General features: G+C 46.0%; 1 protein-coding gene and 1 pseudogene across 1 annotated transcript; both read left to right on the top strand.

The window, feature by feature from the left end:
* Positions 1-72340: 72340 nt before the first annotated feature.
* LOC144798132 (acyltransferase PGAP2 pseudogene) lies at positions 72341-72885 on the top strand (annotated as a pseudogene).
* A 47989-nt stretch (positions 72886-120874) lies between these two features.
* ATP8B2 (ATPase phospholipid transporting 8B2) lies at positions 120875-567873 on the top strand. The gene is made up of 28 exons (XM_078669640.1): positions 120875-121021; positions 162592-162659; positions 208610-208668; positions 245951-246064; positions 254051-254149; positions 261274-261335; positions 263595-263667; positions 314818-314888; positions 315348-315427; positions 350859-351017; positions 354630-354718; positions 355891-356087; positions 436153-436361; positions 436689-436732; positions 438769-438934; positions 458980-459168; positions 459301-459416; positions 460405-460569; positions 471144-471255; positions 473555-473660; positions 497658-497805; positions 507813-507996; positions 508977-509200; positions 535963-536046; positions 537257-537502; positions 552976-553114; positions 559541-559671; positions 561076-567873. The coding sequence occupies exons 2-28, from the start codon at positions 162629-162631 to the stop codon at positions 561346-561348; spliced, it is 3570 nt and encodes a 1189-aa protein (XP_078525766.1). The 5' UTR covers positions 120875-121021; positions 162592-162628; the 3' UTR covers positions 561349-567873.
* Positions 567874-576716: the final 8843 nt, after the last annotated feature.

The raw sequence follows: 576716 nt of genomic DNA, 5'->3' as shown, positions 1-576716 counted from the left end.
TGGCACTTAGCAGTGTGGTGGGTGAAGGTTTAGAGACAGACTTGCAGTTTATGGTTTTCATTAGGCTGGCAGCTTTAACCGCATGCGCGCTAGTGGTTTTCCCGCTGCGCGCCGCGTTTTTAAAAACACCGCGTTACATGACGAGCTCAGCTCGTCATCAGCGTGCGAGCGTCGTCGCTCATGACGAGCTGAGCTCGTCATGAGCGCGGAAGGGGTTAAGCAGCTCCACATTTGCTGTATTTTTTACGATCATATGATACTTAGCTGGTCACTGCACTGGGTTGGCCAACCTTATATTTTGTTTAAAGTTGGTGTTCCTGAACAGGCATGGTTGGAGAGAGAAATGGTGAGTAAATATGATTGGATGGGCTTTATTACGGTCACCCCATGTCTGGATGTGATTGTGAAATGTAAAAAATGGGTCATAGTGTGTAGCTAGTTCGAAGCTTCAGTGATGGACAAGATTAGAGTCCTCGGGTCGAACAGTGGTATGTGACAGATCTTTTCGGTTTTTCCATGCCTACTCAGTTAGTGATCACTGATTTATTGGAAACAGGGAGGGAGCACACTCCTGACCTCTCAGCCGGGTCGCCCCTTCGCATTTTGGTAAATGCAGTTTACACGATTCAGGACAAAGTTCGTCAGTATTACACCAAGGTTGGCGCAAGCAGGTGCTTAGTAAAAGGTGTCTCTAGACACGAGACATGGCTCGTGTTTCTGGATAGTATCCTTCATCAGTAGAGATCAGTTTGGGTTGGCTAAGAGGCTGCCAAACAATCCAGGCTTTGTTGCCTCTCCGGCGCGGAGGTGCTTCGCCTATAGCTCATCAGCTATGGAGGCTCACGGGAGCCCTAAACAGGAAACAGGGAGGGAGCACACTCCTGACCTCTCAGCCGGGTCGCCCCTTCGCATTTTGGTAAATGCAGTTCACAGGATTCAGGACAAAGTTCGTAAGTATTACACCAAGGTTGGTGCAAGCAGGTGCTTAGTAAAAGGTGTCTCTAGACACGAGACATGGCTCGTGTTTCTGGATAGTATCCTTCATCAGTAGAGATCAGTTTGGGGTGGCTAAGAGGCTGGAAAACAATCCAGGCTTCGTTGCCTCTCGGGCGCGGAGGTGCTTAGCCTATAGCTCATCAGCTATGGAGGCTCACGGGAGCCCTAAACAGGAAACAGGGAGGGAGAACACTCCTGACCTCTCAGCCTGGTCGCCCCTTTGCATTTTGGTAAATGCAGTTCACACGATTCAGGACAAAGTTCGTAAGTATTACACCAAGGTTAGTGCAAGCAGGTGCTTAGTAAAAGGTGTCTCTAGACACGAGACACGGCTTGTGTTTCTGGATAGTATCCTTCATCAGTAGAGATCAGTTTGGGGTGGCTAAGAGGCTGCCAAACAATCCAGGCTTTGTTGCCTCTCGGGCGCGGAGGTGCTTCGCCTATAGCTCATCAGCTATGGAGGCTCACGGGAGCCCTAAACAGGAAACAGGGAGGGAGCACACTCCTGACCTCTCAGCCGGGTCGCCCCTTTGCATTTTGGTAAATGCAGTTCACACGATTCAGGACAAAGTTCGTAAGTATTACACCAAGGTTGGTGCAAGCAGGTGCTTAGTAAAAGGTGTCTCTAGACACAAGACATGGCTCGTGTTTCTGGATAGTATCCTTCATCAGTAGAGATCAGTTTGTGGTGGCTAAGAGGCTGCTAAACAATTCAGGCTTCGTTGCCTCTCGAGCGCGGAGGTGCTTCGCCTATAGGTCGTCAGCTATGGAGGCTCACGGGAGCCCTAAACAGGAAACAGGGAGGGAGCACACTCCTGACCTCTCAGCCGGGTCGCCCCTTCGCATTTTGGTAAATGCAGTTCACACAATTCAGGACAAAGTTCGTAAGTATTACACCAAGGTTGGTGCAAGCAGGTGCTTAGTAAAAGGTGTCTCTAGACACGAGACATGGCTCGTGTTTCTGGATAGTATCCTTCATCAGTAGAGATCAGTTTGGGGTGGCTAAGAGGCTGCCAAACAATCCAGGCTTTGTTGCCTCTCGGGGGCGGAGGTGCTTCGCCTATAGCTCGTCAGCTATGGAGGCTCACGGGAGCCCTAAACAGGAAACAGGGAGGGAGCACACTCCTGACCTCGCAGCCAGGTCGCCCTTTCGCATTTTGGTAAATGCAGTTCACACGATTCAGAACAAAGTTTGTAAGTATTACACAAAGGTTGGTGCAAGCAGGTGCTTAGTAAAAGGTGTCTCTAGACACGAGACATGGCTCGTGTTTCTGGATAGTATCCCACTGGGAGGTGAAGCAGTGTGCTCCCACATTGGTTTCCTGTTTGCAAAGGCTCCCTCGAGCCGGTCGAGCTGACGAGCTCGTGGAGATGCACCTGCGCGCCTTGAGAGGTACCGAGACCCGAGAGCACGTTGGCAGCCTGCTCAGCAACCCCGAATACTTGATGCCCAATCTCTGCTCATGACGGATAAAGATCCAGAAACACGTGTCCAGAGATGGCCAGCACAACAGTGTAATTACTCGAGACTTTCCGTAAAGCACACACGCTTGAACTACATTGACCAGAATGCTCAGGGGCGAACCCGCTGGGAGGTGAAGCAGTGAGCTCCCACATTGGTTTCCTGTTTATAAATGCTCCCTCGAGACGGTCGAGCTGACGAGCTCGTGGAGATGCACCTGCGCGCCTTGAGAGGTACCGAGACCCGAGAACACTTTGGCAGCCTGCTCAGCAACCCCGAATACTTGATGCCTAATCCCCTGCTGATGACGGATAAAGATCCAGAAACACGTGTCCAGAGATGGCCAGCACAACAGTGTAATTACTCGAGACTTTCCGAAAAGCACACACGCTTGAACTACATTGACCAGAATGCTCAGGGGCAAACCCGCTGGGAGGTGAAGCAGTGTGCTCCCACATTGGTTTCCTATCACTGATTTATTGGCTGTTACAGTATTGTGACTTGGACAAAATCCATAGCATATATGTCTTACATGAATGTAAGATAATTAGCTATAGTCAGCTGCAGATCACTGTGTTATTGTATCAGTGTGGGCCAGAAGGGATATACATGTATTGACGTTACTATATAATACTCAAGCTAACCATAGATCAGCCCTTCTTACCCTACTTAGATAAAGAAAGCAGTGTGCTGGTTGGGTTCTTCCATATCTTTGGAGGTTAAATTATATATTGAGCTTGGCGGCTTATACTGAGAAAACAGTGCCTCCTATGGATTTCATATGGTAAAGTGGTATGGCCATTTATGGTGCATTCCTGAAGCTCAGTGTCGTGTTTTGTTTGTATTTCTTGAATTTGACTTGAAGGTATAGTGATCCTTTTCCTTGGGGGTGTCAGTGAACAATGCAGAGTGCCTTGAACATTGCCCTTCTAGCTATAGGTAACCTGTGATGTGTGTGCAGGACTGAAGTCTTACATTTTCTTGGGTAATTGAGGAGGAGTCTTTGCACAGTATTTTGGATTAGATGTATTTTGCATATGATGAGCTTATGCGCTCCATGGTATAGGGTGATTGCATAATCAAGCTTTGAGTTTATGAGAGTGAGGACAGATTTAGAGTTTGTTGGTATCCAGGATCTGAGAAGATGTGATAGAGTGTTTTCATTGTGTAGAAGTGCTATTTGTGGCGTTGCCATGTGGTATCAAGGATAGGTTTGAATCCATACTTACACCTAGGTTTCTGACTTCTTATTGTTGGTGGTGCCAGAAGTTCCTTGGGGCATACGGCAGTAAGTTGATAATTTTGCCTCTGTTTACAGGTCATGATTACTGTCCTTGTAGTATGAAGCTTTAGGAGGTTACTCATTATCCACGTGTTTATGGTATGAAGACAATCATTTTTGAGTTGTAAAGGTTATCTGGGTCATCAATTTTTAGAATGACTTGAGTATTATCTGCATAGTTTTAACAGCTGAGATTGAATGATTTAATCAGGTTTGGTAAGGGGTTAGGTAGATAATGAATAATGGAGGGTATATGTTGTAACCCTGAGGGATACCATAGTGTTGGGTGTGAGGAGGTGATCTGAATGGTGGTAGGCAAAATTGACTTTGTCTCTGACGAAAGAAGCAATACATTTTAGAGCATTTTCACATATCTCAAGATGATGAAGTCTTTGTAGTAGCGTGTGGGGTGAACAGTGTCAAATGTAGCTGATAAATACAAATGAGACCACTCTGTTCATCTACACTGTAAGTTAGAGGGCTTCCCAAATAAATATGATGGCTGGCTCTGTGACTCTGTTTGGTCTGAAGCCACTCTGCTGGTCTGACATTAAATATTTTCCTCTGTGAATTTTGAAAGTTGAGTGAACACTGCTCTTCCAAATATTTTTCCTAGGGATCATCAATTTGATATACGCCTGTAGTCAAGGTTTGTCTTTGAGGAATGGTCTCATGTAGGAGGCTTTCAGCTCAGTGGGAATGAAGCTACTTCAAAGGGCTTGTTGAGTAAACACCAAACTACCTCCCATGAACAGGTTGTGTAAAGGAAATCTTTAATGATATAAGTAGTGGGGCTGAAGGTGACGTGGTGGTCTGCTTGTAATGATAATGTCAGGGAAATCTTTGTATGAGAAAATATGTAGTGGAGGAAGATTGCTTTTTGTCTCTTTTTGTGTTAGTTCGGTGATGTGTTGGGGTGGTATTAACGATGTGTTCCGTAAGGTAATTTTCAATGTAATAAATTTTTTTAGATCAATGCTGTGTCCCAGAAGTCTTGCAATTGTGGTATTTTTGTGTTTTGCACATTCAGAATTGCAGATTTCTGCTAGAATGTTGTGGAGTTCATAAGACGGCAGTCTGCTTCCGTTATGTGTATTGATTTTTTTCCATTTGCATTGTAGTAGGTTGAGTTGTGTTGGTAGTTGAAGCCATTCTAAAGCTCAAAGACAACACAAAAATCTCAGGCAAACTACTCTGTCAAAAGGTACTTATCTGTGAACTGTCTTTTGGTTTTGGGGCCAGATCCTTTTAAAAGTGCCCACATAACAACAGAGGAAACACACAAGTCCTTATTCCTAAATTGTTTTTCAATTTAAAAAGTGTTCCAAAACTTAATTTGCCTCTGTAAAATCCCAATCCTGAATCACAGAATCCAAATGATTTTAACCTCACAAATTGAATGCACTTATGTGGCTATATGCCATGCTGTGATTTCCAAGTGATCAATGTAGTTACAGGGGTGCGTTTGAAGGTGGGTCCACTGATATGACTTGGGGAACAATCCATCACAAGCTCACTAGTTTCTGCTATTCACTCACGATTTGCATTTTTTGTGCTACATTTCTACGTGCGGAAATCTACACCAGTTAAATTTCCATATGAGAAATGGTTAAGCATTTCAGGACATCTATACTTAAAGTGTACTCTAGACCTAGGAATTAACCTTCAGGCGTATATTCCAGACTTTTGATTGAAGAACGTTTGTGAAGCGGACTCTAAGTTACAACAAAGTACATGAGACACAAATCATGTCTTCTACCCTAAAATGTATTACATTTTAGGCTTCAGGAAGTTGTCATGAACCTAAGTGCCTTGTTTGTGAAAGATCTGGTTCACTGGAAGCCACTAGCCAATTTAGTACCTCATCTAAATGTTATCCATTACAAGGACAATCGTTCAGGCTCAGAGAAGCTCTACATCCAGGAGATGCAGCACAAAACTAGCCCAGCACTTGTATGGAAAGTGGCATCTCAGCAGAGAGTGACTTAATGTTACAAGACATAGCACATCAAGCGGGTTCACACTTTTAGAACTATTAACTAGGAAGTACATCATTGTCAATGGACTGTTGTAGAGCTCCATCCTTAATCCTCGAGAAGGCAAACTGTCTGTTAAGACAAAAACATCAGGATGCCCAAGAAAACCACTTCCAACAACACTAGAAGGACAAATCCACTGCAGTTTAAAATACTCCTGGCTAGTAAACTTTAGAACTGGACCAGTTCTCATAGTAAAGTTCTCATGCTTGATGAATTTGACTTGGCGGCCCAATATGAGAGTGATCTTTAGGTTTACGAGCAATGAACCGGAAAGACATCATAGATTAGAATAGAAGAATAAAAGCGTCAACCGTAACAGGGCAATGTGAGTTTGATCTTCAGGCTGCTCACTGCAAGGTTAGTCAGTGGCATAGGCGTTTGGTATTCTGGCATTGATTACAAATGACAAAATCACCTATCAGAAGATCAAACCACAAGAGAGTAGCAGCTTCATGAGTCACAATTTTAATAGTTTATTGTCCTGATGTAGGTAACTCTTGAAAGGAAAGGAAAGACTTAGAACTAAGCCACAATGGATTGATTTTGGTCCTATCCAGAGAAGGGACACTCCTTGATCTTATGGTGAAACTGCAATAGGCTCTCTGACAAAACATTACACCCAGTAAATTACTGCCTTCTTCAGTACCCAAATGGTACGTCTCACTGCTGCCACAGGTGCTAGAAATTTAGGTGGGTGACCTACAAAATCCCTGGTTGCATGGCATCAAGAACAAAGGTACTGGTGAGCAACTCAAGCAACCTGCATACGTACAAGAGAGAAACACCCCCTTCAGCACAAGAACTGTGTGTCCTAGAGTGGGTCAATCTGTCAGATTGAGTATCCTGTGATGTACGGGAGTGTAAGAATCAGAATTAGTGCCACACAGATGGGGCAGGAGATGGACTCCTTAAAAAAGGACGCAGGGTCATCCTTAGATATGCACGCCTAGAAAAAAAGAAATTTCAGAGAGTGGCATAGAGAAATGATCTAAATCCGTGAGTCTAGCCTGCATCTTGAACTGGTCAGAAACTTTGGTGACCTGTCACAGTCATTCAAATTGGTGTCTCCACTGAACGCCTGGGTATAGCACTCTCCGTTGTACTCCCCTTACTCTAAAAATATTTAATACCCCCAGGCCAAAGTTTAGCCTGATAGCAGATGCAGCGCCATCATTGTACAAACAAATTAACAGGTTATTTTAAAAATATTCCAAGCAACCTAACCATGTGGGCTTCAAAATCTAAGTAGGTAGTGCATACTGTTAAAGATCTAATCTCAGCAGAAAACACCCATAGGCAAGTTACATGTCCAAGGCTCTATTGCTAGTATTAAACACAAGGGTCATATCTGATACATATGAGTAAAACATTCTTTACTTTACGCAAAAAATAAAAATGGCAATAAATTCAACTAAGGGACTTTTTACTATTGTTAAAAAATTATCAAACACCAAAGATTAAAAAAATAGATAGGAGACAATCTTTATGCAACTCTACAGCATCTTTTTTGTGACTAACGTGGAAGACATTTATAATGGTTTTACTGCTAAAAGCTCCTCGGCTCCCCGACTCCCAAGGTCTGAAGACCTGGAAAGGGACTTAATAGGCCCAGTAGGGCCTTATGGTAAGAACAGAAATTCCAGTCTTAATTTAACACTTCTATCATCCTTTTCTACTTTTTCAGTAGACCTAGTTCAGGATCTTTTGCTGTCTATAAAGTCAGGCTCACCCTTGGGCCACTGTCCACCCATGACTGGACGACTGGCTCCTACTGTACTAGCGAACCAACTGACGAGTATTTTAAATGAGATGATCAGTCAGATTTATTTTCCAAAGGCATGCAAGATTGATTCAGTTCTGACCTTTCTTAAAAAAATGGAAACTGCATCCCTCGGACCCTAATAACTATCGGCCAATTTCTCACCTCTCTTTTCCTGCCAGGATCATGGAGAAGGTGCTTAACAAAGAATTGATAAATGTCCTAGAGACTAACCATTTATTGGACCACTCACAGTCTGGCTTCAGAGCCAACCACAGCACATAGTAAGCTTTAATAGCTGCTTTGGAACAGTTGAGAATTTCTCTGGATTCAGGATCCAATGCAGCCTTGATCCTGTTGGATCTTTCGGCTGCATTAGATACTGTCAACCATGCCATACTGATTGACCAGATCTATTCTTTAGAAATTAGGGGTTTAGCCCTGGCCATCTTGAAATCATTTGTGTCAGGCAATGTGTGGCATCGGACGAATTCTCTTCCAGTACTTTTCCGCTACCATGGAGGGTCCCGCAGGACACATATTTGAGCCCTACGCTTTTTAGGTTTCGCCTGTCGAAAGCTGCGCAAGCAGCGTTTCGCGCAGGCGAAATCTAATGACTTACACTGTGTGGCTTTGTCCCGCCCTCTCTTTCCATTGGCTAGCTCCATAAATGGAGGCTAGCCATTGCAAGAGAGATCTGCTCGTCATTCTGCGAGCAGATTCGTGGGCGTTCCTGCAATTTTTAGGCTTTCCGCCACGTCATGCGGCGGTGGGCGGATGTAATTTTTTTTTCCAGGCCGGCATCCTTCGTCACACCAGCCTGCTCGCTCTCCCTGTGAGGACGCAGACCCGACCCGCTCCCTACTCCGAGCAGGGGTGGGCTGCGCCATTTCACTTTTCTTGCAGGTAAGCGGCATTTTTTAGTTTTTTTTCTTATCCCGTTCCCGCCCCCCCTCCCGCTGTCCGTGTGCCCGTTAACCTACCCCCCTCCCGCTGTTCGTGTGCCCGTTCCCGCCCCCTCCCGCTGTCCGTGTGCCCGTTCCCGCCCCCTCCCCCCGTCCGTGTGACCGTGCTTCTTGTTTAGTATTTGTTTTCATTTTACTTTAGTTTTCCATAGCACAAACGTTCATTTCAGTATGGTAATATCTTGCAACCATTTCTTGCTGCCGGACTCCATTTTCTCTGAACCGTAAATAATATACATTTTCGCTGAAAGAGATAAGCTGTGTTTGTAAACAGTTTGACGAGCCTCTGTCGCGCCGCGAAGCCCAGCCTGAACCATAAACCTCTGGGACAAGTGGTGGCAGAGACAGGGTATAAGTGGCATCAGATTCGATCTGAAACGCCGGGGGGCCTAGGCTCTGTGGAGGGGTGCTTTCAGAGCCTCAGACGGTTCTTGCATGTACACATTGTCCGGGGCGGGGGAGTACGTAGCCCCCCTGTGAGGAGTGGACGCCCTCCGCCTGGTACAGCAGCATGCGTCCTTGTCGCCAGGAGGGCCTGTGTGTGTGTTGCTAAGAGTGGGAAAGGCGCCTTGTCAATATTGTCTCTGGGCCACAGACCCGCTGTGGCTTTGTTCTCGTCTAGCCCCACGGATGCTCCCTTCCTGCCTGGCTTTGTGCGTAAACACGCAGACCTGCCCGAGGTTCTGCCCAGCCCAGCCTCTCTGCTGATGGGGGATTTGTATCTCTTGTGAAAGCCGCCACACCCACACCTGCTGGGTGCAGGAGGACGGGAGCCAACAGAATCGAGAGTGGCGCCGACCACGAGAGGGGATTGTGCCAGCCTGTGATAGGTCTGCTCAGCTATAGCGCTGTGGTGCCCGGTGCGATCGTGTTGGCTATTGACATTGTAAATGACAATGCCATTTATTTATCTGTTTTCAAAACCAACACATAAATAAACAATTTGTCATTTGCAATGCCAATAGCTCTAACTTTGTCAAAGGCGAAACCGTTGCATTGTAAATGCTTGTTAATCTATATTTTACCCCCGTGGTTAAGCTCATCAAATTTTTCTGACTCTCTGTCATCAGCTATGCATATGACACCCAATTTGTGGTGTCGGTGACGAGGAACCCAGAAGATACTGGCCGTAGATTCCACAGCTGCATGCTGGGGATTAGTAATTGGATGTCTGATAACTGCTTAAAATTAAATTCTGGTAAAACCGAGGTGCCCCTGTTTGGCAACAATACCTCATTTTGATCACCTACTTGGTGGCCACAGGAACTGGGACCACTAACAAAACCAGTTACTAAAGCTTAGAAACGTTGGAATTATCTTTGATGATAAATTATCAATTGACAAAAACATCAATGCTCTGACATCCTCTTTGCTCTATCTTTTTAAAATTTTGAGGAAAAGTATTCCATTTTTTCCCCAAGATATGCAGAAATTGGTAGTTACCGCACTTGTGCTGTCAAAACTAGATGACTGTATTGGATTACATGTTAGTCTACAGCAAAAACTAATAAATAAATTACAAGTCCTGCAAAACGCCGCTGTATCATGCTGGCTCCCTAGCCCTGCCTCTGCCCCAATGGCTGCCTATTTGGAAGTGTATTGATTTTAAAGGTCTATGTATCGTTTTTAAAGCTCTGAACAGCCTAGTTTGAAACACAAACGTATCCAGTCCCGTCCATCTAGAAGTTTGTGGTCTGCTTCAGCCTTTAATGTGACGGTTCCCAAGATAAAGAGAGCTTGTTGGGGAGGAAGGAGTTTCATTTACTGTACAGCAAAAAGATGGAATTATCTTCCTCTTTCTCTCAAGAATTATCCAGATTTCGCTGTTTTAGGAAAAACCCAGAAACATGGCTTTTTAAGCAATAGATTTATTTTTTACTCCTTTTTAGCTCATATTTTCCATCTTTATTTTTTGGCAGTTGGCAGTGCCTAGGGAGCCCCCGGCAGTAGGGCGTTATATAAAAACAAATTGCATTCATTCATTCATTCATTCATTCGTTCATTCAAAGCAGGAACAATGGATATTTATTGTAGTACTTCAGCCGTGACACAAGGTGCAGCCATAACTAACTTTTAAGGAACACCTACATAAATAGCATTCCAAGAGACATAACTACATTCCACACCTCCCAAAGACTGAGAAACAAAGGACATGAGGGATATCACATCCATGCAACATGGAGGCAACCTGCAAATGAGTCAAGACTTGTTCATCTTCAGTGCTGTATGTACACATGTACATAGGCATGAGGGTCATGGAGGTTATCATGTCCACAGAAGATGGAGGCAGCCTGGAGAAGATCCACCTTTGTAAGAAGAGATGACGAACATGGTTTATACTCTGTGGACGCAATTCACCCTGGACACAGTCCATAGTTCTCGCTCTCTCGCTCTCACTCACACACACACATATGCACTGGCACACATTCAGTACACGATTCCCGGCAAGGAAATAAGTTATGCAGACTTCAGATTTTAAACTGTGGGCAGCAGACTGCACCATCAACACAGGTGCAAGTAAAAAGGCATGTACCCCTAAATCTATAGCCTGGAATGAGGTTATAGTAGCTACTGCCAAGTGTGGATGAGGGTAAAATAATGGTGTACTCACTGACCAATAGAACTGAAGCACACCTTTTGAGTTAGAAGCAAAATAAACAACACTTCCTAAGGAATCATAGATTGTCAGGTCCACAAGAGGAAAAACACAAGCAGCTTGACAAAATGAACAGGATAGGGCAGCATGGATTTCATTAGTTTAAGGTCTTATGACCTATATAGGGGAGGAGGGAAAATTAAATAGCAAGGAAAGAGGCTCTCTATTATACAGGCATCCCATGTTTGTTAGCTTATTCAATAAATGTTAAAGTTCATATGTAAACTAGATTATACTTATCTAATCAGTGATTTCTAAACAAAAAAAGACTGTGGAAAATTGGCAGACTTAAAAGATCAGTAGAGCTACTGTTTATGCTAGTTGCAGGCAGCAGTTTTCAATCTATTGGGTCCAATCAGTCCTTATAACAAAGATAACTGTGCAAATGGCATTTGTCCAATTATGTGGTAAAAGGGTACTTTGAAAGATAAAGGTTTTCTTATACAGATAAAAAAATTGATTGGAACCACTGCTGGCCTGCATCTGTACCTACGCAGTCATAAACCAATTAAATCAGGTGATCACTTGGGAAAACACTTTGGAATTTATGATCATTATGAAACATGTCTCTATGCTGTTCAAGCAGTTATCTGTCTCATATTAAATAATTACAAAAGCACTGATGAACAAAGGTCCTGTTTCTCAAAGAGTGCCAAGAATACTGGGATTGCTTGCCAAGTGATATCCTGGGTGGGGATAACTAGCATGGTTGAAGCCTGGAAGTTGGATGGAGTGTCGGCTCCACTACATGACGCATTGTTATAGTAGGTCAAAAACTTTGGCCATCATTAAGATTGTGGCATAACATTAATAAAAGTAGAGTTATTGAGTTAAAAGCAAAGCAGTACTCCAGAAAATGACAAACCAAATTCAATGATACATGTAACATGTAATGTATAGTCAAAGAAAAAGAAAAACAATATAATAGAAATGCATTTATGAGAACCTAAATAATCAAAAACACATTTACACCATAAACAAATTCATAAAAACACAGTTTCATGGAATATAATAGAAAACAATCGCAAAGAAAGGAACTCAATGAAAAGTTGTTAACTAATATTAATTTAGTGAAAATAAACTTAAAATAAAAAAAAGTTTTTAAAAGGAAAATATTTAAATGCTGACACATAATGAATTCCGGATAAGGGTTAGTATTGTTAAAATTAAAGCTGAAAAAAGATTAAGTTCAAAGCAGGAACATGAATAAGATGGCATGGAAAGGGTCCACCACAACAAGATGGGGTGCACAAGGAGCGTGGGGAGGGGAAGAACAATGTAATAATATAAATGGGTGCAGGACAACTAGTGTAGGTGGTGTACCCACCTCACAAAAAACAAGGTCGGGAAGTAGAAAGGGAGAAGAAAAGGAGGGATGACAAAAGTGGGGCCAGAAAAAAGCAATGGATAGAGAAAAATATGCTATGGGGTGATCTCTTCAGAGCAGCATTTAAAAAAAACAGGAATATTACAAGACAAATCGTATGCTACCCTCTGAGATTCCAACATGCAGAAATGATTCTCAACTATGTACGCAAAAATAATCACATCCTATAGCAAGGACAGAACATCTACGTCTCCCAGGACTACTCTAGACCCACTTTAGAGACAAGGAAGGGCTTCCTAGCTCTCAGAACCAGTCTCAAGTCTTTAAACCTACAATCCTTGTTCATCGGTCCTGCAATATTTAAAGTTATTGACAATTGGAAAAACCATATCTTCACCAATCCAAAAGACCTACGGATATTTCTGGATGACAAAAGCTCTACCTCAATGGACACAGTACCTGCTCCTACATCTGCCAGTGCTTCCTTTGCAAAATCATGAACCTATGTCACTACAGAGCTTTTACTCTATATCCTTTTCTAATTCCATATTCGGCATTTAATGGGCCCTAATTTAATGTACTCTGTTCAGACGTTGAAGATTGTGTACTACTGCATGATTGTATTTTTGTGCGATTATTGGTGTACCTTGTGATAAACTGACACAAGATATGAAACCTCTTCCCATCAAAGGGCCACCAATAACTAATACCTGTTCCATAGTTTCTCAGAGATACAAAGATAACCTTAGAAGCAGCTCTCTACTCTGCTTTATTACCTCACTTCATTTCATACCTTAACATGTACCAGATCATATCAGAACATTTCTCATAACACATATCACACAGCATAACACATCAAATTTCTTACTGTATAACGGCACATCACACCACACCACATCGCATGACATCACATCATATCACACCACATTATACCATATAGCATCACGATACCATATAACATCCACGCCATACTAAAGGGATGAGGGGAGTTGGGAGTTTGGGTCTCCTTTTTATCTCTTGTTTTTTCTCATTTTCATTTCCTTTCTCTTTTATTCCGCTCTCTTCCCACTGCAGGTACACCAACACTGCAGGTGTTTCACACTCCGATGCTACTTCCGACATGTATCATGTCCCTCACTCGGAATCGACCGCTCTCTTTGGCACTGGGCCCAGGGCCTGTATGCAGCTCTTACATCTCTTCCCTAATGCTTTCCAGTGGTTCTCTCTCAACTCAAACCACAGGTTGGCCTCACACTCATTTAGCCATATTCCCCACTGTTGCATGAATAATTCCCCGTTGGAAAATAACTTTAGAATTGTATCTCTAAATGTAAAGGGCCTCAACCACCCGATCAAACGGAAAAAATGGAAAACTACCTTTTTAAATTGAAGCCGGATGTAATCCTGTTACAGGAAACAAAGATGTCCCAAGGAGGGCTGGCGAACTTTGGCAAGAGCTGGATCGCTGACACCGTTAGCTTGCCCAGTGAAGGCAAGAAAGGCGGTTTTGCCACTTTAATCTCCAAACGTTCAGGGTTCTCCACCGAATCATAGTTGGCTGACAAGAGCGGAAGATTGGTCCTATCTAAATTCACTAAAACCACAGGGCACTTCCATGTCCTTAATGTATATGGCCCGAGTATGGACAACCCAAAATTCCAGGATTCACTATCATTACCCCGAGTAAAATCCTCAACAATGACCTTATTATCCTGGGAGAAGACTTTAACTTCCCCATTAATGTAATACTCGATAGACAATCCAGGTCCGTTATTAACCCCTCTAGGGCATACAGGTCACTACACAAACTCTACGCAAGATTTAACTTACACGACTTCTGGAGGCTCCAGGATCTGGACACTAGAGACTACACCTTCTTTTCTAGCCCCCATAACTCCTACTCCAGAATTGTCTACCTAATGATATCCAAACCCCATGTACATCTAATCAACCAAACAGACATACTAACGAGGTTAGTCTCAGACTACTCAGCTATATCTCTCTCCTTTACCTGCACCAATACAAATACCCCGAGTAAGATCTGGAGGTTCAATGATTAAACGATTAGAGATACAGCTTCAAAAGAGAAGATCGAGAAAACCATTTTAAACTACCTGGAAGACAATATCAGCACTGATACCTCCCCCTCCGTCCACTGGGACGCCCCGAAACCGACAATAAGGGGCACCCGTATTAAGATACAAACTAAGATCAACAAAGGACATAACAAAGATCTCCTAACCCTAGAACAAGACATTAAATCTCTGGAGGCTGCCCACAGGTCTGTCTTGGATCCTCAAACCCTCTCTAAACTCACCAACAAGAAATATTAGTTCAATAAAATCCTATGTGATAGGGCGGGCATATGGACAACAAATACAAAAAGCTTAAATCTGTGCGACGCAAACAAGGGTTCGGAAAATTCTAGCCTCCTACCTAAAACATAAGCAATACCGCAAGGGAATTGATTGCCTCACGGATAAATCTAACATCACACATACCAGACCCCAGAAAATACTAGCAATACTAATAGACTTTATACACAGACGACTCTGAGATAAACGCTTCCGCCTGTGAGGAATATCTTAGAGACAGCCCACTTCCGTCCATCTCGGATCAAGAAAAAGCTAGCCTAAGCTCTCCTTTTTCCATGGAAGGGATAGACTTAGCAATTAGCTTGTTAAAAACTAACAAAGCCCTCGGCCCAGATGGCTTTACGACCATTTTTAAAAACCTTTTGCTCATATACTTAAACTAGCTCTTTTGTCCCTTTTTCACACTTTGCCGACTCTGGCACCATATCCGGCACCACCAGTGAAGCCACAATCATTGTAATTCCCAAAGATGGGAAAGACCCGACACAAGTCAAAAAATACAGACCAATCTCCCTAATTAATCTGGATACAAAGATTTACGCCAAGATACTTTGTAAGAGACTGGAACTTCTTCTCCCTCGACCAATTGGGAATTCACAAGTGGGCTTCATAAATCATAGGCTATCCAATGATAACACCTGGCTCCTTTGCCATTTTATTGAAAAGGCTAAATTTGCCCCCACTGAAACGTTAGCGGTTACCCTCGATGCTGAAAAAGCATTCGATAGGGTCTCATGGACTTTTCTCTGTGATGCTCTCAAGAAATTTAATTTAGGAGATACCTTCACCAGAATGATCATGGCCCTGTATAGTGGTCCGTCAGCTTAGGTCAGGTCTGGTGGTTTATTTTCCTCTGCATTTAATCTACAAAGAGTCACGTAGAAAGGTTGCCCCCTCACCCCCTCATTATTCATCCTAAGCCTTAAACCTTTACAAGATCAGATCTAATCTTCACATTCATGGTATCGCCTTCAATAATCTCAAAGTGAAAGTCGCAGCATATGCTGATGATATCTCAATAATGTCTGAAATGGCTTCCCAATCTATCCCTGACCTTCTCCAAACCATTGGAGAATACGCCCAAGTCTCTAACTATAAACTTAACAAAGACAAATCTGAAATTCTTGCCCTGAATAGTGCCTGCTCCAGAGCCCTGTTTGCCTATACAGGTATTTCCTGTCAACCAAATTTTGCAAAATATCTGGGTTTGGAGTTCAACTCTGATTTATTGGAATCCCTGAAACATAATGAGGCACTAACTTTAATAAAGGTTGAATCCCTTCTCAAGGGATGAAACCCTAAATTCCTAACGTGGTGGGGCCGTGTTGAGACCATCAAAATGATGATCACCCCATAATTAATTACCTTGCAAATATGCTTCTTTTAACTCTATCAGAGGAATTTATACAAATGATTGACAAACTATTAAATAAATTCCTTTGGCAAAACAAAAGACCAAGAATCTCGATAAAAAAACTATGCCTCCCAGTTCACCTCGGTAGGGTTAATCTAGCAGATTTTTAAGAACTATCAAACCGCCTTCATGGCAAGACAGGGTTCACTTTGGTTCACTCAATCTACGGAATATACTTCCACATGGCTGATGGTAGAAAAGGAGCTTGTATGCAAATTTCACCCGATCTCGCTTTCATCCAGCAATCCCAAACCCCCGCCCTCAGGTAAATTTATTTTCTACAACATCAAGAGGGCCATCATGAAAATCGATAGAAAACTAGAAATCCGGATCTCTAACTCAAATATGATCTCCCTTTGGGCCAACTCAAAACTCAAAACTCAGAATCCAAGGCTCCCCAGTCTGCTGGTCTCACTGGGCTTCTAAGGACATTCACTTCTTGAAAGACCTAGGGCCCTCCCAAACTCCCCTATCCTTTAGAGAATTGAAAATGCGCTTCAACCTGCAAAACATAGATTGTAATGATTTTTTGAAGCTTAAGGTTGCTCTATCTGAACTAAAGCTTCCAAGCAACGACCCTTCCCTCATCAAGATCATCCTCTCCTTTAATAAATATGACCACCAGGCCTCCAAGCCCTAGACCACATCCTCTAAACGTCAAACTAAATGGGATCCCAATGAAACTATTACGTCACATCCATGGCACCAGATATGGAGGTCAGTGGTCTCATATAAAATATCCCCCTCCCTTGCACAGACGAAATTGTGGTTATTACACAGGACCTTCTGGACCCCGGCACACCTTCACAAACTCTCTCTAAGAGAGACTCCAGGTTGCTGGAACTGTAATGATCCTATGGGAGATCTCCCTCACCTTCTCTTTTACTGTAGAGTGGTCGGTCCATTTTGGGACTCAGTATTTAACTTTATTCATTCTATCTGCGGAGTCCCTCCAGAAATATCTTTATTAACACTTCCCAAAGGATTTTTAGACCCACGCATCAGATCCCACAATGACAGTCTATTAAGCAATATCCTTCTTACTGCTGCCTGCAAATCTATTTTAATTAACTGGAAGAACACAGCCACCACCTCCATCCACCCCTTGCTAAACTGGATCTCCTTTCTGAGAGGGGTAGATACACTTCTTTACAAAACTCCCCTTGGATTATGTGCAGTACATCTATCTGGAACTCCCTTGATAACTACTTCGCCACCTCTAAACCACCGTGAATCTCTTCTTTCCACCCCCTATACTCCTGTACACCTTTCTCTTCTCACATAGGTACAAATAAGAGAGATATTTATGACTGATTTCACCGCCTTCCAAAACCCTGAGCTGAACTCTTAGATAGAGTGGAGCATACTATCTGGAATGCACCTGCATTTATATGCACTAAGATCTCCTTGGATTTTCCCACCGATACATGTGTTTTATCTCCATACCTACTAGTGCCCCTTCTTTTTCCTCTTATCTTACTCCTTTCACTTTATACCTATCATATAATGTAATGATATATCATATATCTTATGGGTTTATCTAATTTACAGATGTTGTTTTGCTCTCACTTGTCAACTGTTACCTGGATTTTGCTCTGTATTCTAGACCCTCAGGTGACAATCAACCCTCCAGGACTCTTCGCATCTGAACTGTATATCTTAAATTGGACCCTTGTCTTCTCTGATTGTCCTTTTCTCCCTGTTCATTTGTTCATGAAAAATTGCGCAATAAAATACTCCTGATATAAAAATTTTTAAAAGCAATACATTTCTCAGCAAAAACATGTGGGAAAGAAAGGGTGTGAAGGGAAGCGAACGTTGTAGAAAACCATGAATAAAATGTACAACTTTTAAGAAGCATGTATGGGTAATTTTAGAAAAAAAAAACTGTTCTTGAATTGTTTTCTACGAATCACTGACAGAATATCGACAGACAGAATATCGAGCTACAAAAATATCGACACAAAAATATAGATGTCAAGAATATAGAAGTCCTATCTACATAATGGTAAGTACAAAAATATCGGGGAAAAAATATGGTTGTCAAAAATATCGTTGCTAAAAATATCTTTTTTTATGTTGAAAAAATAATGTAAAATAAAGTAAATAATACATATATTTAAAAGAAACATAGTTAAAATTATGTTAAAATGTTTAAAATTATAACTAATACATATAATGTAAAAATAAATTAAACATATAAATGTATAAAATATAATATATATACTTACTTAATAATATTAATACATAATTATTTTTATAACGTATACATTGTTAAAAACATTTATTTATAAAAATTATAAATATATATATATATATATATATATATATATATATATATATATATATATACACATGCACCAATAATATAAATAAATCTATAAAAATATATATAACAAATTAAAAAAAGATATAATATATATATTTTTTTTTTAACAACTCTTTTTATTGAGAGATCGCACAGAAGACACAGCACTCCGTACCCTGGAGGAACTGCAACAGGCATATCAAAGCATAATCAGCGATCCATACAACTTTATGTAACATAACCCGGGGCCCTCCACCCATCAGCCAATATATAATATTTTTAATCTTTTTAAAATAAATTATACACTATATTAACTAAAACAGTAGAGAAAATATTGGATAGCGGAGGGGATAAAATTACTATTCTCACTCCAGAGAGTGTAACAGTGGGGAAAGTGTTGGATAGCGTAGGGGTAAAAATTACTATTCCCACTCCACTGAGTGCAACAGTAGGGAAAGTGTTGGATAGCCTAGGGGTAAAACTTACTATTCCCAATCCAGAGAATGCAACAGTAGGGGAAGTGTTGGATAGCGTAGGCGTAAAAATTACTATTCCCACTCCACTTAGTGCAACAGTTGGGAAAGTGTTGGATAGTGAAGGTGTAAAAATTACTATTCCCACTCTAGTGAGTGCAACTGTAGGCAAAGTGTTGGATAGCGTAGGGGTAAAAATTACTATTCCCACTCTAGTGAGTGCAACAGTAGGGAAAGTGTTGGATAGCGTAGGGGTACAAATTACTATTCTCACTCAAGTAAAGTGCAACAGTAGGTAAAGTGTTGGATAGCGTAGGGGTAAATATTACTATTCCAACTCCAGAGAGTACAACAGTAGGGAAAGTTTTGGATAGCTTAGGGTTAAAAATTACTATTCCCACTCCAAAGAGTGCAACAGTAGAAAAAGTGTTGGATAGCGAAGGGGTAAAAATTACTATTCCCACAACCCGCTACGGAACTAAAATGCAAAATGTAATTAAATATAATTAATAATTCCTAAAAATTATTATTTGATTTACTATAATTAAATTACTTTCCACCCTATTCTCAAATAAACCCACAACCCGCTAGGGTACTAAAACACAAAATTTACTTTAAAAAAAATTACTATCTTCTAAAAATGTAATACATATATTTAAACAAAAATACAATACTTAACAAAAATATAGAACACATACATATAAACTTCATACTAAAATACATAACACTAATATGAACATCGATATTAATATTAATAACGATATTTTTGCAAACGATATTACTGACTTCGATATTAACAAAAATGATATATCTTACCTTCAGGGCGATATTCTGGTCACCGATATTCTTGATGTCGATATTCTGTCCCATCGATATTTCCAATTCGATGTTTCTGTAGCTCGAAATAAAAAACTCGATATTATGTTTGTGCACCTTTTTCTACCAAATGGTAAATGACATTCATCTTGAAATTGTATTTTAAACAATTATGGTAAAATAACTTATCTTTGAATTCCTAAACACATTTTGAAAAATGGTGGGATATACCACTAAAACTAATGCTAAAGGTTCTGCACATTTTATGCCATAAGTAATAACTATAATTTAATATGGTGGGATCAGTCATAGAAAACTGGAGTGAAATTATTCCACCAGAAGTGGCATTCAGCAATAGGAAAACACAAGTCAAAGATATGACAATGGCATCTGAAGAAATAAATGTTACTTCTCATTTTTGGTGTACTTTAGTGCATAGAGTGAATTTACTGCAGCAATTAGGTGCGTCCTGTCACATATTTACAATTTATACCTGAATTATGCGTTACTCTGAAAAGATTTGCCATCATTTCTTTCAGCTATCTAAATGTTCCCTTTCTGAGCACTGTCATCCTTCATTTAAAATGTCTGTTTCTCTTGCATGTGCAAGTGGCGTAGCAAGGGAGTGGGGGGTGTGGGGGTGGTCCACCGCGGGTGGCATGAGTTTTGGGGGCGGCTGCTCCCCCCTCTTTTACCTGCGCCTGTCGTGGGGTGGCAAACACAGGAATCGCCAGCACCTCCCACTCCTACATGTGGCCCCAGCAGGGTGGCAAGGGTAGGGGCCGCCATGGGCGGCAATTGGTCTAGCTACACCGCTGTTAACTGTCACACATCTTGAGATGATTGCAAAGCAGCATGGTGCACCGTCAGGGGATTCGATTCCATTGTAGTCAGAAGGGTCCTCTCTGATACATGCACTTTGATAATTCTTGTACCCAGTGCTGCATTGGACAGTCGCTGTCATATTTCGGCATGCACAGTTGAGCACTTGTGTAGCTCCCATCGTTTGATTGAGTCATCCAGATAACCTCAAGATTCCCAGGGAGGGAAACTGAGGAGAGACTGGGTACTTCTGGTACTAGAAATATGGTGCCTCCTAAATGCAATTATATTACAGAGTTTGTAATCAGCATTAGTTAAGGGGTTAGTGGACCCATATGACTTCTGACCCTTATTTCCTGTCAATAATTTCTCCTGGATTTTACTGGACTCTTGGATCATCAGTACATCTTGCCAACTGGTTTCTTGTCATAGAATCATTAGGGTCTCCAAATGCACAAGCATGTGCAAGCATTTTTAAACTAGCAATATAATTGCCGGCATTCTGCATAGATTCGAGTGTCCTAGCAAAGAATCCATGTGGCTCCAGCACTACATTAATGTGAGACTCAAAATGTCCCTCAATCATTTTCATAATGATCTATAGAACTTGCTTGGTTCTCCTTCTCAATTCCGTAAAGGTATCTGATCAATACTGTAATATATATTTTGACCCTCTATTCAAAATTGTGCAACAACAATCCTTGTTTTCTCGTAGGAGAAAATTTCTCTCCTTCAATAGTGACAAGATAGGAGTCAAAGAGCCGCTACCATTGCTTCCATGGGAGAATGGTGTCATCTTTCTCATACAAAAGTAAAAGAGATTGGGACATATTTTTAGCCTCCAGCTTTCATAGTTAAATTCAAATTTGTGAGCTTTATGAGAAAAGTCAAATAAAGTGGTTGTTCAAAGTATATATCTTAGGACGAGCAATGGCATTACACTATAGGGCTCATTACAATGCAGGTTGAATGAGCATCCGACTAACATCGTAGCAAAATTGGGACCAATCAACAAGTAGTCGGAGGTCCCACCCGCCTAATTATGAGGCGACTGCCGTGTAGGTGGTCGGAATCATAACTTTTTCTATTGCTGCTTGTGCTGCGGCTTGGAAAGCACTGCAGTACAAGGCACAATTGAAATACGGATGTTTGGTTGGGGCACCACAGGTGCTCCCTCTGGGCCCATAGCAGAGGCCCACAGGGACTGGGGCCCTACTAGGGGCCCCCAAGGTGCCATTCTGGCTGCCTTATGGCGGTCAGACCGGCATGAAAAGGTAGTCGGAATGGGCCATTGTAATCCCTACAACAGTGCCTAACCAGGCACCGCCCCATTGTAAGGTATTACGTTCCGACCGATGGGCAAACTCTCTCCTTGAGCCCATCAGAAGCGTTGGTCAGTTCCTATGCTTGCTGCCTCTGAACCTCCGATCATCATAAATCGGCGGTCAGACTGCGGCACCAAATGTCGGACGGTCCACCACCGACAGCTCGTCGCTGGCATTCCGCACGACGACATAATCTGGCCCTATATATTACTGTTATGATAGTGTATCCCTTGATATTACGCACACTCATATGATGACATAATAGTTAGGGACATGTGGGAGTAGTTTCCACTTATTTTTCTGTGGTATTTTAAACAGATGAAGTTCAGTTTAGAAGCATTTTCCCTTTTTTCCTTATTCCCAACAACGATACAACTCATTCAATTGTAGTGCTAAACTTGTTAGGATTGCTGTTTTACTAAGATGTCTGCCATGTTACATTCTGATGTATACAAAAAGTGATGGATAGAATGCTTCAATTAATTTCAGCCGCATGCCAATCCATTGCTATTTTGCACACCATGCCACCTCAGTTTGGACTCAGCGATATGCAACTCAGTCTTGACCCCGCTCCAATGGGAATAGTCCAGTCAGACCTGCCAATCCAGGTCCTCCCTGAACTGGAACATAAGGAACCTAGGACTGGTTTCACTCTGATTAGGGCTCCTTGGCCAGGTATAGCTTGGTCCCTGTGATGCCCGGTGCGCGGGACCCACATCTGAGCATACCCGTTCCGCTTCAGGTAACACAATGAAATATACAAAAAGTGATGGATGGAATGCTTGAATATATCCCAGCCACTGGCAATAACTCGGGCTGCATCCCAATCCATTGGTATTTTGCAAACCATGCCAACTCAGTTTGAACCCAGCCATATGCAAATCAGTCAGAAGCTATAAGTTTCTAATTCTTTTTTGTTTAGTTTGGCATTTTTGGCCGCTTGCCTTTCATCCTTGATTTAGTATGTTTGAGCCCATGCTTCCAATTTCCAAATACAATGTGCTGTTAACTGAAAAATATAGGACTAGCTGACTTTGTCTCGGAATATGTAGCCATTTGATTGACAGCCAGCTATTACGCCCTATTACACTAATCTACATCATCATCAAGTAATTTTATTCGGGGCACTGCCCGCAAAACACATCAAATAGTCTAAAAACATAAAATGACATATGAAAAAGAGTAAAACAAATCAGCTATAGCAATCCTCTAAAATACCCCTCTATTACGTATTGCAAAGAAAAGCAGTAAAAACACATAAACAGGACAACACTAAAAACATAAAATCAATTGTAGGTTGCGTTCATCAAGGCTTCCAGAAGAATTTACATGTATATACAGGCTAAAAATCTAGAGACGTGCAAAGATAATTACATTAGAATATCACTCCTGCCTGTTCCTATGTAGCCATAGGGCATGAAGGTTCCGACTTACTCCAAAGACAATAACTTGGCTTGTATCTGTGTGTATAATCTTATATACCTCCCTATAATGTCTCACCCCAGTATTATTTCAAAGGGGTTTAATCCAAGTCTGCCTCGGCTTGTGAGACCTGGAGCAGAGAAATAGCACGCTTTCGCTATCCTTAATGGCATGTTCGATATCCTCAATAGCATGGTTACAAAACCTGCAAGCTGCTGTCATTAATGGCAGGGATTTCTAGTTACATATACATTTATTATCTAGCAGTGTTCCCAACCTAAATTTAATGTGGAGTGTGAGGGCTATGGGAGGTTGGATGTCATGTAAGTATGTCTCTTTTACTTGGGATGGCTTATGGATTAGAAAATCATCCACCATACTCCCTGATATAGCCTTACAGTGATATTCAAGGACATTCCTCTTCCAAAATGCACTTATAACTCTACCCTTGGCATCTGAAATTGGATTATTCCAACAATCTCCCAATGCAAGGTCAGTAAGATGATGTTTTACAAACTTGAACCAAGGAAATATGCCTGTACACGCGCTACCCTATTACCATCAACCCAATGTTGTTTAGAGTAGGAAATTATCTATTTATATTTCATTTGAGCAGCCCAGACATCCTCTTGACCCCTCCTTTCATGGCCATAATACGTTGACCTCTGCCTTATGACATTCCTTATTGTACCATCTCGGTGACTGTTTGCACAGAGTTTTCTTCCCAACACAGGTCTTAGTGCAATGCTGTTTCAGGGAAGCAAATAGGCTGCCTGACAGTCAAGTAGTGGTAAATTGTTAGCAGGGCTGTCTTTAAACTGAGCCGAAATGGTAAGAAAATCAGAGTAGATACCAGCTAGGGTTCCCCTATTCAAGCTCAGTTTGGGCCATTTGATCATCCTCCTGTAGTTACCTAAAGTTACAAAGTTACAGACCTGTCCCCACTGACTTCAGTGTTCCCCTTAAAAAGACCCTTGGTTGTAAGCCTCAAACCATTGTGGTCACTATCTGTCCGCATAAGAATCTCGAAATCAGAGATCAAGATCTAGAAAGACATGCTGGCACATGCATCAACAATGCCATTTGCGATTCCTTATTAGCGAAAAATAAGGATTCGCTAATAAGGAATAGCAAAAGGCTATGCATGTAGAAAGCGCTTATAAAATAGCGATTTCTAAACATTCCTAAATTGCGACTCGCAAATTGAGACTCGCAATTAAGGAATACCTCCCCATTCATTCCTATGGGCCTAGAGGCCTATAGGAATGAATGGGAAGACAGTCTCAATTTGCGATTCTCAATTAGAGAATCGCAAATTGAGAATGCAATTTCAAGGGTGCCAGGGTGTCAAAAGGACACCCTGTTGCGCCCCTGAAATCTGCATATGAGTACATCTTGCACACACACATGCCCCAAGGGGGGGGAGGGAGGAGAAAACTGAAAAATATGGTGATTGCAGTCGCAGATACGCTTTTAGGAACTTAAACTGTGATATTAATGCTAAGGGTGCTAAGGTCTTGTTTGGTTTTTATTTTTTCCTCAGCAGACTCGGTTCAAAATATAATTACACAATAATATGGCGAGGATAAAACTATGTTCCTGGAATGTGGCAGGGCTCAATGATAGGAAAAAAAGAGACCAAATGTGGGGGCTAATAAGGATAAATGCCTTCGATATAATATGTCTCCAGGAGACCCACATTCCATGGGCAGAACGGGAAATACTGAAGATCCCGGGGTTTAATCTACTGGTATGTACTAGCCAAACAACAAGGACAAGAGGGGTCGCCATATTAACGAGATCTTTTTTGGGAGAGGCTACGCGTAAACTGGCCGATCCTCTAGGCAGATGGGTGATCGCGGAGCTTAAGAGCGGAATCACAATATGTTCTATCTACGCCCCTAATCAAGACGATCCCTCAATTTTTAAAGATCTGGAGATAGAACTTGCATCCTGGCCTCAGGTATTGATTTTTTGTGGGACTTTAATATTTCTTTGCCCAGAGCTAGAGTAGTACAGAATCAAAAGCGATCCAAATATGTTGGTCGCAAGCCGAAAGTTTATAGTGCTGTCTCTCAATTAAAAGAAAGTTTAGGTCTGGTCGACCTATGGGACTTAAAGCAGGGTCAAGACCCAGGGTACACATATTTCTCCCACCCACATAATAAATATGTTTGCATCGACTATATTTTTATGTCAAGTAATCAGGCTAGTCCTGTACAAATCAATAAACTACCAAAAACTATTTCGGACCATAATCCCTTATCGCTCACTCTGGACATAAACAACATGCTCAGACCCCGTTCAAGTTGGTCCTTTGACAAAAAACTACTTGTAAATAATAAATATGTGGAATATATGAAAAATTGGGCGCAGGGTTTTTTCGATTCTAATCGATATAGCACATCTAGAAATATGGTCTGGGACTGCTTTAAGGCCGCAATCCGTGGGCAGACAATTAGCTATGTGGCCAGACAAAGGGAAGAGGAGGCAATGCTTAATGAATTACAGCTGTAAAAACTAGCTGAACTAGAAGAGAAACACACTAGGCTAATTGCGCAAGAAAGTGACGGTGGCTCAGTTTTAAGAGATATGGCGATACTAAAAGCAGATATAAATAGTAAAATTACCCTAAGGACGGCTGAGCTATATCAGTCCCACCGAAATAAGATCTATGAAATGGGAGATAGGGTGGGTAAGCAGTTGGCACTCCGAACTCGCCAAAGTCAATCTCTTAACTCCATTACGCGTATCGAGTCTGAAGGTCAAGAATATACAACACCTGAATCTATTCTAGAAGTTTTTCAAAATTACTACGGGAAATTGTATAAGAAGGAGGATTCTGTAAATCCCAACGTAATCAAAGAAATATTATCCAAATGGGCAACCGAGCATGAAGATGGTTTAGGAATCAATAATGTTACTAGACTGGATCTAGAAAGAGACATAACCCAAACAGAAGGGGAAATTGGTCTTGCAGAGCTAGCTTCGGGAAAAGCCGCAGGGCCCGATAAAATACCACTTGAGTTTTATAAAATTCTGGGTAATACCGTAACGCCCCTACTTCTTGATTTATTTATTGGGATTCAAGTTAGTGGTATTCCTCCTAGATCTTGGCTTGAAACCAATATTGTAATTTTCGCAAAGAAAGATAAGCCCCCTCAGTTGCCCTCTTCGTATCGCCCTATCTCCTTAATAAATTCTGACTCGAAGCTTTATTCTAAGATCTTGGCTAATCGGCTCAGGGGGATCATCGAACATCTGGTCTCCCCTTGGCAACACGGCTTCATTCCTGGTAAGGGTACTACGGATCATACCCAACGCGCTATCGCACTGTTTGACGCCGCAAATGCTACGGGGGGCCAGATGTCGATGGTCCTCCTGGATGCCGAGAAGGCCTTTGATAGGGTTTCATGGGCATTCTTGTGGGCAATACTAGAACAAATAAACGTTGGACCTCTAGTGGTTCAAGAGTAGCGTTAAAATTGCCTGCAGCTATGAGCGGATAGCTGGCTGTTCTCTTGGCAAGATGGTGAGAGAGCAAAAGTAGTGTAGCAGATTGCGTGTTACGCTGTGGAGTACCATTGTGTACAATGAAGAGGTGTACCAAGGGGCCCTTCCCTCCTCTTAGGGATAATACCAGGATGTCATTGGTATTAATATTCTCTCTTTTAATCGTTAGATCTAATGTATTCTTTACCCAAATTAAAATGGCCGCCCTCCCTTAGAAGGTGTTGCTTCAATACTGAAGTTCGAATAGCCTAGCCTATGTGATTTGTCCATAGCCCATGTTTCTTGTAAAAGAACTATGTCATGTTTATCGACATCAGCATGTTGGGGCTGGACTGTTACCATGAGGCACAGGGTCAAGACTGATTTGCATGTGGCTGTGTCCAAACTGCATTGGCGTGGTCAGCAAACAAATGATGGATTAAACCCAGATCTGTGACTGGGGGTGAATGTTCGCATTGTTTTGCATTCAGTCCATCATAAGTTATTTTTGCTTTTGTCACCCTAAGTGGGAAGGGTATGTCTAGATGTGGGTCCCATGCTCAGTGTGTCAGGGAATTCAAGCTAGCTTGGCTGATAAGGGGTGAAACACTGAAACCTGTCCAAGGATGCTTGTTTCCAGTCCAGTGAGGACCTGGACTGGCAGTTTGGGCTGGATTGTTTCCATGAGGATCAGGCTCTAGACTGATTTGCATACTGCTGGGTCCAAACTGGGGTGATGTGGTGAGTAAAAAAAGGATGGATAAACCCAGATCTGTGACTGGGGGTGAAGGTTTGAATTGTTCAGTATTCTGTCCATCAATTGTTCTTTAGGTTTATCAAAGAAAGCACCCCACTCAGGGTCTATACTTTTTCCCTTTAATCCAGCCACGTTCAATGAAAAAGGTTCTTTAGGAAGTACATTCAAATTGTTAAAATGTGAAGGGGGCTGTACCTGCTCTATAATGTTAGTGTCAAGATGCACCTGGTCAAAATGGGTAAAAGGTCTGGGTAAATCAGAGCGGGAAGTCAAACAGGGAGGGGTTTAATACATCACATTCAACAAACCTTGAGTGTACCTCTTTGCTTCTGTTCACCCCTTTATTCCCATATTTTCCCCAAGTATCCATCTCTTGGTGTCCAAAAAGGGACTCTAAATGAGTGTAATGACTCTCTCAACGTCGGTCTGGACTTTCGAGATCTGAGAGAAGCTAAAACCTGTAATAAACAGGAACAGTAAAGTGTCATGCATTAACGTCATGGCCTTGACCAAAGCCTCTTCCTGCATTCGATGTCAAATGAGATGGTATAAGGTGCATATTAAAAAAAGCCCTAGGGGAACAGTGCTGACACTAGTACCTGTACAACCCCTTTTCAGCCTGGTGCCACAAATTAATCCCTCTGAAAGCCATGGACATCTAAAATTGATGCCAACACATTCCCCATTCTTGGTTTTAGCAGTTGGACCAATCCACCCAACCCGTCTTAAAAAAGAATATCCTTATATTCGTGCGGCATAAAGACCGTGAATTGAGCCAACCAGTGATAGACTTTATTCTTCAGCTGACAACTGGTTTCTCCTTTGATGGTATTTAGATGGGGGACATCAGTCAACATGACCACATATGAACAACATTCTGGTGGAAGCTCAAAGTTGTATTTAGAAGTACAGGGTGGCGTCCGAATGGCCGGCACAGCTGGTTCTCTGGGCTGGTCCAATTCCCTCTGAAGTTTTCACCCGCTGATTGCCCCCGTTAAAGGGATCTGCACATACACAGAACTATGCGCAGGAATATGGGACCTCATTGATTAGGGGCTAGGCCTTCCCACTACTTTACTGCCCACAAACCCAGGACCGACTAGCTATAGTGTCTCACTCGCTGTCCTACTCACCATGAAGAAGCAAATGATTAGACACCCCAGAACACAACACTCCCGGATCTCTCAGGAATCGCGGTAACAATACACACCTTTGCGCTCACACTCTCGTACTTGTCCACAATAAGAACTAACCAAAACACGAATATAGCTTAAAATGTTTATTTTAACTATCGTGCTCTAAAATGCAGTATACAAGCCACAACCAGCAGAAAAATGCACAAACCTAACACAGTTAGCATTGCAGCAAGACCATATATCGTAAAGGGAGATGTCATCATAAAAAGACAGAGGATAAAGGACTATAAAGCCTAACCACCCTCCCCTTGATAAGAAGTATTATTATGTTATAGAAGATCTCTGGGCTTTGTCAGCAGACCCCATACCTTAGTGCCTAGATGGTATATCTACAACATAGGAACCACATTGCTCTTCTCCCCGGAAAGCTGTGGTTCTGAAAATCTGGATTTGTATAATTATTCTGGACTCGAGAATTAAAACTTCGTCGAAACATGACGAATTTGGTATCAAAAGACCGAGAATGACGAGTACATCATGTACATGTATTTTCAGCATATTCGAGTGACGATTTCACCTCGAAATCGTCATTTACATTCCATTAATGTGTTGCCCTTTACATAGGCCTTAATCCAGCTGAATTCGATTCCACAAGGACACATACTCCTTAATCGACTTTTCCATGACCTGACAAGTTGGAACCATTGCCCCAGGCCGACCTCGTTAGGTCAGTTCCCCTCCCAGTGGCCGAGCAAGATAGCATCTAGGCTCAACAAACCATAAAACCATTTCAGCGCGCACACCTGCCATATCTCGCTCACATCTATCTCCACTCCTTTGCTTCACTTACTTTATGGTGGGGAGGTGCCCGTTTTTATTAGGGGTCCAGTGATATCTGATGAAATGTTGGGCCTTGCCAAATGATTTGTTGTAGGCAGCACGAAGTGAAATATGGACATGTCATCATGACTCTGCTTTTTCTTTGTACCAAAATATGTTTACGATTTACTTTACAACCAAGAATGTTTTGCCTGGAGCCCAAAATTGTGTATAAGAAGAGAAGCCTGACTTTGTAAAAGTGTGCAGTCTCCTGAGAACATACCCGTATTGTACTTCTAGGACACTTGTTACCTTGGTTGCAGCCAATAAACTAATCTTTGACTTCACCTAGAAGACTCTGAGTTTCTGTGGTCTGGATCAGGAAGAACCCGAGGTCTCTGGGTGTTGATTCCCTGGCACCGCCGGGTTACCGGTTCTGTGCCGGTTCTTAAAAACCCAGTACCTCAGTTGGCGCCCAACGTGGGGCGATTCCAGTGGTACCAGTCAGCCTGAAGATCGTGAGGAGCTTCGTGTGGAAATTCCGGAGGACGGCCAACCACCTCATCGACCCCTGCATGTCGACGTGGTCCGAAGGTCTTTGCTGCGAGGTTCCCCGCTTCCCGACAGCTACAAGGACTGCTACCCTGGCTATCGCCCTGATTTGGACCCTTGAAGTTTGGTAGAGCGAAACACTAAGACGAGTCTTCTGGTGACGTCATCGATATTTCAGTTAAGTAAAAGTGGAGCGTCTCCCAGTCTTTAGTTGGACTTAGTTTTGGGTATCTTTGGGATACAAAGTTTTGTATTGGTACTTGCAAGCACCAAAACCGAAGGACTCGTGTATTCACGAGAAATATCGTAATCGATAATCCTTTGAAGTTTGGAACTAGACTAGAGAGCGAAGATGCCTAGTCTTAGACTTGGGAATTTGTTTTGTCTTGGTAGTAATAATAGGGACTCCCGATTGGAGGACTCATGTCCGGTTCCTCCAGTTGGAACTCCGACTTACGAGCTATATGTGAAACATGGGGTAGGCCCCATCACCTACAACGAAGTATGGAATAAATACACCAGGAAAGATGGTGTTCTAAAATGGCCCCAATATGGTAGCTTTGATTCCGAAATCTTAGACAACCTCGAAGTTAAACTCTTTAAAAAGAAAGCCCGGCCGGCGATGTTTGACTCTTTCCGCTTATGGCGTAAAGAAGCCAAACAAAAAGAAATTAAATTAGCTAAGAAAAATAAGAGAGAAGGGGGACTTTCAGTAATGCAAGCTGCTGTGCAGTTTAAAGATAATGAAGAAGAGCAGATGAATGAGCAGTTGCATAGGCAACGTAAAATGGCAATAGATAAGTGTTATCCAGTTTTGCCGTCTCTTCAGCAAGAGGCAGCAAAAGAGCGTGAGAAAGACCCATTAATGTCGCATTTACTAAATTCACCACCCCCCTATGCGCAGAATGCCACAGCACCCCCGCAACCTTTAGTTGCGCAAACTACGCCTCTTGCTCCTCCACAACATCCACCAGCTGTTCTTCAGCTGGCTCCTGCTTCTTCGGTGCAGCCTCCTTCAGGCCCACCGACCACCTCTGTTTCACCTGTGTTTTCTACGATTTTGCCTACTGTACTTTTTACATCTCCTAATGCTCCCTCTACGATTTTGCCTAGTGCCCCCTCTGTTTCCCCTGATACCTCTTCTGCTATCTCTACCCCTGCCTTATCTCACCCCGTTTTTCCATCTGTTTGTCCTTCAGTTTCACCTTCCATTCGGCAGAAAATGGCCAGCACTGTTACTAACCTTCTTTTACCTCTTTTCGGGTCGCCTACTACGACCCCTAACATGGGAAGAAGACAGTTGCGAAGTCAACTACCCGATTATCAAGAGAGAGATTCACTGAATAGTTTAGCACGGAAATGGGTCATGGACACCGTAAAATATGATGTGCAGTCTGTCATGGAAGTCTTCCATCAATGGGAAGCAGCGACACAGAGATATGTTTTTGAACAGATGTGTGTTTTCCTTTGCGAGGATTTAGAAGACAATGATCAGGAATGCATCCCACGAGAAATGTGTCGTGTACGGTTTAGGTTCGGAGAGGGTATGATTGTAGGTCCAGATGTGGAGAAAGCAGTTGAAATGTTGTTATCATATCGGAGTAAGGGAAGCAGTTCTGGGTCACCATCTGAATCTAATACATCCAGTTGGAAAAAGGCGCGACAATACCCTATGAGAGAAGTTCCCCCACAATGGAGAAAGGGTGACATGACTGCTGTCCCACCTATTCTGCCACACTTTCAGCGTGTATGGGTACATGTCCCATGGAAGCGAGCTGAAGTTTTAGCACTCAAACAAACATTACCAGATCCGCGTAAAAATCCTGCAGGGTACTATAAAGAGTTGTCGCAAACTGCTGGGTCATGTATAATGAATTTAGCCGATATCGATATGTTATTTGGGAATGTTGTTCCACAGCCTTTATGGGGTAAAATTCGTCATATAGATCATGACCAGGAATTAGGTGACACATGGGCTAATATTACTGCTGCAGATGCCCGCCAAGTTGGTGGTGCCAAGCCTGAGCCTTTGATAGCAGAACTCCCTGGTAAAATAGTAGATTACATGAAAACGATAATGCCTGCAATACGCGTAAATTGGGATAAGTTGTCTGCATGCAAACAGAAGAAAGAAGAAACAGTCTCAGATTTCTTCACCAGATTTGAAGAAACATTTGTTGACCACAGCGGTCAAGATATGACCACAGAAGGTGGTCAGAGATTGTTTGTTGATAAATTCGTGCACAATCTGCTTCCAGAATTGTGTAAAAAATTAAAAGATTCAGAAAGTTCTTGGGCAGTCTCATCTTCAGCCCAGATATTGGCTACCGCACAATATTACGAGAATAGGGACAAAGATGAGAAAGATAAAGTGGAAAAGAAAACTAGAGAGCTGAAAACAAAGGTTTTGCTACAGCAAGCCTATCCGCCACGTGGTGGTGGTAATCAAAATAATAATGGCCAAAATCACTACCAAAATACTTTTCAGCAGCCTCAACATTATCAGAGAAACTCGCAAAGATTCGAGTATACTCAACCCCGTGTACCTGTAGGCCCCAACCAGTGTTTATATTGCAAACAAGAGGGTCATTACAAGTATAATTGTCCTGTTCTATTACAACGTGCAAATGGAGTTTCTGGTGTTAGAGGTCGTGGCAGTCAGCAAGCACCTAGAGGTAGAGGGCGTGGAAACGCCCCTCAGGACACACGTCCCCTTCCACCACAAAACTCTATGAACAGGTTTGATCAGCAAAATAACGTATCTGACAGGACAGCTCAATACTACGTTGATGATTATTACACAGAAGATGAGCATTGGGAAGGTAATGATTGCTAGGACAGCCATAGACAAAGAGAGGGAGTTGTTTCAGTTCCAGTAGATCAGAATGGACCTTACGTTGAGGTGATTACATCAGGTGTGTCAGAACCTTTTCTGTTGGATACTGGTGCTACAAAGAGTTCTATTATGCACTCCAAACTCCCTGGCGCACCTTTGTCTGGCGAAATGAACGTTTCTGTAGGTTTTTCCGGCGCCCCAGTTAGAAATCCGATTTCTGACCCTTTATCTCTTTCTGTTGGTCCTTGTGAATTCGAAGCACCCCTTATTCTGACAACAGGTTGTGGTGAAAATTTGCTAGGATTAGATTTGCTAAAAAGATTGTATGCGACTTTGTACTGTTCTCCTTCAGGAGTACAACTTACTTTAGGTAAGAAAGTGGTTTCTCCCATGTATTTGTCGAGAGATGCACTTCCAGCAGAATTGTCACTTCTCCCAGATATTCTTTGGGCTACTGATCCTAATGATGTCGGTCTTTTAGAAATTCCACCATATGTTGTAACATTGAAGTCCAATGTCAAAATGCCACGAATTCCCCAATACAAAATATCTAATAAGGGTGAAAAGGCTCTGCTAGCGATCGTTTACGAATTGATTGAAAAGGATGTGATTGAGGAAACACGAGGCAATGTTTGCAATAGTCCTGTTCTGCCTGTTTTAAAACGAACTTACCCTTCTCAGCCACCTGTGTACAGATTCGTGATTGATCTTCGAGAAGTAAATAAGATAGTTGTGCCACAATTTCCAGTTGTCCCCGACATTACCACATTATTGACTATGATTCCAGCTTCTGCTTCGTGGTTTTCGGTGATTGACCTAAAGAATGCTTTCCTCAGCATCCCAATTGCTGAGGAGAGCAGGGATATTTTTTCCTTCAGTTTAGGAGGTCGAAGCTTCCGCTTTAAACGCGCTCCTCAAGGCTACTGTGAAAGCCCCTCAATATACAGTCAAGCTTTGAAAGCACAGCTTGACACGATTGTTTTACCAAGAGGTGCTACTCTTGTACAGTATGTGGACGATTTGCTCATTTTGGCAGACACTGAGAAAATTTGTAAAAAGGCCACATTGACATTATTGCGTCATCTGTGTGATCTGCATCACAAGGTGTCACTTTCCAAGCTTCAATATTGCCGACAAGAAGTCACCTACTTAGGTCACCTCTTATCGAAGGAGGGAAGGAAACTGACCCCAGAAAGAATTCAGGCAATAGCGAAATTGAATGTGCCAAGAACACAGAGAGAAGTGCGTGCTTTCTTGGGCATTACATCGTACTGTAGACAGTGGATTCCAAATTTTTCGTTATTGGCCAAACCCTTGGTGGCATTAACGTGTAAAAATACACCCAATCCCATTCCTTGGTCTGAAGAGTGTCAGAAAAGTTTTCTCGAATTACGCACAGCATTATGTTCGGCTCCTGTGTTAGGTACCCCCAACTACAGTAAGCCTTTCACATTGTATGTCCACGAGAAGGAAGGTTGTGCATTGTCTGTGTTGACGCAGTTATTTGGAGATAGACAGCGGCCATGCGCCTATTTTTCGTCAACTTTGGATCCGGTAGCACAAGCATTGCCAAGTTGTTTAAGAGCCACAGCAGCAGCAGCTGTTTCTATTCGACAGTCTGCTGGTCTAGTAATGAATAATACACTAATCGTGATGGTCCCGCATGCAGTAGACACATTATTAAATAGGACCAAGACACAGCACTTAACTAGTGCTTGACTGTCCAGTTACGAATTGACGCTGCTAGCGAGCCATGTGCACATAAAAAGGTGCAGTACCTTGAATCTAGCCACGTTGTTACCAATTGCAGAGGAATCAGATGCTTTAGAACAGCACGATTGTTTCCTCACAACAGAGGAAGAGACAAAAGGGAGAGTGGATTTATTTGACACTCCTCTTACTGAATGTGATGGTACATTATGGGTGGATGGTTCATGCTTTAAGCTCCCAAATGGTAACGTGACTGCAGCATATGCTGTCACGACTTTGCACACAGTTGTTGAAACTGCACGAATACCACATGGTTCAGCCCAAGCCGCAGAATTAGTTGCACTAACAAGAGCATGTGTATTGTCTAAAGGAATGAGAGTGACTGTCTACACTGATAAGTCAGTATGCGTTTGGAGTGGCTCACAGTTTTGGACGATTGTGGAGAGAACGTGGATTCCTGACTTCGCATGGAGCTAAGATTCAGCATGGTCAGTTGGTGAATGAGCTTCTTGAATCACTGACCTTACCTCTACAAATGGCGATTGTGAAATGTAGTGCTCACAAGAAGGTGACTGATGATGTTGGTCGTGGAAACGCATTCGCTGATGAGATCGCTAAAGAAACGGCAAAGAATATGATGAGCCGAATGTATGTTGCAGGCCCTGAGAGATGGAATGGCGATGTTGGAATATGTGAGGACACGATAGAGAGTGTGAAGTCCATCCAAGCTGAGGCCACAGAGAAAGAGTTGAGCACGTGGAAAGAAAGTACAGGTAGAATGGATGCAAATGGTTGTTGGGTTGAATTGACAGAGCATCAGAGATGGTTGTTACCCGATGCATATGTGCTTGCAGTGGTTACAATGGCTCATGGAATGGCTCATATCAGCGTGAAAGGGATTTGCGAGTTGTTGGCCCCAGTATGGAAGAATGCAGGGATTCCCAAGTGTGCAGAGAATGTTGTCAAGAATTGCATGGTATGTCTGAAGCACAATCCTTGTAGGGGAACCCCAACTCCAGCTGGTCATTTTGCACCTCCTACGTATCCGTTCGAGGTTTTGCAGCTAGATTTCATACATATGGAGAGGTGCAACAACTTAAAATACGTGCTCGTTGTTGTTTGTGCTTTCTCAAGATGGGTAGAAGCCTATCCCCTAAAAGACAATACTGCCTTGTCCACAGCAAAAGCCCTTGTAAAAGAGTACTTCCCCAGGTTCGGAATGCCTAGAATGGTCTGGTCTGACAACGGAAGTGAATTTGTGGGTCGTATGATGAAAAGAGTGTGTGAAGGGCTAGGCATTAGGCAGAAGTTCCACGCTGCAAATCACCCCCAATCAGCTGGATTAGTAGAATGTTACAATGGAACGCTAAAACTTAAATTGGCCAAAATCCAAGCGAGCACAGGTCTTAAATGGCCTGACGCTCTACCCTTAGCACTCCTATCCACCAGAATGACTGTGCATTCGCGAGTGAAACTCAGCCCTTACGAAATTGTCTTTGGCCGGCCAGCCAACATATGGGGAGTGCCTAGGCCCACGAAGTTCAGCGAGCTGCAACACCCTATTTTGCTTGATTACTTGTATGAGCTGACGGCTAAATTGCGTGTTTTACATCAACAGGTCCACAACACCCTGCCTCCGGTCTCTGAGACTCCAGGTCACTCCATTGTCCCTGGATCCTGGATTCTCGTGAAGAACTTTCAAAGGACAAAGAGCGACCAGCCCAGGTGGACCGGGCCGCACCTCGTCCTTCTTTCCACGAGGTCAGCTGTTCGAGTGGAGGGGAAGGCCAACTGGATCCACGGGGTCCATTGCAAGAGAATCCCTTCACCTCCGCCACATGACCAGTGGGTCCAGAAAGGTGTCACTGACTCAGAGCTTACAACTGTGCCACATGTCATACCTTTCAGCGATGACCGTGTAAAAGAAACTAACCCTGAATGTGAAAGCGAGAACATTTTTCAAGAGACTGTGCCACCATCAGAACGATTGAACTCTTTGGAGCCTGCCCTTTTGTTCCCAGATCAGACAATACCTGGGAAACGACGGTACAATCTGAGACCGAGGAAAACGAACTAAGAAAATACTTTCTTTTGCAATTTGAGACTAAAGATCCATGAACAAATAAAAAGATATTTTCTTTTTCCCCAAGTCCTATTTTTGAAAGTGCAGATCTCCCATCTAGGTAACTTGCTTATTTTTGTTTTTCGAACCGCCATCCGGGTTCCGCTGCTAGGGCCGCGGTTGATTAAAGTCTTTTGGGTGCAGCTGACGACGTTAGGTCGGTGGTTCTGGTTGGTCCAAGGGAGTTGCCCTAGACTGACGGAAGCATCCTTTAGCAGAGGAAACCTCCCACCGCGGGCAGCACTTTAGAGAGGATGGAGTTTCCTGATGTGGAGAGACCTGCCAAACAAATGAACTTTAAGCAGAGACTGTGTAACACGATGACAAAGAAAAGTTTTATAATATTGTGTATTTTTATGCTATCCAGCGTAATGATCTTTTTGATAAGTTATGTTTTATTCTCTTTCAATGTAACATTTGCGCCCACTGCATCACCCATACCTCCTCCTACTATTTCCTCTCATTCTTTCCACCCTCTGCCTGACCACGAATCAAATAGGAGATTAGAGTTCGCTAATAACTCCTTTGTTCAGTTATTACACCAACACCAACTTGTAATGAACACAACTAACTGTTGGGTGTGCGGTCTCATGCCTCACACAACGGATAAAGGTATCCCCTATTTAGTCCTGCCATTTAGTCACAATGGTTCAGTATGGGCATATAGGACAATGTTCATATATGCACGAGAAATCCAACCCCTACGTTCTGTAAAAGACAACCTCAAGACTAGCGCCTTAGTCAAAGGTATAGTTGACATGATCAAGGAAGTAACTTCCTATGAAGATACTCCGGATCATGAGATACTTGCATATGTAGGTTGGAACGTGACCGGATATGGCACTACTTTAAGTGAGAAACAGCAAGCCAAAAGATCGTCCCCTATCTGGATCGTACCCCATCAAGGTCACCTGTGTCTGCAAGGTATTGGCAAGAATCCCAGAGCTCAGCTAGGGAAGAGTATCTGTACAGAAACGTATGTTTTTGGATCTCAGACTTCCCCTGCGTTTTTAGCAGCTAAGGGTACTTATTTCATCTGCCATGATAGAGCCTATACATTGTTGCCCCCTGACTTCTCGGGCTCATGTTTTGTTTCATTCCTGTTGCCTCCCACCTACACAGCAGCGGCGGATTACCACCGGACAAGGGTAGTTAGAGGTGTTTTGAGTAAAGAAGACACTGCAGGTCAAGAATTTGGAGACTTTGCAAAGGGTTTTCTGCCGTTCTGGGGATCCATGGCTAACAGTAGAAACATAAGGCAATTAACAAGGGTAGTTGAGTCCACCGTGACCGAAACTGCTGGTGCCCTTAGTAACTTGACTGCTGAGCTCCAGTCGGATCGACTTATGACCCTTCAGAACCGGGTCGCTTTGGATGTTATACTTGCAGACCGAGGTGGAGTATGCAAATTGATCCAGTCTAGTTGTTGCATTTTCATCCCAGATAATGCTCCAACAGTGTACAGGGCCATCTCCAAACTGCATCAGATTTCCGAATCTATTCATGTGGATAAAGGAGATTGGTCGTTAATGGGATGGTTCTGGGAACTGATATCTGCCTGGGGATGGAAAATTCTAATGGTCATTGGGATGGTCTTAGCCATTCTTTTCATGTTCTGTCTGTGCATACAGTGTGCTCCTGCAATATGTGGCCTCTGTGTTACATCATGTGTAAGGAAGCCTGTGTCAAGAGATGAACTAAGTACTAGAATGATGTTACAGCAACATCTCAATGACTTTAGGAATATAGATCTGGACTCAGACTAACATGAGGATAGATTAATTGCCTATGTAAGGGCAAAAGGAGGGTTTGTGGTTCTGAAAATCTGGATTCGTATAATTATTCTGGACTCGAGAATTAAAACTTCGTCGAAACATGACGAATTTGGTATCAAAAGACCGAGAAAGACGAGTACATCATGTACATGTATTTTCAGCATATTCGAGTGACGATTTCACCTCGAAATCGTCATTTACATTCCATTAATGTGTTGCCCTTTACATAGGCCTTAATCCAGCTGAATTCGATTCCACAAGGACACATACTCCTTAATCGACTTTTCCATGACCTGTACAAGTTGGAACCATTGCCCCAGGCTGAACTCGTTAGGTCAGTTCCCCTCCCAGTGGCCGAGCAAGATAGCATCTAGGCTCAACAAACCATAAAACCATTTCAGCGCGCACACCTGCCATATCTCGCTCACATCTATCTCCACTCCTTTGCTTCACTTACTTTATGGTGGGGAGGTGCCCGTTTTTATTAGGGGTCCAGTGATATCTGATGAAATGTTGGGCCTTGCCAAATGATTTGCTGTAGGCAGCACGAAGTGAAATATGGACATGTCATCATGACTCTGCTTTTTCTTTGTACCAAAATATGTTAACGATTTACTTTACAACCAAGAATGTTTTGCCTGGAGCCCAAAATTGTGTATTAGAAGAGAAGCCTGACTTTGTAAAAGTGTGCAGTCTCCTGAGAACATACCCGTATTGTACTTCTAGGACACTTGTTACCTTGGTTGCAGCCAATAAACTAATCTTTGACTTCACCTAGAAGACTCTGAGTTTCTGTGGTCTGGATCAGGAAGAACCCGAGGTCTCTGGGTGTTGATTCCCTGGCACCGCTGGGTTACCGGTTCTGTGCCGGTTCTTAAAAACTAACCCTGGGCGTAGTGGGCGTAGTGGGGCTTCGTGGAGCTACGTGAAGTGGGCGAGAAACTACGCCCACCTCCGCACTCCGCGTAGCCCCACTACGCACCGGAGGCCTCCCTCCCGCCCTCCCGCCCTCCCTAAATACTTTAAATTAAAAGTGTAAAAGAATTAAAAGGCACTTACCTTGCCCGCCGCTGCCCGCCGCGTCCTCGGGGCTCGCTATCTTCATGGCTTCCGTCTTGTGTATCTAATGCGCATGCGCGGGCGACCGCGCATGCGCATTTCTCGTGAGAAATGCGCATGCGCGGCCGCTCGCGCATGCGCATTAGATACACAAGACGGAAGCCATGAAGATAGCGAGCCCCGGGGACGCGGCGGGCAGCGGCGGGCAAGGTAAGTGCCTTTTAATTCTTTTACACTTTTAATTTAAAGTATTTAGGGAGGGCGGGAGGGAGGCGGGTGGCGGCCAGCTATGCTCCGTCTGCGGAGCGTGCATAGTGCCGGATTCTACGCCTGCTACGCAAAATGCGTAGAAGCCGGCACTACGCACACTCCGTGCACGGAACGTAGCCGCCCGCCCAGGGTTATTAAAAACCCAGTACCTCAAAGCTGCCTCTCCAAGTGTGTGTTACCTAAACGTGCATCCCCATAATATCAAAGTATGAGTTTCCAGCAGCAGCTGTATTAGCCTGTTTTGTCTAGGTGCTAGGGACTGACCAGAACAAAATAACAAGGTGCATTGTTTATTGACCTTGCTCACAGTGTTCATACTAAACTCCAGGAACAGGCACAGAACGAACCAAGCAGACCGTTCTCATGTGAAAGGCATAAACAGAGTCTTGCAAAAATAACGCCATGTAGCAACACGTGCAAAAGCAGCATCATGGCTGCTGGGGTCATGCCAACTTAGCGATGTCGACAATGTCCCTGTCGCTGATGGCCAAGAGTGTGTGCTGCAAACGTTCTTTAAGTTCCGCCACTCAGGCCCAAAGCATTTTATGCTTTATTGCGCTACCTTTAGAGTCCTGATAATCATTCTGAGACCAAAAGAGCAAATTGTCATTGAAAACTTGCACACAGTAGTAGGAATCGCACACAACAAGAGGGTTCACATCAGGATTTGCGAATTCTAGAGCTAAAATCAAAGCACACAGCTCCACCAATTGAGCTGTACAGTCCCCAAGTTCCTGCGTGTGGACTATAGAAGATTTAAATTCACCATTTACAATTGAGCCAGCCACAATAGCGCAAGCCGCTGAATAAGCATGCTTTGACCCGACGGCTGGTTGAGCAGATCCATCTGTACAAATGATACATTTGTACTGATCCAAGGGAGGCAACGACAGTGGAGGAGGATGAACATGTTCGTATTGTAATCACTCTTGTGTCTGTAATGAGGGTTCAAAAATAAACATGACATCAGCTGATGTCAAAGAACTCGTCCATTGCATCCAATGTGGATGCAAAGCTTTAGAATTTGGTATACTCGCCTTAGTCACTGCTTCTAAAGTAGGGACAGGCGAAACCATAAGAACGCGTTTTACCTGCGCCTGAGAGCGTTCCTTCAAAATCGCCATCTAGACCGCAGTCAAAATTTTCTCAACTGTGGAAAATCGCATTTCCACCGATGTGTACAAATGTGATTTATACGCTGTTGGTACTTGTTAGAAACGGGACCCCCGGCCGGCCAAGGCTCACGCCAAAGTCAGTCAGGGATCGCCATTTCTAAGGTCAGGGCAAGGGAGTCACACACCAAGATAACCCCTGCTCACCCTCTAGGTAACGTGGCGTGAGCAGCAAGGCTAATCTCAGAGGCGATGTGTAAAGCGTTTGCGCGCGCACCCCAGCGACAACACCCTAGGCCCACCACAAAGGAAACTCCACACAAGGTTATATCAAAAATAGCCTTTGTATTATAATAATAAAAACGCATTAGATAACACACACACTTTACAATGTGCCAACAGGCACGGGCAAGATTTACAAGGGATTATGTACAGGACAGGGCCACCTGGACCACTGTCAGGGGTATGCACTTTTTAGAAATAACACTTGTAGGTATAACACTTAGTACCTAAACATATAATGACTGTAACACAGAAATAATTAATGTAGCATACCACCAGTAACTACTGGTAAAGGGTAAATACCTCCTACGCCACCCTAAACACTGTAGGGAAATCACGCAGGGAACTAGGACCTTATCATCAGGACCTATGGAAGGAAAACCTATCACCTAAGCAAGTCACATTTAGCAAAGGGAAGGAAACCTAAAATAATCACCTAAGCAAGTCACATTTAGCAAAGGCAATAAAACATCAACATTCCTCTAAGCAGGTCACTTTTAGCAAAGGGGAATAAACCATAAACAATTACCTAAGCAGGTCACTTTTAGCAAAGGTAATATCAAACAATCCTCTAAGCAGGTCACTTTTAGCAAAGGGGATAAAACATAAACAATTACCTAAGCAGGTCACTTTTAGCAAAGGTAAACAACAAACATTACTCTAAGCAGGTCACTTTTAGCAAAGGGGAATAACACATAAAGAATCACCTAAGCAGGTCACTTTTAGCAAAGGTAATAACAAACAATTGCACATGAAACATTAAAACACATTCAGAGGTGCAGGTAGAACTTTTGCGCAGGAATCACATAAGCAGTAAATCATAAATTGCGCAGGGTGCACGTAGCACAACACTAGAATTGTCCCCCAGGCCAACTGGCCTCGCAAGGGGCGGAAATGCCCTGAGTCTCAATGTCAGGGGAGGCTGCGCAGGCAGCACAGCACACAAAGCCTAAACGTAGCAACTGTCCACTAAGTGCTGGACAGTTGTAAATAGGGCTGGGCAACGTTGGAGCCTCGTGGGCTCAAGAACACTGGTGGGGAGACACAGCGTGGGAGCCTCGGGGCTCTAACCAATCAGCTGGCTGTGTCCCCCTAGAGCCTCTCTGGCTCGCAAAACAAATGTGGCACTGTGGAGCTCAGCGCTCTAAATAATAACTGGCACCCAAGCCTCTCTCAGGGCTCAAGGAACAATGGGTGGGCACCAGAGCCTCTCAGGGCTCGAACACAGGAATGGGCACTCGAGCCTCTCTGGGCTCGCAGACAACGAACTCTGCCTCACTAGGCAGGGGGGGTCCCTCACGGGGGACCCTGGCACAACTGGAGAGCCACTCGGGGCTCAAAGAACAAATGGCCCCCAGGAGCCTCGGGGCTCCTCACCACTGGTGGGGGCTTGGATGGAGTTCCTCACGGGGGACTCCGAGCAAGGGCAACAGCAGAATGCCCAGAAGAGCCTCACTCGGCTCTTCCACGAAGAAAGGCAGTGCACGTCGGAGCGTCCCTCTCCCAACGGGGCCGCTCGCAGACCAACAAAGAACCCGCCCCCGCACTCACCGGAACTCCACTGGTGCAGCGGGAGGCGGGAAACACGGCCGGCTTCTCTCCTCCTGGGCGGCGCGGGTTCCTCGGTCACAATGGAGCCCCGCCTGCACCTTTCGCCGCCGGGCTCCGCTTTCCTCGGGAAGCCTCGCTTCCTGGTTCTCTCTCTCCTCCCCCGGTGACGCGGCGGGAGGCTCGGCCGGCTGGGCCAATCCCAGAGCGGCCTGGCAATGACGCGAGCGGCTGCTTCCACTCGGCCCGGGCTGCGGCGGTGATTCCACGGGCAATGCCGGGTGGGCACCGGCTTCCAATTAACAATGAGAATGGGGCAATGCCGGGTGGGCACCGGCCTCAAATTAAAATATAAAGCGAGGTGGGCACTCACTATGCCGAAAATCGGCAATAAAGCGGGCAAACGCCGGGTGGGCACCGGCTGCACAAAATAGAGCGCTCGAAGCGCTAGAAGGGAAATAAAGCGCTATCAAGCGCCAAGGGCTCAAAATAAAGCACTCCTTAGCGCTAAGGGCAAAAGGAAAAACGCTCCACAGCGCTAGCAGGCAAATAAGCGCTCCCAAGCGCTAGGCAGTAAAGATAAAGCGCTCCCAAGCGCTAAGAGCAAAAGCAAAGGCTCCAGCAGGGTCTGGAGGCAGGCAGGGGGGCAAGGCAGGGCCAGAGCCAGCACACTGGGTCTCCAGGCAGGGAGACAAGCCAAGTGGCGGTCCTCCTGGCCCCAGCAGCAGCAACAGCCCCCTCTGGCAAGGATCCAAAAGTAGAACAACTTCTGTGGGGACACAGCCCCATTTTTATACAGAGAAATCCTTTGTTTGGAGGTGCAGGGTGGGGGGAAACCAGTTGCAGCTGGCTTGGGAGTACCCTTGATGGCCCAACCACCCCTTTCATTCACTGGGGAGGCTTGGGTCGTTAGACAAACCACAGGGGGGCGGAGCCAGCATTGTGTGGGGAAAAACCCAGCCCATCCAGGACCCAGGTGCACTCCTCCCACACATCACTCATGCTGATCTCACACTCACCACCGGGCAGACCCATCCAGACTTCCTGGAGCCTGGCATGCCAGCCAGCTCCAGCCAATCACGCTCCAGCACCCTCACTGCACACATACATCAATGTCCAGAAGTAGCACTTCCCTTCTAGACACATACAATCCGCACATACCATTGCGCAGCATACATTCTCACGAGTTCATACATACCAAACTCGAGCCTGCACTCCCCACACATCAGGAACTAACATGGACACACACATTCCCCATGCATTCCTATGGGAGGGCAGGCCAGCCATACTACACGCACGCATTTTCACTCTGGGACACAGGGAAAAAGTGCGCAGAGACCCAAAAATCACTACACAGGGTCACAAATAAAAGCAAAAAGATTAGGGGTGAACCTGCCCTAAGGCCCAAGTCCAACAGTACTGTGTCACCTTCATTGAATATCAAATATGTGAAGGCTACAGTTTCTGGCACAATCCTTATGACCAAGTTCGTAGAATTATCAAGTGTTAACAAGAAGTTGGTCACAAGCAGATCAGCCTGCAAAGACCGAAGAATCGTGGTATGTTCCGGAAGCCAACAGGCAGACAAAAAAGAGGGTAGTTTCAAAGCATAATGCGGTTTGATACGCTGGACATAATCAGGAATGCAAGTCCTCCCGAAGTTCAAAAATCCCACCAAAGATTTTAATTCTTTCAATGTAGATGTAGCCTGCAATTATGCACACTTCTCCAGAAAGTGGGGGCCTACCCCCAACCTTCATTATTGAGCTCATAACCCAAAAAGCGAAGCCCCAAACAAGCGATGTGTGACTTGGCAAATTTAAATTTGGAACCCAAGTCTGCAAAAGAGAGAATGATGCAATCCACACGCACAAGATACGGCATCGATTCGTAATCTGTCAAATAAATGTTATTGACGTATGAGAATGAATCAGGATCAATGTTGTGTAATAGAGACACAACATGCGCAGCAAAAGCCCCGAGACTGTTCTTATAGCCCATAGGTAAACGCGTAAAGCACTCCTGATTGCCGACCGCTGTAAATGCGGTCAAGTCACGGCTTCCAGGAGCCAAATTGAGACTATAAAATCCATTGGAAATATCCTGTATATTTTTTGCGAACAATATTATTCACTAACACAGAGATGTGTGTGTTTTGTACTGCAAATGTACAAACTTGACTGTTTAAATGTCTGTAATCCAAAACTATATGATATGAACTGTCCAGTTTCAATATCAGAAAAAGAGGATTATTCATGGATAAAACACAGGGTTTAATGACACCCTGATATTCCATCTGGGTCACAATTTCACTTACAGATACCTTTGCTTCATGCCTGATTGGATATTGAGCCTGCGGCTGGGGCATGGAACGTAAAGGTATTTCATGTGCTGGCAAATCGTTTTCCCAGCCCACCTGATTACAATACACTGCCGGCGCTAGTGCCAAAGCCCATTCCGCACAATAAGCAGGTTTTGCTTCTTCAGAGGCGTAATCGGAAAACCTCAGGAGTATAACATCTTCCCCTCGGGAAGAAGACAAAACAAATGGAGGAGGCCAATCTGTCTCCACCCACAAAATGTCATAGGAGGTAAAGTTGTCCTAAAAGACTCCCTTAATTGTCTGCTTACTATCACTCTGAATTTGGAGGACTATCTCATAAAGCCTATCAGGGGGTGCAACTCGTGTATCTGCTGTTTCCACTGTGATGAACGTATCTGTTGCTCTCAAACCAGCAGGACACGGATCCCGAATCGCTACACTGCGACTCACGCTAATAAGATACTCCTTGAATACCATTGGAAGCAATTGGCCTTTTACTTACTAACACAGTCTGGTATCTGTACACTAAGGATACGCAGGCGGTTCCCTTTGGCTTAAGGCTTCTTACTCTGGTATTACGTCCTTATGTTGGACGCTTGATACCAACAAAGCATCCCCAGATTGAATCCTGTTGGCATGCCATTACACTTTTGCCCTGAAGAAGCCCTTTTTAGGCCGAAACGCGTTGCTGTTTCTAAAGATGTACACCAAGCGTGTATGAAATAAAGACATATATCGACATCAACAAACGACTATTGATTGTTTATCTACTTGTATGCTTGCAATTTGCAACTTACTGCTCATGTGTATTGACTCTCATCTATCTTTCTTTATATGTTTATTTGTGGTCATGTGGCAGCTGACTATTTGAGGTGGGCATAACAAAAACCTAATATACCACGTGACTGGGAGAGGTGGTGCAGTTATCTATAACCCGGCTGCTCCTCTGTATGTTGATTATATCAGTTGCTCTCGCCTCCAGACAAGGATGGAGTGCCTCCTGCACTATGCAAACTTCTGCTGCACTGTTGAGGAGTGTCACCGCCCATCTCCAATTGAGGAGCAAGGTTCTCACCGTCTGAGGCCTACTTTGCTGACAAAAAGGCAACTTTCTTCTTTTGAAACGGGGCCCGAAAAGGAGGCAGTCCCTCCGGTTTGGCTTTCACGTCAAACTGGCGTGCCGGATCATGTCTCTACTAAGTGGTCTCATCTGGTCTACGATCCTGGCACTCTACTCCACAGAACTGTGAATCCGACAAGTCCTGTAAGGAACGAGAAGAGCAAGGATCAGGAACTTGAAACCTCTCAAGTGACTTAATTTTTGAGGCGCGTGTGCAAATCATATCTACACTCAGAAGTTTCAGGTGTCGGTGAACCAGCAAACAAACCTTGCTTCTGCTGTTGCTGCCGCTGATTCCTATTCCATGTCTTTTTAGGAAAGACTGGATGCCCTTCCTTCTCAGGTTGGGTCTTTTGTTGTGTTTGTGTAAAAGGTTTAATTCCGAGGTTATTCCCCCCTAAGGATTTATATACTTTAGTGATAATCTTTGGCAATTCATGTTGCTTATCTACGTCAGCAACCGCCTATAGGCGCTGACCCATCTGTAAACTAACTGCTTCCCCTTTTACGTTAGCAAGGATCATGTTGGACACAATAGGTAACACCCCCACCAATCTCATCCCCAATTCCAAGGCAGCCTCTACCTCGTGTTCATATTGAACCTTTTTAAGTATGGATGGAAGAACAGTGATGGAGGAGGTGCCAAAACACTGCGAATATACCACACCAAAAACACCTTCCCCCAAGTGGTACAATCAGCCAGATTGGGAAAAAATCCTTTAGGTAAACTCATGGTAAGGATTCTGTGTTTCTGCACAGGCGTAGTGTGTGGAAAGTCGTCAAAAAAGGATGGTAGAGCTGTTCCTCTGGTATAGGTTGTAAAAGTCACCTGAGAACTGGGACCCACTGTGTCTCTGCAGGGGGAATCCATTTGTTGGATTTTAATGCCCCCACACACCCTTGCAGGTGTCATGCTTCATCATCTGGGCTGCTCCTCATCGGGACAGCGGTGCAAAACCCAACGGGCTCACCTCAAAGAGGGGCACTTTATCGGAGATCTTCTATCCAACAGCTGTATTGTGAAGTGTGGGTATGGGGCCAGAGAAAGTGTAGATGTGATAGTGATTTAAAATGGGGCTGGGAGTACCTGGGAAAAGCCTTTATTCCGGCGGTCTCTTGCCTCAACTAAAACATGTTTTGTCTAGGTGCTAGGTACTGACCAAAACAGAATAACATGGGGCATTGTTTATCGACCTTGCTCACAGTGTTCAGACAAACTCCAGGAACAGGCAGAGAACAAACCAAGCAGACGGTTCTTATGTGAAAGGCATAAACAGAGTCTTGAAAAAAGTAAATCCATGTAGTAACGTGTGCAAACGCAGCATTATGACTGCTGGGCTCATGCTAACTTAGCGATGTCGACAATGTCCCTATCACCCACGTGACACCCCTGACCATGCCATTGTCCCTTCTCAAGTGGTCGGGTGAGCGGATACATTAAGGGAGCAAGACTGAGGTTGTTCCACCTACAAAACACCAAGTGACTCAGCAGGGGTCAGAACCTCAGCAAATGGCCTGGTAGTACCCTCTATAGTAGCTTGATTTGAGAGCTATTTGTTGATCATCTTTGTGTGAAGTTCCATGAGTTTCAACACAGCAGCTTCCAATGTGCTAAGTCTAAGAGAGGCTAGCTGTTAGTATGTGCTGCATTTTATCAAGGATAAGTAAGCTCCAATCCAGGATTGGGGGTGAAGTCTGAAGGGCATTCATTGGCTGAAACATGATGTGCGTTTACAGCTCTAACAATTTTAGATGCCCTAGTTTAAAGTGGATATTTGGGGTTTTCTTATTTGGGAGCCTACTGTCACTAGCTGGATGTGGGACAGAACCAATCAACAGGTTAGCACAGGGAGGTGATACACTCATCTTCCTTATATCCACCTCCTGTGAAGAATTGTGGGACACCATACCAGTGTCACTTCCCCCAGGATCTCTGGAGGGCTTCCGTAGGCTCAGAGCAGAGTAACTCATTTCAACTGATAGGCGGTGCTCGGCCAGAGATATTTCTTTATCCAACACCCCCATGGCTTGTGTCAGGAAAGTTTCACGGTCAAGGGTAGTACTACGTAGATTTTTAGTGGCTACTTCTTTGTCCCCTTGCTGTTTTCGTTTTTCCCTTTTGGGCTTGTTATATTCCTATTCCACACTGTTCCTATCCCTCCTCCCTGACAACCACTCATCAGCATCCGTTTCAAAGGCTGAGGCCAGGGGGGTTGTGGGTGGCCCACCCAAGGAAGGCTCTTCCGGGCTATGATTCACCCGGGCACACGCCAGGGCGCGTCCTACTCCACGGGTTCCTGCAAAGTGCTTTAAAGTGTGTTGGCATTGCAGGAATGCCGGCAGCTCCTGCAAGAAACTTTATAGGGCATTGGCAATGAGCTGAATTCAGTCAGCTCCTCCTCGCCAGGTTCAAGTGATTTATAGGACGACGAGTCCCTGTGCAACATCCAGTGCCCCAAATGACAACATGGACTCCCTCACTGCGGGTTCCCACAAGGCACTTTATAGCACGTCTGCGGTATTGGTATTCGGGCAGCTCCTCCTCTACAAGCTCAAGTGGTTTATGGGACTATGAGTCCCTGTGCATCGCTCAGTGCCCCAAAGGACAACAGGGTATATTTTAATTGTCTCACCAATGCACTTATGAGCACTGCACCATCTGCACCTTTTAATTAATTTAATTTTTCTGCACCTTTTGGAAGAATAATAAAATTGCCGTTATTGTAGATGATCAAGATTAGCATGTATTTTAACCTCATGGGTAATCATGATTGAGACCCATGGAGCCATGTTTCAGTATGCCCAGGTTCAGTTGTTTGTTGGTCCTGTGTATTTTTAGGTCTCGCCTAGGCAGCACTTGCGCTGTCTTTTCGAGACATGCTGTATTCAGGATATAGGCATAAAGCTCCGCCCACTTTCCGCCTATCTTTTTAATTGGCTCCTGTCCCTGTTCTTTGTAAATTGTGGCTTTTCATTGGTCAATAGGCTTAGTAGTCCCTCCTTAGTACTGCCTCCTTAGTACTGCCTTGTCTCTTCTTGTGACCTCCCATGAGGACACCCCCTGTTACATGTGTTGCTATTCCCTAGGTTTTAATTACAGCCTCAAATCACTCTATTCTTAAAGGGCTTCAGGCAGAACGCATGCTTGGTCCTAAGCAAGGCCGGCAGTGGTTACTTTACTCACTAGCACATTTCACATTTATAGGAAACCTTCTATATTTCCCTTCATCAGCTCCACACAGAGTACATCCTAATCCGGAATTAATATAATAATTCTTTTGTCACATTTCAAAGCTACTAATTGTATATATGGACATAGCTATTTGAATGTACTCATGGTACTGTCTTGCAAGCTATGCATTATGGGTAGGGTGGATTTACCATATCTTCTACAGGGTGCAGTACCATATGTGACCAAAAGAGGTCCCATGGGATCACTTTTGGCCACATATGGTACTGCACCCTGCAACATGGCTAGGTAAAAAAACTGCCATTTATAACACCAATAACTCCAACTCTGCAGGGTGCAGTACTATATGTGGCCAAAAGAGGTCCCATGGCATCTCTTTTGGCCACATTTACTACTGCACCCTGCAACACGGCTAGGTAAAAAACATTGCCATTTATAGTGCCAATAACCCCAACTTGTAAGGGTGCAGTACAATGGGACCTCTTTTGGCCACAAAGAATACTGCACCCTACAATATGGCTAGGTAAAACATATTGCCATTTATAATGCCAATAACTCCAACTCCAACAAATGTGAGACCAATTGCATTTCCAATACAATAGGTCTCACATTTTTTGGAGTTGGAGTTCTTTGCATTGAAAATGACAATGTTTTTTACTTTTGCTTTTTATCACATTGGCAACAGTGCTAGGCAAATATAATACCTCCACTGCAAATAGAAAAACAAAAGTAAAAAACATGGTTATTTTCAATGCCAACAACTCTAACTTTAACAAATGCGAGACCTATTGCTTTGCAAATGCTTGTTCAATGTTATAGAGGGAGACAAAGGGGTACAGCTTGTTATCACTTCACAAGTACTTTAAGAGAAACATTGACGACAGTTAGTTTACTTTGTTCAACTCCTGTATATAAGAGATATGCATGCACTGTAAGATTGTCAGACGTATCGGTCTATTTGAGTAGTTACACAAGTAACAATTTATATAGAACATATTTCTTTGTTTGTTCAATTATTTTAATAGCAGGGCTTATCCCAATATGCAGAGTTAGAGCTCTTTACTTCACATGCACACAATAGAAATTAACAATAAATCATACAAGCATGAAAATCAATGTACTAGATGTGTTACATATGAAAATGAGGTTTACAAAGTGTAGGAGTCAAATATCATCTTTATTGGTAGGCATTATACCAGTGGCACAGTGAACCCTTTGCTTTAGCAGCTAAAGCAGGGATGGGTATTTTTATGGGCCTCTTATCTGCAACTTGGCAGATAAAGGATCATAATGAACTAAAACCAATAAGGAAAGCTGGATTGCTTGAAAAGGGAGAAAATGATGAACGAGTTGATGCAATAGAGTGTGAAAGGATGGATATATGACTGGGTGAAAGAAAGGGTGGATGAGAGGATGGACCGGTAAAGGGATGGATGAGTGGGTAAAAGGAAGGATGAGAGCAAGGATTGATGGATGGATGAGTGAAATGGAAGGGTATGTGAAAGGATGGATGTGTGAAAAGATGGATAAATGAGTGGGTGAAAGGATGGGTGTATAAGTAGGTGAGTGAAATCAATCAATCAATCAAGGCATTTGTAGAGCGCACTACTTACCCGGAGGGTCTCAAGGCGCTTGGGGGGGGGGGGGGTGCTGCTACTGCTCGAACAGCCAGGTCTTGAGCTTCTTCCTGAAGGAGAGGTGGTCTTGGGTCAGGCGCAGGTCGGGAGGGAGGGAGTTCCAGGTCTTGGCGGCCAGGTAGGAGAAGGACCTTCCTCCTGTTGTCGTTCTTCGGATGCGGGGGACGGCGGCGAGGGCGTGACTGGCTGATCGGAGATGGCGCTTGGGAGCGTAGAAGTTGATGCGGTTGTTGAGGTAGCTCGGGCCTTGATCGTGTAGGGCTTTGTGTGCGTGGGTGAGGAGACGGAAGGTGATTCTTTTGTTGACGGGGAGCCAATGCAGGTTTCTCAGATGTCCGGAGATGTGGCTGTGTCGTGGGATGTCGAGGATGAGTCTGGCTGAGGTGTTCGGGATCCGCTGGAGTCTCTTCTGGAGCTTGGCGGTGGTTCCGGCGTAGAGGGCGTTGCCGTAGTCCAGTCGGCTGCTGACGAGGGCCTGGGTGACCGTCTTCCTGGTTTCGGTGGGGATCCAACGGAAGATCTTCCGTAGCATGCGCAGGATGTTGAAGCACGACGAAGAGACGGCGTTGACTTGTCTGGTCATGGAGAGGGAGGAGTCCAGGATGAAGCCCAGGTTGCGTGCGTGGTCTGTCGGTTTGGGTGCGGGGCCCAGGGCGGGGGGCCACCAGGAGTCGTCCCAGGCGGAGGGCGAGGAGCCCAGGATGAGGACCTCCGTCTTGTCTGAGTTCAGTTTCAGGCGGCTGGTCGTCATCCACTCGGCTATGTTTTTCATCCCTTCGTGAAGGTCGGCTCTGGCGGCGGCGGGGTCGTTGGTCAGGGAGAGGATCAGCTGGGTGTCGTCAGCGTAGGAGATGATGTTGAGGTTGTGTTGGCGAGCGATGGCCGCGAGGGGGCTCATGTAGACGTTGAAGAGGGTGGGGCTCAGCGAGGATCCTTGAGGGACGCCGCAGATGACTTCGGTGGCTTCTGACTTGTACGGTGGTAGACGGACTCTCTGTGTTCTTCCGTCGAGGAAGGAGATGATCCATTCCAGTGCCTTCTCCTGGATTCCGACGTTGCTGAGGCGCTGCACTAGGGTGCGGTGGCAGACAGTGTCGAAAGCTGCGGAGAGGTCTAGGAGGATGAGGGCCGCTGTTTCCCCGTTGTCCATCAGGGCTCGGATGTCATCGGTGGCAGCGATGAGGGCGGTCTCGGTGCTGTGGTTGGCTCGGAAGCTAGACTGTGAGTGGTCGAGGGATCCATTCGTCTCGAGGAAGGCGGCCAGCTGTTTGTTGACGGTCTTCTCGATGACTTTGGCTGGAAACGGGAGGAGCGAGATGGGGCGGTAATTCTTGAGTTCGGTGGGGTCCGCTGTAGGTTTCTTGAGAAGGGCGCTGAGTTCGGCATGCTTCCAGCTCTCCGGGAAGGTGGTGGTGTTGAAGGAGGTGTTGATGATGTCCCGCAGGTGGGGTGCGATGACAGCGTCGGCCTTGTTGAAGACGTGGTGAGGGCAGGGGTCGGTGGGAGATCCGGAGTGGATGGAGTTCATCATGCGGACGGTGTCGTCGGTGCTGATCGGCGTCCAGGCGCGGAGGGTGGGGGTGGGGGGCGGTGGATCGTTTGTGGCGTGCGTCGGTTGAGTGCTGAAGCTGTTGTGTATGTCCGCGATCTTGTTGTGGAAGTAGGAGGCGAGGGAGTTGCAGAGGTCTTGCGATGGGGTGATGTCGTTGTTTCCGGCGTTGGGGTTGGAGAGCTCTTTCACGATGTTGAAGAGTTCCTTGCAGTTGTGTGCGTTGTTGTCCAGCCGGTCCTTGAATGCAGTTTTCTTGGTGGCGCGGATCAGTTGGTGGTGCTTCCGGGTGGCAAGCTTGAGGGTGGTCATGTTGTTCGGTGTTGGTTCCCTTCTCCAGGCTTTCTCGAGGGTTCGGCAGTTCTTCTTGGAGCTCTTGAGCTCGTCGGTGAACCATGGGGCCTTCTTGCTGCCGGGTCTGCTGGGCGGGGTCCTCAGTGGGGCGAGTTCGTCCGCGCAGTTGCTGATCCACTTTGTGAGGTTGTCGGCGGCCTGGCTGGGGTTCGCTGAGCTGGCGGGAGGGTGCTGGCTTAGGGAAGCGGCGAGCTGGTCGGCTGTGATCTTTCTCCAGCTTCTTCGAGCAACCTGTTGCTGGTGGTGGTGGATCGTCGTTCTTTTGAAGGTGAAGTGGACGCAGCTGTGGTCCGTCCAGTGGAGTCCGGTGGCGTGGCTGCAGGCGATGTCTTTGCTGGATGAGAAGACGGCGTCGAGTGTGTGTCCGGCGAGGTGGGTGGGGGTGGTCACCAGCTGCTTGAGTCCAAGGTTAGCGAGGTTGTCCAGCAGGGTGATGGTGTTGCGGTCGTTGTTGTTCTCCAGGTGGAAGTTGAAGTCCCCCAGGAGGATGTAGTCGGCGGAGGGGAGGGCATGCGGGCTGATGAGGTCGGCGATGTCCTCGCTGAACTGTGTGCGTGGTCCCGGGGGTCGGTAGATCAGGGTGCCTCTGAGGGTGGTTTTGGGGTCCGTGTGGATCTGGAAGTGAAGGTGCTCGGCGGTTGGCAGGGTGTCGTCGGTGTTGGTCTTGATGTGGATGGTGTCTCTGTAGATGATGGCGATGCCTCCTCCAGTCTGGTTGTCGCGGTCTCTTCGGGTGATCTTGTAGCCCTCTGGGATGGCGATGGCGATGTCGGGCGCTGAGGAGTCGTTCATCCAGGTTTCCGTGAGGAAGGCGACGTCAGGAGCTGTGGTGTCTAGGAGGTTCCAGAGTTCGACGGCGTGTCTGTGGACGGAGCGGGTGTTGAGGAGGATGCACTTCAGGTGGTTGCTGCTGGTGTTCGGCTTGGCGGGTGCTGGTGCGGGGCAGGTCCGGATGCAGGTGAACTTGCAGGCGTGGCAGCTGAAGGGTCCGTGGGTTCCTCTCGGGGTGGCTCGGTGGCATCCAGGGATTCGGCCGGTGTTGAGTGCGTTGAGGGTGGCGGCGTCGTAGGTCCGGCGGGTGGGCTGGTGTCTGCGGGGCCCAGGGGTCCTGGCACTGGGCGCGGTCCAGGCGCGGACGGGCGCAGACGGGCTTGCCTTTGGCGCGCCTTCGGCGCGCCTTCGGCGCGCCCGCTGCGCGTGCACGCTGCACGTTTGCCACTCTGCCATAAGTGGAGAGTGGGGGGGGCGGAGCGCGGGAGTGCAGCTGGGAGGCGGGAGCGGGGAGGGCACAGAAAGGAAGAGGGTGTGGCCGCGTGGACGGCGGCGGGAAGCGGGGAGCGGGGCGGGGAGGGCACAGGGGGACAACCAGGTGGGATACACAACAAGGAGACAAAATGCAGGAGGGCACAGGGGGGACAGCCAAGTGGGAGGTACAGTAATGAGGGAAAAAGGAGAAAAACACGTCAGCAGTAAAATACAGAGAAACGGGCAGCCGAGTCCTACCGTGGACGGCGGAGCCGGCCCGGGGGGGGGGGGCGCTCACAGAGTGCGAGCGGAGCTATGCAGCAGGGCAGGCCGCCGAGGAGGGCGGACCTGCGAGGAGAGTGAAGCTGGGAGCAGCAGCAAGGGGAGAGGGCACCGGCGCAGCTGGTGGCCGTGCGGCGCGGGAGTGTCCTGCAAGCAGGTCACGCTGGACTGCGCCGTGCGGTCCCTATTTATGGACCAGTGGGCGGGAGGGCAGCTGGGAGGCGGGAGCGGGGAGGGCACAGAAAGGAAGAGGGCGTGGCCGGCGGCGGGAAGCGGGGAGCAGGGCGGGGAGGGCACAGGGGGACAACCAGGTGGGATACACAACAAGGAGACAAAATGCAGGAGGGCACAGGGGGGACAGCCAAGTGGGAGGTACAGTAATGAGGGAAAAAGGAGAAAAACACGTCAGCAGTAAAATACAGAGAAACGGGCAGCCGAGTCCTACCGTGGACGGCGGAGCCGGCCCAGGGGGGGGAGCGCTAACAGAGTGCGAGCGGAGCTATGCAGCAGGGCAGGCCGCCGAGGAGGGCGGACCTGCGAGGAGAGCGAAGCTGGGAGCAGCAGCAAGGGGAGAGGGCACCGGCGCAGCTGGTGGCCGTGCGGCGCGGGAGTGTCCAAGTGAAAGGATGTGTTGTCAGGTGGATGGAAGGATGACAAAGTACATGGAAATCTGTGATGGATGGATGGCAGAGTAAATGGAAATCTGAGAGGTTGGTTGGATGGGTGGGTGAAAGGATAGCAGAGTAAACTGGAATCTGAGAGGATGGATGGATGGTAGATGGATGAATGGATGGATGGGCAAAAGGAACAATTAATGCCTGAAAGGCTTTATAGATGGATGGGTAAGTCAAATGATGGATGTATTGGTGGATGTATGTATGAATAGATGATGGATGTGTGAACAATGATATATGGATGAATGGCTAATGGATAGATAGAATGGTGAAATATTGAATGATGGTTGAAATAATTAATGGAAGACAGAATGGTGGATATCAGCAGGTAAGTGAAAGGTGAATGGTGATGGGTAGATGCTTGGATGGAAGTGACAAGGGAGCTTTTCTATGGAAGTTTGGGCTCACTTGCATCGCATGCTTGGTGCCATCAGAGCTTTGGTTCAAAGTGTGGTGTATTCTCATGTTCTTGCTACTCTCTTGCATTAAATTATAAGAGTGCATAGTTGGGAGAAACACAACATCAGGATGTAAAGGGTAATGCCGTGCTTGGGACTGTTTGCATTAACAAAAGGACCTATGTGTCAAAAGCAGTAATCCACTTACATATCTAAATAAAATAAAAATGGTGATCTGCTTATTACAAAATGAGCTTTGAATGAGACACATTAGCCCTATTTGCTCCTTTATTAGTCAAAACTGCAGCATACAGAGCAGCAGTTTGGGAACCTCCAACTCCATAAGGCATTTGCGCCAGGAGGTGCAAGCAGTTTTATGGGGGAGGAGTCACCCTCCCTAAATCACTACAAAGCACTGCACGAGCTCTAGCTGCACAGAAGTCGGCATCATATAGAGTGGCAGCTTGGGAACTTCCAGCCCCATAAGGTATTTGTGCCAGGAGGCGCCAACGGTTCTACGGGGGAGGAGCCGCCCTTCCTAGAGCGCTACAAAGAGCTACACCAACACTCTCTGTTCAGGATGTGCCAGGGAGGGCCTGGGCCAAGGGCGAGCCCTTCCGTACCAGTCATCACCTTGAAGAGGCTGAGCTGGGCCACCCCCCTTTCATCTGCTCCTAAGATACTATTAATCCATTACTCTCTTCCACTTTGACATTTTGGTAACATGGGAAAGTGTAAGACCCCGGTGATACCTCCGAATGCCCCAGAGTCTACACTCGATGGGTTCCTAAAAAGGGCGGTTGGAGCCATTGACAAAGAAATTTAGTTTGCTGACCACCGCCTTTCACTGTCTTCCCCTCCTATGTCAATTACAAGTCCTACCCATTCCTTACGGAAGCCCAAAGCCTGGGTCATGGTGTCAAAACCATCTCCCCTGACGCATAGCATAGTTTGGTCTATCAGCGCCTTTAGAGACAGCATTCCCTAGTGCTTCTCTCCTAGCTGCGACGCCAGTGAAAGTAATTACACCCCAACCCAGTGGCCCCAAAACCAGAAGTCAGGTGGGAAAAAGGAAGAGGGCTGTTGCTGGCCCTAAGCCCTAGACATCATGTACCCAAAATCCTGCCCCTAAGCCAACTATGGACACAGCTGATGGGGATCCCCTCTCGGCCAATTGAAAAATATTTGTAACAATTTTAAAGAATTCTTGGAGAATAAACTTGAAACTATTCATGCACGGTGGGGCAACAGAAATCTAATTAAAAAACACGAACTCGCTCCATGCTGCCCATAAATGGATTTTTGAGTCACAGGCTGCCCCTTGTACAGGTCTTACACCTAATGCTACACCAATAAACATTTCAATTTCTTCCAGTATAGTCCCATGTGAACCACATCCTCCTGAATCTAATTTGGCAACCTTATCAAGCGCACCTGGGGTGGCTTTTGCAGGCTCTGACCAAGCTGTAAAGAAAGCCCAAATGGACAACGACAGCAGTATGGGCACATTATCGGGTGAAGTAATTGTTAATGAGGGGACAAAATAGATATTTTTCTCCGAACTCCCCCCTGGAGGTACACCATTTGTTTTGGTGTTGAAAGATGGCCCGCCACAACCTGAAAACACATATGAGGATTTCAACAGCTTAAAGAACAAATTCACCTATTGGCCCCAAAGTAAAGTGGGGCCTCCCCCGGATTTACTGGCCGGAATCAGAATGGTCAGGAGAACCCCTTGGATTTGCCCGGGTATAAAGGACAACAGAGACTGCGTGATCATTAACTTCAGATCTCCTTTGTTGGTAAAATTTCTCCTGAATTCTTTTGGACACCATCATTACCATCCCCCAAGCGGTACTCAGGTGGTACCGCTGGGTTACTTCTATAGGCCCTCCATGCTGCCTAGAGCAAATGGGGTAGTGAGCAATACCCTGCACAATTTGAACAGCCCGTTGTTCACTATACCAACACATAATTCGTTTGAGCCATTATCTACCTTGGAAGATTTGGATTGACGATTCCCCAATATGGCTCTAGTTACGGCGGCGGCTCAAAAACAGAAGAAACAGCACTTTGTAGGCAATGGAGGTGTGCCACCTCTCCAGTCCCTTCCACTTGGCATGCACCTCAAATCTCACTGTAGCCACAGAATGATGAGGCCTTGCCTATAATATTCCCCCAGCTAGTTATGTAGAGAAGCCTCTCAGCCTCATATTATGGAACATTACGGGAGCACGTTCAAAAATCTCAAATCCTGATTGGGTTAACTTTGTCAATCAATCAGACATCATTTATTGTTAAGAAATCTGGCTGACAGAAGACTTCCACATCAATGGTTATCACACCTTTTTTCAACCAGCACTGCCACCCGACTCAGGGAGAGCTGGGGGGAGGGGGGCGGGATGTGGTTAGCCACCTTCCTTTCCGTTCGATGCACAGATTCCCAAGCCTCATTGTAGTGTAGTTCCTATATTCCCAATAGGCTCTGCGCATTGGAATAATATCTTCAATAGTATAGACGTAGGACAGAGGTTAACTAGGTCTTCTACTGACGATATTAGACTTAAAGTTTTGTGTGTGCCAGCTAGCTCAGAGTTCACTAGAAACTTTCTCGAATAGGCGAGGAGGAGTTTAACCTCCCTGGATAGACAAGAAGGGATTTAGTTTCTGACAACCATAGAACATGACAACTTTGCTCCCCCTAATCAAGAGTATATCTCTAGAATCGTGTGAAAACAAAAGACAACTATTTTACTCAGTCAGTACGTGCATTCTTAGTTCCACCAGTTTGTAGAGAAATAAGAGATGGGCGTGTTTCAATAAAAAGATGTTATTTATTGATCAGTCTCTTTTTCTCATACAAGAGAAATGAATCGCTATTATTGCAATACTCATAGTTAAGTAAAGTGCATACAGTAAAAGCAGGATTATAAAATAATACTGTAAAAGCATTGATATGGTTTCTTAGCCATATAATACTTAAAATGGATAAAAGTTATACATACATATATACAATGACTAATCGTACTCAACTGGTGCTTCTAACTACGCCTACCCCGGTGTACCTGACCTAAGCCTAATACGTGGGATGGAGTAAGTAAGTAGCAGTTTAAGTTAAGTTTGTTTTGCCAAGAATCTGACTCAAGAATTCTCTGTAAGGGGTTAGTCAGTTCAGTACCTGGGATTTAGAAGGCAGGAGGTTTGGTATCTCTTTCTCAGTACTCGATATCCCAGTTACCCGCGAAGGTAAGCCGGAAACGTCGGAGGCTGGATTTCTCGGCAGGAGAAAAGGCAGCGTCTCTCTCAGCGCGTCAAAAAGGGAGGGGCAGCGTCCGTGGGCTTCCTGCATCAGATGGGCTCTCCAGCAAGTAGCGCTGCTCCAAGCTCATCACCACCGTGTCTTTGCTTAGGGCAGCGTCGGTATATTTATACCTGAAAGGTGACGAGTTTGACGTAAGGATGGACATAAGACGTCAGTAAGAATGTCATAAGGACTGGTCGTTCTTACATTCTTTACAGGAGTTCTCGAGCGAAATCAAAACAATAGCTGCGGGGGATTTCCCAGGTCTGCTGGAGGTTTGGTTTGTTTTGAGAACTCGGTGTTCTTTCTAGGGGGCTGGAGGAATAGTGCTTGCTTAATGTGACAGCATGCGCTATGACCTAATCTGAAAACGGGTTTCTGTGCCGTTGTATGGACATTAGTGAATTAATAACCGGACAAGGGTCAGAAATAGGAGTATCAATATAGGTACCTAGATAAACACACTACACCCACTCCACGATTTTATGTACATATCTACTAACCTAAGCAATAGTAAACATAACTAACAGTGCATGTGTATACCGAACCACCCCAAAAACATATTTTTTTTGTATTTGAAAAATGGCGTATGCGAAATACACGAAATGAGTATAGGTACTGTATGCATTCAAGCAGTATAATCATTCAAAAAGGAGATGCACATTTTATATCAGCATGAATGATTTGCGAAATTACACATGAAATGGCTCTTGATACAGAAAAAAATTGTGAGACCATCTCATCACATATAAACACAATTAATTGCATATAAGCTAGAGGTTGAGGTAATGTAATGTCTCTAGAATTCCTAAGAATAGAAGCTCTGTTCTCTAAGAATAATTCTACTTTAAGCAGAAGATAAGTGCAAAAAAGGTAAATATTTTGGAATTGGAAAAAAAGTTTTCGCTTTTCTGGGGAGAAGAGAAAAAATAGTTCACAGTCACTTTGTTTTCAAAGACTGAAGGCCAAATTCAGAGTTCAGGGAACGCCGTGTGCAAGTTTGTTTAAAGTCATTCTCTCTGTTCCGGTGAAAACATCATTTCAGACAGACTCTCGAAAAAACAGTCTACAGCTTCTGGTGAAAGTTCGACTAGGTTGGAAAATGTCGCTACCATGCAGTCATGCGCATGTTCGCTTTCAATGATGGTTCGATCAGAACTGCTTACAGAAGGTCGTACCTGGTCGATGCTGCTTTCATCTTGTACTTCACTACCCTTCAATCGTAGTGGTGAAGTCTCCACGAATGCCGTCATCAGGATAGGTAGCCGCTGGGGACAGCACAATGCATGAGCCTTTACTGGACCCAACAAAGTGTCTGCATCCAATGGTACTTCCGATTGTAGTGTAAGACAGGTGTCCAACACGCATTCTTCGCCGCATAGCATGCACCTTAATACAGGCATAACACAATTCTGCCAGATAGGTCTGAATGAAAGAACAGGTCATATTCAGATCTCGTAGCCGGGCTAAGCCAAGGACTTTAGTTATGCGTTCCCGGTAGCGTATAGCTAGGATCGTTTCTTCCATTGTTACTGGAGTCTTGTCTGTGACATGGCTTGCCATAACGTAGCAAGAGTAGCAAGAATAAAATGCCTGCTACGAGTCCCAACAGGAGTGGAAGTCCGCCAAAGATGGAATGGACGAAATTTGGAAAAATACCCAGGACTGCTTTGAATGGGGTTAACAGTCCCGAAAAAACTGTCTTAAATACACTTGCGATACCACTTGTATCAGAAATATTTAAGATTTCGTTTAGCATTTCTGCGAAGTGTAGGGGGCAATTTGTTGATAATAATGCATGTATCTCATCCGTTGTCCTTGCAACTTGGAGATCATACGTTTCTTTTGATGACGTCAAATGAGTTGGCGTCTGTAGGAGCACAGTCTTCATTCTGCTTAAAGTATCAATTCGAATAGAAGAGATTTTCAAACTGGGCCATAACCTTCCCTCCCTGTCTGGAGTGTCATTCGGGAACAATACTCGCTCACAGCAAATGACCCTGGTAGTCACGCTTACCAGATAAGGTTTTTCTGGCAGCAAGCCACAACATCTGTGATCTACAATTAGAATGTAACTCCCGTTAGAAAGTCTTTTAAAGAATGGGTCTATTCGTGTTGCAGGTGTGCCGAGCTGGTGACATGAAAGGTTATTTGAAGTTCCTTCACAGGCCCCATGTAAACTTATACCTTGACACAGAAGTATACCACTTAGTGATGTCTCGCAATTATTACCACTAAGAAATACACTCTGTCCTTTATTACTGTAACATGTGTGTGTATAAGGTAAGTTCCATGTTGACTTAATGTATCCTTTACCCAACCTTTCATACTGGCCTGCCTGTATATATTTTTGGCAGTATCGAAACTGGAAAGTCGTTATCGGAATACTTATTATCCCATGTATTATCCATTCAATGACAGGTCGTTCTGACATTGTCAATGGTAATCTCTCAAGTTTTTCAATGCTCAGAATTGTATATTCCGCACCCTTCTGTGCCAAACTGATTTGTGTATCAGTAAGATTAAAGATACTGAATAGTGACATTGTGTTGATTAAACGCCAAGGCACGTAGCCTGAACGCAGATTTGTAACGTCCAGCCAAGCTGTACAATAGAACGCAATTGGGACTGACCGTGTTGCAACATCAGTAAGTCTTGTTCTATTATATCGATTGCAGAAGATACAATACTGTCCAGTGAATATATTCTGGAAGACAGAGTCATTAACCCATTGTCCACAACAGAAAGTGATTTTTCCAAATTAGCACGGTCAATTTCCCGTATTTTCTCTGCTGTTTCAATTTGAGTTACTTTCCAAGCTTCATTGTAAGCTGCATATATAGAGGCCGCTATGAAACGTTTTTGACGCTGTTTGCGTGGTCCCATATGAAATCACGCAAGTCAGCACCTTCTTTAAGTAAAGTCAAGTGTTGCTTAATTTCTGCCAGTGTGGATGTTCATAGCCATTCGAGGCAGAGTTTCCCTACACTGTATGTAGTTATAATCCCTGGATGTTGTCTCTGGGAGTATCTAGGGTCTGGCCTGGTCAATGTGAACCCTTGTATTTTGTTCAGGAATCTATCTTGACAGTTATTTGTGTCTGTGGGCCAGATCAACCATTTCTTCCAATCAGGACATGTTCTGTATTGGTTTAAAATATGGGATACGTCTATCTCAACATCTGTAGTGCTATTACTGTCAGCAGTTGGTTTTGGAATAGACGGTTTGTTCAAGTCTTTAATTTTGGCTAGGCCAAGACAGGTTGTCTGTTGAATTGTATCATTCAAAAATATAATTTGTTCTGGGATCATGCAGGCTCTAAATAATGATTCTATACCTTGCACTTGCCAATCTCTTGTACCCCAGATCGTCTTCGTTTCAATATTTTTGTTCCAGAAATCAAAACCAAATGTTTTCATTTTCTCAAAAAATGTCTCTGAATAGACTAATTTTGTGTTTGTAAGCATAGTTTTCATTCCTGTCTTATTAAACAATTTGAAATAAAACGTTTCTGCATTACTCGTGTTAAAACCTGAGAAATAAGAAAAAATTTCATGAAATGTTTTTGAACTGCCTTTTGGTGGAGTTGCACAATTTTCCCATTGATTATAATTAAAAACATTTCTAAGTTGAGCAGATTTATGCAGATAATGGTGACCATAGTGGTTGTAACAATACATCTGGTCATAATTAGATGAACCCTGTAAATAATCATGTTCTGTAAATTTAGCTGACATCACTGGATCTGACATCATATCATTAATACTTTCAAAGTCCCAATCATCAGCGAATGTGCTTGGTTTTACAAAGTCACTCAATGAAATCTTGAATTGATGAGGATACTTCAGGAGCTCAACCGGACCATAGATTTCGTAATCAGTTTTGTCCCAGGCTACCCCACCGGGTACAGGATTGGCTGTGAAGTTCACTGAAGAAAGATCTCTTTTCTCGATGTGTGAAGACTTGTGTGGTTTCAGGACCAAGTTGATGTTCTGACTTGCTGTGTCCATTGTAACATATTTTCCCTCAATGAAATGTCCCAAGCATATTACCATGATGAGCCAAAGAATGAGGATGAATACTCCTAGTGCCACCCAAAGTTCAATCCATGAAGAAATCAGATACGTTTCTTTTAGTTGACGAATGAGTTCCTTTGCTTTGTCTTTAAAAGTTTTTGTTGTTGGCTGTTCTTCAGGTTCACTTGGATCCTCAGAAAAATCATCGAAGTTGATGAAGTAGCCTGATGCTGTTCTGTCAATTGTTTCAATTGCTTCTGGATTCCTTTTTGTTATTGGAATTTTCTTTGTTTCATTAGCATAGTCTGTGGTTACATCATTGTAGACTTGTGTTTCTTGATGTACAATTTGGATTTGGGTTTCAAGAGGTTTGAGTTCCATGGCTTTGTTGCATAGTCCTTGTTGTTTCACTGTGGGTTTATCAAATGTGATTAGTCTCTCAGTTTGAACCTCTGTGGTTGTAGCAAACTTTGGTGTTCTACTACTTCTTGGGAGTCCACTTGGCCTACTACTTGTTATCGGCCACATGATTGTGGTTTAACCAGGTCGATGGATACAACTCGGTTCTCCTTTTTACCAGCAAGGGGCGGTAATACCACTGATCTTGTCCCGTTGACAGACAAGACAGGTACTGCTTTTCTGTAAGAAGGCCCAAATTCCTTCTTTACCGCGATCTTCTCTCTGACCAGATCCCCGATTTTTGGAATCCAGACAGGCCTTGCTGGGACAGGTGGTTTCTCTTCAGTGGCTGTTGGCTGTTGCTTCAACTTTATGTTGCTCAGGTCTTTTCTTTTTTCATTTAAGTCCTGTAAAATAGCCAAACGATCTTTGATATCAAAGCATTTTTCTTTAACCACTGAAGTTTGACTGTCGAGGTCCTGGATTAACATTCTAGTCCCAAACAATAGTTCGTACGGACTGAGACCTCTTAGAGAATTTCTTGGCAGATTATTAAGACTACGTTGGACACTTATTAAATGTTTGACCCATCCAGCTCCTGAACCTAATACCTTCGCCGTTATAGATTGCTTTATGTCACGGTTTTTTCTTTCCACAATTCCGTTTCCCTCAGGATGAAAGGGACACGAGTACCGCAATGCAATGCCCATGCTGGTCATGGCCTCCTTATAGGCTCGAGAGCTAAAAGCAGGACCCTGGTCAGAATGTAGCATGCCAATTGCGTATGTGCCGATAAAGACTCGCAAATCTTTTATAACAGTTCTGGCGTCAGCCGAGCGCTGTGGCCACATCCATATGAATCTCGTGCAGGAATCCACTGCGACCATGATATACTTATAGTTACCATCCCTTTGTAAGGGACCACAGTGGTCCAGGTAAACACATGCTAATGGTTTATCTGAGATTAGAAGGGGCGTCTGTGCTGGTCGTTTCATTGTAGATACCTTCATCCTTTGACATATTTCACATTCTAGAACATAGTTCCTGGTTTGTCTTCTCATGTGTGGCCACCAGTATCTCTGTTTTAATAATGATACTGTGGCTGAAACGCCAGCATGTACAGAGGCAAGCCCTTCGTGTGCCGCTATAATGAGTCCTAACCTATATTCCATGTTTGGAATTGCCCTATCCCCCAATCCAGGGATTCGAGCAAATGGAACGTTATTCGCATCAATTATGTATGAGTACTTTATTGGAAAGCCTTTCGGGAGTGTTTCTTTCGCATCTTTTGCCATAGCGTTGACAGCCTGTAATATTTCGCTGTCTATTTTCGTTTTTGATCTGGTGACGGCAGCTACGGAAGCCGTTTGCACAGCTGCCTTGGCGGCCTCATCAGCCAATGAATTCCCTGCAACGTGAACGCCATCACGTTGATGACTCAGTGTATGTATCACGTGAGTCTTTTGTAGTTCTTTCTGTAAAAGAACTACTTGTTCCCAAAGCATTTTATGCTTGATTGTGCCACCTTTTGCATCTTTAAAACCGTTCTGAACCCAGTTCTGCAAGTATTCATTATAAGACTGAACGCAATAATATGAATCGCACACTATGAGTGCGGGGAATTCGCGATCGGTATTTTCAAGCGCCATCTTAAATGCTAGTAGTTCAGCTCGCTTAGCTGTACAATCTCCTAGAGATTGAGTTTTTGTCATTAGTGGTCTAAATTTTCCTTCGTGCCAACGACCTTTAACAATCGCGCACGCAGCACTGTAAGCTTTTTTACCCCCAACTGCGGGTTGTGCTGATCCGTCCGTATATATTATACAGCCGTAATGTTCTAGAGGCAGGATTTCGGTCGGCAGAGGACATTCGAATTCATATTGGAGAAATTCTTGTGTTTTTAATTTAGGATCAAATTCGTATACCACGTCTGTTGCAGCAAGAGAATTAGCCCACTGTATCCATCTCGGATGTAGTGCTTTAGCATTCGGAATGCTTGCCTTAGTTACCGCCTCCAGGGCTGGTATTGGTGTCACGATGATTATTCGTTTACCTTGTGCTAGGGCTCTTTCTTTCGCTACAGCAGTCTGTACCGCGGTTAGAATTTTTTCCGTAGGGCTAAATTTCATTTCAGCTTTTGTGTACAAATGTGATTTGTAAGCTATTGGTACCGTTTCTCCCTCATTAGAGGTTAGGTATGTGAATCCGCATCTTCCTGGGATGACCCGAATCACAAGGTTGCGTGTGTTATCGCGTGTTTGCAATTTTGTTTTAACTAACATGTCTGTTTGTAAAGATCTCAACATTTCTGTGTGTTTTTGAGTCCAATTGATTCTTTTAAAATCTGGTTTTATTAAGTCATAGAGAGGTTTAACCCTCTCCGCGTAATTTATAATGTAAGTTCTTCCGAAATTCAGGAAACCTAGAATTGATTGTAAGTTTTTCAGCGTTCTTGGTGCTTGGATTACAGCACATTTCTCTAGGAAATTGTCAGCCAGGCTTTTGCCTTCACTTGATAATTCATATCCTAAAAATAGGACAGTCAGATGGGCAATTCTTGACTTCTTGAAGTTGAATTTGTAACCCTCTGCTGCGAACCCAAGTATTATGGTGTTCACTCTTTTCAAGTGAGTATCCAAGTCATCATCTGTTAGATAGATGTCATCGCCATAAGATAATGCCTCATCATCATATATTTGTAGTAACTCTGTTACTCTCGCTGAGAATAATCCTGGGCTGTTCTTGAACCCCAGTGGCAAACGACAGAAATTTTCTGCGAGCCATTTATTGAGAAAGCGGTCAAATATCTGCTTTCAGGTGCTATATTTTGACAAAAGAATCCATTAGAGATGTCTATTGTTGTTTTGTATTTTTTGCGCACTATGCTATTCATTAGTGCTGCACTGTGTGAGTTTTGTACTGCAAAAGTTTTGCAACATGAGTTAAGGTGTCTGTAGTCCAAAACTAGACAATATGAATCATCTGGCTTGGAGACAGGAAACAAAGGATTGTTCATTTGTGAGGTGCATGTTTCAATCACCCCCTGGTATTCAAGTTGATCTAAGATCTCCCTGACCTGTTTTTTAGCTTCTTGCTTAATTGGGTCCTGCCTCTGTGCAGTCGGTTGAGATTTTAACTGGATCTTGTGAGGAGGAGAGTCCTCATCCCATCCCACATGATTTTTATATAGTGCAGGAGCTTGGGCTACTGCCCACTTTCTTGCAAGTGTATATTTTTTATGTATTGGAATGTGATTTGAGAAAGCAGGCATAATCATTTCTTCGCCATGAGGGCACTCCCTGACAAACTCTGGTGGCAAGTCTTTTTCAGCTAGAAGGATGTCATAACCCTTGGAGAGATTATCCCAAAATAGACCCCTTATTTTCCTAGTCGTATCTCCTTCTATACGTAAAGTTATTTCATATATTATGAGGTTTGCTAACTCTGGTATCTGCAGTTTCCACCTGAATGTATTCATTCGTGTCCACTGTCTCCAGATGATTCATCAGAATCTTGCGAGCTATGCTCACTTCTGCTGCGCTGTCTAGCATTGTCTGAGCCCACTCTCCGTTTTTCAGCTGAGTCCTCAGGATCGTCGGCATGTTTGATTATTTTAATGCTGGCTACCTTCTTCTTTGGAAATTGTAACTTTTTACTTTGATGAGCAGGTTCTTTGTCTTTGGACTTGACGTGCTCTTCCCTGTGTTCTGAGCGTCCTCTTCTTTCCGATTTCTGCGAGGAAGTCTGAAAAGATCGAGAGGGACGTGTATCAATATCTTGATATCTATCAGGTTTCTTCAAATTATCCCTATTTCTAAGGTTGTATTTTTTCTCAGAGGGCTCCCTCTGGGGAGACTTGTGTCCTTGGTCCGGAGATCTTTCTCTCCGCCGAGGAGACCTTCCTCTGGACTGGAACCTTTTTTCTTTGGTAGTGGATTGTTTATTTCCATCCCAGCTCTTTTTTGAAGTGTTTAGATTATTTTTAATAAATACCTTTTCAGGATTTTCAATTAGTTGGGGTTTCACTGGTTTCCCACCCAAACTATCTCTTCCTAGTTCTTCATAGGATTTTTCTATGATTCTGGCAAGTTCAAAAGGTTGTTCTGCTATATCTGTTTCCTTCAACCTTTGGCGGATTGCCACATTTGCTGCTTCCCCCTTTATGTTGGCTAGTAATATTGCCGAGACCTGCTTGAAGTCTTTTAGTAATTTCATACCCAGAGTTAAAGCAGGTTCTGGACCGCATTCATTTTGAATCTGTTTTAGCACCTCTGGTATTACCGACATGGACGGAACACCATGTGTTTTTGTGTAAATGGAAGCAAAGACTGTACCCCAAGTGTCACAGTCCTCCACATGTGGTGCGATCCCCATTGGAAGACAGATAGTCAGAATTCTGTGTTTCTCAGTAGGGGTAGTATCCGGAAATACCGCCTCTATTTGAGTTATTTTCTGTGCTAACCAGAATGGAATTTGTTCCCGTTTAATGGGTACTTTACCTAGACAGGACTGTATGTTCTGTGGTGTGATTTTTTTTGTGTTCCCCTGATGAGGGGTCAGCTGTGGAATTTTAATAGCTGGTTGGACTGTTGAAGTCCGCATTACATATTGGACTAATTGTCTGTGTATTTTAATCAGTTGTTCTAGCTGTGCTAAAAGTTCTGGTTTTGACATTTTTTCAATGTCTGGATGTGGTGTGTAGCTGGCTAGAACCGGCCACGTTGCTCCTGGTCTACCTAGTGGACCGAGCCTGGTGATGTGGTCATTATGTTTTAGGGCGCCTTTAAACCAGAGCAGGTGCTCTTGGTATTTGAGTGGTATTTCCACCTCCTCGAAAGGGGTGTACTCATTCGGAGGTTCCTCTATCTTGTATTAGTGGAACTCCTTTGTTACAGCGTTTGCTGCTGGAAAGTTTATCCATGAATAGAATACCTCTGTCTGCCGATATTCGTGTGCCTCAATTACGAATATGACTGTACCACCTCTTGGTGTTAGTCCATTTTCTATAAGTTTTAAAGTTATAGTTTTTCTTATGCTGACCGGGATGAGTATTGCATCCGGGTCTTGCTGTAGGAGACTTCTGTCATCCGCTAGGAGTTGAGCTGCTATTCTAGCTGCCTCCCTTTCTTCTTCATTGTCTGACATTTTACTGACAAGAAGGTTTTTTTTTTTTGCAGATCAGGTTTCCACGGAAACAAATATTAGGTGCACAATATTTTGGAACAGTGTATCCTTCAACGTTGAATAAACCAAAAACCGTACATAGGAGTCTCCTCCTACTAAGTTTGGCGGATTTTAACCTTTGACCCACTCCAGACGTCTTTGGAGTTTTATGGGAGAAAGGGTCTGTGTGGAATAGCACGACTGAGTTACTCTAATGCCTTGCGTTAGTTTTATCGCCTTACCAAACCGTTGGGCGCCATGTAGTGTAGTTCCTATATTCCCAATAGGCTCTGCGCATTGGAATAATATCTTCAATAGTATAGACGTAGGACAGAGGTTAACTAGGTCTTCTACTGACGATATTAGACTTAAAGTTTTGTGTGTGCCAGCTAGCTCAGAGTTCACTAGAAACTTTCTCGAATAGGCGAGGAGGAGTTTAACCTCCCTGGATAGACAAGAAGGGATTTAGTTTCTGACAACCATAGAACATGACAACTTTGCTCCCCCTAATCAAGAGTATATCTCTAGAGTCGTGTGAAAACAAAAGACAACTATTTTACTCAGTCAGTACTTGCATTCTTAGTTCCACCAGTTTGTAGAGAAATAAGAGATGGGCGTGTTTCAATAAAAAGATGTTATTTATTGATCAGTCTCTTTTTCTCATACAAGAGAAATGAATCGCTATTATTGCAATACTCATAGTTAAGTAAAGTGCATACAGTAAAAGCAGGATTATAAAATAATACTGTAAAAGCATTGATATGGTTTCTTAGCCATATGATACTTAAAATGGATAAAAGTTATACATACATATATACATTGACTAATCGTACTCAACTGGTGCTTCTAACTACGCCTACCCCGGTGTACCTGACCTAAGCCTAATACGTGGGATGGAGTAAGTAAGTAGCAGTTTAAGTTAAGTTTGTTTTGCCAAGAATCTGACTCAAGAATTCTCTGTAAGGGGTTAGTCAGTTCAGTACCTGGGATTTAGAAGGCAGGAGGTCTGGTATCTCTTTCTCAGGACTCGATATCCCAGTTACCCGCGAAGGTAAGCCGGAAACGCCGGAGGCTGGATTTCTCGGCAGGAGAAAAGGCAGCGTCTCTCTCAGCACGTCAAAAAGGGAGGGGCAGCGTCCGTGGGCTTCCTGCATCAGCTGGGCTCTCCGGCAAGTAGCGCTGCTCCAAGCTCATCACCACCGTGTCTTTGCTTAGGGCAGCGTCGGTATAGTTATACCTGAAAGGTGCCGAGTTTGACGTAAGGATGGACATAAGACGTCAGTAAGAATGTCATAAGGACTGGTCGTTCTTACATTCTTTACAGGAGTTCTCGAGCGAAATCAAAACAATAGCTGCGGGGGATTTCCCAGGTCTGCTGGAGGTTTGGTTTGTTTTGAGAACTCGGTGTGCTTTCTAGGGGGCTGGAGGAATAGTGCTTGCTTAATGTGACAGCATGCGCTATGACCTAATCTGAAAACGGGTTTCTGTGCCGTTGTATGGACATTAGTGAATTAATAACCGGACAAGGGTCAGAAATAGGAGTATCAATATAGGTACCTAGATAAACACACTACATCATGTTCTAGTCACTCTTTTAACTTTTGCTGTTGAACCATTATTTTGTTGAAAAACTTTTGTTACAATATTTTTAATCAGTCGACGAGAAATGTGACTGCCCAGTTGGAGAATTTTTAAGAGGACTTCTTTTTTTAATGTAAGATATATTGTTCACATAATATGGGTTGGAGATTTTAATATTGTTTTATGTAATCATCATGATAATCAAGTGTGTGGTTTTAGTAACCCAAAAAATGAAACTGCTATCCCTTTTTAGCACATGGTTTACGGTGCGGCCTTAAATGCTTTAATATTGAAGAATAACCTAAACTTCACCAGTGATAGTGGCCCAGAGAGCATGCTTATCCCATCTTTTGTATGAAATCTTGGGGAGAGCACCATCAACCACATATTATCGTCAGCTGAGATATTCCCACCCCTTTTAGATTTTGACATAATTAACTGTGATAGTGATCATAACCCTCTTATTATTAAATAAATCATTTGATTAAAGGGCAGGAACTCGATTAGAAAGGATAACGTAGAGTTTTCTAAGAATAAAGGAATTAAACTAAAATGGGACAAGGTTGATACCACTGCCTTTTGTAATGATATTGTGAAAGATACCCTGGTGAAGCATGGCGGCTCCTCGTGACCAGACACCTCCACAGTGTGGCTGTGAAATGGTACCGCTGTCCAGCCCGCCCGGATTGTGCTCTCCTAAAGATGTACCGATTACCTTTCCACCGGGACCGGCAACCCGCCGACACTTCCCGATGTCAGAAACGGTGTCCGGGGCAGAAACCATAACAAATGGACACCTGCCCCTCTTTTTCTTGCAGGAACCAACCAGAGGACAGCGACCTCAGGAAGTACCTCCCTCCGACCCCGGAAGTCCCTCCCCCGTGGCAGCGCCGGAACAGGGAAAAGACGAGAGGAGGAACCAGAACGCCGTCGGAGGATCGTGGCAGGACACTCAGCCGGGAGCAGGAGACGGAGACGGAGAGCACGCGAACGGCGACAAAGACGTGTGGACCGAAGATTGGTGGAGTCCTCAGGAGGTGGCTGAAGAGCGGCCGCAACTCATCGGAGAGTTGCGGCGGACCGTGTGAGTACCCACTTAATTCATCTGCTGGGCTCACTAGGTGCCCGTTGTAAAGACCCTGTATAGATTATCCCCTCTTTAAATAGCTTCACACCCTTTTGCACTGTAACTAGTTTGTACAGCACTTCCACTTGTAGAAAACCCTTCCCCTCACATATCCATTCGGCACTCTTTCTATGTCCCTTCCTGGTTTTCCTCAACCCCGATACCCCCTCTCCCCCACCGTCTCCTCTCTATCCCTCACGACCCGGGTGTCGGTGACAGGTTACCGTTGTTCTTCACAGCTAGAAACAGGACTAACGGTCCACTTTTCTTTTCTCTTGTTGCCCTCCTTGGATCCTCCCCGATACCGGACCGGCCATCGGAGTCTCCCAAGCACCCGGACCCAAGACCCAGAGAAGACCCGGACATCATCCACTGGACCTTTTCTGTTGTATATTATTTACTGCCTTCTGCACAATAAACTACCAGCATAGCCCACTACCTACGGCCTCCTTGCCTGCTTTTCCGGCCTGCAGAACACCCACCACCACAGTGGTTCACAATGATGGCGAGATGAGGACCTCTGTTGATTTCAGCATCTTAGGATCCCTGCGGTGTGCTTCAGTGCTTCTTTTTCACCCTGGTTCAATCAACGACCAACCTGGATGTGCCGGACTCAGCAACTAATTTGGCGTGGTAAAGAAATTCCCGATGCCTGTCCCCAAGATGGCGGCCCCTTGCGACCTGATACCTCCATTGTGCAGACCACAATAATAACGAGGTGAGGCTTCTAAAGACTCCGGACTCCTTTATTCCCACTGAATGTTCCCTCTCACACTGGCTCTTCTGACATCCACCCCAGTCATGCTGGACTTTGCAACGACGAGGCAGGGTCACGTAACCCTGGAGGCCTGACCCTAAAATGGCGGCTCCTTGTGACATGATAACCCGAATTCAACAACGAGATGCCACTTATTTTCCTGAAAACTACCTGTTGTTTTGAAAATCAGGCTATAACTCGAATGGTGCGGGGAAACCTCAGCAGACCCCTCCACCCCCAAACTAAATTGAACTGGCCTGACTCGAGGGAGGGCATCTACAGTTATTTTACTTCCAAAGAGACCCAAGTGCAGGATGGTGCAGATGCCACTACCACTGGAGCGTGAGGGGACCCTGATTCAGGTCCGCTTCACCACGTTAGCCGTGACAACCATCTGCTTACACCTGTTTGGGTTCCTCTGCTGCTAATTCTGCTCTCTCATTTTCCACTTTGAGGAGACAACGGCAACACACTGTCTCGAATTATCTCCGCTCCGTTAGCGCTTCGATCGGGGGGGGAAGTCCACAAAGGTATAGTTGGCGCTTCGGCATTGGCCTCCACTCTGCACCTAGCTTCCTGGTGGCTGTGGCCTACTGGAATCATTATCGTGCCGCGTCATGTTCCATCCACACTTACCATGTCTTGTGCCACATTAACTTCATCCTGACGTCCTGGAGAACCTATGCCTGTCCAACTGACATATGTGTCCTCTATAGAGAACCCTGTGGTCCACGAGTTGGCCTTCATTGGGTTCATGATCTTCTCCCTCATCCACATGATTCTGACCTGTCTCCTCTGGAAGATGACTGGGAAAAACACAGTAAGTTCTGAGCATCATCCTCTGCACCCAAGAACTTAATGTGAAAATATCTGGATTGCTGATGTGCAGCGTACAATAAACTTCTGTCAGTTGAGAAAAATAATCGAATTACAAACTGTGTGCTTCATGTCCTGGTTGGCAAAGGTTCTAGAAGTGCCTGTGCTAGGCTTTTACCTTAGAGATGGTGCAAACTCCTGACCACAGAGAGAAAACAGTCTGTTCCCCAAACAGATGCTGGTTGTTCCCATTTAGTGCTCTTTCATTCTTTGTCTACTTCCTCTGCTCCTATCCCCTCTCCCCTTGCCTGCTACGCCACCTAGCCCCCTGTCCCTTGTGGCCTTTGACTAAGCACTCCTTCTTCCCTTGTTGGGGAAAGATCCAATATTTATACTCTGGAGTCTCAGTGAACCCTCTGAGAGAGTCCACAGCGCCAAGGGAGCCACTCACAGCTGGGTTATGGTGTGGCGCCCCTTGCGAAAGCACTCCCTCTCCCCTTTTTGGGGAAGGATCCAGTAGGTAGGCCTTGGAGTCTCAGCGACCCTTCTGAGAGCGTCCACTGCGTAAAGGGAGCCACTCGCAATGGAGATGGGGGAATGATACCACTTCCCCTGGGATCACAGCTTACTGGACTTTGGACGCAGCTATGAATCGCACAAACTTATGGGACCTGATGAGCGGGATGGGTGTACTGCCAGAACTACTTCTTCTTATCAGGGGTCTACACCAGGGACCCTTCTGTAAGGGTTTGTTATGATCCCTCTCGTAAATGCTCCTCCCACATTAGCTCAACTTGAAGTGTCAGACAAGGGTGCATTATGGCTCCTTTCCTCTTCCTGCTTTACATAAATGGGATTCATACATTCCTGTCAGAAAATGGTAAGGTCATTCCACTAAAGGGGCATACATTAATTCCTATCCTGCTGATGGTGCAGTGTAGTGCTAGAGGCACTCTTGTGGTCTGACACCCTGTGATGACCTTTGACTACCATTATTGTAATTGACTTTAGTGTGTTATTTTATCCTAGCCTGAATGTATGATGTCCTGCACATGCCTGATTCTCTTAAAAGTTTCTTTCTTGTAATCTTGCAGTCTTTCAGTGGGAGCTGTCTCGGAGTAGAACAGCCTTGCCAAGAACAGAAGGTGTGGGATGTGCATTTGAACAACATGACATGGAGAACAGATTTCCCTTACCTAGCACATATTTATAGTACAACAATAATTCAAATAATTAATCAAATGTTGGCGACAAAGGCTCAACCATGACTTACAATTTTTCAAAAAATATATAGTTTATTCTATATTTATAAATATAAATTCCATTAGTTTGCATCAATTAACATTCGTTTGCCTGTTCATCAATTATTAAGAGGTTAGCCATTTTTATAAAGACAAAGCATTTTTATATAAATGACGTGCATTTGAAAGCATGAGAGGGAGAGAGTTGTGTAATGTACTTTTTGGTCTTGAAGTGCAGTGTTGAGGGCAGTGATGCACACATGTGCTCGGTGTTGTACATTGAGAGATGAAGTATGTGATGCTATAGGACATTGAGAGATGAAGTATGTGAATCTATAAGCAGTTGTGCACAATTGTGCATTGTTTTGTATATTGATGAGAATTATGAAGTTCTTACTATTGGCTTTGACATGGCCTTTTGCCTTGCTTGAGCTTTATCTGCGTGCACAGCAGCACTTGCAAGTTGTTTGGGCTAATCACATTCAAGGTCTTTTTGTTTTTGTGAGAGATTGTTTAATGTACTTTTTTGAGCTTCATCAAGATAAAGGCTGGAACAAGCGAGGGAACGTGAGAACTCCTTCCTGCCATGGAATGCTTGCCTGGAAGCTGGCCAGTTTCAGGAGGGTTCCTGCTGCCGAGGGAAAACTCTTGAACCTTCTAGTGTGTGTTTTGTGATTATAAAGCTGAGGGTTGTTGAATTAGAAACCGGGAGTTTGGAATCCGAATGGGGACCAGCACGTCTACTTCGCAGCGTGGAACCCTGGTTGCTAAGGCTCTCAAACCCAGCTGTTTAATTCCCCCAGTCAGGAGTGGGCTGAGATGAACAAGTTACTTACCTTTGGTAACGCCTTTTCTGGTAGATACAATATCTGCCTGTGGATTCCTCACTTTGTGAATATCCCCCTTGCGTCAGCAACGTTCGGAATTTTTCTTCGTAGCACGCCGGCGTGGACGACGTCATAGGAGCACGGCATCGCGCGCGACTCCGACTGACGTCACCGACTCCTTATTAGACCCACGTCGGCGTGATGACGTCAGTTCCGCCCTTTTTTCCGTGCCTTCGAGGCACCCGGACGGACCAACGACAGTAAATATACATATATACAATGTACACAGTACATACAAATCAAAACTACACACAAAGTGCGTAGCAAAAGTACCAAAAAACAGAAAATATAAATACATAAAACAAGGTATAGCAGAGTGGACAACGGGGAGGCGGGTGGGTCAGTGAGGAATCCACAGGCAGATATTGTATCTACCAGAAAAAGCGTTACCGAAGGTAAGTAACTTGTTCTTCTGATAGATACATCTGCCGTGTGGATTCCTCACCTTGTGAATAGAGTCCCACAGCAGTCCCCACTCCCGGAGGAGGGTGTCCACTCTGCTAAACCAGGAAATCTTGGAGGACAGAGCGCGCGAAGTGGCCGTCCCTCCTCACCAAGCAGTAGTGCTTCGCGAAAGTGTGAAGGGAGGCCCAAGTCGCGGCCCTGCAAATGTCCTCAACAGGAACACCTCTAGACAAAGCAGATGTTGCAGACTTTGCTCTAGTTGAATGTGCTCTAATACCCTCAGGAGGGTCCTTACCCGCCAGGGAGTAGCAAATCTTGATGCACAGGATTATCCACCTGGAAAATGTGCGCTTGTGCACCGCTCTGCCCTTCTTGCAGCCAGCAAAACCCACGAAGAGTTGATCATCAACACAATAGTCTTTAGTCCTATCGAGATAGAAATTGACTGCTCTCTTTGGGTCCAAGCGATGAAGTCTCTCCTCCTCCTTGGAAGGGTGAGGGGGAGGATAAAAAGTAGGGAGGGTAATGGATTGTCCTAGATGGAAAGGAGTTACCACCTTAGGCAGAAAAGCAGCCCTGGTCCTGAGAACCATTCTTTCAGCATGAATGGTCAAGAATGGGGGCTTGGAACTAAGAGCCTGAAGCTCACTCACCCTCCTTGCCGAGGTAATTGCAACCAAGAAGACCGTTTTAAAAGAAAGAAGCCTCATTGGACACATGTGCAAGGGTTCGAATGGAGAACCCATCAAATAGGTCAACACAAGAATCAAATCCCAATGAGGAACAACAAAAGGAGTAGGAGGGAATCTATTAGTGAGACCCTTCAAAAATCTTAAAACCACAGGAGACTTAAAAAGAGAAGGCTGATCCGGCAAACAGAGAAATGCCGATAAGGCTGAAAGATACCCCTTGACCGTGGCAACAGCAAATCCCTGCTGCGCCAGAGAAAGAGCAAACTGCAAAATGTCAGACAAATGAGCCTTCAAAGGGTCAACATCCCTCTCCCTACACCAAGAGACAAATTTAGACCACCTATACGAATAAATGGACTTAGTGGAGTCACGCCTGGCAGAAAGAATGACATCCACCACATCGTGAGGGAGAGAAAAGGAATTCAAGTTGCCCCGTTCAATCTCCAGGCATGAAGGTGTAATGTCTGGAGGTGGGGGTGTAGAACTTGCCCCTCCATCTGAGAGAGGAGGTCTGCCCTTAAAGGGAGATGGAGCGGCGGGCGAGAGGAGAGGTGGAGAAGGTCTGTGTACCACACCCTTCTTGGCCAATCCGGGGCGACCAATATGACTTGGGCCCGGTCCTGGCGAATCTTCCTCAGAACCCGAGGAATCAAGGGTATGGGGGGAAACGCGTAAAGGAATTGACTTCCCCAACTCAACTGAAACGCGTCACCCAGAGCTCCTTGCATCGGATACTGGAGACTGCAGAATGACGGACAGTGAGCATTCTCGTGAGTGGCAAACAGGTCCACCTGAGGAGTCCCCCACATCTGAAAGATGTCGTGAACCACCTCCGGGTGAAGCCTCCACTCGTGGTCGGCAGAGAACTGCCGACTGAGAACGTCTGCACGAACGTTCAGAACTCCGGCCAGATGATTTGCTATCAGACAAATCTGATGATCCTGAACCCAGGACCAGAGACGCAGAGCCTCTCTGCAGAGACACTGCGACCCTACTCCTCCCTGCTTGTTGACGTACTACATCGCGGTCGTGTTGTCCGTCAGGACCTGAATAGACTGACCGCGAAGGGAAGGGAGGAAGGCCTTGAGCGCCAAACGTATTGCCCGCAATTCTAGAAGGATGATATGAAGCAACCTTTCCTCTGGAGACCAAAGACCCTTGACCTCCAGATCCCCCAGATGAGCACCCCACCCTAGAGTGGATGCATCCGTTATCACTGTGGCCACCGATGGAGGTAGTTGAAAAGGCTTCCCTTGTGATAGATTGCCTTCCACGCTCCACCAAGACAGATCCGCTGCAGTTTCTCTGGAGATCCTCACTGACTCCCCGAGATCTCCGTTGTGTTGAAACCACTGCCTGCGGAGGCACCACTGGAGTGCCCTCATGTGCCAGCGTGCATGATTGACCAACAGAATGCAAGAAGCCATCAGACCGAGCAGACGAAGGACCTTCAAGACTGGAACAACCGCTCCATTGTAGAATAAAGGAATCATTTCCTGTATTTCGCGAATCCTTTGAGGTGGAGGGAATGCACGACATACAGTAGTGTCCAGTACCGCACCTATGAACAGGTTGCGCTGGGAGGGCACCAGGTGAGATTTGGGTACATTTATCGAAAAACCCAACCTGGGCAACAACTGAGTTGTCTCTTGCAGATGATGAAGCACATTCTCTGGCGACTCTGCTTTGTTCATCCAGTCGTCTAGATAGGGGAACACAGGAATCCCCGATCTTCTGAGATGCGCAGCCACCACTGCCATCACCTTGGTGAAAACTCGAGGCGCAGTAGTAAGTCCAAAAGGAAGGACCGCAAACTGGTAGTGCTGCGATCCCACCGTAAAACGGAGATACTTTCTGTGCGACTTCAGAATGGGGATGTGCATCCTGCAAGTCGATCGATACCATCCAGTCTTCTTCCAACAACGCTTGAAAAACCTGTGCAAGTGTGAGCATTTTGAACTTCTCCTGTTTGAGATAGAGGTTCAAAATCCTAAGGTCCAGGATTGGCCGAAGCCTGCCATCCTTTTTGGGGATCAGGAAATACCGGGAGTAGCACCCCTGACCCCTTTCCTGCTCTGGAACCACCTCTATCGCACATTTTCGGAACAGTGCCAGGACTTCTTCCTGCAGGAGAAGTAGGTGGTCCTCTGAACAATAACCTTGGCAAGGAGGGTAATTGGGAGGGAACTCCTGGAAAGGAAGTGCATACCCATTTTCTACGAGATTGAGAACCCAAAGATCTGATGTAACCGATTCCCAATCCCGTAGAAAATGAGTAAGCCGACCCCCTACCGGACCAGCATTATCCAGAATGGTAGATCTAGGGCTGCTTTGCTGTTGCAGGTGGGGGGTGGGTATTATTGGAGGAAGTAGAGGAGGAGGAGGCTTGGCGTCCACGAGCACGTCCCCTTTGTCTGCCTCTGTAAGATTTATACAAAGGGTTCTGCTGTTGTTGTTGTTGTTGGCCTTGCTTATAGGAACGAAAAGTGGATCTACCAAATCCTCTAAACTTCTTAGTGGCAGAACCTCTAGCCTGAAGACCCAAAGATCTTGTTGTAGCCCGGCTATCTTTGAATCTCTCTAAAGCCACATCCGCCTTCTTCCCAAAGAGGCCTGTCCCATCAAAAGGTAAGTCCAATAAAGTGGATTGAACGTCTGCTGAAAATTCAGAAGATTTTAGCCATGCAGCCCTTCTGGTGGCAACAGTAGAACCCATAATTCTGGCAACAGAGTCTGCCGTGTCCAAGCCACTCTGAATGACTAATCGAGCTGCAGCTTGAGTGTCGGAGACCACGTCATTAAAGTTTTTCCTATCATCTTCAGGAAGCTTAGATGACAGTTGCTTCACAGAGTCCATTAAAGCATGTACATATCTCCCTAATAGACAAGTAGCATTAGTAGATTTTAGAGCCATGCTACTAGATGAGAAAATCGTTTTAGCAGATTGGTCCAATTTCTTTGAGTCCTTGTCTGCTGGTACCTGAGGAAATGAACCTGCCGATCTGTTAGAACAAGCAGCCTGTACCACCAAGCTTTCAGGAGAAGGATGTGAAGAGAGGAACTCGGGGTCACCAGGTGCCACTCTGTAACGTCTCGCTACAGATCTGGAAACCGCAGGAGCAGTCAAAGGTTTCTTCCAAACTTCCATTATAGGCTCAGTTAAAGCTTCAGTGAATGGAAGTGTAGGCTCTATAATGGATGAGGGTGAATGTAAAACCTCTGTTAGAATATTAGGTTTGTATTCAACAGTAGGTAATGTCAGATTAAGTAGATCTGCAGCCTTTTTAATCACAATGTGGTAAGGTGTTACATCCCTTGATGGTGCATCAGAAACTGATGGCAAACCCCATTCAGGAGAAAGTTCTAGGCCACTGGCACTATGAAGGTCGTCAAAACAGTCTCCTTGATCCAGAAGTTCACCTTCCTCAACTTCAGGATCTTCGAACTCCTTCTCTTCTAAAAGACGTTGAGCTCTGTGTCTCGACCATTCTATACGAATCGAAGTCGACGGATCCGGTAACGACTCCGACGGAGTCGGATCCGGCGTCGAGCGCGGAGCCGGGGCAGCAGGAGTATGAGATTCACGAATCGGCGTGGTACCTCGATTAGACTCACGAGGTCGATCCGGAGTCGGCGAAGCCGCATGCGGAGTTGACGATTTTGGCGGAGCCGTACCGAGCCAAGGTGTAAAAGGCGCCGGCATAAACGGCATAAAGGGAGCCGGGCATAAGATTGAGGAATGCCCAAATTGAAAGACAATGGACCCACGGGACCAACCGGTGCACCAGTGGGGTACATTGCTCTATTATAGACACCAAACATCGCATTAAGAAAATGCGAGGGGTCTTGTCCCGGACCAGGGAAGGGAGGATACGAACCAGATGGTTGTTCCGAAGGAGGTTGCTCCGACATCGGTTCATCCTGGTTTACAGGGACTTCTACCGGAGTCGGAGTCTGAGGAACTTCTTCTTCTACCTCATGATCCGAAGAATGATGTAAATGTAAATGTGTTGGATTTGTAAAGCGCACAGCTGCCCGTGAGCGTCCCGGCGCTTGCTTAGGGAACCCGTCCTGGTATTCCCCTGTGAGAAACCCCGGCAGGGTGTCCACAAGGTAAAAGCCAGGCATCCCGCCGCGAGGGGCCGTAGTGGAGATTAAGCAAGCTATTGCCCAGAGTCGCAGAGTGTGACCCCGTGGGTTGAGTAGGCACCAGAGCGAGAATTGTCGAGTCCATGGAATTTTGAGCCCGAGACCCGCCGAGGCAGGGAATCGAACCCTGATCCACAGTCGATCTCAGCTTCCGGGTCTGCCGCCTCTAACCACTCAGGTTCTTGTTCCGGCGTCGGGGAACCTCGAAGAGATTGCAAAGGAGAAGGAGATACAAAGTCCTTATGATGTCTTCGAGACTTTTTCTTTGAATCCGAAGAGTCTTTACCAGAGTGATGTCTCGAGCTATGTTTTCTCCTCTAGTGCTTCTTTTTTGAAGAGCCAGAAGCATGACCCGAAGCCGACTTGGATCCAGATCTTGAGCTTTCTCTGGACCTCAACCTCGCTCTGGACCTCGACCTCGAAGCCGACCTCGACTTCGATCGCGACTTCTGTCTCGACTTCGAGCGTCTGGACGTCGATCTCGAAGATCTATCAGCTTCTCTTCCTTTTACCTTCGCTAGAAGAAATTTTGCTTCACGTTCACGTAAAGCCTTAGGTTTCATTTTAAAACCGGATCGACAGTTCTTAACGTCATGGTCTGATCCAAGACACCATAAACAATCACCATGCAGATCGGTGATCGACATCATGCGAGCGCATGACCCACACTGTTTGAACCCTGTCTTCCTCGACGACATTCTCGACGAAGAAGGAACACTCAGCAGATGAAATAGTAATATTAAACAGAAGAAGATACTAAGTATCGCAGAAGATCCCAGAAACCGTTAGCGTTGACGACGCGGAAAAAAGGGAACTGACGTCATCACGCCGACGTGGGTCTAATAAGGAGTCGGTGACGTCAGTCGGAGTCGCGCGCGATGCCGTGCTCCTATGACGTCGTCCACGCCGGCGTGCTATGAAGAAAAATTCCGAACGTTGCTGACGCAAGGGGGATATTCACAAGGTGAGGAATCCACACGGCAGATGTATCTATCAGAAGCAGTGTTTGCACCAGGTGAAGTATTAAGTTTTGATTAGTGCCATTGTGATGCGTGGTTCCAGTGGCTGTGGTCATTTGAAGTGTTCAGTTTTGGTTATTGCCATTGTGATGTTTGGCCAGTGGCTTTGATCATATGATGTGTTTTCTTTGTGATGTATGAGTGAGTCAAGGTGCACCTCCAAAGTACTCATTTGATGTATGTATATCTTTCTGATCTCTTGCAAGACGTCCAGTATATTTGCTTAAGTCTTATTTCATATTATTTGCTGGATCAGTATTCATGCATTTATCCGTTATATTATTGCTTGCATATAACCATATATAGATCTTTGTGTATTTGAATGTTCTGCATTTGGCATCTGGGAAAGCCTTTCTGTTAGAGAGCATTGTGTAAAATAAAACCCCAAGCATTATTCTAAAAGAGAGAGTCCTTACGTTTTGTAAAATAAAACCCTTTTCTAAAGGTGTTGTTTGTTTTGTGTTAAAGTCTTTTGCTTCGCCGATTGTTGAGCCATCGTGTGGGAGCTGTATTATCTGATAGGCGAAAGCAAGACACAGAGTGCTTGTCCTCTGTACGACAAAGGATTTACATCTTCTTCTTGACTTATTCTTATATTGGATTTACAAGTTAATTTCTCCTTCTAATCTGGCAGCCTGATTTTTCGAGGCACTCTACCTGCTTGTCCAGCGGCCGGGCTTGGCTCCGCCACATCGTCCCTGAAATCGACCGGCCGGGCTTGGCTCCGCCGGTCGAACTCCATTTCCCAGCAGCCTCCAGGGGGAATCGACGACGCCAGCAAACAGCGCGCCAGGCGGCGCATAAAGCACCGGCAGGGGCCGAGTTCCCCGTTCTCCTTCTAATCTGGCAGCCTGATTTTTCGAGGCACTCTACCTGCTTGTCCAGCGGCCGGGCTTGGCTCCGCCACATCGTCCCTGAAATCGACCGGCCGGGCTTGGCTCCGCCGGTCGAACTCCATTTCCCAGCAGCCTCCAGGGGGAATCGACGACGCCAGCAAACAGCGCGCCAGGCGGCGCATAAAGCACCGGCAGGGGCCGAGTTCCCCGTTCTCCTTCTAATCTGGCAGCCTGATTTTTCGAGGCACTCTACCTGCTTGTCCAGCGGCCGGGCTTGGCTCCGCCACATCGTCCCTGAAATCGACCGGCCGGGCTTGGCTCCGCCGGTCGAACTCCATTTCCCAGCAGCCTCCAGGGGGAATCGACGACGCCAGCAAACAGCGCGCCAGGCGGCGCATAAAGCACCGGCAGGGGCCGAGTTCCCCGTTCTCCTTCTAATCTGGCAGTCTGATTTTTCGAGGCACTCTACCTGCTTGTCCAGCGGCCGGGCTTGGCTCCGCCACATCGTCCCTGAAATCGACCGGCCGGGCTTGGCTCCGCCGGTCGAACTCCATTTCCCAGCAGCCTCCAGGGGGAATCGACGACGCCAGCAAACAGCGCGCCAGGCGGCGCATAAAGCACCGGCAGGGGCCGAGTTCCCCGTTCTCCTTCTAATCTGGCAGCCCGATTTTTCGAGGCACTCTACCTGCTTGTCCAGCGGCCGGGCTTGGCTCCGCCACATCGTCCCTGAAATCGACCGGCCGGGCTTGGCTCCGCCGGTCGAACTCCATTTCCCAGCAGCCTCCAGGGGGAATCGACGACGCCAGCAAACAGCGCGCCAGGCGGAGCATAAAGCACCGGCAGGGGCCGAGTTCCCCGTTCTCCTTCTAATCTGGCAGCCTGATTTTTCGAGGCACTCTACCTGCTTGTCCAGCGGCCGGGCTTGGCTCTGCCACATCGTCCCTGAAATCGACCGGCCGGGCTTGGCTCCGCCGGTCGAACTCCATTTCCCAGCAGCCTCCAGGGGGAATCGACGACGCCAGAAAACAGCGCGCCAGGCGGCGCATAAAGCACCGGCAGGGGCCGAGTTCCCCGTTCTCCTTCTAATCTGGCAGCCTGATATTTCGAGGCACTCTACCTGCTTGTCCAGCGGCCGGGCTTGGCTCCGCCACATCGTCCCTGAAATCGACCGGCCGGGCTTGGCTCTGCCGGTCGAACTCCATTTCCCAGCAGCCTCCAGGGGGAATCGACGACGCCAGCAAACAGCGCGCCAGGCAGCGCATAAAGCACCGGCAGGTCCCTCGTCCCGCGAGGACGCGCGCGGGACGTGCCGGACGAAGCCCGGACTAAGGGCGGACAGTCTAAGACAGTCCGAGACCGGCAGAGACTGGGCTGGGCCAGTTATTCTGTCCGTATTTTCAAGGTGAGACATTCCCATTGCTTGAGGCCCAACTTGGTTACTATCGTTTACAGACTTTTTTGAACTGTGGCTACGCCGCTCTGAGGGTTTGTGATACACGTTGTCAACGTATCCACAAAGGTTATTTGGAAAGGGTATTGTACACTGGTGAGCTATGTCTTGTAAAAAGCTATCTCCGGCTAAAAATACTATGGACAACTACCTAGTCCATGTAGTTGCTAAAATCAACAGCGAAAGGAGATCCTCACTTGGGTTGGGTGTATCTCCTAAATCATCTACATCCACTTCACCGGCACCAGACCTGGCCCAATTCCCTGAGTTAGACAATAGTAGTAGTACTGCTGTAATATCTGACCATGCTGACAATGTGATTTCGGCTCAGATAAACTGTGTTGCGGAAGTCAGTGAAAATGAGGAGGAGGTTGAACTACATCTAACTGAGGAAAAAGCCCCTACCCCAGTGCCTGCGCCGCGTTCTACTAGAGGTGTTAGAGAGGGACTGCCCAAACGTGGAGGGCTTCGATCAAGCCGGAAAAAGCCTGTTTCCCCCCCTAGTAACATTGTGGTGGAGGAAGACGGATTAATTGATGAAGATTCTATGTCTTTAACTAATGAGCAATTTAAGAAATTGTTGGGCATGATAGACACTAAGGTTAAGGGCATTGTAAAGCCGTTGGTAGGCATGATAGAGAAGCTCACTAGTGAGGTTAACCGACTAGGGGATCTATTGAATAAAGCATTAGCTGCAGTAGAAAAGCTGCCTGATGAAGTCACTAATAGGGCTGAGTTAAGGATGGGCACCTCTACATCTGTGGGCGGCGGTGGAGCCTACCCTTTGCTCAATCAACCGGCGGCTCCTCAGGTAGCCACATTGGATGGTGCGCAGGGGAAAGTTGTCCCTCCAGCTGTATCTACTGCTCTGGAACCTGTGAAAGGCTCGGTCGAGCTTATAATTGAGGCTTCTCCTCTAGTCCTGGTCCTAGCTAACGTCCCCACATTGGCTCCAGGACAGGATGAAATTACTTCATCCTTGCTGTCTAAGGTCTTACAGTGGCTGACAGACAATATGGTGATAACTCCCTGGGGTAAGCAACAGTTGGCAGAAGAACTAGTTATGGCCAGGAGGGTGGAGTGGATTGGAAACAGTCCAAAAAGATTCAGGGGTGACTGTGTTGTTTTGAATTTCTCAGATCCGGATGTTTTAACCAACATACTGCCCAACCTCCTTCTGCCACAACGAAGATCCACCGAGATTATCCCACTCACCTTAGACTTTTTTTACTATCGGAGTGGGAGGGTTCCTTACCGGTGTACGTTAAGGACAAAATGGAATGTGGTTTCAACTAAGGGGATGGGGGTTGCCAAATCCACTGAGTGGGGACTAAATCTGGAGAATAGGTATTCAGCTCTCTCTAATCTGAACGATTGTGATTGACTTCCTGGGGGCAAAAGTTTAGCATTATCAGCTACAACCGATCAGAGTTTATGCAGCTTGCCTGTCCAGAATGTCAATTCTTGCAGAAATAGGATGAGGACTAAACCGGGGGCCGTGTTCGGCAAGAAGGATCCTCAAACAGTTACGGCCTTATCCTCTGTACACTGCAATCTTGTCGTTGGTTTCCAGGGGGCAGGTAATAGTGATGCTACAAGTAATATAGCCCAGTCAAGTCCAGTAGTGATAGCAGCAGGTGAGCCTAGAATCCCGACCGTTACTCCTGAAGTGCTAGTTGGTTGTTCTACTGGGGGGGGGCGAATCTAATCTCTTGGAATCTGGCTGGTCTGTCCTCTAAACTAGACTGTGGTGACTGGCTAGGTTTTGTTAGTCTATTCGATGTGTGTATATTTCAGGAGACTTGGGCATGTGAACCTGTTTTTGTGTTAGGATATCTAAATTTTTCTGTGCCAGCAATAAAGGGTCCAAAAGGGAGACCAATGGGGGGGTCTCACAATTTGGGTCCGACAGTCCCTTAAATTCACAACCAAAAGTATAGGGACTAGCCATAATGACATCCAGTTGATCAGGATAACTAATGTTATTCTAGGGTCACTCGACATTTATAATATATATGCTAGAAGTGTTAAGGGTGGCCGATCTGAAGTTTTAATCGCCTTGGATAACTTTCTTGATACACATTCCCATGATAATAATATTGTTATAGCAGGCGACCTTAATCGGACGTTTGAGCCTTTGGTCGCGGGTGAGGCCTACTTTGGAGCAGAAGAGGACTCCCATTGGGGTATCCCTGAGCTACAAGTGAAGTCAGTCACACGGTGGACCGAGGACATATTAGCTCTGAATGCCATGTGTCTCGAAAAAGGTCTGAGAGCTCTGAACGGACGAACAGCACGGGATAAAAATGGCTCTATGACCTTTGATAACGGGAGACATAAAAGTCGAATAGACTATGTAATCTGTAGCATGATTCTGTGGCCATCTGTCTGTGACATGGAGGTTGTCGTGAGACCCGAGAGCGACCACAACCCCCTATGCGTGGAGCATAAATGGTGGTCCGGAAGGACTAACTCAACCTGCTCGAATGCTCTTGCTCCACCTTTGATCATCCCAGAAAACAACATGCGCAGGCTAAGATGGGCTAGCGTAGTGACCAATCAACAGGCCATTGATACTATCACCCATGAAACTGACCAAGCTATACTAGCGATGGAATCAATTAGCGTTTCTTCTTCTGGCTTGGGGGATGTGGTCAACATCCATGATACCCTCTTTGGCAAGATCAAAAAACACTTTCTAAAACCTGCTAAGCGAAATGGTGCAACAGCTTGTAAAGGTGCAAGATGGTATAACGCCGAATGTAGGGGGGCACGACTTGCTCTGGGTCATGCCATTAAGAGGAGGGAGCCCGTGACCATCTGCCTAGCCAGAAAGGGTTATAAAGCCTGCATAGCGAAAGCCAAGAGAGCTTGGGATGAGCAACATTGGTGTAAATTGAAAAAAGCTAGCGACAGGAAGGACTCCAAAGTGTTCCTGAACATCGTCAAATGGGGTAGTGAGAGAGTAGAGGAACCCCCTAATAACAACGTGCCACAAGAGGCCTGGGTAGAACTTTTTAGCTCACAATATGCTCTTAATACTCAGATTACAGGCGAGGGCAGTCCTTTTCCCAAGGTAATCTTTTTACCTACAAAGAGATTATGTCAGCCATTAATGCAGTGAATAGAGGGCGTGCTCCCGGTTTAGATGGCGTCCCTGCTGATATTTTCTTAAATGATAAAGAGCGATGGTGTAAATATATTCATTTACTTATTAACTTCATCGCTAAGGGAGCTGAGGTCCCGGCATCATGGAGAGGAGCTGTGATCATCCCTGTGTTTAAAAAGGGTGACCGTGCACAGCCAGGTAATTATAGGCCAATAAGCCTCATAGACACTGTGCAAAAAATAGTTGGTCGTGTGGTGGTAAATAGGCTCCTTGACTGGGCAGAGGACAATAACATATTATCACCCTACCAAGCGGGATTTCGAAGGGCAACAAGCACGGTGGACCAAGTGTTCCGCTTTCAATTGCTACAATGGAAGACCGTGGTGCTGGGTGGAGGCAGCCTATATGCGGCTTTTGTCGACCTAAGGGCGGCCTTCGACCAGGTGCCACGGGCCAAATTGTGGCAAGTTTTACAGAGTCCGGGGGTCCCTGAGGAATTACTGACCTTGATAATGCGCCTCCATGAGCTCACTTTTGCTAAAATTCAGTGGGGCGGCTATGGGATGGTCACAGCTGACTTTCCTGTCGAGCGAGGGGTTCGACAAGGGTGCTCAATGGCTCCAACCTTGTTTACTTTGTTCATAAATGGCGTTGTCTCTCGTATGGTACCAGCTTCAGTAGATGCTCCCTCTCTTTCAGGTCTAAAAATCCCTATATTAATGTTTGCGGATGACACGCTTATTCTATCTAAAACCCCTAGTGGCTTGCAGCGTGCTCTGTTAATCTTTGAAAATTTCTCTGGGGAACATGGATTAGAGGTGAATGCAACTAAAACTAAACTCATGATCTTTAAGCCGCACCGCAGTTTTAAGTCCAAAATTGTTATGAGTGGTCGGCCTCTTGAGGTAGTAAACTCATTTACATATCTGGGTATCCATATTGCAGACAATAACAGGTGGAGTCAGCATATAAACATTGCTACACTGAGACACAAGCAATTAGCGGGTGCCATTCATTCAGAACACAGGAAGTCCTTGACTAAACCTGTTAAGCCAGCTTTGCTGGTTTACAAAGCAAAGGCAATTGGGTCCGCACTTTACGGCGCAGAGATGTGGGGCTTTGAAAATTTGAATTCCTTGCAAACCTCAGAGAACAAATTTTTACGGCTACTCACTGGCACACCGAAAAGCACTCCGCTGTTGCCTTTAAGATATGATCTTGGTAGGAAACAAATTAAGGATCTGGTCAGCTTACGACCCATCTTGTATTAGTGAAGGCTCTGGACTACTCCCGAGCTTTCGCACTACGCTGAAGGTTTTATTGATGTCATAAAGGCGGATAGCTTTCATAAAATTAGTTGGCTCAATTCACTGAAAGCAACACTGTTTGAGCTTGGGTTAAGTTCTATATGGCTAGATCCAGCAGGTGCATTATTTCCCACCAAGTCTGCCCTAAAAAATATATTTTGGGAAAATGTTGCTAACAGGAGCCTGAGCAGATCTAGTAATGGGTCTATGTCTGTGGGTTTCCTTGAGGTTAAATTGTATCCCGCTTTGGAGTCGTATTGGGATATTATCTCAAAGCCAGGTGACAGAAAGCTCCTATTCCAACTGAGAGCTGGAGCCCTCCCAATAAGGTCACTGACTGCTAAATGGGGTACAGGGGGGAGTGACACCTGCCCAGCCTGTGGTACGGGGAAGGAAACACTTGGTCACTTTTTGTTTTCCTGTAAAGCTTACTGTGCTCCAAGGCGTGTCTGGTTAGCACCTATGTGCAGGAACCTTGGGACCACCTGTAGTTCTGTTGCCCTCCGTATTATATGTTCAAGCTCATTGACATGGATATTAATAGCCACAGCAAAATATATTGGTTGGGCATGGGCGGTCAGGCAGAGACTGCTAGTTAATTAACTATTCTCTGTCTGCAAAATCTGTCTCTATGAATTTGTTACCGCTGCTTTTTAAACTATTAATGTTTTTGTATTCAGATAGAGATTGCTAGTTAGTTAACTATTCTCTGTCTGTAATATTTGTCTCCATGAATTTGCCATCACTGCTTTTTAGATTGTCAATGCTCTTATAACCTTGCAATTTTTTAAATGTATTAATCTCTGTTTAATTATTTAACAAGCATTGTGAGAAATTTTATAATTGTGTGTACTCTATGAATTCAATAGTGCAGTGTCATTGTGATTGACTGTAAATTTAATTCAATTTTAATATTTTGTGTATATTTTGCTTTTATGAGTAATTACTCGAATAAAGCACTATTTGAACTTTGTTAATTTTTTCAAAATCATACATAATGACTTCTGGCAGCCCACGCACGAAATCTAAATGTTTTGCTATGAGGGACTCTTTTTTTATCAAAGGTAAAATCCTTTAATTATTTAAGTATTCTTTTTTGCCTATCTTTTAACTAGACTCCTTTATTGATTTCTAGAAAACAGCATTTTAACAGAAATATAGAGTCCGTATTTAGATTTGCTGGCAGGCTAAAACACAAATCAATTGCTCACATGCTGACCTTATATAAAAGTAAATGTACTTCAGTGGTGGTTCATGGCGCTGGCCTGTGAGGCTACTCTAATGTGGGAATCCTCCAGAGAGCTGAAAACCGCTTTATGCTATCAGTCCCAGGGGGACCCAACCTTTTTATACCATGAAGAATTAGGCATGTCTTATCTGGAGGATTTGATTGGCCTCACCCCCCTGTTATTGTGGATTAAATGTTGGGGAACCCTAGAGACAGGACACGTCAAAACTTGTGTTTCTGTTTGTCACTAGATGGGGTGGACCACATTCCTTGGCTTACTCATCCAAATGACACCTCTGAGAACAATGGACTGCCCATACTATTCATAAATCCTGTAATAATTAGTTCGGAACATAAACCTCTGGTAAAAAATAGCGTTATTTGGACTACTGTATGAACGCTCGTCTTGAGCAAGCCCAAGTTAAAGAATCCATAATAAACTATTTATCAGTATCAGCAAAAAGGAATTTGGAACCCTATTTGGTATACATTACAGATCCTACCCAGTGCTATTACCTCACTCATCGAAGGGAAAGCATGTTACATCTTAAATGTGCTTTCCCTGCCTCGAGGGTTTGGCAGCATCTTCTTCCCGCCATTATTGCAATAATGTCTCCTCGCAAACTGCTATTTATTTAATGCGATTTTATATAGCGCAAACTTTACATGAAGGTGTCAAAGCGCTTTACAAACGGACCAGTTACATTACATAAGGATTTCGGAGTACATGCGTTACTAGTGGTTAGAGTTACATGTATACAAGTTGGAAATTCACTTGAGGAAAGATACGAACAGGTGAGCTCTAAAATCACATAATGGTAGTAAGTACAACAGTCTACTACAGGACAGGTACTAGTGGCTAGAGTAACATATATACCAGTGGCAGATTTGCAAGAGATTACATTTTAATAAAAGTAGAGGCGGTAAGGTTTGGAGAAATAAAAATACAAATTTACAAAGCATGATCTTCTCGCCAATACTGAGATGGAGGCCTCCTCATCGTTCCTGTAATTGGCTACTCATTGAGGGAAACATTAGGTGGTATTCCTTGAGTCAAAAGTCTGGAGCACTCCTCATCAGTCCTGCATCTGGCGAGGTGCACTCTTGAAGTGGAGGGGGGTGGACGAGACGGCACATGAGCCACCTAATTCTGCTCTGTCACCTGTACTCAGCACTGAGGCATTCTTTTTTGGCACCTATTTTACATAAGACAAAGATACAGCACCATAAGAGAGGGCTTGTGTTTCTAATGCGTTTGGATTCACTAGACATGTATTATGCTGTTAAATTTTATGAGTGGTTTTTAAAGTAATGCTTTTTAATCCGCCTGGCTTTTTTCTGTGTATTTATTGTGATGATGTCTGTTTTTGTGGCTTTAGTCGAATAGTGAAGCTTTTTGGAAAATGTATTTGTGCATTTATTGTGATGGCTGTGAGAAGTTGGCCTGATATGCAGTGCTCACTATTCTAGTGATCACTATGTATCAGTCCAAACAACCCTTATTGATGATTGGTTGTAAGTCAACCTTATAGACCAGCTATCCTAGTAGCATGGATACGAGCAGTCTAAGGCTAAGACTCTAGAGGGCGTGTTAAGCCAGCTGTTTTACCATCACATTACCCCTTGAACACCCAGTGAAAGGACACCACACAAGTTGTTATGAAAATAAACAGTGTATTTATTTATAACAAGACTACCCTGGCTCTTTATGAGACAGGGAGCTAAGCACACAACAAAACTCTTAAGAAAATACTTTAAGTCGCACAATTTACACAAATGCCCGAGGGGCACGAAAAACCATATACTACAAAAGTGGAATGCGAATTACTAGCAGGTAAGTAACGATTCTCAGAGGCTTTGGGATCGCTAGGACTGGACTACTGAACCTTTAGATTACTAGCAGGAGGCCTAGGGAACTCGGGTGCAGAGTGTGCACTCTCACGCGGGATGCGGGACAAAGTCTATGGAAGCTAGAATTCACAAAGTTAGTGTTCTCGGGCGAACCCGACTAGGTAGGTCAAAAACGAAAGTGGATCTGGACCCTTGGATAGTGAGGCTATGCTGAGGCACCGAAATGCCGAAGTTACCTAGCCCAGGGGCTGCAGCTGCATAGGTCTGAAAAGACGTCGGGATTCTCCGTTGACGAACCACGAGCCTGAAGGAAAGGAGTTGCTGGCAGGCGACCAGTGAAGATTGTTCGGGTGGTCCAAGCCTGGATCGAAGATAGATGACACCTGAAAGCAGAGGGGACCAAGTTCGTGACTACTAGCCAGTAGTCAGGTGGTACCAGGAGGGCACCGGATGGTAGTCACCTCGACTAGGTGAGTGGGCGACGCTGGGCTCGGTAGTCTCACGGACCAGGAGGCGTTGTCGGCGACCAGGATGGAGGTACAAGCTGTCCCACGATGGATGATGCCCTCGACGTCGCTGGACCCAGGATTGGGGCAACAAGTCTTGGCAAATTCAAGCCCACGCGGTGGACCTAAAATGGCGTCTGGAGTGGACCAGGAGGGTCCGGGGTGCTCCTCTCTTGGAAGGGAGCAAGGGCCGGTCTGGAGCAACCAGACCAGCAACAGTGATGTCGTCTGGCGTCGTTAAGAAGGCCACAAGCCAGCGGGCTAGTAGCCAAACAACGCGGTGAGCAGCAAAAAGCAGAAGGGCCCCACGCAGATTGTGGAGATGCTGGGAGGCTGAACTTCGGTGCTGGGGCTGCTCAGGGTCGGGGCTTCTCGGACCCCAAAGCACTCACCAGAGGATCCCTCGGCGGTCGTGCTGGAAAGAAGTCGTGCAGTCTTGAAGATGGCCGGTCCCTCGAGGTCTCGTCGCACCCACGGTTCTCAGCTTGGCTGTAGAGGTGGGTAGAGGTCAGAGGTGCCAGGGAAGCCGGTTCTCATCGAGCTGGGCAGTCAGATTCCGGAGGAAGGACTTGCAGCAGACCGCAGTGTTCTTAAGATGGTGCCTGCGGATGCAGGGTGACTACTCCTTAGTCACAAGGGAGAATCTTGAAGAAGAAATCTTGATGTCCTTTCATAGAAAGTCGTGTCTTAATTCCAAAGATGATCTAATTTGGAAGGGGGCCTGCTCCTACCTTTATCTTGGAAAAGGGGGCTGGCACGCGACTAAGTCCTGCCCTATGGGTGGGACCAGGAGGGGGGTGGTTACACCCCTCTCCTTTGGCGGGCTTTCCCCAGCTCAGGGGCTGGTGTGCCCCTGGAACTGGTTCAAGCCGGCCTATGCACAGTGAGCACCGGGGTGCCACTTGCAGTCACCTTCCTCTGTAGCCCTGCCTACCTGGAATACACAAAACCCTGTCTGGGACGGTGCTGGCACCGCCCCTGGCAGGAAACCCTTTGTCCTTGCCTCCTGCTCTGGGAGGACTCCCAGCAGCAGGAGGGCAGACTTGTGTCTCGGTGGCAGCATCCATTTTGTGGATGCTAAGGCTCTGTCTGACTTTAACCGGGGTTACAGGTTACATCCATGTCGTGTCCCTCTAGAAGGGTGGAATGCTAACCCCGTCGCCAGAATTGGCGAGGGGTTAGTATTCCAATTCGTATGACACCTTACTCGACATGTTTTGATAAAGCGATACCAGAGTTGGCATATAACCGCGAGGATTATAATGCACTTAAGAGTATATGGTATGCGATATCATGGAAACGGCTAAGGGATAGATCCCGAAAGCCGCAGACAGGCTCAGCTCATGCCAGAGCACTATCTCACACGATTCCAAGCACTCTGCCTTCAGGATTGTTAAGGCCTGCCATAGGAGTGACTGATAGGAGATCTGTGTGTCCATTTAGGTTTAGATATAGGAATACTATATCTAAAGCAAAGGGTGTTTACACCTCCTTGCCCCAGCTGTCGTGCAGCCAGTTGTGTCAGATTTAGTTAGTCAGTCCAGGGGTGGCATAATACATGCTGCAGCCCCTGGGAGACTTCTGGGTGCACCTCAGCCCTGGTTACAGGGACTTGAGAGGGCCCAGTGCCAATTCAGTACCTGGGTACAATTTGGATTAGAGAGAACAGCTAGGCTGTGGGTCTGATTAGCAGGCCCACAGCCAGGGAAAGTCGTAAGCCAGTGAAGCAAAAAGCAAAAATCTGGGTGATCATAGGATTGCAGACCCTACTCTCCTACATGACCCCCCCCCAAACTTTGGGACAATAAACTAACCTTGACCAGGTGAGTCTTCTTGCTCTAAGTGGAAATACCTGGAGAGCCCATCAGCATTGCTGTGATCAGTACCAGGTCTATGCTCCACTGTAAAATCCACCCCCTGTAGGGAAATGGACCACCTAAGCAGTTTGGGGTTTTCACCCTTCATCTGATTTAGCCACAAGAGGGGCTTGTGGTCGGTCTGAATGGTGAAGTGAGTACCAAACAAGTAGGCCCTCAGCTTCTTCAGGGCCCAAACCACAGCAAAGGCCTCCCTCTCAATAGCTGACCAATTTTTCTCTCTGGGGGTCAGCCTCCTGCTAATGAAAGCAATAGGCTGGTCATTACCATCAAAATTCAGCTGAGACAGAACAGCTCCCACACCCAACTCAGAAGCATCTGTTTGGACAATGAATGGCTTGGAGTAATCTGGACTCTTAAGGATAGGTGCTGTGCACATGGCCTGTTTTAGGTCATTGAATGCTTTCTGACAGCTTGCTGTCCACTGAACTTTCTTTGGCATCTTCTTGCTTGTCAGGTCATTAAGAGGGGTCACTATGGACCCATAATTTCTGACAAACTTCCTATAGTAAATTTTTGTAAGGAAAGAACTGTACACACCGGGTTACGTGTAATTATTCATCAGAGCAACTCAGACGTTGTTATGAGATAAGAACTTTTCCACCAAGTATCATTGAGTGTTAAATCTTTTTATTTCTATTTTATGATTCTCTCTTTTTTTTGGAAGGTGTGGGTATGATATATACACTTTTTTTTGTAACACTCTTATTTTCTTTTTTACTTTTTATATGCCTGTTTCAGTCATTTTTATACACAACTATTTACATATAACACAAAACATTGCCTAATTTATAAAATATCTACACAGTTAGACACTTCAATTCTTTAACACAGAATGTATTCCTTTCCGACGCGTTTCGGCCAATCGCCTTCCTCAGGAATTCTGTGATCTCCTTTGTAACATCAACAGTGGCATTCCAGGTATGATTCAAAAGACTCAGGTCTGCGTGGTTGTGGTGTCTCTGTCTGATGTTTACGCCACCATGGAGTACTTTCTGTTTGGTCGCTATCGCGATCTGCACTCTCTGACGTGAATGGTGATAACCTCTGACGCGCTGAACTCTCGCAATTGGCTCAAGCAGGGTGATGATGCCTGTATAGCAGCTTGATGGCCTCAACGTTTTGTTAGCGTCGATGCGAGCCTCATTAATTCCGATCCTTCTACTTTAAACGGTAGCGATATCTGGTTAGCAGCTTGGTAGCCTCAACGTTTTGATAGCGTCGATGCGAGCCTCATTAATTCCACTCCTTCTACTTGAAACGGTAAGGATATCTGAGTTAGTAAACTTTAGCTTCATCTGTTATTAGTCCCACGAGGGTATATCATTACTGAGGGACTTCTGATTTGAGAGGCGATCTTCTGATAGACCGCTTCATCTATGAGCTGGTGCTCTATATGCCTTATTTATTGTCTGGTGACGCCGTAATGGAGCCTCACATCGCCTTGTATCCGTCATACAATTCCTTTTTTGCTAGGGTTTATCCTTTAATGCAGGGGCCCCCACTTTACAAAAGAAACTTCCTATAGTACCCAGTCAGGCCCAAGAAAGCTCGAACCTGAGTCTGGGTGATTGGAGGAGTCCAGTCCTTGATGGCCTGTATCTTACTCTCCAGTGGCTGAACCTGGCCTCCACCTACAAGGTGGCCCAGGTATACAACCTGTGTCTGCCCTATCTGGCACTTAGTGGCCTTGATAGTGAGGCCTGCCTTTTGCAGGGCCTCTAACACTTTCCTCAGGTGGACCAGGTGATCCTCCCAGGTGGAGCTAAAGACAGCAATATCGTCAAGATATGCTGCACAGAAGTCATCCAGCCCAGTGAGGACTTGATTCACCAACCTTTGGAAGGTGGCAGGGGCATTCTTCAACCCAAAGGGCATTACCACAAACTGATAATGACCACCAGGGGTAGAAAATGCTGTCTTGGGCCTGGCTTCCTCAGCTAACCTGATTTGCCAATACCCAGCTGTCAGGTCAAATGTGCTTAAGTAGTTGGCAGAAGCCAATCTATCTATAAGTTCATCTGCCCTTGGTATTGGGTGGGCATCAGTCTTAGTGACTGCATTGAGGCCTCTGTAGTCTACGCAAAACCTCATCTCTCTCTTACCACCCTGGGTGTGAGGCTTTGGCACTAGAACTACTGGGCTAGCCCAAGGGCTATCTGAGGGCTCAATGACTCCCAACTCCAACATTTTCTGCACTTCTGTTTTGATGCAGTCTCTGACATGATCAGGCTGTCTGTAGATTTTACTCTTGACAGGCAGACTGTCTCCAGTGTCAACCTCATGGGTACACCAATCAGTTTGGCTGGGTGTCAGAGAGAACATATGTCTGAAGGATTGCAGAACTTGCCTGCAATCCTGTTGCTGATGTTCAGAGAGGCTGCCACAAAAGACAACACCATCTTCCTGTCAACATATGCCTTGAGCCTGTTTACATGGAGCACTCTGAGAGGGCTCCTGGGAGTTCCAAGGTCCACCAGGTAGGTGACCTCTCCCTTTTGCTCAATGATGGTGTGGGGCCCAGACCATTTGTCTTTGAGGGCTGCTGGTGCCACTGGCTCCAGTACCCACACCTTCTGCCCAGGCTGGTATACAGTCAGGACAGCCTTCTGGTCATGCCAAGCTTTTTGGAGTTCTTGGCTGGCCTCTAGGTTTTTGGATGCCTTCTCCATGTATTCAGCCATCCTGGAGCGGAGACCAAGTACATAGTCCACTATGTTGGTTGCAGGCTTTTTGAGAGGTCTCTCCCATCCTTCCTTCACCAAACACAGGGGTCCTCTTACAGGATGCCCATACAGAAGCTCAAAGGGGCTGTAGCCAACCCCCTTCTGTGGGACCTCTCTGTAAGCAAACAAGAGGCAGGGGATCAGGACATCCCATTTTCTCCTAAGAGTTTCAGGTAGTCCATGAATCATCCCTTTGAGGGTCCTATTGAATCTCTCAACAAGCCCATTGCACTGTGGGTGGTAGGGTGTGGTGAACTTGTAGTTCACACCACACTCCTTCCACATTGCAGTCAGATATCCTGACATGAACTTTGTACCTCTGTCAGAAACAACCTCCTTAGGGAAGCCCACTCTGGAGAACACTCCAACTAGGGCCCTTGCCACTACAGGTGCTGTAGTGGTCCTAAGTGGAATAGCTTCAGGATACCTGGTGGCATGGTCCACCACCACCAGTATAAACTTGTGCCCTGATGCTGTCTGGGGTTCCATTGGACCAACAATGTCAATCCCCACTCTTTCAAAGGGAACCCCCACCACAGGTAGTGGTATGAGGGGGGCCTTTGTGGTGCCACCTGACTTACCACTGGCTTGGCAAGTGACACAGGAGCGACAAAACTCCTTGGTATTCTCATTCATGTGGGGCCAGTGAAAGTGTGAGACAAGCCTGTCCCACGTCTTTGTCTGACCTAAATAACCTGCAAGGGGAATCTCATGGGCCAAGGTGAGAAGGAAACCTCTCAGAGACAAGGGGATGACCAGCCTCCTGGTTGCATCTCTTTGTAAAAGCTGAACTGTACACACCGGGTTACGTGCACTTATACTTATGAGTAACTTAGACGTTGTTTTAAGATAAATCAATTTCTACCAAGTAGCGTTGAGTGTTGAGTATTTTTATTTATATTTTATAGATCTCTTTTTTTTATATATATACTTTTTTTTAACTCTTATTTCCTTTAGATTTTTTATATGCACATTTTAATTATTTCTGTACACAGATTTTTACATATAATACATGACAATAATTACACACTGTCTAATTCTTAAAATATCTACACAATTAGAAACTTCAAATCTTTAACACAGAATATATTCCTTTCCAACGCGTTTTGGCCATTCGCCTTCCTCAGGAATTCTGTGGTTTCCTTTGATACATCAACAGTGGCTATCCTTGTGGGACGGGGGCACTCAGGCTTGAGTACTTGGAATTTCTTTATTTAATGTTTGCGTCCCCACTGAATCCTTCCTGTTTAGTTGCTTTTGCCGTCTGAGGCTTCTGATGTCGAAGATGCAAGCTTCTGACGTGCTGGTCGCTCGTAATAAATATGGAAGCGGTATAAACACCTGTTTAGTAGCTTGGCGGCCTGTAACTATATTATCGGAGCTGTGAGCTGCTGAAGTTCCGGACGTTAGGGATTGATGCAGTAGCGGGGTGGAGAACTTCTGAATCGAAGAAACTTGATTTCATGTGTTGTTTAGACCATGATGGTATAATATCGCGGAGGGACTCTGGAGTTTAAGTGCAATCATCTGATGACATTCGCCTTCTGATTGGTTCTATTTGCGCTCGATGGTGGTGCCGCTCGTCCTGTTGTGTTCATTCAGCCTCCTGGTTGCACCAGGCTTGGGGTCTCTTGACTCAGAGTACAGGATTCCATCTTCCCAGTATACCCTGTGGGCACCTGTGGCATTCCCTGCAGCCTCAGCAGCAGCCTGCTGTCTGAGGGGTTCAAGGGAAGGACAGTCTAACTGTGCCTTCCCCAGGTCTTCTCTGGAGGGTCCCCCTGAGCCCAGAAACTCAACGTGATCAAGTTCAAGCTCTTTAGGCTCAGTTTCCCTCAGCTCTCTCAGATCAGCCTCCTCAGAGACTTGATCCTCAACCTGGGGCAAGGGGGAAGGCAAAGCCTTAACCCTACTGCTCTTCTTCTTGGAAGGTGTCTGGTCCATTCTTTCAGGATCCAGCACCTGTTCAGTGGGGCATCTTCTGGCCTGTGACCTAGTCACAGCAAGCACATGTGCTGGCAAGCCTAACATTTCCATGTGAGTCCTCTGCTCCACTTCTGACCATAGTGATGACTCCAAATCATTGCCCAACAAACAATCAACTGGGAGGTCTGAACTGACTACAACTTTCTTTTGACCCTTCACTCCACCCCAGGAGAAAGCCACAATCGCCATACTATGACTGGTAGTGACGTTGCTGGCATTGGTCACCAGGAAATCTGTACCTGGCATGATCTGTCCAGGGTCCACAAAGTTAGGTGTCACCATGGTGACACTGGCACAAGTGTCCCTATAGGCCTGAGCAATTTTGCCATTAATCAAAGGTGTCTGCCTGTATTTGCCCAAAGTATTGGGACTTACATCAGGGGACATATCCATATCCCCTGTACAGACAAGGACAGCCTGAGTGAGTGTGCCAACTAAGTTGTCAGACTCCTCAGTTCCCAAGGTTAACCCAACTAATCCCTTGGGAGGTGCACCACCACTACTGACTGTACTAGGGGGTGCAGTTGCCTTAGGGGCTGTAGTGGTAGAGGTTTGCCCTCCTCTTTTGGTGCACTCACTAAACCAGTGAGACTTACTTTTACAGTACTGGCACCACCTTTTTGACTGGCCTTCTTGAGTCTTCTTCTTCTGGGAAGCCTGACCCCCACCCTCTTTGGTTTGTTGGGGACCTGGTGAAGACTTCTGGTCATTTTGTTCACTCTTAGCATTACCCTTCTGGTCTGCTTTCTTCTGACCACCCTGGTTCTGGTTCTGGTTCTGCTTGATCCTTGTTCTGACCCATTTGTCTGCCTTCTTTCCCAATTCTTGGGGAGAGGTCAGATCTGAATCAACAAGGTGCTGGTGCAACAACTGGTTCTGACAATTATTTAAAATTTGTTCTCTCATCATCAGATTATACAATCCTGTGTAATCAGTAACCTTGCTACCCAGCAACCAGCCCTCCAAAGCCTTAGTGGCACTATCCACAAAGTCAGACCAGTCCTGAGACTGAGTTTTCTGGGTGTCTCTGAACAGCAACCTGTATTGCTCAGTGGTTAAACCAAACCCATCAACCAGTGTATTTTTCAGGACCTGGTAATCATTAGCATCCTCCACTCTTGTAGTGAGAAGCTTGTCTCTACCTTTACCATCAAAGGAGAGCCACAGTATAGCTGCCCACTGACTTTGGGGAATGCCCTGCACAGTGCAGGCCCTCTCCAAAGCAGCCATCCATTTCTGGATGTCATCCCCTTGCTTAAAGGGGGGCACTATTTTTGTCAGGTGTTTAGGGTCTAAACCCTTCTCTCTATCTCTTGGGAGATTGCTGCCACCAGTGGGAGCTAACCCACTCATCTTCTGCTCTCTTGCAAAGGCAAGCTTTTCTTTGGCCAGGGCAAGTTCTTCCCTTTCAATCCTCAGAGTAGCCTGCCTCATCCTAGCTTCATGCTCCCTTCTCTGAGGGGAAGTCAATCTCCTCTGGGGAGAGTTCCTTCTCCTCTGGGAAGAGGCATTAGAGTGCAGAGATCTATTGGAGTCCCTAGAAAGAGATCTATCTCTCCTAACTCCAAGGTTAGGCCTACTTAGGGTCAGTACTGGGGGTCCCCCAGATCCTAGCCCAAGCAAGTCTATGTTGGCCCTAGTTAGCCTTCTGACTACCTCAAGACCTTTGTCTACCTCATCCCCAGAGAGCTCCTCAGGGTCCTCCTCCTCAACTGCATTTACAGTGTTGTGGAGGTCTGGATCACCAAGGTGCCCCTCTAAGGCTGGCATATTCCCCTCTCCCTGAGATGCTTTACTAGCATCATAGGACTCTAAGAGATCCAACAGGAAGGGAGTGGTGGGGTTAGCCCCCTGTTTCAATATCCTGGAGGTACACAACTGTCTCAACTCCTGGAAATTGAGAGCTGCATATCTTGAGCTGACCTGTGGAGGGTCAATCACCACAAGAGGGGTCCCTGAGGACTCTCCCTGGGTAGACATGCTTTTCTAGTGAGGTGTAAGTGGTGCACTTACCTACACTATATGTTTACCTACTGATCCCTTGCTAGAGTTGTAGTTTAGGGTGTGCTAGGCCCTAGGAGCTACAACAGCTGGTTCAGTAGAACTCAGAGTATTCTAAGCTAAGTTATATGTACCTTTAGTACTTATGTGATCTTTCACAAGATATTCTTAGGATATGTGTGGTAAAACAACAGCAAGCTCAAATCCCACCGCTGCCACCAATGTGAGAAGTTGGCCTGATATGCAGTGCTCACTATTCTAGTGATCACTATGTATCAGTCCAAACAACCCTTATTGATGATTGGTTGTAAGTCAACCTTATAGACCAGCTATCCTAGTAGCATGGATACGAGCAGTCTAAGGCTAAGACTCTAGAGGGCGTGTTAAGCCAGCTGTTTTACCATCACATTACCCCTTGAACACCCAGTGAAAGGACACCACACAAGTTGTTATGAAAATAAACAGTGTATTTATTTATACCAAGACTACCCTGGCTCTTTATGAGACAGGGAGCTAAGCACACAACAAAACTCTTAAGAAAATACTTTAAGTCGCACAATTTACACAAATGCCCGAGGGGCACGAAAAACCATATACTACAAAAGTGGAATGCGAATTACTAGCAGGTAAGTAACGATTCTCAGAGGCTTTGGGATCGCTAGGACTGGACTACTGAACCTTTAGATTACTAGCAGGAGGCCTAGGGAACTCGGGTGCAGAGTGTGCACTCTCACGCGGGATGTGGGACAAAGTCTATGGAAGCTAGAATTCACAAAGTTAGTGTTCTCGGGCGAACCCGACTAGGTAGGTCAAAAACGAAAGTGGATCTGGACCCTTGGATAGTGGGCTATGCTGAGGCACCGAAATGCCGAAGTTACCTAGCCCAGGGGCTGCAGCTGCATAGGTCTGAAAAGACGTCGGGATTCTCCGTTGACGAACCAGGAGCCTGAAGGAAAGGAGTTGCTGGCAGGCGACCAGTGAAGATTGTTCGGGTGATCCAAGCCTGGATCGAAGATAGATGACACCTGAAAGCAGAGGGGACCAAGTTCGTGACTACTAGCCAGTAGTCAGGTGGTACCAGGAGGGCACCGGATGGTAGTCACCTCGACTAGGTGAGTGGGCGACGCTGGGCTCGGTAGTCTCACGGACCAGGAGGCGTTGTCGGCGACCAGGATGGAGGTACAAGCTGTCCCACGATGGATGATGCCCTCGACGTCGCTGGACCCAGGATTGGGGCAACAAGTCTTGGCAAATTCAAGCCCACGCGGTGGACCTAAAATGGCGTCTGGAGTGGACCAGGAGGGTCCGGGGTGCTCCTCTCTTGGAAGGGAGCAAGGGCCGGTCTGGAGCAACCAGACCAGCAACAGTGATGTCGTCGGGCGTCGTTAAGAAGGCCACAAGCCAGCGGGCTAGTAGCCAAACAACGCGGTGAGCAGCAAAAAGCAGAAGGGCCCCACGCAGATCGTGGAGATGCTGGGAGGCTGAACTTCGGTGCTGGGGCTGCTCAGGGTCGGGGCTTCTCGGACCCCAAAGCACTCACCAGAGGATCCCTCGGCGGTCGTGCTGGAAAGAAGTCGTGCAGTCTTGAAGATGGCCGGTCCCTCGAGGTCTCGTCGCACCCACGTTTCTCAGCTTGGCTGTAGAGGTGGGTAGAGGTCAGAGGTGCCAGGGAAGCCGGTTGTCGTCGAGCTGGGCAGTCAGATTCCGGAGGAAGGACTTGAAGCAGACCGCAGTGTTCTTAAGATGGTGCCTGCGGATGCAGGGTGACTACTCCTTAGTCACAAGGGAGAATCTTGAAGAAGAAATCTTGATGTCCTTTCGTAGAAAGTCGTGTCTTGATTCCAAAGATGATCTAATTTGGAAGGGGGCCTGCTCCTACCTTTATCTTGGAAAAGGGGGCTGGCACGCGACTAAGTCCTGCCCTATGGGTGGGACCAGGAGGGGGGTGGTTACACCCCTCTCCTTTGGCGGGCTTTCCCCAGCTCAGGGGCTGGTGTGCCCCTGGAACTGGTTCAAGCCGGCCTATGCACAGTGAGCACCGGGGTGCCACTTGCAGTCACCTTACTCTGTAGCCCTGCCTACCTGGAATACACAAAACCCTGTCTGGGACGGTGCTGGCACCGCCCCTGGCAGGAAACCCTTTGTCCTTGCCTCCTGCTCTGGGAGGACTCCCAGCAGCAGGAGGGCAGACTTGTGTCTCGGTGGCAGCATCCATTTTGTGGATGCTAAGGCTCTGTCTGACTTTAACCGGGGTTACAGGTTACATCCATGTCATGTCCCTCTAGAAGGGTGGAATGCTAACCCCGTCGCCAGAATTGGCGAGGGGTTAGTATTCCAATTCGTATGACACCTTACTCGACATGTTTTGATAAAGCGATACCAGAGTTGGCATATAACCGCGAGGATTATAATGCACTTAAGAGTATATGGTATGCGATATCATGGAAACGGCTAAGGGATAGATCCCGAAAGCCGCAGACAGGCTCAGCTCATGCCAGAGCACTATCTCACACGATTCCAAGCACTCTGCCTTCAGGATTGTTAAGGCCTGCCATAGGAGTGACTGATAGGAGATCTGTGTGTCCATTTAGGTTTAGATATAGGAATACTATATCTAAAGCAAAGGGTGTTTACACCTCCTTGCCCCAGCTGTCGTGCAGCCAGTTGTGTCAGATTTAGTTAGTCAGTCCAGGGGTGGCATAATACATGCTGCACCCCTGGGAGACTTCTGGGTGCACCTCAGCCCTGGTTACAGGGACTTGAGAGGGCCCAGTGCCAATTCAGTACCTGGGTACAATTTGGATTAGAGAGAACAGCTAGGCTGTGGGTCTGATTAGCAGGCCCACAGCCAGGGAAAGTCGTAAACCAGTGAAGCAAAAAGCAAAAATCTGGGTGATCATAGGATTGCAGACCCTACTCTCCTACAATGGTGTTGCTCTTTTATGGCCTCGGACGAATAAAGATATTTTGATGATGACGAGTCATACTGCGACTAGACTAAACACCGATCTCTCCAGCATGTGTATTAACACCAAAGTGTAGCGCTGGCAGTAGCGCGTGACAAGCATACAAGTTAATTACAACACAGAGTTATTTTTCCCTCATATTATCCTTTAGAAATTTGCTTGGCACACAAAGGTTACTGCAGCAGGTGCCTTAACGCCATTGATGAAGCAAGAGTTCGCACATTACGGGACTTGCTGAAATCAAGAACCTCGAATCACATTATAATCCTATAATTCAATTTGTATGTCTTACTAGTTTCCTTTATTTTTGATATACATGTATCTTAGTGATGCTTGCCTATGTGTTTTACTAATACGAATAATCCTTGTCTAAATATGGCCGCCGCTTGAGAATTCTCTACTGCGCATGCGTTAGTCACACTCACGTGACGTGACGTAGTTGCAGTTCTGGTGGGAAAATGTGCGCATGCGTATTCGCCTCTAATATGGCTGTCTGAATACTCACATGGTGAAGCTTGCGCAGATGCTCTCGTGTTATTGTCTGTTGCACTAATTCGTAATCGCATAGTATATTTTTATGGTAAGAAATATAAAGTAGCTACTCATGATATGTAATAAAATCATTTATTTTTATGTTTTAATTTGTTTTCGCTTACTTTTCATGTACCGCGGTATTGAGGGTCTGATGCAGTGCTTAAAGACTCCATATTGATGGGAGGTTCTACGCATGTCCGTATTCCTCCGGTGGCATTGACCAAGAGCCAACTGAAGGTCTCTGCCAAGAAGCGCCTGGGAAGATGCACCTTCACCCAGCCGGAGAAGCTGACTTGCGCTGCATTAGCAACAAATGTTATTTTTCCTATTGTATTCTGTCATATATACCGTGAGAACCCCAAAATCACTAGGCGGTCCCAGAAAATGGTAATTTAGGCTTGTAGAAGTTTGTTCTGATTGGTGTGTTGACCTATCCTACTTGGGGACCAATCAAAAGTGGGAATTCTGACACTTTGCAACATTGGGGGGTGGTACACTGACCCGAAAACAATATATCTAGCCTAGGTTCAGCTAGAGAAATTGTCCGACTTGTCTAAATAGCTGACCTGTCACTGACCCAACGCACTCAATAGGTGACTGAATACAGAGCGCTGCGGAGCACTCTGTCCGAATTTAACCATAGACTCTAAGGTTTTACTAAACCTTAAGTGCTGGCGGAGCACTTTGCTGGGGAGTTCGCTAACCCAATCGGGGTTCTGACTGATAGCTGCAGAGAGGGTGGAGCGCAGGCGTTGCTTCCGAACTGCGGGTGCTGGTCGTGCCTTGGTGGTCCTGTCCTGATCCTAATCTGGTTTTCCTGTCCTGTCCTGGGGTGTCCAATCTGCACCTGCTGTCCCATAGATGACTGTCCTTCTTTGGGGTATTTCCTGTCCTTGACTGATCCGTGGCCAGGGTTGGTCTGCACACCTTTCTAGGTAAATATAGTGTGAAAAACTCTATACTGCACCTTCTATTTTCCTGTCTTTGCTTTAATAAAGACATTTCTTTGCATATGTTAATTTTCCATGCTTTCCAAAACCTATTATAAAGTCATACAGATTATTTTCCTTAGCATGTTCCTATGTTTCCCTACCTTTTAGAACACATTCTCTCCATACTGTTTATGAAACATAACTGTGGTATATAAATTTCTCCTGAATCTGATATTACGTAAAGGTGCTAAAACTATAGCGTGTTCCAAATTTTTCCCCCTCCTATAGATGTATAGGATTTCCAATTCATACCTTGCAGTATTTTTTCAAACAGTAAAGTCTAGTTCGTGATCCTAGTTTCTAAAATCCATTTAGTAGATTGCATTGTTATAACTTTTTATAGACTCATAAATGGTTGCCCTGGCACTGTTCCTCTATGGTTATGTTCTTTTTGTTATCTTGATTATTGACTGCCTTTTAACTGTAAACTTGATGATTTCCGAATCTGATTTCTAGATAAACTTTTAAAACTTCCCAGTTGTCTGTGATCATTTAATGCAAAATAGAAATAAGTTGGGTTTTGTATTTTTGCCTGCCTTTCTTTTACAGCTAGCTCCCTGATCCATTGTGGATCATAGGTACCCGTAACAGTGGATTGGTAAGTCGGGTACAATAGAAATAAGTAAGAAGGAACCAGGGTTGCTGGTAGACAAATTGTTAGGTCACCCGATTAATGTATATGATGAATTGGAAGAATATGGGCCTGGTACGTGTATGGTGAAAATTATTGGCCGGGTGACCTGCGATCTCTATCAGTAATTTGCTGGTAGCAGAGGGATGGTTAGGGACTAGTTAAAGTTAGGTAGGACTAGATAAGCTAGATAAGTTGGATGCTGCTAAAATGTTATGATAATATTTTAGTTCTGCTACAAGGGTAAAACAGTTTGTGTGAATTGATCACTCACGTGAAATGTTTGCTTTGAAAAATTATGAAATGTTTTCAATTGTTTTTCTTATTATTATACTGACATATGTATTAAAGTGTTTATATGTTTGTTGGGAATCCCCGGGGAATTGGATCGCGAGTGGTGAAGAGAATCCACTTTGCGTTGAGGTCACTGGCCTAAGGAAGGTTAGTGCAGGTTAGGCAGAACTGGAAGCACTAACTAGGGTTTTCTGAATGTATGTTTGAATAAATGATAGCGACGAGATCACTGGCAAAACTTCTATTGTGAGGAAAAAAACCTAGTGAGGATCACACCGGAAGGAGTAGCAGGTTCATCGGAGCTTGGGTGATAGCAAAGGGGTTTGCTGGTGAAACTTTAGACTTAGTATATATCCCGGAAAGAAGTGGATAAGTCAAAAGAAGTAGCAGGTTCCCTAATGCTTGCGTGAAGGGTAGGCGGAAGAGATCTATCCGTAGTGAATGAAAAGTAAATGGAAGTAGTTTACTTGCAGTAAAACAAATCTTTGCTGTCTAGACACTTGGGTACAGTGGCGAATGTGTATGCGTTTGTAAAATAACAACGCACTTGCACTTTTAGAGAAGAAATTAAGTTTCCGTTACCTTGTGAGGGAGGGAGTCAGTTGCGGAGTTGCTCTGACGTCACTCTGTGCCGCGCTGGGATTGGTAGACGCAGCGGGTGTGTAGCGGAGCTGGAATTGTAAAGGAGGGGTGAGTGCCGAAGCGTGAGAACCTGTCTCGGGAAAGGCCGCGCACCCATTGGTCGAGATTATTTGAACCCGTGCACTCTATTGGTTGCACGAAAATAAGAGACGCACTTGGATTGGGAGTGATTTGTAAACAAAGTCGCTCGCAGAAATCGTATGTGGCACTCATATAGACCGCATGCTAGACCTGATCCACGATATTTAGGGTTTGAGAACGATCAGTGGAAAGGGCATAAAACTGACATTATGTACGGAAATAAGAGAAAAATATCCCTTGTAAATAAGGTGAAGAATTATTTCAAAAAGGACAAGCCGATTAAAACAAGAGAAGGTGTTGTCATTCCGCCACCTAATACTCCCGCATCTTTCATGATGTTTGATAAAGGGTACCATTCGTGTGTATGGTTGGAAAACTGGGCAGAATACACCAAGGATGACGGAATTTTGGCTTTTCCGTTAGAGGGTACATTCAATGGCAGAATTCTATTTAATTTGAAAACCCGGATGAATGACTTACATCCCAGACCTAGATTAACGCAGTACGAAGCTTTAGAGCAATGGGGGATCGAAGCTTTTGAGAGAGACAAGCCCCGAATGGATAAAGGGTTAACAAAATGTTATCCAAAGTTAAAACAAGAGACTCGTGATAAAAAGATGAAACAATGGAGACAGAATATGATTGTAGAAGGGCTATTTCCCATGATGCCAATGGGTGGTCCTCCTGCAGGAGAGAAGAGAACAGAAAAATGTAAACATTGGGTGCCCATGGGGGAGTCGGATGATGAAATATTAGATGACATGTTTTTGAGAAGTCCGCCTCCTTATAATGAAGGACACCGACCCTCTAGTGAAGGGGATAATTCACGGAGACCTCCTCCCCAGGAAGAGGCCAGATCAGTAAGTGTAGGAGAGAGTCGTCAAATACCTCTGTATAATGAGGGTTTGGGACCTCTAGGTGCTAGAGATAGCTGTCAAAGAACACCATTTTGTGGGGAGTCAAGATATTCGAGAGAAAGAGACTTCTGCTCTAGACTTCCCTACGAGGGTGAGGCAAGGCCTTCCACGTCAGGAATTCCGTTCTCAAGACCTTCGTCTGAGGAAGAACCAAGATCCCTAGGTACAGGAAGCCTGTTCCCAAAACCTAATTACGGTGAAGGACCAAGTGAGACACATCCCACTGCCCCGAGTTATGCCCCAACTTTGACCCCGCAGGTATTACACGACAATTCTTTAGACAGGATACTAGAGGACAGGGAACGAGAGGCTTTAGCTAAGCAGAGAGCCGAGATATGTCAGAAGATTTCCCAGTTAAATACAAGTCCTGAAGCCTTGACAATCCCGGTAACTATTGGACCAGTGGTTCCGCTGTATGGGGATAGACAGGGAAGTCCGAAGACTCCAGTTATTACTCCAGTTGTAGCTCAGCCAAGACCGGAGCCCTTAATTGTGGATGACCAGACCAGTGAATGTGAGTCTGAGGTCTCACTAATGGACCTGCCCATTATGGGTGCAGGGAAAAGGTTACTGAAAAGACACAATCCTTTTAACACGAGGGAGATTCAAATGGAATCGACTTCGGGTATTCTGATTTGTTACCGTTGCCTCAAATTGTAAAGCGCTCTGATATCCTTTGGGATCAAGTTCGCGCTATATAAAACTTTATAAATAAATAAATAAATAAAAAGTGTCACATTGGTGACTCCTGAAGAAATTGAAAGGTGGAGTCGAGAGTTAGAGAAACAAACTCCTCAGTCGAAACCTTTAGATATTTTCAAGCTCAGAATAGAAATGGAAGAGCTAATGGCAGGAAATGTAGGGTTAGACAGATTAAATACCTATTCTGAAGAAGAGTTGCTGTTTATTGGCAAAAGTTTTACCCGAAACACCAGAGTGCTCCATGAAAAATTAACAGACACTGCAGCTAGTATGGGAATCGATATTTCAAAATCAAAGCCACTGCAGAAACCCTATAGAGCTGATTTTTCAGACAAAGATCTGGAAAATATGAATGTGTCAGGGAAAAAGGCGCAGGTTAAAGAATTATTGACAGTATTGCAAAAATGGGGAGACGTAGAGAAGTGGAAAGCCAGGTGGGCAAAGAAGAAAGATGAGGCCAGATCTAAACAGACGACTTCCGAGTTCGTTCTAAAGGAAGCTGACAAACCTGAGCAGTTATACCCCATGCGTGAAGTGCCAGGTGGAAAATACGTGCACGTTCCATGGTCCAGACAGGATATTGTGTCCTTTACCAATGACTTTCCAAAATTACGAGAAAAGCCTGTGGACTGGTACAGGCAGGTGGAAAGGTTTGTAAAGGTGCAAAAGTGCTTGTGGAAAGACCTGGTTGGGTTTTTCGACATTGTGGTTCCTGTGGATTTATGGACCGAATGCAAGGTTGCCATTGATTGGCCCAACAAGGAGTATGATAGGGACCCTGTAACCGGTGCTCCCTCTGATGAGGTAATGAGAAAGTATGACCAGGTCATGTTACATCCGAAAATGAAGGTGCCTGCAAAGGAAACTGATTGGACAAATATAGATAGAACCACGCAGGAAAGGGATGTGTCTGTGCACTCCTTTTATGAGAGACTGTTACAGGTGTTCAAAACTTACAGTGGAATAGATAACATCGAGATGAAGGACATGACCCACTTCATTTACAGGTTTGTAAACGGTTTAAGACCCGAAATTTGCCAGTGGATCAAAGACAATAAGATTTGTTGGCAGTCTAAGAAAATGGATGAGGCCCTACGGTATGCAAAGTACTGTGAGGACGAGATGGCAGATAAGAAAAAGGCACTCAAGGAGAAGGTCATGTGGGCACAAGTGAAGTTAGCAGAACAACAGGAAAAGCAGTTGAATAAGATGAATAAGAATACCCAAAATCAAGGCTCTGGGGGTGGAGGGAAGCCCAAGGTAAAAATGAGCAGAGAAGAAGCTAAAAAGAAATTTCCCTGCCACCAGTGCGGAGAAATCGGGCACTGGAGAGACGAGTGTCCATATTTACAGCATGATAATACCCAAACCCCTGATTTAACTCCACAGACGCAGAATGAAAAACCAAGAAAGACTCAGCATCAGGTAAAGGCAAGTCAATTGCCCCGAGCGCCAAAACCAAATTATAAGGGAAAGTCACCACAGGGTGATGACATAGAGATCTGGGGAGGCGATGAGAATAGAAATGCAGCAACTTCGCAGTTTTTGTTGAATGATACCTTTTTCTGTGACGACCAATACTGACGAGGCCTAAGAGGGGAGGACAAGGAGTGTGTTCTTGGCGCCTCCTTGCCGGTAGACCAGTCAGGGCCATACATTGAAGGAAAGGTTGATGGAAACGATGTCACCTTTCTATTGGACACTGGTGCTACCCGTTCTACTGTGAGAACAGCGGACGTTCCAAACCTACCCCTCTCGGGAGAAGCAATCCAAGTGGTGGGCGTATCTAATCAATTGATTAGTACCCCAGTTACTGAGCCCATGGAGATCACAATAGGGAACTTTAAAGAAATGCACAGATTTGTCGTTTGTGATACCAGTCCAGTAAATTTATTAGGACGTGATTTGTTGTGCAAAATGAACTGTACCATCTTTTGCACACCAAAAAGGCGTCGAAATTCAAACCCCAGGCGAGGATGGCATATACAAATTAATGTTAATCAGACCTGACTCAGAAATTAAACGCATGACTATACAAGACTTACCCGAAGAACTCCAAAAGACAGTGAAACCAGAAGTATGGGACTTTACTGGAAAGGATGTAGGATTAATGGCCAATGTAGACCCAATACAAATAGCCATGAAAGAAAATGCAGTGTACCACAATACCAAGCCATACAAAATGAGTGCTGAAGTGAGAGCAGGAGTTGCAATTGAAATACAAAAATTGCTAGAAGCAAACATCATACAAGAAGTGATGAGTAGTCCGTGTAACTCACCCATAATTGGAATCACGAAACCTAGTGGCAAGTACCGAGTAGTGCAGGACCTGAGAAAGGTAAACAAAATTGTGGTTCCTTGCTGTCCTATTGTCCCAAACCCAGCAGTGATCCTGTATCAGATTCCCTGGGATGCTGAGTGGTTCACTGTGATAGACCTATGTCACGCGTTCTTTTCGATCCCATTGCATCAGACATCAAATTTCTTTTCTCATTTGCTTTCGACAGTCACGTGTATGTTTGGAATCGTGTCCCCCAAGGGTACACCGAAAGTCCCTCTATCTTTAATCAGATCCTGAAAAAATGCCTTGAATCTTTAGTCTTACCTGGAAAGTCTGTTTTGGTGCAATATATTGACGACCTCTTGGTGGCGTCTAAAAGTCATAGGGATAGTGTGATTGACACTATTGCTTTATTGAATCACCTAGGTGAAAAGGGACATAAAGTGGCCCCTGAAAAATTACAGTTCTGTTCAAAATCAGTGAAATATCTGGGGTACCAGATAGAAAAAGGCATCAGAAAAGTCACCTCAGAGAGAGTCAGGATAATTCAAAAGATGCAGTTACCCCGTACTCAGAAAGAAGTCAGAATGTTTCTTGGAGTGGTAGGTTACTGCAGGCAATGGATTGTGGGATTCGCAGTCCTGGCAAAGCCTTTGATAAAAATGACAAAGAAAGGAGCAAAGGACCCAGTGGAATGGGATGATGAAAGCTTAACAGCATTCACTAAATTACGAGATTGCCTGTGTACAGCCCCTGCTTTAGGGATGCCTGACTATTCTAAGGAGTTTGCTCTGTTCTGTGACACACGTGACAATTGTGCATTGTCAGTTTTAACTCAGGAGCATGGGTTAACTAGACGCCCGGTGGCATATTTTTCTGCCACTTTGGATCCAGTGGCTGCTGGATTACCTGGATGTCTGAAAGCAGTAGCTGCAACTTGCACAAGTTTAGAGCAGAGTGAATCCATTGTAATGGGACATCCTGTCACTGTGTATGTTCCTCATGCAGTTGTGATTTTATTAACCCGAACTAAAACACAATATCTCACCCCTAGTCGGCTGACTAAATACGAGAGGATTCTCGTGGGTGCTGCAAATGTAGTCATTACTCGGTGTAATATCCTGAATCCAGCCACCCTACTCCCTGACTCAATGGTTGTAGAAGATGAGGGAGAGAACGAGCATGATTGCATTGACCTGACAGAATTCAGTACTAAACCCCGCCCAGACATAAAAGAAATGCCTTTGCCTGTTGAAGATGAAGAGCTGTTTGTGGATGGCTCATGTATGAGACGCGAACTAGTGGGCCTAAGTGCTGCATATGCTGTAGTCACTATAGACAGCATTAAAGAAGCATCCTGTTTATATGGAGTGAAGTCTGCACAAGTAGCCGAATTGATTGCATTGATAAGAGCCTGTAAAATTGGGAAAAACAAAAGAATAACAGTATATACTGACAGTCAGTACTGTTATGGGGTTGTGCATGACTTCGGCCAATTGTGGCTACAGAAGGAGTTTCTGACTTCTTCAGGTACTCCCATCAGAAATGGAAAAGTTGTACAAGATTTACTGGAGGCAATCCAATTACCAAAAGAATTGGCAGTGGTCAAATGTGCTGCTCATAAATCGGGCCTTGACCATGTATCTTTGGGAAATAATTTTGCTGATGAAGTGGCCAAACATTGTGCCAGGAATCGCATGTCTGTAAATGTTAAACTGGGGGGACTTGGAAACAGCTGCCAACTTATGGTGTTTGAAGAGGTGCCTACCTGGGAGGAGGTGAGAGATTGGCAGCATGCGGTGCCAGAAAAAGAGAAAGAAAAATGGAAGAAACTTGGTTGTCGACCGAGAAGTGAGGATGGTGTCATTGTGGGCCCAAATGGTATGCCTGTATTGCCTAGACATCTGCTTGCTTCTATGGCCAGACTGATACATGGAAATTCACACACTGGTAGGGATGCCATGGTTCTAGTTTTCCAACAAACATGGTACAATCCGAAGTTCAGGAAGGTAGCAGGGTCACTCTGCCAGGGGTGCTTGACATGTCAGCAGTTCAATGCTGGCAAAAGAACAGTAGTTGAATTAGGGAAGATTGGGAAATCAGGGGGCAGATTGACTTCATCACCATGCCTCGTTGTGAGGGAAAAAGATATGTCCTAGTCATCGTCTGCCTGTTTTCAAAATGGGTGGAAGCCTACCCTACCAAACAGAGTGGCGCCATAACAGTAGCCAAATTATTACTACAAGAATTGATACCTAGGTTCGGGGTTCCAGTCACAATTGAATCGGATAGAGGCAAACATTTTCAGATTGAGGTAATCGATCAGCTCTGTAAAGCATTCAAAATCACACAAAAGCTGCACTGTGCATATCGTCCAGAGGCTTCTGGAGTGGTAGAGCAAATATATGGCACTATAAAATTGAGATTAGCAAAAATGTGTGATTCTACTGGCATGAACTGGATAAATGCCTTGCCTCTTGTTCTGATGGGACTCAGAAGTATTCCAGACCGAAAAACAGGCCTGAGCCCTCATGAAATCCTGATGGGAAGAGTGATGAGACAAGCATGGGTACCAGGATACAAATTGTTAAACATTTCTGATGATTTGGTACTTGAGTACTGCAAGCAACTGGGTGACCAAGTGCGTTCTATCTCTCGCCAGATTGGGGAAGACGCCGTCGCCAATCCAACCACCCCAGTCCACAAATTGGTTCCTGGCGACTGGGTTAGAATCAAGAAACATACTCGTTCGAGTTGCCTTGCACCGAGGTGGGGAGAAAAACGCCAAATAATACTGGTGACCACGACAGCGGTGAAGTGTGCCGGCGTTCCAAAGTGGATCCATGCCAGCCATACACAAAAGGTGATTCCAGACGCGAGGACTAATGCTGAAGGTTGTCCAGCTGAGGGGTCTGCAGAAGTTGGTCCTGAAGTAGCTGATGACGAACAACCGAGCACCAGTCAAGAGGATTGGATACCCATAATCGACCTGACTGAAGACCCAATCAGAACAAGAAGTCAAATATATGAAGATAGAGAGTGGAATAGAGAGGAAGAGATAGGCACAGGCGAAGATCCTCAGATCATTGAGATTCACGTCAAATCTGAGGAAGAAGAGGAAGGTCAGACAGGGACAGAACAAGTGATCGACACACCTCCACAAACTCCTGAAATCGAAAAGGGACAGACCAGAATTAGTGAAAAGGTTCAAGCAGAAGAAAATCAAGGGATCGAAGTGCTTGAACAGGATCAGATAGAACTAGAAAAACGTGTTCTGGAAACAGAAACAGAGACGCTCGAAAATCAAAATCAGAATACACCTGAACAAGGCCAGCTTAGTAACCAGGCAGAAGAAATAGAAGAAAGACCTGGAACTAGTCAGACAGGAAGGGAAGAATCAGAAGTGTCACAAACAAACGAAAATAAAAGAGCATTAGAAGACAGCCAAATCACAGTGCCAACTAAAAGACTCAAGAAAAAGAAACATATCGAACCAAGATATATTAAGAGACTGAGACTAAGAATAAAAACGGTAGAGGAGAAACGTGCAGAAAGAAGGAAAAGTCCTCGTATTGCAGAGCAAGTTGGAGAAAGTTCACAAAGGAGGAGTGACCGAATAAAAAGACTGAACGAAAAATACCAAGATCCTGAATGGACATATTTAGTGTTGGAAGAATTTGAAGATCTTGATATTACTGACGAAAGTGACGAAGAACAGACAGCTGATTATTCTGCCGAGGAAGACGAACCAACCTGAAGTTGTGCAGGGTAAGCTACCTGTGCAAAGTTACAAAGAGGGGTTGAGAAATCTTCTTCTGAACGAAAATGTCTGATTCAAATGTGAATGGAAGGCCTAGACGCAGTTGTTGCAAAACATGCTGCAGAGTATGTATATGTAGCATAGCTATAGTATTGATAATTTGGATAGGACTAACAGTTTTCATTCCTTATATGGTGAGCAAAAATACTAAAATTGACCCTACTCAGACTGTGACCATTGACACTGAAGAACTGACAACACGAAGTGTAGAAAGACGTGAAAAAGCACTCAGACAAACAAAACGAGACTTAGAAGCATCAGATGAGGAAGGACTACATTATCATGGAGTTAAAAACCAGACACAGTTAAATGTTTTCGCTAATCTTTTAGTGCACTATGTAGAGACTATGGAAATAGAAGACTGCTATGTCTGCATGAAGCTACCTACTTCTGTAGCTGAAGGCGTGACTTATCATCACCTACCTTTGACCTATGGAATTTCCTGTAGCATTTTAGCTAGTTTATTTTACAAAAGAGGACCGTTACAGTACTACTATTCTAACTCAGACGTGATATTTTCTGAACTTCCCATACGTGGAAATCTGAATCCTGTACATACTAAAAGTGACGTTACACGTTATATGGGAGAATACTTTCTGACTATAGGTACCATAGACTTAAATGAAGCACACAGAGATAACTTGACCTGTTCATTACATGAACAAGAAAAAATGTTTTTAAACATGGCAGAGAAAAGAAGAGAGAATTTCCAAAGAAAGGCAAATGATAAAAGACAGAAAACTCCTAAATGGGCTGAAAACATGGAAAGCACCTCAAATGGTGGGAGTGGTCCTGCTTTGTTGCTGGATTTCGAAAGGAAAGGGAAACTCTGTCTTCACCGTGAGAAGACTAGTTATTATAATAACATTTTCATTGGTTCCAGTCAATGTGAGCACAATTACAAGGTAATTGGAGGTTGGGGTTTCAAAAATGTGTCAGAACCTATGTTTCCCGGAATTTATTATATATGTGGAAACAAGGCTTATTTCAAATTGCCGGATCACTGGTATGGAAGTTGCTACTTTGGCATTGTCTTCCCGAAAATATACCATGTGAAGGAAATTCCTGGAAGCAATGAAAACACTAATGGCTTAGTGCGTAGTAAAAGAGAAAGCGTAGGTGAAATAATGGGTAGTATTTTTAGTGCACTGATACCTGGAGTGGGAGTGGTTCTGAACACACACAGAATTTGCAAATTATCCACAATAGTGGATGTGCTGTCTACTGACACAGCTCATGGATTTCTATTGGTCAATACCGAAATGGTTGCGATCAGATCAATGGTTTTGCAGAACAGACTTGCGCTTGATACCTTATTAGCAAAAGAGGGCGGAGTCTGTCGGATGCTGAAGGCGCAACATTGTTGCACTTACATACCGGATAAAAGTGTACAGATCAAAAGATATGTGAAAAACATTACTAATTTGGAAAAGGAACTCAAACCTCTGGAGGTTGACAGTGCCTGGAAGAGACTTGTTGATGGTCTCTCCCATGTAGGACATTGGTTTGCTAATTTAGGTAAAAGTTTATTGTTTAAGGTGCTGATGTCAATTGGAATGATAGGTTTCATCATTTTCCTCATATTTGTCTGCTGCAAATGTCACAAACACACAAAGAAATACACTGTGAATCGAAGAGGTGTGAAACGGAGTGTGGATGAACTTGAATTGGAAGACTTGAATAATCAAATTTACAAAAGGGTGAAAAATTCTCACCCTAACAAAGATTTGAAAGAGAAATTGAATAGGATGTTGGAAGAAATCGAAATGCACAAAGTGTGAGAAAAGTTGGCATCTGGTTCCATTAGTTTGTGATGATAGTAAATATCATCAAAGAGGGGATTGATGAAGCAAGATTTCGCACATTACGCGACTTGCTGAAATCAAGAACCTCGAATCACATTATAATCCTATAATTCAATTTGTATGTCTTACTAGTTTCCTTTATTTTTGATATACATGTATCTTAGTGATGCTTGCCTATGTGTTTTACTAATACGAATAATCCTTTTCTTAATATGGCCGCCGCTTGAGAATTCTCTACTGCGCATGCGTTAGTCACACTCACGTGACGTGACGTAGTTGCAGTTCTGGTGGGAAAATGTGCGCATGCGTATTCGCCTCTAATATGGCTGTCTGAATACTCACATGGTGAAGCTTGCGCAGATGCTCTCGTGTTATTGTCTGTTGCACTAATTCGTAATCGCATAGTATATTTTTATGGTAAGAAATATAAAGTAGCTACTCATGATATGTAATAAAATCATTTATGTTTATGTTTTAATTTGTTTTCGCTTACTTTTCATGTACCGCGGTATTGAGGGTCTGATGCAGTGCTTAAAGACTCCATATTGATGGGAGGTTCTGCGCATGTCCGTATTCCTCCGGTGGCATTGACCAAGAGCCAACTGAAGGTCTCTGCCAAGAAGCGCCTGGGAAGATGCACCTTCACCCAGCCGGAGAAGCTGACTTGCGCTGCATTAGCAACAAATGTTATTTTTCCTATTGTATTCTGTCATATCTACCGTGAGAACCCCAAAATCACTAGGTGGTCCCAGAAAATGGTAATTTAGGCTTGTAGAAGTTTGTTCTGATTGGTGTGTTGACCTATCCTACTTGGGGACCAATCGAAATTGGGAATTCTGACACTTTGCAACATTGGGGGGTGGTACACTGACCCGAAAACAGTATATCTAGCCTAGGTTCAGCTAGAGAAATTGTCCGACTTGTCTGAATAGCTGACCTGTCACTGACCCAACGCACTCAATAGGTGACTGAATACAGAGCGCTGCGGAGCACTCTGTCCGAATTTAACCATAGACTCTAAGGTTTTACTAAACCTTAAGTGCTGGCGGAGCACTTTGCTGGGGAGTTCACTAACCCAATCGGGGTTCTGACTGATAGCTGCAGAGAGGGTGGAGCGCAGGCGTTGCTTCCGAACTGCGGGTGCTGGTCGTGCCTTGGTGGTCCTGTCCTGATCCTAATCTGGTTTTCCTGTCCTGTCCTGGGGTGTCCAATCTGCACCTGCTGTCCCATAGATGACTGTCCTTCTTTGGGGTATTTCCTGTCCTTGACTGATCCGTGGCCAGGGTTGGTCTGCGCACCTTTCTAGGTAAATATAGTGCGAAAAACTCTATACTGCACCTTCTATTTTCCTGTCTTTGCTTTAATAAAGACATTTCTTTGCATATGTTAATTTTCCATGCTTTCCGCAACCTATTATAAAGTCATACAGAATATTTTCCTTAGCATGTTCCTATGTTTCCCTACCTTTTAGAACACATTCTCTCCATACTGTTTATGAAACATAACTGTGGTATATAAATTTCTCCTGAATCTGATATTACGTAAAGGTGCTAGAACTATAGCGTGTTCCAAATTTTTCCCCCTCCTATAGATGTATAGGATTTCCAATTCATACCTTGCAGTATTTTTTCAAACAGTAAAGTCTAGTTCGTGATCCTAGTTTCTAAAATCCATTTAGTAGATTGCATTGTTATAACTTTTTATAGACTCATAAATGGTTGCCCTGGCACTGTTCCTCTATGGTTATGTTCTTTTTGTTATCTTGATTATTGACTGCCTTTTAACTGTAAACTTGATGATTTCCGAATCTGATTTCTAGATAAACTTTTAAAACTTCCCAGTTGTCTGTGATCATTTAATGCAAAATAGAAATAAGTTGGGTTTTGTATTTTTGCCTGCCTTTCTTTTACAGCTAGCTCCCTGATCCATTGTGGATCATAGGTACCCGTAACAGTGGATTGGTAAGTCGGGTACAATAGAAATAAGTAAGAAGGAACCAGGGTTGCTGGTAGACAAATTGTTAGGTCACCCGATTAATGTATATGATGAATTGGAAGAATATGGGCCTGGTACGTGTATGGTGAAAATTATTGGCCGGGTGACCTGCGATCTCTATCACCATGATTGTAATATTTTCTTTTACTGTCTCTCTCTTCTTTCTTCTATTTCTATCTTACTCTTTCTATCCCTTCTGTTCTAGAACTCTTATTCTTGTATTCTAATCTGCTCTGCTACTGAGATGGACTGCTCTGCTGTGGGCAGTCCTGCCAAGCGTCACGCAACAGGCGTGACGCTCACGCATTTCAGTGCGGTGATCCGCATCACCGCACTGAAATGCAATGTCACGCATACCAGCGGCGCCTGTCACTGTGCCCGGCCGGGCTCTCTCTACTGCTCCCTCCGAGAGAGGTGCGCCGCCGGCCTGCCCGTCATGTTCCTAAACACACACACTGTCCTGCAGCTCTCAGAGCGCTGCAATGTATAGACTCTGCCACCAGGAGCTGCCTGTTGCCCTGGAAACAGAATGCGTCTATGACGCACATTAATTTTAACGGTGCACCAGCGCGGCTCATGACACAGGGGCCCGACAGGTGATACTGCAGCCAATCACCGACGACGGTGTCACAGGAGGGGCCGGGAATAATTAATCCGGATGTGCGGCGGTACAGTCTGCCGTCACGTCCGGCGGCCGGAAAGTAAAGCCGGCGGCGGGGGATTTAAATCTGAGAGTGCAGCCTGCCACAGCCTCTCTCGTGCTAGGGGGCCGCAAACCGATTGAGGCGCGGGCGGGGCGGCCGAGGCGAGGGTGCCACTGTGAGACTCTGAGCCACTGGCGAGAGCAAATCTACAAATTGAATTGTTTTTTTAGTGGCAGCGCCGCCCGATCAGCTGCCTGCAGGTCCGTGTCTGAACTGGGGTCTCTTTTTCCGTTTTATATGCTTTGTGTAAAACGGCAGGAAGTACGCACCAGGCCCAGCGTATGTGGAGTCTGCTGCACTGTCTGTTATTTTGGAATATTTAATTATTACAGGCATAAGGTGCCCTCCACAGTTAAATGGTCTAATTTAGGGCTGCTCCCACTTGCATTGAGCGTTTTCTCGGCCTAACAAGTGGCGCTTCTCGCTCCCTTGGAGGTCAGAGTAATGGGCATTATGTTCCGGTGCCGTCTCTAAAAATCACTTTGATACTCTGTCAGCCCAAGCTGCTGCACCAGCCCCCAGATATCAAGTTTTCAGCAGACCGTTCCTGTCCTATCCCGCCTGTTCTGTCTGCCACAGGTCGAGCTGAGCCTAACTCATCACTGACAGTTCACACAGGACTTTTTACCACTCCGGACATGACGGAGAAGGGCATGTCTCAGGGCAGGTCAGCTGCGTGGCACCCATAACAGAAGCAACGCTCCTCTGAAAACAATGCCAGGTAAGTTCGGGACTCACTTTGAATCTTCACTGTATTGCTTTTATTTAGGGCCCACTGTAAAGGAACGCGAATATACATATAAAGTTAAAAAAATAACGTGATTCATTAAAACGATTGCAGGTATTCTAACACCAGGTTTGTTCCACGGCATATTTAAGGAGTTTTAAAGAAGGAAGGCAGCCAGACACGGTAATTGACAGCCCTGTTGCTTCTGTCACCCTTAGCTTATTTCATACTTGAAGGACTAATTTAGAAAAGTAATGATGGCCATGTCAGGCAGTTTGTTTTGTTATTTGAAAGTTGGTGAAAGACACGTGTAGAATGCTCACCTGGGCACAGAGTGTGTATGGCTGCTTATTAAGAGTCAGGAGGCATGATTGTATTTAATTTAATATTGGACCTGCTCATTGCTACCATTTACAACATTATGTAGCTGTGGTGTCCTTTTAGTTGTTTGGGTATTGTAATTGCTTATTTTTGATGTTGTTACTTGAGATGCCTTTTTATATTTGTGTTTTTTGTAATGTTTTAATTCTGTAGGGTATACTGTTGAAACAGTGCACCCCACAGAACAGTAACGGAAACATACAAAACATATCTTGTAGTAAGGGCTGGTAAGGCCTTTTATTCCACTGGGTATTTCTCTGCAGCACTGCTATCTGAGGGACGGTGCTGGCACAGAATAGAACAAGGTGCTTTTGATGCAGTCTGTGGTGACTGCATAGGAGAGTCACCAGATAACAGTGGGGGGAGTGAGTGTCACAGATATATTTGATCTAACTTCCTGAGCTAGTAGCCTTCCCTGTAAGTAAAGTTACAGCGCCTGAGCTGAGCTCAGCGTTGCACTCACTGTCTGCAATCTGCACAATGTTGAGTTCATCGTCAGTGAGGCTGGCTCAGGCCTGGGGCCTTTCACATTCTAGTGCACTTACATTTCTGGTGTTTTGCAGCAGTTTTGAGATGTTCTTACAGTTTCTTATTGCAGAATTGGGTATAATTTCCAATATTTATATATTTCCCTCATCTTCATTGCTTGATTTTGCTTGCAAGAAAGTGTCACTCATAGTCGTTGAATGTCACTCATAATTACACTGAAATTATGAAAATGTCACACATAAGCAATCTGAAACCTTGGCAGCTATGTGTGGGTCCGTTTTAAATGCTTACAAGACTTAAATAAAAGTCTCTACTTTAAACTGAAAACTTCCTGCCTCCAGCCTCTCATTCCTCGGTACAATGATGAATTTTAAAAACAGCCAAAATGATCAAATAAGTCAGAACAGGTGTACTTTCATGTTTGTCCTTGTTGCCAGTTTCTTTGGAGCAGAGGTTAAAAAAAAGTAAACATATAAATTGACTGTCAGCCTCTACTTTTCAGGACTCTCCGCCGCTTCTCTGTTGCCACGCCATGAAACCCCAAAGGTATGGCTTCCCGGAGTGTTTTTTCTTCAATTCCATCACAGGTTTAAAGGCAGCCAGGCACAGTGTAAACACGCGTGCGTCAGGTCCCTGGGAGCTGTCTGAAGGGCGGTTGTGCCTGGCCGCGCTTTGAAAAACTCCTGCTTCATAGACACGGAAGAAAGACTGGCAGATAACGGTACCTGACGCCGTCAGCATCGAAGACAGACTAGCGGGGCCTGCTCGCCCCTCACAGACGTGGCGGTGCCGCGTGTCGTCACTTCCGTGCCGCGGCAGCCCCTCCGCCCTCAGCCCCCGGATCCCCGGCGCTGAGGGAGAGAGCGGCGGCTGAGCTCAGCGGAGACCTGGGCTCCATGCATGGAGCGGCGACCCCGCCCCTGGAGGGCAGGGGGGTGTCTGAATAAGGTGAGTACATGATGCTCATCCGGGAGGTGTGTACATACTGCTCCCCGAAGCCACCTCGCCATTGGAAGCCATTCTACTCTTTATAAACACACCCGCCTGACATTCTGTTTCCCTTAATTCTTCATAAAACACACCTTTGTTGTGATATGTCACTCCCTCGCAATACCTATAATGCCTTGTGGTGGACCATCACGCTCCACCCGGATATCGCCCCAGAATCAATAACTTGTTATCCCTGTGACATTTACAACAATCCACATCAGCCCCAGAGAGTAAATGCCATTTCAGGATATGTGCAGTGTTATGTTGTGTTTCATTTAATTAATGCATGTAGCTTTAAGGCTCGTGTTAGAGCGAGCTGTTCCATGGAATGCTTTGCTCCTCATGTATTCACATTCTATGAATAGTCAGTTGCAGCCTGACTGAATGCGGTATAGTTGTGTTTCCTGACTGCACCTGTTTATTCTTATAACTTGAATAAACCTTCTTGAAGAATCCTGCCTCCATCCTTACTTTACAAGTGGCGACGATCGGGATCAGGACCGGGATTTTCACGAATTCAACAAAAAAAAAAAAAAAATATTTTTTTTTTTTTAACCTCAAGAGGAAATTAACAGGATCGGATTGGATTTTAAGGGATTGAATTTCTCCTTGCCGGTTACCAACGGAACACAAACCTGGTTCGTATATAATTTTAATTACTTTCACAAACACTTACTACGAGTTGCCGTTGAAGGCGCCCTTTGACTGAGAGCGGCGTTCCATGCGCGGTCCTCCGACGCGCAGCCTTCGCGCACCATTGACACGTCATTCACGCATTCCCAGCTATCACGTGATGACGCGGTTGCGCAAGGTCACGTTGCGTGACCCAGCCTAGCGGCCATTTTGAATTGGTCGCGAAGTCTCTCCTTACCTTTTCAAATACCGAGGCAGCAAAAAGGATTATCGAACCAGTGCAAAGTCGCTTATCACAAACATCCAGCGACGCTTCCGTTGAACAAGGAGGAATTGAATAAACAGGTGAGACTGTCGGGGCACTTGATTTACAACCAATATCTTACTACTGGGAAGTGAGGTATTTTAATTTGAAAAGACGATATTAGTGTATGGATTCAGGAGATCAGTCTCAAAGTATCTCAGAAGTAGAAATGGCTCAACAAAGTTTTGTTATCAGCCCTCCACAACCATTTTGGGCTACTGGATCACAACCAGATATGAAATGGGTGGAATGGAAGGAATATTTTAATAATTACATCTGTGCTATAGATGAAAATGCCAAAATGAAACCTGAACAAAAGAAAAGGTTACTCCTACATTCCTTAGGTCCCAAAGGGTTAAAAACATATTCACGAATGCAGAAGTTAATTAATGCCGATTTAAGTGAATTCGACAACGCCATCTCAGATATGGACAGGTATTTTGCACCTAAAGTATGCATAGGTGTGGTAAGACACAAATTCTTCCAAAGGAAACAGAAGAAGGAAGAAGTAGTTGATGAATGGGTGGATGACCTTAAAAAACTTGCTATTGACTGTAAATTTGGAGACTTGCATGATGATTTTATCCGGGACCAACTCGTAATGCACAATGACAATTCTCCAATTCAAGATCGCCTTTGGGTAAATGGGGATGCACCTCTTGACGACGTACTTGCTATAATGAGGAAGTCAGAAATGTCAGGGAGATGCGCCACGGTAATAAAAGATACTGTGAAAGAAACGGACAGAACATCGTCCGCCGTCTTCAGAATTCAAGGAACACCGAAATATCAGAATAAGCAAGTTCCAAACAAAAATTTCAGTCAAATAGTTAAAGGTCAAGGAATGGATAAGATGGAAGATAAAAGATGTTACCGTTGCGGTAGCAAAGAACATATGGCTTATTACAAGTCATGCCCAGCCTTGCGTAAAAAGTGCAGTGTTTGCGGTCTTATAGGCCATTTTAGCAAAATGTGTCGCAGGCGTACTAATGTCAAGTGCATATGGAATGATAATGCGTATGCTAGCGGAAGTAGTGAAGATGAGGAAGGTTGTGTGAAAAATGTGAGGGGTGATTACATGTTGAATATTACTGATGAAGCAATGGAGGGCAAACCTATTTGTGAAATTTCCTTAGGAGGCGTCAATGTCAAAGTATATGCAGATTCTGGATCTCCATATACAATTGTCAATGAAGAAGTATGGAAAAAAAAGTTTACACAAAGTATAGGAGATAAGTTAAATGCCTCAGATGTCAGTCCTGTGAGTTATACAGGGGAAAGAATTGGCCTTTTGGGTTTTAGATGGCTTACCTTCATATTTAAAGGCAGAATGTCCAGAGGCAAGTTATACATAGCAAAAAAAGGGCCTTCAGTTCTAGGATGGTATGACCAGAAGAATCTCCATATCATTTTAGACCCCAATAGCAAAGAAAAGGTTTTAATCCTAGATGAATGTAGCAAATTAGAGGATATTTTGAAGAGTAAATTCACTAAAGTGGTGAGTGGTCAATTAGGCAAACTTAAAGGTTTTGAGCATAGAATCATGCTCAAAGGTGATGCACAACCCAAAGTGCATAAAGTTAGGCCTATTCCTCTGTTGATAAGAGACGAAGTCAAGAATGAAATTGAAGGTCTCTTAACTAAAGGCATTATCGAAGAAGTAGACTCTTCGGAATGGATTAGTCCAGTGGTCGTAGTGAGGAAGTCTAATGGCAAAATTCGTTTGTGTATTGATTTACGCCATCTTAACCAAAACATTGTTGTTGAACGTTTTCCTTTGCCAAAAATTAACGAAATGGTTTCTTCCTTAAAAGGTGCGACTTGGTTCTCCACAATAGACCTTTCTGCAGCCTACCACCAGGTAGTTTTAGAGCCTAAGTCTAGACACCTAACGGCTTTCATTACACCTTTTGGTTGTTTTCAATTTATTAGGATGCCTTTTGGCCTTGCATCGGCCGCAGCCGTGTTTCAACGGTTAATGCACAAATTATTTGGTAATATGGAAGGAATTTGTTTTTTTCAAGACGATATTTTAATTGCAGGTACTGACAAGAAAGATCATGATACAAAGCTTTGGGAAGTTTTTGACACACTCAATTCGGCTGGTTTAACAGTGGAGTTATCTAAATGCAAATTTGGGGAAAGGAGTGTCTCATACCTTGGTCATGTAATTAGTGAAGAAGGTGTCAGACCAAAGCCTTCATTAGTAGAGAATATAGTTACTTTAACTTCACCCGCATCTAAAGAGGAAATTAAATCGTTTTTGGGCATGGCAGAGTACTGTGCCAAGTTCATTAAAGATTTTTCCTCAAAAATATATAATATTAGATCATTGTTGAAGAAAAATGTTAAATTTGAATGGACCAAAGAGTGTGAGAAAGAGTTTACTGAACTCAAATGGGAGTTACAGAGAGTGAATGCTTTGTCTAGCTTTGACCCCAATCTGAATTGCCTTTTAACAACTGATGCAAGCGACAAAGGTCTGGGCGCAGTCTTGTCGCAGGTAGGAAAGAATGGTAAAGAAAGAATCATCTTGTTTGCATCCAGGGCATTGTCACCAGCAGAAAGCAGATACCCCATTATAGAAAGAGAAGCCTTGGCTTGTGCGTGGGCTTTGGAGCATTTCCGTGCTTTCATTTGGGGAAAAATGGTTGAAATCAGAACGGATCATAGGCCATTAGTCCACATTTTATCCACTGATGGAACTGCAACTGCTTCTGCCAGGTTAGCAAGGATATCAATGCGTATGAAAGAATACATTTACAAGATCACATATGTACCAGGGAAAGATAATGTTGTAGCGGATTGTCTATCAAGGCTTCCTTCTCCACTAGAAAATTGTGTAGATGATCCTTGGGCGAACTTTAGTGTGGCATTGGTACATGATTCTGGTTTCCCAGCCATCAGTAGGGATGATTGGTTAAGAGAACATAATGCAGATGAGGTTTTAGTAGAAGTCTCAAAGTTCATTTGCCAAGGTTGGCCAAAGGAGAAATTTTTGTCAGGCGCTCTAAAGTCATTTTGGGAGGTCAGATCTGAGTTATCTTTTGAGAAAGAGGTTTTGTTGAGAGGAGACAGGATTATTCCACCTTTAAGGTTGAGGAAAAAGATCCTACAGTTATGTCATGAGGGACATTTTGGCATAGTTAGAACTAAGTTATCAGTAAAAAGTTTGTTTTGGTGGCCAAAGGTCGACAGTGAGGTTGAAGCCTTTGTCAGAGGTTGTTCGGTTTGTAATTCCGCAGATAAATCTTTAAGGACTTTGAGGCCAGCAATGAGTGATGGACTCATTCCGAGCATGCCTTGGGAAACCATTGCAGTAGATATATTTGGTCCAGTTGGAGAACCAAAGGAATATGGATTAGTTGCAATTGATCTGTTCACCAAGTGGCCTGTAGTTAAATTTGTGGATAGAGTAGATACACAAGTTGTGTTAAGATTTCTGGATAAAATCTTTATGGTGGAAGGGCTACCCATAAATGTGTTGACGGACAATGGTGTTCAGTTTCTGTCCAAGGCTGCTAAGGAATATTTTGGGAAATGTGGTATCACACACAAAACAACATCATTGTACAATCCTAGTGGGAATGGAACTGTTGAACGTTTCAATAGAGTGATTAAAGGTGTTTTGCAAGCAGCCAATTACAAAAAGATGGACTGGAAATTAGAGATACAGAAAGCTGTGTGGTCTTACAAAGTGACTTTGAATAATTCTACAGGAGTTTCTCCTTTTGTAATGATGAGAGGTAGATTACCTAGATGCAAGTTTAACCCTAGCTGGATTTTCAAGGACAATGTTCAACAATGGTCACCTGAGGAGGTTAAAAAAAAATTAGAATTGGTACATGACAAAAGCAAAACTTACTATGATCAACGTCATTGTGTTAAAGATGTCATTGTAAAAGCAGGGGACTGGGTTAGGATCAAAAAGCCTTATAAGGTTTTGAAGGGCGAGAATAAGTTTGATTCGCCTAAACAAATTCTAGAAGTTCTTAAGAATTCAGTCAGGTTAAGTGATGGTAAGGTTTGGAACCTAAAAGATGTTGCTTTGGACATTTGCCAAAATCATGACAAGGATAAGGTCGTGAGAAACGAACAAACCAAATTTGATTGGGTTGAAGATCATTTTGATGGCAGTGAATTACAATCTCAACTTGCACCCAGTGGTTCTTGTCCTCAATTAAAGGGAGGGGATGTGGTGATTGATTCCTCTAATTATCCAATTAATGAGTCGGCGCAAAATCCTTGCAGTTTAGAACAAGAACCCTGCCTTGTTGACATTAACTACAAGGGTGGTGACATGAGTTCTTCTTCTGATGTAAATTCCCTTCCAGTTAATAGAGACACAAGTTCTGTACCCCTTTTACCACCTATTAAGGGTTTCCAAAGGACAAGGACTTTGCCTTGTTGGTTAAAGGATTATGTTAGATAATTCATCTGTTTTTTTTTAGTTTCCCTTTCCTTGTTTTCCATGTCCCTTTCCCTTGGGGTTCTTAGGGGGGTTATTGTGAGGGAGGGGGGATGTGTTATGTTGTGTTTCATTTAATTAATGCATGTAGCTTTAAGGCTCGTGTTAGAGCGAGCTGTTCCATGGAATGCTTTGCTCCTCATGTATTCACATTCTATGAATAGTCAGTTGCAGCCTGACTGAATGCGGTATAGTTGTGTTTCCTGACTGCACCTGTTTATTCTTATAACTTGAATAAACCTTCTTGAAGAATCCTGCCTCCATCCTTACTTTACATGCAGCCCCGCGCTTAAAGGAGACCACGTCATGCGTACCACCCCCAGGAGCTGTATCTCTTTTCTGCTTTATGACAACACATACCTCAAGCACACTTCCCTTTGCGTACTTAGACTCAACCATAGGAAATACACCACCCTTCCATCAACATTTTTTGTCCCTTGCAGTTTTATATAGCGCGAACATGAGCACCAGTTACGGTACACAAATACACATTCATTTTTGGTAGGCACTGGGAGATTGAGTGATTTGCCCAGAATAATAGAATGCTGAGCCTAGAGGCTGGAACCTGGTTCCCCAGCTCCAAAGTCGGAAGCCCTAGCCGTGAGGCTGCACCCGGATGCTTCAGAATCCATGCCATGTCCTCTTCTGCGCCAATATGGATTTAGTGGTTCTGTTTATTTTCCTAAGCAGCTATTCAATCTATCCAGCACCATTAAACCCTTTTTAGGACTTTCAATGCATGTTGTGTTGTTTTTAGCGTTTATGTAGTTCCCAACTTCCCACCCCTATGTTTCTAGCCAATACTTCTAGTGCACAGCCATAAAGAATTAGACTGACCCTGCTAAAAACAGCAATTCTTTGGCTGAATCTGCTCTCCCTAAAGGGTTTGCGCGCCACATTTGTCACCTATATTCAGAAGGAATTATGCGATTCTGCAACCGGATTATTTTACACATTATAGATTTTACACACTTAAACCACAATTTGTTAGATGACTGGTTATTGCTAAAACCGATCAGAAGTTTGTAAAAGGAAGTCCGAATGACGTTCAGCTTAATGCCAGGAAGGTTATTAGAGATAACTAATCTCATTTTAGATGTAGACCGCTATATCTAGGGACTAAAAAGTTTGTTTTTCCAGCTCTTGTTGTCTCTCGAATCAATGGAGTTGCATCAGTTATACGGAAAAACACGCTACGTATGTATTTGTAATTTAACAGTGTGGAAAAAGCGATTCGTTTCTCATCATGAAAATTTTTTCTTTAAATATGAATGCCATTTCATGTTTGCATCACATGCTGTTGTCAAAGCGGAAGCTATTTCAAAACCGAATGGAGAAAAGGATCTGAAACGCGTTGCATAATTTTTGTAATATCCCTTGCAATCTTGAAGTGCCTCCTAGCATTTCTCTCCATTTTGGGTTAACTGATCAGGGGTCCTTCCACCCACCAAGTCAGTCATCCTCCTGGCTTACACATTGAAACAATCTAGTGTATTTTTTGTGGGGAGTAATATATTTGTATATCAATAAAGAAAAGCAGCAGCTTTCTTAATGCATTTTCATCCCAGATACATTGTTTGATAATCTTCAGTATAAAAACTAGTTTCATTTTTTTTTTTTTTAAAGAAATTTGCTTGCCATCAGACTTATAAAAACGTTCCAGACTTTTGTTACGTTTATAGTCATACTCATCTTAAGAGTTGCTCATGGACCTTGACGAGTCCTTTATCTGTGTACAGGCTGTACCACGTGAACAACAGAAGCATTTATTAAATACACCCATCTTTCGACTCTCATATGGTACACGAGCAGCTCTTAAAATATGGCTGACTATGAATGAAACAAGTGGACTGGAACGTTTTTAAGAATACATGGAAAGCAAATTCCTAAAATTAAATAGTTTTTGTTTTGAAGAATTTATATGCGGATGAAAGTTTATTGAGAATTCTGCTACTTATCCTTTTATTGACATTAATATGTAGCTCCCCATAAAAATACAATAGAGCCCCTTCTAGCATGATGTACAAATAATATGTATAATATAACAGTAGGCAGATCTGTTGCTTAATGAAAACCGGTGCTCTTATAGGTTCTGTGGTAAACTAACCCCAGAAGCAAAGAGAAATGTAAATCATAACTAGGTGTGCAGCATAAAAGGTAGACTATATGTAAAGAAGTCTCCACGTATAGACTTGTTTCTCTCCAGTGCACCATATGTTTTGTGAAGCCATTCAAGGCCACTTTGTCTGGCCATGAGTGGCTCCGTAAACTCGGAGTAAGGTAACGCAGCGCAAACTACTGCGTTGCCTTACTCTGCCCTGGGAAGGCGTTGCATGGGTGTTCCAACATAACTCCCACGGATTTCGACGCATTCCCAGATTTACCAAAATTGGTAAGCCAAAATGATATGCCTTCCCAGGATAGGCATACGTTACTTCCGCCGATGCGTGCTGCATCCTGAAACACACATAGAAAAAGAAATCTCTCATGGTGTGTGTCTGTGCAGGGAGGATTCCCTTTCTGCACAAAAACAATCCTGCATGCAACGAAGGCACCCTTGCAACATGACGCAAGGGTGCCTGCGCAGACGAAAATGCAGGAATTGCCTCCAGTAACAAGCATTCCTGTGCTTTCCCTGTCAGGCAGCGCAGCAAGGTGACCTGCTGAGCTACATTGCATAACAAGTTCGTAAATCTACTCTTAAGTGTTTGCTATTTTACGTAAGGGCAGCTTTAATGGAAGGGTGCTCCCGTAAATATGTAAGACTAATTAATTCATTCCTGGTTAATCATTTTTTTAGGTAACTTGGTGAACGTGTGTACATTTATTTTCTTGCTTAAACAATCCCAGTATTTTTCATACCACGGTGTTTCCTTTTGTACGTATGTGTATTCATATGCCAAACTACCTGGATAATATTGCCCCAGGGTGTGCTGCATATTTAGCATTTTGTTGTTGAATTACCGGTCTTGTTGTACCACCCAATTTAGTTACCATGCTGTATAATTTTGTTGTCCTGTAGTGCGTGCTTCCATTCGCCATAGACTTTTGTAGTAACTAAGGCCCACGGTTCAAAGCCATGCCACATTTTAAATTGACTTTTAAGATTATATTTTTCAGACAGAAGTGTTTGTCTTGTTTTATTTAGCTTTCCAGTCAGTGTGAAATGTGCATACCACTGCGGTATAATGTTGTTGTCCTGTAGTGCGTGCTTCCGTTTGCATTTGATTATTGATGAATCTCTTAACATGCACCTGCATGAAGTAAAAACCACTGCCACACGTTTCGACATTCTTAAATGGCTAAAGAAAATCTGTTGGAAGCTGCCAGAGTCCACCCAGACAACCGTGATCAATGCCTTGATTACCTCAAGGCTTGACTATGGTAATGTGCTTTACTTGGGCTCTAACAAAGCCACAACACGTAGATTACAGATGGTACAAAACTCTGCAGCCAGGCTGCTATGCAAGGTTCCAAGAGCTACTCCTACCTCCCAACACCTACGAAACCTGCACTGGCTCAGGATTGAAAACAGAGTCAAATTCAAAGCGCTCAGTTTCATGCACAAAATCAAAGCTGGTAATGCCCCGAAATACCTTCAATCCCTTGTCTGCCCGTACTCTCCCTCTCGTACTCTCCGCTCCTCCAAGTAAGGGAAGTTTGCTGTTCCCAAAATCAAACTTTCCCGGATGGGCGGTGTTGGAAATGTACTCGTGTTGACTCGAGCTGTCACGAGCGTTCAGGCATGTCTGGCTGCTCGTGACAAGCTCGTGTTCTCTAACCTTCTTGTTATGCTTTGAAACACCTGGAATGTCACCGTTGTAATACATCTGTTAGTTGGGCATTACTACCCTGACTCTTAGACGTGAGCACCTAATAAACTCCGTCTCTGATTACAACCTCATCTGCGTCCTCCTTTAACTTTCTTACACTGGCGACGAGCGGGAGCTTCATCACCTGCGCCTAAGACTTTGGATCATTCATTTTATTGAATTTCCGAGTATTTTTTTGGAAATCTCCGGCGCTACCAGAACAGCGTTGGATTATGGCTGTATAAGGAAAGCGGAAGGACCATTGGATTGTTGCGCTTTAGAAGGAAACTGAACGACCTTCACCTGTTTAAAGGAATTATTTTAAATCGGCATTTCTTACTTTATTCACATCGACTGGCATTCTTTGAATTCTTCTGCAGACGCCAGTGCGCTCCATTCGAAATTGCGCAATCCTTCGTTCAAGCATCGCGCGACCTCAGGCCAACGTGACGATTTCAAACACCGCGTGATCTCAACCCAACTTGACGCTTGCATCATCGCGCACAACGACCAACGTGACGTCTTGCATCATCTCGCACGACGATCATCTCACAACGTTGCTAGGCAACTCATTGCCGTTTTTCCTTCGCACAAACAAGAACCAGAAATCGATCGTTTTTTTCTCTTAAAGTACTTTGGAGATTCTTCCAGCCTACAAACGAACAACTACTGAAATTCAACTAAAGATAACTATAAACAAACACAAAACCTTATATGTATAATAATTTTTTCTTTCTTCCTTTCTCCTTTAACTATATTGCATGATTTTGGTCACTATTTAATTGCATGTTACACCTATTTATGAATTACAATCCATTTATTTTCCTTAAGTGCTCATACATAGTTGATTAATAATAACAAGTACATTCAGAGTGTATAAATACTTAAAGTAACATGTCTGGTATTGTACCACCTCCCTCATTTTTGTCAGCACCTGGAGAGCCACCCATGGCTTGGGAAATTTGGGAACCTGTTTTTTTGGCTTATGTTGACGTATTAGAAGAAGGGGAGTGTGAACCAGAAAGGAAATTGTCCTTGTTAAAACATTGTTTAGGCGGCATAGCTTTGAAGGAATTTAAAACTTTACCTGTTTTAGTGAACCCTGGAGTAATAGATGTGTATGAATATGCTTCACAACAGTTATGTTTGAGATATGGGAAAAAGAAGAACGTGGTCATGGAAAGGTTTATATTTTACTCTCGGAAACAACGTTCTGATGAACCTGTTGAAGATTTTGTCTCAGCCTTAAGATCGTTGGCTGTGACATGTGATTTCGAACATATCTCTTATGAGCAAGTTTTAAGGGACCAAATTTTAATGAGAACTAATAACAAAAAAGTGCAAGAACGTCTTTGGACAACCTCTGATATGTCTCTCAACAATGCCATAGACATTGCTAAGTCCATAGAACATTCAGAAAAATTTGTTAAAGAAATCAGAGGTAATGACAAGAGTGATGTCTTCAGTGTATCTAAAGACAGGGATAAATATAAGAAGAATTTTTCACAGAGAAATGAGTTTTCTGCTAAGACCGATAACAAATATAGGAATCAGAAATATGACAAAAGAACCACTAAACTTTTGTGTTTTAGGTGTGGAAGTGATGGACATTTAGCGGATAATAAGAATTGTCCAGCACTAGGCAAAACTTGTTCAAGGTGTTATAAAAAAGGTCATTTTACCAAGTATTGTAAATCCACACCAGGGAAGACAAATTGTGTGCATGAATGTTGTGAAGAGTCTCAATCAGATGATGAAGGAACTTTTCAAGTTAACACCGTTATCAATGTTTGTGAAGATGGTGATTGCAAAAAATTTCCATCTTGTTTTATAACCATTGATAATGTGAGTTTAGAAATTTTTGTAGACTCATGTGCTTGGTACACTCTAATTTCCTTAAACGTCTTTAAAGATAAATTTCCGAATAAGAATCTAATTGACTCTGATGTTTCCCCTGGTGGTTATACGGGTCACAGAATTGACTTAATTGGCTATTTCATAGCAGATATACACTTTTCTGGGAACCACATTTCAGGAAAAATTTATGTATCAAGATCTGGTCTGTCACTTTTGAGTTGGCCACACCAATATCAATTGGGAATGAAAATTGATCCAAGGGCTGATCCCCCTGTATATGTGGTGCAACCTGTGAATGTATTTAGTGTCTCTGGTGACAGTTCCTCACTTGTTGAGGATCTACGCCAATCTTTTCCTACAGTGTTCAGTGGTACCTTGGGTCGGTACAAGGATTTTGAACATGTCATCAGGTTGAATGAGAATTCCATCCCTGTAAGACACAGAGTAAGAAACGTTCCTTTATCCTATAGAGTCAAACTTAAGGATATGCTAAAAGATTTGTGTGAGAAGATCATCATTGAGCCTATTGAGTCGTCACCTTGGGTTTCTCCGATCGTTATTTCGATTAAATCCAATGGTGAACTTAGGCTATGCATTGACCTTCGCAGTGTCAATAACGCAATTTGGGTTGACTCGCACCCTTTACCAAACCTCCATGAGATGGTGTCAACATTGGCTGGTGCACAAGTTTTTTCATGTGTTGACCTAGCCAGTGCTTACCACCAGGTAGTACTTGCTGAAGAGTCCAAAAATATTACTGCATTTATCACACCTGAAGGGTTATATAGATTTTGTCGTATGCCCTTTGGACTGGCAAGTGCTGCCTCTGTGTTCCAGAGGTTAATGAGAGATACCCTGGAAGGTTTGAATGGTGCCATAGCATTCCAGGACGACATTTTAGTGCATGGGAAGGATGACTATGAACATGACAATAACCTAAGGTGTGTGATCGCTGCTTTAGCACAGAAGGGTCTTACACTTCGTCTAGATAAGTGCAAATTTAGGCAAAAAGAGGTAGAATATCTTGGACACACCATTAGTGGAATGGGAATCAAACCAAAAAAGAATCATGTTAAGAGCATTGTAGATGCTCCCGTGCCTACGTCAAAAGAGCAACTGATAGCCTTTTTAGGCCTTATTGAATTTTATGCAAAGTTCATCCCAAATTTTTCAGTGAAAGTTGACCCGTTCAGATGTCTTTTAAAGAAAAACGCAAAGTTTGTGTGGACTGATGTAATGACACAAGCCTTTGAATCTCTAAAATCATTTATTGTGAATGCTCCTTGTTTAAAACCCTTTGTCATTGGTGTGAAATGCATCATCATGGTAGACGCCAGCTCCTCTGGTTTAGGTGGAGTTCTTTTGCAGAAAGATGGTGAGAAAGAATGGGTTGTGGCCTACGCATCTAGGGCTTTGCGTGATGCTGAAAAAAATTACTCCGTAATAGAGAGGGAGTTACTGGCATGTGTTTGGGGTGCTGAACATTTCAGACCTTTTTTGTGGGGGACTAAATTTTTAATAAAAACCGATCACAAGCCTTTGGTGTACCTCATGGCTCCGGGTGGAGGAAGGACTATGTCAGCACGCCTTGCTAGATTAGCTTCTAGGTTGCAATCCTTCCAATACTCAATCGAATATGTTCAAGGGAAGGCGAATGTTCATGCGGATTGCATGTCCAGACTGATCTCTGAATCTGATGCTTCAGAAGTGGTACATGAAGAAGAGTGTGAGGTTGCCTTCAATTTTAAAGATGTCAATTCTGTGTGCAGCGAACATTTCTCTTTACAAGAGGATGTTTGGATGGAAGCGATGGATAAAGATTTGGAGTTAAGTTGTGTAAAGAAGTACCTCATACAGGGTTTTCCTGAACAGAGGAAGCTGTCTGGTAACATAATGGGTTTTTTTAAAGTCCAGGAGGAACTTGCTGTCGAAAATGGTTTGATTCTTCGTGGCGACAAGATTGTTCCACCTTACCAACTTAGGAATTCCTTACTTGAAATTGCGCATGAAGGACATTTGGGGATTTCTTTTACCAGGAGGCGCCTGAAGGATTCCTTTTGGTGGCCAGGTATTGACTCGTGCGTAGAACATTTTGTGCGGAAGTGTACCCATTGTTCAAACAGTGATAAATCTGCAGTTGCTTTACGCCCTGAGCCATGTCCCATTGATTTACCCTTAGGGCCCTGGCGGAAATTGGGGTTAGACATCATTGGGCCTTTCAGTTGTTACCAAAGCAAGAGGCTTTCGGCATTGTACTCATAGACTATTTTTCTAAATGGCCTGAGGTCAAAATGGTTAGGGAAGTTACTTCGAATCAAGTTATAGAATTCTTAGATGAGACTTTCTGTAGGGAAGGGATTCCCCAGGAAATTGTGACTGACAATGGGCCACAGTTTGTGAGTAAGGAGGTAGAACTTTTCTTTGCTAAATGTGGTATTGTCCATAGGAAGATTGCAGTTTTCCATCCTGAAGCGAATGGTCAGGTTGAACGCTTCAACCGTGTGGTCAAAGAAGCCATACAGCTTTCCATCAAAGGTAATCTAAACTGGAGGAATGCTTTGCAATCCATGTTATTGGCTTATAGAACTTCTCCCAATTCTGTGACTTTAGTCACCCCTTTTGAGCTTCTGAGAGGGCGGAAGCCCAGCACCAAGCTAGTCCCTTGGTGGCTAAAGAAAAACGTAGCTGGTTTCGAAAATTGTTCCAAAGTTGATTTTAAAGCTGTCTTACACAGGGTTCAGTCATATAAGGAAAGGATGAAACGTGATATGGCCAAAAGGATTGGTTCTACGTCTAGTTGTTCTATCAAGGTAGGCGATCTTGTTCGCATAAAAAAGAAAGAGGGTGTGAGTAAAGGTTTTCCTGTTTGGTCAAATCCTAAGAAGGTTGTTGAAGTCTTTAGAAATGCAGTCAGGCTTGATAGTGGTTCTGTCTGGAACTTGAGCAGGGTTTCCTTGTTCAAAGGTCCTTTTCAATTGATGGAAGATTCGGACAGCAGTGTTTTTTATGATGTTGGAAGAATGAGTGATAATGGCGAGTGCTCTCACAGGAGTGATAATGGCGAATGCCCTCAAGTTGTGCGTGATTCTGACAACACCAGAGCCGTACGCTCACATCGCCTACCTACCAGGTTTAATGATTTTGTGATGAATTGATCTTGTTTTTTTTTTTTTTTGTTTTTTTTTCTCTTTTAAGGGGGGAAGGTGTGTTGGAAATGTACTCGTGTTGACTCGAGCTGTCACGAGCGTTCAGGCATGTCTGGCTGCTCGTGACAAGCTCGTGTTCTCTAACCTTCTTGTTATGCTTTGAAACACCTGGAATGTCACCGTTGTAATACATCTGTTAGTTGGGCATTACTACCCTGACTCTTAGACGTGAGCACCTAATAAACTCCGTCTCTGATTACAACCTCATCTGCGTCCTCCTTTAACTTTCTTACAGGCGGAAGGTCTTTTTCCTATCTAGGTCCCTCTCTGTGGAATTCATTGCCGTTTTCACTACGCAACGAGACTGATTACATTAAATTTCGCAAAGCCTTAAAAACATGGCTTTTTAACACTTAGCCATTCACCATGTTTCCAGCCTCTCCTTGGATCTGCGCCGGGAAACCCTTTTTGGGTAGCTGCTGCACATTATAAATTTAAATAAAATAAAAATAAATAAAATTCCGTTCCCCTTAGACGCTTGTAGTAACAAAGGCCCACGGTTCAAAGCCATGCCACATTTTTAATTTACTCTAAAAATATTAATTTTTCAGACAGAAGTGTTTGTCTTGTTTTATTTAGCTTTTGCAGTGAGTGTGTAGTTAGCATACATAATGTAGTTTATAAGGGGTTAAGTGACTCCAAGACACATTAAATCAAAGCGATAATAAATTCTTTAAAAAGAGAGGGAAGTACGCTAGGCTGCATTATTGTCTTTTGTGTGTTGACCTGTGGACTATCTTTGCACTTGCAACTGAAAACGTGTATAGCCACCAATCACCAAAGCTCTTAAAACTCCATATCGGCACTGCTGTGGCACGGGTTTCATTGACCTTAGAAGATGGCGGGCTAGGTCGGCTACGGTGGTATTGCGCCTGGTTGAGGTTATCACTGCATCAGGTGCATTGACCCAGCGGCTGGCTTATCGGGCAGGGTTTGTGTATGGATGTGTTTTATCGCCTCGAGCTTCGTTCCTGTGCTCTCTTTGCTTTCGAGTGTCGCCTTGGCCCCAGCAGACTGTCGCGCACCTCCCTCGAGGCGCGTGTTTGGCATCACTTCTGAAGATGTTTACCTGCCTCCGGGCTACAGCAAGCCGCCTCTCCTTGGTGAATAATCGTCACGTGGCTGTCTTGTAGTGGTTTGCTGGCGTTGTTTACCGGCTGCCAGCGAGGGGATTATTGCCTCGCGCCACATCTGGCTGCTGAGCCCGTTAGAGTTTGCACCATCAGCCACGGGTTCTGGGTGGACGTGAACCCGAAACCCCTCCTCTGCATCAGTCAGTGTCTGAACCCGAAACTCGCCATCACAGGCCACTTCTGTGCATTGGGTGGGTGTGAGTCCGGTACGACCTCCTGTGATGACTTACTGGTTTCTTTTACATCGCGGTGCCAGAACCCGCTCCGTTTAATGCCCATACATTCCGCCCATGTTCTCCCTTTCAAGGCTAGGTATTTCTTTGCACCGATTGATGTGAACCCGCCCCGCCCACCATATTAATCAATTATAGATCCCTTTGCGTGGGGTATAAACCAGACACTCCCCAATTCCTCCCCTTATAGGCCTTATATCCTTTGCATTGGTGGATGTCGATCTTATACCAGCTCCTTCCTTCTCGACCACAGACTCCTTTGCAAACCGATACCACCCCCACGCAATCTTTCTCCCTTTAACGGCCATACGTTTCTTTACATCGGGGGACCTGCACTCGAAACCACCCCCTCGTCTTATCTTCCACAGACTACCCCTGCTCCCAACAGCAGAAGACACTGTAATTCGGGCAGCTGTGTTTGCAGCTGGGCACAGGTTTGTTCCTTCCTGTTTTGTACTTCCCCGTGTGTGTACTTGTGCATAAAACATGTTCACGGTGGCGCCGTTCTTCTGTTCCGACTCTTCCTCAATGCCGGCTTGTGTTTTTTACTCGGTTGTATTTCTTGGCAGGGGAGAGTGGCAGGCCTGAAAGTGCCTCTGAGCTCGTCTGCACACAGAGCCTGTGTGCGCGGGAAGTTGAGGCCTTTCTTATTCGTCATCTTTTCTGTGGAATGAGTGGGACCTGTGTTAGGGCGTGTGTTCACTTCTTCCATGCAGCAAGGAGACTTGAGTAGGTGGAGGAAAAACCTTGTGGCACAAACCTCCATCTTCTTTGTGACTGTGCACACCAAGTCGCATTTGGGAAGAGCCTTTTATACTGTCTGATATTTTTCTTCATTACTAAATAGCCACTGATGTGCTGGCTCGCCATATTCATTGCATTTTCCGGAGCTATATAGGTTAGTGAAGCTCTGAGTCTCATTCGTTTATAGGCACATGGTATAGGGACTGTCGCACTTATCACACACAATGCGACAACCTGGTCTAAATGTCTGCATTGAACACTTGGAGCCCCACAGGTCACAGTTTCTGAATAAGGAAACCATACACGCTGTTGTGGCATGCTTCATCACCGGTAACCTTACCCTGTCCAGGGAAGTAAATACTAGTACCAGGATGGACTCGGCCTTATTGTTGGCGGAGTTCTTAATACGTGTTTACTGGATACGCGCAGGGATCCACGGTGACATTTCCTTCGGGTTAAACCTAATGAGATGTCTTTACTAAGCGGTCACCTTAGGTGAGATAGACATTTAGAAGTAGGTGCTGTCCTTCATTTCTAGGACTCGTAGCAAAACACAGAGACTGTTGCAGACACTGATGCACTTTCAAAACGTATTTTAGTAGTCACTGGTACTTAAAGAAGAAAAAAAAGGGAGGAATAAAACGCCTAAATTATATTCTTTATGTAGATACTTGGTTTATTTACAACTACATATATTGTGCACGGTTCCCTGTTAAGAAGCGTCAAAAGAAGTTGAATAGAGTTTGTGCTCTATCCTGCAGCGTGGAAATAGGCAGTTCTGACAGCCGTGGTCGCCCACACCTGTTGTTAGTGCCTGCATGCCTTTGGCATTATTTAAAGCTGTTGTTCTTGGCAAGCACCGCTTTCATTAGTCAGAGGATGCCAGGTCCCTCACTTGTCCTCTGCATTCGCTACTACAACATTAATTTCATAATTACTTTAAGTACAGCACGTTTGCCAAAACTCTACCACATCCAGTAGTCACCACGAAGAATTACCTTAGCAGGAGTTTAATGTTAAGGCCCTAAGGCGTTTGGTGACTTGTCGTAGTTGAGAGCATCTGCATGAATATAACATGACGTTTACACACCCTTTCCTAGCCTGCATGATACTGTGTTAACTTGATAGGATATTTTTTGAAAAGTGAATGTCAGGGAAGAGTTTCCTTGGGGGTTGTCGAGGAACACTGGCCAATCAACTGAGCTTCACAACAAAATAATATTCATAAATCTAGATTTGTCGTTTTATTAGAATATAAAATCGTTTTTGCCTGCCACAGTTGCATACTATTGGTATAATCATGCCATTTAAAATGAATACTCGTGAAAATACAGAATGCTTTCAATCTAAGATGTACTGTTAGCTATATTGACTCTATTCATTTGTGGTTTCCAAGGTTTGCTTAATGATGAATTCAAGGCAAAGAGGATAGTGTTTTAGTACCAGTGCCTGTTCTACCAGCTGTCTCTGTCTCCCAAGGCTTCTCTCACTGTCTGTCCTAGTGCCTGAATGTCAACACTGCCTGCAAGCTCCCTCACACTATGCGTCCACGTTTCTCCTACTGGCTGCCTGGGACCCACGTCTGGGCATACCCTTCCCACTTATTGTGAAAATGCAACACAAAAAGATGATGGATGGAATGTTGAACATTCACCCTCAGTCTCAGGTCTGGGTTTAATCCATAGTTATTTTGCTCGCCTTGTGTTTGCTTTGTTTGACCTAAGTTACTTTGTTTGACCTAAGTTGGCAGGGTTCAGGGGTGTAGAATTGAATAAAATAACCACTTGTCCATGGGGCAGGTTGCTTCACAAATCAAATTGCCCTGTAACAAAATCCACTTGTCCCTTTTGTGCCATGTAATGCGGCAACAATTAATGGCAGCAGTCTCATTATATAAGATCCTCGATAAACCCTCTCTGATTATGCCAGGCTCATAACTTAGTAGAGTTTGAAATCTAGCCATTCCCTTATGTTGCCTCGTTTCCACAGATCTACATAATGGGGCTGATGGTAGTGGTAAGCAATAGTTCCAGGGTTGGAATGCCCTTTTGAGTCTGTGCAAACCTACTAACTTGCATGTTTTAAGGATTTTCACCAACTCTTCTCTAAACTTAACCCATACTGAGAAAGGTTGGAACTTAACTTCTGACCATGGCATATGTGAAACTTCTTTCTGGGTTGGGAAAAAAGTGGTTGGAGGGAAAGTGAATTTGCAAACACTCAGATTTTCGCATGAGCAAATCTACACATGCATATTTGTTCATGCTAAAATGCAGTTCACAAATATTTTCTAGGAGTACTATTTCTTGGCCTACTTCTGTAACTTTTTGTGAATTCACGAAAGTTGTATATCTGCACGTAATACAAGGGCATATACCATGGGTGCACTTTTGAGACGTTCTAAAAAAATTGGCCCCCTAATTAGGTCTAGTGTTTAACCATGGCCGTTTGCGTTTATTAAAATTCCATCTCACTCTCTCTGTCTATCAGCTGGCTTCACTGTGAGTGACAGCATTCTGCTCTTTCACAATGAGCATATCGGCACACAAAGTAGTTTTGTTCAGTGCCATAATCTACAATGGGAATGTGTGCTTTTTGAGGCCCAAAACTATTTTTGCTTTTGCCAATGTTTGTTATAATGGTGAGGACCCGGCAGCTCCCACACTAATTTGGTTTTACAAAAACCATGCCAAGTCAGACATTGACAAAACCAAAATGCTGACCATCAATTTCAGACCTGCTGGCTTTGCCAGTGCATGTTTATTTTTATGTTTCTCACAATCTTATTGAAAATGGTTACACTGATTTTCCATTATGAATATCTTTGGGATATGCTAGCATAAATTAACACATTTTATTAAATGATGTTGCTAAGAAATGGTACTTAAACATTTTACAGTAGTATAGCCACATTTATTTTTTCCTACTTGAATTTTGTAATGAACATTTCATTCTGAAAACAAAGACTCCTCAAGCTTGCTTTCAAGCTTCTGCAAATATATGCATCTAACCAGAGAGCATTCTGGGAGCATTATACATAGCCTCATATTGCTAAACTTTGAAAACATGTGTACACATTTTTATACTGGAACCACTGTCAGTAGTACAGTCCGAGCTTACAACATTTACTTAAAGCACTCGCCCTAATAATAAAGGCTCTGCATTAATGAACCATAAGTACAAGTTTTGACGGCATTAACACACAGACATAAATATTACCTTAACTGCAGATATTGCTCTTCCCTGATCCATAATATGTTACTGTAAACTGGCAGCCAAAGCGTTTGTGCTGTAAGGGGTTAGGCCTACTCGTCCAAAGGACATAATACACATTAAAACCTGTTGCCCTTGACCCCAAACAATATGTCCTCTGCGTCGTGCTATAGGAATTCCACATCTCTGCCAGGGTATGCACAGATGTGTCCCTTGCTCACTTTGCCACTGGATTCAGCCCAGATTTGTGACTGGGGGTGGGCGTTTGTAAAGTGTCAACCTTCCGTCCATCATCTCCTTGTTTGCTTTTTTAATCTATTCTCATGCGCTTTGTCTATAGTTCTATTCTGGTCTTAGCTCTTATATACCTCTTTGTCTCCTTTGACTGTTGAGGCAGAGCTCAGAAAGCTAGTTGTCCATCCATATGCTTCTTGTCCCTGTGAATCTCTCGATCACCTCCACCTTTTTCCTAAAGTCATGAATTGTCCGGTCCTCCCATGACTGATGGAATAATGTAGCTTTGGATTGGACTCATCTGTGGGACTTTTTTATGGTTGCATTATCTATCCTGCATTTTATCACTAGCATCATACATGTCTTTCTAGCGCATAAAATTGACATAGTTTGTTTGCTTTTGGTATTCGTGTGCATTCTCTTGGTGTGGTGACAAGTTCTCTAACACTTGCACTGGTTAGATCCCGCCTGTTTTCACAAAGCTTTACACTTTAAAATCGGCATGCGCCTGTCTTTGCGTAGTGCAGTGAACTGTCCAAAGATTAGTCTGCTACTAATTTCTAGTTTATCGCATGCTGTGCTGATTTTGTGATTAGCTGTCTTTGATTATTTTTGGCATGCATGTAAGGGAAGCATACAATATGAGAGGAATGCAAACACCCAGTATCATTCACGCAGAGAGTTTATTTGAGACGTGCAGAGGACAGATAATACACAATTATCTAATTAAACAAGGTTCTTATATCATGTAATGAATGGCGTGTCCAGTGTTTCCATAAGTGGTTCTATTCTTGTTTATCTTTTGATTTTGCTCTTGTTCCTTATCGTAGAGAAGAAAAGTATGTTTGACAGCCAACACGTTTCGCCTCCTTAACCACATCGATGCTATGCATTTTCCCGCTGTGTGCTGGAAACAACAAAAACACATGTTACATGACGAGCTGGGCTCGTCATCAGCGTAGCAGGAGGCTACCTCATGACGAGCCCAGCTCGTCATGAGTGTGGAAGGGGTTAAGATGTACAGGCCTAGGGAGTTTTAAAGTCTCTCAAACAGTAAACAGTCAGTTGCATGGCAAAAGGTTTCCAGTTATTGAAGGAGAAACCTTCAGATAGATGTTCTGTATGATCGATCACTCTTGGTCATGCAGACTCTGGCCACCTGGCAGATCATACACCACAGTTTACCTTTTCATGGAGACAGTGGTGACCAGAGCTCAGATGCTTGCAGCGTCAATTTTTTAAAAGTAGCCTCTACCATTAGCTGAGCTTTGTTGCTCTCAGCAACTACTGTTAAGTACCTTCTCCGATAATTATGAATGAGCCTGAGCCATGAGTGAGGGCATATTAACAGGGACCAAAAATGTATATTTTGTTGTTGTTTGGCATCTGGTAGCCATAACACCCAGCTACTCCTTCATGGAAAAGGAAGGTCTGACAAAATCACAGAGTCTTTTGTGATAATGTACACAGCCCCCCATTTTTGGAGCCTCTGCTACTGGCCTAAACTTCTTTTTTTATGGAGGACTGGCAGTGGAGAAAACCGTGGCTCAGTAAGGCCTCTTAAACACGGTGGTGGGACTCATATACAGAAGGAAAAGCGTTTATCAGCAGAGCCAGCATGTGTGACAGTCTTGATTTTCCTTTCTTCTCTACACCAGCCTCTCCAAGCAGGCCCATTGCTAGGTCCACACAATACCCCCCAAAAATGTCCATCACACCTCTCATAGTAACAGATGTGACTACTGAAGAACCGTGTTCTCCCTTACTGAGGTGAGATAATGAATCCAACCAATATTAAGTGCTGTGAATGCCTGTCCAGAAGTTTAAAACCGGAAAGTCACAGACCATCATTCTTATTTGTACACTTGAGTGTTTGCACTAAGTTCATCATGACACCTGTAAAACATCTAACAGAACAAAGATATTCAAAGCTTAACGTTTATTCCATGCAGCTCAACACAAATTTCCATGGGCTGAACTGAAATACTGTTGTTGGGATGGTGTTGGGTTGTGATGGGAATGACCCTAGCATCGAATGGGAGAGTACCTCTGCCCTGAGTCCCTGACTGCATGTGAATCTGGTATCTTGACTTCGTTTAGCCCCAGAGTCACGCTACTCGCTACCCGAGGAGGTGGCATTGCTGCAATTACGAGGTCTACTTACTCCTGCCTCCTTGAGAAAGTTAATATGGAGGGTGTGGAATGTGCACACTTTAGTATCTCCGTGAATACTCATTTTACTTTTTCAGGGCTTTTAATATATAGACCTCCTGGACCTGCTTCTGGTTTTAATAATACCCTTCTAGAGATAGTAGGAGCATTTACCATGGGATCAGCAAACTTTAGCGTCATTGGCGATCTTAATCTCCACTTTGACTTGGAGCTGTACCCGACTATTCACACTTTGATTGCTGACCTAGCCGCTTTTCAGCTCTTTCAAATAGTCAAGAACACCACACATATAGGAGGTAATTTGTTAGATCCGATTTTTACCAATATTGAGATGGTCACCACAACTGCGCCTACTCCTATAACCTGGTCCAACCATCTTCTAGTTGAAATGATTTTTCCTATCCCTACATCCACATCCTGCAATATTCAACGCTCCGCACTTAAAAGACCATGGCGCAAGCTCCGACTAGAAGACTTTCACGCATTTCTGGGGTCAGACCCTTTAGGTTCGTTTAATAATGTTGAGACAGGTTATGATTCTTTTTGTGCTTGGATCATCCGGGCACTTGATTCACTTATACCAGCTACTTGGATTAAAGGGCGCACTCGGGACGCTAATCCCTGGTATAATGACACCTTGGTGGCCCTATAAAAGAGCTGTAAAAGATATGAACGGGAGTGGAGGAAAGAATATTCTCCTGGGAAAAAAGTGTCCTATTTAACGGAGCTTAAAGCATATCACAGCGCTATATGCAGGACTTGAGCAGAGTACTATGCTTCTGAGATAAAACTTAAGTTCCAACCCTGCGAAAGTCATTTTTAAAATTCTTAAAGAGCTTAGCACCAAAAAAGTTCCAACACTCATCCCTACGTCAGAAGCCCAATGTGAGAACTTGGCCTCTTTTTTTGTGGAGAAAATTCGAGCCATTTATCAATCCTTACCCCTAGGAATATGTCTGGCTCAGCTTCCCCTATGAGGCCTATTTTAGCCTCCCAACTGATGGCTATCCCGGAAATCTCTTGGGAAGATTTTATTGAACTAACCGTGCAAATCAAGTCAGGCTCTCCGGCTGATCCACTTAAGCCTGCCCAGTTTAGAGATTCTTCACGGTTTTGTTTGGCCCCGTTACATCATCTAATTAACGCCTCCTTCTCATCGGCTACTATTCCAGCTAAATGGAAACAAGCATGGGTCTCTCCTATACTAAAAAAGCCTAACTTAGGCCTGAAGTTTTCAGGCTTCAGGGGTCTATCTCTCTCCTTCCCTGGGCTGCGAAGATCGCTGAATCTCAGGTTAATACTATACTTACCAACGTATTGTATTCCAATAACATTCTGGACGACACACAATATGGGTTCCGCGCCGGTCATAGTACCGAGACTGCTCTCCTGGCCGTGGCGGAGCATCTTCGATCCATCCTCGATCACGGCCAAACGGCGGCACTGATCCTTTTGGATCTTAGTGCCGCTTTTGACACTGTATCCCATCAGATTTTGCTCCACCAGCTTCAGGAGGCAGGGATCACGGATATGGCCATTGCGTGGTTTAGATCCTTTCTAACCGAGAGGTCATTTCGTGTTTCCACCCCTCCCTATCTATCTCGAGCTCTTGCTATTGAGCAAGGCGTCCCCCAGGGGTCGGCATTGAGCCCCACTTTGTTCAATCTCTACGTCCAGCCACTAGCTGCTGTCGCCAAAGAATGGGACCTCTCCATCGTCTCATATGCTGATGACACGCAGCTAGTGGTTGCCCTGACGGAAGGTTCTACCCCTGACACTGTTAGATTTAAAGCCGGCCTGACCGCTGTGGCAGATTGGATGACAGCTAACTATTTGCAGCTGAATACCAATAAGACATAGCTGTTATTGGTCGGAAATAACATCCACCTATGGGGAGATCATTGGTGGCCCAACGCCCTGGGTAAAGCTCCAGTACCTAAAACCGAAATTAAAAACTTGGGGGTCTGGTTTGACTCATTTCTTAGCTTTGGTACCCACACTAAAAAAGTTGCCGCCACCTGCTTTGGCATCCTGCGCAGTCTCAAACCGATCCTTAAATTCTTTGATCCAGCCACGAGACAGCTAATTGTCCAGTCAACGGTGCTGTCCAGATTGGACTATGCCTGTTTTTTGCTGTTAGGTGCAAATCAAGCAGAAATTATTCGAATGCAGCGCATTCAAAATGCGGCTGCTAGAGCCTTAGTAGGCCTCCCTCGATTTAGTTCCATCTCTGAGACCATACGGCGGCTTTATTGGCTCCCGGTGGCTCAGCGAATTCAGTTTAAGACTTTGTGCATTTCCTTTAAAATCTTAAGATTGGCCACCCCTAAAATGCTTGGTAACCTGCTGACCTTGTATGTTCCTACTCGTGCCTTATGCGCTGCAGGCCAACACCTGGTCAGAGTACCTCGGATTAAGCGCTGCCGAGCGGGAGGATGTTCTTTCCATTTTTTAGCAGCAAAACTGTGGAACACTCTACCAGTCCACATCCGCGAATTGGAAGGCCTGTTAGACTTCAGGAAAGCAATTAAAACCTATCTCTTTCCCCTTAACTAATCTTCTCTGGAAGTCTGCTAAGGTGAATCCCTCACAGCTGCTGCTATCTGCCAAACAGCGCCGGGACGTCCCTTTGCTGGGGCAGCTGAGCGCTATACAAGATAATTTAACATAACTTATGCATGAGTTCAGAGCCCTAGGCTTTTCTCCCCAAAAAGTGAGATCTAGGACCTTTCGGTTTATCTGGCGTGGTGGATTCCTCCTTGAAAACAGGGAGTGGACTGCTTTCCTTGTTGTGGGTGAATCTACAGTAAAGTGGTGGTGGCAGCATGCCATGTTTATAGTTTCAGCAGACCTAAAGCATGTCCTACAGACCCCTCTTGTGTAAAGTTTTGTTATTTGAAGACCCAGACCATTGCCCTGACATCACATGCATGTAGTGTGCATGTGATGCGTGTATGGTGTGAATTTGAACATTGCAGCCAGTGGCATCCATTTAGGATACTCCTGGTTTAGCATGAAACACACGGTGGAGAATGAGGACAAGTTCCCCAGAGAGTGGAAGTGTATTGTGTGCATTACAGTAGCTCAATAATGGAGTCTGTATGGTGAAGACAATTAATCCAGGGCAACTTTTAGAACTTCCATGACGAATTTGTTAGCAAAGAGCTGCTGATTAGTTCTTCCTGAGCACAGCCATTTGGTAGACTTGGTGGCTGAAAGGTGGGACAGCAGTTTCTTTTGTTCAAAGTGAGAACGTTTATAGAGGGGAGCCTGCCCTTTTGTATGTCTTTGAGTAATACTACTGAAAGGTTGATGGCAACCGTATGAAGAGATGTCACAGTTCATTGTGGTCTTTTTGTGGGCCCTCCTTTTTGGAGCCAGCCCTATTACTTCGCAATGTGCTAGTCATCGCTTTGCATAGAGGCTGTATCTGGAGAGAAGCCTAGAAATTACATTTGTAAGGGAACCAACCCAAACAAGTGACGGGATCCAAACCACCCCACTTTGTTTTTCAGTCACAAGTTCTTCTTGACCAAGTAAGGGAGTAGTCTGCAGAGTACTTAAATAAGTGCTCTTTAACCAGGGCTGGTGTTTGTTTGTCTGATAGCCAGTTTCCCAGAGGTAAGGTGAATATCACCTGAAATCAACAGTTTCTGATGGAAGAGCTGCAGAGCTGACTAAAGAGCCTAGAAGCCTGTCTGCTGAGAAGAGAGAGAGAAGAATGCTTGGCTATGTGGGAGGGGAACCCTCCAGGAGGAGAAATCCGACATGTTTACAAAATGACAAACACCTAAAGAAAAAGGAGTTTATTGGAGAGCGAAACGAGGAGTGACCCTTCATGCGAGTGTGTCTCCTGGTCTCTGTGTGCCTGAGAACTGCGTCACAGTCTTCAACAATTCAAGTGTGGCTATGTCCACTGACCGCTGCTGCGAGCCACAAGCTGGTGCTGCAATGCCAGAAGCAAAGAAGCTACGTCACCGCTAACTACAGTCTGGTTGGCCCAGGAGGCCACAGCTACGTGTCACTGTTAAACTGAACCTAGTTGGCCTGGTACACCATAGCTGCCGAAGAATTAGTGGCCTGATGTCTAAACCTACCTTGCTATAATTGTCCATTGACTGAGGTTCTTATGAGAGGTTGCTGCAAGGACTGAGGGCGCAGGCGGCCCCGTCAAATCAGTGATCAGAGGGATGATTGTTGTGAGGCACCACAAACCGCAATAGCAAAGGACTGAGGAGCTCTCTGAAGGAATCTAGCATGTGATCTGAGACTTCCATTAAGGGCCTGAAGCCGCTTTCATGTTCTCAGGAAACAGCCTGATAAGCAGGCAGCGATCTGACTGCCCAATTAAGATGCCACCGCCGCACTGGTGATTGGAAAGTGCTTTTTTACACAGCGGCTTGTGCTGCGGCCACAGAAAAGGGCCGCAGCACGGGCCGCAGTGTAAAAGAGCACTTTGTGCACATCCCTGCAGCGTGTGCCATGCATCACATGGTGGATGGCGTACGGTGCATGGATGTGTGTGGGGGCACTACATGTGCCCCCTGGGCCTCCTTGCAGTGGTCCACGACAGACGGGGTCCCTGTTTGTGGCCCCCAAAGTCCCTTTCTGACCTTTTCAAGGTGGTCAGGCAGCCATGAAAAGGCTGTCTGACAGGGACATCGTAATCCCGACGGCAGTGTGTTATGTTGTGTAATACAAGTATGTTCCTTTAACCATGTTCATTCCACATTCTACTTAGAGTGTTCCTATAGGTTGTATTCTAATGTATATTCAGTTACTCCTGACTGCTAACCTGTCTGGCTGTGTACCTGCTCTGCTAATGTATTAAATCTACTATCTACTTAATTGATGTGTCCTTCATCAATTCAACAACTGGCGACGATCGGGATGAATTTTTGAAGCCTGTGTACCGCTTTCATTTGAAATTCGGACTTTCTTAATGGTCGAGACGACAAACAGAGCAGAGACGACGTTACAACATTAATTCAACGCACTGAAGACACTAATCGCTTTTGCGCAACGAGCCTGGTGAGCGACGCTTAATTATTACTAAGACTCAACAATTATTCGTACTTTGGATAATTTCTATGCGCCTTGTCATCTGCGCTCGAGCACTCACTGTTGCTCTTCAAAACGCGCATCGAATGCGCGTGTCATCCAGCTTAAAGATTCTCTCTACGACTCGCGTTGCTTGCCTGTAACGTCATACGTTCGCTAAGAACGTGACGCATCACACGGTGCGTGGCAGCCATCTTGGATTGGGCAGGCCTACTCGTTACAAAAAAAAAAAAACGGAAGACGTTTTTTTTAATTTTATTGCCAATTTCGACACCCACAAGTCGGATTTTCATCGCGGTCACAGGTAATCCTTGTTTAACGCTTCAAGCTGCTGCTTATCTCTGTTTTGACATTTTCAAGAATTTCAAGAATTTCCTATTGGTGGTGAAGTTTGGACAGTGTAAAGAAGGAACGTGTGTTTTCACTCACTGAACAATTCCACCGTAAACAACCTTATACCTTACAAATAATTCACTTCAACTATCATCAATTATTTTATAAACTCATTTTTATTTCACTTCAACATGAGTCAACAAACATTTTCTTTGAGTAACCCTCAGGAATTCTGGTGCAAAGGTTCTGAACCAACGTTAAAATGGCTGGAGTGGAAAGACTATTTCCTCAATTATATTGACACTGTGGATTCCGATGGTAAAATGTCTGCTGATCAAAAGAAACGTATTCTTTTACACTCATTGGGTCCAAAAGGACTGAAATGTTATAATCAAATGAACAAGCCCATAGTAGGGGGAGGGGATAGTAACGTTTTCACAGTAGCTTTATCGAATTTAGACAAATATTTCTCCCCGAAGGTATGTATGGGCATTACGCGTTACAAATTTTACCAAAGAAAACAATCTAAAAATGAATCTGTAGATGACTATGTTGGTGAGTTGAGAAAAATGGGCGATGATTGCGCTTTTGGTGGTTTACTGGAAGACTTAATTCGCGACCAGGTTGTAATGCACGCTAATAATCCTGCAATTCAAGAACGTCTTTGGATGAATGGTGATGCTTGTTTAGAAGACATCTTAGCTTTAGTTCGTAAAGCCGAATCATCTAGTAGATGTGCGAGTGCTCTAAAATCTGAAACTGTCAGCAAAGATGTTGTGGCTAAAATAGATGCAAATTCAAAAAGAAGCGGTAATTTTAAACAAAAAAGTGAAACATGGGCAAAGCCTAAGTACAGTAATGAACCTCCCAAATGTTATAGGTGTGGTAGTTTAGAACATTTGGCGTTTGCCAAATCTTGTCCTGCAAAAAAGAGTAAATGCGGTGCTTGTGGACTCTATGGTCACTACACCAAAGCATGTAGAAGAAGGACAAAGACTGTCAAGTGTATTCAGGAAGACCCTGTTTCTGATGAAAACACTTCCAGTGATGAGGAACAAGCTTCAGAATGTGCAGTAGTCTTAAAAAAGAAATTACTCCTCAACATTAGAGATGGCTGTTTGCTTGTAGATAACAAACCTGAATGTTGGATACATATAGGAGGGGTGCGCATTAAGGTCTATGCTGATTCTGGTTCGCCTTATACGATCATAAACGAAGATATATGGCGTAACACATTTGTCGACAGAGTTGGTTCGAAATTGTCTCCTCCTGACATTGACCCTGAAGGTTATGATGGTGGCAAGATTGATATTGTTGGTTTTCGTTGGCTAAAATTTGAGTTCAAGAACCGTAGATCATATGGCAAGTTATATATATCAAAAAAAGGTCCATCTGTATTAGGGTGGAAAGACCAAGGGGATCTACACATTATTCTTGACCCCAACTCTGTGGAAAAAGTTTTAGTTATGGATGAGGGCACCAAAACCGGTGAAGATCTGTTAAAAAGATTTCCTGCAGTCTTTTCAAAGACAATTGGCAAGTTGAAAGACTTTGAACACAAAATTATTTTGAAGGATTCTGCCATACCTAAGATCCATAAGGTTAGAAATGTGCCAATTGCCTTGAGAAAAGACGTAGCTACGGAACTTGAAAGATTAGTCTCATCAAACATAATTGAACCAATTGAAGCGTCTGCTTGGATTTCCCCTTTAGTGGTCGTTAAACGATCCAATGGTAAATTAAGATTATGTGTGGACCTTCGCCACTTAAACGATAATATTGTAGTTGACCAATTCCCTCTACCAAAGATCAATGAGATGTTAGCCTTGCTTGATGGGGCTAAATGGTTCACTACAATCGACTTATCATCTGCGTACCATCAGATCCCTCTGTTTAGAGACAGCAGAAAATACACTGCTTTCATAACCCCACAGGGTTGTTATCAATTTAAAAGGATGCCTTTTGGTTTGGCTTCGGCCGCAGCTGTTTTCCAGCGTTTAATGCACAGATTATTTTCCACAGTTAAGAACACAAAGTTTTTTCAAGATGACATTCTCATCTTTGGAAAGAAAAAGGCAGATCATGACAACACTTTAAATGAAGTTTTAAGCATCCTTAATGACAAAGGTTTAACTGTCGAATACACCAAATGCATTTTTGCCAGCGATCATGTTACTTACCTAGGACATGTTATAGATAGTGATGGGATTAAACCAAAACCCAACTTAGTTGATGCTATCAGAAGTGCTCCTTCCCCCAAGGGAAAAGATGATGTCAGATCATTTATTGGCTTAGCCGAATTTTGTTCAAAATACATTCCAAACTTTGCGACCAGAACATATAATATAAGACAGCTGTTAAAGAACAAGACAAAGTTTGCCTGGTCAGTTGAATGTGAACGAGATTTTGAAGACATCAAAAGTAGTATAACCAATATTGCTTCTTTAAAAAGTTTTAATCCTGATGCCCAATCTATTATCACCACAGATGCCAGCATAAAAGGTTTGGGTTCGGTTTTATCCCAGGTAAGTGTGAATAGTAACGAACAAATAGTTGCTTATGCTTCCAGGTCACTCTCACCTACGGAGGAAAAATACTCCACTATCGAAAAAGAAACCTTGGCATGTGTATGGGCTGTTAATCACTTTAGAGCTTTTGTTTGGGGCACTAAGTTTATATTGCGCTGTGATCACAAGCCATTACTCAGAGTCCTGACTACTGAAGGTACCGTTAACACTTCAGCGAGAGTGGCCAGACTTGCTATTAAATTACAAGATTATTGTTATAATGTGGAATTTGTACCTGGCAAAGAAAATTGTATAGCCGATTTTCTTTCTAGAATGCCTAAGCAACTCGACGAATGTGAGGATGAATTGTGGAATTCCTTTCAGATAGCTTATGTACAGGATATGGAAGGTGCTGGCATTTTAAAGCAACAGTGGCTTGATGAATATATGAAAGATGAAGAGTTATCTTTAGTTAAATCCCATCTAGCTGGGTCCTGGCCGAGGAAAGTTGAAAGTAAGCATCCTTTGAAGCCCTTTTGGGAAATTAGATCAGATTTAAGTGTTCAAGATGGCAGCATCTGGTTTGGTGAGAGAGTCATACCTCCAAAGACTTTACGGTCGTCCATCATGGCCTTATGCCATGAGGGGCATTTTGGCATAGTTCGTTCTAAACGCACTGTTAAAACCTCTTTTTGGTGGCCAGGTATGGACACAGAAATCGACAAGTTTGTAAGGAACTGTAAGTTGTGTCAAACAGCTGACAAATCACTTGTTGTCTGTAAACCTCCCATGGGCAACATGACAGCCCCTAGTTCTCCTTGGGAACATTTAGCCATTGATATCATGGGTCCAGTGGGTAGTGAGCAAAAATACATTTTGGTCTTAATGGACTTATTTTCCAGGTGGCCTTTTGTAAAAGTTGTGAGCAAAGCTGATACCGCAACTGTTTTAAAATTCTTAGATACATCCTTTACGTTGGAAGGTATTCCCTCAGTTTTACTTAGTGACAATGGTGTCCAATTTACCTCTAATAAGGCAAAAGAGTACTTTGACACTTTAGGTATCAAGCACAAAACCACTGCTCTATACAATCCAAACAGTAATGGAATGGTTGAGCGCTTTAACCGTGTCATTAAAAATACAATTCAAATGTCTAGTAAGAGTAAGGACTGGGAAGTCCAAGTTTCAAAGATGGTTTGGTCTTACAGAACCTCAATTTGTGAAGCTACAGGTTTTCCTCCTTTTGTACTTATGCGTGGCAGGAATCCACGTACCAAGTTTACTCCAGGATGGTTGTTTAAGTCTAATATAGTCAATTGGTCTGAAGATGTTGTTAAGGAAAGAAATCAAGCTTCACATCTTAAAAGCAAAAAGTTGTATGACACAAAGCATAAGGTGAAAGATGTTAGCTTAGTTGTTGGCCAATGGGTAAGGGTCAAGAAACCTGGCAAGCCTTCCAAGGAGGAAAGTAGTTTTTATGAACCTTTGCAAATTGTTGAAGTTTTAAACAATTCAGTTCGTCTTTCTGATAGAAGGGTTTGGAACCTTAAAAGAATTGCCAGATGTCCTCCTCCTCAAGTTATTCCTTCTGATCAAGTTAATTCTCAGGGGTCTTCTGATTTGTTTGACCTAGAGGACTTGTTTTGTCCCAAGTCTTCTGATGCTTTCCAGACGTCTCACACCCCAAGTTGTCCTGTTTCAGACATTCCTAACCAAATTTCATCTGATTTGGGTGCTTCTTCTACCTCCACTTCTGCATGTAATAGTGAGATACACGTTTTCAAAAACCCTAGGCGAGAGAAAAAACCTCCTGTGTGGTTAGCAGATTACATTTCTGAAAATTTTCCTTTGTAATTTTATAATTCTCAGTTATCTGTTAGGATGGGGGGTGGTGTAGGGCACAAGTTATTACCTTATTTTATTTATTGTTCAAAGGGGGATGTGTTATGTTGTGTAATACAAGTATGTTCCTTTAACCATGTTCATTCCACATTCTACTTAGAGTGTTCCTATAGGTTGTATTCTAATGTATTCAGTTACTCCTGACTGCTAACCTGTCTGGCTGTGTACCTGCTCTGCTAATGTATTAAATCTACTATCTACTTAATTGATGTGTCCTTCATCAATTCAACACAGTGCCTACCTTGGCATCGCCTCCATTCCGGATCACGATTCCGACTGCCGCCCCAACCAGGTTCACTGATCCTGTCTGAAGCAGCGGTCTTCCCCCCACCTGCCTAGGATCCGACTGCCGGCATTGTATTCTGTAGACGGACCCAAGGGCTGTCTGTCGAGCCGACATCCTGTCGGTGGTGATCTGATCGACATTGTAATTTGGCCCTAAGTCAAAGCTGCAAAAAGAATGATTGAACTGAACGCTTGGTGAAATGCTTCCTGAGAACATAGCCAGGGATATAACTCTGTGTTCGGTACTCTAATCAATTTGTTCTGTATTTAGTTCCGCTGTAAGATTAAATATTTTTTGCTAAAGACCAGCGCTGGGTTAATGTCTGTGTGAAAGTTGAGTTCTGAGATATTGCACTCGCATTACTTCTATGAGAAACCTGTGTCTGCTCGCCCTCACTCATGTTTGAGTCAAGTCCAGTAAGGGTTGTATTTGGCCCAGTTTGCAGAGCCTTTGTAGGACCACCCCCGCAAACCAGTCGCAAACCAGTCCAATCATCTTGTTGCTGCTCTCAAACGGAGTCTGACACATGGATACTGTTTGTGTTAAGTTGGCCGTGTTGTATGTTATATATAAATACTATTGCTCCAACAACTTGTTGAATATAGTACTTGTTCAAATGCCATGGTCTCCCCAAAGTTGTGCCCGCCACTGTAGAGAATAAACCTTTCGGGAAAGTCTCCCATGAATTTTTACTTTCCTCTTAAATTTGTTGCCCAAGTAATCTTAATTTAGTCAGTTCTATATTTGCTGGCTGTGTTTCATATCTCTGTCTCCTTAGGGATGCTTTCCTTCGTAATATCCAAGTTATTCTTCATTATCTTCTATGTAAAAAAACTCTTAAAAGATTTATTGTTAAAGTTATTCCGCTTGACTCTTTATTTCTGAGGTCTTGATCCGCTTTTTTGTGAGTACATATGTTACTTCTTGATGAGGTGTCTCTTGTCTCTGGATTTCCACTAGCAAAGAACACTTACTTATGTGAATAAGCACTTTATGAATTGTTCACATAAACGTTATGCTCTCCATGATGTACTCGACACCATGGCTCTTAAGTACATATGTAAAATAAAATCATACAGCCATTACTTTGATGAATAAGGAGGCCAGTGTTCAGTTCTATGTATACGTCGGCGCCGCTGCAGGTAGACCTGTTTTGTGACCTTAATTGTTTCTGCTGTTGTCTTTGTTTAAGTATGTTGGGTGATTGCACCAATGATTAAAAACTCATGTAGACATATTATCTTTTAGCAAGGGGATTAATCTGTTACTTGTATCGCTTTTGTGCAAAGGCGGTTATTCGTAGATAAGTAGTGTTTTACTGTTGCTTTCACAATGCCTATTTGAAAATGTTTCTATTCAAGTCTCAATAGTCAAGAGCCCTATATCAATGTATTTATTTGGTCACATTTAAATTAACTTCTAATTTATAATCCTTTCAGTTTATATTTATATTTGTTAGCCCTACGAGTCTATGTGGTTTACTCGAAGCAGTCTTTTCACCCCCAGGACGGAAATATGTGATTTAGGTTTGCTACTGTGGTCATTTACGTTTAGTAAAGCCATGGTGACTGAGACAGAGTGTAGAGGGTCTACCTAGTATCTATATGGTTAATTACCTAGAAATGCCCTTGCCTTGTACTCGCTTGTTTCTTTGTTATTCTGTCTCCCTAACCACAAGCATCTTCTAGTAAAGAAAAAAAAATCTTCATTTCTTTCAAGGCTTCAAACTGCCTTTTGAGGTACATAAAAGGAGCAAAAGAAAGAAATGCATCTCCAAAAATGTCTGTATGTCCTCTTACTTTCACCTCAAAATGTGGATGAGCGTATCCACATCCTCTTGTTACCGTCTCCTTCTGCAGGAGTGGTGACTTGTGTGTTGGTTGGTTGCCAACTTTATATGGAAATGATTCCACTTTTACATCATCCTGTGATACTTGCATAGTTTTTTCCCCATTATGTTTGTCTCAGACACTAGCCAACCACCTGTACAGTTTTAACTTGTGGTGACCCTTTTGATGTTTGGTTGATTTTATTCAAATGAATCGACCAAAAAATAGGAATTTCACCATCAACCATTCCTGCTATTTCTGACAAACGTAGCACCCACCAGTGGTGTACCAATTAAAATTAACCTGAACTGGGCTTAAAAGTTGTGGCCAATACTGCATCCACAGAGCCAGAGCTGGCGGAAGATCCTGAATACCACCAGGGCCACAGTCTAACTGGCTAACTAATTGCCCTGCTGGTTAATCAATAAATGAGCAGGAGTTCTGCCAGTTCCTGTTGAATTAATATAACATCCAATTATATTGATTATCAGCTGTTTTCACTCTAGGGACAATAACAGCACCTGTTCAAAGCACACATCTTCCACTCCTTGGTTTATTTAGTAGCCAATGTTAAAACTTTATAGTTCATCTATTTAATTTTTCATATATTGTGTGCCCAAAATTGTACACCATTTTCAAATTTTTTAAATGTCTTACAAAGGCATTGTAGAGTTTTTGCAGAAGTACATTAAGCTACCAATATAGATCTCAAATAGTTTAAAAGATAATTGATGATATATGATAGTAAAGGAGTATGTAATATAACGTGCTATGGGACTATTTTCTCTTTACGTTATCTTTTTTCGTAGGTTAATTATATGCATCAGGATAATGTTAAATTAAAATGGTCTTTCTTTTTTTTTATATCAAAACACAATACTAATCTTTTAGAAGGTAGAAATACTCAAATGCTTTGAATGTTATAGAATGCCCGTGGGTGATCATGTTCAGTTGTTTTAGTTCTCATGTATTGCTCTAACATTGGCCTTCGCATTATTGTGACTTTAATTTGACACCCAAAACATACCCATGTTGCCTGTCCTGTGTTTGTCAGGTGACCACATCCATTTAGATTGCTCCCCTGCCTGCCTCTTTATTTAATATCGCGCTTAATTCTATATCCTCAACAAGCATGGAAACACTACACCTCATTTTCATTTCAGAATTATCAACGATTAGGTTTAACTGGCTGGAACCAGCCCAGAAATACTTAAACTCCACTGTGTAACCAGTGTTGCTCACACAAGTCGGCATTTGGTGGAACTTCCTGAAGCCTACATTTCAACAGGCTAACCACAGACTTTCGTAACTGATGATCAGTCCACATTTGGTGTGGTTTAAAAAGGTTCTTCTTTATGGTTTTAACCAGTTCAATTGTACAATCCCCGCCGTGTTACGAGATTCACCCTGAATATTTGTCCAAGTCCGCTCTATTCAGCCCAAATATTAAAAAACCTGTTCAATGGTAAAGTACTCAAGTTATTTCTTGAGATAGATGTTAAAACATAACCTGCATCCATCCGGTCCTGACTGTGCCCTCTTTATACTCTCTGGTGCCTGTGCTGCTCTGTATTTTTTTACTACTAAACCAGATCCACTCAATTCTTCAAATGAAGTGTCCTCACAAAACTCTCAATATCTCGTTGAACTTTTGCTGGAGCCCATGTAGGCCTTTAATTACGTCATACATCAGGTGGGTTAAATGTGTTATCTGTACTGCAACTCTATTTCCATGCTGTCGCCCCTACTTATTTTTAGTGTTCCTTAACTCCTGAAATTGTACTGCCAATCTTTGGAGAGTGCTCCCATATGCCCTTATGCTATTCAGTTCGGTCTACTTAGTATTCCCCTGTTTGTTTATCATACAGAGTGATTCTGTTTCCTCAAACTAATATTCCCATTTGTGGTAGTGCGCCTTCCTACTCTGGCTACCATTCTGTTGAATGTGCTCATGTACATACTACCCTTGTGGTCTTCCTCAGCACACACCTTGGAAGTACTTGTCCTTATTCTTCTGGATCTCATTCTTTGAAAGAGTTTTTCCATACCTGTAGCACACCTACAGCCTTGTTTACCAAGAACCCTTTCCTGCATGGTGGGCATGATGTAGACAAACAGAGAGCGCAGCGCACCTTGTGGGAGGGTGAGCTAAATCGAGACACTCCAACCTAAAAAAAAAAAAAGAACAAGCGCTGACAGAGGGTGGGATTTGTACTCGCTCACCAACCTTCACTTCCACCGTTTTATTCTATTTTTTTGTGCCGGACTCCTCAATACGTGAGCACTCTGGGCATTCGCCACGCTCTGGGATGTCTGTCAAATGTAGAGCAGAAGCTCTACTGGTAAGGGTGGCCTCCAAAGTGTACCTCTATCATGGGCAAAGGTGAAAACTCCCCAGCTATTCCTGGCTATGTGTTGGTGGAGGTAATTTGTATCTCATTAGTAGATTGGGGATTTAGGTATTTAAGGCTTGCACCCTAGGTGGGTTAACAATATAAACTCCCTCCTCGGAAAAACCACCCTGTCCCCCCCCCCCATAACTGGGGGTCCTTTCCTGCTTCATGGTATGGCATGTGGGCTGTGGTTTTCTGGTACATTTGTAAGTTTGTAGAACCTCGAGTTTGGGTGAACTGTTTACATGGTGGTGGGGATACAGTGTGCCGCCTTGCCAAGATGGTGATTTCCCTGCTGGTTACCCTCATCTTCTATGACTGCCACCCTGCATCTCTTCTGTTACCAGAATTCCTGCCCCCAAACTGGCTATTTTGTTGACTTGAGGAGACCTTTCTGCTCCCTAACTATATCAGTTTCTGTCCAATGCACTGACCCTTCATCCCCAACCACCCCCTGAAACCGGTCCTAGGATGCTTGTTTCCGGTCCAGGGAGGACCTGGCCTGGCAGTTCGGGCTGGACTATTCCCATGAGATCAAGACTGATTTGCATATGGCTGGATATAAACTGGGGTGGCATGGTGAGCAAAGGAACGATGGATTTAACCCAGATCTCTTGACTGGGGGTGAATGTTTTGATTTGTTCTGCATTCTGTCCATCTTTTGCCCCGCTGGATACAAGACATGTTTGACTGAGGATATTTGAGGAATATTCACAAACCACCATGACAGACTGGTACCAGCTCATACTCTTCCTTCCGGCCCAATGCTAAGGAAAGAGGTGGAAAATCCTATTTCCATTATGGTGGGTGGTCCGCCTGGCTTTAGGAGGCCATTGCCTCCGAGTTCCCAGCACAAAACTGCTGGCCGTTTTCAGAGATTCTAGCAAAGCGGACGTGTCTCTCTGCAGTCAGTGGAGCGGCGGCGGCTTCAGCGGAGCCGCAGCCATCTTTGGTTCCTGTGCCTGAGGGGCGGCGAGGTGACACTTCGTGCTCTCTTTTAGTTGTAAAGATTCAGTGCACCGAAATGAACTGGTTACATTGTCAAGTTAGTGCTGTATGCAGTGCTTGTGTGTACATCTCGACATTGTCTCCATCCTCCTTGCGTTGTGGTCTGGAAAGCTGTTTGCAGCATCACCTACTGTTTAAATTCATTCGTCATCCCATGTAAACGGGCCTAGATCCCCGTCTAGGCAGGCAGCCTGCCCTCACACGCTAAGGAATGCCCAGTGTGCCACACGTACAGCGAGGCGAGGTGTCCAGGGAAGGGCCCCAGGAATGTTAGCACAAGGTCAGTGTAAACCTTGGGACGAGCAGCTGGCATCGGACTGGATAGTGTCTGCTGTTTGAAGGGCAACCCGGGTTCGTTTTCTGACTTCAGCCTGCTAAGATTGGCCTGACACTTCCAATATAATTTCCTCCGAATCAAACCGTGTCTGATATTTAAAAGATCACTTCCACAGTGTCACTGATCGCCATTTCCCAATGTATTGATTATCCCGCGCTGCCTGCTGTGTGGTTTTGGAGACATGCTCCCCGGTCTGGCTTTCCAAAGTCTGCTTGGTTGCTCTTTAGCGTTAGTTATTGTGTGATACATTGACAGAGGTGCTGTGGCTGGCAGACTGCTCTGACTGTAAAAACAAAACAAGCATTGGGAAAGTCAGCAGGCCTCGCCTTCAAGACTATTGCTTCTGACTTTTCCTTTTGTTCCTGTGGAGTGGGACTATTTGGTGTGGAGCGAAATTATATGTTGTGTTGGGGGGTTATGTGGTGTGGTGGCGGAATTGGCGAAGTTGTGTTGGGTGGAATTTTATAGAGTGGAATTCTATAGAGTGGAATTACGTGGAGTGGAATTCTATAGAGTGGAATTAAGTGGGGTGGAATTCTATAGAGTGGAATTAAGTGGAGTGGAATTCTATAGAGTGGACTTAAGTGGAGTGGAATTCTATAGAGTGGAATTACGTGGAGTGGAATTCTATAGAGTGGAATTACGTGGAGTGGAATTCTATATAGTGGAATGGAATTCTATATAGTGGAATTACGTGGAGTGGAATTATGTTGAATGGTGAGGAGTGAAATTATGTGGCTGCAATTATGTGGCGCGGAGTGAAATCTGACGCAGTGTGTGGAGATGCACAGATTTTAATTAAGTGTTGTGGGTTTGAGTTATGTTTTGTAGGGAGACAGTATGTGGAGTGAGGTGGAGTTATGTGGTTGTAGTAGAATTAGGTGGTGTGTGTAATTGTGTGTCACTTGAATTGTTGCATCAAGCTGAATTTTCGGGCGGGGACTTTTGTGGCATGAACTGAGTAGTGCTGAGTGGAATTATGTGGCGTGGAGTTGGATTATGTGGAGTAAAATTATGTAGTGTCGAGTGGAGCTATGTGGGTTGGCATTATGTGGTGTGGTATAAAGTGGAATTTTGTGGAGTTTAATTATGTGGCATGGATTGGGGTTGAATTATGTGTAGTGGCATGGAGTGGAATAATGTGGAGTGGATGTATGAGGTGTGGCATTGTGGAATTGAGTGGCATTGAGTTCTATATAGTGGAAAAATGTGGCATGGTGTGCAATGGAATTATGTGGATAGTCATTGTGCGGTATTGAGTGTAGTGGAATGGAATTATGTGGCATGACATGGTGTTAAATAGTGTGGTATGGTGTGCAATTGTGGTGTTGAGTGGAATTATGTGGCATGGTGTGGAGTGCAATGTGGAGTTGAATTTTGTGGAGTAGTAGTATGTGGAGTGTAATGTTTCATAGAGTGGCATTTTGTGGAAATGAATTGTGTTGTTTGGAATTGTATGGCATGGTGCAGATTTGAATTTTGTGGAGTGTAATCTTGTGTTTTGGAGCCGAGTGGATATAGGTGGAGTGTAATTATGTAGCGCAGAGTATAGTTATGTGTAGGGGAATTACCTGGATTTGAATTATGTTGTGGGGAGTGGTATTGTATGAAGTGGAATAATGTGGTATGGAGCTGAGTGGGAATATTTGGAGCTGAATTTGTTGGATTATTATGTGACATGGAGTGGAATTGTGTGGCGTTGATTTGTGTGGCATAAGCTTGTGGTGTGGAATTGAGATGTTGAAATGTGTTGTGTGTAGTGGAATGGATTTGTGTGTTATGGAATTGCGTAGTACTTCATTGTGTGGAGTTGACTTTTGTGGACTGTAATTATGTGGCATGGATTGGGATTGGATTATGTGTAGTGGCATGGAGTGGAATTATGTGGAGTGGACAGGAACTGGGCAGGAGGGGATGGGTTCAATGTAAGCTCCCAGTGCCAAAGTAAATCCAGTCAGCAATGTAATGTTTATCTCCATCTGATATCTGCTGGCAAGCCAGAGGAGATGATGTTGCATAACGGCCAATGCAGCCGAGTCTGGAGCTGGGGAACCTGGTTCAAGTCTCGGCACTGGCTCATCATCCTGTGACTCTGGCAGATCATTTAATGTTCTTGTGCCTACACAAAATGACGTTATCAAACATTTTCCTCTTGCTTCTTCTCCCAGGCAGCAGAGCCTGTTTGCCCAATATCAAAGCACTAAAATAGGTATTTGTGACTTTTGTGTCGCAAGAGCTTGCATATTGCTTTTGTTATGTTTCATCTGGTTCCATAGAAAATGTTTAAGATTATACAACTAAATTGAACGTGTGCATTTATTTGTTAACATATTTCTCTATAAAACCTTCATGCGACTTTCAGGGAGATGTTAATTGTTTTACTGATAAGTATGTCATCTTGCTTCCCGGTTTGAAGTCCCCCTCGGGCAGCGTTTCCATCAGTGATGAATTATGAGGTGTATTTAAAGATGGCGACACGCTATGTCTGACGAGCGTGAACAAGACGTAATGGCGAAACGCGTCGCTTTTTCACTTGCCAAATAAATATTTAGCAAGAAATCCTGGGTGTCCGAGCAATTCCTTTGATTGAAGGTTTTGGTGGAGAGAAGATTAACCCGTTGCATGCTGATGACGGAACCGCTCCGTCATCAGCTGCGGTGGCGCTGTGCTGATGACGGAGCGGTTCCGTCATGGCCCTGCCGCCGTGCCTGCGCGGCGTGGATTCCGCGCCTGCGCTGGGCGTTCTATTGAGTGGGCGGGGCCATGACTGAACCGCTCCGTCATCAGCACAGCTCAACCGTGGCTGGTGACGGAGCGGTTCCGTCACCAGCATACGGCCGCCGCCCCGACCCCTTAGCTCTGCGGCAGAATAGCCACCGCAGTGAAGGGGTTAAGGATCGCCGGTATCCTAACTCTGGACCAGCCACGACAGCCCGGGATCTCTAATACCGGAACTTGTGGGTTTGATATATATATATATATATATATATATATATATATATATATATATATATATATATATATATATATATATATATATATATATATTTGCCCTGTATCACACAATTTGTGTGAGCGAAGAAATCCACCTTAGAATTCTTGCTATAATGCTTCCACGGTTCGCAACTTGGCCTTTAGACAGCAATTATTGTCTTTTAGACCGCTTCTTGTGGTGTAAATATTTCCTTGGGACAAGTTAGTTGATTGAGAGCAACATCTCTACAGTTTATATGGGTTAACAGCATTTCTTCCCCTTTTCAACTCCACTTTTCATTCCAACCTTTAACAGTCTATAATATCCTGTTCCTATCTTTTTCATCTCCCTGCACATATGCTCACAAACACTTGACTCCCATCTGTTTTCTCCCCCGACTCTGTTCCTGCCTTTCCACCTTTCTTCTCAGTTAGTCTTGGTTCGCTGTGTGATAAGAGTTACAGAGACTAAATGTTCCAGGGTATGAGTTTTACACAGTGTACACTATAAACTATTACCTCTGGTCTCAAAATCTGACTAAGCTAGCGAACCGCTCACCTCTGTGTTGCTTCAGCAACAGCAGGTGAAGGCTCAATCCCCAAAGGTCATCCCATCACCTTGATGGCACATTGATTCCTAATGTATCCTGGTGACACATCTTGTCCCCAGATGGCTTCTGAAACCGTTCTTCAGCCTTCCCTCCACAGCATTAACTGATGTATCTTAAATGGACCGTGATCACTGTTCTTGACCTAACGACATCTGTTCTTCTAGAACCCAAACACTGAATTGTGAGTGGGGACTGTATGGAATGGTTGGGTGGTGTTTTCCTACAGAACCCTTCCATATAATGATGTATCCTTTTCTTTCCTTCCTGTCTTTCGTTTAGGATCTCCCATGGGCCAGTCCAGCACTGTGTGGATGACATGGAGCTGTGTGCCAAGAAACTGCCTCCAGGTAAGATGATGCCCACTATGTGTGTTATAAAGCCATCCTAATCAGTTTGCCGACAGATGTCTGTGTGTACTAAAACATGAGGCACGGTGTGTTACACAGTGTGTTACATTAGAATTGTTGAAGATTTACAGTCTATGGGGCAAATTTGCTGGGTCTCCAAATGTGTATTGTGTCTCTGAATATTGAAAGGGTCTTAATAACAATATTGCTAAATGAACAAATTGTTCAAACAGTAGAAAATAATTTCATATTTTTGTGACTTTGTTCCCAAATAAACCAGAATTGGAGTAATTCAGAATGAACGGTGTACTAAATTCTCTGGACATGTACATACTTTTGGTGTCTGTTTCAGTCGTGGGAGTGTATAAGTGAGACAAGTGCTTATTTTCCAGTAGTGCACCATAAATTGGCACAGCATGTGTATGCTGAACTAGATTTCTTAATTGTGGCCAAAGTGATGCTTTGCGGAGATTGATGTGATGGCGATGTTTAGTAATAGAACATAATTTCAGACTAGAAGACTGAAGGTAACATGACTAGCTTGAAGTTAATTAAAAAAAAAAAAAAATATATATATATATATATATATATATATATGTTTTCGTGTAGTCCTCTAGTCTGATGTGGTCACGGTTTTTCAAAGACCACCCAACCCAAAAAAGACAAATGGCTTGCCTAGGGTGACCAGTTCTGAGAAAGGAGTCGGTTTGCATGAAGTTGAGATCACCCGTTGGAGTTGTAAGAAAGAGACATGGCTTGTGAAATGTGCTGTCTGAGAAGGTAACTAATTGTACGAGGTCACACCTAGCAAGGGCGCCTGATGTGTATGAGCACCTGATAGAGATCGCAGGTCACCCGGCCATATAATTTCACCATACAAGTACCAGGCCCATAATATTTCCGATTTATCATATATCTTGATCGGGTGACCTAACACTCTACTACCAGTAACCCTGGTTTCCTTCCTATTTATTTCTAGTGTACCCGACTTACCACTCCACCATTACGGGTACCTATGACCACAATGGATCAGGGAGCTAGCTGTAAAAGAAAAGCAGGAAAAGTACAAATACCAACTTTATATGTTTTAATATTCATTAAATGAACACAGACTACTGGGAAGTTTTAAAAGTTTATCTTAGATTTCTGATTCTGAGATCATACAATTTACAGCAATAAGGCAGTCTATAATCAGAATAACGAAGAGCACATAACCATATAAAAAGAATATTAAAGCAAACATTTATGGTTCTATAGGAGGATAAAACTAAGTGAAACTGGCTAAACAAATTTAGGAATAGAACACAACTAGAATTTTACTATTTTAGGAAAATTACTTCAGAAGTGGATAAAGAATGGAGATCCTATATATCTATAGGAGGGGAAAAGGTGGAACACGCTATAGTTTTAACCACACTTCAATCAGATTTCAGGAGAAAAGTATAAATCAATTTATAATTCATAAACTGTATGGAGAGAAAGTGCCCTAAAAGGTAGGGAAACATAGGAACATGCTATAGAAATAAATGCAATTACTCTTCATATAGTAGAAGGCGGAAAGCATGGAAATTTTACGTATGGAAAGGTATGTCTTTATTGAAGCGAAGACAGAAAAATAGTAGGTGCAGTATAGAGTTTTCGGCAATATGTTTACCTAGAATGGTGTGAAAACCAGCCACGGATCAGTCAAGGACAGGAAAAACCCCAAGGAAGGACAGTCATCTATGGGACAGCAGGTGCAGAATGGACACCCCAGGACAGGACAGGAAAACCAGATTAGGATCAGGACAGGACCACCAAGGCACGACCAGCACCCGCAGTTTGGAAGCAACGCCTGCGCTCCACCCTCTCTGCAGCTACCAGTCAGAACCCCGATTGGGTTAGCGAACTCCCCAGCAAAGTGCTCCGCCAGCACTTAAGGTTTAGTAAGACCTTTGAGTCTATGGTCAAATTCGGGCAGAGTGCTCCGCAGCACCTCTGTATCAGTCACCTATTGAGTGTGTTGGGTCAGTGACAGGTCAGCTATTCAGACAAGTCGGACGGTTTCTCTAGCTAAACCTAGGCTAGATATACTGTTTTCCGGTCAGTGTACCACCCCCCAAATGTTGCAAGTGTCAGAATCCCCAAATTTGATTGGTCCCCAAGTAGGATAGGCTAACACACCAATCAGAACAAACTTCTACAAGCTCATATTTGCATTTTATGGAACCGCCTAGTGATTTTGGGGTTCCCATGACCTACTCTACAGAATACAATAGAAAGAAATACAATTGTTGCTAATGCAGTACAATTTAGTTTCTCCGGCTGGGTGAAGGTGCTTCTTCCCTGGCACATCTTGGCAGGGACCTTCAGTTGGCATTCTGTCAATGCCACCGGCAGAAACTTGACATGCGCAGAACATCATCTCAATATGGAGTCTTGAGCACTACACCAGACCCTCAATACCGCGGTACATGAAAGGTAAGCGAAAACAAATTAAAACATAGAAAATAAATGAATTCATTGTATACCAAGAATAGTTACCTTATACTTCTTACTATAAAAATACACTATGCCATTACGAATTAGTGCAACAAAACAATAACACGAGAGCATCTGCGCAAGCTTCACCACGTTAGGACACCAAACAGCCATTTTGAGCCTAGTACGCATGCGCACATTTTCCCACCAGAACTGCAACTACGTCACGTCACGTGAGTGTGACTAACGCATGCGCAGTAGAAAATCCCCAAGCGGCAGCCATTTTAGGAACCAGGGTTATTCGTATTAGTAAAACACATAGGCAAGCGTCACTAAGATACACATACATCCAAAAATAAAGGGAAATTAGTAAAACGTACAGGTTGAATTATAAGATTAAATGTTATTCGAGGTTCTTGATTCAAGCAAGTCGCGTAATATGCGAAATCTTGCTTCATCACACCCACCCACCCAAACAAGCACAAGCTTGCACGTAGTCCAGCATTCGAAAAGGAGTGTGTCTCATATATTTGGAGAAGGTACCATCCTTTGCCTAACTTCACACACACCATCTGAGAAAATAGTCGTGACTTACTTCAGTAACACACCCTTAGACAAGGAGAATACGTTGTGCCTTGGCACATGAAGAGACAGTGAAATGACTTGTATGAGGTCAGGAGACAGCTTGGGAGACTGACATGCCTTACCTGATTTCACATGCAGTCCAGAATGTGACCTGATTGCTTGGGGTAACATAGTCAGGGAAGATGTCCAAGACTTGTGCAGGCTCGAAAGGCGAAAAGAGACAACTTAACTCACATTACGCACCGCCAACAAAGGAGCCTACTATCTTGACGTGACTCAGTCCTAGAAAGTGCCACAAGTTTCCAATATCGCACACTCTGAGACAGTGGCATGATTTGCCAGCAGTCAAACTGTAAAGGTTGCAGAATTGTACTGGAGTTTGACACAGAAAATGGCAGGACTTCCTGTAGCTCCAAAGTTTGAGAAAGTCCTATATGCATAGTCTGAGGATGCACATGGTCAATAAGGGGATACGATTACTGAGGTTACACACCGGTCTAGGAGGTGACAACATTTGCCTGATGCCTCGCACACAGATCGGGTGGAGGTCAAGAGCATGTGACCTGATTTCCAGGTTATAGCAGTTCCTGGACCATGAATTGAGGTCAAACACAGTCAACAAAGACATTACACCCGAGGTCACACAGCCTGAGATCATCACAAGGCTTTCCACTATCGCACCCAGTTTTGTTCAGTGACGTTGTATTGCTATTTTTAGACTGAGAATGTGATATATGTTGTCTGATGCCACCAGCACAGTCCGCAGAAGTGACATGATTTTCCAGATGTCACGCCAAGACTGAAAAAATGATATAACTTGCCTGAAGGTGAACTAAGAGAAAATTTCATGACTTGCCTGAGTATAAATAGTCAATACGTGTGTCCATTGAGGTCACATACAGTCAGAAGTTACATAATTTGTATGGCGTCACACACTATTTGGTAAAGTAGTGTACCTTGGGAGAAAAACGACATAAGGAAACGAACTGATCTAAGGTCTCGCACACAAACACCGGGATGTGGCTTGCCTGAGAGAAAATCAGAGACATAGACATGATTTGGGTGAGGTAATTTCCACACACCTTCACAGTTGATGGTGACGTGATCTCCTCTTAAGTCTTGTTGATAGGATGATGTGGTGTGCCTGAAGTCGTACAGTAAAGTGGTTTGCTGAGGTTAGTCATATAGATATAAATTGATTGAATTTGCCGAAGGCCATATGGTTGGAGCACATGATTTGATATGGATAGTATTAGAGATAGGATAACGTATGTAATATGACCTGCATCCGGGAACACGAAAGCACATAATGTGGGATGGCTTACATATGGTCAAACATTTGTGTGCAGGGATTTAATTTGCCTGAGTTCAAACAGTCTGCTGATGAAGGTGTTTTAACTGGCATGAAGCCTCAGTCTGATAAGGTGGCAGGTCTTGCCCTAAATTGTACAGTTTGAGAAGGCCAAATTACTTGCTTAAGGTCACACGTTCTGACTGTGATGTGACTTGTCTGTGGCCACTCAGTCCAAGAAGATGACATGGCACATAATGAGACCGTGGGTGTTGTCTACTGGATCTCCGGTTGCGTTCTTTTGTGATTGTCAAATGCTTCTGAGCTCGATGGCTGGAAAAAAACTAACTAAGCAGCCCTTGAACATGCACAATACATTGGGGGGCGGGGGAGGAGAAACAACGCTGCCAAGACCTGGAACACTCTGCCTCTCCACCTCAGCCAATACCCGTTGCTAACCCAATTCAGGAAGGGTCTCAAGACCTCGCTCTGTGACTGAACCCCAGCCGGGTCAACAGCACCCCAACCCCCTCAGCTCTTTGAGACCCTTACGGGTGAGTAGCTGTGCTATCCAACCCCTGATTGATGGATCCTAAAACTTCCTTGAGAAAAACATCTTGAAGTGTCCGAGCCCAACACTAGATGGCAAGAGTAAGCGTAGCATGTGAATCTGCAGCACTACACGCTACGAATAAATGCTTCCAGGGTCAGGAACATACTTGTTCTTGTTTTAAATTACATATACACTGCGAAGGTGAATGACTTGCTGGAAGATCCATAGTGTTAAAGGAGACATACATCCCTGAAGTCTGACAGTCTGAGAAGGTGATGTGCCTTGCCTGAGGTCACACAATTGGAGAAGGGGACATAACTTGCTTGAGGTCACACATAGTTTTAGGAAATTATGTCTTGCCTTAGGTTGCATGCATTCTTGTTATAAGAGCCACACTGTTTGAGATAGAGACTGCTTTGCCTGAAGACACAGTCCTACATTTTGACGTGCTTTGCCTGAGGCTGCACAGTCATAGTAAGGGATGTCTGCCTGGACACACATAAACATGGAAAAGATGACTTGCCGTGCATGGGGCCTCACATCGCGGTCATAAAAAGTGGTATGATCTGCCTGAGGTCACATACCTAAGAAAACTATAACGTCACTTGCCTGAGATCAATCACTTGTCTGAGGTCGCACAGTTTGAAAAGGTGACATAGCTTGCACAAAGGTGCATATAGTCCATTAAAGTAATATGACTTGCCCAAGGTCACAAAGTCCACGAAGGCCACGTGGCTTTCCTGAGGTCACACAATCTGAGAAGGTGGTATGACTTCCTGGTGGAGAGGTCACAAACAGACTCCCGTGGTAATGAGACTTGCTGGGATCACATGCTTCTGAAGAAAGTGACATGATGGTCCTGGGGTCACTCTCAATCAGAAAAGGTGATCAGATTTGCCCGTAACCATACAGTCTGAAAAGATGACATAACTAACTGGAGGTTGTACACAATCTAAGAATGTGGCGTGACTTGAGGGATGAAGTAATTGGTCTGATAAAGCACCTTAACTTGCTGAACGTCACACGCTGTTAGAAAAGCTGTTTACTTGAGGTGACTCCGTCTGAAGCTTTGATATGGCTTGCCCGAGGTCGTACACACTCCAATAAGGTGACGTGACCTGTCTGAGGTCACGCACAGCCTTAGAAGGTGATATGACCTGTTCAATATCACATATAGCACAAGCTGTGGCATTACTTATGTTAGAAATCGAATCTCTAGTTGACAGAGATATGCACCCTGTCCAAGTAGGGACCAAAATCCTTGTCAGGGTAGGTCAGATACATAACGTTAATGAACCTGTGCTCCCTGTGGTAGGTTGGCACAGAACAGTCAGGCGTAACTTAAGAGGCAATGTGTAAAGTATTTGTGCAACACGTAATTTACAGAAACCCAGTGAAAACACCAAAAAAAGACTCCACACCAGTTTAGAAAAATAGATAATATTTATCTGAGTAAAACAAGACTAAATGACAAAAATCCAATACGTAGAACTTGAGATTCATTTTTAAAGAATAAACTGTAATATAGTGCTCAAAAGGCAAACATGCTTAGGAGTTACTTGAGGCCACGCTAGACCGAAATAAATCCAAAGTTCAGGCCGACCACGATGAAGGGCAGGCCGGCTACAGGTTCCACGCAGGGCCCGCTGAAAAAGTACCTTGGATAGAGCAAGTGTCTGTGTCAAAGACTCGATTCGTCTGTTCCGATCCACGCTTTCTGGTAGAAGTATCAGTGTTAAGCCTTGAAGTCGAGTCAAGCGTCACGGTAGAGCCTTGCAGTCGGGTCCTGCGTCGTCGTTGAGCCCCTTACGATGCAGGCGCTGCATCATCGTCGAGCCTTGCAGTCGGATCATGCATTGTCGAACCGTGAAGGGAAGTTCTCGATTCGGTGCTGTCGGTGTCAAAGGGTGCTGTGTCGTTTCAGATCGACTCAGGCATTGCATCTATTTTTTGCAAGATAGCAGCTGCAGAACCCACTTTTTTTTTTTTTTTTTTATTTTTTTTTTTTTATTGTTGCAACAGGTTATCACATTAGGCAACGTCGGGCAATAACGGGCGCGGCGTCAACATTCAGCCACATCCCATCAGAATCGCAACATTTTTAATTTTTCTGTAATTACAGAACAGTCAACATTCAGGTGTATAGATTAGAGTGTCGGAGGCATATAGAGAAAGCAACATTGTTCGCATTTGCATTAGTATAGCGGACAGAATTTTACAGTCCCCAGGTATTTCAGCCATCGGCTCTACCAGGAGGGCACGGGAAGTCCTAAGGCAGCTCATACCCCTGCACCCTCATTACTCTCTCCTCCCCACCCTATTCCATATCGTCTTCCTCCTCTGAGCTATCTACATCTTCTTCCTCCGGTAGCGGGTCACAAGGCTCCCCCCTGTACTCGTTCCATGGCAACCATATTCTGTTCCATTTACGTGGATTAGCCCTCTGTTGGTATACCCCCCGTTCCATCGTCATGAGTATGTCCATGTTTCTGCACCATTGTGCCAGTGTTGGCGCCACAGCCGCCCCCCATCTTTGCGCTATATCCCGCTTAGCTAGCATCATACCAATAATTACCCATTGGCGCCCATGCAGTGTCAGATCTGTCGTGTCCCAAACATTTAATAGGCACAATTTGGGGTCAAGGCTGACCGGGAGTTTCAGGGTCTGAGCGACCGTACGTATCACTCGCCGCCAGTAGTCTACTATGATTGGGCAAGACCACAGGGTATGAAACAGTGTCCCCTCTTCCCCACAGCCTCTTAAACAATACGGGTGATCTGTCCTCTGGAGCTTGTGTAGGGTGGTGCGTGTATAGTAAATTCGGTGTAGTATTTTGAATTGTACCAATCGGAATCTTGCCGAGATTCCTGCTTCTCTCGGCGAAGCCAGTGCAGCATTCCAGCTTGCCTCATCCAGGTCACCAACATCAACTTCCCATTTTTAGGTCGAGCTGGCGTTGGAGCGCGAAGCGCTCCCGCCAGCGAGACTATAGTCACCTTCCTCCCTGTCAAGGGAGTAACAGCTGTGAACGAGCCCGATACAGACCTGGGCACGAGCCGACCCAGGTCTGTGAACGCGCTTCAAGGTTGAGCAGCTTGTGCACGTTTGTTGGACGTCAGGCGCTGCAAGCCCGCCAGACCAATTATCCCAGCATGAAACTCTACTTCCTGAGGCCCACAAGACCAATTATACCAGCAGGAGTCTCCACTTCCTCAGGCGCCGCAACAATTATCACAGCATGAAATCCACTTATCACAGCATGTCAACAGGCGCCCCAGGCTGCTGGAGCACTCAACTATAATTAATGTGCAGTTGAGTGCTCCAGCAGCGTGGGGCGGCTCTCTGCATGCTGTGATAATTATATCTTTGGGGCCTCATGCTGTGATAATTAGGGCGGCATGCTCTATTTGCAGCACTGAACATTTTCAAAGAAGGCCAAGCAGTGACATTCATTGGAGACACTCACCCTCAGCCCTCACCCCCTCACCCCTCACACACCTCCTCACCCTCACACACCTCCACACCCTCACACCCTCACCTTCACACCCCCTCACACACACCCTCACATACCCTTACCAGCACAGCAAAACACAACACAGCACAGCACAGCAAAACACAACACAGCACAGCAAAACACAACACAGCACAGCAAAATCAATCAATCAAGTCATTTGTATAGCGCACTACTCACCCGTAGGGTCTCAAGGCGCTGGGAGGGGGGGGGTGCCGTTACTGCTCGAACAGCCAGGTCTTGAGCTTCTTCCTGAAGGAGAGGTGGTCTTGGGTCAGGCGCAGGTCGGACGGGAGTGAGTTCCAGGTCTTTGCAGCCAGGTGGGAGAAGGACCTTCCTCCTGTTGTCGCTCTTCGGATGCGGGGGACGGCGGCGAGGGCGTGGCTGGTTGATCTGAGGGGGCGCGTGGGAGTGTAGAAGTTGATCCTGTTGTTGAGGTAGCTCGGGCCTTGGTCGTGTAGGGCTTTGTGCGCGTGGGTGAGGAGGCGGAAGGTGATCCTCTTGTTGACCGGGAGCCAGTGCAGGTCTCTCAGGTGTCCGGAGATGTGGCTGTTTCGTGGGATGTCGAGGATGAGTCTGGCTGAGGCGTTCTGGATCCGCTGGAGTCTCTTCTGGAGCTTGGCGGTGGTTCCGGCGTAGAGGGCGTTGCCGTAGTCCAGTCGGCTAGTGACGAGGGCCTGGGTGACAGTCTTCCTGGTCTCGGTGGGGATCCACCGGAAGATCTTCCGTAGCATGCGCAGGATGTTGAAGCATGACGAGGAGACGGCGTTGACTTGTCTGGTCATGGAGAGGGAGGAGTCCAGGATGAAGCCCAGGTTGCGTGCGTGGTCCGTCGGTGTGGGTGCGGTGCCCAGGGCGGGGGGCCACCAGGAGTCGTCCCAGGCGGAGGGCGAGGAGCCCAGGATGAGGACCTCCGTCTTGTCTGCGTTCAGTTTCAGGCGGCTGGTCGTCATCCATTCGGCAACCTCTCTCATCCCTTCGTGCAGGTTGGCTCTGGCGGCGTCGGGGTCGTTGGTCAGGGAGAGGATCAGCTGGGTGTCGTCGGCGTAGGAGATGATGTTCAGGTTGTGTTGGCGTGCGATGGTCGCGAGGGGGCTCATGTAGACGTTGAAGAGGGTTGGGCTCAGCGAGGATCCCTGGGGTACGCCGCAGATGACTTCGGTGGCCTCTGACTTGTACGGTGGTAGACGGACTCTCTGTGTTCTTCCGTCGAGGAAGGAGGTGATCCATTCCAGTGCCTTGTCCTGGATTCCGATGTTGCCGAGGCGCTGTACTAGGGTGCGGTGGCAGACTGTGTCGAAAGCCGCGGAGAGGTCCAGGAGGATGAGGGCCGCTGTTTCCCCGTTGTCCATCAGAGTTCGAAGGTCATCGGTGGCGGCGATGAGGGCGGTCTCGGTGCTGTGGTTCGCTCGGAAGCCAGACTGTGAGGGGTCGAGGGATCCATTCGTCTCGAGGAAGGCGGCCAGTTGTTTGTTGACGGTCTTCTCGATGACTTTGGCCGGGAACGGGAGGAGCGAGATGGGACGGTAGTTCTTGAGGTCGGTGGGGTCTGCTGTGGGTTTCTTGAGAAGGGCGCTGAGTTCGGCGTGCTTCCAGCTCTCCGGGAAGGTGGCGGTGCTGAAGGAGGTGTTGATGATGTCCCGCAGGTGGGGTGCGATGACAGCGTCGGCCTTGTTGAAGACGTGGTGAGGGCAGGGGTCGGTCGGCGATCCGGAGTGGATGGAGTTCATTGTGCGGATGGTGTCTTCGGTGCTGATCGGAGTCCAGGTGCGGAGGGTGGTGGTGGGTGGCGTTGTTGCGGTTGTGGCTTCCGTTGGTTGGTTGCTGAAGCTGTTGTGTATGTCCGCGATCTTGTTGTGGAAGTAGGACGCGAGGGAGTTGCAGAGGTCTTGCGACGGGGTGATGTCGTTGTTAGCGGCGTTCGGGTTGGAGAGCTCTTTCACGATGTTGAAGAGTTCCTTGCAGTTGTGTGCGTTGTTGTCCAGCCGGTCCTTGTAGGTATTTTTCTTGGTGGCGCGGATCAGTTGGTGGTGTTTCCGGGTGGCGTGCTTGAGGGTGGTCATGTTGTCCGTGGTTGGTTCCCTTCTCCAGGCTTTCTCGAGGGCTCGACAGTTCTTCTTGGAGCTCTTGAGTTCTTCGGTGAACCATGGTGTTTTTCTGCTGCAGGGTCCGCTGGGTGGGGTTCTCAGAGGGGCGAGTTCGTCTGCGCAGTTGTTGATCCACCTCGTGAGGTTGTCAGCGGCCTGGCTGGGGTTCGCTGAGCTGGCGGGAGGGTGCTGGCTCAGGGAAGCGGTGAGCTGGTCGGCTGTGATCTTGTTCCAGCTTCTTCGGGCAGCCTGTTGCTGGTGGTGGTGGATCGTCGTTCTTTTGAAGGTGAAGTGGACGCAGCTGTGGTCCGTCCAGTGGAGTCCTGTTGCGTGGCTGAAGGTGACGTCTTTGCTGGATGAGAAGACTGCGTCGAGTGTGTGTCCGGCGAGGTGGGTGGGGGAGGTCACCAGTTGCTTGAGTCCGAGGTTGGCGAGGTTGTCGAGCAGGCTGATGGTGTTGCGGTCGCTGTTGTTCTCCAGGTGGAAGTTGAGGTCCCCCAGGAGGATGTAGTCGGCGGAGGGGAGGGCATGCGGGCTGACGAAGTCGGTGATGTCCTCGGTGAATCGTGTGCGTGGTCCCGGAGGTCGGTAGATCAGGGTGCCTCTGAGGGTGGTCTTCGGGTCGGTGTGGATCTGGAAATGCAGGTGTTCAGCGGTGGTTAGGGTGTCGTCGGTGTTGGTCGTGATGCGGATGGTGTCTCTGTGGATGATGGCGATGCCTCCTCCCGTCTGGTTGTCGCGGTCTCTTCGGATGATCTTGTAGCCCTCCGGGATGGCGATGGCGATGTCTGGGGCTGAGGAGGCGTTCATCCAGGTCTCGGTGAGGAAGGCAACGTCAGGGGCGGTGGTGTCGAGGAGGTTCCAGAGTTCTACGGCGTGTCTGTGGACGGAGCGGGTGTTGAGCAGGAAGCACTTGAGGTGGTTGCTGCTGATGTTCGGCTTGGCGAGTGCTGGTGCAGGGCAGGTCCGGATGCAGGTGAACCTGCAGGCGTGGCAGCTGAAGGGTCCGTGGGTGTGCTTCGGGGCGGCTTGGTGACATCCTGGGGTGCGGCCGGCGTTGAGTGCGAGGAGGTCCGCGGCGTTGTAGGTTCGTCGGGTCGGCTTCCGTCGGTGGGGACCAGGGGTTCTGGCACTGGGCGCGGTCCAGGCGCGGACGGGCGCAGACGGGCTTACCTTTGGCGCGCCTTCGGCGCACAATCGGCGCGCCCGCTGCGCGTGACCGCTGCGCGTTCGCACGGTCGCCATATAAGGCGAAGTGCGCGGGTGGGCGGAGCAGCTGGGAGGCGGGAGCGGGGAGGGAACAAAAGAGAAAGGGGCGGGGTAACTGGCGGTGGCGGGAAGCGGGGAGGGAGAGCGGCGAGGGCGGCGGGAAACGGGAAGGCGTGGCACAGAAATACAAAGTCACAGAAACAGGCCCAAATTACGGGGAAAAAGAAGACAAGCACAAATTACGGTAAAAACAGGCAAAACGGGGAGAAAGAGAAGAGAACAAGCACAAATTACGGCAAAAACAGACTAAACGGGGAAAAATAAACAAGCACAAATTACGGCAAAAACAGACTAAACGGGGAAAAATAAACAAGCACAAATTACGGCAAAAACAGACTAAACGGGGAAAAATAAACAAGCACAAATTACGGTAAAAACAGGCAACGCTTAGGGGGAAAAGAAAACAAGCACAGATTCCGGCAGAGCAGCTGGAGCCGAGCGCACAGGGAGACGCAAGGCGGCCGGCGGCTCGGCAGTCAGGCACAACGGGGCAGAGGGGCACACGCAGCAGCTGGTGGCCGTGCGGCGCGGGGGGTGTCCCACAAAACACAGCACAACACAGCACAGCAAAACACAACACAGCACAGCACAGCAAAACACAGCACAGCAAAACACAGCACAGCAAAACACAGCACAGCAAAACACAGCACAGCACAGCACAGCACAGCACAGCAAAACACAGCACAGCACAGCAAAACACAGCACAGCACAACACAACACAGCAAAACACAGCACAGCACAGCACAGCAAAGCACAGCACAGCACAGCACAGGACAGGACAGCACAGCAAAACACAGCAAAACACAACACAGCACAGCAAAACACAACACAGTACAGCACAGCAAAACACAGCACAGCAAAGCACAGCACAGCACAACACAGCACAGCAAAACACAACGCAGCACAGCAAAGCACAGCACAGCAAAACATAGCACAGCACAGCAAAACACAGCACAGCACAGCAAAACACAGCACAGCACAGCAAAACACAGCACAGCACAGCAAAACACAGCACAGCAAAACACAGCACAGCAAAACACAGCACAGCACAGCTAAACACAACACAGCACAGCACAGCAAAACACAGCACAGCAAAACACAGCACAGCACAGCAAAACACAGCAAAACACAGCAAAGCACAGCAAAGCACAGCACAGCAAAACACAGCACAGCACAGCACAGCAAAACACAGCACAGCAAAACACAGCACAGCAAAACACAGCACAGCAAAACACAGCACAGCACAGCAAAACACAGCACAGCACAGCAAAACACAGCACAGCACAGCAAAACACAGCACAGCACAGCAAAACACAGCACAGCAAAACACAGCACAGCAAAACACAGCACAGCAAAACACAGCACAGCAAAACACAGCACAACACAGCACAGCACAGCAAAACACAGCACAGCACAACACAGCAAAACACAGCACAGCACAGCACAGCAAAGCACAGCACAGCAAAGCACAGCATAGTAAAACACAGCACAGCACAGCACAGCACAGCACAGCAAAGCACAGCACAGCAAAGCACAGCACAGCAAAGCACAGCACAGCTAAGCACAGCACAGCCAAACACAGCACAGCAAAACACAGCACAGCACAGCAAAACACAGCAAAACACAGCACAGCAAAGCACAGCACAGCAAAACACAGCACAGCACAGCACAGCACAGCAAAACACAGCACAGCAAAACACAGCACAGCAAAACACAGCACAGCAAAACACAGCACAGCAAAACACAGCACAGCAAAACACAGCACAGCAAAACACAGCACAGCAAAACACAGCACAGCAAAACACAGCACAGCAAAACACAGCACAGCAAAACACAGCACAGCACAGCACAGCAAAACACAGCACAGCAAAACACAGCACAGCAAAACACAGCACAGCAAAACACAGCACAACACAGCACAGCAAAACACAGCACAGCACAGCCAAGCACAGCACAGCCAAGCACAGCACAGCACAGCCAAGCACAGCACAGCCAAGCACAGCACAACCAAGCACAGCACAACCAAGCACAGCACAACCAAGCACAGCACAACCAAGCACAGCACAACCAAGCACAGCACAACCAAGCACAGCACAACCAAGCACAGCACAACCAAGCACAGCACAACCAAGCACAGCACAACCAAGCACAGCACAACCAAGCATAGCATAACCAAGCACAACAAAACATAGCATAACAAAAAATAGCATAACAAAACACAAAACATAGCATAACAAAACATAGCATAGCATAGCATAACAAAACATAGCATAGCATAACAAAACACAACATAGCATAGCATAACAAAACACAACATAGCATAGCATAACAAAACACAGCATAGCATAACAAAACACAACATAGCATAGCAAAACACAACATAGCATAGCATAACAAAACACAACATAGCATAGCATAACAAAACATAGCATAGGATAGCAAAACTAAACAGAGCATAGCATAACAAAACTAAACAGAGCATAGCAAAACAAAACATAGCAAAACAAAACATAGCCTAACAAAACATAGCCTAACAAAACATGGCCTAACAAAACATGGCCTAACAAAACATGGCCTAACAAAACATGGCCTAACAAAACATGGCCTAACAAAACATGGCCTAACAAAACATGGCCTAACAAAACATGGCATAACAAAACATGGCATAACAAAACATGGCATAACAAAACATGGCATAACAAAACATGGCATAACAAAACATGGCATAGCAAAACATGGCATAACAAAACATGGCATAACAAAACATGGCATAACAAAACATGGCATAACAAAACATGGCATAGCAAAACATATAATAGCATAGCAAAACAGCATATCAAACACAACAAAACATAGCATAGCAAAACATAGCATAGCATAGCAAAACATAGCATAGCATAACAAAGCATAACAAAGCATAGCATAGCATAACAAAACATAGCATAACAAAACATAGCATAGCATAACAAAACATAGCATAACAAAACATAGCATAGAATAGCAAAACAATACATTGCATAGCATAACAAAACATAGCATAACATAACAAAACATAACATACCAAACACAACAAAACATAGCATAACATAACATAGAAAAACAAAGCATAACACACACAACCACACACACACAACCACACACACACACAACCACGCACACATAACCACAACCACACACACAACCACAACCACACACAACCACACACACAACTATCGATCTATCGCCCTCACTCTATCTGTCTATCGATCTATCGCCCTCACTCTGTCTATCTATCGCCCTCACTCTATCTATCGGCCTCAGTCTATCTATCTAATCGCCCTCACTCTATCTATCTATCGGCCTCACTCTATCTAATCGCCCTCACTCTATCTATCTATCGCCCTCACTCTATCTATCGCCTTCACTCTATCTTATCGCCTTCACTCTATCTTATCGCCTTCACTCTATCTTATCGCCCTCACTCTATCTTATCGCCCTCACTCTATCTTATCGCCCTCACTCTATCTTATCGCCCTCACTCTATCGCCCTCACTCTATCGCCCTCACTCTATCGCCCTCACTCTATCGCCCTCACTCTATCGCCCTCACTCTATCGCCCTCACTCTATCGCCCTCACTCTATCGCCCTCACTCTATCGCCCTCACTCTATCGCCCTCACTCTATCGCCCTCACTCTATCGCCCTCACTCTATCGCCCTCACTCTATCGCCCTCACTCTATCGCCCTCACTCTATCGCCCTCACTCTATCGCCCTATCTATCTATCTATCGCCCTCACTCTATCGCCCTCACTCTATCTATCTATCGATCTATCGCCCTCACTCTATCGCCCTCACTCTATCTATCTATCGATCTATCGCCCTCATTCTATCTATCTGTCTAGCTATCTATCGCCCTCACTCCTATCTATCTATCTATCTATCTATCTATCTATCTATCTATCTATCTCGCTCACTCAATCTCTCTATCGCCCTCACTCTATCTATCCCACTCACTCTATCTATCGCATCACCACAGCATCACTCAGCACCACCACAGCATCACTAAGGGGCACAACAACATCACTATGCGCTACCACAGGATCATTGAATGCCACAGCATCACTAGTCGCCACCACAACATCTCTCAGCCCCACCACAGCATCAATCTGTGCAACCATTTACCAACAACTGGGTCAAATATGATCTCTCAATGTTTCAAGCTTTATTAAAAATGTCAGAAAAAGAGGTTAGTATTTCACTTCTGTTCTTGGATTTTCGTCACAATAAAATACACTGAACATATTCTTCACAAAAGTTATTTACAAAAGTTTAAGCTATTGCCATTATAAATTACAATAACTTTTATTTAAGTATTCATTATTAAAAAAATTCAAAGCCATTGTTATTTGTAATATCAATACATCTAAGTCACGTGAATACAACACATATTGCATTACAAATGCTATAGGTGTCACAAGTTATAACTATTGGCATTGTAAATGACAAAGCTATTATTTTTGCTATTTTCAAAACCAACACATATATAAAAAATGTGTCATTTACAATACCAATAGCTCAAACTTCCCTAATGCGAGACCTTATGCATTGCAAATGCTTGTCCTTTCAGGCTTTGCAATGGGTCAGGCAGGTTGTTGACTAATTTGCGATACGTAAGGGAGGTAGCGCGAGCCTCCATGTAGTCGGTGAGTAATCGGTCCTCTAAAGGAGCCGATTCCGGAACATCAGTGCCCGGTGTCAATACAGCCAGTAATGCATGCCTAATCTGTAGGTATCGATATATTTCAGTGGTATTTAACTCATAATGCTCCCTCAGTATATCGAATGTAACCACTCCCTCCCTGGTCCACATGTCACCCACCGTGGAGATTCCGATACTATCCCACCGGTCGAAACCTTTGTAGCGTCGCAGGTGTCCCAGTGACTGTGAGTCCCATAAAGGTGTAAGGTGCGTGATCACCCTCCCCCCATTTCAAACGCTATTGGGCTTTATGCCATAGTGTCACGGTGTGTTTAGTCGGGCCATTCAGGTTCCTCATCAGGCCTTTGTGGTAAAGCGGGGCTAAAAGTGTATTAGTGCCTAGCTGCCTTCTATCTGCCAAATAAGCTGGGTCCTCCTGTGGTGCGTGCACCCATTGGTTGATCACCTTGAGGTGCGCCGCCCAATAGTACAATTCCAGGTTGGGGGAGTGCAATCCCCCCACTGTACCAGTCTCTAACCAGTTTCACCTGCGCGACCCTTGCCGGTCGATCTCCCCACAACAGGCCCGACAGCTGTCCTGCTATTTGTCTAAAAAAGGAAGGCGGGACCAAAGCCGGCGTATTTTCCATAACATAGAGGAACCGGGGCAGTGCCAGCATCTTGAAAAGCGCCGCTCTGCCCAACAATGTTAGCGGGAGCGTCTTCCAGTGGCGCACATCCGCCTTCAACCTGTCGAGTAACGGTCTCAGATTCATATCTTGAAAGGCCACTTGGTCTCGTGTGATCTGGATCCCTAGGTATCGAAAGGAGACGGCTTCCACCAGCAAAGGGCAGTCAGTCCCCAGGCGCGGCGGGCCTCCACGTAGCATGTAGAGCACTGATTTCCTCCAATTGATCCTGTATCCGGAGGCAGTCCCTTGTCTCTCACACAGTGCTAACAATACCGGAATCCCCTCCGCCGGGTCTGCTAGATATATTAACATGTCATCAGCATATAATGACACTCTGTCCTCCCAGCCATCTCCCCATTGTATGCCCCGCAGGAGCTGCGTGGTCCTAATGATAGTCGCCAGGGGCTCTAGTACCAGGGCGAATAGAAGCGGTGAGAGCGGGCATCCCTGTCTCGTACCCCTTGCTAATGGAATGATTCTGGAGGTGTGGCCATTTGCTGTGACTCGCGCTACAGGATTCGTATATAGTAGCCTAATCCATGCTATAAATTTCGGGCCGAAGCCCAAGTGATGTAAGACTGCAAAGAGGTACTGCCACTCCACTAAGTCAAACGCCATCCTGGCGTCTAATGAGAGGATCGCAGCATCGCCCGTTAACATCGGAGCCCTTGCCATAACACCGTGCAGGCGTCTAAGGTTCAGTGCCGTACTTCGGTGCGGCATAAATCCCGATTGATCCGGGTGAATGAGGTGTCCGAGGTGGGGCAGCAGCCTGTTGGCCAATAATTTCGCCAAGATTTTACTTTCGGCATTGAGGAGGGATATCGGTCGGTAGGAGCCGCATTCCTCCGGGGGCTTACCAGGTTTCGGGATTGCCACAATAGTGGCCATGCACTGGTTAGGCGGAAGACGTCCTTGGGCTAGACTATCTACGTACATGTTGAGTAGTGGTGTAGTAAGTGTCCCGGACATGGTTTTGTACCACTCGATCGGAATCCCATTGGGGCCCAATGCTTTTCCCGAGTGCAGCGCTGCAATCGCTGATTGCAGTTCCTCAGCCGTCAGATCCGACTCTAGGTCGTCTACATTGTCTTGCGACAGGGTGCGGGTGGGCACCTCTGTGAGCGCAGTCTCCGCCATTGCCCGTGTGGCCTCTATTTCAGGGGTATACACCTCCTGGAAGTGATCAGCCAGGAGCTCAATTATCACGGCTGGGCTGGTGTGCATCGCCCCCGTCGGGTCTTTCAATTGCAAGATGGTCCTCTTTCCCTCCCGTTTCTTCTCTAGCCAGGCTAGGAGTTTGTTTGCCTTGTCTCCTACATCGTACACCCTATTCGCTGTGTCTGCTATATGTGCAACCACTTTGTGGCGCAGAAGATCGGTATGACGCTGCTGACACAGCTGCAGAGTGTGCAGCGTGTCCCCAGTCTGGTCAGCCATGTGATCCTCGTTTGCCCTGGCGAGTCTGTCCTCTAAGTCTTGCAGTTCCTGTTTCTGGGTGCGCCTATGTCTTGTTATAGTAGAAATGGCTTGACCGCGGAGAACCGTTTTGTAGGCTTCCCACAGGAGCATCGGGGAGGAGACCGAGCCTGTGTTCTCTGCGAGGTAATATCTTGTCGCTGTTTTAAGCGCTTTAGTCACCTGTGGGATCCTTAGGTAACCCGGGAATATTGGGTATATGCGTTGTCGGGACCGTTCCGGACTGGAGAGAGTCAATGTTAGTGGGGAGTGGTCCGAGACCCCTCTCGGTTTGATCAGTACGTCGTCTACAGTAAACCGCCCGTGGCCCGGTGTCAGAAAATAATCGATGAGTGACAGACTGCCATGGACCGCTGAGTGGTAGGTGTACTGTTGGTCGTTTGGGTGTATGCGTCTCCATAGGTCTATCAGGCCGTGTGCCTCCAGGAAGTCATTAAGTCGGGAGGAACCTGGAGCCTGTGTCCGTGCCGGGTGTCTATCCATTGCATTGTGTGCCACTGCATTAAAATCTCCCCCTATTATTAGATCACCTTCGGGGAGCTCTAACAGAAATTTCCCTAATTCTGGGAGAGCTATCGTATGAAGCCCCGGTGGGATGTATACCGATATTACATTCAACTGTCTCCCCTCCCATTGTCCCATCGCCGCTGCAAAGCGCCCCTGTGTATCTACCGCCGTGGATTGGAGTACAAATCTGGAGGACCGATGCATTAGGATACCTGTCCCACGGTACCCTCTAGTAAATTCCGAATGAGCAATCATACGGTAACCTTTTCTGTCTAAAGCACGTGTGGCTGTGCCTGTGAGGTGCGTTTCCTGGAGCAGGGCCAGGGCAGGGCTGAATCTCTTTATACTGTGTAATACTAAACCTCGCTTGACCTTATCCCCCAGGCCTCTCACATTCCAGGACAAAAGGTGCAGAGGTGCAGTTGGCCCCGTCCCATGTACCCCCCTCCCTATGTCATCCCGTGTGTTGTACGCCATGTCTTCTGTAAGTGAAAGTAACTATGTACCATGGGAAACTCGATCTAGTACCTTGATAAGAACTCGCCATACTTTGTGTGTGCGCTTCACGATTCCAATCTATACCTGTAAAACAATTCAAAGAAACCAAACCCCCCCCACTCCCAACTCCCCCCCTCCCTGCCCCCCTGCTAGACGGACCCAGAACTGCCCGCCCCCTCAACTTAGCAGAGTGCCTAACCCAAATCCCAAACACAGTACTTGCTCGTTGGGGTGAGGGAATCTCCGGAGTCGGCGGCCTCCTTCCATGTCCACGGAGGACCTCCGTCCGGGACTCCTGACGGCCCGCCTGGCCAACACTGCATGGAGTCTAGTCTATCAGAGCCCAGGAAGTCACTGTCCATCAGTATTCTCAGTTTCGGGAGCCTCACTCATAGGGGAATGCGGACCTGTGTCCCCACCGGATGCTTGGGAGCCTGAACGGATTCCATTAGTACGATGCTTGTTGGGTCTATTAGAGCGGCGAGGTAGGCCCGCCTGCCTCCAGTCTTCCAGCCAATCGTGTGCCGCCTCTGGAGTGTCGAAGAACCAAGTTTTGTTGTCCGCCACTACTCTCAGTTTGGCTGGAAATAGCATGGCATAGGGAAGTTCTCTCGCCCTAAGTTCTTTCTTGATTTCAAAGAATGTTCTCCTCCTGCGTGCGACCTCTGCTGTATAGTCTGGAAAGAACTCCAGGGTCGAATTTTGAATTTTAACTGGGGGTGAATTTCGTGCCGCTTGCAAGATCGCGTACCTGTCCCTAAAATTGAAGAGACGTGCAATGATCGGCCGTGGGGCCACGCCTTGCTTCGGACGTCCTCCCGGGACCCGATGCGCTCTTTCCACTGAGAAGAAGGCGGAAAGACCCTTGGGTTTGAGTTCTTGCACGATCAATTTTTCCACGTAAAGGTCCATCGCCCTCGTGTCTTCCGATTCCGGAACTCCTATAATGCGGATGTTGTTCCGTCTCGAGCGCCCTTCTTGGTCGTCCAGCTTTTCCCGCAGATCTCTATTTTCCCTTGAGATCCGTTCCACACTAATCTGGAGTTCCGAGACATCCTCCACTAAAGACTTGGTCACGACCTCCATCGAGGAGACTTTTTCGGACATCTTGTGGAAGTCGGCTCTTATCAGCGTTATTTCCGTCGAGATCGATCCCACCGTCGCCTGTACTTGTGTCAGAGCCCGCATGACGTCCTCCAGGGTCGCCTTCTTGCCACCCGCCGGATCAGTTATCTTGCTCGCCTGCGCTTTGGCATCTGGTGGGGAAGAAGTCGTCTTGTCATATGCATGTCTCTCAAGTCGCGACTGCGCGCCGCCTCCCTTCGGCCCTTTGCCTGCCATGGCAGCCGATATCGCAAGACGGTGGTCGCTGTGGAGAAAGGTCTCGAAAGGGTCAGCCTCCCCAGTTAGAGTCTCGGTGGAGGCCCGCCACCACGTTGGTAGCTCCTGGATGTGGCTGGGCCTATCTGGCGTCCGAGGGAGCCAAAACCTTTCGCCTCTTCACTTAGTCCGCCGGCGAGTGCAGTACGCGAGACTGTGTCGCCGCGTGGTCCGCCGGGCCTGCTGACCCACGGTGCCGAAGAAGTGGATGGAGGTGGTGCTCTGGATTTACGCCTCGGCGGCCGCTATGATTGGTCCTTTGGATGGCCTGCGCTGTTCCTAATGTCACCAAGTTCCTGCCGGGCTTACTGCAGTCGTAGTCGTGGAGGCATCCACTGGCCGGTAGAGTCAATGGGGAGATACCGGTGCCCAGTAGCGAAGCAGGACCCCCCTTTATGACGTTGGGGGTCTAACTATATCGCGTCCCAGCAGTCCAGGTCAGTGCAGTGTGGGCGCCCAATAGGACCGGCCCCACCACGCTGCGAAATGTTCGTGAGGCTCGGTTTGCAGTGGACTCGCTCTCCGGTGCGTCAATAGCCGGCCTCTTGACACCCCACACAAGATCGTCGTGCTCCGTGCCAGGCCCCCTGTGGCCCGTTCGATGGTCGCCCCCGACCCGTGTTTACTGGACAGGGCGCCGCGTTACTCTCCGCAGCACCCTCGCAGGTTTATATTACAGTTCCCCTGGCGGCCGGGGGCAAGATGGCGGCCTCGGGCCCAGAAGGAGGGGTCCGGCCGCCGCTGTTCCGAGGCCTGGCCCGATTCCTGCACTTACCGGGCAGCAGGCAGTGGCGACCCGTCTCCCGGGTGCTGAAGGCAGATGCCCCGGCGGTCGCGGCGAGGTGTGGTCTCTTCTCGATCCGGCAGCTCCGTAGCGAGCGGCCACTTCCGGCTCCCACTCGTCCAGCCCTCCGCACTTCCTGTCGGCTCTGGGATTGCAGGCAAGTCCCCGGCTCCAATTTTGTTCGGCGGCCTGAGCGGGGCACTCGACTAACTTTGCTTCCCGCAGTCGGATTTTCGGGCAGGTTGCTGTCGGGCGTGCCGCCCGGCCCCAGGCTTCAGCCCCTTCCCGTAGGGTGGTATTGGTGATCGGATAAGTGTTCGGATTCGTCCGGAGGCCGCTTCAACCGCGGAGCTCTCCCTCTACGCTGCCGCCATCTCAGGCTGCTAGCCACGCCCCCCTAGAACCCACTTTTAAGGTCCAGGACTGGATTGGCACTTGTTGGCTGGGCAGGGCTCACAGTTGGTAGAACACTGGGCAGGACTCACAGTTGGTAGAACACAGGAGGCAAGCCAGCAAGCCCTTAGAGAACTTAGGTTCAAGGATGTAGAGTGCAGGTCCAGTCCTATTCACTCCCATGCAAGAGAAACAGCAGGCCAACACAGAAAAGCAGGTAGCAAAGTGGCATTCCCTCCTACATCACAGCAGATCTTCTTCCTGGCAGAATGTACTTCGCTCCAGCCGTGTTCTGAGTTGGTGGTGTCAGGGGCCCAGTAGTTATACCCAGTTGTGCCTCTGAAGTTGAAGGAGACTTCAAAGAGGCCTTTGAAGCACTCAAGATCCCTGCCTTTTCTGCCTCCGCACCAAACTCGCTACAGGGGGGAATGCAGCTCTTTGTGTTGGGACAGGTACAGCCCTATTCAGGTACAATTGTCAGCTTATCCCTCCCAATCTAGCTCAGGAAGGCCATCAACCGGAGGATGGGCCATCAGGATGTGAGTGTCCCACCCCAGCTCCCTTTGTGTGTGACTGTCTAGAGGCAATGCACAAAGCCCAGTGGTCAATCACTCCAGATGTGGATTCAGAGACCAGCAGAGGCACAGAATGGTTAAAGTAAGAGAATGCTAACTATTGAAAAATAGCATTTTCAGGCTTACAATTTAAAATCCGACTTCATTGTAAGTTTTAATTTTAAATTGGAAGTCCAGAGACACCAAACTTCAAAGTTCTATTTTTTTTCCAATTGGAAATTACACTTATAAAATGTAAGAAGGGAATCCCAATGTTAACCAATGAGAGAGATAGGACTTACAGCAGTGAAAAACAAATTTACGAGTATTTCACTACCATGATATGTAAAACTTGAAAGAAAATGCCCTACTTTTTAATACACTGCATCTTGCCCATGGGGCCGTCTAGGGCCTATCTTATGGGTGACTTGCATGTAGTAAAAAGAAAGGTTTGGGCCTGGCAAGCAGGTGAAGTTGCCAGGTCTAAATGGCAGTTTAAAACTGCACACACAGGCTCTACAGTGGAAGGCCTGAGAAATGTTTAAAGGGCTACTGTAGTGGGACCATCGCAATTAGTGCTGCAGGCCCACAGGTAGCATTCAATTTACATGCCCTGGGCACATATAGTGCACTTTACTAGGGACTTCTAAGTAAACTAAATGTGCCAATTGCGGATAAGCCAGTGTTACCACGTTTTAAGTAGAGAGCACATTTACGTTAGCACTGGTTAGCAGTGGCAAAGTGTCCAGAGTCCTGAAGTTAACCAAAAAATAATTCCGCAAAAAGTGGAGTGAGTCAGAAATGTTTGGGGTGACCCTGCAGAAAGGTCCAGGTCCAACAGTTTACTTGAAGTTACACAGTCCGAGAAGCTGGCTAGGCTTACTAAGTAAGGACCCACGGTGTCACTGAAAGACATACCGTGTCTGAGGACCCACTCAGTTGTGGAGGCGGCGTAGGTTGCTGGAGGTCACACGGTGTTGAAGGTGACATAAATTGCAAGCAGTCTGCCATGGTCTGAGAACGGTACATGGCGTTTCTGTAGGCTCACTCAGACTAAAATGGCCTGAGAAGGTGGCCTGTAGTCACTTGTAATACTAGGTAACCTGACCTCTCTAAGGTTTTACAGAGTCTGAGGTTACAACGGTGTGCGGGAGGAGGAGGGGGGGGGGGGCTTTTAATCCATTTCACTAGACTTGGCGTCTAAGCTGGACCCCCATGCCCCATTCTGCCCACATCAGCAGTGGTGTACCTCGGAAGCAAGAGGGCTCGCCTGAGGTCATAGGTTAGGAGATTAGTAATGCGACTTGCAGATTCCCGAGACGGCAGCGGCTGACTCCTGCACTGAGTTTTTTGGGCAAGTGCTGATGCTCTAGCGCCTAGACTTGGGCTCCTCTTGTTTACAACTTGTCTCCCTTGATTTAGCCCAGGTGGCGCGTTGCGTTGCGAGGAGGATGAAGCAAACTGCATGATGTATCCTCTCATCCCCTCCCCGGCTTGGAAACAGTTGCCATAGAAACCCAGGATCCCCCAGGATTGGCCGCGGTCCTCCAATAGGTGGCCGCCCTGACAATGTCATCTTGTAGTCCCCCTGCAGTGAGCTCCTCCCCTGCAGTCTGAGCTCACCGCTTGTTTTCGGCTGGTGCACGGATGGGGGAGCGCGGGCTTGGGCTTGGGCTGGGGGGTTCCTGGCGAGCAGAGGAGATGGCAGAGCCCCCCAGGCTTGCGGCCTCTCTTGGCTTGCCGCCCCCCTCACAGCTCTGAGGTACCTCCCCTGCTGCAGGTGCATGGGCCGCGGGATGCGGGGCGAATGCCCTTCAGATTGGACTTCAGCGTCGTGAGCACGTCCTGCAGCCATGACCGTCCCCAAGGAGAGGCCGGGGAAGTGGCCCCCGTTCGGCCTGCCCCGCCGGTGGAGCCGCCGGCAGCACTCCTGGCTGACAGGTAGGACTGAGCCCCCTCGGCATCCTTAGTGGGGGTGCGCGACACCTGGTCCCAGGCTGGCATTCCGGCCTCCACTCCAGTGCCAAGCCAGGGGGAGCAGAGTGCAATGAAGGGGTGCTGCTTTCAAGGGCACAGCGGGCAGGTCACATTTGAATGTCCAGTGTCCTGACCTTTAGCACTGTTGACATTGGTCTGTTCACGGTCATTGCACGAACCAATCAGACGCCCTGTTAATCTGTAGTGTGAGGGCAGATCCTCTTGCTGGCCTCACACCCTCATCTTTAACTCTCAGCATAACCCCCCCACCCCTCACTCTAGGTCAGCCCCTGCTATTGTCATAATACTTTGTTACTCTTTCGTTCTCCGAGGCCACTGCTCTCCCTACAGCCACCTCCTGTCCCCACAGCTGCCCCCTTTAATACTTTTCACATCTTTCCGCCTGCTGCCCTCCTCTGCTCTCGAACGTATATCTGCCCTCTCCTGTGTTCATGCCCTCGGCCACCCAGCCCCCTTCCAAAGCCCTCTCAGGGCTGCTTCTCCCCTCCCCCGGTTTACACCCTCCATCACAAGGACTCCCGCCGCACGCCCCCCAGTGGCGTAGTCGGTGTTCAAGGAAGGAGATGCCCCTGCTGGCTGTTTGAATGATAAAATACAGCAATGATCTGGGTTCGGTAGGCCCCGGTGCCATGGCAGCACTTGCACCAGCGGAAGCTGCGCCCATGCAGTCGCCCTTGGCAGTCCTTGTACACCCCTCTCTCATGCCGCATCGTAGTACTTTCCTCCCTCCGGTACTCTCCCGTACTTCACGGCACTCTGCTGCTTGCACTGGTGGCATATGGCACCCTGAGCGTGGTTCCTACCCCAGGCGCGGTGCGTCCATTGGGGCGTAGGGGCGAAGCCCCACTAAGCCCCATGGACCCACCACGTCGTCACTAGAAGCCAAACACAGTTATTTTAAAAAATCGCGCTATCTGCCGGCCGGGAAACCGGGAGACACCCGACCTTCCCGGAGTGCGCAAGGGGGGGGGGGGAGGATCGGGCTGCTGCAGCTGCGCAAGTGTATTTTTGGGCACAAACATGCCCGCGCATGCGCAGATCGTTTTCTTGTGAATTCCCCCTTAGAGAGAGGACCAGGGGGCGGGCCGCAGCCCCCGGGGTTACACAGGGCGACTGGGCGAGGAGTCATGGTGCCCCCCCAGCCAATCCTGGCGCAGGATTGGCTGGTCACTACATAGCCCGGTTACATAACCCCTGACGGATAGCACGGCCGACTTTGGTGCTGGGAAACCAGGTTCGAGCCTCTTATCGAACCATAAAAATGTATACATGACTTACTTTGGTGTTAAATTAATAGATATTTTAAAAAACAAATAAAAATGATGTTCCGACTAAGGTGTGAAATTGGTGTCGAATAAATACATGTTTTTAAAAACAATTAATATTAATCATGTATCATTGGTGCTGGAGTACAAGGTTCGAGACTGGTATTAAACACTGACAAGCTGTGTGCAAGTTATATGGTCATAAAAATACATGAATGATGGATGCAGGATGGGTGGATGCATGAATGGATGCAGGATGAATGATGGGTGGATGAATGGATGGGTGGATGCATGAATGAATGATGGATGCAGGAAAGATGCAGGATGGGTGGATGGGTAGATGAATGAATGATGGATGCAGGATGGATGCAGGGTGGATGGATGGGTGCATGAATGAATGATGGATGCAGGATGGGTGGATGGATGGATGGATGATGGATGAATGATGGGTGGATGAATGGATGGGTGGATCCATGAATGAATGATGGATGCAGGATGGGTGGATGAATGAATGATGGATGCAGGATGGATGCAGGGTGGATGGATGGGTGCATGAATGAATGATGGATGGGTAGATGCAGGAATGGATGCAGGATGAATGATGGGTGGATGAATGGATGGGTGGATGCATGAATGAATGATGGATGCAGGATGCATGGGCGGATGGATGGGTGCATGAATGAATGATGGATGCAGGATGGGTGGATGGATGGATGGATGCAGGATGAATGATGGGTGGATGAATGGATGGGTGGATCCATGAATGAATGATGGATGCAGGATGGGTGGATGAATGAATGATGGATGCAGGATGGGTGGATGGGTAGATGAATGAATGATGGATGCAGGATGGATGCAGGGTGGATGGATGGGTGCATGAATGAATGATGGATGCAGGATGGGTGGATGGATGGATGGATGATGGATGAATGATGGGTGGATGAATGGATGGGTGGATCCATGAATGAATGATGGATGCAGGATGGGTGGATGAATGAATGATGGATGCAGGATGGATGCAGGGTGGATGGATGGGTGCATGAATGAATGATGGATGGGTAGATGCAGGAATGGATGCAGGATGAATGATGGGTGGATGAATGGATGGGTGGATGCATGAATGAATGATGGATGCAGGATGCATGGGCGGATGGATGGGTGCATGAATGAATGATGGATGCAGGATGGGTGGATGGATGGATGGGTGGATGGGTGGACACATGAATGGATGCAGGATGAATGATGGGTGGATGAATGGATGGGTGGATGCATGAATGAATGATGGATGCAGGATGGGTGGATGAATGAATGATGGATGGATGCAGGATGGATGCAGGGTGGATGGATGGGTGCATGAATGAATGATGGATGGATGGATGGATGGATGGGTGGATGCAGGAATGGATGCAGGAATGGATGATGGATGGGTGGGTGGGTGGGTGGGTGGGTGGATGGATGCATGAATGAATGATGGATGGATGGATGCTGGATGGGTGGATGGATGGATGGATGGATGGGTGGATGAATGAATGATGGATGCAGGATGGATGGGTGGATGGATGGGTGCATGAATGAATGATGGATGCAGGATGGGTGGATGGACACATGAATGGATGCAGGAATGGATGCAGGATGGGTGGATGGATGGATGGGTGGATGCATGGATGGGTGGATGCATGAATGAATGATGGATGCAGGATGGATGGATGGATGGATGCATGAATGAATGATGGATGCAGGATGGATGGATGGGTGAATGCATGAATGGATGCTGGATGGATGGGTGGATGCATGAATGAATGATGGATGCTGGATGGATGGGTGGATGCATGAATGAATGATGGATGGATGCAGGATGGATGGGTGGATGGATGGATGGGTGGATGCATGAATGAATGATGGATGCAGGATGGATGGATGGATGGATGGATGGATGGATGGATGCATGAATGAATGATGGATGCAGGATGGATGGATGGGTGAATGCATGAATGAATGATGGATGCTGGATGGATGGGTGGATGCATGAATGAATGATGGATGCAGGATGGATGCAGAATTGGTGGATGGATGGGTGAGTGGGTGGATGGATGGATGGGTGGATGCATGAATGATGTATGGATGGATGCAAGGTGGTTCGGGCTCGCTCGCTGCGCTCGCTCGCTGCGCTGCAATATGCAAATTAGTTTACGCCTCACCACTTTCAAATGTCACCAGCCGCCCCTGCTCACGGTGCTTTGTACTGGGTTATCCTTCTCTCGAGGTCATTGCAGTACACTCCTCTCGCCGCTGCATGCATCGCATGCAGCATCTCAGTACTTTTCTCCCTCCGGTACTCTCCCGTGCTTAACAGCACTCTGCTGCTTGCACTGGTGGCATATGCCCAGGTGGCTCATACCTAGGGTGCAGAATTTTAAAGCCAAAAACCGGGACATTTCACAAAAATAGAAGGACTAAAATTTTACTTCAAGCGATGAGAGCGCTCTCAGCAGAGAATTACAGAACAGGCAGTAAGAACATACATAAAATGCAATTTTTAAGCCCAGAAGCTTGCCTGTTAAATTGCTTTCTTGAAACAATTGCTAAGTATCCCTGCTTTGTAAAACATAAAAAACTCCTCCCACCGTTTTCAGTCGACCCTCTTCAAAAACGGGGACATGAGATGAATTTCTTGAAATTTGCTGACAACTGGGGAAAAACAGGGACCGTCCTGGCAAATCAGGGACGCCTGGTCACCCTCTCTCGAGGTCATTGCAGTACCCCCTGTCGCCGCTGCGTGGTTCGCACGTCGCATCATAGTTTGTGTTGTAAGGATGCAGCAGCTTGGTGGGTGTCGCACCTGCCGCAGAGGTGCGTGTCCAGCCTGCAGGCCACCTGGCTCGCTCTCCCCGAGGGCCACAGGCCGCGCATCGCTACTGTCGGGAAATCGCCGCCCTGCCCCTGACATGTTTTGTACCGCAGACAGGCCTCCTGGCAACGAGGGTTGTAACCATCCAGTGTCACCCTGCCCCCGAGGCGAGGGGAGGGTCGTTCCGTCCCAGTACAGGGACTTCACCCCGGATCTGACTGCGTAAAGGCGCGGCCTCGGCGCTTTATTATCTTCTGCTCGAAGGCTGTACATCCAAGCATAGATCCCGCACCTCCCGAGTATGTTTAATGTAAGGCCTCGGTCCACGCGCCAGCAGTGACGTCACCTGCAAGGATGCCTGCAGCGTCTCCGAAGCCCTCAAGACGGGCAGTCATATTTTTTTTTTTAAAGATGTTTTTCCGGGATATATCCTAAGAAGATTTAAAGTGCAGTCATTTTGTATGTTGTTTTCACGTTTTGGGAGGGGACGTGGAAAAACTTGCTGGCTGGATTCCTCCTCTTGCAAGCTTAAGACACAGGTTGTTCAGCTTGGGATGGCCAGACGAATACTGCAGCCTTTGACGTTTTTTTTCCTATTTGTAATTACCCATGCCTACATTCCGCAGTTTGTAGGATACTCTTGCAGGTTGTACCTTCGATTTAGCCGGTGCTTTAAATGGGCAGGCACTCACATGTGCTGAGTGCCTGCACTTCTGGGGGGGGGGGGGGGGGGGGGGTTACAATACTTTTAGTGGGAGACTCTCAGCACTTAAAAATAGGCCTCTTGTGTACTCCTGGCCAGTGAGTACCACAAATATAATTCCGTTTTCACCACTGGATTTAGAGTGTATTTCGTTCATATAGCAGGTCTTTTAGCCAGGTGACTGCCAGAAATGTCCCGTTGGGGTTTGTCTTCTGTCAGGTTGTTCATCTGGTGCTCCAGTAGGGTGTTTCCTTGTTTGCATACCTCTGCAGCTGAGCCGGATGTGGATTTGGTGCAGTTTTGGGTGGAAGGTTGCCTCTGTTGATGTGGTGCTCAGACTCCCATCGTATTTTTTTTGTTTTCTTGGCAGATACTGTAAGCACAAGCATCTGCTTGCAAAACAGGAGGTGCGTGCTGACGCCAGTGGGTATTCTGTCCTCCAGAAAATGTCTGCTTAATCAGCCACAGGCTTCGTTTTCTTCCTGTAGAGTGGGTGGTTTAGTGCTGGACAAAATATGCAACACAGCTTTTCTGCTGCGGGCAGTCTGCACACATTTTAAAAAGGCAGTCTTGTAGTATCTCAAACATAATTCTTTCGGAAGTGCCAACAAATTCTTCATGAGTGTTGTACACCATACTACCAAAAATGCTCTAAAAAATGTGGAAATGTTTGCCTGGGGAAAGTGAAACCATTATGTTTATTTCCTGTAACAGAGGAATGGATTCTCCTCTCATCTGCACAGAACACAATATACGGGCAAAAGGCCATTCCCACAAAAAAATGGGCAGTAAGGCATATTTCCATACTCACTCGCCCAGTGGCGTAATAAAACTTGAGGGGACCTGCAAAGTACATAGAAGGGCCCCCACCAGACTCACTCAGGACCTCTCAGACCAGGGTACTGTCCTGAGGACCCCTGAACTGTGGGGCCTTTGTTACACCACTGACTCGCCCTTGTGCACTGGTAGGTTTTTCATCATAGTGGCGATCTATATCTCAGAAATACCCCATGATGTATGGCCAGGTAATGACATTCGACATCCACCTCCTGCTTAGCCTGTGTCAAGGTGAGTAATGTTTGTCAGCTTTATTTTCTCTTGTCTAATACATGCAGGTCAGGCATATTTTGCTCGAGTGGGTAGTTAACAGACAGTGGAGGACACATTTGTTAAATAGCTGCTCTCAGTACCTCCATCGTGAACGAATCTAATTGCTCATAATGAACTAAGCCTTCCCTTTATCACCAACTCGATCAAATTGACCCCTCTTCTACTATGGATAAGAATCTGGAAGAGGGACTCCGGCAAGATAAATCAAGTTATATTAAACGATATAATAAATCTTGACCGAGCCAACAGTATCCAATTGCTAGTATATGTTAAGTAGTCCTTTACAGACCTGGGCCTTGCGTTCTTGTACACAACATTCTCCAAATGCCTGTATTTTTCTGAAATCAAACTAAGCGAGGCTTTCACCACAAAGTGCGAATTAGAAAGATGGCACTGTAACCAAAGTAAAGTCACGGTTTCATTTCATCAGACTATGCCTAGCGTGACCATGGTTCGTGATTCCTATCTCTCCCTTGTTGCCAACAACATGCATCGTTATATATTAACAAGGATGAGATTCAACCTTTTCCCCTTAATGGTAGGCTACCCAACCCAATCACATTCATTGAATCATTTATTGCTAGCCCCGTGTGATGATCGTTCCACACAAACCATGCCGCACATTTTAGTCTTCTGCTGCTTTTATAAACTGGAAAGGAAAAGATTCATTCTCCCAGTGCTAACAAAACTGAGTTTATCCTCTCATTCCGCAGCCCTTGAAGTTATCAATACATTGGAAACCCCTTTCGTCTGTTTTATGACCGCAACATTTTTTTATTCAGTTTTGCGAATCAGGAAAGGTTCATCAGAGTGGAGTTGTTTTCTCGATTTAGTTTTACTAGTCTGATTTCTTCAGCTCAGTGAATTATTGTAAAGGATGTTAAGATGCTTGCTGGCTTTAGCTGTGGGATTTGGAAAATCTTGTACAGGAGGGGTGGTATCTTTATCTGCTTGTTTTCAATACCTTGGTCTCTATTCAACTTGTTGAAAATGAATTGTTGTTTTACTTTTGTTTTTTGATTCATGGATATGTATGAGAATGTCGATATTTTAACACACAATTAACTGATGTTTTATCATGTTTCTGCCTGTTTTGCAATGTGATTTTCCTCTGCACTTTTATGCATTTATCAAATTCGAATAAAGATGATGATGATGATTGATTGTATGGGCAGGTAATGACATTCAACATACCCACCTCCTGCTTAGCCTGCGTCAAGGTGAATGTTTGAGTCAGCTTTATTTTCTCTTGTCCAATAGAGCAGACCAGGCATATTTTGCTTTTATGCCATTGCGCTGTTTAGAATTTTCCGTCAGTGCAATTTTCTTTCACTCACCGTATGGAATGTCCTCTCGGGACGTTTAAAGAAATCCCACTACAAGACTGCAGGCTCGCCAGAACGCTGTCCGCTGGTTAGTTCTGGCTTGAGAGTCCACTGATGGCCAGCCTTATGTGATCAACAAAATAAGTGCTTTTAAGAAGCACTGCTTAGAGCAGTGGCTCTTACCCTTTAGACATCTGGGTTCCCCCACCTAATCATCACTGGAAGCCGGGGACTCCCACTTATTCATTATTGGAAGCCGGGAACCCCCACTGAATCATTATTGGAAGCCGGGGACCCCCACTGAATCATTATTGGAAGCCGGGAACCCCCACTGAATCATTATTGGAAGCCGGGAACCCCCACTGAATCATTATTGGAAGCCGGGGACCCACACTGAATCATTCTTGGAAGCCGGGGACCCACACTGAATCATTACTTGAGGCCAGGGACCCCCGCACTGAGACATTACGGGAGGCTGGGGGTCTCGGCGGAATGATCGTCGATTATTTCAACCACAAAATAATACAGAGAAAAGTATTCATTAAACAAATACTCAAAAATTGACACCTTTTAATTTAATTTGCAAGCACATCTAAATTAAAAAAAAATTAACAATTTAATGTTAATGGAAAGGTTGGAGATTTTCAAAATTCATATGAGGCCACTCATCGTTCATACTATATTCTGTTCTGATGCATCTGCATTGCTCCCACAAATTAATTTGAGGATACTAATTAAGTTTTTAGCTTCCAATTTTAAATTCCTTTATATTTACAGTATGTTTTAAAATGTTTAATTGTACATCCACTTTATTTAATTTTCTAAGTAGTCGCAGACCCCGTGAGGAGACTTTGTGGACCCCCAGGGGTCCCCAGACCACAGGTTGGGAACCACTGGCTTAGAGAATTGCTTCTGCATCACCACAGGGTGATAACCTTGAGCACAGCATTTGATTCGACAGACGTAGTGTACTTCCACTAAAGTGATTGTATTCCAGTTTTTGGGTTTCGCCTGCCGAAGGCTGCGCTCTGCGCAGCTTTTCGGCGCAGGTGAAATCCTTTGTTTACAATAAGGACTTCGGGAACGTCCCCCGGCTCTCATTGGCTAGCTCCATAAATGGAGGCTAGCCATTGGGTGCCGGATCTGTCCGTCAAGGCCGGACCAGATTCGGGGGCGTTCCCGAGATTTTTTCCCTGGGCGGAGTTACGTTTTTTCCCGTTCCCTCCCCTTTCACTGAAAGTGATTTCAGATGCGCTGTCCATTCCCGCCCCCTCCGTGTGCCTCCCCGCCCCCCCTCGCTGTCCTGTGCACGTTTCCCGCCTCCCTCCCGCCGTCCGTGTCCCCATCCGCCGTCCGTGTCCCCTCCCGCCGTCCGTGTCCTCTCCCGCCCCCTCCCGCCGTCCGTGTCCTCTCCCGCCCCCCTCCCGCCGTTCGTGTCCTCTCCCGCCCCTCTCCCGCCGTTCGTGTCCTCTCCCGCCCCCCTCCCGCCGTTCTTGTCCTCTCCCGCCCCCCTCCCGCCGTTCGTGTCCTCTCCCGCCTCCCTCCCGCCGTTCGTGTCCTCTCCCGCCCCCTCCCGCCGTCCGTGTCCTCTCCCGCCCCCCTCCCGCCTCCGAGCCGCCTGCGCACCTTTCCATTGGCAGAGCGGATTCAAACCCCCTCTCGAGCCTTTGTGCGGGCCTGTTTGCATACGGGTTTCCTGGCGAGGGCCGAGTGACGGCAGTACGATCACTAGAGCAGTAGAGGAGGAGACGGTCTCAAAACACCGGGAACAGACGGAAGGCTTCCTCCGAGGCGCGGGACCCCAGAGCTGCACCGAGACCAGCCGCAGAGCAGGGACCGGCCGAGGGTTGGGAGTCCGAGACCTCTAAAGGCCGGCAGAGTGAGGAGCAGACTCTTGGAGGCGCGGGTGTGCGGACTTCGAGCATCGCCGGTGTCCAGCACCTGAGCAGCGCGGCATCTACTCGGCAGCAGGATGGCCTCTGCCCTGTACGCGTGCACCAAGTGTCACCAGCGCTACCCCTTCGAGGAGCTATCCCAAGGCCAACAGCTCTGTAAGGTACGTGTTTACGCGACTGGAGAGTCAGGCCCGTGGGATCATGTTATGTTCAGGACCCAGATCGTTAACACAAATCTGTTTTTACGTCCTTTCATGTGGCCAAACGCTGTGCTCGCTCTGGGTTGATCCCCCTCCCTGGTTGCCGCTGAGTCACCGGGCTCGCTGCTGGTGTTGTGCAAGAACCTTCCCGGCACCTCAGCGGACTTGTCTTCTGGGCGGGACCCAGGAGCACTCGTCACCTTGAGGTGAAATGCAGAGGCTAGCTCGCGGGGGCTCTGGCAGAGTTACCTGCCTTGCCAGAAGTTTGTCTCTATGCAAAGCTGACCTTCTTGCCGAGGCGGAAGCTTGGTGTTTGTTAATTACAGAAGCCGGCCGGTGTGCGTCATTGGCAGATTTGTAGCCCCGCCCACAGGAAATAGTCAAAGCCTGCTAACTATTGTTGCTGGGGTTTGGAGTCGTACTTTTGTTTTGGCATGCGAATGTATTGTGCACTCTTTCCTTTAGTTATTTCTACATTCATGCAGTTTATGCCACCCACAGCCCATGCAGTCGTTTGATCTTTTAACAGATCTCTTGGTATGTCTACATTACAGTTTTTTCAAAGTAATGGTAGGAAATAATACATTTTTTCTTTCGAGGTAGGGGATTTGGAATGTATTAGGGTTACACACACAATATTCTTACAGGGGCTGTCAGCCAGCCCTCTTCTTTCACCCGCTAACACCATGGGGCAGTGGGTCATCTCACTTCGGCCATTGGTTAACTTTATTGTGGGTAACCTTGTTTTCACAAGAGGCACATCCACACTCAAGCTTCACCCGCAATAACATTATGCAAAAACCATGACGGAAAAAATATATACAAAGCCAAAAGACTGGCTTCCATTCTATATAGTTACTCTCGCAAGGACAAGGGTATTATTGGACTGACTAATTGGCCCCACGTGCATAGGAAGTTTGTGAATTGGTATTACGCTGATGTAGCTGTCACGTGGGGTCTTCAAAGCGTGACCCTCATAATGTACAAAGAGAAACAAGAACACTTGCACTCTATCCTGAAGTCAGAAGAGACTTGTATAACCCAGGGTGCTTCATACTTTTTTTTTGTTAACAGTCAAGGTGTGCGATTGTGGCATATTCTGCTTGGGCTGTTCAGGTTCAAGAGCTTTCTTCTAGCCTTGACCGTTGGTGTTCAGGATATATCGTCCATTCTTCAAGAATGAGGGCGCAGGGAATAAGAGCGTGAGGGTTCGTGTTTTTCCTTATAAATATCTGACACATACTTCAGTGACGCTCATCTTGTGTGACAGAGTAATGATATTGGAACAGTGTCAAGGCAAAAAATCATTTTTTCTTTATAAAAAAATTACGAAACAAAAAATTTCCACCGCCAAAAGGGCACCCTAAGTGGTAGTTGACTATCGCGTACAATAATTTAGAGTCTAAAACTACATTTAGGAGTGCTATGTTCTTAATGACTAACAAGCTCATATTCCAAAGGAGTTTATTTTCAGTAAAGTAGATATCCAGAATGATTGCACAGGAAGAGCAGGCAGGAACCGGTTGAAACCCCGCTGTCCAGTCGAGCAATCCAAGTTGGAATGCTCAATGAGCAACAGCAGAAACCAGGGCAACAGAACCGTCGAAACATAGCATCCAAAAGTAAACGTAACACCTACAGAAGTACACTAATTACAGACATTCCCATTACATAAAGTATAAACCCAATACAACATTGACTCACTACACACAAATTTGAAGGTTCAAGATACAATTGCTTTTAAATCAGAAGACAAAAGTTTATATCATGAAAATCATTCGCATAATAAGGAAATAAACAAATGACGTGACAATTCCATAATTTTGACACCAGGAACTCCGTTCAATACACGTAGGGTACTCTTCCAAAACTGGCACAACCATTCGTAGTGTACTTCGAATGGTTGTGCCATAAGAAGTACACCTGGTAACAATTAGGGCCGGCTCTAATCAGTAAGGCTGAGCCAAAAACGCAATACCAAGAAAGAAATGCCAATACTGATCATTGATTTCAAGAAAATGAATTGACAGATATAAAGACCACAGTTCAATGTATCTGTGTGCTACTAAATAGCAGTTTATTTTGAAAAAGAGTTTTTGTCCTGTCCCCTCCCTGTCCACTTCCAGCCTGCCCTCTCCCAGCCTGTCCCCTCAATGCCCTTTCCTAGCCTGTCCACTTCCAGCCTGCCCTCTCCCAGCCTGCCCTCTCCCAGCCTGCCCTCTCCCAGCCTGTCCCCTCCCTGCCCTCTCCCTGCCTGTTGTAGTGTCCCGGCGGCAGCAGGCAGGAGCGTGCACTGCGTCCCCGAAGTAACAGCCCTAAAGCAAGCAAGAAGTACGCCCCCCTCCCACCAATCCCTGTTAGGTAGTGGAAACTGTCCAAACTGGGGTGCAGACAGCCCCTCTCACCTTTCGGCTTGGTACCACTGCACCAGCCGCACTACTTCCCTACTGACCGTTCTCCACTTCAGCCCCGTCGAAATTACAATTCCTGCTTGTGACCCTTTTGCCGGCTTGTGCTTGTTTTCGTGACCCTGTTGCCTGCTTGTGCCTCCGTGTGCCCCTGTTGCCTGCTTGTGCCTCCGTGTGCCCCTGTTGCCTGCTTGTGCCTCCGTGTGCCCCTGTTGCCTGCTTGTGCCTCCGTGTGCCCCTGTTGCCTGCTTGTGCCTCAGTTTTCGTGCCCCTGTCGCCTGCTTGTGCCTCAGTTTTCGTGCCCCTGTCGCCTGCTTGTGCCATGTGGGTGTGTGTGGAGGGCTCTGTGTGGCTCTGTGTGTGTGGAGGGCTCTGTGTGTGTGGAGGGCTCTGTGTGTGTGGAGGGCTCTGTGTGTGTGGAGGGCTCTGTGTGTGTGGAGAGCTCTGTGTGGCTGTGTGTGTGGAGAGCTTTGTGTGGCTGTGTGTGTGGGGGGCTCTGTGTGGGTGTGTGTGTGGGGGGGCTCTGTGTGTGTCATTTGCGAGAGATAAAGCTAGTGGCATTGTAAATGACAATGCCATTTATTTATGTTAAAAAAACATAAATAAAAATAATGTCAAGAGCAATGCCAATAGCTCTAACTTTAACAAAGGCGAAACCATTGCATTGTAAATGCTTGTTGTATTGGTGAATGCTTATGCTCAGTATAGTAGAACTGAGTTGATTATTGGTGGCAAGCCAATGATCAGGGCCATAATTCTGATCTGTTTTTTATGATAGTTATGACAAAGGTGGAAGGTCTGACTTATTTATTGTGAGAGTCATATTGACTGTTACAGTGAAATAGCATGTAGACTGGTATTATTAGATGGAATCTCACAGATTATTGTAGTAGGCAATGGTTTTGGTGTTGGACACTGTCTCTGACTAATCCTTGGGTTGGGAGATGTGCACTTTGCAGACCTCTACCCATCTTATGGTCAGTCAGATTTTACCAGGGCGAGCTATATTTAGGGCCTACTCACCCTTCTGGCAACATGACAAACAGGTGTTCTGTTAACTCACTTAGTGAAGGAGCACTAAAGATGCCTTTAAACCTTGTTTTTATCTTGTCACGTCTATTCTGTATTCAGAGACAGAGGTCAAAACTCAGTTTACATCTATGATTACTTTTCTTTCTCTGACTGCAAAGTTTGAGGATTTTGTTAAGTGAACTGTGACAAAGACGTTGTGCAAAAAGTGTGCAAGTAAGGCTGCAGGATGTCATGCTATTTCAGTAGTTATGAAAGCCCTTGTTTTGTAATTGTGTGATTGAAAAAAAAGAAAAGTTACTTGGATGAAAACAAATCAGAACACTTTACTTGCTGATGTGCAAATGATAAAAATGTGTGCTGATACCCAGTTTGCACAGATTATTGTTTAACCACTAGTTTTAGAAGTAAAACAGCATGTTCTTAGTAACGTTTTTAGCCATTTCAGTGGAAAATGTGCTATTTGTAAATGGAAGGGCTCTACCACCTCATGGTTTAGTTATATATGTATTAAAACTGAGGTTTTAAAAAGAAACTTAAACATTTTTGCCCCTGCGCTGATGGCAATCTTATTATTGAACTCTGAGGCAAATCAGGGGTCACGTGTACCCTATATTTGGGCAAGATTCTTTTTATGCATGCAGCAAAAGTTAGGTCTATTCAATTAAACAAAATATTTTTTTTGTACAGCAGGGATGCTGAATTCCTATGGAAGGCTCTCAATTTTTTTTGTTTACATTTATTTGATTTATAAAATGTAATACCCGATATTACACATGTGTACATATTGGTGGTTAACTCCTACAGATCACAATAACATGTTCATGATATCATTAGTATGTTTTCCACGCGCAGCATGTGGGGTGCAGGGTAGGAGGGTTGGAAGGCTCTCATATGAGAGAAAGAAGAAAAGGTGGCTCTGTAAAAATAAAATATTTGGCTAGGATGACATAGAGAGACCAGTTTTGGTCATTGCTGGGCGTCCTATATAAAATATATTGTCTACAGTGTTTCAGCATTTTACCCTTACTTCATGACTGCAATGTTTAGAAGTATTGTCAACCAACCTGGATCTCTGCAACGTTACACTATGTATAATACTATTCCAAGAGGGCTGCTCAGTGCGATGTTTACTGAGTGCTCATCTTGGATTGGTATTGTGCATAGTGTATCAGTGTTTTACTGGGCTAAGGTGCTATTTCATTGCTTCTAAACTTGGCCGGCATGTTGAAACTTTAAGACAACAATACACTTTTGTCCAGTAGTGTTGCAAGCCAGCCGTTCCCTGCCTTTTTTAATTGTATTTGTTTATTGCAAGCTTATGCTCCGAATGTTTCTGTCAATGGTGGCATGCCATTCTACTTGTACTCTTTATTTTATCTTGTATATGCTTGCCGAGTTCGTATGTCTTTTTTGTGGGTGGGTGAAAGAATAGACGCATGTGTTCAAGAATAATTTACAAAGGGCTTGCATGAAGATAACTTATTGAGTGCCTAAACTCATCAGTCACGGAAGATGCCAGATTAATTATAAGCCAGACATATTGGCATTGCAATTGCTTGTTTTTGCTGTGGGAATGGGTGTGGCCGCTCATGCTGCAGAGTTCTCTAGTGGCTTCCTTGTGTCTAAGATTTTATGTCTTTCACGCTGTATGAATGTTTGCCTGGGGCCTGTTATTTATTTATTCGCCTGTTTTATTCTCTGCTCTGTCGCAGCTTACACCCTCTTCAAGTTTTGATCTGCTTTGTTGATAGTGGAAGTGGGCTATTTCAGATTACATGTGTAGTATCCTCTGTTGGGGCACTAGTCCCACCACAGATCTAGGAGTTGGGATGGTCGGGAGGTCCTGCTGGGGTTCAAGCTTGGTCTCCACAGATCCACGTTTCACAACCGTGGGAGTGCTTACAAGGTGGCAGGCTACCAGTATTAAAGAGCGTATTAAAACAGGATATTTACATGATTTGAGGAGGCAGAAAGCAATATTGTTGCACCTCTGATGCCCAAGCCATTCTCCTCTGAGAGGTTGGGTCAGAGTTAGAGCCCATGCGTATTGAGTTAATTTATTAAGCACCCCTATGTATTTTGTGCATGCCCCGATAAGTAAAAGCCAAATAATTCTTGTCTGTTCCCTCTCTGGTCTACAAGGCTCATAGACATAGAAGGATTAGGTGGGTGGCACAAACAGCACTCAAATGAGGGCATTTATGTATGTGGGTCCTCTGAATGATTTGCACTGAATCTGCCAACGTCAGTCTTTTGCTGCATGTCTTATATACATGTGCAAAAATAACAAATGATGAACGGAATGCTAAACACATCAAACGTTCACCCCCAGTCCACTATCTGGGTTTAATCCATCGTTTTTTTGCTCCCCATGCCACCTCAGTTTGGACCCAGCCATATGCAAATCAGTCTTGACCCTGTTCCTTGTGGGAACAGTCCAACCTGAACTGCTAGGCCAGGTCCTCCCTGGACCAGAAACAAGTATTCTGGGACCAGTTTCAGAGTATCATCCCACAGCAGCCAGGCTAGCTTGACTCCAGTGGCACAGTGAGCACAGGACCCACGTCTGGACATACCCTTCCCTCTTAGGGTGACAAAAGCAAAAAAGAACAATTGATGGACGAAATGCTGAACAAATAAAACATTCACTGCCAGTCAACGATCTGGGTTTAATACATCGTTTTCTTTGCTCCCCACGCCACCCCAGTTTTTTTTTTGCATTTGTCTCCCTACTTGGGAAGGGTATGCCCAGACGTTGTCCCCATGCTCGCAGTGCCTCCAGATTAAAGCAGAGCCTGGATGATAATTTTCTACTGGGAAAAGAACACATTCAAAAGACTGTCAAAAGGAAAGTCCTTCTTTGGTATGAAAGTTTACAGATACTGTTATTCCCTGAACTTGTGTCACTGATGAAGAGATGAAAAATGTCTTAACATAATATTTTCTTGTCAAGAAAGAGCAAAATAGATGGTGTTCCTCGAGGCAGTGAAACTTATGGTGACGAACACTGAGAATTAATATTTTTGGCACTGTGTGAGATAAAGGGCCCTTGCAAGCTATTCATCTTTGCGACAAGGGAATGCAAGAGGCCAAGGATACCAAGGGGGATGTCACGGCAGTAAAGATAACGTTCTGTTGAAGCTCACTGCTCATTTACACTTCTGCTTCATATCCACAGTTGTCTTCAATTTTTCTCGCACAGAGTGTATACAAAGATAATTCAAGTATCTTTTTTTGACTGGTCTGGTTATAGTCAGTGTCTGGATCAAAAGTGGCAGTATATGGACTTGATCTCTAGCCTTGCAAACAGAAAACATTATACTCACAGGGAGACTCACTTGAATTCTGATTGTAATGGACCAAAAGTCAATTGACTTGGTGTCTGTGATAATCTTAACACACAATGTGTCCCCTGCACTTAGTTTAAAGAAAATAATGTATTAAATCATTAAATAACAAAAGGCACTTGTACATTTGTATTTGCTTATGCTTCTTGTATACTGTTTAGATGTCTGTTTGAGTGTGGCACTGTGGTAACCATTGTTCTTTTCGACACTACCCTCCAGCTTGCTCTTCAATTTATTTGGCTAATCCAAGGACTACCATAGTGGTGATTATGAATCGGTTTGTTTTCTTTTTGTTTACCTTGCCGTTTGCTGAACATAATCCAATACTTGAGCTTTCTTTGAATTTAGAAATCCTTGTAATTTTGGTATTGTTTCTCTATCTTTATGTGGTAAATTCGGGTCAAGAAAATGGTCCAATGGACTTTCTGGTATATTATTTATTCTCTTTGTTGTACTTCTTTCCTTTACAGGAGAAGTTACAATACATTTTAAGTAACAATTTAGCAGTGAATGGTTACAAAAGCTAGAATCTGGGGATTAAGTACTGAATGAAAGCGCACAATGCATTCCTACTGCAGTGCAAAACATGGTGGCCAAGCTAGTTTCTGGCCGGTCCTGGTATTCATCATCTTCTTCTGTACTGAGTACGCAACACTGGTTTCCGGTAGCTAAGAGGATTGCCTTTAAATCTCTTTGTATAGTGGTCTGCGCTATTCATAACTCTGGTCCCTTGTATCTGAGGAAAAATATTAATTTGTACATTCCAAATAGGTCCCTTCGCTCTATGGATTCCTTGTTTCTCACAATTCCCAAATTTTTCCTAGGAGGAAGGGCTTATTTGCGTGTGGCTGCAAGGCTATGGAGCATGCTGCTCATTCCCTGTGGAAAACCACAATTCACTTGCATTTTTGATAACCTTTACATGCTTGGTTGTACAGTTTATACTCTTTCTTCCAAATGGGAATATTAGGATTTAGCTGACTCTTTTTTTGTAAGTTGTGTGATTTATGTAGGTTTAGGTTGATTTAGTAGTTGTTGTCTCTCTCAGCGCTAAGACACCTTTGCGGTATTTGCACATTTATAAACTCCTAACATCACATATTATGCATCGGAGTCCTGAAAGTGTTAACAGTGTTCCCTGTACACGAAATGTTGACTGTGGAGTTGGAAGGGATCATGAATCTATCACAAGGTTTTCACTACCAATGTTTAAAAACAAGCATTGGAAATGCAATAGGTCTCGCAGCATTAGAGTTTGTGCTTTTAGAATTGTTTATGTTTTTTTTTTTTATCTTTAGCATTTTTGTTTCCTGTAGGCAATGCTAAAGAATTACAAAGAAAAAAAGCCATAAACAAATCTAAAAGCTCTAACTCAAATGCTCCGAGACCTATTGCATGCACCCATTCAGTTGTTGGCCTCTCAGCTGAGTCTGCCAACTAGACAACAAAGTGGAGGTGGGGCGGGGCTGCTGGGAGTAGAGCTGTGGACTTGGAAGAGGCGGGGCTGCTGGGAGTAGAGCTGTGGACTGGGAGGAGGGTGGGGCTGCTGGGACTGCTGGGAGTGGAGCTGTGGGCTGGGAAGAGAAGGGAGCGCTGCTGGAAGTGGAGCTGTGAACTGGGAATAGGGCGGGTGCTGCTGGGAGTGGAGCTGTGGACTGGGAAAAGAAGGGAGCGCTGCTGGTAGTGGAGCTGTGAACTGGGAATAGGGCGGGTGCTGCTGGGAGTGGAGCTGTGGACTGGGAATAGGGTTAGGCGCTGCTGGTAGTGGAGCTGTGGAACCGGAGAAGATCGAGTTTCTAGCTGCTGAAACTGGAGCTGAGGGTCAGGGTGAGGTGCTGCTGAGGGTCAGGGTGAGGTGCTGCTGAGGGTCACGGTGGGGTGCTCTTGACCCGGATCCGGACCAGGTTGAGACGATGTTGGGAGAAGGGTGATGTGCTGCTGAGGCTGGAGGTGTGGCTCGGGGGAGGGGAGTGCTGCTATCCAGTTGCTGTGGCTCAGTAGGGTGGCGAGGTGCTGCTGAAACTGGAGCTGTGGTTTGGGGGAGCTGCTGCTAAAATTGGAGAGCTGTGGGTCGGTGCTGAACTGGAGCTGTGACTCCTGATGAGGGCGAGGTGCTGCTAAATCTGGAGCTGTAGCCTGGGGGTCGATGAGGTGCTACCAAATTTAGAGCTGTGGCTAGGTGGTGCTGAAACTGCAGCTGTGGGGTCGGGGCGACGGCAAATGCTTCTGAAGTCGAGCAGTGGGTTAGCAAGCGAATGGGGTGCCGCTGAAAGTTGAGACGATGGCTGGTAAGAGGATGAGATGATGCTGAAATTGGAGCTGTGGCTGTGAAGAGAACAAGGTTCTCCTGAAATTGGAGCTGTGAAGAGACCAAGGTTCTGCTGAAATAAGAGCTGTGGCTGTGAAGAGAGTGAGGTGCTGCTGAAAGAGGAGCTGTGCCTCTGAAGAGGACGAGGAGCTGTGCCTCTGAAGAGGACGAGGAGCTGCTGGGAGCTGTGGCTGTGAAGAGGACGAGGCGCTGCTGAGAGCTGTTGCTGTGAAGAGGACGAGGCGCTGCTGAGAGCTGTGTCCCGGAGCTGTGTCAGTCAGTCAGTGGAGGCGGGGGCTGTGTCTCTGAAGAGGACGAGGCGCTGCTGAGAGCTGTGGCTGTGAAGAGGACGAGGCGCTGCTGAGAGCTGTTGCTGTGAAGAGGACGAGGCGCTGCTGAGAGCTGTGGCAGGCAGTTAGTGGAGGCGGGGAGCTGTGCCTCTGAAGAGGACGAGGCGCTGCTGAGAGCTGTGGCTGTGAAGAGGACGAGGTGCTGCTGAAAGAAGAGCTGTGCCTCTGAAGAGGACGAGGCGCTGCTGAAAGCTGTGTCCCGGAGCTGTGTCAGTCAGTCAGTGGAGGCGGGGGCTGTCCGTCAGTCAGGTGAGCAGTGCGCTCAGTGTCACAGCGGAGCCCGGGGGCTGTGCAGGGGCGGGAGGGGGCACGCCACCGAGGCTGCAGCCCTGTCCGAGCTGTGCCAGTCGAGCCCGGCGGAGAGTCCCAGGCAGGGAGCGAGTGCCGACCCCAGGAGCCTGAGCCGGGCACAGGGCGAGGTAAGCACCGGCCCCTCTCTGCGGAGGACCCGAAATCAAGCAAAGGTGTTACTTTTGGGGGGGGCTGGAGGGGGGGGGGGGGGGTTGGCTCAGGGTCTGAACCCTCAGTGAAACAGCTTGCTGGGGGAGGGGGCACTTAGCTGCGTGTTTGCGGCTCTCAGGGTCTGAACAACACGCGTTTCTTGTTTGTTGAGGGAGAGACCCCGTGAGACATGCCCAGGAGGTCTCGGGGTCTGAACAATTTAGGGACCTGCTTCTTGGGAGGGTGGGAGGAGGGGAGACTCCCGTAGCGTGTCCGGGGCATTCAGGGTCTGAAGCACACGTGTCCCAGCTCGTCGGGGCAGAGACAGCCCGAGGCGCGTGACCTCGGAGTTTAACCCGATGCTCAGAGAAGTAAGTTTCATTCCAGCAGCGTCCTCAGGCTCATAGCCACACACATTTTCGCTCTCCGGGTCCGGCCCTGCGACCCAGGAAGTCGGTTTATATATCCGTACGGTTGGCATTTCGTTCAGGGACACTAACCCACCGGGCACTGTACTTCCTGGGGATTTACCTGCCCATGTAAGTATGACATATAGAGATTATAATATAATATTAAAATAACGTTGCAATCTGAAAAAACATGTTTGCATGCATCCGTTGTAAACTAGGGGGAGGGGGCGGGAGGCGGAGAGTTGAGGCAGGCAGGCAGGCATGGGAGGAGAGGAGGAGGGGGGAGGAGAGTAGGGGAGGCACGGCCTAGCGGCCGTGCAGGGGGAGGGGGCGGGAGGCGGAGAGTTGAGGCAGGCAGGCATGGGAGGAGAGGAGGAGGGGGGAGGAGAGTAGGGGAGGCACGGCCTAGCGGCCGTGCAATCAAGTAGTGAGGGGGCGGAGTTGTGGGAAGGCTGAGAGAGAGAGTAGGCGGCTGGGTGCATGTGCACGCGCTTTTAAGCTCAATGCACATGCGCATTGAGCTTAAAAGTCACGGGCACTGCAAGGAATCGCCACGATTCCTTGCAAGTTAGATAAAGTCTGGATGAGCCCCTATAGTCTCGCTTGCTCGATGCGCATGCGCATCGACAGGCGAGACCTAAAAAGATTATCATAGACGTCTCTCTTGAAGGTGCTCTGTTTGATGGCAGTGATTGGGTAGAAAAGATGGAGGGCTTTCCTCTTTGTCTGTGCTAATATTAGGATATGGTTATGGACTGATCTCAAGACTAGAATGAGGAACTTACAGCAGGACCTGTTTGATGAAACCGCACCTTTGATTACTGTTGGAGAAGGTGTTAGGGTATCTGGAGTTATTACTTGGGTTGAGACAAGGCTACTTCTTGAAGGAGGCTGGATGTAGAAGTAGGGCTTGCTTTGGGTGAGTTGTTTGCTTTAGTCCATTTTGCTGGTGACGAATGTTAACATCTTGACCATGTGAATGGGGAGGGAGAAGTACATTTTGTGGATGACTTATAGGAGGCAGTGCGCAGTTGGATTATTGTAATTAAGTTGTACTGCTTTATTCCATATAAACCCAATGGTTGTGATGGGACTGGACTGAAAGATTGACGTTTTGTGTGAAGGAGGTGACATGGAGTTAAAGCATTATTTAAGCTACAAGTACATGATCTTGTCAGGGTTACAATTTCCAAGTACTGAAGTTAGTCACACAAGCTTGGCCAAGGAGTCTTCAAGGGAAGAAAAAGATTAGAGTGTTTTACGTAAAAAGGCGGTAGAGGAAACTAAAGGCTAAGATCATGTCACAGCAAGAGGTTATATTTAGTGACCTGGAGAGGCACCAAAGACAGCATTGTGGGAGCAGGCAGTAAGTGAATTGTGGGCCTGGATAATACAGGTCTGCATGTTCCCAACAGTTGCTGATAGCCTGAGTGCGTTCAATAATTTATGCGGTAGGAACTGCGTTAAGGGTGGTTCCCTTTTGTTGTCAAGGCTGAGCTGTGACAGGACGGGCAGATGCTTCATGGGCAATGCACAGTATTTGGGTTGGTGCCATTTTAATGCAATTTATCCTTTGTTCTTATTGTAGAGGAAGAAAGGAAGGTAAAAGCTAACGACCGAGAATACAACGAAAAGTTCCAGTATGCGGTAAGCAACCTTTTGAGGCCTATATTTGATATCCTTTTGGAGTGAAAAAGTATAAAGAATCATGTTCATGTATTCCTTGCACCATACTGTTATAGCCGTCTTTTGTGGATAGTCAATGGAGATTTAATCTCCTGGGCAGTAGCATTGTGTTGTGATTGTCAATATTTTTATGTATTGATTAGTTGAAGATGCATCTAATAACCAAGCAATTGCAGAATTGATCAAGATTCCACAAAACCAGCCATTGTTGCAACTGTCCTGAATATTTCTTTGTTCCTTGTTCTTGCAACATTTCTGAAATAGTAACAGCATTTGCCAACCTGTTTCCAGACATAGACAACCCGCATCATCGTTCAGTCTGTTCCTGTGGAGACCATTACATGGCGGGAGACATTACATTATATGTGAACCCAGCAAAGTCCCCTTGCTTGCACGTACCTACCAGCACTTCTGAAACCTTATTCTTTTAGTCCACCACAAAAACCTGGCTACAATGATGATATTCCTACAGGCTTTGTATCTGCTTGCATCTAGAATGCGCTTTCTCTCCTCAAGCAACGGAATTCCTCATGTTGCACTCTCATATGCTTTGATGGTTTAATGTAGTATTAACAATGTCAGCCAACAGTGTTTTTTTACCTTTATGAATTGTCCCAAATAGCTGTAAACTAATCTTCAGCAGCAGGGCATGAAATCACTGGTGCCTCTGGAGAGATCCAGAGGTGGCCCACTCCTGATCTCGGTTTGTCCTGAGCCCCTCCCCGCTCTTGACTCCCACAACTGCTGAATCTAACAGGAGGCGACACAGAAAGACAGTCAGGCTCTGCACTTTTCCACACACTGATTTGTCGGCCACCATTCGTTACACAGCAGTGTTGTTCGCTTATAATGTTTACATTTGGCTTAATGTGTATTTAGATCTCAATATACATGAATAGCTACACATGCAGACATACAATGTCAGATGTAAACATTTTAAACTACTACGTGTGTGTGTGTGTGTGTGTGCGTGTGTGTGTGTGTGTGTGTGTATATGTATAATATGATATAGATCCCGTAAAATGTACTTTGTAAGATTCCATTGATGATAAAAGCATAATTTCTTTTTTTATAGGCTTAAGAATTTTGTACAGCCCATAATCTTGTCCCCCATTATGCAACTGCCCGCTTTCTTCTTATAACACCATAGTCCAGGGCCTTCCAAAAAGGTGTTTTATGTGCTACCTACATAAATATTTCCCATTCCCTGTGATATTAATTATTCCTCCTAATGCTGGTCAATTACATCCATCCATATACCTACAGCAAAACTCCGAGATAGCATATTCATATAATCTCATTAACAGTACATTATGCCATGCGCAGTTAATTGTGTATTGAGTTTATAGAAAAACTTCTCACAATCATTTCTCACAATTGAGGACCAGTACTTCAACACCTACAGTTGGTTGTTAGCTGGTCAAGTGATATCAAATGTTCATTCATGTTGAAGGATGTAGACCGCTCAAGGAGCATCGGTTCCCACAGCTGTCCATGAGCCACGATTGAGAGTACATTTTTTTAGATGTTGATGACAGTGGCCTCAGACCTTGCATGATGGCAGAACCCAGATTGGAATTGCCTAGTTTGTCTCCCTACGTAAAGTGAGAAGGTAAACTAAATCCTGCTAGGTAAGAGTAGACCAGAGGTAGATATTAAATTGTAGTAGGCAAATATATTAGGATTCCTCCTTAGTGGAGTAATCAAAGGGTGGTCATATGGCTCTCGTACCTTATCCTTATTAAATTTAAGGATTAACACATTTGGTGAGAAATGGTTGATAAAGTTTGTTTTGGCATTATATGTTTTGTCTGGGAGGTTATTAAGCTTTATGGCATTAATAATCTTGCTTGTTTCCAACTCTTGTGCATGGGCAATTTCAGAGTTTGTAGGAGCAAGCTATTGTGACAATGGTTAGAAAAAAAAACGTGGCTATTTAAAAAACAAAATGTTGACGTGGTGGGTGACCATGTTACCATGTAAATGGACTCATCCGATTGTCAAGTAGAAGTTGGGATAGAACCATAAAGAAAGGCATTGTGGGAAAATTCATCATTTGATAATAGATCTTAGCACAGATCTATGGCTGAGTTGTACACTTTGCTGATGCAGGATTGGATATGTGTTTCAATCCTGACTAAGATCTGTTTTCTAACCCTTGATGAATAAAGCAAGCCATTCAAAGCCAGAGAAGGCTTGATTTTCTGCAGCTACTCTACCTTCCTGTTTCAGAAAGAGAACATAGGAATGTGTCTTAGGGATAATGGTCATAGTTTGCCAATGTAACACTTTATTCTGTGAGATGTTCCACCTTCTCAAGGGCTGTAGTCATGATTGTTCAAACAGTGCTATCTTGTCCACAAGGACATGTTGATCAATGAAGTAAAGATTGCATAAGGCTTGGTGAGTGAGTGAGTAGGCTGTTATTGCAGAATGGCAGAATCTGGTTAACTGATAGTTTGTTGGTGTAATGGATCTTTATGTGTTAAATTTGTGAGGGATGAGTTAATGAGTATGGAAGGGATCTCACTAGAATAGAGAAAGGTGCTCTGAAACCTTTTGTCCTGGATTTCAAGGAACATAAGGTCATAGGACTAGCTGAGTAAGTGGGTGTAAGTCAGATAGAGCAAAGCTAAATTGTCCATATGTTTGATCATCTCTTCGGGAAAGGGGTTCGTCTGCAGTATGCAGCAAAACCTCAAATAAATGCAACCCAAACAGCACAAGTATTGTCCATTAATATGTTGTTCATTATTCACGCAAATTCCTATTTATATTTGTGGCTCGGTTATCAAACCAGCAATTATTTCAAGAGGTCCCTTAGATTTGACAGGCCCCACATGTTTTGTCTCACTCTGTAAGATATGATGGCTTGGAATTTGGAGTATTTCCATGTGAGGCACATGTATTGAATATGAAATTCACTTTTCTTTTCTGGAGGAACATTTCTTAATGGAAATGGGTATTTTGGCGGTCCTGTGGTCCTACTACAAGAAGGACGTACATGTAGCCTTGTTTCCTTCTCCATGCTATGGTGTATATATTTAAAGGATAACTGTTTTACTCTCGGAGCTAAAATGTACAGTTAATAATACTTGTGCTTTTGTGTAAGACAATTTTTAGTGAATAATATTTGGATAAAGTATGATGAATATGCAGTTTAAAAAAAAAAATCTATATATTTTCAATAATATTGAGGTTTCTTTTGTATCTATATTTGTCAAAATTGCTAGGTGATACCACACAATGCGTTGCGTAATCTGCTTTAAATTATACACTACACTATACAATTTGCCTCCCATTGTTGCATAATGTGCCTTTTACATGCTGCATAATTTCAATGGCTCTGTGAATGTTGGGGCTGGTAGTGAGTAGGTGAGAATGTGAAAATACTCCTGCTTTTCATTACAATTTAGGTTTTCCTGCTCTCTTCTGAAATCCCCCATCAATGTGCATGCATGCTGTTGCCTGGTCAACAGGGCGTTGCCGGACTATAATGTGCAACAAACCGTAACCAGTTTGGTTAAGAGTTGACCAGTGACTGCCAGGTAAACACGCACGAGGCCCACCCTACTCTTACTAAATATGTGCATTGTGCCTGCATTGGGGCCGTAAGATCCTTGCAGGCCTGCTGGGCAGAATCAAAGATGAGCTTGTTAAAATATTGAATGCTTTATTGATATGTTCATTACAAAAACAATATGTAGGTGTTTCTTTATGGACTGGACTTATGTTTGTGTCCTCAAGACTTAAGCCAGCACACTTTTCGTGACCTTAAGTTCCACAGGGCTTCAATTGTTACATAGTCAAAGATGTGGTAGACTTCTATAGATCTGAGTTTTAAATTTAAATTTAGATTTGCCAAAAAGTTAACCGACTGATGGTGGTACCGAGCTGCATTTGAACATTTATTCATAAGGTTGTAAATTTTGTTTTTAGTCTTAACTTGTTTACAAAGGGCTAAGTTCAGTTTTAAGGCATGGTAGCCCAACAGCTCAGGTCTTACAGAGGCACTGGGTCTACCACGTTTCCAAGATGTCACTGGGCGAACGCAGAAACATTTTAGTCATTATTGTGCGTTTAAAGATGTCTTGCCAAAGGCACTGCATAATATTTTATCCATACTGAAAGCATCTAAATGGTCAAACGGACAAGCAAGGACATTGTTCTGCCTTTTCTGGCAAGCAGTGATGCAAGAGCTAACATGTTCCACTAGACGCACAACCAACTGTCTTGCTTGAGCGGGAGGGAGGGTTAATTGACCGTTCGTTGCTAGGTGTAGGTCTGCGAAACTTTATTTACCGGACAAAGCCTCGGCTCGCACCTAGCAACACTGTTTGTGACTTCAGTGTCTTACCCTTTTAAAGTGCCAACTCTGGGATTTCCCTCACAGCGTGGGATGGTATTAGATTGTCATGACTATAGCTGGCGTTTATAGAGTTTCACTAATAACGCTTTGCAAATAAATTGGAACCTGTGAGCCATGTAGTTTTTTTAGGCCTCTAACACCATATATCGTGGCACTGCCTGCCATAATTTAAGCTTTTTCAGCCACTGCACAGTAATTTTTATGGTTCTTCCCCACTCATTTGTTTTTGTTTTGTTGCACCATTGTTTTTGCTTTCTTCCTTGGTTTTGCTCCATGTATTGCACATATATACTCGTATCTGCCTCTCCCATACTCTGTTGCAGGTCCAGACCGAGTGATCTGATCATTTTTGCGAAAACATTCGGGACCTTTTTCCTTGATATCGGGGAACATAGAGAAGTTAAAACAATGAATAAACAAACCAATAAGATAGCATAATTTCTGGACCAAAGAGATGAGATTTGTATTTACAGGGAATATGTGGCTAAGGAGCTGTACTCGAGATAAAATAAGGGTTAATGGACCAAGCTATTGTAACTCAAAGAGCCTGATATATATATTGGTTCAATATATCAAGTATGCTTATACACTCCTACCTTGTATGGGGTTCTTAATGACCTTGGGTACAGGGAAGAAGTTGGTCAGTGGGTTTAATCACAGGCTGCTCAGAACTTGCCAGAAACGTGCAGAGTGCAAACCGCTCGATAACCCAGCAACGCAAAAATTGCTCATTTTAGGTACCAAACAACTAGCCTAAATTCAAAGTCTCATTGTTGAGTGAACAGTCACGTGTCTGTGGCTATGACCGTGTTACGTTAAAAACAGTTTATCGTGAAACTATTTAGTTGGTGTCAAAATCTTAAATGGAGACTATTGATACCAGGAAGTGGCTGTCGCTCAGTATAGGAGACCATAGCTCCCAGACTTTGAAATTGTGAGCCGCTGGTCACAGTAGATGTGATCGGGTAGCAGGTATAATTGCCAGTTAGTAGTGATGCTTTTGATGTGATTTTAGGTCTGGCGTTAGACAGGACGTTTGTATTATAGCAAATATTATATGTTTAATACAACACAAGTCCTGTGCACACGTTATAACGAGTTAATCATGCAGGTTTTCTTATGCCAAGAACATGAAGCGCAAATCATAAGTAATGAGACAAGGTAGACACTTTTAGATAGTTCCTTTTAGGTGTATTAGGCCCTCCTGTTCTGGAAGGGTGACTTCAAAACAAAAAAACCAATAACCAGCCGACACGTGTTTCCTCAAGCGAGCTGTTAGCTCGTGACTCTTCAGGGCTGTAGGCGGTGTAAGTGTAACTGGTTTGGGTAGCCGGTGATAATTCCAACCCGGCGTTAACGGGTTATATAACCATGGGTATCTGGTGAGAGTTCACTGGAAAGTAAAACAAGGGGACGGGTACATCCGTCGTTCAATTGGCAGTTTAATGCAGATGCCAACGGGAATAGAATCGTGGACTTTTGGTTAGATTTATCTCCATATACATATATATACAAATAGTAGATTTTCTCAGGTCAAGACCCAAAAAACCAGGAGAGCAGAGTTCCATTAAGTGGGGTCGGCAGGGGGACGCAGTCACAGCACCAAGGGAGGGTAGTAGAATGTCTGCTGTTTCGCAAGATGGTGGACCAAGGACAAGAGCGACAACAGGAGACTGTCTCAAAATGGCGGGGCGCACACGTGTTTTCTCAGTCCAAAGGTTACGAGGACCAAGTCCAAAGAAAACCAGGAAGCCGAACCAACGGAGGAAGAACAAGAAGGGGAAAGGAGCCAGACAGACAAAATGGGGGCAGGCGGTCTCCGAAGCACAGCTGTGCCGTCCATGTGCACAGGTCCCGGGCAGCGGTGGCAACAGTGTCCAATCCATTCTCCCAGGTTGGAGGGAGATCGACACAGGCTCCAGGGCAGCAGTCTAGAGAACGGGATGCCGCTGAGTCCGAGCCAGAGGGGCAGGGATGGAAACAGCCCGGCTCAGAAAATCCCGGAGAGCAGCGCCGCAGTTCCCACCCCCGCCAAAGCCTCCAGCGAGGCAGGTGGGCCAGCGGTAGCGGAAAGCAGCGGCCGTAGAATCAGAAGGGTCAGGAGGAGAGAGGCTTCTGTAGGAAAATAAAGGATCTGTACTGAGTCGCACAAACGGACGAAAGTGCACGGCTGTTAGCCGATCCAACGACCGCCTTCAGCTCAAAGTCTTGCTTTGTTTTTCAAAACATAGTGCCCAGTAATTAGATGGGAATGGCTAATTAACCATCTTCCTAAGGACGCACTACACAGTCCCAAGGGGTCCCTGTGTTAACCTTGACTAGCGACTACACTGCTGTGGTACGTACCTTAATATTTTTAGCTTGCTGGCATTTCTGTTCACCTTACTCTTTCATCAGAGTGAGTAATTGTCAAGAGTGACAGTTAAAGGATTTAAACTGTGGTATGGTGTGATAGGAAATTGCAATGCTTTCCGCATCCGTGGGAGATTTTCCATACTTATTTTTTTCTTCCTCGACTCAAATACATGGTCTTCACAATTATGTTGAATGTCTTACACAGGCCTGGAGAAGGATGTCTGGATAAAAGTGCTTTTCGTCACCCGTGATTGATCCACCACTTTTTGTCTTCCATATTTTATTTCTTGGGACGTCTGGACCTACCTGCTTGCATTTTAAAAGAGCACATGGGGAAGGAATAAGATAGGTAGTCTCCAAAAACTACAAGGTCCTTTCAGTTATCTTGCCTGCAGAGCACTGAGCTTTCATAAAAGTTGGAAACACTTTATTCAACCACAGCCTAGATAGACAACATGAAGATTCGTCTATCACTTGACCATATTTCTGTAATGTTTGTAGTTATTTCCCTACTATATACACAATCTATTCAGGAGTGAATGTGTTTGTATTTAAACCCTTTCTGCAAATCTTGACCACCAGTGTGATCCTGCTGCAGAGTGTATGATGTTTACAGAAAGGATACTAGTGTCTCTTTGTAGCAGTACTGATTTAGACAGACTTTGTAATTACTGTATCCTGATTCTCTTGGGTCGTTTTCATGTTTGTGAATCGTCTTGAATGCCAAAGATCTAAAATGATCAGTAGTTTTTGATGACTTCGTCAATGACGTGTATATATATATATATATATATATATATATAATTCCAATCCTGTTTCTTCCAATACAAAGCAGGCACCGACTCCTTGGGGTAAGAATCAAAGATTTATTTTAATTTCAAAACGACCAGATGCGTTTTGGCGGACAAGTCCGCCTTGATCACTTCATATATATATTTGATAATCTATTCTTTGTCTGTTCTTATGGGGGTGCCTTGTAGGCCCTCTCTATTTTGCAGTACCTGTTCTTTCTGTTTCAGTATGTCACAGTTTCTTGACCAAGCACATCTGGTCCCAACAAATGCATCTCCTTGTCTGGCACCTGGCTCTGTTCCACTAAGTTCCTTTCAGTTTCTTTTATAGATCTTGCTAACTAAACACATGCGCATTCTGTTGCGAGAAATATCGTGGGCTTACCAAGAACATGCATGGGCTTAGAGCCTGGGCATTGATTACTGTGGTTCATTTTACTGTCACTCATTTACCTGCTACTTATTTGTGTCCCTGCTTCTCAGTCTTGTGTTTGTGCCTCCCACCGAGCATAGTCTGTTTACAATCTTTTGATTGGCTAGATTTCAAACTTCCACTGCTTGCTTTTCAAGCACTACTTTTTTCTTTTGGGTTAAGCACTCTTTGGGAGTCCATGTGTTTTCCATCTGTCTCCCTCGTGTACTTCTCTCCTCCTGCACTCCCTATTGCCCGTGTGCTTCTCACTGCCCCCCCCCCCTCTGCAGCTCTTGTTCTCTTATACTCCCAACCCCCGAGTACTTTTCTCTATCTGCTTCTCCCACATCTACTACATGTTGGTCTCTTTTACTGTTTTTCCCCTCCTCCAGTGATCCACCTTGCTGTCTGTCTGATCTACCTCTGCCCCCTACCGGTGACCTGCTGTGTTGCTTCCAACCCCCAGAGTTGCTTCCTCCTCCAGCCCATGCGTTTCCCCCACTCGCTTAAAAAAAGCGCTTTCTGCATTTCTTTTTAGCCACTGGTCCAACTCTGATCGGTAACTACAAAAAAAAACAAGCATTTGCAATGCAATAGGTCTCGCATTAGGAAAGTTTAAGCTATTGGTATTGTAAATGACACATTTTTTATTTATGTGTTGGTTTTGAAAATAGCGAAATTAATAGCTTTGTCATTTACAATGCCAATAGTTTTAACTTTCGCAAATGTGACACCTATAGCATTTGTAATGCAATATGTGTTGTATTTACATGACTTAGATGTATTGATATTACAAATAACAATGGCTTTTAATTTTGGCAATGGGCAAATGGGTACTGGCAGTAATGGCGCTGGCACCTGGTACACTGGTGCTACCAAAGGGATTGCTGGTAGCTTCACACAGAAGTATATTAGGGCCAGGGTGGTGGTTTGATATCGGCTGGGGGGGGGGAGAGGGGGAGGGTTACACACAGCTCGAAATGGACACAGAGGTGCTACAAGATCATATTAATGCCGGCCTTGCTCCAATGATTGTCTCCAGTGAGGGTTAATTTGCGGAATATTCAAAGTTATCATAACTCGCTCCTGCACTATACGCTCTGATTATCTGTTCTTTTTTATGGCAGCTTTGGCAAATTCTTAACGGTGGTGCTCAGAGCATGCTCTGCTGCTGTCTTCATGCGATGGTGGTCTTTGTGTGTATTGTGGCGTGTGCACATTGCTGTGCTCTGTGTGTGTACAGGTTGTGGTGCTCAGCGCATGCTTGCTGCTGTCTTCATGCGATGGTGGTCTTTGTGTGTATTGTGGTGTGTGCATGCCACAGTGCTGGATGCAAGCTGCTCTCCAGTGTGCGTGTTTCTGTTATTCTTGGCATGGTTGTGTGTACAGGCTGTGGTGCTCTGCGCATGCTCTGCTGCTGTCTTCATGCAATGGTGCTCTTTGTGTGTATTGTGGCGTATGCATGCTGCGGTGCTTTGTTCACGGGTTGTTGATTTGTGCGGTTACACTCGTATGAGCATAGAATGGCGTGCGCATGTTTTGCTACTGTGTGCAAGTTGCGGTGGTGTACCCACGTGATGGTTATGTGCGCGTGTTATGACGTTGCTCGTATTATATGCCAAGCCCTCATTTCACAACGTGTTTATATTATGTTGTGTACATAATAGGGTAATCAGCGTTGTTAGACGGGGACCCTGAGGGTCGGCCGGATACCGAGGGAGAGATCCCCGAGGGGGACCGTCTCCGGCGATCGTACAGACAAGTACCCTCCCTCCCCACAAACAGGCACCACACCAAGTCGAGTTCAAGGCTTTATATAAGGTTCTTAAGGCAAGGATATCAGTGATACAGGATAACTTGGACCCGGGGGTCCTCTCACTTCTAGTCTCTGTAGGGAAAGGGGGTAGCGGGACAGTCTTAGTACCGGATCGGTACAGGTGGTGGTAAAAGGCGAGCTCACAATCCTCGAGCTGGAGGGTCTCGGGATCGGGCCGCGGCAGCGCCAGCAGGCCAAGGTGATAGTCTCATAAAGCAGAGGGCCGCGGCAGCGCCAGCAGGCCAAGTCGATGGTTTCACGAGGCAGAGGGCCGCGGCAGCGCCAGCAGGCCAAGATGGTTTCACGAGGCAGAGGGCCGCGGCAGCGCCAGCAGGCCAAGACGATGGTTTCACGAGGCAGAGGGCCGCGGCAGCGCCAGCAGGCCAAGACTATGGTTTCACGAGGCAGAGGGCCGCGGCAGCGCCAGCAGGCCAAGACGATGGTTTCACGAGGCAGAGGGCCGCGGCAGCGCCAGCAGGCCAAGATGGTGGTTTCACGAGGCAGAGGGCCGCGGCAGCGCCAGCAGGCCAAGTCACGGATGAGTTCTTCTCGGGTCTCTCGACTCCAGGATACAACTGCCTTCCTGGTCTGGTCCTGCCCCAGTTATAGGTCTGGTCCCCTTTGATGTCCGGACCCTCGCGCCTGGGGGCCGGGAGGTCCGGGATGAGGGAGTCCAGACACCCAGCAGGGGGGTGGAGCCAGCGCCCAGGCGGCCTGGGGTGATCGACACCTGGCGGAGGAGAGCCTTTGACGATTCCTTCTCCCATTGACTCGCCAAGTGGTCACTCTGCCTCCTGGGGAGAGGTTGGTGCCTCGATGTCGGGCCCGGCCGGGCCCAGGGTGAGGGTCGAGTTGAGGCCACGCGGCCTCGTGCTGCAGTGCCCCAAGATGGCGGCCGGGTCGATGTCGTGGGGTAGATGGTGACCCGGGCCAGCTGGGTCCGGAGCTGGTGTCTTGTAGTGGAGGGATTGCAGGGTACTTCGGGTGGTCGTTGGTGGACTCTGGCTGGGGATGCAGGGAGAGCCAGGGTCCTGGTCCCATTGCGGGGAGGGGGTACAGCTCGAACATGCGGCCTGTCCAACATGCGTCCCCCCCCAGCTGAAGGCGGGGAGAGTCAGCCATCTTCCTGGGGACTCTCCTCGCTGAGGCGGAAAAAGCGTGACAGGCCGTCGGCGTTGGCGTGGTCCTGGCCTGGACGATGTTCCACCGTGAAGTCCATCCCCTGCAGGGAGATGGACCAGCGCAACAGCTTCGGGTTCTCCCCCCGCATTTGCATCAGCCATTGCAGGGGTCGGTGGTCTGTTTGCACCCGGAAGTGGGTGCCGAAGAGGTATGGCCGGAGCTTCTTGAGTGCCCAGACTACGGCGAAGGCCTCCCTCTCAATGGTGCTCCAGCGCTGTTCTCGGGGCAAGAGGCGTCTGCTGATGAAGACCACCGGATGGTCGACCCCTTCGGCGTTGAGTTGGGAGAGGACGGCCCCCACACCATGATCGGAGGCGTCCGTCTGCACAATGAATTCCCGGCTGTAGTCGGGAGCCTGGAGCACGGGGGCCGTGCACATGGCGGTCTTTAGCTTCTCGAAGGCTGATTGGCAGCCCGGGGTCCAGTTGACGGTTTTGGGGCTCTTTTTGGAGGTGAGCTCTGTGAGGGGCCCCACGATGCTGCCATAGTCCTTCACGAACCGCCGGTAGTATCCGGTGAGCCCCAGGAAGGCCCGGACCTCCGTTTGACTCGTAGGGGGTTGCCAGGCCTGGATGGCAGCAATCTTGAGTTGGAGAGGGGCCACCAGCCCGCTTCCCACTTGGTGTCCCAGGTAGGTCACGGACCCTTGGCCAACTTGGCACTTGCTGGCCTTGATGGTGAGCCCGGCTTGCTGGAGGGCGAGTAGAACCTCCCGCAGGTGGCGGAGGTGGTCGGTCCACTGGTGGCTGTACACAGCAATGTCGTCCAGGTAGGCGGCGCTGAAGTCTTCCAGGCCCGCCAGTACCTGGTTTACCAGCCGTTGGAACGTTGCCGGGGCGTTTTTCATGCCGAAGGGCATGACTTTAAAGTGGTAGTGCCCGTCTGGGGTAGAGAAGGCGGATCGTTCTTGGGCCCTAGGGGTGAGGCCGATCTGCCAGTAGCCCGCTGTTAAGTCGAAGATGCTCAGGTAGCGGGCGGCCCCCATCCGGTCAATTAGCTCGTCTGCCCGGGGGATGGGATGAGCGTCGGTCCGGGTAACTGCATTCAGCCCTCGATAGTCCACGCAGAACCGGAGCTCAGGGGCAACGCCCGGGGCAGCTGCCTTGGGAACCAGGACGACTGGGCTCGCCCAGGGACTGTCTGAGGGTTCGATCACTCCTAGGGTCAGCATCTTGGACACCTCGGTCTGGATGCAGGCTCGTACCCGGTCTGGTACGCGGTATGCTCGGTGTCGAATAGGAGGGCTGTCCCCGGTGTCCACATCGTGGAGGCACCAGGGGGTGACTCCGGGGGTGAGGGAGAACAGGGAGGCGAACTGCCTCAGGAGCGTTTGGCAGTCTTGGCGTTGCTCCGGGGACAGGGCCTCGGAGAGCTGGACCCCTTCCACTGAGCCATCCTGCTCGAAGGCCCTCAGTAAGTCCGGAAGGGGTTCGGAGTCTTCTTCTGTCCCAGTATCGGTAGCCATTAGGAGGCTGAGTTCGGATCGCACAAAATGGGGTTTGAGCCTGTTGGCATGGAGGACCCGTAGGGGGTTCCGGGCAGTCTCCATGTCGATTAAATAGGTGACGGGCCCCTTGCGTTCGATTACCTTGAAGGGCCCGGACCATCTGTCTTGGAGGGCACAGGGCTCCACCGGGGACATCACCCAGACCTGTTTTCCAGGTTCGAACTCAATGGAGGACGTGTGCTGATCGTACCACCTCTTCATGTCCTCCTGACTGGCCTCGAGGTTGGCTTTGGCGGTGTCTCGGAACCGCCGGGTCTGGTTGCGGAGAGCCAGGAGATACCGGTAGATGTCCGGGGGAGTTTTCTGGGGAGGCTGCTCCCAACCTTCCTTGACTAGGCTGAGGGGGCCCCGGACGGGGTGTCCGTACAGTAGTTCAAAGGGGCTGAAGCCGAGGGACTTCTGCGGGACCTCCCGATAGGCAAACAGGAGGCATGGCAGCAGTACGTCCCACTGGCGTCGAAGGGGTTCTTCTAGACCCATAATCATCCCCTTGAGGGTGCGGTTGAATCTCTCGACCAGTCCGTTTCCTTGCGGGTGATAGGGGGTCGTGAATTTGTAGGTGACCCCGCATTGCTGCCAGAGGGACTTCATATATCTGGAGATAAAGTTCGTGCCCCTGTCACTGACGACCTCCCGGGGGAACCCCACCCGGGAGAAGATCCCCATCAGGGCCCGGCCCACCACGGGGGCCGTCACAGTCCGAAGAGGGATGGCCTCGGGATAGCGGGTGGCGTGGTCTACCAGGACCAGGATGAACCGGTGTCCTTGGGCTGTTCGAGGGTCGAGGGGCCCCACAATGTCTATTCCCACTCGTTCAAACGGGGTGGTGACGACAGGAAAGGGTTGTAATGGTGCTTTGATTTTTCGGCCACTTTTCCCGCTGGCCTGGCAGGTGGGGCAGGCCTTGCAGTGGTTGGTGACATCCTTCCGCATGTGGGGCCAGAAAAAATGGGTCACCAGTCGGTCGTAGGTTTTATCCTGCCCCAGGTGTCCGGCAAGGGGGACATCGTGGGCTAAGTTCAGGAGGAAGTCTCGGAAGCGAAGGGGCACCACCAGCACCCGACTGGCCCCTAGTTCTGCAATTTTCTGCTCGCTGTAGAGCAGGTCTTGGTCCCAGTAGATCCAGTGGGCCCCCGAGGTATCCCCGGTGCTCTGGGCCAGGGCTTGCTGCCGGAGTCCTTCGAGAGAAGGACAGGTTTGTTGCTCGGCCCGGAATTGTTCCTGCGTGGGGCCTCCCTCCTGCCGCCATTGTGCCAGGTCAGGGACGTCCCGAAGCTGGTCGGGTCCTTCTTCGGTTTGGGTCAAGGGAATGGCTTCTGGGGCGGCCTCCTCTGGGATGAGCGCGGGAGGAGGTTCTGGCCACTCGGGCTCTTCTGGGCTGGGGACCGCGCGGGCGGTCATGGACCGGGTCGTGACGCAGACCCATTCAGGGAGGCCAAGCATCCCCAGGTGCTCCCTCCGTTCGACAGCTGCCCAGGGAGAGCTTTCAAGGTCGTTTCCTAGGAGGCAGTCCACGGGGGCATCATCGCGGACAGTTACTTTTAACATCCCTGTTACTCCTCCCCACTCGAAGGGGACGCAGGCCATGTGGCATAGGCTTTCGGAGTTGTCGGCTGATCGAACAGGGCAAAGAATGTTCGGCAAGATTTGGTCTGGAGTGACGAGGTGGCGTCGGACCGCCGTTACACTGGCCCCGGTGTCGCGGAGGGCTTCCGCCCGGCGGCCATTGATGTTGACCCATTGACCGTACTTCTGTGTGTTGGCGGGAAGGGGGGCCCGCGGAATCATGTCTCTCTCCCCTAAGCAGACCAGTGCCATGGCGGCGGGTGCCCATTCAGAGGGATCGGTCTCGTACTCCTCTTGGTCTTCCGGGATTATTTCTTCCCCTAGGGCCGCCGCTGCAACTTGGCGGGGAGTAGTGTTCGGATTCTTTGGGCAGTTGGGATCACTGGCGTAGTGGCCGGGTCGCTGGCACCTGTGGCACGTAATGTTGGCCCGGAAACCGGCCCGGACGGCAGGGCTTCCCCGGCCAACCGGGGTCGAGGGGTTTCTGGGGGGTGACGAGGGGCCGGGGTCTTTCCCCCGACCCTGACTTCCTCCTCCCCCTCGGGGGCGATACGATCTGGATACTTCGCTGGGTGCGCTCCGGCCAACTCGGGTGCTTTCCCACCGGTCGGCTTCGGCGGCGAGTTGTCGAGGGTCGGTTAGCTTGCTGTCCAGGAGGTGTTGCCGGAGCTCCACGAAGCAGTTGTTCGACAGGTGTTCCCATACGATAAGGTCAAAGAGTTGGTCGTAGGTGGTTACTTTGTTGCCCTTGATCCACCCCTCAAAGGCTCGGCTAAAAAAGTTCACGTACTCCACCCAAGTTGTACCCGGAATCCGTTTGCAGTCGCGGAACCGTTGGCGGTACATCTCAGGTGTGAGCCCGTATCGAGTGAGGAGGGCGGCCTTCATGTGGTCGTAGGAGGTCATCAGCTGGTCCGGGAGTTGCAGCAGGGCGTCCCGCCCTTCGTTGACAAACCTCCCCCATAATCCGGCTCCCCAATCGCTTCGGGGAATCCGGTGGGAGGTCATTGCCACCTCATAGGCTTTAAACCACTGCTGGATATCATCGTTCTTGTGGTATTCCCGGATGACATCTTTGGGGATGTGAACCTTGGGTTCGGTCGAGGCAGACGGGGTCGGTCGTTCGGGGAGCCCGAGGTCTTTATTCTGTTTCTGAATCTCCAGTGCTTTGAGATTGCGCTCATGTTCGTATTCTAGTCTCTTTTCCTCTAGCTCCCTCTGTCTTTGCTTGTCTTCCCGCTCTTCCCTGAGTCGTAAGTGTTCCAGGGTTATTTTTTGTTCTGCCAGCTTGAGTTCCCCATCCAAGCGAAGTCGGGCAAGTTCTAATTCGTGGAGTCTGGTTTTTTCTCTTTCTCGGATCTCTTCCAGGGAGAGATCCGTTCTTTCTTTAGTTGGTGCGGGGCTCGTTTCGGTTGTTTGTGTTCGGGGTACGGCCGTACCCGTTTCTGCCCAAGCTTCTAGGGCTCGTTTGAAGTCTTCCTTTGTGCTAAGACCTGTGGTTGGAAGTCCAAGTTCTATGCAATATTGCTTCAGTTCCCGGTGGTTGTAGTCTTCCAATTTTTCCATCTGAAATTTTTCCGTTGTTCCGCTCTCTATTGACATGGTTGTTGTGTGTGGTGGGGCGAGTGACTTTCTGTACGATTATGCGTAGGTTCGGATCCCGTCGCTGGCCACCAATGTTAGACGGGGACCCTGAGGGTCGGCCGGATACCGAGGGAGAGATCCCCGAGGGGGACCGTCTCCGGCGATCGTACAGACAAGTACCCTCCCTCCCCACAAACAGGCACCACACCAAGTCGAGTTCAAGGCTTTATATAAGGTTCTTAAGGCAAGGATATCAGTGATACAGGATAACTTGGACCCGGGGGTCCTCTCACTTCTAGTCTCTGTAGGGAAAGGGGGTAGCGGGACAGTCTTAGTACCGGATCGGTACAGGTGGTGGTAAAAGGCGAGCTCACAATCCTCGAGCTGGAGGGTCTCGGGATCGGGCCGCGGCAGCGCCAGCAGGCCAAGGTGATAGTCTCATAAAGCAGAGGGCCGCGGCAGCGCCAGCAGGCCAAGTCGATGGTTTCACGAGGCAGAGGGCCGCGACAGCGCCAGCAGGCCAAGATGGTTTCACGAGGCAGAGGGCCGCGGCAGCGCCAGCAGGCCAAGACGATGGTTTCACGAGGCAGAGGGCCGCGGCAGCGCCAGCAGGCCAAGACGATGGTTTCACGAGGCAGAGGGCCGCGGCAGCGCCAGCAGGCCAAGACGATGGTTTCACGAGGCAGAGGGCCGCGGCAGCGCCAGCAGGCCAAGATGGTGGTTTCACGAGGCAGAGGGCCGCGGCAGCGCCAGCAGGCCAAGTCACGGATGAGTTCTTCTCGGGTCTCTCGACTCCAGGATACAACTGCCTTCCTGGTCTGGTCCTGCCCCAGTTATAGGTCTGGTCCCCTTTGATGTCCGGACCCTCGCGCCTGGGGGCCGGGAGGTCCGGGATGAGGGAGTCCAGACACCCAGCAGGGGGGTGGAGCCAGCGCCCAGGCGGCCTGGGGTGATCGACACCTGGCGGAGGAGAGCCGTTGACGATTCCTTCTCCCATTGACTCGCCAAGTGGTCACTCTGCCTCCTGGGGAGAGGTTGGTGCCTCGATGTCGGGCCCGGCCGGGCCCAGGGTGAGGGTCGAGTTGAGGCCACGCGGCCTCGTGCTGCAGTGCCCCAAGATGGCGGCCGGGTCGATGTCGTGGGGTAGATGGTGACCCGGGCCAGCTGGGTCCGGAGCTGGTGTCTTGTAGTGGAGGGATTGCAGGGTACTTCGGGTGGTCGTTGGTGGACTCTGGCTGGGGATGCAGGGAGAGCCAGGGTCCTGGTCCCATTGCGGGGAGGGGGTACAGCTCGAACATGCGGCCTGTCCAACAAGCGTGTTTTTGGGGTGATGTGTGCATGCTAGAACGCTGGGTGTGCATGCTACAGTTGGGTGTGCATGTTACGGTGTGGTGTGCACTGAGCGTGTCACGTCGTGTATACTCAGTGCTAGGAAATTGCTCGGTATAAGGGATGTCCAGGTCTGGGTGCAGAGACGCATTAACGCATGCACCCCCTGACCACAAACACACACAGGCGCTGCCGGGCAGTTATTTCTGGTAAACACCACTTTAGCACCATGAATTGGATTAAATTGATCCGGAGCAGGAGGTGTGTTATTGAGACATCACTGTCTCAGCTGATGGATGGGCGCAGCAACTGTCCCATAAGCCGTCTCTTACCTTCAGTTATTCCTTCTCTCCCTTCCTCTCCTCTCTGAACTTTCATTTTTCTCGACGAACGCTTGTCTCGGATTGCTGACCTCTACCATCTGCCTCGACCTTTATTATGTCTCTCCTTTACCTCAAAATACTTGATTTTTTTTTTTATAAATCTGTTACCATTTCGCGTTGGTTAGACTCGTGTGCGTCAGTCAGTGAATGAATGTTAGGTTAGTCTGGGAGGTGGTGGGGGGGGGGAATGTACTATGTTGTGAGTTGAATTGACCTAGAGACATAAGAACCGAGTTAAAGGTGGGCGGCTCTGCCAAAAACTGGCACGTGACCTCTGTGCACCCGGCCCCCCAGGAGTGTAAGCCCCCCTATCTAGTGCCTCATTAGGTGTGAGGCGCAAACTCCTGTTCCGTGGTAGATTGGAATCCCGGGGGTAATTGCCAGCTGCATTCACTATCGCACGCCTGCCACTTTCATCAGGGTCAGCTGCGGTCAGTGACGTCAGGTCAAAGCTGCCACAACATGTACCAGGGGAACCTTCAGGGTAATTACTGAGAGGTGTGTAACTTGGTACGGTTGCCACTGATTACTGCATGTTGTGCTGCATTTTAAGAGAAAACACTGAATAGAAGGTATTTATTGCACCCAATACCTCTCCCGCAGCGTCGGTCCTTGCCATATCTGTTAAATACCTCATTCCCACCTGGGGCATTTGTAATTGGGGCATTAGTGTGACAGGGGTAACGTGCCACCTGGGGAGACCCCTCTGTTTGAGTTCACTCCATGAAAAGTCCACGTGGGAGGGGGCACCTGTCCGTGGGCAAGCACAGGGCAGCGCTCTTCAGAGGATAGATTTTTGGTGCCCACGTTTGGACGTCTGTATTCTGCGAGCAGTGACGGGCACGGGTGGGTTTTCTACCAAAGGCTTGTCCCAGAAGTGGCTCGCATTCCGTGGATGCAGCCCCGGTGGTGCAGGAAGCTGTCTTGCAGCACTGAAGGTGGGTCAGATTTGCCCCTGCAGCCTGGGCAGAGATGGCAATACACCCATGCTGAGGGGGGCAAAGTCTGAAAGCCAGCCTCTAAACCAAGCCCACTGTATGTTAGCACAGTTCAAATGCATGTTTAAATGCGTGTTTAGTTATCTATAGCACCAAGAAGCTGGTGTAGCTGCAACAACGAAAACATAAAATGCTGGGGCAAATGTGTTAATGGCAATTAAAATCCCCGCTGCTGCTATATTTGGAGGTTTTGGACGAGAGGGCCTTTCTTAAAGCCCCCCAAACAGACACACAAACAAAGAGGGGCTGCAAGCACCGACTTGTCTATCTTGCCCCTTCTCCCGCTCTCTCTCTACCTCTGACTGCCCCTTCCTTGTCTTACTGCCCTTCACCCGTCATCCCCCGCCCGCCGCTCCTGGAAACACGTTGTTAATCGCAGACCGGAGCCTCGCGTTTAGAGGGCGCGGACCCAGATAAACAGGGCACGATGGCCCCGCCCCCGGAGCACAGACTGCACGGGGATTAACACGACGGATTTTAAGGACAATACTACAAATGTTAATTTGTTTCGGGGGAAGGAGGTCGACATCCGGATATCGAAAACCAGCACCGGGAAACAGATGCGGCTTAACTAGAGCTCGTGCACACAGGAGCAGTGTTCAATCCTAGTCCTCAGACTAGTATCCCAGACTATTCTCCAGTCTAAGGGCCTGATGTGGAGATTGGAGAGCCGGTTACTACATCACGAACGTTACGGACATCCGGCCTGTACTATTTCAGATCCATCATATCCAGGGCACAAGTACTAAAAACAAGTGACGTCAGGCGGGTGCACGCCCTTCTGCGCAGGCGCAGAGTGTTCTTGGCCGCGTCTCCGGCTCTGACAAGTGACGTCAGGCGGGCGTACGCACTTCTGCGCAGGCGCAGAGTGTTCTTGGCCGCGTCTCCGGCTCCGCCTGCTAATGGCGTACAAGAGGTGATGGACGGCACTGGAGTCCCTGGCCGTTCCTTGCCGCGTCACCCCCGCCCGCCGTAGCAGCACTGGAGCCCCTGACCGCATCGCACCCGCCCATCCACTGAGAGCCAGGCAGAAGGAGCCCGCAAGAAAAGAGCCTGGTGAGGTATGGGGGGGGTGTGTGTGTATGCAGTGTGTGTGCGCGTGGGTCTGCGTGTGTGTATGCAGTGTGTGTGTGTGTGTGTGCGCGTGTATGGCTGTGTATGTGCGCATGCGTGAGTGTGGAGTGTGTTTGTGCAAGGGAATGTGGCACAAGAGGGGCACGGCGCCGTGCGCGCTCACGAGGTCAAATCTGAGCAAATCTGCGCTCGTGCACCCTCTTGTGTCCACATTCCCAGAAACGGGTGACAATAGATGTCTTCACTGACTAAGCAATGCTTCGCATTGCTTACGTCTAGCTCGACCTAAAAAGCAGCTGCGTCATTTTGTTGGCTGTACAAAGTGAATGACGCGCCTCTTCGAAGGCTTTTAAAAAATAATTCTTTAGCTAAGATGCACATCATTAGAATTCTATGTAACATACCTTAAAAAACATTTGCAAATCCATTAGATCTCAAAGGTGAGACTTATTGTCTTTGCCAGTGCTTTTTCCAATAGAGCAGGCAAACCTGTTGTTCATACGTGGAGATGACCAAAACTGAAATACCTCTGCTGGTCTTGGTAGCTTGAAACTGAAGAACACTGGTATCAGATGACTAACTTCTTCGGTGCTCAGGGCGGCCCCCGGCTGTCCGACGTCACGGTGGGCGTGTGCTAAGGACGGCCGGGGCCGTCCGAATCCCGCCCACTTATTAATTCTCCCGCACAGCGGTAGAATTTGCGCAGCGCCGAAGGGGCTAATGCTGGCCTCCTTGCAGTTTGCCTATGTTTGTTTTCTTTGCTTATGAGAAGTGATTTCTGATTCTTTACTTTGATACTTTTGCATTTCTTGACATTCTAACTTTTTTTTCTTCATTTTTCATTTTCAGTGATTTGCAATTGCATAATACCAATGTTTGTATCATGCTATTCGGGAATTATTCCTGCTACATGAACTTTCTAATCTCTGGTATTACTTCTAATGTCCAGGGGCTTAAGTAATTATGAACGTCAGTTGAATAACCGAGTGCCTTTGGGCACTTGATCCTCTGTGGGTAGTAAACTTGTAGAGTCAAAGTGTACACTGTTGGCACAGTGACAGAAGTTCAGAAACAGTATCCCACAGTAGCAGTTCATAATGAACTGAATGCCCAATCAAAAATATTACTTATTTGAAGAATAGGTCTTTAACGATAACACTAATAGGCACTGGAAAGACCCAGATACCTTGAGGGTAAGCGAGGTAGTACCGGAGTATGTCATCCCAGAAAAGTGTAACACGAAAAAATACTCCAGTAGACCACGTGGAGGTCAGTTGAGTAAAATGTAAGAGACTGTACCTGTGGTCTAGAGAACAGTTGGTAGGAGCGACACGACTGATGCTATTATAAGGTTGTGTCTAGCGCAACCATGTATGTGGGGGAAGAAACTAGCTTGTTTATATTACCCTCACACACCCTAGTGGTGTCGTTCTTCATCATCGGGTCACCCTGACCCCTACAAGTCAGGGTGGGCTCAACCACAGTGTTGGGAAGCTCTTCTGATACTCAAGGAGGGGGCTTTACGTAAGATAAAATCACCCAGATAGATCCCCGGTGTCCCTTTATTTTTGGGTCTATCTGAGAAGTTAAAATTACTGTATAGAAATTATATATACAATTGGGTCATGTCAGGGTATTATGGTCCTATGACCCTAGTGCCAACATGTTTCAGTCCAACGTGGCCATAAAGGTCCGGGACTTTCTTCAATGTAAGTATGGGATTCCCTATCCTAACAGTGTAGTGAGGGCAGAGTAGCTGCTCCTCACAGTATAGAATGTGCTGTGTGCATCAACTGCCAGGCTGCGTCCAATTAGGGAAGTTGGCTTTCTGCACACAGGACCAGGAAACATGTGGGTGGTCTTCAAATGAAGATCTCACCCTACAGTCTTCCTATCGGTTCCGGTCCTCTGTTCTGGGCAGGATTTGAAGACAGCACATTCTAGACTGTGAGGAGCAGCTACTCTGCCCTCACTACACTGTTAGGATAGGGAATCCCATCCTTACATTTCCTCACAAAGGGGGCTTCCATTGCCCTGAAGAAAGTCCCGGACCTTTATGGCAACGTTGGACTGAAACATGTTGGCACTAGGGTCATAGGACCATAATACCCTGACATGACCCAATTGTATATATAATTTCTATACAGTAATTTTAACTTCTCAGATGATGAAGCATGACACCACTAGGGTGTGTGAGAATAGGTCTTCAACCCTTTGGGCGCGGCTCGAATTCCCCTGCGGTGCGGGCGAATTCCATGCATGTGCGGTACAGACGACCCCCGGCCGTCCGACACATGCAAGGGGTTAATTGTTTGTATGTAAACACGGTCAGGTAAAAATATGACCTTCATAAAAGAACAAGTGTGATATTCTGGGAGCGAGAGAAGACCACACTCCTTTTGTATCCCTTTGACATGTCCTTTCGCTGATATTATCCTTTGGAGGGTAACATTTCTAGGTGCATATTTACACATAGCTAGTTAATCGGACGGTGTGCCTGACAGAGAAAAAAAATGCCTCAAGTTGAATAGTATGTTTGTTCTGTCTTAGTTTCCTGGTAGTCGTTGGTGCAAGGTGAGAAAAGGTACTTTGTGCCCCTGTAGTGGGGTCTCCCAAAAAAGTTGTACAACAATGTAAAAACTTCAAACCCACTAAACAAACTGGAACACAGTTCTACCCAAGTCAGAAAAAAAGTTTGAAGATCCCAAGACATTTTCGCAAAAGTCATAGTGTACAAATTTAATAAGGCTTCCGGTGGGCTCCGATAAGAGGGCTGCTAGTGGGGCAGTAAAGAGGGTTTGTGCCTGGAAATAGTCGCTGGTAGTTGGGACCTGTTGGTGATCCAACGGGTCCAAAGTTCTTGCAAATGAACTGGGTACTAGTTGAATGAAGCTGGTATCTGCAAGAAAGTCCCACAGGAGAATCCAAGTTTAGGAACCTCATTATAGCATCCCAAAAGTAGTCAATGACCTTCTTGAATACAAGTAATGTATTGTGAAATAAAACGCCATCTATTTCCTCTATGTATTTCAATGTCCTCTTTTCATTCTACCCCACATTTCTTTCCACTCTTCAATATTCGCTCTACCTTTCTCTTTCTCTTTTCCATACCAGTCTCTAAACTATCTGTTTTTGCTGTACGTCTTCTGAGTTTGTTCGCTCTCGACTTTTCATCTTTTTAATTTCATCAAGTCTCTCTCTATGCGTCTACCTCCAGCTGCCTTTACCTCTCTTTAATTGACCTCTTTTTGTACATTACCTCTCTCAATATCATCCCTTGGAGTATTGTACACCTCTTCCCCAATCTGTATTCTCTTCTACCTCTCTACCACACTCTAAAACCCTACCTATTTCTCTGCCTCTCTCTATCTACCCACATATTCCCTTTCTACCTTTCCTTGTCTTTCCTCTGGCTACCTCACCATCTCAATTTACCCCTCTCCCTACCTCGTTTATCTTTTTAGATCATCTTTACTCAATCGCTATGCTTTTCTCTTTAGGTTTAGGTCTTTCTTTTGTATCCTGCCCCATTCCATTTATCCTACTCAACAAAGTCACACATAACATTCTAACCTCAAAAGTGCACACACGTTAAAAGGAGAAGATGGACAAGCTTCTTACTTTAATATTATTCACTAGTCCACTAAACATCTAGCACTTCATCCTTAGATGTTTTTCTTACAGTGGGAGTAACAAGCTGGTTAGTGGACACTCCGCATTGCATAAAATGTTGTTGTAAGTAATTTCGATCCAAAATAAAAAAAATGTTTTATCATTGTTAGCTCAAGCTTTCCTTTGATATTTTTGCGCTGACTGACATCAGTGAGCTAGAGCTTTTGCTCGTTTATGGCTCCCCATTCTGAAGGTTTAGAATATAATTCAATATTTTCTGGCATCGCAAGTTGTAATAAATTCAGTTGCTTCAAAGTGGGGACCCGAAATATATCTGACTTTAAGGCCACAAAACCCTTAAGATATCACTGACAATTTAGGTTTTCCAAAACACTTCCCAGCTCCCCCATCTTGTTCTCCTATCGTCTTCCCACAAATAATTATATCTTCCTAAAATAAATTGATCTCTTTGATTTTTCCATGCAGTTGGAACATCAGGCGGTCCTTCAAAGCAGCCATCCTGGTTGATAAAAGCTGTAGGTTTCATGCTGTTAGGTTGTAAAGGAATTTATGATATGCTGAAGAAAGGGCAGTAATAGAAAACCATTGGGCACCTTTTACGAAACTCAACATTTCAGAATGTTTTTGAAGCAGAAACTCATCTACAATGATACTATTATTCAAATGGTAGAGGACGATGCCAAGTTCTATCTTGCCACTAGTACAGCTTGAAATCACAACAAATGGGGAAACCCAGTTGGAAGCTTCCGTGTGTTTTATGATCACAGGATCCACCAATATTTTCATTCCTATTAAAATTAATCCCTACCTGAAAAAGGGACGCCACACAGTTTGTTGACCTTTGGGAAAGCATCTTCAAGATAATCTTGTGTTTTAACCCTACCAATTTTTGCACACAGACCACAGAAGACCTTGGGAAATGTTTCCACCATTTTGCAATCCTGTTTCTCCATCGTCCACAATTAATACTTGCTCTTTGTTGTTTGGATCAAGAACAGTATTGAGATTGCCTTGGTCATGGCATTCCAAAACCAATATTCCATTTCTTTTTTGCGACATACATTTTTCTGAGAGATCTCCTGTTTTCAAACCTAAATGCTAAAGTTCCCCAACATGTCAGTTTGTTGGCTGCTGCAACCTTCTGGTTGTATATCTGTCTCGCATAGTTTAGAACCAATTTTATATACAAATTTGACCCTTCTAACTTTTTCATTAACTCCTTAACCATGGCGCATATTCTGCTGCGGTGTGGGTGTTCTATTAAGTGGGCGGGGCCGCGTCGGCCAGCGGACGTGCGCAGCACTACCGCGGTAGTGCTAGCGACAGCCGTTGGCCGACGTGCGCTCGCAAGGGGTTAATAAAAGTTTAGGGCGAACCTGAAATGGCATACACTTGAAGATTCTAACCTCCTAAACTTATACGCCAATTTACTTATGTATTCTAATGTTTTCATTAGTGATTCACAACACAATGTTCCCAAAATGCTTCCCAAGACTCATCACAGCCACACTCCAGATCTCATGTCTGTTATGGATCAATGACTTCCTGCATGGTTTTGGACGGCTTAATGTAACATCCATGCAGGAGCGCATAGAGGATGAGTGATGACCTTGCTTGAGAAGCTGAAATGACCCGTTAACAATAATGCTTGAAGCTTTTAAATTATTTCCATTATGGACAAAACATTATAACTTGTTTAATAAAATTCCATTCCAGCAACCACTCCTGTTTTTAGCCTAAAGGGCTTATGCCAACCTTACTAGGCTGTACAACCTACTCTGGTGACCCTCAGATGACATTGACCTGTGTTAAAGGAGTTATTCTATATTATAAACAAGGTGGATTACATAGCTGTTCATCTGACCTTCAAGTGAGATATTTTTGTTGTTAGACAAGTAAGAGTGTTAACCTTCCGACGAGATTCTAGGAAGAATTATATTAGTTCAAAGCTTACATGCCATACTGTTATCAGAGGGAGTAATTAACCCAAAACCCTTGCCTACAAATGTAATCTGTGAGATTTTGTGTAAGAAAAAAAAATGTCTGCCGACATAGTGCAGTAATTATCCACTGTTAAAAGGCTTATTGGTTTTAGCATGTGTGTTTTGCAATAAATCAATTAGGCGTATTTTGTCAAAACCATATAGAAATCCCCCCAAGAAAACCTATTAAGGATTCATAAATTGCAAAGCTTCTATCTACATGGTTTGGTCGAGTATGTCCCCAACACCAAAACACTTATTACAAATGTAATCTGTTACAAAATACCTGCCAATAGTGTTTGACCACAATGCAATAGCAAGCTACTGTTAAATACCTATTGCCTTTAAAACACTTTTAACAGATCAAACCTATGAAATCCAACACAACTTTTCCCATGATCCAATTAAGCCTTTAACCTTTACCATTAGGTTGACACCATACCTAACACGTATATTGAAGTGCGCATATTATGGCAACCATCATGCATAAAGTTATAACATTACCATTATGCACAAAGTTACAGTTGGCAAAACAATATATAACCTGTCACAACGGGGCCTAACAAGGATTATGAGTGAAAATCTTCTACCCCCAGTGTTTGTCACACAGGATGACAAACACCAAAACCCTTGACTCCTTTGGTAACCCGTGAGATTTCATGTAACAAAACACCTTCTACTGCCTGTAACACAGTGTAATAAGAATCCCCCATTAAAGGTTCATTGACTCTAACCTATGCTTTTCAAAATAAATAAGCCAAGCCTACTGCCTTAATCATAACCTTTGGAGGAACGATATCAAACCTTTGGCTTTAGAAACATCATTTATCATTGAATCAAGTAATACTACTTATCATTGGCTTGTCACCATAATCAACTCTGGCCTACTCAATTGAATGTAAGTTTTCTAACAAGGCAAGCATCCGGTTTAAGGGCAGAAAACTAGAAGTGTAGTAACATTACAGTGGACAGAGCAAAATACTAGGTCTCATATGATGGTCTAATAAGGATTATCACAGTGCAAATCTTCTATCCTTCGACTTTGTAAAAGGGTGTAACCAACACTCAAACCCTTGCCTACCACTGAAAAATGTAAGATTCCATGTAAGAAGATACCTCTTTGCAGATTTTAATATAGTAATAATAATCCACCCTTAAATACCTATTGATTTTAACATAACCGTTTCACAATAAATAAGACAGACCCAACATTGAGCTTATAGCCTTAGACATTGGCTTGCCACCGTAGCCAAGAACGTCCTGCTGGGTTGAGAAGAAGCTTTGACAACTGGCAACCAGAGAAGAACAGACACCATGATTATGTAGGAGATTTTGTTTAGAAGAATCGTAGTGACATTTGTGGGACCTCCGAGGTTAATTTCGGTCCATCACACTAGCATGTGTGTGCCTAAAAGGTCAAACACAATAGCTTTACTGGATAAAGAAGCCTGCCTCAAGCAGCGTGAAATCCACATGATCACATTTGCTTGGACATGTCTGGCAGCCAGACTTGTCCTTGACATCCCACGCCCCAGCCACATCTCCGAACGATTCAGAGAACTCCACTGGCTTCCATTCAACAAAAGGATCACCTTAAAGCTTCTAATGAACTCCTACAAAGCCCTCCACAACACGGGACCAGCATACCTGAACCACCGCCTCTCATTCCACGTCCCCATCAGACACCGCCGCTTCGCCCAGCTGGCCCTGGCCACCATCCCTCACATCCACAAGACAAGAATCGAAGGAAGATTCTTCTCCTTCTCCTACTTAGCCACCAAGACCTGGAACACCCTGCCTACCCACCTCAGACAATCCCGGTCACTGACCCAATTCAGGAAGGACCTCAAGACCTGGTTCTTCGACTGAACACCATAGCACAGACGGACCAGCAGCCTTCCTACACCCCCCCCCTCCCCCCGGCACCTTGAGACCCTCATTGGTGAGTATCCGTGCTTTGCCAACCCTGATGGATTGGAAGATAAGCACTCTTTCTGTAGAAGTAAGTACACAGCTTTTAAAAAATTGAAAACTCTACTCAAAAGAAACATCGGGGCAGAGCTACAGTTTTTCTCTGTAGTACTCCTGAAAGCTTTTTTTTTTATCTGACAGGTTGTGGCAACAGCTGCGCTGTCATGCCAGAACTAAAATGTCAATACTTTATTTCTAAGGTACCAGAAGCATTGATCCCAGGGGAATGCACTTTTAAAAAACTGTTCAAAAACCTTTTTCTACACTTGTTTGCCAACCACTATTTGATGACACGGCCTAAAAACTCCGACTATTGTGCTTTCATTGTAGAGAGATTCCTTTTTTCTCCTCTTACCTAAGGAAGCCAGATTTTCGTCTCTGACTTACTCCTTCCACACATTTGCTATTGTGTGAATACTTCTAGCTTCTGCTTCCTGTTGTTCAACACTGCCGTACACTCCCATTTTGCCAGAAAGTTGGGAAATGAGGTGAGCATGTATGTAACGTAGTGTTGAGAGTGGTCCACTGCTCCACTTTCGATAAAGGTAGCACATGGTGCATGTCCCAGTGTTCACTAAAAGTGAGGAAAAAGATGAGGATAGAGGGTAAGGTGAGTAAGTGGCCTGTACTGCAGGTACATTGGTCTGTATCGCGTTGCATTATGTTTTGAACTTGGAGCTGATTTGGCCACTCACTGTCCATTCATTGAGGCTCTGAAACTTGACTAATCAATGTAACCTTCCCTTATCATTCCTGAGCAAAGGAATCGAAAATTGGAGACCCCTTTTGAGCAGAGGCACCCAAAGGGGTGATATAGCTAATGCTGTAATCAATGCCAAGCACAAGAGGAAGCACCAAACCCTTCTTTGATTGTTCCACATGTCCCAGCTACATTTGATCAAAAGTGCACATGGCTGTTGGAGTGGCATAATAGGCACTTTGCGAAGTGTTAGCATGTGAGTCTGTCCTACATCTTGTAATGTCATAAGCATTTTACCTCCACTTTCAGCAAAGCTTCTCTCCTTAGTAGTTGTGTTGTTAATGTGCACCAAACTAACCAGAGCCTTTTAAGGAATGGCGCATGTTTAATAACGAGGAAGCGGAACTCCAAACCCCAATTTTCAGGACACTCCAAAATTCAAAGCACCAAAATGTAACTTTGGCTGTTTAGCTTCGGAGTTGATTCTGTGTGAACATCGAACACGCCAGCATTAATTGAGCAGAGTTGCAAATAATTAACTAGGACCACTTAATTTAGTTCTTCATCAATTACAAGTTAGAGTTTTATTAATAAATCTCAAAATAAAATGCTACAGAATTGAAGTTAAATGTCTAGAAGTCTCATTTTCTAAGCATGTAATCAGAAATAAAAAATATTTAAGTCCTAAGTAGACAGCAACATCAATAGGAAATAGGGCAGCATCCTTAGAGGAGCATCCTAAAAATCTTTTCTAAAATAAAATAGACAGAGTCCTTAGTAGAAATAGGAAAGTCATCTGGCTCACCCATAAAATACGGTTCACTTATACACAATTCTTGCATACAAAATTAGAGAAAGCTGCAGTTTTATGATGGTATGATTAAAAGTAACCAATATTGCCAGTGTGTCCGTTGTAATCTTAAACCCTTTAACACTAACCCATTTCTAAGTAAACTTTGAGCATCTTTGGTGCCTGTTGTCATGGAAAGTTCAACTTGGATGCAACATTTCTAAATAATGGTCTGTACACCAGTAAAAGAGTTCTAACCCAGCAACGGAACTACAGCAGAAAAGAGCTTAAGTAGTTTGCAACATTATGAACACGAGAAAGTTTATTCACAATGCATGCACGTTTAGGAAAACAACAGTATTATGGTATCATTTTAATTCAGTTCTGCGGATCATGTAGGGAGAGAAGACGTGCATGGGGACGAGATGGGAGTGGGAATGAGCAGAGGTGAAATGAACATGATAAAAACCGCATCCATGTTAACTTAAAATGAGTCTTCAGCAAAATTTGGCCTCAGTAAAATATGTTAATAAACACATTTCTATAGAGTATTTTTAACTCGTTTCCCGTGCAGTCACATTAGTTTAGTATTGCCGTGTTAGATCTATCATTTAAACCGTATTCAGTAACCTTTATTTTTCATGAAGTATATAGAAAGCAGCACAGACCTTGTTGCCAAATCCACTATTATGGATTATTTATGAAAATTACCAACCATAGCTGTAACTAGATTGTCGTGCTGTATCTCTTTCAATGCTAGTTGGAGACCAAGGCTGTCAAAAAGAGATCATTAGGAAGAATTTCCACAAAAGGGCCCATCCAGGAAATATTGTAACACTGAATGAATTATACAAGTGGATATTACCTCTAGCCTATAAGCAACCTGTTGGCATAAGATCAATAACCTTGATAAGACATTTTTGAAAGGAGGGGGCGCCAAATAATCCTTTTCAGGAACCTGTCTTTTTCTGACCATGAGAGCAACACCACTGGTTTTTCAGTTCTAAGGGAAATTGTGCATAGTCCACTCTTTGTGAATCTTAAAAATTCAGACTCAACGAGCCAAAAACGTCTGTTTGTGGAGGAGCCATAGCACCCTCCAAACCTCCTTTCCAGCACTGAGCAAATGAATAGTTTACCAACTGCTTTGGGGACTTGTCCCACTTTTATAAATCTCCATTACGAAAGAAATGTGTTCTGCAGAAGATGTTGCTGTGATAAAAATGGCAATTGACAAACCTTGAAATGCTGGTTATAATATTGCCATGTTAGTTCTGTTAGCAAGAAAGTATTTGATATTTAGCCGTCTGTTTCTGAAAGGGCAAAATGAGGTTCAGCTGCTTTTTTTTGCCTATCCTTATAAAGTTAGCAGAGATTCTAGCAACTCTCTATTATAATATATAATTTAGGATTGAGGGCAGTTGCTCTAAGTTGGGTGCCACCCTTTTTTGAGTAGGGTTACATAAAAGGTCCATAGAATGAACCTGTAGCCAGTGGAAGTGAGCAGTAGGACGCTTTGGTAGTTATGTCACAGAAACCTGAAACCTGGGCTGAGAGGTGGGGTACTGATTTACCTGAAAACAACTTTAATATTATTTAACTTGCGAATGTATCTAAAAACACAGCCACTATTAAAAACTATTTCCCTTCTTTTTTGAAAGATTATATTTATAAGTCACAAAACGATTTACAATCTTTATGAAGAAAATTCCTCCTTCACCCACAGCCCCTCCTCTGAGAACTAAAGAAAAGCATTATAGTTGTTCCAATAGCAGTAGTACAAGGCTAGACAGAGTTGCCATGTATGATCTGACTGAGGGTGTTAGTTTAAAGCTAATAACTGCCTCGTGCCTTCCAGTAACTAGAACTCGACCTCGATAATAAATCGGATCTGGTAGAAGTTAAACAAATTCAATCAAATGAAACCTCACAGGATACATCCCCACTGTCCATCAGCATATAGTGTACAGTTGTCAACATTAAAGGTTTTGGAACCCATGAGTGTCCCTTTAAAGGGATGACAAAGATTCTTCACAATATAACTAAAGCATCCCTAAACTGACTGACATGATTATTCCTCAAACCATAACTTGCAGAGAAAGCTGACATAAAATAGGGGCAAGGTACGAGTTAATCATAAAAATGAAAATATAACTGTGTGTCTGACAACTTGGACTTCCTTTCAACGCGGCATCTTTGGCCCAAAATTACATCTTAGAAGGGAATACAACATTAAAATCATTGTTAGGTATATTGTCTATTGCATATTTTGTATTCACTTTTATCTATAATGTATCAACGAGGTTCTTCTTAGGTTGAGAATGTTAAAGTATACCCAATTAACTAATGATGTGGTTTTGAACACTTTCATTCTAAAAATAATAAACACATTTCCTGTCTTAGTTTATCTAACCTCTTCTAATATTGTCTTATTCATTGCTGATAATTTACACTCGTATGAAGTGGAGTTCACCACTGTTACATCGGCATCTACAAGGGCCCATTTAATCTGAAACTTTAGAACTGTAGAATAGTTTTCATGGCAATGGTAAGACTAAATATTGTTATATCTTTATTCTGGTGAAAAATCAGCTTCCACCAATTAATCTGGTAAATTTGAGCAAGCGGACACTGGACCGTATTCCAGGTGAGACCTTATTTACACGTGAGCAAGAAGAGCCCTATAATGCAACTAATTATAAACGAGCCCTAATAGTAATGTGCAAGTTTCCAAGTGAGGGATTGTTTTAGTGTTCATTTAAAGTTTGTTTTTGCATCTTTTAGCACCTAGGATTAGTCCTGTTCGGGAGGGGTGGGGGTGGCATCACTCCTATACACGAATACCTTGCGTCCTTCATACTGGTTCCATACTCTCTTAGCACATACACTCAAGTTCCCCTATGTGGTAATGCCAAAGCAAAATATTTGGGATTTTTATGTTTAATAAATGAATGATGATTGATCCTTGACAACGGAGGTTAACTTAGTAAGTTTAACACTATAGGATTCCCAGAGACCTAATCTCAGGAGACCCTTTTGTTGTGGATCTTTTGGTCTTTATTGGCCAAGCTACAGTATGTGCTAAGATTTGCTTGAGTCGGCGTTGTCGACCTCTTTACCACTGATCGGAGTTGTGGTGAGGAATATTACCTTATCCTCTAGTCAAATACTGAGGCTTTAGATAAGTAATTTACAAGAAAATGTAGTGAGCTAAACCTGATAAATAAATTATTGATGGATCTTCTAACTATTTCCATCTTTTAAAGAAAGTACTGACTAGCAATTTCAACCCGCCCATGGCAGTTCCTGCAGATTAATATTTAGAGTGTAATAGGGGAAGATGTGGGGGCCTGAGAAAGAAGTGGCATCCAGTTACCCATCCAGGTATATATCAAGCAAAAAAATAATTATGATTTACTAGGGGATTATGACTTTAAACTAAATCAAAAGTCCCTTGGAAGCCTAAACAAGAGAAGAGGAAATGTTCTGTAAAGTTGATTTATCTTTGTATCAAACCACTAGTATAATAGGGATTATTGAAAGCCTATTGTGTTTAGTAGTCCTTAATATCTTTCATATCCTAGGGCAGTGGTTGCCTTTGCCAATGGCTTGCCCTTAAATATATTAAAATGTCATATTTTGAAACTATGTGGCTCCACATGACAATTTGTAGGGACAGGAGATGTCCTTCCGCCACCCCTTACCTTCATGCGAATGGCTGGTTTATTGGGCAATATGAAATCATACTTGATTCCAGGCCCAAATGGATACTAGGGGGTGTACGTAGAAAGGTAACACATTTTTAGGGTCCCTTCATTTTCCCTCTTCATACATACATTTGTGCTGTTACCTCAATCCCACAATCATGGAGAGGCTATCTTCTTTGCCCCATTAAAAAAGAGAACATTAACAAATGACAAAGCCAATTATATGGACTATATATTTATTGCTATTCTTGATTTCAGTGGCAAGACCTTTACTATGAATATGGTGTTAGCAAATCAGAGTTGGTAATTAAAATTATTCTTGTGCCTCAATCATACATACAGCAGATGTCCTCAAACTGAGACCGTTCTGTATTGTCATTTAACCGTCCATCAGTGTATTAAGCAAAGTGGCCTGTCCTGTATACCTCTTTAATTGATTTGTTCCCCAGTCTTCAACTGGGTAGATTGGGAGAACTAGTGGAATAAATTGAATTAGTGTGGCATTAACAGTACTGTTTTAGCCATGATTGGACACCTGCTTTGTAGCAAATGGATGCAGCTGAAAGTTAGTGCCTACTAGTTGTGCCCACCTACACACGTTTAAGGTTCTAAAGTAGGACCATTTTGGCACCTTTGTCATTCTGCCTATACACAGAGGGTTGTGATCCCTTGGTGTCTGGGTGTCATCCTCCTTGTCACACATGAGGCATATAACATTGATCAGATGCAAATGTAGAGCAACCATATGCAATCTTGTAAATCTATTGGAGAATCTTCCCTCTCTTTCTACAGCTGCCATCTTTCATGCGGTAGTAGCCAAACTTCACTTTTCCCACTGTACAGGCCACTTACATTTGCAAGTACCTTACATTAATATCTGGATAAGAACTTTTGTACAGTTCAAAGGATATTCTAATTTGCCATGGTCTATCCCACATTTGTGTTTGATTAGCATTTGGATATAAATTATTTCCTTGGCAGCAGATGAGGCTCTTATAACATATTATTTTTGTTGCTTGGTTTGAGTACAAATTCTTTGGAAGGGCTGATGAGTTCTACTCAGTCACCTGGTCGTTGAAATTAAATGCCGTGTGATGCTGCTAATGACCGTTCAGCTTCTCTTAGGGGATTGGAGATCCAGAGGGTCATTTTTAGAAGATTGTTTAAATCAAACACTTTTCATATAGCTCTGTGCTCGGCCTCCATTTAAGAAACGTACATCTCAGGATTATTTGAAGGCACCGTTAACCCACTATGTTGGGTTTAATTTTGAAAGATTTTTGTTACTGGACATCAATTAATTCAGAACATAGTGGATAGGGTGGAATTTCAAATGTGAATGCTGCAGGCATTAGATTTTTAGCGTTTATTTTTCCTGTGCCCTTGCTTAGACAATTCCTCCAATACAATAATACTGTCCTCGTTTAGAGACTACAAAGTCTCCACAAGACAGGAAGGAGTAGTACTATGTCTGAGGCACCCGCTAACCAAAATATGGGCTTTTGCGGTTCAGTTTATTAACGGAATCCTTAACCCTTGTAGGAGAAACGGAATGAGAAAACTGTTAAGTCTGTCGCAGTGCAATTTCCTAACAATGTTTAGGTATTAGTAGTTCCTTTTGACACTAACTTTTTTGCACACAACTTTTTCACCTGGAGTTCTTTTTTTCATTATTTGTTTGTATGATTTTAAGTGACAAGACAATGGAATATTTCATTTGTTATACACCAACCTCTCTGAGCCCAAATGGATCAACAAGGTAAATCAAGCCAGACCGCAATAATATTAACTGCTCCTGTATGGTTTTATCAATGGTGGTTTACCAGATAGCAACGTAACCACATGGTAACCACATGGGAGACTGCCTAGCAGGCAGGACTCTCCATCCGAAACGCAAGTCAGATTACTCAACCTCATCTAATTTACTGAATCTGTCTGCCTCTTGAGTTCCTCTACTATGTATGTCTATGCTTTCTTTAGCTCCATGGGTGTTTTAAATTTAAGCCAAAAGGCATTTCACAGGTCATTATCACTTTCAATGACCAACATTATCTATTTGGTGTTAAGAGAAGTATGTCAATACTTCAAAGGACTAGGAAAAAAACTGTATTGCCCTATTTTCTATTTTTAGTTACGTTTTCCTGTCTTGGTGTTAAAAGATTATTTGGAGCATCTTAGAAAAGTTGTTCCTACCACTATAAAAACATTCTGCCCCACAGAGGCTGAACATTCTCTTGTCAAAGGTTGTGGGCCTGCCCTTTGCTTAAAGACTGTTTGCCGCATCATTCTACAAAGTTTTCTTTGTTCGTTGGCACAATATTTGCAGCGCATGGAGTGATTCCCAGAAGCTGAACTTTATCGAGCCTTTCCTAGTATCCATACAAATACGGTTGTTTTAGGAAGTCACATAACTTTATCTACCTATTTTGTTTTCTTCTTAATGCAAATTGTATTAAAACACTAAAATGTACGCATTCAATACACAAGGTATCAATAGATCTGACTTGGAATATAATCTTGATCATCAATACGTTAACAACACAATGCTCAAACTTGGCACAAATAGGAAAGAGAAATATATACATGAAACATAAGGTTGTTAAAGGCTAGGCATATGTTATCTTTATTATTACATTTTAAACTATTCTACATAACTTTCCCATACTTGGCCAGTGTTATCAAACTGACGTTCAGGGTGTTAGCAAGACTTTTAGGGCCTTCTTTTTTGAAGTTTGAAGACGTGCTGTAACTACGTTGGTTAAGCTTCTCTGCAGTCAGGAAAAAGTGCTGGTGACTAAGATCTGTTCACCATCTTAGAACCAAGAACGAGTTCAGTGGAAGCAAAATCCTCATATGCAAAATGTAAACTACTTTTCTATAATCCCACTTGTGTCTCTGGCTTCCTGATGCAAGCTGTAAAAACCTAACACAGGTACCTAACTGTACAACCACACATTGGTAACATAACTGGAAGTGTAGGTATCCAGTAAAATCACAAATTCAATTCAAGTTTCCTCAAGGCAAAACCGTTTCAAATCGTTTTCCTCAGAAAGGTATATAGTTGTATTCCAAAGTCCGGACTCCATTTTAATCTGTTTCGATGTACCCACTTCAATATCTCAGTAAGTGTTTAGAAAAAACGAAGAAACTGTTGATGCTGTCAACCTGCAATAAATCCTATGTTATCCAAGAACATTGGGTATGCCGCCCAGCTTCAGCCTTAGCACAGATTCGAAAAGATTCAGACATTTTTGTATTTTAGCATCATCCATTGAGTAATTATATATTTACATTTTGAATATGCAAATTCAGCTAAGTACGACCACTTCTTATTTCTGACAATTTGCTAGAACTACCGCTTCCAGATGCCGTCCTAATTAACTACGTATACCCTGAAAAAATGAAACCTTTCTCAAAACTTGTTTTGAAAAGGACCCTTTGTTTTTTCTGTACCAATACAAAAAGTTTTTTTCATTCGCATCTATAAGCTCTCTTCCCTCCTTCATGTTATTAGCAGCAAAACATCCTTTAATACATTGTTTGTCAATTTTCCTCCCTAAAATACATTTCTACATAAATTAAATTCTGTAGAACCGCCCCTTTTCCAAGCTTGTTCTCTCAGTGAGAATATTCCCTTCTCACCATTGAAGTTTATAGAAAATTTAAGCCAATGTTAATATGGTCTGTCCATAAAAGGATAGCAACATCTGAGCAGTCCACAGCTTTCATGATTGTGTCTTGTACCAAAAATTGCTACCAAGACCTTAAAACCTTTGAAATTCTCTCTAGAACCTCCAAGCTCAACATTCAATGTGTACCTCATAGACTCTCGATGCAGGACCTTCTCTCTCGCCAGCTGTTTGCAAGAGTGTATTGGGCTCAAGATTTGGCCGTCCAAAGCATACTCTGATTACATTGACATCCTTTTGGACAGGCTCTCCCCTCAACAGCTCTTTGTCATGTCTACTGGGCTCTACCTTTGACCCTAATATTATGTGGGCTCTGCCCTTGGGTAACTTGTTGGAGCCTCAGAGTCTGCTGTTCATACACACAGGCCATGTATAGTATGTAAGCAAGCCCGATTGCTAAAGGCAAAAGGCCAAACCCAACCCCCATTATCCACTCTGCATCCGACAGAACTGAATAGCCGGTCAGGGGGTCACAGGAACTCGACACAGGACGAAGAATGTCCTGAATACACACTATGTAGTAGTCTGACCCGATTCATTTTTTTAATGGATCACCAGCGAAGCTGCCGTCTTGCCAATTTCCCGGCCAGTTCTTGGTGTCTAGTTAATGCATGACATTTAGGAAACACATCAGGAAATAGACATCCCTTGTATGCCAATGCTTTTAGTTTTGTTAAAGATGGGCTAAGGCAAAGTTTCCACAGCTTGCCATCTCCCATTTACCACAAAGAAAGAGCTCTCTGGGACTTGCTTTTTGCCATATAGTGTTAGTAATTTTAAAACAGTCCATCTGTTATTCATACATCACATTATTGCTGAAGTTTATCACTTTTTAACTGTTTCCTTTCATTTCCTGTGCATCTCCTGTGTCATGCACATTGCGTAATGGTAAAAGTAGTAATTTTTGTTTGTTTTCCGTTGTGGGAAGAGCAAGCATCACAGAAAAATATATTTTCTTTATCATGAAACAAATCCAAGTTTAAACATACAGGGACTTAGTCTGCTGCAAAAGGCTGCATGCAATCGTACCACTCCCTGAACGGTTTTATTTGGATTGTAACTTGTAAACTGTGTTTATATACCATGATCTCTGCAAAACAATTTAACCCAATTATCTTTTATAAAATTCAAACTTTTAACACATCAATTCTCTTAGCTTTGTTACAAACGATTACACTCCGATGTCTCTAACAAGTGCAATAACTGTCTTAAGATATTAAACCAGAATTGATACCTTTACATTTGCTAGATAGACCTAGATTCTGCAGCAGATGCCTTGATCCTTAAGATATATTACAATTGTGTCTCTGATCCACAATAGCTTCACGGGCACATTTTTCTCTTGTCAGTGTCTTTAAGAGCAAAGTGACTATGTGCAAATCATTTCCCTCTCTTTATCCTTTAGAGCAACTGTATCAAGACATCGAAGTACAATGTCATCACCTTCTTGCCCATCAACCTCTTTGAGCAATTCCAGGAAGTTGCCAACACCTACTTCCTGTTTCTTCTCATCCTGCAGGTAGGTGAACAGATGTAGTGGCCATGTATGGAGTATATTTGGGATAGATGGTTTCAAAGAGACAGTGTGATGGCAGGCAGCAGAGAGCAGTGCTCAAGATAGAACAATGAAGGCTGTTAAGTATCAAATAGAAAAAGTATGTTGGAAAATAGAACTAGAAACGGGAATAATGGGAAATGACTGGATAGCAGTGAAAAGTGAAACGAGCACTGGCGTTGCCAATAGGTTTCGCAGTAGGAAAGTTGGAGCTATTGGTTTTGTAAATGACACATTTTATATTTGTGTTGGTTTTGAAAATTGCGAAAATAATAGTTTTGTCATTTACAATGCCAATACTTTTAACTTTTGCAAATGTGACACTCGTAGTATTTGTATTGCAAAGGTTTTGTATTTACGTGACTTAGATGTATTGATATTACAAATAACAATGGTTGACATTTTTTAAATAATTAATACTTAAATAAAAGTTATTGTAATTTATAATGGCAATAGCTTAAACTGTTGTAAATACCTTTTGTGAAGATTATGCTCAGTGTATTTTATTGTGAGGAAAATAAAAGAACAGAAGTGAAATATTAACGTCTTTTTCTGACATTTGTGTAATGTGAGAGAGTGTGAGTGTTTGAAAAGGGTGATTGATTGTGATATGATGTGTGATGCTGATAGGGTGTGTGAGTGTTAGTGTGTGTGATTTTTGAGAATGTTATTGAGGGTGTGTAAGGGTCTTTGAGTGTAATTGTGTGTGAGGGTGAGTGTGTGTGAGGTGGTGTGAGGGGGAGGGTGTGTGTATTCCGATGGTGTGTGGTGTTGTGAGGATGAAGGCGTGAGACCTCAAATTACACAGTAATCACAAAAAATATATAACCCGATATACTTATTTATGTATCAGTAACTAGCATCGCCGTCAAGGTGCTTAGATGTATGTAGAGGCTTTAACAGCCTTGATGATGTGTCATTTGCAGTGGAGACTGAGACGGGCACAAAAGCGGCCCATCAAAGGGCCTACACACCACAGGCCCATCAGCAGATTGCCTGCCTTGCTACTCCGAGGTTGATTAAGTTCAATAATAGGTTTCTGGGGCTTAGAGCGATGTTCGTCCTACTGCATCATAGATAATTAAAATTATCTTTGGACTGGCTGGGGGCGGGAGGGAACCTATGCTGATAGCTGTCAGTCTGGGCGCCGGCGGTGCTGTCAGTAGTGCTATGTCACCGTCAGGCGACAAGCGCTATATCGGCCGCTATCACACACCAGATGACCGGGATCTGGTCCCGTCTTCCCCAGGAAACAGAATAGCGCCCGACAAACTGAACAAGCCGAGCAATCACGTATGTTTCCGTACATCTGTGTTCTCTTATAGCAATGTATCAGTGCACAGAATAGAACGTGCCCAGGCAACATATCCATGTAACACTGTACTTCTGCATGGCATTTTTGGTGAGTGAAGATCGATCCGTGAGTGAGGTAGAGTGTAGTGACTCTCTGGCAAACGGCAAAAGACCCCCCATATAATACAAATATTCACTGTCCTAGTAAAGGCCAATAAGCAATTACGAGCGCCAACATATCCCAATAATGGATACAGACGTTGCACAAAGCTGTTTTGGAGAGTGACGGGGGGAGGAGTCCTTTGCGGCAGAGGCAAGGAGTGTGGCAAATGGCCGGAGGGAAGCCGGATGGGGGCGGGAGAGCCTGGTGGGGGGGGCGGGAATGTGAGCGAGGAGCTCACGGGGAGAGAGGCCGGAGGGAAGCCGGATGGGGGCGGGAGAGCCTGGTGGAGGGGCGGGAATGCGAGGGAGGAGAAGTGTGGCAGGCGGAATGCCTGTGTGCGAAAGCGCGATAAAGATCTGCACCCTGTAACAGAGGCATGCATCCATGCAGAGTCATCTTGGGCTTTCATCCTTCTAAGAACGATCAAACCTCGAGTGCCACTGAGGAGGACATTACAACAACTGAGAGCCAGTCCTGCCTGTGGTGTTTAGCCACACGCAGCTGATCCCAGAACTTCCAAGTTTCCCACGCCATGCGTGCATCCATTTCTAAGTAAGTACCTCGTGGAGTCTAGGCCTTTTCTTTGCATTCTGGGACGTGCAGTCTTGTTTATCACATTATAAAGTTAGGACCACAAGTACCGGAATGCAAAGAAACCACAAGACTCTGAGCAGTGAGTCACGCATGTTTCTGGAGTACTTGGCTGCTTTTCGTGTTGCCGATGTGCACCTTGAGTCTTCAGGGAGTGAGCACTGGGTCCACGTCACAGGGTAAGAGGCAGCGCAGGAAAGAAATGGAGCATATGCTGGCAAGAGAGATAAAACATGCGCTCTGATGGAGTGCTGAAATAAAAACGAAAAAAAATCGATTCCAGAAAGTAAGCAGTGGAAGGAAACAATTCATGTCATCCAATCAAAAGTGTAGTAAAGAGCCAATGCTTCTTTGTAGGGTCACATGCAAAAAGAAGGAAAGCCATTGGATAAGAAGCATACACATGAGACTGACAAGAAAGCAAAGCAAATGTAAGGAACAGACTGGCTCAAAGATTTGTACGTTTTGGAGGCTGAGTTATCTGGAGAGAGGCCGGAGGGAAGCCGGATGGGGGCGGGAGAGCCTGGTGGGGGGGCGGGAATGCGAGGGAGGAGAAGTGTGGCAGGCGGAATGCTTGTGTGCGAAAGCGTGATGCGCTTGGAGAGAGGCCGGATGGGGGCGGGAGAAACTGAAAGTACGAGTAGGAGGGAGGCTGATACGCGTGCTTGTTTGGTCACGTGATTCACGTGAACTTAAAGAAAACCGCAGCAAAAAGCCCTTGGTTTGACGAGGATTTTGAGGACATGAATTCTCGCTCCACTCAATGCGCTTGCGCGCATTGATAGGTCGCGAGACCTAAAAAACATATAAGGAAGAGGGCAGGAATGAGTGAAAAAATATGTAAAAGTAGGGGTCCATTCGCAAATTCTATGGCTATCACAAGAAGCGGGTAGAAATATACTTTTGATTAATTTCTACAATAACATATTTGATGGCACTAGGCATCTAGTCATTAACGAGTTAGATAATGCTGTGTGTAATATTATGAACAATTTTAATGGTGTTTTCGAATATATTTTCGTGGGGGATTTTAACGTAGCGGTTTGCCCTTTGTCGTCCCAGAAATTATGTGGTGTGTATAATTATTCAGGGGAGGCCGATGCTCATTTCCCTCATCATTTGTATGGTGAAACTCTGAATAATTTTTTAATAGATCATGACATGGAAATCATGGAAAATGCAAAAGATGATCTAGGAGGAAGTATGCCAACGTTTAAAGGGAGGGGGGCAAACACGGTCATTGATTTTATATGCATGTCTTCTAACCTAATCCCCATGTGCTCTGAGCCCAAGGTGGTTGATGTAATGCTTGGTGACCATAATTGTTTAATCACCGAAACTAGAATCTGGAAACCTCCCAAGATTACCAATATGGGTACTGTCGTTGCCAACATCGAGCCCCATAGGGTAAATGGTGTTAGGTTGAGGTGGAAAGGAGAAAATGCCGTTGTAACATCAGATTCCATCATTAGTAGTTGCTTGATGGATATTTCGGCAGTTCTCGAACAAGAGGAAACGGTGGGTGCCAGTATTGTTCACTTTGATAGTATTAACTCAACCATCAATAAGATGTTCACAAAAAAGATAGGGCACAAGGCTAAATCGAACAGGGGGTGGTTTGACCATGCTTGCTCGGAAGCCCGGAGAAATCTTAAAGAAGCTTTAGCAGTTAAACCGAGAGATAAGAGTCTAGTGATCCGACTTAGACAGGATTTTAATCAAGTCCTGAAACGCAGAAAGGTGGAATTACAACAGGAAGCATGGGACAAGTTAAGCCAAGCCGCAGAATTAAAAGATTGCACTTTGTTTTGGTCTACGGTTAATAGCCCATTCCTCAAGGATGAGAAGGTCCCTGAGCTCACATCCAATGTGAGCATGGAGCTATGGATCCAGCATTTTTCTAATATATTTGATTCCAGTAAAAGTCTAGTTTATGCTGAAAATGACTGGCCTATCGTTGCTTTAAATATCACTGTGAACGAGGTCATGGCCAGCATTAAAGCTAGCAAGGGAGGGAAGGCACAAGGCCCTGATGGGGTACCCATAGATGTATATAAGACTGCCCCGGAGATCTGGGGGCCACTGCTGGTCAAGATTTTTAATACAGCAGTTAGTTCTAAAATACCTTCTACTTGGGTAGAATCAATAATTATCCCTATCTATAAAAAAGGAGACCGGGGCGATGCAAAAAATTATCGTCCAATATCCCTACTGGACTCATCGGTTAAAGTTATGAGCCGGGTCCTTTTAGTAAGATTAGAGGAATGGGCAGAGTCTAATGAGATTTTAACTAATAGTCAGTTTGGGTTCAGAAAAGGACGTGGTACAATCGAGCAGTGTCTGAATTTGGAACTTTTGGTTGGAAAATATACTCAGGCACAGAAAGGGTCTATATATCTTTGCTTTGCTGATCTAAGCAGTGCTTTCGATATGGTAGACCATGCTATACTTTGGGCTAAACTGATCGAAATAGGAGCCCCAGCTGGTATAGTTTATTTTTTGGCCCGCTTGTATGCAAAACTAAGTACAAGAGTTCGGTATGGACCAAATGGGGAATGTACGAGTAGATTGGACATCGGGAGAGGAATCAGGCAGGGGTGCGTTTTAGCACCCCTACTTTTTACACTCTTCATCAACGAGGTGGATTCTGTCCTGAAGACAGTTAAGGCTGATGCACCTAGAGTTAATAACCTGAACATCCCGGTGTTACTCTACGCGGACGACGCTGTGTTGCTGTCCAGGACCCCGTTGGGTCTTCAACGCCTGATAGATAAGTTTGTGCACTTCATCAAAAATAGGAAGTTGGTGATTAATAGGTCTAAAACCTATGTGATGGAGTGTAGGTCAGGTCGAGCCAAACCGAAAGTTAATTCTCACTATTATATCGAAGGCGAACAAGTTTTAAAAGTTGATAATTTCTGCTATCTAGGCATTAATTTCTCAAAAAATGGTAGCTGGGATACTGAACATAAAGCAGTTAAAACCAAGATGATTAGGAGTGCCAACGGGGTTTTTGTATTTGCCAGGAAGTTGGGGAACAGACGCATCTTGGATATGCTAAAAATCTTTCAATCCAGATGCTTATCTGCTGCCCTATATGGTGCAGGAGTTTGGGGTGTGACATCAGCCGGGTGCCTTCAGGTGGAGGAGAACAATTTTCTGAAAAGGCTCCTGTGCTTACCCAAATCTACCTCTAACATCTTGGCTCACAAAGAAACAGGGATCCCCTTTTTGAGTGATCTAATTTTGTTAAGACCCCTTTTATTGTGGCGCTCCATCTGGCTGAATGAAGGTACCTCATTGAATAGAGCCATCATAGAGGATTGCCTTTCTTTGGACCAGCACCTGATGATCCCGTGGATCAAATATAACATTGATAACTTTCAAAATGTTTTTGGTCTCAATGTGTTTAATGATCGTTATTGCGCATCTGTTATCTCCAAGTCTACCCTGAAAACGGTGTTTTTGAATTTTTGTGAGGAGAAGCGTGCTTTAGTAGAACTAAATCAGTCACTTTGTAAACTGTACAATAGCTTGAATGAGTTCACTGGATTTCACCCATATCTGAAAGAGGTGACCAGAGCCTCGCACCAGTTTGTACTAACCAGAATAAGGATGGGAACTGCACATTATCTGGTTGCGTGCCCTACTGTAAAAGTACGCCCCACTGGTCCATGTGCTTGTGATAACAATTCAGAACAGAGCACTATGCACTTTCTTTTGTCTTGCCAATTGTACAGTGAATTACTGAAATTCTATCTTAAACCCATCCTAATAAGATTTGGAGTAAGAACAATCATGGACTCTATGAAACTGCTTTTTAATTTGCATCATCCGGACATTTGCTTCTTCACAGCTACCTTTGTACTTAAGGCCATAAGTGCTAGGAAAAGCATGTGTTTTTAATTGTTCTTAACTATTTATTCCATCCCGCACTGGAGAATTAATGTATTATGTGTTTGTGTTTTTTATCTTATTGTGAAATGTATGTATGAAATTGTTTGTGCTTTTATGGACATGTTTTCTCTATGATCCGAATAAAGCTTTATGAAATGAAATGAGTACATCTGTCAGGAAATGTTAGAAGTGACATGGCTATAGAAGAGTAGTGGTTGAGATTAAAATTAACCTGAAGGTGATGGAGGGAAATTAGAGGCTAACTGGCATTTTGGGATATTTAAAGGGTGAAGCTGTTGGGAACCAGCCACTCTTAAGGTAAGAAGATGTGTTTTGGTAATTCCGATTCCCATTTCTGTTGTTTACGAGATAAAGATTTGCTTTGGTTCGGCTTGAGGCATTTATATATGTGTGACACTAGGTGTCCTACCTTGGATAGGTGACACAAGAGGGCCGCGATAGAGGGGCGGGAACCCGATAGGTTTATTTTTGTAAGCCCTACTTTAAGCTGAAGGAATTTGTAGAAATCCAAGTTGAACCGGTTTTGTACGGTTGAGAATCGCAGCGGAGAGGCGTTTTCAAAAACGTCTTGCACTAGGTTAATGCCTTTGCATGACCACTCTGGCCAGTGGAATGGGGAACCATCAATTTTGAGTGCTTGATTATACCATAGTGAAGATAAAGTAGGGCTTACAAAAATAAACCTATCTGGTTCCTTCCCCCTCTATCGCTGCCCTCTTGTGTCACCTATCCAAGGTAGGACACATAGTCATTAACAATTCTCCTTTTCACATAAAATCTCACCAATCTTATCACAAACTAAATTCATGCGAATTAACAGGACTTGCTGGATTACCGCAAAACTCTTCAAGGTCGGTCTTACTAAAAAACCCACATGCTGGTGCTGCGACAAACATGAGGGCTTCCTTGAACATATGCTATTCAGCTGCCCACTCCTTCAAGCCTATTGGACTAAGGTTTTTGATTACATCGCTTACACATTAAAGATTCTTCGCAAAATAGAGTTCTTGTACATCTTACTGGGCCCTTTGGATCCCCATCTCAGAAGCGACAATGACCAGTTCCTCTTGGATTTAATGCTCACTCTAGCTTGCAAACTAATCCTATCCAACTGGAAAAACTTCATAGCGGTCTCCTTCGCCAAATGGCAGGAATGGCTCTCTTTCCTGATGGGTGCTGACAACCTTGCTCCCCAAGCTTCCCCATGCAGGGCCTTACAACACTCAATCTGGCAGACACTTGATACAAAGGGCTTTACTTACAAACCTCCATGAACCATTTCAGCTCCTCCTCAATATCTCCTTATGATGTGTGTACTCCTTCAGTACATCTCCATGCCCCTCGTCGCTAGACCACACAAAGTCTATCACTAGCACCCCCGAATACTTGTGAGACAAATCCTTTCTATTCACCCCTGTTCATTCCGTAGAGTCATAGTTGACATGGTGTATCCTTCTGCCTATTTTTATTCTACACGTCCCTCATCATCAAGACTATAACGCTGCTATTAGGTAAGAATGGTATACAATCGGTATACATGATTCTACAGCTAAGACCATATGTAATATAAGATCAGGTTATACTGTCAGGATATGCATCCTGTATGTTCTAGAATGATGTGTCTATGCTTTATATTCAATGCATTATACTGTTCACTCAATTTTGCACAAAATCCACTGACTCATCTTCTTATGCTCAGCCTTCGCTATGATGTAGCCATCCTTTCCGACTGTATATTTATTTTGTTTACCACTGTCTATCTCTGTCTGTAAAAGTTTAATAAAATACTTTGAACTAAAAAAAAGTTGTTTTGCATTGTTCGGTTGCATACAGAAAAAAATAGGCTATAAATAATCAAAGATTAGTGTATTTTTTGCTTTCCCACTTCTGTTTAGGGTTGAGAACCTGAATATTTGTGTTGACGATGGTGGGGGCGAGGAGATGAAGACCTTTGTTGATATCTCACTCTTCTTGCCCTTTTGTAGCTCATCCCACAGATCTCTTCCTTATCCTGGTTCACCACCATTGTGCCTTTGGTTCTTGTGCTCACCATCACAGCTGTTAAAGATGCAACAGACGATTATGTGAGTAAAACAGTGTCTGGTACTTTTCACGGGTCTAATGGCAACATGGAGCCCTTCAGGTTGACTCTGTGCCTCATTGTTGCTGTCTTCTGTCCTCCTTTTTCTGCTTGTCTTACACGTTATCCCCTTTACTAGCCACCTTACATATAACTTGAAGGAAGATGAAAAGTTGGACCATCAAGTTTGAAGATATTTTTGTATGTTCCTTAGAAGCAGACTAAATATGATCAACAGCTTTAAATGTTCTTAGTGTAGAGTTTTACATTCATGTTTCTAGCCTAAGCTTTTGTAACTTAAAATCTTTTCTTTGTTTAGCTCTTCTGCTAATTGACTGTTGTGTACATTCGTAACATCTACAAACATAGTGTTTTATAATGCTGCTGAGTCCATACACCACCTCCTGGTTCATGTCATATTCTGTAAATTAGAATGCTGTGTCTTTAAAAAAATATATTTTTCTCATACTATGAATATCCTCGGTTTGTTATTTTACTGAAATTAAGGTGTGTACAAAACCATATATCAAACCCACAATCATTTTGTGGCTCTACAGGCTCCCGTGGTGCAGCAAGCCCTATTCTCAACAAATCTGTGAAGAAAAAAGTGTCCAGCTTCACTGCCTTGCTTATGAATAAAGAAGCACAGGTGTGAGAAGATGAGAGAACAGAAAAAAAGATATTAATATAAATACTATCCCATCGCAGCTTTATTCTTCACTATAAAGTTCTGCTAGAATTTACCAAAGTGTGGTAATTTAGAGACTTTGTCTGACTTTCTCTCTTTTTGAAGGAGCAGAGGTATTTCTGTTATAGATTGTGGAAGTTGAAAAAGCTGCTTTATTTTAAAGTTACAACAGTCAGAGCAGTCAATGATCAGTATGCATATGCAGACATCCCTTAAAAACAACCTCCTCCTTACATTTGGTCACACAGCACAAGTCCATAGACTGGTCCTTTAATGCAAAACTCTTCAATGGTAATCAAGTCGTAGAGAAATGCAGAAAGGATGTTTGTTGCCCTAGTCCTTAACTTCTATAAGGAGTTGGACATCAAGTCCTTGTAGAAGGTGGGTGAATGTAGCCTGTTTCAAGGTGGGTGAAGAGAGCTTACTTCTCAAACAGTGGTCAATTTCTTATACTTAAGCACTTGGAAGTAACTGAAAGATGACTTGCAGTCCTTTGGAACTGCTAAATTAACAAATGGGTTTTGAATATATTCTTGAAAGAATACACCTTGTTCTTTTAGTCCCTCCAAAATGAGCACATACTCTTCTTTGGCGAAACAAAAGCGATCCCTTTTGAGAGCTATTTAGCTAGTTCTGCTGCATGAAGAGAAAGATGTGTGGTTTTAACCTTGTGCATCATCGTCCTCAAAAGACTACAAGCATCTGGCCTTTCTTAGACCTGTATGACATGAACTTGAACCTATTTCTCCTAGTGGACATAATTCATCTTCTCAGTTGCTTACTAATCTGGGGATGCCTCATTCAAGGGGACTGATTTACGTTTGTAGATGGTTGTTTTTATTTAGTCATTAAGACGGAGTGTTGGCAGTGCATATACCTCCATTTCATACTTCAGTCCGCTCAAAGGTTGTTCATGAAGGGAAAGTGCTTTCGGCAGTGGTTTTCCCTCACTGCTTGCTGGCAGAGTCCATTCCTGTACACCTGCTTCAGGGGGTGCCTAATAGATGCACAGTCCCTAGCAGACGCATTCAAAAGCTGCAGTTCATGTGAGACACTTGTCTTAGCTTAGATTTCCCCTCGAAGATTAAGAGGTAGCAGTTAGCTGTTTGCCAAAGGTTAGATGTTATTGGGACGCTGCTCTATCCTTACCTGAAAACCGCCTTCTTACGCCAGATATAATAGAGGCACAGAAGCAAATGATCGTTTATTTCATATCCAGGCCTCCAGTATCAGCTTGATTGTTTCAGAGGCCTTCAGACCTAGTTTCCCTCAAATATTCGTTGGTTTCCATGAGCTGGTCTGAAATGGGCCTGCCTGAAAATGTAAACTGCTGATGTTTAATGTGGAGTGTGAATTCATGGCTTACCCAGAACGCAGTAGTATTAAACACTATTTCCTGCGGTGATATCATGTCTTCCTCACCTCCTGTGAAATTTCCACTGCATGCTTTCTGACTGCATTAAAGCCATGTTTAATTTGAACTTGAGGAAGAGGGCACAATTCTGTTCTTTGTGTCAGCTGATCAGCTGTGGGACTGGGTGCTCCAATCAACATGTTCACTCTGACCTCCCAGTTGAAGGGGGCAAAAATCCAGTAAGACACCCGAAGGAGGTTTTACTGTGCTAAGCATGAATGGCAGCTACATGCTGAAACATTCAGTCCAACGTATGAGGACATATTGACATAGAACAGAACACAATCACAATTGCCTACAAATCGCTAACTCTCTCCGAGCTTGTAGCTGGAAATAATTAGCAGAAGAAGCTTTCCTTTGGACTCTGAGGAGATTTCTCAACGCTTCTCCACCAAACCCTCTGATTTGCAGGACAAAAATTCAAGAGTTTTAACAGCCTTCATATGATCCTCTTTTATACATTTTGACAACCTAGATTAAGTTTTCCGATCGGATTCTGGCCTCCCATTGGGACCGCCTTCAGGTTGCTGATCTTTTGTTTTAGGTGAAGGGCTGATTCCCCATCCCTCCTTATCACTGCAGAGTTTTAGAGCCTAGTCCTAGAGAAAGTATCATGCATTTATCTGCAAATGTAAAACAAATGTTATTTGAGCTACTATGAAGGGTGCCACATGGAGTCAGTATAACAGCAAATAGTTTGACTTTTGGTACTGCGATCTGGAAAATCGCTGAAATCCTAGATATAGTCTTGACTTTCATGACTGAGCATGAAGACTAGATTCAGTGTAGAATCATGAACGTCTTCCTTCATACTTAAAAAAAAAAAAAAGAAAGTTTAAGTCAATATTTCAATCAGCAATGGAGTCACTCAGAGTACAAAGGTAGCTTGCGCAGTAAGCGGTACCCTTAACACTAAAATTGGATGTGGACCAAGGGAATATGGTAAAGGGACACTTTGATGGTCATGCAGGTTAGAAGGAGATGCCCGCAGGAGGTAATGACGAGGGGGAACGATGTGAGGTACGCAGCTGGTAGCTGTAAATTAGAGCCCAGAAGTCGGAGGGGCCAGAAGGAAGAGCTGACGCAGTATACTAGTCTATCATTACTTGGCAGTATGTTACATCTTGGAGCTATCGCTGTGTTGACTGGACTTGCTTCATCATCCAAACCATGGAAAACCAGTGTCAATTCAGTACCAGCAGCAGAGATGCAAGGTGCCAGCAGGGGTATTGGAGAGCGGAAGTGTCAATCAGAAGGGTGCTCGGGTGGGGGGCGGGGGGGGGGGGGGTAGTGATATGAGCTGGATGACCAGGATACCTAAAAGAGCCTGAACTATTTCATGCCAGATAAAGGCTAGGTGTGGACAGTGCCACGACATGTGCATGAAATCAGCTTTGATGAGGTTGCATTTGCTCCATGCACTATCACTGTGGCCGGAGTGTAATAGTATTGATGGAAATATTTAAACTGTATTAGCTTATGCTTATAGTTTAATGGAGTGTTTTTAACTTGTGAACAGCTGTAGGACCATGTCTTGTCTGTGAGTGAGCAACTCAAAAATGCCTCCTATCTGTGCCACAGGTAATGTGTCTAGCTTGGATGCTAGATAATTGAGCTATAGATATGAAATAGTGTCCGATGTCTGCCCTTTCAATATCCAGTTGGAGTAGCAGTTTCTGGCGGTGCAGCGGGGACCGTGGGAATGGCTGCATAGAATGCAGACTGTATCCCGAGATAACAGAAGGTGAGCGAGGGTGCTTATTCTCAAACATGTCTTCAACCGTGAGGAAACCCATCTTTTGGAGAGGTTCTTTTATGCCATTCTCACCTGTGAGTGTTAGCATGGGATTGTCAGTCAGCGGAAGCAGTGGCGAGTATGGATTAGATTGATGTAAACCGTGTGAAAGCTCCCAACAAAGCTCAACAAGTGAGGACTAGGACATCCACATCCCACAGTGTAGCTTGTGGTGTCTGGTAATGCGTACGAGCGGTAGCCCGTTCAGCCTGAATGTGGATGGGAATGATCTGCATCGGGAGCCGGTTTTTTATGTAGTGAGCTTGCTCTACCAGATAATGAGCACGGAAATCAGGCAGCGTGAGGCCACTCGACTGTGGGGGCCATACAAGAATTTCCCAACGTATTCTATGCGTACCTCCTTTCCAGATTAGCTGTGATAAAGCAGGCTTCAGTTGTTTGAAGAAATCTAGAGGGAGCTGGACAGGAAGGCTAGGGAATAGTTACAAAAATTTAGGAAGCACCACCATCTTAATTAATGAGATCTTCCACAGAAGAGACAGAGGAAGCTGTTCCCACCGCTCAATCTTCGCCATGACTGTCCCTAGGGCACTCCCAAAATTACTATAAATCAAGTTATCGTAGTCTCTGGAGACCTAGATCCTGAGGTACTGTACACCATTGAGCTCCATTTTAAAGAATACTCCAGAGTAGGAGCCGGGCAGTCCTCCATGAGTGGAAGTATCTCCAACTTTGACCAGTCGATGGAGAGACCAGAGTATCCCCCGAATCTGGCAACTTCCTGAACAGTAGGTGCAAGGTTATCATTTGGGTGCTGTATATGTATAAAATGATGTCCGCATCTAGGAAGCAGACCAGGGATTGGTTGCCAAGGCACAACCGTCTGTGTGAGTGAAACTCCTGTATATAGCAGGCTAGGGGCTTTATGACCAATGTGAAGATGAGTGGGAGACAGAGGGCAACCCTGACTGGTGCCTCTACCGATTGTGAGTGAGGTTGAGTAGCGATTATTCACCCAGACTCTGGCTTTGAAGCTGTGTATAATCCATTAAGCAACAGAAAGTACTTGCCAAGACAAAGTCTGCAAAGCATTTCCACCATAAATGGCCAGTCTAAAGAATGAAACGCTTTCTCTGCATCAAGCACAACTGCGATTTATAGTGCCTGGGGGTCCACGCTATGGAAAATAGCCATTAACATGGTAAGATTAAAAGATTTGGGGCTCTGTGAGATGAAACCGGATTGGTGAGGCAGCAATAAGAATTGCATTATGGTCTGGAGCCTCTGAGCGAAGATCTTGGCGAATATCTTGTCTGTATATAGTAGCGAAAGAGGTCTGTACAAGGTGATCTCAGATGGATCCTTTTTGGTCTTAAGGAGAACCGTAATAATGGCCTCCATAGTAGAGTTTTGAAGGTACTTTTGCTGATTGCCTCACTGTACATAGCAAGGAGACCTGGACAGGGAAACAGCATAGGATTTATAGAAATAGACTGGAAGTTCATCAGACCCTGAAGCTTTACCACTGGGGAGGCCCTGAATAGTGCACTTGATGGCCTTGATTGTGATTAAGGAATTTAGGATCTGCTTGGCTTCCCCATCTAGCCACGCCATAGCAACCTGGTCCAGACATACACAGAGATTGGAATACTCTATGCATTCTGGGAGCATACAGACTCTCGTAATAGCTTGCAATTCGCTAAGTATTAAAAGGCGATCCGAGCAGACATCCCCTAACTCACAGGCAATTGCGATGACACCCGTGTGCTCACGCTCACTGGCAGCAATCTGAGCTAGGGTCCTACCCAGCTGATTGCTCTCCCCAGATGCTTGCACCCTGGCTGTCCGCCACAGATAAATAAATCTCATACTCGCTCTCCTCCCTATATTCCTCCAGCGTGTCGTGTAGTTGCACCAAAAGCACTGAATCTTTTGTGCCCTAATAATCATTCTCCAGACGTTTGAGTTGTCTGAAAACGAGAGAGGTAGGATTAGATGGGTTTAAGGATACCAAAGTCTTTGGATATACAGAGACACCCGATATAGGCCTTAAAGGCTTTCCATTGTGTGGCAATGTTGCTGACGAAGTACTCATTTATTTTAAAATACTCAAGGATGAGGAGACCGACCTCGCTGCAAAACACTTTTTCACAATGCTCCAATCCATGCAGTCGCCTTGTATGGAATAAGGGTGCAGGAGGCGATTGATGCAGTGTCAGTTTCACCTGGGAGTGGTCAGATATGTTACAAGATAGGATGTTTACGCAGCTCACCCCGCTTATGAGAGCGCACAATATCAGCCACATGTAAAGTTGTGAGAGAGTATTATGCACCGGGGAGTAAAACGTGTGTTCCGGTTGAAGAGGATGAAGGACTCTGCAAGCATCCACCAGGTTGTAAAGTTGCGTAATGTGGGTAAGAGCTTCGCTGTTGCGCTGTCCCTGCCAGTGGAAATCTTAAGATCGGTTTTGCACCGGCATGAGGATAAGATTAAAGTCACCTTCTAGATAGTGGGCCACTCATGATACTTGGCTCATATCTGCGCAACTGTGTCAAAAAAGGCAGGGTAGACCACATTTGGGTCATATACATTAATCAACAGCAACTGATTCCCGTTAAGCTTGCCAGCTAGTGCTACCAGTCTGCCTTCGATATCAGTGACTCGGTCTAACCAAATTGTTTCCAAATTAGAATGACTACCCATCCAGAATATGAGAAAAAATTGCGGTGCACACCCCAGTGATGTGGCGAACACTGGTGTGCCTAGGGGGGAACAATGTGTCTCCTTGAGTATAGCTATGGCAATTTTGTGATGATCGAGCTAGACCATCACCTGCCTGGCCTTTTGAGGGTTGATAAGTCCTCTCACATTCTATGACCATAGAAGGGACTGAGTTGTGAGGCTGAGCACAAATGTAAACAATCTAATTAGTGTTAATTTGTAATGATTCATAATTGCTTTCTCACGCTCTTTTAAGTTGTTTTTTATTTTCTCTCATTCGGTGCATTTCACTTTGCTTCTTGATGTCGGTCTCTGTTCCTCTATCTAGTTATCATGCTGGTCTCTGCAACTCGTTCATCTCTTCACCATTTATTTTCTCTCATGCTCTTTGTCATTCCCATTACATTATATGACTTTCTATAGCTGTATTTTAATATTCAACTCTTCCCTCAAAGACAATTTTATCTTTTCTGTATAGAAGGCTTTTAGTCTTAAACATTGTACTCTCTCCAAGCATGTCTCATTGTGTCCCACTCCTCTTTCTCTAGTTTCGACATAAGAGTGATAACCAGGTGAATAGCCGACAGTCACAAGTCTTAATCAATGGAGTGTAAGTATAATCCTACTGGACAAATATCTGAGCTCTAAAGCAAATGTTTTGCTATAGTAGTCAGGAATGACGTGATATAGTTAGGAATGAGAACAAGCAGATGTCGAGAAGCCAACTGCACATGTGACACTTTTTTAACTTGTATTCAAATATATTAGAATTGAGCAAATATATTAAATTGGAGCTGGAAGTAAAGAAATTAAGAGAAATATAAAATAAGTACATCGATCCGCGCAAACTATAAAATGAAACACTGAGAATAGTCCACTTGTGTCACCTCTGGTGTCCTGGTTAAGCAAGAAAGAATTTAAGCTTTGACCTGAATGAAATAGATCACAAATGGTAAGCAAGATAAACACAGCAATAAGTAGTTATGAGTAGGAGCATGTGTTCAAGTCCTGGCCTTTCAGTTGCCATTATGTATGTGCCATTGAAATTCTGGCATGCTTATGCCACCATCAGACCTCCCTAGGCATCATGCAGTTTGGACAAGACATGAAGCTGCAGAATGATGAAGAATGTATAGTATAGTAGTTGTCTTCACTTACTGTTATGCGGAAACGTTTCCACATGTTTAAGGTGAGATTGGCCAGCTCTGTGCCAATTAATGTTTATGGAATTTGAAAATATTCACCAGGTTGGCATTAGCTGATCTGATCGTGACGTCAAATTAAATTCTGAAGATCTTGCAGTCCGTTTCCTCCATCTATGTTTATGCTAAGGAAAGTGTCTGAACTATATCCTTGCTTTGGTTTTCATTCTAGGATTGTAAATTAGAGCGATTGTATGGTTTTATCTACTTAGAGGTTTCAGTTAGCAAATCTGGTGTAAGAGGATGTATAGGGCTTTGCCACAGATCAGAGAGGTTTATTTCCATAATTCTAGAAATCCTTAGTCTCGTGGCGGGGAATGGATTTGTGTTTCTGCCCAAATAAAGAAATTGGTTGTGCACTTGTGTGACCCGATTTACCTATTTTTTTGTTGTAAAGAAATCTCAAATTGTGTGTCATTGCACATTCCAACAAGTCATTTGAAGGGAAGTTCTTCTGATAATGTTGATTGTCTCTTCAGAAGGCTATCCTGTAGGCTTAGTTTCGTCTTTCCGTGGATACTTCTCAGATAATAAAGTATGAATTATCTAGAAATTCACCTTTGAACTTCATATGAAGAGGTGTGGCGACGCGGCCAGGGCGACTGACTCCGGAATCTGGGAATCACGGTTCGATCCCCGGGGCCGGCGGCAGGTTAGCCCAGCACCATGTGACTCTGGGCAATAGCTTGCTTAATCTTCCTGACGGCCCCCAGCGCCTAGAGACCCTTACGGGTGATTGTTTGCGCTTTACAAATGTGGATTATTATTATGAATGTTTCAAATATATTCTTAATTGGAAGACATATGACTTTGTAATTGTACTCCAAATTTGAACATCTGGATCTGCAAAGAACCTTGAAGCAATGTCATATTTAATTTTGGAAATGTAGACATTGTTGTGAAACAAGAGGAGCAGTTTGTGACTACGAGCAAATATATGAGAGCTAACCTATTATTGTCACTTTCAGCAGTCATAGAAGTACTTTGGAATTCTAACTCTATTTTGGTATTGGCATACTACTGCTGGTGTGTTACTTTTTTTTTTCTTTCGGGTGAATGTTTCTTGGGTTTGCTTATTTTAATGGTGGATGTTTCAGGTGTGGGTGTTGCAGTTGAATGTAGTTTATATTTTTGTTCATTCATGCAAACTAAGTGCAGGGGTCTAATGGATTTAAGACAAGTTGATGTTTATATGTGCTCAACGGACTCTTTCTTGGAGTGTGGTTATTGTGAGCTTTTTAAAACACGTGGTTATGCTTAGTTATTTTGGTAGGTGTGATTTTTGTGGGTCTTTTGGGCCAGTCTATTGCATGATTTGTGTGTTTTTTTTTGTATGCAATACAGGTGTATGTTTTGATGTATTTCAGATGGATTGGTCCTTATGGTTACTTCAACTGGGTATATGACAGTGGCTGATTATTTGTCTCTTAAAACGATTTAGTCAGGTGTGGGACTTCAACGGCTGCATCTGAGATAGTGAGACATATCTAGCAAACAATCTAGTCTGTGTTTGTGCTGGGTTATGTTAGGGATGGGTCCTTTTATTGATGTGGTTAGGTGGCAATGCAGTTGTTTTTATGAGAATGTGGGGCTGTTAATCCCTACATCAGACAATAATATTTAGGATGACACCGATTATAGTCTGTTTTATATGTCTTCTTCCACAGACTTCAGAACGAGCGATGGATGAATGTTCGAGTTGGAGATATCATAAAGTTAGAAAACAATCAGTTTGTTGCGGTAAGTAAACCCATTCATTACTGATCCAGGAAAAAGGCTGTAATTCTATTATTTGTTTGCAAGGGCTGTATAATTTGTTCTTCAGGCTCTCTGGGTATTGCTTTGCCAGGGTTTTCTTTGCTGATTGGTTCAGGATTTGTTTGGATTTCTAATTTTCTTCTTTTGTTGTATATATATTTTAATGCTGTTAAGGGATTTGGTTGCAGATCCGTCATTGGCTGTTATCTTGTACGGGTATTGTTTGTTGTATGATGCGGACTCATTGATTAGGTTTTTATGGCTTTTGGTTTGGTTTTTTTAATTGTATTAAAGGTTATGTGTTTTGCCTTCCTTTGAAGAAACTGATGGAACAAATAAATGTGTTTGTCTGAGCAGTTACTTGAGTGAGCATGCTCTCATTGCTTACATACTTGTTAATGTTCTTTTGGAATTTGTTATTGTCTGTTCGATTGAGTTTGTGATTTTAATTATGATGACCTTGACTGCATGGCAATCAATTGCTACTGTTATCAATTAAATGGCAGTTCATTCTTTTAGTGTGTTGTATTCAGATTATTTCTTCTATACCAGATGGTATAGTTTGGATGAGTGGTCTGGTAAATGAGTGACCTGTTAAGTATTCTGATGAGTGCCATGATTTTTCTACTCATTGGCATTTTCTCCAGGCATAATTTAGGGCAACAATGTATTTTGTTGGTTTACAAGGTTATTGAATATTCTTCCCCTGATAGACATCTAGCCGCAGATTCCTTACCTTTGAAATCTCCCTAGGTGCCAGAATGGATCTGGAAAATATTTTCAGCAGTACCGCTGCGTGTCAGTAGAGGCTGTCATGCGACTCCATAGTGACCTCGACCATCGGATGTGACGTCGATGAAGTCCATATATGCCCCTGCCTGACGCATTGACGTCTGAATTTTCTTTTCCGCACTTTCAACTTGGATCCAGTAAGCAGTTCCTTCAGCCATATTTAGGCCTACTTCGATATTTTTCTCAAATGGAACAGTGTGCTATAAAACAACTTCTAAGGTCCTCGGGGTTCAAGCTTTGTGGGTCCTGTGGAAGACAAATGTCTGCCCTGGACCCTCACTCTGTTTATGTATGTGGTGCCTAGGGGAGCACCACGACTCAGGGAATTGTGACTCCTGTCGCCAACTTTGCCCAAAGGCACGGAGGGAACGTGGAATGAAGCTCCTAGCAGCTCAAATGCTGAAGTCTTCCAAGACTTCCTGTTGACCTCTGCCCCTCTGTGCTCCATGGACCGACCCGTAGTAGGCCCGCTCCACGAGCTGTTCCCGTGGACGACACTCTCCATCGATGTCCCAAGGTAAGTCTCGACGCAGGCAGTCGGAAGTGCCACTCCCTCTGACTTTACCACATAAAGACTGTTCCCGATCTTCGGTTGAAGAATCTGTGCGTGAATCGGCCCGTGCCTCCCAACCTACCCTTGAGTCGGGCCGACTCTGACCCATATGCAAGAATATTAAAAATCTCTTCATACGATCTTTGGGTCTTCCCCTTTCACTGGAGCGCCTTAGGACCCCAAGAAGGTGCACGGAGCTGTAACTGTGTCCATGCCGGTGGGTTTGCCCTATCCCTCAGTTCAGCCTTTGGATTTCAAATCCATTTTGATGCTGGTGCACAGCCCTTCGGGGTACCCAGCTTCAGCACCTGGGTCCAATTAACCGAGTCCCACACAGACATCGCTGATCGACACCACACCACTTCCCCTTTCCGACACCAAGGTGGCGCGACTTTAGCGCTGGACGGCGTCTGATCCAACACTGGTAGTGCCGCCTTGCTCAGGCATATTTGCTCAGCTCCCTATGGAGTCCCCGCCTGTTTTTCCTTCTGAGGAACATGATTATAGAAGTGATGGAGAGTATTTGGTGTTTCCCCACCCCATTTCTGATGCTGCCCATCCTCCTAAGGAGGACAGCTGGCTGACTGAGTTGGGTGAAGCTATTGGCTTGGAGTCTCCCCAGCCTCGGGGCTCTTTTCCCCTCCTGGCCTTGCTATAGTGGTGAGCTCCTCTCCAGCTGACATGCTCAAATGAGTTTCTGTCATTTGGGAGATTACACTTCTGTAGTAGGGGATCTCTGTTATAGTCATAATCTAGTGAATAGTCCCGCCCATGTGCGTGGACCCCGGAGCAATCAAAAATAATCTCTTACAGTGTCAAAAAATGCAGAAATGCATAGACACTTAAGAGAGAATTTAAAGACAGATAATGCAGCCAAAAAAGGCTACACTGTCCAGTACTTCAACTAGAAATTCCACCACAAAATCCACAAAACAGCAAAGCCTGTACAGATTTCCCTTGCTTAACAGCAAAATCCCTCAGGAATGATAGAGAGAAGAACCTGGACAGACAAGCCCCATAGGCTGCCATTATGTGGCTTAAATAGGATACTGTGCCTTTAAGGAACCTTCCAGAACCTTCTCCCAGTATCCCAGAATGCATAGCAGGTCCAACTTAGTTTCAGTTCTTTTTTCCGGCTCCTGCAAGCAGGACCCTGGAGCATTGAGCTCTCCCTTTTCAAGGGTTTTGTTGGTGTTTTTACACTAAATTCGATTTTTGGTGCTTTTAAAGTACTTTAGTGACTTTCTTCTTGGGTTCCTGCACTTCTTTATTGTCCATAATGCCAGCATTATTTGACAAATGCCCGGAGTGCTCCAGGAAGAAGGCCAAGTCAGACCCCCATGAGGTCTGTATCCTCTGCCTTCCCTCTTCCCACATCCCTGAGGACTGTGTGATCTGTAGAGGCTTCTCTGGAAGGACCCTGAAGGACAGGAGAAAAATCAGACTTCAGGGACTTGAAGAAAGAAGATTAAAGGCACGAGGTGGGTCAGGAGGGGCTCCTTCTGCCCATGCTGAGGCCTCTGGGGGGCTCCCCAGGGGCAGGAAGTCCAGCCCGCGCCCAAGATCTCCGTCTGGGTCAGTTGCGATGACCACGACGTCGAGAGGGAGGTCCACGGCCAGTTCCCGGTCTCCCCAGGGCTCTGGGTTGAGAAAACGTCGCCCGTCGACGTCGAGGGACGTGTTCCGGCCGCCGTCGAAGCCGGTGTCGATCTCGTCGTCGGCGTCGAGTGGTCGACATCGGAGGACCCGGCGTCGGCGCTCGCCGTCGAGGCGACACCGCCGTTCGCCGTCAAGGACATCGTCGTCGAGGGGATCCTCGTCGTCGAGACCGCCGTCGAGACGGGAGAAGTCTCCGGCGCCAAAGACGTCGACGTCGAGACATTCAAAGAGATCGGCGTCTAGACGTTCCAAGAGGTCGACGTCGAGACGATCCAAGAGGTCGACGTCGAGACGTACGAAGAGGTCGAGGTCGCCGTCGAGGCACCATCGCCCGTCGTCGAGATTCCGTGGCTCGTCCATCTGGTCGGGGTCGACGTCGACACCGTTCGACGTCGAGGAGTGAGAAACGGTCGACGCCGAAGGGCCGCTCGACGTCTAGGGACCCAGGCTCGCCGTCTGGGCACCGATCTTCGGCGTCTGGAGGTCGAAAAGACAGGCCCAGGACTGTGGGGGGCTCCCCACAATCCGGACAGGATGATGGCTCGCCGGGAACGGCGTATTCAGAGGTATATACCCAGAAGAAGCCTTCAGCGCCTCCTTCTCTGCCTCCTTTACCAAGGGGTCCGCTTCCGAAGGCTCCGACCCCCCCCTCCATTGCCTGCTCGACCGGCTCCGCAGGCCCCGCTTCCAGTGACTCCCCCACCCCCGGTTCCACCGCGGGCGGTGTCGATGCCCAAGTTTCCGACGCCGCCGAAGAAGACTCCTAAATCGAAGCCGAAGCCTAGGACTCCGGAACCGGGGAGGCCGGCGGACCGTCCCAGGCCCAAGAGATCGAGGTCTCGCTCGGGGAGACGGGACAAGTCCAGGAGTGGACGCGGATCTTCATCGAGATCCAGGCATCGCCATAGGAGGCGTCGGTCCAGGTCTCGCTCATCTGGGACCCGTTCTTACTCGCCCACGCTGTCTGATTCGCCGGAGACTAGGGTGTCCCCGATAGACGATATCGGCACATTCCAAGAGGTTCTCCTGCGCGGAGCGGCGAAGTTGGGGATCAAAGTTGAAGCGCCTACACCTTCGACTTCTGTCATCTTTGAGACGTTACACAAGAAACACATGTCTCGCCCCCTACTGCCTTTGGTGCCGGGGCTCCTCGAGCCGGCTGAACAGCTTTTCCTGACGCCGGCGGTTGTGAAGTCTGCGCCTTCCAGGCTCCTCAAGAAATACAGAGCTCCGGACTCGGACCCAGCCTTCTTGAGAAAGGACCCGGCGCCGGATTCGGTCATTGTGACGGCGGCCCGGAAGCTTCATGCCACCTCCCCTGCATCCACGGTGCCTCCGGACAAGGAGAGCCGCTGGATCGACTCTGCTGGGCGAAAAGCGTGTGGTACATCCTCCTCGTCAATGAAGGCTGCCAGTGACTCGGCGTTGTTGGGACGATACGACCGTGCACTGTGGGACTCAATGGAGCAGTTTGCGGACCTCGTTCCTCGAGACCGCAAGGAGGACTTCATGGAGATCGTCCAGGAGGGGATGCTGGTCTCTAACCAGGCCATTAGCGCCGCGGCGGATATCTCCTTGCTGTCTGCGCACGGATACTGCCACGGGATTAACCAGAGGCGCCATGCTTGGCTCCGGTTGACGTCTCTTAAGCCAGAAGCACAACGTGTGGCGAATCTCCCGTTTTCCGGAGATACACTCTTCGGAAAACACGCGGATGACGAGATGGCCAGGATGAAGGCCGAGGCAGAGACCCTGACGGCGGTGGGCTTGGAGAAGCCCAAAGAGAAGAAACCCTACCGCCAGTTCCAACGGCGGTTCGGGTCGCAGGGTCGTGGAAGGGGGCAGTCTGCCGGACAACATCAGCAGCAGCAACAGCAGCAGCAGTACAGGAGGCCCTTCCAGAAACGCCAGGGGGGTAGAGGTAGACAGCAGTACTCTACCGCTTCCAAGGGCCCGGCCGGGTCTCGACCCTGAGCAGTTACTTCCCCCTCGTCCGTTACCCGCTCCGGTGGGGGGAAGCGTTCAATTTTTTCGGGCAGAGTGGAGAAAAATTACTCAGGACAAGTGGGTGCTGAATATTGTTTGCAATGGATACAGTCTGCGTTTCACCAGCCCTCCCCCATCGATTCCTCCCGTCAGCTCGCAGTATCAACTGCGCGAGCTTCAGGCGGAGGCAGACATTCTGCTAAGGAAAAGGGCGATAGAAGACGTACCTCTGTCTCAAAGAGGAAGAGGTCTTTACTCTCGGTTCTTTCTTGTCCGCAAGAAGGACAAAAACGAGTTCAGGCCCATTCTGGATTTGCGACAGGCAAACAAGTGGATTCGCAGAGAAGTTTCGCATGCTGTCGTTGCATCAGATCTACCCTCAGTTGCAACGAGGAGATTGGATGTGTGCCATAGATCTACAGGACGCATACTTCCACGTGCCAATTGCATGCAAACACAGGAAGTTTCTGCGCTTTCAAGTCGGCACCAATCACTATCAGTACACGGTGCTGCCCTTCGGGCTGAAGTCTGCACCCAGGACATTCTCAATGTATGGCAGTGGTAGCGGCACACCTGCGGAAGAACAAGGTGTTTGTCTACCCGTACCTGGACGATTGGTTGATCAAGGCCTCCTCCTTCTCGGAAGCTCAAGCACACTTCCAGAAGACGTGCGTTCTCTTGAACAAGCTGGGGTTGCACATCAACATGTCCAAGTCGGTCCCGATTCCGGTCCAGCGCATCCAGTACTTGGGAGCCTCCATCAATACGCTGTCAGCAAGCGTGTCTCCTTCGGAAGAGCGACGTTTATCACTCCTTCGGAAGGCTCAGGCTCTCATGTCTACTCCATCCACGACAGTGAGGACGGAGTCTTCTCTGCTGGGATCGATGGCCTCGTGTATCTTCCTGACGCCACATGCGCGGCTGCACATGAGACCGCTGCAGGAGTGCTTGGAGGATCAATGGGACCAGAGGAGAGGATCTTGGGACGACAAGATACGACTGTCTCTGCATGCTCTTCAGTCTCTGAAGTGGTGGTGCTCGAAGGAGAATCTCCTCAGAGGGGTTCCCTTCCACAAGGACATTCCCACACAGACTATCGTGACGGATGCTTCTCTCCAGGGCTGGGGAGCGCACTCCGGAGACCTACAAATTCAAGGGACGTGGTCCCAGATGGAGTCCACGTACCACATCAATTTCCTGGAACTCAGGGCTGTGCACTTGGCACTGAAGGCTTTTCACCCGTCCTTTCAGACCAACTCTCTGCTTGTTCAGACAGACAACACGACAACGATGTATTACCTCAACAAGCAGGGGGGCTCGAGATCACGCACTCTGTCGCAGGAGGCGCAGACGATCTGGCACTGGCTTCTGGCTCGAGGACTGTCGATAACGGCCACCCATCTGCCAGGTGTGCAGAATGTTCAGGCAGACGAACTGAGCAGACTCATTCAGGAAAATCACGAATGGGTCATAAACGACGAAGTACTAGGAGAAGTCTTCGCAAGGTGGGGTACTCCAGACGTGGATCTGTTCGCCACCGCCGAAAACAGCAAATGCCGGGGCTTCGCCTCCAGGTACTACCAGCCGGGGACGCTGGGGAACGCGTTATGGATCAACTGGTCGAACAGCTTTCTGTACGCTTTTCCACCAATTCCCCTGATTGCGGCGGTTCTCATCAAGCTGTCCCAATCCAGGGTGAGAATGATTCTGATTGCCCCGGAATGGCCCAGACAGTGGTGGTTCACGGACCTACTTCACCGCTCTCTCCTTCCTCACATGAAGCTGCCGTGCAGGCCGGACCTTCTCACGAAGTTCGGGGGCGGATGGTTCACCCCAACCTCTCGTCTTTGAGTTTGACGGCATGGCTCCTGAAATAGTGCAATATGGCCATCTGAATCTCCCAGAGGATTGTATGGACATACTGAAGGAGGCTAAGCGGCCTTCCACTAGGACTTCTTATGCTTACAAGTGGAAGAGGTTTTGCATCTGGTGCAAGTCTAAGAACTATGACCCTACGACATGCAAGGAAGATATCATCCTTCCATATCTGCTACATCTGGCGCAGTCGGGCCTTAATGTCCATTCCATTAAGGTTCATCTGGCTGCTTTGACTGCCTACAGGAAAGGCCCTTCACAGACTTCCTTCTTCCAGATCCCTGTGATCAAAGATTTTTTGGAAGGCTTGAAGAAAGTGTTCCCTCCTGTCAGGCTTCCTTCGCCTTCGTGGGACTTGAATGTGGTGCTGTCCAGATTGATGAAGGAGCCTTTTGAACCCATTCATAAGGCTTCGTTGCAGCACCTGTCCTGGAAGGCGGCGTTCCTCGTGGCCATTACATCGGCCCGCAGGGTGAGTGAGATTCAGGCGTTGTGTTGCCAAGAACCTTATACTGTATTTCATGCTGCTAAGGTTGTTATGCGTACTCACCCTAAATTTCTTCCCAAGGTTGTTTCTGATTTTCATATCAATCAGACTATCACTTTGCCTACGTTCTTTCAGAATCCGTCATCTCCAGCGGAAAGGTCTTTACATTCCCTGGATGTGAGGAGGGTGCTGAAGTTTTATCTTGATAAGACTAAAGATATTCGTAGGTCAGACCAATTGTTCATTAATTATGGCTCAGTCAGGACAGGTCTTGCTACCTCTAAACAGTCCATCTCGAGGTGGATTGTGTCCTGCATACAATTGTGTTACTGCAAAGCTAATAAGACCTTAGGGGGTAAACCTAAGTCTCATTCCACCAGAGGCAAAGCTGCCACGACAGCTATGCTTCGTAATGTTCCCTTTGCAGAGATCTGCAAGGCGGCCACTTGGAAGTCGGTCCATACCTTTGCTAAGCATTACTGCCTGGACACTGATGCCAGGGCAGACGCTCAGGTTGGGCAGGCTTCGCTGCGGAATTTGTTCGCACAATAGTGGCGTAATTTCATATTCTCCACCGCCGCTTGATGTGGGGATGGGCTTGCCATTCTATTCACTAGATTATGACTATACACAGAGATCCCCTACTACAGAAGGAGTAGTTTATGTCCTGTAACTCCAGTTCTGTAGTAGGGGTATCTCTGTTATAGTCATAAGCGCCCTCCCTCCTCCCCGGTGGAGATTTGTTCAGGTACATAATGCTACAGGTCTGGCATTTTTTACGCCTTCAAAAAGAACTGAAACTAAGTTGGACCTGCTATGCATTCTGGGATACTGGGAGAAGGTTCTGGAAGGTTCCTTAAAGGCACAGTATCCTATTTAAGCCACATAATGGCAGCCTATGGGGCTTGTCTGTCCAGGTTCTTCTCTCTATCATTCCTGAGGGATTTTGCTGTTAAGCAAGGGAAATCTGTACAGGCTTTGCTGTTTTGTGGATTTTGTGGTGGAATTTCTAGTTGAAGTACTGGACAGTGTAGCCTTTTTTGGCTGCATTATCTGTCTTTAAATTCTCTCTTAAGTGTCTATGCATTTCTGCATTTTTTGACACTGTAAGAGATTATTTTTGATTGCTCCGGGGTCCACGCACATGGGCGGGACTATTCACTAGATTATGACTATAACAGAGATACCCCTACTACAGAACTGGAGTTACAGGACAGAAACTACTCCTTCCTTTTGTGGAAATGACGACTGATCCCTTCCTTGGCATTCTCCAGGCAGGAGTAGAGCCAGTGCTTCCTTACATTGATGCTCTGTTTGACATTTTGTTGGGGGATTGGACTAAACCTGATACAGAGATCCCGTGGATCTCTCTATTTCTCACAGACAGTCCGACTCCCAGTGATCTGCCCTTTCTCATTTGTCATCCTACTTTTCACAGTTTTGTTGTACACACCGCTTCGGCCACCCAGAATATCAACCCTCTTTTTACTGTCCCTCCAAGAGAGTCCAGAAAGCTAGGCACCTGTGGCAGTCCTAGTTTCTCCTCCACCAGTTCTACACTGCAATCCCTTAAAACTTCTTGTGTCCTTGGACGCTTTTCCTCTCCACATGTGGGTCTCATTGGCACGTCTGCTGCCCTCCTTTCTGGATGAGACTTGAAGCGAGCTTGCCCAGTTAAAACGGGATGGCCAATAAGCAGCTAAACTAATCATTCAATGTGGTAAGGATACCACAGACTCCGTAGACAGGGTTGTTGCCTCTTCGGTTGCACTACGTCGACGTACCTGATTGTGGACTCGTTTCGTAAACACAGTTTACTTGATCACCAACTGTGATCAAGTAAACAGTTTTTACGAGACGCATCGATTGTTCCTCAAACTGGATACTTTGTAAAATAAACTAATTGGAGAAGTTTAACTCTGCGAGTGCTGTTTCATTAATCGTAAGGATTAGTGTGGATCATTTTTGATGGCTTGACTCTGCCTTGAAACACGCACCGGATTTGAAGCGCCAGGGTCTAAGCTAAACTGAGCCGGGAGAGAGAGAAAAGATATATGTATATATATATGTGTGTGTATATATATATATATATATATATATATATATGTATATGTGTATATGTGTATATATATATATATATATATATATATATATATATATATGTGTTTGTATGTATATATATATATGTGTTTGTATGTATGTGTGCGTATGTTTGTGTATATATATATATATATATATGTTTTAAAGTACAAAAAGGGCGGCACAACCGGATACTTATTGAAAGTTATTTATTTCACCAACACTCTACCGACGCGTTTCAGCCTCACGGCTTTTCTCACGGTCAGTAAGTCCCTCTTTGCTTTCTCCTTATATACTGGCCCACATGAGCCTCAAAGTGGCATTATGGGATATGTAGTTTTAAAGCAAACATAATTAAAAACAGTAGAAAAAGGACTAGTGCGTTCTGTTTACAAAAGTATAGTACTTAACGTCCACAATATAATTCCACTTGAGGGCGCATTAAACTTCATTAATTTTATGAGAATTTAACTGATATTTTAGATATTTTTTGATTTTTGAATTTTCAAAAGTTAAAAGTCTTTTGAGGTGTCGGGTATAGTACCCTGTCGCATATTAGGGTTACACTGCAGTTCATGTTCACTCAAGGTGTATGTGGAGATCTTCCCCAAAGTTCATTCCACGCGGCTGTTTCGTGCGGAATCGAATGATCAGACGAGATTCCATTTGTCGAAGGAGGCGCACTGTGTCTCCCCCTCTCTCTGATTTGTTCAGCATTTTCAATCCGTAGAAGGTCATGGCTCGCCAGTCCCCATTTTGGCATGTACTCAAGTGTTTTGCGGTGGCATACAGCATGTTTGAGTTCTTAACAGCACGGATGTGTTCCAATATTCTCTTCTTTAGCATGCATGTGGTAGATCCTATATATTTCATGCCACATTTGCATTCACACACATACACCACATTTTTTTGATGTGCAGGTGATGTATTGATTTATCGGCATGTATTTGCCATCAGGTTCCAACACCGTCTTCATTTTTTTGCCTATTTTGCATGCTTTGCATGTCGCACAGGGTTTGAAGCCTATGTTCTGATCAGTCCACCATTTAGGTTGTTCTTTGCTCTGGAAGTGGCTCTTGACTAATAGGTTTTGAAGAGATGTGTTTTTCTTGTATGTGATGGAGGGGAATTTCCCCGCTAATGGTCCCACATCTGGATCGCTGTTTATCAGATGCCAATACTTTTTCATTTTTTTGGCAATTAGCTCACTTTCCTTACTGTATGTAGTAATGAATCTTGGTGGATCTTTTTCTTGTGGGGTTTTTTGTTTTTCCACTAGCGTTTCTACTCTGCTGATTTTATCCACTTTCTTTTTACAGTCTTTCAGGACATAGTCCTTATATCCTCTCGCCTGGAATCTCATTTTGCTTTCAAGAATTTTCTTTTCGGCATCTTCTGGTTTGGAGCAGTTTCTTTTGAGTCGTACAAACTCCCCATATGGAATACTTTTCAGCAACGGCTTTGGGTGGAAGCTGCTGCCGTGGAGAATACTATTCGTTGCCGTTTTCTTCCTAAACAGTGTGGTTTCCAATTTGTCATTTGAGATATAGACTTTGGTGTCCAGGAAGTCTATCTCCTTTTTGTTGGTTGAGCATGTGAATTGGAGACCTATTTCGTTCTGGTTCAATTTGGTGAAGAATTTTCTAAATTGTTCATCAGTTCCATTCCAGATCAGAAACAGGTCATCGATGTATCTGACCCATAGCACTATACGATCTGTTTCTTCCGGGTCAGTGTTATTCCATGCTATCATTTTTTCCCAGTATCCCATGGTGATATTTGCATAATTGGGAGAAAATGAAATGCCCATGGCTGTGCCACACTCTTGCTTGTACAAATTGTTGTTAAAAAGAAACACGTTGTTTGTGAGGCATAGTTGTATCATTTGTAATAACACGAGTGATTACATTCTGGAGGCGGAACGACAGTTGAATATATCTCAACACTACAGTAAATTGAAAACGAATCCAATATTGAAAATGACGTCTGATTTGCATGAACAACTAAAAACCTGGTACACTAAAGGATTGATAAATGAGGATGAGCTTAAATATATGACCACGGAATTTCCCATCACTCCGTGTGTCTATTTCTTACCTAAAATTCACAAAACACTGATCAATCCTCCAGGGAGACCGATCGTTTCTTCCTGCGACTCACTGTATGAAAAGGTCTCAAGATACGTTGATACTTTCCTCGTTCCCATCGCACAAAGTATGCCATCATATTTAAAAGATACTGGAGACTTTCTAAGAATTATAATGGACACCTCATGGAACCCAGGGTATCTTTTAGTGACTATTGATGTTGTGTCGCTGTACACATCTATACGACATGATGTAGGTTTAAAAGCGTGTAAATACTTTTTACAACAGCGGAGCATAAAAGAACTGGAACATACCACAAAGTTATTACAAATGATACAACTATGCCTCACAAACAACGTGTTTCTTTTTAACAACAATTTGTACAAGCAAGAGTGTGGCACAGCCATGGGCATTTCATTTTCTCCCAATCATGCAAATATCACCATGGGATACTGGGGAAAAAATGATAGCATGGAATAACACTGACCCGGAAGAAACAGATCGTATAGTGCTATGGGTCAGATACATCGATGACCTGTTTCTGATCTGGAATGGAACTGATGAACAATTTAGAAAATTCTTCTCCAAATTGAACCAGAACGAAATAGGTCTCCAATTCACATGCTCAACCAACAAAAAGGAGATAGACTTCCTGGACACCAAAGTCTATATCTCAAATGACAAATTGGAAACCACACTGTTTAGGAAGAAAACGGCAACGAATAGTATTCTCCACGGCAGCAGCTTCCACCCAAAGCCGTTGCTGAAAAGTATTCCATATGGGGAGTTTGTACGACTCAAAAGAAACTGCTCCAAACCAGAAGATGCCGAAAAGAAAATTCTTGAAAGCAAAATGAGATTCCAGGCGAGAGGATATAAGGACTATGTCCTGAAAGACTGTAAAAAGAAAGTGGATAAAATCAGCAGAGTAGAAACGCTAGTGGAAAAACAAAAACCCCCACAAGAAAAAGATCCACCAAGATTCATTACTACATACAGTAAGGAAAGTGAGCTAATTGCCAAAAAAATGAAAAAGTATTGGCATCTGATAAACAGCGATCCAGATGTGGGACCATTAGCGGGGAAATTCCCCTCCATCACATACAAGAAAAACACATCTCTTCAAAACCTATTAGTCAAGAGCCACTTCCAGAGCAAAGAACAACCTAAATGGTGGACTGATCAGAACATAGGCTTCAAACCCTGTGCGACATGCAAAGCATGCAAAATAGGCAAAAAAATGAAGACGGTGTTGGAACCTGATGGCAAATACATGCCGATAAATCAATACATCACCTGCACATCAAAAAATGTGGTGTATGTGTGTGAATGCAAATGTGGCATGAAATATATAGGATCTACCACATGCATGCTAAAGAAGAGAATATTGGAACACATCCGTGCTGTTAAGAACTCAAACATGCTGTATGCCACCGCAAAACACTTGAGTACATGCCAAAATGGGGACTGGCGAGCCATGACCTTCTACGGATTGAAAATGCTGAACAAATCAGAGAGAGGGGGAGACACAGTGCGCCTCCTTCGACAAATGGAATCTCGTCTGATCATTCGATTCCGCACGAAACAGCCGCGTGGAATGAACTTTGGGGAAGATCTCCACATACACCTTGAGTGAACATGAACTGCAGTGTAACCCTAATATGCGACAGGGTACTATTACCCGACACCTCAAAAGACTTTTAACTTTTGAAAATTCAAAAATCAAAAAATATCTAAAATATCAGTTAAATTCTCATAAAATTAATGAAGTTTAATGCGCCCTCAAGTGGAATTATATTGTGGACGTTAAGTACTATACTTTTGTAAACAGAACGCACTAGTCCTTTTTCTACTGTTTTTAATTATGTTTGCTTTAAAACTACATATCCCATAATGCCACTTTGAGGCTCATGTGGGCCAGTATATAAGGAGAAAGCAAAGAGGGACTTACTGACCGTGAGACTGAAACGCGTCGGTGGAGTGTTGGTGAAATAAATAACTTTCAATAAGTATCCGGTTGTGCCGCCCTTTTTGTACTTTAAAATTAAAATTGGGCTTTGATCCAGCCCTTGGGTCGAGCACACACTGCTGAGCGCGCTCATGCTTGGAAGGATCGTTTTGTTTCTTATATATATATATATATATATATATATATATATATATATACACACACACACACACACACACACACACACACACACACACACACACACACACACACACACACACACACACACACACACACACACACACACACACACACACACACACACACACACACACACACACACACACACACACACACACACACACACACACACACACACACACACACACACACACACACACACACACACACACACACACACACACACACACACACACACACACACACACACACACACACACACACACACACACACACACACACACACACACACACACACACACACACACACACACACACACACACACACACACACACACACACACACACACACACACACACACACACACACACACACACACACACACACACACACACACACACACACACACACACACACACACACACACACACACACACACACACACACACACACACACACACACACACACACACACACACACACACACACACACACACACACACACACACACACACACACACACACACACACACACACACACACACACACACACACACACACACACACACACACACACACACACACACACACACACACACACACACACACACACACACACACACACACACACACACACACACACACACACACACACACACACACACACACACACACACACACACACACACACACACACACACACACACACACACACACACACACACACACACACACACACACACACACACACACACACACACACACACACACACACACACACACACACCACCCCCCCCCCCCCTTTCCATCCTTGTGGGGACTTACCTTTCCCAATGTTTTTAAAACACACAACTAACAGAAAAATTTTGAGAAAAAATTCATGATACAGGATCCTGCTTCAAATTTGCAAATATATTGTTATTTAATCGTGCGCACAGCACCATCCTTGTGGGGACTTGAACACGTGCTACCATCCTTGTGGGGACCTAGTCCATAACACTATTTGTGATTGAATACAGTCGAAGGCACATGGCTAAATGTTTATTTTAGCAACAATATACACAAACAACATTATAATATATTCATATATGAATTGCTGCATATATAATAGGTGTATACATTAAAGGCAGATTATCTTAATGTGCCAGAAAATACCATATCATGCTTAACGAAAGACACTTAAAGCTGCATTTAACCGATTTATTAGTGCTTAAAATAAAAATAAGGGAACTAACCATAAAGAAATTAACATATGGAACAAAGGAATATGGTCAAGTGGAATCCAGAGCTTGAGGAGCAGCTGACATTTTTAGCAAAATAGATGTTTAAGTTCCCACAGAGATACTGAAATAGTGTGTACATTCAAAGCTTGAATCCCATTATAAAGGGTGTGAATCTAATGATGTTCAAGTCCACACAGAGGTTGTCTGTAATTATAGAGATGTTCAAGTCCCCACAGAGATGGTGTGTTATTATAGTGATTTTCAAGTCCCCACAAAGATAGTGTTGTATTACAGTGTTGTTCAAGTCCCCACAAAGATAGTGTGTTATTATAGCGATGTTTAAGTCCCCACAGAGATAGTGCATGAAGGTGATTGTGTTTAAGTCCTCATTAAAATAGGGCCCGATTCACAATGGTAAACTTAGACAAACATTCTAACTTTTGTACATTTCAGTTTCAACAATGTAAACTTAGACCAAAAGTCTAACTTTACTACTTTTCAGTATTCAAAAAGCCCCATACAGAGAATGCAAAGCTGGTGATGCTCAAGCCAAAACAGAGCTTGTGTGTAATTAAATGAATGTTCAAGTCCCCACAGAGATGGTGTGTGACTATAGTATTACCACGGTCACCAAATAGAATGTGTGTGATGATAGACATGCCCAGGTCCCCACAGAGATAGTGTGTGATTATAGACATGCCCAGGTCCCCACAGATATAGTGTGTGATTATAGACATGCCCAGGTCCCGACAGAGATAGTGTTTGATTATAGACATGCACAGGTCCCCAAAGAGATAGTGTGTGATTACAGACGCCCAGGTCCCCACAGAGATAGTGTGTGATTATAGGGATGCCCAGGTCCCCACAGAGATAGTGTGTGATTATAAAGATCACAGGTCCCCATAGAGATAGTGTGTGATTATAGACATGCCCAGGTCCCCACAGAGATAGTGTTTGATTATAGGGATGCCCAGGTCCCCACAGAGATAGTGTGTGATTACAGACGCCCAGGTCCCCACAGAGATAGTGTGTGATTATAGGGATGCCCATGTCCCCATAGAGATAGGGTGTGATTATAGATATGCCCATGTCCCCGCAAAGATAGTGTGTGATTATAAAGATCACAGGTCCCCATAGAGATAGTGTGTGATTATAGACATGCCCAGGTCCCCACAGAGATAGTGTGTGATTATAGACATGCCCAGGTCCCCACAGAGATAGTGTGTGATTATAGACATGCCCAGGTCCCCACAGAGATAGTGTGTGATTAGAGATGTTTAGGTCCCCACTGAGATAGTGTGTGATTATACTCATGCCCAGGTCCCCACAGAGATAGTGTGTGATTATAGACATGCCCAGGTCCCCACAGAGATAGCGTGTGACTATAGTATTACCACGGTTGCCAAAGAGAATAGTGTTCTTTAGATAGTCGTTGGAAGTTCATCCTGTCTTTGTATTTCACTTCAAAGGCAAGTAATGTTAGCATTGACCACACACTTCTAAAGCACAGGATTTTACATTGCCTATCATAGTAAGAAATAACAAATGTTACACCCCCTAACCACCTTTTGATTTGAAATCTAGCCACAAACACAACATGATCACCTGTTTAAAAAAAGACCTACAGAACTTCCCCATGACCCTATTCCATTAACTCTGCAAATTAGGTTGTTTATAGGCTTTTATTTTGCGATAAACACTCCCATCATTGATAATAAAACCCAACTTAGATCCAAAAGTCCCCAGTAATTATCGGCTCATACCATGTTATCCCAAACTGAGCTAGATCATTGAGAACCCAGTAGGATCACCATTGCAAGTGTACTGCAACAAATACCAGTTATAAAATACCTCTCACGCTTGGACAGTATTACTGATATTAGTGGATTTTCAGAATGATAACAGACAGAGGGGCATATGTACAAGCCCCTATCGCCACCACAATATCACTTTTTCTGACGTTGTGGTGGCGTTAGGGGCTTAGCCTTATTTACCAGGCAGCATTAAGCCACTTACCGTGGCTTAACGCGGCCTGGTAAATAAGGCCCACTTTCATGCTATTTTTAGTGTGAATGGGTTGGGCAGTGGAGGTTGGGGAGCGTTCCACCGCAACACCCATTGATTTTGACGCTGCCCCCTACGTACAAGGGCAGCGTACATAGCAGGCAGCGCCAAAATTAATACTAGGGAAAACCTGGTCTTCACTTGGCAAAATGAGGAGAAATGCTTTATTTTCCCTCGTTTTTGCATTTTCCATGTGTGCTGCCTTGTGCAGCACACATGGAAAAAGCAAACAGCCATGGATTGTTATGTACAGGAAGGTCCCCCTTCCTGTACATGAACAATCTGTAAAAAAGTGTCATTGTGTGACTTTTATGTGTGCTACATGAAGCAGCACACATAAAAGTGACAAAATGGCATTTTAGGATTATTTATGTGCAGAAAAGGACATAGCCAATAGGTCTCGCCTTTGGGACCTTATAAGTATTTAGTTATGCAGCGCAATATCCTTGGTGCAACAACATGAACTGTTGCATGGCTAGACACTTATAAGGTCCCAAAGGCGAGACCTATTGGCTATGCCAATGCATGTTAACTAGTGTGTTTTCTCTGTAGAGGCAACGGCCAAGTGAATATACTTACTCTGCTCTGACACCAAGAATTACTGTAAATTTCTAGCGATGGAATTGCTATTTGTAATGTGATAGCGCGAAAAGACTTCAGGGTATGTAGCTGTCTCAACACTTTAATTGATTTTCCTTTTCATGTTACAGCATACAAACTGGTTACTTTTATGTATTTATAATTTTACCAGTGCTTCCTCTCTCTGCACAGACTGTCTCTAGGCAAAGCAACACTTGTTACCTCTGTGACATAGAAGCTTTTCTCGGGAGGAAGCAGAAACACATTAGATCCCCTGTCTTGGGCTCATTTTAAACCACCGTACTGAGGGCCAGATGTAGGAAGGCAAATACCGGTCGGTAACGGCCAATTTTGTCCGTTATCGACCGGTATTTGGAGTTTGGGATGTAGGGGCATGTTAAAATACATATTCGGTAATTTTACCGAATCTGTAATTTTACCGATTCGGTAAAATACCGATTTGGTAAAATTACCGAATCTGTATTTTGACATGTAGGTAGCGGTTTAAGAATTCGCTATTTACCACCAACTAGAAGTTGGTGGTAAATAATGAAAAACGTTTAAAAAGCATTTCTTTTGCTTTTTAAACAGTGCCATGTTGCAGACATACATGCCCTGAAGGCATGTATGTCTGCAACATGTGCACCCATGCACAATTGAGGGGTGCAACAGGGTGTCAAAGTGACACCCTGCCACCCTTCAATGTTTCCCCCAATTACCGAATCGGTAAGCGCTAGGAAAAGGCCATTTTCCTTTGCAGCGCATGCGCTGCGAAGGCTCGACCTAAAAAGAAAGGCCAAGAAACACCTACCATCGATGCCTTGAGGCTTACTGCAAAGAGATGGGTTACACCCGGAGTCCGATTGAAAAAAAGCTCACAACAGAGATTGCTCGAGATTCCTGGTTCATGGCCTGTACCGAGTAAGTAAGTATCCTTTGAGATACAGTTCTTGCATTCTGAAATTGCAATAATGTCCTCTCCTGTAGGATATATCTTAAAGCCATGGCTTAATACAGGAGGGCTTAACACCAGATAAAATAACCAGACGTGGTCTACAGACAGACAGCAGAGCCATGTTTCTGGTTACAATGCTCTGATAGATGGTGCAGTTACACACTACAGAGCACTACTCAGGCAGCTGGATGATGAATGTTTTTAATCATTCTGAGTAGCAAAATAAATAGAAATTAGAGCTAACACAGAGTCAGTGTTGTACGTTTTTAGAATGGAGGAATATAAAATAAGTCCTTAATGAGGGAATACTTTGAACTGCTGGCTAAACCCATAGAAAGAATGAGGCTCACTTAAGAGGTATTTTCTTGAAGTGTCTGTGTGCCCATCCCTTTTCAACTCAAGGTTCATGGGCATGTGATACAAAGAGCTTGTTTAACAGTACAGAAATTCAGAATTTGCTCAAATGATAGAATGTTTCTGTACTGCTGGGGTTACCAATCACCCTCAGTGCGCTCTTTAACTTGATAAGTGCAAAATTGGGTAATTTAAAATAAAATGTTACCCCCTTTTTGCCCATATATGCCTTAGTCTCCAGGATTGTCATTTTTCAATTCCCCGAATCTCTCTATTTGTAGTGTGCATTGTCTTCAATCTGAGGACTTAAGAAAGTGCTCCAAAATAATGCTCAGCGTTTATCTTGTGAAGGGATCTTGGAGTTGGTTGTCACTATTACCTAGTACAAGTTCCTGAGACAGCTGCAGACACAGACAGGAGGATTTCTGTGAATTACAACATTTACTATAAACACACTGATGCATTTATTTTTACCTTACACTTTAAAATCACACACTTGGCTTCATTGTTTTAACGCAAGATAGCGCCAAGCTGTAATCCGAGTCAGCCCAGTTGGACACCTGAGTCTCAGGAGTTCAGGAGCCCCCGATGCTCCTTCTTTCTCAAAGGTGTGCTGTCTTCACAGCAGGGCTATTCCCTAGTATGGAAATCAACTGACTTCAGGAGGTTCCAGTACACAGCCTGTTGAGGTGCTAATGGTTCCTTTGGTTCCTTTGTTTTGCACAAAGGTGTATTTATTTGTATACAACTACTTAGTCCTAAGTCCTGCCTTATATTTCATCTTGAAGCAGGTGATAGTAACATCCAAGCTGCGGGACTGCAGGAAAGATTTTGTCTACAGGCTAGAGCAAAATCTGTCTTAAATACTTTCGTTCATCAAATTCAGTGTGAAAAATGACTCTTTATGAGTCATGACATTGTTTTGTTTCATGTTGATGTGCATTCATGTTTATTCCATGTGCTATATTTAATGCCGAAAATCTTCATAGACATTTATGAAATTGTTAGTTATTTCAATAGGACTTTCAGATTATAATAAAGAAGTATAATACAAAACGAGGACACTTCGTATTTAAAATAATACCTAAAATATCGCATTTCATTTTTTTAAGAAAAAGGTTGACGGCTTCTCTGATAATGAGGCTCAGAGTGAAGCGCATTTGCAATATATAGAAGTGCACCTTGAGGCTCTATTGTGAGGAATCAAGTGTGTCTAGATTGCTCCAGCCCTGACGAGTGGAGTTCCCAGTCTGGGAGACTGCGAGCAGGAAACATTGTTCACATTGTTCTGGGGGTAGGCTATTGTGGACACTTAAATATTGCGACCCAAGGATGGGGTCCCCATGGTGATCACTGGGCACAGATCTGCAGCCTAAGACTGGCACAAATTTGCAGTCTCAATTTGGTACATAACACACTATGGATTTTTGTGATTTTGTATTTAACAAAAGAATTGAGTAGCATAGTATGGTTATTCTTTGCTGTGAAATAAGATCAATGAATAACCAGTTTTATTTCAAATGCAGTGTCCATGGAGGATAAACACAACATAAACACATATGTGTTTATAGCCCCAAAGACAGTGACATTAAATTGTCCATATATAATGATAGTGATGGTTATGGTGGGGCAAACGTGAACACACATTTAGAATTAATAAGTAGTGGTGTATATCTAAGCATGCACATAGACATGGTTTAGTGAGTAATGATTCAAAGCTGGGCATGTAGTGAAGATTTCTAGGTAGCGGTGCAAATCTGACAATATACTAAGAATTAATTATCATATATGCAAACCCAAACAGGCACTGTTGATTACTGAGTCATGATGGACATCTCAGCATGAGCTGATGATTATAGAGAGATAGTGCAAATTCCAATACTTACTAAGGATTACTAATGGCCGGTGTAACTATGAAGAAGCAGATCTGAATAAACAAATTAAAAGCCAGACCTATTGGCAGGTCAATTAATTATATTCCCTGCAATTCATACTTTCTAATTAAATAAAAAATATTTTATTATTTATAGCCCTACTTTGACAGGTATGGGACAAGTAGCTATTACACTTTTGGAGTTGGCAGTACCAATGTTCAAAATTATGATTTTATATAGATCAAAAGCTATAAGCTTGGCACCCCACTACTCAGAAGCTTACAAAGTCATCTCTAGGGTGCCTCGAGGTACATGACCCCTCTAACCAAAATCATCAGCACATACCTCAGCATGCTTTCCTACACCAACGTCACACAATTCATACTCTCCCTCTCAGACATGAACCCCAACACAAGAAACAAGTTCATCACTTGCATGACGAAATCGCTAACTGGATGAAAGCTGACTTTCTCAAACTCAACACCAACAAGACAAATGTAGTGATCTTCACCATACCATGGGACTCCACCTGTTGGATGGCTGCACTCATACCCACAGCCACACCTAGCACCAGAACCTCAGAATCATCACTGACACCAAACTGGCAGTGACAGCACAAGTAAGCACAGTCATCCTGCTTCCACACCCTAAAGATGTTGAGGAATATTCTATGGCTCCAGAAAAGAATGTCACCCTAACCACCAGCAAACTAGACTACTGAAATATTCTCTCTGGTCATACCATCAAGCATTCATTCCGGTTGTATCACCAAGCATCTCACAAGAAGACAACAAACCATCCAAAATGTGGCAGCCAGACTCATCCTCAACCCACCACGTATAACCCACATACCATCACATCACATCCCAGGGAGCTCTACTGACTCCCAATGCACAAATGTGTGCATTTCAAACTTCCCACACACATGTTCAAGCCACTACACTACTTAGGCTCCACTTACCCGGCCACCCCCTCTCCTTTCACCCACCACCTAGTCACCTACACTCTGCAGTACGATTCACACACATTCTATGCATGCACAGAACCACAGCATTCTCTTACATAACACCTAAAGCATCAAATGATCTTCCATTTCACATCAGACAGAGTCTTCTATCTTCTTGAATTCCAAAAGAACCTGAAGATCTGTCTCGACTGGTTTCGATGCACAGACACCTGGCCATCACTAGAATTCCATCATGGATGAGAGTACATTCTACAAATACACATACCATTATTGTATATGGCACATAATTATACTCTAGAAAACAATAAATAAATGAGATTACATACATAACACAACCTAAAGAAAATTAGGAATATTGGATTAAAATGTCTTTCCCGCGCACACACAATTTGATGTAGCGAGTAAGTTAAGACCAGAGCCTAGACTTCTGTCACAAAACATTGAATTCAGTAATCAAATTATTTCCTCCTGTACTGGCAATTTATATGAAAAAAATGCATTTATAGTATGGCATATGTAGCTGGTGAAGGGCCGAAATGCATTTATAAATGGGTATTGTGAAACTCTGTGGCAGTGCCAAGGATTGAAGAATGTGTGAAGATAAAGCAAAAAGTAGTGTGAGATAATGTCCTTAAACCTTAGTGTTAAGTCTATGGATGGGGGAAAAGTGAGTCGGTACAATCTGGCCCATTTGGGAGATGTTTCGGTTTTTTTTAAAAAAAATTTATTTTTGCAGAGTTTTATATAGCACGAACTAGACCCGAACTGAATCGGGTATCAGAGCACTTACATAGCACCATGTATGTTACATGAGGACACACATTAATTTTTGTTAGGCACGTGGAGATGAAGTGATTTGCCCAGAATCACAGGACGTTTGGCGTCGTTACCGAGACTCGAACCCAGTTCATCCAGGTCCGAGGTTGAGTGCCCTAGCCGTTAGGCCAACTCCCTCTCTTGTGTGTATATGACAGCCGCTTTGCAAAATTTGTCACAGCAGCAGTATAGCTGTGTATATGCCTAGGTAGGTGGGAAAAGTGTTAGAAAAGATGTTGCTGTTCATGCATGTGGACAGTAGGAGTGTGAGAAATTCATGTGATTTGCTTTTACGCACTTACACAACATTTTATGAAAATTATACGAAATGCAAAATGTGAATCTGGCTTTTAGTGCTATATTTTAGCACAAAATAACCAATAAGTCATTTTTTGACACAGGCACACATTCTGCAGCATATTATAGCTCAAACAAGACAATTGGCATGAGCAATACCTGCTCACATTCTGTTTGTCCGCATTCCTCCTGAGTGTTCAACATAAATGTTTGTAGCAAATGCCACATAATTAGGTGATGTGACATAATGGCATACTTTCAGGGATTTTACATAACAAGTGCAACACGAAATTCCCCAAATAACTCAAACTATGCAAGGGTAATTTACATTTTTCTCAGGCCTAGTGGACATCTACCATTTGGATTAGACTATCAAACAGTTCAAAGAACACTGAATATTGGCATTGGAGGTGTCCAGATGTGAAAGAAGCGAAGATGTGAGGGAGCTTTGGTGGGGGTCAATCATGGATTAACTATAGCAAATACTCTTGCCTTCACAGAGGACCATTAAAAGAGCTACCCATCAGAATGGCTATTTTTTAACCAGAAACAATATAAACGCTAATGAATCCACTGTGTACAAGCAGAGGAACAATCATTGTATGGGCAGCTATAGTCGGGGCCACTGGAATTATGCAATTGTGTGCCAGCAGCGATTTTAACATGAGTATAGATATGCTGCATTGGTCACAGAATCTACTCTCTACCGCATAATCTGCAGATTGTAACAAAAAAAATTATTTCTTGTTTGAACGTTCAAAAGTTACTAAAAAAGAAGCAACATCTATTGCCACGCAATGGAAGGATCTTTGCAAAGGTTAACTAGTCACCTTTCTGTTGCAATTACTATATTAGGGTGGTAAACTGGTTCCAAAGAGGCACAGCCAATGCCCCAAGTTTAAAAATGAGAAAAGAATCAAGTAATACTATTAAAAAATCGGCCATCTTTTAGTGCATAATTTCCCTTTTCTTGCTGCATAATCTGCTCAAGCCTGCTGCATAATTTGGTCCTCCCCTGCTGCATAATTCATGTGCCCCTCACTATAGCATATGCCTGAAGAGATCACCCAGGTATTCCGTGCGCAACCTATAGAAATGAGCATTACACCAGTGGATCGCTTGTCTCTCGATTGCTGAATCAGTGCACTGCATTTAAATAACAAAAAACAAAAATAATAGGAGACTTAAGAGGCCTCAGTAATAACATGTCCAGGAAGACAAAATACAAATACTATTTCAATAGGTAGTGGAAATCTAATCAGTGAGCAACATGGAATGAAATGCATGTGCTTTTCTCTTTGTAGCACTAAATGAATGGCTTGGAATGCAGAGCGCCCTACATATATGATGGCCCGCCTCTAATTTAACAAATACAACGTTTTGCAAAGTATTCCAATGTCTCAAGAAAAAACAAACATAATTTAGAAGCCAGTGACTTTACAGAAGGTCACAAAAGCACTTTGACGCCTTGTCACGGGTAGTAAACGCTATATAAATGCAATTAAATAAATAAATAAATTACAAACTCAACTTGTTCAAATCCACAAAGGAAATTTAGCAGTCAATGCCTACAATTTTGCTCTGTGACGTTTTAAATACAATTTTAGTGAAGGAAGTAATACAAGTTTGAAATCTGATTTTGCAGGTAGTGCTTCACAGGTTAACACAAGAGTGCCTGTGTTACTCTACACCTGCTATATATGCTGTTGCCTTTTTGAACTGATCAGGGATGTGCATTGCCATCCACGGCTAGGAATCGTTTACAATTTGGCTTCCACATAGTGCTTTGCTTTTTACCTTGTATGTCTGCGTCCACTCTGTTTGAGAACAGCCTAAGTGGGGGGAATCCTCGAATTGTTTGAATAGGGCTGTGCTCACCATTCTCTTTGATTATCTTATTCAGGCCTTAAATGAGGTGCCAAAGTGTGTTAAATAGGTTTCGGAATGTGCATAAACTAATGAAAAAGAAAACTGCAAAATTGCCTCATGCTACACCATGCAAAACCACGTTATATATTGTTTTTAACAGCAAGAGAACATGCTCATCATAATTCGGGCCCTACAAAACAGCTGTAAAGAAAATATCTCCCCTTTCTCAGGCGACAGGTGCAAGAGCAGGGCGTTAGCAGTTCCTTCTGGGCAGAGCACTTCCTGGGCAGCCGTCAAAGTGTTAATGTATGCAGATCACAGCCTTTGTGTTTCGGCTGATCACAGAGGTGAGCCTCAAGTTAGGATTGAAAGGAGCACCTCCCCTCCCCCAACCTCCAAACACAGGTTGGTTGCAACAACGAGAGCCACTCTTGAAAACATAATATGGACACTGAATTTAACAAGGCAACCGCGGAAGACCTATAGTTTGTTTTGCGTGTGACAATTTGTACCATTAATAGGTATTTGACAAAGGCAGATTATGAAACTGGCATTTCTTTGCAGTCATCCAATAACCACATGATTATGCACTAGAAATTCCAGGGCGACAACACAAAAACTAAAGTTAATAGTTTTTGATACATTTTATTTTTTGTTAGTGAAGCAAACAAGATGGAGGACTTTGGTGCACTACATGCTGGCAAATAATTCAAGTCTAGTTATTCATCCTTCAATGTAAACATTGCAGGTCTAACCTTCCAGGACTGAAACCTTTGCAGGTTTATGTAGCAGGAACTCGACCCGAAGGCATTGGAGCGCTTTACACAGCACCTGGTACGTTACACAAGGACACATTAACGTTCCTAGCCACAGGGAGAATAAGTGACGCCCAGAATCACAGGGTGTTGAGCTGACACTGAGCGCCGAGAATCGAACCTGGATCCCCATTTATAGAGTCTGCATCCTCTTCCTTTCATTTAGCATAAATAGCTAAGCATAGGAAAATAAAGCATTGAGCCTCTAATGTACATTTCACCCATGCCAGTAAGAACGGCCCTGGGGAGGAAAATGGGGAGGGAATGGGGAAAATAGTAAGAGGAGCATAGGGAGAAATGGACAAAGTCAGAGAAAACAGAGAGAGATGGGGAGAGATACAAGTTGAATCAAGATTTAGGGAGAGAACAACGTGGTAAAAGTCTTGGAGACAAACAAGGAAATAGGGGTACACAGGAGAGAGAGATTTAGAGATAAGGAAAGTCAAACAAAACCAGTGAGAGAAATAGACAGGGAGAGAGAAAGTAAGAGATATGGGGAGACAGGGGAGGGCACAGGAATGACAGGAGAGGCAGATAAATTAAAGCTAGTAAGAGGCATCGAAAGATAGAGATACAGAGATGGACAGGGAACAAGAAAGAAAGACAGAAACAGAGAAAGACAAGAAGGGAGAGAGAAAAAATAGGGAAAGACAGCCAAATATGAGACATATGTGACAGTCAAGGAGAAACAGGGTTAGAATTGGTGAGAGAAATAAAGCCAGATAGTGTCATAAGGAGGGAGAGATAGGTAGAGACAAAAACAGTGGGCGAAAGACAGAAACGGAGATGGAAAAATAGGAAGAGAGAAAAAAAGAAAGACAGGGAGAGATGTGAAATCAAAATGGAGTGAGGAAGTGGGAGAGACAGTAAAAGACAGGGAAAGAGTAAGACAAGGAGAGGGGTGGGTTTATGAAACATACTAGAAAGACAGGAAGGAGGACAGAAGGAAGAAAGGAAGGAAATACACACTGAACTGAATCTAAATGCAGTTCTATCTAAAGCTATTTGTCTGTCCAGTAACCTCTATCCCACCCTCTCTTGATCCCTCTACCTGTAACAGAGAAATCTTTAGCTACATAGATCGGTCTTTGTCTATATTTGTTTCTCCTTTAATCTATCCTTAGTAGTGCATCTGTCTTCTATATATCCCTTTATTTGTATGTACATCTGTACATCTGTCTGCCCATCCCTCTATATAGTTGTAAATCTGTCAATCAGTCTATCTATCTGATTTATCAAAATTGTATCCACCATACATCTGAATGCACTTTCGGAAATGAGATCCTTGGTCACACAATTGGGAATAGGTGAATTTTACCCAGCAACTGACGTGAGAAGGGGGCTTGCAACCTCCCTCAGGCATCAGGTGCACAGATTTTAGGAAGGTAGGAACAGACATGGATTACAACCATGCTGAGACATCGGACATAGACAACACCAGCGGACCCATTATGCTTTGCAGTACAAGCAATGGATCCCACTATGCATCAATTCAGTACCCGCCATCCCACCCACATGAAGTCATGCACACCCCTGACCATCAAGTTGGCAAGACCTGTTGTGTCCAAAACATTACATGTACTTAGAGTGGGCTTTGGGACAGCCACTTGCTCGTGATTGGACAGCCATTGTTGTTTATATGAGATGTCTTGATTCAATGGCTTTTCTCCCTGTCCCTGTGTTTGTTCCACCCTGGGGCATTTTGATCTCACAGTGTTGTGAGTGAATGTTTTTTATCCTTCTTCTGAATACTTGTGGAGCTGTTTTTTATTTTAGATTTAACATTCCATGGGAGTGCAGGTATTTCCTTCCTGTCAATATTTATTGGTTTACAATGGGTTGGCATCTGCAAAATGCTTCTGCTCCATTTGCTTCCTTCTGTATATTGCACTCTTTTATTTTCACTTTATTTACATTTGAATTTACTAATCTAACATGGTTGGCCGCCATGTTAGATTAGTATATTTAAAGCAGAGGCTTGTGTCATGACACATTCTTGTGTCATGAAGCTCATTCACACATGCATTAGGACACACATCACGGCAAACACTTTTGCATGTGGCATATTGCCGGCCTCCTTAAAATGAGGTTTCTTTAATAAAAACTCTATTGCAAGATTGTGAACCATACATCTGTTAGTATGTGGTGGCCATGATATTCAACTCCCCACAGAGGTAGTAGTGATGACATGTGAAATCCGGGGGTCTTCCAATCAGGAGAACAGAAGGTGATATATATTTTTCACTCCCCTTTTTGTTTATGCACTTAAATAAGCAGTAGTATTGAAGGTCCTGATGAAGCAGTAGGTGACCCATGGGCCCAAGGTAAAACTGCCGAAACATGTCGACCGTGACCATTACAACTGTCAAGGTAGTTATTTGTTGATACTACCTCTTTCACTGTTTTTAATAGCGGGAATGGAAGGTCTCTATTAAACTCTTTTCCTTCCTTCACCCCTTTTTAGCGACACTACCCATTGTTGTTATATTTTGTTTATTACACTATTGAGCACTGCTTATGAGATACCTCCTGATACCTACCAAGTAATGAAACACATTGGAATATAATAGACAATCATGCCAAATCGTGCATTGGGTCACTCCCTGTGTGCCACTGGTTATCTTCCCAAATGATGTAGGGCGGTACAGGATGGAACTCTGATGGGAACACTACAAACTTTTTGAGAGTGCCCAGTGAATGATTTCGCTATCAGCTCACACACATTCTTTCATTCCTCTTCTGAGGTCTCGACCAAATGCTATTAATTAGTTGGTTTTCAGTAGTTATGATATTCATATCCAAGACATGCAGAAATAGTGTGTGATGAGAGTAATGGCCAGGTCCCCAGGGAGATAGTATGTTATAGTGTTCTTATTCAAGACATCCTGAGATAGAGTGCGTTGATAGCTGTGCAAGTCCCCACACAGATAGTGTGATTACTGTAATGACCAGATTGTCTCAGTACATGATAAAAGTCATGTTCAAACCTTCACACAGATAGTATGTGATGATAGACAAGTTTAAGGTCACACATATATAGTGTGCTAATCAAGTTCATGTCTCTGAAGAGGTAATACGTGATTATAGTAATGCTACGGCCCCTACTGAGATAGAGTCTAATGATAGTCTAATGATTGTCCCGTCAGAGTTTATGCATCATGATAGTAATTGACAAGCCACTTCCGAGCCCATGACAGACAGTGAGATGGAGGCCTTTTCTGTGTGGGGACATCAAGGAAGATGAACTAGCAATGCCCTGGACAATATGAGTAAGGGGAACGATAAGTATGATGATTGCTTTCCAGTTCAATATTATAAATCGAATAAAGCAAAGTTGGTACCACTATTATACAGGTGTACAAGGATGCAGTGGTGTTTTTTCTAGGCATATGAGCTGGCAATCACCTTAGAACCATTATACATCTACAGTGGCACGTAAAGAATGAAGCAAATGACAAACTAGCAATATTGCTGGTTGCAGAAAAGGCCTTTGACTATGTAGAGTGCAGGTATCTATTCATGGTAATAGGTAAATTGAGTCTGTGCAGGGATTTCATTGAAAAAGTGCAGAAGCTATATGAAGTGACTGACTCAGATAAACATTAGGAGCTTTATCTCACAACCGTTCCTCATCTTAAGGGGCACTAGAATGGTCTGTCCTCTGTCCCAACTCTTGTTTTACTAACTCTGTTTTTATTTGAGATGGTAATCACACAAAGCAGAGACATATGGAGCATAATGACACTTCTGTTTTATGCAGATGGTATTGTGGTTGCACTTGTAACGATCAAGGTTTCCTAACCAACATTAATGTCCTGATAACTTTTTTACAAAATTAACTGGTCTGTATGTAAAGCTCTGCCCAAGACAAAAACCACAACAGCAGTGTTAGGCTGTGTGATGCTGAGAGCGTCGATCCACTGGTTCTGAGTGACACTGGTCCAGCTGTGGAGTGGGGCAGTTGGGGGTGTCCATCGAGGGTGAAGTGTACGATGGAGTGGTCTGACCAGGTGACTTCTGTGGTGTGGCTGTATCATATTCTGTTGATGGACGTGAAGATGGGGTCTAGCGTTTGTCCTGCTTTGTGTTTGGGATATGTAACCATTTGCTTGAGTCCAAAGTTGTCCAATCTTTCCAGTAGGTCAGTGGAGTCCAGGTGGAAGTTGAGGTCTCCCAGGAAGACATAGGGCCCGATTCACAAAATTAATCTGAGGCAAAATCCTAACTTTACGATTTTGTGTATTCACAGAAGGCATTTAGGAGTAGTAAAGATAGGATTCCTAACTTTACTGCTACAAAACTGAGAAAAATCCTAACATTTTGACTTTTGGTATTCACAAAAGGCGTTTAGTTGTAGTACTACTACTAAATGCCTTTTGTGAATACAAAAAGTCGTAACCTTAGGATTTTGTCTCAGATTACTTTAGTGAATCTGGGCCAAAGTGTTCAGATTCTATGGTGAGTGTGCCATGTGACCTTACAATAGAAATATGCATTGGCTTTTTTCTGACATAAGTGTCTCCAAGTGGTACTTCAGCATGTGTAGTGATACCGGGGCCCGAGCATGCAAAAGACTCACTCCCCTCAATTATGATAGTGTTTTACAGCATAACCTTTAAGCATTTAAAGTCTGACAACATTACCCACCCAAACTTTGAGCTTTTTCGCAGATGTGCTTTGTGAGCCTGGGACTCCGACAAGTGTAAATAAACACTTGCGCTCTGGGCTTTTCTTCCCCTCTGCCCTCCAGTGGCTGCTAAATGCATGGGCTGATGGAGGCCGGGTCCCATTAGATGCTGTCGGGGTTTGCTGTTTGCTGGGTTACATAATGAGAACCACGATTCCCAGATAAGGGGGATACCACCTCAATGATCCTGAGATAAGAACGGTTGCCAGCAGCCCTGTTGTGACCACCTCAGCAGTCGCAGGTAAAATGTGATCGATTGAAGTAGGACAGGGGCCTTTTCAGCAAATCACCAGCAGTCTAGAGCAATGGGCCATCTTCAGGTCTGTGGGGCTCACTCTAACCTGCACCGTCACTCAACAGGGGCGAACGGCGTGCCATATGTCACCCTCCCTGATACACCCTTTTGATGCTGGCTTGCTAGACTACATTTTGGAATAACGAAAGGTCGGAGCCCCTACAAGCGGAAAGCTAATTATTCCTACTGCCAGTGCTTTAAATGGGCCGGTACTCACCGGTACTGAGTATCGGCACTTCTCAGATTTATCGCTCTGAGTACCAGCACTTCTCTACTGCCGTTGAGAGTACCAGTACTCACGAAAAAAGTAAGGCTCATTGGCTGTGCTGGTGAGCCGGAGTGGACTGTGTATCTGGCAGCCAAGGCGCTGCTTCTGCAGCCCCGATCTGAGCCCCAGCTGAGCTATTCAGCAGGGCTCATTTGAATAATGAATGAAAGGGAGGGAAGGTGGATGGATGAAAGGGTGGATGATGGATGAGTGAAAGGAGGGGTTAAGTGAAAGGGTGGATGGAATGAAAGGGTGGATGGCAGGGGCGGCTGGTGACATTTGAAAGTGGTGAGCCGTAAACTAATTTGCATATTGCACCGCAGCGATCGAGCGCAGCGAGCGAGCCCGAACCACCTTGCATCCATCCATACATCATTCATGCATCCACCCATCTATCCACCCACCCACCCTGCATCCATACATCATTCATTCATGTATCCACCCATCCATCCATCATGCATCCACCCATCATGCATGCATGCATCCATACATCATTCATACATCCACCCATACATCCGCCCACCCATCCTGCATCCATACATCATTCATACATCCACCCATACATCCACCCACCCATCCTGCATCCATACATCATTCATTCATGCACCCACCCATCCATCCATCCATCCACCCATCCATCCATCCATCCACCCATCCATCCATCCACCCATCCATCATGCATCCACCCATCATGCATGCATCCATGCATGCATCCATCCATCATTCATGCATCCATCCATCCATCCACCCATCCACCCACCCATCCATCCATCCATCCATCATGCATCCATCCATCCATCCATCCACCCATCCATCCATCATGCATCCACCCATCATGCATGCATCCATCCATACATCCATACATCCATACATCATTCATCCATCCATCCATCCACCCACCCACCCTGCATCCATACATCATTCATTCATGCATCCACCCATCCATCCATCATCTATCCACCCATCATGCATGCATGCATCCATACATCATTCATACATCCACCCATACATCCACCCACCCATCCTGCATCCATACATCATTCATTCATGCACCCACCCATCCATCCATCCATCCATCATGCATCCACCCATCATGCATGCATCCATGCATGCATCCATCCATACATCATTCATGCATCCATCCATCCACCCATCCATCCATCATGCATCCACCCATCATGCATGCATCCATGCATCCATCCATACATCATTCATGCATCCACCCATCCATCCACCCACCCACCCTGCATCCATACATCATTCATTCATCCACCCATCCATCATGCATCCACCCATCATGCATGCATCCTTCCATACATCATTCATGCATCCACCCATCCATACACCCAACCATCCTGCATCCATACATCATTCATTCATGCACCCACCCATCCATCCACCCATCCATCCATCCATCATGCATCCACCCATCATGCATGCATCCATACATCATTCATGCATCCACCCATCCATCCACCCACCCATCCTGCATCCATACATCATTCATTCATGCACCCACCTATCCATCCACCCATCCATCCATCATGCATCCACCCATCATGCATGCATCCATCCATACATCATTCATGCATCCATCCATCATGCATCCACCCATCATGCATGCATCCATGCATCCATCCATACATCCATACATCATTCATGCATCCACCCATCCTGCATCCATACATCATTCATTCATGCATCCACCCATCCACCCACCCATCCATCCTGCATCCATCATTCATGCATCCATCCACCCATCATGCATGCATCCATCCATGCACCCATCCACCCACCCATCCACCGAACAATCATTAATGCACCCACCCTGCATCCATCCATCATTCATGTATTTTTATGACCATATAAAAATAAATTATGGACTCTAACAAGCCTTTAGGATCGATGTTGAAGGATGTGCCAGTTTACATATTACATCACCCCTACCTTTTTTATGCTGGAAACCTTCTACCGCCCATGTATGTGCCATCCTGTAAGCCCTAGGTATGTACTATACAAATTCACATACAAACATACACCAACATGCATGCAATAATAAATGCATATATCATGCTATTCCGCCTCTACCGTTTGTTAACATTTTGAAATTTTATAACCTTAGTTCAAAGAGTACATTATATTTTTGGTGACAAAGTTGTTAACTGGAGTGGAGTGGTGTGGCTCACTGGTTAGAGGCGGCAGACCCGGAAGCAGAGAACGGCCCGGGACCAGGGTTCAATTCCCGACGCGGCAGGGTCGTGGACCAGGGTCAGCGGACTCAATAATTCTCGCCTCGGTGCCTACTCTAACCAGGGATCACACTCGGCAACTCTGGGCATTAGCTTGCCTCATCTCTACAACGGCCCCTCACATTCGCCAGGGATGCCTGGTTTCACTTTGGCGATACCCAGTAGGGACCATCTCACAGGGATAGCCAGGACGGGTTCCCCAGCGGTCTACAGCACCAGGACGCCTCAGGGCAGCAGTGCGCTTTACAAGACACATACATTTACATTTAACTCATTTTCTGGAAAAATTTTATAAAATGAAATCTGTTGAAGGCTGTTGTTGCAACTATCAAAATAGAAATTCTGAGAATTTTTACATTTCCAAAACCCCATGCCGTGAAATAAACGGGTGACCTGGAATAGACGCACACATTTCTGCAGCAGATGCTTTAACACACTGAACTATCTCAAGTCATTTGTGCAAGCTAGTTTACTGGAACACCGAAAAACACACACTCTTACATTGCTGCCGGTCCTGCACACGTCACAGGCTCACAGCGCCCCTGGCCAATCCTGGCACCAGGGGCACAGGTACCCTCTCGCCCGCAGCACACCCATTAGGGCTCCTGATGGGCATGCGCAACGCTGCCAAAACACAAGTGCGCATGCGTGGGCACGGGTAAAAATTCACCCTCCTTCCCCACGCATGCGTACTTGTGTTGCCGTCTGTACAATCATGTCAATGAATCAACATGACGCCCGCCCGGTGGTCTGACGTCATGTTGCTTCATTGACATGATTGTCATGAGGGAGCTGCGGGCGGCGTCGGGCAGGGGGGCTACTCCCCCACGCCCCAATGGACGAACCGCGCCTGGTGGATGGAATAAAGGAGTGAAGGGATTGATAGATAGATGAGCGAAAGGATTAATAAATGAGCGAAAGAGTGGATAAAAAGATGGATGAGTGAAAGGATGAATGGATAGGTTTTGAGTTGTATGGATGGATAGGTGTTTATATGAAGGGTGGACAGACAGAATGGTGAAAAACTGAATGATGGATGAAAGACAGAATATAAATGTTAAATGGTGGACATCAGCAGGTAAATGGTAGGATGAAAGGATGAATGGATAGATCTATGGAAGAGACAAGACATATCTTCTGAGGAGGGTCATGATGATTTGCTTCATTTGCTTGGTGCCATAAGAGCTTTGGTGTGATGTGGGGGTATTTTCAGTTTCTTTCTACTCATGTGCTGAAAAATATATGGTTTTGTGCCAAACAACAGCAATTAACAGTATGGCATTGAGAAGGTGCATCTATTGCAAAAAAAGGAAATGTTAACATATTATAGCATTTCTCTTTCATTTTTGGTAATGAGTTAACTTGCTTTGTTTATATAAACACATTTCTCATGTGTTTTGATGTGTCCTGCAACTAATAATAGAAGTCATGAAGTAACATCAGGTCTTACCTTTAGCCCCGCCCCCTCACTACACCTCTAGCTCATTTTAATGAGTACCTGCACTTATTTTTCCCATTTAAAGCACTGCCTACTGCCATATAGGGATGTATGTTGGGACGTTTTCTCAATGTGAAAAACTACTTATATGATTATTCCCTGTAAATGAAGAGGTAAGTTAAAAAAGGGTGCATTGGAATGTGACCATTGTAATTACGAGTGAAGGAGAATCACTCAAGTATCCCATGTATCACTTTTTGTGCTGTTCAACTTGTAGGTTAGACCACTTCTCAAAAGTATAAAATTATATTATACCCCTTGGTACGATATGGCCTTGCGATACTTATATGGATTTGTGAAGAAGACGAAGGATAGCAACTATTGCTTTTGGAGAAAGTGGCTTGTATCCGCTTGAGTTACAGAAAACAAAATTGGAGCAGGATTACAAATGCTTGTTTTTAAGGCTTCTGTATAGTAGGGATCTGGTTGGTCCCGTGAGAGCGTAGGAAAGCGCGGGGAAGGAATTGGTCCAGTCTGTAAGCTTGGATAGCCTCGGCAACCATGCTGGTCCATTAGTTCTTGATCTGCTGAATGCCTCACCTGGTTTTAAACGTGGCTGAAGGTGGCTGAAGGTGGCATTCAGCTCTACGCCACTGGCACATTCGTCCACTGAGCTATCTTTCTAGTTTGTGAGCATTAGCATTTAATGCAGTTCTAAGCAATGCTGCGAGGTTTACGCTGCCTAAGCCATATGTTGTGGAAATATGGAGATATAATTCACATCTATGGGCTACAGCATTTAGTTTCCATATGTATCGCCTCATCAGGGGTTCCTAAGTGCTATATAAATAAAAAGGAGACAATAAGGACTCCAGAACGGACCAGCTGACCATTTATACTTAGTGAACAGTTATTGTTTACTCTACCCATCAAGTCATAACCATAGCTTCAGGAGGAGAGATTAAAGAGAATCTATTTACAATTAATCAATTGGGACTTGTACAGTGGCTAATCAACCTCGAGGGTATCCAGGCGCTAAAGATGCGTTTAGAATTAAAGGAGTGCGCCCTTTAATTAAGGAACGCGTTTGGTGTGCTGATAGCCGAAAAGCTGTATATGGCACTTTCAGACATTTAACATTTTAGCGAACTGTGTATTTTAAAAATGAAACTGCAAGTCACACAACACAATTTGCTGCTGGGTAAAAGCCAGGCTGACGTTGTCACTCATTACTAGTTAGCCCTATAGTCAGACTTCTACAACTGTTCCAATTGTAAGGCACACTCCCTTTCCTCTCATTCTCTTGCTCTCTTTCTTGCCCGCTCCTTCTGTCAGTCTCTTTAACTTTAAATCTCGGTCTCATTTTCTTCCTCGCTCGCTCCTATCCTCTCTCGAGACCTCCCATTTCTTTCTCCTTCTTTGTCTTTGCATCTTTCTCCTCCTCCTTTCTCTTTTTGGATATTACTCCACGCTCTTCCCTTCATATTCCACTACCTCTATTTCTCCTTTCTCCCATCTTCCTGTCTCACATTTTCTATTTTGATCCCTATATTTCTTTCTTCACTCGTGTTTGTTGTCCTTTTCTTTTTTGATGTTTCATTTCTCCTCCTTTAATTTTACTCTTGCTGATTCTGTTGTATTTCACTTCCTCTATTTCACAGTTTCTTTCCTCTCTGTCTGACACTCTCTCTCCTTTTACCTTGAGCTCTATATTCATTCACCTTGTTATTTATGCTCCACTCTCAATACTCTATTCCCCTGAGCCACAGGTTTTGCGTGTTAGACCTTTAAACCGCGCATGATGAGCAATATAATTTTTAGTGCCGCAGTAAATGTACCAAAGTAAAGACGTGTTCACTAAATTACTTAATAAGACAAGTAGAAGAAAAGTAAATTGTGTTTCCACCACAAATGCCTTTGTGATTGGCTGCTTTTACTGCTTATTATGGGTAATTTTTAATTGTGTGCACGGTTTAGGAATTGGATGTGATGCAATAGTTGTTGTTGTTGAACTTCTATCATGAAGGACAACATAGATCGGTTCTGATGACTTAATAAATCCCAAAAGTTTTTAAGATGGCATTCTCGCACCCCACCTATTGACTTTTGAAGTCAAAAATCACATTTTGTTCAGAGATTTGTAACACCACAGTGCTGGGGTTTAATTGCCACTACTCATTTCCCCAGGTCCTAGCACTATGTACTCCTGTCTACAGAAAAGCGATGTAATCCTCAAACAAAATGGAAGCTGGACTGACTAAACTGACCATATGCATACTGATCCTCTCCCTCGACTCCATGTGTGGTCAAAAGAGGTAGCTACACCAATATGCATTCTTTCCAGTAAAATGTGTAGAAGTGGCCCTGAGGGGACAGTTACCTATGGGACAGACTTCTAATAAGAAAACCTGCTTTCTATGTAATCTCTATCTACAGTTGTTAGACGGGGACCTGGAGGGTCGGCCGAGCACAAGGGGAGAGGCCTCCAGTGAGGGCCGTCTCCAACGATCGCACAGACAGGTAACTTCCCCCCCACAGATGGACACCACACGAAGATCAGAGTAACACCTTTTATAGGCAGTTCTTGAAGTGAGGCAGTACGATACAAGGAGATCAGGACATGATGGTCCTCTCAATTCTAGTCTCTAGTAGGGAAAGGGGGTAGCGGGACAGTCTTGGTACCTACGGGTACTGGGGTGGAAACGGCGGTAGCTCACAATCCTCGAGCTCGGCGTTCGGATGGATCGGACCGCGGCAGCGCCAGCAGGTCCCGAAGAGATCGTAGGTGGCAATGGGCCGCGGCAGCGCCAGCAGGTCCCAACAAGGATGACGGTTACAACGGGCCGCGGCAGCGCCGGCAGGTCCCACGAGGATGAAGGTTGCAACGGGCCGCGGCAGCGCCAGCAGGTCCCAACGAGGATGACGGTTACAACGGGCCGCGGCAGCGCCGGCAGGTCCCACGAGGATGAAGGTTGCAACGGGCCGCGGCAGCGCCAGCAGGTCCCACGAGGACGAAGGTTGGAACGGGCCGCGGCAGCGCCAGCAGGTCCCACGAGGATGAAGGTTGCAGAAGGCCGCGGCAGCGCCAGCAGGCAGGACAATAGTTCACAAGGCAGGGCTGCGGCAGCGCCAGCAGTCCGTCAAGGATGAGTTCTTCTCGGTGTCTCTCGACTCCAGGATACAACTGCCTTCCTGTTCTGGGGCTGCCTCAGTTATAGGTCTGGCGCTCTTTGATGTCCGGACCCTCGCTCTTGGAGGTCGGGAGGTCTGGGATGAGGGAGTCCAGACACCCAGCAGGGGGGTGGAGCCAGTGCCCGGGGAGGCTGGGGGTGATCGGCACCTGGCGGGGGAGAGCCATCGACACTTCTTACTCCCATTGACCTGCCAAGTGGTCCGTTCACCTCCTGGGTGGATGGTGGTGCCGGGATGTCGGGGCCTGGCCAGGCCCAGGGTTGGGGTCGAGCTGAGGCCGCGCGGCCGCGTGGTGCCGTGTCCAAGATGGCGGCTGGGCCGGGCAATGGTGCTGACGGTGGCCCGGGCCCGTGACACAGGGACATCCGGGAGCAGGCGTCCCATAGGGGACGGGTTGCGGGTTGGTTCTGTGGGTAGCACCCGGAGAGCCGGTGTCTGGGCTCTGTCATGCGGGGAGGGAGCGAGCCCGTCATGGGGCCTGTCCAACAACAGTGAACAACACTGGCCTCACAACATTCTAGGCAGCTTTATTTAATAAAAGTCAGATTGGTGTTAATTGTTCCCTTCGTTCCTAGCATCCAGTCCTGTCAAGTATCACGCATCAAGCGTGACACTAACGCATTTCAGTGTGGTGCTCCGCATCACCGCACTGAAATGCATTGTCGCGCATAATTCATAGCGCCTCAGCTGGAAGACATGCTGTTTTATTAAGCACTCGGCTGCCAAATTAAACTGTGGAGTCACTGGGCAGCTAGCAGCGCTCCATGCGGTGTGTGTGCTGCTCCGACAGGCTTGGGCCACTCGCATTGCTGCTTAATGCCACAATGTATCATTAGTTGAATTCTCGCCTCGGAGATGATTTGCGGCGCGGTTCTCTGATGATGTCAGGTCGAGGTAGTACCCAATGGCTACTACCGAGACATGACACAGCCAGTCAGGTTCTGTAACACTGATGTGGGCTCCGCTGGGACCTGACGTCACTTCCTGCTTCCAGAGTTCACTTGTGAGAGGCAGTAGGCCGAGGCGCTGGCCTTCTTTGCGGAAAATTCGAGTACATCATCATAATCACGGCTCGCAGGCAGCGCTGCCTTTTGCGCCGCTGGCCTCCCCTGCTGCATGCATCATCTGTCTCAGCAGTTACAGTAAACTTGACCCGTCCCTCGGCCTCGCCAATTAAATTGGAGTCCTGCTGCAGGTTGGTAAGTCACAGAGATCGACCTGATCATGTCTTGTTGAAGGGCCAGGCCCAATGTAGTAACACTTTGGTCTCGTGCCGGCCTATAAAAGACCAGCCTGGCAAGAGGATTGTCACCGCACAACACCCCTATAAAACGGTACTTAAATGTGAACATGATGAACAATAACGTTTGAATAAGCCATAGTAAGGATATCCTGATGCCCTCACTTTAAAACTCTTAGATGCGTTGGTAAATATTTCTTCTGAAATACATATTCCTGAAAAACAATCGCCGTATGTTTGTATGCAGATCTTTTTTAAATGTCGTTTGTTGGAATTAAGTGGGAGAGAAGTGTGAAAACAAATGCAGTTAAGAACGGAGGCAGTTTATTTTGTACACATTTCTCACTGTCTGCTGGTCGTAAAAACTATTTTGCATTAAATCAGCCGCTAGGGTATATGTAACGAGTGGACTGTACTCATTAGATTTTACTAATTTTCTATGTAACTGTGTTACTATGATATCAAACAGGCTTGTTGAAACGAAGCCTGTTTGTATTTTTGCAATTTATTCACGTTACAGAGACAAAGTCCGTGTAGTGTAATATCGGACCTTCTCAGGTCTTGTAAAGGCTCCCAATGTAACACTTCGGTCTCAGGCCTGTAAAAGAACAGTGCTGTGAGATTGGGACAGTCAGCTGGCAAGTATTCTCTGCGCACAACACCCTTATCCGTCCATAGAAAACAAGATGAGACATATTTTTGGAGTTAGACGGCAGAGAATAATTCTGACAAATGAGTGCTAAAATAGGGTTTTCAATAAGCCATAGTACCGATATCCCGAATCACTCACTTTAATGCTCCTAAACGCATTGGCAAATAGCTCTTCGGAAAATACATAATCCTGAAAAACAATCGCCATATGTCTGTATGCAGATCTGGGAGATAAGTGTGAAAACAAATGCAGTTGTTTCAATTACGTAAGAAAGGAGGCTGTTTATTTTACACATTTCTCACAGTGCCTGCAGTTCAAAACAAAACGATTTTGCATTAAATCAGCCACTGGGTGTACCGAGGGGACTTCGCTCATTAGATGTTACTAATTTTGCATATTACTGTGTTTCAATGCTAACAAACAGGCTTTCTTGCCTGCTGAAGTGTCACCTGGTTGCATTTCTGCCATTTTTTCACGGCCCATGCACATTATGTTTATTTACTTGCCATATGGCAAGCACGTGATCGGCAACTGCCTGCAGTCAGTAGGGTGCCGAGCTGGTCGTGATGTGTTCGACTCATTTAGAAGTTCTGCATTGTCCTCTGGCATGGCTGCCCACTGTGACCCAGGCTGTGACAAGCGTGTGTTTAAATTCTGGCCACCGTAAGTTTGGGGTTTATTTCTTAAAACCGCCGGGGCTGGAGTAAGTTTAACAGGTTTCTGACAGGCGTTGCTATGTTGTATGGGAGATTATTGCACTGGCCTTAACCTCTGACGATAATCCAAAATAGTGCTCAGCCTGTTACCGCGCGAGTCAGCTAACTGACACTGTGTGACAGGCAGCTAAGATACCTGGATCCCTGTGTAACTTGTCTTGTTCATGTTGGAGCCTCACTCATCCTTTCTTTTGGGCCTGGGTTTCCACGTCATGTGGACAGACAAAGGCCCTGGAGTCTTGATGCCTTCCTGATTGATTGCTGGCAGGCAAGGGACCAAAGGTGGGAAATTATTTCTGGTGCTTTGCTGCAGTTTTAAGATCTTTTGGAGTTTCTTGTTGCTCAAATGGGTGTAATTTCTGATATTTCTATGTTTCCCTTGTCTTCATTGTTTGATTTTGTTCTCGAGAAAGTGTCACTCATAGTTGTTCAAATGTCACTCAAAATTACACTGAAACTATGAAAATGTCACACATGGCAATCTGAAACCTTGGCAGCTATGAGCATCTAGAATTCAGTATACACACATTCTTGTTGTACATAGCCTCCTTACATCCTCATTGGCACATGAAATCACAGTAGATGTTGGAACACCCAGGATAACGTGCTGCGTCACTAAACACTCATTAGGTGCCAAAGGCAAGATCTATTGGCTATAACAATGCTTGTTTTGTAGGCACTGGGAGAGTATGTGAATTGCCCAGAATAACAGAATGTTGAGGCGACATGTCACATACTCTCCCAATAAATGTTAATGACAAATAAACCTCTGTATGAATTAATGCCTGCATCTCTAAATTACACAAAATGTTTTATTAATGTTTACAAACTCGCTAAAAGATTTAGACTGGGTTCAGTCTCTGGGTGCCTAAACCTCGTTCTGCCCTCAGTGTCCCAGTCAATCACGTTGACTTTCCCTGCAAAGGTGCCGTCTTTTCAGCAGGGCCCATCCCCCAGTCTGGGAGAGTTTCCTGTTTCAGGTGACTCCAGCGCGCTCGCCTCTTGAGGGGCTAATGTCCCCTTTGTTATGCGCGAAGGTGCATTTGCATACCTGCGCCTGGCCATCCTGAAACCTTACAGGTTTTTTTCTTTAGGCAGCCAGTATTATCATTCCAAGGGGCAGAGGAAAGGCTATTCAAATCGGGTAAACTGATTTCTCTTTGAGCAGACTTGCAAAGTTGTTTTGCTTAAATCCTTGCGCATAAAGTTCACAGGCATGTTTTTCAAACCTTTCATTTCACGGACTCTGCTTTAAAAAAAATCACGTTTCAAGTAAGCACGGCATGTTCAGTAAAGTCCAAAACATTATGCAAGGCAAATATCCAACAAATCGTACATTACTGCTCCTGATTTCTCCCTTGTAGGAGTCGGGGCCGCTTCAAAACCCCTAATAATACCACTGCAATTTAAACTGAGCACTAGTACAAGTTGTGGAGGGTAGCTATGCGCTTAATAAAAACGAAACACCATTTATTACTGGTGTGTACATAGACAATTGTTTTCTGTGCCCCACACGAACTGTTTCAAGGTGAAAGTTAAAAAGGGCATTTTTAGGAAAGTATTACTCCATTCAAGATAAAAATGGAAGTTAAAAGAATCCATTAATTGTATGTGCAAATGATAAATAACAAGTTCTGTCCTTTTCTTACAAACACACTTCCTTCATACCAATGTAAAATCTAATCTGATTTAAACGGAAAACGGAAACAGGGCACACGTATCTCATCCCAAGAATTTTTACTGGCAGAATTTTCATCAGGAAAGAATGGGGGAAACATACATTTTGCACATTACCTCATCCCTCAGTTCTAAGTGCAAAACTGAGAACAGTGAGCACATTACTCATCAGTAATTAACGTACCCCTCGCGTGGTTTATTTATAACTTTTTTTATGCAGCTTGCCTCTTATTGAAGTGGCATATTTGTGCACTTTGCAAACGAGAAAGCAACAGTATTTGCTCTTAGATTAGCCCTCACATTAAAATAAGAGCAATAGGTTTAACCATTGGTTAAATTGATATGATTTCAAAATGAGTGATCCCTAAATGATATGTGTTTCGGATTGTCCAAACTGTGAACGGTGTATATATGTAAATTGCAGGTATGAGGGGACAACGGGCACAAAGGATGCAATAGTGGCCTGCCTGACATCCAGCACCGCAGCTCCATGGTGTCTGCTGTGTCTTACCATGCACCACCAAGTATCCATGTGGCAATGTAGAGTGCAAACCTAGAGCAATTGAGATTTCAGCAAGGGTGGGAGCCCTACCTAATAATCTTGGATCAGTTACACTGAATCAGGAAGTTTGTGGATGGTGCATCCCATCATGTGTAGAAGAGGGTTCTCTGAAGAGATGTCAGGAGTGTGTGCTCCACAGAAGGCCACCAGTAACAACACCCTTAAATACCCAGTGATTACTGTGTTTTTTCAGTCAAAGCAGGCAATAGGAACTGTACTCTTAGGTGATTTTCCATTGTTGATGCCTTCAACACTAATGGATGCAGTTAGACACCAGGCTAGAAAATGCAGAGCTGTGTGCCTTGAGCGCTCCTGAAATTTCAAGAGAGGCTTGAAATGCAGAAAAAAGAATGGTTTGAAATGATGTAAGTCAGAGGATGTGAAAGAGACACAGCACAGTTAGCCATGTACATACAGTCTAGTGAAACCTAGACTATTGCGGAGAATGGATAATACCACTTGAAAATTAAAGAAGCCCCACTCTGGGATGAAAAGCCTGAGGGTGGGATGCTATCTACAGGACGGCTTTAGAGCGGTGCAGCTGGTGAAGCCGCACCTGGCGCTGAGCTCAGTGGTGGGCTGTGTTTAGAAGTAACGTATGAGCTTAAAAGCACCTGCTGCAGAGTTCTTTGTGTGTATATCAGTTGTCAGGCAACAATAAAAATGTCAAGATAACTCTGGTGATTAATCTTCCTGCTGGAGAGAGTTCAGAGTTTTTTCTAGTGGTAGTTTTGATTCATCTGAAAGTAGAGCAGAGGGTTAATATTGGAGGTGGGCATAACTCGCGTAATTAGTGTAGCGGAATCAAGCGGAATTATCTAAAAATTCTGTGAGATTATGCATAATTACGCAAAAAGAGTAATTCTATGTTAAGTGCTATTTCATAATGCAAAAATACACCCTTGTGTCCAAAAATGAGTATAAGAAATATTTTTATGTTAAGAAATAGTGCTAAATGCAACAGAACACGAATAGCAAAGGAAAGGAGCCAATCATGCTTACGAAATGTGCTCTTGGGGTGGGTTTTTCAAAACATTTACCTCCCCCGTATTTGGCACTATTTTCTTATTGCCAAATGCCCCCCAAACAGCCATAACGGGCGTGAACAGGCATTTAGTGCTAAGCAGTAGCACTAAATGTGCTGTTGCAGATGAATTTTCCCTCCAACTTACTCCCAGCTTCTAGTGCTAAATTCCATTTTGGACGCAAGGATGCATTTTACATTGAGAAATAACACTAAATGCAGCAGAACACGAATAGCAAGCTCAATCAGCCACTTGCACTCACTAGGTGTGTTCTCCTGGTAGGATTGTTTTTCCCCAAATTACTCTTAGTTACGGGAGCAGGTGTAATTGCATTATCGGTATTTCTATGTCAAAGAGTACCTACCAAAAAGGAATTAAAAAAATTACTCTGATTAGCGTGATAAAATTATGCCCAGGCCTAGTTAATATGCCTACTGCAAAGAAAGTGTACCATGCAGACAAAAGGACTGTATTTTATGTGAGTTGCTCAGTGGATAACTGCTCTTGTTGCAGAGATCTTTTTCTTACTTGCAGTTCATAAATTACTATCTTAAATAGCACAGTGACGCCTTACCTTTCATCAGAGCTGCATGCGACTGTATGGTATAGGTTAGAATGTTATGTTTTCCCCCAGACTTTCATTATCCTATTATCGCTAAAAATGGTTTGTTTGGATAGTAGTACATTTGGATTAGAAAATCGTATCCTAATCACTGTGGTGTGTTTTAAATCCTGAGTTTGTGTGTCTCCAGAAAAATTACTCAATGGATGACATGTGATTCCTACACCTGGTAATCCTTAGTGTCTTTTGTAGCATTACCTACATATTAATTTAGAGTTGTATGATTCATTGTCTCTGTATAATGTGTGTGATGTATAATGCTCTGACAATCTACACTAGTATCAGTGGTGCAATAAAACAAATGCATGTGAGAGAGGGGCTATGCAGAGATGAGGGGCACATTTGAAGGGTTGTAGTGAGGTCATCCATGCAGAAGGAGGTCATGGGGGCGCACCAAAAAAGACTGTTGAACCAGGCACCATTAGCCCTGAAGTCGACTCTGGCTAGCTAGTCCGCCAAAGGATGGTCACAGTCTTGGAGTGAATTGACTTTGTCATAGCGAAAAAAGGCAAGGGCTCTGAACACTGGGCCTGAATAGTCCTCTAAGTTCTTTGCAAAACATGATCAGAATCATTTACTTTATATCACAGTGCAGTGCCCCATCATTCCTTAATTGAAGATAAAGATCACATGGCAATAGTGAAGTGTTCCAACTCAAATAGATTTTACAAATGCTCATAAAACCACAATTTTCAGACACAAAACGACTAAATTCAATAGCAGCATCATGTAAATAAGTTTTTTTGTAGAGAAAAGGTTAATTTACATTTAGAATATTTGGATGTATAAAGGATTATGGAGCTTTCCCTTTGAAATATGCATCCTTTCTGCTGCTAGTATTTGTTTCTGGTGAGCAATGTGTGTTTAAATGCAAAGTGTGTTTAGGACTGCAGTACCACCTCCTGCCTACGGGGACAGAGCGAGCAAAAATATAAACACACTTTATGAAACACAGGTCCCCACAAGGCAATTTTTTCAAAAGTTGTAAAAATTGACACAGATGTTCCTGAAGTCATTTTTAATCATTTAGAAGACATTACCTTGTGGGGACCTGGGTTCAGGTCCCCACAGTGCAATCAAGTCCCCACAGCGTGAGTGTGTTATCATGGCCAAGTCCCCACAAGGATAGACACACACACACACACACACACACACACACACACACACACACACACACACACACACACACACACACACACACACACACACACACACACACACACACACACACACACACACACACACACACACACACACACACACACACACACACACACACACACACACACACACACACACACACACACACACACACACACACACACACACACACACACACACACACACACACACACACACACACACACACACACACACACACACACACACACACACACACACACACACACACACACACACACACACACACACACACACACACACACACACACACACACACACACACACACACACACACACACACACACACACACACACACACACACACACACACACACACACACACACACACACACACACACACACACACACACACACACACACACACACACACACACACACACACACACACACACACACACACACACACACACACACACACACACACACACACACACACACACACACACACACACACACACACACACACACACACACACACACACACACACACACACACACACACACACACACACACACACACACACACACACACACACACACACACACACACACACACACACACACACACACACACACACACACACACACACACACACACACACACATCCTTCCATTCTTCCATTCTTCCTTCCATCCATCCATTCATTCATTCATTCATTCATTCATTCATCCATTCATCCATCCATTCATCCATCCATTCATCCATCCATTCATCCATCCATCCATTCATCCATCCATCCATCCATTCATCCATCCATTCATCCATTCTTCCATCCATTCTTCCATCCTAGATAGAAGACCAGCACGCCATACCACGGAATTTCAAGAGTGTTTAATTACAGCCCCTACCCCCACAACAGACGCGTTTCGCCAGAAGGCTTCGTCAGTGTTCACCCGTGTTACAAAACATAACGCCATTTAAAGCCATCTCGTCACGAACATCAATGACGGTTCGTCGTTTCCAAAATTGTTGGCAGCCATCTTGTAATATGCAAATCACACAAAAGGTATAAACATATCATGGCATTGAAATGACGTTCAGTGCAAATTTAAAAACAATGGGTAAGCAATGTATCCAAAGTGCATGCATGTTTCATTGTTTGTCAAACATAAGTGGACTTCGCCAAATGCATTATAAATGTTATATCTCTCTCACATAGTCATTTTCACATTATTAACACATATCGGCATTTCCACTCGGTCAGATTTGCGCCCTGAATGGGCTGGTGTGACCCTTTTCGATTTGTATAGTTCATTTAGCCCTGCGTGGGCACAAATCCATAAGGGGAAGATAAGGATGAGGGAGTTTCATAGAGAGTGTGAGACAGTAAGAACAAGATAGGATATGTGGTGATTATGTGCTATTTTACAAAGCATAGTTGTTATTCCAGGTGTACCCACATTTCCTCACTATTGTTCAAACCCCAGGGAGCTGTGGTCTTGAGCCCGATTATATATTTTGACTCTAAGGTCCGAAGTCTTTTCTCTCTGTCTCCACCCCTCTCGCTGCGTTCCACCTGATCAATACAATTAAAACTAAGCAGGTCCCTGTCGCTTTTATGGAACTCAGCGAAGTGCCTCGCTACAGGGTATGCTTTGTCCCTGTTTGTTATTGCCCGTAGATGCTCAAGGATTCGCATTTTGGTAGGCTTGATGGTACTGCCTATATAGCGTTTTCCACAGGGGCAAGTGAGGCAATATATGGTGTGGTCAGAGTTGCAATTAAGCAGTTTCTTAATGCATCTTTCGGGCTCATTCTCATCAGTTTTACCTGGGTAGGTTTTTGTTGTCTTACTGTTCTTGCAGGCCTTACAGGCTCGGCATGGAAAGAATCCTTTTGATTTTGAAATTTGGACAGGCTTCTTTTTATGTGGCACAAAGTGACTATGGACAAGGTGGTCCCCCAGAGATTGACTCCGTTTGTATGTAAAAATGGGTCTTTCTGGAAGGACTTTGCTTATTACCTGATCTGTTTTAAGGATGTGCCAGTTTTTTTGAAAAATGTGCACTATCCTGCCTGACTTGGAATTAAATGTGGTGATCATTCTGGGATTGTCCTCCTTATTCAACACCTGTTTGGGCATCAAAAGCTGATCTCTTTGTATTTTCTTGGCTTTCTCTTCCGCATTTCTTAATACATTCCGAGAATATCCTCTGATCTTAAACCTTGTTATGGCTTCCTCCTTCGCCCGACTGTACTCCTCCTCATCTGAGCAGTTTCTTTTCAGGCGGAGGAGTTCGCCATATGGTATGCTGCCTACGAGACATTTGGGATGTTGACTCGCTGCGTGTAGGACAGCGTTCCCGGCCGTTGGTTTTCTGTACAGCCTGGTCTGTATTTTTCCATTATCTACATAGACCTCCAAATCAAGGTAATATACTCTAGTGTCACTTATTTCACAGGTGAATTTGAGGTTCCATATGTTGTTATTAAGGGCGGCAATGTAGTCCTCAGCCGAGGATCTGCTGCGGCGCCACACCAAAAACAGATCATCTATGTATCTTGTCCATAGAAGAATGTTGTCTGTCCATTGGTCGTTGACCTCCCCCCAGGCCTCGTGCTTCTCCCACCAGCCAACGAAAAGATTCGCATAACTGGGAGAGAAGCACGAGCCCATGGAAGTCCCTCTAACCTGTCTATACAATTGTCCTGCAAACAAAAAGATGTTGTTGTTAAGGCAGAAAGTTATTAATTGTATTAACATTTCGTTATGTTCCCGATATTGCTCATGTTTCTGATTCAAGAACCATTTTACGGCAACAATACCATTCTCATGGGCAATGCAGGTGTAGAGGTTGACAACGTCAAGAGTTATTAGTAGGAAGCCGGGTTCCCAAGCAATGTTATTTATCAATCGAAGAAAGTCCTGTGTGTCCCTCACATAAGAGGGGAGTTCTTTGACAATTGGTGCGATATAACCGTCGATGAATCTAGAGGCATTCTCCAGTAGACTGCCTATCGCCGAGACAATCGGCCTTCCTGGAGGTCGTTTTAAATCCTTATGGACTTTTGGCAAATGGTAGAATGTTGGGAGGATGAGTCACATTGTAAATACAACAGTTCTTCCATACTCAGCATCCCTCTCTCTCTCCACACTGCCAATAGTTTGTTAAAGTCCAAGATACTTTTGTTGTATTCATTCCTGCTGATTGTTACATAGCAGTCTTTGTCCCACAGTTGTCTCAGGGCCTCCTCCTGATAATTTTCTTTGGAAAAAATTACAATATTTCCTCCTTTGTCGGAGGGTTTGATTTCGATAGTTTCATCATTCCTCAAAGATATTATCGCTTCCCATTCTCTTCTAGTTATATTGGATTTTTTCATATCTAGTTTTTCTTTAGCCAGTTTTTCAAGGTCCAACAGTATCGCCTCATTAAAAACATCAATCGCATCATATTGTGTTTTGGGCAATTTCTTTGATTTCTTTTTCATGTTGCTAGGGTCCCTTATTTGTATGCTCGCATTGACTCGAGTTTGTGCAGCAGTGTCTTGGCTGTTCATCATTGGGGTGGTGTTATTGAGTGTATCTACGAGTTGGGTAAGTGTAACACCCTCTTCATCTCCATTTTGTATTTGGTCACTCCCAGTGGTTGAATCTGTGGGATGTAAGGTGAAGATCTTTTGGAATTTAAGTTTCCTAATAAACCTAAATAGGTCGATTTTAGTCTCTACCAAATTGAAATCATTTGTGGGGCAAAAACTCAAGCCTTTCTTGAGTATCTTTTCCTCATCTCTCGATAGTTCTCTTGAGGAGAGGTTTATGATAGTTTTCTCTTCTACCATTTTGTGCGTCTGGAGGCACTCCTGGTAACTCTCGGCGAGGCGGTAGCCACATTTCCCCCTCTTGCCCCTCCTTGTTTTCCTCTTTGGTTTGGAGGGTGGTTGTGTTGTTGTGGCCTCTGTCTGGTTTCCTTTATTACTTGAAACTCGTCGAAAAAAACATTTTCGTCTGATTTTTCACCCGTTCTGTTACTTCTCCCTTGAGCCCCTGTCCGTTCCTCATCCGAAAGTTCAGACTCTGAGGTTTCTGCCATGTTTGTTGCAGGGGAGAAACCTCAGAAAAAAAAAAAAAATAAAAAAAAAAAATATATATATATATAATTACTTGCAGCTACTTGCACGCAAGGAGGCACCCGTTCGTCGTTTTTAGTGGTTCAAATGAGGCTTTGTGGATCAATATATATGTATGTATATTTGTTTAGACTGCATATGCTTATATGTGTCTTTCTACACCTTTTCATATATAGATGTGTGTTCTCTCTCTCTCTCTCTCTCTCTCTCTCTCTCTCTCTCTCTCTCTCTCTCTCTCTCTCTCTCTCTCTCTCTCTCTCTCTCTCTCTCTCTCTCTCTCTCTCTCTCTCTCTCTCTCTCTCTCTCTCTCTCTCTCTCTCTCTCTCTCTCTCTCTCTCTCTCTCTCTCTCTCTCTCTCTCTCTCTCTTCTTTTCTTACAATGTGTCTTTTTCCCCTCTACCACTATTGTTATGGGTGAATCCAGAGATGCTGCCTCTATCTATGGTAGTTTTTTTCATCAAGACAACTGTTTTACTTTGTTGTCCTTGCTGACTTCTTGTTCCATGCTCTCCTGTGTGCATGTGTTTTTGTTTTCCCTTCTTTCTGCTTCTGCAAAACAATTTGGCTAAGATAATGCTTTCCTGTGGGGAGGAGCTATGGCTCAGTAGAGTCGCCTTCTGTCCTGAGTTTCCTTACTCGCGGCCGACCCTGTTTCAGGTTCTGCCTCAATGTTGTATGCTGTCTTCTGACACAATTCTATTCCTCTGCCAAAAGTAAAGCTACATGCTTTTTCTTCTTCATCCTTTACCTGTGGTTTCTACTTCGGTTATTGGGCTGCATAGCAATTCCTTCTATCCTTCCTGACGTATATCAGCCGGTCTCTTTGGAGAAAAATCCCTGAATAGCACTAGCCGGTGTCTAACTGGAGCATAAGAAGACCAATCAGTTCGCAGGCCCTCCTCTGGGAATGTTTTTGCTTTGGTATCTAATTCAAAGGTAAGGAATCTGCGGCTAGATGTCTCTATCAGATGAACAGGTTACCCACCTTCAGTAACTCCTTATCAGGTAGAGACAGGATCTAGTCACAGCTTCCTTACCGATCCTCCCTGCTCTGCGAACTGATTTATTCTTATTTTTCATATCCCGCTTGCTATTGGGATATTCCTCCACCTTGATATTGGGATACTCCTTCTTGCAGGTAGAGTGAGAGAGATCTCATAATTGGTACACAGTTTCCATGTCCAGTTTCTGTAAGTGGATCTGCGTTTTTGGGGCGGAATGTAGTCACCTTAGAAACTGAAATCAGTGTGTCGGGAAGGGATATATATGGACTCCGTCGACATCACATCCGGTGTTCATCACTACGGAGTCGTACAATGCCCTCTACCGACGTGCAGAGGTAATGCTAAAAAAAAAGAATCCGGATTCAGTCTGGCGCTTGGGGAGAATTCAAAGGTAAGGAATCTGTAGCTAGATCTTGCCTCGACCAGATAAGGCGTTACAGAAGGTAAGTTACTTGTTCTGTAGGGTGCTCATGTATTGCCATTATGGCCTGAATTATATTAAATGTCCAAAGCGGATTTTTAATGTGCTCGATTTGTGTTCTGATGATTTTTTGTATGGATTGTGTATACTGTTGATTGTTTTAGCAAGTTGTTTAATAGGTTGATTTACTGATTGGCTGAAAGGCTGTGGTCTGGTTATGTTTATTCATGATGCGTCTTTATCTGGGTTTTCAAAAAGTTTTACATTATTTTACACAGACTTTGGGGACTACTGCTATTGGATAGATTTGCTCTTTTTCTTTTTACAGGCAGATCTGCTGCTGCTTTCCAGCAGTGAACCTCATGGACTTTGTTACATTGAAACAGCAGAGCTGGATGGGTATGTTAGAATAATGTTTTTCTCTTTGACACAGGACTCCCTCCTTGACATGACTTTAAACCATGAATCCCAAAACTCCGTACATGATCTTTTTACACTGTTCATGTTCTTTCTTGTCTCTTGCCTTTATCCTATTTCTTAGCCATAACTTCACTCTTTTCCATTTTTTTCTCACCTGTCCTTTTTGTTCACTTCATCTCATCTATTGTGACTTTTGTAACACAAATAATATTATTCTAATGAAAGTGACTAGGGAGATGTTCTGTTAAATCATCCTGTAAATTCCTGTATAACTAACTACAGCCTTATGTCTCTGAAGATAAAGCCCAGGTCAAAGTTCAGGCTTCCTCTGCCTCAGGCATAGGAGTGTTTGGAGGGACGCATTTGTTCAGATTGGAGTTTGGCTAGCCAGTGTCTTTGTGACGATGGACTTCACAGTTTCAGATTTTTTCTTTTCAGGGAAACTAACATGAAAGTGCGCCAAGCTATACCTGTGACTTCGGTGCTGGGTGACACCAGCAAGCTGGCCAAGTTTGATGGTGAGTGAGTTGGGAACAGGTAAACTGGATGCTGGAATGGATGCTTGGGGCCTACAGTTCAACCTTACTTAATACCCTTTTGAAAATGTGTATATTTTCGATATTGGGTAGTACATACACCCATGGAAGATATGGTCTTAGCATGCATCTTAATCATGAATTGTCTTTGTGCCATTGTCTGGTCCGCCTCCTATAGCGTACTTCACTAGAAATTTGGTAGGAGTGGGTGAAAGAAATGTGATGAGTGCACTTTTAATTAATCCCGAATTTAGTCAATGAACACTTTGATCCTAACAGTTGCTCAGTTTACTCTACTTCTAGTTCAACCTTTACTTATTGCCAAGCCAATTGTGAGCCGAATTCTATATCATGGCGGCCCATAGTGGCTCTTGAATATTTTTTTCGTGGCTGTTCCCAAAAGACTGATTTAACACTTGCCCAATACGTGTGATCATGTGTCACAATTTTTGATTGGATTTTAAAGATAGGCAATTCAATAGGTTACAAAACTATATAGTAAATATAAATCGGTATGTGACAAATAATATACACCTGTAATATATTAAGCAAGAGGAAAAAAGGAGGGCATGGGAAAAAGGAGAAGGGAAAAAGCTATATATAGGGAGGGATAGAAAAGAGAATTAGAATTTCAGGAATCGCAAAGAAAGGGGGTTCACACCTGCTGGAATATTTGTTCTTGGTCTTGTATCCTATAAATGACCTGTTCATAGGATGCTGTCTGTATCATCCCAACCATCCAGTCCTCTTTGGAGGGAGGGCTAGGTGATTGCCACAGCCTTAAAACACATAGTTTAGCAGAAGTAAGTGCAGTGTGTAAGAGTCGACTTTGAGGTCGTGAAATAGTAGGAAAACTTCTAAAGTCATGTAGCAAAATAGGTGTGATCATAATGAAGAAAGGATAAAAAGAGAATTTCCAGATTGCTGGCATGCTACCTATGATCTTCATTACTCCTGGTTCAACTCTTCATTGGACTTGTATCCCTTGTAGCACCCCTCTGAGGTGTAGCTAAGCCTTCCAGGACAGTACTACATGGGAAATAAGACACTGGCTTCAAGGTAGGGTACAGTGGTCTTAAGGATAGTTTAGTGAGTTACAGTCTTGCTTCTGAGCTATGCAATGCTCTGCTGGTCATGAGTGTAAATCCAAGAAATATCAACTTTCCTGAGGTCGGTAAGTTGAGTCCCATTAAATAAATTGGGTAACATTAATACCTGTTATTTTTGCACTTAAAAATGTCAGAATCGTGGTATATAGTGGAATATAAAAATAGTTCTCAATATTATTCATGCAGCATGCTTGTGGAAAGGGTGGGAGTGAGTTTGAATGTTCAGGTAGCATTTAATTTTTTTCTTTAATCGGATTGTGCTGAAAAGAGTTTACCAGTCTCAAGGGGTGGACACCTTTCACTATTAAAGTACAGAGGTGACAAAGACCTTGTACCAGAGTAATGAAAATCATCTCCAACTGCCACAGAATGTGATTAAATAATTAATTTTTAGGTCTCGCCTGAGACAGCACATGCTGTCTCTTCGAAACATTTAGTAAGTGGCTTTTAAAAGTGCCACCAGAGGCTTTTGGTGGCCTAAAGCTTGCGTGCACGTGAGCGTGCACGCGCGCAGCCGCCATCTGCCTTTCTGTCATGGCTCATTAAGCCTTCCAGCGCATGAATCATGCTCCTCCACCCCCTTGCTTTCTGCTCTGACTACCCCCCTCCCTTCTTCCCCCTCTCTTCTCCCCCTCCCTCCTCGTTAGCTTGTTATTCTTAACTTCGGAAGCATCTGATGTGAATTCTTCAAGGATCAATTCACTTCCGACTAAGCCAATACCGCCTCAGACAGTAGACATTTTCTGGTGCTTGTTCCTGTTTTCATTGGTTCCATGGACCCAGCTCATGTTACTGTTTGCTTACGTTGCACGCTTTATGGCCATCTTATCTTTTAGTATTGTATGCTCCAGCCAGACTTCGGTGTCAGAGCATGCTTTAACCCTCTACACCCCAGCACAAAGCCATCCAGAACGAGCAACAAATGACGCCAACACACAGTCCCTTGTGGGAACATAGACTGTTGAAGTAAAACTGCAACTTGAGTTTCACCTACTACCTCTCGTTTTTAAAGTGGAATTGCCAGATGATGTCCAGATATTTAAGAAGCCCTCAAAGCTTTCGTAATTGTAGGCTTTGTTTGTAAATTCTGGGCAGGATGGGTTTGAGCGGCGTCCTCTGGCATATGAATGTGTAACCAGCTCTTATCCAGTATTGGGGTATCTTGCATAGATTCACATGCCTGAATCATTCCCCATCGCCGAAGCGAGAGTCCCACGGTAAAAATACATATAAAAGCAGTGCCTTAGAATAAGATTGTAGTAGGCTGACAAGGCAGTAGGCCCAAAAGGCCCAAAGCTTAGTAGCCTATCTACCTCATTATATGAAAAGAGCTGAAAATAGCTCCAACCAATCAGATGCCAGCACCCTCTAGAACCTTCCCAGCAGAGGCAGTTCTCCTCAGATTTTCACCACACGTCGTGTGGAAGGGAGTCTCCTTGAGTGCCTACTCAGTATTTCTTCTTTGTTCTTTCAGGATGTCGGAAAAGAAAGCTCTCTTCAAGGCTTGCAGGACCTGTGAGAAAAAAAGGATCCATGTAGATGATCAGCATAAAGACTGCATCTACTGCCTACATCCTAATCACATTGTAAAGGATTGTAGATTTGTCGAACCTTCCCTGCCAAGACCATCAGGGACAGGGAGGCAAGAGTTCTTTTATGGCTCAAATCTTCTTCTACGGATGATGAGGACAGGGTCTCTACTTCCAGCAAAAGAGCCAGATCCAGAGACATCTCTTCTCCTGAGGGGAGAACACATCATAAATCCTCTCATAGCGCTTCAGAGCACACAAGGAGGTCGTCTTCCCCTCTTTCTGGATCACCTTTACCTCCGCCTTCAGAGTCTACCAAAACTTCAGCAACTAAAACAGTGAGTAAAGCCCAGGCCAAGACTCTCTCACTGGTGTCTTCTCACACAGTCTATGTGACTTCTTCTACTTAAAGTTCTTCATCTACGGTCTCTACAAGAGCTATAACCTCTCCTATTGTGTCATCTAAAGTTTCGGCCTCTAAGAAAACTTCTGGGGTTAAAGAATCTACTTCTGTCACTTCTTCTTCAAAATCGTCGTCGACGCCCTCGTCGGCGTCAATCCCGTCGACAACAGTACCATCATTGAAGTCATCGTTAAAGCCATCGTCGACGAGGAGCCCATCGACGTCAAAGATCTCGTCGACAAAGAGCCCGTCGACGGCAGGTCCATCGAAGAAAAGCCCGTCGACAGGGCAGCTGGTAACTCCGTCGACGAGGACCCCGTCGACGAAGAGTCCTTCGAAGGCGACCTCGTCGGCGTCAATCCCATCGACGACAGTACCATCAATGAAGTCATCGTCGACTTCGAAGTCATCATCGACGAAGAGCCCGTCGACGGCAGGTCCATCGAAGAAGAGCCCGTCGACGGGGCAGCCCCGTCGACAAAGAGTCCATCGATGACAGCCTCATCGACGACGGCCTCGTCAACGAAGAGCCCATCGACGGCAGCACCGTTGACGACGATTCCGTCGACGACGAGTCCATCTATGACACAGTCGGCTGTTGCACCTTTGGTCAAGACGCCCATGTCGACGAAGAGCCCGTTTATGACCAAAAGTCCACCTTTGAAATCTTGGACTGTGTTACCTCAAGGGTCTCAAGCATCACCTGTTACATACACCCATTTTCAATTGAAAACGTACCATAGACAGGAATATACCAATATTTCTCCTTTGCTACCTTCACATATCTTGGAGACATATGTAGAGGAAGAAGATTCTGATGTAGATGACGATGAGGAGGAAGGCCCTTTTGGGATTGCACGCCATCCGTCAGAGTTACAGATAAAATGTCAGGAAGAGGACGACTTCCATGAGCATTTTTACCAAGAAGACTTGTCTACGCCTTCTCATAGACAGTCACATAGGGATCCACGTTCGGAGGACACAGGTCATCTTCCTCCTTCATTAATTCAGGATTTACAAGCCATGTTGGCTGACTATCGGCAAAGGTTTCCACCTACAACCTCTACTCCGACTGCACCTACTGTACCGGCGGTTACACCTACGCCACCACCACCGACACAAGAACCTGCCTCACCAAGACACCTTGTAGAGCCAATACCACAAGGAAATCAGGATACTTCATCATCAGATGAAGATGAAAGAGAAGAAGGCGAATTGCCTAATGATGATGTGCCTGGAGATCCTTGGGATGAATATGTAATCCCCATGCCTTTGCCTCCTATAACGCAACCATCTGACTCACCACCTGAGGATATTGGCGGCTTTCATAATATCATGCAGAGGGCTGCTACGCGGTTTGAACTTCCGGTCACTATTGAGCAGTCTGATTGTTTTCTTCACGACTTTAAAGAAGGGTATAGGAAAATTACCAGGGCTATACCAATAATAGATTTTATCTGGAAGGAAGGCCTTAAGATTATGAAGACGGCTGCCTCTATTCCTGCAGTCCTTCCTCGAATCGAAAATAAATATTGGGCTCCACCAGATACTCCATCTTGTCTGCTGGGTCACCCGCGTCCTGATTCTGTAATTTCGCAGACCGCACAACAGAGGTAAAAAAAAAACGTCTACCCCAATCTCAACTCCACCAGATAAAGAGGGCAAACGATTGGACCTGATAGGAAAAAAGTTCTCCACCAATGCTGCATCATCCATCAAGGTAGCTAATTCTCTGGCAATTTTGGCACGTTATGACCGCCAGATGTGGTCAGAGTTATCTGAATTCTTGGAGCTTATACCTGAAGATCGCCAGCAAGAAGCCAGTAGGATAGTGCTCGAAGGAGAACGGGCTGCATCAGAAATAATTGACTGTGCCTTGGATATTGCAAACACTAACTTTAGACAACTAGCAAGGATGGCTCCGAGCAACTTCTTTTAGACCTTAGGTGCAGACTAAAATACTTGATATGGCTTACGATAGTGAATCACTCTTTGGTAAGCATATAGATGGCGCTTTATTGACCATCAAGACGGACACGGCTAAGTCGCTAGGTACCCTGCAGTATAAGAGAGGATCTTTCAGAGGATCAAGTGGTCGTGGATTTTCCTCGAGAGGAAATTACCACAATCAGCAAAACAGACAATACCAGTTTCATTACAAACAGCCTTATTACCAGTCTTCATACAGGCAATCATCTTCAAGCAATTTCTCTCGTCAAGGCGGACGCCGGCGATCGAGCAATCAAGGCTGCGACTCAAATAAACGACAATGAGCTTTGCCGGACGCCAGTCGAACCTTCTCCCCTCCCTGTGGGCGCGAAAATCTCAGCCTTTTTCCAACAATGGCAGAACATCACATCAGATCAGTGGGTCCTCGACCTTGTTCAAGGAGGGCACACTCTGGAGTTCTTAAGGAAACCACCTACGACCCCGCCCAAGGGTCCCCCTTCCCCTCGTCTTCACTTACTGTTCAAAGAAGCTTTAAAAATGTTCTGCAAGAATGCGATAGAAAGAGTTCCAGTCTTGCAAAAAGGGAAAGGATTCTACTCTCGATTCTTCCTCATAAGGAAAAAATCAGGGGAGTGGCGCCCGATTCTCGACTTGCGCAGACTCAACAGGTTTCTGAAGAAACAGTTTTCGGATGGTGACGTTAACAGATGTGTTGAACTGCCTCAACGAAGGGGACTTTATGGCTTCTCTGGACTTGGAAGACGCTTACTTCCATATCCCTATACACCCCAAACATCGCAAATACCTATGATTCACGGTGGCTGGCGTCCACTTTCAATTCAAGGTGCTCCCATTCTGGCTGACATTAGCACCAAGAATATTCACAAAATGCCTAGCTCCAGTCTCTGCCACGCTGAGGTCTCAGGGAATACAAGTCTTTCCATACCTCGACGATTGGCTGCTCAAGGGTCCATCAAAACAGGCTATGAGACAAGCTGTAAAAAGTGCCTTCATCTATTCTCAAATCTGGGACTTACTCTCAATGCCAAAAAGTCACAGTTGCAACCCCTCCAAGTTCTCACCTTTCTGGGAGCAACACTAGACACCCAACAATGCAAAGCGTTCTTGTCTCAGGATCGCCAGAACAAATGACAAAACCTGGCAAGGTTAATTTCAAGAAAAAAAGTCAATTTCTGTCCGAACATTTGCTTCTCTTCTGGGGGTGTGCTCTTCAGCGATCAGTTTAGTCCCACTTGCAAGACTCCGGATGGGGCCGCTGCAAGAAGAGCTGCACAAACAATGGCTGCAGGCCAGAGGGTCATTCGACGATTCCATAAAGGTGACCACACGAATGATACAGGCTCTCCACTGGTGGTCAAAAAGAAGCAATCTGTCTCTGGGTCTCACGTTTCTGGCCACTTTCCCAGAGTTTGTCCTGACCACGGACACATCTATGGAGGGGTGGGGAGGACACCTCCAAGACCTTCAAATTCAGGGTCGTTGGGCTCAACAATATCAGCAAAAATACATCAACAGCCTCGAACTGAGAGCCATTTTCCTCTCTCTGCAAGCTTTCCTTCTGAGAATTGCGAACTCCTCAGTGCTGGTGCGTACGGACAATACCACCAGCATGTATTACATCAACAAGCAAGGGGGGGGGCGAGGTCTCTCTCCCTATCGCAGGGAGCTCAAGAGATGTGGGAGTGGGTTATCAAGCATGGCATAACCCTCAGAGCGGAGCATGTCAAAGGAATTCAACATTTTCTAGCCGAAAACCTCAGCAGATCTCTCGCAGGTTGCCAAGAGTGGGAGTTGGAACAAGTACAGGTGAACAGGATCTTCCGAATGTGGGGTACAGCAACTCTAGACCTGTTTGCAACGCAACAGAACAGCAAATGCCTTTATTACGCCAGCAGATTTCCTCAACGGGGATCAAGAGAGATTGCCCTGTCCATGCGATGGTCAGGGATTTATGCATATGCTTTTCCTCCGATACCATTAATCCCGAGGGTTCTGCAAAAGATGAAGAGGGAACATTGGAGTCTTATCCTAATTGCTCCTCGCTGGCCGAGGCAGTATTGGTTCCAAGAGTTGCTTCTGTAGTCGCAACAACGTCCGATTCGTCTCAATCCAACACTCTCCATGCTGACAAGGGAGAGAGGTCAGATTCTGCATCCGGATCCACAATCGCTTCACTTGCACGCATGGCTCCTGACTTCTTAGTATTCAAGTATCTCAGAATTTCTCAGGACTGTAGAGATATTCTATCTAAAGCCCGCGCTCAAAATACTATCAGAACATACCGCTTCAAATGGAAGCGTTGCGAAACAGATAATGTACCTGCACTTCAGGCCCCACCAGAGGATATCCTTCCCTATTTACAATCACTTGCTAAAGCTGGTCTAGTATTCTCATCTATCAAAGTCAATCTTGCAACAATTTCTAAAAGGGCTATTTCGAACTTTTCCTCCAGTTCGACCACCACCTCCAGAATGGGATCTCAATACAGTTTTAGCTCAATTGATGAGGAGACCTTTTGAACCAATTCACAAGGCTGACCTAACATTTTTTTTGTCAACATCTGTTTTATTAAGCTCCCATACAGGGGTACGCACATGAAAAGGTGACACTCACACAGCGTTAAGCCTACAACCCCCAAGGGTCCGGCCGCGACACACAACTTGATGTACAATAGCTGCTTGTGTATGCAGGACCTGTAATTCTTTCAGTCACATAGTCAGCGTCCTGCTTGCAATCCGCTCGGGCAGCCATAGTAAAAGAGCATTACGTGCAACCGACCACGCCCAATCGTCACCACGCTTTAAATGCAGCCCAGAAGGGTGGGCAACAACAAGTGGGGCAAACAAAGACAAACAGACCAAGGCGGTCTAACACATTACCAGAGACTAGAAAAAGGCAGCAGAGAAAGTAGAGACAGAGTCCAGGGATAGCAGAGAGAAAGGTGGGAAGGAGGTAGCCAAGCTCCATGTCGGGCACACAGGCCATCAATCCAGGGCGTTACGGGGGGTAAAGGGAATCACAGCATCGTCCACTAAGCGCAGCGCTCGCAGCCTGGGGGGCATGTTTCTAGCATGTTCGCTTCTGCATAGGTACATCACTAGGGGCCGCCAAACTTTCTCAAAGCGTGTAGTGCGGGACTGTAGTCTCGCTGAAAGCATCTCCATAGTGATGACCTGCCAGAGTCTCCCAAACCATGCGGCAAGGGGGGGAGTCTCCGCCTTTTTCCAGTACAAGGCAATAAGTTGTTTGTCAGCGCCCAGCATTTGTAACGCTATACTCCATTCATTACGGGTCAGGGCTAGCAAATTGGCAGGTTTGATTCCCAGCAACACTGTACTGGCGGCATCAGGCAAGGGGAACCCCAGAACCCCTCTTATGTGGCTCAGTACCTCTTTCCAGAAGATAGCAATCAGAGGGCAGGACCACCATATGTGCAAGAAATCCCCAGGCACATGTTGGCACCTCCAACAACCGGGAGAGGAAGAGGGGAACATTCTGTGTAAGCGCTGTGGTGTGTAATACCATTGTGTCATTACCTTGTACGCGTTTTCTTGCTGCGGTATGCTGTGGTATACTTTGGGGATATCTCCCCAGAGGCGGGCCCATTGCGTCGGCAAAATATCCTCACCCAGCGTCTTATTCCATTTTTGCTGATACTGCTGACAAGGGGGAGTTTGGGGGTGTTGCAGAATGTGATAAATTCGAGAGATCAGGCCCTTTGTGTCGGTGCAAGAGCGAGCAAGATGCTCAAACTGGGTAAAGGTCCTGGTGGCCCCTGGATATATCGCGTCCGACAAGGCCCAATGACGCAATTGGAGAAATTGCAGTTCAGCTTCCGGCGGGAGACGGAATTCCTCCCGACAATGGGCAAAAGTCTTAAGGGTGCCTCCATCGAAGAGATCTGTAAGGACTCGACAGTCACCTTGCGTCCATTTACGAAAGGCAGTAGTGCGGCGAGCCGGAGGGAACCACGGGTTATCCTCGATAGGGGTGTGCGGTGAGGGGAAGGTCGTGAGACCTCTCCGTACCGCTGTCTTGTCCCACACATTCAGAACTGTTTTCGTGGGCACCGCCAAATATGCACTAGGGGACCGCCCCGCCTTATGAGTCCAGGCCAGATTCCAGATGGTGCGGCCCGTGACCGCCCGGTCCATATGGAGCCACCCCTTCTCACTTCTCCTGGTGCCCCACTCAATCACAAAACGCAAGTGGGCGGCCCAGTAATAGTCCACAAAATTAGGGCACGCAAGGCCGCCACGGTCTCGCGGGGCCATAAGAAGTGCCTGAGAGAAGCGGGGTCTCTTACCTCCCCATATAAATTTAGTGCAGTCGATTGCAGGGCTCGGATGTTCGGTAAGGGGATAGGTGTGGGAAGGCACTGGAACAAATAAAGGAGCTTAGGCAGGATAGACATTTTGATGGCATTCAGCCGTCCCAACCACGAGGGAATAAGTGGTTTCCAGCGTCGCAAGTCCTCAAGGATGGACTTACGGCAAGCTGCCCAATTAAGTGCCGACCAATCCTCCAGGGAGGGGGTCAGGGACAGGCCAAGGTATCGAATATGGCGAGCAGTCCAGCAGTAGGGGCACAATTGTTCTAGCGAGGGGACGTCGGCTGGGGGGATCGTAAGGTTAAGTACCCACGATTTATTATGGTTAATTTTCAGGCCGGAGGCGCCCTCAAAGGAGCAGAGCGCTGCATGGAGCGCTGGCAGGGACTGTCAGGGTTCCGTAAGGGTAAGGATGAGATCATCGGCATATAGTGCCACTTTATGGACTTGTCCACCCATCGTAATGCCGTGGATACCCGGGTCACGCCTGATCATATCCGCCAGAGGTTCAACCGCCAGGGCGAACAGTAGGGGCGAGAGGGGGCAGCCCTGTCTAGTTCCTCTCCCGATGTCAATCGGATCTGTCAGCCGTCCAATCACACGGATCCTAGCCTTAGGTGCAGCATAAGGTGCCATGATCCGAGCAACCATCAGTGGGCCGAGTCCCATCTTACAAAGGACCGCTCGGAGAAATGACCAGTCCACGCGGTCAAACGCCTTCTCAGCGTCCAACGAGAGGAGGCACGCCGGGATACGCCAATGGCTCGCCTTCCCCACCAAATGAGCAACTTTCCGCACGTTGTCAGCCCCTTGGCGGCCACAAATGAAGCCCACCTGATCCGGGTGCACGAGGTCAGGCATGTGGGGATCCAATCTCTTGGCCAGCATCTTGGTGTATATTTTAAAGTCAGTATTAAGCAGCGCAATCTGGCGATACGACGAGCAGAGCGCAGGGTCTTTCCCAGGTTTCGGGATCAAAGCTATTTCCGCCATCCCCATGTCCGTGGAGGGGCCTTGACCGCCATCAAAAGAGGCAAAAAGTCGGAGTAGGTACGGATTCAGCTGAGCCTGGAATAGTCGATAGAAGGAGAGCGGCAAGCCATCAGGTCCCGGCGACTTCCCCAGATGCAGCTCCTTAATGGCCAAGGTCACCTCATCCAGAGTTAGCGGCTCCTCCAGACATGCAGCCGTAAGGGGGTGCAGCCGCGTCCCGCTATAGTGCTCCAACACTGCCTCCGACACGGCGGGTGCCGGTGGGTCCTCCGTGTAGAGTGAGGTGTAATAGTCCTGAAATGCTCCCAGCTTGTCCCCCGCCGTCGTCGCTCGAGACCCATCGGGGAGCTTCACGTTCGCTATGTGGGACCTGGCCGCTTTGATCCTCAGCCGTCTCGCCAATAGCTTCCCCACCTTATCCCCTCCGTCGAAATGTAGCTGCTTCAGAGCCAAAAGGGAGCCCTCGGCCCTATTTGCACGCAACAGTCGCAGCTGGCCCCGAATATGTGCCATGTGTCACCGCGTCTTCAAGGTGGACCCCTCCTGATCTCGCGTCACCGCCACCTGCAAGTCCCTCACCAAGCCATCCTCCACCGCCCTCCCCTCTCGCGCCCTCGCAATCGCGAGGGAGGTAATGTGGCCCCGGATCGTGGCCTTAAAGGCGTCCCAGACCACCGGAAAAGGCGTCTCTGGTAGGTCATTGAACTCAAAATAGGAGGTAATGGCCGCGCGAATGTCCTCTACAGACGCTGCATCTCTAAGGAGGTGCGGGGGTAGATGCCACTTCCGCTCCCTGGGGGGACCATCCCATGGGTCCCTGAGAAGCAGCTCTACATGAGCATGGTCCGAGATGGATATGTCCGACATCCCAGCATCCACCATGTCCTGAAGCAAATCATGGGACAGGAAGACATGGTCAATGCGGGAATAAGAGCGGTGGGCGCTCGAATAAAAAGAGTACTCTCTTCTATCCGGGGAGAAGTATCGCCATGCATCAAATAAACCTAGGTCGTCTATCTGCTTGCGTAGGGCCAGAGACATCGCCCCCGCCCCATGAAAGGAGCCCTCACTCCTGTCCATCTTTGGGCACCACACCAAATTAAACCCCCCCCCCCCCCGAGGACAACAGAGGGCCAACCCCGAAGCACCTGGTCTCACAAGAGATCTCGGAGGAAGCGATCCTGTGCCTGATTAGGGGCGTACACATTACATAGCGTAAGACGGCGAATTCCCACCTCGACAGTCACCTTGAGGAAACGGCCATCACCACTACGAAAGAGCCTATCGGTACCTCGCCTGATGCCAGCTTTGCACAGAATCGCCACCCCTGCTGTTTTTGTGGTTGCCACCGCCCAATATTGGAGAGGGTATCTAGGGTGCGCCATGCGCCCAGTATCTGCCTGAAGAAGATGGGTCTCTTGCAGGAAAACGATATCTGGGTCATGCCGCAAGATATAATGCCATATCTGCCTGCGCTTATTGGGCGAATTAAGGCCCTTAACGTTAAGGGACAAGATCTTAAGGGGTCTATTCACCTTACTCGCCATGGCAAGGAGCACTAGGATACGCAAACAGCGCCAACCTCAACACGTCACACACCATCCATACACCCCCGACAAGGGTCCCACCCTCCCCGACCTCACCCGTCCCTACACCCACCCTCCCAGGTCCCACATAGAAGAAAAGGGAAGGAAGAAAAGCGAGAAAGAGGGGGGGAGAGAGAGAGTCAAACACAAAAACCAAACAGTCCACAGCCGATGAGGCTGGAAGTATGAACCATGAAGGTGCGGCCAACAGGGCCAAAGTTCGCTGTCCCCAGAATAGGGCATCCTACACCCTCGGGTTCGAATGTCCTTCGGGATGTCACTCCCCATGGGGCAGCTCCAGAGGGACATGGCTGACAGAAAGAACTAGGAGGTATGGAGCCCCCACCCACCTAGGCCCAGCACCGAGGGATCAGGGGCTCACCTGGGCCACCCCCCAACTGACAACCCCCGGTCCGCTGGCGGGGCATATGACAACAGTACCTCAGGCAGAGTGCAGTAAGCGTCTCGCCATCCTCACGGCGTAGGGGGACGCTCTTCAGGAGAGCGCTCCTCAGGGTCAGTTCCTGCTTCCTCCAAAGCTCGAATGTGGGCTATGACTTCCTGCCGAGCTTGGCTGTTCGTGGGCACATCAGCAGGTGGTGCGCGTCACCATGGTCCAATCCGGCCCAGTCGGCGTTCTCTTGCGGGATGAGTGCTTAGAAGGACTCTCTGGAGGAGAGCCCGAGAGTTTGAGAAGTCTTGCCGCTTCATCGTACGATCGCAGAGCTTTGCGTCTTCCCTCCCACTGGAAGATAAGTGCGAATGGATGGCCCCATTGGTACGGAATGTTCATGCTTCTCAGCTTCTCCGTCACCAGGCGGAAAGCACGTCGCCGCTTCAGGGTATTGGGCGCCAGGTCCTGAAAAATTTGGATCTTATGTCCCTGGTATTGCAAGTCCGGCTTGTCCCTGGCGCACTTCCAGATCTCTTCTTTGTCTACAAAGAAATGCACCCGCGTGAGAATATCCGGGAGGAGGCCCGACCTCCCAGCAGGGGCCGCCACCCGATGTGCCCGGTCAAGAGTGGGGGGCGATACGTCCTCATCACCCCGCACGTCGTGAAGGAGCTGCGCCACATATTCCATCACGTCCTTCCCTTCTGCGCCGAGTGGCACGCCGCGAATGCGGAGGTTGTTGCGCCGGCCCCGGTTCTCCAAATCTTCCTGCTTGATCTGGAGTTCAGTGTTCTGCTCTTCCAGGGCCGACAAGCGCTGCCACAAATGTTCCTGGTCCTCCGTGCGCGTGTCCATAGTCCTTTCCAAGCTATCCACGCGATCTCCCAGCTCCGTGACCTCTCGTCTGAGCTCTGTGACGCACGAGTGTACCTCAGTTCTCAGGGAGCCAATCTCTGCCTTGAGGTCAGACATAAAGGCGGCCATGAACGCCTGCGTGACTGGTGGGGAGTCCACCGTTCCTCTGGATGGGCCCTCTCCAGCCGCCGGCGCCCCCGTCTTGCCCCACATGGCTGTCACAGGATTATCCTTGGGGGCCGTCGTCTGATCAGCCCTAGTGCCCCTGTTCGTGCGAGTCATCGTCCACCTAGGCCGAGGGAGGTCGTCTCAGGCCGCAGAACGTCGCTGTGGGTTGAGGTTCCCTTCCCAAGTAGCTCGTGGGAGCAAGGCCAGGAGGGGGGGGCCAAACTCAGTCGTGGAGCTCCGCGGGCAGCCCACACCTCACTTATCTGCGGGCTCAAGACTCCGGTCACTCGACTCCTGCAACTGCGAGGCCCAGCGCACCCTCCACAGGATCCACCTGGCGACAGCACCCTGTGGCCGATCACACCGTTGCAGGGTGAGCCCTCCTCTCCAGCCTCACAGTCCGGGGTCCGCGTTGGGGGAGTAGCCCTAATCCCCAGCACACCACTCCAACAGAGCAACAGGCACCCCACACTGCCAGGGCCCCGTGCACTACCTCTATCTGTCCCTCGCCGGTGGCGGCAGAGGGGGAGGTCGCCGATGTCCCGGTCTCTTGAGAGTCAGCAGGGCCAGCAAGGGAGAAGATCGTCCCCGGGCAGCGCCAAGATCAGCAGCTCACCTTCACCGCTCCCCGCCACGCAAACCAGCTGGGCCGCCGTAGAACCGGTGCACCTCTACGCGGACTGAGAAAATGGCGGCCGCCGTCCTCTCCGAGATGTGCCCCGGGGGCACTGCCTGTTCCTGAGCGCCGTCCAGACCCCAGCCGCAGCGCAGCTCCTCAGCACCGGGGCGCGGCGGGGGACGGGATCTCCCAAGTGCAGGTCCGGGCAGCGGGTCTTGTGCCTCCGCTCCGGTGCCTCACGAAGGAAAGTGTCGTATGCACCAGGCGTACAGAGCGACCGAGGGGTGCAGCCAGAGTGCCCCTCCCTCTCGCAGGTCCGCAGAGACAGCGTCCAGCAGCCTCACCTCGTTGTGCGTGCAGAGAAGGGGTCGGCAGGAGTCCGTAGGCGCACTCGGTGTTTCTCCTGGCTCGGCAGCAAACCGCCTCCGCAGCGGCCCAAGATGGCGGAAAGGTAGGCTCTGTTCGCGCCAAGCCGGTCCCTCGCACCACAGGGTCTCCCCGGTCACTGCCGCTCAGCCGATGCTCCCAAAAACGCTACCTCAGCCAGCCAGCATACAGGGGCGCCGCAGGGGGGGCCCGGACACCCCTAGATCCGCCTTAAATGCTTATAAAAAGGCCAACGGCGGCGGGAGCTCCGCAAGAGCGCGTCTGCTCACATCGCCGGTCAAGCCACGCCCCCTGTGAGAAGTTGGCCTGATGTGCAGTGTTCACTATTCTAGTGATCACTATATATCAGTCCAAACAACCCTTATTGATGATTGGTTGTAAGTCAACCTTATAGACCAGCTATCCTAGTAGCATGGATACGAGCAGTCTAAGGCTAAGACTCTAGAGGGCGTGTTAAGCCAGCTGTTTTACCATCACATTACCCCTTGAACACCCAGTGAAAGGACACCACACAAGTGTTATGAAAATAAACAGTGTATTTATTAGAATCACAACAACCCTGTACTCTTTATGAGGACAGGGTGCTAGGCACACAACAAAACTCTTACGAAAATACTTTTAAGTTAGCACGTTACACAAATGCCCGAGGGGCACGAAAAACCATATACACTAAAAGTGGAATGCGAATTACTAGCAGGTAAGTAACAGTTCTAATAGGCTTTGGAATCGCTAGGACTGGACTAGGGAATCGTTAGATTACTACTAGGAGGCCCAGGGGACTCGGGTGCAGAGTGTGCACTCTCACGCGGGATGCGGGACAAAGTCTATGGAGGCTAGTAAAGGCAAAGTTAGTGTTCACGGGCGAACCCGACCTGGTAGGAAGAAAATGACAGTGGATCCTGACCCTTGGATAGTGAGGCTATGCTGGGACACCGGAGTGCCGAAGTTACCTAGCCCAGGGGCTGCAGCTGCATAGGTCTGAAAAGACGTCGGGGATCTCGTTGCCGGACCGGGAGCCTGGAAGGAAGAAGTTGCTGGCAGGCGACCAGTGAAGGAAAGTTCGATGGATCCAAGCCTGGATCAAGGAAGAAGAAACCTGAAAGCAGAGGGGACCAAGTTCTTGAATCACTAGCCAGTGATTAAGTGGGCACCAGGATGGCACCGGGCGAAGTCACCGCAGTCAGGTGAGTGGGCGCTGCTGGGCTCTGCAGTCTCTCGGACCAGGAGGCGTTGTCGGCGACCAGGATGGAGGTGCGAGCTGTCCCACGAAGGATGAAGTCGTCGGCGTCGAAGTTACCCAGGATTGGGCAACAAGCCTTGGCTAATTCAAGCCCACGCGGTGGACTCAAAATGGCGTCTTGAGTGGACCAGGAGGGTCCGGGGTGCTCCTCTTCTGGAAGGGAGCAAGGGCCAGTCTGGAGCAACCAGACCAGCAGCAGAAATGTCGTCGGGCGTCGTCAGGAAGGCCACAAGCCAACGGGCTAGTAGCCAAACAACGCGGTGAGCAGCGGAAAGCAGAAGGGCCCCACGCAGATCGTGGAGATGCTGGGGGGCTGCACTTCGGAGCTGGAGCTGCTCAGAGTCGGGGCTTCTCGGACCCCAAAGCACTCACCAGGAAATTACTCGGTGGGCTTGCTGTGCAGAAGTCGTGCAGTCTTGGCGATGGCCGGTCCCTCGAGGTCTCGTCGCACCCACGGTTCTCAGCTGGGCTGTAGAGGTGGGTAGAGGTCAGAGGTGCCAGGGAAGCCGGGTCTCGTCGAGCTGGGCAGTCGGATTCCGGAGGAAGGACGTGCAGCAGACCGCAGTGTTCTTAGATGGTGCCTGCGGATGCAGGGTGACTACTCCTTAGCCACAAGGGAGAATCTTGAGGAAGAAATCGTGAAGTCCTTTCGTGGAAAGTGGTATCTTGATTCCAAAGATGATCTGATTTGGAAGGGGGCCAGTCTCTACCTTTATCTGGGAAAAAGGGGCTGGCACGCGACTAGGTCCTGCCCTATGGGTGGGACCAGGAGGGGGGTGGTTACACCCACTTCCTTGGCGGGCTTTTCCCCAGCACAGGGTCTGGAGTGACCCTGGAACTGGTTCCAGCCAGCCTATGCACAGTGAGCACCGGGGTGCCACGTGCAGTCACCTTCCTCTAAAGCCCTGCCTACCTACAATACACAAAACCCTGTCTGGGACGGTGCTGGCACCGCCCCTGGCAGGAAACCCTTTGTCCTTATCTCCTGCTCTGGGAGGACTCCCAGCAGCAGGAGGGCAGACTTGTGTCTCGGTGGCAGCATCCATTTTGTGGATGCTAAGGCTCTGTCTGACTTTTAACCGGGTTATAGGTTACAGGCATGTCGTGTCCCTCTAGAAGGGTGGAATGCTAACCCCGTCGCCAGAATTGGCGAGGGGTTAGTATTCCAATTCGTATGACACCTTACTCGACATGTTTTGATAAAGCGATACCAGAGTTGGCACATAACCGCGAGGATTATAATGCACTTAAGAGTATATGGTATGCGATATCATGGAAACGGCTAAGGGATAGATCCCGAAAGCCGCAGACAGGCTCAGCTCATGCCAGAGCACCATCTCACACGATTCCACGCACTCTGCCTTCAGGATTGTTAAGGCCTGCCATAGGAGTGACTGATAGGAGATCTGTGTGTCCATTTTAGGGTTAGATATAGGCATACTATATCTAAAGCAAAGGGTGAGTACACCACCTTGCCCCAGCTGTCGTGCAGCCAGTTGTGTCAGTTTTAGTTAGTCAATCCAGGGGTGGCATAATACATGCTTCAGCCCCTGGGAGACTTCTGGGTGCACCTCAGCCCTGGGTACAGGGACTTGGAGAGGGCCCAGTGCCAATTCAGTACCTGAGTACAATTTGGATAGAGAGAACAGCTAGGCTGTGGGTCTGATTAGCAGGCCCACAGCCAGGGAAAGTCGTAAACCAGTGCAGCAAAAAGCAAAAATCTGGGTGATCATAGGATTGCAGACCCTACTCTCCTACATGACCCCCCCCCAAACTTTGGGACAATAAGCTAACCTTGACCAGGTGAGTCTTCTTGCTCTAAGTGGAAATACCTGGAGAGCCCATCAGCATTGCTGTGATCAGTCCCAGGTCTATGCTCCACTGTAAAATCCATCCCCTGTAGGGAAATGGACCACCTAAGCAGTTTGGGGTTTTCACCCTTCATCTGATTTAGCCACAAGAGGGGCTTATGGTCTGTCTGAATGGTGAAGTGAGTGCCAAACAAGTAGGCCCTCAGCTTCTTCAGGGCCCAGACCACAGCAAAGGCCTCCCTCTCAATAGCTGACCAATTTTTCTCTCTGGGTGTCAACCTTCTACTAATGAAAGCAATAGGCTGATCATTACCATCAAAATTCAGTTGAGACAGAACAGCTCCCACACCCAACTCAGAAGCATCTGTTTGGACAATGAATGGCTTGGAGTAATCTGGACTCTTGAGGATAGGTGCTGTGCACATGGCCTGCTTTAGGTCATTGAATGCTTTCTGACAGCTTGCTGTCCACTGAACTTTCTTTGGCATCTTCTTGCTTGTCAGGTCATTAAGGGGGGTCACTATGGACCCATAATTTCTGACAAACTTCCTATAGTACCCAGTCAGGCCCAAGAAAGCTCGAACCTGAGTCTGGGTGATTGGAGGAGTCCAGTCCTTGATGGCCTGTATCTTACTCTCCAGTGGCTGAACCTGGCCTCCACCTACAAGGTGGCCCAGGTATACAACCTGTGACTGCCCTATCTGGCACTTTGTGGCCTTGATAGTGAGGCCTGCCTTTTGCAGGGCCTCCAACACTTTCCTCAGGTGGACCAGGTGATCCTCCCAGGTGGAGCTAAAGACAGCAATATCGTCCAGATATGCTGCACAGAAGTCATCCAGCCCAGTGAGGACTTGATTCACCAACCTTTGGAAGGTGGCAGGTGCATTTTTCAGTCCAAAGGGCATTACCACAAATTGATAATGCCCTCCAGGGGTAGAAAATGCTGTCTTGGGTTTGGCTTCCTCAGCTAACCTGATTTGCCAATACCCAGCTGTCAAATCAAATGTGCTTAAGAAGTTGGCAGAAGCCAATCTATCTATAAGCTCATCTGCTCCTGGTATTGGGTGGGCATCAGTCTTAGTGACTGCATTGAGGCCTCTGTAGTCTACGCAAAACCTCATCTCTCTCTTACCACCCTGGGTGTGAGGCTTTGGCACTAGAACTACTGGGCTAGCCCAAGGGCTATCTGAGGGCTCAATGACTCCCAGTTCCAACATTTTCTGCACTTCAGTTTTTATGCAGTCTCTAACATGATCAGGCTGTCTGTAGATTTTACTCTTGACAGGCAGACTGTCTCCAGTGTCAACATCATGGGTACACCAATCAGTTTGGCTGGGTGTCAGAGAGAACATATGTCGAAAGGATTGCAGAACTTGCCTGCAATCCTGTTGCTGATGTTCAGTGAGGCTGCCACAAAAGACAACACCATCAACTGACCCATCATCAGGATTCTGAGTGAGCAGGTCTGGGAGAGGGTCACTCTCTTCCTCCTGTCCCTCATCTGTGGCCATGAGCAAGCTCATGTCCTTCCTGTCAACATATGCCTTGAGCCTGTTAACATGGAGCACTCTGAGAGGGCTCCTGGGAGTTCCAAGGTCCACCAAGTAGGTAACCTCTCCCTTTTGCTCAATGATGGTGTGGGGCCCAGACCATTTGTCTTTCAGAGCTGCTGGGGCCACTGGCTCCAGCACCCACACCTTCTGTCCTGGCTGGTACACAGTCAGTACAGCCTTTTGGTCATGCCAAGCTTTTTGAAGTTCCTGGCTGGCCTCAAGGTTTTTAGATGCCTTTTCCATATACTCAGCCATCCTGGAGCGGAGACCAAGTACATAGTCCACTATGTTGGTTGCAGGCTTTTTGAGAGGTCTCTCCCATCCTTCCTTCACCAAACACAGGGGTCCCCTTACAGGATGCCCATACAGAAGCTCAAAAGGGCTGTAGCCAACCCCCTTCTGTGGGACCTCTCTGTAAGCAAACAAGAGGCAGGGGATCAGGACATCCCATCTTCTCCTAAGAGGTTCAGGTAGTCCATGAATCATCCCTTTCAGGGTCCTGTTGAATCTCTCCACAAGCCCATTGCATTGTGGATGATAGGGTGTGGTGAACTTGTAGTTCACACCACACTCTTTCCACATGGCAGTCAGATATCCTGACATGAAGTTTGTACCTCTGTCAGAAACGACCTCCTTAGGGAAACCCACTCTGGAGAACACTCCAACTAGGGCTCTTGCCACTACAGGGGCTGTAGTGGTCCTAAGGGGAATAGCCTCAGGATACCTGGTGGCATGGTCCACCACCACCAGTATAAACTTGTGTCCTGATGCTGTCTGGGGTTCCATTGGACCAACAATGTCAATCCCCACTCCTTCAAAGGGAACCCCCACCACAGGTAGTGGTATGAGGGGGGCCTTTGTTGTGCCACCTGACTTACCACTGGCTTGGCAAGTGACACATGAGCGACAAAACTCCTTGGTATTCTCATTCATATGTGGCCAGTGAAAGTGTGAGACAAGCCTGTCCCAAGTCTTTGTCTGACCTAAATGACCTGCAAGGGGAATCTCATGGGCCAAGGTGAGAAGGAAACCTCTCAGAGACAAGGGGATGACCAGCCTCCTGGTTGCACCAGGCTTGGGGTCTCTTGACTCAGAGTACAGGAGTCCATCTTCCCAGTATACCCTGTGGGCACCTGTGGCATTCCCTGCAGCCTCAGCAGCAGCCTGCTGTCTGAGGGGTTCAAGGGAAGGGCAGCTCAACTGTTCCTTCCCCAGGTCTGCTCTGGAGGGTCCCCCTGAGCCCAGAAACTCAACTTGATCAAGTTCAAGCTCTTTAGGCTCAGTTTCCCTCAGCTCTTCTAGATCAGCCTCCTCAGAGACTTGATCCTCAACCTGGGGCAAGGGGGAAGGCAAAGCCTTACCCTTACTGCTCTTCTTCTTGGGAGGTGTCTGGTCCATAATTTCAGGATCCAGCACCTGTTCAGTGGGGCATTTTCTGGCCTGTGACCTAGTCACAGCAAGCACATGTGCTGGCAAGCCTAACATCTCCATGTGAGTCCTCTGCTCCACTTCTGACCATTGTGATGACTCCAAATCATTGCCCAACAAACAATCAACTGGGAGGTCTGAACTGACTACAACTTTCTTTTGTCCCTTCACTCCACCCCAGGAGAAAGCTACAATTGCCACACTATGACTAGTAGTGACATTGCTGGCATTGGTCACCAGGAAATCAGTACCTGGCATGATCTGTCCCGGGTCCACAAAGTTAGGTGTCACCATGGTGACACTGGCACAAGTGTCCCTATAGGCCTGAGCCATTTTGCCATTAATCAAAGGTGTCTGCCTGTATTTGCCCAAAGTATTGGGACTTATTTCAGGGGACATATCCATATCCCCTGTACAGACAAGGACAGCCTGAGTGAGTGTGCCAACTAAGTTGTCAGACCCCTCAGTACCCAAGGTTAACCCAACTAATGCCTTGGGAGTGACACTACCACTACTGACTGTACTAGGGGGTGCAGTTGCTTTAGGAGCTGTAGTGGTAGGAGTTTGTCCTCCTCCTCTTTTGGTGCACTCACTAAACCAGTGAGATTTACTTTTGCAGTACTGGCACCACCTTTTTGACTGGCCTTCTTGAGTCTTCTTCTTCTGGGAAGCCTGACCCCCACCCTCTTTGGTTTGTTGGGGACCTGGTGAAGACTTCTGGTCATTTTGCTCATTCTTAACATTACCCTTCTGGTCTGCTTTCTTCTGACCACCCTGGTTCTGGTTCTGGTTCTGCTTGATCCTTGTCCTGACCCATTTGTCTGCCTTCTTTCCCAATTCTTGGGGAGAGGTCAGATCTGAATCAACAAGGTGCTGGTGCAGCAACTGGTTCTGACAATTGTTCAAAATTTGTTCTCTCATCATTAGATTATACAATCCTGTGTAATCTGTAACCTTGCTACCCAGCAACCAGCCCTCCAAAGCCTTAGTGGCACAATCCACAAAATCAGACCAGTCCTGAGACTGAGTTTTCTGGGTGTCTCTGAACAGCAACCTGTACTGCTCAGTGGTTAAACCAAACCCATCAACCAGTGTATTCTTCAGGACCTGGTAATTGTTAGCATCCTCCACTCTTGTAGTGAGGAGCTTATCTCTACCTTTACCATCAAAGGAGAGCCACAGTATAGCTGCCCACTGACTCTGGGGAATGTTCTGCACAGTGCAGGCCCTCTCCAGAGCAGCCATCCATTTCTGGATGTCATCCCCTTGCTTAAAGGGGGGCACTATTTTAGTCAGGTGTTTAGTATCTAAACCCTTCTCTCTATCTCTTGGGAGATTGCTGCCACCAGTGGGAGCTAGCCCACTCATCTGCTGCTCTCTTGCCAGGGCAATTTCTTCCCTTTCAATCCTTAGTTCAGCTTGTCTCATCCTAGCCTCATGCTCCTTTCTCTGAGGGGAAGTAAATCTCCTCTGTGGAGGATTCCTTCTCCCCTGAGAAGAGGCATTAGAGTGCAGAGATCTATTGGAGTCCCTAGAAAGAGATCTATCTCTCCTAACTCCAAGGTTAGGCCCACTTCGGGTTAGTACTGGGGGGCCCCCAGATCCTAGCCCAAGTAAGTCTAAGTTGGTCCTAGTTAGCCTTCTGACTACCTCAAGACCCTTGTCTACCTCATCCCCAGAGAGTACCTCCTCATCCTCCTCCTCAACTGCTGAATCAGTGTTGGGGAGGTCTGGATCCCCAGAGGTTCCCTCTAAGGCTGGCATGCTCTCATGTAACTGAGAGAGCTTTCTGGCATCATATGTCTCTAAGAGACCTATCAGAAAGGGAAGGGTGGGGTTAGACCCCTGCTTCAGTTTCCTGGAGACACAGAGTTGCCTCATCTCCTGAAAATTGAGAGCTGCATATCTTGAAGTGACCTGTGGAGGGTCAACACTGACCAGGGGAGTCTCAGTAGAGTCCCCCTGAGTCGACATGCTTTTCTAGTGAGGTGTAAGTGGTGCACTTACCTACACTATATGTTTGCCTACTGATCCCTTGCTAGAGTTGTAGTTTAGGGTGTGCTAGGCCCTAGGAGCTACAACAGCTGGTTCAGTAGAACTCAGAGTATTCTAAGCTAAGTTATATGTACCTTTAGTACTTATGTGATCTTTCACAAGATATTCTTAGGGCATGTGTGGTAAAACAACAGCGAGCTCAAATCCCAACCGCTGCTCACCAATGTGAGAAGTTGGCCTGATGTGCAGTGTTCACTATTCTAGTGATCACTATATATCAGTCCAAACAACCCTTATTGATGATTGGTTGTAAGTCAACCTTATAGACCAGCTATCCTAGTAGCATGGATACGAGCAGTCTAAGGCTAAGACTCTAGAGGGCGTGTTAAGCCAGCTGTTTTACCATCACATTACCCCTTGAACACCCAGTGAAAGGACACCACACAAGTGTTATGAAAATAAACAGTGTATTTATTAGAATCACAACAACCCTGTACTCTTTATGAGGACAGGGTGCTAGGCACACAACAAAACTCTTACGAAAATACTTTTAAGTTAGCACGTTACACAAATGCCCGAGGGGCACGAAAAACCATATACACTAAAAGTGGAATGCGAATTACTAGCAGGTAAGTAACAGTTCTAATAGGCTTTGGAATCGCTAGGACTGGACTAGGGAATCGTTAGATTACTACTAGGAGGCCCAGGGGACTCGGGTGCAGAGTGTGCACTCTCACGCGGGATGCGGGACAAAGTCTATGGAGGCTAGTAAAGGCAAAGTTAGTGTTCACGGGCGAACCCGACCTGGTAGGAAGAAAATGACAGTGGATCCTGACCCTTGGATAGTGAGGCTATGCTGGGACACCGGAGTGCCGAAGTTACCTAGCCCAGGGGCTGCAGCTGCATAGGTCTGAAAAGACGTCGGGGATCTCGTTGCCGGACCGGGAGCCTGGAAGGAAGAAGTTGCTGGCAGGCGACCAGTGAAGGAAAGTTCGATGGATCCAAGCCTGGATCAAGGAAGAAGAAACCTGAAAGCAGAGGGGACCAAGTTCTTGAATCACTAGCCAGTGATTAAGTGGGCACCAGGATGGCACCGGGCGAAGTCACCGCAGTCAGGTGAGTGGGCGCTGCTGGGCTCTGCAGTCTCTCGGACCAGGAGGCGTTGTCGGCGACCAGGATGGAGGTGCGAGCTGTCCCACGAAGGATGAAGTCGTCGGCGTCGAAGTTACCCAGGATTGGGCAACAAGCCTTGGCTAATTCAAGCCCACGCGGTGGACTCAAAATGGCGTCTTGAGTGGACCAGGAGGGTCCGGGGTGCTCCTCTTCTGGAAGGGAGCAAGGGCCAGTCTGGAGCAACCAGACCAGCAGCAGAAATGTCGTCGGGCGTCGTCAGGAAGGCCACAAGCCAACGGGCTAGTAGCCAAACAACGCGGTGAGCAGCGGAAAGCAGAAGGGCCCCACGCAGATCGTGGAGATGCTGGGGGGCTGCACTTCGGAGCTGGAGCTGCTCAGAGTCGGGGCTTCTCGGACCCCAAAGCACTCACCAGGAAATTACTCGGTGGGCTTGCTGTGCAGAAGTCGTGCAGTCTTGGCGATGGCCGGTCCCTCGAGGTCTCGTCGCACCCACGGTTCTCAGCTGGGCTGTAGAGGTGGGTAGAGGTCAGAGGTGCCAGGGAAGCCGGGTCTCGTCGAGCTGGGCAGTCGGATTCCGGAGGAAGGACGTGCAGCAGACCGCAGTGTTCTTAGATGGTGCCTGCGGATGCAGGGTGACTACTCCTTAGCCACAAGGGAGAATCTTGAGGAAGAAATCGTGAAGTCCTTTCGTGGAAAGTGGTATCTTGATTCCAAAGATGATCTGATTTGGAAGGGGGCCAGTCTCTACCTTTATCTGGGAAAAAGGGGCTGGCACGCGACTAGGTCCTGCCCTATGGGTGGGACCAGGAGGGGGGTGGTTACACCCACTTCCTTGGCGGGCTTTTCCCCAGCACAGGGTCTGGAGTGACCCTGGAACTGGTTCCAGCCAGCCTATGCACAGTGAGCACCGGGGTGCCACGTGCAGTCACCTTCCTCTAAAGCCCTGCCTACCTACAATACACAAAACCCTGTCTGGGACGGTGCTGGCACCGCCCCTGGCAGGAAACCCTTTGTCCTTATCTCCTGCTCTGGGAGGACTCCCAGCAGCAGGAGGGCAGACTTGTGTCTCGGTGGCAGCATCCATTTTGTGGATGCTAAGGCTCTGTCTGACTTTTAACCGGGTTATAGGTTACAGGCATGTCGTGTCCCTCTAGAAGGGTGGAATGCTAACCCCGTCGCCAGAATTGGCGAGGGGTTAGTATTCCAATTCGTATGACACCTTACTCGACATGTTTTGATAAAGCGATACCAGAGTTGGCACATAACCGCGAGGATTATAATGCACTTAAGAGTATATGGTATGCGATATCATGGAAACGGCTAAGGGATAGATCCCGAAAGCCGCAGACAGGCTCAGCTCATGCCAGAGCACCATCTCACACGATTCCACGCACTCTGCCTTCAGGATTGTTAAGGCCTGCCATAGGAGTGACTGATAGGAGATCTGTGTGTCCATTTTAGGGTTAGATATAGGCATACTATATCTAAAGCAAAGGGTGAGTACACCACCTTGCCCCAGCTGTCGTGCAGCCAGTTGTGTCAGTTTTAGTTAGTCAATCCAGGGGTGGCATAATACATGCTTCAGCCCCTGGGAGACTTCTGGGTGCACCTCAGCCCTGGGTACAGGGACTTGGAGAGGGCCCAGTGCCAATTCAGTACCTGAGTACAATTTGGATAGAGAGAACAGCTAGGCTGTGGGTCTGATTAGCAGGCCCACAGCCAGGGAAAGTCGTAAACCAGTGCAGCAAAAAGCAAAAATCTGGGTGATCATAGGATTGCAGACCCTACTCTCCTACACCCCCTGACCTAACATTTTTAACCTGGAAGATGGCGCTTTTGTTCTCCAGTATTAGGGGTGTCTTTCATAGATTCACATGCCTGAATCATTCCCCGTCGTCGGAGTAGGAGTCTCACGGTATATAAAAAAGCAATAAAATGCCATAAAATATATAGCAGATAACAGAAATACCAAACCAGGAAGTAAGTAGCCCCAGCTACAGTAGAAAAAACTTCCACTCTCGTGACTATCTAAGTCATTATGTGTTAGTCCAAACTGCAGCCAATCAGGCGACAGCACCCACCAGAATGTTCTCCCCAGAGGCTCAGGCTCTCAGATTTTCTACCGCACGTTGTGTGAAGGGAGTCTCCCTGAGCTCTGCTCAGTTTTTTCTTCTATATCACTAATTTCTTCAACTTTCACAGATGTCTTCATCTAAATCCCTGTTTAGAGCCTGTGACTCTTGTGGGAAGCCAAGACTTTTCAAGGAGGACCCCCACAAGAAATGTTTGTATTGTCTTTATCCTGATCATGAGGTGAAGGAGTGCAAGATCTGCCGGACTTTCCCCTCCAAGACCATCAAGGATAGAGAAGGGCGCCTTCTATTGTGGCTCAATAGACTAAAGAACAAAGATGACCCTGTCTCTGAGGTAGGAAGTTGTGGTTCCGGCTCTTCATTTCTATCAACTAAGAGGAAGGCTGAAACTGATGTTTCATCTCTGAGGGCGAAGGTGGTTAAGAAGTCTAAATCTTCCCAGGATGCTCCTGGGCCTAGTTCTTCAAGTAAAGTTATCCCACTTTCCAAAGGGGATTCTACGCCCTCTAAGAAGTCTGGGACTAAGACAGTGCCTAAGAAATCTTCTAAATCTGTGCCTCCTCAGTTGCCATTATTGACAATTTCAACGTCAAGGAAGGACTGTGTTTCTTCTCATGTGGCCACTTCTACCACCTGCACTATGACTTTCTCCTCACCGAAGCCTACACTTGTCATGTCTTCAGCTTCTTCGCCTACACTGGTTCATGTCCAGATTAGGCCTATCTCGTCGTCTACAGTTGCCCCGACGACGATGGCCAAGGTACCGTCGACGATTTTGTCATCTTCATCTTTGAGATCCCCGTCGACGATAAAATTGGCACCGTCGACGAGAACATCGACGTCGACGGCCCTCCCGTCGACGGTAAAATCCTCGTCGACGACGAAGACTCCGTCGACGATGCCCCCGTCGACGACGACGGCGAAGCCCCCGTCGACGGCGACGGCGAAGCCACCGTCGACGACTTCGACGACGAAGCCACCGTCGACGGTCTCGACGACGAAGACACCGTCGACGGCCTCGACGACGAAACCACCGTCGACGGCCTCGACGACGAAACCACCGTCGACGGCCTCGACGACGACACCACCGTCGACGACCTCGTCGACGAAGAGATCCTCGTCGACGGCAAAGCACTCGTCGACGAAGCTACTGTCTACGACCCCGTCGACGACCCCGTCGACGACGATTCCGTCGACGAGACAGCACTGTCAGCAGTATACAGACGTCCCGTTGACGCCGCCTCTTTCAAGCTGCACTACTTTGCAGGTTTGGTCTGCGCAGACAGCAGGGATTCCATTGCCATCTCCTGCGACTACTGCTACTTTATTAAAAAAGAGAGCTACTGTGGACTCTATTTCTACTACCATTGTGGTGCCTGACAAGCTTTTGGATTCAGATGAGGAGGGATCCTATGAAGACGAAAATTTTGGGCCAGCTAGAAGTCCATCCGAACTCCATATTAAAGTTCAGGAAGATGTTGAGGATAACATGGAGGACGTTCAGCCTGCTCCGCGGGCTGACAGACCTGACACTGATAGGCAACTGCCTGAAGATTTATTCCGCAACTTGCAGTACATGCTCAGTGACTATTATAGACGTTTCCCACCTTCTGAGTCTGGTGACTCAGTGATGTCTACACCTTTGCCGCAGGGAAGGCCTTCCCTCTCTCCGCGGACACGACCAAGGGCTTCTAATGCGTTGGAGGACAGTCGCTCAACGTTGCCTACGTCACCAGTTTCATCTCCTCAGCCACGAGAAGAGGAGCTCTCGGAACAGGAGGATCAGGAAGAAGGAGAGCTGAATGAAGCCTCTGAATCGTCGGAGTATGAGGATTACAATGCGAACACACCCTCTCCGGCGGAGCCTACTGTTTCTGAGTCCCCACCCGTGGACGTTGCCTCATTTCACAAGATCATGGATAGAGCAACTAGGAGGTTTCTAATAACCATGGAAGCTAAACAAGAAGACTGCTTTTTGTATGATTTTAAATCTACCCCTCATAAGCAGAGTTGGACCATTCCAATTATAGATTTTATCTGGAAGGAGGGTCTTAAGATCATGGCCAAGCCGAATTCCTTACCAGCAGTGCTCCCTAGAGTAGATAAAAAATATAGGGCGCCTACTACTTCTCCAGCATGCCTTGTCGGGCAAGCTAAAGCCGATTCTGTGGTGGCACAGGCAGCGCAGAAGAGATCTTCCAACCCTACGTCTCAGGTCTCTGTTCCTCCAGACAAGGATGGGAGACGCCTTGATTCCATTGGCAAGAAGGTTTCTACCATTGCAGCCACGACCATCCGGGCCGCAAACTCCCTCGCCATTTTAGGGAGATACGATAGACAGATGTAGTCGGACATCTCACCGTACATGGACAAGCTCCCCGAGCCTGATCGCACTGAGGCCAAGAAAATCCTTCAGGAAGGAGAGTGTGTCTCCTCGGAGATGATTGACGCTGCTGTGGACGTTGCTGCCACTGCCTTTCGACAGCTTGCGGGTGCAGCTGTTCTTAGACGGCAAGGATGGTTACGAGCAACCTCCTTTAGGCAGGAGGTTCAAAACAGAATCATTGACATGCCTTTTGATGGAGAGTCACTATTCGGCAAACATGTTGATGAGGCCCTGGAGGCAATAAAGAAAGACACTGAAACAGCACGTTCACTGGGTACCCTTCAGTACCGGAAATCTTCCTTTCGTGGCACAAGAGGAAGGGGGAATTTCAATAATAGAGGAGGATACGCCCAACAACGCTCTTATTCCTCCACCCAGGGAAACCAAAGATTTCAGCCTTACCGGCAACAAACCTATGGACAAAAGAGAGGAAATTACTCTCAACCTCGAGGAAAATCTAATTATCGAGGAAGAGACAACAAGAAATGAGGCACGCATCCTGCCACCACTTTGTGCCAACCCGAACCAAATTGGAGGACAAATATCCCAACACTACTTAAATTGGTCCGAAATTACTACAGACAAATGGGTCCTGGATGTAGTAGCCAGAGGACACATTTTAGAATTCGTAAAAATCCCCCCAAATTGCCCCCCAAAAGGACCCGATCCAGCGCACCTCAAGGAGCTATTCGTCCAGATCAACACCATGATCCGGAAAGGGGCAATCGAAAGAGTGCCTCATCATCAGAGGGGACGAGGCTTCTACTCAAGATTTTTCCTTGTTCGCAAGAAGTCAGGAGAGTGGCGCCCCATCCTCGACTTGCGAGCATTGAACAAGTTTCTGAAGAAACTCACATTCAGGATGCTAACACTTCAGGAAATCCTCCAATTTCTTTCGGCGGGAGAGTTTTTGGCAACACTCGACCTTCAAGATGCATACTTCCACGTACCGATTTTCCCACGGCATCGGAAGTTTCTCAGGTTCAGAGTGGCTGGCAGGGACTTCCAGTTCAAGGTCCTCCCATTTGGCCTGCGTTCAGCCCCCAGAGTGTTTACGAAGATGCTGGCCCCAGTAGCGGCCCATCTTCGGTTGCAATCGATTCAAATTTATCCATACCTGGACGACTGCCTTATCAAGGCCAGTTCTTTCGACACGGCTCAAGATCACGTTCAAAAAACTTTGTCTCTGATGCAGAACCTAGGTTTCTCAATCAACTTCGAGAAGTCTCGTCTCACACCTACAACGAGAAAGGACTTCTTAGGAGCGACACTGGACACCAACCTTGCCCAAGTATTCATTTCAGAAGAAAGACAAGTCAAGATTCAACGACTCGCGACGACATTGTCACTAAGAAAGTGCGTTTCAGTACGCATATTCAAGTCATTCCTCGGAATGCTTTCTTCCTGCATTCTGCTCACTCCCAACTGCCGTCTTCGGATGAGACCCTTACAGGAGGAACTCAGCCGCCAATGGATCCAAGCCACAGGATCTTTCGAAGATATCCTCCACATTACACCTCGCATGCGACAAGCAATCGCATGGTGGACCCACCGATCCAACTTACAAGTGGGATGCTCCTTCCTCACGGAAGTTCCCAGGTTCATAGTGACGACCGATGCATCAATGACAGGCTGGGGTGCACACCTCCAAGGCATGACGGTCAGCGGGAAGTGGAACCAGGTCCAAATGAAATGGCACATCAACCGGTTAGAGTTACACGCCATATTTTTAGCCCTGAAGTCCTTTCAAGCGACTCTGCAAGGTGCCACAGTCTTGATACGGACACACAACACCACCTGCATGTATTATCTAAACAAACAGGGCGGGACCAGATCAGTCCGACTATCTCAACAAGCACAAGAAATATGGAGTTGGGCCTTGACTCACGATATTCATCTGTCAGCGGTCCACGTTCCGGGGATTGCGAATGTATTGGCGGACTCTCTCAGCAGGTCCGGGGGCTGCACTCACGAGTGGGAACTTCATCTCCCATCTCTACGTCGCATCTTTCAGATGTGGGGGCATCCGGACTTGGACTTGTTTGCAACCTTCCAGAACCGGAAATGCCCATTCTTTGCAAGCTGGGTTCCCCACAAGGACTCGTGTGGGGATGCCCTTTCGCTGAACTGGAATCAAATATTCGCGTACGCCTTTCCACCGATACCTCTGATCCCGAAAGTTATCAGGAAAATGAAGAAACAGCCATGCCGGTTGATCTTAATTGCTCCTCGATGGCCCAGACAATACTGGTTCCCCGAACTACTCCTTCTCTCGGAATGCAACCCTATACCACTACCACGCATTCCGCAGCTTCTATCCACCCAGCAAGGCAGGGTATACCATCCGGACCCGAACTCGCTGAAATTGTCAGCTTGGCTCCTCAACACATGGAATTTGCACACCTAAACATTCCACAAGATTGTCAGGAGGTGCTTGCAAAAGCCAGAGCTCCATCCACGATCAAAACATACAAACTCAAGTGGAAACGGTTCTGTGCATGGTGCCAAGCTAATGACTTACATCCCATTCAAGCAACACCAGAACAAATCCTTCCTTTCTTTCTGCATCTAGCCAGACTGGGTTTGGCGCACTCTACTCTTAAGGTCTTCCTAGCAGCCATCTCTAGGTTTCGCCAAGATGGATCAAATCCCTGTTCTCTGTACGGATCATCCAACAATTTTTCAAGGGCTTATTTCGCATGTTTCCGCCGGTCCGAAAACCTCCTCCGGCATGGCATCTGAACATCGTCCTATCTCAGCTCATGCGACACCCCTTTGAACCGATTCATAAGGTGGACCTGAAATTTCTGACATGGAAAGTATCGTTGCTCCTGGCTTTGACATCTGCTAGGAGGGTCAGCGATATTCAGGCGTTTACATCTAAGGCACCTTTCCTTCAATTCACCACGGACTCAGTGGTATTGCGCACTAATCCCACATACATGCCTAAAGTACCACTGGACTTTCATCTTAATGAACCTGTTGTCCTTAAAACATTCTTTCCTAACCCACAGTCTACGGCTGAGAAAGCACTGCATTCTTTAGACATTAGAAGATGCCTTCGATTTTATCTCTCCAGAACTTCGGCCATCCGCAAGACAGACCAACTGTTCGTGGCTTATGGCCGGCAACGCCGGGGTTGTGCTGTTTCAAAACAGACCATTGCTAGATGGGTCTCCTCTACGATTGGACTTTGTCACCAACAGGCTGGTAGGCCCTTACAAGCCTTGCCAAGAGCACATTCAACCAGGGCAGTTAGCTCTTCCACTGCCCTTTTTGCTGGTGTGCCACTTCGACAGATCTGCAGAGCTGCCACGTGGTCTAGCAGGCACACCTTTACTAGACACTACTGTCTGGACTCGGCAGATGATGCAGATGCTTCGGTTGGGAGAGCAGTGCTTCGCAATCTTTTCAAATAAGGTGAGCCTCTGTTTCCACCTCCTCATTTATGCTCTTTAGACGTTTGCTCAGAACATGTTGATTACTGTTATGCATGTCTCCTTTACTATATACATGGGTATATTTAATTATATGCATACATGATATTCTGACGTCTACGAGCGTTATAATGTGAGTACTGCTTACTATTCTGATTCAGGCATGTGAATCTATGAAAGACACCCCTAATACTGGAGAAGAACAATAGTTACTTACCTGTAAACAGGTGGTTCTCCAGTATTGGTGTCTTTCATAGATTCACATGCAACCCGCCCGCCTTCCCCCAGAGACTCTCTCGAATAGCATGGGACTTCACTCCTGTGCGAGAAAATCTGAGAGCCTGAGCCTCTGGTGAGAACATTCTGGTGGGTGCTGTCGCCTGATTGGCTGCAGTTTGGACTAACACATAATGACTTAGATAGTCACGAGAGTGGAAGTTTTTTCTACTGTAGCTGGGGCTACTTACTTCCTGGTTTGGTATTTCTGTTATCTGCTATATATTTTATGGCATTTTATTGCTTTTTTATATACCGTGAGACTCCTACTCCGACGACGGGGAATGATTCAGGCATGTGAATCTATGAAAGACACCAATACTGGAGAACCACCTGTTTACAGGTAAGTAACTATTGTTCTTAGCGCTCACTTCAGCCCGGAGGGTTAGTGAAATCCAGGCTTTCACAATTTCAGAACCTTTTCTACATTTTTCTAAGGATTACGTTACTTTGCGAACAAATCCAAAATTTATTCCTAAAGTACCGTCTCAATTTCACCTGAACCAACCAGTAAGGCTAAAGACCTTTTTCCCGGATCCAGTTATACCGGCAGAAAAGGAAAGGCTTTGCACTCACTTGATGTGAAACGTTGCTTGAAGTTCTACCTTCAAAGAACTAAAGATATAAGAAAATCTAATCAGCTATTGATCGCTTATGGTCAAGCCACAATGGGACAAGCCGTGACAAAAGCAACGGTAGCCAGATGGTTATCTTCTGTCATACAATTTTGCCATGATAAAGCCAACAAACCTTTGCTCAGAAAGGTGAAAGCACATTCCACCAGAACTATGTCGGCTTCTACAGCCTTATTTGCTGAAGTCTCACTGGAGAACATTTGTCGTGCTGCGACATGGAAAACTGTCCACACGTTCACGAAGCACTACTGCTTACAATCTGCGTCGCAGGACGATGTAGCAGTGGGACAAGCTGTTCTTCAACATCTTTCATTAAGTTTAGACTCTTAATGGTCCTCTTATTGCATTTATGAATATAATCATATGCACTGTAATGTTTCTGGTGGTCAGATAATGTTTCTTAATATGAAGTATGTTACCTGACTATATTTTTCATTCAGAAGGTTTCTGCATTTTTATATATTTACATAGTCTACTGCTCTATAACCTTTTGAATGTGTGGGGGATATGTACAGTTACGCTTTGTCTCCCACCTTCCGCAAACAACATTATTGGGCTTACTGCTTACTATTCTGATTCAGGCATGTGAATCTATGAAAGATACCCCAATACTGGACAAGAAAACAAGTTACTTACCTGTAACTACAGTTATCCAGTATTGGTATTTTTCATAGATTCACATGCACCCACCCTCCTCCCCGGCAGGACAGTTCTCTAATGGGGAAGCCTACTTCTCACTTGTGCTAGGAAAATCTGAGGAGAACTGCCTCTGCTGGGAAGGTTCTAGAGGGTGCTGGCATCTGATTGGTTGGAGCTATTTTTAGCTCTTTTCATATAATGAGGTAGATAGGCTACTAAGCTTTGGACCTACTGTCTTGTCAGCCTACTACAATCTTATTCTAAGTCACTGCTTTTATATGTATTTTTACCGTGGGACTCCCGCCTCGGCGACGGGGAATGATTCAGGCATGTGAATCTATAAAAGATACCAATACCGGATAACTGTAGTTACAGGTAAGTAACTTGTTTTCTTCCTAGTTACCCATTACACCTCCCTTGTGAGAAGTTTCAAGGTATCGATTGTTGTAGCAGGCAGTTGCTGTTTTGCCATCAGTTTAAACACTTGCAGTGTAACTTCGCTTGTGAAACAGTAACATTTCACAGACTGCCTTCAGAGTGCGTAAGCTTGAATGGAGCCCCCCCGCCACCCTTCTGATTTTGAAACAAGTACCCGGAGGCAACACTCGATGTTTTGCACATTGACCCTTTAATAATGCAACGTTCGAGCAACTTCAGAATTATGCTGATCTGTAGGGATACCTGTAACAAGGGAAAGGACCAGGACCTGTGTCATTTTTGGCGTCTTTATATTACCGTTAGACCAAACTATTTATTTTCATTTGATCTGGTACTTTATACCTTTTCTTCAACTTTTTAAATCTTTATAGTATGTTCAAAGCAGAAGTGACATTAAAGTCTATATGCAGAAAATATTTATGTACATGTGGTTCACAAAACATTAATCAACAAAATTAAGTGTGTGGTACACAATATAAACACACATCATTGAAAAAATCATAAACAAAACATCCTCTTCTTGATAGTCTTGTTACATTTAGCATCACAATCCAAATATTCTTTTGAATCTACATATTCTTTCATAGACATTCAAAAGATGTTATACTTCAACATTTCAATTAAGGAATGAGGGAACACTGGGAAGACATTAATGTCGTGATACATGGGAGTTTTCCTCTATATGTAGACAAAACTCACATTTATAGTTCCTCCGTGTTCTTATCCTATATAGTGATAAAGCCTGGCTTTATCAGTAGATTCAAAAGAATATTTGGATTGTGATGCTAAACGTAACCCAAGACTATCTAGCTGTAATCTAAAGACGCCAAATATTACACAGGTCCTGGTCCTTTCCCTTGTTACAGGTATTTATACGGCCCAGCCAGAACCCGGTCCGTCGGGCTTAACTCCCCTTGATACCCAGATCTGTAGGGATACGGCACTGCATAAAGGATGTAGGGAATATTGGCTGTGAGTTGCCTTTTTAATGCCTTTTCACTTGCCTACCTTTAGTGGTGTGAAACACACTGGTACCAGCATGCTGCACAGAGGATGGACGCATCCTTTAAGTTGCAGCCCTTTTGCTGTTTCTTACACACACTCACCTAGCACTATTTTCATGCACAACAAGCATTGGCATAGCCAATAGGTCTCGCCTTTGGGACCTTATAAGTGTTTAACCATGCAGCAGTTAATGTTGTTGCACCAAGGATATTGTGCTGCATAACTAAATACTTATAAGGTCCCAAAAGCGAGACCTATTGGCTATGACAATGCTTGTTTATGATGTGGATGTTAGTTATCTACTCAGTTGATGGACTTTAGGGTGTGAAAAATGAATCCTGAGTTAATTGCTTGTTTGATTTTTTACTCCCTCTGTAATGTATCCAGAAACACTTGGTTTGTGGTGTACCTGTTTATAATAATGTAATCGATCTTTCACTATCTGCCATTTTTCCTACTTTTTTCAATCCCTCTTCCTCCTTAATCACATCTGTTAAGTATATTGGAGGTAGGGCAACTATGTGTTTTATTGTCAGTTTGTCCTCTAAAACAGCTTCTGTGTGTTTCCAAATATTTGTCCTCTCTGAATCTGTATTGCTTTATTTATTTATTTATTTATTTATTCAAAGTTTTATATAGCGCGAACAAGATCCTTACAGATATCAGAGCGCTTCACATAGACAGGGTAGGGGCAGTAGGAATGAACAGAGATAATGGGAGCAGTGTAATAGTCATTAACATGGTAATAATAACATATTCTGTCATTTCTCTGTTGCCTCCTATGTTTTTCTTAGTGCTGATTTTCATGTCGATCCTAGGTTATTCTCTTGTTCTTCTCATGCATTACTCTCACTTGCCATATCTTATTGTTTTTTTAATCATTATTGCCCTTCTTGTATCATTCTCTCCACAAAGCATCGACTTTTACACTTTCTTATCCCTCTGAAATCCCTCTTAATGCCTTGTCTTTGACACTTTCCCCGTCTCTCATTCTCTTAGGCGAAGTGATCTGCGAGCCTCCCAATAATAAACTGGACAAGTTCTGTGGCACTCTGAATTGGAAGGATAACAAATATTCACTGACCAACCAGAACATGCTGCTGCGCGGCTGTATGCTGAGAAACACAGAGTCTTGCTTCGGGCTGGTCATCTTTGCAGGCAAGAGTAGGGGGAAGTTGAAAAATGGAGTGAACTCGGGTGAACATAGAATGTTTCTGTGTCATTGGTGAGAGGCTAGGGCGTCTTGGATACAAGGTGTGATGATGCAGGGTATCTTGCTGGCTGTTTCAGTGTGATGGTAGAGGGACTTTTCTTGGATGCATAGAAGAGGTAAAGGGACTTCAAGGTGACATTCTTTCTGCCTAAGTAGGGCACCCTGAATGCAACACAGTACACTATGCGAGTACTTTCAGACTCAGTTGGGATGTCATTTCAAACATTTCTCAATACTATTACCTTACTCTCATCTCATCCTAAGCCTCCCAACGTCTTCATGGCACATGTGGGTCTGGTATGCCTGAATCTTTGTTTTGGGAGTCTGCTTTTCTCACACCTGCTCTCTGACTGCCTTTCAGTTGTGTTCCTTCTCTGTTTATTTTCTCTTAGGCTTAATTTTAAGCATACTATCTACCCTTTATTGTGTTCTTGTGTATTTTTGTTGTTTAATTTCACTAATGTTGTAGGGCCCTTGTCTCTTCCTCATCATTCCATTGTTACTGCTTCTCTCTGTATCTCTCTTACTCTTGTTACTTTAAAAAATATATTTTTATTAGATTTTAATAAGCAGTTACTACAACCGTTTGTAACCAGTCTTTTGTTTTTAAAGTGTTGACATGTATGTATTGGCCCTGCTGGTTTTGTTAGTTCATCACCCATTTAGAGCCTCTCCGATAGGACCTCCATGCATTTCATTTTTTCTCCCATTTCTTGGAGCAGCCCTTTCCGTCATTGACCACCCTCTCTGCTTGCATGCACCAGTCCATGTATTTTCTGCTAGTGATCGATATATGGTGCAGCTGCATTTCTCCACCACTGGGCTGTTCTGTGTTGCCACTATTAAGCCCAGTGCCATCCACAATTTGGGGCATTTCAGTACTTCACCTTATCCTCATATATTTAGTATGAACTTGGTGGTTCTTGCGATTGGGCTTCCTCTTGTTGATTTTGTTCATTTTTAAAACAAAAACATGGAATCCTGTGGGGATCAATTGCAGTATTAGTTTTTGCCGCAGGGAAAGAAATCTATTTAACACTGGGTCCTTAGAATCAATAAAATCAAGCAGTTTATTCAAGTATTACTATGATTGTCCATGTAGTGTTTCAACTTAACAAACAAGACCCCAGAGCACAGTGAAAAACAAAGAAGTCCAACTCATCTCCATTAAATAAAACACTAAATCAAATTATAAATTATTTTTCAAAATGTCTCCTTTCTTCCTTGTATTGCACCAAAATGTGGCTTTACAATGTATTCAATGTTCCATCTCCATGGAGGCAATCATGCCCTATCTTTGTTTTACAGTCTGCTAAATTCCTCCTGAACTTCTAGTGGCAGTGGTCTTCACCTTAATAACATCACGCTTCAACTATTACAGATTTCGGGTCATTCAGAATGTGGTTGCCCACCTTATCCTGACTGTGCCGAAATTTCTCTTGGTTAGGGAGGATCTTGGCTCCTTTCACTGGCTGCCAGTTACAAAGCTGCTGATATATAAAGCTGTTTGCATGGACTATCTGGCTCTCCATCATCAAGGGTCTGTGTCTTTTAGAACCGTTTTCCAGTGGTATACCCCTAAAAGACTGCTCAGATCATCCTCTCATAGGAAGGTGACTGTCCCCAGATTCCGCAAATAAGAAGTACAAAAATATATATTGAAACTAAACTCGGAGTGCACGATGAATTGTCCGGTGCGCTACACTTGAGATGTATTTTCTTCTTTTTCTATATATTCATTCTGATAATTCTAAAATGAATTTTATGAGACAACATGATTGTATAAAAAAATGTTTTTTACCAGATTTTATAGAGCTATAGGCTGGGTATTACTAATTATAATGATGCCACTGAAAACGTTAAGATGGCCTACACGTAAATGGAGCATTATGCATGAACTGCGTCATCTTCTATGTTTACTATTTTGTATTGCACTTTTCACTTTAAAATGGGGGTGTTTTAAAATGCTTACTGACAGTGACAAAGCCGGAGTGGCGAAACAAGTCTGTCAGAGCTGATGGGGGTTCTACACAAATAAAGAAAGATTCTATCACGAACTCCTGTGCGTGCTCCTGTTTGTGTCGGCTGACACAATTTTCGTCTTTGACTGTGCATGAAAACGCGGCTCACCACCGCGAGAGGACGCACCCAGGGCGAGAGGCTGTGACGGCGGTGAACTTTTGTGCTTTATATATATATATATATATATATATATATATATATATATATATATATATATATATATATATATATATATATATATTTTTTTTTTTTTTGGACTACCCCCATGGGAATTGGACATTGAATGAATTGTGCAACCACGTTCTGGTGCAAAATAAGGAAGGAGTCATTTAAAATATGATTTGATTTAATGTTTTATTTAATGGTGATGGGTTTGATGTATTTGTTTTTAACTGTGCTTCAGGGACTTGTTTGTGAAGTGGAAACACTACATGGACAATCTTATACTAATAATAATTGAATAAGCTGCTTGATGTGATTGATTCCAAGGTCCCTGTGTTATATTGATTTCTTTCACTGAGGCAAAAGTTAATACTGTGATTGATCCCCTCGGGGTACCATGTTTTTGTTTTGAATGTTTGCAGCCCAGGTATTTTGGGTTGTTTGGGCATACCCCTATATGTTTCGACATGATTTTGTTCATTTTGTCCTTGCTGAATCTCCCTATTGCCCTCTGTAGTGGTCCCATTTCCATTGCTTCTACTATGCGAATCCCCATCCGTCCTTAAATATTTTGATGCTATTTTTTTTCCTTCCTGCTACTCACAATTTGTTTCAGATATTTCATGATTTCCTTTTAATTGGCTCACTTCATTCTCACTTTTAATTGAGTCCATAAATTTGAAGTCTGTCTCCTTTTTTGTGCTTCCACTAGGGAGGGCCATACCTAGTGAGGGAAGTTGTACTGATTTCATTAATGTATAGTGTACGTAATATAGTATACATTGAGCACTCTTTGTCAGGGTACTGGATGACAGAATATCCATTGATAAGTTTGATACTTTGTTTGGTGCATAAATCTTAAGAACTGACAGGAATAGGAATCTTTAACATGATAATTAATAACTTACATAGCTTGTTTCGATTATTGCTGAAAGAACAGCGATTTTTAACATAGGATTCAAGTGTTTTGTTTCCAAACAGCAATTTCAGCATGTTCCAGAGCATGAGCGGAGATCAGAATGTTTTTCCGTCCATACTTGGTTAAAACAGTTCTCCTCGCTTGACCGCAAGAGCCTGGAGGGGACAGTAAGGCTGAAATATGGATTGGAATTGCATGGGGGTTTTCTGTTTATGAATGTTTACAGAAACCTCAGGACGATTGAGGGGGCAGAAGACTTCCTTTCATGTTGTGGGTGGGAAGGTGGGTTTGAATGTATGAGTGAAACCAAGCACAAGGTTTTATGCAGGTCTGCTAAATGTGGTTTCACATGAGAGGTGGGTTTTGACGGGAGCCGTTTGACAATGTTTTGAATCATTTATGCTTTGCTGTCACTTTCTTTTGATTTTGTGCTGATGCCTTGACTTTTCATTAGGGCCTGACACCAAACTTATGCAAAACAGTGGGAGAACCAAGTTTAAGAGGACGAGCATTGATCGCCTGATGAATACACTTGTTTTGTGGGTATGTAATCTTATACAATTGTTCTAGTTACAGAAGACCCAACCTCTAAATAGTCCTCCCAGTGCACTTAATTTAGTACTGTTTTTCAGTTTCAAAGCGTAGAGACGGTGAGCTCTGTTAAGTGCATTCTCATTAAAATTGGTTATTATCCTGGAGTACATGTGTAATTTCAATGGTAGACCGAAACCCAGCTCTTTTGAAGCACATCCGCTGTCTAAAATATCCATTAGTATTATGATAGAGAACTTCAAGTAGATAAACCGAAGTCACTGTCTCACGACATGAGTCACTTCCTGATTTTTGTGCTGGGGCACTGTAGTAATTTTCTGTCGAAGTCCAATAATGGACTTTGGAACTGTCAAGCAGTAACTCACTGTTCCCAGTTTTAAGTACATGATGATATGCGTTATTAGAACTTCAGAGACTATTATTCCAAGTGTTTCTTTTTAAGTTGATGAAAATATTTAACGTTATGTTCATCTAGACAGATGGTAAATCTACTAATGTCACATTTGAACTCTTCTCTGTATACCAAACATTTTTTCATGCATCATAATAATAAGAAAGCTCTTTGTGCCGGCGATTGTAAGTTCTTGAGTGTTGAGTATGATCTTGTGAAGAGAATTGTGGTCAAGTCCATAGAGATTAGAACTGTGTTGTTGGGTTCGTTTGAATCTCTGTGCATTTCTACCTTAATATCTTTTTTAGCTGCTGCTTTGCTTGCTTAGGTCCGTTTAGTAGTCATAAATGTATTAACATTATCTTCCTCATTTGACTGTTGACTTGGCCAAATGCATTGAAACCTTTATTCATTGTGGCAATGGTCATGCCCTTGATTGACATTACCTGTTTTTTTTTAGTCTGTTGGGCATTAAGTTACAAGAACTATCCTCTAGTTTTAGATGGGACAAAAGCAGCAAGCAGTATGTATCACAATTACCAAGTACATTTTCCCCCATTTCCTTGCAATATTTCCTTTGTAATCTTAAGTCTTCAGTTAATTAAAAAAAAAACCTTGGTTGTGTGATTTTCAGAGTCTCTTCTTTGGAAGGGTGTGGGTATTTGCTATCTTTATTGCAGGGCTAGGATATGACATCCACAGTGTTTAACAAACCTGTGGTCGAGTAAGCATAGTAGCAGTGTAAGATGAAACTGTCTCTTTCTCACTGTAGATCTTTGGCTTCCTGGTTTGCATGGGAGTGATGCTGGCGATTGGCAATGCTATTTGGGAGTACGAGGTTGGAGTGCGTTTTCAAATCTACCTGCTGTGGGATGCTGCTGTGGACAGTGCCTTCTTCTCTGGCTTCCTCTCCTTCTGGTCCTACATCATCATTCTGAACACTGTGGTCCCCATATCCCTTTACGTAAGGTGAGTGCCTATCTATGTTCTTCAGGCATGCACATGACAACATAAAGTCACTCCTCCTAGGTGTAATGGGCCTTCAACTCATGCAGATCAGTCATGCCCTTCGTAACTCATTGCACCATAGGGCTTTCCCCTAGGGGTTGTTGTTTCCCCAGGAAGATGACTCTATTGGTTCATGACATTTTGCTAGCTTCAGCAGCATCTATACAGAAACTGGAATTATTCATGGAAAATTCCACTTCTATAAATTATTTGCATAAATAACCCAATGGTGAAAAGTAATTTTATTATAAAAAATACTTCGATTCTGCTAGGCACTGCCATTTACAGGATACTAGATGTTATGTTATGTTAATGGCATTTGTAATGCGCGCAGCTGCTCCAGCGAAGGAGCGTCCCGGCGCCCGACAAGGTAGCCACACAACATAACTAGGAAACAGAATATTTTAAAATTAAGGTTTAGCAGTGCTGGAGAAACAAGAGGGTCTTAACGGCCTTGCGAAAGGCAAGCAAATCAGCAAGGGTCCGGATTTTCAGAGGGAGTGCGTTCCATAGTGCGGCTGCCCGCACCCTAAAGGAGCGCCCCCCAGCTCGACTGATTTTAAATCGTGGAGCTGATGCTAATTCCTGAACCGAGGAACGAAGTGAACGGCCAGGGATGTAGGGGCACAAAAGTTGGTGCAGTAGCGGGGCTGACGGTACCTTTAAGATCTTAAAGGACGTGCATAGCACTTTGAAGTGGATCTGCTGCCTGACCGGCAGCCAGTGTAAAGCGCGCAAAATGTGGGCGACCGAGCAAAACCTTGGGAGACCCGCAATTGCTCTGGCCGCTGCATTTTGCACTCTTTGGAGACGGTTGAGCTCGGCCTGGTTTAACCCTATAAAAAGGGAACTGGCATAATCTAGCCGAGTCAAAACCGTCGCCTGAACCACAAGTTGACGGGTTGCGGCATCAAAGTACTTAAGTGCAGGTCTCAAATTACGCAAGATACCAAAACAGCATGCCGCCGTCCTTTTGGTGTGGCCAACAAAATTGAATGAAGGGTCCAACCATACCCCCAGATTTTTAATCTCTGAGACCGGAATGGGGGTGGGGCCCAGCTCAGGAGGCCACCAGGTGTCTTCCCATAGTTCCGTCCGTTTACCAAAGACCATGACCTCTGTTTTTTTGGCATTCAGTTGGAGACAGTTGGACGTCATCCAACTGGCCACCGCCCGAAGTCCTTCTCTGAATCTTGGGGCATCCACCCCGGAGTCCCCGCTGATCGTGACCGCTAGCTGGGTGTCATCTGCGTACGACACCATGGTCATACCGCAGAGCTTCACAACCTCAGCCAGCGGCCTCACGTAGAGGTTAAACAGCGTGGGGCTCAGCGAGGAACCCTGCGGGACCCCAAGAGACAGAGGATGTAATTTGGACTGGTAGGGCGGGGCAGCCACACAGAAGGAACGATCCGCGAGAAACGAACGGAACCACTGGTGTGCAGTACCGGTCACACCTATCTCCTCAAGACGCCGCAGAAGGATCTCGTGCGAGACCGTGTCAAAGGCGGCGCTCAGATCTAACAAGACAAGCGCCGCCGTTTGACCTGCATCCAGAACTGCCCGCAGATGCTCGACCATGAATAACAGTGCTGTCTCCGTACTGTGGCCAGCTCGGAAGCCGTTCTGTGTGTCGTCCAGAGCGTTCGTACGCGACAGATGATCAGTGAGGGCGATGTTGACATGCACCTCTGCGAGTTTGGCTGGCCACGGGAGAAGTGAAATCGGACGATAATTCTCCGATTTACTAGGGTCGAGAGATGGCTTCTTCAAAATGGGCATCACTACTGCTTGTTTCCATTTCTTTTTTTTATTTTTTTTTTTATTAAAAACTTTTATTGAGCAATAAAATAAGAGTTACAGAGATGGGCCTACAACCACACGGGCTGGCCGCTAATAGCAACGCACAACATAAGTAGCGAACGATCATTCCCGTGGCCGGGCACAAGGAAGGTACCAATTATTGCTCGAAGCACAGGACAGGACATAACAATTTTTATATTAATCATAAAAACAACAAACTCTAAACAAGGCGAATGCACAGTAATCAAGTCAGCCCAGTAGGCGGAGGGGAAAGCAACTAATCAGGAAGACAAAAGCAAAGCAATGAAACTCGGCATGGCCGGGGGGGGGGGGCAGCGGGGAGGGCAGGAAAATCCTAAAACCATATGAAAAATTTTCGGGAACGTCAGCCTAGGGAGATAGGGTCACATCTGGAGTGTCAACCAAGGGAGGGGCACAAATATCTCCACGATATGCATTCCACTGACCCCAAATCTTCGTCCACGCCCTGGGTCTGCCCCTAGCCACATAGACGGTCTTCTCTCGGAACATGGACCAGTCCATGTTATCCTCCCACACCAAAACTTCGGGAGGTCTGGATGCGCCCCAAAGTTGCGCAATGTCCCGCTTCGCGACCATGTATCCCAAGGTCGCCCATCTGGTCTGGGCCACAGAATAGTCGGTGGGTTCCCACACGTTCAACAGGCATCGTCGGGCCTCAGGCCGCAGGGTAATACCAGTCACAACAGTCATCACCGCAAGCACATCAATCCAGTAGGCTGCTACCACCGGGCACTCCCAAAGAATATGCAGAAATGTGGCACTCATCCCACAACCACGCTTACATAAACCATCCGGGGAAAAACCCATCACAACCAGACGCGGACCAGTTACATACACCCGGTGGAGGATCTTAAGTTGAACCAAACGGAGACTGGTGGGGATGGCGACCTCTTTCGGAGAAGAGAGTGCCGACTGCCAATCCTCGTCATCCAAGTCCAATCCGTCACCGACCCAAACCTCCCTAAGTCGGACCAATAAGTCAGCGCGATTATTAATCAGTTTCTTGTAGATAAGGGAGATAGTGCTATCGGGCAGGTGTCCATCCAGTATACGATCCTCAAGGGGAGAGGACTCGGGCAGGGTCACATCAGGAGTCAGAACTGAGGCCAGGGCATGCCGGACCTGCAAATACCGAAAAAACTCTCTATCACTCAAGTCATATTCTGCCTTAAGGGCCTGGAAAGACTTCACTCTACCCTGCACACAGACGTCACCCACTTTACATATCCCAATCATATCCCAGCGGTCAAAGCCCTTAGTAGACCAGAGACACCCCAAACGTTCAGAAGCATAAAGCGGGGTCGCCATTGTCAGTCGGTTCTCCCATCCCAATCTCACATTCGCGGCGCGCCACACATTGACTGCGATCCTGGACGGGCCCACAAGATGGCGCCCGGCCGATCTGGAATAAAGCGCTCTATTAAAATCCCCTCCCGGCAGCTGGAGTCTATCCATCTCAAAGGCCGGATCTCGACCCGGGGAATACATTGCGTGGTTAATGGCAGACAGCTGGGCAGCCCAATAATATCTCTTGATATCGGGGAGCGCCATGCCCCCGTCATACCAAGGGATAGTAAGTTTCGCAAGAGCGATACGTGGACGCCCGTCCCAGATCAGTTGCCTTTGAAGACTCTCGATCTCCCGGAAATAGGTAGCGGGAATGTCGTCATAAGAATTTTGAAGCGCGTATAGGAATCGCGGCAAAGACATCATTTTAAAAAGGGCAGCCCTGCCCAGAGGAGACAGGGGTAGCTTACGCCAACGGGCCACATCCAGTCGCAGTCTAAGAAGCGGGGGGAGGAGGTTACGCTCGAACCGGAGTGAGGAGTCCAGCGTAATAAAAATCCCCAAATACTTGAAGCCAGATTGGACAACCTGGCTAGGAAACCTGTCCGGTAATGGGGGCAAAACACCCGAAAGAACATATACACAGGACTTAGCCCAATTAATAACCAGACCCGAGTTAGCACCAAACGAAGTAAGAACGTCGAATAAGACATTTAAAGATTTACGCGGGGAAGTAAGATACAGAAGAATGTCATCCGCATAAAGCGAGACGCGGTCTTCAAAATCCGGTGACCAACGGATCCCTTTGAGTGAAGTTTCCCATCGAAGCCACGCAGCCAACGGTTCCAGAGCAAGCGCGAAAAGCAACGGAGACAGGGGGCATCCCTGACGGGTCCCCCTACCAAGACAGAAGGGGATAGAAACTCGACCGTTTACCACTACCTGTGCCAAGGGTTCGGCGTATAACAACTTCACCCAACCAATAAACTCAGGACCAAAACCGAATTTCTCAAGAGCTGCCCAAAGATAGGGCCACTCTACCGTGTCAAAGGCCATCGAGGCGTCCAGCGAAGCCAAAATGGCCGGCTCCGTCAGAAGCCCCGCCCTCGCAACAGCGCCGTGGAGACGATGTAGGTTAAGAGCCGTGTTGCGATGTGGGATAAATCCGGATTGATCTGGATGAACCAAGCCACTAATGACCGTCAAGAGGCGGGTTGCCAGGAGCTTAGCCAGGACCTTGGGTTCAACATTCAACAGGGAAATGGGCCTGTAAGACGAACAAAGGTCCCGAGGTTTACCTTCTTTGGGAATAACAACTATCGTAGCCAAACGCTGATCATATGGGAGAATACCCCGTTCGCGGGATTCCAAAAACATGGTACGAAGATAGGGCGCCACCCTGTCAGGACGTAGCTTGTACAATTCAATTGGCAATCCATTCGGGCCCAAAGCTTTGCCCGATCGGAGTGAGCGAATGGCCGTCGCTATCTCGTCCGTAGTAAAAGGGGACTCCAAAGATACTCGGTCTAAATCGGAAACACTGGGCAGAGCTATATCACGCAACAAAAGGCGAGAGTCATCAACATCCCGTTCAGACACGGGGGTATAAACCGCACGAAAATAATCCGCAAAACATTCAACTATTCCAACCGGGTCTGTCACTCCCACGCCACTCGAAGTCTGAATCACAGGCACCACACGATTCGCCCTCTCCGTCTTATCCAACCATGCCAGTAATTTACCCGCTTTGTCCCCCACATCATACAAACGACCCTGTTGCTCCCGAAACATCAGTTTAGCCGCATCTGTGACCAAAGACTTATAAGCAAATTGTTTCAGACCCAGGGCGTGGAGTTTAGCAGATGTAACATTCGATTCTAGGTCAGCCTCTATCTCAGCAATCTCCCTCAAGGTCTACCACCTCCCGATTCCTCGCCCTTTTGGCTTCGGCAATAAGGGAAAGGGCCTGCCCGCGAATCACTGTCTTAAAGGCCTCCCACAGGGATACAGCCGAGGAGACGGAACCCTCGTTGTCTAAAAAATAATTGTCCAAAGACTTAATCAAGAGATTGCGGGTCTCGGGGGAGGTGAGGTACCATGGGCTGATAGGAGCCACCCGGCCCGCCACCTCCACCCCCACCCAAAACAAAGCCAGAGCGGGGAATGATCAGAGATGCCCCGGGGGAGGTGCCTAATCTCACGAACCGCTGGCGACTGCGCCGCAGGCATCAGGAAATAATCCAGTCTAGACAGACTCCCATGGGCCCCAGAGTGGAAAGTGTATTGAAGCTGAGTAGGATGCATAAGTCTTCAGCAATCCACCAAGCCGAACATATCCAGAAACCCACCCAGCCACTGTTGGGCCAAAGGGGTGTCCCTAGGGGGGTGACGATCATGTAGACCGGAGAGCACAGAATTAAAGTCACCTGCTATGAAGAGAGTACTATCAGGGAGGTTCAATAACACACGGCCCAAATCGGAAAAGGTAGAGGTCTGTAGACCGGGGGGCACATAAACGGCAAACAAGGAAAGGGTTCGACCCTCATAGCGACCCACGAGGACGGCGTAACGCCCCCGATCATCAAGGACCACATCATCAATAGCTAGGGGGAGGGAAGCCCGAACAAGGATACCCACCCCCCTGGAACCCGTGGTAAACCCCGAATGTGCGGCGAGGCGATAGCCCCACCTATTCATTGCACGACATGTATTGCCTACCAAATGTCCTGTAGAAAAACAATATCTGGAGACAAACGTCGTATACATCTCAACACCACACCCCGCTTAATACGATCCCCCAGACCATTAACATTCCACGAAATAAACCTCAACCCGCTACCCCCCATCCCATACAGCAACGCCGCAACCCCCTCCAATGAGCATGACATCAAAAACATCATTAGCAAGATCGAATCGCCTTGAGAACACAACACACAAACATCAAACTTCCCATCCACCCACCCCCCAACAATCGAGAAAACACCCCCCACCCTGCACCCCTGCAAGAAGCTAAAAAGCCACCCCAACATGCAGTGTGCCTGTCGCCCAAGAACCCCCATTCTACAAAAAGACCCCGGAGGAGGAAAGGCTCTGACCCACCCGCCACCCCAACAAGAAAAATAACAAAGAAAACACTCAGACAGCAGAGGCACTTAGGCATAGAATCCCAGAAGAAGTTACTTTACACGAGGACCCGGGCATAAACAAACAGTTCAGCTCTCTACACCACCCTCAGCACCACCCGGGTGGGCGGCGGACTCAGCCGCAGGAGGTCGGTCCGGCAGGGAGTCCAGCCAGTCATTCACAGAATCAGGCCGATCAAAGAAGAAGGTTCGTTCATTGTACTCAACTCGCAGCCTGGTCGGAAAAAGCATAGCGTAGCGCAGTCCCATGTCCCGGAGACGCTTCTTGACTCCACGGAAGCCCGCTTGTTTCCATTTCAAAGGCACCCGGCCAGATGTAAGTGAGATATTAATCAGGTCGCGGACCGGGCGAGCGAATGTCAGATCTCTGAACATTAATGGCTTAAGCGGATCTGCCGGAGACCCAGACTTGACTTGAAGAGCCAAGGTCTTAAAAATCTCCGGAGTGAGACAGGGGAAAGAGTCTAAAACCACCTGTCCAGGCAAGATGTATGGCCCCGCACTGGTTTGCGCAGCAGTGGGAAAGGCTCTATAGATGGTTTGAACCTTCTCCAGAAAAAAGGCCGCCAGCGTTTCACAATGAGTGTTAGAACTGATGGCATCGATGGCGGGCTTCTTTGCCACAAGGTTCTTGAGAGCCTTAAAGATGGATTTAACAGGATTCCCACTGTTGCGAAATTCCAGAGCATAGAATGCAGCCCGGGCTCTGCAAACCGCTCGGTGATAGGACTTGACAGTCGCCATATAAAAGTTTTTTTTGCTACTGTCATACTTTCTCCTCCAGTCTCTCTCTGCACGTCTGCACACGCTTTTCAATGCCCGCAAATTGCCATTGTACCAGGGGCTAGGGTCGCGAAGGCCACACTTACTCGATACCATCGGGATAAGGGAGAGTCGAGAGCTCTGGTTACCCATTCGCAGAAATGGTCATACCCAGATTCCACATTCTCCGCTAAGCCCAATGGATCGTCAGTAAGAAGGCGGTGAAGATCTTCCACCTTTAGTTTACTCCAACGCCGCCTGGGCAGAGCTCGCAACGAGGACTTAAGTGGAGCCTCTATCAGAGGGCAGTGAATAGTCACTAACGAGTGGTCTGACCAAGTCAGAGGGAGGGGGGGGGGCACTGTTACCCCCTCTAGATTGGAAAAGAAGGGGTCCAAAATATGGCCACCGCTATGGGTGGGATCCGAGACCAGTTGGAACAATTGAAGGGCCTCAAGGTCCGCCACCATCCCGCCCACTGAAGATAAGGTCAAGGTGTCAAAATGGAGGTTCAAATCTCCTATGATGGAAAAGTTGGCACACCCTACTGCCAGTGAACTAACTGCCTCTGGAAGGGCCTCCCGAAATGCCACGTCGCTGCCCGGTGGGCGGTAAATTAGCAGCCCTGAAAAAGTAAAGTGCGGTGTAACCGAGACTTTAAACAGAGCGCTTTCACAGCCCGCGATGTTTTGAACTCTCCAGGAACAAGGATAGCAAGATTTTACTGCAAGTGCGACTCCTCCTCTAGAAGAGCGATTGAGCGTGTGGATGGAATACTCGGCAGGAAAAGCCAGATTCAGAACAGATGTATCAGTGTCCTGTAGCCACGTCTCAGTCAGACAGAATATGTCAGGGGAGTCGTTGCCCATAAGGTCAGCAATGTCCTGATGGTGCTTGACCAACGACCTTACGTTCAAGTTCCAGATGGTAATATGGTGCAAGGGGGAGCTACTACATGTAGCGGACTGCGCTCCAATGGCCCCCAAATAAGAGGGTGCTTCAAGTAGCCACCCACCGCAAGCACACCGATAAGGGCCACACAAGGGGTGAACGCGAGCTCCATCACAGGGTGGTGTCGCAGGGTTTCTGTTCTCACACAGAACTGTGCACAGAGGATTGGAACCTCGGCAAATTAGGGTGTCCCAAAACTCACCTTAGTGCCCAAATAACCCCTTACCGAGCTAGCTACAGTGTCTCATTGGACATATCAAACTCCCAATGTTTAGACAAACCAGAACATGAACTTACAGTACCTCAGGATACGTGGAACTCATGAACACTCTTTCGTTATATAATCATTACAAACCAGAACATGGAGTAAAGAAGAACACATGTGCATTTGAAATGTTTATTTACTAATGCCGTCTTCTCAGGCGCAGTATCTTAGATAATACAAGTAAACATATTATCAGTAGCAAAATTACCAGCATAGTTACTAGTCCATAAAAAGCGAATGGTGACAGCATGTTACCATGCTGTAAATGAATAAGAGTTAACAACACTTATATCTCACCCTCCCTAATACACATATTATATTATTTGCTAAGAAGGTCTCTTTGGGTTGAATTAGGGCGGGCCCATACCTTAGTGTCCTAGAATGAAGGAATCACATCAGCATACACCAGCTCTCTCTGCATGGGAACCGCATCAAGTGTGTTATTTGTGCCCCAAGGAAAGCAATATAAAACCCGCCTCAAGCCCGGAGTTGGCAGAGGCTGCACTTATGTTATGACTATGAAGTCGTGGAGATCAGACCTCACAACAATTCTGTATCGTGTTGTTCTTGAAGCTTCAGCACTCTCTGTACAGACACAGTTCATTAAGCAAAGCAGATAGCAAAGCAATAACATATTATTCTCATGTAAACCGCGATGAACTACTAGGTTGAAAGCTAAATCAACAATTAAGTGTCGTGTGCAGAAGTTGCAAAAAGAAAAATGGCGTTTAAACCTCAAATGAGCCTATGCTAACTTAACACGATATAAAGATATTCAGGAGCTACATGACACCCCCCCATGATCCGAGAACGGACTAAATAAAATAACAGAAGTGCCATCCCATGAGAGCAGAGTGCAACATTATATGAGCATGGTTCTCAAAGGAAACATTAAAAAAGTTGAAAATTTTGTAATAAAATTTAATGCTAAAAAATAGCCCAAAAGTCTATAGTGGCTCAAGCCAATAGGCAAGCGAATAATAAAAAAACACTTGACAGATAAATCAATAAACGTCAATGATATGCTAATACTCAGCATGTCAAACACGAAAAGGTCTAGGACATAACTGTGTATGCAAAATAAGCTGCAACAGCCTCCAATAGGAAATCACCGTCTTCATCCGAAAACAGTTCAGCCATCCAACTTAAAAGTGGAAAAGAACATACGTGCTCTCCCAGCACCGGATCCTCTATTACCATCAGAGGACAGCTCGGTGGGTTTTCAAGAAAGCTCAGTTCCAAGAAATCCTGTGCAGCCGCCAGTATATCCCAGGGACCCATTAGTCCATGCATCACTGCTAAGGCCATAATCCTTTCGCCAGGACAAACCAACTCGTGAGTAATGATAGGACTCATCAGCTGATTAAAGTCGACGTCAGGAGAAACCGGTCCGCAGAGACACAAATCAATGGCCCAATCGAAATCACAGGTCAAGCAGTGAAACACAGGCTGGACACAGGTGAAGTAGGAGAATCGAAACGATAATCCATATGCCGTGCTCAATATCGCCAACGGTAGTGTGCCATAATATTCAAGCATCTGGTTGCGGAACAGCGTCAGAAGCTGCTGGGCGGGACCTTGCACAGGAAGGACATCCATATTTAAAGAAGCAAAACACCACTAGAGCGCCCGCAGCTAACGCAAGTAAAACTGGGAATCCACCAAATAAAGTAGAAAAGATAGAATGAAAGAAAGCAGGGATGACTCCAAAAATCTTTTCAAAGGAAGTCACGAGACCACTGCTAACAGTTTTAAAAAAATGTGCTAGGCCCTTTGTGGAGGACGCGTTAAAGATAGTACGAACCATCTCACTGAAATGCAAAGGCAAATCAGTATTCAGAAGGGCCTGAACCTCTGTACGGGTGTTGGCTATGTGAAGCACGAAAGTTTCACGAGCCGAACTCAAGGCCACCTCTTTCTGGGACAAAAGAGCCCTTATTCTTGCCATGCCGCTGAATTCTGCTCTCAAGGTTGGTATCTGGGGCCAGATGGAATACTCCCTATGTTCATGTGTGGGAGGATACAGAACATTTCTGCAGCAAATAACACGTTCACTTACTGTTACGATAAAAGGTATGCCTTTTATTAACCCACAACAGTCCTCATTATTCAGAAGCAAATAACTACCATTTTCTAATAAAGTAAACGTGGGGATGATAGCAGGAACTGGTGTGCCTTGTAATACACAAGCTAAATTCGGTCGGTGTTGGTTGCAAGAACCATGTAACTGTATGTGTCTACACATTAATGAATGATCTGGTGTCTCAGTACACTCCTCACCATTCAGATAAACCTCTTGATCATCTTTTAAGCATCTGTAAGTGTATGGAAGTGTCCAGACTTCATGAAGGAAACCGCTACCTAATGGTTCATAACGACCAATGGGTACATATTTCATACAATTTGTAACTTTATATAAAGCAAAAGGCAGCGTTATCAAACCGTGGATAAGCCACGTTGCAGCAGTGGCCTCCGCCACGGAAAAAGGCAAAGATTCTAACCTTTCAATATGTAACATAGAAAAGGAAGCATCACGCATTGAAAGTAAGCGTTGTTTGTCAGTCAAATTAAACGGGGCAAATAGAGAAGAAACGTTCATGTACGTCCAGGGAACCTTACTGTTCTTCAGGGTCTGAAGGGTCCATGCAAATTGCATGATGGACCTTAATTGATTTTGACCATGGTATAACATTGACACTTCATCATGCACAATATCCACAACGGATGACACAATATTATCTAATGTGTAAATTCGGGAGGAAAGCATGTTAATACTATTGTCAACAACTGCAAGTACTTTCTCAAGATTTGCCTGATCAATTGCCCTAAGGCGTGTAGCAGCCTCAATCTGTGATGTTTTCCAAATTTCATTGTAAACAGCATATATCCACCTTTTCGACCTGCCACTAGCCGGGCCTTTAATGAAATCATTTAAATCCACGTCTGCATTCAGTTTGGAAAGGTGACTTTTAACTGCAGGTAAAGTTGAATGTTTCAGCCAATTTTGACATAATTTGCCTACAGAATAAGTTGTGACAGTGTGGACCAAGTCAAAACGGGGATCTGATCTAACAGTTTTAAAACCGTCAGATAAACCTAAAAATCGATGTTGGCAAGAATCAGCACTACGGTGCCAAAGCAGCCAACCTTTTGGATCCATACTGGAAATGTTAAAGGAAGAATTAAGAAGTAGGGCCTGTAATTCTCTAATCGACAACTGAGTAAAATTACTCCAACCATCATATTCCTCTAAATCTGGGATAGTAGGGGTGTTTAATTTTTTAGAAGTAGCCAATCCAAAGCATGTGGTCTGGGAAATTGTTTCATTCAAAAACAACATATGATTTGGTATGAGACATGCACGGTGCAAAGCCTCAGTGCCTTGTACCTGCCAGGCTCTTGAACCCCAAACTGATTTAAGGTCTATTGTTTCTTTCCGTAACTCGTAGCCTCCAGTAACTAATTGATCAAGGAAGGCCTTCGAATACAACAATTTAGTATCGGTAAGTCTAACCTTGGACATTGGCTTTTTTAGAAATTTAAAATAAAAGGACTCGGGATTGGACTGGTTAAAATCAGTGAAATAGGTATACTTTTTCAGAAATGTTTCAGAACTGCCTTGTATAGGCGCTGGGCAATGTTCCCACTGTGTAAAATTAACAGTATCCCTTCGGGAAGATGTTTTGTGTAAGAAGTGATTGCCATAATGTTGGTAGCAAAATAAATCACCATAATTAGCAGATTCTAAATATAAATCTTCAGCATCAAAGGCAGCATAGTATTGCAAATCAGAAAATAAACTTTCTACTGCATTAACATCCCAGTCATCAGAACGAATGTTTTGTTTCACCACATCCCCCATATTTACTCTAAGAATATTAGGACAATAGCGTTAGAAATTCTGACGCATCAGGAGGCAAGATGGCCGCCGTGAGCCTGTGGTGAGAAGTCGCTCCAGACCTCTCTTCCCCTGAGTCACCCAGATGGTAGAAAAATAAGGATAATTATACTCCTCTATGGATTGAGTAGCTGGCTGCAGAGAGGACCGCACGAATACCGTCCCAAATACCCAGGGGTAAAAAATCAACTCAACTGACTTTTGCAAAGAGCGCTGGAGCTGAGTGCAGCGCTTCGCGATCAGTGGACCAAGCTGGCAATGATGACCACACGCCTTCTCAAAGACAAGGAGAAGGCAAAGATGCAGCAAGACGTTACACCAAAAGCGCAAGCAGCAAGCGGTAAAAGCGCTCAGGATAGCGCGAAGGGGACCAGCGGCGATCCAACCCCAGGAGTACAACAACAACATCGTGGGCCTGGCGCCATAAGGAAGACAATTCCCCCGACACAAAAGATGAAGAAAATAGAGAAGGAGAAAGCCGAGAAAGCCGTGAGGGCAGAGATGCGGGTAAAACGCGATTCAACAAAAGCGCCTGCAGCCAAGAAAGATCGGCCTTCGGACTTTTCAAATGGAGATAGTATAACCGCGGCAAAACAAGGCATGAATAAAGGGAAAGACGCGGCACTGAGGCAGCCTACCCTGTTGGAAGTACTTACTCCGAGGAGAGGCTCACAGCCTGACATGGAGCTTGCCGCTTGCAGAAGCGTCCTCGAGGACGCAGCGACTGAGGAACCAACAGAGACGGACGCTCACTGCGTGGAGTCAGCGGTTGCTCGGCAACCTAGAGACTCGGCAGCAGCACTCATCGGCACTGGCAATGGCAGCGGAGACGGAGAGGAAACGGGGGCTGAGGCTCCGAAGGTAATACAATCTGCGGGTCAAAATGTCAATGTGCAAAAGCAGGTTAAAGGGGCTAGCGAAGACATAGCTCCCGCTGTATTGATTACCCCGCATAAATCCAATTTAGCAGGTAGCGCGGACATGCTGGCAGCGTTAAATCAGCTGGAAGCTGAAATGCACAATAAAAGTCTAAAGGAGAGAAACAATGGGGGTAACTCTCCACTGGAAGCAGGAATAACTGTAAATTCAGGCGCAGAAAGTAAAATCGCTGAATTGGAGAAAAGAGAGGGAGCCTCACTGGAGGGAGAATGCTTCTTTTCTGTAAACGAGGATATTGGCACCTCACAGTCAAGCAATGAGGCTTCAGAGGAGTCTGAGGAAGATGCAAGCTCTGGGTCAAGCTCATCTGTGAAAGATAATACACAGAGAAGGAAGAAGTCAAAGGGTAAAAGATATGGTGGAGGGCTGGATTCACCAGGAGTAGGGGGAAGGAGGCTAGATTGGGACTACTCTCCAACATCCCAGACTTATGTAGAAGAAGGCAGCCCTCAGGCCTCCGGTAATACCCACATACCAATTCAGTACATGGCCCCCTTGACATGATCTGCTCTACTCTCAAACAGATGCAAGGGGAAGCAAGGTCGGAAGGCCGAAGGGCTAGACAGGCCACAAAGAAAATTCAAAACACACTCAGAAAAGTCAACAAATTATACGAAGGCCTCAGTGTAAGAGTGACTGAGGTGGAGGCTCGGACTGGAAAACTAGAGGATGATGTTGGAGGTTGGCAGGACTTTAAAATGGAGCAGGAAAAGCTGACAGTTGACTTACAATGGAAGCTGGAGGATTTTGAGAACCGCCAGAGGCGGAATAACATACGCATTTTGGGAGTAGAGGAAGGTGCAGAGGGAGACGACATTATGCGATTTGTGGTTAATTTGCTGAGAGGAGCTTTTCCCGAATCACAGTGGGAGTGGGGGCGAGAGATACAACGAGCGCACAGATTTCCATTTACTGTCAGGAAAAACCACGGAGATAAGAGACTGGCAGCTCAACACGTCTTGCTCAGAGCCATTTTGATCTACGTCGGGAATTACCTGCTCAGAGAGGAGATAATGGACAAGGCTAGACCAGATAAGAAAAGATCTTTTGAAGGAGTCACTTTCTTTGCCAGACCGGACTTCTGCCACGTAACGGTGGAGAGAAGATGGAGGCTTAGGCAGCTCATTAAACCCTTTCAGGCTTTGGGCTCTGAGGCTTTTCTCTTATTTCCAGCTAGACTCAAAGTGGTCACAAGGGGTAGAATAAACATTTTCCAATCCGAGGTAAAAGCCCAGCAATACTTGGAGGAGATTAAGGCACAGAAAGGGGGCTGAGAAGTTTAAAAGATGATAAGGAAAGGAATGGTAGACTCTGGTGTGCAGTGGGTTGGAGGGTCGGTTAAATTGAATGGATTGCTCTTTGTAAATGAATAGGGAATTGGCATAGAGGAGTATAAAGCACTCGGGGTGTTGGGTCCAGGGGGGGAGGGGAGCGATATCCGCAGACTGCTGCGGCTACACATAGGTCTATTGGACCTATTTGCCTGTAAAGGGGGGGAGGGGGGAGGGGACCAGAGCCAGGGGAGGGCGGGAGTAGGGGGAGAGGGGGGTGCAGGGAGGGTTAAAAAAACAAAAAAAAGGGTGAATTTATGGAAGAAACAGCACAAAAAAGCACAATTCAGATTACAATTAAAGAATTCTTATTGGTATTCAACAATCGAAAGGATGAGACCTCACGATACATATCAGGTTTTCTATGAGAACAAAATGCTTGACATTGAATGGTTCATGGAGTTGGGTAAAATAAATGTTTCAGGTAAATGACCTGTAGGATAGCTACTATTAATGTGTGTGGACTGAATGATCTGGGGAAAAGATTAAAGGTGGCGGCATTACTTAGGACACTCAAGCTGGATTTGGTTTGCCTCCAAGAAACGCATGTTGAAGCTTCCAAGAGTTATATAATGAGTCACCTAGGGTTCTCGGTACTGGCAAATACTATGCAAGAGACAAAACACAGAGGAGTGGCGGTACTAGGAAGACCCACTGATGTGGTAGTAATAAGGAAGTCAGAAGATAAGTGGGGAAGGTGGGTTATAATAGAAATAAAATTTAAGGGGGAAAAATGCACCATAGTCTCTGTGTATGGGTCTACGGAAGATGACCCGGACCTTTTTCAATTTTTAGACACAGAGCTGGCACTGTGGCCTGAGCCAATTATATGCTGTGGAGATCTTAACATTCATGATCCTATTAGTTCATTTGGTCAAATTGGGGGCATATACACAGGGAGAAAAAAGAGAACCCACAGGGCACTATCAGATATGGTAGCAAATAACTCTTTAGTAGACCCGTGGATAAAAATAAAACCAAGTATCGATGGCAGTACATTTTATTCGGCCCCACATAAAGTACTTGTTAGGCTGGATTATTTCCTGATCTCACACTCCCTGTTATCAGAGGTACAGATAGAGAAACAGCCTCGAATTGTTTCAGACCACAGTCCCTTGGTCTTAACGATTAAACTGGGTCAGGCGCAAACAAAAGATATGCAGTGGTCCTTTGATAGAGCCCTGTTGAAAGATGAAGGCTATAGGTGTCATATGACAGGATGGATTAGATCATATTGGGAAATTAATAAAGATTCAGCCCCAGTGGGAGTAGTGTGGGGCGCCTTTAAGGCAGGAGTACGGGGAGAAACAATGACTTATGTGTTTTCAGCACAGAAAAGAACAAGACTCAAAATTAGCAAAGTGGTACAAAAACTGATAAGGGTGGAGGAGGACTTGGCGCAGGCTTTAAGAAATAGGGTACCAATAGAAGATCATCTGCTAAAAATAGTGGCACTCAGGGTAGAGGTGACGGAAAGTATCTCTAAACAAGCATTTGCAATGCAATAGGTCTCGCATTATTTAAGTTTGAGCTACTAGTACTGTAAATGGCAATGTTTTTATTTTTATTTATGCGCTATTTTAATTTTCTTTGCATAAAAAGGTACATATAAAATGTGTTGTAGAAAAGTCATTTATGCAGTATTTACATTTTCTTTGCATAAAAAAGTACATATACAATATTTCTTGCAGAAAAGTTAAACATTTTAATGATGTGCCCAAATAATTTTTATATGTACATTCTATTTGCAAACGGATGGGGTGGGGGGGGGGGGGGGTCTGAAAACTGAAGGAGGGCCTCGGGCCAGAACATCCTAACAATCATATTTTTTCATGTTTCAAATTATTTGTGGACACTTTTTCCAAAACAACATACTTGCAATTTAACAGCGAACAACAGGCTGATGTTTATGTTTCTTCTGCTTAAAGAATCATGAATCTTACGCCTAGAGCAGTTAACCTTGAAGCTGGGGAACCAGGTTCAAGTCTGGCAACCACGCTCAACACCCAGTGATTCCCAAAGTTATACCTTACTGATAATTCAAGTAAACAAAGACAGAAAGGTCAAGTTAAAAATCAATACAGACTTTTTCTGCTATAAATTCAATTTAATCGTAATGTCTTTGTAGACTCTTTAAAATATGAACAGAGGGCCGGTATTTTTTATTTGAGAATAGTAGCAACAACTCTGCCAGCTAGCGAGAGCAGGGGAGACAGGTTGCAAACAGAGAAAACAAACACACTTGGGTTCTCGATTCACTGTTATCTTTGCATACTAGCGCCTATCGTTATAAGGAGTAGTAAAAGCTATATAAATAAAATTACAATAGTTAGCATAAAGGACGGAAAGGGCCAGAGGTACTTCACTACTAGGCAAGCTAACGTATTTAGTAATGTTAGCATTTCACATATAAGACAACTCGAGTACATTTTACGCCGGTGGGGGCTTGAATCTGCCGAGATGCTGTTGCGCATGCGCAAGGCCATACCCAACATGGCTGTTGTGTAAAGGGATTAAACTTCCTATCTCGCAAGGGCGACTACTTCCGGTCGGAGCACTTTCAACGTAACACCCAGTTCCGTTGTTGAGATTCTCACGTGTCGCACAGAGCCAGGGTTAGAGAAGTGGCAGGAGGTGAAGAGAGCGGAAACTGTGGTTGCAGGATGCCGCGGCTCGCAGATCTGGATCTGATCGGAACCATTGGAGAGGAGGAAGATGTGCCCGAGGAGCCCGAGTCCGATTCTGGTGGAGAGGAGGTGAGGAGGGTGGAATAGGGTGGCACGGGCTGAAAGAGAAGCATTTGAAGTACAGAAGCGTAGCATGGCAACTCGTCCTATGTTGTGAGTTTTATTTCTAGGTAATCCTGATTAAAAGCCACCAGCGACCAGCGTGTAGGTGCGGCGACGGGGGGTGTGCCTGTGTATGCGTGTGTATGTGCGCATGCGTGAGTGCTGTGATGTGCGCATGCGTGAATGTTGGTGCGCGTGCAAGCAGCTGAATCCAGCCGGGGAGAAGCGCGTGACAGTTTTTTGTCCGTCATTCCCCCGTGTCAGCTCGCTATAAGTCTCCAGCCCTGGACGCATCCTTCGGATGCGAATTCCAGGGCGAGACCTAAAAAGCAGCAGAGAATTATCTGTCTAAAAGAGAGGATGCTTATGAGTTGAGTGAGAAGATAGGCCATCTTTTGGCAGTACGCACCAGACAGAGACTAGCTGCATCGGATATTGTTGAGATTATGAACGAGAATGGAGTTTTGGTAACTGAAGTAGACAGAGTGAGAGATGTATTTAGGCAGTTTTATGAAAAATTATATACCAGGGATAGTACGGGAACGGTGGGCGAGATGGAAAGTTATTTAAGGGAGGATGCCTTGCCAGGTCTGACGGTAGATGAGAAAGACAGCTTGGACTCCCCCTTTGTCCTAGAGGAATTTATCATGGCTTTAAGCACGCTCCCGGCTGGTAAAGCTGCCGGACCGGATCAGATTCCGGTGGAGTTTTACAAGGTCTTTTATCAAACAGTGGGATTGGAAATGTTCAATGTCATGATGGAGGCACAGAAAGGGGATAAAGTACCTGAGACATGGGGGGAAGCAGATATCATTGTTATTTTAAAAAAAGGGAAAAATCCAACACTCCCAGGATCATATAGACCTATCACATTGTTGAATGCAGATGCGAAGGTATACTCTAAGATTGTAGCGACAAGACTGGCGGGAGTAATAGAGGGATTGGTAAGTCACACTCAGCATGGTTTTATTCCTGGCAAAGGCACAACGCAACACACTAGACAAGTTATTACAGCATTTGATGCCGCAAATGGCGGGGGGGACTCTCTCGCAGCACTATTTTTAGACGCCGAAAAGGCATTCGATAGAGTGTCCTGGGAATATCTATGGCAAACACTAAAATGGAATGGATTTGGAAATAGTTTTGTAACAGCAATGAAGACACTTTATAAAAACCCAACAGCAAGGATTAGAGTAAATAGAGGCAAATCATTAGCGGTTACGATTGGGAGAGGGACTAGGCAGGGCTGTCCGGCATCACCATTATTATTTGCTCTTTACCTAGATCCCTTGATAAGGAAAATTGAAAGCAATATAAGAATCCCTCCAGTAAGGTTGAATGGATGCGTAATAAAGACACTAGCTTACGCGGACGATATTGCTATTTTGACTCCTAATCCTAGTATGGCCTTAGTGGAAATTGAGACTGAAGCTCAAAGATTCGGGCAAATATCTGGATATAGCCTGAACAGCTCCAAAACCCAAATTGTATGCAATCAACACATTGTGTTTAATGATCAAAGAGTTGTGGACTCTGCTATATACTTGGGGGTCGCAATCACATCTAACTTAGATGCGTTGGTACAGAACAATCTTGCGCCACTCATGTTAAAAGTCAAGTCCGATCTAGTACGAATGAATAAATTGCACCTGTCATTAGTAGGCTGCACTAATGTTATAAAAATGCTAATATTACCGAAATTTTTGTATTTTTTTAGGACAATACCGTTATTTTTTGAGTTAAAATGGTTTAATGATCTGGAAAAAATTCTGAATAGATTTATTTGGGCCCATGGCAAGACCCGAAGGGCATACCGCTTTATGTCCCTTCCCAGAGAAAAGGGGGGGTGGGGGGTCCCCGATTTTAGATTATACTATTGGGCATCTGCACTCCAATATATGCGGGGATTGATAGGGGGGGGAGGCGTAGACGTTAGAACAATGAATGACTCATCCAGGATATATTCCACTGTGCTGGGACCGGAGGTAGAGAACTCCTTCCTCAAATGTATTGATTTTGCGTATTTTAAAAGAACTAGGTTCAAGACAGTACAAGCTGCAGTTAAGGTTTGGATTGCAGTGATGAAAAAACTTGGGTTGGGCCGATACAACTGGTATACGAGATTATATAAAAACATCTCCCTCCCAAGGCAGATCTTCGGCGACACTACAATGGCAGCCTGGGTGGAAAAGGGGATAGTTCAGCTTGGAGACGTGAGGAATATGGAGGGGATGCTCCAATTCACAGAGTTAATGACCAAATTTGGGTTAGATAGGAGGGACCTTTTCAAATTTTTTCAGCTAAGAAGTTTTCTTGGGAATAAGCAAGGTGGAAGTATAGGGTTTGCTAAAGTAGAAATCCTCGAGAAAATAAGATTGGGGGGAGATTGCTCAATACGGTGCTTTTATGCAAAGTTGTTAGCAAGTAAACCAGATGACATGGATAAACATGGCGAAAAGTGGGCAGAGAGGCTAGAAGGGGAATCCTGCTGGTTTAAGGAGTCGCTGGACTTAGGGCGTACTCTCCTTTGCTCAGCTCCGCTGCAATCGCAGCAGTATAAAACACTTTACTCGCTCTACTTTACCCCTGCAAAAATAGCAAAATGGGGGGGTACTACAGGCACCACATGCCCAAGATGTTGCTCCCCCGATGCAGATCTAATACATCTATTTGCAGTATGCCCACAGATAAAGACAGTGATAAAGGATATAGAGCAGTTTCTGGATACCACTCTTAATATTCAGATTACTTTAAAACCCCCAGAAATACTCCTTGGGATAGTTACAGATATTAATGTCATTCAGAGGGAATTCATCTTTGTTGCAATGGCAGTTTTTAGGTTATGCCTAGCTAGGGCTTGGTTAGATAAAAACCCCCCAGGAATGCAAGTCTGGCTGTAGAACTTGTTATCAACCTATAACTTGGAAAAAAACATATACGCCCGGAAAGGTAGGAAAGGGAGGAGATTGGGGTTAAGGATATGGGATCCCATAATAAGATGGAAAGAAGGACTGGATCTGTGAGATTTGAACAGGTCATGATATGGCAAATGAAATAAGTAAATAACCTGAGTAGATGTTGATATGTTGTTTAATGAAATCTTAACTGCTTTTTTTTATGTATGATGTAATACGATAATTGAATACAATGTGTGGTTGAAGAATTTATAATGAACTGTGTAAATTGTGCAATGGTTTAAATAAAAATATATAAAAAAAAAAAAAAAAGAATATTAGGAACATTAACGACTTCCGTTGGGCCATGAATTTGAAACCTAACCGCATCCCACACAATTCCATCAAGGACTGGCCATGCTGTGATGTTAACCAAAGTCAAGTCTCTTTTCACTCTGTGTGTAGAATGTGACGAGGAAAGCGGGGCCAAAGTTCCATTTAGATGTGTAATGCATGTTCTTTCCTCGACATAGTGTCCATTGACCAGTCGAAAAAAATAAAACACAAAACCAATTGACATAAAAAGGTAAACTGAAAAAAGGACCAGCCAGATGTATGTCCACGTGGGAATCAAAAAATGTTTTTTAAACAAGCTGGCATAAACTGCAAAACGAGAGGGTTTCTTTGAGGCAAGGGAAACAGAGTCAAATGAAAATCTGGATTCCGTGGCTAAACGTGCTTGCAGGTCAGGCATGGACAAATCAGCTGGGTAAGTATAGTCTAACTCATCATTATTAGTTCCGGGTAAAGTATTTAACAAAGGACTGGAAATAGCAGGTAACTCGATGGCCACTTCAGGTTCAATATTAGAAGCAGTGGGCATAACTGAATTTCTCACAATGGAAGGACAGGAAACAGCCGGTGTCATGCTAAGAAGAATCGGCCACTCTGTATCTTGACATTGTCAATGGAAATAAACCTGTTTTCCTTACGACCAGGAAGTGGTGGTAAAATGACTGTTCTTGTGCCCTTCACTCCAAGGACTGGAACCGGAGCTCGATAGGAAGGACCAAATTCTTTCTTGTTATCGATCTTCTCTTGAACCAGTTCTCCAACTTGGGGTAGCCAGCCTACTACCGGGATCTGCAACGCATCATCCAACGTGGAGGGCAAATGTTCCTTTGCAAGACTGTCTCTGGTCTTTTGTAGATTCTGTAAAACATTGCAATGTTCATCTGCGTCAAAGGAAGTGGCGCGAACCACACAGTCTAGACCGTCAAGGTCAGGGACGTACATCTTGATGCCAAAGAGCATTTCGTATGGGGTCCGCCCACCCAGAGACCTTCTAGGGAGATTATTAAGAGCACGCTGCACGCCATTGAGGTGGGTAAGCCAGTTTCTGCCAGTGCCTATAACTCGAGCTGTCAAAGATTGCTTTAAATCACGGTTCATTCGCTCCACTACACTGTTACCCTCAGGTCTGTACGGAGACGAAAACTTGACTTGGACCCCCATCGAAGTCATGGCATCCTTGTACGCCTTAGAGGCGAAAGCCGGACCCTGATCCGAATGGAAGGTACCACAGGCAAAAATCCCTATAAAGACACGCACATCTTTAATGACCGTCCGTGAATCAGCGCTGCGATGAGGCCATACCCACACAAAGCGTGTGCATGAGTCAACTGCTACTAAGATGTACTTATACGCAGTATCAGATGAAAAGGGACCGCAGTGATCTAAATAAACACAACCGAGTGGTTTATTAGAAATGTACAACTGTGTCTGTGGCGGACGCGTAGCAGTTGAAGGTTTAATCTGCTGGCAAATGTCACAAAGAAGGACATAATCACGCGTCTGTTTGTACAGTCCCCGCCACCAGAAACGTTGTTGTAATTGAGTTACAGTGGCTGAGACGCCCGCATGCGCAGACGCCATACCTTCATGCGCCGCTGTAATCAAGTCTGCCCTGCGATCCGAGTTGTGAATCAGCCGTTCCCCAACATCAGGAATTGTCACAAAAGGAACCTTTTCGGGACTTAAGTGGTATTTGTACTTCGAAGGGAACCCCGCAGGATGTTTACTTCCCTTCTCAGAGGCAGCAACTGCCGCCAAGATGTCACTATCAATCTTGGTTTTGGATCTAGTAACTGCCGCAACTAAGTATGTAGATACTGCTGATTTCGCCGCTTCATCAGCAAGCGAATTACCGACAGCGTGAACTCCCACGCGCTGGTGGCCAAGAGTATGAATTACGTAAACGAGTGGTAACTTATCCTTAAGTTCCGCCACTCGAACCCAGATCATTTTATGTTTTATTGTGCTACCCTTGGAATCACAAAACTCATTCTGAATCCAAAAGAACAAGTTTTCATTGTAAGACTGGACACAGTAGTAAGAATCACTTACAATGAGAGTAGTAACACTTGGATCCGCGTACTCCAACGCTAGTAAAAGAGCACGAAGCTCTGCCAATTGTGCGGTTCAATCGCCCAGGGGCAGTGTGTGCACCTCACTGGAAATGAACTCATCGTTCAACATAGCACCGACCACAATGGCGCATGCGGAAACGTAGGCATGTTTAGAGCCATGCGCAACCTGCGCCGACCCATCAGTGTAAATGATGCAATGGAAGTCCTCCAAGGGCCGCATAGCTAGAGGAGCAGGATGAACGAATTCATACTGCAAGTACTCCTGCGACCGTAATGAGGCGTCAAAAATAAACGTGACATCCGTGGACGTCAAGGACGCAGCCCATTGAATCCACCGAGGGTGCAAAGCTTTTGAATTTGGTACACTGGCTTTCCTGACTGCCTCCAAGTGAAGACAGGGTGTTACCACCAACATGCGTTTCCCCGGTGACAGAGCTCGTTCTTTAAGAATTGCCATCTGTACAGCTGTTAAAACCTTTTCCACAGTGGGAAACCGCAATTCAGCCGAAGTGTACAAGTGTGACTTGTAAGCGATAGGTACTGTGTCTCCTTCATTAAAAGTGAGGTACGTGAAACCCACCGTCCCGGGAATTATTCTTATTACCAGGTTGGTTTGGTTATCACGAGTCAGTAAGTATTTAGAAGCGAGCAGATCAGCCTGCAAGGATTGCAAAATGGCTGAATGCTCAGGCAGCCAGCATGATTTTGAGAAATTTGGTTGTATCAAAGCATACAACGGCTTGATACGCTGGGCATATTCCGGAATGTAAGTTCTTCCGAAATTTAAAAAACCCAGTAAAGACTGTAATTTTTTCAGTGTTGTAGGAACGCGCAACTGTGCGCATTTCTCCAAGAAGTGAGGAGCCAAACCTCTACCTTCATTGTTCAGCTCATAGCCAAGGAACAACACTGTGTGTTCTGCAATGTGCGATTTTGCTAAATTGAATTTGTAACCCATATCTGCAAAGTTACAAATAATCGAATTTACACGACACAGATGCATCCAAATTTCGTCGTCCGTGAGATAAATGTCATCCACATACGAGCAAGCATCTGGGTCGATTCTCTCTAACAGAGAGACTATGCGTGCGGTAAAAATACCGGGACTATTCTTATAGCCCATTGGAAGACGCCGGAAGGATTTTTGCACTCCAGCGCTCGTAAAACTTGTCCATTGGGAGCTGAAGCTATCCAATCTATGGGCAAAAAAAACGTTGGAAATGTCAAGCGTTGTTTTGAAACGCTTACGCACTAGACTATCCACTAGGGCAGAGCCGTGAGTATTCTGTACTGCACAGTTACGGCAATGCAAGTTTAAATGCCGGTAATCCAATACCAAACGATATGTTCCGTCAGGTTTGGTCACAGTAGAAAGGGGATTATTCATTGGTGACACACACGTTTCAATAACTCCTTGATATTCCAATTGTTCAAGGATTTCCGCGACGGAAGACTTTGCTTCCCGCCGTATGGGATATTGAGGTTGAGGCTGCGGCTGAGACCGTAAAGGAATTTCGTGGCTAGGTGACAATTTATCCCAACCACATTGGTTACGGTACAGAGCCGGCGCTAGAGCCCGAGCCCACTCTTCTGCAAAATGCTGCGCATGCTCTTTCGAGACAGTGTTCGCGAAACTGGGCAGGATTACCTCCTCCCCTCGCGGCGCCGCGAGCACAAAAGGTGGGGGCCAGTCAGCCTCCGAAAGCAAAATATCATATGTTGAAGAAAGATTCTCCCAAAATACCCCTTTAATGGTACGCTGTATGTCACCTTCAATTAACAGGACAATTTCATAAAGTCTTTCAGGGGGAGCAAGTCTCGTGTCTGCTGTTTCAATGACAACGTAGACATCAGTCGCTGTCACCCTCAGTAATGGACGCAGCGTCTCTCTGACTATGGTAATCTCCGCTGCGCTGTCCAGCAAGGTCAGAGCCCACGTCAGATTCCGAAGCCGCGTTCTCACTATCTGTGGCATATCGATGCGCTGTTAAGGCGGCGACTTTCTTCGTCGCAAACTGCGGTCGCTGTGGCGTAGATTCCTCCTGCTTCCCTGCGCCTTCTGTCTGGCGGGACTGACCACGTCCTTGTTGGCCACCACGTCCCCTACCGCCTCCTCCTCCACCGGTCTTCGGGGCCGATGAGTCCTGAAAGGAACGAGGAGAGCGTTGATCAGAAACCTGAAATCCATCAGGTGATTTAATCATTGCGCGGTCGCGCAAATCATAAACTTTCTCAGTCGGCGCAGGAACTTGAGTTGCAGGATAAGAAACCTGAGTCTGCTGCTGTTGCTTCCCCTGTTTCTGTTTTTGAGGCCAATTTTGTTTCTTGGACTTGGGTTGTACATCTGCCGCAGCAGACTGTACTTGTGGTTGTTTCTTATCCTTGACTGCGAAATACTTCAAACCTTTACTTGTGCGACCGATTGTTTTATAAGCGGCCACTACAATCCTCGCCAACTGTCGGGGTTTCTCGGCATCGGGTATGGCTGCCAAAGCATTAGACACCTGAAAGTTCACTGCGTCTCCTTTAACATTGGAGAGAATGAGATCGCATACAATATCAAACGAACCACACAGGCGCATACCCAATTCAACAGCCGCCTCCGGTCCGTGATCATCCTGAACACGTTTCACGATTTCAGGCAGCTGCGTCATCGACGGGGTGCCGAAGCACCTCGTAAAAACTGCCGCAAAAGTTTTTCCCCAGCTTTCACAGTCGACTAGTTCAGGAGCTAACTCCTTAGGCAAAGTAATCGTCAACATTCTATGTTTATCAGCAGGAGTAGAATTTGGGAACACAGCCTCCAGTTGGTCAAACTTCTCGGCAAGCCAAAAAGGAAAGTCATCCTTATCGTCTGGACGTTTGCAAAAAACCGAATTGACCATAACCGGGTTTAATTTTAAACCGCAACCCCGGGAGAACCTCCCGGGAGATGACGACCTATGTATTGCACTAAAGCACGAATCACGGCTATTGCGACAACGTGTAGTCTACGTACATCCGCAAGGGGACATGCGCCGTGATTCGGGTGCGGGGTGAATCCACCTAAAGCAGGCCAATTTGTACCTGGAATTGAGAGTGGACCTAACCTCGCAGCTGACATTGAGTGGGGGAGGGCGCCATCAAACCAAACGCGATGCTGCCAATGATCTATAGGTATCTCCAGTGCCCTGTACGGAGTATATTCAGCCGGTACAACGGAGGGTGTGTAGTGGTGGAACAGGCGAGAATTCGCATCCACTTCCGGAAACGTAACCCAGGAGTAAAAGAGCTCATAGGGGAACGCCGGATCGGCACACACCACAAAAATCACAGCCATGCCCTCCAATGGGACAAGATAAGTTTGCAAGTGGTTGCGCACCGCAATGCGACTATGTTGCGCAATGGCCACTGCCGCCATGATTTCACCGGAAATACGGAAAAACAAAGAATACTTTGTAGCACAACTGGGTAGTAAGTCAAAGAAACCGTTTTAGAAAGAATCAAGCTTGAAAAAGACCTATCTCAAAAAATAGGCAGGTTTCACCGACACCACGTTTTCCGGAAACGGAAGTGAAGGGGTTAAGGTTTGAACGATATACTACTCGAGTGTCATGATATAAGACCACCGAAAACGTTGGGCGCCATGTCGCAGGGTTTCTGTTCTCACACAGAACTGTGCACAGAGGATTGGAACCTCGGCGAATTAGGGTGTCCCAAAACTCACCTTAGTGCCCAAATAACCCCTTACCGAGCTAGCTACAGTGTCTCATTGGACATATCAAACTCCCAATGTTTAGACAAACCAGAACATGAACTTACAGTACCTCAGGATACGTGGAACTCATGAACACTCTTTCGTTATATAATCATTACAAACCAGAACATGGAGTAAAGAAGAACACATGTGCATTTGAAATGTTTATTTACTAATGCCGTCTTCTCAGGCGCAGTATCTTAGATAATACAAGTAAACATATTATCAGTAGCAAAATTACCAGCATAGTTACTAGTCCATAAAAAGCGAATGGTGACAGCATGTTACCATGCTGTAAATGAATAAGAGTTAACAACACTTATATCTCACCCTCCCTAATACACATATTATATTATTTGCTAAGAAGGTCTCTTTGGGTTGAATTAGGGCGGGCCCATACCTTAGTGTCCTAGAATGAAGGAATCACATCAGCATACACCAGCTCTCTCTGCATGCGAACCGCATCAAGTGTGTTATTTGTGCCCCAAGCAAAGCAATATAAAACCCGCCTCAAGCCCGGAGTTGGCAGAGGCTGCACTTATGTTATGACTATGAAGTCGTGGAGATCAGACCTCACAACAATTCTGTATCGTGTTGTTCTTGAAGCTTCAGCACTCTCTGTACAGACACAGTTCATTAAGCAAAGCAGGTAGCAAAGCAATAACATATTATTCTCATGTAAACCGCGATGAACTACTAGGTTGAAAGCTAAATCAACAATTAAGTGTCGTGTGCAGAAGTTGCAAAAAGAAAAATGGCGTTTAAACCTCAAATGAGCCTATGCTAACTTAACACGATATAAAGATATTCAGGAGCTACATGACAGTGGCAGGCGGCTATTGATCGAGAGAAGGGTTTCCCTGGTGTAACTGGGCATTGTCGGGGCAGTGACAGATGTCAGAGTCACCACCGAACCAGCGCGACCGAGCGCGGACAGGCGCAGACGGGCAGGACTCTGGCACGACTCCGGCCACGCGAAGGCGCGCCCGCTACGCGATCCCGCTACGCTAGGGGAGGAGCTTTAGGTAGGCGTTCCCACGGTGTCACATGCGCAATGAAGCGCTGGCGGATGTAAGCGCCTCTTCGCCTCTTCCCCACTCCAAGATGGCGGACCACCCCAGGTACCAAGCCCGCCAAGCGGCGGTGAGGGGAACAATTTACCGTGCAGGTAAGGGGGCGGTAAAACAGCGGGTCCCAGCAGACCTAAAAGAAAATGTTAAATTTTTAAAAAGCGCTAATCAGCGAGCGCGCAACACGCTCCTGGCAGCCGAACGCTACCTTGTACATGAAAATGTGCTTTAGAAACCAGCATGTTTTAGGATCTTTCCCATGCATGTTTATTTAATCTGTTATTATTTAAAGACGATTTATCAGTTTATATTTGAAGGAAAAAAAACATATTCTCAGATGACACAAAGCTTCCTGAATCAGCATGCGGTATGCACAACTGTTAAGAGGATAAGATGATGAAAGCGTTTTTGTGCGAAACAAATAATGCAGTGTAGGGAAGGCACAGAATAAGAGAATGCATAGGAGTGCCACAGAGTTCCAAAGGAATTCTTATCCCACCACGAGAAAAATGCCTCAAAACTACACACTGGAGGACATATATTTTAACACTAGTACTTCACTTTCATCACACTCTGATTAGGGATATGAATTGTTATGCATGCAGTTTTATTACTTTGTGAAACTTGATTTATTGTGCATTTGTTATGCAGTAGTCAAACCTTCTAAATTCAGAAATACATTTTTTGGTGTGTTTTGTCAGTCCTTTTCCCACATCCTAACATGTTATGACCTGCCTAGCAGTGTCAAGTGACAGTGCACATGTTCCTTACTGACCATAGTGCTGCTCATAAAGCCTGATACTGAGAGCCTTCTAAGCATCCTTCAATCTTCTCAGGGGAGAGGGGGGCGTTGTGTGAAGGCTTACTGAGCTGCAGTACAGCACACGCTCTCTCTCTTTCACTAAAATGTTCTATCAGGATATTTCTTGAATAAAAACAACACTTGCATAAACAGCTTAGCATTACTGTACGGTAAAAGTGATCATCAAGGAAGGAGTCCTAAGTCTCTAACCATTGGAGATATATTGAAAAATAGAACTTCAGTGGAGTAGCCCTCTAATGCTGTTGTGAGGTATTGTAACTCCTTACCGCCTAACAGCTGCAATCTCCTACTGCCCCCTTCCGGCGCTACGGATGTTCAACTCCTGACTGACCACTATCTAAATGCTATGTCCACAATAATCAATGAGGCTGCACCCATGCAACTGAAAAGAGCTTCGTCCAAGATCTCCAACCCATGGTATGACGGGAGCCTCAATGAGGATAGACGGGCCATGCGAATGGCAGAGCGCACTTGGAGGTCAGCCCCCTCTGCACTGCACCTAAAAAGCCTGAAGAAACAGAGAAACGCCTACTTCAGGAAAATAAAACGCTCAAAAAGATTTCTTCAGCCTCCAGCTCGCCCAAGCAAAAAACCGCCCAAGGAAATTGTTTGAGTTAATCAGAACACAATCCAAAGAACAACCCCAGACACTCAGCACCATGGGCGTTACACCTTCCTGTGAAGACTTCTCTGCTTTCTTTAACCAAAAAACCGACAACATAAGAAGCGATCTCCTCAATGACGCAATCCTTTACTCCAACCCCCAACACACAGCAGCGCCTGAACCAAAGAACAATGCTACATGGTCATCCTTTGGCACCTACTCCGAAGAAGAAATTGGCAGATTGCTCAGCACCCTGAAACCATCCAATCACCTCACTGACCCCCTTCCTGCAAACGCTGTAAAAGACTTTACCCCTTTGCTCCTCCCGCTCTGGACTAAAATTATCAATAGCTCTCTTCAACAAGGATCCATCCCTGACACCCTCAAAGTCGGACAAGTCACACCTCTACTAAAAAACCAACAGCAGACTCCACTGATCTAAACAATTACCGCCCTATCACAAATATTCCCACCCTCACTAAACTGTTGGAAAAATGCGTACAGCTACAACTGACTAAACACATAGACAAGTTTGATCTCCTCAACGCTCATCAATCAGGCTTCCGTGCAGGGCACAGTACCGAAACTGCCATGACTCACATAGTGGACGACGCCCTCCAAATCCTAGACCAAAACGATACCTGCCTCCTCATCCTTCTGGATCTCTCCTCAGCATTCGACACAGTTAAACATGAGAACTTACTCGAACTGTTAAACACAAGAATGGGCATATCAGGGACTGTTCTCAAGTGGTTCACCTCCTTTCTACACAACCGGTCACAAAGATTCAAAAGCAACAACCTGATGTCCTCTCCGGTACCTGTATCGCTAGGCGTCCCTCAAGGATCCTCCCTCTCCCCAACACTGTTCAACCTAGTGATGGAACCTCACTACTTTGCTACAGACATCCAATGTTCACTTTCACATGTATGCCGATGACACCCAACTTTATCTCAAATTACAATCTCCCAAGGACATAATGCTTCTGAACACCACGATCAGAAACACCCAATCCTGGCTTGCCGAGAATCACCTCAAACTCAATGCCCTGAAGACTGAGTTCCTCCTGATCTCACCTCCCGCAAAAATCTCTACGGCTCAAACATGGCTTAAGCACTTAACGGCTCTAAATGTACAACCTACCGTCGTAGACTCAGCAAAATCTTTAGGCATAACACTTGACGCCAATCTCAACATGCAGCAGCACATCAGCAAGGCAACCAAAGGAGCGAACTTCCAAATCAATACCTTGAGAAAACTTAAACCCTTGCTTCCAGCCAAAGACTTCCAAACTGCAGTACAATCTATAGTCATCCCGCACATAGAATACGGTAGCACCGCCCTCTGCGGGCTCCCCCTAACTACAACGGCACCCCTAAGAGCGTCCCCTAACGCTGCAACGAGACTCATCACTGGATCAAAAAAACACTCGCATATTTCCCCTGACTTTAAATCCCTGAACTGGCTACCTTTTGAAGCCAGAATACATCTGAAAATCGCCTGCATGACTCACAAGGCTGTACACATGAACTCACCCGCCTACCTCACTCAAAAGCTGACAATTTCGGGTGGCTCTAGAACTACTAGAAGCACAAACAATCTTCTACTGAAGCCTCGAAGATTCCGGAAGGAAAAAACCTATAAACGCTCCTTTTCAGGAATGGCACCCAGGATCTGGAACTCACTCCCTCCTGAAACCAGGCTCATCTCCTCCAACAAACTGTTTAAGAAAGAAGTAAAAGCGATCCTCATGGCTAAATACACATGATCTATTATTCTGTATTTCTCATGAATCCGCTCCGTAATACCTGCCTGACCCCTTGGTCTACCTGTACTACTTGTATTATGACTTATTTGATTGTATACGTTCCCTCTTTGTATATTGTTATATTGTTGACACACCTGTCTGACTTTGCACACTGTACCTACACCACCTCAAATATCCATACTCTTGTACTACTGATGTACCTGTGTGACTATACATCCTGCACTCACCTACCTCAACTATGCCCACCTTTATCTCCAGAAAAACATTTTAAGCACTCTTAAAAAAGTATATGCTTATTTTTGTACTTTTATATTATTGGTGCAACTGTTTAACTATGCACCTTGTACTGACACTACCTCACCTGTGTCCTACCTCTTGTTTTTTTGACCTACCTATGTAACTATGCACCTTGTACCTAACTACCTCAACTATTACCTCAACTATTACATTCTATTACTCTATCACCCCCGTGTCCTGTAAAGCGCTCGGATATCTGCAAAGATCTTGTTCGCGCTATATAAAACTTTCAAAATAAAATAAATAAATAAATAAATTGTGCTACGCTCTGGCGGAACAGCTCTCGATGAAACAATGGACCCGTGTTTTCCTAGGAGACTTCAACACCATGGCTATTCTGCAGCTGCTCACAGTTCCGAAAGAGACAGTTAAACGGTATCGGTGAGGGAATCTGTTACGATTCTGTTTATATGGTTATTTTGAGACATAAGCCTCATTCTATATCACATCAAGCTAAAGTTGGATGAGGAAAATATATCTCAGGCCTTGTTGGTGCCAGCCTAATGGGTTAATGATTCTAGATTGAGGCAGTGAGTGGGGCTGGGCTCGCTCTTTACCACAAAGAAAGTTTGCACCGGCTTTAATGCCAAAGATATTTTATCAACATTGGCAGTGTTCGTCAGGTTTGGACAATAGACCACCCAGAGGTTCTGCGTGGCCCTAGGAATGCCTTCGGCAGCCAGACTCAGTTAGTGCTGAAATCATGTTGCTTAGAGTTCAAGAGAGTACAGTAATGATTACATCGGTTGCTGCTTTAGTGCAAGTGTCACTGTGTGTAGTGGGCTGTATTAGCTAGGCTGAATCTCAGCTGCTAGCTATGGCTTATTATCTCAACCTAATTTTGATGTATCCCACCACCCTCTCCATGGAGTAAAGGGTTGGGGAGGGGTGTTTAAGAGCTGCTATGTGCACAGAGCAGCTCCTCCGGATTTCTTCGGGTGGCTGGGGATCTACTTTCAGCACCACTTTCAGCCAGCAGCGGTGTGGTGGTCTGTGAGCAGAAGTTAACGCTCGTTAATCGCCCCCTCCCCGCAAACACCCCCAACCCCACTTCATCGTCCAAATGCCAAGCAACGTTGACTTCTTAGTCAGGATTCGAAGCACCAATTTTTCTTACAAGTGCAATCCACTGCAGTTCTAGGGAATACATTTTTTGTTTGAATCACTATTTTCAGATTTGATGCATGCTTCAAGCATCAGGCTGTCTTCCTATTTGTGCGCTTTCTCGTGCTTTAGCTAGGTCAGATATTCTGGCCCATGCTTGAGTTATGACTCACTCAACACCTGCTCCTCAGAGTAAGAATGTATGCTTGAACACATTTCAGAGGAACCTTTTTGTGGTGTCTGTGTCCCAGCAGAAACCTGGGTATTTTGCCAGAGAACACTGGAGTTTGTTTTTGCGTGATCCCTTAGATTTAGCATGATCTACGTGAAGCAGATGTAAGTGGGAGCATAAAAAAAAAGAAAAAAGAAATAATAAAGAAAACAGCAGGGAGAGAGATCGTACAAGTTGCTAGCTATCTCGGTACCTTCGATCTCCCTTACCCAATTGTAGAAAGGAAAGCTCGTATGTGATTTTCGTTTTTATTCTTCTTTTTTTTTTTACATTTTGTTAGCCATACAGAGAGAGAGATATATATATCTATATATATTTTCAGTTTCACAACACGCAGCCAAAACTACGCAGGTGCACTCTGCTCCGCAAGTATAAAAGACCACTCCGATATACAGGCCAAGGAAGATTTATATCGGAGAGGTCTTTTATACTTGCGGAGCAGAGTGCATCTGCGTAGTTTTGGCTGCGTGTTGTGAAACTGAATCTAGTAACAGGGATACCTCTACCCCTGCGATGCACCGCTGTCTTGGTGTCCCGGCGGATGGATATATATATATATATATATATATATATATATATATATATATATATATATATATATATATATATATATATATATATATATATATATATATATATATATATATATATATATATATATATATATATATATATATATATATAATATATATATATAATATATAATATATATATATATATATACACATACACAAGTGGTCTGTCTTCCCATGCAGATGCCACCCCTGCATGTTTGTTAGCAGCTGTTCCTGATGTGTGGCTAATCAAGACCCGATTTCTAGAAATTGCCTTTTGACCTGCTTTGCTACAGACGCCACAATAAGAGCTTCTCAGTAAATCGGAAGAAATCCTAGTATGTACTTTTACAAAGACTGAATTATATAGGATGCTTTTTGGACTTTAAGTTAGATGGATTTCCCTCAGACGTTTTTAAGTAAGAAACAGTCAGTCTGTTTCAGCTCACAAGCAGTATCTAGTATCTTTTGACAGGTCCTTCCAGAGGCTTTTACTTTATATAATGATTTACAAAGCTTTACATAGTGCTCACGTCGCATTGCAGCTTTAAAGCCTCACGGATCTGTTTCATTCATTTGTCTTAACATACCCATCTAGAGGTAGCATATTCAGAACCAAGTAACTCTTTCTTCGGATCAAATCAGATAACCTTGTGACAAGAAAATTACAGTCATCAACTTTATCAAGGAGACTGTTATGTCACAAGCTCAGCATATCAGTCTTATGGCTTGTCCTTAAAATATGGCAGTACGGTTGGTTATCAGCTTAGTATGTGATCCTGCATATTGATCACTTATCTCTAAAGGTAAATTTTCTTGATGTTTTAGTAATTTCAGTTTTTTTAACCAGGGGAAGGTTGTCGCTGTTAAAGCAGTTAATGGGTCATTTCTGTTCTTGCCACAACAAGCTGCTAGGGACCCTGTTTCAACCCCTTATAAACTGACAGTTCAGTGATAGGACCTTTATTTCTATACAATAATGTTCTTTTGTAGTCACTAAGAGTGAAAAGGGAACGTGAAAAGGGATACCCTAAGCAAGGCCGAATTATGCTCCACACGAATGGCTACTAATTCATTTAGTTATGCACCCTTGTCAAACCCTGAGGCACTCTACACATTGCTTGTTTTTGCCTCATGAAGAATTCAATGTCCAGACTTTTTGCATGGGGTTGAGGAGAGGGTCTCCTGGGGAATGCTACCCTTTTACATTTGTCAGTGAATATACTTTATGGCTTTATTCTCATTCTTGGATCTATACAACTGTACGGAGGTTGTTCTACTTGAAAATTATCCCTATAACCTCCTTTTAGGTTTTCGACATATATTTTGTGACACGCTTAACTTTGCACATTGTCTGTATGGTCCGCTCAGCTTCCACATCCCCTAGTTGTTTGCTGATTATTTTTCCATAGATAAAGGTCTTTGTCTAGTTTTTGAGAAATTAGTCCGCACTCATGGTAATGTCAGATGAGAATAATGCGGTTGTATATGATGTTAGGACTTCACTGGAAACATTGAGAGTGGTTGGATCATTCTTTTATCCTATGTCTGGTCCCTCACCAGATAGCTTAACCTGTTACACACATCGAGAAGTGCTACTTACGACTCATCTGACTAACAAAGGGATCCATATAGCTTGGCTGTAAATTCATCCTTATAGTCATTGCATACTATGTAAATAGACGAGCAGGTTAATTTTCTTTGCACAGGCTACATATTCAGCTGCACAGTGGAATCTTATTGGTACAGCATATTTTTTACCCAAGCCTATTGAATCTGTTGTGTCGTTGGCTATTGGCCTACTTACTGGCAAGTAAGCTCTCTGATTGCATGAAATATGACGGAAATATTTCTGAACTTCGGGATCTGTCCACTTTAGCATTTTTATGGTCTTTCATAAAGACAAGTTGGTCCTTTGACTGATTCATGTATTTATTCTGAATGTTTTAATTAAGATGTTATTTTTCCAGCAAGACTACATGCTTGCAGGAACTCAATTTACAATGTAGATGTTTTTGGGTCTTGAAATGAAAAGAAGAAATCCTGTCAGGGTTTAAGGTCTTGAATATGTTGCGTATTGAGGACTTAGCCAAGGGTTGAAAACCGCGACAGCTCTAGTCACAATGTGATAGCTCCTTGCTTCTTTAAATCCAGTGAAATTGCATCTTGAAAGTCATGCTCAATCAACATGAACAGACTGCAGTGGTGGCTCCTCAAAGACACACATTAATCACAGACATTTGTAGGGCGTACACATTGTCTCACTCTTCATACTTTTGTAAGATTCGCTCTCCTACTCCATTCTCTCGCAAAACAGCAGCCTTCAGCCTAAATGTTTTGTGTAGTTTTTTCTTGAATCCTCGTAGGGCTTATTGTGTTTGTCACTCTTAGAATTGGTGAGCTATTTGCTACCATTGGGAGTAAATAAGAACCAGAAAAAAAGGCACTGAAATAGTTCTTTCATCGTGATTCTGTTACACGTAGTCCTTACTCTTTCTACTACACAGCAGCCCCACTTCCAAAGTTAAGCATAAGGCATACTCAAATGTAAAAAAGTGCATAAGCTATTTCTTGTACTGCATGTGCCACTGGCATTTTCCAACCAGTTGTGAATGAGGAAGGGCAAGGGCGAGCGTCAGCAAGAAGTTATTTTTGTGTGACCTATGTATTTCTCTGATTATAATCTTTGCTGCCAATGAAAGGAAATAGGTCTATCCATATGAGCCCATGACCTATTAGCACGTCACTCCTCTCAACACGATAGACAAAGCCAATGTAAGCATTTCGATGACTTCAGTAATACTACCTACTCAAGTATTGGACATTCATACCCCATCAAAAGCAGTTCAATGTTCGTCAATTGTCTGAGCCCTGTGTTGCCCACTACATCACTGAATTCTTTATCTACCTCTGTTTTCAGAACCCAACTCTTAGATTCTCTGAATGCATCTTTACCTTGTACAGTGCTCTACCGCCTTTCAGCTGATTCCCACATTACAGAAACTACATACATACATACGTACCCCTATCTCCATATTTAAGGAGTCAAGTAATGGACACCTCTATATGTTCCAAAATTGGATAGTGGGTACAGTCATTTGCATGCGTTAAATCCTGAGCATACACTGAGATCTGAACATTGACAAAACGTGATGTAGACTTCTCAAAACCACATATAATCAATTGGAGGAGGGAGAGAGAGATCGGATCCTTTCAGTCTCCATTTAGTTATTCATAATCAATAGGGGAAAGGATCACTTGTCCTGCTTAAAACAAGGTCTGCAGGTAGGTAAGTGGGTGTCTCCCAATAAAAGACCCTCATACACGCGTTTTTTTGGGTTTCTCGTAGCGGTATATGGTGTGTCCCCGCTTCTTTAAACACGTGAGTGCGTAATCCTTGGGTCAGTTCTTTTGTGTGCACCCTCCGCCAGGAGGCTTTACCTTTGGTTAAGGCAGTAGTGATCGTGGAAAGGTAAGTGAGAAGTGGTGATATATTAAAAATTGCCCGAAACAACCAGAAAATGAACTTTAATGAGTCTGGAGTCGAACAATTATAAAATTAATTTGTGCAGCTATGGAATCGGTTATGAATTCTAGCGCACTCCGTTAGTGTAATAAAAAGGTCGACATGTTTCAGCCTTGATTGGCAAATGGTCAGTAGGCTTTCTTCAGGACCAGTAAGAGGTGCAGTGAATAAAAAGTGAAAGAATAGGTACATTTATAACCTGATTCTTCGGGTAGTAGAAGGTTGCATTGTACCTGTAAGGAAGAAGAAACGTACACACAACAACATATGGGGAAAGGGGATGGGGGAGACACACAGTTATGTACAATTGTACAGTCTCTTGAAACACTGATTGTACAAGAAACTACAAAATGGCAATACTTTGCGCAGAATCAGTCATTTCTGGTGTCAACTTACTCATTCTCATGCTTTAGTGAAGAAAAGTGATTTTGCTATACTGTAGTGCGGTGCCCATAGCTGTAATCTTTATCCGTGTCAGACTGTTCTTGATACTACTGATAGTGTGATGACATGCTTTATTACTATAAGGTGATGGTAATATGTTCTTTTTAATAAAGTGGCTATGCTATTGGTTCTGTTGTGGTTTTATTGGGAGACACCCACTTACCTACCTGCAGACTTCTCAAAACCTCCTTAGACCAATATATAAAACGTTGCTACAGTCAATTGTAGAATGTACCATGGCCTGTATTTACAGTCTTATGAATACAAGGGGAAGGGTGGGTTAACTTACTGGATTGGAGCATTTGCTGAATTGAGACCTAATTGTTTTTCCCGAAAACCCTAAAAAGCCCACCAGCCAAAATTGAATCTGTTCTGTTATTCACAGAAAAATAATTGTTACATTTGCACCAGATGGCAAACTGGGCAGAACTTCTAAAACGTTTTCTGTTAATGAGGCCACTAGGGCTCTGGTTACAGGGATTCTGGACCCAGTGAATGGGAAATCCTGTGATGTCTCCTGCTGGTCTTTTAAATTCGAGTGTTCTAACATGGTGGCGTAAGGTGCTCAAATTTGAGTCGCATCCTAGGTTTGTGTTCCCAGTTCCCATTAGCACCTTGAAGTGGATTTTAGTATAAGGGTTGAGTTACGACTTTTTTTTTTATACTTGTTTTTATTTTGCAATATTGCATCGAGTTACGACTTTAAACTGTGATCTCTCCCTAACAGAAAGGGATAAAAACAGATGATTCTGTGAGTTCCTGTTTCAAAGTGACCAGCCACAGCCAAAGAGTCATTACAAATTCCCTCTGTGTTCCTTGCTTGCTAGAATGGATGTGATCTGATAAATATGGGTATGCTAAAAAAACAGAAAATGCTAGCACCTTCCGGGTTTAAAATGCAACCCTCAAAACACTTTTGTAATGTTTATTGCATAGGTGCTAGATTTTCATTCTACGTGGCTCGGCAGTCCGTATTATTCTACCAGAGGGGAAACTTTATCGTTCTCTGAGGCCTTCCTCAGTACTTCAACAACTACTGTGTCGTTGGACAGAGGTGTGCAACAAAATGCAACAGTCTTTCAGGTTTATTATGATTGATATAGCCTCTGACCATGTTCTGAAATTGTATTCAGTTTGCCAATAGCCAATTCAAACCAAGTGTTGGTGTCTCTTTAACAAGATTGTTAGAAATTCAGTAATATGTGTGTGCCCATTGCACTGGTCATAGGTAATAGGGAACAGAATTCTATTAAGGGCTCAACTGGTCTCTGAGTGAGTAGGTGTAGACAGAGAGGGTGCATACAACACATTTCTTTGAGATTCCAGCATCATTGGCAGTTATTTCAGTGTGAAGTTTTTCAGTTGCTGGGGGCACCCACAGAACCAGAGATGCCACGGGACCCACAAACTGCGTTCATTGGATAACTCTGATTTTACCCACATATCCCAAAAAGGTTATGGCTAGGAAAATCATTCAAATCTTTCCTAAATCCATGCCAGTAAGATCCTGTCACTTAGAAATGTCCTCTCTGGACAGCCATAGTTTCACACAACTTATGTAATAATTGTGCCAAGAAGTATATATTGATCAACGCTGATGGCTATTGAAAAGAATCCAGTCCCAACTCAAAGGTATGCTTTTTTCGGGACCACTTCTCCTGTCAAATTGGATGCTTCCCAATGCTTTTCTCTATTTTTCTGGCGAAGATGCTTTGTAGCTGGAGTACTGCAAACATCCTTGGCTAAGATCCTCTGCATGCAAGGCATCTCCGAGCGCACTTCGGAGAGGGTTAGTACACGGTAGTGTAATATAAAATGGAAGGAAATGTAGGGAAATTGACAGTAAAAAGTGTGTTGGCTGGTAATCTCAGTAGGTCCTCTTCAATCTAGGGCTATATGTAAAACAAGCATTTTAAAAGTCGGTAGGTCTGACCTTTTAGCTTTCGTTGTGTTTATTTTGTTTTATCTTGGTTTTTGTCAAACTTTGTTGTTGGGAAAGCTGCCCTTGCCAGTCTACAAAAATAAAAACTGCCTAAAAGTATTTTTGGGTCTCAGTTCGCATTTCCATAGTAGTCCCTGCACTGAAGGAACAACTGTGTTTGTGGATTTGCTCCGATTCAAAGGGCAGAATGCCTTCAATCACAGTGATATTATCCAGTGGCTAATGGGAGCTCACCCATTGGGCTGTGCTATATTGTAGGTGGGATAACCATGAGAATGACGAAATAACAGATCAATGGATGAAGAAGGCTCCCCGAAATCCCCTATCTTTAAGGATATAAAACGAATTGTAGTAAATTCAAAAATTGTTCGCTACACCAGACCTAACGAGCATATCCAAGAGTCTCGTCTACGCAAGAGCTAATGGCTTTGTCAATATAATTTAGCCGTGCTGTACAGCAGCTCAGCTTTTATACAGCATGGCTGAAAGTTGGGACAAAAAAAGCAATATGAAGCAGCCATAATTTCTTTATTTTCAGACGAGATGGTTCAAGCAAGAACGCGGGACCGCAACGTGACTAACAGCAACACAGCAGGGGACAAGCCAAGCAGCCATGCGGCGGGGCAGAGGACTGAGCAAGCAACCATGTGGTGGGACGAAGATAGCAACAACATGGGAGGGTGGTAGGAAGTATGTGGCAAGCAACATGGGAGGGAGGGGGCAAGTAAGAACGTGAGAGGGGTTGGGCAGGCATAAATGCGGAAGAGGGCGAGAGGGATGAGGAAGGCTTCAATGCCAGTGGAGGCTGTTTGGGAGAGGGGAAGCAACAACGCAGGAGGGTAGTGAAGGAGGATTGATCACACAGAAGCCCTCAGGGATAGGGGAAGCAACAACAGAGCACGAAACGGCACAGAAAGCAACAACGCAGGAGGGACAGGGCAAAGAACAATGCAGGAGGGGGTCTGAGGGACAGGGCAAGCAACAATACTGGATGGATGCTGCTAGCAATGATGGGGCAAGGAACAATGCAGGAGTGGCCATGAGGGATGGGGAAAGCAACAACAAAGGATTAGCCAAATGGTTTGGCAAATGGATTTCCTGTTGTGCTTTGAAGAGAACCCAACTAAGACGGGTCAGTCATTAAACAAACAATGAACAATTATATTGAAGAGGCTTATAAAGTTGTTACCTGAATTATTCATATTACCATGATTGTTATGAATGCACCATGCACACCGCCATGCGTGGACTTGAGTTTACAGGAAATAGGGATAATTTAATTTTATTTAAGTTTCTCTGTTGCATATTTAATTACTGCAATTCGAGGGCAACTTTTGGGATAGGTTGCTAGATTATTGGGTTGTGGGCTCTTCAGATTGATCAAAGCTGAGCACGTTCTACCTTTGTCCAAAGCAATACAGTCTTATGGGCAAATGTGTTTGCCCAGTTTTTAGAGATTGGACTTTTTTTTGTTTGGGAATTACTGACACAACTGTTGGGTGTTTGATGAGAGACACAATATTTATCAGTAGTTAATCTCCGAAGAAAAAATGTGCTTTAATGTAATTGATTTTGTTAATGACCATCAAAGAAGTCCCATCAAGATCTAAATTTGTTTTTTAGGTATGTTTTGTCTTGTGAGAAATTACCTTGGTAACTCTTTGAACTCATCTCAAAACCTACATCTGTGAAGGATGTGCCAAATTGCAACTGCTGTGACTAAAACATGTTGTAGATTTTTGTTAGGAAGTCTGTCAAGTTATATGTATGTAAAATCTTTTATTTGATTAATTGTCTTCTTGTATATGATGTTCAATCCAAACAATACATTAAAAAAATTAAGTTTACCTTTAGATGGTGATTCTTTTTGAGTTTAAGTCTCAGAAGAAAACATATAGCAGCAACAAGGCAAACTGGAAAGACAGCACAATTATAATATTCTGTATCTGGAATCTGGCTTGTCACAAGATCTTTCAGACTTTAAGGGAAGGCGCACACTGTGTGAGAAATGGCAATCAATCACCATACCATTTGTACGTCCCCAGAACAAACTGACTGTTGCCTGTTAGTCCACATACAATGCTACGTAGACAGGAACGTAGACCTTGCTTTGTCTTTGTCGAGCACCTGATGTGCTCCTCTTACCAGGCAGTAGGCTCCCTCTCCTAAGAAGTCATGGTGTGATTTCAGGGTTTTCCACACTCTTGGCCCTCTCTTGATCTGGAGAGTTACTGAGCTGCTAGTAAGATCTCTCCATTAGCAAGACAATTCTCCTCAGTATCAATTCAAATTATCATTATTCATAATGGTATTTAGGAGCATATCTATCCAAGCCGGTGTATACAGGAAGCAACCTAGGGGCAGCCCAAACAAGAGCTTTCCTCAGTGGTGTGAAAACTTTTCCGTTTAGGGTGGGGCTATTTTCAGGGATTTCTCTCTGTTTCTTTTTCATTTCCCAGGCACAGGAAAAGCTGTTCTAATGAGTCAAGTTGGCTTGTAGATGGGGCATGTGCACATCCGTGACCAAAATCTCCTGCACACTAGGCCTTTCTCAACACAGTGAGGGGTGAGTTTAAGGTACAGTGTCAGAAAAACAAACTTAGCATGGCAACAGATGTTTCTTTCCAACTACAGTGGATACTACAACTAGAGGTGTGTGAAATTAGTGCAAGTTCCTTTACTTAATTATGCGGAATTTTGAAAAAATTACATGAATTGCAAAACCTGGCATTTAGCACTATATTTTCCTGTTTTCCCTCAATATGATTTTTACCCGACCAGACTTCAAATTGGGCCACATGGCATAATACAGAATTTTGGGAATTTTGCAAGATTGCATCGGCATAACAGACATTTTGCCCAAGCTGAAATATTCAACAAAAAGCAAATTTGGAGAAATGTAACAACTGTGTGGTAAGCAGGAGATAGATGTGCCTTTTACCACCAGAGGTATGATGGCCCCCTGTGCTATACTCCCTTATTGAATGGACTGACTATTTCTGTGAGATCTGGTTCTCCACATTGGTTTTCACAAAAAACTATCCTTCGAGCCTCATACTTTAAATTGTACCCAACCTGGTAAAGCTCTCGGAGACCATCTACTCAAACGATCACTTGTATGATAAGGCTTTGGGCACTATGTTGCAAAATGTTTTTGATACCTCCAGCTTGTCTCGGACAAATTTGGTACTCCACTCTTCTTCATATCACAGATGAACCACCTATCAACTCTAGGTACTGACTTACTGGAGCAACAGGCAAATACTTCATTTCATATCAGCCTATTGTCTTTCTACTTTGGACCATGAATTCTATTAGCTGTCAAGACTACATCACCAGTTTGGAGCTGGTTCCACTGGAGTGCCTCTGGTGTAAATATGAAAACTGGTCTGTACTTGGTGTTTAGACAATGCATTGCATATACTCCTGAATCAGTAACCATGTGTAACTGTCATACATGTCTGCTGTGGGAGGTCTTTCTTATTAATTACCTCAGCTAGAAAAGTTTGTGAGATAAAGGTATTCATCCATGGCAAACATTGAACCTTTAAGAAACATTGTGTTCCAGGCATATGAGCTGCAGAATATATACTTGTGCATAGATCGCATTCTGATGTTGGGCTCGGATGTTTGCACTTTTGTTGTTGTATTGGAAGAAGTTCTTTGTAGTCACGAGATAGGTGACTCCTCCTTAGGAAGATAGTGCGCATGGACATCGACTCCATCCTCTGTTTTTTTTACGCCATCGGGTTCGGATGTAAATTGCTGCGCTCCGTGTCGGTGCCGTACTCTACCCCCCTTCGATGCGCAATTCCTCACCACTCGACTGTATTGTTTCGATCGCGTTCCCCTTCGACACGCATCCAAAAAATTAATCAAGAACTTCAATTCCGGTCATCAACGCGGACCGTTGGGCCTATCTGCGCCATCAGGCCATGTAGTCAATGGAAAGAACTCCATTTAAAAAATGCCTGTGTGGTGCCAAATTCCCACACACTGATCTCCATGAGGTCTGTAACCTTTGCATATCTCCAGAACATGAGGACCAAGACTGCCATGCCTGTGCATCCTTCAGATCAAAGAAAAACATATGTGATCGCCGGGCTCGACGTCACGTAATGTCTCGATCAACTACCTCGGCGCCGGAGGACATCTTCGATGAAGGCCCCGAAGTTCCAGAAGAACAAGAACCGGAGGATGAAGACATCAGCGCCTCTGAGGCAGACAAATCAGATGCCGAGGATCAGGCGGTCACTCCAGGTCAACGGATCGTGAGTACCAAGATCCAGACTCCTGCCCCATCTAAAGCAAAATATAAGGCTCTGGTAACACCTTGGCCTTCGGGCTCAGGTCGATGCCCCGTCCTCGGGCCCGTCTCCGAAGTCCAGAGACAAGCCTTCCGGCGGCTCTGGGTCGAGCCAGCCACATAGCGGTACCGAAAAAACATCTCCGGCACCGAAACTAAAGGCGAGACCAGAGACAGTGTCACGCCCTGTTCTATCCACACCGAAGACTGCTTCGACGTAGAGCGCGTTGGCACCAAAACACACCCAGGACAAGCCCTCGGAACCAAAAAAAGTCCATAAATCTTCGGAGCCGAAAAAGATTTCGGACTCAAACTCCACCAAAGCATAAGGAGACCAAGACCCCTCTTAAAGCTACAGAGCCTAAACCAGCGCACCACTTGGAACCAAAGTCGTCGGTGCCAAAATAAGACAATAGATCAAAAGAACTGTTTCAACCAGATCCCTTGGATCCGAAACAAAAAACTCTGCATATGGACCCTGTTACCAGTCATGTCATCACGATACCACCTAAAAAGAGGAAATCGGACACCTCAGAGGCATCTGAGATACCCTTAAAGAAGACATAGCAACTTTACCTTTCAGACCCTCTACTCCCCCTCCAAATCTTCCAACTATACCACTTTCTCCAGCACACTCTCCACTGCTTCTTCATTCACCGGCACCACAAAATTATGAGGATGACTTGGGGATGGAGACCCACAAGTGGAGGATGATGATGATATCCACAGTATCCCACCACCTGACCCTTTGAACAATTATAATATTATCCCAGATATACCTGAGCCAGACTCATATCCATCTAAACCATCCCCTCCAGACGACAACATAGATTTTGCGCAACTTCTAAATAGAGCATCCAGATATCATGGGGTAGAATTACACTCCGACCCTTTGGAGGAAGATTTTTTATTAGAGACTTTTACACAATCACAAAAGTCAACAAATACTTTACCTATGTTAAAAGGTATGATTAAACATGCCCCTTATGTGTTTAAAGACCCTGTCAGGGCTAGAGTTCTCAATCCCAGGGTTGATCTAAAATATAATCCAGCTCCAAATGATCCAGCCTATATCAAAGGGCAGCTCCCCCTAGATTCTCTAGTAGTGTCAAATGCCCATAAACTGGCAAAGTCCCAAACAGGTGATGCCCCTCCTCTGGATAAAGAATCTGAATTATTAGACGCATCTGGTAAACCGGTTACGTCACAGTCTGCAAATTACTGGTGCATTGCCAACGCCCAAGCTTTACTGGCCAGGTATGATAGAGCGCATTATGATGAGCTTGAGACACTCCTGCAACATCTTGCAGAACAATATAGGGCTAAGGCTAACAACCTCCTACAAGAGGGAAACCTAATTACAAACACCTCTATCAAATGTGCTCTTGATGCAGCGGACACAGCATCTTGTGCTGGTAATACAAGCATTTTACTGCGCAGGCACGCATGGCTGCGCATATCTGGTTTTAAGCAGGAGGTGCAGTCTCAAATCAGCCTTTTGATCAAGAACACTTGTTAGGACCTACTGCAGACACACCTTTAGAGAAGATGAAAAAAGACACTGACACAGCTCAGTCCATGGGGGCCTTACAATCACCAACAACTAGAGGTTCCTTTCGTCTCTCCTTTTATAGGGGCACCTCCAAAACCATTGGGACAGACAACACTTTTTCTTCCTACAAAATCCCCACTCAAACTTCCTGTAATAGAGGATATTTTAGAGGGGGTTACAGAGGAAATAACAAAGGAAAAGGCAGCGGGAATAACACCCGCACCTCTCCTACCACAAAACAGGGACTTCCCTCCACTCCCCACAGACCATTCCACCCTGGTCGGGGGAAGACTATCACAGTGCCTACCCGTCTGGAATTCCATCACCACAGACAGGTGGGTGAGACAAATTATCCACTATGGTTATTGCCTGGAGCTCACCTCTACTCCCCCACACATACCTCCCAAACAACGTCCGATGTCCACAGAACATTTAATGCTTCTAAAACGAGATTCTCTCTCTCTCTCTCTCTCTCTCTCTCTCTCTCTCTCTCTCTCTTGCAAAAGCACACAATAGAACTGGTTCCTCTACATCATCAAGGTACAGTGGTTTACTCCCTTTACTTCCTCATCCCAAAAAAGACGGTACTCTCAGGCCAATATAAGACCTCAGACCGTTAAACCTGTACATACAATCCAACCACTTTCACATGGTCACTCTCCAACAGGTCCTCCCACTGCTCCAACAAGGCAATTTCCTTGCCACTCTAGATCTCAAGGACGCCTACTTTCATATTCCTATTTACCCTGCTCACAGGAAATAACTACGGTTTGTACTGGATGGTCAGCACTACCAATTCAAAGTCCTCCCATTCAGAGTGACTACAGCACCCAGAGTCTTCACAAAATGTCTTGCAGTAGTAGCAACTCACTTGTGAAGGCAACACATTCATGTGTTTCCTTACCTCGACGACTGGCTCATAACCGCCAAGTCACACAGCGATTGTGTGCACCATACACACAAAACAATCCAACTGCTGCACGACTTAGGATTCACAATAAACCTCACCAAGTCACATCTTCAACCGTCCCACACACAGCAGTATCTAGGCGCCACAATAGATACTTTAAAAGCCCTTGCATACTCCAGTCCAGTCAGGATAGCCTGCATGCAAGCTCTCATAACAAAATGTTAACACTCACTACCAGCTCGAGTGTTCATGCAGCTAATAGGGATGATGGCCCCATGCATTTTTATTGTACCTTACGCAAGACTCCAAATGCGTACATTACAGGAATGTTTAGCACATCGGTGGAACCAGGCTCAAGGTCAGCTTACAGATCTGGTGTTGGTGGACAGCTCACACATTGCTCTCTGCAGTGGTGGAACACACAAAACCTTTCCAAAGGGTGGCCGTTCCTAGACCCGGTTCCACAGACCGTGACAACAGCAGACGCATCGCTCACTGGCTGGGGAGCTCATTTCTTAAACCATACCATTCAGGGCATGTGGACCCCTCACCAGAAACTGTTCCACATCAATCACTTGGAATTACTGGCAATTTTCCTCACATTAAAATCATTCCAAATACATCAAATAATTAAAGCTGTCCATGTTCGTACGGACACTATGACAGCAATGTACTATGTACGAAAACAGGTGGGACACACTCTCTGCAGCTTTCACGCCTAGCGCAAAGCATATGGAGATGGTCCATTCCTCAAAAAATATACCTCTTAGCAGAACATCTCCTAGGGGTACAAAATCAGATTGCGTATCTGCTCAGTCGTCAGACAGCAGATCCACGAATGGAAACTTCCTCTGCAAGTTCTTCATCCGTTTTCTCAGATGTTGAGCCACCCAGGCATAGATCTGTTCTTCACACATTTAAATGCCCAAGCTTCGCCTCCAGGTATCCACACCCATTGTCCAAAGGCAATGCGATATGGATGAACTGGTCAGGCAGATTTGCGTACGCTTTTCCGCCTCTCCCGCTCTTCCATTAGTGGTGCGCAAGCTCAAACAACAGTCTCTCACAATGATCCTGATTGCCCCTACATGGGCCCGGCAACCAGGGTTCACAACCCTGCTGGAACTCTCAGTAGTTCCACATCAAAAGTTGCACCTTTCTCCAAAGCTTCTCTCACAGAACCATGGAGAAATAAGGCATCCAGATCCAGCTCAACTGAACCTAGTGATCTAGTTCCTGAAGTCTTAGAGTCTGGTTACCTCAGTCTCCCGCCAGACTGTATCAATATCATTAAGGAGGCTAGACGTCCTACCACTATAGCATGCTATGCAGCTAAATGGAAAAGATGTTATCTACTGTAATAAAAGCACAATTGATCCACTAGATGCTGCGATTCAAAACATTATTTGTTATCTCTGTCATCTAGAAAGATGTAATCTGGCATACACATCAATACGATTACATCTTGCTGCCATAGCCGCTTACCTACAAAACAGACAACACTTGTCATTGTTTAAGGTACCTGCCATCAAAGCATTTATGGAAGGCCTTAATAGGATTATTCCTCCCAGAGTTCCACCCTCTCCAGTCTGGAATCTAAACATTGTTCTTACCAGGCTCATGGATCCCCCATTTGAACCTTTACATAAATGTGAGTTGCAATTTCTCACATGGAAAGTAGCTTTCCTTGTGGCGATCACATCTCTCAGAAGAGTTAGTGAACTCCAGGCATTAACCATACAAGAACCATTATTGCAAATACATCACAACAAAGTGGTTCTTGGGACCAACCCTAAATTCTTACCAAAAGTCATTTCTGCTTTCCTCCTTAACCAGTCGGTTGAGCTGCCAGTCTTTTTTCCTCAACCAGACTCAGTAGCAGAACGGGCTCATCATACGCATGACATCAAAAGAGCTGTCCTTTACTACATTGCAAGGACAACAACTTTTAGGAAAACTAAACAACTTTTTGTAGCTTTCTCACCACCACATAAGGGCAATCCTATATCAAAAGCTGGAATTGCCAGGTGGATTGTTAAATGCATCCAGATATGCTACCAAAGAGCAAAGCTTACATTATCCAGTCCCCCTAGTGCGCATTCCACATGCAAGCTAGGGGCATCTATGGCATTCTTAAGGAACATTCCCATAGATTACATTTGTAAAGCAGCAACATGGACTATTCCGCACACTTTCCCAAAACACCATTGTGTAGATATGCAGTTAAAACCACAGGCTAGTGTGGGCCAGGCTGTACTAAGGACACTTTTTCAAACCACTGCAACAAATACAGGTGGCCACCGCTAGGGAGAATACTACTGTAGAGTGTATGCACACGTATATATTCTGCAGATCACGTGCCTCGAACTGAAAATACTACTTACCAGTATGCATCTGTTCTTGGCATGTAGAGCTGCAGAATCATATATGCCCACACGCCTCCCCGGGTACCTTTATCTGTTGCAGTGCTATCTTACTTAGATACATCACACATGGACATCTCTTTCTGTTTCTCACAAACTCCATCATCCCCCTTTATGGCGAAAAACAATCTGAGGATGGAGTTGATGCCCATACGCACTATCTCCCTAAGGAGGAGTCCCCTATCTCGTGACTAGAGAGAACTTCTTCCAATACAATAACAAAGTGCAAACATCCGAGCCCAACACCAGATGGCAATCTATGCACAAGTATATGATTCTGCAGCTATACATGCCAAGAACAGATGCATACTGGTAAGTAGCATTTTCCTTACTCACTATTGATACCAGAGCTGAAACATTTGGGGCTGGTAGTGTTGAAGGTTCACCTATCTTTCTTCTCATGTAATCATTGCTTTATATACAATTTAAGACATGATGAATACAAACAGTGCAGTCACCTCTTTATGAAGTCCATTATCTTAGACATATTGGTACTTGTCATCAGTACCCTTTCCAAGCCCATAATTTCTAGTAAATTGGAAAAACATATCCAAGGTCTTCGGGGATTCTGAAAAGTATCTAATTGGAAAATCCCTGGATGCAGAATCAGGCTTTAAATGGGGATTCTTGTATGTGGGTCTGTTTGCACCTACTAATCATTCAATTGAATACAGTAACTGTTAACAAATAGTAAAACATGTGCTACTAGGCAAATGTGTGTTAGCGCCTGAACTTCATGGTTGGAGGGAATATTTGTTACAGTACATTTGTATTTACTGAGAACAGAATTCTATTACCCCGGGAAGATTATCTTGATTTTTATAAGACTTATATGAGGGAAACAGTTGGCTGAGGAGGCTCGGACCTCACATAGCAGGACTGTCTTCACTTAATAGAAGAACAACTTACGGCTCGGTATTAAAGTGAGTATGGTTTTGTGATTGGGTTGAGGATGGGATCCACACGTTTGGTTGAGTTGGGGTCTTTAGGAATGGTAGGAAGGCCCCATTACTAGAATCATTTTTAGTTTGACTTCTTATCGATTGCCATGTCTTTTCTGGGCCCGTGATTATTTTCTTGTCCACTTGTCATCTTTTTCCCTTGTTTGTCAGGTCAAGGACTCTTACTGCTCTTTCTTCTCTCCCTGCGCTTCCCTTGACTTTGGTACATTTTATTAAGTCCTGAGGTAAGCGTATTGAATAATAATAAGTTAGTCTAGCAGACCCTGTATCCACCACCAGCTTTTCTTAGCTAGAATCCTATGAGGCTTATGCCTTCATTGCCTACCGTACCCTCAGTACACAGGTCCTCCCACCTTTCTACCTACTCTGTGTCAGTTCCTTGTCCAGGGGAACATTCTTATCCCTATAGTTCTCCTTGGTATCCTTAATATCCTTGTCTACTGCCCTCTTCCATAGATAGTTTTTATTCCTTACTCCCTATAAAACTTTGGCCCATTCAGTGAGGGATGGCTGGGAAATCAACTGCACGGGATGGAGTTTTTATTGTTTGTTGTTTTTGTAATTTCTGAATTCCAGTTGAATAGTTCTGTAGTGAGTGCTTATTTAGTTTGCCTAGTTTACCATAGTCAACCATGCTTTGATTTGCTAATTTGATCTGTAAACCTAAATGGCATTGTCATAGTGCTGTTTGATTTTACGTTTTAGCGGCATTGCTACTTCTATGTATTTTTACAAATCTGTTTAGGATTAATAAAGTACATTTTGGTTATCTTGCATTCTGATATTTTTAGGCATTGCACTTGCTGTACTTGTCTGAGTTTCTGAAGTATTATATGTTGAATCTCTTTCCCATTATTTTATCTCTTGGAGAACTGAGTTGCTTCTCTCTAATGGGGCCTTCATTAATATTCACCTTGAATCGCAGTTTATAGGTACAGTCATGGAACTTTTTCAACAGGAGTGCTGGGGAAAAAACTTAAACTAAACCAATTCTTTTTTTTTAATGAAAAAATTGTCTAATTTAAAAAAAATATGAAAATCGAAAAGGGTGTAAACCAGGGATCTCCACCCTTTTCTTTACTGAGAGCTGCTTATGTTCAATGAAACGCACTGAGAGCTACTAATATTATTAGTGTTGTATAATCTTAATTTTGTTACATGTACATTGATTTGAATATATAGCACATTGACCACCAGGCTATATGGAGACCGTTGTTATTCTGGGTGCGTTTGTGGACCACTGTAGAACTTGCAAGTTATAAAGAAAGACTAGAAGCGATCTTTAGGTTTAATAAGCGTGCTAGCCTTCAGTGGGTCAAGCATGCACACATGGTTTTGCAAACTTGGGTTGAACCATTATTGCGAAGCGCCCACCTTTTTGACACCATACTCCCCAAAAAATCCTGAAAACTACATTTTGGGCATATATGCAAAATAGTGTCTCCCATAGTTCAGATATTGGTAGGTTGACATCTCAGTTCCTCCTTACAAAACCACTCTGTTTTTTTTAGCAATATCTGGACAAAGTCTCAGTTAGCAAAACTTCATGTACAAAGATTTTGCCATGGTGTTTTGCAAACACAATCTAACACAGCGAAATGGGGTAAAACAAAATTGTTGATAATGATGTCCTTTATGTCAACCTAACGTACCAGAAAACTATCTCCATATATTCTTTTTCTGTCCAGTATACGCTATCCCAAGGCGAAAATGGATCAAACCCATTTGTCGAAACTTGGGAAATAGGTCTTGCTCTGCTGCGACAAGAGTCCTAAAAACTGATATGTCACAGAAAATTGTTTTTAGTGTTAGCAGATACTTGTTTGCCGTCAATTTATTAAGAAAAGAAATTTTTTCGTAAAACTACATGTGCTGCTTTAAGTACTTATATGCACTTCTTTTGAATTTGCACTTTATTTTTTTACCCAGAATCCATGCAGAAAGCTTCAGATACCTATATGCACCTTTTGCACACTTTGTGCTGCTTAAGTACCTATATGCACTTATATGCACTTTGTCTAGAATCTATGCAGAAAGCTCTAAATATTTATATGTACTTTCCTAGCATTTGCACCTTCTAAAACCTCTGCCCAGAACATACATTTCCCTCTGTTTTAAATATACTGAATAGTAAGCTTAGCATTTCTATTGTATTTTATCTGCTTTATCAAGTAATTGGTTTTATATTGTAAAGGCAAAAATGTATTAACTACAATTGCCAAGTGCATATTAAGTAAACAATTATTCAAATTGTGTTTATCTACTATGTATGAGTTGTTTTTATCATGTATCTTTTATGCTTTTCTAAACCAAATAAAGATTAATGAACGATATATGTACATTACAAACTTAGTTCCCGAGCAATGAATACAATATTTAAAGAGAAATATTAGTCCAAAGAGTTCTCCAGATCGTATCTTTCAATGAAAGTCTTTATTTTCAAGACACAGATTTCAGTCAATGATCCTGCGTAGTAGGGATCATCCAAAGTAGCCAAACAGAAAAATAGCCAACACGTGTTTCGTCTTGGGAAGATACCCAATGACTTCCTCAGGGCTACAACAGAAGAAAAGATACCACATAAGTTGTATTCAATGTAAGTTGTAATCCAATAGTAAATACCCAAGAGACACACATCAAATGTGATTGCAAATGTCAAAGAAAGAGTGATCAGCACAAAAAGAGCTTGAGTTGAAGAAAACACGCAGGTAAAGATAAAGATCACCAGAGAAAGCAGAAATAGGATAGGGACCATCAGCCACCAAAATGTCTCATTATCCGATTCTACGACCATCCCAAGATCATAGTATTACCCTACACAGTAGGTTATACTAACGTTACATACGGGTAATTCGAGAATCTTATCCAAAAATAAGGTAGGTCCCATAGTCAAAAGTAGTTGCGTAAGATGGGTTAGTCAGAAGGATCTATAAGACTCACCCAAATTTTTAATCAAGATCACATCAAGAGTGGCTTCACCGTATTATTGTATGATCTCATATAATGATAGTCTAAAGGAAGAAAGAAGTGCAACAAACAATAAGGTAAGATACAAAATCAACTTCACATTGATTCAGAGGTAATTTTTTATGGTTAGTTTTTTAATTTTTTAACTGGTTGAATTATATTTGAATTTTTTTATAAACGGATATTTTAAAATGTTCCTTTTTAAAAAAACAAATCGCCTCATTATGCCAAGGGGCCTATTTGTTTTCACATGAAGCAAATTATATTAGTATTAGGTCCGATATAATAATAATGCGCTGAAAAAAGAGGGAAAACAAATATGCCCCTTGGCATAATGAGGCGATTCGTTTTTTAAAAAGAATTTTTTTTAAATATCCGTTTATAAAAAAATTCAAATATAATTCAACCAGTTGAAAAAAATTAAAAAACTAACCATAAAAAATTACCTCTGAATCAATGTGAAGTTGATTGTGTATCTTACCTTATTGTTTGTTGCACTTCTTTCTTCCTTTAGACTATCATTATATGAGATCATACAATAATACGGTGAAGCCATTCTTGATGTGATCTTGATTAAAAATTTGGGTGAGTCTTATAGATTCTTCTGACTAACCCATCTTACGCAACTACTTTTGACTATGGGACCTACCTTATTTTTGGATAAGATTCTCGAATTACCCGTATGTAACGTTAGTATAACCTACTGTGTAGGGTAATCTTATGATCTTGGGATGGTCGTAGAATCGGATAATGAGACATTTTGGTGGCTGATGGTCCCTATCCTATTTCTGCTTTCTCTGGTTATCTTTACCTGCGTTTTTTCTTCAACTCAAGCTCTTTTTGTGCTGATCACTCTTTCTATGTCATTTGCAATCACATTTGATGTGTGTCTCTTGGGTATTTACTATTGGATTACAACTTACATTGAATACAACTTATGTGGTATCTTTTCTTCTGTTGTAGCCCTGAGGAAGTCATTGGGTATCTTCCCAAGACGAAACACGTGTTGGCTGTTTTTCTGTTTGGCTACTTTGGATGATCCCTACTACGCAGGATCATTGACTGAAATCTGTGTCTTGAAAATAAAGACTTTCATTGAAAGATACGATCTGGAGAACTCTCTTTGGACTAATATTTCTCTTTAAAAATTGTATTCATTGCTCGGGAACTAAGTTTGTTTTGTAACTATTTCCTTCTGTGTTTACAGAAGGAATCTTCTCTGGCACGTTAGTGGTCGTTGCCTGTTTGTTCCCTAGAGCATCTGTTACTGATAATCTGCTTTTTCTTACTCCTATTGGTTTTGCGCAGGACACTACCCAACCACGTATCGCAGTATTCTCGATATATGTACATTAATTCAAACAATCAAAAGCTTTCCAATTTAATAAGCTGGGCTCCACACAGGTGAACCACTCCGAGATACCTGGAGAGCTACAGTAGATCACAAGCTACTGGTTTTAGACCCCAGGTGTAAATGCTTATTGATCAGCATTGGTGGTAAATCCTCCTTTCTCCACCCTTTAAAAACAAAACAATAAAAGAAATCTGTGCAAAGATACAGAGCCTTTCATAGAAGAAAAACGTCACTTTCTGATGGATACTTCTAACCGCACATTCCTTACCTTGTGAATATTCCCTGGGCATCAGACTAGATACCGAACATTGTAGTAGGATTCCTGCACACCTGAAAGTGTCCCTGGCAGCTCCACTCATTACTTCCCAAGCGGAACGACATCGGAGCGGAGCCACATAAAAGAGCACATTTCTCTCTTGGCGACTAATTCCGCCTAGAGTGGGGCTCGGGACTCCTCAATGACTTCCCAGCTGCTTCCCGTAACCCGACTTCTGAAGAAGATCAAAAATGGGCTGGCCCAAGTCATCCTAAGTGCCCCATATTGGGCCCCGTATTGGGCCGGGTGAGTGTAGTACCCAGGACTTCTGGGCATGAGCATCTGTTCTCTCATCGAGCCATGTGTGCATGCTGGAATCATTTCCTTTCTTTCCGCGCCTTGTGACATGGACCCAGACCATGATCTTTAGACCCTCTTTAAAAATGTATGTTCTCTGTACAAGGGACTATATCACTCCCTAAAACAATGTGTCCAGTCATGTAGTGACTGTCTCATATAGGTGTCTGCGACTGACCATCACAAAATATGCATATGGTGCCTAGTGCACAGTTTTGCAGCGTGAATCTTTCTGAATTCACTATGCTGTGCATATTCCGCAATCTGGTGGTTGGGTCCGGAATCGTAGTCTTTTTTCTCTTTTTTTTTTTTTTGGGTCGTAGCCCAGGTGGGCGTCGACGTCCCACCATTTGGTGTCCTTTCGGTGACGTCGGCGTGCTTCCGGCGGAAGCTACCACCCTTGGGCGCCATCTTCAGATTCATTTTTCCGCCGTTGGGTCTGGATCGTCGCGTGAAGCTCCAGAAGTTTTGGAGGAGGAAAGAAGAAAATACAGCAGAAATTCACAGGTGAAGACCTAAGACCATCGACAGAAGAGGACCTTTAGTGAGGAGACGACGAAGAAAGGAGAGAACTTCGAAATCTTCGACCTCCTTGAAGGAATGCGCACACAGGGGGCCCCCTGAGCGCAAGGATGTACAAGACGCCGTTTAAATTCTGCAAGAACTGCCACCACAAGTTCGCGCAGAAGGACCAGCACCCAGTCTGCAACCTCTGCCTGCCAATCGACCACGAAAGCAGAGACTGCAACGCCTGCTCCGTCTTCAAACCGAAGACACTCCGAATTCGAGAAGGACAGAGGATGGCTCACCACACGATGCAGGGCAAGGGACAAGCCCCGACGCTCTATGAACTTGGCCTCTCCACCGACGATGAGGACAACATCGCCGAAGGACCAGATGACTTCACGGTCGCTGAGACCGATAAGAGTACGCCTGATAAGGTAGGAGAGTCTACGACCCTGAAAACTCCCACAGGGCATCGAAAACCTGAGGCAGACTTTCGAAAGTCAGAGCACAGAGCCTCGAAAGGAGCACCGGCGCCGAGCAAATCGACGACCGAAGCTGCATCCTCCGAAAAAGAGCCCAGCGGATCCTCCGAGAAGGACTCCCGGAGGCAGAAGACCAGCGAAAAGCAAAGGTCATCGAAGCAAGCCCCCGAAAAAGGGCCTTCGACTTCGACGTCGAAAGAAAAAGAGCCGAAGAAAGCTTCGACGACGACGACGAAAAGGGCGGCCGAAAGGCTCGACGACGAACAGGCCGCAGAAATGCAGAGAAAAAAGAGAAGGCTCGAGGCCGAAATGGAGAACATCCTTCAGAGAAAGAAGGACTTCGACGAAAAAATGAAAAGTTACAAGATTCCCCCGAAGCCGGCACCGACCGACGCTGAGGTACAGGAGATCGAAGAGTTCGACATCGAAGAACCGCCGAAAACTCCGGAACCTTCGGAGCACGAAGAGGAGGAGGACCTCTACTACACAGAAGGGGATTACGGGGAACAGCAGTCAAGCTACGGTTCAGGTTCCTCGACGGCCCAAGACCAGGAATGGCAGGACATCGAGGCCGAAAACCCAGAGGAGGCGGTAGAAACATACCCCTCGAGGCCTTCGCCGCCGGATGACATCGGGGCATACAATGAGGTGGTAAGAAAGGCGGCAACAGCTTATGGAATTAAGCTGGAAGAGGAGAAGCCAAAAGCAGACTTCCTGCTCGAGACACTGCTCCCCATACAGACAAGGAGCCAGTTCCTGCCCATGCTCAAGAGTATCACGGCCCAGGGAAAGGAGGCCTTCAAGGACCCGGCTACATGCAGATCTGTAACGCCGAGGACCGAGAAGAAGTACAAATTCTCCTCCGAAGACCCAGCTTACATCAAGGGTTCCGTCACAGCGGATTCTATCATCGCTGCAACGGCCAGGAAAAGGGCAAACGTCCCAACAACGTCCGGACCCCCACCTGACAAAGAAAGCAGGAGGATGGACCTAACGGGCAGGAAGATTGAGAGGAACGCTGCAACGCACTGGCGGATGGCGAATTCCAACGCCCTCCTGAATAGGCATCAATACCAGCACTGGGAGGAGATGGGACAGTTGCTCAAACACCTCCCGGAACAATACCGTGACAGAGGAGCACACCTGGTAGAGGAAGGGAAGAGCATCGCCAACTCATGCCTGAAGACAGCCTTGGACGGGGCAGAAACATCCAGCAGACTGATGGCTATAGGCATCACTGAAAGAAGGCAAGCATGGCTCAGGATCTCAGGATTCAAGGCTGAAGTCCAGAACAACATCCTGAACACACCCTTCAGCGGTGAAACATTGTTCGGAGCCCCAGTTGATGATAAGCTCACCCAACTGAAGAAGGACAACGAGACGGCAAGGTCCATGGGAGCCCTGCAGTTCAGAGGGATGAGAAGGGGCACTCCGTCGCGGAGGCCGAACGGCAGAGTTGGAAGCCAGCGAGGAGATTCTCACCAGAGTTTCCACCAGGGGCAACAGAGTGACAGCCAAGGCCACCAGGGGCAGCAGAGGCAAAACTGGAACTACCAAGGCAGGGGCCAGAGAAGAAGAGGCGGCGAACAGCCCCCCTCTAAGTGACTTCACACGAGAGAAGGTGCTCTACCACCCACACCCTCCGGGGGAGGAGCACGGGAATACAAAGAGGAGAGGGCTACACGGACAAGACACAAAGGAACATGCAACTCCGGTAGGAGGAAAATTGAGATTTTTTCTCCAGGAGTGGAGAAAAATAACAACAGACAAGTGGATACTCAATATTATGCAGTTCGGGTACTGCATAGAGTTGGAAAAAAGGCCACCAAACAGAAAACCAAAGAAAAGTCAGCACTCAGGAAGAGAGCTGCAACTACTGCAAGAGGAAGCCCAAGAACTCCTCCTCAAAGCGGCCATAGAACGGGTCCCCTTCAAAGAACGGAACATGGGAGTGTACTCAAACTACTTCCTAGTGCCAAAGGTGGACGAAAGCCTAAGACCCATCCTGGATCTACTGTTCCTGAACAAATACGTCAAAACTCAAAAATTCAAAATGACGTCCCTACAAGAGGTCATTCCTCAGATAAAAGCAGGGGACTTCTTGTCTACCATAGACCTCAAAGATGCATACCTGCACATCCCCATGAACAAGCAGCACAAGCACATGCTAAGGTTCACTGTAAACAAGGATCACTACCAATTCACGACCCTAGCTTTCGGCCTAAAGTCCGCACCAAGGGTGTTCACCAAATGCCTTGCGGCAGTGGCCGCACACCTAAGGAGAAAGGGGATACACGTGTACCCCTACCTCGACGACTGGCTGGTGAAGGCAAACTGCTACAGGGCATGCAAAGAGCATGCAGAACAGGTGGCAGGAACGCTAGCAAACCTGGGTTTCTCCATACACTGGGGCAAAAGCTCGATGGAACCAGAGCAGGTGAAGATCTTCCTGGGAGCCCAGATCGACACCATACAATGCAGAGTCTTACCGAGCGAAAAGAGAACGCTCAGCCTACTGAGGGAGAAACGTCACTACCAGAAGGGGCGATCTCTGACAGTGAGGACTGTGAGCAAGATCTTGGGGATGATGGCATCATGCATCCATCTGGTTCCCAATGCACGCCTACAAATGAGACCACTCCAAGAGTGGCTGCAACAACAATGGTCACAAGCTACAGGAAGTTGGGATGATCTAGTGGTTGTAACGCACAGGGTGCAGGAAGAGATAAGGTGGTGGACCAAGGAGAGAATAACGGAAGGGAAACCTCTAACACCACCGGACCCAACAGTGACCATCACCACAGACGCATCCCAGAAGGGGTGGGGTGCACACATGGACAGGCTCAGAGTGAGGGGTCTGTGGAGCCCTACAGATGCAGTCAGGCACATCAACTACCTGGAACTGAAAACTGTGTTGCTAGCCCTCAAGGCCTTTCAGAAACACCTACACAACCGGAAGGTGCTAATACAAACAGACAACACCACAACGATGTTTTACATAAACAAACAGGGGGGAACTCAATCGTTCCCGCTGTCAAACTTGGCACAAGAGATCTGGAAATGGGCCATACCACTAAAAATAGACCTGCTAGCCATACACCTGCCAGGGAAGGACAATGTGGAAGCGGATGGGCTCAGCAGGCAGACTTCAGCATCCCACGAGTGGGAACTCAACAGTCAGGAAACAGAGTCTATTCAGGAAGTGGGGCACCCCAACAATAGACCTATTTGCAACACACCGTAATGCAAAATGCCAATACTTTGCATCCAGGCACCCAGAGGCACGATCCCAGGGGAATGCCCTATGGATAAGCTGGTCAAAAACATTTGCCTACGCTTTCCCCCGATACCACTGATCCCCAGGGTGCTCAACAAATGCATAAAGAGCAACATGACGCTCATCCTTGTGGCACCACAATGGCCCAGACAGACGTGGTATTCTCAGAAAATGGAGATGGCGCAGGGGCCCCCCCACAAGTTCTCAAAAAGAAGAGACCTACTCTCCATGGAAAACGGAGGAATACTACACCCAGAGCCAGAGAGCCTCAACCTCTCAGCCTGGCTCCTGAGGACTTAGAATTTGCACACCTGAAACTACCAGAGAGCACCCTGCGGGTGCTGCGTGAGGCAAGAAGGCTCAGCACACGCAAGTGCTATGGGGAAAAGTGGAAAAGATTCACTCAATGGTGTTGCAAGAAACAACTCCAAAGGAGACTGACCAAGGAGTCCACGGTGCTAAGGTACCTCACACACCTAATCAAGGCAAAGCTAAGCTCATCCTCACTGAGAGTGCACCTAGCAGCGATTGTGGCATACACAAGAGGAGAAACAGGAAGAAGCTTCTTCACATCTCAAGTCGTGAAAAGATTCCTGGAAGGGGCTAAAAGAATAGCGCCGCCAAAGAGAATGCCGCCACCGGCCTGGAACTTAAACGTGGTACTGACGGAGCTCATGAAAGCACCCTTCGAACCCGTCCACAAAGCATCACTGCAAATGTTGACAATGAAGACGGCCTTCCTGGTGGCGATCACCTCACTACGAAGGGTGAGCGAACTGCAGGCACTCACACTGCAGGAACCCTACATCCAGATACACAGTGACAGGGTCGTGATGAGAACTGACCCACACTTCATGCCTAAGGTGGTGTCAAAGTTCCACATGAATCAGAGTATTCAGATCACTAGCTTCTTCCAAAACCCCACTACAAGCGCTGAGCGGTCGCTCCACACCCTAGACGCAAGAAGGGCTGTGATGCACTACATTGAAAGAACGAAGGACCACAGGAAGACGAAACAGTTCTTCGTGTCCTTCGCTAACAGTTACATGGGCAAACCAGTTACGAAAAACACCATAGCCCGATGGATCGCACAGACAATTCAGTTCTGCCACAAGCAAGCTGGCCAGGAGCTAACAGGAGGGGCACGAGCCCACTCCACCAGGAAGAAAGGAGCAACAATTGCCTTCCTGGCCAACACACCAATCCAGGACATATGCCTGGCGGCAACATGGGCTTCAGTACACACTTTCACGAAGCACTACTGCGTGGATGTGCAGATGAACAAGGAAGCACAAGTGGGACAAAAAGTGCTTCAACATATTTTTAGCAACCAACGCTCATCTTCCACCCAACCGCCACAAAAGTAACGAAAACCGCTACAAAATCTATGCACAGCATAGTGAATCCAGAAAGATTCACGCTGCAAAACGAATAGTTTCTTACCTGTCGGTGTAGTTTTGCAGCTTGAAGATCTTTCTGGATTCACTAGCGAACCCACCCGCCTCCGCCAGAAAGATGAGGCTGGAAAAGAGGGTGGAAAAACATGGAAGAGAAAGCAAGTTGGAACAATTACAAAATACGTGGAAACACTAACGTTGAAAAAACGATTAACATACATAGCCATGGATTCACTACAAAGACAAACAAGGAAAAGAGACAGAAAAAAGAATCCGAAGATGGCGCCCAAGGGTGGTAGCTTCCGCCGGAAGCACGCCGACGTCACCGAAAGGACACCAAATGGTGGGATGTCGACGCCCACCTGGGCTACGACAAAAAAAAAAGAGAAAAAGACTACGATTCCGGACCCAACCACCAGATTGCGGAATATGCACAGCATAGTGAATCCAGAAAGATCTTCAAGCTGCAAAACTACACCGACAGGTAAGAAACTATTCGTTACAGGGCTTGTGATGACTGCACTCAGATGAATCTGAAGGTTGTAAAGGACAGCGAGGTGAAGTTGTATGTTGGCAAACAGACTCCATACTTTGACCAAAGTCGACTGGAAGGAGTTGAGAGCGATTTGCCTGGCGTTGAAGGCCTTCCTGTCTGCCATCAATGAAAGGTTGGTGCAGGTCCTCACAGACAACTCTTGGACTCCACCAAGAGCACTGCAAGAAGCAGAGTGGCGTCTTGGGTCCTGTGCCAGGAAACTGTACGCCTCTAGATGTGGCTGAACCACCAAGGAATTTCTCTGTTGGCGAACCACTGAGCAGGATCTCTAAATGCCTGGGCGGACTGACTCAGCCTCTGACGCCAAGCGGATTACAAATGGCAGCTGCACCCAGAGGTGACACAGGGTGTCTTCCAGCAATGGTGAAAACCCTGGCGCAATTGTTTTACCACAGCTGAGAACGTGCAATGTCAGCACGTTTGTGCACTGGAGTTCCTGCACAGTTGTCTCTTGGAAACAAGTTCCGCCTAGAGTGGGTCTCAGGACTTCTCATGGACTTTCTCTGCTGCCTCACGTAACCCAAGTTTCTGAAGAAGATCATGAATGACCAGGCCCAAGTCATCCTAAGGGCCCCGTACTGGGCTGGGTGACTCTAGTACCCAGAACTTCTGGGCTGCCACTTCTTCTGTCTGAGCAGCAGGGCAAGGTGCTGCACCCACTTTGCACCTCCATTCACGGAGACTGAAAGTGACAGCTGACCTCGTTTGACCTTCCTCCTGAGGTAGTTTGTCATCTTGAAAGCAAGGCCTCTGGAGGAAATCTGCCTCTTTCCTGTGATGTTTCCCTGGATTTTCTTCCTTTTGCTTGACCCAGTATGTTTGCTGGTTTTATAACAGAGCTTTTCCCCTGCTAATCAGTAGTGAAGTGTCTGTGCTGCCCCTTAAAAAATGGTTGAACTAACATATTCCTAGTTATTATAATTTACTTATCTATGTATACCTAATACATGGTCAAAAGTGTACCCAGGACCTGGACGTCTAATGCCACCTGTGGACTGCAGCATCTATTGTGCCTTCCACTACACTGGGAGTGCAAATATGGCGTCAGGCCTACTGTGTAGTCTTGAGATAACAGTATTAAAAGTGCAATGCATCCTGCCAAAATGAACCCTTTTGATGGGTCAAAACCTCCCTTTCAAATATTAATAAGTCAGCCCTGTATAGGCCTTGTAGCCCACAAGGCAGGGTGCTTGGTATTTAAAAGCAGGGCATGTATCAATGTAATGTTAATATGTCCTTACAGTGACTAGCACCCAAAAGCTATTTTACACTGTGGCAGGCCGAGCTGTCTTATGTAGAAAAAACGAGAGTATAGATTAAAATCCTGATCCTGTATCTGGTGAATGGGACACGCTAGAAAAATAATTAAACCGCTATTTTTAATTGTTCTTAAAAATCCAATTTATTTATTTATTTTATTTTATTTTGAAAGTTTTATATAGTGCGAACAAGATCTTTGCAGATCAATGGTGAAGTCAGATTATTAAGTATAACTTTTAGACATGTACCTTTCACCTAACTGAAGTTCCTTACTTATTTGCGTTTTCTCTAAAGCTTCTCCCAGCCAGTCATTAGTATTTGAATAGGTGTGAAATTCCTCCCAGGAACAGCATCCTCTGATTGACTGGTTGGCTTAAATGGAGGGTGGGGCTGTGAGCCTTTTTGACATTAGTGTCAAGTCCCACTTCAGTGTAAAACTCTGCTCTGTCTGGGTTATACACATAACACTTGGGGAGCACTTTAGAGGAAGGAAGCGGGTCGCCAAGGGAATTCTTGTGTAACCACTGTGTGGTTGCTGAGGAATCTTATTTTGTCCTACCTGACATCTGTTTCTGGGTTTATTGTCGGAATGGTGGCTGCCTTAAAGTGTATTTTGGTGTTAGATGTAGGAGGACACTAGGATTACTATAGTATACACCCTACCAGCCCTCAAAGCTCACATTCAGCCTGTCCGAAGACTTTCTCCATCATACAAACGACCAAATTGGGTAGGTTTGGATCTGGGAACTTCAAACCTATTGGTTAGAGCATGCCCAGTAACCCTTCTCATCCACTAGGCCGTGCCAGGCATACATGTGCCATCTTTAGGCACCCAGTTCGGAATACTGCTTGACCTGAGGAAGAACAAAAGAGGATTGGACCTGGTGTGTGTTGGCTAGAGGTGCCCTAAGTAATAGATCTGCCCTCTCTTGTACCCAGGACAAAGAAATGGACTCCATGGGTTATACGGCTGATCTCCTGTTCAAGCTACACGTTTTCAGCAAGCTACAAGAGGCCTTTTCCTGGAAGGACATAGCTGACCAGTAGACCACTAGACTGGACCCTGCTGTTGACCTATGTCATACACCCTTTGAATCTCCAACTGCCTCCCGTTGGTCCAGAGGGGGCTTTAGAAATGTAATCCTATAGTGGATTGGAATTTAAAATAGTAAATAGGAACGTTATGTCTTTGACCAGGACGAACCTGGTTAGTCTGTCCAATATGCTCTATCGCGGTCAGCCACAGATTGTGCCTATGTCAACTGCATGCATTGACTATCAATGGCACTTTGCGCAGTCTTCCTGCTTAAAACCTTATCATGACATTCAAAATTACAAAAACCCAATAAGGGGAAAGGGAGATGATTATGTTTGTTTATTAAATATTACTCTATTTTTCTAATTCAGTTAGGGATTTTTATTGATTTGTGTTTTTACTTTGTTGCCGTTTTGGTTCTGCATAAATATTGCTCAAAGCATATGTTGCTATTGATATACAAACTCAGCATACTCTTGCCATCAAGTGTTGGGCTTGCATGTTCACAAGTTATATTTCTTTGCAGAAGTCTTTTCAGTTACAAGGTATATGGTGACTCCTCCTTTAGTTGGCAATGTGCATACACTCCATGTTAGAATGTTTTTTTTTCTGCTATCTGGTTTGGACGTGGACAGACTGGTCTTAGAGGTCGTAAAATTAGCTTGATTTTTCTTCAGTTCCAAACAGTTGTTTCGATTTCAGTTGAAGAAAAACTACTTGGCTATGGTTTCCTGATGTCACTTCTCTGACTCCTGCGCACTATAGACGCCTGTCTGACAGGGCCTCCGGCACATCTCAGGTCTCCTCAAGGATTTCTCCATGGAGAATGTACTCTGAGTGATCGAAAGGACACCCTTCCATTATTGACATCAATGCGACCACCACGAGGTATGCAAGCTCTCTCAACCACAGCATAACTGCGCGAGGCCTGCCTTGCGTTCCATTTAAAGAAGACTCTTCTGTGCCTATTGGAAAGAAGGTGAGCACACCTGAGGAAGCAGAGGCAAGCCTCCAACGACACCTGATATTTTTAGAGCACATTCTTTGTCTGACATTGAGGAAGGTGAAGAAGCCAGACCATCTGGCATTCCACCCAATGTGCAGTCGACCAGCCTGGAGGCAGCATTCTCACTTATCCAACCTGAGCAAGAGGCTTCCATGACCCCCGGACTAAGACATCCAACAGAATCGTGAGTATAGGTGGCACCAACACACTTACCAGGCCTCCCAAATGGCCTTGAGTTGAGGCAGAGTACTGTCCTGACAGTGTCGGGCATCAATCCCTTTGGGCCTTTGTACTCTGACCGGCAACAACCAAAGGCTTAGAAAAAGACAATGTTCCCACATGTGGTTGCCGACCCCTCTCTTCCATTGAGTCCAATGATACTGCATAATCCCAAGGCTCGCTAGAAGCTGAAGGCCCCATCGATACCAGCTCCCACATCGCTACTGAAGGCACTGTTTGATCCAAAGATCCCGCCAGCCCTCGAAACCAGTTTTGCTGCCGAAGATGCCTTACATGGTCGACTCAGACGACTGACTCAGAACAGCCTATTTATTCATCCTCAGACTGGGTAGATCTCCATCAAGCTGCCTCCCAGACCCACAGAAACATTACCTCGGAAAAATAAATACATTTTTTAGGAAGAGCTGACTCTAGAGCCTCCTCCACATCTTAGGAACAAGAGACACAAGGATAGGTACACCAGCACCCTCCCATCTGCGCTTTCTCCTCCTCCACCATCTTCTACTCCACCACCATCACTTCCTCTGCAGCCTCTATATCTCCCCCTCCCTACACATCATTGACTTTCTCTCTCTGTTCTTACCGTGCAGGTAGCTGCTTACACCCTACCAACCCTTATGATGAACTATTCGATCCGGTGCTAATTGACAACCTGTGGGGCTCACTACCTAGTTTGGGCATCACCTCCAGACAAATCCAGACCGTATCACAAGGTGATAGAATAGGCAGCCACACTGCACAAACTAGACGTATGTCCTCTGCGAGGAAGATGAATTCTTTGTATACAGACTGTCCAAGTCCCAGAGAACAGTCTAGTTCCTCCACATGTAAAAGGGTATTTTGACGACCACCACAAACACCTTCAAGGACCTGGTCAGGGATGGGTGGTTACTCCCTGGATGGAGAAGCAGCATAAACCCACCTAACATCAAGAGTAATCTCTCCCGTTTCCTTGGTAGCACCTGTAACCACGCCAATGCTCAGGCTGTGGGCAGAGCTCCCCTGTCTGACAAGGAGACCAAAATGCTAGACGCTGCTGGGAAGGGGTGCCACCCACTGGAAGATTAGCAACTCCGTCGGCCTGCTTTCCATGTATGAGAGCGCACATTTGGGATGAGACGCAAGAGCTCATCAAATACTTTACAAATGAGTATATGAAAAGGCCATAGGAGTATTGGTGTAAGAAAAAAACATCACCAACTCCACTATCTCTGCACCCTAGACTCCTGAGGTTTTAAAACTAGTGTCCTGATTAGACGCCATATGTGGCTCCATATCCTGAGTTTTAGACCCAGGGTCCAACAGCATCTGCGTAACCTGCTTTTCAGTGGCAAACATTTTCGGTCTGCGGGTTGACCTGATGTTGGAAAAGATATAGAAGTCCACAGACCATGCCAAAGCCATGGGTGCCCTTCAGACCTCAAACCCCAGACCCTACTGCCTCCTACCAGTGATAGCAACACACCTACCAACAGCTGACACCACCTTGCTACACCAGGGTGCCTACAGAGGCTACAATAGGGGCAGGGACGAAGGAGGGTCCTGTAAAGGGTCCTCCCCTCTAAACCGTGAATTCCCTTGTCTTTCCTCCCTATCGTATAGCATCTGTCAGAGCAGGCTGCAAGGGGTCCTCTCTTGATGACAGGAAATCAAATCAGACAAGTGGGTCTTAGCAGTGGTCTGGCACATATGCTGCCCAGAACTTCTCAAACCCTCAGTAGGGATCCTCTTAGCCTCCTGGAAGAAGATGTCTAAGTGCACCTTTAAATTGACGCAATAGAACCAGTGCCCACACCACCGTGATTTTCTTTACTTCATCCCCAAGAGGAACGCCTCCCTCAAGCACTTTGCTTGCCATCAGGCCTTTCAAATGCTGCATCCTCTCTGAACATTTCCATATGGTGACGTTGCAGGATGCTATCCCTCTGCTTCAACCAGGTGACTCATGGTGGAATTATAACTCAAGGATGCCCACTACCACATCTCCATTCCTCCCGCCCACCAATGCTACCTGTGCTTCATGATAGGTGGCTGTCATTATCAGTTCAAAGTACTTCAGTTCAGCACACCACTGTCCCAAGGGTCTTCACCAAGTGCATGGCAGGGATTGCTGCCCTCTTAATGAGGGGAGGCAATCACCCTAGTGGACTTTTTAACAGACCTGATGGGCTGACACTTGCCTAAGACTATGATGGTGTGTTTAGTAGGAAGGTTCCTGAATCCTACAAAAGCCAAACACACAACTACATTCATAGACCTGTGCCTACTCCTGGGAAAGCGAAACAGCCATGAACTGTAAGGCCACTGCGGCCCCCTGGTCGTAAGTGGCTCCGGGACCCGATAAAATGGTGCACCGCAGAAATTTTCTAGACCCACATTCATCAACAATTAGGCAAGGGGACGCCAGTTACAGAATGGCACACATTACTGCTGGCACTACAGGCCATGTGAGATGGCAGACCTCCATAAAACATATGTCGAGGCGTCACAGAAACATGGCTGTGAACACTCATGGTGATGACAACAGATCACTCCATAATTTATGTTGAATCCATTTAACAGAATTCCCCCTGGATGTCCCTAGAGTTGGAGGATGACCAATCCATGCTCTGCTTTATGCCGATGATACTGTTTTAATTGCACGGACCACCAGGGGATTACAGTGACTTTTAGATCTTTTTATTCATTTTATGATTAGCCTTGACTTATCCACCAGTTTCACCTAATTACATATGATGAAGTTCGGGTCGTTTAAGACTAAAACTATGAAACATGTAGTAGAGGGTCACCACATTAGCCAGGTTGATAACTTCCGCTATTTGGGTGTTCAAGTGGACTCTTGCCTTAACTGCCACTCGATAAATTACAATGTAATGGCTTTTAATAGGGCCTTGTATAGAATAGGAATTTTTTTTCGGTTAGGGCGCACCCACATAAAGACAGTTTGGGATATTTTTAAGTCCAAATGTCTTCTGATAGTTAGCTATCGTTGTGGGATTTGGGGTTATGGGTCTGTTACTCCCAATTCGAATAGCTCAAAAAAATTCCTCAGTGGGCTCTTAGGGGTTCCACAAAGTACATCCTCTGAGATTGTTCACGAAGAGTTGGGCACAGGCTATGTTATAGATTTTATTCGTCTTTGCCCTTGGCTGCTTTGGCTCTCTGTTTGGACGAAGGGTGAGTTAAGACTTAACAGACTGATCGTGCAAGATTGCATGAATCTGGACAACTCTTTACACATCCCCTGGTTGTACTATGTTTTTGCCAATATGAAAACTTTAGGGGGGACTTGAGCTTTATACTGACCCAAGTTGCATTGTTAAAACTAATCACATATGGGTTAAACAAGTGTTTGCCAAGATGGTAGCAAAACGTGAGGCAATAGCCTTGAATAAGCATTCAGTAATCCATGTGATATTGGTGAAAACTGCGAGTGTTCTGGAGCCTTATCTTAGCTTAGGCATGCCTAGCTACCATTGAAGATTATTGACTTTTATTAGGCTTAACTTATTGCTAATGCTCTTGCCCTCTAGTTATGGTTGCTATGAGGATTCCATGCTGCCGTTGTGTGAATGCGACAGTGTCTCTATTAGTGATACTTTGCATACAGTTATAAGTTGCCCGAGTTATAACAATTTGCACTAGAAATTCATACTTCCATTCTTGATGCCCATGAATTTTAATCAAGTGAGACCTATATTATTGTTTTTAGTGTTCTTAACTTCCCCAACAGTATGTTATTTTTTTATCATGGTATCTTTCTGGTGTTTTAAAGCAAGTTAAATTGTAATTTGTGTTGATGTCATCATGTATGTACTGTATCACACTGTTTGACTTTTATGATTTTATTTTTAAAATCGAAAAAAATATATATAGATTGCTTGATTGACTATTTCCTAGTCGATTTCGGGCTTTAGCCATTACTAATTGATATGAGAGTCCTGCAAAGGACAGAAAGCGATCACAATCCTCTTTCTATGCTTACGCAGGCTCTGTTTGCGACCATCACCTCAGCCCCACTTCTTCTTACGAGGGATATTGAGTTGTCTTCTGGGCAATGCCATTTGAAGTGGATCTGTGTGGCAAAACAACCGGACATCTTAGCAGCTCTTAATGCTTATCTCAATGATGTTATAATAGGAAAGGAGGGATGAGCTTATGCTGATCCTGAAAACCTTATTTCCAACCACGCTGCTTTCTTTTAACACACAGCAGGGCTTTTATTGTCCCGGCTACCAGCAAAAAATGTGTAACTCCTAACACCAGATTATGGTTTAATACTAACTGTCATAAAGCCCAGCTCTCGCTATCCGGAGCCATCAAAGCCAGAGACATGATTCGAATCCTTCTAGCCAGGAAAGCTTACAAAATAGTAATTGTCCATGCCACTGGAAGATCACAGATGGAATGGCCTAAATTATGCGTGTGCGTCTATAGATTTCACTCTATTCTGTCAGCTAATATCAATGAATGGTGCTTCGGCTCCATTGAAACCTGCTAATAATATTGCCCCCTCTGCGTGGGTCGAGTACTTTAGCAATTTATCAGTAGCTCTAGTAAGTACTCCCTCTGACACTATGGTAGAAGTATCAGTCTCACCGTCTCCTCGGCCCCTCTTTGACACGATTCCTGGGACGTGGTTGAACCCTTGTTAGCTACTGCAAGGTGTATAGCTTCAGGGCCTGATGGGGTGCCGGCTGATGTTTTTGTGTCTGATATTGAACCTTTGGCGTGTTACATCTTATCCAGCACCAATGACATCGCTGGTGGGACTCCCATCCTGAAGTCATGGAAAGGCTCTACTTTAATACTTATCCATAAACAAATCACACCCAAAAACTATAGGCCAATAAGCCCAATTGACTATGTCCAAAAACTCTTCTGCTGCTGTCATTTTGCATCGATCCAGGATTGGAATCTGAAGATGTATATTCTTAGCCCCTTTCAAGCAGGATTTCTGTCCAAAATTGTACTATCGACCAGGCCTTCCACTCTTTACTTATCTATTGGCACGCTGTTATTATTGGCAAGGGCAACTTGTACGTTGCCTTTGTCGACCTTAGATCTGACTTCGATTTGGTACACATTCTAATCTGTGGCAGGTTTTGGCTGATTTGAAAATGCCTCAGAATCTTATGTCCTTGGTGATACATCTCCATGAGAGTAATTTCGCCTGTATCAGGTGGGGGAAGCAGGACAAGCTGACTGATAAGAACCCGGTCCTTTGAGGCGTACGCCAGGGCTGTGTATTGTCTCCCACACTGTTCTCTTTGTTTATTAATGATAATATTGATCCATACCTAGCCCAGGTTGAAGCAGATGCCCCGGTAGTGCCTCAAACCCAAATGGCAATATAATTATTTGCAGACGACAATCTGTTGATCTCCAAGACCTCACGCGGGCAACCAAAACTCTTGTATCGCTTTAAGGAGGTCTGCATGGTCCGGGGTCTGGGGATCAATACTACAAAAGCTAATTTGATGGCATTGAACCCTCATATGTCATTTAGGTAAAGTGTCCTGGTGCTAACCTTTAAGACGGTGGACTCCTTCAGTTATTTCGGGCTCATGTTCAGCGGGCGCATGTCATGGAAACCCTATCTAAAAAAAAGCTGCTCTAAAGCTTAAACAACTTACGGGGGCTCTACACAAAGAATACTGTACCTCATATAGCAAACCTACTACACCTGTCCTTCATATGTATGAGGCTAAGGTTTTGGGGTCCATTTTGTATTGGGCGGAGTTATGGAGTTTTTCTAATACTGATTTGCTTGTTGTTGCTGAAAATAAACTTCTACACAATTTAGCCTCCCTCCTCCTTAGCATCCCCCTACACCCACTTCGCCTGGACATGGGATTAAGTAGTCTAGCTGATAAGGCCAGGTAGCCCCCTGTTTTATTTTGGCATTGATTATGGACCACCACAGAATTTGTGTATTACGCAACAGCCCTCCAGGAACTAATGGATATTGATCGCTTCCACAAAGTTAAGTGGACTGTGAATATTAGAGAGCCGTTGTGGCTTCTTGGGCTGTCAGATCTTTAGGAGCACCCTGCTTTGGCCACCTTTCCGTCTGCACACTCTCTGGAGCTGTCTTATTGGGCAGCTGTAGCTGACGTGGAGTCCTAAACTGGTTAGTGACTTCCATGTTTTTAAAACCTTGAACAGGTTAGTGACTTCCATATTTTTAAAACCTTGAGTGAGTACGAACCATACTGGAATCAGGTGGCCATCCCTATAGACAGGAAGTTATACTTCCAGTGTAGAGTAGGAACCCTCCTGGTGAGAGTATATACGACTAAGTGGCCAGGTGGGGCCACTGTCTCACACCCCATCTCTTCCCATACAGCAGAGAGTGTTGTGCATGTATCCTTTGCCAGTCCAACCTATATTTGCCCCCACAAAACCTGGCTAGCTCCTATTTGCGGATGCCTGGTTGTACCTAGCCTTTATGACACCCATCGCAACCTGAGGTCAGACTGTAGCCTAATGTTTGCTATTCCAATGGCCATGTTTTTGGGTGCGACTAGGATACTCTGCAGGAAGGTTCTGATGCCCATGGCACTCTGTTGTCCACCCTGTTTTTTTCCTGCGCAGGTTCCTGATATTTCATGTCCTTTTATATTGTTACTGGCTGCTAACCTCTGGAACCAAGAACTTGTTACACTGTAAATGTATTGCTTGTCATTATTTATTATGTATTTTATCTCTGTTTTGTACTTTTATGGCCCTGGTGGCTGAAATAAAGCCACTGATGATGATGCATTGTTGTATGGATGTCCTAGCCAGACATCAGGCAGTGGTTAGCCAGATGGTCCTAAGGACCTTATTTCAGACATCTGCATTATCCATATGCTAGCCACTGCTTTAGGGGGTGTGCTGCTTTATAGTCTTTGCAGAGGATGTATATCTACAGCAACACATGCAAAAAACAGAAAAGGTTACTTAGCCTTTAAATATCTGTCGCGTTTAGAGCTCCAGATTCAAATGCGGCCACTTTTCCCCCAGAGGCATGTGGTTCGGATCACAGAACTAATCCTTTAATAACTAGTTTCCTTTAGCAATACATGTGTGCACCATAATGCCTTCACTGACCACTCCATATTACTCTCACTCGCTGTGCGAAAAACAGTCTAACATGTAGTCATTGCCAATGTGCTTTACCAACAAAGGAAGGAATCACACTATACCTCGTGGCTCAAAACACTTCTTCGAAGAAAAACAACTTGGAAACATCTGAGCCTAGCATTGGATTTAGAAGCATGCAAAGCCTGTGAATCTACCATAGGACATGCTATGAACAGATGGTTACAGGGTAAGTATCATTTTCCTTTAGGATCCAGTCTGCCACCTGGAGATATTGTAAGGCAATGAATTATCAAGAACAGTATACATCTGCCAGAAAAACTGTAACATGAAGGTCCGTTCCACATATTTTTTCAGGCTTCAATGGTGCCTCTAATGCGTGGTTCACCATGTTACAAATAGTCATCTGCATGCTCACTCTCACGCTGTGGGTGTGTACTGTATAGTTTTCAGTCATAGGGTTGTCCATTTTTTCCTTATGTCAAAAATATCCCCCAAAATACATTCTGCGGTACATCATTAAAGTATCCATACATAATCGAAAGGAATATGTCTGGCCGCAGAAATGGTTACATCAAAAATAATTATACACCCACAGCTTTCCCGCGACAATGTGGAAGATTTTATTTTCAGATCGAAGTAATTTAAGATCATAGTCATTGGGAATGACACAGGCCTTTAGAGTCTTTTATACTTGACAACATGTGATTCCTCCTTACTCTTAGTTATTCAAGTATGATAGATTAGGCATATGATATTTTGACAGTATGTTTCTGTCTTATATCAGAGCCCACCTAGTTGTAATAGCATTAATGTTCATCATCTGATGCCTATAATTTGACATTCAGGTTTCTTTTCCATTAAGGTTTGTCTGGCTACTAGCAGAAGACGATAAAGGAGGAATTTCCTAAGACACTTGGTTAGTTATTCCAAGGCTGGAAATGTTTTTAGAAAAAAATATGATAACGTTTCTGTTACCAAGACAGTTGTGTCTTTCGCATATAATATATTCTGCACCATAAGCCAAATGTGGTTGATTCAACGTTCATCTGTCTTTTTTTCTTGAAACGCAGGCACATGCCTGAGCCATGCAAGTCTTGCCATTAGTTCTGCAGTTACATTGAAGGTGAACTTTAGTTTAGTCGGTGGTGGTTTTGACATGTAAGCTTCAAGATCTTTTAATCCTAATATGGCTTTACTCTGGCTTCTATTAGTCATCTACTCAGTTTACCTTTCTAGATTCATAATTTAAATCGAAATGGTTCTTAATCATAGGCTACCATTTTATTTTTTCGTTCACTCCATGACAGGGAATATTGTTCTCATTTAAAGTAGGATAGTAATACTTAAAATTGACCGAACAATGAAGACACCAGCATGTCCAAAAAGGCCTTTTATTGATTTAGAATGAGATGTACAGATACGTTGCAGCAGTTGATTGGCTGATGGATGGCTGTGCAATATTTTTTTTTTCATACATCACTAAAGGGATTACAAACTCTTGGTCATAGATGTACGCCCACCATTCCTTAAAAGCATGAAATCAAGGCTTCCATGCTTTGCTCTGAGATGGGTTTTTGTGTGGTATTTTTTTTCAAACCATCATATTTCAGTATGATTATTAGTCTGACTCCTTTCGAACTTGACTTCAGAATAGTTGATTAGTTTGTGAAGACTTAATTCAAGTTTTTATGCTATCATGGGCGTTTTCATTTCCCATAACTCTCCTGCTTCTTTTGTGAAAGGGTGATATTTATGTTTATTCATCCTCTGAGTATTAATATTCCATAATTGAGAAGGACTGATTTGAGCAACTGACCTGCACACCTCTGTGCTTCTTGCCAGTTGCGTGCTTGTGGCACCTTTGTTACGGGGTCCCTCTAGATGAACCTTGTGGCTACTATAGAAAGTAAGCGGACAATAATTGATTATGGGCTGTTAGAAATCCTTATTTGTTTAAAAACAAAAAGGTCAGTAATTGAGTAGAAGATCGCTGATACCAACAAATTACCTGGTATCATTTCTACGATTGAGGTAGTGTATCACTCCCATGGCAAGTTCAGGCCTACTTCTGCTCAAGTGGTGGAAGCTTTGCAGGGGATGGTGAAAACTCCAACTTACTATACCGGTGTTCCCATGATACGAGACAGCTTGTTCCATAAGGATCCTGTTGTAAGGGTCGAGGAAGGGCTAAACCAGTTATGCCCTAATTTGGTCTCAGCACCGAGGTATAGCTTGAGTCTTTTGGCTTTTACCTCAGTGCGAAGCACTAAGTGCGACCGGTATGCCCTGACATGGGGCCCTTGCTCACTGTGACATGGGACTCAAGCTGCATCCTGCTGAAAGAATAAATAGACCAAGACCGGTATGGGGTTGCCATTCAGAGGGTACTGGCCTGGCAGTTCAGGCTGAAGTGAAGAGTGAAGGACTTGAGTGCAGAAGATCAAGCTGCTCAGCTTTTTGTTCCATCTTGCTGAAACAAAGGTTGGATGGATCCTTCAGTGCCTACTTTTTGGCTATTGGGGCCTACAGAAACTAGGCTTGGGACAACGTTTCTGTACCCATCAAAACATTTTTGGCCGTATACACCTATTTCCCACAGTTGTGGTCCGACTGCCTCTTTGCACCTAACCCTTGTTCTTGCAAAGTTTATGCACTGATCTTCTAAGCCATTGTCTGCCTTTGACTTAAAGCTTCTATCATGGAATCCTTCCTTGGTAGCCTTATCATACAGCTGTATGAGTGAATTGCAAGCTGCTTTCATCTTAATACCATCAAAAGATTTCCATTGGGACAGGGTGGTTTGAATCTCAGGACTTCCTCCTTCATCCCAAAGTGTTGTTGCTGTTTAATCTCATTGCCATAGATCTCCTGCCATTTTTCCTCATCCTCCTGCCTTCTCAGCCAAGGATACATTAATTATTGTGGAAGTCAGATGTATTCTTGTACTCCTGTCATGATAGAACAATGACCTGTTTATTGTGACAAATATTTGTAACTTATAAAGGTAATAATGGTCCCCAGGCTTCGTTTAAGGGCTCCGTTGCAAGATGTAAAACTTCATGGATCACCCATTGTTGCATTTTACATGGAACTCAGCATTGCATGAAACAAATCATTCTGTTTCCAGGATTGCTCGGCCAGTACTAAACCAGTGGCAGTGGCATAGGTCAGGTGGCTAAATGGAGGGCTCAAAATACATTCTCAAGACACTGCGCTCTTTAGGCTTCTTCCAAGAGCAATGCAAGATTTGTCAAGAAGTCCCCACAGTTGCTATTTTCTATCTTATTAAAGGACGTCCCTCAGGGATCTAGTTTCTTTCTTTACAAGTTTGGGGACCCAAAATTCTTCAAGAAAGTAAGGTTGAAGATTTTAGGGTCAGCCCTGAAAAATTGGGTATTTGTAAGGACTAAACTAAACATCTTGTATTATGCGCCACAGGCTCCTATATGGGACTCACCAGGCCTCCCTGCTTGCCTTAATGATCAACTATCTCTACCTTTGAAGCAAGCAGGGTTGGAGAGGTGGGGAGACCTGCAGGGAGATGGCCAACTTTTAAGTTGGGACACTCTGTTTAATCTAACTAGGGGAGCCCTGACACGGTTTAAATATTATCAATTGTCAGGCTGGTGGACAACGAGACCCGATATACCCAATGATAACAACCCCCCCAACCCCAAATTTGAAGAGGTAGCTAGAAGGGGTAAGTGGAAATCTCAAATATCATTTTGGTATTCGGCAATGCTGGAGGGGGAGGATGTTACAGAGACTGAAATTTGTAAATTGTGGAGTAACGCTCTTACCCCAGCTGACGGGTCCTTTTTAGATTTCTGGCACGATTCTTTCAGGGTGTTAAATGCTGTAATCAAGCCAGCTGCGCTGAAAAGGAATCACATATACACCATGTATAGGGTTTACATGACACCGAAGAAATTGTCAAAATTCTCAAATATCGACTATAACTGTCCAAGGTGCGGCCTCTTGAGAGCAGACGATATTCATATGTTTATAGACTGTTCAGAATTGGCGGATTACTGGGGGAAGATAAAGGAATTTTTGGAAGAAGTACTGTTAATGTCTATAGCACTTCCAAGGCTTACAGTTATGTTTGGGCTAGTAACGAACTATCAGGTGAATGACCTCACCACTAAATTCGTATTCTTTATCATCCTCTTAGCGAGGCGTGAGATCTGTAGGGCATGGAAAGATCCAACTCCCCCTACCTTTGCTAATTGCTTGAGGCAGATTATGTTAACTTGTAAATCAGATGTGGCATGTGATCCCAGAAGTGAGACGAATGTTTGGGCAGCCTTGGTGGCATGGCAATCTCGATGACTGGTTTTCCTATGATTTGTCTGGAGCCCTGCTGGTTCCCCGTACTCCTAAGTAGCAAAGGGCGCACAAAGATTGGCGAAATAAAGGAGTTTGGAGGGGAAGGTAGTGGCCGCTTGAGGGTACGGGCAATCCAACTTGCATTAGGCCAAAACGAATGAGGGTCGGTGCAGAACGGCCGACAGTGCATGGAGGAGCCAGTGTCCCATCAAGAGTTCCATATGTGATATATGAGGATTACCAAAAAAAAAAAAAAAAAGAAGTCCCCACAGTTTGTTAGCATAGTCCATATGTGCCAGATACCTAAAGTCTAGCACAAGTGAGAAGGGGAAAGAGAGGACATTAGAGTAGCTTAAAGCTATCTTTTTGGTGGCTCTCACGATTAACCAAACTGCTAGTACGCCTATCGCCCATAAGTATGCAACAGTGGGGTGGCTCCTTTTTTTGACAAAGTGATCTGGTGGCAGAACGTGCAGCGATTGCATCGTGCATAGTATGCCTTGCTCATGATTTTGATTTATAGATGCACAAAGCTCCATAAATTGGGAGGGTACACAGACCTTGAGATTGAGCAGGAGCCTACTGATTAACATATTTGCCAATGAGGTAACCTTGCACTTATATTCTCATATTCTGGGGTCTTGGAGCACAAAGTTTTGTCTAGTTTTTTTAATGCTTGTTTTGGATTCAGAGTTATTGATATTATTTAATTCTGCCAACACGTTGGCAAATAAAGGATTAGGAGGTGGTTTGGATAGTTCCTTATACTTTGTTGGTTGATAGCTTTATTTCGATATGCAGATATCATAAAAGCATTACACATGGATATAAAACAGCACATCGTAAATACAAAAAGAGACTAATTCAAGTTTAAGAACAATATAAAAAGAAGTACCAGTAGTAGAAAAATAATTTAGTTAAAAGAAGAATTAAATTGAAATGGAAAGTCTCTTCAAGCGAATCAGCCAAGCCCATTTTAAGAATTTCACAACGCCACAAACTTTTGGGGAAGAAGTGTCTGATAATAAAATGCGTAGCGCCACCATGTGCTGGCGCATTCCCAATTGTCTGCAAAGAGGATTAAGCCAACGATTTCTTGGGCGGGAGTAATCAGGGCACTCAAAAAGGAAATGGGCCACCGTTTCACGCCTAGTGGAGCAGAGGGCGCAATGGGGTGAGGCCTGCGCAGGCATGTTCCATCTTGAGAGTAGGTCTCCCAAGGGTAAAGTACCCACTCTAAATTTGATATAAAGTGCCCGATCTGCAGGAATTGTGATCAGATCCAAATAGGGCTCAAAGGCAACCACGTCCCTAATTTTCAGATAGGCTGCGGTGGAATTGCAGTGACGTGGATTGCTGATCAACTGGGCAGAGACCCACTCCCAGTATAATTTTTTTAGGGTTACCTTTGGTGGAGCAGATTTTGTAGTCCAGCAAGACCCCAAACCCAGTTCCCCCAAAAGTTTTTTGGTGTCCCTTAACCACTTGATTTTGTGCCAACCACCCATTCCCATTACCTCTGACAGTCCATCCGCATAGGTATTCAGTTCTGGGACCCTCCACAGGCGTGCCCATAGAAGAAGGGGCTGAAGGCGAGCCTGGTCCATGATAGATTTACATCCAACATCCAGTAGCACCGGGACTGTTGGAGTACTGAGGGGAATGGCCAGAATATCCTTCAGAAATTTGTTCTCTGCCTTAGATAGAACCTCCAAATTTCCTAGGCCCCATAACTCCGCCCCGTATAATGATGCCGTGACAGCTCTGGCTTTGTAAATGTCAATTGCGGGGGCAACACATTGTTTTGATGAGTTACGGTACTCCCTTAGTAATGCTCCCCCCACCCTTTTATGACTTAGGATCATTTTGTTAATGTGGTGTGACCAGCTCATAGTATCACTTATGCGAATTCCCAAATAGTCCGATTCGGAAACTCTCAAGAGGGACAGAGTTCAGGACTGGGGAACGACCGAGTTTCTGTGGAGGGTGCATGATCAAATATTTCGTTTTGTCCACATTTATGACCAGCCCTCTTTTTAAGCAAACATCCTAGAAGCGGTTCAAGAGTTTCTGCATGCCTTGGGGAGTTTTAGAGATGAGGAGAGTGTCGTCCGCAAACAACAGGGTAGGAATCCACACACCCCCCAGGGAGGGTGCATCTGCCGGTTTGTCGAGCAGGTGCTCTACCACACCATTTACGTACAAGGAAAATAGTGTCGGAGCTAAAACACATCCCTGTCGGACGCCCCTAAGGACCGGGATCCTATCGGTCTTTTCCCCACTCTGGCCCCACCGTACCTGTGCATAGTTGTCAGTATGTAATTTGATAAGAAGCGACAGAATGTAGGGGGGCAGCCCAAGACCCTGCAGAACCCTCCATAGTTCCTCTCTAGGAACTAGGTCAAAGGCAGTCCTTAAGTCGATAAAAGCCAAGTAAAGACTACCTTTGCCTAGCTCCACCACCTTCCAGTGTAGAAGCATCAATCTGAACACTTGCTCAATAGTTCCCGCACCAGAGCGAAAGCCTGCCTGATAGTCAGACAATATATGGTTCTCGTCCACCCAGTGAAGAATCCTCCCCAGGATCGCTTTACCCGCCACCTTCTGAGTTGAGTCTATCAGGCTTATCGGCCTGTAGTTCCCTGGGTAATCCCTACACCCCTTTTTAAAAATTGGGACAACCTCTGCCCCTTTCCAAGACTCAGGGACAGAGCCTCCCTCTAAGATGGCGTTTAAAAGCACAGAAACCAGTTTACCCCATTCGCTCGGATAGGCTCGGAGTAGGTCCCCTGGGAGCCCATCAGGGCCAGCTGCTTTCAGGGGTACTAAGGATTTAATAACATTCATGACCTCTCGTTCAGTAAAGGGGTCTGTGGCACCATCCAATGAGAATGGAGGAGGGGAAAATGGCTCATTAAGAGGCCCTTCTACTGCTGAATATAGGGCCTTAAAGTGGTTAAACCACGTCTAGGCTGGAATCATACATGTCCTCAGTGTGTCATCGGGACGGTTCCTAGAGCCCACCAGGTTCCAAAATCCCTTAGCATCCTTCCCTCGACTAGCGACCAGGAGATCCCGCCAAAAATTATCCTCCCACTCTTTTTTTTGCGGTTTTTAGGCAATGGGAGTAGAGCCTCCTGGCCTCGCTAGTCCTTGTTTGGGACTTAGATTTCACAGCATCAATAAGGACTGCCTTTGTAACCCTACATTCATGATTGTACCATCCCTGTCTTTTCCTTAGTTGTTTCTTTGCCCCCGTGTGTCTAGATTGGGCAATAAATAGATTACTAATGGCCAATGTCAGGTCACAAAATACACCTGACACCTCCTCCGGCCCTCCCTCAGGGGGATCCAAAAGGTCGACGACTGCGGCTAAAAGCTGCGTTATGATGGTCACCTTCTCTTCCGAAAGAGTGAGCTTGGCCCATTTCAGCCGTCTACCACAGTTGGAAACAACTGTTTCCCCGGGAGCGATGGTACATAAAGAGGAGCCCCCTGTGCCCACCAACCACCAAGGAGACAAGGTAAGGGAGAGGAGATTGTGATCACTCTCGATGGACGATATAATTTCCATATCTTCCACCGCGCTCCATAAGTGAACGTCTAGCAAAATATAGTCGATTCTTGACGTATGGTTGGGTCTATTAAACGTATGGGCGCCCTCTCTATCAGATCTGGTCCTGCCATTAAGGGACCTCAGGTCAAACTCCATAGTGAGAGAGTTGATCTGGAGGGCAACTTCCGTCCATCTCTTAATAGGGGTTAGCTCTAGGGCCGGTATCCCCCTCCTCTGATCTTCCTCCTCCTGTTCAAGGGTGACATCCGAGCCAAGAGGCTCGAACATACAATTAAAGTCGCCCGCGACCAGGGTGCATGATTTATGGGGGGGACGACCTAAGTAGGCTCTCTAAGAGTTATAGTGGGCGATTGCCTACCACCCTTTGTGCCCCGAGCATAAATGTTAAAAATGTTTAAAATAACACACCCCCTGGAGTTTTTTAAAGTAATATTTAGGAGATCCGGACAGTTGGTTTGGTGCTCCTCTACCCTACAATTAAGAGACGAGGCCATCCAGATGAGGAGGCCTCCCGAGGGGCGTCCCCTACCTGATTCCGGGTAAACGGCAGGAATTGAGTGGGATGAATAACTCGCCTTATGGGTGGGCTCCCTGCTCCAAGTCTCCTGGAACACGCAGATGGAGTAGTCCTCCACAAGGCTGTTCCAGTCGGGCAGGGCCAACTTCCTGTCCAATCCAGCCACGTTCCAACTGAGAACCCTAAAGAATGGGTCCGTCACAGCTGTAACACTACTGGACGCGACAACACCGCCCGTGTCTACCTCGATCCGGATGGGGGGGCCACTATCATTTCCACTAATATCCTGCCAGTTACTTGTTTCCCGTCTCACCACCGGGACTGCATGCTTTCCTATGGTGGTAGAGGGGCCAAGCAGTGTTCGAGAGGAAGAGGGAGCCCCATCAGATGTGAGATCCCCCTCACTTATACTTAAAGTCAAAGTAGCAAGTGTTAGTAGGGGATTCAGACACATTCTTGGTTTTATTCATTTAATTGGTGGTTTTTATAGGGAATGTTGTCTTTTTCTCTTTTGGGGACTATAGCAGTTTTTATTGAATTTTTTGATCCCTTCAGACTGACAGCGGTTTGGGTTGGTTGTCGATTTGAATTTTAGGGTGGTACAAGGGCTTAGAGTTGTTTAGGTAGCTTGATTCCTACTGGTTATAGAAGCTGAAGTGGTTGCTGTTGGTTTTCTTTTTGTGTTCACCTCTGTGTATTTTTAGCAATTAGTGCTGGATGGGTCAGTGAGCGATTGATGAACAATCCTAGTGATGTAGACATTGATTAGGATCACTCATCCCAAATACAAATATTGGTGAAGGTCTGTTCATTTTCCCTTATATCGTATCTCAAAGCATTGTAGCAATTGGTTTTGTGGGTTTGTTAACCAGGATTGCAGCAAGCAGTTGATTCCAGCCTGTTTTTCTTCTGTCGATTTTTGTTGGATTGTGCTAGCAGATTTCTATTTGCATCTTTTGTTACCGTCTCAAACAGTCTAATGAAGCAGCTGATATTTTATCTTCAACTTATGTCCATCTCTTTCTCTCTTCAGTGTCGAGGTAATCCGTCTTGGACATAGTTATTTCATTAACTGGGACCGGAGAATGTACTGTGTGCGAAAGAATACTCCAGCTGAGGCACGGACTACAACTCTGAATGAGGAGCTGGGGCAGGTGGAATACATTTTCTCTGACAAAACCGGAACTCTGACCCAGAACATCATGGTCTTCAGCAAGTGCACAATCAATGGCAAGAGTTATGGTAAGGCAAAGGAACAGGCCTGCTAAAAAAATTTATTTGGATGTGAAGCTTGCGTCAGAAGACATGCAGGGGATTAGTGGGAACGCTTTACTTGTGGGAGGAAGTCTGTTTGGGGGAATCCTGGATTTGGAAGGGAAGGTTTGCTTGATGTGAAGTAAGAAGGGCAGGTAACCACAAGGCTTTGACTTGGTAGATGGATGCAGTTTTACTCAGTGGATTCCTCTGTGCTCGTCAGTATGGTTATGTTTGCTGCGTTCGATTGTTTGACATTCTTTTAGTCTGGGCATGTGTCAGAAGTTATTGGACTTACCAATGTTTTTTTTGTAGGTGATTTCATTGTTGTAGTGGGACACAAAGGAGAGCTGTGTCAGGTAGGATTATTCACTCTATGTAACAACACTGTAATGTTGCTGCTGCAAAACCTTCATTGGACTCCCATTTTTCCAGCTCCATGCATGCTCAGTTCCTTTTCCACCTCCCCAAAATAGGTGTATTTTCCCACTGCACTTTTAAATACTGTTTTGCTGAGCTGCTACTCCCACTGATTGAAATTCACTGGCTCATTTTTCTACATTGTCAGTTTTTATTTCTTGTTTTCCCTTATTGCATGTTGTCTTTGAATATGCTGTTTCACCTCATGCCCAGCTCGTAGTTCTTTCATGTTATAACTTTCCCAATCAAAACACATAAGTGCCCTTATAATTTCACCTCTACGTTTGTAAACTAATCCATTGGAAGTTCCTGTCCTACGGAACACTGTTGGCTCTCTTATACTCCCATTTCAAGTTTAACCATTTTTACCTCTTTTCTTTGGGTTGCTTGCTTGTGCTCGCTGAAAGCAAAAAAAGAAATTGGTGTTCCACCGATAAAGCCAAACTATTTCTATCGCATTGACTCCAAGTGCGAATTTGTTGAAGAATAATCTTTCCTGCTTTAAGATGTCGTTTTTTTTAATGAAAATAGGAATATTTGTTTATTTGTATACAAGATGTGGTGTTGCAGCTGTATGTTAGGCATACTGTGTATAAGCTGACAAACAGGTTGTGCAAGCAAATGTTTGGCATCCAATTGCAAGGAAAGCTATTAACATTTTACTTTGTTACATTATACAAAATAATCAAACCACTGCGAATCTCTGAAGTTAGCTGTACCATATTAAAGATTTTTGTTATGTCTGTTGCATGTTTGTCCGTAAAACAAATACAAACTTGGTTGCAATAAATGAACATTTTCAGTTTTGTAATTTTAAACGTATAGGAAATAGTAAAGATTGCATGCGTTTCGTGCCTCAGTGGTGTGTAGTAGATTTAGGACATAAACATTATGTATGATTACTTGTGGCTGTAGATACACATTCTTAGCATAAGTCTACTACCTAGTGTTGGGCTGAGTAAGTAACATTTTCCATTTGATGTCATAGTTGGCTGTAGATACACATGTTTATGTAAAGCAGTTTTCCTCCTTAAGCGGTAGCTTACCTGTGTGGGTCGCATTTGCTTGAAAGCATGTGCGTAAATCCGCTTAACTAACATTGACTTGTTGCTGGGTCATAGCATCTACACAGTAATTTTTGGTAAAGGTGTGTGGCGTATTTCATGTAGCTGCCTTGCATATGTCAGCCATGCGTATATTTCCCAAGAAAGCCATGGAAAGTCCCTTCTTTTTACGAGTAGGGTGAGCTTTCATAGGGAGTGGTCTTTTAGCTTTGTTATAACAGGTTTGTATACATAGTACAATGCAGTGTGAAATGCCTGATTTAGAAATTGCTCTTCCCTTGTGTGGCTTTTGAGAATGCAACAAAGAGTTTTCAAGTTTCCGAAATTTAGTTCTGTCAATATAATACATAAGAACTTTTTTAACATCTAATATGTGTAAAGCTCTTTCTGCAACTTAATCTGGTTGAGGAAAGAACACTGGCAACTCAATGGATTGATTTAAATGGAATTGGCAGGCCACTTTTGAAAGGAATTTAGGGTTGGTACGTAGTACCACCTTGTCTTTATGAAGTTGAAAGAATGGTTCTTCTAGAGTTAATAATAGAATCTCACTACATGTCTGAGAGAAATGTAACTTTCGTTCAAAACACTACATAATTCAAACTAGCTTGCAAACAATGGCAAGAGTTTTAACTTTTGCCCAACATTACAACGGTGATAAAACACCTAGAAGCACACCGATTAATATAACATTTCACACGTTTTGTGATATATATATTTTGTTCACAATTGGCAACGTAGATAAGCTGTTCATTTTAACATTGCGTTTGAAATTTCAGTTAGCTGGTTAGTAAAGTTACAACCAGTGAGTATTTTCTTATAAAAGACAGTTGCAACTCAAGGTGGAACTCCTTATGTTTAATATCTGGTTTTAGTAATTAACCTATGCCTTGCATTCATTTGTACCATAGAGAAAGGAACCTGTTGATTTCTCCTTTAATCCTTTGGCTGACAAGAAGTTCTCCTTTTGGGACAGTAGCCTGCTGGAGGCAGTCAAAGTTGGCGACCCTGTTGTTCATGAATTTTTCCGGCTTCTATCACTGTGTCACACTGTCATGTCCGAGGAAAAAAACGAAGGTAAGAGAAAGAAAAATGGAATCAGTGACAGAGTAAATGTAAAACAAAAACTAATCCACAGAATATCGAACTGTTAGCAGAAGAACAGGAAAAGCCATTGGTACTTTGTTTACCTTGGATTTGGCCTTTTACCTAGATTTAGATGGACCACTGTGAATTAAGAACAGGAAATGTCTGTAAATGTTAGGCAGCCACATACAGAAGTGTAGTAAAAGCCAAAGTACTTAAAATTACTAGAGATAAACATACAGCCAGATTCATCAAGCCAATATCGTCTCGCAAAGGGCCAGATTCTGAGAATCTGGCCCTTTGCAAGCGCTATTTTTGCATTTGGGATTCATCATTCCAAATGCAAAAATCGCAATTTTAGAAATCGCTAAATTGCGAATAATTGCATTTAAGGAATCTCAATTTGAGATTCCTTAAATGCAATTCATGAACCATTTTAAAATTGCGAATTCACAATCTGGGGCTGCTATTTACCGTTAAGTCTAACTACGTGGTAAATAGCGAAAACTTAGAAAAATGCACTTTAGTGCCTTTTTCTAAGTTGTATATTACACACACACATGTCCTTTGGACATGTGTGTGCGCAACACCAGTGTACATTACCATTTCAGGGGTGCTACATGGTGTCCTTTGGACACCCTGGCACCCTTGAAATCGCTTCCTTATTTGCGATTCCCTAATTGCTAATCGCAAATAAGGAATGACTCCCCATTCATTCCTATGGGCCTTTAGGCCCATAGGAATGAATGGGAAAGCCATTCCTTATTTGCGATTCGCAATTAGCGAATCGCAAATAAGGAAGCAGTAGAAATCGCAAAAAATATTGCGATTTCTACATGCATCGTGCTTTGCGAGTCTTTAATAGCGATTCCTTAAAAATCGCTATTAAGGACTCGCAAAACAGGACTTTGATTAATCTGGGGGATAGTCTTTTCTAGCTGAAGGCAAGTTGTAGATAACTAGAATGAGCTTGAGAACAAAATACTACAAAAGTGTGTCCACCACATTAAAATATTAACACTAAACGATGTCCCATTACAAGGGGAGGGGAAACTGACCTGACTCTTCACAGTACCACTGGATTCCTCAAAGTATCACAAATGGACAGCCACTGCCTGGAGGCTGCAAAATGGCAAAGGCTGCAGGAAGGGCTCATTAAATATAAACATGCACTATAAAGGTAATATGTTAGAACGTCTTACTAAACAATTAGGAAAGAGTTATAACCTAAAAAGTCTTCAGACTAGAACATCGACTATAAGCAGAATCCTGAGTCTGAGCTTTTTTGTCAATTTCATAACTCTACTGGATGTTGATCTTACTTCTCCTAGGGGATAGGTATGGTCATAATCTTAAAACTAATGCAGTATAAATGAGTGCACTTGTGATAATAAATAGGCACTAAAATAAGAGGCAGTACGTTTAGGTGGAAGTGTAAAGAAAACATTGATTCCTTACAAAAGCCTGTTTTTCAGGATCTTAAATCGACTGTGAGCAAATATAGCAGTTGGAAGAAATGTTTCCAAAACACCCAACAGGAGCTCCTAGCTAGCACAGACACAACCTGACCACTAAAACAGATGGCTGGGCAGATAATTCCAATAATTGTAGTGAAGAATATAAGCATTATTATATGCAGTTATTCTCGAGAAATCATGCACTACAAGGTAAACTATGTGCAAGTGAGAGAGGGGTTCCTTGCATTAGGAAGAAACTAAACTGCTCATACCTTGAGGAAGTAAGCCGCCATCATGTGACCAACCGTGGTGGGTAGGGGGCGTTATAATATGCTGAACCCATGTTGTTCTACCTAACCTTGCTTACTGAGCCATCATGCTGCATGAGCACCCTCTTGCCACTGAATTACCATCAAGAGAATGCACTATGTCCTAAACTGTTAGAACAATATCTGTGTCCATGCCAAAATTACGTCTCAACCAAAAATGAGAAGTTTACCTGTGCAACTGTGTACACTGCCTCTGGTAAAGATGGAAAACCAGAACGCTCGGTACACTGGAATATAAAAATCTTATTCTCCAACCTTTACATTGAACTCTTGATATTGAGCATAAATATTATACATTTTAAGCAAAGCATAACATTGAACCATAAGAACAGCATCAAACTTAGAACTGTTGGTAGAAGCCGCTATGAATGGTAACACTACAAATTCTGTTAAAATATGGTAAACTGAATCAAGGAACAAAGCAAGGTAGGGAACCCATGACATTGATTCACTTGCCACATATTAGTGGTATATAACACTGAAACACATGCTTAAATCTGTAGGCTATTACAAAGGGAAACTTCAGAGTGGGTCTGGTCGAACAGATCCATAGAAATCAAAAGGAAGAAGAGTTGTTTGACTAAAAAGATATCAGATACAACTAGACAGATAGGCTCTCCAGTTACATGAACAAATGAGGTACTATGTGGTCTACATGCAAGGCTCTCGTAGAAGTAGCAGTCATGCACCCAGCACAATAACTCCTAGGGGAATCCATGCATTCGCCATTAGAAGTGTCTAAAAGTGTAGAATTGCCAGGTCTGCAAACTCCGTACCAGATAGTTTTGGACCTGGAGACACCGCAGCAGAAGCCGACCATGCTGCACCACAGAGGGGAGCATACAATGTTCTCCCAAGTCATGATCAGCTTATATTACCCAATTCCTCTCTGTGTATGCCCCTTTCTCTGCTACCCTCACCCTCTCCAAGGGAGGGGATCCAGTAGCAGACCGTGGAACTGAGTAAGCCTGTTCCAGTGTACAACCGTGCGAAGGGTGGTGGGGCGGGGCTTGGGGAGGTTGGAAGACAACATTCTGGCAGCATGCTCCTACCCTGTCATGACTCCCCTACCACAAATGGCCTATTTCTTTCAGCGGATTGTCGTAATCATGTAAAACACATTAGAAAATGGACTTACATTCCAGGGTGTGTGTATAGTTCTTTCCCACTCCGGGGATGATGGGTATTACTGCTATATGTTGGTGTGGAGATACCAGCCAGAATCAGTGAGTCTGGTCCCCTGGTATTTCTACCCCAAATGCTATTAAACACCTAATGGCGGTTGAAGATGTTTTTATGTTAGTTTACAGGTCATATTCTTTGCAGTTATTAGCAATTTGGTAAAAGTACATTGTATCTATTATTTATACAAGTTGGGTGTAGCGCAAGCATGCCATTGAAAGGCAACATTTATAGTCCTTTGTGCTGGTGATAAATAGATATTGTCTCAATTTGTGTAAAGGAAAGTTTCATTTCTATTAAGGTGGTACATGCAAGGATTATGCGTGTCACTACTTACTGGTTGCACCCCACAACATGAGTAAAAACCCCTTTCCCACATATGATTTATTTGCTCAACCAAAAAAAATGAATCTCCATTTAATCATGTTCTTATTTAATCTTCCTTTACATCTTCTATCCCTGTTTCATATCAAAACCTGTGAATCTAAAACCACACACTAGTGCCTCTTTTCAAATCATATATAAAATTATAAAATTCTTAATGTTCGAGGCATGTGGGCTGCTAAATTCATATCTTAGCATTAGATCGCCGCCTAGTGTTGGGTCCGGATGATCGCACATTGTTGTCCTGGAAGAGTCTTCGAAGTATCCTGAGATAGGTGGCTCCTCCCCTGGACTACAGTGCGCATGGGCATCGGCTCCATCCCCAGATTGTTTTTTTCCGCCATTGGGTTCGGATGTGGTCTCGACGTCTTTCTGTCGAAACCGAGAAAAACTAACTTTTAGCGGCCAAAAGGCCTCGCTTTTTTTGCGTCGGTATTGTCTGCGCACGGTCTCGAGTCTTCCGTCTCTTGGAGCCGGAATAAGCGGAGTTTTCTTTCGCTCTTCGGACTTTGAGGCCTTCTCATCGCGACACGACTGCAAAACTTTTCTGAACATGGAGCGGAGCCCGTTTAAGTACTGCCCGCTCTGTGGGTCCAAGTACCCACACATCGATCTACACCCCGTCTGTAACAAATGCCTTTCGCCTGACCACGACGACGGCAAGTGCAAAGCCTGTGCACAGTTCCGGTCTAAGAAGACTCTCAAGCTTCGGCGCGCGGTGCGCATGGAAGCTAGACAAGCGGCCCCGGATCCGGAAAACATCTTCGGCGACCAGGAAGAAGAGGACCAGGGTCATCATCTTCAAATCTCCCCACCCGAGACGGAGGTCGAGGCGGATCCGGTAGACGACGACGGAGTCGTGGGTCAAGGCCTTGAATACGTCGACGAGGTAGGAGATGACGAAGAGATTTATGGGGCCGCGGCGGATAGCTCAGGGGACGAGCTCTGCCCCGAAGGTTACGAGGATACCGACCGGGTCACGGGATCGCCTGTAGGCCTTACCCAAGACCCAGTGCCGCAAGCCACAGCCCCGCCTTCTGGCCCGGCCGCGGACTTACTTGCTGAGCAGACTGTATCGAAACCGAAACCGAAAGCATCGGGATCGACTACATCTAAGATGGCCGACCCGAAAACGAAACCGAAACTTAAGGACTCGAGTGTCCCTAAGATGGCTGCCGTGCCGGCGAAAACGACTGTACCCGCTACTCCATCGACTCCGTCGACCTCCGGTCCGCAGAAGTCGAAGAAGTCCGTCGATTCCGCTGCTGCAAAATCAAAATCGACGCCAGAGGAGGGGTCCTCTAAGAAAGATGGTCGGCACGGGTCAACAGCGGCGCCGCCGTCCAAGCACGCCAAAGCCGGCTCCACGGAGGCTACGCAGGCGCACGGATCGAAGACTGGCACGTCTGCGCACCGGTCCCAGGAATCGGGGTCGGTGACAGCGGGATCCGCGTCGAAAGCGCACAAGGCCCACAAAGACGTCGGATCCGAGGGAAAGGTCAAGACATCCTCGTCGGCGCCAAAACCCACTGTGAGTGAGACGTCCCCCATCGCCGAATCACTACAGAGAATCAGGGAGAAGGCCTCTGCTCCGTCGGCTCCGATATCATCGCCGCAGGCGCAAAAGGACAATCCAGCAAAGCCTTCTGGCAAACTTCTCTTTATTTTGCCGCCGAAGGAGGCGCCGAAAGCCTTTTCCACCAAATCGGCACCAAAGAAGACGGTTTCTTCAACGGCTGGCCCACTTCCACGTCGGGTACTCGAATCAGAGGATGATTCAGAGCATTTCATCGACGCTGACACAGGCAAATTGACCCTCTATAAGAGAAAAATCACTTCAGAGTCAGTGGACTCATATGTCATCCCACTGAAAAAGAAAAGGGTGCCCCTTGACGCTTCAGGCCTCATGGAACCAATCCAGCCTCCTCCGAGACGGAGCCCTACTCCCTCACCAGAACACTCTGCGGGTGAGGGGTATGATGAGGACGAGCAATACAATTTCCCTATCAATGAACCAGATGCACAACCGGATTCATATGATGACACTGGTGACCAGGGCACCCAAAGTGTGGGGCATGACCCGCAGCTTTTTAATGCACGTGCATCCCCAACTGAGGATTCAGCAGGTTTTCATGCACTAATTGAGAGGGCGGCAGCCAATCATGATGTGGACATGCATGCTGACCCGATAGAGGAAGACTTCCTTTTCGACACATTTTCAGTCTCTGAAAGGACAGTAAAGACGCTGCCTATGCTTAAAGGAGTCCTCAAGCATGCTGGGGACATATTTAAGGAGCCTACCAGAGCACGAGTGGTCAATCCACGTATTGAAAAGAAGTACAGACCTGCACCTGCAGACCCCGCATACATTCGGGGACAGTTGCCACTGGACTCTCTTGTGGTCGCCAATGCCAGGAAACGTGCCAACTCCCAGACGACGGGTGAAGCTCCTCCCCCGGATAAGGAGTCCAAAGTGCTAGAGGCAGGGGGCAAAAGAGTAGCTGCACAGGCCGCAAACTTTTGGCGCATTGCCAATACACAAGCACTCTTAGCACGTTACGATAGGGCGCATTACGACACCCTAGAACAGATTATACAACACCTGCCTCCAAAGTTCCAAGAAGGCACCAAACTGCTTATTGAGGAAGGGAAGCTAATCTCAAACGCAGCCATCAAGTGTGCACTTGACGCCGCAGACACAGCTGCTAGAGCTATCAACACTAGCGTTATGCTGAGACGACAGGCGTGGCTCCGCATCTCGGGGTTTAAACCAGATATTCAGACAACCATTCTTAATCAGCCAGTCAATCCTGATAGTCTGTTTGGTCCAGATGTTGACACCACCCTAGAAAAAATAAAAAAAGACACAGAAACTGCTAAGTCCATGGGGGCCCTACAGTCACAACAGTTTCGTGGCAGCAATTTTCGTCGCTCAGGTGCACGTGGAGTCACCAGAGGACAAATGGGTCAACAATCTCAGTTCTCAAGAGGTGGAGCACAATCCTCGTTCACAAAACAGAACAAGGGAGGTTACAGAAATAACAGCAACAGAGGTCGCGGCAGAGGAAACAACCGCTCCCGCTCCTCTACCCCAAGCAAACAGTGACTCTCTGTCGCTGCCCCCCGACCACTTAACACCTGTCGGGGGGAGACTGCAGCAATTCCTGCCCGTCTGGAGAAACATCACCACAGACAGGTGGGTGCGACAACTAGTCCAGTATGGTTATTGCCTAGAGTTGAAATCCACTCCACCCAACATCCCGCCAAGGCAAAGGCCTATGTCCGCAGAGCACTTGCACTTATTGCAGCAGGAAGTAGTGGTGATGCTGCAAAAAGGCGCAATCGAGCTCGTGCCGGTGGGAGAGGAAGGCACAGGGGTATATTCCCTGTACTTCCTTATTCCAAAGAAGGACGGATCTCTCAGACCCATTCTAGATCTACGTCCCCTCAACCTGTACATACTATCAGAACACTTCCATATGCTTACACTGCAACAAATTCTTCCCTTGTTAAACCAAGGGGACTTCTTAGCAACCTTAGATCTCAAGGATGCTTATTTCCACATTCCACTACACCCGTCCCACAGGAAATACCTCAGATTCACTATCCAAGGCAAGCATTATCAGTTCAAAGTCCTACCCTTCGGAGTGACCACAGCCCCAAGAGTGTTTTACCAAGTGTCTGGCGACAGTAGCAGCGCACCTCAGGAGGCAGAACATTCATGTCTACCCCTACCTAGACGACTGGCTCGTTCAGGCCAAGTCTGAACAACAGTGCGCCGCGGACATGTCAACTACCATTCACCTCCTTCACGATCTGGGCTTCTCGTTGAACTACCCAAAGTCGCATCTTCAGCCGGCACATGTCCGGCAGTTTCTAGGTGCGACGATCAATACCCTGACGGCCATGGCTCAGCCAAACCAAGTCAGGATAGACAGCATGCAGTCTCTAATCCAAAAGTTCAGACCACAACACTCACTTCCAGCGAGAGTGTTCATGCAGTTGATTGGCATGATGGCCTCCTGCATCTTCATAGTCCCTCACGCACGGTTGCATATGCGTCCGCTCCAGGAATGCTTAGCAAATCAGTGGACACAGGCTCAGGGACAATTGACAGACCTAGTGTTGGTTACCAGTCGGGCATACGACTCTCTGCATTGGTGGACTCCACACAACCTTTGCAAGGGCCGACTGTTCCAGGAGCCAGTGCCACAAATTATCCTGACAACGGACGCATCTCTCCAGGGATGGGGAGCTCATCTGCTCACTTACACAGTGCAGGGACTATGGACGACGCAGCAACAGAAGATGCACATCAACTATCTGGAACTGATGGCAATCTTCATGGCGCTCAAGTCCTTCATTGTACATCTGTGCAACAAGGTAGTGTTAGTCCGGACGGACAACATGACCGCGATGTACTACATTCAAAAACAGGGGGGCACCCACTCGCCACAGCTGTCTCATCTGGCTCAGGGCATGTGGAAGTGGGCCATTCAGAGGAACATTTTCCTCATGGCAGAACACCTCCCGGGCAAGGACAATCAGATGGCGGATCTGCTCAGCAGATACAGCCATCAAATGCACGAGTGGGAGTTACACCCATCTGTACTCCACCCGTACTTCCAGCAGTGGGGTCATCCGGAGATAGACCTGTTTGCCACAAAAGAAAACGCAAAATGCCAACACTTTGCCGCCAGGTTCCCTCACCCACAGTCGCAGGGCAATGCGATATGGATGAACTGGTCAGGCAAATTTGCGTACGCTTTTCCACCAGCCCCTCTGATACCTCTGGTCGCGAGAAAGCTAAGGCAGCACGCGATGACTCTCATCCTAGTTGCTCCAACGTGGGTGCGCCAAGCATGGTACACCACGTTCCTCGAACTCTCAGTGGTGCCGCATCAAAGACTGCGCCTCACGCCCAGTCTTTTGACGCAGAACCATGGAGAAATTCAGCATCCAGATCCGCAACAGCTCAACCTGGCAATCTGGCTCCTGAAGTCCTAGAGTTTGGATACCTTAACCTACCTCCGGAATGCATGGACATCATCAAGGAGGCAAGGAAGCCAACTACCAGAGCATGCTATGCTGCGAAATGGAAGCGTTTTGTCATTTACTGTACAGCCAATGACATCAACCCGCTAGATGCATCTATCCCTAACATCATTTGCTATCTGTTGCATCTTTACAAGTGCAATCTAGCGTACACTTCCATTCGGATACATCTATCCGCCATAGCGGCTTATCTTCAGAACAGGCAGCATCTCTCTGTCTTCAGAGTGCCTGCCATTAAAGCTTTCCTTGAAGGTCTGAAACGAGTCATTCCCCCAAGAACACCACCAGCTCCGGTGTGGAACCTCAATGTGGTCCTCACCAGACTAATGGGACCACCTTTTGAGCCACTGCACTCGTGTGAACTCCAGTTCCTAACGTGGAAAGTAGCTTTCCTAATCGCTATCACGTCGCTAAGGCGTGTTAGTGAGCTGCAAGCGCTCACAATCCAAGAGCCATTCATTCAGATTCATCCAAATAGGGTAGTGCTACGTACTAACCCCAAATTCCTTCCGAAGGTGGTGTCACAGTTTCATCTCAACCAAACTATTGACTTACCGGCATTCTTCCAAAACCCACAAACGGTGGCGGAAAGAATGCTCCATACGTTAGACGTACGGAGGGCGTTGATGTACTACATAGACAGGACACAACCCTTTAGAAAGACAAAACAACTTTTTGTTGCCTTCGCACCACAACACAAAGGCAACCCTATTTCCAAAGCAGGAATAGCCAGGTGGATTGTTAAGTGCATCCAAATATGTTATCAAAAGGCCAAGCGCACTTTAACGATACCCCCAAGGGCGCACTCCACACGCAAACTGGGGGCATCCATGGCTTTCCTAGGGAACATTCCTTTAGAGGATATTTGCAGAGCAGCCACGTGGGTTACACCACATACCTTTACAAAACACTACTGTGTTGACGTACATTCCAAGCAGCAAGCAGCTGTAGGACAGGCTGTTCTCAAGACACTCTTTCAGGTTTCTGCAGCTGGCACGGGCAACCGCCGCTGATGGAGGGACTGCTATGTATTCTATGCTAAGATATGAATTTAGCAGCCCACATGCCTCGAACTGAATATGCTACTTACCAGTATGCATCTGTTCTTGGCATGTAGGGCTGCTAACATTCATATCGCCCACCCTCCTCCCCGGTGCCTGTCGCAGCTGCAGATATACTATTGTATTCACTTATTAGCATGGACATCCTTTACACTTTTCACTCCATCTTCTGCCACAATGGCGAAAAACAATCTGGGGATGGAGCCGATGCCCATGCGCACTGTAGTCCAGGGGAGGAGCCACCTATCTCAGGATACTTCGAAGACTCTTCCAGGACAACAATGTGCGATCATCCGGACCCAACACTAGGCGGCGATCTAATGCTAAGATATGAATGTTAGCAGCCCTACATGCCAAGAACAGATGCATACTGGTAAGTAGCATATTCATTACATATAAGCCACAGTTCATGTGAGAGGAAAGATATGGGTCCTTAACTTTTCCAACACTGCATCACTCACAGTATAAGATAGTCTGGAAAACGTGGTTACCTATCCTCTGTGAATTGGACTCTATCCTCCAGGAAATCTGGGGGAAAGGTTGCCCTGTCCAAATTCAAACTTGCACATCTAAGACCCGCAAGTGCAACATAACAGCATCTCAATTATTTGTAGTTGGGCCTTCCAAGATAAATCGTTATTTTTAAACCAACCCTTGTTAACTTACCTTGCCCAGAGTTCTTATGCGGTCTTGCCTCCGTAACAACTCCCAGCAGCTGGAATATCAAGTAGCATTTTTTCACCTGAGCCCTGTGACATCTGGATGTTGTGTTGATATGGCAGACCTCAACATGCTCACCGTTGTGGAGGCTTAGCCTCCTTCATTATATAACAGAGAACTGCTATAAAGCTAAATAGAAAGCATGAGTGTCAAGATCACAGGCGGGGATGTGGGTGTTGGAGGATCAGGGTTAGCCAGGAGTAAAAGCAGACCCAGATGACACAGGTTTTTTAGCATCACAGAGACCTTATTGTAGGAAGCTGTCTCTTTATATAGTGGACCAAAAAAAGGTACTCTGCGTAAATAGTCAAGGCAACCCTCAGAGGCAGTAAACGACACACACACACACAAGAATAAACTGAGACCAATCTAGAAAAATACGTTTTTTAATGTAAATTTTGATACCAAGCACTTTATCAAGTTAGTACTTTTTTAATTATTGCATTTCAAAGTTAAGTAAACAGTTCACTTAAATGTGTCTTTATCCAACAATGCTTTTCTGAGGAAGAAAAGGCATATGTTGCATACAGTAAATTAGGGTCGTTTTCTAGGTGGTCTCCTTTGGGACTTGGAGTCGTAGAGGGCCAATGTCCAAAGTACCACCAGCATTTACTAGTTACATGCACTGGGGGCATCCGGGTGCAGAGTTGCTGGTTCGGTTGATAGCCTTGCGCACTAAGCTGGTGGAAAGACAGGGGGGCCACCTAGAAACAAGCTGCGGAGGGGGAATTGGAGGCAAGTCTGGGACCTCCTAACATGGGGCTCAAGTCACAAGAGTTGTGGGAACCAGGGGCCACAGCCGATTTGTCGGTATCTTGGCTGGGGTGCAAAGTGAAAAGGTTGGCTAGGCTCTGTGCATCCTAGGGCCTTGCAGTTGTCGGTCTCGCTGGTTGAAGGTACAAAAATCCGGACTTCTGGGCCACTCTGGAAGTGGGTCTCTGCAGTGCAAAGTCCTTCAACAACTTGTCAACCTCGGTGCTGTTAGAGTCCCAACTGAACTTAAACAGGCCTTTGCTGCTGCAAGGGGTCCATTATACTGGGTATTGGTCCTGTGCAGCTCCGATTGGTCCTTGTGTCCTCGCGTGGGGGACAGATCTGACCTTCAGGATCACAGGTACCTCTTTGTGGGAAGCTGCTGTGTCTATCTAGCGGGGAGCAGCAACTCAGAAAACCGGTCTCTGCTACTTCGGTGCCTGCGGACTGCAGAGGAGTGGCTCCTCTACTACAAGGGAGATTGCTGACAGTTTGTGAAGCACTGTCAGTCTACTGGGGTTCTCGTTTGCTAAGCTGCAGCATGAGTCTCTCGGTCATGATTGTCAAGACTGGTGCGGGCAGTCAGAGTTTGGTGCCAAAAGTCCACAGCAGTCTTCAGTTCTCATAGTCTCACGACTCTTTTTTGTCCTCTTATTCTGGATCCGTCAAATCTAAATTCCTTGCATCCGGGCTGGCCCAATATACTCCATTTAGGGTTGTTAAAGAGTGTGACCATTAGTAGCCAACAAGGCTCCTTACCTATAGGGTGACTACGTCCTTAAAATGACCACTTCCTGTGGGAAGTGACAATAACCCTGCCCCAGTGAGCCTAATTCTGCCAAAAACAAGGCAGTGGAATTATAAGTTTTTTGTTCACATAAGAAGGGCCACCTTAGATGTGCAACATGCCTCCTGACTAATTTTCCCACCTGTCCTGTTGCCAAATGGGCCCAGGACAAGGGTGGCATTTCCCCTGTCTAGGGAAGCCTTGGGTCGCATATCAAAGATGGTTGAGGCCTTTGAAACCTTCTGCCTTAAAATGCTGATTACTTAGCCATCCTGCTAGGAGGAGGTGACAACACCTCCGACAAGAGCTGTCTTTGTTTCTGCCCTCAGAGAGGGCTGGCTCTCTCACCAGTAGGAGGGGTAAGAAACCTGACTGGTGGGAGGCAAGTCTACACCAGTCAGCCAGTACACTAGTAGTCTGTAGGTTTTCAGAGAACACCTCCAAGATGCATAGCTGGAATCAGTGTGGGTTTATTATTACGAGATGTTTGATATCAAACATCTCTAGTTTCAGTCTTGCTGTCATGTAGCTGGAGGACATGTAAACACCAGGGTCAACCGATGTTTTAAAAATGGCTTCCCTATTCACTTGTAGTATCTGAAAGTAAACCTAGGCATCACAGGGGCCTATCTGCTCATGCAGATATGTCCACACATTAATTATAGTGCATGTGTTCTTAGGGCTGTAAGGCCTGCTGTAGCGGAGACTTACCTATACTGCTTGCAGTGTCTGCAGGCATGGCACACAGGGGGTATGCCATGTGGTGCTTTCACTTTCCTATGCACCATGGCACACAGCCTGCAATGGCAGTTTGCATGAGGGTGCTGAGGGTTCCCTTTGGGTGGCACAGTACATGCTGCGCCCTTACTGATCCTCTTTAGCCTCCCTGCCCTAGGTTCCGGGGTACAATTTACTAGGGACTTATAGGGGGTGCTAAAAGGTATTGCCATTTGGGGAAACAATCGTACAGTTTAAGGGAAAGAGATCTGGCGCTGGCGACCTAGATAATAGGAACCCAGTCCACTTGTCATAACTGCATCCGATATCAGGCAAAAAGTGAGGGTGGACATGTCAAAAAACGGGCACTAACCTACACTTATCCCTAGCATACTGTCAAATAATGAAGTGCATCTCACTCACCGTGTAATTTGAGTGCTGCTTAATTCTGTGTATAGTAATCTTGAGGTCTGAATCCGTAGTCTGCATCATTCTGAAGTTGTTATAATTGATATGTTCGAGGCATATGAGCTGCAGATTACACACTGTGCATAGATTGCCACCAAGTGTTGGGCCTGGATGTTTACAGTTTTTTTTGTCCTGAAAAGTTCTTCGGAAGTCACAAGATAGGTGACTCCTCCTTTGGATCACATTGCGCATGGGCATCTGCTCCATCCTCAGATTGTTTTTTTCCGCCATCGGGCTCAGATGTGTTTCCTGCACTCCGGTTTGGAACCAAATTTCCTTCGGCGCGCAATCCTCACCCAGTTCGACGGTATTGTTCAGATCGCAGTCTCCATCGACGCAACTCTTAACAACTTCGAAGTCTTCGATTCCAGTCGTCGACGAAGGCCTTCAGGCCTACCTAGGCCTTACTCTCTGGCTCATGGAAAGGACGCCATTCAAGAAGTGTCCTCAATGTGGGTTGAAGTTTCCCCACACCGATCTACATGAGGTGTGCAACCTTTGCCTTTCCCCGATGCATAAGGCCAAAGACTGTTCCGCTTGTGCCTCCTTCCACTCCAAGAAGGCAATTCGGGACCGACAAGCTCGAAGAACCAAGGCTCGCTCGTCCGCTTCGATCCCGGATGACATCTTTGAAGAGGGCGACGACGGGCCAGAACAGCAGCGGGCCGAAGAAAGTGCCAGCTCCTCTGATGCCGAAGACTCAGACGTCAAGGACATCACTCCAGCTCAACGGGTCGTGAGTACACACGTGGGCCGTGAGTACACACGTGGGCCCCGACCCTTCCTCGACACCATCCAAAAAGGCTTCGGTCACACCCTCACTTTCAGGCCCGGGTGCACACCGAGAGACTGCTTCCCACGCCCCGCCTTCGGGCCCGGCAAAGAAGCCTACTAAGCCTTCAGGCGGTTCGGGCTCGGGTCAGCCTATTCCCATACTGACACCGACAAAAAAGCCATCTTCCTCATCCACGCCGACCGCTTCAACACCCAAGCACTCGGCGTCGAAGACTGGCACCGGCTCATCGATGTCAAAACCGCACTGGGAGCCGAGTAAAAAACTGCCTAAGGGTCCCAACTCCCATGCTTCAGAGCCGAAAAAACCTCTGGAACCGAAAAAACACGTTCTGGTTAAGGACATTTCAAAAGGTCACAGTTCTAAGCAAAAAGACCCTAGACCAGCTACCGAGTCGGTGCCAAAAAAACCTCCGGAACCGAGAACTTCGACACCAAAGGATCTACCCTCCACAGAATAGCTTTTTACACCAGATCCTTCTCAAAAGACTCTTGTAAAGGATCCTAAGACTGGAAAACTGACTCTTAGCTCCAAAAAGAGACCACTAGAGGCGCCTGCACCTCCTCCTCCTCCTCCTCCTCCTCCTCCTCCTCCTCCAAAGAAGCGACATTGCAACCTCTCCATTAAGGGTTCCTTCTCCACCACCTCCCCTTACTCTTCCTCCCCCTCCTCCACCACATCATTCTCCAACACCATCCCCTAATCCAGATGATGATGTAGATACAGACTCGGATGACACAGGTGGGGGTGCACATGACCCAATAGGGACCAACAGTCCCCCTCAATCACCTAATCCATGGGATGATTATACCACCCATGATGTGCCTTACGTCCCTCAAGATGATGTATATCCCTCCAGGTCTTCCCCCCCAGAGGACACTATAGGTTTTAACCTACTAGTACAAAGGACTGCCCAATACCATGGGGTTGACTTGCACACAGACTCTGTGGAGGAAGATTTCTTATTGGACACTTTTGACACTACACAAAGGTCCACTTCCATTTTGCCAATGCTTAAGGGGGTCATTAAGCATTCAACAGAGGTATTTAAAGATCCTGTCAGGGCGTGAGTCCTCAACCCCTGCATTGAGGAAAAATACAAAGCTGCCCCTACAGATCCAGATTCCTTAGTAGTTTCTAACGCACGTAAACGTGTAAATTCACAAACATCAGGTGAGGCCTCACCACCAGATAAGGAATCTAAACTCCTTGACGCCTCCGGCAAATGAACGTCACAGGCAGCTAACATATGGCGCATTGCCAATACTCAAGCGCTATTGGCAAGATATGACAGGGCATATTATGATGAACTGGAATCCATAATGCAGCATCCACCAGATAAATAAAAAAATAGGGCCAATGAACTCGTACAAGAAGGTAGAAATATCACCAATACCTCCATTCGTTGTGCCCTAGATGCCGCAGATACTGCCTCAAGGGCAATTAACACCAGTGTCCTTTTGCGTAGGCATGCCTGGCTACGTATTTCAGGTTTCAAATCTGAAGTGCAAAATTCCATCCTCAATCAGCCATTTGATGAGAAACACCTATTTGGCCCTAATGTCGATGTATCTTTAGAAAAAATGAAAAAAGACACCGACACAGATAAATCTATGGAAACCTTGCAATTGCAAGCTCCCAGACGTTCTTTTCGTAGCTCATCATATAGAGGCAACACAAGAGGATACTCCTCAGATAGCCTCTCCACTTCCTATTAGACCCCTAGCCAATCCACATTTACTAAGGGGTACCAAAAAGGGGGTTACAGGGGTAACAACAAAGGCAGAGGCAAAACCAACAACTCCCGCTCTGCCTCCACCCCTACCCAATGACTTTCCTCCACTTCCCCCCCACCATTCCACTCCTGTGGGGGGGGGGGGGGGGACTACAACAATTCCTTCCTGCCTGGACCAACATCACATCAGACCGGTGGGTGCCACAAATTATTCAATCAGGTTACTGTCTAGAACTAACATCTACCCCCCAAAACATACCGCCCAAACAGCGTCCAATGTCACAAGAGCATCTATCACTGCTAAAGCAAGAAGTAATATCTCTACTGGAAAAAGGTGCAATAGAACCTGTTCCTCTGCACCAACAAAACAAGGGAGTCTACTCCCTATACTTTCCTATCCCAAAGAAGGATGGCTCTCTAAGGCCTATTCTAGACTTCAGACCTCTAAACATATACATACAGTCAGACCATTTTCACATGGTCACACCAACAAGTCCTTCCTCTTCTGTTACAAAACAACGTCCTTGCTACTGCAGATCTCAAGGACGCATACTTCCACATTCCCATTCACGAAGCTCAAAGGAAGTATCTCAGATATGTAATAGACGGGCAGCAGTATCAATTCAAAGTACTCCCATTCGGAGTCACTACAGCACCAAGAGTATTCACCAAGTGCCTAGCAGTAGTGGCAGCACATTTATGAAGACAGCACATCCACGTCTTCCCATACTTACAAGCCAGCTCCTACAACCAGTGTGTAGAACACACTCATGCCACTATCCAACTGCTTCACAACTTGGGGTTCACAATAAACCTCACCAAGTCCCATCTGCAACCATCCAAAGTACAACAATACCTCGGTGCCACAATAAACACCTCGATGAGCGCTAGCTTATCCCACTACAGTAAGGATAGCCAGCATACAAGCTCTTCTCAAAAAATTTCAGCCACAAGAATCCCTTTCAGCATGAGTGTTCATGCAGCTCACAGGGATGATGGCCTCTTGCATTTTCATACTGCCCCATGCAAGGCTTCAAATACGTCCTCTCTAAGAGTGCTTAGCACGCCAATGGAACCAGGCTCAAGGTCAATTAACAGACCTAGTGTTGGTAGACGGTCGTACTCATCGCTCTCTGCAGTGGTGGAACACCAGAAACCTTTCCAAAGGACGACCGTTCCTAGAGCCAGTTCCTCAGATAGTCTTGACAGCAGACACATCACTCTCTGGCTGGGGAGCCCACCTACTGCAACACACCATGCAAGGCAGGAGGACACCACAACACAAGTTACTACATATCAATCATCTGGAGTTACTAGCCATATTCCCAGCATTGAAAGCTTTCCAAAAGCAAGTATCAAACAAAGCTGTTAGTCCGCACGGACAACATGACAGCCATTCATTACATACAGAAACAGGGCGGAACACACTCCCTGCAACTCTCTCAGCTTGCGCAGAACATATGGCAGTGGGCTATACCTCAAAACATATTCCTCTTAGCCCAGCATGTTCCAGGAGTAAAAAACACCATAGCCGATCTGTTAAGTCGTCAGACAGAACAGATCCACGAGTGGGAACTTCATCCGCAAGTTCTTCAACCATTCTTTCAGATGTGGGGACAACCTCAGATAGACCTCTTTGCCACCCACGAAAACGCCAAATGCCCAAGCTTCGCCACCAGATATCCACACCCACTGTCCAAAGGCAATGCGATCTGGATGAACTGGTCAGGCAAATTTGCGTACGCTTTTCCGCCTCTACCACTCATGCTACTAGTAGTACGCAAACTACAGCAGCATTCTCTAACCCTCATCCTAGTTGCTCCAACGTGGGCCAGACAGCCGTGGTACACCACACTGCTACAACGGTCTGTAGTGCCGCACCAAAAGCTATACCTATCTCCACACCTTTTAACCCAGAACCGTGGAGAGATCAGACACCCGGACCCAGCTTAGCTCAATCTTGCGATCTGGCTCCTGAAATCCTAGAATTCAGATATCTTAACCTTCCTCCTGACTGTATGTACGTCATAAGAGGCTAGACGTCCAACCACTAGAGCATGCTATGCAGCCAAGTGGAAACGCTTTGTAATATATTGTCACAACAACAATATTAATTCTCTAGACGTGCCTATTCAACACATTATAGCATACTTATTACATCTTCAAAAATGTAACTTAGCCTACACGTCTATTAGACTGCATCTTGCTGCCATAACAGCATATCTACAGAACAGACAGCATCTATCTCTGTTCATAGTGCCTGCTATTAAAGCTTTCAAACGAATAATTCCTCCCAGGGTACCACCTTCACCAGTGCGGAATTTAAACATTGTCACACGGCTAATGGGACCTCCCTTTGAACCTTTACATAAATGTGAACTACAATTTTTAACATGGAAGGTTGCGTTCCTAGTAGCTATTAGTTCACTACGGAGATTTAGTGAACTACAAGCACTAACCATTCAAGAACCTTTCTTGCAAATGCATCACAATAAGGTCCTTCTCCGTACCAATACAAAATTCCTTCCCAAAATCATCTCTCCCTTCCACCTCAATCAATCTGTGGAACTCCCTGTGTTCTTCTCGCAGCCACAAACAGTAGCAGAAAGAGCTCTTCATACCCTAGATGTCAAAAGAGCATTGTTATACTACATTGAGGGAACACAACCCTTTCGTAAGACAAAACAACTTTTTGTGTCTTTCTCACCACCACACAAGGGCAACCATATATCAAAATCTGGGTTAGCTAGGTGGATTGTTAAATGCATACAAATTTACTATCACAAAGCTAAACGTACATTATCTGTTCCTCCTAAAGCCCACTCTACAAGAAAAATGGGGGCTTCAATGGCATTTTTAGGGAACATTCCTTTAGAAGACATCTGCAAAGCAGCTACATGGTCTACACCGCACACATTCACAAAACACTATTGTGTAGATGTGCAAACTAAACAGCAAGCTAATGTGGGCCAGGCTGTTCTCAAAACACTATTTCAAACTACTGCAACGGATAGGGGTGGTCGCCGCTAAGAGTGGGTACTGCTATACAATCTATGCACAGTGTGTAATCTGCAGCTCATATGCCTCGAGCGGAAAATGCTACTTACCAGTATGCATCTGTTCTTGGCATGTAGAGCTGCAGAGTTACACACGCCCTCCCGCCTCCCTTATCTGTTCCAGTATTATCTTAATTAGATACAACTTACATGGACATCCTTCCTTTTCTTGCAAAGCTCCATCATTTCCCTTGTGGCAAAAAACAATCTGAGGATGGAGCCGATGCCCATGCGCAATGGGGTCCAGAGGAGGAGTCACCTATCTCGTGACTTCCAAGGAACTTTTCAGGACAAAAACAAACTGCAAACACTAGTTATAGATCTATGCACAGTGTGTAACTCTGCAGCTTTACATGCCAAGAACTGATGCATACTGGTAAGTAGCATTTTCCTTTTAGTACGACAAGACCAGGAAAAACCCACAATAAGCAAACGCAAACCTTGGGTCCTCTCTGCACACCAGTAGTCACTGTCAAAAAAATGGGGATAATCTTTGATTCTAACTTGTCCTATAAGGCCCAAATAAATAAACTTACTTCCTCCTGTTTCTTTTTATTACGTAAGATTAGGAAGATCTTTCGATGCATACCCTTTTAAGTACAAACTAAGTAGTAACATTGCAAATCATTATATGTTGCTATCCAGCAGTGGTCTCTGAAAAAACTGCAATGTCTTCAGAATGCTGCAGCACAACTTCTGAAGAAGATTCCCAAGTTTCAGTCAGTGTCTGGTACTTTACAAGAACTTCACTGGTTACCAGTGAAGAAGAGTGTTGGATTTAAGGCCCTCTGTCTCGCCCCCAAGGGCCACTGCCCCAGACTACTTAAGGAAAAATCTCACATTGTATACTCCTAGCTGGACACGAAGATCATCCAATTCCAGAAAAATCAGTGTCCGGAAATTCAGGAGATCTAATTGGGGTTGGTTCTTTTATCCATGCAGTCAAGAATAATGCCATGCCAAGTTAGTTGTAGGACTGCTGCAATGGAGAAGACGAGCCATATGGAACATTGCTCAAGAGAAGTTTGTTTGTGAATTCAAACTGCTCTTGTCTGAATTAGAAGCTTTTTCGTTGCATTCAACTTGCAAGATCTAAATCCAGGAATGAGTTAACTTTCTGAAATGGGTAGCTTTAAAGTATGCACACATCAGTAAACCTCACCAAGAGTTAAGCACGCTGAATTAGCAATCATTGAGTGTTCTTGTAATCTTCTGGATAGGCTGAACCTGTAATAGAGAGTTAAATCTTTTGTTTTTTTCTTCAATCTATGCCATAGTTCAGAGTTAAATAATTTTCAGAATGTGATCAAGGCTGAAGCGAGCCGAAACGCTTAATGGCGAAAGGTGACGAACAATAAAACTTTTTTGCGCTCCATTCCTTGGGTCCATGTCAGTCTATGGACGCAAGCCTGTGAATGCACGGAAGATTGTGATTTTTCAGAATACTGAGTGCCTTTTTAAAAGATTGATGTTGAAGAACTTCTCCTTACATTTCACTCATGAGGCATGTTGTCCTGTTTGTGTACATTTTGTTCTCAGGTGAGCTCTATTACAAAGCACAGTCTCCCGATGAAGGTGCTCTTGTCACAGCAGCCCGCAACTTTGGATTTGTGTTCCGTTCTCGAACCCCGAAGACCATCACTGTTCATGAAATGGGGAAACCCATTACCTATCAACTCCTAGCTATCCTTGACTTCAACAACGTGCGGAAAAGGATGTCTGTTATAGGTAAGTCTGAAAAGGTGGCGAGTGGATAAGGGAATTAAATCTGATGGCGCTCATTGAGACAAGGTGATAATTGGTGATTGGGTTAAAGGTATATAAGCTTCTTTTTGTGCTTTTTCTCCTGACTTTTCACAGTTCGCAATCCAGAGGGAAAGATACGTTTGTACTGCAAAGGGGCTGACACCCTCCTGTTTGAGAGGCTACACCCAAGTAATCAGGAACTTATGAACACCACCACCGATCACTTGAATGTGAGTGGAGTAGATATGTATAAATGTGTTCAATGTGCATGTATAAAGTATTAGAAGTGTGCATTGTGTGTTTGTTTGAGACCTATATCAGCTGTGTGCTTAAGAGATTGTCTGTGAACTGGCTAAAATCACCCATTAATAATTCTCCCGGGCCCAATACTTCTGTCACCCCTTCCCTTGGCTTTCCTCTTTTCTGCATGTCAGTTCCTTTCTTGGCCTAGTCTTTGTCAATGTACATCCCTCTGCATTTCGACTACCTAGAGATGAGCCAGTCAATCACCATTGGACCTTTGATTCATCAGTCACTCAGGAGAAACTGTAACTTAGTCGCTTACACTTTATCAGATTCTGTGAATGGGAAACAGAAGTGATTTTCTTTGGATTTTACTTAATGTGCTATTTATCTTTGGTGGTGTAAGGTGGGTGTCTCCTTGTTGCCGCATATATTTGTACGGAAGCAGGTGCCCTATATGCTTGTCACCAGACCTTGTTTCTTTGTACATTTTTTTTAATGAATGGGTGGACATGCCATAGCCCACCATGGTTCTTTGTTTTAATCTTGGCATAATTGCTGCTGGTGCTATTTCAGTTTGCGTAGTTTAGCATAACATTGGCAATTTTTGGATATGTTAATTCTGAAGTTTGCCTTTGTGCTATACAGCATCACAACATAATTGATTAGTAAATATTTGTTGGTCACTGTTTTTGATTTAGAAGATTTTTGGGCTTGCATTCCTGTGGTTGATTTTTAGCTCGTACGTTTTCAACAATAGTGTCTTTTAGACTGAACTAGAGAATGTAGTCCTAGCAGGATCCATGAGCATTGACATAAAATGCAGTCTACGCCTCCGTACTAAAGTCCTTGTACAATTAGTTCTTTTCATTTCTGTACCAAATTGTCTAGTTCCATCTGCTTAAAATTCTATGAGTGGTAAATTGTCCTCTTTTACTTTGGGCATTTTTAAAATATATGTATTTTCCTTTTCAGGAATATGCAGGAGAAGGTTTGCGAACACTGGTTTTGGCCTACCGGGACCTGGAAGAGGAGCACTATGAGCAATGGGCAGAACAGCTCCTTCAAGCCAGCTGTTCTCTTGAAGGTCGTGAGGACAGGCTTGCTGCTGTCTACGAAGAGATTGAGCGTGACATGATGGTACCAAGCAAGCTCCTTACTGGTTGCTTTAACACTGGGTGTGTGCTTGTGTGTCTGTTCATGTTAGTAGGGAACACTGTATCTGTCGTTTGGTGCCAGCATATGAACCTGTACCTTTTATTATCACATCCTGCCCTGTTCTAGCAGCATTTATGTGTGCTAGTCTACTGGGCAAAGCATATTTTCATCAGGGTTTGTGCACGCCTAATTTGACAGTACACTTTCGTGGGTCTCTTTATTTATTTATTTATTTATTCAAAGTTTTATATAGCGCGAACAAGATCCTTACAGATATCAGAGCGCTTCACAAAGATATGGTACGGGCAGTAGGAATGCGTTTCTGAAATAGTGGGTAATTACTAGCCCCAGGGGTGAATTGACATCAGCAGTTAGTTAATGGCAGCCAAAGGATGCCAGATCTCCTGAAACCTTTTCTCACAAAGAGTTAATGTAGGAAAGTACCCCTGCTTGCATGTTTGCCCCCCACCTTGTGCCTGATGTTGATGCTCTTTTGACTAAGTGTGCCCTGGGTTCCTGCCAACCAGGTACCTAGAGCCTATGTTCCTTCCCTAAATATGTGCTGTTGCACACCCAAATTGGCAAATCTCTTACCACATATAATTCCCTTTGAAGAGGTACCCTGGGTGCCAAGGACACTATGACCATGGAAGGCCTCTAAGGGCTGCAGCACTTATTGTGCCACCCTTAGAGGCCCTGTACCTTTACACTCGCACACTGCCATTGCAGGCTGAATGTTTTGGTGCAGAGCAAGGCGAAGAGTCGACATAGGTACACATCCTGGTGTGCCATGCCTACAATCCACTGCCATGGCATAGGTAAACCACCTGTCTAACTGGGTGCACTGTACCACTGGTGAGGGACAGGTGCATGAGCCCTGTACCCCTACAGTGTCCAAGTCAATTCATAGGCATTGTAAGTGCAGTAAAAGCCATAGGGAGTATATGCTCTGGGAGTTTGTCATTACAAACTCCACATCACCATATTGGCTTTACTGAAATCTGTGAAGTTTGATATCAAACTCATGCCAATGTAGGATTTAATGAAAAATGCACTCCGAGGGCATCTTAGAGATGCTCCTTGAATAGCGACCTGACTCCAGTGTCCTGGCTGAGTGGCTGCTCGCCAGCTGCAACCACCCAACATGTTTCTGCACCCCTGGGTCGAGAGACTGCTACTCTTGGGTTCCTGAAACAAAGGACATCCTCGGTTGAGGTGCTAAGCCTCCTCAACCAGGATGGTCAGGGTCCACGAAGGGGAAGCTTCAAAGGCTTTCCCACCTCTGTAAACTGACCGAGCCAATTTGCGGGAAAACTAAGATAGGAGGATAGGTGTGTTCACCTTTGCCAACCCCAAGTGGGGCAGGCGAGGTGAAGCACAACTCTGTCCCCACCATCCTGAAAATGAGGGTACCCAGCCAACTAGATTGAGGCTTATACCCCCCTTTCACCGGAAGGTGGCGTAATAGGGGGTGTACCTACACCAAGGAAGAGACCCATTGGTCCCGACCTGTACCTATCTGAAACGCGCCTAAATTTAGTATTTAGGGGCTACCCCATACTTTGCCTCATCAGACAAGAAGGACCAAAAAGCTGTGCTAAAGGAAGAAGAGGAGGACACAAACTGACTTGTCCCCTGCCCTACCGGCCTTTCCCGACCTCGACCTGCTCCAGCGGAAACCGGACGTGTCCTGCAGCCAGCAGCCCCCCAGAACCTGGAGTACCATCCCCAACCAGACTTTCTCTCCTGTGAGCACTGGATTGGCTAACAAACAGACTGGTTCATGCCAAATCAGCGAGTCTGCACCTGACAGCCCATGTTCGAGTGGCTCAACACCACGAGGAGGTCTCCCTGGTAATCCTGACCTGGGATCTGTTGATCCCTGACTTACCTCAAGTCTCCAACAACGCCTACAGCCCATTTCTGGAGGATACCCACGACCTCAGCTGGTAAGAAAAAACGGACATCAAAAGACACCCCTGCATCCTACACCCTTGGTTGGTCCAACAGATGGTGTCCCGACATCCCTCGACATCTTAACTTGCCTCTCCAGCTGTGGTCGCCTCCAGAAGATCTTTGTCCCCGAGCCTACAGTGTTTGTTGCAACCTGGAAGTCCCATTGGAAACAGGACACCCAACGCCAAAACAGCACCCTGCACCTGGCCGCCGCTGTGGGTGCCCTTTGTGTGCTACCTTGAACCCCCCTTTTCCCTTAGCTTTAGCCCAGGAGCTGAAATTGTATGAAAACATAAGAAACTGTATATTTACAAAAACTGATTTACTCATCTTTTATCTAGGAAATGTCCCAGTGTGATATCTAGGCATATCACACTGAGTAGAAGTAACTTAGAAAGTAATCTTACAAAAATTACAATAGTAATTGAAAAGTAATTTCAACTGTTTAGTGACCTGTAATCAAATCAATTGCATTCTACTGCATTTCAACTGTATTCACTTGCACTATTCTTGCAAAGTAATATTTCACTTACCTTTACCAAGCCTGGCTTGGTCTAGAAATATTTTTCAAAAAGATTTGTCTGAGCTCAGTCTTTGAGTGTCTGACATAATTTCTTGACTGAGTGTGCACAATAAGCACTTGACCCTACCCTCTGATAAAGCCTTGCTGCTCACCCACACTACCACAAATAGAGAGTAAGGTATTATCCTCATTTACCTCTGCCTACCTTTGTGGATCCACTGGACTCTGTGCACACTATACCTTACTTTGGTGTAGTATATATAGAACCAGCGTCCTACAGTTAATGACTGTCAGTGGAAAAAGAATAAGAGATCAAATGAATGTTGGACTTCTCATTGATAGTAAATGTTTCCCATCAAAGGTAAATAGCTTGCTAAGCCGGTCCAATGCCTGCTCATCCAAAACCATTGTGCAGAAAACAAGGCCAAGCTGCATTGCTAGCTTGGCTAATATCTCCTTTTAGGAGCAAACTGTCTTTTGGGTACATAGCTATGGACAACCTTAGGTCTCCGGTAAAAATCCAATTAATGGATATGTGTGGAACCCAGTGTTTTTGTGCTTCACTCTTTTCAATAATTAACCCACCAATGGGTTTTTCCTGATTGGATGTGCATTCAAAGTAATATAGCCAACCAAAATGACAGGCTTTGAGGAGTGGATTTTTCGCTAGGGGAGCTCTTCTCCAGCCTTTTTCGATGAGAAATTCAAAACATGCACAATGTCTGCCATCACAGTATCCCCACTCCTTTCCAGTTACTAACTGTACCAGCATCGTCCAGCTGATCCATACATTTTGTCAGTTTCCGATGACCATGCTTGTTAGATAAGTGAGACAAATTGGTCTGAAAGTCCTAGGATCATCCACTGTCTCCTTTAGTCGTCCACGTCATCATCCAAGATATTCTTCCATCAAAAGTGGGTGAAGTCAATCATATCAATCAGTGAGACTCACAACAAAGTTCCCGAGGAATTTGTTATCAGACTTGATACATCCTTTCCATTGTCACCAAAATCTGGTTTGCTGTTTTTCTTGTTATCTGTTATCAAGGCAAATGGGTTAAAGGTCAAATTGATTCTGGATTATCAGTCATACAGAAAAACAAGCATTGTAGATGCTCCAGGGCCCAGCTGGAGAATTGTAGTAGCTGAGAGTTTAGTCCTGAAGAAGAGATCCATCCTGTAATACCATCTCCATACTATCCCGAACATGACTCCGTGCTTCATATAAACACCACACCTACTTGCTGACATATGCGCCTTTGCGACACGGACATGGAGCTCGTCTCCCAAATTCGTCAGCGTACTGATGACTCCTAAAAACTAAATCAGGTGTGCTGAGCAATGATGTCCCAGTCTAAACCTACATATTTCAAACCATGCAGTTACTGTAGAAACCTGGTGTTGGTTATATACCCTCACCTAGACTGTGGTTCAGATTTCAGTCAGCAAGATCAATTCATGAAGGATGCTTCTAACTGCAGTTTCCTCTGAACATTTTGAATAATGCCTACGTGCCACATTGTATCCAGACAGCTATTACAGCAGGGTGCCAGCAGGTGGCACCTTGGAGCTCTACAGTGACTCTGTTCTGCCCTGAAAAAAGACAGAGTGGATCTACAAATAAGCGCCACCACTGCACACTGACATATGGGCCGCCCTTTATGCTGATCTGGGGCTCTGCCCCACTTTTTTCTCACTGAATTGAAAAGTTTTTTCTCTGGGGGAAAAATGAAAACCAGTGCGCAAGGGAACAATGTCCCCTCTCAAAACTACAGGATCTAAACCTTTCTGTGACTGTTGAAAACAGATGTTGGTGACAAACCCACACCATGTATGTCTTTGGTGCTTGGCCCTTGAACATGACTTCAGGTCGTATAAGGAATTCGCCGTTTTTAACCTGAAGGCGATCCAGAACTATAAAGTGAAGCTGTATGTTGCCTAACATCGTAAGCAGCCATGCAAGTCAGCTCAAAGTCAAAAGAACAGACTTGTTCCCACTCTCAAGGCCATTCCTTCAACACGTCCTCTTCGCGGTTGAAGTCTTCTTGTAAGTGGAAGTCTAAGTCAAAACCGAAGAACAAGAAGGCCTAGTGGGACTCATCCTCATTCCATCTACTCTCTACCCTCAGAGAAGTTGCATGGGTGTCCGGGTGCCACTCGGTCTCGCTCCCGATCTGTGGAGGAGCCGATTCCGCAATTAATCCTGCAAATGATGCATCCAGATACCACATTATAGCGAGGCCTTTAGAGAGGCCATTTTGTGCATCTTTGATGGTACTTTTCTTGTTCCCTCTGGTAAGCCTCTGAACCACAAAGAATCTACATGGGCCTCCAGTTGTATTACTGCTGTTGGATCAGTCCATGCTATTAAGAACAAAGGTCCTTAGCTTTTTTAATTAAAACAAAAAAATGATGAAATATAGGCCATAATCGGGAACTATATTTTGTCACTGTCCAGCCGGACAGGACCTTTATTTACAACAATGTAAGTCTTGTGGTTCAAAAAATAACAAGGCAAGGTCCTGTACCAAGAAAGCAAAGAACACAAAAAGCAAAGAAGAATTCCAGAGTGTTGGAAACAGGCAAAAGAAAGAGCAAATGTTGGCCACTTTTCAATCAGTGTTACATTCAAAGTATGCCAAACAACTGCCAAAAAACATGATTCAACACAATGGTTAGGTTGTGAAGGCAATCTACAAAGTCGACGTTTCGATCCCTAGTGCTCAATTACTTGGGACCATCATCAGGACTGACAGATTTACAGTATTTGCCTGTCAGAATAAAATATTTACAATTTGAATGACCGCCCTGAATTCGCGATCAAGAACGACCCTTGAAGGGTTCGTCAATACTCAAGTTGGTTCCGTGCTCCGCACCGGGTAGCTTGGGACTGCTTTAAAATTGTATCGTTCCCTTAAGGCGAGGTGTCCTCACTGTGCCTCGGTCGGCATAGTGGTGGCGGGTGAAAGACGATGTCCAGTTTACCGCAGCGGTAAACTGGACATCGTCTTTCACCCGCCACCACTATGCCGACCGAGGCACAGTGAGGACACCTCGCCTTAAGGGAACGATACAATTTTAAAGCAGTCCCAAGCTACCCGGTGCGGAGCACGAAACCAACTTGAGTATTGACGAACCCTTCAAGGGTCGTTCTTGATCGCGAATTCAGGGCGGTCATTCAAATTGTAAATATTTTATTCTGACAGGCAAATACTGTAAATCTGTCAGTCCTGATGATGGTCCCAAGTAATTGAGCACTAGGGATCGAAACGTCGACTTTGTAGATTGCCTTCACAACCTAACCATTGTGTTGAATCATGTTGTTTTTTGGCAGTTGTTTGGCATACTTTGAATGTAACACTGATTGAAAAGTGGCCAACATTTGCTCTTTCTTTTGCCTGTTTCCAACACTCTGGAATTCTTCTTTGCTTTTTGTGTTCTTTGCTTTCTTGGTACAGGACTGTGCCTTGTTATTTTTTGAACCACAAGACTTACATTGTTGTAAATAAAGGTCCTGTCCGGCTGGACAGTGACAAAATATAGTTCCCGATTATGGCCTATATTTCATCATTTTTTTGTTTTAATTAAAAAAGCTAAGGACCTTTTTCTTAATAGCAGTACTTACCCACGGTCCGCAGCTAACTGGTTGGGTTACCTTGTTACAAAAAAGTTGGATCAGTCCATGGCACCATCTGCACTCTCGAACCGACTTCAGGTCCCGTTCTGACTTCGGTGCCCCCTTCCACTCATGCCACAATGTGTGCTGGTGACCAACACCTGACCCAGTGACACCAGCACCGGAGAAGGAACCTTTATTGATACTGGTGTCTGACTCTGAGTTGTGTCTCAGCGTAAATAAGGCTGCGTCCTTAATTCACCGAATTGTACCTGGTCCTCTCATACAGTCAGATTCAGGCACAGCACTGGCTCTAGCGCAGAGCCACTGTCAGCTTTTTGGCTCAGATTCAGATCAAAACCATCCACCACTTGGGGATGAGAGTGGAGATGATGGGGATGATTTACCGTCACATGATAATGTCCACCAATACGTGGACCTACTGAAGGCTAATAGGCTTGGTTCCTCCCCTGGTACTGGGTTGATATCCCATCTAAGCCATCAAAATATGGAAGGGCTTACTTTGTTGTGGTGATTAGCCGTACAACCACCCATGGAAGGACAGTCATTACAAGCCTGGCGCTTCAGCACCAAACTTGAATTTTACATATCTTTTTATTGAAATTTGACATACAGCAACAACCTTTGTCTTTAGCACTGTCATACATAATCAGAATATTTTCCAGCCCTTGTTCAAGCCTCCACAATCCCACCTTTGTGTTCTTGCTCATTATATGTTTGTCTCTGATTTCCCCTCAGATTTCCCACATCTTTGCCAGCTAGGGCCAAGTCTCCTTGGTTCAGGCCCTATGAGTTCCAGCCATTCCAAATTTCCCCCCACTTCCGGGGAATTCCTTAAACCTCATAACCACCTTTCTGGCTAACCTGCACCATTCTATCTCACTCACCTCATAGGTTTATTGAGTGATGTCCAACAGTCCTTTATGCATATGCCATTTAATGGCACACATCTCTTCAGACTTTCGGCCTCAGGGAGAAAAGGTGAAGTCAGCCCTGGAGTGTTTTAAAGAAAGCAAAGCGATTGCTCATTCTCTCAGGTTGGCACTGCCTGTATGTCAGTTTCCCTAAAAGTTTTGTCCCCTTTAAGGCTTCTTAAGGGAGTTCCAATAGAGGACAGCGTTAAATGTTGTCTCTTCAGCAACAGTCCTCCCAAGTCTTTCAAGGTAGAGTCTGGGGATCCAGCCTTCAGTGTCCAGGCCCCCATGGCAGCGAACTACCCAAACCTTCACCCCGCTGCTGCTGCAAAACCACTTTAACTTACACTCAACAGAGCAGAATCAGCCAGTAAAATGTTGTTTCTTCTTTTTCTTCCCTGGGTGGTGGAGCATCACCTCTGGCCAGTAGGCCATGAGCTCTTTCAGTTCTTTGTGCTCCCTTTCGGCCTTACCAGTACACCTTGTGTGTTCACGAAATTGATGGTGGAGGTTGCTACTCATCTCCGAAGGTTAGGATCACCTCAAACAGTCATAAACAATCTGCTCACGATGGCCAACCTGTTGATATTGTTTTGTCTTTCTATCAACGTGCCGAAGTCCCACCCTACTCCTTCAAAGCGTCACCCCTTCATTGGAGCCATCCTGGACACTGTTCTTTGGAGCCTTTCCCCTCCTCATTGAGTCCCGTACATTTGGGCTATGATCTTGATGTTTCAGCCCTTGACCTGGGTCCCAGTGAGAGCAGCTTGTAGCCTTCTTGGCCACCTGGCCTCCAGCATTCTGCTGGTGGACCACATCAGGTGGTACATGCAGGCTGTGCAGTGGACTCTGAGGTTTCAATAGTCTCCGCACAAAGGGAACCTTTCATATTCCATCAAGGTGTCAGAGGCAGCTTTAGAGGGCCTGCAGTGGCAACTGCATACCCCATTTGGACTGGTGGCATGGCCCTTGCTGGGTTTGGTAGGTTCACTGGGAGGAGTGGAAATCGTAACACTCCAGTCTCCGCAGGAAGCTCCTCTCCACATCAACTTTTTGGAGTTGTGGGTGATAAACTTGGTACTAAAAGCGTACCTCTCGTCCCTCAAAGGGTAATGGGTGCAGGTTGTCACGGACAGCACTACTGCCATGTGGTTCTGCAGCAAACAGGGCTGAATATGAGGTCTTGGGTAATGTGCAAGGAATCTTTGCACCTTTTGGAAATGGCTGAATTGTCGGGCAGCTCCCTGATCATTGAACGCCCGGTCTAATTAACTCAATTAACATTGCGTAGCTGATAACAAGTGGTGGCTGCTCTCTGAGGTGGCACGGAGCATCTTCCAGCAGTGAGAAGCACCATGGCTCAGTCTTCTCACCACCACAGAGAATGAGCAGAGTCAAACATTCTGCACACTGGAGTTCCCAAGGCAACTCACTCCTTCGGCTTAGATTGGAGCTCCAGACTCCTGTATTCCTTCCTGCCTTTGTCCCTACTGCCCAGAGTTCTGAAGATGATCAGGAAACAACAGGCTCAAGTCAACCTAATGACCCTAGAGAACTGAGCAAGGAGCATGTGGTACATGGACCGTCTGGCCATGAGCATTTGTTTTGCGATCTGGTTGCTTCTTTAGAATGACCTCCTGTCGTAGCAACTGGGTCCTGTACCCGAGCCTGCACAGTCTCCCCATCCATGAACGGAAATTGAGCAGTGACAGTTGACGCCATTTGATCTTCCTCCTGAATTAGTAGATGTCATCTTGGAAGCCAGGCATTCCTCCACTATAACAGTTTATGCAGGATACTAGGAGACGTTTGTCTGGTGTTCATCCCAAAATATCCAGCCTCTCTAGACCAAGTTGTCTGTCATACTGTTATTTTGCCTTTCGCTAGCTCAGTAAGGCCTTGCTGCGGCAAAAGTTAAGGCTTCTCAATCGGGCCTTGCTTCTTTCCTACGTTTCTCTGATCAACCATTTTTATTCAAATCACCCATTATGATGTGTTTTTTCTAAACAATTGACCCCTGTGTTCCCTCTAACGCTTTTTGTGATGCCTCAGTGGGCTCTTAATTTGGTTCTCACTTCCTACATGGGTTCTTCATTTGAACCAATGCACACCTAGTTACATTAAAAACAACATTCTTCATGGTAATCACATCGGCTTGAATTGTGAGTGAATTACACTCATTGTCTTTCCAGCAGCTGTACACCACCTTCTTCCTGGACAAACTGATGCTCAGGGCGAAAGCAGCATTTCTCCCAAAAGTTGTCATGCCTTTTCACATGTGCAGCATTTCACCCTGCTAGCCGCCTTCGCACTGCCTCATCTCTCTAAAAAGGAAGAAAGACTTCATCACCTTGACCCAAAGAGAGCCCTAAGCTTTTACATCAATCACACCAAAGAACACTAGCTGAACTATCAGCTCTTTGTAGAATTCTCTGTGGTGAAAAGGGGTAAAGCTGTACAGAAGAGAACTATCTGCAGATTTATTGTCTTGTGTGTCAAGATCTAGCCAAGAAGCAGCCTCTAGAAGGACTCCCTGCTCGTTCCACCAGAGCAAAGACCGTTACCACCACACTAGTGAGTAGTGTGCCAATGTTGGACATTTGTCTGGCTGCTAAGTGAGCATCACTCCACACTATCACAAAACACTACTGCCTGAGGTCCGATGGAAGGGCCATTGTGCCTGTTCTGTCCTACAGTGTTTCCTAGTCTGAGCCATCACACAGACCGACCACCTGGAAAGGTACAGCTTTGGTATCTGTTCACAAGGTGAAGAATCTGCAGGTAGACATATTCATCAGAAGGACAAGTTCCTTACCTTTAATAACGCTGTTTCTGGTGGATACTCATTCTAACCACAGATTCCTAACCAACCCACCTCTCAGACCTGTGGAATCTGCGCATCCAGTTCATAATATTACAACAATCTAGAAATCTCCCCTCTGGACATTCTGATCATTGAAAGCTGCACGACTCCACCTATGCAGGAAGATATTATGGAGGAAAAGAAATCTCCATAACCAGTATAGCGCCTTAGGGTATTCACAAGGTGAAGAATATGTGATGAAACCGAGCATCCACCAGAATGAGTGTTGCCAAAGGTAAGTAACATGTTCAGTTGAGCATTATTCAGGACTGCTGATTGATTTTTGGTCATATGCTGTTTTTCTAATTTCCTGGTTTCTGACAAAATTGTTTTTTATTGTTTCTCTTGACTTTCAAGTACAATAAAAAGTGGAGTAAATTAAACGAAGTACATGAAACATAATCTCCTCTGGACATGAAATATTTTCAGGGCTAGGTTAGACTGTTATCTCTGAGGATTACCTGATAACATTAACTGGGAGAATATGTGTGCCTTGTGAAAGTTGTTTATTTCACACCAGGAGGTTAAACTGAAATTACAAAACAGGAAGAAAGTGTTTCTATTTAATCATTTGCTGCTTAAACCACCAGTTCTTTTTATTTTTTATTCCTTGGTAGTTTTTCAGAATTCACATCTCTTTCCTGCCTTTCCTTTTTGTTGCAGTTGTTGGGGGCCACAGCCATCGAAGACAAGTTGCAGGAGGGTGTTCCTGAAACAATTGCAATTCTAACTCTTGCTAACATCAAGATATGGGTGCTCACTGGAGATAAACAAGGTGCTTCCCTATCCAATGCATTCTTTGGTCCATTCCCCCCTCAATCAGTCTGATGGAGGACGTTAAGCACAATTTACAATTTGAAATTGACAAAGGGTAGGGAATGGAATGAGAGAGTTTTAGGGACATGAATCAAGAGGAAACCTGAAAGGAGATAAGGAGTGTGGTTGCCGGGAGCAGTAATACAAGAGTAGAAAGGGTATGAGTGGAAAAAGAGGCAAGTGGGGGAAGTAGGAGTAATTTTATAAGAAATTTCAAGAACATCTGGCACCAAGGTACCATGTATTGTAGTGGAAGCGTACAAGGATGTTTGCCCCATTGTGCATTGCAGACACATGAATTACTTTTCAAATCAATGTGTATGGTGGATACTCCATAGATCTGTTAAGGCACATTGAAGGTGATGCTGTAAGATGCAGAAGCATACAAGTGTATTAACAGTGCGTAGTAAAAGAGAAGCCTTCAGGTTTGTCATTCACACTGTATGGTGGCGGTCTATGAGTAAGTGTCGCACTGTACAAGATTTAGGCCTACAAGTGTTTCACACTTCCTTTAGGCTCACAAGCAAATTCTGTAGGGTTGAGGGCCAATGAATGATTTGACATTCTGGGTAGGGTGAAGGCCAATTAGAACGTCAGATCTGCATGTTGGAGGTGCATAATCATTTTTTGACACATGATATTTGCCTTTCTGAACTTTAGACACTTAGTCGGTTTGTGGTCCATGGGTTTTAAATGTCCAGTGGAGCCTCATAGATGTGGAGCTAAAGATGATTCTTTGATGCAGCAAGTTGGAGGCCTAGGATAACATTTTAGAAAGTGAAGTCACTTTGACAAATGGGGAATGCAGGCCCTGGAAAGCTTTAGATTTATGGTGTAGGCATATGGAAGGATACCCGTAGGGTGACAGCATGCGCTATATAAGTATTAAAATCAATCAAGATTATGATAAACTTTGTCAAATTGTGTCACATTGAGCTTGAAGCGTTAGGTACTATTGTGAGAAAATGTTCCAGGGTGTTGAAAGCCTATGGGAGATCAGTACCTGCCATATGATAGTTCAAACAGTAGGGTGGAGGCATAGGTGATTTTTTGGCATGAAGCTTGGACACCTACGAGGTGCAGAGTTTATAGAGAATATGTGCCTTGCCGCCCATTGTACACACAATTTCCTCTTGGGATGGAAAGGATAAATGGTATCCATTCAGAGAAGAGTTTGCTTTTGGATGAGAAAACAGTGGGGTAGAGAGGCAGCATGAGACTCTTCTTTCCAACTTGAATTTTGTCTGAGAGCAGAGCAAGTAGAATGAGCGATGGGAGAAAAAAGAAATACACTTAGATAAATACGGAAGTGATTGAAGAGAAGTTGAATGAAGAGTTGGATGAGCGATATCTTGGAAGGAATGTTCCAAAAAGAGGTGGAAGAAATTTTTTGTCACGGTGTATGAAGGGTTGAATAACACTGTATAAGAGAGTAGTATCTAGAATCAACATATGATTCTCATTAGACGATGGGCACCCTTGAAATGTATGGGCATAAGCAGTTGGTTTGAGGATGATGAGGTATTTGTGAACCTTTCACTGCGGGACAAACACGGACACACACTCACAATCTGGACACTGGTATTTGCTCTGCAGTGATTGCCTTTTTTTTTTTATTTACACACCGGATGGCAGCCCTTCTGCCCTCCCCACTCTGCCCACAGGCATTTTGGCTCCTGCAACTTTAAGCGCTACAGTGCAGGCGGCGAAATGTCTCTCGGTATAATCAACTCATACCATGATGGGAGAGGTTAAATACTGCAGGGGTCGCTCCCTACAAGAGTTTTTAAAAAAAAAAATGTTTTGCAGATGGAGATCGATAAAAGTTGCTGATACAGTGGAGCTGGTGACCATGAATACTTGACTGAGTGCAGGGTTATCCACGCTACCTCTAGGGATTGGCATGAATAAGAGTATTTAAATAGTTTACATCCAGTAGAATGTTTGGCACATGGGGTAAGCCCTTGATATGTCTTACCACATTGAGAGGGGTCGGGTCCCATCGAGTTTTTTAGCAGGATTTAGGGTGGAGGCCCATCAGTGTTTAGTGCCTTCCGGGAAGCAGATTGGAACTTTTAAGTAGGCAGCCATAGTACAGTACTCCTGTAACACACTACAGGATAATTGCTCTGAGATGTTTTGATACAATGCTATTGTATATGCGTAGGGAGGGAAACTGAGACATAACTGTATCAAGAGGGATTGAGTTGCTTTATTCCTTCCTATTAGCATATTCCTGACATGTTTCCTTTCATCAGAAACTGCAGTGAACATCGGCTACTCGTGCAAGATGCTGACTGATGACATGACTGAGGTGTTCGTTGTCACAGGGCACACTGTACATGAGGTGCGAGAAGAACTAAGGTGAGGATTAGGGGATTGTAGGTATTCAAGAATGGGTTACTGGAGAGTACTCTGGGTGGGGGTGCTGCTTCTATTCTGTGGTGGGACTCCGGAAACTATGCTGTAGCATAAAACTACTGACGAGATTGTCAGGGTGGTGTGTGGTAGGAGGTATGTGGTTTAAGTTGCTATAGAGATTAAAATATAATTTGTCATTAAATGACTGATTATCCTCAGCCTTGACTATAGAGATAATCTCCTTGGTACCACAGGTGCCAACATTTTAAACCTTGCCCTGTGCAGGGCCCTCCGCGGCGCCACCGGTGGCTACGGCGCCGACTGGTTCGGATCCAGGCTAGGAGGATGTGGTGCTGTGGGGGTGCGGCTCCTCCGGGGCACCTCCTTGAGCCCATGGCGTCTCTGCCTCGCCGCAAACCTCACGCGGGAGTCCCTGTGGTGTCGCGGGAGGTCGCCAGGGCTCGGGTCGCATCCTCGAGCCCCTCTCGGTCCTTTGACAAGATGGCCTGTCTAAGGCCGAGGTGATGCCGCTACGGTGCCGGCAACAGCTGAACCATGTGGAGGCACAGGGGTCAGTAGGCCCTCCTCGTCCCGCTCCTGGTCGAGGCCCGATGAGGACCCCTTCTCCCTCTCCGGGCCCCTCTCGTCCCTCCCCACAGGCGGCTGCCTCGTCAGAGGGTGTGTCGGAGGTTGAATCATCCCTGGCACCGCTGCATGTGTTGCCGAGCGATCTCCGCTTCATTCTGGGCCGCGCCTGGCGGAGGGCTTCGTGTCACTCCTCAGGCTCGTCTCGATCCCCCACGCGGGTGGCTGCCTCGGCGGGAGTCGGGTCGGCGTCGTTCCGGCACTGCCCCAGGGCTGGTTCGGCTCCAGCTCCACTCCGGTCTCCGGTGCGGGGTGACTTGGAGGAACCTTGTCCGGTGACGCCGAATGGTGCCGACGTCCTGCCTCAGGCAGCAGACTCAACGGCTCCGCGCAGGGGTCGTACCGTGGATTTGTCTTCGAACGTTCCTTCTTCTCCGGAGGCAGGCTGTATATTGGTGTTGTCCTCTTTGGAGACTGGTCGCCGTGTGGTGTCTTTTTCACCAGCGTCAAAGGGCGGCTCCCCGCCCTTCCTGACGCAGAGGTGTTCGTCGGAGGAGCGGCAGGTCCCTCACGAAGGAGATGCTTTCTCCACCGCGGGGCCCTACGGAGGCGGGTGCGGCTTCGCTCATGCGGTGTCCACGGCTGTGGGCATCCTGCGCATGGGTGACCCGTTGGCTCACTTACCAGCAGACCATCTATTGGAGGTCCTCCACCAGGGCTCTGGTGGGAGGAAAATCTTACTTCCCTTTAAAGGTTCGCTCCTTTCTTCCTTGACGGGGGCTTGGAGGCGTCCTGCCTCAGGGGGACCCTGTGCCTCCAGCACCTCCCGGCGCCGCGTGACCGAGCGTGTCTTTCCCTTCACCCCTAGGCCGGCAGCATCCCTGCTTTTCCCTCTCTGCCGCCACTGTTGACTCCACCGTCCCGAGAGGCCCGCTGGCTGGAATCTTGGGGGCGCAACATGTTCACCTCGACCAGCACTGCTCTGCGGGCCCATAACACCTTGTGTGTGCTGGCTAGGGCCTCCTCCTGTTTGTGGGACTCAGCTGAGTCTCTGGGACCTGCAGCGTCCCAGGGGACTGGTCAGGTGGATTTACGGCATCATGCGTTGGATGGCCAGGAGCTTGCAGCGTTTATTCTCTGGTCCGCTCTGGACATCTCAGAGGTGCTGGGCCGGACCATGGCATCCTCAGTCCCTCTCCGTCGCCATGCTTGGCTTTGGGACGGAGTATTCCCTGAGAATATTCGGGAGCGACTCATCGACCGTCCGTTTGATGGCAGCCTGTTGTTCCATGCCCGGCCGACTCCGCCATCCAAAGACTCTTGGCAGGGCTCCATCAGCAAGGGGACGCCTTGCTGACCAAAAAGCACTTTGTTTGGGACCTGCTTGCTTTGCCTGACTGCCTACTGCTCGCGGAACCCGCTCCGCGGGTCCCGCATCGCGCTGTGTAATCTGCAGCAGCCTTGAGTTTGGAGGGTCAGTTGGGGGAGATTTTTGACGGGGCTGCGAGCGGCGTGCGCTCACGGAGGGACTCCAATTCCCAGGAGCGCCCGCCAGCCCGGAGGAGCAACACCTGGGCCGCTCTCCCCGACCCCTCCCACCCTTCCACCGACCATTGATAAACAGCGCTCCCTTGTTAGCGAGTGGGACGCCTTGCTGACCAAAAAGCACTTTGTTTGGGACCTGCTTGCTTTGCCTGACTGCCTACTGCTCGCGGAACCCGCTCCGCGGGTCCCGCATCGCGCTGTGTAATCTGCAGCAGCCTTGAGTTTGGAGGGTCAGTTGGGGGAGATTTTTGACGGGGCTGCGAGCGGCGTGCGCTCACGGAGGGACTCCAATTCCCAGGAGCGCCCGCCAGCCCGGAGGAGCAACACCTGGGCCGCTCTCCCCGACCCCTCCCACCCTTCCACCGACCATTGATAAACAGCGCTCCCTTGTTAGCGAGTGGGACGCCTTGCTGACCAAAAAGCACTTTGTTTGGGACCTGCTTGCTTTGCCTGACTGCCTACTGCTCGCGGAACCCGCTCCGCGGGTCCCGCATCGCGCTGCGTAATCTGCAGCAGCCTTGAGTTTGGAGGGTCAGTTGGGGGAGATTTTTGACGGGGCTGCGAGCGGCGTGCGCTCACGGAGGGACTCCAATTCCCAGGAGCGCCCGCCAGCCCGGAGGAGCAACACCTGGGCCGCTCTCCCCGACCCCTCCCACCCCTTCCACCTTTGCAAGTCCTATAAAAAGCCAACACGACTCCCGCAGCGCGGGAGAAGCCCGGGACAAGGGCGGGACCGTCTGTGGCCGTCCGGGGCCGAGAGGGGCCGGGCCGGGCCACCCCTCTTATATTTTATTTTTTGCAGCTAAAGGTACTGTGCTGACTGAGGAAAATCCCTTCCTATCTTGCTTATTGATACTGATTGTTCCTTTTTCTCTGATTTAGAAAGTAAAGGACTGTAATGTGCTTATTTTAATTAATGTATGCTTTTGTAGATTAATTGAAACTGTTTTATATTGTATAGATTTGTAGTGATTTTTTACATATTAGCTCTGTTTTTTTCTTTCATGTCCTAGCTTGCTCATATCTAGTAGTTTGTTGAGTGTTCTATCTGAATATTGTTGGTATTGTGAAGTTTATAGATATGCCTAGAAAACCGGCCGTTATGACGTCAGAACCACTCAATACCTTAGATTCCTTTCTAGTCCAACTGGTGAAGAAAAAAAATACCGAGAGAAGGGAATCTCTAGGCCTGAGCCAATCCCCAATTTTACGACCATTAAGTCCTGCCCCTGATGTACAATTGTCTGGGACTCGGTCCCCTGATCCTGTAATTTTGATCCCTGATATAAATTCCCAAGCTAATAGCAATGTGATAGAAAATTCTGACCTGCTAATTGATTTTTCACTGCATGAAGGGTCTGACTCCGAGCAACAGCACAATATTATAGCGGAAGCCCCGCCACCTCCATCGCCTGTTGGCCGACCAGTCAGAAATTGTAGAAAATCCCAAGCCAAACGTGGGGCCAAGCAGACAGGAAAGAAAAAGGTTTCCCCGCCACCTAGACATAAAGACAAAAATGTGGAGCATGAGAACCCAGAAGAGTTTAGGCAAATTATTGATGATGACCTATTTAATAGGATTTGAGAAATGATAGACATTAAAATTAGGACCATCATCAAGCCACTCATTGGGAAGATAGATAAATTAACAGCAGAAGTAAAAAAGATGGGTGGGTCACAAACCAAGGTGGTAAACGATCTGGAAAACCTAGCCTCCCACGTTATCAAACCAGTAGCCACAGTTGAGGTGGGCACGGGTCCTGACACTTGTGAAACTAGTGATACTTGTGGCATTGAAGGCCAAGAACAGCCCACTTTGGTAGGGCAGTCACCTCCATTATCTGACCCAGGCCAGGTTGTCATAAGAGAGCCACCAACTTTAGCTCCTGCTGTTTTAGCACCACTGAATTCAGGGGAGGATTCAATACATTTCATCATGGCGGCCTCACCCTTAGTCTTAGTATTAACGAATGTCCCTGTCCTACTTCCTGAGCAAAAGGAAACTGCTCAAGGACTAAAAGACAAAGCTCTACATTGGCTTTCCAATAACATGTATATGGCACCTCAGGGAGTTGATCAGTTAGCAGGGGAAATTGTCACGACAAGGAGGGTACCTTGGATTGGGAATAATTAAAAGAAATTTAAAGGGGACTGCGTAGTCTTAAATTTTGCTAGCGCAGAGACGCTTCCTAATATCCTTAACAATATCTTCCCACCTCAGCGTAGAAGCGGCTCTATAATTCCGCTTACTCTGAAATTTTTTTATCATAAAAATCACAATGTGACTTCCCCTAATTTGCCCAGGCCGAGAAGACAGTCAAGAGTCACCCATTGGGGGGGAGATAATAGACTTAGATTTAACAATGATCGTCCACATTTAATGACTAGCTTGGGGACAGGGCAATATAATTTCCCGATTGGGCAAAGGGCTAGAACCCCGGGTCCAAATTGGTACAACATAAATAGGTGGGGAGGAAGTACCCCAGGTTTTGATAATGGAGGATATAGACATGGCTCTATGGCCAGGCCGGGTAACGAACAGCTCTTGATGCGCCCCAATACCCCACAGCCTGTGTGGAACACAGCAGTGAACGGCTGGGGCCAGACAGCCACCCCATTTGATTGGGGGTTTGGTATAGGGAACAGGTACGGTGTTTTGTCCAATTTAAATGATTGTGACTGACAGAGGGTATGATCCAGGGAAATAAGAATTTCAACCAGCAACAAGAGCAGAATAGCTTACTCAGTAATAGTTCAGATTCCGACGAGTTCATCCCCCTGATAGGGCGGGGAGAACAAATCATACCTAGACATGATCACCTTCCTATGTCATATTCGCTTGAGCATTGTGTGATTCAGCATATTGCTGAAGTTAAGCTGCAGAGACCACCGGAAGCTGGTCCAGATGATTTAACTCAACCAGTGTTCAATAATGCAGGGATTTTGGCAAGATACCCGGAGCCTATGTCAGCTAGAGCTCCGTGCAAACTGATAAGTTGGAATATAGCAGGGTTAAATGGTAAGCGACAGGATAAGCTGTGGTCAAATTTTGTTTTAGGTCACCATATTATTGCGCTCCAAGAAACCTGGGATACCTCTGCGAACCTTTGGTGGGATGGGTTCATAAGCTTTACCAAACCTGCTGTCCCCAGTCGCATGGGGAGGGCTAAGGGAGGCTTGTTGATCTTGTTCTCATTAGATTTAAAGGGCACCTTCAGGGAGATTAGTACCAATTCCCCAAACATTTTGATGGTTGAAAGAGTGACTACTAATAATATCAGCAGAACTATTTTTGTTAACTTCTATAATTCAGCGAATAGCGACCACAGAGGTCAAAACCTCACTGGATTAGATAATATTTTAAATCTGGCCAGTCAGAATACTAAGCTTGATACTGAATACATTGTTTTAGGTGATTTTAACATACACCCTTGTAACCTGTTTTGTATGAAAAATAGTATGGAAAGGGATAATGGAATAGAGGGACCCCATTTTGAACACACTATAGAGGGTGAGGAATTGGAAGATTTTCTAGCTAATTTCGATCTTCACGAACCAGATGGGGGCACTAGATTGCCGACCTTTACTGGTATTGCCCAAGGCACAACCATAGATTACATATTCATATCCGTGGGAATTTTAAACCGGGCAATTTCTTATCGCACAGTTCAATCACACTTTAGTGATCATAATCCAGTTGAACTGGAAGTAGCGTGGGGAGGTCATATGGGTTCATCCCCGTTGGCATCTAGCTCTGGCCTCCACTTGAAGACTGCTGATCAAGGTAGACGCCTGAAATGGGCTAAGGTGGTACCGGAGGAATTTTATGCTGAAAATTATGTTAAAATTAGGGATAATGTGGAGATTTGTAAAAATCCATGTGCCCAGGGTCAAGAAATTGTCGATGCATTTGAGGGGATATGTGGGCAGGTTTCACAGGACCTCATAGCTAAGACAAAACGAGGAACTCCAGGGACTAAGCGCTGGTTTGATTCAGCCTGCTCTAAAGCACATAGATCACTGTTGGCAGCCCTTAAAAACACTCCAAGGGTAAAAAGCGAAATTAGCAGACTTAGGAAGATCTATAAGTTAGCTGTCAAAAAACGGAAAGATACTATTAAGCAAGAGGCCTGGGACAATCTCATTTCGGTAGCAGTTCTGAAAGACAGCAAAAAATTTTGGGAGATCGTTAAGCAGCCCTTTTTTTCGGATGACAGCAATGATTCTATGGATTGTGTTGTCTCCGAGGATAAATGGCTGTCACACTTTAAAAATGTTTATGGGGACACTGTTGACGCAATGTATGATGTACCGCTAAAAACTTCAGTTACCTGCCCCATCTTTTTTAATCAAAATGAGGTGGAAACAGCTATTTTGGCCACTAAAAAGCATAAGGCACCGGGCCCTGACGGCGTGCCTGCTGATTTTTTTCAGTATTCACCAAAACTCTGGGCCGAAGTTCTTGCAAACGTGTTCAATGCCGTTAATGGTGGACCGGCACCTGCCTCCTGGGATAATTCTACTATCGTTCCAATTTTTAAAAAGGGTTTGCGGGATGACCCAGCCTGTTATAGACCCATATCCCTCCTCGATTCTTCAGTGAAAATTTTAGGTAGAGTTCTTTTAACAAGGCTGAAGGAAAATGTAGAGCACTGTGGTGGGTTGGCTGAAATCCAATATGGTTTCAGGGAAAGAAAGGGCACCATTGAGCAGTGCGTCAACTTACATCTGCTCATTTCCAAATATACTGTAGCCAAGGAGGGGTCCGTATATCTTGCATTTATGGATCTCTCCTCGGCATTTGACCTAGTCAACAGGTCAAAACTGTGGGCCATTTTGCTGGAGATGGGTATTGATGAGGCCTTGGTCTCTTTCATAGCTACCCTGCACCAAGAACTCTCTTCTAACGTACGCATGACAAATGAGGGTAGGTGTACCACTTCATTTAGGTCACTAAGGGGGGTGCGGCAGGGCTGCATCTTAGCCCCTTTGCTCTTCACCATTTATATTAATGGCCTGGGTGAACACCTGTCTGGCGAGGAAGCCGACGTCCCGCGTGTGGGAGCAATTAAGATCCCGGCGCTCCTATACGCGGATGACGCCGTGCTGATTGCCCGCACGGGTGTTGGCCTCCAGTCCCTTTTGAATGCATTTGGTTCGTTTATGGAGAAACTGGACCTTAAAATAAACGTAACCAAGTCTCACACAATGGTGGTCGGCCGAGAGTGTCGCAAGAAGAGAAGTAAAACATTTACATGCAGGGGGGACACAGTCTCTAGGGTATCAACATTTCCCTATTTAGGCGTTCTGTTTGACCAGAAAGGGTCCTGGGGGCCGCAGGTAAGAGCTAAGAGGTTGGCTGTTATCAGATCATCTTCTGCGCTCCTGGGCTTTGCTGGTAGGCTGGGGGCTAGGCCCATGGAAGCTATATTGAAAATGTATAACTGTAAACCCGTAGCTATTGCTTTATATGGTTCAGCATTGTGGGGCTATGTAAATGTGGAGCCAATCCAAAAAGCGGAAAATAGATTTATCAGATCCCTACTCTCTGTTCCCCAGTCGACCCCGACGTATTCAATTCATAAAGAAGTGGGCCTACAATTTCTTTCCGATAAGCTGAGTATGGCCCCCCTGATTCTCTGGTTGAAAATATGGATGAATGAAGATCTCCCACTGAATCATAAGATCATGTCTGACGTGCTGTCCTTGGATAGATCTAAGAAGATTCCTTGGGTGGCTTATTTGAGTAAGGCTTTTTCGGATATTGGGCGGCCAGATCTTTTTTCCTCCCCCGAGAATATTAGGTCACAAGATATTGATTTTGTTAAAAAGTCATTTCTCGAGAGGAAGGAGGTATGTCGTGAAGAATGTGAGCTGGTAAAACCAGCAGTGAGGGCCCACTGTTTACTGGTCAACTCATTATCATTTGCCCCATACCTTGGCTTTGTTACAATTCCCTTTCACAGGTTTCTTTTAACTAAATTTAGATTTAATTTGGTACATTTTTATCTGGGTTCTTTTAAAAATTGGCAGAAACCAGAATCGGCTCCCCCCTGTAGCTGTGATCAGTTCTCAGTGCAGGATACGATACATTTTGTTATGTTTTGCGGGTTGTTTTCAGAACCACGAAAAAAATATTTGTTGCCTATACTTAAAAAGGCCGGCTTTACTCAAGTGAGACCAGCCATGCTTTATTTACAATTATTACCCAACCCGTATGTTACTTTCTGTATTGCCAGTTTTCTGGTAGCTGCCTCAAGGGCGAAAGTCGCCTGTCATGATTAGTTTTATAGAAAAGTGTGTTCCATCTTTTTTATTCTTATGTACAAATGATATGTTTTTATTGCAGTTTAAATTGTTATTCTTGTAATATTTCTTTTGCTTTTGTGTAATTAGGATAGTCTTATATGGAATGTATTGTATTGTATCTTTTTTTCCCGCTTTGTATGGCTTTTGAGTAAGCCGAATAAAGTTATTCTGACTGACTGGCTCCATCCTCCTCCTCCTCCTCCTCCGCTTTATCCTCCTCCTCCGTCCCCCCCCTCAGTGACTCCTGAGTTGGGTTGATTCTGTAGTAGGGGATCTCTGTGTATAGTCCTAATCTAGTGAATAGTCCCGCCCATGTGCGTGGACCCCGGAGCAATCAGAAATAATCTCTTAAGCTGTCAAAACATGCAGAACTGCATCGACACTTAAGAGAGAATTTAAAGACAGATAATGCAGCCTATATCCACAGGCTACACTGTCCAGTACTGCAACTAGAAATTCCACCAAAATCCACAAACAGCATAGCCTGTCCAGGGTTTTCTATGAGAAAAACCTTGCCTTTAACAGCAAAACCCTCTGGAATGATAGAGTAAGAAGTGGACAGACACGCCCCATAGGCTGCCATTATGTGGCTCAGAACAGGATACTGTGCCTTTAAGAGAACTTTCCAGAAGTCTCACAGTATCCCAGAATGCACTGCAGGTCCCTTTTACTTTCAGTTCTTTTTTCCGGCTCCTGCAAGCAGGACCCTGGAGCATTGAGCTCTCCCTTTTCAGGGTTTAATTAGTGATTTTTCACTTTTTTCAAGTTTTTTGAGTGCTTTTCTTGAAGTACTTTGGTGTTTCTTCCTTGTGTTTGTCTTGATGCACTCTTTATTTGCCAATATGCCTGCATTATTTGACAAATGCCCTGAGTGCTCGAGGAAGAAGGCCAAGTCGGACCCACACGAGGTGTGCATCATCTGCCTTCCCTCATCTCATGTCCCAGAGGAGTGTGAGATCTGCCAGGGCTTCTCTAGCCGAACTCTGAGGGACAGATTGAAGATCAGGCTCCAAGGCCTGGAAGACAGAAGACTGAAGGCACAAGGTGGGTCTGGAAGGGCTTCCTCTGCCCATGCTGAGGCCTCTGGGGGGCTCCCCAGGGGCAGGCAGACCAGTAAGCGTCCCCATTCTCCGTCGGCGTCGATTGCACCGACTACGGCGTCGAGAGGGATGACTGCAGTCTGTTCCCCGCCTCCCCAGGGCTCTGGGTTGAAGCGGCGTCGACGCTCGGCGTCGAGGGAACTGAATAAACCGCCGTCGAGATCACCGGTGACTATGTCGGCGTCGAGTAATCGACGTTGAGAGGTGGCCCGGCGTAGGCGCTCGCCGTGGAGGCCACACCGCCGTTCGCCGTTGGCGAAGAGAAGGAGGTTGTCGTCGAGGGGATCCTCGACGTCGAGGAGGCGTTCGGCGTCGAGGAGACGCTTGCTGTCGAGGCGAAGGTCGCCGTCAAGGCGAAGGCGTTCGACGTCATAGAAGAGGCGTTCGACGTCATAGAAGAGGCGTTCGACGTCGGAGGAGACGCTCGCCGTCGGGTCTACGTTCTTCGACGCCAAAGAGGCGCTGAAGGAGTTCTGGCACCAGGAGTCAGTCGAGCAGGCGGCAGGTGCCGATGGGGGATTCTCCAATGCCCCAGCCTAGGACAGAAGGCGCTTCACCGGGCTCGGTGTATTCTGAAGTGTTTACGCCTTCTAGGCAGAAGTCGGTTACGCCCCCTCCTCCATTGCCCAGGGGGCCACTGCAGCGGGCTCCCACCCCGCCTCCTATTCCACCTCATCCTCAACCTCAGCTTCCGGCTGACAGGCCTCCTCCGGTTCCTCCGAGGACGGCTTCGCTACCTCGATTCCCGACACCCCCTAAGGGTACCCCTCGGCCGAGGGCCCCTGCCCGGCCAAAGTCGCCCACTCCGGTGAAGCCGGCTGAGCGCCCGGAGCCAAGGAGATTGCGATCTCGCTCAGGTCGGAGGGGGAGATCGGGGAGTCGTCACAGGTCCTCAACGAGATCGAGACGGCGTCACAGGAGGCGACGGTCCCGCACGGATTCCTCCGGGACCAGAACCTACTCACGACCTTGTCGGAATCCCCGGGGACGAGAGTATCGCCGGTGGACGACATCAGCACATTCCAGGATGTTCTCCTGAGGGGTGAAGCTAAATTGGGTATCACGGTATCTGAAAGAAACAGGTTAGTATTAGATTCCTTACCTTAGAATATCCCCAGGCGTCAGTCTGGATCCGGAAACTTTTGCGTAGCAGTACCCCTGCGCGTCGGTAGGCGTCGTCTGCAGGCGTCCCCTGCGGCTCCGCGTCGTCGGCGTCGTGCGCCGTGATGACGTCGCTGGAGTATATAGACGCCGCCTCCGCGCGCTGACGTCAGTTCTTCTTTTTTCCGCGCCAGTTAGCGCAGATCCGAAGAGCAGTACTCCGGTCTTTTGACCAAGTTTTTTGTTAACTGATTGATCTTTACGGTGCCGGTAGGATGCCCGGTTTCAAGAGTTGTGACGAGTGCGACCGCATGATGTCGGTCACCGACCACCATCGACTCTGCCTCCGGTGTCTGGGCGCGGACCACGACGTGGAGTCCTGCGTCGACTGTCGGGCCTTGACTGGAAAAGCTAGGCGGGAGCGGTCCCGCAAGCTTCTCGAACTCCGGTTGTCGGCCCCGCGTCGAGAGCGGTCCCGGTCCGGTCGGAGGTCGAGGGAGCGGTCGAGGGAGCGGTCGCGGAGCCGCCATGGGCGCTCCGGGAGTCGCCACCATTCCTCCGGCTCGTCAGGTAAGCACAAGAAGTCGGGGCGTCGCCATCGCACCCCCGACTCCCCCCGACGCCCGCGTGCTGCGGCCGGGGGCTCGGGTGACCCCACCCCCGCGGTCCCGCATGGGTCGCCGACGCCGTCTGCCCCACACCTGTCGGTCCCTGGGGAAGGCGCGTCGCGTGAGGAGATCGAGGCCTTCCTCATTGCTATGAGGGCGAGGTCTTCTCCGGCGGGGCCTTCGGCGCCTGCGGGCCCGTCGGTCCCGTCTGGGGGCCCGAGCGGTTCGGGTGCTCCTGCCCCGGCGCCGCCGGTGGCTCCGGCCCCGGCGCCGCTGGTTCCCTCTGGTTCGTCGCCGGCTGGTCTCCCGGCCTCTCCGGCGTCGGTCCCTGTGGGCCAGCCCATGGTACCGCCCCCGCGTGGTGCAGCGACTCCGCCGTCGGCTCCGGCCGGCGTCGGGTCCCCGGCACCGACGCCGCGCGGCGCCACCCCCCTTTCCTCCCCGACTCCGGACTCGGAGCCGGACCGGCGTCGGCCGACGCCGGACCCGACGCCGATGGGGCCTGTTGACCCCGATGTCTATATCGTCGACCCAGAATATGGGTATGACGAGGAGGAGTATGGAGAGGGTTGGGAGGGGTCTGAGGACCCTCTATCCCGTGCCTGCCAGTACGATGTGGACTGGGTAGGTGATCTGGGTGATGCCAGTGGCCTGGACGAGTCGCCCAACCCTGGGTTTGTCTCTCCGTCCCCTGTGGCGTCCGAGGCGGGTGCTGCCTATTCGGTGGTCCTGATGAGGGCTGCCAAGGCCTTACACCTTGAGCTCCCCGTCGCGAAGGTCAAACCGAATATCCTGACGGAAGTTTTTAAACCGCAGTCATGCCCCCAGGAGCCTCTGCTGCCGTTTAATGAGGCCCTGACGGATGTCCTTCTGGGCACCTGGTCCAGGCCCGCCTCTGGTGCGCCGGTTGACCGGAACGTTGCCAGGCGTCACCGTCCCTGCGCGGACGACCCTGCCTTCCTGTCCACCCATCCCTCCCCGGAGAGTCTGGTGATCCAGGCCTCCACTTCGCAGTCCGCATTTCCGTCGGCTCCGCCCGACCGGGAATCAAAGAGGTACGACCAATTCGGAAAGAAAGTGTTTTCCTCTTTGAGTGCTGGGCTGCGGTCTTGTAACACCGCGTGCCTCTTGGGCCGCTACACCCACTCCCTGTGGGATACGGTCGAGGAGTGTTTGCCGCAATGCCCCCAGGAAGTGCGGGACAAGCTCACCCGGGCCTTTGTTGAAGGCCGGGATGCGGCGCGGTACTCGATCCGTTGTGGTCTGGACACCACGGACTCACTGGGACGGGCCATGTCCACTACGGTGGCGATTCGTCGCCATGCCTGGCTGAGATCTGCCAACTTCTCACCAGACGTCCAAAATACGCTTATGGACATGCCATTTGATGGCAGTCGCCTATTTGGTGACAAAGCGGACCACGCGCTGGAGCGCTTCAAGGACTCCAGGGTCACGGCCAAGTCCTTGGGTCTCTCGACCCAGACCCAGCGCCAGCAGACGGGTTCGTTTCGGCCCTTTCGTGGCCAAGGGAGAGGAGGTCCCACACGTGCTGCCAGCCACGCGGCGCAGAGCGCTCCCCAGCGCGGTGGCGCCCGTGGTTTCCGCCGTGGTGGCGGTAGAGGCCAGCGTCGTGGTCAGTCCACGCCTCCCTCCGCTGCGGCATCCAAGCCTTCCTAGTCCGAGCTTTCGGGCTCACGTGACGCCAGTGGGTGGCAGGGTTCGCCATCACCACTCCCGCTGGCGCGCGATAACATCGGACAGGTGGGTGCTGCAGCTTGTCCGAAGGGGCTATGCCCTCCCCTTCGAGTCCACTCCTCCAGCCATGCCACCGCAGAACCACCGTGTGTCGGGGGACCACTTGACACTTCTGCAGGAGGAAGTTACGGCCCTCTTGGCCAAGGGGGCCATCGAGCGCGTTCCTGGGCCAGAAGTAGGGTGTGGTTGCTACTCCCACTACTTTCTGGTACCCAAGAAGGACAAGGGAGGCCTGCGTCCTATCTTGGATCTACGGAACGTCAACGGCTTCCTCCGGAAGGAGAAGTTCAAGATGTTGACTTTGGCTCAGGTCTTGGCTGCTCTAGACCCACAAGACTGGATGGTAGCGTTGGACTTGCAGGATGCGTACTTTCACATCCCCGTCCTGCCGGCCCACCGGCGTTACCTGCGGTTCACGGTAGGCCACGAGCATTTTCAGTTTATCGTGCTCCCATTCGGCCTTACCAGCGCCCCACGGGTGTTCACGAAAGTGATGGCGGTGGTCGCAGCTCATCTGCGCCGGTTAGGGGTTTCAGTCTTCCCCTACCTCGACGACTGGCTGTTGAAGGCGGGCTCGCCCCAGACAGTCGTCCACCACCTTCAGATGACGGCAGACCTCCTGCACGAGTTGGGGTTTTCCATCAATGTGCCGAAATCACACCTGTGTCCCTCTCAAAAGCTCCTTTTCATCGGAGCGGTTCTCGACTCGGCGCAGTTTCGGGTTTATCCCCCGGAACGGCGGGTCCGGGATATTCAGGCTCTGATTCCCATCTTTCAGCCGTTATCCCGGGTTTCGGTCAGGTTGACGCTGCGGCTTCTGGGGCTGATGGCCTCCTGCATCCTTCTGGTGCATCACGCCAGATGGCGGATGCGGGCTCTGCAGTGGGACCTGAAGTTTCAGTGGGCCCAGCATCAGGGCAACCTATCCGACCATGTCCTGATCTCGGAGGGCACTGCGAGACAGTTGCAGTGGTGGCTTACAGACCGCGATTGGGTCAGGGGCAGATCCCTCTCCCTTCCCCAGCCGGAGCACGTGGTTGTGACGGACGCGTCCCTCCAAGGCTGGGGTGGCCACTTGGGAGAGGCGGAGATCAGAGGCCTCTGGTCTCCGGCGGAGTCCCGGCTCCATATCAACATGTTGGAGCTGCGGGCGATTCGCCTGGCACTGAAGGCATTCCTCCCCTTTGTCAACGGGAGTGTAGTGCAGGTGTTCACGGACAACACCACCGCCATGTGGTACTGCAACAAACAGGGCGGTGTGGGGTCGTGGACCCTTTGCCAAGAGGCTCTGCGCCTCTGGCAATGGCTGGAACGTCAGGGCGTGACTCTGACGGTTCAACACCTGGCAGGTTCTCTGAACGCCAGGGCGGACGAACTCAGCCGTCGGTGCTCGATGGATCACGAATGGCGTCTGAACTCGGATGTGGCGAGAGGCCTCTTTCAGCAATGGGGAGAGCCTTGGTTAGATCTATTCGCCACAGAAGAGAACGCGCAATGTCATCAGTTCTGCGCGTTGGAGTTTCCAAGACGGCACTCGCTCGGCGACGCCTTTCGGCGCGAGTGGAGTTGCGGTCTGTTGTACGCCTTTCCGCCTATACCACTTCTGCCCAGAGTGCTGAAGAAGATCAGGCGCGACCGGGCCCAAGTTATCCTTGTGGCTCCGGACTGGGCTCGAAGGTACTGGTATCCCGAGCTACTCAGCATGACAGTCGGTCCCTCGATCCGCCTGCCCCTTCAGGAGGACCTTCTGTCGCAGCAGCAGGGGACGGTCCTCCACCCGAACCTGTCCAGTCTCCACCTCCATGCGTGGAGATTGAGCGGCGACAGTTGAGGCCATTTGACTTGCCTCCTGAAGTCTGTGATGTCATTCTGGCAGCCAGGCGTCCCTCCACAAAGTCGGTATACGCCTGCCGGTGGAACAGATTTGTGGCATGGTGCACAGCAAAGGCTGTGGATCCCCTTTCTGCCCCTCTATCTGAGGTTCTCCTCTTCCTCCTTTCCCTTGCCCAGCAGGGCTCTGCTCTGGGCACTATCAAGGGCTATCTTTCTGCCCTTTCCGCCTTCTTGAGGCTACCTGATCAGCCATCTTTGTTCAAGTCCCCTATTGTGTTAAGATTCTTAAAGGGCATCACGCACATGTATCCTCCAGCTCCGTTCGTGATGCCTCAGTGGGACTTGAACCTGGTTTTGACTTTCCTGATGTGCGCTCCCTTTGAGCCCCTTCATTCCTGTCCTCTCCGTCTTCTCACCTTAAAGACGGCCTTCCTGGTAGCCATCACCTCTGCCAGGAGAGTGAGTGAGCTCCAGGCTCTTTCTGTTCAACCTCCTTTCTTGTCTGTTCATCCTGATAAGGTGGTTCTTCGGACCAGACCTTCTTTCCTGCCCAAGGTAGTCTCTGCTTTTCACATTGGGCAGTCCATCACCTTGCCCTCCTTCTTCCCGCCTCCGCATCCTTCAAAGGATGAAGAGCGGCTCCATCGTCTGGACCCAAAACGTGCGCTTTCATTCTATATGGATCGCACACGCCAGTTCCGGGTGGATGACCAACTGTTTGTTGGCTACGTGGGTGAGAAGAAGGGAAGGGCGGTACAGAAACGGACCATCTCTCGGTGGGTCGTCCTGTGCATCAAAGCATGCTACTCTTTGGCTCGGAAGGAGCCTCCTGTTGGGCTGAGGGCCCATTCCACTCGGGCCACGGCGGCTACTACTGCCCTGGGCCGGGGAGTCCCTTTGCAGGACATTTGCCAGGCGGCCACGTGGGCCTCGCTGCACACCTTTGCGAGGCACTACTGCCTGGACAGTCAAGTCCGGAGGGATGGCTTCTTTGGCCGTTCGGTCCTCCAGGACTTTCTGGTGTAGGTTGTATTGGTTCGCAGACCCACCACCGGGGTTGGTATTGCTGGGGTATCTATTCTAAGGTAAGGAATCTAATACTAACCTGTTTCTTTCAGATGAACAAGTTACTTACCTTCGGTAACGATATATCTGTAAGAAACAGTAGTTAGTATTAGATTCCTTACCGCCCCGCCCATCCTCCCCGTTCTGCGAACTGATACCTAGGGTTAGGGACATCCCTTTCAGGGCCCTAGTTTCAAATGGCACCAGTGTTGGTTCTCACATGGCTCTGCGTGTTCTGGCGCGGAAAAGCTGTGTGCAAAGAACTGACGTCAGCGCGCGGAGGCGGCGTCTATATACTCCAGCGACGTCATCACGGCGCACGACGCCGACGACGCGGAGCCGCAGGGGACGCCTGCAGACGACGCCTACCGACGCGCAGGGGTACTGCTACGCAAAAGTTTCCGGATCCAGACTGACGCCTGGGGATATTCTAAGGTAAGGAATCTAATACTAACTACTGTTTCTTACAGATATATCGTTACCGAAGGTAAGTAACTTGTTCGACGGTGCCTACTCCAACGACATCCGTGATTTTCGAGACACTACATAAAAAACACCTGTCTCGACCTTTACTACCCCTAGTGCCGGTGCTGGTAGAGCCTGCAGAGGAGTTGTTTGTCACCCCTGCGGTGACGAAGGCCGCTCCCTCGCGGCTACTTAAGAAGTTCAGGGCCCCGGATTCTGACCCGGCCTTTCTTCGGATGGATCCTACTCCGGATTCTGTCATAGTGACGGCGGCTAGGAAGCAACATGCCACCTCCCCGTCCTCTACTGTACCTCCGGATAAGGAGAGCCGATGGATCGACTCGGCAGGCAGAAAGGTCTGTGGGACGGCCTCTACTGCTATGAAGGCGGCCAGTGCTGCGGCTTTGCTAGGTCGGTACGATCATGCCCTATGGGAGTCCCTACAGCAATTCGCGGAGTTCCTTCCCCGGGAGAAGAAAGAGGACTTTCAAGAGATCCTGAAGGAGGGGATGCTGTTGTCGAACCAGCTAATCAGCGCGGCTGCGGATACGTCTCTTCTGGCTGCACACGGGTACTGTCATGGTGTCAACCAGCGGCGCCACGTGTGGCTTCGGCTTACGTCACAAGCCGGAAGCTCAGCAGCGGGTGGCCAATCTGCCTTTCTCGGGTGAAACCCTGTTTGGCAAACATGCGGATGACGAAATGGCCCGCATGAAGGCGGAGGCCGAGACCCTGACGGCGGTCGGGTTGGAAAAGCCCAAAGAGAAGAAGGCCTACCGCCTGTTCCAGAGACGGTTCGGGGCTCAAGGCCGAGGGCAAAGACCGACTTCGGGACAACAGCAGCAGCAGTTCCGGAAGCCCTTCCAGAAGCGCCAGAAGGGTAGAGGCGGCCAGCAGTCCGCAGCAGCGAACAAAGGCCCAGCTGCGTCTCGACCCTGAGCGGTTACTTCCCCTACATCCGTTACCCGCTCCGGTGGGGGGAAGCGTTCAATTTTTTCTGGAAGAGTGGAGAAAAATTACTCGGGGACAAGTGGGAGCTGAATATTGTTTGCAATGGATACAGTCTTCGGTTCACCAGCCCGCCTCCATCAATTCCACCGGTCAGCTCGCAGTTTCAACTGCGCGAGCTCCAGGCGGAGCCCGATATCCTGTTAAGGAAAAGAGCGATAGAAGACGTACCTCTGTCTCAATGAGGAAGAGGTCTGTACTCCCGGTTCTTTCTGGTTCGCAAGAAGGACTAGAACGAGTTCAGGCCCATTCTGGATTTGCGGCAAGCAAACAAGTGGATTCGCAGAGAGAAGTTTTGCATGCTGTCGTTGCATCAGATTTATCCTCAGCTGCAACAGGGAGACTGGCTATGTGCTATAGACCTACAGGATGCATACTTCCATGTGCCCATTGCACACAAACACAGGAAGTTCCTGCGATTCCAAGTCGGCGCCAATCATTATCAATACACAGTACTGCCATTCGGGCTGAAGTCTGCGCCCAGAACATTTTCGAAGTGCATGGCGGTGGTAGCGGCACACCTGAGGAAGAACAAGGTGTTTGTCTACCCGTACCTGGATGATTGGTTGATCTAGGCCTCCTCCTTCTCGGAAGCTCAAGCACACTTCCAGAAGGCGTGCGTTCTCTTGAACAAGCTGGGGTTGCACATCAACATGTCCAAGTCTGTCCCGACTCCAGTCCAGTGCATACAGTACTTGGGAGCCTCCATCAATACGCTGTCAGCAACCGTGTCTCCTTCGGAGGAGAGACGATTATCACTCCTTCGGAAGGCTCAGGCTCTTATGACCGCTCCATGTATGACAGTGAGGACGGTGTCTTCTCTACTGGGATTGATGGCCTCTTGTATCTTCCTCACACCACACGCACGGCTGCACATGAGACCATTGCAGGAGTTCTTGGAGGATCAGTGGGATCAGAGGAAAGGATCTTGGGACGACAGGATACGACTGCCTCTGCATGCTCTTCAGTCTCTGAAGTGGTGGTGTTCGGCGGAGAATCTCCTAAGAGGGGGTCCCTTCCACAAGGACATTCCCAAGCATACTATCGTGACGGATGTGTCTCTCCACGGCTGGGGGGCGCACTCCGGAGACTTACAGATTCAAGGGACGTGGTCCCCGACGGAGTCCACGTACCAAATCAATTTCCTGGAACTCGAAGCTGTTCACTTGGCACTGAAGGCCTTTCGTCCGTCCTTCCGGACCAACTCTCTGCTTGTTCAGACGGACAATACGACCACGATGTATTACCTCAACAAGCAGGGGGGGTCGAGATTGCGCACTCTGTCGCAGGAGGCGCAGGCGATCTGGCACTGGCTTCTGGCCTGAGTACTGACGATAACGGCTACCCATCTGCCAGGTGTGCAGAATGTTCAGGCAGACGCACTGAGCAGACTGATTCAGGAAAACCACGAATGGGTCATAAACGACGAAGTACTAGGAGAAGTCTTCACAAGGTGGGGGACTCCAGACGTAGATCTGTTCGCCACCGCCGAAAACAGCAAATGCCGAGACTTCGCCTCCAGGTACTACCAGCCGGGGACTGCGTTATGGATCAACTGGTCGAACAGCTTTCTGTACGCTTTTCGACCCATTCCCCTGATTCCGGCGGTGCTTATCAAGCTGTCCCAGTCCAGGGCGCGAATGATCCTGATTGCCCCGAAATGGCCCAAGCAGTGGTGGTTCACGGACCTGCTTCACCGGTCTCTCCTTCCTCACATACGGCTGCCGTGCAGGCCGGACCTTCTCACGAAGTTCGGGGGGCAGATGTTGCACCCCAAACTCTCGTCTTTGAGTTTGGCAGCATGGCTCCTGAGATAGTGCAATATGGCCATTTGAATCTACCTGAAGATTGCATGGACATACTGAAGGAGGCTAAGCAACCTTCCACTAGGACTTCTTATGCTTACAAGTGGAAGAGGTTTTGCATCTGGTGCAAGTCCAAGAACTGTGACCCAACGGCGTGTAAGGAAGATGTCATCCTTCCGTATCTTCTACATCTGGCGCAGTCTGGCCTTAATGTCCATTCCATTAAGGTTCATCTTGCTGCGCTGACTGCCTACAGGAAATGCCCTTCACAGACTTCCTTCTTTCAGATCCCTGTGATCAAAGATTTTTTGGAAGGCTTGAAAGTGTTCCCTCCTGTCTGGCTTCCTTCGCCTTCATGGGAATTGAATGTGGTGCTGTCCAGATTGATGAAGGAGCCTTTTGAACCTATTCATAAGGCTTCGTTGCAGCACCTGTCCTGGAAGGCGGCGTTCCTCGTGGCCATTACATCGGCCCGCAGGGTGAGTGAAATTCAGGCGTTGTGTTGCCAATCTTCCCGACGTCCCCCAGCGCCTAGAGACCCTAACGGGTGATTTTGCGCTTTAAAAAAAAAACAAAAAAAAACCTTATACTGTATTTCATGCTGCTAAGGTTGTTATGCGTACTCACCCTAAATTTCTTCCAAAGGTTATATCTGATTTTCATGTTAACCAGACCATAACTTTACCTACGTTTTTTCAGAATCCTTCCTCGCCAGCGGAAAGGTCCCTGCATTCCCTGGATGTTAGGAGGGTGGTGAAATTTTATCTGGATAAAACCAAGGATATTCGTAGGTCAAACCAATTGTTTATCAATTATGGATCAGCCAGGACGGGTCTTGCTACCTCTAAACAGTCCATCTCGAGGTAGATTGTGTCCTGTATACAATTGTGTTACCAAAAGGCTGATAAGACCTTAGGGGGTAAACCTAAGGCTCATTCCACCAGGGGCAAAGCAGCAATTGCTGCTTTGCTCCGTAATGTTCCGATTGCAGAAATCTGCAAGGCGGCCACTTTGAAGTCGGTCCATACCTTTGCTAAGCATTACTGCCTGGACACTGATGCCAGGGCAGACGCTCAGTTTGGGCAGGCTTCGCTGCGAAATCTGTTCGCACAGTAGTGGTGTTATTTGTCTTTTCTCCACCGCCGCTTTGGTGTGGGGATGGGCTTGCCATTCTATTCACTAGATTATGACTATACACAGAGATCCCCTACTACAGAAGGAGTAGTTTCTGTCCTGTAACTCCAGTTCTGTAGTAGGGGTATTTCTGTTATAGTCATAAGCGCCCGCCCTCCTCCCCGGTGGAGAGAGAGATATTCATGTAAGAAATTCTACAGGTCTGGCGTGTTATGCCTTCAAAAAGAACTGAAAGTAAAAGGGACCTGCAGTGCATTCTGGGATACTGTGAGTCTTCTGGAAAGTTCTCTTAAAGGCACAGTATCCTGTTCTGAGCCACATAATGGCAGCCTATGGGGCTTGTCTGTCCACTTCTTACTCTCTATCATTCCAGAGGGTTTTGCTGTTAAAGGCAAGGTTTTTCTCTTAGAAAACCCTGGACAGGCTGTGCTGTTTGTGGATTTTGGTGGAATTTCTAGTTGAAGTACTGGACAGTGTAGCCTGTGGATATAGGCTGCATTATCTGTCTTTAAATTCTCTCTTAAGTGTCGAAGCAGTTCTGCATGTTTTGACAGCTTAAGAGATTATTTTTGATTGCTCCGGGGTCCACGCACATGGGCGGGACTATTCACTAGATTATGACTATAACAGAGATACCCCTACTACAGAACTGGAGTTACAGGTTAGAAACTACTCCTTCTGGGCCTTCTGAGGCCGGTTGTTCTGGCTGTGGAGTGTGTTTTCTGGCCATTTGCGTCCTTCCTTGGGACTTTAGCATTGTTAGCTGCTGGACGGTACTATTGTTGATTATCTGTGTGTGTTCTGCCGGAGTTGTTGCGCAGACTTGGCCCTGAGATTAGGCCTTCTGCTTTGCTTGGGCTGCTAGTCAAGCCTTCCGCTGGGGTGTTTTTTTCCCCAGGACTTTTGTTTTTCCTCTGCTGCGGAAGTTCTTCCAAAGAGGATTCCCATATCTTGGGACTTAACACGTACCCTATGTGGGGTAGTGGTAGCTGTCATATGGCTTGCGCTCTGCTAGGGGGTTCTGGTCGCCTTCGGGTGCCTGTTCTCCATGGCTTTTTTGTAGGTTGCTTTTGCTTCCTGAGGTCGTGTGCGCTGCCACTCGTAGTAGTGTGCCCGGGCATCTCCTCCTCTCCCTGCTCCTGCCCTGAGGTCTGGGATGATCCTGTGTTCTCCCTTGCTAGGCGCCACCTACTCGGCCTTCCTAGGGCTTTTGACTGCCGGCGCTGTTCTGGCTGGCAGGTTGCTCTCCATCTGGAGTGGGTTTGCCTTCTTTTCCCTGGTTTCCCTGGGTCCTCTAGGCTTCTAATTCCGCTCTTCCTGTCTTGGCATTGGGCGGCAGCTGTGTTGCCTTGTCGGGGAGTGCGGTGCTTCGGCCTCTCGGACCTTGCCCTTGTTTTCCTCTGCTGTGAGTGTACATGCCTCCTCAGCCTTCTTCTCCCTCCTAAATCTTTTTGGGGTCGGTGGGGTTCTGCTTGTGGGGGTTCCCATTGCCTAGCAGGGACTAGGTTCTACCTGGTCCACAGATCTGGTTCCCTGTGGGACCCTCTGTTCTGTATTGGCTGGTGGGGTCCTTTCGCAGACTCTCCTTCCCAGGGGGTATTGCTAGGGTATCTATTCTACCTGAGGAATCTGCGGCTAGTAGTCTCTATCAGATGTACGAGTTACTTACCTTCGGTAACAATGTATCTGGTAGAGACGATTGTAGCCGCAGATTCCTTCACGGCCTGCCCTTCCTCCCCTATTCTGCAAGGGCCCTTGGGTTGGTCTTCGGTACTCGCCTCCCGGTGGCGGGCTGTGTTTCCTGTGAGTGCCTTCTTTGTTCTTGACGGGTGGCTCCTTCTGGGGGCGGTTCATTCCTTCTTTGGTTCTTTGGAGGATGGGGTTCCGGTGCTCTGCTGCTCTGGCTACTCAAGGTTTGGGGGGGGGGGTTGCTTTCTATCCCTGTCCTCCCTCCCCTTCCTTCCATTGCTATCCTCTGATTGAGGGTCATCTGGCCATGTCTTGCCCTTGTGGGTGGTTGCCCTCTATGTTGGGGTGGCTTGGATGTTTGTTATCCCTGTCGGTCTTGGGACTGGTCCCCTTCCTTGCTCAGGATGGGGGTGGTAGGTTTACTACGTGTGCCATGACTTTTACGCTTGTTCCTTGCCTCCGGGGCACGGGTGGGAGGCTGTCTATGTGCTGTCAGGAGGGTGGCTGCGCAGGGCTCTGTTTGTTCTTTCTTCTTTCCATGCCTTTGGGTTCTGTGGTGTTGACACTACTCTGGGTGGTGTTGTTAGTCACCGTTTCTTTCCAATTTTTCTGCTCTTCGCATACTGTTCCCATGCTTCCACAGTTTTTTATCTGGTGGTTCCGCGTTTTGGTGCCGGAAAGTTCTCCGAAGAAAAGTGACGTAGGTGCGCCGGGTCTTATGTGACCTCGCTGACGTCACGTACGGGGACGACGCCTGGGCGGAGTCGCGTTATGTCGCCCTGCCCCCAGCGCGCAGGGATGCTGTGGCAACAAAGTTTCCTGTCTCACGCCTAGGGATAATTCTACGTGAAGGAATCTGCGGCTAGAATCGTCTCTACCAGACACATCGTTACCGAAGGTAAGTAACTCGTACTTTCTGCTGCGACGCATGTTAACTCCAAGTAGTTTTACTGCATCAATTGTGACTCCGATTTTCTGCAGAATCTCTAGGATAGATAGTTCCAGGCCTTTCAGTGTAGGTCTTTAAGCAAGTACTCAAGCTGATCATATGAACGAGCCTGCAATGTGTTTTCTTCTAGAACTCATTGTGTATTTTGTGATTTTTTTTTTTTTTTTTTTTTTTTTTTACGAAGCACTCTTGTGTGTGTGTGTGGCCTGCAGGTGATCTGGATCTGTATTCTTCAGCATGTGTGGAAGGCTCTGCTGTAGAGGCACTTAGGTTACATTATTACTTGGTGTGGATTTACTTGATGGACCCTTGTGGACGATTTTCAGCTTTTTCTGCATGGACTTTGGTGGATGTTTTGTACAAACACTGTGGATTTTCTTCTGGAATTCCAGGGTTCATGTATTACAGGTAGTGATTGTGGATTTCTAACGTTAAATGGTGTTCAGCTGTCACAGGTTGAATCTACAGCTGTAGAACCAAAGAACTTGAGGTACCTGAAAGTTTCTGCAAGAATGTTGAGCAACGTTGTTCAGAAGATGCTTTGTCTGGGTCAAAGAACTGGAAAGAGCTAGGAAGGTGAGGTGTTGGGACATGTGGTTTGTAAAATAAGCAATTGTGTGGATTCTGGCTTGTATGATGTGAGTGCTGTCACAGCTTCTTGGGTCCAAGGTGATTTTAGACATTATAGGGTTTATGTTAGCAGATGAGACCGCAGACGCAGAGTATGGAACGTCTCTTGTGGCTTCCAAAAAGAGGAAGATTTGGCATTGCTATGATGTATTTGCATGTTTTTTTGGTGTGAGGTGTTAAAGTTCATCTTTGTTTTGAAAGCATTAGAAAATGTGATTGGAAACAAGACTTCCAGTAGAAGGTGCTGATTTGATTATAAGCTGCTGGCTGTTTTGGTCTGGCGCGCACTTTACGGTATAAATCACACTGTACTAATGTATAGCAATAAGTGTTCAGAAAGAAAGGATGTTCCTTGGAGCTAAAACAAATATGAAATATACATATCAGATTAAATAACAACCTTTCTGTCTTTTCTCCAGGAAAGCACGAGAGAAAATGTTGGATGCTTGTGGTGCAGTCAGCAATGGATTTTCATACCAGGAGAAGTTAGCTTCCTCTACCAAGGTCACTTCTGTCCTCGAAGCACTAGCTGGAGAGTATGCCCTCATCATCAATGGCCACAGCCTGGTGAGTACTATTCAGCTTTTACACATTTCTGAAGTATACATGGTTGACTGCAATGACCAATCTGTCTCACCTCTACTTGTCAACTTGGGATTTGGAGCATTTGATGGTTGTGGGTGTGTATGTAAGCATGACATTTCCAGTTCTTGAATTTACCTTGAGTTCACTATAGGGGTACCAAGGGCTGATTCACTATTTACATTACCATGTTGTACACATCTGTGGGACCTTTTCAGTAGTAGGGCAATCAGAGATGACCGGGCTGAGATGGAGTCATACAAGGTCTTTTACCCATTGTATGGAGTTTAACCTAACCATTGAACCCCGAACTGAGCACCAAGTACACCAGTTTAGCACTAGACCTTGAAGGTAGCGAAGTGGAGCAGCCCAAGTTCCCCACTCCCTGAGATGGTGTGGCGGATAGAGATTCAAAACTCTATAAGCAGTCAGTATCCGTTAATAATACGATGTCCAACCATTGCTTGTGCTTACGAGATAGAAGTATTTTACTCAAATCACACATGACCATACATAGTCTTGCACAAACAACCAATTATGCCCATTGGTACTAATACCCCTTAGTTTCTGTTGTAGAGGCGGAGTATGCTGCTCCCATGGGACAGAGTCTTCGGGTATTCTGTACAACTTAACTACCTCATACCCTGTGGGAGTAACTCTTCAGAAAACAGTAGGTCAGGAGAAGCTACCTATATTTAGGTGACCCTCTGTCTCCTCTCTTCCGTACCCAGAAGACTGACGCATTACAAAGTGTCACTGCCATGTCCTGCGAACCTGCACTTCACACCTGTTGTCTGGGTTCTTTCCAACCCATCATCTTGGATACCAATTGGATATTGCAAATTCAAAATGGATCCAAATGACTATGGCCACATACCATATGTACAGTACGTATACGCATCCTCTGTACACTAAGGTGCATAATGGATTAGCAAATAACCTAGTTGCGGAGAACAGCAAACCAATTTTACAAAAATGGTAAGAGATGCCTGTAGGCCACTCTCCTGGGCGCGGACAGTAAAAAAGTCCTACCATCCCAATATAAACAGTATCCCAGCTACCACTACCAATCCTCTGTAGACCGGCAAGCTAGCGAAAGTCATGCTCCGTAAAAGAAGGGTGCACATGGTGTGCCCTGTCAGACCGCAGTGGTCCTTGCTATATTCCTTTATGTAAAAGCAGGATATGACTTGTGTACTTATATTGACATAGTACTAGAGTACTGTGGGAAGAGGACTCTTCATATAGTGGGCCAAAACGAGGTATGCTGTGTACAGAGTCCAGGTAACCCTTATTCGTTTACAGAGGCAAAAATGATAACACTAAATGCAGCAGTGCTTTCCTATGGGAAAAAAGGCATATGTTGCATTCAGTTATTTGCGATCGGTTTCTAGGAGTCTCCTTCGGGACTTAGGGTTGTTGGGGGCCAAGGTCCAAAGTACAGCCAGCAGTTACTTTTTACCTGCCCTAGGGCGTTCGGGTGCAGAGGTGCTAGTCAGGTTGGTAGCTGTGCACAATACGCCAGTGGAAAGAAGTGGGGCCGCCTAGACACAGGCTGCAGAGGGGGACTGAATGGCAAGTCTGGGAGCTTGCAATGGGGGGCTTGTAGGAAAGTAGGATCTGCTTCTTATGGTTACCCCCACTTTTTACTTGATGTTACAATGTGTTGGCTAGACTGACTGGGATCCTGGTAATCAGGACCCCAGTCTATCTGCTTTCTTCTTAAAATGTTATGCATGCACTTAGGCACACTCCACTCCAGATTGGATACTGGGGTACCCTTGTTAGTCCCTAGTATATGGTACACATGTACCCAGGGCATAGATAGCCTTTGGGCTAGTCCAGTGGTCCTGGTACCCAAACCTCATAACCAGGGTGGCAAGAGAGGAATCCGGTTTTGTGTGGACTACAGGGGGCTCAATGCAGTCACTAGGACTGATGCTCACCCTATTGCTAGGGCAGATGAACTTATTAACACTTTGGCCTCAGCCAAGTTCTTGAGCACATTTGACCTCACTGCTGGATATTGGCAAATCAGACTAGCTGAGGATGCCAAACCCAAAACCGCATTTTCAACCCCTAGTGGGCATTATCAATTTATTGTAATGCCCTTTGGTTTGAAAAATGCACCTGCCACATTCCAAAGGCTGGTGAATAACATCCTTAGAGGCCTGGAAGCCTATAGTGCAGCATATCTTGATGATATAGCTGTCTTTAGCTCCACCTGGGAGGATCACCTGAACCACCTGAAGAATGTTTTGGAGGCTCTGCAGGAAGCATGTCTCCCCATCAAGGCCACCAAGTGCCAGATAGGGCAGAGTAAGGTCGTGTACCTGTGCCACCTTGTGGTTGGAGGCCAGGTTCAACCCTTGCAGAGCAAAATCCAGACCATCATGGACTGGGTTGCTCCCACTACCCAGACTCTGTTCAGAGCTTTCTGTTAGGCCTGACTGGGTACTACAGAAGATTTGTGAAAGGATATGGGTTTATAGTGACTCCCTTGAATGATCTTACTTCAAAATGAATGCCCAAGAAAGCTCAGTGGACAGTTAGCTGTCGGAAGGCATTTAATAATCTCAAGCAGGCCATGTGCACTGCTCCCATTCTGCAAAGTCCAAACTACTCCAAAGAATTCATTGTCCACACAGATGCATCTGAATTGGGGGTAGGGGCTGTGTTGTCACAACTTAATGCAGAGGGTCAGGTTCAACGAGTTGCTTTTATTAGCAGAAGGTTGACCCCCAGAGAGAAACATTGGTTGGCCATTGAGAGGGAATCCTTTGCTATGGTTTGGGCTCTGAAGAAGCTGAGGCCATACTTGTTTGGCACTCACTTCATTGTTCAGACAGACCATTAGCCCCTCTTATGGCTAAAACAGTTGAGGGGTGAAAACCCCAAACTTTTGAGGTGGTCCATTTCCCTACAGGGGATGGACCATACATTAGAACATAGACCTGGGAGTAACTGTGCTAATGCAGATGGACTCTCCAGATATTTCCACTTATAACATGAAGACTCAACTGGGCAAGGTTAGTCTCATCTCCTTACGTTTGGGGGGGGGGGGAGGCGTTGTGTAGGAAAGTAGGATCTGCCTCTTATGGATACCCCTACTTTTTGCTTGATGTTACACTGTTTTGACTAGTCTGACTGGGATCCTGCTAATCAGGACCCCAGTCTATCTTCTTTCTCCTTAAAATGTTATACATGTACTTAGGTACACTCCAGATTGGATACTGGGGTACCCTTGTCAGTCCCTAGTAAATGATACACATGTACCCAGGGAATAGGTACCCCAGAGGGCTGAAGCATGTATTATGCCACCCGTGAGAGGTCATGCAAAATGAAACTACAGGCCTGCCATTGCAGCCTGTGTAAGATGGTGTATGCACCACTTACTTTAGTTATAGGTTTACTATATCTATATGTCACAACACTTAAAACCTATCAGTCACCCCTATAGCAGGCCTTGGCAATCCTGAAGGCAGGATGCTGGGTTTTACATGAGTGGGTGCTCCTGCATGGGAAGAGCCCCTCTGCAGCCTTCGGAGACCATTCTCTCGGGTTGTCAGTGAAGCAGCCAGACATAGGTAGACGTGCATTATACGCTCGGGTAAAATGCTATCTCGAAAACAGCTGCAACAAAACATGTCATGTTTAGTATCAAACACCTTAGAATCATACCTCTGGGAGGTATGATTCCACCCTTCTGAAGCATACTTCATGGGGTCACTGCTCTTCCCGGTACCAGTCTTCTAGACCCGGGCAGCACAAAATGGGTGCTGCCGACCAGAGACACATTTCTGCCCTCCTGCTGCTGAGCCTAGCTCGAGTAGGGGAAGGCAGGACAATAGGCATCCTGTCACAGGGACGTGTGACCACCTCCCATACAAGATTTAGTGTATTGGTGGGTGGGTGCACTTCCAAAGTGCCTGAAAGTCTGCATCTGAGGCATACTTTGTGTCCCTGTGCATATTCCAGTTCAAACCAGTCCTGGGAGCCGGTGGCTCCTGCTCTGGCGCGAAACAGGACAAAGGACATGGGAGTATCCTCCCCACTGTCCTGACCCTCACATGGGAGGGTCCCCTGAATCTGTCCAACCCTCTCCCATGGGTACAAAAGGGTTTACCTTACTGTAGGACCCTAGATTCGACGTGGACCGGATTCTAAACAAGAAACCATTGATCTTCGACCATCTGGACACTCTGGACTTCGCTGGACTTCGACTGGGCCCGACTTAGTCTCCCTCTCCGTCCAAAGCATCGTCTGTGCCTGTGCACCATACAGGCTCCATGCAGGACCTGTGAAGCAACAAGGACAGTGGAAGTTATCTCCCTTGGGGTGAAGGAGTCACTCCCCTGCAGTTGCAGGCACTATAACGCAACCGACCGGTCTGCTGATCCTGAGCTCCTGCAGACTCAGAAGGCTCCAGCAGCACAGGAGGTGGGTTCCTACGTTCCTTGAGGTCTAGCTGCCCTCTCACCAAGTCTGAGGCCAGTATCCCTCATGGGGACCGTATAACCCGAACCCATGTGTACTGCGTACTTTTGCAATTGCATATGCTTGTTGGTGTTCCCCAACTAAGTGCATTGGGCTATCGATGGCCCCAACCTCTGTGCATATTTTGTACAAATGACTTCAGCCTCCTCGCACTGTGTGCCCTGCAAGCTGTTACTTTGTGAAACTGCTAGAGGTCACCTTGCGACTCCTGTGCCTCCGGCCTGTGGGTTCATTTGAGGGACAACACTGCTTTCCTTGAGCCCCCCTGGTTGCACCAGGCCTACCCTGACTCCCCTTGCTGTGGTCAGTCTCCCGGTCCTTGCTGGGCCAGACCTAAACCTTTCTTGACTTTCTTCATGGGTTGCCGTTGCCAAGGCTTGTTGGTGCTCCTGCCAGACACCTACCCCATAACACTTGACATCCTTTGTGGGACAGCTTGTATCCAGCTCCTGGTTGTCCTCGATGTCTCCTGGTTCCTACAACTGTGGAGTCCAGGTCTCCTCCTTCCCACCTGAAGCACCCAACATCAGTGGGCATTCGTCTACCGAGCACCTGGTCACTCATGAGTGACCCAGCCTCTGTCCCCTCTGCTTTCAGGTTCCTTCCATCAAGTAACCGCCTAACACTTTTCTTCTTTCCAGCAGTGGCATTTCTTTGAAGACTTCCATTGAAATCGACAACGGTTTCGGACGCCACTTCAGCCCTATGCACCCGGCTTCCCTGGGATAGGTAACTGGTACTTGGGTATCCACGGGTTGGGTGGCTCTCCAACCTTCTAGGTTCCAAAGGATTTCTTTGTAATCCACTGGAAACGGTCCTTAAACACCAAAACGGGAACCGCGATTCTACCATCAAATTGTACATAGCACGCAGTTGTGTTCTCACACTGCACCCGTCCTCTGTGGGGTCCCTCCTTATTCACCTTGGGTGATTCCTTGGGGTCCTAGCGATTCTACAACCTCTAGACACTGCCTTGACTCGATATATGGTTTGGTCTCCCCCTGAAGCCTACTGTATATTAGTGCTACTTACGTTTGTTTCTGTAGTACAGTATTGTGTGCTTTGTGTTTATCTGCGTGTAGCAGATACTGTGAGGTATTTAATATGTGTTATAATAATAAGTTCATATTTTTATAACCACTGTGTGGTTCTCCTTTCATTTAACCAATACAATAAGGTTGCGTTCTGGTTAAAACAAGCTGCTTAACATTCCTTCAAGACTAAGCCTGAAGGCTGATCTCCACAGTTACCACTTGGATAGCTTTTTAAGGTTATCTTTGACCTCTTAAATCACCATAAGGGTTGCTTGTACTGGTGCAAGGTGCCCACTTTAATTAGTGGATATCATATACCAGGCCAACTTCTCGCAGGGCTCTAGTCACAAGGGTCTTGGGTGGTCACAAGCTGGTTTGTCGGTACACGGGCTGGGGCGCCCAGGTGCAGAATGGAAAGGTCCGCTGGGCTCTGTGCATCCTAGGGCCTTGCAGGTTTTGGTCTTCGCCAGTTGAGGGTGCAAAATCAGGATAGCTGGGCCAATCTCGAAGTGGGTCTCTGCAGTACTAATGTTCTGCGATGGCTGTTCGGTCTCAGTGCAGTGGAAGTCCAGATTAGAGTCACAGTCTCTGTTTGAGGCTAGCAATCTGATACCCAGCATATTGACCCTGTGTGGTTCCGGTTGTTTCTGCTATCCTCTTAGTTGGCGTAGGGGGCATAGATCGGACCTTCAAGAGCACAGGGTCCTCTTCCTGGGAGGCTCGTGCGTCTGGTTGACCTGGGTGTGGCAACTCTTTAAAACAGATTTTGTGTGTGGTAATGGTGCTAGAGGACTGCAGGAGAATAGCTCCTCGTCCCCAAGGGAGATTGCTGGCAATTTGCAAAGGGCTAGCAGTCTCCTGGGGTTCTTGGAAGCTGGTCAGCTGCAAGACAAGTCGCTGGTCACGATTGTGAAGACTGGTTCAGGCAGGCAGGTTTTGGCACCAAAACTACACAGCAGTATTCAGTTCTTGCTTTTTTTGCAGCTCTTCTTTGTCCTCTTCTTCTTGATCAATCAAATCCGAGTTCCTGTTGTCAGGGGTGCCACCTAAATACTCATTTAGGGGTGTTAAGGGGAGTGACAGGTAGTAGCAAATGGGCTTCTTACATTTAGGATGGGTGCACCCTCTTTATGATAACTTCCTTGTGGGAATTTGACATAACCTTGACCCAGAGAGCCTAATTCCACCAAAACGAAGATGTTGGAATAATAAAAGTTGTGGTCACATCAGGTAACCCACCTTAGGGGTGGTACTAGCCCGAGAGAGGAACACGCCTCCTGACTAGCTAATAGTCCTTTTGCTAAATGGGTCTGGGTGGCATTTCCCCTGTCTGGGGAAACCTTGGGTCGCATATTAAAGGTGGCAGAATCATTTGAAGCCTCCAGCCTTGATATTCTGATCACTTAGCCATTCTTTTTAGAGGAGATGAAAACCTCAGACAGAGGATGCATTGTTTCTGCCCTCAGAGAACATGGGCTCTCACCTGCACGGGGTCAGAAACCTGGCTGTGGTGGCAGGCAGGTCTACACCAATCAGCCAGCACACTAGTAGGTGGTAGGCTTTCAGGGGGCACCTCTAAGGTGCCCTCTGGGTGCATGCATTAATAAATCCATCACTGGAATCCGTGTTGGTTTATTAATAAAGCTGTTTGATACCAGACATCTCTAGTTTCAGTGAAGCCATCGTGTAGCTAGAGAACTTTTAAATACCAGTTTCCAGCACATATTCTCAAACTGGCTTCCCTGTTCATTTGTAATATCTAAGAAACAACTAAGACATCACAGGGGCACATCTGCTCAAGCAGATATGTCCACACATGTAGTATGGTGCACCCTGCCTTAGGGTTGTAAGGCCTGCTGTAAGTGCGACTTACCTATATTGCATGCAGTGTCTGCAGGCATGGCACACAGGATTTGTGCCATGTTGTGTCTTCACTTTTCTCTGCACCATGGCACGCAGCCTACAATGGCAGTTTGCATTTTGGGCTGAGGGGTCACTTAGGACGAAAAAATACATGGTTCTGCCTTAGGGATCATCTTTAGCCACTTTGCCCTAAGTACCAGGGGTGTACTTTACTAGGGACTTGTAGGGGATGCTAAAGGTATTGCAAATTGGGGGAACAATTGTACAGTTTTAGGGAAGGAGAACAGGCGCTTGGGACCTGTATAGCAGGAGCCCAGTGCACTTCTGTCAAAATTGCATCGGATGCCAGGCAAATGGTGGGGGAGACCATGTCAAAAATGGCATTTTCCTAGAAGTACTACAATAGAACAAATTCAGACCGTAGGGAAAAAGCAAATGATGTAGACCGGAAGCTGAAGTTAATGGATTCAGTCATGGCTGATAGTTTGGGTAGATGGGGTTTATTCAAGATGCATTATGCCTAAAAGTGTTAGGGTCCAAACACCAGCTTGAATTGTTTTTGGCCAATTTTCTAAACAGTTGAGTGTTTGCTAGAGTGTGTTAGGATCAGATTCAGTGTTTTCCATAGCCGAGTGGTGGTCCTTTAAGGATGTATTTGAACATTCTGTATTTTGCTTGGCAGACGTGACGTTCTTGGTCCGATTTCAGATTTTCAATACACACAAAGTGGGAAACTGTTTTTCATATCATTTTGGAAACTTTACTTCGCTATACCTTGTGGCTAATGCACTGGACCTTGACAGAGATGCCATGCTCTTCGATAACCCAACATAGGGGGTTGAGAGCCTATTTGAATTTGTGTTTTCTATTTGTATATTTTGGAACACCAGACTACTTGATTTTCTGCTTGTTGCTATGTGTCAAGTATGTTTCTGGTCATTCCTTTGTACAGCACAAACTAGATGTACAGGCTTACCATGGCTAGTCCTATTCTCTGTCATATCTGATAGTTTTATTGGAACTGATACAATATATTACCTAGATTTTTGACTAATGGTATATACTTTACAATTGTTTGACTGATAAATGAAGGGCGTGGGTCTCAGTCAGATATGCTGAGTTTTCCTAATTTTACGTTTTCTTGATGGGGTATGTCCACCCTATCTTCTTTCCTCATTGTGGAAGTGTTTAAGCCTCTGCTCCTTCTCTTCTCACTGTGAAAGTAGTTAGTTGGATCCAGTCCTGCCTTTTTCGGGTCGGCCGCACCACATAAAGAAGCTTAGTTTGGTGGAATCCTTTAATGAATAGCTAGCTGTGTCACGGTGGCTTTCGGCTGATACGAACCTCCATTCTTATTTACTGACTATAGCTTTCAGTTGGATTCCTCTCTTCCCTCCTCACAGTGGATGTGATCTGGCTTCAACCCTCACGTGTTCAGTTTCCCATGCAGAATCTCCTATTAGTTGGAGCACTCCGGCAGATGTTCATTTGACAGATCTAATGGTGAGGACACTCCATGGTGGATCTTCTCATGCCACAGTGGGGGCATGTGATGGTGAATCTTCTCTTGGTGGCTCTCCTGATGAGGGGACCATTTTTTCTCACTTCACTATTTTTGATACCGTCAATCTAACCTCGCATGGTACCTCATCACATTTTCAACATTGCCCCGTTGCTCCATAATAAATCGTTTTTTCGTGGATAGTTAAAACTGGCCAATTTTTAAACCACTTTATTCATTCACTTACACCCAAAAAGAAAAAAGCCCCACTCCACTGTAATCAGGTGTCGCAGCATGGCATTCGGCTATCCGGGTGGGACCCCGATGATGAAGCATGTCACCAACTAGGTTGGTGAGTTAGGGGTCTTCTAACAAAGGACTAATCTGTCCTTGTTGTGCACCTCCTTCGAGACCACAGAGGCATTGACGTGCCTCCAGGGTATACTCCTACTATTACTTGGCAGGCTCTCCTGATGGTCCATTGTGGCCCTTCTCTTATTCTGCCCCGTGTCAGATGATTCTGGTATTAAAGGGAGTACTCCTTGGTGAATCCCTTTCGTGGCAGAAGCACTTTCTAGTTGATGTCCCTCGGGTGGGACCACTGCATTGTGGATTTTCCCACTGCAGGAAGACACCAGGTTGGATCTCCTCATGGTTAGTGTTATGACTGGCATCTACAAATGGCGGAGTGCTCCTAATTTATTGAATCATTGTGAATCTTCTCCTGGTTAGAGAGCTGTATTATGAAGTTCCAATAGTGGAATCATCGCAGTACAGAACTCTTAGTAGGAATACTATGCTGTGATTCTGTCAGGTTCCAGGCACATCATTGTGGAACTCTGTCTGCTCAATCCAGCAATGGCCCACCCCCTCTGCGAATGCCTTTTAAAAGTACCCTCCATGATGGTCTTTTACCTAGGCCAGACTGAGTTTCCTCCTGTGTGTCCTTGTTTTGCATGTGCTGTTTTAGTCCCTTTGTTGTTTTTCTTTCATGTTGGAAAGCATGTCGAAATGGATTGATAGGTGTCCATTTATGTTTACTCTGAGTATCCTGGTTTGTGCCTTTGTGTTTTTATGCCATTTCTTCCTATTTTCAGGCTCATGCTTTGGAGGCAGACATGGAGCATGAATTCCTGGAGACAGCCTGTGCCTGCAAAGCTGTAATCTGCTGCCGGGTGACTCCCCTCCAGAAGGCCCAGGTTGTGGAGCTAGTGAAGAAGCATAAGAAGGCCGTCACTTTGGCAATTGGCGATGGTGCAAATGATGTCAGTATGATCAAAAGTAAGAATCTGGTAAAATATTATGAATGCAGACAGATACTCTGATGCAGAGTTACATTGCAGTCCACTCACATTGTGCTATCCTGCTCACAGTCCAATACCTTCAAAGGAAGAAATTCCACATACATCCCAAGATTTGACACCCAGTTAGTACATAAAATACTTAAAAGTAGCCAGTATCACAGAAGTCCTGCAACCTGGTTGTCAGCAGTACGCAAAGTTTAGCTACATGTTTCACTGGCACATACATCTGCCTCAGTCCCACAGGCCTGCCACCTTTGCATACTTTCGATATGAAGTATGTGGGCACGCTGAAGTGCAGAGTTTGTTTCAAAGGTAATGCTGTGCCTTGACATTAGCTGGTGGTAAAACTACATTTGCTCTAGGACCCAAACTGAGAAGTTTGCAGATTCACACTTTAGAATACAGGAAATTCCGCCCTAAAGAAGTATTGTCAAAGCCAACACTTCTGACTTGCCTGTAATACCATTAATAGACACAGGCTGGTGCCATTGCTCCGTGCATCCAAATAGTGAAGGCGAAAAGGATTGTGGCAGCTTCACCCTTGACATAACTCCTCCATCCACGAAATGTTCTGGGCTTCGTTAACATTCATCAGATCAGCGCTGGAAATAGAAAGCTTAAGTTGTTTGTAGCTAGATGCTAAAATGTGGCAGCACACACTTTCTCCAGTACTACAGCAGCAATGTAGAACTCATTTCCAGTCAGGCTGAGACCATCAAACTCCTTAATTACTTTTCAGAAAAGACTAAAAACCTTCCTCTGCTGCCTACTTGTTTCTAATAATGTGTTTGAATCCTACTTGATGCTTAGTTTTTAAGCTCTTAAGTATTTCATTCAAAATGGCTTCAGCTGGAGTTCTGACTTGTAAATTCAATGTTTGCTACAAATATTTCACCTAGTATGCGGTCGTGCTTTCATCAATTTACTAATTCTTTTCTGTTGTTTTTCTGTTCACAGCGGCACACATTGGGGTGGGGATCAGCGGTCAGGAGGGAATACAGGCTGTGCTTGCTTCCGATTACTCCTTCTCACAGTTCAAGTTCTTGCAAAGATTGCTCTTGGTGCATGGTCGATGGTCCTACCTCCGCATGTGCAAGTTCCTCTGCTACTTCTTCTACAAAAACTTTGCCTTCACCATGGTCCACTTCTGGTTTGGATTCTTTTGTGGATTCTCAGCCCAGGTTTGTAGTTCTTTCCACGAAAATAGAACTGTCTTCTGTATCTACATGTTGTGTTTCTAACATCTCTACCAAGCGTTAGCGAATACCTTACTATGTAGTATTCACACTTTCCACTGTGTCTCTATCCATCTAACATTTTTTCTACCAAACTTTCCCTACATGCCATCGCTTTTCTGATGTATTTTATTGGTCTTGTCTTAAAAATGAACTCTTATTTCTGGTTGATAGATATGCTTTTAGCTCTTGTCACAAAATAACTAAACTGGTTGGGAATCCCATTACTAAGTTTGAGTTCAACAGTGTGTGTTTTCTCGGGTACTCATGTAATCATCTCCCTCTTAACTTTCTTAAAGGTAGCTGTTTGGTCACTGAATAAGTGTACATTGAAAATCTAAAGTGCTGTAGTTCTGTAAAAGGCCCTCGCCTCAAGCTATCTTTCCAAATGTGCCTGATGAAAGTAAAGGGAGAGCAAAATGGATTCCTGTATAGTTATTTGTCACAGCACGTAAAACAATGTTTCTTAGATAAATGTTGAACATGCTTACATGTCTCGAGAGTGCTTTCCTACATTGCGTTCAACACTGTTGCGGCGGTTAGAGGAAGCTGGCGTTAGGGGAGCTGCTCTTTGCTGGTTCCACTCCTTCCTCTCAGATAGATCATTCCAGGTTGCAATCCCTCCCGGTAAATCCACCTCCTACCCGCTTACATTGGGGGTCCCACAGGGGTCATCGTTGAGCCCCACCTTATTTAACATATACGTTAGACCGCTGGCTGATGTAGTCAAACGCTGGGGCCTGACAATGGTCTCCTATGCGGATGACACACAGCTGGCGGTCACGTTAAGTGGGGACTCAGCTGTGGAGGCCCTCAAGTTTTGCGAGGGGCTTCGTGCGGTAGCCAATTGGATGAATCCGAACTCTCTCCAATTGAATACTAAGAAGACAGAGGTAATGGTGTTCGGCAAGCAACCTGGATGGTGGAATGATCACTGGTGGCCCCCCGAGCTAGGAATGATTCCTTCTCCTGCCATGGAGATAAAAAACCTTGGAGTCTGGCTGGATCCCACCCTTAGTTTTACCTGTCATACTGAGAGGGTGGCAGCCTCTTGCTTTGGCGTCATCAGGGGCATCAGACCGGTATTGAAATTTTTCGATGCCCCCACTAGACAGCTTGTGGTTCAGGCCTCGGTACTATCTAGGATAGATTATGCCAGCGCTCTGCTAGCAGGAGCCAACCAGGCGGAACTTAAGCGGCTGCAGCGAGTACAGAACGCCGCTGCAAGAGCGGTGGTCGGACTGCCTAGGAGATGTCCGGTCTCAAGAACACTACAGGCGCTCCACTGGCTCCCAGTGGCTAGGAGGATTGAATTTAAGGTGCTTTGTCTGGCTTTTAAAATTTTAAAAGGCTCAGCCCCACCTATATTGAAGAATCTATTGACCCCGTATGTTCCCTCTCGATCCCTGAGATCGATGGGTCAGAATTTGTCTGTGGTCCCACGTTTCCTGCCGAGTAGGTCCGGTGGCCGCTCCTTTCGAGTGGTAGCCGCAAAACTCTGGAACTATCTTCCAGCGGAAATTCGAGCACTGGAAGACCTACTCCAGTTCAGACGTGCTATTAAGACTTTACTTTTTAAATAAAAATTTCTGATTTGGCAGTTTTTTGCAATGTTGTGTTTACCTTCCTGGGCGCCAGGACGCCCCTCTGCTGGGGCAGCTGTGCGCGGTATAAAAGCAATTAACATAACATAACATAACATGGTATCCTCTGCACCATGATGAACATCAGAAAGTACTATGACCTACAAATTCCTGAATGGCGTAATATAGCTAATATTGACAATATTGAAAGCCCCTTCACCCTGAGCTGACCACTTCTGCCCCCTCGACTTACTCACCACATAGGTGACTCCGATAGGGGAAAGAAAGCTCCTCTCCATCAAATTCCTTATGAGGCTCCCATTTCTTCTAACTTTCAACAAGCGCTAAGATAGTAGAAATATGCGTCCCTGCTGGAACCAGTAAAACATTCAAGTAGAAACCGAATAATCACACTACAGATTATGTTGTGCTGCATCATTTCAGTAGGTTTGAAATCATACAGTTGTCCTTGGCATAGGTGGTATACACTGGGTGCTGTTTAACTGAGTTGTACAGCCAGATCTCAGATTGATATAGAAGGTAAACCAATAATGTAGTTCTTATAGAAGTGGGACAGTGCCACCTATATTCCTACTCATCTTCAGTGTCTGATTTTGGAAATGTACTTATATTTAATTTGTGTGTGTATGAGCGTGTTTGGGTGCTGAAATGGTCTTTTACGTCATTTGTCGGGGTGAGCAGACTATTCTGATCAATTTATCAAGTCACAGTACACATTTCTTTTGTATTACTTATCTTCAGCAGGTTTATAGACTTAAAAACGTCTGTTGTATATTGTGACATAAATTGCGTTCTATAATTCAAGTTTTTTCACAGATCGCATCTCACCCTCCCCATCCTGCTGCTAGATTCTCTGCTTCTGTATTTGCTTTGAGAAATTTCAGTGTCAGTTTACTCATGTTTCATTTCCTTATTTCTCTCCAAAATAGCATTAAAGTGGCCTTCCTGTTTACATTTCAAAGCCTCACTACACATAGTTCTTTTGAAATATAAACCTGTTTACCCGCCCCATTCAATTGTGAAATTCTTTTTTTTTGGGGGGGGGGGGGGTTATTTTAAAGGGAACAATCACTTTGCCATCACATAGCTGCATGTGATTGAGTTTTGTGGTTGGAATTAGTGAAAATCAATTCAGGAAAAAGAACACTGAAATAAGGAGCAACAAATTATACCCCAATCTTGAAAAACATTTCATTTTAAGCTTGGCATTGTGAAAAGGTTTTCTCTGGTTTCACTAATGCGCAGAAAACGTCATCACAGTCAATAGCAGTGCAGAATTGCTCCACAGACCGGTCAAATAAAATACAATCTGTTTTGCGCTAACATGCAAAACATGTACAGCTCAGCAGAAACAGTGTAAGATCTTCTAAGTACAAGACTTGAACATCAAATGCAGCAATAAAAGCAAACCGCACACAGACACTCTCTCCCCGACCCTCTCTCTCTCACCGCCTCTCTTTCCCCGTCTCTCTCTTTCCCCACCCCTCTCTCCGCCTCTCTCTCCCCCCACCTTTCTCTCTCTCCCTGCCTCTCTCTCTCTCTCCCTGTAAGAAAGTGGCTCTATATATACTGGACCAAAGTAAGGTACAGTGTGTATAGAGTCCACAATCTCCAGAGGTATGACAGAGGTTAAAGTCAGGGCTGACCTTACTCTCCAAAGTGGTAGCTTGGTCGAGCAGTAAGGCAGTACCACAGGACAGTGTAAAGCATTTGATGTACACACTCAGTCAGCAAAAGGTTTCACACACTCAAGAACTGAACTCCAGGCCAATTGTTTTTATATCAAAAGATATAGTTTTATTTTTAGAACCAACAGGTATCAAAATGTTCGAGGCATGTGGGCTGCTAAATTCATATCTTAGCATTAGATCGCCGCCTAGTGTTGGGCTCGGATGATCGCACATTGTTGTCCTGGAAGAGTCTTCGAAGTATCCTGAGATAGGTGGCTCCTCCCCTGGACTACAGTGCGCATGGGCATCGGCTCCATCCCCAGATTGTTTTTTTCCGCCATTGGGTTCGGATGTGGTCTCGACGTCTTACTGTCGGAACCAAGAAAAACTAACTTTTAGCGGCCAAAAGGCCTCGATTTTCTTGCGTCGGTATTGTCTGCGCACGGTCTCGAGTCTTCCGTCTCTTGGAGCCGGAATAAGCGGAGTTTTCTTCGCTCTCGGAACTTTGAGGCCTTCTCATCGCGACACGACTGCAAAACTTTTCGGACATGGAGCGGAGCCCGTTTAAGTACTGCCCGCTCTGTGGGTCCAAGTACCCACACATCGATCTACACCCCGTGTGTAACAAATGCCTTTCGCCTGACCACGACGACGGCAAGTGCAAGTTGTGTGCACAATTCCGCTCAAAGAAGACTCTCAAGCTTCGGCGCGCGGTGCGCATGGAAGCTAAACAAGGGGCCCCGGATCCGGAGAACATCTTCGGCGACCAGGACGAAGAGGACCAGGGTCATCATCTCCAAATCTCCCCACCCGAGACGGAGGTCGAGGCGGATCCGAGAGACGACGACGGAGTCGCGGGTCAAGGCCTTGAATACGTCGACGAGGTAGGAGACGACGATGAGATTTATGGGGCCGCGGCAGACAGCTCGGGGGACGAGCTCTGCCCCGACGGTTACGAGGATATCGACCGGGACACGGGATCGCCTGTCGGCCTTACCCAAGACCCGTTGCCGCAAGCCACAGCCCCGCCTTCGGGCCCGGCCACGGACTTACTTGCTGAGCAGACTGTTTCGAAACCGAAACCATCGGGATCGACAACACCTAAAATGGCCGACCCGAAAACGAAACCGAAACTTAAGGACTCGACTGTCCCTAAGATGGCTGCCGTGCCGGTGAAAACGACGGTGCCCGCTACCCCATCGACTCCGTCGACCTCCGGTCCGCAGAAGTCGAAGAAGTCCGTCGATTCCGATGCTGCAAAATCGAAACCGACGCCAGAGGAAGGGTCCTCCAAAAAAGGTGGTCGGCACGGGTCAGCGGCTACGACGCCGTCCAAGCCCGCCAAAGTCGGCTCCAAGGAGGCTACGCAGGCACACGGAAAGAAGTCTGCGCCCCGAACACAGGAATCGGAGGCGGTAAAGACAGGATCCGCGCCCAAAGTGCACAAGGCCCACAAGGACGTCGGATCCGAGGGAAAGATCAGACCATCCTCGTCGGCGCCGAAACAAACTGTGAGTGAGCCGTCCCTCATAGCCGAATCACTGCAAAGAATCAGGGAGAAGGCCTTTGCCCCGTCGGCTCCGATACCATCGCCGCAGCCGCAAAAGGACACTCCAGCGAAGCCTTCTGGGAAACTTCTCTTTATTTTGCCGCCGAAGGAGGCGCCGAAAGCATTTTGAACCAAATCGGCACCGAAACAGGTGATTTCTTCACCGACTGGCCCGCTTCCACGTCGGGTACTCGAATCAGAGGACGATTCAGCGCGTTTCATCGACGCTGACACAGGCAAACTGACCCTCTATAAGAGGAAAATCACTTCGGAGCCAGTGGACTCCTATGTCATCCCACTAAAGAAGAAGATGGTGCCCCTTGACGCCTCAGGCCTCACGGAACCAATCCAGCCTCCTCCGAGACGGAGCCCTACTCCCTCCCCAGAACACTCTGCGGGTGAGGGGTATGATGAAGACGAGCAGTACAATTTCCCTATCAATGAACCTGATGCACAACCGGATTCATATGATGACACTGGTGACCAGAACACCCAGGGTGTGGGGCAGGACCCGCAGCTTTTTAATGCACGTGCATCCCCGACTGAGGATTCAGCAGGTTTTCATGCACTACTCGAAAGGGCGGCAGCCAATCATGATGTGGACATGCATGCCGACCCGGTTGAGGAAGACTTCCTTTTCGACACTTTTTCAGTCTCTGAAAGGACAGTAAAGACACTGCCTATGCTTAAAGGAGTCCTCAAGCATGCTGGGGACATATTTAAGGAGCCTACTAGAGCGAGAGTGGTCAACCCTCGCATTGAAAAAAAGTACAGACCTGCGCCTGCGGACCCCGCATACATCCGGGGACAATTGCCACTGGACTCTCTTGTGGTCGCCAATGCCAGGAAACGTGCCAACTCCCAGACAACGGGTGAAGCTCCTCCCCCGGATAAGGAGTCCAAAGTGCTAGAGGCAGGGGGCAAAAGAGTAGCTGCACAGGCATCAAACTTTTGGCGCATCGCCAATACACAGGCACTCTTGGCGCGTTACGATAGGGCGCACTACGACACCCTAGAACAGATTGTACAACACCTGCCTCCACAGTTCCAAGAAGCCACCCACCTGCTCATTGAGGAAGGAAAGCTAATCTCAAACGCAGCCATCAAGTGTGCACTTGACGCTGCGGACACAGCTGCTAGAGCTATCAACACTAGCGTTATGCTGAGACGACAAGCGTGGCTCCGCATCTCAGGGTTTAAACCGGATATTCAGACAACAATCCTTAATCAGCCAGTCAATCCTGATAGTCTGTTTGGTCCAGATGTTGACACCACCCTAGAGAAAATAAAGAAGGACACAGAAACTGCTAAGTCCATGGGGGCCCTGCAGTCACAACAGTTTCGTGGCAGCAATTTTCGTCGCTCAGGTGCACGTGGAGTCACCAGAGGACAAATGGGTCAACAATCCCAGTTCTCTAAAGGTGGGGCACAATCCTCGTTCACAAAACAGAACAAGGGAGGTTACAGAAATAACAGCAACAGAGGTCGCGGCAGAGGAAATAACAGCTCCCGCTCCTCTGCTCCAGCCAAACAGTGACTCTCTGTCACTGCCCCCCGACCACCTAACACCTGTCGGGGGGAGACTACAGCAGTTCCTGCCCGTCTGGAGAAACATCACCACAGACAGGTGGGTGCGACAACTAGTCCAGTATGGTTATTGCCTAGAGTTGAGGTCCACTCCACCCAACATCCCGCCAAAGCAAAGGCCTATGTCCGCAGAGCACTTGCTCTTATTGCAGCAGGAAGTAGTGGTGATGCTGCAAAAGGGAGCAATCGAGCTCGTGCCGGTGGGAGAGGAAGGCACAGGGGTTTATTCCCTGTACTTCCTTATTCCAAAGAAGGACGGATCTCTCAGACCCATTCTAGATCTACGTCCCCTCAACCTGTACATACTATCAGAACATTTCCACATGCTTACACTGCAACAGATTCTTCCATTGCTAAACCAGGGAGATTTCTTAGCAAGCTTAGATCTCAAGGATGCTTATTTCCACATTCCACTACACCCGTCACACAGGAAATACCTCAGGTTCACTATTCAAGGCAGGCACTACCAGTTCAAGGTCCTACCCTTCGGAGTCACCACAGCCCGAGGGTGTTCACCAAGTGTCTGGCGACAGTAGCGGCGCACCTCAGGAGGCAGAACATCCATGTCTACCCCTACCTAGACGACTGGCTCGTGCAAGCCAAGTCAGAGCGACAGTGCGCCGCAGACATGTCGACTACAGTTCACCTTCTTCACGATCTGGGTTTCTCCCTGAACTACCCAAAATCGCATCTTCAGCCGGCACATGTCCGGTAGTTCCTAGGTGCGACGATCAACACCCTGACGGCCATGGCTCAGCCAAACCAAGTCAGGATAGACAGCATGCAGGCTCTGATCCAAAGGTTCAGGCCACAACACTCGCTTCCAGCGAGAGTGTTCATGCAGTTGATAGGCATGATGGCCTCCTGCATCTTCATAGTCCCTCACGCACGGCTACATATGCGCCCGCTCCAGGAGTGCTTAGCGAATCAGTGGACACAGGCTCGTGGGCAATTGACAGACCTAGTGTTGGTTACCAGTCGGGCATACGACTCTCTGCATTGGTGGACTCCACACAACCTTTGCAAGGGCCGACTGTTCCAAGAGCCTGTGCCGCAGATTGTCCTGACAACGGACGCATCTCTCCAGGGATGGGGAGCTCATGTGCTCACTTACACAGTGCAGGGACTATGGACGACGCAGCAACAGAAGATGCACATCAACTATCTGGAACTGATGGCAATCTTCATGGCGCTCAAGTCCTTCATTGTACATCTGTGCAACAAAGTCGTGCTAGTCCGGACGGACAACATGACCGCGATGTACTACATTCAAAAGCAGGGAGGCACCCACTCGCCACAGCTGTCTCATCTGGCTCAGAGCATGTGGAAGTGGGCCATTCAGAGGAACATTTTCCTCATGGCAGAACACCTCCCAGGAAAGGACAATCAGATGGCGGATCTGCTCAGCAGGTACAGCCATCAAATGCACGAGTGGGAGTTACACCCATCTGTCCTCCGCCCGTACTTCCAGCAGTGGGGTCATCCGGAAATAGACCTGTTTGCCACAAAAGAGAACGCAAAATGCCAACACTTTGCCGCCAGGTTCCCTCACCCACAGTCGCAGGGGAATGCGATATGGATGAACTGGTCAGGCAAATTTGCGTACGCTTTTCCGCCAGCCCCTCTAATACCGCTGGTCGCAAGAAAGCTAAGGCAGCACGAGATGACTCTCATCCTAGTTGCTCCAACGTGGGCGCGCCAGGCCTGGTACACCACGTTCCTCGAACTCTCAGTGGTGCCGCATCAAAGACTGCGCCTCACGCCCAGTCTTTTGACGCAGAACCATGGAGAAATTCAGCATCCAGATCCGCAACAGCTCAACCTGGCGATCTGGCTCCTGAAGTCCTAGAGTTTGGATACCTTAACCTACCTCCGGAATGCATGAACATCATCAAGGAGGCGAGGAAACCAACTACTAGAGCATGCTATGCTGCAAAGTGGAAGCGTTTTGTCATTTACTGTACAGCCAATGACATCAACCCGCTAGATGCATCTATCCCCAACATCATCTGCTATCTGTTGCATCTTTAAAAGTGCAATCTAGCGTACACTTCCATTCGGATACATCTATCCGCCATAGCGGCTTATCTCCAGAATAGGCAGCACCTCTCTGTCTTCAGAGTGCCCGCCATTAAAGCCTTCCTTGAAGGTCTGAAACGAGTCATTCCCCCAAGAACACCGCCAGCTCCGGTGTGGAACCTCAATGTCGTTCTCACCAGACTGATGGGACCACCATTTGAGCCGCTGCACTCGTGTGAACTCCAGTTCCTTACGTGGAAAGTAGCTTTCCTTGTAGCTATTAAGTCTCTGAGGCGTGTCAGTGAGCTGCAGGCGCTCACAATCCAAGAGCCATTCATTCAAATTCATCCAAATAGGGTAGTGCTACGCACTAACCCCAGATTCCTTCCGAAGGTGGTGTCAGTTTCATCTAAACCAAACTATTGACTTACCAGCATTCTTTCAAAACCCGCAAACGGTGGCGGAAAGAATGCTCCATACCTTAGATGTACGGAGGGCGTTGATGTACTACATAGACAGAACACAACCCTTTAGAAAAACAAAACAACTCTTTGTTGCCTTCGCACCACAATACAAAGGCAACCCGCTTTCCAAAGCAGGGATAGCCAGATGGATTGTTAAGTGCATCCAGATATGTTATCAAAAGGCCAAGCGCACTTTAACAATACCCCCCAGAGCGCACTCCACACGCAAACTGGGGGCGTCCATGGCTTTCCTAGGGAACATTCCTTTAGAGGATATTTGCAGAGCAGCCACGTGGGTTACACCACATACCTTTACAAAACACTACTGTGTTGATGTGCATTCCAAGCAGCAAGCTGCTGTAGGACAGGCTGTTCTGAAGACACTTTTTCAGGTTTCTGCAGCTGGCACGGGCAACCGCCGCTGATGGAGGGACTGCTATGTATTCTATGCTAAGATATGAATTTAGCAGCCCACATGCCTCGAACTGAATATGCTACTTACCAGTATGCATCTGTTCTTGGCATGTAGGGCTGCTAACATTCATATCGCCCGCCCTCCTCCCCGGTGCCTGTCGCAGCTGCAGATATACTATTGTATTTATTCATTAGCATGGACATCCTTTACACTTTTCACTCCATCTTCTGCCACAATGGCGAAAAACAATCTGGGGATGGAGCCGATGCCCATGCGCACTGTAGTCCAGGGGAGGAGCCACCTATCTCAGGATACTTCGAAGACTCTTCCAGGACAACAATGTGCGATCATCCGAGCCCAACACTAGGCGGCGATCTAATGCTAAGATATGAATGTTAGCAGCCCTACATGCCAAGAACAGATGCATACTGGTAAGTAGCATATTCAATACTTTTCTCAGTATGAGTGACTTCAGGTAATTGCTTTGCAGGAAGGCAATAAACTTTGCAAGCACAATAGTTACAGTGGTTGCAGTAGGCAACACAATTCTAAACAAAATTTAACATTGAGCCCAATGGGTTTTTCTACATAAATGCAGCTGATTACTTTATAGATTACTTTTGTAACTCCAGGACTGGATCCTAGATTCAGTCCTGGGGTCTAAGCCGAAAACAGTTTAGTAGAAAGGTTATGGTTATTGCAATGATTTTTAAAGAATAAAAAGGCTTTTTAAAAGTTCACACTTTAAAACTTTTCAGTGAAAATCTAGCAATGTTATCCAATGAGAGAAAATTCAGGTTACAGGTACAGTATGTTCTCGTTACTTTTGTAATCTAGTACTGGGCTCCTAGGTCCAGCACTGGGATCTCTACTTAAGACAGGTAAGTAATTACGTTTCAGTAGTATGTACGATTTTTAAGGAATATTTAAAGTTTTCAAAAGTAGACAGAAGAGATTTCATAGAAAAGCAAACAATGGATTCCTATGGAGAAAATTCAGGTTACTAGGAAACCTAGTTAGGATTACTTTTGCGGTTCAGTACTGGGCTACAAGTTACAGTACTGGCTTCTCTCCTGATCACAGGTGAATACTTCGGAATTCGGTATTCTCCTGATTTTATAGGAATAGTTTAAAGTTTCAAAACTTCACACTTAGAAGATTTTTCGAGTCAAACCAGTCAATGTTATCCTATTGCAGGAAAGTGAGTCATCGGTTTTCAGGTGAGTACTCGACTGATGAAGTTAAGGTTCTGGGCATAGACTCAGGGGTCCCCCAGGGTCAGGTAGGTACAGTTGGTATACCTGCAGCGGCACAGGGGCGGCCGGGTGCAGAGGTAGTTAGGCCCAATGTTATCCAAGGAGAGGCAGGGGGTCTTCGGTTGGTGGCTGCTGGCTAGCAGGCCACGCGGCTGTGGGAGCTGGGCTCCTGGTCACTTGCTCAGGGCAAATGGGGAAGTAGGATAGGGTACAGGTTGCACTGCCAGGGGGAACTCGGGCGGCTTGGTGCAGGGTGCTTTTGAGCCATCGGGCGCGCAATGTTATTCATTGACGATTTTGAAAAAGGAACAAAGGCTGCAGGCTTGGGGACGGAGGATCTTTTGGAGAGACCAACACTTCGAGGGGTAAGTTGGGATCTTGGAAGATAGGTAGGCACCCAGGAGTTGGGCACAGAGGGCTGTGGGGCGACGGGTGCAGGGGTGTCATTTGAGGTCGGGAAATCTTACCCCCTGCTGGTCGCGGTCGGAGGGGTCCTTTGTCCTGAGGCTGCAGGCGCCGTCGGGGTCGTCGAGGGGGGTCCTTGGGCACTGGATTCCAAGTCAGAATCCCCGGGGGGGACGTCCTCAGGGTCTTGATTCACTCTGGCACAGGCCAGGCTTGGCGGGTGCACAGTGTGCAGGGTTTCCGGGCTGATGCCAGGGCTTGTTACTTGCTTTGAGCAGTACCACTGCTCATGGGAGACCCAGGTAGTCAGTCACAAGACAGTCAAGTCCTCCTGGGTTTTTGAGGTTGCTGACCACTGGAGATGCCGGGGTTTAACAGGAGCAGGGTCGACGGGCCGGTAGGGCTGGGACCAAATCAGTTGGTGTCTTCCTCTTTTAAGCAGCTGCACGGCAGGTCTTCGTGTTCCTTGATCTTCTTTCTTGTTTTGTAATCCTGATCTAAGGAAGAAAGTTCAGGGTGCCCCTAATTACTACATTTAGGGGCATTACAGTTAGGGCACGGGCAGGGACCGATGGGTCCCTTTCCTGGGGTGGGTACACCCCCTAGCCTGCTCCTCTCCCGTGGGAGGGGGGCAGGAGCTTAGCTGTGATTGGGCAGGGCTCCCCATCTACAAGATGGTCGGAGCTCGGGGTCGTGCATCACCTCGCCTCTCCCACCTGAGGGGTGGAGTTGGCACAGGCTGGCACCCCCCTCCCCCTTTCTGACGTAGGGTTTCCCGCCAGTCTTCCCGCCAGAGTGGGGGTCAGAACTGGTGGGGGCCAGTTGCTGAGTACAGCAAGTGGTCTGGAGAAGCTCTCAAAGGCGGAATGCCTTTGAAGCTTCCCCTGCCCATCCTGGGGGAGGAGGCTTGGCACCTCGTCCCAGGATGTGCATTGTTGCAGGCCCAGGAGAGCGGGGGCTTACCCACCCAGGGGTCCAGCAACATGTCTGCTGTGCGGCAGCCTAGGCAGCCTCTCAGACAAGACGTGGATTGTAGGTTAGGTTTCAGGGGGCATCTCTAAGATGCCCTCTGTAGTGCATTTTACATTAAATCCAACACTGGCATCAGTGTGGGTTTAATGTGCTGAGAAGTTTGATATGAAACTTGTGAGCCTTCAGTGTAGCCATTATGGTGCTGTGGAGTTCGTAATGACAACCTCCCAGCACCATATACTCTTAATGGCATTACTGCACTTACAGTGCCCAGGAATGGCCCTGGCTACTGTAGGGGCACAGGGCTCTTGCACCTGTGCCCACACTACTGGCATAGGGCACCCAGCTAGAGTGGTGGCTGATGTATGCCAGGGCAGTGGGTTTGTGGGCATGGCACACAGTGCCATGTCGACTCTTTGTTTAGTTCGCACCAGGACACTCAGCCTGCAAAGGCAGTGTGTGTGTGTCAGGGTACAGGACCCCTAAGGTGCACAGTAAGTGCTGCAGCCCTTAGGGGTCTTCTCCGGTCGCAATGCCCTGGGTACCATTTACTAGGGGCTGACATGTGGCCAGAGATGCCAATTGGGTTTAGGCTTTAGTACAGTTTGTAGAGAAGAAACACAGGCCCTGGGTACCTGATTGGCAGGGACCCAGGGCACACCAAGGAAAAGTGCATCAGGTATCAGGCAAAAAGTGGGGGGGGGTACTGCAACAGAAACTCACTTTCTCACACTCCCTGCCTCTCGCTCTCTCTCTACCCCTCTCTCCCTTACAGCAACAGCAATGCCAGCTTTCTCGTACTTGCAGAGGAGTTAAAAAATGAGGAGCGACAGGCTACATGGAATGATTTCAAACATCAAGTCTAATATCCTGCCACGAAAATGGGGAGATGGTGTGCTATTGAAGGATTTGTAGGGAGTCAGATACCTTTTCCCGTATGAGGATAATGTGGTCACATTTCCCGTGACCTGTGATTAATGTTGGGATCAGTGGTTTATGGTTTTCTGGTAATCAGTTCTACAGTGCGCTCACACGCTCAGTACGGGAGATCACATATTCTTGAACAGTGGTAGTATTTTCCTCGGTTTTCTTTTGTCTGATCCCTCTTGTGAAGTCCAGGTTCTGCCAGGTAAAATACCACGATGCAAAAGAATACCACAGTGAAAAAAGCAGAACGACTGAGAGGTCAAAGTACTTGAATTGCTTACTGTAAGCCTATTAATTTCAATCACAGTATCTTCATAGATATTCACAAACATAAAATATATAAATCTGCCTGTCTACAGGGAGGATTTTGTTTTTTATCTTCAGTAGGAACATTTATACACATATCAACCTACTGAAACATAAACATGGGTTTAAAACCACCTGGAACAGTATTGCTGATCAACCACTTTGATATATACCTCTATAGAAAAAACAAAAAAACGTTTTTTTACCCAACTTGGTTCTTTCATGGAATCCCAGATTTTGGTTCTTCAGTCCCTCTGCGATGATGGTCAGTAATGATAGCACATGAAACTATTGAAGATCCCATCGTTGGAGAAATGTAGTTAAAGGCACTTTGTCTTCCATCCACATGACAAAGCAAACATTTTAGATGCAAATTTGATGAATGAGACTTGTGGCAGTGAGTGGAGAGGAAAGGGAGTAGGCTAGAATATCTCAGGCTGTAAAGACTAATGCTGATACTGCCAAAGCCATGTAAGTTATCATAAAATATGCTGTTTTGTATATCTTTAGAACTAATGGACAAAGTACTTAGGTACTCTTCCAGCTAAAGAGATGGAAATATGAGCATTTATTTCTGGATCCGAATTAGCATGGATACAATCCTTTCTCTCCTACTACAGTAAAAAGAAATTATATCTGCTATTTGAAATTATCCTTATGATTGACGTAATGCGACATGCCACAGGGATTATCCCTTGCTTTTTGCATTATCTATGTGAACCTTCTGGCTCGGCTAGAAACATTGAATTACAAAAGTTAAAAAAAATCTGTTTGTACTAAGTTAATTTTACATAACACTCATTCCACTCTGTTTGAGCATGCATCTGACATATCAAAATCTGGGTAAGCAGCAAAGATAAGCAGCTGGAGATTATGAGAATTGTGTTTAATTGACATCACCACTTTAACAATTGAGTTGTTGGGTCACAGGTATTGCCATCCTCTCTAAAAAAAAAAAAAACTCTAAAAGACTCCCATTTCATACTCAACACTTCTAAATTACTGTTTATGATGCTTCCCCATGTTCAACGAGTGCAACTGCAGTCCTTGACCAATACTGGTCAGTAGTCTGAACAGAAACCCATTTGTCTGAACTATTTGCGGTTACATTGTCTCTCCAGTCTTTCCTACGGTTGGTGTTGGACATTATGCTTCCCATGCTGACAGGCATTACAACCCTGTTGTGAATGCTATGAAATAAGACGTGCTCATGATCACGCCTTAACACTTGCCATTGGTAACAAAAAAAAAAGACCTGCATCTAGAATGCCTTCAAAATTATAACTAGTTTGACCTTAGTGGTGTACAGCCACAAGAAATATTTCAGCCCTGAATCAGGCAAAAGTTACATACTTTGCTCCGTAATCATGAAGAATTATGTAGTTTCACCTTCATCTTCGCATTGCTGGGTACATTGTGTTTCAGGTATTTGGGCAGGTTCAGCAGCTTTCTATATCCTTTTCCACCCTTCCGTTGATAGTCTGTTTGAGCACAATGCTCAGGATGCAAGATTATTGTAGTAGCTGTAGCGTGGACCAAACAAATCTGGTACTCGGAAGTGCTTTATATATCTGTCCAACCAGCCATTGCTATAGAGGCGTGTTCACATCTACTGATCTGAAGGCATTGCCAAAATACTTCACCATGTCCCAGGCTTGTCAGTTTGATATTCAGTCTCCTTACGAGGAGAAATATCACTAATTGTGCACTTCACATGATTGAATGAAGTTTCTGGGATAATCAAAAGAATATTGTGCTGTTGCAGGAAATTACAAGAGGCCTTTTCAGTGTTCCTAAATAAGTGACTTAATTTGCATGTTCTCTGTCATTAGTTGTTATCCAGTATTAGGGGTGTCTTTCATAGATTCACATGCCTGAATCATTCCCCGTCGTCGAGAGTATAGTATATAGAAAAGTAATGTCCTATAGACATACATAAAGAAAAATAGGCCTAAGGGCCTCACCTTAGTAGCCTATCCTTGTCCTTATGCAAAAAGGACCAAAGTCTTAGAGCCAGCCAATCAGCTATCACCTCCCTCTAGAACCTTCCCTGCAGGAGCCTCAGTCTCTCAGATTTTCTACCGCACGTTGTGCTAAGGGAGTCTCCTCTGAGCTCTGCTCAGATTCTGTGTTTTTTCACTTCATTAAATGACTTTGTTGTCAAGGATTCTTTTCTACTATGGATTATCTTCAAATACATTCTCTAAAGAACGTCTGGTAAGGAGAAGAAAAGATTTTTTAAGAGCCTGTGCAACTTGTTTCTAGAGGTTGCTCTGCTTTGATCCTCACACGGACCGCATTTACTTTCTATACCACAGGCCAAAGACTGCAAGGTATGTCTCACTTTCTCAAGTAAGTTTTTGAGAGGTCGTGAAGGGCGATTTTTAATATGGTGTCAAACACTAAGACCAGAAAGGAGGTTTTTCATTTTCTCCAGTGTCCGTGATGAGGCGTTATCCTCAACGTCTAGGAGACCTCAGAAGAGAATCTCCTCAGACTCATTCCTCAGGGGAAAATCCTGAGAAGGCCCTCAAAAAGATCACCCATGGGTCTTCTGGGCGCAGTTCTTAAAAATCTCCTCACTCTGTGGTAAAGGAGAGTAAAGGACTTGCTTTTGGGAGAGAAATCATGTAAAAAAGACTACTTCTGAGCCGTCAAAATCACCTCCTCTGGTCATAAGACCCTTCAGGAAGGCGTCTTCTATACCTCCTGGGGTAAAGACTGAGAAGCCTACATCGTCAACAGGATCGTCGACGAAAAAAATCATCATCATTGCCTATTACAGCCTCTTCGTCTACGATGGCCTCGTCTACGATGGCCTCGTCTACGATGGCCTCGTCTACGATGGCCTCGTCTACGATGGCCTCGTCTACGATGGCCTCGTCTACGGCGGCTCGTCTACGGCGGCTCGTCTACGACGGCTCGTCTACGGCGGCTCGTCTACGACGGCTAGTCTACGACGGCTCGTCTACGACGGCCTCATCTACGACGGCCTCGTCTACGACGGCCTCGTCTACGATGGCCTCGTCTACGATGGCCTCGTCTACGATGGCCTCGTCTACGATGGCCTCGTCTACGATGGCTCGTCTACGACGGCTCATCTACAATGGCTCATCTATGACGGCCTGTTTACGGCGTCGGCGATGACCTCGTCTACGATGGCCTCGTCTATGATGGCCTCATCTACGATGGCTTGTCTATGATGGCCTCATCTACGATGGCTTGTCTATGATGGCCTCATCTACGATGGCTTGTCTATGATGGCCTCATCTACGATGGCTTGTCTATGATGGCCTCATCTACGATGGCTTGTCTATGATGGCCTCATCTACGATGGCTTGTCTATGATGGCCTCATCTACGATGGCTTGTCTATGATGGCCTCATCTACGATGGCTTGTCTATGATGGCCTCATCTACGATGGCTTGTCTACGATGGCTCGTATACGACTGCGTCGTCGACGACTGCCTCGTCTATGACTGCTCGTCTACGACGGCCTGTCTATGGCGTCGACGATGGCCTCGTCTGACGCTCGTCTATGACGGCCTGTCTATGGCTACGATGGCCTCGTCTATACCGGTCCCCGGAAGCTTGTTTCCTTCCCAGTATTAGAATTGGCTTGGTAGTTTGGTTTGCCCTGTTCCCATCATGCACTGGGACAGGAACAGACTAATTTGCATACAGCCAGGTTCTAAGCTGGGATGGTGCAGTGAGCTAAAAAACGGTGATGGATTAAAACCATGATCTCTTGACTTGGTAAGAGTATTCTGCATCATTCAGAAACTCTGTCCATCACCACCCCCTTTTCCAAAATCGGTTTTATCCACACTATGTGTGGGAGGGTATACTCAGACGTGAGTCCCTTGCTCATTGCACCATCAGGATTCAAGCAAGCCGGGCCGAAGAAGGCTGTGATGCCAGAAACCGGTCCCCGGAAGCTTGTTTCCTTCCCAGTATTAGAATTGGCTTGGTAGTTTGGTTTGCCCTGTTCCCATCATGCACTGGGACAGGAACAGACTAATTTGCATACAGCCAGGTTCTAAGCTGGGATGGTGCAGTGAGCTAAAAAACGGTGATGGATTAAAACCATGATCTCTTGACTTGGTAAGAGTATTCTGCATCATTCAGAAACTCTGTCCATCACCACCCCCTTTTCCAAAATCGGTTTTATCCACACTATGTGTGGGAGGGTATACTCAGACGTGAGTCCCTTGCTCATTGCACCATCAGGATTCAAGCAAGCCGGGCCGAAGAAGGCTGTGATGCCAGAAACCGGTCCCCGGAAGCTTGTTTCCTTCCCAGTATTAGAATTGGCTTGGTAGTTTGGTTTGCCCTGTTCCCATCATGCACTGGGACAGGAACAGACTAATTTGCATACAGCCAGGTTCTAAGCTGGGATGGTGCAGTGAGCTAAAAAACGGTGATGGATTAAAACCATGATCTCTTGACTTGGTAAGAGTATTCTGCATCATTCAGAAACTCTGTCCATCACCACCCCCTTTTCCAAAATCGGTTTTATCCACACTATGTGTGGGAGGGTATACTCAGACGTGAGTCCCTTGCTCATTGCACCATCAGGATTCAAGCAAGCCGGGCCGAAGAAGGCTGTGATGCCAGAAACCGGTCCCCGGAAGCTTGTTTCCTTCCCAGTATTAGAATTGGCTTGGTAGTTTGGTTTGCCCTGTTCCCATCATGCACTGGGACAGGAACAGACTAATTTGCATACAGCCAGGTTCTAAGCTGGGATGGTGCAGTGAGCTAAAAAACGGTGATGGATTAAAACCATGATCTCTTGACTTGGTAAGAGTATTCTGCATCATTCAGAAACTCTGTCCATCACCACCCCCTTTTCCAAAATCGGTTTTATCCACACTATGTGTGGGAGGGTATACTCAGACGTGAGTCCCTTGCTCATTGCACCATCAGGATTCAAGCAAGCCGGGCCGAAGAAGGCTGTGATGCCAGAAACCGGTCCCCGGAAGCTTGTTTCCTTCCCAGTATTAGAATTGGCTTGGTAGTTTGGTTTGCCCTGTTCCCATCATGCACTGGGACAGGAACAGACTAATTTGCATACAGCCAGGTTCTAAGCTGGGATGGTGCAGTGAGCTAAAAAACGGTGATGGATTAAAACCATGATCTCTTGACTTGGTAAGAGTATTCTGCATCATTCAGAAACTCTGTCCATCACCACCCCCTTTTCCAAAATCGGTTTTATCCACACTATGTGTGGGAGGGTATACTCAGACGTGAGTCCCTTGCTCATTGCACCATCAGGATTCAAGCAAGCCGGGCCGAAGAAGGCTGTGATGCCAGATACCGGTCCCCGGAAGCTTGTTTCCTTCCCAGTATTAGAATTGGCTTGGTAGTTTGGTTTGCCCTGTTCCCATCATGCACTGGGACAGGAACAGACTAATTTGCATACAGCCAGGTTCTAAGCTGGGATGGTGCAGTGAGCTAAAAAACGGTGATGGATTAAAACCATGATCTCTTGACTTGGTAAGAGTATTCTGCATCATTCAGAAACTCTGTCCATCACCACCCCCTTTTCCAAAATCTCGTCTACGATGGCCTCATCTACGACGGCTCGTCTTCGATGGCTCATCTACGACGGCATCGTCATCGACGGCCTTGCCTATGACTGCTCGTCTACGACGGCCTGTCTACGGTGTCGACGATGGCCTAGTCTACCATGGCCTAGTCTACCATGGCCTAGTCTACCATGGCCTAGTCTACCATGGCCTAGTCTACCATGGCCTAGTCTACCATGGCCTAGTCTACCATGGCCTAGTCTACCATGGCCTAGTCTACCATGGCCTAGTCTACCATGGCCTAGTCTACCATGGCCTAGTCTACCATGGCCTAGTCTACCATGGCCTAGTCTACCATGGCCTAGTCTACCATGGCCTAGTCTACCATGGCCTAGTCTACCATGGCCTAGTCTACCATGGCCTAGTCTACCATGGCCTCGTCTACCATGGCCTCGTCTACCATGGCCTCGTCTACCATGGCCTCGTCTACCATGGCCTCGTCTACCATGGCCTCGTCTACCATGGCCTCGTCTACCATGGCCTCGTCTACCATGGCCTCTTCTACGATGGCCTCTTCTACGATGGCCTCATCTACGATTGCTCCTCTGCGACGGCCTAGTCTACAACGGATCGTCTATGGCATCGCCTACGGCGGCCTCGTCTATGACTACTCGTCTACGACGGCATAGTCTATGACGCCGATCTCGTCGACGGACTCGTCGACGAGGGAAATTCTGACAATTCTGGAATCTTATAATGTGGTAGAAAGGGCTGCTCAACCTTTTAAGATCTCAATGGTCTCTCAAGAACAGGTCGGCTTCTTGTATGACTTCACAGAACCTCTCAAGAAGGCAGTAAGGTCAATACCGATTATCGATTACTTATAGTCAGAGGGGTAAGGGTCATGCAGAACCCCTCCTCTGTATCACCAGTGATCCCTCAGTTGGATAAGAAGTATAGGGCGCCAGATACAGCGCCGGCGTGTTTAACAGGACATACTAAGCCGGACTCCGTGGTGACACAGGCGGCCCAGAAGACCTCCAGGAATCCTTCGGCCCCTCTGTCGCTTCCTCCTGATAAGGAGGTAAGAAGAGTGGACAACATTGGGAACAGGTTTTCCTCAATATCGCCAATGACGGTAAAGGCCGCGAACGCCCTAGCACTCTTGGGACGTTATAATAAGCAATTGTGGGCACACATAGCCCCATAGCTGTCGGAATTGCCAGGTTCATCCACTGAGGTAGTAAAGAGGATTCTGCTAGATGGTGAAGCATCGGCGTCAGAAACTATAGACTGCGCGATGGATATCGCTATGACAGGGTTCTGCCAGTTGCCTGGAGCAGCAGTCTTGCGGCTCCAAGGATGGCTAAAGGCAACCTCTTTCCGTCCTGAGGTGCAAACAAAGATTTTGGACAGTTACTATTTGGAACAAAAAATTGACGAAGCTGACCCTGCAAGAGCTTTGGGCACTCTTCAGTATAAGGATCAGTCCTTTAGTAGAATAGAGGAAGAGGACAGTCTTCCTACAGAGGAAATTATTAATACAAGTCTTCCTGCCGTTCGGGCCAGAGTAGACCGCAATACCAATGGCGCCAACAACAGCAAAACAAGCAATCCTCTTTTGGGAGGTCGTCCTTTCACGGTAAAGGACAGCGGACATAACAAAAATCTACGGCTGCTTCTATGAGAAATCTCGATTATGCTGCAGAACGGAGCAATAGAGAGAGTACCTCCATCTCAGAAGGGAAAAGGGTTTTATTCCTGCTTCTTTTGATCCAGAAAAAAGACAAGAAGTGGAAACGAATCTTGGACCTTAGGGCCCTCAACAAATTCCTAAGAAGCAGTTGTTTCGCTTGGTAAAGATCCAGGAGGTCTTGCGACTACTGTAAAAGCAGGATTTTAGGGCGTCCCTGGACATACAGGACGCTTACTTCCATATCCCAATTCACAGGAATCACAAAAAGGTACTTGCGATTTGCAGTAGCGGGCAGACACTTGCAGTTTTGCGTTCTGCCCTTCGGGCTCAAGTCTGCACCGCGCATATTCACGAAATGTCGTACCCCGGTGGCGGCATATCTCAGACAGTGCCCTCACCAAGTCTTTCCGTATCTGAATGACTGGCAGGTCAGGGCTCCATCCTTAGAAGACACGTCCAGGTCTTCCAACGCCTGTTTAAAGCTTTTCGATTGCTTGGGTCTCACCCTCCATCAGGAAAAATCGGTCCTACAACCTTCTCAGTGCATCAGTTTCCTAGGTGCAACCCTGGACACACGGTCAGCAGAAGCTTTCCCATCCAGAGAAAGGATGAACAAGCCCCTTGCACTAGCTGCTATAGTAGCCACAAAGAAAGTCTTGACAGTCCGTCTCTTCAAATCCCTCCTGGGGATGATGTCAGCGTGTATCCTCCTGATTCCTCACTGTCGACTACGAATGAGGAATCTACAGGAGGTGCTCTCGAAGCGGTGGGTCCAATACACAGGGTCATTCGCCGACCACATAAAAGTGAATCCTCAAATGGTCGGAGACCTACAATGGTGGACGTAATCTCAAAACCTGTCTCAAGGCTTGTCATTCCTGCTTCCGGCTGCTCCTCATGCTGTCACAACAGGCGCCTCCTTGGAAGGCTGGGGAGTTTTTCTGCAAGAGCTACAGATAAGCGGGTAGTGGTCTCCTATGGAGAAGAAAATACATATCAATCTGCTTGAACTGTGGGCGGTCTTCCTGGCCCTTCCAGCTTTCCTGCCAAGAATAAAACATTCCCTGGTGCTCATCCGGCCAGACAACACCACGACTAAGCACTCCCTCAACAAAGAGGGAGAGACACGCTCTCTGACACACTCTCGCGAGTTGCAAAAAATAATCTGGAATTGGCTCACACTCCACAATATAACCCTAAGAACGGAATATGTCCCAGGCATGGACAAGGTGCTCACCGACGTGTTGAGCAGGCAGAAACCATCGTCACACGAGTTCGAATTAGATCAACAAATTATCGACCAGATCTTCTCCAGATGGGGCACGCCGCAAATCGATCTATTTTTGACGACAATGAACGCCAAATGCCCACACTTAGCAAGTTGGCATCCCCAGTCAGGGTCTCTAGGGAATGCATCTTCCATCGCATGGCGCAACGTCGTTGCGTACGCCTTTCCGCTATTCCCCATGCTTCCCAGAGTCCTCAGCAAAATTTAGGTGGAGCCTTGTACTCTAATTTTAATAGCCCCAACTTGGCCGAGGCGACATTGGTTCACGGAGCTCCACCGTCTATCCCTGGAGCCGCCGGTCCACCTGCGGCAGTATCTATCTCTGCTTACAATGAACAACAATAAAGTGCAACATCCGGATCTGAAGTCTCTCAGGTTCGTCGCCTGGCTCCTGAGTTCAGAGAGTTCCACAATCTGAATATTCCACAAGACTGCAGACATTCTTGCCAGAGCAAGGGCGGATAGCACGACCAAGACGTATTCCCTGAAATGGAAGCGCTTTTGTGTTTGGTGTGCAGATCACGGAATTCGGCCTTTCTCCACATCACCGGAGCAAATATTAACTTATCTATTACATCTGGCACAGTCGGGCCTAGCCCACTCCTCCATTAAAGTACACTTAGCAGCAATATCTCGTTATAAAGAACTTCAACGAGTCCATCGCTCTGGTCAAGCGGGTTGATTAAGCAATTTCTAAAACGATTATACAGATCTTTCCCGCCAGTAAGGATGTTGCCACCTACCTGGCATCTCCATGTGGTTCTTAACCAGCTCATGAAACATCCGTTCAAACCAGTACACTGAGCTGACCTACAGTATGCCTCGTGGAAATCAGCACTCCTCCTGACGCTCACATCTGCAAGGGGGGGTCAGTGAGCTACAGTTGTTTTCAATCCAGCATCTTTTTCTACTATTTAATAACGACAGAGTAATCCTGAGAACCAATCCTAGGTTTATCTCAAAAGTCCCGTCGGACTTCCACCTTAATGAACCGGTGGCTCTACGTTCCTTCTTTGCAAACCCTACCACTGCAGCAGAAAGAACATTACACTCCTTAGACCTCAAAAGGTGTATAAAGTTTTACTTGGACAAGACGAAAGGCTTCAGGAAGTCTTCACAACTTTTTGTGGCCTACAGTAGACCAAGGCTTGGTCTACCTCTAACAAAACAGAGTATATCTAGGTGGATCTCTTCAGCGATAGCATTCTGCCATGACAAGGCCGGCCGGCCGTTGAATGCCACGGTTCATGCACATTCCACAAGAGCAATCTCCACATCAGCAGCGCTGTTCGCTGGAGTGCCGATTCTGGACATATGCAGAGCAGCGACGTGGAAGTCACCGCATACGTTCGCCAGGCACTACTGCCTGGATGTTGAGCTTCTGCAGGACGCAGCAGTGGGCCAGGCGGTGCTTCGACATCTATTCCAGTGAGGTGAGCCTTCCTACATCCCGCCATCCTGGTATGCACATCTCTTCTATTTGGTTATGTTGATGTATCCTAATGCTTACAGTCGCATGATACTAAGTGTATTATATCACTGATTATATGGCATCATTGCTTCGAAGATGTGCATAGTGTATTGCTAACTACTCTGATTCAGGCATGTGAATCTATGAAAGACACCCCTAATACTGGATACGAAATGCGTTACTTACCTGTAACAGCAGTTATCCAGTATTGGTGTCTTTCATAGATTCACATGCAACCCTCCCTCCTCCCCTGGAAGGTCTCACTTTCTCTCTACCTGCATTACGCCTACCTAGATTGGTGCGTACGAAAATCTGAGAGACTGAGGCTCCTGCAGGGAAGGTTCTAGAGGGAGGTGATAGCTGATTGGCTGGCTCTAAGACTTTGGTCCTTTTTGCATAAGGACAAGGATAGGCTACTAAGGTGAGGCCCTTAGGCCTATTTTTCTTTATGTATGTCTATAGGACATTACTTTTCTATATACCGGAGGCTCCCGTCTCGACGACGGGGAATGATTCAGGCATGTGAATCTATGAAAGACACCAATACTGGATAACTGCTGTTACAGGTAAGTAACGCATTTCTTAATTCCTTTGTTAAAACTAGCTACTGCCCATAAAGGTTCACTCATTCGTCGTATCAAGATACCAAAGGAGACAAAGGAGACATGAAGAAGTGACACTTTTAAAGCCTTTATTGTTGGGGTCTTGCTCAAAGAGTGGATAGATTATATCCGCCCTTGCATTCGCCAGCTCCAGCATGGAAATTCATGCTTGCTTTCACCAAGTTCATGTTTGCACTTTTGATCATACATAGAACTCTAATATCAAGTGTTAAACATGAAATATTACGTTTAACTGCAAAATCACATATTAGTCTTGGCATTCTTGGAAGTGAGTACTTAAGCCAAGATGGTCATTGGGGTAATCACACTTACTAATATTCCCTTCAAAGAATTTCTGTGGACAAACATGGCCACATGGTCCTAGAATACAGTACAATATTAATCCCCAAAACCGCAACAGACTTCAAAATCAACCAGTTATGCCCTTTTCCATTATTTTTCTCAAATGTATCTATGTCAGCAGAAAGAGTATTCTACATTTTAGATGTTAAAAGACCTCATTGATAGATTCATAGACCTGAGTTCAGGTCGTCACACAAGATATGTCCTATGTGCTTTTAATTGAAGTTCTGTTACAGTTCAAGCAGAAAACTGCACTATGAACTGTTCATTGATTTTATCCGGCCACACCAGTAGTTCGACACACAAAGAGTTGCTTCAGGCGAAGATGCGGGGAAGCAACCTGGACTATGGTCCCTTTTGCCAGGCACTTCTTCCTTTACATTGATGACAGGGGTGACCTTAATATTACATCAGCATCATGCATGGCCTTATCTATGTGTCCTTGGAAATATTTATTGGGTACTATTAATATGTCTTCACTCATGGTCCTACTGGCTGCAGAATGTAACTGACAACTGACCCACTGCTTGTCTACATAGGCAGTAAAGAGATACTATACTATTGAGAGAATCTTGGATGTATGCTTCTCTTACATCCAGATACACTATAGCGACTTTCACAGAAACACTGTAGTGTTCATGGTTGAAATGCAAGCCTATCTGGGAGATTTGAATTCTCTAGGCAGGCTTTCTTAATGTGGCCATTCTTGCCACACCTGAAGCAAGTATCTTGCTTGGAGCAAAATTGGTACAGTCATTGTATGAAGTTCTCTTGTGTTTTTGCTGAAGGGATCCATGGCCCTTTGGATTCTTTCACTGCAGGAAGCACTAGAGCTTGCCATTGCTTTCAAACCTGTTTGTGATTGACTTGTCAGCATCTAAAAGCAGCTGGATGGAGTCAGCAGTCAGAGCATCAACATGATGCTGTTCAATGTCCGTCAACAAAAGTGTTTTCCATGAATTGTATGTTCTTCTCGTCTATTCCAACACCCTTGCGGGTCCCACGAGACCTCCTGGCTCTTTGTTGTAATTTTTAAATTCTGGTCTTTTTGGCCTATGGTTAGCCAAAACCATTTCCCTAATAATACTTTTCACTCATTACACTTACTTATGTCACGTTCACTCCATTTTAATGAATTTCGTCATTCCAACAGAGGATTAAGACGACTCATTAGAGATACTGCCTTTTCTACCAGATTCAACTTCTGCAAGGAACAGGCCAGCTCACGTTAGATGCACATGCCCACATATTGGCATCAATGATGTGATTTTCTGCCATCTCCTGTAAAAGAGTTATGTGAAGGGGATGGGGCTTACCTGCTGGGAGGCGTTTAGGGGGACAGGGGTAACCTTGGCTGACCTAAGATCCTCAAATTACATGGCACCCGAAGTTTCATATTATATAACACCATATCCATCTCTGCGCCCTCCCCTTTGCATATCCTCAATCAGAAGTGGATATTGAGCTTTTCTTACTTGCACCCTTTCTATTTCTGTTTTATCTGGTATTCCAGCTTCCTAAGTTATAACAGGTTGGAGGGCACCTACTAGAAACATAGTCTTGTGCAGAAAAGAATATTTCTTTGAGACAAAGCAGAGATGCTGATGTGGGGTTTCCTCTAGGATTGAACTACATCATTGCTACCACTAATAAATCTGCCTGATGCATTCCCATCCTCCTTGCCTAGTTAGCATTCAATTGATCCCTATTATAGGCGGGTATATTGGGCCTCATAGACTCTGCAATGTCCATGCAGTGATGCAACTTCATCCCCCATGTTGCACAGTCCTCCCCCACTCAATACTGTTGGTGCATGGTGACTTGGTGCAGATTGTGATGCTTGGGAGTAACGTGAGGGTATAACCTGAGATCGTTTTTGTGAAAAGGCAAGCCTGGCTCTGTACTTGTCCTTTAAAAAAAATCTTTTTAAAGATCCTCCCGCTGACCCAGTTTTCTGGAAAAGTGTATGTTTGCTTTCCATGCCCACCTAGTCTGCGTGTTACTTTACCTCTTGAAATCTTAAAAAGTGCTGTCTCTGACTCCTGGGCTGTGGTCTCTCATTAGGAATCCTAGTTAAAGGAATCTTGGCAGTGCTATTTCAGCCTGTCCATTATGTCCTGGCTTATGTCGGAAGCGGACCCTCTCCATTACCAACCAAAAGCCTGATTTTCCATGAATATATTGGGTGCAGAAGAAGTGGGGGAGCTCGTATCCATGACTGTTCCATCTGTAACCATGTGGCAATTACTTCAAGGGGCAAGAATATAGATACGCTTCTCTGCCAATCCTCTCCAACTAGGGTAACAATATATAGAAGTCTGAAGTAAATTTCTTTCTCAAGTGAATCATTCATATGATGTGCACTTATCTACAAGATACTCTGCTGTATCTATTTCCTATACCCTGCAGGCCGCTCCTTTAAGACAGTCTTAATCGACGTTGAAGTATAAATAATATTTCCTGTTTCTGGCAGTATATAAGCAGTACTCTGTTTTTGCATTCTAATTGCTGTCTTCCTTTTTTTGCACAGTATCTACAATAACTAATCCTCTGTATAACTATTTGGTTCTCTTCCTCTCTCAACAGACTGTCTACGACCAGTACTTCATAACCCTGTATAACATTGTGTACACCTCCCTGCCAGTCCTTGCTATGGGTGTCTTTGATCAGGTTAGTGTCTTGGTAGAAACAGGTGGAAGGTCTTTAAGTGGGTTTGTGTCCTGCTAAAAATAGGTGAAAATGTTTTCGATCAGGATGCTGTCCCGGTAAAAACAGGTGGGAACGGACTGCACTTGAAATTCACTTATTTTGGTGGTCACTTGTGAAGTACATGCACCTCCTTCAATGGGTGCACTGTTCAGCTTTCATGTTGCTATCAAGCCTCCAACTGTGCAGTGTTTGTGTTACTAATCTACTACTGTGAGCGGTGTTTAATTTTTGGGAGGATCAGCTTATGATGTGTGCCTATGAGAGTCTAGGTGGATTTATTTACCAAGCAATGGCAAAGCCAATAGGTTTGGGGCTCACCTCCAGCCTTTTAGCTTTATCAGTGCTTGTTTTGCCATGTTTTTTGTGAAACATTTTTGTTTGGAGTGGCTTCCACCACCAGTATTTTGTTTTCTTTTTTTAAAGTCTAATGGCAAATGTATTTTTGTTTTGTCTCGGAGAGCAGATATTTTCTTAGTATCCTCTGGCGCTTTGGAGATCGCTTTTTTTGTGGGGATGTGCGCCTTTTGAAAGGGTAGAATTATGTCACTCAGAGCAAAGTAAGCCAAGGGCTGAAGTCGGATTGGCCCATTGTTCATGCTATACGCTGCAGTGGGCGGATGAAAAATGTAAATGGCACAATACCAGGCTAGCAGGTGAAGAGAACTGGCTTGAAAGCCCTTATAAACAAGTATATTATATTTATATATTATTTTAAGTAAAATCATAAAACCTCGTGGCTAACTCCAGACCTAAAGAAAAAACAAAGTGCCTCTTCTGGGCCGTTGCACAAATCTGCAGGCTTTTCCCATTACTATCCACAGAGAGTCATTCTTATTGGTAAGTTAAGTTGTATGAGAAATTCTAGGACTATGAGTACAGCCATTCCCTTTGAGAGACCTGTCCGTTTTAGCCCTCTGTGGATATACCCTTTAAGGAATTCCACCCTTGGGTATTCTGCTAAAGAGGTACTTTGTCGAGTTCTATTGAAAACTTTACTTAATGTTTTCAGTTATATGGCCAAAATAAGCAATTTAGGAATATACAGAAAATATTCTGCTTATGGACACTCAAACCGCTTTTCCAGAGGTAGGTCATTTGCTCCAGGGAGAATTATTTTGATATAACCTCATCCATAAGGTTTAAACACATTTCTTACTCTTTGATTTTGCAGGATGTTCCAGAGCAACGTAGCCTGGAGTACCCCAAGCTATATGAGCCGGGACAGCTGAACCTCCTTTTCAACAAGCGAGAGTTCTTCATCTGCATCGCCCAAGGCATCTACACCTCTATTTTCATGTTTTTCATCCCCTACGGAGTATTTGCTGAGGCTACGAGGGATGATGGCATACAGTTAGCGGACTACCAGTCCTTTGCTGTTACAGTTGCAACTTCACTTGTCATTGTTGTGAGTGTGCAGGTACGGTACTATGCCTTTTTTCTTGTGACTTGGTTGCTGCATATGCTCTCTTTCACATTTCTTTGTTCTAACAAGAAAATATTTACTTAAGGCTTTCAATGTAGACCTGTCAAACACATTAGACTTCTTTGCTTCATTCTCCTGTTTTTTACTTGCATGCATCATTGTTTACAAACAATTGGCATCTTTGCACAAAGTTTTTGGATGGCTACTTCCCCCTGCAGATTCCTCACCTTTTGAATATTCTAGGTGCCAGTCTTGATCGGGACACTCTTCGATAGCTCTCCCACGCAGGTAAGGGGTGCCTGCTTCATAATTGGGACACAAGCTCCATCTGGCTGGCTTTGCGGCGGCCTCGCGCAAGGTAGAGTGCGGGGTTCCCCAGGGTTCATCTCTTTCCCCTCTTTTGTTCAACCTGTATATCTTTCCCCTTATTTTTATGTTACAGCAACTGGAGGTCACCGTATTCAATTATGCGGATGACCTCCAGTTAATTTTCAATCTATCTCACTCTCCTTCATCTGCTCTGAATGTCCAAACCACAATGACCCTCATCCAAGACTGGATGAACTGCAGCCACCTCAAACTCAATCCGGACAAGACCGAATTGGTCCTGACCGGAGGTGGCTGCAGTCCCTGGTCTCCTTCTTTCTGGCCCTCTTCCCTTGGTGTCCCTCCACTCCCGGTTCCTAAAGTGAAGACCCTGGGTATCTTTCTAAATCCCCAGCTTACAGTTCTCCCGCAAGTAAATTCTGTGGTCTCTTCATCTTTCTTTTCCCTCAGAGTAATTAGGAAAGTTTCCCGTTTTTTTTCCCCTCCAGCTTTAAAAATCATTTTGATGGCCATGGTACTGTCCCGTATAGACTATGGCAACATAGTCTATAACGGGGCCCCTGCATACATGGTTCATCGTCTACAGCTTGTGCAGAATCAGGCGGCCCGTCTGATCCATGGCCTTCCCAGATATCATCGGGTTACCCCTTTACTTAAGACCTTGCACTGGCTCCCTATAAGGGAGCGGGCCCTGTTTAAACTCGGCTGCCTTACCTATCAAGCCAGAGCAGGTACTGCTCCCAAGTTTATTTGTTCACTCATCAAACCATACTGCCCAGGCAGAGAACTCCGCTCGGCCCATCTAGCCCTCCTTACCATCCCTCGCTTTAAAAAGCAGAGGGCGTGCGGAGTGAGATTCGCTGTCCTGGCTCCAACGTTCTGGAACTCCCTCCCGATTGCTCTGCGCACCTCACTTTCCTACCCCCTTTTTCGGAAATCTCTTAAAACTTTTTTGTTCACCCAAGCTTACCCCTAAAACTCCTTTCTGCTGCCCCCACTGATCATCACTAGCGCCATGAAACCGTTGGGTATGCGAGCGCTGTACAAATGTTTTTAAATTCAAATTCAAATTCACAAGCGGCATCACTGTGAAGTCACTGGAGCCATAAAGCTCTCCTGTTGGAGTGCTTATGTCTGTTCCATTGTTTTCAGTCCATCTCGGCAGTTTGGGCTGTTTCTGTTCTCCTCAGGACTTGTCGACTTCATACTCTATTTCTAATATTCTGTTGCTTCAAGTTTAGTTTTCCTTTTTAAAAATGTGTCCACCCAAACAGTCCGGTTTAAACCATGTTGGAATTGTGATACGCAGATGCCCGTACAGACCCCTAAAATAGCCGCCTTTGGTGTTTAGGATCAGATCATGATGTGAAGGCCTGTGAGTCTTGTAGACTGATGTATCTCAGGGCAATTAACGAAAGGGTGGGCAAGATATTTATGACCAGGGCATGACTCAATTGACAAGTGTATTGCAGATCCAAGCTGCGGTTGAGGTCACTGAAGTCTCTTCCATCGTCAAAATCCTCACAGACTTTGTACGATAAAAAGAGGCAGCATGAGTCTGGATGCCATCATATGTTGAAATGTAAGTCACTAAGAACCTCTGCTTTGCTCAACTGCCATCGGAACAGGAACCAACAGAAGAAGCTGTGGAAGACCCAGCACCTGTGGCTCCTTCTGGCCCGGTGCCGATCTCTGAGCTGCAGCAGACTGTGGCACTGATTCCAAGTCTGCCTTCCAGTATGCTCTACTCAGAGTTTCCCACTCCTGAGACGGATTCATTGATGTACCTGAATGCGATGTTCAACATCTTCAGTAGATCGATGATCTCTTCTGGAGCGCCGACTGTCCCATGGGTCCAATAAATTTGACTTACTGTGGTCTGCCACTCAGCTCCCTTTGCGCAATTTTTGCCATTACCTCTGTTTACATGGACTGCGACCCCGACTTCTATGCCATGGTCGATGCCTACTCACTCGACCTCCCACTGTCTTTATCATCGCTCAGGGGGCTTATCACCTCTCTGGCACCACAGTCAATCTCTCTGACAACGTATAAGACGCCGTTGGCACCACAGCCGAAGCCACCCGTATTGGGCCTACTCCCGCGTGCACTCGTTTCCATCGAAGATGCCTTTCTGATGGAACGTGCTCCCTTCAGATGTCGCCCGCGTTGGCATGCGAAATATAAGCACACCTATCAACACCTCTTGCGCAACTTGTCTTTTGCTGGACCATCTTGAAGCTGAATGTGACTCGTGTAAGTCCTTTCAGTCCAAGAAAACTACGGGAAGGGTTCATCAATTGGAAATGTTTTCCAAAAGGGAAGATGGATCCCCATGACATTTTAGGGGGAGGAGCATGACCAGGCGGGGCCAGCTATGGAAGAGGGGGTCTTGTCCACTGATGAAAGCTCCAGCTCCAACATGAAGATTGAAATGGAGAGTTGTAGCCTTCCATCTGATCAGCGCGTGATTAATGTGGTTGGGAGCGACCGCCGCCCATTTGAAATCTTTTTATGACGCCATGTGCGCTATCTTTGGGCGGCCTGACCCTGCCGACACACCTTCGGGACCCGCAGGCTCAGAAGAAGGAAAAAATCCCTTGGGGTCCACGCTGTCTGCTCGAGCCGTGGCGCCCAGGCCTCCTCTGGGATCTGTTCCTGAATCCAGACCGGCGCCGGTCGTACCCACTCAACCTTCCCCGGCGCTTCCCCCATCCAAATTCTAGACGACATGGAGCCGGTTGGGCATCCACCGACGGCGGCTGAGCCGTTTGGCCCCATGTAGTATCCTGTACTTATTCTGAAGGGCTAGGGATGGATGAGGATTGGGATAGGCAGCATGATCCCTTATAAATCCTGCTTTCCAAAGAAGAAATGGACTGGTATGAGGACCTGGGTGATGCCAATGGTTTGGTTCCTCCCCAGAGCATGGTACACTGTCTCCCCCCTAACCTGGCTATAGAGGAGGGGGCTTTATTTACAATGGTGGTAGGTAAGGCTGCCTTCTAATGAGGCCTTAACCGATGTTATACTGGTCACCTGGTCCAAGCCCAGCACAGGGGCTCCTGTGAACAACTATCGCCCGCTGCCATCGCCGTGCACATGGCGACCCAGCTTTCCTCTCCAACCAGCCAACCTCCGAAAGTTTGGTGGGCCAAGCCTCTACTTCACGTGATGCGTTGCCTTCTGCACCCCACTTTGAGAGTTCAAAAAGCTGGACAACTGTAGTAAGAAGATCTTCTCTTCCTCCAGTCTCATATTGCAGTCGGTATACACTGCATGCCTCTTGGGCCATTATTCCCATTCACTGTGGGAAATGGTTGGGCGGATGCTACCACAAGTCCCAGAGGGGGCCCAGGCTGTCCTTTCCCAAGCTGTTGCAGACAGGACAGACTCAGCTAGGTTTGCCATATGCTGTGGTGTAGACACGACAGACTAACTGGGCAGAGTGATTTCCTCGATGGTGGCTGTTAAGCGCCACGCCTAGCTGAGGACGTCTGGCGTTTCAGGAGATGTCCAAACAAACCTCATGGATATGGGGTTTGATGGTACCAGTCTCTTTGGAGACAGGGGGGAAGCAGCTCTAGAGCGTTTCAAGGAGTCGCGGGCCACAGCCCAGTCCTTGGGCATCTCAGTTTCATCCCAACTTGCATCCGCTTTTCCCAACCAGAGGACCACGCAAGTTCAGCAACCTTGCGTGGCCGCGGTTCACCCTGCCCGGTGGGTATGGAGGCCAGAAGCCTGGTCCGGCCACAAACCCCTCCGTCCCCATCTCCAAACCTTCCTAGTCCGACCCTACCAGTTCATGGGCATCCTGTTTTTGGCAGGATACACCATCACCCCGACCACTGGTGGGACATCACCTCAGACAGGTAGGTTTTGCAAATAGTCTGAAGGGGCTACTCCCTCCCCTTTGAGACTACCCCTCCATCCATGGCTCCACTTACGATCGGCTGACTAAGGATCACCTTGTCTTACTTCGCTAGGAAGTCAAAACTCTTGGCCAAGGGAGCTATAGAGAGGATTCCAGGGCCAGAAATAGGCTGGGGTTGCTATTCCTGCTACTTTCTTGTTCCAAAGAAGGAATGATGCCTTTGTCCTATTCTCGACCTCAGAGCCCTCAACTATTTGCTCAAAAAAGAGCAGTTCAAGATGCTCACTGTTGCCCAGATCCCATCTGCCCTGGACCCGGGAGACTGGATGGTAGCCATTGCCCCTCAGGTGTTCAAGGTGATGGTGGTGGTCGCAGCTCACCTGCGGAGATCATGGCCTCCCCTCTTCCCCTATCTCGATGACTGGTTGTTGAAGGCGGGTTTGCCCCAAGCTGTCGTCTCCCTCCTCCAGACTACAGCAAACCTCTAGGATTCGTGGGGGTTTGCTATCATTGTGCCGAAGTCACACCTGAGTCCCTCTCCGATGCCCTCTTTCATAGTAGCTGATCTGGAGATGGTAGAGTTTTGGGCCTATCCTCCCAAGTGGCGAGTCCAGGATATTCAGGCTGTAATACCAATGTTTCAGCCTCTATCCTGGATATCGTGCAACTGACCTTGGGGCTGATGGACCTCGTGGCCTCCTGCAGGTAGAGCATGCAAGGCGGCACATGCGGGCCCTGCAGTGGGACCTCAGATCCAACTGATGCACTTTGACTTGATGTGCCCTGGGTCTCTGCCAATCAGGTTACCAGGGACCGTGTTCTTTCCCAAAAACTGTACCTTGTACTCCCAATTGGCACCTCTCTGGCCACATGTCAGTCCCTTGGAAAAGGTACTATGGGTTCCAAGGGCACTGTTGCCAGGGAAGGCCTCTAATGGCTGCAATACTTATTGTGCCACCGTTAGAGGCCCTGTACCTTTACATACATACATACATACATACATACACACACACACACACACACACACACACACACACACACACACTCACTCACTCACTCACTCACTCACTCACTCACTCACTCACTCACTCACTGTTAGAAGGGACGATCCTAGGGGGGGCCAGGATATGCTCTCCCGACCACTCCGTGACCCACCTCTCCCAAGAATATTGCCAAGTCTTAACGTGAGGTCCTCGCCGGGGAAGACTTTGAGTCTAGGATTGTACACACTGAGCTCACACCACACTTCTGAACGGACACCACACCGTGGATTTCAGTAAGCAAGTTCTTTATCACACAGTAGAGATTTAGGCAAAATGAACACGTATTTACTAGTGATCGAGGGATCGTAAAGTCTCAGTGGTAAGGAGGAGGGAGGCGGGACAGTCTCAATATTAGGTCAGTACGAAGCGTACCCTGCGCACAGCTCTCAATCCTCGAGCCGGGGGATACGGAAGATGGCGATCGTACTGGCTGCTCCACTCACCAGGTCGTGTTGGTAGCGTCGATGGTCCAGCCGGACCAGAGTACTCCTCGTGCCGCGACGAGGTTAGCAGGGCTCGATCCGGAGTGAACGGGGTGTCTGTCAGTTCTTGAGGAGCCGCGACCACGTCAGCAGGGCTCAGGGTGTTCAACGAATGTCCTTTAGTGTTCAAGGATGAGCCGCAACAAGGTCAGCAGGGCTCCGAGGTTCCAGTTCCTTCTTCACGAGGATGAGCCGCGACAGCGTCAGCAGGGCTCGACAAGTTCCAGGTTTCAGTCTTCTCCCCAAGAGTTGAGCCGCGATCAGATCAGCAGGGCTCTCTTGTCCAGGACACAACTGCCCGCTAGTTCTTGGACGGGCCTTGATATAGCGCAGTGGCCCTTTGATGTCCGGACCCTCGCATGCGGGGATCTCATGCCTCGGGGCTGGTCGTTGGAGTGTTCCGTCGGTTGGCTCTTTGATCCTTTAGAAGATGTGTCCGGGAATCCCCAGACGCCCAGCAGGGTTTGGAGCCAGCTCTCGGGGAGGCCAAAGGTGTGATCGAAACCGGCCCACAGAGGAAGGCCAGAGGTGTGAGAGAAACCAGTCTCCCAGGGGAGGCCAGAGGGGCAATCAAAACTCCTTGTCTTATCTCACTCAGGAAGCCCTCTACCCCCCAGCTGGGCATGGCGCGTCTGAAGCCTAAGTTTCGCCTGGGCCGGGGTCAGGCAAGGCCTAGGGAGTCAGGGACCTCGGGAAGGGTAAAGGCGACCGGGGACCCTGTGGGTTGATGCAGGTTCTGGGCACCCGGTACCGGGAAGGGGAATGGCGGAATGCGGGGATGGTCGTCTGGTGGTAGGGTCGTGTAGGGAGCGGGGCGGACAGGGGACGAGACGACCAGGGGTTTCTGGGTGCGGGGCTAGGCTAACGGGGTGCTGAGGAACGGGGGGGAACCACGCCACGAGTCCAGGTTCAACACAGTGCCCTGGCATAGGTCAGCCACCCCTCTAGCTGGGTGCGCTATACCAGTGGTGAGGGTACAGGTGCTTGAGCACTGTACCCGTACAGTGTCTAGACCAATTCTTAGACATTGTAAGTGTAGTAATGCCATTAAGAGTATATGGTGCTGGGAGTTTGTCATTATGAACCCCACAGCGCCATAATGGCTTTACTGAAAACTGGGAGGTTTGGTATCAAACTTCTCAGCATATTAAACTCACACTGATGCCAGTGTGGGATTTAATGAAAAATGCACTCAGAGGGTATTTTAGAGATGCCCCCTGAAAAAGTGACCAGCGTCTGGTGTGTTCCCTGACTGGTACACACCTGCCTGCCACCACGAGACATGTTTCTGGACCCCTGGGGTGGGAGCCTTCGCTCCCTGAGCCCAGTAACGAAGCCTTTCCTGGGCGGAGGTGATCACACCTCCCCCAGGCCAGGAAGAGCCATCTGTGGCAGGGGAGCTTCAAAGGCCTTGCCGCCTTTGTAACTCGACCCCAGCCTCTCCTGCTATCCAGTACAGGCCCCCTTCCTGTCTCCCCTCCTTTTTGGCGGGAAGACAGGCGAAAAAAATTAGCCATCCCAGAAGGTGTGCCCACCTCTGCCAACCCCACCCCTCATGTGTGGGAGGCGAGGTGAAGCCCGCTCTTCAGTGCCCACCATCTTGCAGATGGCAGGCACTCTCCAAACAGGATTAGGGATTGTGCCCACTCCCCTGCGTGGAGTGAGCACACCCAGGGTGTAGCCACCTTAAGGTCAGTAGCCCATTGGCTACTGACCTCGAGACCCCTAAAACGCCCCTAAATACAGTATTTAGGGGGAAGTTCTGAACCAAGACGACGGATTCCCGCAACCTAAGAAGGACGATGAAAGAGGACGCCCAGCAGAGGAGACTGCAGAGAACAACTGACTTGGCCCCAGCCTGTCTGCAGTTTCCAGAGATCCTGCTCCAAAAGTCGCCTTGTCTTGCAGCCAGCGACCTCCAAAACCCCTGGGAGGACTGACTGCCTTCAACAAAGACCGGATCTCCTGATAACAGCAGCTCTTTTCAAAGGAAACAGCCAAGAAAGACTCTGAGCCTGCTGAGGACAAAGAAACCGGACACCTGGTACCACGACTGCACCCGATGCCTATGGCCCAAGTCAGAGTGGCCCACCGGTCCCAGCGAGGTTCCCCAGCACTCCAGAGTCTGAGTCCATCGTGGGTTGACCCCTCCAGGACTCCCCAACGTCACCTGCATCCTCTGCACGGAGAACCCCACCCCCTACCCCCACCCACCGCGAGTGGCCCGGTAAGGTGAAATCCGACCTCAGAAGACACCCCTGCATCCAGCCGCCCAGAGCTCTAGAGAAGAGAACCCGAGGTGCACCTACTTCCCCGAGCCCTCCAACTTACCTGCCCAGCTGTTGGTTCCTCCCGGAAGTCTTCCTGGACCGAGCCTGCAGCCAAAATCGGCATCTCCCATTGAATACAACAGGGCACCCCACACCAAACCAGCACTCTGCACCCAGCCGCCCCTGTGTCGCTGCAGGTGCACTTTGGGTGCTAATTCAAATCCCCCTTTGCCCTCAGCCTAACACGAGCTTTGCTCCCACAAACTTATGGCCTGCTTGTGAGCAGCCACCAACTGGAGGCCCTCTATTCCCCGTTGGATAACATTTGGGCCATAGCACTCTGCACCCGGCCGTCCTAGTGCAGCTGAGGGTGCTTTGAGAGTGCATCCTTGACCCTGGGGGGAACCTGGTTCTAACCACAGAATACCAAATCCCACTACCAAGTACTTAACTGTTAATCTATAACCATATTTTCTCCATAGGAATACATTGACTGTTTTTCCTTGTAAGAGAACTTGAAAAACTGCAAATAACTAAAAACTGCTTTACTTACCTATTCTCAAGGAAATGTCCCAGTGTGATATCTAGGTATATCACGCTGAGTAGAAAAAGTAATCCCTTAAGAAATCTGAAAAGTAATCAAAAGTAATCTAACTGTAATTTCCACTGTATTGAAAAATGTACAAAGCTGTAAAATAGACATTTTCATTCAGCTTGCTTGTATTGTTCAACCTGCCTTGAAAAGTTTCATTTACATTTACCTGTACCAGGCTTGCTTGGTTCTAGAAAATAAATATAACAAAATAATATTTATCTGAAAGAAACAGGCTAGTGTTAGATTCCTTACCTTAGAATATCCCCAGGCGTCAGATTGGATCCGGAAAATTTTGCCTAGCAGTACACCTGCGCGTCGGTAGGCGTCGTCTGCGGCTCCACGTCCGTTGTCGGCGTCGTGATCGCCGGGATGACGTCATCGGAGCACTTACACGCCGCCCTCGCGCGCTGACGTCAGTTCTTCTTTTTTCCGCGCCAGCAAGCGCAGATCCGGGAAGAGCAGTACTCTTAGTCAATTTTTGACTAACTTTTTGATCTAATTTTGATCACATCTCGAGTCGATTGCTCGACTCGCGGTGCCTGTAGGGACGCCCGGGTTTAAGCCCTGTGACGATTGTCACCGCTTGATGTCGGTGACCGACCCCCACCGTCGGTGACTTTACTGTCTCGGGGCCGAACACGATGACAAGTCGTGCCCCGACTGCCGGGCCTTGACCTCGAAAGCTAGGCGGGAGCGGTCCCGTAAGCAACTCGAGCTCCGGCAGTCCGACCCGCGCCGCTTGAGGTCCCGGTCCAGGAGGAGGTCGAGGGACCGGTTGTGGGGCCACAGTCATCGCCGCTCGACGAGTCAAAACTACTCGTCGGGCTACAAGTCCTCAGGTAAGTTGAGGCACTCAATAAAGAAGTCGAAGTGGCGTCATCGCTCTTCTGACTCCCCCCGACGCTCGAGCGACGCGGCCGGGAGTTCAGGCGACATCGCCCATGCGGCTCCGCTGGAGCCGCAAGCGCAGCGTCCAGCTCCATACCCGCCGGTCCCTGGGCTGCACGAGACGCCGGAAGAGATTAGTGCTTTCCTCGTGGGAATGAGGTCGCTCTTCCCTCCATCGATAACCGCCGAGGCGTCTTCGGGCCACGCGGGTTCGTCTGGGAGCCCTAGCGGGCCGGCGGCACTGGCGCCGTCGGTGGCTTCGGGCCCGGCGCCTTCGACGACTCTGGTCCCGACGCCGCAGGGCTCCTCCGGATCCAGGCCTGGATCCGTGACGTCACCTGTTGACCTTATGACTCCGCTGGTGCCGTTACCAAGGGTGTCGCCCCCGACGACGTCCCCAGTTCCCGCCCCCGTCTGGATCCGGCGTCAGACCAGCGCCATCTTCGATGCCGATCGTGAGCCCTTCACCAACGACCCGGCTCCATCATTTTTTCCTGACTATCAGGAGATGGCTGATGAGGAGACCTGGGAGGGGTCTGAGGACCCTCTTGCACTGCAGTGCCAGTTGAGCCAGGACTGGGCAGACGAGCTGTGGGAGGCCAGTGGTCTGGACACATCGCCCTACACTGGATTTATCTCCCCTCCTACCGTGGCTACGGAGGAGGGGGCTGCTTACAGCGTAGTGTTGACTAGGGCAGCCAAGGCCTTGGCTCTTGAGCTCACTGAGGTGCTCAAACCGCAGGCAAGCTCCTCGGAGCCTCTCCTGCCGTTTAACAAAGCCCTTACTGACGTTCTACTGGGCACCTGGTCCAAGCCCTCTACAGGCCTTCCCGTAGATAGGAACGTGCCCCGACGCCACCGCCCGGCTCCGGGCGACCCCAGCTTCCTGTCCGTTCACCCCACCCCGAGAGCCTGGTGATCCAGGCCTCTACATCCCAGACCGCATTCCCGACCGCTCCTCTGGATCGGGAATCCAAAAGGTACGATCAGTTTGGGAAGAATCTGTTCTCCTCCCTGAGTTTGGTGTTGTGGTCTGTCAACACCGCCTGCCTTTTGGGCTGTTACACCTACTCTCTGTGGGATACGGTTGCGGAAGTGCTGCTGCAGTGCCCGGTGGAGGTCCAGGCAAAGTTTACCAAAGCTCTAGCGGAGGGACGGGATGCAGCACGCTACTCAATACGGTGTGGACTTGATGCCATGGACTCGCTGGGTAGGGCGATTGCAACGACAGTGGCGGTTCGCCGCCACACCTGGCTGAGGTCCGCCAACTTTTCGAGGGATGTCCAGACCACCCTTAAGGACATGCCCTTTGATGGCCGTCGCCTCTTTGGCGACAAGGCGGACAGTGCGCTGGAGCGTTTCAAGGACTCCAGGGCTACGGCCAAGTCCTTGGGCCTCCGCCAACGCCAGCAAACGTCCGCCTTTCGCCCCTTTCGTAGCCTGGGAAGGAGCACCCCCACATGTCCAGCTACCCACAGGCCGCAGAACCAACCTCAACGCGGTCCCGGACGTGGTAACCGTCATGGTGGTGCCGGGGGACAACGGAAGGTCAGTCCACATCAGCCCCTGCAGCATCTGCCTTTAAATCCTCCTAGTCCGAGCTATCAGGCCCACTCGACGCCAGTGGGGGGGCAGGGTTCGCCATCACCTCCTCCACTGGCGTTCCATCACATCAGGTGCTGCAAATCGTCCGAAGGGGCTACTCCTCCCCTTCGAGGTGACCCCTCCAGCCATGCCACCGCAGTAAAACTGCATGTCTGGGCATCACTTGCATCTTCTGCAGGAGGAAGTTACGGCCCTCTTGGCCAAGGGGGCCATCGAGCGCGTTCCTGGGCCAGAAGTAGGACGTGGTTGCTACTCCCACTACTTTCTGGTACTCAAGAAGGGCAAAGGAGGCCTACGCTCTATCTTGGACCTCCGAAGCGTCAACGGCTTCCTCCGGAAGGAGAAGTTCAAGATGCTGACTTTAGCTCAGGTCCTAGCTAACCTAGACCCAGAAGACTGGATGGTAGCTTATGGACTTGCAGGACGTGTATTTCCACATCCCCGTCCTGCCGGCCCACCGGCGTTACCTGCGGTTCAGTTTACCGTGCTCCCCTTCGACCTGACCAGCGCCCCACGGGTGTTCACGAAAGTGATGGCGGTGATCGCAGCTCATCTGCGCAGATCAGGGGTCTCAGTCTTCCCCTATCTCGACGACTGGTTGTTGAAGGCGGGCTCGCCCCAGACAGTCGTCAGCCACCTCCAGACTACGGCCGACCTCCTGCACCTGCTGGGGTTCTCCGTCAATGTGCCGAAGTCACACCTGTGCCCCTCTCAGAAGCTCCTCTTCATCGGAGCAGTTCGGGACTCTGCGTAGTTTCGTGTTTAACCTACCGAACAGCGGGTTCGGGATATTCAGGCTCTGATTCCGATCTTTCAGCCTTTATCCCGAGTCTCAGTCAGGTTGACGCTGCGGCTTCTGGGGCTGATGGCCTCCTGCATCCTTCTGGTGCATCACGCCAGGTGGCGGATGGGGGCTCTGCAGTGGGACCTGAAGTTTCAGTGGGCCCAGCATCGGGGCAACCTGTCCGACCACGTCCGGATCTCGGAGGGCACTGTGAGACAATTTAATTGGTGGCTCATGGACCACGATTGTGTCAGTGGCAGATCCCTCTCCCTACCCCAACCGGAGCACGTAGTTGTGACGGATGCTTCCCTCCAGGGCTGGGGGAGCCACATGGGAGAGGCGGAGATCAGAGGCCTCTGGTCTCTGGCGGAGTCCTGGCTCCACATCAACCTTCTGGAGCTGCGGCAATCCGGCTTGCACTGAAAGCATTCCTTCCCTCTGTCCGGGGAAGTAGAGTGCTGGTGTTCACGGACAACACCACTGCCATGTGGTACTGCAACAAACAGGGAGGGTGGGGTTTGGACCCTTTGTCAGGAGGCTCTGCACCTCTGTCAATGGCTGGAACACCAGGGCATCACCCTGGTGGTTCAACACCTGGCTGGTTCCCTGAACGCCAGGGCGGACGAACTCAGCCGCCGGTGCACGATGGATCACGAATGGCGTCTGAACTCTGACGTGGTGCAAGGCCTCTTTCAGCAGTGGGGAGAGCATTGGTTAGATCTATTCGCCACAGAAGAGAACGCGCAATGCCATCAGTTCTGCGCGTTGGAATTTCCAAGGCGGCTCTCACTCGGAGACGCTTTTCGTCGCGAGCGGAGCTGCGGTCTGTTGTACGCCTTTCCGACCTATACCACTTCTGCCCAGAGTGCTGAAGAAGATCCGGCGCGACCGGGCCCAAGTCATCCTTGTGGCTCCGGACTGGGCACGAAGATACTGGTATCCCGAGCTACTCAGCATGTCAGTCAATCCCCCGATTCATCTGCCTCTTCAGGAGCACCTTTTGTCGCAGCAGCAGAGGACGGTCCTCCACCTGAACCTGTCCAGTCTCCACCTCCATGCATGGAGATTGAGCGGCGATTTGACTTGCTTCCTGAAGTCTGTGATGTAATTCTGGCAGCCAGGCGTCCCTCCACAAAATCGCTATACGCCTGCAGGTGGAACAAATTTGTGGCATGGTGCACAGCAAAGGCTGTGGATCTACTCTCTGCCCCCCCTCAGAGGTTCTCCTCTTTCTTCTTTCTCTTGCCCAGCAGGGCTCTGCTCTGAGCACTATCAAAGGCTACCTCTCTTCCATTTCAGCCTTCTTGAGGCTTCCTGATCAGCCTTCTCTTTTCAAGTCCCCTGTTGTATGTAGGTTCTTGAAAGGCATCACACATGTTTCCTCCTGTTCCTTTCGTGATGCCTCAGTGGGACTTGAACCTTGTTCTAACCTATTGGATGTGCGCTCCTTTCGAGCCACTTCACAATTGCCATCTTCATCTTCTGACTATTAAGACTGTATTCCTGGTTGCCATCACCTCTGCCAGGAGAGTGAGTGAGCTCCAGACTCAAACGTCTAAACCTCCTTTCCTCTCTGTCCATCCGGACAAAGTTGTCTTGAGAACTCGTCCTTCTTTCCTGCCAAGGTGGTTACGGCCTTTCATATCGGGCAGTCCATCACCTTACCCACCTTCTTTCCGCCTCCGCATCTCTCGAAAGAGGAAGAGAGGCTCCACCGTCTGGACCCAAAACGTGCGCTCTCCTTTTATCTAGACCTCACACGCCAGTTCCGGGTGGACGATCAGCTCTTTGTTGGTTACGTGGGCGCTAAGAAGGGACGGGTGGTGCACAAGCGGACCATCTCTCGGTGGGTCGTGTTGTGCATCAAGGTCTGTTACTCCTTGGCGAAAAAGGAGCCTCCTGTTGGGCTGAGGACCCATTCCACTCGGGCCACGGAGGCTACTACTGCCCTGGGTCGGGGAGTTCCCTTGCAGGACATCTGTCAGGCAGCTACGTGGGCTTCGCTGCACACGTTTGCGAGACACTACTGCCTGGACAGCCAAGTCCGGAGAGATGGCTTTTTCGGCCGTTCCATTCTCCAGGACTTTCTGGTGTGATCTTGGTTCGCAGACCCACCACCTAGGTTGTATTGCTGGGGTATCTATTGTAAGGTAAGGAATCTAACACTAACATGTTTCTTTCATATGCACAAGTTACTTATATTCAGTAGCGATATATCTGTAAGAAACAGTAGTTAGTGTTAGATTCCTTACCGCCCCACCCATCCTCCCGTTCTCCGAACCGATATCTAGGATTACGTTATCTCCCTTTGAGGGCCTTATTTCAAGGCACCAGTGTCGGTCTCTGGCATTGCTCTGCGTTCCTGGCGCGTAAAGCTATGTACAAAAACTGACGTCCGTGCGCGAGGGCGGGCTTCTAAGTGCTCCGACGACATCATACCGGCGATCACGATGCCGACGACGGACGCGGAGCCGCAGACGACGCCTACCGACGCGCTGGGCTACTGCTACGCAAAACTTTCCAGATCCAGTCTGACGCCTGGGGATATTCTAAGGTAAGGAATCTAGCACTAACTACTGGTTCTTACAGATATATCGTTACCAAAGGTAAGTAACTTGTGTGTTTATGCAAACAAAATTGGTCTGAGTTCAGACTTTGAGTGTGTGGCATCATTTGCTGCCTGATTGTGTACAACAAATGCTTAACACTACCTCTGATAAAGCCTTACTGCTCGCCCACACTACCACAAATAGAGAGTAAGGTGCTAACTACCTTTACCTCTACCTTTGGGGTTCCACTGGACTCTGTGCACACTATACCTCATTTTGGTATAGTATATACAGAGCCAGCTTCATACAACATGGTCAAAGCTGCTCTTCCACATAACAGAAGCAGTAAGCGTGTTGCCTCGGTGTGGCAGTACTTGAGAGCTTTCCTTGAAGGCAGAGCCATATGACCAAGAGCTCTTAACTGATTGTAAAGACCAAGTCTGATGTGGTGTTCTGTATTTATCCTTGATGGGGTTGTATGGGTTGCTATGTGAGGATGTAAGCATTCAGAAAATAGGTGGTTGTCAGGGTTGAATGTAGATTGCTGTGAGAGTGGCAGTTGAAGCTAGCTACTTGGTGGATGAGGTCTCTACAACTGATTCTACAATAAACCTGCGTTAATCACCAATACTGAGGGAACTCTCTAATTTCAAGGAAGGAGTATCACCACAACCTCAGTTTCAAGGATGGAGACATTTGAAGATCAACTCAAGAGCCAGCAGAAGCTTAACCTATTCTTCATGGCGTGGTAGAGGCTTATAGATCTCACCCAGGGGCTCTAGAAGCTGAGTGAGCTCTATCTGAGTTTAAAACTGCTCTCCTGAGGAAAATAAATTGAAAACTCCTTTATTGTCAAATGTAGTTGTAAGCATTCACTTTAGGGAAGCATGTGTGTGTGTTTTTAATTTTTTATTTTATTTAAGAAGGCTGCCTCTGTAATGACTGTTGTGACCAAAGACTTCTCCATAACCCAAAAGAGAACAATGTTGAGATTATATAATTGACATTTTCTCCACCTCATTGTTGACCCCTCCTGTTTCCTGTGGATAGATTGGATTGGACACCGGGTACTGGACGGCCATTAATCATTTCTTCATCTGGGGCAGCCTGGCTGTATACTTTGCCATCCTGTTTGCCATGCACAGCGATGGGCTCTTCCAAATATTTCCCAACCAGTTCCGCTTTGTGGGTGAGCATCTCAGATATACCCTCTGCCTTCATCTTCCTTTGCCTTTTGCCTTGCCTTTCCACTGTATCCCTTCCTTCTTTCTCTTCCCGTTTCCTTTCTCCCTTCTCGCCATTTTGCACCAAATGTTTATCCCCATACCATCATTTGAATCTCTTAATACCTCACCTTAACATTTATTATGTACAAACCATCTAATTTCCCTGCATTTGTACTTTTTCATCCTAAGTTCTTGCTGGGGCCCCTTTTTAGGTTTCGACCTGGCGATCTGCGCAAGCAGTTCGCGCAGGTGAAATCTTTTGTTTACCATATAGACTATTGGAACGTCCCCCACCTCCCGTTGGCTAGCTCCATAAAGGAGGCTAGCCATTGGGAGCCGGATCTGTCCGTCAAGGCCGGACCAGATTCGGGGGCGTTCCCGCGATTTTTTCCCTCTCCGCCTCTGCGATGTCGTCATCGCGGCGGTGGGCGGAGCTTCGTTTTTTTTCCTTCTGTGTTTGTTTTGGTCATTCCATGCGAGGAAGCCCAGGTGAGTGCTTGTTTTTTAGTGGTGGAGCACGTGAATTCAGTGTACGTTAGTTAAAAATACATGATGAAGACACAGGCCACGATCTGGCTGTTCATCAAGTGCATGGGCGCTAAAACTAATTTTTGCCCCTTTATTTGTAGTGAGGACTACGCAGTGGTTTGTCTGATGTGAAATTGCTCGGCTGATCCCCTTTGTTGCAGCATGCATAACTTTTCATTCTTTCAGTTCGACTTTACAGTCCGTTTTAATAATGTCCTTAAAACTGCGGGTGTTCAGTACCCAAACGGCCTAAATAGACTCGTATGGGCTAAGCATCTCGTGCCCCTCGTGAGACACTTTTAAAACTGCTCATAAGATTTGCAACAGGGAGTTTTTTCATGGTTTGGCATTTTTCGTAATGCATTACAGTTGAATTTATATAGCGCTTCATATCCTAACCGCACTGCAAAGCGCTGAAGAGCATCATAGAGAGTGCATGGGGAGTGGAGAGTGCATGGGGAGTGGAGAGTGCATGGGGAGTGGAGAGTGCATGGGGAGTGGAGAGTGCGTGGGGAGTGGAGAGTGCGTGGGGAGTGGAGAGTGCGTGGGGAGTGGAGAGTGCGTGGGGAGTGGAGAGTGCGTGGGGAGTGGAGAGTGCGTGGAGAGTGCATAGGGAGTGGAGAGTGCATAGGGAGTGGAGAGTGCATAGGGAGTGGAGAGTGCATAGGGAGTGGAGAGTGCATAGGGAGTGGAGAGTGCATAGGGAGTGGAGAGTGCATAGAGAGTGCAGAGTGCATAGAGAGTGCAGAGTGCATAGAGAGTGCCCAGGGAGTGGAGAGTGCCCAGGGAGTGGAGAGTGCCCAGGGAGTGGAGAGTGCACAGGGAGTGGAGAGTGCATAGGGAGTGCAGAGTGGGGAGTGCATAGGGAGTGCAGAGTGGAGAGTGCATAGGGAGTGGAGAGTGCATAGGGAGTGGAGAGTGCATAGGGAGTGGAGAGTGCATAGAGAGTGCAGAGTGGAGAGTGCCCAGGGAGTGGAGAGTGCCCAGGGAGTGGAGAGTGCCCAGGGAGTGGAGAGTGCCCAGGGAGTGGAGAGTGCCCAGGGAGTGGAGAGTGCCCAGGGAGTGGAGAGTGCCCAGGGAGTGGAGAGTGCCCAGGGAGTGCAGAGTGGAGAGTGCATAGGGAGTGGAGAGTGGAGAGTGCATAGGGAGTGCAGAGTGGAGAGTGCATAGGGAGTGGAGAGTGGAGAGTGCATAGGGAGTGGAGAGTGGAGAGTGCATAGGGAGTGGAGAGTGCATAGGGAGTGGAGAGTGCATAGGGAGTGGAAAGTGCATAGGGAGTGGAGAGTGCATAGAGAGTGGAGAGTGCATAGGGAGTGGAGAGTGCATAGGGAGTGGAGAGTGCATAGGGAGTGGAGAGTGCATAGGGAGTGGAGAGTGCATAGGGAGTGGAGAGTGCATAGGGAGTGGAGAGTGCATAGGGAATGGAGAGTGCATAGAGAGTGGAGAGTGGAGAGTGCATAGGGAGTGGAGAGTGCATAGGGAGTGGAGAGTGCATAGGGAGTGGAGAGTGCATAGGGAGTGGAGAGTGCATAGGGAGTGGAGAGTGCATAGGGAGTGGAGAGTGCAGAGTGCATAGGGACTGCAGAGTGCATAGGGACTGCAGAGTGCATAGGGACTGCAGAGTGCATAGGGACTGCAGAGTAGGGAGTGGAGAGTGCATAGGGAGTGGAGAGTGCATAGGGAGTGGAGAGTGCATAGGGAGTGGAAAGTGCATAGGGAGTGGAGAGTGCAGAGTGCATAGGGAGTGCAGAGTGCATAGGGAGTGGAGAGTGCATAGGGAGTGGAGAGTGCATAGGGAGTGGAGAGTGCATAGGGAGTGGAGAGTGCATACAGAGTGGAGAGTGCATACAGAGTGGAGAGTGCATAGGGAGTGGAGAGTGCATAGGGAGTGGAGAGTGCATAGGGAGTGGAGAGTGCATAGGGAGTGGAGAGTGCATAGGGAGTGGAGAGTGCATAGGGAGTGGAGAGTGGAGAGTGCATAGAGAGTGGAGAGTGCATAGGGAGTGCATAGGGAGTGCAGAGTGCATAGGGAGTGCATAGGGAGTGCAGAGTGCATAGGGAGTGGAGAGTGCATAGGGAGTGCATAGGGAGTGCAGAGTGCATAGGGAGTGCATAGGGAGTGCAGAGTGCATAGGGAGTGCAGAGTGCATAGGGAGTGCAGAGTGCATAGGGAGTGGAGAGTGCATAGGGAGTGGAGAGTGCATAGGGAATGGAGAGTGCATAGGGAGTGGAGAGTGCATAGGGAGTGGAGAGTGCATAGGGAGTGGAGAGTGCATAGGGAGTGGAGAGTGCATAGGGAGTGGAGAGTGCATAGGGAGTGGAGAGTGCATAGAGTGTGGAGAGTGCATAGAGAGTGCAGAGTGGAGAGTACATAGGGAGTGGAGAGTGCATAGGGAGTGGAGAGTGGAGAGTGCATAGAGAGTGGAGAGTGCATAGGGAGTGGAGAGTGCATAGGGAGTGGAGAGTGCATAGGGAGTGCATAGGGAGTGCAGAGTGCATAGGGAGTGCAGAGTGCATAGGGAGTGCAGAGTGCATAGGGAGTGCAGAGTGCATAGGGAGTGCAGAGTGCATAGGGAGTGCAGAGTGCATAGGGAGTGCAGAGTGCATAGGGAGTGCAGAGTGCATAGGGAGTGGAGAGTGCATAGGGAGTGGAGAGTGCATAGGGAGTGGAGAGTGCATAGGGAGTGGAGAGTGCATAGGGAGTGGAGAGTGCATAGGGAGTGGAGAGTGCATAGAGTGTGGAGAGTGCATAGAGAGTGCAGAGTGGAGAGTACATAGGGAGTGGAGAGTGCATAGGGAGTGGAGAGTGCATAGGGAGTGGAGAGTGCATAGGGAGTGGAGAGTGCATAGGGAGTGGAGAGTGCATAGGGAGTGGAGAGTGCATAGGGAGTGGAGAGTGCATAGGGAGTGGAGAGTGGAGAGTGCATAGGGAGTGCATAGGGAGTGGAGAGTGCATAGGGAGTGGAGAGTGCATAGGGAGTGGAGAGTGCATAGGGAGTGGAGTGCATAGGGAGTGGAGAGTGCATAGGGAGTGGAGAGTGCATAGGGAGTGCATAGGGAGTGGAGAGTGCATAGGGAGTGGAGAGTGGAGAGTGCATAGGGAGTGGAGAGTGGAGAGTGCATAGGGAGTGCAGAGTGCATAGGGAGTGCAGAGTGGAGAGTGCAGAGTGCATAGGGAGTGGAGAGTGGAGAGTGCAGAGTGCATAGGGAGTGGAGAGTGGAGAGTGCAGAGTGCATAGGGAGTGGAGAGTGCAGAGTGCATAGGGAGTGGAGAGTGCAGAGTGCATAGGGAGTGGAGAGTGCAGAGTGCATAGGGAGTGGAGAGTGCAGAGTGCATAGGGAGTGGAGAGTGCATAGGGAGTGGAGAGTGGAGAGTGCATAGGGACTGGAGAGTGCATAGGGACTGGAGAGTGGAGAGTGCATAGGGAGTGGAGAGTGCATAGGGAGTGGAGAGTGGAGAGTGCATAGGGAGTGGAGAGTGGAGAGTGCATAGGGAGTGGAGAGTGGAGAGTGCATAGGGAGTGGAGAGTGCATAGGGAGTGGAGAGTGCATAGGGAGTAGGGAGTGGAGAGTGCATAGGGAGTGGAGAGTGGAGAGTGCATAGGGAGTGGAGAGTGCATAGGGAGTGGAGAGTGCATAGGGAGTGGAGAGTGCATAGGGAGTGGAGAGTGCATAGGGAGTGGAGAGTGCATAGAGAGTGGAGAGTGCATAGTGCATAGGGAGTGGAGAGTGCATAGGGAGTGGAGAGTGCATAGGGAGTGGAGAGTGCATAGGGAGTGGAGAGTGCATAGGGAGTGGAGAGTGCATAGGGAGTGGAGAGTGCATAGGGAGTGCAGAGTGGATAGGGAGTGCAGAGTGGAGAGTGCATAGGGAGTGGAGAGTGCATAGGGAGTGGAGAGTGCATAGGGAGTGGAGAGTGGATAGGGAGTGCAGAGTGGATAGGGAGTGGAGAGTGCATAGGGAGTGGAGAGTGCATAGGGAGTGCAGAGTGGAGAGTGCATAGGGAGTGCAGAGTGCATAGGGAGTGCAGAGTGCATAGGGACTGCAGAGTGCATAGGGACTGCAGAGTGCATAGGGACTGCAGAGTAGGGAGTGGAGAGTGCATAGGGAGTGGAGAGTGCATAGGGAGTGGAGAGTGCATAGGGAGTGGAGAGTGCATAGGGAGTGCAGAGTGGAGAGTGCATAGGGAGTGCAGAGTGGAGAGTGCATAGGGAGTGCAGAGTGGATAGCGAGTGGAGAGTGCATCCCCTCTACTTCTCTTCTATGGACACTTGTACTTCTTCTACTTCTCCACCAGCACAGTGTGTTTTTCCACTCGCCCGTGGCACTGGAGACTGAAGCACATCCTTCTTAGGGTGACAACCGTCTAGCTGGTCATTATGGACACTCTTTCCAGTTCTGTACTTTTATGTGATCACACTATGCATTATGGGGGGTGTAGTGTTGTTTTGATTCCATTAGAACACAGCTGAAAACAATGATTTGTAGATAAAAACTCTAGTCCCACTAAATCTTGGAAGTGCTTATTCACACACACACATGCATGCACGCACATATGCAAACACACTCTCTCTCCCTCAACAGGTGCACTACCTCCTCACAAGCACGGACAGCAAGCGTCGCCGTAATGTGCCACCCCAGCACGGTTTAACCCCCTCAGCTGTCAATTGGCCGTCTGTCACGTGACATCTGCAGACCAGACTCTGAATTTCTTCAGTTGTTTTCAAAACCAACACATAAATAAAAATGTTGTCATTTACAATGCCAATAGCTCTAACTTTGGCAAAGGCGAAACCGTTGCATTGTAAATGCTTGTTTAAAGCTGAGTCCGTTTTTTATTACATCTTGATGCTACCAACCATCTTCACGGATTCCTCTTTCCTGCTTGGCCCTTTATTTACCTCATTGCTATGTTTTTCTTCTTTGTGTGTATCCCCTTGGTCCTTTTTATCCTTTTTAATATGTTTCACCTCTCACCAATACAAATTCTCTCTTCATTGCCTGTCTCAGTTTATCATAAGCTTTTGTGTCTCCCTTGGTTTCTTTTCCTTTTATTGACCATCACATCTACAGGAGGAAGGTAGGAGGGGCAGGAGTTAGTGGCCCACAGCTACTTCTGTAGACCTGTTCTTTCAGTGCTTTCCCTCTTTTTCTAGTTTATCTTTGGCACCTTTTCCTTCACAGTACAATATACACTACCTCTATTGTAGATTACTTGCACCCTCTCCTGTACATCCAGTCGCCTTGAGTACACTCTCCACTGCCTCATCTCTCGCTTTATGAAGTTTGTCTCTTATTGTTTACTGTGTATTTTGACATTTCTCGCTCCTGTCATTTTTAAACCTCTTTGTGCACCCAACAGACATTTACATGACTCATTTCATCTCCTCGACCTTTCCACCTTTTCCAGTTATTTGCCATTTTTTTTTTCAACTTACTCTTTACATTACTCCATGGCCTTTCTCTCACCGTTTCATTTCTCTTTCTTGTGTTTCTCTTTCATCTGTCCCTCTAGCCCTAGTTCTCCCACTCACTTTTTCTGTTCTGCAATATATTGTCTCCTATCAAAAAGCAGTTCTGGTGACCTTCATGTACCCATCAGAACTTTCTTCTTCATTAACTTTGCCTGGCATTCCCTCTGCCCATCTTCTCACCCACCATACCATGTATGTTCTGCTCCTCACATATCCTAAATGCCCTTTTCTTTTCTTCTAGCATTAGTTATTTAATTTTCCCATGTCTCTCTCTCTCTCTCAGGTCCCCTTTTGTACTTCTCTGGAACGATTTTGCCCTCACTCATGTAGCTCGTCGTTAGGATTATGCACGCTTACTCATCCACCATGTTCTTCTTTTCTTGACAGGTAATGCACAGAACACCTTAGCACAACCCAGCGTCTGGTTCACCATTTTTCTCACAACTGTTGTCTGCATTATGCCTGTGGTGGCCTTCCGGTTCCTGAAGCTCGACCTAAATCCTGAACTCTCCGATACGGTAAGGGCTATCGATGCGCTAAACTGAATAACATTTGAAAGACTCAAAGTTAAATCTTATGGTAAAGAGTGCTTCACAGATTACTATTGGGACTTGTGGTACAACTGACCCTGAGAATTACTTGAACAGTAAACCTGTTTAACCATCGTAATCCGGAAGTTTACCCTCATCCTTTAACTGCGGCCTTTGTCCTAATTGAGTGTAATAGAATGTCTCCCTACCATTGTAATGAGAGCTCTACAAACCCCTTATACCATAACAAAACATAGTGAATGCCTGGAAACAACCACAGAACCAGTTATATAAGTTTTGGAATAGCAAGGTTGCACTATTTTAAGTTTTTCTGAGTTGAACAGTTTGGCTTTCAAAATCCTAATCAATCCACAAAATGTTGCACATACTCCAACAGAAAATGTTAAACCTAAGCCTAGGTTTTTTTTATTAGTAAAGCTCATATCAATTAAGTAAACCAGGCCAACTTGTACTTTATCGATCAGAGTAGGCTTCGGGTACTTGCTGGCGATTGACCCAAGATTAATTCAATTTCTCGGAGAGCTGAAAAGCTCGCACCCTACAATGCTGAGGACTCCGTCAACATCCTTCTCTAAACAATAAAAGTAATCTAGGCTTTTGGCAAATAGGTCAGAAGCTTAGTTTGTTATGGTCCGTAGGCAACTTCCATGTTTCAGACAACCTTTTCAAAGGTTGCTGTATAAAAAATAACGATACTATGTATGTGTATCTTTTGTGTTGCCTGAGCTCTTTTCGTTTTAATGATATATGTCCTCACTTGTATGTTTTCTTTTACTTTTACATTAAATGACTGTCCAGTTGGACAGCCAAATATAGATATAATTGAATTTCTATATACATGATCTTTCGCAAAAACTTTTTTGTTAGGGACCACTGTTCGTTAAAACATTCTGTACCCAAGGTCCCCGACCACTGTTTAAGTTCCCTTGTCTTTGTAAAACATGGTCAACCTTATCAAGCACGTTTGAATGATTTTATAGTAATCATTATTATATTATTTATACATATATTTTCCAACACCGCATATCCAGTCACCGGCAATCATGGCATATTTAGGCTAAGATGACAGCTTGGGTATAGGGCGGATAATCGAGGAGAAGCTCATTTGGGACCCTCTGTGGACCATAGGCCACTTTAGGGGGCGTGGTAGCTCAGGTTGATCCAAGCTCTAAAGTAAAGGATAACTCTGCTTCCAGCCTTTGCTTCTCTCTCTTCTGTTTCTATTCTTAACTCTGCTTTCTTATTTCCTCTTTGATCATTTTCTCAAACATCACACTTATTTCTACTGTTTCTCATCTCAGTGAGTAAACTTTGTTGATTCCAGCACCCTTTCTTTGCAATAATTTTTGTTCTCCATTCTATTCATTTTAGGTACGGTATACCCAACTGGTGCGTAAGAAGCAGAAGCCACAGCACAGATGTATGCGCAGAGTGGGTCGCACCGGGTCTCGGCGCTCCGGCTATGCCTTCTCCCACCAGGAAGGCTTTGGGGAGCTCATCACTTCTGGAAAAAATATGCGGTTGAGTTCCCTAGCTTTATCCAGCTTTGCTACACGATCCAGCTCTAGCTGGATGGAAACCCTGCGCAAGAAGAAAAGTGATCATGCCAGCAGCCCTGTTGGGGACAGAACTCTCAAAGTATAATCTGCTTCGACGGCTTGTTGCTCCTTTGCACAGTTCTTGTGCTTCAGTGCCAGCAGCCCAGTTTGGGACAGGAACCTCAGAGTGTAATCGACTTACAGATTACCATGCCACAGTGCCAGTAGCTCTGACAAGACTTGAATTACAGAAGTTTAATTGGTTCCATGGCTTGTTTGCTAGCCAGTGCATCAGTTGTGGCCCAAAGCCAACAGCTCTGTCGGGACAAGAAACAAAGACCGTAGTTGTGGTTATCGGCTCTTTGAGTTGTTGAGTGTCTTAAGCCAGCAGATAGCATTGTTAAAGGTTTTCTGGAAAAATAATAAGGTTGAGCGGTACAGATCATGCTGATAAAGCATTCAAAGTGTAGTTAAATTCCATGGTTTGATGCCACAAGCTGGTCACTTATGGTTCAGTGTCATCAGCTAAAATCAATGACGCTATGCTGGAAGCATGATCAAATTCTAAGGCTCTTTGGTTTTTCGCAGAAAGCATGGCGTTTGATGGGTTATAAGAGTTAGTATTCCCACGTATACCTCTAATGCCTCCCGGTCACCAGATGACATTGATGAAAGGTTGCTGAAAGTGTAACGATTTTCCTTGTGTCTTCTGTCCCACTGCTGTATGATCAATCAGTGCTGGGATTCTTGGTGGACTACTGTGTTAGATAGGTTGACATTTCCTCACGTCTTTCCTGCCTCAGGTTTAGCGTTCATTCACACACAATACTCAAGACATAATTGATTTCAGCTACGTAGTGCTTCAAGTGTGTGAGAAACAGACTGAGCTAAGCGGGTGTTGGAATCTAAAGAGGCTGTCATCTTTACCTTCTCAGTGACTCTAAACCAGAGCAACTGGCTATGCAGGCAAAACCAAGGAGCAGCTGGTCACGCACCAAAGATGATGGCATGGTCACAGGATTCCGCCAGTGATTTGTCCTCAACAGCAGCCACATTCTCAATAGTCTGGTGGAAACTGCAGAAGGTCAGCAGGCTCTGATGGTCGAAGTCTAAATGGTCTTCACACAAGAACTTTGGGTCTGTTAAAGAAGGAGCTTCCCTTAGTTTCTCCGATAGGAGACTAAGTTGCACTTGGATCTGATAGGGTCAGTTCCGTGCTCTAAACTGTGCTAATTTTTTATACCTGTTTTGAACTTATAAATGATATTTCGATTTTTACTTCATACATGAATGTATTCACATGTCTCAGAGAGGAGGCTGGAGAGCACATACTGCTGCATACGCTGCATCGCTTGTTTGCAAATGTAATCCAACTCTAGAAAAATGTCTACCATCTACGGCGTGCCGAGAGTCCAACCCATTCAAATGAGTTTTGCAAATTAAAACCCACTGAAGTTCAGGCACCGTTCTGTGCAGCTTAATTCCCACCTCCTGTGGAGGAGCCCATCATGGACAGTTAGATCCCACCTCCTGTGGAGGGTGCTGTCCTGTGCAGTCTGTGCCCACCATCAGCCTTAGGCACTGCTCTTCTGTACAGTGAGTAATTGTTGCCTGCATAGATTGCCATGTTGTGCAGGAAGTCTTGGTTTCAGACCAGTCTCGCCTGCTGCTGCTCTGCCTCGTTATTCATCATCTTATTTCCAATCTGTTATACATGCTTTATCCGGGACTGTCCTACACGTGTCCTCTTTCATTCCACTTAGACAAAATATTAGTTCTAATGGGTAGAATGGGGGAATGGGTAGAAAGAGCTTAGCGACCTTTGCTTGTGATATCCTTGCCTAGCTTTGTTTAAATCTGGATTTGTTCATTGATGACGATTCGGATATGGTGTTATGGGTTTGTTTCCTGCAGATGCCCATGGTGCAATTTGTTGGCTGCGGCCTCTTTACAGATGATTCTTTAGTCTTATAATTTGACTTGTGTGTAGCGTCTTTGGTTTTAGGTATGATATTGTACTACAGCCAGAGCTGCTGATATGGATGTCAGGTGACTGGATGTATTGGGTATGACTTGGGTGCGATGTAATTTGATCTGGTATTGGTAGCTTTGACTGTGATGTGATATGACAAATTCTTCACTCTTTTCTTGGATCAGAAGTATTGCTGTAAGTGTTGTACAGTTGGTGTCCTGTTATGGCTCGGTTCAGTTCATTTGGCTTGTGTGTGTGATACCATCCATGGTTTGGTTCAGTGCTGAGCATTTGGTGTACTTTTTTGGCTTGGTAAGGGGCAAATGGCTTTTGTGTGATCTGCCTTTCTGATGGTGGGAATAGCTGGATTGCTGCAGTATGGCTTGTTGCTAAAGGCTCAAATGTACTTTAATGAGTTTGCTGCTCATGTTTAAGGGGCATATTGCATCAGTGCAGTGGGTTATGTTTTGATGGTACCACCGAGAACATTTCTGAATGTTATGATGATTGTAGTATGCAATTGCAGCTTCAGTAGTACAATCTTCGCCTTGGTTCATTGTGGATATCATGTATTGAGTCTCTGGTAATCGAAGGAGAGAAATCCATTATATTCAGTGCAGTTCGTGGTGTGGCAGGCCCGGAGGATAACCCACAAAGGGGTCCTTTTTTAACACGATAGTTACACTGTGATGTGAAAATTAATCAGGCACCACAGTGAAATTGTGCTAGGGGGTCGGCAGTGAGCAGTAGTGTATTTTTCATGCTAAGAAGATCACTTTGTTGGTTTATCTGTGATTTAGGTTGTCAACCCCGATCAGAGAGGTGTACTTTACAATACCGCTGTCAAGTTGTTCTGTCTTTAATAATGCATCACTTTTTGTCTGGAGCACATAAAAGAGCTGTCCTATTCAGAGATGATGGTTCCCACTAGAAGAATAGCACTGGTCAGTAACAAAAGGAGAACTTTTTGGTAGTGAAATCTATTTCCTCTTTTTTTTTCCCACTCATTGTGGAAAATTGTTAGGCAATCGTGTCCAGATGCAGCCCCGCCCGGTGTTCAAAACTGTTGCTTTGTTTTGATGAGAAGTGGTGATTCACAACCTTATGGTAGTAAGTATTGCAAAAGTGCCCTGTTGTAAGCAATCTCTGCTCTGAATAGAAAATCGGATTTGTATTTTTACCTTGTGTTTTGGTCTCTTTTACTACCCGTGGAAACTTTATATTCCCCTGCATCATAAAAAGTGTTGGATATTCTTTATTTATTTTAGCGTTGAGGCTGGCATGTTAATTGAAGAAATATGGAGCGTGGTGTTTTTTTGGGCACATGGTAAGAAGTATTGGCAGCCGGCTGATGTCCTCTTTTTTTAATGGTTCTGAATGCATTGTAACCGGCCAGGTTCTGGAATATCCATTTGTACTTTGTTCACTAAGAAACGAGGTCTGTTTCATTCTGACATCTGATTAGTGAGTAGATTCATTATCACTCATTACCAGATGGAGCATTTCCATGTGTCCCGTTGTTCCATCACCCTAAGGCAAATCAGCATCACGCTGCTCAGTCTTGAAGCGATAGACTATTGCACCTCTATGGCCTACAACTAGTTACATGACTAACACCAACAATTACCCTGGCATCTCCTACATGAAACATCACCTGCTTCCATAAAGCGAATGGGTCCTACTTATGCTGGTTACCAGAAAAACAAGCAGAAGAACTAACCATTTACATTAAGGCCGCCAGTCATTAGTCAGTGAGAGCAAAAGTCTTGACTCTACGACCTCATTTCACTACCATCCAGCTATGCTTTCTTTAATGAGGCATAAAGCAACTTTGCCTTCAGTCACAGAAACTGGCAACAGCCATGGCCGTTCTTAAATGTAGTTCACTTCTCTTCGCCGTTAATGCATATCTTCACACAACCACCAGGTTATACACCTCATACCCTGGCCCTTACCTGACTACCTCCTTGGAAAACCAAGAACAATTCAGGCAACATGTCTACATAACCATGGGCCGTACATAGAAAGCAACAATTGCCATATTTTAAGTAAGACCTACCATCCTACTTGTCCGCAGGATCACCTTCCACTTCAGATAAACTATTGTGACCAAGACCTGAAATACTGACGCCTGCCCTGTAGTCACTAGGAACCGCGATCATCACCAGAATGAAAATCCGTCGGCTTTCAAAACCAACTAGCATCACACCACCAAGGAGACAGAGCTCCTCCTTAAGGATCAGCAAACGGTTACTAAAATTCCTCTGTGACTCTTGTAGGCTAGAAATGTTGACAGTGTCCTCTTCAACTGTTCTGTTTATAAGTGACCAGTAGCCCTTGCACCCAAGGTTCCTCCACATTACTCTCACAAACAGCCCTACCCTAGTTGCATAGAGCAGTAGACACAAACACCAACAATCCTGGACTGATCTCATACCAACAGTCACCAACCTGCCCTCCAAATTTTTTGATACCAGCAAATTCTTTCTGCACAAATACCAATATTCCTTCACGTTTCCGAAACCACTGAACAATCCTATGTACAACAACCGTGTTTTCGTCATGTAATCCGATACCCCAGCTTCCATCACTTAAGTACCCATCCCATTACAAAGCAGTGCAGAAAGTGCTTACTTAGACTAAGACGTGAAGCGCCATCAGCAGGATAGTTCATTGCTAATTTCTCCGTAGTCTAATTTGGTCTGAATAATGGTGAGACTCTGTGGTCCTAATAAAGATGCAGCCTGGGACTGGAATGATACCTCTTCTCTTGAAAATGTCTGCAAACCATCTGTGAAAAGGTACGCCTCTTGTTTCAGCCCATAAAGCTACCACACGGATACCTGGCCGCTTTTCTTTTAAGAAAGCAAAACTTTCATTTTTATACCAAAGAGTAAGATTATTTTTGTCCAAATCGTTTTTGGTTTTAAGCAGTCTGAAAAATGTGTTAGTGCGTCATGTTTTAAGTTTTTCACATTCATGTGGGACTGTGTGCAGGTGGAAGTTCACAGGTCTTGTGAATCTCTCACATTCGTCAGATTTCCTTACTCTTTCCAGCCTTTCAATTAGTTCAGTTTTGATTTTAAAAAATATGCACCATGTGGGAGGAAATAAAAAAAAGGCCAACTAACTTTGAACTGCAAATCTGTTGAATTGAGTTGGTTGATATGCACTTCATTTTGCACCTCACGCTTGCGAGAGCAAAAATAAATGACATGTTCCTTGGCTCCATTCATGCATTTATCCGCGTGCTGGGTCATTTTTATTTAAGTCTGATTAAATCCATTTAAATTGTATTTCCCCCTCAGTGTTTAGAATAAATTGTGAATCCCTTTTGTGGTGCTGCATCACCTATATTTGCAGACTTCCAAACCCAAGGTATGCAGATATTTTATGCTACATTAGGACTATTTTCTGTCATGAAAGAGAAATGACAAACTAGAAGCTTAAACAGTGATGGCCTTCTCACCAGAGAAGTAAAATATCTGGGGAAGAAAATTTTATAAGGAGTTTTCGTTTGCCAACTTGAAGTCTTTTTGAATCGGCAATGTCACTTTACAAGGACCTTGCCCCGTTTGTAATGTACATCCAGAATTAACTGTGGAGTTGTGCATTAGTTCCAGGGTTGCTTTTTGATAAAGCCAACACTTAATCCAGTGCTACCATAGCCATCCTTTCAGGTATAAACTGTCAAGGACAAGTCATTATATAGCATTTCTATTGAAGTGTTGGGTTTCGCAAGACATTCTAAATTAAGATGTAACAAAAGCTTCTAACTCTCCTCTGAACATAAGTCTATACAACCTCCATGAATAGCCTTGCGAAAAACCCTCCATGTGAACACAAACACCTCATGCATTTACCACAAGAGGGGAGCTAATGTTTACCAGGCTTAAACCTTCTTATATTGGCCATCTTCTAGGAACATTCTGTATGAACATGATTCTCTTTTGATTTAGACCCAGCAGAAGTCTTGTCTTTTAACAGAAAGCACTCGTGAATTCCGCCTGTGGCAATAAAGTACACTAGAGGTAAATCAAAGTGAACATTTTCACATTGAGGCGAGGCACAAAACAGCCATCTTAGACAAAAGAAGTGATAAATTTAAGAAAATCTCTTGATATAGCTTACCAAGTGTCTTCTTTGCGAGTCACATTTACGCTCAAGTCTATTTCTGTATAGTGAGAAAACAAATCACTGTGGATCATTCAGGAACCTCAAGTCTGTTTTATTCATTTTATTAAGTGTTCTAAGGATTTCATTGGTGCAGCAACCTGTCAGTCATTTGCTAATTGCTGGATCATCAGTCGAAGTGATTTCAGTGAGGGTTCGGTTTAGATCAGGTAGGTCAGCAGAACTGGTATGATAATCCTTATAAGATTATCACAGGATAACGTTTGACCTTACTACCCTTCTATTATTTGTGAGATGAAAATACATTTTATGTTGAGAACTTTATGTCTACCGATGTAATAAAATACATGCATTATGTATATGGAATGGGGGGAGTTAACATCTATTGTTTATTAGTGGGAGATTTCATTTAACTGTACAGACAAACATTCTGTATAATTTATTACACGTTTGTATACTTGCAAATTCTATCCTTTTTTGGGTATAAGATGCCTTGCCTTTTTATAAAAAGCATTTTTCTGAGAATGTGTTTTCTCCTCTCTTGGGGCAAGAGGGTGGGGAGGATAATCAGTATTAACCAGTGTGCATAATATTCTGCATTTTCCTCTTTCTGGGGTTCCTAAACCCGCTTGAGCATCTTGTATAATTCCCCAGCATTTGAGCTTTCTTAGATTCACGTGCTTTGAATTTATCTGCCATCATGCTTTAAACATTGATACATTTTTCATAACCGTATTAATGGAAAACATTTCAAAGTGTAGTTCTTTTGGACATTCTAACTCCAGACACTGAGGTAATAGGCCTTTTAGTTGCCCTCCAAGGGGGTTTTTGCTCGGGGAAACCTGTAGCTGGTATCAGGAGTGAGAAACTATTGTAGGTTTTGAGGTGTTTGAAATTATATCATCTGTGTGCATTCTGCGGTGACGCATGAATAGAGGCGTACAAAATTGAACTGGGGTATTTGGTTTGACAGCAGGGCTGGTGTCCTCCTGTTGTCTGATGATGGTGTGACTGCAGGAGACATCATTGTGGGTACCTGCATGGATTCTCAGTGTGAGCACAGAAGTAACCTGTTCACTCTAGAGGTGGAGAGCAGGGAAACGGGCGTATGAGACCTTGAAGGTGTCATGCACCCTTGCCTTGTATGTAGTACACAAGCACTAATGTGTCCCAGAAGGTCTGTGACTGTAGTTGCCACCCTGCTGAGGGGCAATGTGAACTTTTGTCCTCTTTTATGCTTTTGAAATGTGGCTGTGTGGACATATTTCTGGCTTCTTGTGCGAGACCATGAGCCACATGTGTTCCTCTCTGGTACCAGAGCTTGGATTGGTTGATGAATGGCCTGGACTAAGGATGAAGGATTAGTGAACCTTTGTCTCTCTTTGGTGCTCAGAGTTCACAAGAGAAATGTAACCAGAGCATGGGCGGTCAGGTATCATGTTGAGTTTTGAAGAGGCTCAGGTGATGAGTTGCACACCTGATTTTGTGTTTGGTATTTAAGTATTATGTTTGCCTGAAGAAGCTGATGTAGCAAAGAACAAAACACACTTATGCTAGCTTTATTTTTTGTGAGCCCTGGAAAGCCCAATTTAAAGTGCAACTTGTTAAAAAAAATGTTTTTTTATTTTCTGACATTATGTGGGCTGAGTTAATATAGTGAGTATTTGAATTCCTTACGCTCTGCTGGTGTGAAGGGTTGATGGTTTAAGAGAACATGTCATAGTTGTCTAAGCAGAAATAAAGAGTTCTGAATGAAGCAGTTGGGCTAATGTTATTCACCCAAGTTATGTGTTATAATTTAAAGTGGGAGCAGTTCTTCATGTTAGAGCAAAGGGAAGGCAAGTCACTGGAAGAACATGTGACCGCTTTGCCTAGTCAAATTGTGCTTTTCGAGACAAGTATGAGTACATTAGAAACCAGTTCCATAGAGTTGTAGTAGCGTTAAGGTAAGGAAGGAGAATTTGTAAATTAGAGCAGATAATGGATAAAGCAGAAAGGTTAAACCATACAAATAGTTAAATATCCATGGGGGGAGTTATACAGATAACCTGTGTTGTGAAGAAGAAATGTGTTGGTGGTAGCCTGAAGTTAGGAGTTCCTAGTATGTCATTGTGAATACACATGCTCTCCATACTCCTGCCATCTGGTGTTGGGCGCACACATTTGCAGGTTGTTTATCTTCCGAGTTTTCTTAAATCACAAGACTTGATGTGACTTCTCCTTTGTTCCACAGTGCACCAGGAGGGCAAAGACTCCCCCCTGAGATTGTTTTCTTCCGCCATTTTGTTCAGACATTTGTCTTCCAGCTCTTGGTTATGACATTTCTTTGCCGGGAACAAAGGTACTAGTCATCACAACTTTGAACCCTGTGATAAGGAAATTATTGCAAATCTCTTTGATCTGGCTATGAACACTCCAGTGGAGGCAAAGGACAGTAAGGCAGTGGGTATCTTAACACAGACACAATTTTACACACACCACTACTCACTCAGATATGCTCATGCCTACACACACTCTAATGGAGGCAAAGGTATAGTGAGACAGTGGGTGCCAGTGCACACAACTTTGTGCACACTGTCCCTTAGATACACATTCAGGGCTACACTGAACACTCCAAAGGAGGCTACTGTACAGTGAAGCAGTGGGCGTTGAAGATAGGCAGAAGTTTACCCACACTCTCACTCAGCCACACACTCAACGGCTTCCGTCAGGAAAATTAACACTTCGTGGAGGCAAAGGTACAGTGAGGCAGTAGGCATCCAAAGCAGGCACTAGTCTTCGCATACTGCTTCCTCAGCGCTACACTCAGATATAGGAACACTCAGATGGAGGCAAAGGTACAGTGAGGTACTAGGCGACCAATGCCAGTGCAGGTTTACTCCCACTTCCAATCACTCAGACACACCTATATAACTACAGTCAGGGAAATGAATACTCCAGTGGAGGCAAAGGTACAATGAAGAGTGGATATCTAATGTAGGCACAGGTTTACGCATATTGCCACACAGGAATACAAACACTCTAGTAGAGGCAAAGGTACCACTAGCATCCAAAGCAGGCGCAAATGTACGCACACTGCCACTCAGTCCAGTACACCATTGGGGCTCCATTCAGGGATGTGAACACTGATGGCGGCTAGGGTTCAGTAAGGAAGTGGGCATGCAGCATAGGTACATGTTTAAACACACTGCCATTCCCTCCGAAACATCTTCGGGGCTACACTCTGGGGTATGAACACTCCGATAGAGGCAAAGGCACAATGAGACAATGGTCATACTTGCCCATGCAAGTCATCGCATACGCCATGCACTCAGAAACACACTCTGGGCTACACTTAAAGATATGAATAGTTGAGTAGAAGCAAGGGTACTGTGAGGTAGCTGGCATCCAGTGCTAGTATATGTTTTCTCACACTGCCACTCAATCCAATTCACACTGAGGGCTGCACTAGGAAAGAACACTGCAAGGGAGGCAAAGTTACAGTAGATGTCCAACGAAGGCATAAGTTTACTCTACCACTTGCTCCGATACACATTCTGGGCTGCGTTAAAAAATATGGACACTTCGATAGTGGCAAAGATACTGTGAGGCTCTGGGTGTCCAGTACAGGCACAAGTTTTCATACACTGTTGCTCATCTACTTTATGAATGCAGCTAACCAAAAGAAGAAATGTAAAGTGAGTGTTATGTTATGTTATATTAACTTGTATAGCGCACAGCTGCCCCAGCTAAGGGGCATCCCGGCGCTTTGACTGGCAGAAAGAACATAGCATACATAACAAAAGAAGAGAAGTAGCAGCGGAACAGTACATTAAGGTCCAGGAGGGAAAAGGTAGGTTTTAATAGCCCTCCTGAACATAAGCAGGTCATCTAGGGCACGGATGTGAGCTGGTAGAGAGTTCCAGAGCTTGGCCGCACGAAAGCGGAAGGAGCGCCCTCCCGCTCTGCAGTGTTTGAACCGTGGAACTGTAGCCAAATTTTGAGCCAATGACCTCAAAGAACGAGAGGGGACATAGGGAGTAAGAAGGTGTTCTAGGATCTGGGGAGAAGACCGTTTAAGAATCTTGAAGGAAAGACATAGGGTCTTAAACTCAATCCTTTGAGCCATGGGCAGCCAATGGAGTTTCCGGATAGTTTCCTTAGCTGAACAGAATCTAGGAAGACCCACCAGGGCCCTGGCTGCCGCATTCTGCACGCGCTGCATCCGGGTAACTTCCGTCTGATTGGCCCCCAACAGAAGCGAACTCGCATAATCAAGACGCGAGAGTATGGTGGCCTGGATTATCAACTGCCTGGTAGGGGCGTCGAAGAATTTTAGGATTGGTCTGAGCCCACGCAGAATACCAAAGCATGTGGCAGCAACTTTTTTGGTGTGTCCGCAGAAACTGAGGGCAGGGTCTAACCAGACACCTAGATTTTTAACCTCAGATACCGGAATGGGGGTTAGACCCAGCTCTGGAGGCCACCACTGATCGCCCCAGAGGTTGCTGTGCTTACCAACAACAAGAACCTCAGTTTTCTTAGCGTTGAGCTGCAAGCAGTTCGCCGTCATCCAGCCAGCCACTACTGTCAGACCCTCCCTAGACCGAGAGGCCTCAGAGTCGGAGTCCCCACTGAGTGCAACCGCCAGCTGCGTATCGTCAGCATACGAAACCATAGTCAGGCCCCACTGCTTGGCGACCGCAGCCAGCGGCTGAACATACAGATTGAATAATGTGGGGCTAAGTGCCGACCCCTGCGGTACTCCCTGCTCGATGCTATAGGGTTTAGACTCAAATGGAGGAGTCGCGACCTGAAATGAGCGGCCTGTTAGAAATGACCGTAGCCATTCAAGTGCAAGACCACAGACCCCCGCCTCTCCCAGACGTCGTAGCAGTATCCCGTGTGAGACCGTGTCGAATGCGACACTGAGGTCAAGTAACAACAGTGCCGCAGTCTGACCAGAGTCAAGCACAGAGCGCAGATGTTCCGTCATAGCAAGGAGAGCAGTCTCGGTGCTATGACCTGCCCGAAATCCATTCTGAGAGGGATTCAGAATATTAGCAATCTGGAGATGTTTGGTCAAGATTACAATTGGCATGAGCCTCCGCAACTTTTGCGGCCCAAGGGAGAATAGAGATCGGACGGTAGTTCTCCAATAGGAGAGGGTCCAGCGCGGGTTTCTTCAGGATAGGAGTGACGTAGGCTTGTTTCCACTTCGTTGGCACTGTCGCTGAGGAGAACGAGAGATTAATGAGTTGGCGCACAGGGGAAAGGCATAGTGCAGCTGACTCTCTAAACTGCGCGGGTTGGTAGGAGATCCGGATTTTACTTTGGTCGCCAGCCTCTCAAGCTCTGCCTCTGAGATTGCGGGAAATGTGGGAAGAACCACATTAGTAGTGGAGTTGGACCTCAAGTCCTCACTCTGGGGGATGGTACTAGGGAAGGAGCGATAGATAGTGTTCATCTTTTCCAGAAAAAAGGAAGCAAGCTCTTCGCAGTGGGACACTGAGCATATCTCTGCTGCTGGAGCTCTTTTAGCAGTCAGGTCTTTAAGAACTTTAAAGATCAGCTTCGTAGGATTAGAACTGCGTTTGAACTTTTGGGAATAATAAGCCGCACGAGCCCTACATATGGCTCTGTGGTAGAGTTTAACTTTAGCAAGGTACTGCATTTTTTTCCCTGCGTCATAAGTTTTTCGCCAGTCTCTTTCCGCTTGTTTGCACGGTTTTTTTGGAGCAGTAGGGTGTTATCATACCATGGGCTGGGTTCTAAGCCACTGCATTTACTCCATGTAGCAGGAATCAGGGAATCAAGTGCCTGAGAAACCCAATCACAGAACAAATCTTAGCCCGACTCGACGTCATTAAAAGAGCCGAGTGGAAGTTCGCCGAGCAATCGATGGAAATCCTCAAGCTTTAATTTCTTCCATGGGCGTTTAAGAACGACTCGGTCTATGGTATTAAAGGGGGGGTCTCCGATCGCAGGGCGCAATTCCACCAAGAGATGGTCCGACCAGGCTATCGGAGTATGTGGTAGGGCCTTTGTCACTGTCAGATTAGTAAATATAGGGTCCAGAATGTGACCACCCACATGCGTGGGTAATCACCTGACTTAACTGCAGCGCCTCTAGATCTGCGAGTGTGCTACTAATAGCAGGGGTATGACAAAGGTCAAAATGGAGATTAAGATCGCCAAGGACACTAAAATTAGCAGATTCCATCGCAAAAGAGCTCACGGTTTCTGGGAGAGCCTTTCTAAAAGCGATGTCGTTGCCAGGGAGTCTATAAATCAAAAGCCCAGAAAGGGTAAAATGGTGATTTATCGTAATACGAAAGTGCGCACTCTCGCATCCATCCATAGTTAGTTTCTTCCAGATACAAGGATAGCACGATTTAACTACCGCTTCAATACCCCCACCCCTAGAGTTACGATTATGAGTGTAAATGGAATAATCTGGAGGGAGTGCTAAGTTCAATTCAGCCACGGCCTCTTCATGGAGCCAGGTTTCAGTCATGAAGAAAATTTCAGGGGCCTCTTCCAAAATAAGGTCGTGGATTTCGGAATGATGCTTTACCAACGACCTAACATTAAGGTGCCAGACTTATAGGTCTCGAGGAGCCGGAGGCTCAGTGGGCGAGGGTACAGAGGAAGGGGGCGCAAGGAGAGCTCTAATAGGGGTTGGGGGAGTAAGAGAGAAATTACCACATGGACACTGAAAAGGGCCTCACAATGGACCAAGAGAGGGATGCTCACAATACCGGGATAATTGTCGAATACTGAGTAGCTCCTCCCGCATATAAATACCTCCGTCTGGCTTAACAGGCACAGTATCCCTGGCGCAGGGCGCCTCCTTAGCGCTGACGGGCGCAGACGGGCAGGACTCTGGCACGACTCCGGCGCAGGTCCGGCGCGTCCGCTGCGCGGAGACATAGCCGTCCCCTTTTATGCGCTGCTAGAGTGCGTCCCAGCAATAGCCCACACCCAATATGGCCACCGTCAATCACTCGCCTGACCGGGACCAACTCTCAGCGTCAATGCTCGGCCGAGAGCGGTCAGGTAGCGAGGGGGGGGGGGGGGGGGAGAGGTCACAGCACAAGTAAAGAATAGAAGCTTATTAAATCCAGCACATTGGCAATAAAACGCGCAATTTTTAAAAATGCGCTAAAGTGAAAGATAGACCTCCTGGCATCCGCCTTAGGAGGGGGAAAAGATCGTTCTGCCTAGACCAGCGCCGGGCTCCCAAAAGCCCCTTTTATGCACAGCTAGAGCGCGTCCCAGCAATAGCCCACACCTAATATGGCCGCCGTCAATCACTCGCCTGACCGGGACCAACTCTCAGCGTCAATGCTTGTCCGAGAGCGGTCAGGTAGCGGGGGGGCGGGGGGGGGGTGTGTAAGAGGTCACGGCACAAGTAAAGAATAAAAGCTTATTAAATCAAGCACGTTGGCAATAAAACGCGCAATTTTTAAAAATGCGCTAAAGTGAAAGATTGACCTCCCGGCATCCGCCTCAGGAGGGGGAAAAGATCGTTCTGCCTAGACGACCGCCGGGCTCCCAAAAGCCCCTTTTATGCGCAGCTAGAGCGCGTCCCAGCAATAGCCCACACCCAATATGGCCGCCGTCAATCACTCGCCTGACCGGGACCAACTCTCAGCGTCAATGCTCGCCCGAGAGCGGTCAGGTAGCGAGGGGGGGGAGAGGTCACAGCACAAGTAAAGAATAAAAGCTTATTAAATCAAGCACATTGGCAATAAAACGCGCGATTTTAAAAAATGCGCTAAAGTGAAAGATTGACCTCCCGGCATCCGCCTCAGGAGGGGGAAAAGATCGTTCTGCCTAGACAGACTTGCTACAGAGGTACACATTTTTCTGATAGAGACGTTTAGCCTCAGTTTCCTCACCTTTTGAATATTTCCAAGGCATTAGAATTAATCCGTATTTTTTTTTAGCAGTACCTGTTGCGCCGGTGGGTGGTGCCTTGCAATTTGTACTGATGCCGTTCCACTCCAGAAATGATCTGCCAAGCCTATGTTGGCACCTCTCCCTTGTGCTGATGTTTATTCTTTTCTTTACACGCCTCCACATGTGGATCGGTAGCTACGTTTCATCTCTTTGAGACCCTTGCCTCTTTAAAATTTTTATAATTTCAATGTGCAAATGAAATGTTACCTCCCAACCAACAGGTTTTAAGCCCTATAAGGAATATCGCCAGCAAATGTTTGTGACAGATACTCGTCCGATTTGCCTGTAGTGCCTGGGGTCGAGTCATGACTCTCTAAGGCCTGAAGTGATCGTGTGTCAATGAACCTGAAGGCCATTCAAGACTGTGAGCAAAACTTTGTGTAGCCAAGCACCTGAAGTCTCCTCAACAAGTTTGGTCCCGTTCCAAAACCAGAAGCTGTAGGAGGGTAACTCGAAGAAAAAGCACATGAAGTGTCGGGACTTAGCCTCTTCCTGCCACTCACACTCTCTTGAGAAGGCTCCTAAAGGAGATTGATCTCAAAGACTATCCCACAACTTGTCGCAGCAGAACACAAATTTCTGGAGCTGTCTGCCACTCCAAAACAGATCAAAGAGTTCCGCGAGGCCATACTCTGGATATCTGGTCCTTGCTGGATTCCTCTATTATGCCTTCAGGCCCCATGGAGCTTGGAGATTCCCCATCTTGAATACTGCTGGCAGCACCAGTTGGACCCTCTGAGACCCTCCTTTGGCAGCATCCGGCGCCACGATCCATGACTGTTCCAAGCACTTCAATGCTGATGTCCACTCCGGCGCCAGAATACGAGATACCTATTGCCCTCTCAGACTCCCAAGTCTGTGCCGGTTCGACTTTGGTCAAGTCTGCTCTTGCCCGCTGTAGAGGCACCACTTTGTCCAAAGGCACCATTCCCTCCACTCAATCTGCTGCCTCCACAAGGGAGACCAGGTACCCTACATTCACTGTTCAACACGGATTTGGCCAATGATTATGATGTGGCTGACTACATGGACTGCCACACCGCTAAAATAATTGGTATTATGTCCTACATAGGCTAGTACTCATGGTACCCCACATGAGTCTGGGTTTCTCTCACCCCCTTGTCCTGACACTTAGGAGAGCACTTCTAACACCATGGTGATTCGTAGGGTGGCCGAAGTCCTTTTCCTCCAGCTCCACACCTTGGAGGTCGAGACCACTACCCTGACAGACGTCCTCCAGCTGAGGCAGGCCTCCACTGAATCCCTCTTGCCATATAATAATGTAGTTAAGGATTCCCTGTTGGGTTTGTGGACTAAACCTTGATGTTGCGCCTCTTCCATTCAATCACTAGATCGACGGATGCCACCACCCTGCCCCAGGCAAAGATATTTTTATGTTAAGCACCCCTCCCCTGCAAGCTTGA

This window comes from Lissotriton helveticus, chromosome 12 (assembly GCF_964261635.1).
Source record: "Lissotriton helveticus chromosome 12, aLisHel1.1, whole genome shotgun sequence".
NCBI lineage: Eukaryota > Metazoa > Chordata > Amphibia > Caudata > Salamandridae > Lissotriton > Lissotriton helveticus.
The sequence above is the reverse complement of the archived record's forward strand: the minus strand, read 5'-3'. Positions and strand labels throughout refer to the sequence as shown.

Bases quoted from the DNA above. Each gene is read 5' to 3' on its own strand.
- ATP8B2 (XM_078669640.1), top strand. From the start codon at position 162,629: ATGGAGCTGTGTGCCAAGAAACTGCCTCCAG. The intron at 162,660-208,609 runs GTAAGATGATGC...TTCTTATTGTAG, and splicing joins TGCCAAGAAACTGCCTCCAG to AGGAAGAAAGGAAGGTAAAA. The intron at 559,672-561,075 runs GTAAGGGCTATC...TATTCATTTTAG, and splicing joins ATCCTGAACTCTCCGATACG to GTACGGTATACCCAACTGGT.